The 576,716-nt window shown below is 40.4% G+C and overlaps 7 protein-coding genes across 43 annotated transcripts; 4 read left to right on the plus strand and 3 right to left on the minus strand.

Moving 5' to 3' along the window:
- Window positions 1–12,442: 12,442 nt before the first annotated feature.
- SNAP91 (synaptosome associated protein 91) lies at window positions 12,443–84,243 on the plus strand. 17 transcript variants are annotated; one of them, XM_074581254.1, is made up of 30 exons: window positions 12,443–12,781; window positions 13,809–13,967; window positions 34,058–34,200; window positions 35,281–35,356; window positions 37,153–37,255; window positions 39,141–39,234; window positions 40,588–40,699; window positions 42,114–42,220; window positions 43,639–43,680; window positions 47,318–47,388; window positions 48,773–48,800; window positions 50,797–50,906; window positions 52,176–52,276; window positions 57,255–57,269; window positions 57,412–57,582; window positions 63,722–63,829; window positions 64,377–64,634; window positions 64,842–64,919; window positions 65,027–65,098; window positions 65,564–65,647; window positions 66,572–66,655; window positions 70,695–70,832; window positions 72,119–72,268; window positions 73,654–73,684; window positions 74,909–75,020; window positions 75,915–75,938; window positions 79,084–79,167; window positions 79,238–79,342; window positions 81,614–81,714; window positions 82,989–84,243. In XM_074581254.1, the coding sequence occupies exons 2-29, from the start codon at window positions 13,838–13,840 to the stop codon at window positions 81,704–81,706; spliced, it is 2,724 nt and encodes a 907-aa protein (XP_074437355.1). In that variant the 5' UTR covers window positions 12,443–12,781; window positions 13,809–13,837; the 3' UTR covers window positions 81,707–81,714; window positions 82,989–84,243. The 17 variants fall into 17 exon arrangements, with proteins under 17 accessions (XP_074437355.1, XP_074437358.1, XP_074437359.1 ...); XM_074581257.1 differs by having other exon boundaries at window positions 72,134–72,268; XM_074581258.1 differs by having other exon boundaries at window positions 64,398–64,634.
- Window positions 84,244–103,075: 18,832 nt separating this feature from the next.
- On the minus strand, window positions 103,076–111,666 carry PRSS35 (serine protease 35). The gene is made up of 2 exons (XM_074581273.1): window positions 111,521–111,666; window positions 103,076–105,474 (listed from the first exon to the last, which is right to left on the minus strand). The coding sequence occupies exon 2, from the start codon at window positions 105,456–105,458 to the stop codon at window positions 104,217–104,219; it is 1,242 nt and encodes a 413-aa protein (XP_074437374.1). The 5' UTR covers window positions 105,459–105,474; window positions 111,521–111,666; the 3' UTR covers window positions 103,076–104,216.
- Window positions 111,667–150,352: 38,686 nt separating this feature from the next.
- ME1 (malic enzyme 1) lies at window positions 150,353–333,679 on the plus strand. Its single transcript, XM_074581272.1, has 14 exons — window positions 150,353–150,611; window positions 193,759–193,892; window positions 199,821–199,970; window positions 222,783–222,858; window positions 224,034–224,195; window positions 250,263–250,366; window positions 291,303–291,412; window positions 300,931–301,028; window positions 302,813–302,926; window positions 317,536–317,641; window positions 320,677–320,819; window positions 323,401–323,574; window positions 331,056–331,154; window positions 333,318–333,679. Exons 1-14 carry the CDS (start codon window positions 150,510–150,512, stop codon window positions 333,474–333,476), a joined length of 1,731 nt encoding a protein of 576 aa, XP_074437373.1. The 5' UTR covers window positions 150,353–150,509; the 3' UTR covers window positions 333,477–333,679.
- A 5,600-nt stretch (window positions 333,680–339,279) lies between these two features.
- Window positions 339,280–342,827, minus strand: RWDD2A (RWD domain containing 2A). 2 transcript variants are annotated; one of them, XM_074581295.1, is made up of 3 exons: window positions 342,646–342,781; window positions 341,842–342,060; window positions 339,280–340,733 (listed from the first exon to the last, which is right to left on the minus strand). In XM_074581295.1, exons 2-3 carry the CDS (start codon window positions 342,037–342,039, stop codon window positions 340,056–340,058), a joined length of 876 nt encoding a protein of 291 aa, XP_074437396.1. In that variant the 5' UTR covers window positions 342,040–342,060; window positions 342,646–342,781; the 3' UTR covers window positions 339,280–340,055. The 2 variants fall into 2 exon arrangements, with proteins under 2 accessions (XP_074437396.1, XP_074437395.1); XM_074581294.1 differs by having other exon boundaries at window positions 339,288–340,733; window positions 342,436–342,827.
- Window positions 342,362–354,260, plus strand: PGM3 (phosphoglucomutase 3). 8 transcript variants are annotated; one of them, XM_074581292.1, is made up of 14 exons: window positions 342,362–342,486; window positions 342,595–342,648; window positions 343,568–343,773; window positions 344,355–344,539; window positions 345,044–345,111; window positions 345,426–345,559; window positions 345,701–345,896; window positions 348,356–348,513; window positions 349,510–349,593; window positions 350,319–350,417; window positions 350,734–350,850; window positions 351,512–351,634; window positions 352,422–352,595; window positions 353,222–354,254. In XM_074581292.1, exons 3-14 carry the CDS (start codon window positions 343,570–343,572, stop codon window positions 353,306–353,308), a joined length of 1,629 nt encoding a protein of 542 aa, XP_074437393.1. In that variant the 5' UTR covers window positions 342,362–342,486; window positions 342,595–342,648; window positions 343,568–343,569; the 3' UTR covers window positions 353,309–354,254. The 8 variants fall into 8 exon arrangements, with proteins under 8 accessions (XP_074437393.1, XP_074437394.1, XP_074437391.1 ...); XM_074581287.1 differs by lacking the exons at window positions 342,362–342,486; window positions 342,595–342,648 and adding exons at window positions 342,845–342,947; window positions 348,994–349,068 and having other exon boundaries at window positions 353,222–354,212; XM_074581286.1 differs by lacking the exons at window positions 342,362–342,486; window positions 342,595–342,648 and adding exons at window positions 342,854–342,984; window positions 348,994–349,068 and having other exon boundaries at window positions 353,222–354,212.
- DOP1A (DOP1 leucine zipper like protein A) lies at window positions 354,252–422,703 on the minus strand. Of its 12 annotated transcripts, XM_074581276.1 has the most exons (40): window positions 422,584–422,677; window positions 420,321–420,381; window positions 410,870–411,061; window positions 409,392–409,573; window positions 406,946–407,116; window positions 405,163–405,352; window positions 404,499–404,597; window positions 403,299–403,398; window positions 400,666–400,775; window positions 398,022–398,130; window positions 396,216–396,336; window positions 395,342–395,461; window positions 392,433–392,547; window positions 391,958–391,987; window positions 391,324–391,557; window positions 387,527–388,151; window positions 384,365–384,639; window positions 383,539–383,691; window positions 379,288–379,388; window positions 378,445–378,704; window positions 375,742–377,749; window positions 375,515–375,626; window positions 374,357–374,539; window positions 371,360–371,485; window positions 370,882–371,016; window positions 370,283–370,338; window positions 369,668–369,772; window positions 368,902–368,968; window positions 367,986–368,130; window positions 367,665–367,744; window positions 367,021–367,130; window positions 366,710–366,859; window positions 366,206–366,267; window positions 365,402–365,554; window positions 363,750–363,886; window positions 361,746–361,801; window positions 360,690–360,854; window positions 358,980–359,109; window positions 357,029–357,088; window positions 354,252–354,851 (listed from the first exon to the last, which is right to left on the minus strand). In XM_074581276.1, the coding sequence occupies exons 3-40, from the start codon at window positions 411,005–411,007 to the stop codon at window positions 354,546–354,548; spliced, it is 7,479 nt and encodes a 2,492-aa protein (XP_074437377.1). In that variant the 5' UTR covers window positions 411,008–411,061; window positions 420,321–420,381; window positions 422,584–422,677; the 3' UTR covers window positions 354,252–354,545. The 12 variants fall into 12 exon arrangements, 10 of the variants coding, with proteins under 10 accessions (XP_074437377.1, XP_074437380.1, XP_074437376.1 ...); XR_012586315.1 differs by lacking the exon at window positions 420,321–420,381 and having other exon boundaries at window positions 363,750–363,882; window positions 422,584–422,679; XM_074581279.1 differs by lacking the exon at window positions 420,321–420,381 and having other exon boundaries at window positions 400,666–400,748; window positions 422,584–422,703.
- A 6,350-nt stretch (window positions 422,704–429,053) lies between these two features.
- On the plus strand, window positions 429,054–513,742 carry UBE3D (ubiquitin protein ligase E3D). 2 transcript variants are annotated; one of them, XM_074581296.1, is made up of 10 exons: window positions 429,054–429,433; window positions 429,583–429,788; window positions 432,107–432,197; window positions 435,438–435,669; window positions 441,556–441,625; window positions 443,895–443,964; window positions 444,832–444,940; window positions 449,998–450,167; window positions 479,750–479,888; window positions 513,113–513,742. In XM_074581296.1, the coding sequence occupies exons 1-10, from the start codon at window positions 429,099–429,101 to the stop codon at window positions 513,131–513,133; spliced, it is 1,443 nt and encodes a 480-aa protein (XP_074437397.1). In that variant the 5' UTR covers window positions 429,054–429,098; the 3' UTR covers window positions 513,134–513,742. The 2 variants fall into 2 exon arrangements, with proteins under 2 accessions (XP_074437397.1, XP_074437398.1); XM_074581297.1 differs by lacking the exon at window positions 479,750–479,888 and having other exon boundaries at window positions 513,113–513,731.
- The last annotated feature ends 62,974 nt before the right edge of the window (window positions 513,743–576,716 follow it).

Consider the following 576,716-nt stretch of genomic DNA (forward strand, 5'->3'; position numbering starts at 1 on the left):
TTATATTAGTGAAGCCGCGACTAAGATTCATCTTAGGTCACTTTAGATGCCCACACCATGGATATTTGTGTGTGAGCTCGTTATCTGGCTTTCCTTTATTGTCAAGGGAGAGAAATATGTGGAATTCATCTGATCTTTATGAAGACATCTATTTTATGATAAGATGGATTGTACCTCAGAATTGCCACTTCTTGGCTAAAGAGCAGATAAATAGCTCAGATAGATGTTCACATTTCAACAAATGAATCACATTCCTAGAGCTAGATTCCCATCTCTACAAACCTGTGATATTGCCAGAGCAATAAACTCTGCTGTAATGATGACAGGAGTGTAAATGAGAACTAACACCACGTGTAACTTTGAAGAAGGTTATAAAATATAGAAACAACCACAGACAAGGACATCACCCTTCTGAGTGACAACTAGAGAGCAATGCTTCTGTGATTAGCTTGTGCTTCCCCATTTACAAGTGTCTAGCTTCTTTTCATTTTTACATATTCTCTGTTTTTTTCCCCCCAGTGATTATTTTTCTAAGAAAATGTCACATTGTTTACTCTTTTCAAGGCAATACTTACACGTGAGGTACTGTAAAAAGCAACAGGAAAGTATTCCTTGTTTAGGTAACCTCCTCTCATGAAACTATCCCCAAAGTATCCTCAACTGATTCCAAGCTGAGTATGACTCAACTCATCTTTTTTAGATCATTAAATGTTAAGTAGCTGGGTTTTTACTTGTCCCTTGAGTGGGAGCTAGAAGCAGGTTCACTGCAGTTTTTATTATTAAGAACACCCTATTTTATTTTCTCTTTGCTGTGAACTTTTGTAATTTAGTATTATCCTTTTGGGAAAACAGAAATATAAAGACCCGAGATGGAATATATCCAAAGCCACTCAAAAATATTATCTAATTCTTTATTTGCTATGTATGTTACATGGAGAAGAAATGCTTACTTATCCTTGCTTTAAAAAAAACCACAACCTGAAGATGCGTATGCACTTAAACAGATATCTCAGCTATATAATTTTCCCCTAAAATATCACAAGAAGTTTCTTGTTGCTGTGGATTGAATGTGAGCCAGAACCAAGTTTATGGACTCGCAGTGCTTTAGCAATCACGAAGAACCCACCTCATCCAATTGTTCAAAATCAGCAAACTTCAGTGCAAAGCTTAAAGATGGCTCAGTGAGTCTCAGAGAGAATTTTTATTTGTTTATAGCTTTGTGTTTCAGGGTTGACAGCAAAGGTTATAATTAAATTTGGCTTCCAGAGCCATGACATTTCTGAAACTTTTGATAAGCCTCTACAGCAATGTGAATGACAAAACTGTAATAAAAAAAACATTATTGTACGCAGGTTCTTCAGATTCCTTCTTTTGTGGGGGATTTTGTATTGTAGAGAGAATGTGCTTGATTATCATGAAGACCTCTGTCTTCTTTAACCCCACTCTGTCTCAGGAGAATCACGTCATTCTTATAGAGCCTTTGTGCAAGGTCTTACATTTATTGTAATTCACACCATTGATTGTGAATGAAGCCTCTAAGACCCAGGTTCTTCTTTTACATCTGCATCAAAACCACATAGAAAATCTGCCAAATTTTAACATTTTATATTCTGTAATTTTATATACCGTCCTCTTACGTTCCATGCTCTTGTAAAGTATCTATATTAAAACTTTCTAGAGGAGTGCCGGGACAGAGCATGACTGAATTATAAAACAAGACAATCAGACATTAACCCTCCAAGGTAACTAGTGCAGAGAATTGTAAGTGTGCAAGGGATGCACAGGCAAGGCTGCCAGCATCTGATTTATTTGGGTAAAGAGGTGTTACCTCATCATCTTTTGCTGCCAGTGCACAATAGAAAAGAAAGCTTGAAGAGTCCTGGTTTTGTTTTTCCCAGTTTGTGAGCCAGTGATGCAGGGGCAAACTTCTTTTTCTTCCTTTAAAAATGTTTGAGGCAGTTCAATAACATTTCAAGGATGTCTGAGTGCAGTGAAGAACCAACACACTAAAAATCAGAGCACACAGAGGCATTCCTGCCTTGTCTCGTATCATCAAAACAGTCTAAATGCTATGGTAATCTCTAGCAGTTTGAATTAACTCTATAAACTGCTCTGGCATTTTAAACAAAGGCTTACCACGTAATTTAGGCCTAGCTTCACTAATAAAGCTGAGCTGTGGTCTGTTTGATGCATTGCAGTGCCCACTAAAATTCTTTGGTGCCTGTCAAAGGTTAGAAAAACCATGATGAAGAGCTGAAGCGTCCACATTAATGTCATTCATGGTTGAGATCAGCCATCTTTCCTCCTGAAGGGCTGGAAAGAGAGAGCGTGCCATCCATATATTGGTTTTATGCCACTAGAAATGCTTGTAGGATGATCCTGGTAGGTTTCCAGATCCTTTATGGGGCAGGAGTTACATGAAAGGGCTGCAGCAGATTGGAAATCCAGCCCCACTATTCCGCTCAGTTTGCCAATGCAGATCGTCAACAGCTACTTTTAATTTTCAAAAATGGGTGGTTTAAATTAATAATGATGTTGAGAAGATGCAATCTAAATGAGTTATTCCACTTCATTACGTCTATTCCAAAGTCATTATTGGAGATCAGAACGACTAGCAAGCATTCTGGATATCGAACTTCCATAGTGTATTCAGTGAACTCTCTAACATCAGTCGTCAGAGAGAAAGACCAGTTCATCCCCATCAAAAAATTAATTTCTTTAATGATGATACTACTATTAACATACATAAAATGCATACATTCCAGGTTTAAAGTAACGGTATACACATTCTGTCTTTTTCACGAGTAGTTATAAAATAGCTTTATAATCCTGGTGAAATTCAGTGTAGGTAAAAAGCAGTGTCTAATTCTGTATGTTATACAGAATGCTTACTAAAGGGACAGAAATGCATATCGTTAATTATTGAAAAGGCACATAAATATGTTGGCACTATGCAGTGGGTTAAGCCTCCCTCTACAGCAGTCCCACTCAAACTCATCAAGATGAAACACCCACAAATACTGAGCGTTCTGTCCTGATCTGCCAAGTCTGACACTGTAAATGCAAAAAAGATGCAAGAGGATAAACTTCCATATTCTTCACTGTTAAGTACAGCCGTAAGACCCATTAACTGCCATTTACACAGCTGAAAGCCACACACATGCACCCATGTGCTTATTCATACTGTTTGTACGCTGAAATATAAATGGAGTATAATGTATTTGTATATGTATTTTCTATATGACATCCTTGCTGCGTCTTTTTTAATTATTTTTTTTTTTACTCAGCTGTGTTTTCCTCCCCATTTTTAAACTTACTGCCTAGAGATTTACTAGCAGAATTTGTTCACATTGAACAAAGATAGCCCTTTATTGGTTTTGCTCCTTAGGTCTCTAGCTTATTATAGAAGGTCTCTAGCGGTGCCAGCAACGTGGTAAGCACTTCCTCGACATAAAGAGAAGGCAGTCCCTGGGGGTAATAATACTTACCTTCCACACAGTGAAGTGGGAAGGTTAAATTAGCATTCGTGAAGTACTTGGAGTTCTTTGAATGGAGGACGCCGTAGAAATGAAGGCTAAAGCAAAGTACATTGTGAAGCAGAAACGTCAACAATCAATGCTATTCAATAACGGCCATAATTTTTCTATTAGCAACACACAGAAATGAGACTCATACTACATCTGGATCAGTTATTATTTTAGACTGAAGTCTTCCATATAGGAACTTAATTATATACCCAGAGGTATGAATAAGTAGCCCAGTAAACATCGTCAGATAGGCAATCCCTGTCCACATCTTGGTCTCGATCCATGTTTCCTTCTAGAGGCTGTTTCTCTCTTTCAAGCGTAAGAATTTGTAATCATCTTTAGCCTCCTGCTCTTGCAGGCCCTACTATGCTTTCTTTTATGTGGCCTCACTCTGGGAGAATCTGATTATCAAGCCACTTCCCTTATCACAGTTCCTCCTAGAGATCATTTTCGCCATTCTGCCCACCAGAAGCAGCATTTCTTGATGCTACCTCTGCAAGTGTGCATGCTTAAGAGCATCCCATTTTCTAGTTTTAGCCTTGAATTCCCTACTTCACCCCAAATTTAGCACAACATTAGCTCCCACATATATAATTTCTCATCTGAGGCAGGGTCAGTAACTTGCTCCTGTCAACCTTTGGATCTTAGAAACCCGACAACAACACTTTCCAGAGCTGCAAGATACTCATAGTACCATCACTTTCAAGGAGAGCACTGGCACTCAGCACTTCTAGAAAACAGGCTGTCTCATCAGATAGCTAAACAAAGGTTGAAAAACCTCAATAATGCTGGTCTCCTTCTCCTCCTAGGCATCAGGAAATGTTTGGCTCTTTTTCTGAACACAAAGTAATTAACAGGTAATTGTTTTCCCCTTAGACTGAGAGGCACCATCAGGATAAACACAATTGGGCTTAGGTAAAGATGGTGCTTAAGCACCTCTTTTCCTATTTGGTATATTTTTGTATATTTTGAGCAGTCAACATTGTTCTCACCCAACTGGACAAAACTGAAGGAGAAATTAACTTCGATGCACATTCTTTAAGTAGTATTTTAGTTTACTAACTAAAGTCAGGTCCTGCACCTGCTGCGGAAATTACGCTCTCTTGTGATAGCCTATGAGGAAACATTCCTACCCTGGTCTTAAGAATAAAATTAACTCATCTATCTACCCAGTGCCAAATCCATGACTCTGTTTTATAGTCCTGATTTTCAAGAAATTGAGCACTGCTTTTCTGGATTTCTATTCAAGTATAAGCAGCTTTGATGAAATGAGAAAATCAACTCACAACAAGAAGATAGAAGAAAAGAAAGGAATGCCCTCATATGTATATCATACTGGTATTTTTCTATGCTTTTAGCAATACTTAATCCCTAATCTTTTAATAGTTCTGGTATTTTCAGTGCACATTTTGAGGCCCACAAAGAAATGGGGCAAGCAAACAAGGCCCTGTTACGTGCACTGGATAGAACTACTGAAGGAAGAGCAGCAGCGAGCATCAGGGTTGCTCTGGGCAACGTTTATGCCAAATATTTACCTGCACGGTGTGTGTGCAAACATAGGAATAGCAAATGTTCCTCCTGTGCTGGAATATATGTTTTTTTCCACATAAGTGATCATTATCATGCCACACAGTGAGCTAAGGAATGGGCAAGGGAACTTATATTTGTCACTGTTCATTCCAGTTCTCTGTCAGGACTGGAGATTGCAAACAACCTGAGTACAGTCCTGCACCTGTGAGAGCCAGTAGAAAGTCTGTCTTTTGGCTTGGAGGCAGCTTGAACCACCCATCCTGTGCAAAAGGGTGCGCGTCTCTCCCTCTGCAGAAATAGTAGCAACAACTACAGCTGGGCAGAAAAAAAATATGCCAGAAATAAAATCCTACCTCTTACAGATGCTCCTGACAAAGAAAATTAGTTGTCCTCTTCTGATTCCTCTTTTATCAAATGATTTAGCTAATTTGGAGAAGTGGAAAAATTCTTCCCCTTTGTGGAAAGCAGCCTACAGCCACGGTCCGTGTGTCTATCGTGAGGAGATAAATGCACCTCTCTATCAAGAGGACAGAAAGAGCCTCCTAAGAATCTAGTCCATTTTCTCAAAACTCTTTAAAGAGAACAGGAAAATCCAAATTTAAGCAGTCTGGTAGTGCCAGTGTCATCCATGCCATACCCTGCTCCTGTTGGTGGTATCTGATTATAAAGTCCTAAGTCTGACCAGGTCTTTCCACACAGCATCACACTGGAAGTTCAAATATGTTGTTTGCCTGCTATGACCCCTAATCCTTTTTCAGAGTAAAAGCTTTCCAGCAAGTAATCTTATAGGATTTGCTTCTAGATATATACACTTGACTGTATTAAAGTGTTGGTAATGATCCCAGTTTACCAAGCAATCCAAAATCAGAAGGGCTTAGTCCTTTATATGGTTGTGACGCAGTCAACATTGTGCAAGACCAAGTAAATGTATAACATGTGAAATGAAGGAGTTGACTGACTACATTGCAGCACCGAAACAGCCCCTAGGTTGCCACTGGAGGCCAGTACAATCAAAAGTGTCCTCCTGCGGGTGGGCAGATTCGGTCGAAGAGCAACTTCAAGCCTGGAAGAGTAGGAAGTGCGAACGTACCAAGCCATACCAGTCATGCTACCACTTATAAAGCATAGCTGAAGAATTTGGTCTTACATTAGCAGACTGAACTTTACGGTCAGAGGCCTTAGCAAAATTATAATGTGCACTGAAAATACCAGAACCATTAAAAGATTAGGGATTAAGTATTGCTAAAAACATAGAACAACATCACTGTGATATACATGCAATATAAGTTTTAACATATGTTCATGTATGTAATTGCCTAATCCAGCTTCTTTTCAAGTGAACAGAGGTTGTATTTGGTCATGACATATTACAAACCTTAACCACCCTCCCCTATTAAACACATGCTTATCTTTTTTTGCTTAAAACTTATTTTACCTTCTGGGTTGAAAATTTTACTTTTATTTGACATGTATCTGACATCTATTGAACCTCTGCTGAACAAATCTGTCACTGAAATTATAACTTCAGAAATTTCTTAGCAGACTTTGACAATACTTTGCTGTCACTTTACTGTACAGCCGTGTATTTCTGAGCCTAGAGCAGCAGCAGACAGGGCACGCGATATGTGGTCAAAAGCTCGGTCCTGAAGTTTGGATGGTACCACACTTCCACTGACTGTGAGGAAAACGCATTATGCTGAGCCCCAGCAACATCTTCCTTGTAGTTCAGCTTCTTTCTACAATACACCAAGTTCTTACTTGGTTAAAACCTGCTTCTAGGATGCCGAAGAGCTCAAACGGACAGTTCACGACACCTGGCAGAGTTCATGAACAGGAGGTGGGTCGTCCTTCCTGGCCTTGACTGAAGGGCCACTGTCTTAATGGCTTTTGCCCAGCATTCTCTGTCCTTCAGCTCCTGCAGATACTGCACGACAAGTAAAAAAAAAACATGCTGTAAATGCACATAATTTACTGAAAAGTATTCAGCGCATTAAAGTTACTGTCTAACGGCAGCCCCCCTTCTACAGAAACAGACAAGTTGCCGCCGAGATTTGCTGCCAAGAGCCAGACAAGTAGGTGAGAGACCAGGCTTAGGCTTCAGGATGGCAGCTATGCTTTACTGATTTGGCACAGCCAAAAACCGAAACTGCCTTCTCCTGACAGGCTTTTCTTTTTGCAAGAGCCTAGAGAGCACTTCTCCTTTGCAGATCGCGGCTAACTGCTTCTCAGCCCTAGTTTCAGCCACTTGTGCTGCTTCCCCTCAGGGTAAGCTACAGCAGCGTAAGCCTTGCACCGGCAGAGCACACAGAAGCTGGACAAGTGCCAGTCAATGAAGCACCCCTGGCCATGCTGGCCACCACCAGAATAAAACCACAGTTAGATTAAAACACAGTTATTACAATTATATAATTACCGCAATTGTTAATACAACAGCAATTCACCACTGGCAGCAAAATGCTGCACGAATAACAAAATAATGCACCTTTACCCCCAAAAAATTGGGTTTTGCTTGCATAGAAAAATGTAATGACCACAAAGCCAAGGTAGGTTAAAAGTCCGTTGCTTGTTCCATGGACCACAATTTCTAGTTAAATGTGGCACAAGGAGAAATGAAATTTGGACTTCATTTCACGCAGCGTCCTTCCCTCTTTGAGGAAATGATGCAGCTGTGATTAATGCCTTCAGAGTTACTTTGTGTTCAAAGACAGGACCGTCAATTAGTCAATGAGTAATAAATTTTAAAAGTCAATTAGTGGTAAATTATCTGTTTCTATATACTCCTGCAAATCTGTTTCATGCTAATGTCTGTGAAGTATAGCATGACTTCACCTAAATTATTTGACAGATGTTCCCCTTCCCACTATCAGCAGCTTCAACAGAATATTAAATATTTGTAGTTAAGCTGACCTGTGGACTTCCTTAAATTAATTCTCACATCTGTCTAATATCCATATAAAGCTGCTATTTCTACATTGAATATATTAGAATACACATTACCTATAGAAGCAGCAAGTCAGGTAGCTTTTGGTACACAGACTTGTTTAAACAAATCCATAGAGTAAGATTAGTGCTCAGTATAAAAGAAAAGGTAAAAAAAAAAAAAATTAAGCCCAGCTTGAGCCTGTTGTGCAGAAGTGCAATATACTTCATAACTCCAGACTTCTGCATTGGAGGCACTACCAAGATTAGAAAATTAATGACCAAAATCAATACCAAATAGTGAGGAGTTTCACGGGTGCTGACTTTCATGATTACAGGACTTTTGTCCCACTTCTGATACATGTGTCCATCTGTCCCATTTCTGGTCTATTAACCTTAGTGTTATTGCCAGACCCAAGCCAAAAACTACTCCAGAAGCAAAAGTTATCCTTGAGACGTGGGTGGCTGAGTCCACTAATGCATCAGACAACAGAGATCTCCAAGATTATAGAGATTTTAAGGTTGTCCTTGCGGGAACCAGCATGATGGATAAGGGGAAGGACCATACCTGGTTGCTCTGTACGGAACAGCACAACACGTGCCAATTGCCACCTAAGTCTGCTATATGCCAATCGCTCTGTATTCTGCAGGACGTGACCTTGGTGTGACATGGTGTAGGGAACAGTAAAAGAGCCTGAGCCTGTTAGCTATATTTGTATAATTTTCTCCCTCATATTAATTCTCTCCCTTATCTAAATTACCTTTTTAATTTTAAAAGTTCTTCATGAACACAGAAAAGTCCTTTCCTATGGGATGTAAGAGTATATACTCATACCTCCTAGCCTGTACCCTTACCATTGTGTATTGTTATTCTCTTAGATTCATACACAGGACAAGTAATTCAAGTGGTCTCCCAAAATTTAATGAATAGTCCACTTGAGAAGTATGACCACATGTCCTTCTCGGGCCATCATTCTGATGGGAAAATTGACAGCACTGCTCTAATTTCTCATGGGTGCTTTTTATCACAGTAACCAAAGGAACTACTGGAACAGCTGCCATTAAGGAGGGTGAATGAATTGTTGTGGACAGAAGCCACACAAGACCAAGCGATGAACTTATATTTAACAGCAGAAGCATAGAAACTCCTGGGTATTGCATGATTTGGGTATCTACTGGTGCTTGCAACTTCTGCTGCATGTGCTGTAGGGGGAGAACACTGCTACCTACCCGGCTCCATCAACCTAATAGGAAGTCAGGAGGATGCTCCTCCTTTGAAAAGTCCTTTTCTCCCCCTTTTCCAGAGCTAAACAGATCCGTCCAGGACTGCTGCTATCACTATGGTTACAGCCAGCCTCTCCAGGAGCTCTGTTTGTACCACTGGCCCTAAGTGCAAGAGGGAGAAGCAAAGCAACAGCGCTGGGCATGAACAGGACAGGGGCTGAACCCCTGCCTGGGCTGTGAAAGCAGGAGGAAAGGGCATCGAAGCTGCCTGAAGAACCGGAAGACCTGAGAGTGAAAACTGGTAAACAAACAAATAATAAAAAAAAGCAGAAATATGGTGAGAAAAATGAAACTTAAAGTGCGGGAAATCGAGTCCTACATGGTTTACATGACCTGAGACACAGGCATCTGTGGTGCATAATTCCAGTGTGAGGTGTGATGAATCGGCCTCTAGACATGCCTCCTTCCCTCCATGTGGGTGCCTGGAGGCCAACTCTTTCTCATTTCAAAATCAGTTAAGAATTATCTTTGAGCATTTGTCTCAAAATGACTGTTCAGCTTGTCATTAATCTATCTTCTCTCCTTCAGGGCCTTCATTATGAAGTTGAAAGCACAGTTACAAACAGTCTAGAAAAAAACCACTGTTGTGGGTTATTCTTAACAGCAAGAACCCTTTCCAGCTGCTTATATGTCCCTTGTCTAGACCTCCCAGTGCATCTCACCAGCCAAGCTGTGAACCTGGGATTCACAGAGCCACCACACCAGGCAGCTTCTCAGGACTGAATCTAAAAGCACCTTGTCAAATGATAACCCCAAGCCTCTGTCTATTTAGGCCTGGGCGGCTCCCTCCGTGGTCTTGCCTTATTCAAGGCTGTTCCTTTTTCCTGTATGGCTTTTATTACAAACATGTTTTGTGGAGTTGTTGGGGTTTTTCTTGGGGATGGTGGTTGTTTTGAAATCCAAAAGCAATACAGCTTCAGTAGATCACATCCCTTTACTCTGAATTTTAAGAGGACTGATGCTTTCTTCTCGTCTTAGGTTTTCAGAAAGATCACAGTGCACCAAAAATTCCGACGACGTGCTTGTCGAGAATGATATTTGTCTGAAATACCTCTCGAACCTCTCAGGGTTAAGTGATCCTGGTTTTGCTCAATAAAATCGTTGTATGCAGCGGTCAATGGAAGTCCACGCACTGACTGCAACAAGCAATAAAGAGGAGCCCCATGTAGAGCAGTACTGACCAAACACAATACAGATGTAAATAAGACAAATTTTTACAGTGGTTTTTATTCATGACACTGGTTATTTGTTGCTGAATATGCAAGTAATGGCAGATAAATTAACACCTCAAAAATGCTTCTGTAATTGCAGTCTTGCAATGTGTTCCTTTGCGTACTCCACCTCATGCCTTGGCAACCTGCTGGCTTATAACCAAAATACTGGAGGATCTCTCTGTTCTTTGCATTTAAATTCAGTTCACGATACATTTTAAGGCAATAGTACAAATTGTCTGACTTACCTTTTGCTTAAATATTTTGACAATATGAAAATATAAAATGAGCTGAGTATCAACGATCATGTAGTTTTTGGTGACACAGATGAGAACTGCAGTGACACAAAGAGCTGATAACAATATGGACTAGTTCAGAAAGTATCCAGACCTTCACATTAATCTCGGCTCAGAAGATGTACACTAGACATTAATAAAAAGTTGCATCACTAATTAAATACTTTGCCTAGCATAAAGTTGAAAACATTCTTGCTTGTGGCAAGTGAAGCTACTGGATGAAACCAGTGAACTCCAAAACAGTTTGTGTATTTTTTTTCCCTATAATATACCACTTAAACCTCTTGTCTTTTGGAAAGTCAAGCCGTTCTAAACTCCCATCAGCGTTACCAAGAAGAGTTCAGAGTCGCTCCTAATGCCAGTAATGGAACATGAAGTATCTGTAGATCCGAACTGTTTCTTACTTCTGCAATCAATTGGCACCATCACTCCAACAACTGACTGTGAACTACAGGGGGAAAACTGTTTGTGCGCCTCTGCTAAGACATGCTTCGAGCTCCCCCAAATCACTCCGTTAATGAAAAATTTCTAGGAATGGAACTTAACTTTTCTGTGGTAAATGAAACATGATTTCTAAATATTATTAAAATTTATCTGTACTTGAACTGCAGACTATAACAGTGCTAAAGAACACAGTGTTATATTATCTTTCTGTGCAACTCCAGGACTTATTCATTTGCCACTTGTTACCGAATGTGTGGTTACACATGTTCTCGCTATTGGAATACGAGTCTCACTTATGGGAACATTTGAAGTTTGCAGACCTCTGATGTTCATTGTTAGCAATTACTAACATATACTTTATGTCTTTTTTGAAATGAAAGCCCTCTCCATATTCAAACACTGCGTTTGAGAAATCCAAATATCTTTATCTGCTCTGCAGAAACCAAGGAGATTTAACCAATATTGAAAGCCTGAAAATTCAGACACCTTTCTGCAATGGACACAGGCACCATTTGAACTTGTCTTGGAAGAGATTTTCCATAGAAACAGTAACTTGAACTTTTGAGCATTGTTTTAACAGGATTCTCAAGCTTTCAGGCTACCTAGGACTTCCAAATCTCTTGGTTGTCAGGTAAAAAAAAAAAGAAAAAGTATAGTAAAAAAGCTGCTGTTTCATACTGTCACAGACCACAATCCCTCGTCAGTATTCTGCTCCTGGCGTAATAAACGAAAATGGTGCTGTACGTCTTTGTACGCAACGCAACCCAATTATCACTTCAGATGCACCAATCTTCAATACTGACTGCACATACTGTTTTCTCTGGCTAATTAATAACAGGCGCTTACATCGTCTTCTGAAGTTTGTCCTAACAGCAGCTCGGAGTAATTGCTACCAGTACCATTTCATTTAGACCCCACCCACTTAAATCACTTTACTCCAAAACTAAGTTCAGCTGATTTATGGTAATATATGTGTGCCACATTTCTCAGTGCTCCGCAGATCACTCTGTTAGGCTTCAATCAGGCAATAAAATTGTGGCAATGTATCATCGCGGCGTTGTAACCAAAACCTTTAGGGTATGTTAGACAAGGGAAAGAAAAGCCTTTGGGGATGTATTTTGGGTATCTTCGGTAACAACACCAAAGAAAGGTTCTGGAGAGATCTCCTGTACGTGCAGTTTTGGGGTCCCTCGCTGCGTTGTTATAAGCGTTAACGACAGGACTGCGCTGCAGACAAGGGGAAGAAGCATCGGTGGCTTCGGCTCCTCCCCAGACGGCACTCACCTGGGAGCAGCTCCGGTCGCCCACCCCCGGGAGGCGACCGGGGCAGGGTTGGGGTGGCGACCCGGACCGCGCCTCGCCGCACACCTTGGGCGGGCGGCCGGGCCTCCGCGTCCCCTTTAAGAGGCGCGGCGGGGGGGAAGGACGTGGGGGGGGTTTTGCCCCACGGTATCGGGCCCGGCCAGGCCGTACCGAGCGGGGTCACCTGACTGCGCCGGGCCACCGACCTGCGGCGACGGCGGCAGCGGCGGTCGCCTCGGCTGGGCTCCGTCCCGCCCTCTGCACCGGGGTAAGGGGCGGCGCTGCTGCGGCAGTACGCGGGGATTAGGCTGCGGGAGGATTAAGCCGCCGGCTGGAAATAGCAGCAGCGGCGGCTGCCGGGCGTGGACGGCCCAGCGCATCCCCGGCGGCCGCGGCGGGAGGGGGGGGCAGCCCGCCCCGCACCTGGGGCTACCGGGGCCGGGGGGAGGGAGGGGGTAAAAGGAAAAGGAAAGGAAAGGGAAAGGGAAAGGGGGGGGGGGTGCTGCGCCGCGGGGCGCCTCGCCAGCGGGCAGCGCGGCGGTGCCCTCCCCGGAGCGGCGGCAGGAGGAGGAGGAGGACGGGAGGGAAGGACGCACTGACAGGTCGGCCGCTGGCGCTCGCTTCATCCCCTTCTTCCCCCCCAGCCCCGCCCTGGGATGCTGCATGGCGCCGGGCTCCGCCGCATCCAGTGGCGCCCCGTTTTCCCGGCGTGTGTGTGTCGGGGGGGGGGGGTTCTCCATCGGGGCCGGGAGGTGGCGGTGTGTGTGGGGGAATAACATGGCGCAACGGTGCCATAATCTCCCACCGGGGAGACGGCGGGGCGGGCGCTGCGGCGGGGCCGGGGCGCGGCGGCGGCGCCCCCGCGGGCCGGGCTCTGCCGGGGCAGGTTAGGGGTGGCCGGGGGGGCTGACTCCTTCCTTCCCCTGCCGCCGGGGGCTCGTCCGTTATTTGCGTGCAGCCTCCTTCTGCCACCATCATTATTTCCCCTTCATCCTCTCCCTGCAGCCTCTAAAATACCCTTTATTTTTGCCCCAGGCGGCTTCTAGCGAGGCAAAGGCTTATACAACAGGGCGGGGGGGGGGGCTGCGCCTCGGGAGGGGCCGGGCTGCCTGAAGGACCATTGTGCGTGTGGCTCTGTGTGTGTGTGTGTGTGCCCGTGTGTGTCTGTGCCGTGTCCCCCCCTCCCCTCGGCGATAAACCCGGAATCTCCCCATCCCCTCCCGTGTTGTTTTTTTTTTGTTGTTTTTTTTTTTCTTTCCCTTTTTTCCCCCCTCCCTTTTTTTCCGCCTCTGCAGAGCAGGCAGCAGCAGGCACGCCAGCGAAGATGTCGGGTCAGACGCTGACAGATCGCATCGCAGCTGCTCAGTACAGCGTTACGGGATCGGCCGTAGCCAGAGCCGTCTGCAAAGCCACCACGCATGAAGTGATGGGGCCCAAGAAAAAGCACCTGGACTGTGAGCATCCCCTTTTTTTTTTTTTTTTTTTTTTTTTTTTTTTTTTGTGTGTGTGTCCCCAGGCAAAGGGCCAGGACCGAGGAGGCTACCCACCGGGCTCTTCGGGGCACCTTTCATCCCTCTGGTTGCCACGCTTGCTGTAAATCCAGCTTGCGAACCCTAAGGGTTATGAGAAATCTCCAGGACAGGATGAGTTATTATTGCATTTCTTCTCTTATTGCATAATACTACTATTTCGGCCATTTTTCACCGCCCCCCCGCCGTGACCTCTTGCCTTTTATCCAGGAAGGCAGTGCCAAACATGCCTTGTGGAGCAGGGGGTCGGAAAGAGGGGAGGGAATTGGACCCGGGGCAAAATGGACACGCGCTTGTTGCTGCCTGCTTCAGTCAGGATTAAGCTAGACCGAGCCATAAATGCTGCGCCAGGAGCTGGCCAAGCACTGGTAGGAGTGTAGCTGCCTCCACAGTGGACTTCTGAAGAGGTTTAGATGGTGGTGTGTGTGTAAATGGCAAGGCAGTTGGATAAGGCTACGCCATAGACTGGAGACAGCCTTTGGAGAGTTTAATGGCCGCTGCTGAGGTCCCAAATATCAGAGAGCAACTTCATGAGCTGCCTGATGATTTGCATCATGTTTCATTGAAGATGGCTGTAGCTTTGCCTCAAAGATTTAGGATCTATTCTGGACGGGCATTAGCTAGTTAATGCATGAAACAAGGTTGAAGTCAAAACGTTTCTTAAAAAACAATGAGCTAGTGATGTTTTGTCTTGACAGTTTTATTTCTTGTCAGCCCACTCAACTGTCAGTCCCTGCTTGGAGACACCAAGGAGTAGAATGGTGAAAGAATTTAATTGCGTGGTGTTAATTGGTCTTGTTTACCAGTAGTAACTCTGTCCAGCACTGAACTCAGTAGATCAGCAGCAGGTTTTAATGTCTAAAATTAAGTGTTTTTCCAATTTATTTTTTTTTTGGACATGGTAAGAAACACTTTCAAGTAAAGATCAGCAGGTTTTATACCAAGCAGTTTCTTGGCTGCTGGTTGTTACTAAGTAATGCTGGTGCAGGTGCATGTAAGTACAAATCTGATGCTGCTGCATTTCTTAAAATGAGGTAGTATTACTTCTGGAAAATAATTCCAGATTTCAGTGCTAATGACTTCATAGCTAACCCTTAAAGTGTCAAACAGCAGGTTGGTCTGCCAATATATCTAAATACTCTTGTATATATGTCTAAGAGATGCTGATGTAAGCAGTATTGATTGAAGAATGACTTGAGTCTAAACAGTTGTTTAAATAGATCAGTGTCTTGATACCATGTATTCTTGTTTTCTTGTATATTTTAAAAAGTCGTCTTGGTTATTGATGTATCTTATGTTGCTGTTTGGTAGCTGTCGACACTTCTTAATCTGTAGGCTGTGTCTGGACAGTCCTACTGTATCTGTTACTAAAAGCTTTAGCTTAAAAAAAAAAGCCTAGCTCATGTTTAAAAGCATGTTGTGTCTCTGCGTGTGTATTTTAATATATATTTAAGCACACATATGTGTATGTGTGTATATATATAAAAATAAAAGCATTATCTGGAATAGGCAGGATTAAAGTGAGGCAGGAATAATTTACCACTGCTATATTAAGGTCTGGAAAGGGATTGTGTTTGGATATTGGTGCTAATATTACTACTTCAGAAAATGAGCGTGGGAGAGACTGAAGCCGGTAGCATTCCAAGCAATTTCATACCCACCTGCATGTAAGACACAGAAGAGGAAGAGAAATTATTATTTCCTCGGAAGATACACCCCTGATCGTTTTTCCTTCTATTTTCCAAGCTATTGAGAGTTTAACTAACTGGTATCATTAAAGACAGAATCTTGTCAGTGGGAGATATGCACATTCAAAATTGTGGACTATAAATGAAAATTAAGTTTGTATTTTAGAAGGAAAAATATTCTCAGGCTCTTAAACCTGAGGTATCTCCTCAGAACTATGAATTGTTAAGCAATTCCTTGAACTCTGATGTATATCTTGTGAACAAATGTTAAAATCAGCCCTATATATTGCAATGAGAGAGTAAATTATAAGTTCATCTTCTGAAAGAGTAATACCCCCATGCAGGCAGGAGGTACTGCTAGGTGGAGGTAGGTCTGAGCCACGTGGCTGACGGCATTTCAAGTGGGATAAGTAGCATTTGAAGATGTGGAGAAAGAAATGAGAGGTAAAGCTTGCTGATGCCTTAAGATAAGTTTTCAGTCAAGGTGCAAAGGATTTAAACAATTAAAACTTAAGGTACCACAGAGAAATGGTTGGAGTGATGCTTTATGAAGGGCTGCAATTCTAGCATTGGCGTGGGGGTTCTGTGTCCTTGGGGAACTCCATAATTTTACTTAGTGTCTTAGTGGCCAGGTGTCATGTCACACAGCCTATCTTCCACTACCCTCTTCACAGATGGGCTTTGTAAATTAAGTGGAGATCAACTATTTAATATGAGTTAAAGTAGTCCTATGAGGATGGGACACAATGATGCCTGTCCTCGCCTGTTTTTTGCAGAAGGTATTAGTTCCAGAGGGTTACAGAAAAATGATAGGTGACGACGGTGTGGGGTGTCTTTTTGTTGTTGTTTGGGATTTTTTTAGTGAGTACTAATTAGAGGGAATTTGCTCTGAGGAATAAAAAGCATGATTTGGGTGTGAGGGGATATGTGTGAGGAAGGGAGGAGAAAACAGAATTAATGTTTCTGTGAATAAAAACCAAGCTGCTAAGTGTTTACCTTTGTGTGGTTTTCTGTACTTGCATAGCTTACAAGTGCGGGCTTTAATATGGATGCTGCGCAGCACATAGTGCTGCTGGAGCACCTCCCTTACGAGGAAAGGCTGAGAGACCTGGGTCTCTTTGGCCTGGAGAAGAGACGACTGAGAGGGGATCTCTAAAGGGCGGGTGTCAGGAGGATGGGGCCAGACTCTTTTCAGTGGAGCCTGGCGACAGGACAAACTGGAACACAGGGAATTCTGTCTGAACATAAGGAAAAACTTTACTTTGAGGGCGCCAGAGCACTGGAACAGGCTGCCCAGAGAGGTGGTGGAGTCTCCTTCTCTGGAGATACTCCAAACCCACCTGGACACGTTCCTGTCCAGCCTGCTCTAGGTGACCCTGCTCCAGCTGGGGGGTTGGACTAGGTGATCTCTAGAGGTCCCTTCCAGCCCCTACCATTCTGGGAGAGTGGCTGTCCTTTGGCATGGACTCTGGGTGCTGCACAGGCTCGTCAGGTAAAGAAGTACTGAGTATTATTAGGTTGCTATCATGTACTCATTACTAAGATTTACCATTTTCTTGAATTCCAGCTCTCATACTAGTCAATTTCAAGTAACTGCAGGAAGTCGTGTCAGATGGCAATAAACGCATTTCCCAAGTCCCTGTAGGGAGAAAAGGAATGTAAATCTAGGTTGCTGTCATGGTTTGGGGCAAGCCGTTGCCGTTGGCACATTAAGAGCTCTGACCCTTTTGGACTTCCCAAACTTGTCGTCTCGAAGCCGTATCATTGTGGTGACTTTATCTCCCTCAGCTAACTGTTGTGTTAAATACATTACAATTAGATACAGCGAGTGAGGAAAGCATTTCCACGGAGAAGTGGGGATTAGCATCTTGATTTCACTGCAGTGAGAAGGGCCATTGCAGAGTGGGTGAAGGAGATACATGGACTGTGTTAAGGGTATATGGGCTGTGGTAATTCAACTGGGAGGGCAATCCTAGTGCACAGCATAGATGTTTCATTCTCAGAATTGTCCTGAAAGATGTGTTAAGGCTTCACTGAGGGTTTAATTGTGTGGGGCAAGTAAAAGGCAGCTTCCAAACTCGAATGGGTGTGACTCTGATGGTATCAACAGGGAGAAGCTTTCGGTGAAGGGAAATAACTTGACTTTCAAATGTTAAAACATACAATAGATGAGGGAAAAATAGGTAGATCTGAACTCAGCTCCTTTTTTAAAGGATCTCACTCAGAAACAGACCGTCAAGCTTTCATTTAGGGAAGTGGATTGGAAACCAGTGAGGTTGTTGCATCTGCAGTTGGTCATAAGAAGTTCCTGTTTCTGAAAATGATCAAAATGGTTGGGATTTTTCTTGGCTTATTTTGTTGAGTGAATTGCTTTGCAGCAGGAGGAAGTTCTGGAGTGTGTATGCTAAAAAGACCATGTGGTGCTTCCTACTTCTTCAAAATAATTCTTGTAAGGTAGAAGGCCCTTCTAGAGGCCTGATCAGGAGCTGGGAGATTTTCATGAAATGTGGAAACAAAGCAGATGAAGATCAGGACTTTATTTTTCTGTGGCTGTGGAGATGACCTGTGGATCTGTAGTAACATCTTTACATCCCAAGTATAATTTTGCATATTTGTATGTGGCTGACAAACAACAGCTCTAAAAGGAAATTTATAGTTTAATTCATGCTGGTAACTGAGCTGCAGGTCCGTTGTCTGTATTTTGTTCACGCAGAAACTTTTTTTCCTGCAGTGTTTTGCCGTTCTCCTGTGAACTGTGGGGATGACCTAACAAGCTTGAATCACTGTGGTCTTCAGTATTGAAACAGAAGTGCTGTTGACCAAAACCAATGGGTTAGATGGTTTTCCTAGGCTCAGTAAAGATAAAGTTGCTAGATCCCACAGGTTAGTCTTAGAAACATCTGTCTCATTCCTGAGAAATATGTCTGTCTGTTTTTTGGGAGAGATGGGGGCCAGTGGAGCTGTCTTGAGTCATTAGGCTTCGGTGACTGTTAAGGTTAACTTGGATACCATTTTGCTGGTTTGCTGTTGAAGTGATTTGGGGAGTGTTCCAAGTGTGTTGGCACATGGGGCCCTTTCCTAGCGGGAGTAGCGCAGACGTACAAGTGCTGCATTGCTCTGCAGTCCAGGTGACACTTTGTCTTTACAGCGGTGGAAATACCTTCAAGAAAGTTGCCAAGAACGGAATCCCTGTACAAACTGGGCTCAATCCTTCACACTTTACTAATGAAACTACTTCTGTATGTCTCGCTGTATCTTGTATTGCAGCAATTTGTCACCATTTTCACATATGAGAGAGGTGACTTTGTTTAAAAGTTAGCATTGAAGATCAGCTGTAATACAGTGTCCTGATTTTTGTTGTCACAGCTGGGGTGTATTCTAAATTATGGACTCTTCCTTGTCCCCCCAATGAATCTCTTTCACACCTGAAAAGAAAAAGAAATCCAAGCAAGCAATTCTATTCTTTAATTCATTGGATTAGTACATTTATTTTTTTTTGTGTGTACGGACTTGTCATCAGTCTCTGTTGAATAGCTCTCTCTTTCTGTGGGTTTCTCCCATGTCCTTTCCCAAAACAATATTGAAGACTCACTTCATTTGGAGGTGTGTAGATCTCTGAATAGAAGTAGAAATGTCTGTCATGGGTAAGGGAAGCTAATAAGAAGGCTTTTTAGATTAGTTGATCTTGCGTATTTCAATGGCATTAACTTTCAATTCCCTCCCCACCCCATACTGTTTTTAAGGCATGTGTAATACCAAGACAAAGCTGCCCTTTTAATTAAGCCAAGACCTGGCTAACTAATTTTTCAAATGTTCTTTCAATCTTTGAAAGAAGTTTGTAGAAGTTTGAATTCACGTTAAGATACAAAGGTTGAAACATGGGCAGAATCACTTGATCTTGTGATTCTGAACTATTCTGTGTTTAAGTCTTCTTATGGTACAATGCCTAAGGAAAGGGAGGATGAGGAAACAGAAGAGTGGGTAGACAGTGTAATATTAAACTTTCTTTCTTCCAAAAGGTGTAACTTGATAAAGCTAGATTGACTAGTCCTACCCTCCCTCCCTTTGGCTTTTCCTTAGCTGAAGGCATGTATTCTTAGTCCGTTTTCAATAGTTATCAAGATCCTTCTGTTAAACGTGCTTCGTCAAGGTCATGGATCACGCATTCTAGGACGAGTCAGGTCTGTTTGCTGTACTGACTTCCATTAGTAGACCTTGGTAATGGAGTAGCCATGTCTTTCTTTGAGGCTGCTTGTTCATGAGATGACAGTGACCATCCATAGTTCTAATCGCTCCTATTTAGTAGTTGAATATGTTTCATAAGTCTCATAGTGTTATTCCCTTAGATCCTGGATGGCAGCAGGTGAACATCTTCTAAACAACAAAAACAATTGCAGTTTGATTTCCTGTGGTTTGATTTGATCTGCACCTCTGATTTCCCAGCCTGGCTTTTAAATTCTCCATCCTTTGTGTGTGTGTCTTAACCTGGGCCTGTGCCACTAGTGAGGAAGTCTGTGAAGTTTACAAGAAGGTGCTCTGTCGATGTGGTCTGTCCATGCTTCTATGTCTGTGCCCCATGAAGGAACCTCTGAGGTGCCTAAAAGTAGATGATGTTCAGGATAACTCTGAAGGGCGTAAAGCATTTTGTATGCATTCAGCTTACCTGCTTCTTGCTGGATGGAGAAATTGGTAGCCAAAGAGGAAAATTTGCTGCTCTTTTAGTCCCCACTTCTGAAGAAATGATAATAACTAGGGGCATACGTGCCTCTGGTATTTTTCTGCCTATGTTCAAGATACTCAGGACTACTTTGCTCTCCCTACCCTACTTACCTTCCCCCTGGTACTGGGTGTCCACAGCAAGGTATTGTCTGCAGGGGTGGCCTCTGAGAAGAGACCAGGGCATGCTCCATGCCAGACACAATGAGCTCCACAATGGATCCACCACAGGACACAGCTGAGCCCGTCCACCAAGCTTGTGGCACCTCTAGGAAAGGCCAGAGAACACTGGACAGGCAGAGGAGGAGGAGGAGGGGAAAAAGTGAGAAACGGTAGAATGAACACCAGCGTGGAGCAGCAGGTGCTCCATGATGCTGGAACAGATATCCCTGGCAGCCTATTCTCAGAGGTCACAGCTGCACAGTTTCCCCCTGCTACCAAGACGTTGCCATGTGCACCCAATATTCCCCTTGCTCCCAAAGAAAAGACAGGGGGAGACCTTCCTCAGTCGGCTGTGGACACGTGGTATGGCTGAAGGAGCTGGACCCGGTGTTTCTGGAGGTAGAGGGGATGACATTACATCCCTTCCCTTAGTCTTACTATGGTCTAAAGATGAGTCAGTGGTACCAAACAGTATCATTAAGTTAATGTGTCCTATTGCTTTTTGGAGCTTCTTTTCAAGACACAGATCAGGATGCGGGTAAGGGTGGAACAGCACACGTTGTGGTGTGTGCCTAGGGGAAATACAGTAGTCTCAGCAATGAGTGTCTGGTGAAACTTGAATCTCCAAACTTCAACACGTGCCATGCAGATTAGGAATGATATTCTGCCTGGCTTGGAGAGTGGGGTTTCAAATACCATGAAAAATAAAAAGCAATGAATAAAGCAAGCCGGGAAGTCAGGGTCTGAATCTCAGCGCAGGACGTCTAGTGTGCCAAAAGAACGGGCTGAACGGCTGAACCCTGAACTACATGATAGGATGGAAGAAGCCTTCCTAGTAGCTTTGCAGGCAGTGATCTGTGGCACAGGGTTTGCAGCAGTACTTTTGTTCCCCTGAGTCAGCAGTACCAGCAAGACTGCAGTGTGAGGCTTCATTGGTAAGTTGATATTAGAGCATCCCACCCCCTCAGGCTCTGCATGGTTGCTTGATTTTCCTGCTGGCTGAAATTGTGCTTGGATGAGAGCTTGGTGGCTTAAATAAAAGCTCAATAAACCAGATGTTGGCAATTGCTAGAAGGCAATTGGAATACTTGGCAGAGGCTAGCTTGTCACTTTACGGAGTATGGTTAAGCCTGCTTTTTCTGGAGTCTTGCAAACCGCATGCTAGACCCTTAAAACTGTTTTTAATACTTTTAATCTTGCTATTCTGATCACGTTTATTTCTGCAGAGCAGCTTGAAAATGATGAAAATTGATACCAAACAAGCTTTGCAAGGATGGGCTCAGAGGTACATTCAACAGTCATAGATGATAACCAGTAGGCTTTATTCTTCTCTTTAGGTTGTGAAACACGTTTGCTGAAGTAGTTGAGAGTTTAGCCCACAAGGAGAGGGAATACACCAGCAGTCTGGACTAGAGCCACAAAAGGTATTGGACATCAGCCTTGAAATGTCACCGTGAATGTAGGTGGAATACTAGAACAGGGTTTTCTAGGCTGCTGGCAAATGGTGCATCCACTGACTGCCTGAGGCTTGCAGCTTAGTCATAGGCGCAGTATGGGAAACGGCAGTGCACTGTATTACCACCGACTTCCGGAAGAACCAAGTCTAAATACCCTTCTGTTCCTCCTCCCTGCCCAGGATAATGTGATCTCTTGCTTTGTTTTAGGTTCTATCTGTATCTTAACTTAGTTTAACGAAAGGGGTCGGATGCAGAAGAGTCCTGGTGTCATGCTAATATGCGTTTCTGTAATCTGTACTCCGGCCATTTCAGCTGAGGCAGCGTGTCAGTCGGTTGCTTTCCTAGAGTCTGTTTTTTCTAGCTATTGATAAAACTCAAAAGTGTTATGATATTTCCTGTAGAGGAGACTTTTGCGAGTACATAGGCATGATCATGCTTGAAGGCCACCAGGAGAGCACACCCTGCCTCTCACATGTACTGTGAGCTGCAAGTTGCTGACAGGACGTGTTTGCAGCTTGGGTCTGACTCGTGGCAATTGACGCTTTTCTTGGTCGTAAGCCAACATGCAAAATTACCACAGGTAGAAAGTAAGTTGGCAGGAGCTCCTGTGTTGTAGTTGGGCCACAGAGCTCTAACAAAACAGTTGAGCTGTGTGCTTTGCCAAGGTGGCTTTGCTTTCTCAAAGAAGGAATGAAAAAGAAAGCCATGTTCTTTGCTAGTTGTTTCTAGGTATTTAGGAGATGAGGTTACGGCCGAGATGTGAAACACCAGTAAGGACAGATTAGAGAGTTTGGTGTCCACTTGTCTTGTCTATTTAAAGGACCAAAGAACATATCTTTTCAAGAAACTGTCTTAAACATTGCTGTCCTAAAGAGGTGGGACAAGACTGTGGCTTGACTGCTGACAGGATAGTCGATCACTTCAGACTGACTCTTGGCTTGGCACGAGCGCGGATGACACAATGGCAGCGGGTGCTTCCATAGCAGATGGTCAGCGGTTAACCTGCGGAGCCTGGCAGGCTCCTAGTGCCTCTGGCGTAGTTTTGCTGTATCTCTTAAGTCTCTCTGATAGCTTACAGAATGTTCTGAAATGGTCCTCCATAGAAGCGAGAGGAAGACGTGACTGCTCAAAGCATGAATAAAACATGCTGACTTGTCGCCCACATTCTTAAAATGTATGCAAGTTTACAAGTTTAGAGGAAGGTCCTCAGAATAAGGCAGTGATCAGTTATCTTGCCACAGGGCAGGACTGCACTTGCTAGAGGATGCATCTTTACACATAATTGAGGAGCCCACGTAGATGCACTTAAGTGGGAGTTCTAACTGTTTTTTAAAGGGACTCTCACTTCTCGTTTCAGAGTGTAGGCCTTGTATGAAAGGGGGAAGCCAGCTGGCCTCTTTCCTGGCTCTGAAGGCTGCTTTTTCTCATTATATAGAGGTCGAATATAGATGCAAACTTTAACATATCATTGCATCAGTTCTTTAGTAACCCTGGGGTTTTAAAACCTAACCTTTTCAAATGGAGACTTGGGTTTGGCTCGTGCTGCCTGACTCTGGAATCCAAAGTATGGTTATTGTGCGCGTAGCTCTAAATCTAAGTTTTACAGCTTCATCTAAACCTATTTATAGGAGAATGTACATTCTGCTGAGGGGCATCAAGCCAGAGGAAGCCAATGTATCTAGTGTGCCAGTGTTTTGAAAACATGTAAATTTTGTCATGAGTGATGTTTTGTTACTGGCATCTGAAAGAGAATGCTGTTTTCATATGTGAGTCTTGCCTGTGACTTTCTGATCTGATCTTTCATTCTAAGCCATTTAGAATCTTTCTAGTTTTGCTAAGGTTGATTTAAACTTCAAATTTTTCTGTTATTTGTGAATGGCATGAGCATTATCAGGCAAATTTTGCTATGTTTGGAATAGGTGAGTTTAAAGAATTTCCTCTTGTTTATCAGGAAGTTGTAAGTTGCTTAAGCAGTATTATGAGAAGCTGCCTTTCAAAACTCACCTCCGTAGCATGCTCAGGAGTTTAACTGACACTTCTCGGTGTTCCAGTCTGGTGATCTGACTCTGTGTGAAGCTTCGCTGTCTGGATGCGAGTCTGAGTGATGGATTCCAGCTTCCTCACTCATCAACAGCTCGATAGGAGACTTCCACTGCCAGTGGCAAACACATCTTCCAGAGGCTTTGGTGACTTCGAACTGTTGGATAGCAACTTGAGATTGTCGGTTTAATGTTAGTAGTCTTAACTGCATCTTCCATCTCTGGAGTGGATGTTCCACTGAATTTAACAGAATTTTTTTGCAACATGAAGTAATCTGCAGTATATGAAAGGCTACAGGCTCGTGTTGAAGAGTAAAGTCTACTGGTAGTTGGTGGTAGCTTTTTTTCAAAAATTCTAAGACTTAAACTCACCTGTCTGTGTGGCAGAAGCAAAGGAGTCTTGTTTAACTGGTGTAGTACAGGGGAATGAACATAAAGGAGTTGCACATTTGCTTTCGTATTTTTTTTTTTTTATTGGCAAGGAGAGAGTAAAGCTCTGTATAATCATGAAGGATATCAGTAAATTTGTGTTTAAAAAAAAAAAACAACAAAAAAAACCAACCCAAAACAAAACACAAAAAAACCAGCACCACCACCACCCCCCAGAAAAACTCCACTCCAATTATTTTAAGGCACAGCACTCACGTATGAGGCAGCCGTCTGGTTTTAGGAACTTTGTGGTCTTCCTGTTGTGTTACAGGTAAAGATACAGGACAAAGTGGATTGAAATGACTGTAGCTGTGTTAAAAAGTCCTTGCTGTTCGTTGCAGCTGCTTCAGTATGCCTCTAGGAGGTCATAGTGTTGCACCGACTGTGTGGACAGGTTTGCATTACACTTGGTTTATTTTTCCTACAGATATGTTCATGTTTTCAACAGGACTGTCTGCATAGTTATGGGCATTTCGTTCCCAGTTAAGAATTTCAACCCATGCTGAGCTTCTGGTCGCGTGTCAGCTTGACAGAGCGCCTGGGCTCTGGCCTTGTTTGGTTACTTTTCAGGCTGACCCTGATGAAGGTTACGTTGGCCCATGAAGTCCACTGGCAAAATATCTGGACTTCTAGAATAATTTGGCAGAGACAGTGGGAAAAACACAAACTATAGCCTGGATATTGAAAGTTAGATGTGTGAGCTGCTGAAGCCGCCTGCTCAACTGACCTGTTTCTAGCAGACAGGCTGTAGCTAATTAACATGCCGCTGAAGTTGCTTGCACATTGTCTCATCCCCACCATGTTTTTTTTTTTGTGTATTCCCCATGTGTAACAGCCGAGTAGTGCAGCTGAAACATCAGACTGCTTCCCATATATTTTCAGTCTCGCTCAGATTTGTAGTGGATTACGAATTGCTGTTCTGGGCAGAGTTGATAGGCTAGTGACACTTTCACTTCTACAAGTTTATTACAAGAAATGATTTTCTGAGGAAGGTAGATCATTTGGAGGTGAAAAGCACTAACCAGGGTTCATTCTTCTCAGAATAAAAACGACACAGCGCAGCAACTCATATAGCTCATGTACCATGCCTCGGTTGATTACCACGATCTGCCAGATGTGGTTGGAGTGTAAGATCAGCCCAATATGTAAAGGCCGATTAGAAACTACTGTAGTGCAGAGATTACAGTAAGTGACCCCATGTTGCTGTGGCAAACATGAAATCCTTACTTTTCTAGTGCTGTTCCGAATAAAAGCTGCAGTTGATCCTGTTATTGATGTTCCAGTGAACAGCCAAGTGACGAGAGTTACGAGTTGATATAACCAACAGGTAATGTTAGGGGTTGTTCAAACTCATGGAAGGATAATCACAGGCCACAGCTGGAATCCTGGTATACAGTTTCAGTAGTCAATTAACTAGATCTTACTGACTTTTATCCTTCTAAGCAATAATCTTGCAACAATATACCTCCTTTACCTCCTTTAAGCTTGTTCTGTTGTTTGCAGCAAGACCTAGGATGCAATGGGACTGTCGCTTTAATGCTTGCATGGTTGGAGAGAACAATTCGGCGCCTTAGAGGAAATTGAATGAATGCTTTGAAGGCTTGGCAGAAGATTGGCTGGTGGCCACAGTTTCATATTTCTTCTCAAAATTAATGTGTATTCTGGTTAAGGCTTCCAGGTTTGAACTGCTGAAGGAAATAGCTTGTAGAATGAGGGATGAGATTTGCCATGCAGGATAAAATTTCCTTTTTATGCAAAGTTGTTGGTCAAATGCTACTTGTAATATTAGTAGAGGTTTTTTTTTCCATGTTCCTTCCTCCCCTGGATTTTGGCATCTAAGATGCCGTATTGCAATAGGATGGGGAATAGCATTTCTCCAAGACAATTGCATTTATATTTTAACCTTATAACTATTGGTTGGTGTCCACCGAATGCTGTGCAAAAAAAGGCAGTACAGTGATGATTCGTGGCCCAGCTGCTATTTGCAGTAAATCAGTAAAATAGAGAAGTGGCACATCTAGCTCCAGAATTACTGGATGTTTCATGTCGACATAAGCAGAACTGCTCAATTCTTGTCTTTGAGCAGAAAAATACATGTTTCTGAGCTAGTTGTGGAGCAGGATTTGGGTGGAGAGAGGGTCTGGAATGGGATCTCTGGGTGAAAGGAAGGGATCATCAGAGCAGTGATTATTGTCTTTTCCCTGCTTTGCTGAACTTGTATTCTTGCCTGAGACAAATTCTTTGGTATTCAAAGTGAGTGAATTCTGTACAAACGAGGTTCAAGTCTGAGCTTCTAACTGCTTTGGACAGGGGAAAGAGTCCATGCTTAATAACTAAGGCCTTTCCTACAATGAAGCTGCTTGAAAAAGCTGTGGTGGCTGTGATTGGGAAGAAACCAGGCAGGATTCTTTGACCATGGGGCCTTTTCTCCTTTTCTTAATGTTCTGGCTTCATGTGTGTAAGGCTAAAAAGCTGCTTTCCTTAGTACGTTTGTACTAGGGAATTTTTGTGTAGCCCATCTTCTGTGTGACAGCTTTATTGTTACAGATATTTAGTTCCTGAGTAAAATTAAAGCTTTTATTCTTCTGCATAGTTGGATCATGAGTGTCAGTAAGGTCTCAGACTTTGCCCATAAAATATATTCATCGCTAATTAATTAGCAGTCTTAAAGGCCATACTTAAAACCCCAATGACTGCTGCTTAAACTTGAGCTTTGGCAGCTGGCCTGAATGTCATCTTTCAGTTGTACTGGTCCAGAAGAGGACTCCAGTGTAAACGCTAAAGGTAATGCACATTATTCTCCTCTGGAGGCAGTGGAGCTGTAAGTTCTAGGAACTTTTAAGTAAAAAGTATTCATAGTTCATGAAACTTGAAGGAGTTGCTTATGGCAAGAATTTTTTTTAACATAGTATAATTGCACTTTTTCCCCGTTATTAGTACTTAGGGGGACAGCTGCCTTGGTGGCACCCTTTCAGGTCCAGTAGAAGACCACCTGATGGCTGGCTCCTATTTTCCCCTTTCCAAGAGGACTGCACCTGAACCTCTTGGGAAGTAAAGCCATATGTATAAATCATTAAGGACCAAAAGGGACACCAATCCAACAATGTAACTGGTTTAATACTGCTAATGAGCCGGGGTGGTTTTTGCAGATGACTTAAAGCCAAATATCTTGCCTTGATATGGGGGGGAAGGAGGGATGCAAGCTTCATGAAAGCGCATTGGAATAAAATCCAACAATGTATATGTAGTTTTCAGCTTTTTTTTCAAAGCAGGTATTTGGTGAAATAGGAGGTGGTGTGCTGCTGTATTTAAAAAGGAGTACTGTGATAACAAGATGATTCTAAGGCTAATTAAGCTTTCAGATTGAGAAATTGGAGGAAGCTCCAAGAGAAATTTGATGGTACTCAAAGTCATCTGCCCTGTCTCTCTGCAGACTCTTCAAGTGATTGATAGGGAAGAAGAAAATGGTTTTCTCTTTTGCAAAATACTTAATACTATGGGGAGTATGGCTATGCCTATGAGTAGTCAGAGAGGAAGAAATTGTGTATAAAAAGTTGTCTTGGTGGGGGATGCAGTTGTGTGGTTGAAAGACTGACTGCCATAACCTCTCAAACTTCAGGATCTGCATCAAGTATTCATCCTCGCGAGTCTGAGATATGTTTGGGAAGAAGGAGGTCTGTGAAGTAAGGGTGGAGAGGAGAGGTAGCAGTTGTTTGTAGTCACAAGGGCTATAGCTGCATTACTGGGAAAGTCTTTATAGTACGTGGAGGGCGTGTGCTCTGTGGAAGATTGTCTTTAGGTTTGTTGAGTTGGTGTAGGCGTGAAAGTGCACAGGCAATATCTGGAAGATGCTGGAATTTGATAAAGGGTAGGCTTGCTGGGGTCAAGGTGAGATGTAGTAACTCTTGAGGCAGACTTTTGGGGAGGAGGGGGGAGACAGCATGGATTGCTGTTCTGCTTGGGGAGATTACTACAAGCCAAACTATGATGCATGTTTGTGGAGATGGGGCAAAGTGGGGGTGAAAAGAGTAGACAGTAAACTTTAATCCCACAGATAAATTCCCAACTCTTGTTGGAATTGCTTGATAGTTAAAGCCAACGATATTAAAATCATCTAACATTCTCATGAGCAATTATTGTAGAAGCAGAAACCAGTAACTTTGTTCTGCTTTCCAGTACTGTTTTGTGGTCAGTCTTCTGCAGACCTGGAAGTTCAGTTCTTGCATTGGTTAGCACAACGATGTAGTAGCTTCCTCATACACTTCTGTGTCTTGCAAGGGAGGACTTGTACTGTTACTTGCCTATTTAACTTTTTTGGTTGAGGCTTGTAAACTCTTTAAGCCACTTCTTTCTGTTCTTGACTAGCCTGGATTTGGAACAGTCCTGTATTTCCTTTTCTATAGGTTCAAGGCATTATTTAAATACTTACAAGCAAGAAAAAAAACTTGTGAAGGCTATTGTAGTGTTCAACATTAGTGAGGAAGGTCTGTAAGGGGGTTACTGTTGGAGAGATCTGGCAAAGTTTAGGAACTGAATGTGTGACACAGCTCAGATGCTGAGGCAGCTCATGTGTTAATGCAACCTGGAATGACAGCTGCTCTTAAGCTGGCACCAATATCCCTCTGAACAGAGAGGTCTTGTGCTCTGCTGCTGTTTTGCTGCATACTGAAATGGAAATTGTGAATAATTAACTTTGAACTGGGGAATCCCTGGTCTGTTTGTTAAAGTATTGAGTAAAAAATCCCCAAAACAAAACAGGAAAAAACCCTGCCCAGATCCAGAATACAATCTGAAAAGGTAAAGGAATAAGAGAGATGCTTTAAAGTGTTGTGTAATCTCTCTCATTAAAAAAAAAATCTCAAAACCAGGAAGTAGTTTTTAATGAGACTGAAGTAGTCTGAAATTCTGAAGACTTTGAAACTTTCTTGCTGTTCTCCTTTTTGCCTTATGAGTTTAACAAGCACCAAAACTAGTCACACCTTCTAGTGGTCTCTTTGAAAGACCATGAAGAGCTAAGGTGTCTTAACTTCCTTCAGTCTTCCTTATTGAACCTTCTACTGATCTTCCTCAATTTGGCAGGCTTGTCTTTTTGTTAATGAAGGTGTTAATCATACTCTGGCTTTGCTTCTTTTCCCTAACTAAGTTGCAGATGTCTCAAGACTGGGTCAAAAAGTTCGCTAGTCAAGGAGTTTAAAGACTGGTATTTAGATTTAAGTTGTGGTGTCAAAGAATTGGCAGCCATTTATTTCTATGCACGTTGGGTTTGCATCTCAAAACTTAACTAGAAAAAGTATGTTGAAGTCCAAATTATAATTTAAACAAGGATCTCTGGGCTGAAAAAGTATTCAAAATAGCAGCTACCAAAAAGCGAAGAGAGGAAATAGGAGAAATCATGTACTATGTTTTGGCATTTATAATTTGGTCCCACAGCAAACAAACAGATTCAAATGAAGGACATCTTCATTCTCCAACTCCTTCACTTCTGTGAAAGTCACAATGAAAGCACTTGCTGCTACTGCTGCACATTCCTGATTTCTTACTCTGCTTGGGATCTGTATTTGAGCTCAGTGTCTGGGTTTGGGAATTAGCTGTCAGTGCACTTGCCATGGATGCCTGCAGTAGTAGAAACTTCATCAGGAAGGTACCTTTAATCCTTGTTTGTCCTACTTGTGTGTACCCCAAATGGGATCAACTTCGTAAAACTGCTTCATATGGCCTCTGATGGGCTGCTGTGCTTTGTCTGGTACTACTTAATATTACCTGGTTTGTATTAACAAGTCCACCTGCGACTTGCTTGGAAGGCTGGACTTATTGTCTCTTTTGGAAACTAAGTTTCTGTCCCACCAGTAAATGCCTGAATCTGCATCTTTTGAAAATGTAGTTTCTAGATTTTCTTTTTCCTTGTATGTGTTTTCTTTTTCCCTTGTACCTATTCTTCCCTACCACACTGAAGTCAAATTAGTTTTGCTAAGTCTTACTTTAAAACTTAGCTTAGCCACCAAACTCTGCTCAGAGTTCGTTACGGTTAGATGTGCTTGTGAGTTGGTCCAGACGCTGACGATTGCTGATTAAGCTGAGACTCTATGGTATTGGGGAAAGAAACCCAGGAAGCTTGAATTTCTTAACTTTGTGGCATGACTTAATGGGGAACAGCTCAGCAAGAATTAATGCCCCATCTCCTCCTTTTCCCCCTCAGATAATGGGTAAAATGTTCATGCGCGGCTTAATTCTTTCCTGCGCACTGAAAGTAGTAGGCTTAAATTTAATCATACCTCTCTACTCAGCGCGCTATAATTACTCGTGTCCTAAAACGTTCAGAGCTGCAGGCTGAGATGCCGTACCCTCCAGCAGTTCGGAGAGGAGGCAGAAATGATGGAGTGGCTACAGAAGCGGTGCTGTGGTCGCGTGTAGGAGTGGAGCGCTGTAGCCTCTGCTGCCAGCCTTGCTGGGGGTGGGCTCCTCTGAGGTTTCATTATCTAACATCTGCCGATGGAGTTCACGGTTTACACCCCCCCCTCTTCCATAGTGAGCGACGTACTGAAACTTGGGACTGAAAACTTGCAAATTTGGTGCATGTTCCCTTAAGGACAAATGCTGTTGTCTGCAGTAAAACCTCTGAACGGGGTAAACAGTGAGCAAGCTGCTTGTGACTTGCTTTTAGGCTTTTACAAACCACTGTCTTCTATAATGCATTAATCAGCAGTACAGAATAAAAAAAATCATTGGCCTGTTTGTACAACAAGATCAAGGAGAATTGTTGGAGCTCGGTGAGCTTGGACTGCTGTCATTCAATAGCATGGCTTTACTACTGTAATACTTTGCAGAACTGTCTCCTTCGGGGATAGTATTACTGAGGATATGAAAGTTGACTTTACATTTCAGAAGGTGTTCTGCGGTTAAAAAAACAACAACCCTCAAACCAACACCCACAACCAAAACAAAAACCACCCTGAGAACAAACATTTTAAAATCAGACTTGGTGAACAGATTATATAATTCTTGTCTTCTGTCTCATTACAGAAAATCATTCCACTGACCTGAAACTGAAGACAACCTGCTGCTTTTATGCCCATACAAAAGACAATTTTAAATGCAAGCACTGCAGTTGTCACAGGCTTCTGACTCTGACCTATAGATTTCTTGTATCTTAAATTAGTCTGTTTAATAGAAATTAAAAAAAAAATCCCTTGCCATTAATTAAAAAAAAAAGTAAAAACCAAACAAAACATTTACTAAACTTCCAAATGCTTCTGGTACAGCAGTTTGGGCTTCTGAACATGCCAGGTGGATCTCAATAGCTGATGTGACTCATCAGTCTGTTTAGACAGACCCGTCCTCTGGAGTTTTTCTGCCCTGCAGAGGCAGAATGAGTAGTCTCACAACAGTCTGAACCTTGGTTTTCCACTCTTAGCAATATTAATGCCCTCCATTATATGGGGTTGTGTTGGGGGGGGAAAGCAAGTCTGTAAAGTGGTGACCCTGCTGCCCAGGTGAACTAACTCCTGTAGAGTGTGTACAGCAGACTCACATCGCTTAGGTATGCGAGGATGGGACACAGAACAGCCTGTCTGCTTCTAGGGGAGAATATCTGTCATCACTGAATGACTTGAATAGTTGGATGAACATTTCTACTCTGGGAGGGGGAAAGGAAGTACGTGGAAAATCATTAACAATGATTACTGTCCTCTCAGGGAAAGTAAAAGATGAGTGTTTGCATAGTAACACAGATAATGCTTAGCCTAGTAGTTAAACTTTTTAACTTTTAACTTTTTCGACTGAAGTCTTCAAACTTCAAGCCTTGGCCCTAATATTAGGTCTGTGCTCTTTGTCTTGCGTGAAGCTGTGTCCTGAAGTCTTGCCAGGGCTGTGTCTGGTGTCACACGGGTTTTGGTCATGCGGTTGCAGTATGCAGTTTCCAGCCGTTCTCAAAAACTAGGTAATGGCTTGTAGAAGGTCATTGCTGGCTGCCTAGCAAGAGTCTGTAGGTAATAGGTGATGTAGTAAATCAAAGATCCTATCAGTAGATGTGCAATAGAGATGCTAGCGGGAAGCTTGCTGCCCTACTATTTATGATTGAAGTACTTTAATTTCATGTACTCTCCTGTGCAAGTCTACACCTTCCTGATGTACAGGACACAAAGCTGTATTTTAGTCTGGTTCCCTAAGACAGTCTAATGTCTTAGTTCTCTATATAAGGTGATATAAGGTGCAGTTGCTTGCAGAAGGCTATTACTCTTTTGTGTAAACTATTGTCTATCCTTGCCTTCTTTCCTGCTGTTGAAGAGGTCTTAATGCGTGCCTGAATGCACTCTTCTGCTCTCTAGGTCTGTAGAGGCTCTAGGAGGTGTGCTGTACCATGCTGATGAAACTCAAACCTCTGAGATGACTAGAGTATCTGTTTCTGGTGATACCTCATTCTGGTGACGTGACTGGGTTCGGTGTGCTTGATGTATTACCTGCAAGTGAAGAATTCAATAATGCTTATTCATCTAACCCAGAGGCAGCAAACTGCCACAACTAACTCTAAAACCTGCAAGCAGTAAAGTCATGTGATATGCATCCTAACTTCCTCTGGGATGAATCATAGAACAGCCCACATTGGAAGGGACCTCAAAAGATCATCTGGTCCAACCTTCTGTGAAAGATTATATAGCATTATATATAAGATTATCTAGCACCCTGTCCAATCACATCTTGAAAACCTCCAGTGATGGGGACTCTACCATGTCCCTGGGGAGGATGTTCCAGCTAATGATTGTTCTCTATAAAAAATTTCTTCCTTATATCGAGATGAAACCTCTCCTGTTGCTCCTTCTCTTCTTCATATGGCCCCTTGTGAAGAGAGAGCCTCTGTCGTCTTTGTAGCCGTCCTTTAAGTACTGGAATATTGTGATGAGGTCTCCCCTCAGTCTTTTCTTCTCATGTTGGCATGCTGCTTCCCTACTCTCATGCTGCATGACTTGATGACTATTAGAATTTTTATACACATACATTTAATATATACATATAACATTGTGTATTCACGTTTACTAAAACAACACACAAAAGTAGCAAGAATATTCCTTTCAGTTGCTTTTCCTTAAAAAACTACAAGACGCGGGTGCCTTTATATATTGACATGCAATAAGAGGGAGAAATGACTGTAAATAACCCCATAGAAACCTCCATGCCAAAGAATATCCGGCTTAAGCTGTGGCTCAGCTTCCGTGTTTGGGGGACAGATGCAAGAAGTGAAACACATAGGCTGTGAAGATAGAGAAAAGTTGGGACATAGCTCAGGGCAGAATTCTTGGAAGGCTAGTACTGTTGGGTGAAAGAGTCAGACCAGTGTTGCTGTCAGCATGTACTAATATAAGCTCAGTTTTTTGGGGGTTTGTTTTGTTTTTTGAAGTGTAGTAAGCACTGAACTTGCTGTTTGTCACAGCCATGACGTTCACAGCCTGGTGGACTGAGAGCTTGGCCACACTGCAAACTTTTTCATCTTATTTGTAGCACCTAACACCTTCCTTTTCTCTCTCTGACAGACTTGATCCAAGCAACTAATGAAACAAATGTGAATATTCCTCAGATGGCCGATACGCTTTTTGAGCGAGCAACAAATAGTAGCTGGGTGGTCGTATTCAAAGCCTTAGTTACCACGCATCATCTAATGGTTCATGGCAATGAGGTAAGTGTAATCAGCTTTCTCTCGAGACCACGCTGGCACTGAGCAGACTCCAAGCCAAAAACAGTAGTAGTGCAAAGGCACCTCTTCTGAACCAGTAAGGACCTGAGAACAAAGGCAAGAATGATTCTTGGTGAGGAGCAAACTTACTTTAACAACAAAGTTAGAGGCGTGCCGATTATCTGTCTCTTCATTTACAAAACCGTAGCATAAGAGAAAGCAGCAGCCTGTTCCAGGATGTTGACAATTTATGTGCTGTGTGAAAACAGAGCTGTGCAGGATTAAGGACTACCTGGGACTTCTTGACTAGAGTCAAAGTTGGTGTTCTGGCACGTGTCTACTGCCATCCAAATCACTGCCTTCTCTGCATGAGCGTTAAAATCTTCCTAGAGCTGTAAATTCAACCTGATAGTCTTTTGGAATGCGTTTTCCTTGCCCTTGCTTTTTATTGACCTGTATAGACTGGTATGTCTGCGTAAAACCAAAAAGCATACTTAAAGAGCTTTGGTATGACTGTGAAACAATTCCTCCCTGGCTGTCTGTAAAGTTTTTTCATGCAATGAGCTTCTCCGATGTCTCAGCACAGATTTTTACTCCTGCCCTATATTTCTGTTCCAAGTTTTGTCCAATGTTCTGATTTGCTTTCTGTAACTGTTTCAGGCTGTTAGTCCCTGTACTTGACGCGGGCCCTGCTTGTTATTAAAACAGGCCCTCAGCTTGGCTGAATCTGGGGGCTGCTCGATTGAGAAGTCTGGGACTAGCCTGGATATGCCGCTTCGTAAGCAGATAAATCTTGTGCTTCTTCAAATCTCTTTAAGAATTAAACATTTTTATTGCTCCTTCCACAATCTGGTTTGTATTTTGCACAGGATCTGGTTTTATGTATACAGTAGGATATTTAGTTAGAGATTCAGGCTAAATGTAATTAGTCTGAAAGGATGAAAAAGGTTTTGAGGTATTGCAGGCTAAACAAAAATCTGGGTTTTCATGTGTGTATGCTGGAACTAGACTGGTAATCTTCCTGCTAAGAGGTACAAAGCCTTCAGATAGAGCCTGTGATAAGAAAATAACTTTGTGTTGCAGAGATTTATTCAGTACCTGGCATCTAGAAACACATTGTTCAATCTCAGCAATTTTCTGGACAAAAGTGGATCTCATGGTAAGCCTACTCCTGTCTGTAACCTTAACAAGATTCTACGTAAGATACTATTGTTAATTTGCTTCTTCATTCATAAGATGCAAATAATATAAAAAATGTGCTACCGAAGCCTTTTCATAAGTACTTAATGAATACAGGAGCTCAAGTGAACTGCTGGACAACTCAAAACAATGTTTCTCAGTTCCTGCAAAATTTTTACTGAAAAGGTGAAACCGTACAACTCACTTAGAAAGTGCTGGTTGAAATTAGGACAGGGTCAGCTATCTCCTTAACTGTTATAGGAGTTAAGGATGAAATGATAACTTTCCATTTAGTTTTTACTCCGCCTTAAATGGTAATTTGGTTGCTCGGGGACACTGCACTTTTAGGAGTTGTCTGTAAGTGTTTAACTGGGGGTGGAGGGCACCAAAAATCTATCTGGTTTTGACTTGAGTAGTGAATTTAGAACAGTCTAGGCAGAAATTAAGGAGTTCTCTCTAAAGCTTATAAAGTCTGCTTTTCTACTTTGCCTCTGGAATTAATAGTGAATTTCCCTGTTCCTTCACTTAACAGAGGAAAAGCTTGTTTTGTGGTAGCTCTACTAGAGAAGAGAGAAAACTTATTATTCTGCAGCTGTCAGAGAATATTTGTAGACTTCATGCAGAATGCAGGAGGGCTACAGTAATGGGCGAGATCGAAGCAATGCTGTGTTAACTCCATGTAACGTGGAGACAAGTGACACCAAGACTTGGGTATCTTTTAGAAGTGGTAACACAGGGCAGGAAAAAAGCCAAACAAATATTAAAACTGTGTTCGTCTTAAGCAAAACATGCTATGCGTGTTCAAAGATACTGGTATTTGGCAACAATGAATTCTGTTAAATGCGTGCTTTTGTGTTCTTTGCCACTTTCTTTAAACTTAGATTGTAGTTTCATAGATAATACAACAGTGTGTCATAGATAATGAGGCATCAGAGTTGTTAGTGTGAAGTCTGAGTTGGCAGAGATACTTAAAGTTGAGAGATATTAAGGAAAAATACAGTCAGTGACTAAGTCGAGATTTTAACAAAGGTAGCAAAAAGGGACTTGTACTGAAGAGGAGGAGGAGCAGTTGCCTTTTACACACATTTCTTTAGCTTAGAGGAAGAAACTTTGAAAGAAATACCTGAAGGATAGACTGTAATACTAACTGTTCAGGAGTCTTCTGGGCTTGAAGGTCACTGAAGTTTGAGGCTCCTTGTACAGTATCATGTGCCTTGAAGATCTCTGGTGTAACAGTTCAAAGACGACACTAATCCCTGTGAATGCCATCGTCATTTCTTTGTTCTGATAAACCTAGTCAGGGGAATTTTGAAGGTCGATGTAGGAGTTGGGAGGGACTGACATATGTAAAATAGTGGCAGTATTTAAGTTGAAATCAGTCTTTATCCTGGAAGTCATGTACCAATTAAGTATAAACTTTTTGTTAAATTGGTAGTTGTTCCTGTTAACAGAGAGGTAACTAATTTTGCCATGAAATAATGTTACCACATAACTGTGTAGGAGCCACTAGCAGGTTTCCCCAGGAACCCGTGCCACTGGTGCACTGGTTGTAAGCAGAGGACAGTGGTAGGACAGTGGCAGATTCTTTGGTGCAGCACTACTGCTTTTTATTCAGAAGCTGAAAGATGTCTTGTGGTGCCGTTTCTGTACGTGGAGTTGTATAGTGCCACAGAGATCACGTAACCTTAAGGTCTATTGACTGTATAGTATCGTTTATTAAGGAACTTCCAAACAAGCATGAAAATTAAATGCAAAACACTTAACTGTTTTTTGCAGGTTATGACATGTCCACCTTTATAAGGCGTTATAGTAGATACTTGAATGAAAAAGCGTTTTCCTACAGACAAATGGCATTTGACTTCGCAAGAGTGAAGAAAGGGTAAGCAAAGTTTAGATAAGTAAACTGATAGGATAGCCTGACCTGTGAAAACTGTGCTTGTGGCATTACACTTACTTTTAGTATCTCAATGACTTTGTTTTTACTTTCTTGATTTAGCCACAATGAAACACCAAAACGGTTGGGTTTCTTAAGTATTTGTAATTTGTTAAAAATTGCACAAGGAGGAGAGGAAGGACTGTGGGTAGTAAGGCTAAAGTAAGGCACCTTGCAGAACTGGGAGCTTTTAGTGCTAGGTGTTAAATCTGACTCTTACTAAATTGTGCTGCAGCGAAACTGTGTTTAGGATTTGGAGAAGGAAACATTCTGAAACTATATTTAGGATGTTTCATTAGTCTCCAGACCCTTTCCGTAAGAAAGATGACTGATTACAAAGGAAAACTGAAGTAAACAGCTGAAGTTCTTAGCAGGCAACACAGCAAACAGTTATAAACCAAACAGAATATGTTTGTAAACTACTGGTTTTATGTCCCACAAGGACCGTGTTTAAAAAAAAAAAAGAGTCATTTTTTTGGTCTCTGATTCCTCTCACTGGGACTTCAATGGCTCTAGATTCTCTCTTGAAGCACAGACAACACAGCAAGTGGCTTCACGCCCAGTGAAGGTGCAGCTTTATTGACTGCATGCTGAAGATGCTCCTGCTAATCATGAGTTGTGTACGGGATCCTTCTGGCTTGGGATTCTGAGCTGTTAATGCAGGCAATGCTACCAGGCTGTCCTCTCCCGCTTCTCAAACTGTTGTGTAGCTGGATGCCATTCCCACGGTGGGGACCAAAGCAGTTATCTCTTGAACCTATCTGGAATATGAATCACAAAGTTTTTGATGTGAAGACTAGTAGGTAGTTGGATTGATATTTCAGGCAGGCTTTGATCCAGCTGGATGCTGTTGTGCTAGCATCTTAAGTTCCCTTTGTCAGCTGGTGCCTTTGAACACTTCATGTTAAATAAACATAAGTTTGAGTTGCTGGGAATCCTATTCCTGCCTTGCTATATGTTCCTGGAAAGGCTTTCAACGTGTGTTATTTCTGGTGCTTGAAACAAGGCGCTGCCTCAGAGTATAGCATAAAATAAGTAAAAATGGTGGTATGTGTTCCCTGAGAGGAGATGCTGTACCTGTCAGTGGCCAGAACAGGGCAACAGATAATGGTGGTTGTGCAAGTTTGCGATATTCAGAGATAAAAATGGGCACGCGTGAAGACTCCTGTAAGACTATGGGTGGCAGTTAAGGAATGCTACACGTCCATGACTGCTGCTTGATCCTGTTGGAGTAATGGTTCAGGACTGATAAGGCAGGTCAAAATCGGTGGACGTCCTGTGAAGGAGTAATGGAATTAATTAATACCCAGGAATACTGAGGAAAGAAGCTCTAAGCAAAGATTGCCCTGATTTAAATCGTTACTGAATTGGCATGCATATATTGTGGCACTTGAAGGGGGAAAAAAATCCAACCTATAGAGTTTTTTGTCTTCAGTGACATCATTAAAAAGTACTCTTAGCAATGAGTTATCATTAGTTATTAATAACAAACTTAATGCACAAAGACTATCAGTTCTCTGAATACTTCTCTGACAGTATTTCTTGCCAAGTTATTTAAACTGTCAGTATCTTCTTTCCATAAAGAGATCAATCTCTTGCATTCATCACACTAACACAAAACGTTTCTTCACCTGCTGTCAGGGAGGGTGGCTGGATGAAGTATTTTTCACACCAGCTCTCATGATGATGTGAGAAGCAGGAGAATCAGACAGTGCTCCAAACATTTGAAATGGATTATAGCTGCTTTAAGCTCAAATTGAGACAACAAATCAATGTGGGGGAAGGGACGGGGGAAACGCCATGGCTTCTAATCTGTATTTCTCCCTTGCAGAGCTGACGGTGTAATGAGAACAATGGCGCCTGAAAAGCTGCTGAAGAGTATGCCAATATTACAGGAACAAATTGATGCACTACTTGAATTCGATGTATGTATTGAAGCTGACCCAGCAACTTACAAATGCTGGGTTGTAATGAACACATTTCATTCCTTTTCATTCCCATTTCATTCCAACCCATACCTTCTGGGTAATGCTTTACTGATCATCCCATTGTGTGGGCCAAAAAATTCCCTTTTCGTTGTCCCACTGAGGTAGTGTGGTGAAGAATAGCCCTTTCCTGTATGTACGAAAGGTGCAGATTGCAATTTTTTTTTTTTTTGTAGCAAGGGTAGAAGAACAGTATGGGAAATAAGGGGCATTGAGGAATGCCAACTCAGAGCTTGGAGTTTCATCTGCTGCATCAGTGAGGGGAAGAAATGGACAAAACAAGGAGACTGAAGAATCTTTTTTTTTCTATCTCTTGGCAACCAACTTCTTTTTGGGGGGAGGGAAAAAGCCATTAAAATATCACGTGTACAGTGTTTGGCTTCTTCAAAGTCTTTGTCCGGTTACAGCTGTAAACTAAATTGGGTAAACTTTAATCTGGACTATTCATACAAATAAGTGTCTACAATATATTTATAATGTTATGAATGTTGGTGGGATTGTTTATCTGCCTTTAAGGATGAAAACAGGAGTCAATTGCTGTAGGAGGTACAGTGTAACGTTGCAAAGAGGTCTTTGGAGGAACCAGTCTTGAAGTTAGAATCATAGAATCGTTTGGGTTGGAAGGGACCTTTAAAGGTCATCTAGTCCAGCCTCCCTGCAATGAGCAGGGACATCTTCAACTAGTTCTTCTGTTCTTGGTGGGCAGAAGGCCACACTCCCAAGCAGAAGGCAGAGCCAACTACAGCTTTCAGAGGAAAGCCTTAGAAGTACATGTCTCACTAATGTGTTTTTTGTTCTTAAATGGCATAGGAGTTGTGATAATGCTCTCAGAAGAGGGGGTATTTTTAATAAAAGAAAGATCTTTTAATAAACGAGCACTCATTTTCTGCCCAAGTTAATGAAAGTGGAAGGCTCTTGACACCATTAACCCAGCTGTATTATCTGCTTGACGACTGAGGTTTTGTTAAGCTCTGCTGTGAACGGACATCTTTTGTCCAGTTTCATTAAAACTTTGTTAATTGCATCTCTGCCTTCCTCCTCTTCGTGATAGGTGAAGGAGTCAAGACTAAGATATTTACTGTTGACGGGAATACTCCTCCACTTTAGTGGATTATTTTGGAGTAGTGAAGAAAGCAATGCTCCATCTATGAACAGAAACCTTTGGTTTCTTTGTGTGAAAGCTTGTATTTGGTGCTTGATTCTATCTATAACAGCATCAGATACCTGGTGCAAGAGGAAACTTCTGATTGCATTCAGTACATCTGTTGTAAATAACTGTTATTTTATTTGCAGGTTCATCCAAATGAACTGACAAATGGTGTCATAAATGCTGCATTCATGCTTCTATTTAAAGATCTTATCAAACTTTTTGCTTGCTACAATGATGGGGTTATTAACTTACTAGGTAAGTAGCCTGGTGCCTATGTCTCTCACCATGAGTGAGTGAAAAATGAATTTCAGATCTGCTTCAGGTTTTTTACTTAACTTTCATTAAAACTACATTTTCCTTGACTGTTCTATTCTGAAGCGAGAGAAAACTTTTAAGCCATAACCTCTTACATTAGTGTCCATCTGAGACTGGATTGTCATATGCCTTTAAAGTTGAATAGACTTCTGCTTAAAGACACTGAGCATGTCTGCGCTTAAATAAATGTAGAGTGCTGCGTGAGCTTGCAGAATATTTCCTGCAAGGTTAGCAGAGAAGCTTTTGCTCTTTGATTGCATTTTTGAGATGCCCAGATTATTCTGTTGTATATTTTATGTGGTAGCCTAGTATGAAGCAATATACTCCTGAATAACATTCCTGATCTGTCTGAAAGCATGACTGCCAAAGCTGGATCCCCACCAAAACCTTACCTACCATCAGCCTACAAAATCTGTAGGAGAGCTGCGAGCACGTTCTGAATGAAGCTCAGACAGCTTGCTGTGATCAGCAGCGTAGCACACCTTAAGCTGTCCCTGCAAAAGACTTTGTTATAAAATAAAACTGCAGGAAACATAACCGACTCTGTAGAAAATGAGCTTCAAATATTAAAACTTTTGAGCACTTCAGCTGGTCTATAAAGACAGCTAAAAACTGACATTGCTTGGCCAGCATGACTGACCTAAAACTCTGGTTGCAAATAGAACAGGAAGAAATGGAGAGGTTATGGAGACTGAACAGGCAAAAAGATGTTCTTGAGCTGTAAAGCTCAAACAATTTTTTTTTTGTACCCATGTTGGAAAGCTTTCTGGTAGTTTCATAAAAGTAAGTCCCAGGTCTTCTGACTAAAACTATAGGCATGGGAAGCTTATGGAGCAGATAAAAATGGGTTGGGCATAACAATTGGATTGAGATTTCACTGTGTACTGCTATTAAAAACGTAAGTTCAGGTTGAAGTATGTGGCAGTTTTGCTTGGTAATGGACATGAACCAACTTTAGAGAGCTACTCAAGTGGAAAAAGTATTGTTCTTTCGAGTGAAGACACCATCGGAGAGGACATAATATATGTTTAAGTATCCTTAATGACTTTGAATTTTAAGATTGGTAGCTATTTCACCTGCTTGCTTTTTATCTTTAAAAACCTGGTTTACATCACACACAATGCTATGGCTGGTTGGGGTGCAGTTTTCCAGTCTATATAATTCATTAGCAGCTCAGCAAGCCCAACTTCTAAATTCTAGTAAGGACTAGGAATGCCACTAGATTAGTGTCCAAGTCGAAAAATGTTAGAGTGGAATATTCTTGAAATGTGACTTTCCTGAAAACTAGAGTTGCTGATGAATGCAGACCTAATGTAAGATATCTTAACTGAAATTTGCCAAATTATTTCTCTAGAGAAATTTTTTGAAATGAAAAAGGGACAATGTAAAGATGCTCTTGAAATCTACAAACGATTTCTTACTCGAATGACCAGAGTATCAGAGTTTCTTAAAGTTGCGGAGGTAAGTGACTTCCAGTCTTCTGGAGTCTGGCACTTAAGTATTTTGTGAATTTTTTAGCACCGATATTAGTTGCACTTGTTAAGCATCTGACTCACTGTGTATAAATGTGAGGCAGTATAGAAGTTCCTAGATTTGCTTGTTTGGCTCTTCTTGAAGTAGTTAAGCCCTGCTTAGGACTTTCACGTGTCTCTGCTGTGCAGCCAGCCTCAACTTTCCTGGTGCAACGTAACAGATGACATGACTTCAACCATATCAATATCACTTGGAAATGCTGTAATAAATGCATGCTTCTAGGACAGGATTGAACATTAGAGAAAGATAGAGCAATTAGGAATAAAAGCATAATGATTTTGTAAGTCTGCTTTTTAAGTCTTAAGTGCAAGTTAACCAGAATGTGAGATTTTCCTAGTTTTGATCCTTGTTATCATCCTCTTATGTGGATAATATGAATATTACATGGTTAATTAACTCTTTTGCTAGGCTCTCATTTGTGGTAGTTGGCTCCTTGGCACAAGATGCACATTTTCCATGTTTCATGCTTCATTGTAACAGACAGCAGTAATGAATGGAATAAAAAGTTTGTTTCTTTGCTAATTTACTTAACTATTTATGAAGGAGCCTGCTAGACTCCCGAATGGAATGGAAGGTCTGATACGAACGTTGAACTCGAGGGAGTGAAGTACTTTAGACACCTGTAGGTCGGCTTTGCAGGACAGGAATTATAGTGACTGTACTTCAGGATTAGTAGGTGCAGCAGAGCTTGTTCTTCTGCAAAAGCTAAGCCATCAAAATTCACTTATGCTGTAGCTGCTTAAATTCTATTGTGCTGGTCCATTTGCAATATCACTTGCCTAAACCAGGCCATAATGAGGGAACAGGACAACTACTAGAAGACTGCAGACTTAGACCTCATCTTACTGTGTTTGAAATGCTAGGAGAGAAGCGCAGAACAACAAAGTGACTTGAGCTTTAGCATTTTTAATTTTGATGTGATGCCTTCTAGGATTTGTTCACTGGCTGACTTTCAGAGAACTTCATTAGGGTAGTCAGGTTGTCCAAACCTGGATAGTACGTGTTTGGCAGTTCACTAATGCTGTCCTTTGAAACAACAGTGTATGACCAGAAAGCCCTGCCTGACTTGCAGTATGGACCGTGAACTTTACCAGGGTGGAATCAAACTCCCTTTTTTCTTTCTTTTTTTAATTTTTTTAATGGATATTTAATTAAAAAAAAAAAAAGCGCTGCAGGTGGTTGAAGGTAGCTACTGGAAGGACTGCTATCTCCACTTACTAGTTTGTGGTCTTTTTTCTAAAGACAAAGTGCATTATAGGTTGAAGAACGTACTACAGTTCTAGTCAAAATTAGTGCTTGCCGCAGTGGAGTAACACACTTATGTTTTATCTCTTTTATATCCACAGCAAGTTGGAATTGACAAAGGTGATATCCCTGATCTTACACAGGTAAGCTTCTCTTGTAGTCATTTTGAATCTGTGTTAATAACTAGAAGTTGTGTAATTAAGAAGCGCACCAGGAATTTAAACATTGGTGGGAAGTCATACCGCCTAACACTTTAAAGTCCTCCCATCTTGCAAATAAGAACTGGCCAAAGCTATTTTTGAAAGCTGATAGAACTAAAATAACGTCTTGCACGGTGACTTCTGACCTGTGGTTGAAGGATAGACTGTTTTGCTCTTTCCTTGCTAAAGGACAGATTTTTTGCAGCTTGCAGTGCAAGTTCATTTTTGACGACAGACTGCATAGAGGTTGTGATGTGACTTGCTTCATAATCTCTCCCTGACACGGTCTTGGTCTGGAGATGAAATTCAGAGCAGCTCTAGAACTACTGTCTTGGCTTAGGTACGGTGAGCTTGAAGTTTAAATGCAGAAGTTATGATTTGACTGCTGAACTTCTCTGTCAGTATGCACCAAAACTTTTAACATCAAAATTCACTTATGCTGTAGCTGCTTAAATTCTATTGTGCTGGTCCATTTTCAATATCACTTGCAAATTGGCCTGGGTGCCTGGCTTTATGTTTAATGTGAAAAGAATATTTACTTGGAGGAAGAGATCCATGCTGAAGTTTACTCATGGCAGTTTTGATGCCAGTAAAATTGGAACAGGGGAGCAGCCCAAACTGCTTAACAGTTGTAAATCCTAAGTGTTCATAACCTATGAACGTGTAGTTTTTGAAAACCTCTTGAAAGCCTGGTTTAAATGAGCATCAGAATAGTGGTTTTCTTGGTTAAAAACTCAGTTAAAAATTCTGAAAGTGAGACCTGATGTGATGGTGGAGAGTTTTAATCTTTACGGGTTTCAGATGCTATGGGGCTATGAAGCCTGGCCACTCTTTCAGCAGAGGAAAGCTTAGACCTCTAGCAGCGTGTGGAATACCAAACCCCATTCTGAAATAGCTGAAGTAGTGTGTTCACCGAACTCTGTACCTCAGGGGCTCTTTTTTTAACAAGGTCCAGTCAGTCGTGAAGTAAGTCCTTGAATCAGAAGAACTCATCTTAAGCTCACTTAACGAAATATGCTTTATAAATTCCAGTAGTGCTTTTCTTTTCTGCTTGTGTTGCGTCAGCCTGCTGGAAAGGCTGCCTGCTGGGACTGTGCAAGTCCTGTTCGGCATCATCAGTCAGTGCCGCGCTTGCTCAGTGGCACCTTAGTTACTGCTACCGGAGGGTCCCTTTCACCTCATGAACCAACGCTTTAAAATAGAATAGGATAGTTCCTTTGAGAGGAAGGGATCTACAATGATCTTCTAGTCCAACTGCCTGACCACTGCAGTGGTCTTCTCAAGTAATCCCTCATAGCTGTGTTCTCCCAAAGGCTGCTTGGGACTCGCTTGCTAAGGTTAATCTGCAGCATGCTGTAGATTTGTGTATAAGACCTAGCCAGTGTATTTCAGTGAGAAATAAACAAAAGGTGAATAATAAAACTGAATTTCAGCTAACAAGTAATATACAATTGTATATGATATCAATAGTATACCTGTATTCCTAAAGCAAGCCATGGCAATGTTAGTAGTATTCAACCAAGAGTTGGTTGTGTTGATGCTCTAGATGTATACATGCTCTGTAAATCAAAAAAAAATGATCGCAGCACTGAAATACAAGTTGATAGCTGTCATCTTTGGACTTTCTACTTTGGCTGCGATGTTTTGGAGGCTGAGGAGGCATCTTGGCAGCTAAAGAGCTTGGCTCATTTTTATTTATTAGCGATTCTTAAAGTATGGCAGTTATACCCCAGACAGCTAGTGGGGAACACGTATCAAAGGTTCTACCACGATGCTCACTGATAATTTCGTCTAATGTTGAAGCAGTATCTAGAAGAAATTAAGCGGTGTTCAGTGTTGCAAATTGGATACCAGACAATACTTAATTTCCAGGTTGTTGCATCTGGGTAGAACTTTTCTGAAGCTTCCTCTGTGAATTCTGTTTGATAGATGAGTTTCATATTGCCCTGATGACTTTTAAGAAACACGTGCGTAATACATTGGAAGACTCTTTAAAGTGTGTAAAGGTAACTGGTAACAGGAAATAATGGCTTTTTTTTCTTCTTTTGAAACATAGCTTTCTGCTTATATGTTTAAGTGGGCACAACTTTTATCTTATGCTATAGCCTTTTTTAATATGTAGAAATCTGGCTTTTATTTATTTATTTATTAGCAAATGAGAGCCTTTGCTCATCTTTCTCTTGCTGCTGGAGAATTCTTGTAAATAAGTCAGTTCACTTGTGTTTAACCAGATTCTTTCTAGTGCTCAAATTAGTTGAAAATGAATAAATATGTCTATAAGAGCAGCAATGGTTAAGATGCTTCTGCACTGCGTATGTATGTGGGACGTATTTAAACTCAGGGCATCACTTAAGGATTTTTTGAGCATTTTAAATTTCTGCATGTGTTAAGTTACCTTGCTACTCAGTTTTAATGCCAAAATTAATGTGCAGATACTAAAAGTATACCTAGCCGTGCATTGGTACCAGCAGGTACTAAGCATCCTGAAACACCTGATTTAGCCAGCCAGCCGGCTTTCAGCAAACTGCACATAGGAGCAGTGGATAGTCTCTTTTCAAGCATCACAAACTAACTGTTTCGATGCCTATGTATACGCTGAAATTAAAGACATTATTTGTGAAAAACACCGTAGGTATTGCTGTCAGGAATTGTGGTTGATCTGAAAGAGACTGATAAAGAGAATTCCCCGTTTAAAGACTGTACCACTGATGAACCGGTAACCCTGATGGAAATATTTGACTGTTATATGCTACTCTATCTCTCAAGGGTTTCCTCCTTGCTTGTGGATCTTGTAGGAGTGTCCTTGTTTGGACTCTATTTTATACTGGAGTAGCTGAGCACACTGTCGTTTGCGTTTATGACTTTTCCTGTCTACCATTGTAACAGCAAGTGCATGCCTGGGGGTGTTGCCTGACAACAAAAAGGTTGCTTAAAATAAAACCTAAGGTCGGGGAGGACTGAAAAAGCTTAGATTTTGTAGATGTCTAAAATAGCAACCTGTACGAGTTTTGAGCTAGTGGCTGGGCTCAGTAACCTGCGCCTGGCTACCATCTTGAGAAGAAACAGCTAGAGGGTTTTTGTGATGTTGGGAATCTTGAACCAGAGGTAGCTGCTTTTGGAGGCATCGGAAAGGACTTCTGGTTTGTTTTGTTTAGACTGCAAATGTTATCTAACCCTCTGGTCGTGAAAGAGGTGTTGGAGGTTAGACTAAAAGCAAAACTGAAAGGATGAGCCTGAACCTACTGCTCTTAAAATTAACCCTGTGGGTGCCTGTGCTGTTGTCGATGTTTAACACTGACTCAAAGCGTGGTCAGCAGCACATCCTGGATTTAGGCTTCAGGTGCTGCTTGGTAGAGCTAAATGTTTTCTCTCTGCAGATTTGGACACAGTGTTGTCTTTCAAAAGCTGTCTTTGCCTGAATACTTCTAGCATGGAAATCCACTATTCTTACTGCGGTGTAAATCAAATAAGAGCATGAGCATGCACATGGTGGACTACAGGGAACATGGTGCTGGATTTCAAAAGTATCGCTAGGTCAATGCAATGTGTTCAGTAGTGTATCTTTCTCTTTGCTTTCAAGGCTCCTAGCAGTCTCATGGAGACCCTGGAGCAACATCTAAACTCACTGGAAGGAAAAAAACCTGGCAACAAGTAGGTATATATGTTGTACCATGTACCAAGGTATAATAGTAACAATGTGAGACTAGCTGATCTTTAGGTTTGCCTCCCCCAACCTCTTATTGCCACTTAGCTGGAAAATAAGCTGTGGTAAGCCTAGGCTTTTCCTTTCCCTTACAAAGTCATCTTAATTGCAACTTTTTTTTTTTTTTCTTCCTGGGGGGTGGAGGGAACCAACACACCAAACAGCTAGACGCTTTCCAAAATGAAGTCAAATTAACTGAAAACTCCTAAAGAACTGTTTTGCCCTGCTGCTAAGGCTTTTGTCATCAAAATTTATTTGTTTTCTAATGGCTTTGCATCTTCTTACTAGATAACTTGTCCTGGCTAAGTCTAGGAAGGATTAAGCTAAACCTGTTTTTTCTTTTTCTGTTGCTTTCCTTGCAATGTAGCGAAGGGTAAGTACCTATGCTGACATACTGCTTGCATGCAGACGTGGTTGTGGGATTGTTTTTAAGGTGGCTTGAACACTTAGAAATAGATATCTTCTTTAAATTGTACCTAAACTGTTGATGGCCTTTTCGTATATAGTCATTAAGTTATTTTTGGTCACTGCTGTCTTCTAATCAGTTCTACAGCTCCTAGGACTTAACCAATTTGAGTAACCTGTAGGATGGGTGCAAGTTCAATGCTGGTGCAGTTTTAACTCAACTCCTCCTTGCATCGCTTAGACCAAAGCAGCTCTAAAAATATGTAGCAGTATTTTCATACCTCATAATAATGACAGTAAACAAATGCGCTGATATACATTTAACTTAAGATTAAGGCTCTGTTGATTAGTGTTAGTGTGATTTTTCTTGCATGTGGGAGAGCTTTCAGCTTGGACTTTCCAACTGTTTCCTTACTTTTAAATATCACTATTTTAAAGTAACTCTCACTTTCTTTTGAAGACCAGCAGACTCTTAAGCATTCACTGACACATCCTCGGAAGGCTTATGTTGGATAACTGCTTACATATTGGTCTTATTCTGCTGCTGTTGCATGACTTTATAATATGGTGACATCTTGCCCCAGTAACTCTTTTCTACTGGCTCCTGTAGGCCCAAAAGGAAGACATTTGTGTGCATACCTGCCTTTCCTCCATTAAGTAGAGCTTATTTAAAAGGCAGAATAATCCCATGTTAACGATTAACTTAAAAGATTCATTTTAGATCTGAAGTAAAAAATTTGCATTCCTTGTCTGAAGTGCCATGTGGAAGTTTGAGAAAGTGGAAGGTCATGCAATTGTAGAGACCTTCAGAAAGCTGTCGTGCTTAGCTTTGGGACTTTTTGCAGGAGTTTTGATGACCAGAAACATAGTTTCCAAAAGTGTACTTATCTGAAAACACCTTTTTTTTTTTTTTTTTTTCCCCCCTAGATCTGGTGCTCCTTCTCCTCTGAGCAAGGTAAATACTGTAAATTGCTGTACTAGTTAATTATTGTCCAGATGATACGCTTTAGAACATCTTAAGGGCATAAAGAGTTAAATTTCCATCTCCTAATCTGCTTTTTAGACTTCGCTACCTAGGCCTTACCTAACTGACAAAATTGCGTCTTTTAATGGCCTTTTTAAATAATGGCCCCATAAAAGCACTTCATTGCTCTGAAGGGCTGTAGTGCTTATACCAGTGCAGGATGCTAAGCAGCTTTGCCAGAATTTGATGGCCAAGCTTTGTGAAAGCCTAAAAGATACACATATCTTTATCTCAGCTCCTTTTTTTGATTATTTTTTTTTCCTCCTTACTCTGTACTGTTTCTCCTCCAAACTCTTTAATCCATTTGCAGCTTTTTAGGAGGACGTTCTGACTCTTAAAACCACATTCATGTGAAAAGCCAGGAAGACAACTTTCATCTGATATACCTAGTTTCAGAATTATTAGCCTTTATTAGTGAGACTGCTCACCTTAATCTAAAGCGAGAGTTGCCAGTGAAAACATCTCGGTTTGAGTGTTAGATAAACTAATGAGCTTTTATGGTGTTACTGACAGTAGTTTCTGGTATCCCTGAAGCGTTACCAGGTGCTGTAGTTTTGTGTCTGATTAAAGGGTGTTGTGCAGGAAGAACTCAATGAAGATCTTTGAATCTGGGTGAGACATTTCATGGCTGATTCTAGTGAAAGCTCTGAAATGTCTTTCCAAAAAGCCCTTTTTAAAACAACCAAACAACCAACAGACTCTTGTCCGGTACTGTAGCAGTTGGTGAGAACTATGTGAAGGCTCAGAAAGTGTTCTTACAACTTCAAGTAATCGCCTCTTCCCTGATATACATGAAGAATTTGGATGACTCTCGTCTCAAACATTAGTAAAGGCTTGAGGAGAGTCTAGAAAGCTTATACCCATCCCCTGCTAGAGTTGTGATGATGGGATGGCAGTAGCAGGACTCGGAAGAAAGTCACTTCAAATTTGCCATTCTTCTTCTTTCTTGGACATCGTCAGAATGGTGAACAGTGCTAAACATAGAAGATGGTTTCGCTTGTTAGGAAAAGGATCTCTCTATTGTGTGGGGTGCTTTAACAAAGCTCGTAGTATCTTTTAGAAATAAATTGACGCTCTTTAAGGTAATTTGAGTCTTCAAGTGAACGGAAGAGTTGCAATATACTCTCTTGAGTGTCTGTTCTTGACATAGTTGAGGTACCCTTATGCAGAATTGGAGGAGCTAAAGAAGCAAAATCATAGGCTGAGCTGTCTTTTATATCTTGCCAATGATTTAACAGTTAGCACTGATTGCTCTTAAATTCTCTTCAGCCTGAAGGTTTGCGTACATACTTTTAATTTAGTTTCTAACCACTTCCCTTCTCCCACCATTTCTACCATTAAGGTACTAAGGTGCCGTCATGGACTAACAGACAGTTCATTCCATGGACAAAATGAAGGGTCTGACAGATGTAGAAACAAACCCACAAAAATACTTTGTTCCTTCCATCTCCAGGATGGTCTTAAAACTAAGAGGGAGAGAGTTTTCTGGGGAGCAGACTATTTTCTTGCAATTTGCTGGTAATCCTTTGACACATAGGGTAACTAACAGTTCTTAATTGGGATTTTAAAAGGCAGGTAAGGCAACTCTGGATCGCATGTCTGAGTTAGTTGCCTAGATGTTGGGTGAGTCTTCAACTCAAGGGACTGAAGCTCCTGTGAGGCTGGTCTCTGCATGCATTCAGAGCACCTGCAATAGCCATCTCCTCTTGAGCCAGGCATCGCTAGGTGGAGTCATCTCAGAGTTTCTCAACTCCACCGCCCTCTGAAAACTTAAACTCGCCTTCCTTAAATTTTCCCAAAGGGGAGAACAGCTCAGGATAAGAAGACTTGATGTCAAAATTGGATTTTTAAAGTATGTGAATCTGTGCATGAGTTGTTTGTGGAGAAATGCTGGTATAGTGAACATATATTTAAAATATTTCTCCAGTCTTCTCCAGCCACAACTGTTACATCTCCTAGTTCTACTCCAGCAAAAACTATTGATACATCTCCTCCAGTTGATCTTTTTGCAACTTCATCTACAGCTGCTCCAGTCAGGTAAGTTTAAAATAAATAAATAAATAAAATTGTTATTGAGCCTGATGTAGATGCCGAAGTAACACTTGTAACAGGAGGGTTGCCTGCAAAATTTTTACTTACTTTACAGATAGTGTACATAAGTATTGAATTGGCTACATTATTCTACCAGCATAGACCACAAATGAGCTCTAACAAAAAACAAAAAAAAAAAAACCAAAAACAAAACAAAAAAAAACCCAAAAAAACCCAAACAAACAAAAAAAACCAAAAAACACCAAAATAAAATTGTGGCTACTCTGATTTGCTTTCAGTGTAGTAGCGATGTTGTACCATTTCCAACATAAACTTTTAATTGAAAAGGCTGAAGTAATGTGCAAATCTAAAGTAGTCTTTGCTGACCTTCAGTATTCTGTTTCTAAAACTGCTGAATTAAAATTCCTTTTTCTTGCTGTTCAAATTAGTTAATGAGGCACAAAAATAATGAACTTTTGGAGGCTAAAATAAAAAATAAACATTTGGCCAATGAGAAAAATCTCAACCTTGCTTTCAAGTCAAAACCAGAGCACACCGCTGTTGCTCATTGTAATGAGTGGAGATGAAAGAATTCTACATGTGTAAAAGCTCTAAGCTTGAACCAAATCCTGAAGACGCGGCTAACTTCAGTTAAATGTCAGACGAAGTACTTCACTGAAGAAAGATCTTCCACTGTTTATTATTTAAATGTTGTAAATGAACAAGACCTTGTTTCCTAAGCAAATATCTCTCTGGCTTAAGCTATAGAAGTTTTACCAACTCTCTGCTACCTAATGCCTGTTTATTGCCTGGAAATGCAGGTTTCCTTCTGACATGGCCCAATGAAATATTGAAGTAGAATGAAGCTGTTTTCAGTTGCAGTGGTTATTTGCTCTTAGGGACTGCCTGGGATTTTGGTTTTGTGTGGTTTTGTTAGTTTTTTTGTTTTATTTGTTTGGGTTTTTAGGACTGTAAAAGTGTCACAGATCTGTTACAATGCCATTATCATGTAATGGAAGTAAGTTAAGGTCCTGTCCTGGGGTGTAATGTATTCTTGCCACTTATGCAGTAGAGGTGTTTATGGCCACTGCTCTAATCCTAAACTCTGGAAAAAAAATGTCACTCTCAATGGTTTCATCAGTCATCCAAACTAAGGGTAATTCCTACAATCCAGTGATGCTTTTTTTTTTTTTTTAAAAAAAAAAAAAAAACAAACCTTGATTAAAATGGACAAATTCCTTCAGTATTTAATATCTCTCTTCCTTTCCTTGGCAGCTCTACCAAACCATCCAGTGATCTTCTGGACCTTCAGCCAGATTTTGCCGGTACTGGGCAGGCGGCTCCAGCAGCTCCCGCTGGAGCCACTTCATGGGGAGGTAGAGAAACCTCATTGTCAGCATCTCTTCTTGCAGTCGCCGTCTCCTTGCCTGGCTGAACTGAAACCTGGCTCTTTCTCTGCTAGCACAGGATGTCCCCAGCTCACTCCCAGGCTTCTGCTGACCTGACAGCCAGGCATCCCTTCGCAGCGCAAGGCTACTCTTTTTTCCAGGGATATGCATAATAGTATAAGCTGCTTATAAGGGCCTGACGGCAAAGCTGGGGGGAGCCAGGATTATGTGACTAAAAGTAAGCAGGGGATGGCTGAAGGTGAACAGGTAGGGTAGGCACTTTAAAACGGAAGAACTAGAACTGCTTGTGTGCTTTATGGCAACGTGAGGGCAGAAATCAACTCTTCTGTTCGTAAAGAAAAGCCCCCAGGCCAGTAGGGAAGAATTGAAAATATTTTTTTAAAACAAAAATGCATCTAAGGCCAATGGTGGCAAATTAGTTCTGCTGCAAGTTTGATTACCTCTGACAACCCTTAACGTGTTTCATTAAAATCTTCCTTGTCTGCTTAGAATAATATGAAAATAGAAGTAGAGGGCTAACTCCTTTCAGATAGGAATACTTAACCAGCTCTCTGAAATCTGAGCTCTGGGGTGAACCGAGCCTGTTGTTGCAGGCAGCGCTAGCAGCTGGTGATGTGAAGAGGACCGCAATAAATGTAGGCGATGTTCACTCCTGTCTTCTGAAGGCAAGGAATTAGGCCAGTAAATGTGATTTAACTTAACACAGTTGTAAACCCACTGTGGTGTAATCTTAAAAGCTCTTCGCTTGTGTGGCAGCTTAATGAACTCATCAGCCCTCTCACGGCAGGAATGCTACACTGAGTCATGCTGACTCTGCTGTGAATGCTAATAATACTGGGTACTAGTCGCTTCTGCATTCCCTGTTTCTCTTCTTAGCTTTAGTTCGTTAAAGATGATGTTACATCGCAGCCGCTTCATTATGACAGGATAGCTATGGCTGTCATGTAGACCATGTTTTGCATATTCCTATTTAATCTGTTTAATTGAAATTCTTTTTTTTTTTTTTTCTCAGAAGTGTCAGTTTTGTTAACTGAAGCGTAATCTTACTCAGAAAGCGAGACCAAAGAGTCATCTATGCTAGGATGCCTGGGACTAATACCTCTGCAGTTTTTGATTGTGTCCTATTTGTCTTGCTTTGTCATTGCCAAGTACTGGAACACAAGCTTTTGAGATGTTTGAAAGAGCGCAGGCTTCTCGGCTACCTTTTTCAAGCAGTTACTCATTTATGCAGAGTAAATAGACAATAACGTTGTAAAATATTGATTCGTATTACAACTGAAGGCTGATTTATGTGTTGTTTTGCTTTGTTCTTTTGGGCAAGGCACTTGCAGTTTGGAACTTGGGTGTGTTTATTCTTCCAAATTACTGGAAACTTTAAAATTGACTACTATTAATGCATCTCGTCCTCTTATTCCACAATGGAAATGGACAGCTAACTCTCTTCCTGTGGCCAGGATTATTGCTAACCTCATCACGTATACTTCAGTCTTACCTTTCAGAATAGCATTTTGGTAACTTGGTAAGCTTCGAGTTTGTCTTCTTTACTGCTGGCAAGAGTCAAGGTATGATGACCTGTTACTGCACTAGAGTCTTACCTTTTTTGCGGCCCCCCCCCCCGCTTTTTTTTTTCCTTCTTTTAACTCTTTTACATAATTGTAAAACACCGTGTCAGATGTGCGTAAATTCAGAACTGGAATGGCTTTGTTGTGAAAATACTGAAATTTCCATTTATGTTTCATCAGGTAATGAGAAAACCTTTGAGCCCTGTGTTAAGGGTTGGGTTTTTTTAATTACTTCTTTAAACTAAATCTGCAGGATGAAGCCGGTAGTCATTATAAATTGTATGGTCTCATGGGTACTACAGAGCCTTCTAATTAGTGCAGATGGGACCACATCAGGAATACTGCATCCGGTTCTGGGCTCTCCTGTTTAAGGCAGAGGGCTACCAGGACTTCAGGGATCTGCAGCCCATCTCTGTGGTGGGAGACTGAGGGAGCTGGGCCTCTGTCATCTGGCAAAGAGGGGGCTCTTAGTAGTGTCTTACAACTACTTGAAGGGGAGTTACAATGTGGAGCCAAAATTTTCTTGGAAATTATAGTTGATTATAGTGAAGGGTAGTAGCAACAGATTGCCGCTTCAGAGGTTGATTGGATATGAGGAAAAAATTATTTCACTTGGAGGGTAGGGCAGTACTGGAGCAGATCCCCGATGTGAGCTAGCAGACTCTCCATTCCTGGAGACTTTTTGAAACCTGACTAGACAAAGCCGTGACTGCCCTGATCTGGTGTTGGCTGTTGTGTTGTTCCGAGCAAGAGGCTGGACAAGATGACCTTCCTTCCACCCAAGACTTTTGGGAGGATGTGTACCGGTGCCTCCCTGCTACTTAAGCTTCTTCCTCATCTGCAAAACTGTTCTGGCCCACAGCAAGTTGATGTGGGAACTCATGAGAAAGAAGTAGTAGGACAAGGAAGCTGGAAGAATTGCTGCAGTTCAGAATAGTTAGGAAAATGTGGATAACAAGTACTTCAAGATGCAGCATCAAACTGGCACTTTAAATGTCACATAAAGCTCAGGAGTATGTCACCAACAAATGATCCTGCTTTCTTAGTCTCACTGGCAGTGTAGATCCTATGTATTCTGGCATATACTGTATATTTGGTACAGTACACTGTATATTTAGTGATATATACAGTACCTTGTATATTTTGTCATATACCTAGTATGTTTCTGAATAGGACATAAGTTGTCTAGCAAATGAACTATAACAGGAGATGATCAAGGTAGGGTAATAAGTTGCCTGCAGCATACCGCAAGGTGAATTGATAGACATTTGGCAGGCAAACTAGACTGTAGTATTACAAAAAAATACATTAGGTCAAATTCCGCATCCTCAAGCGGTCTGACTCTTGGATGTAAAAGCAAATTGATGTGAACTTCTGCTCTGAACTACCTTGCAGTGTGCCTTAGAACATTGATTTGCTACTAGTATTGTTACTTTAATATTACTATGCAATAAAGCATTGGTTTTAATCCTTCCCGTATTAAGTGTAGATTGCCATGCTGGATAATTGTAACTATAACATAACTGGATAACAAAAAGGCACTGAAGAATAAGCTAATAGAAGGTAAAAGTTTGCCAACAGTTGTTTATTTCAAGTCTAGCTGTGAGATGTCTACCTGGTGTGCAGTAATTAGATACCGGAGTACTGCATTTTTAATATGCTGTTACACTCTTTCAGAATAGTATTTTGACTTACCTCAGCTTGTGCAGTCAGACTCAAGTAGAGCTCTCTCCCGAGGAACCAATTATGAAAATACCTACATGTGGTTTCTTGGTGCCTTTTTAACAAGCATTGTAAAATAAAGACAAACTTGCAAAGATTGAACTGTGCTTGCTCAGAGCATTTTGCTTCCTACATACCGACCCATGGTCAAGCATCTGAACTCTGTGCTCGCTGTTCAGTGTGGATCAGATGCACCCGTGAACCTGTTCTGTGTACAAGGAATCCAGGAGCAACACTGAGCTACTGGTTAGTAAATAGGTAGTTGTTGAGCTCAGACTACTCTAACTGTGGTATGAAAATGTAATAGGCCAAATTGGTTAGTTTTCACAGGTTTTTATAGCTTATAGTTGGTTTTTATGTAGCAAAGCTTCCCCTGAGCTCAATCTGACTGGTCTCAGAGGACATCAAAGTGCAGGAAATTAGAAGGCAGTGATGGATCTTTAGAAAGAGTTGACTAAGGAACTAAAGTTGGAACAGAGGCAACCCGCTTATGCTGTCAATCATTTATTCTCCTCATAGCAAGTGTTAAGAGGTGGTGGTTTCTACATAGTATGCTTGCTGTATCACAAGTTCAGGATCACAAATGCTCTCCTAGGTTTTTCTTTGGTTTGTTTTGTGGTTGTGTGTTGGTTTTTTGGGGTTTTTTTTGGTTAAGAGTTGTCTCAAGTACAAGAACCACAGCCTGTCTGCCTCTCAGAATATACTTGTGGCAGTAGAGATGCCGTTTATTGTATCCTGAAGTAACTTAACACTGTATTTGCAAGCTACGCTTTGCTAGAGTAGCCTGGTTTTAGTGCCAGTTTTGTGAAGGGTTCTAGGGCTGATAGGTGGATCACAACAGCTTGTTCTGGCAGATCAGTAAGCTGAATTCTGTCTACTTTTTATGACTGTAATGTTGATTTTGACTGCTTTGGTCTAGAAGATACTTCCAACTAAGCAGAATTATCTTGAGATTCTCTTTGGTATCTGAGTATGTTCTGCTAACAGCTCATTCATTTAAATAAGCTGCAGCTGTGCCTGTTAACGATGCTTCTGTGTGAGCACTGGGGTTCATTTGGGCTCACTCTTCCCATGTACGTTTTTACTTGGTGAAAGTCTTGAATCTGTGTGCTGTTAGGCCCAGGAAATTGCATTTAAAATTTTCAGTGTTCTTGGGGGACGTTAGTTGTTCTTAAACTTCAGAGAAGTCTACCTGCGTCTGGTCTTACTCTCACACTGCTAAGCTACATGCAAGAGAGAACTAGTGTAGCTTCTAAAGAAGTGATTCTTGGCTTTATCCTGGGGTAGTGAAAGGTAGGAGGCCTTCCTGTCAACACTTAGAGGCCACTAGTTGGTTCTCTCTGTTACAGTTCAAGAAAAGAAAACCAGCTGTATAAAACAGGAGTGATTAAATACTGCCAGTGTTTGAACATCTTGCTGATTAGGTATAAAGGAACTTACAAGATACGTGAAACTTACGTGCTTGTTCTGTTTTAAATAGAATGAGCTTTGTCACGTAACAATAACTTCTTGAATGTTGCAAAATCAAGTGCAGAAATTATGTTTAACCTAGACATGTCACTTAGAGAATGAACATACGGCTAATGAACATCTTCAGTCTGGCAGCTCTACTAATTGGTCTGTTTCTTTATTCTGCTGTCATTTTAATGGACAATCACTAGACCTCTTGGGAGAGGGTGAGTAATATTTTTGATTTCTGAGACTTTTGAGCATTAAGACTCATTAAAAGCTCCAGCTTTCTGGAGTTGAGTGATTGTGGTCTCTCTCCCTCTTCCCCTTACTTTTCCTGTTTGATCTTCATTATATGGTTGCATATAGATAATCTGGCTGCACTTTCCGGTGTTACCTCTGAGCCACAGATTTCAGATCCATTTGCCCCAGAGCCTACTGCAACTACTGCTGCAACTACTGATACTACAACTACTTCGGCTGCCGCCGCTACAACTACAACTGTTACTGCTGCCACTGCTGAAGTGGATCTCTTTGGAGGTTAGTCTGGTTGTTCCTACTGCTCTGCGTCAGCTCATAAGGTAGATGAAGCAATACTGACTTCACCTGTTGTAACAAGGCCTCTCATTTAACTAACTATACCAGAGGTGCTTGTGTGTTGGATGCTAGATGGAACAGGAGATGTAAACTGTCCAACTACCTCTTTGTTTGCTGTGCTTTTAGCTAATACACTCCTCTGTGAATATGTGGGAATGGAAAACTGTATACACTTAAGACTGAGTTACCTCATGGTTGAACAGCTAAGAATGTTATTTTTCAGGTCCGGACTGGGGTAAGCAGGTATTCTTTCCACGTTATTCAATAACTATATACACTGTGCTACAATTTCTGGGGAAAGCGGTTGTGCTTTCATAGTTGTTGCACTGGAGAGGATGGACGTGGCAGCTTCCTGCCCCTTCATTACATGTCACGCTTCAGCTATATTGTGTTTATTTTGGATCTTTCCTGTAAACATAGTATTGAGCCAGCTGAAATTACTATATTTCAGCATTCTTGAGTCTGGGTTTTATTTCGCATAGCATTAACGGTAAATTAACATGGCAATGCACTTGTAATAGTATATGCCAACTATACAACTAATGTATAAGAAACATATAGTTTAGTTGTGCTCTTTTAGCCTCTGATGTTAGCATCTAACCTCTTGAGTAAGAATAAGTTGCCACCAGAGTGATGTCAGCTTTCTTGTCACTCTCAGAGAGCAGGAGGCTTCTCAACAGCACGTCAGAAACCATTGTTTCTTTTCAGCACAATACCAGCCCAGGTTAATGGAGAAACGTTCTGATTTACAGAACAACTACTAACATGTTTTGAGATCACCTGACCACTGTGTTTTTCTTGTTGTCTCTCGCTGTGATGCATATTTCCAGTATGCCAGTGGATGTCGGGAATCAGTAATAACTTACTTGCTATCACAACTGAATTCCAACTATATTCTCTGTGCAGGTGTGTTTATCTATCGCTTCCAGTTACAGGGGTGCTGGGTATGTCTTGTACATAAACAGTTAAGACTATAAAGGTATTTCGTAAAGACTGAAAGTTCTCAGAAGTTTTGTTTAGGACTGACTTCAGTAGACACCTCCAGTAAAACTGCTGAGAAAACTGTAAGAAAGGAATACAGCTGCTACCTGCTACTTAATCCCTCCTTTTACAAAGATAAATAATAGTCCAAGTGCCGCAGGATCAGGCAGTTAAGCAATTTTAAAATAGTCGTGGGCAGCGGTTCTGGACATCAGTAGGAGCAAGAGAGGGTCTGATGTTGGTTACTCTCAGAATCTTGTTGCAGAAGCCAAGGCCTGTGCTCCTCAGCACCCCTGCAGATGCACAGCATGTCAGTCTTCTGCGCGTAGATGGGATCGAGCCAGTCTTAGATACAGCACTTCCAAATTTCATTACTAATTTAGCATAGATATGACTGAAAAAAATTAAATGATAGTTAAATCACTAGAAATCGCTGTGAACTTACGACAGGATTAGAACAACATCTGCCCTTGCCTATTCTTCCAGTACTTCAGCAGCAAGATGTAAACTTCTCCCCGCCCCACTATTCTGTGTCTGGAAAAAAGGCTTCTACCTGGATGCTTTTAGTTTCTAGAGATTTAACTGATCATTAGTGGCATATGTTGAGTGATTATTTAGTGGCACATGTTAAGAAGTGGATTTGCCTTCATCCTCCAATGTGGAAAGAATTTTACTTTTGCAGAATTCAGACTTCGTGACTTGATCTCTTCTTTTAAAGAGAGTGTACTTTGTTGCTCAAATACTATAAATCTCCAATGGATTGTATATTGGATGAATACTGACTCTTTCCTAGAACACTTCAGGCAGAAGCAAGGTTTTATTATTTACAATAGCATCAGGTTTCTGGATTTGAAGACTTTCAATTCTCAAGAAGAAAAAAAAAAAATCTTTAAACACACTCTGCAGTGAAGATACTTTTGCAGTGCCTTAAAGGCACGTATAGGCCCAACCCTTTTAAGATCCTGGAGTCCATATTGAACTTCCATCTCTCTACTGACAGTGGTTTTTGTTTCTTTTTTGTTCTGAAGCCTCTGCTGTGTGAGGTCCCATACTAACATTCCTTGTTACTTTAAGACTATGTACAGTTCAAGAAGCAGTAGGGTTTGGGCAGACTCTGTTGCTAACTTCCGTGTGTGGTATTTAATAAGTAGGTATTTGACCTTTGAGGTCTGCTGGAGATCCAGTCTTCAGGGTCACCTTAACTTTCTGCAGCTTGCCAGTTTTTAGTTGCTTTACGCGGTTCCTTGGCAGTGAGGTGCGGTAGGGGAAGGTACAGGAGCAGTGATCTCAGGAGAAAGAATGTAAAGACTCTGCAGGGAGTGGCTGGGTAGGGAAAGGAAGCTGAAAGCTGCAGGAAAAAGGCAGCCAAGCTGATGGAAGAAGCAGAAGAGGCGACTTTTCAGGAATGACTGCTAACTGTTACTCTCTTGCACTACATCATTGGTACTTCAGCTGATAGGAGTCTGCATGATGTCTGTGACTGAGCTTTGTATTCAGGACGAAAAGCAGCTCTGCATTATGTCTTCATCTCTAACATGGTCTTAAAAAGCAGATGAGAAATGTCGGATTGATCCAGCGTAGCTTTTTTTTGAAGAATTCAATCTGATTAATGGGCAAGCTTTCAGTTACCTTGGCCAACTTGAAGAATTCCTTATCTTGTTTCTAAGATAAACAAGAGGAGTCTGTTTTCAAATGGCAGCTGGAATCATTCCTGAGAGGGAGGAATAAGAAGATAGAAGAAAGGTGAAATATCTTGAAATGCTATGTTATCTCCATAATAGAATTAGTCCATAGTAGAATTTGTGCTCTTGTGTCATACTCTGTTGAGTGATCACACTGTAAGCGGTGCAAGTAACAAGTCATGGCAGGCACTGGGCAAATGTCAGTTTTCAGCGGGCTAGAGAACTATGGTTTTCCCTTTAAAGAAATGAAAGGCAAAGTGATCAAGACTTTCTGGCACTTGAGGGCAAATGAATGTCCCCTGTGCTAGAACATGCTAGTATAGCAACTAGCACTTATTTTAAAAAAAAAAGGCAACAAAAAATACCATCATTCTTATGATTGTTTCCTAGCACTGAGCCTAGTGGAATATTTCTTGTTAGCTCAGGTCAGATTCTCCATGTCAAAAAGTAATGAAGGATGATGACTGATGCGGAAAAAACTGTGGAAACAGAAAAAAAATTCTTTTCACCTGTACACTTTAGTTCTGTGATCTTTCCTATACTTGACTTCCCTAGGGTTATTTTACATGTTGCATGATACATTAAATGATTAAAAGTCAGCTGTGTCATCACGTGTGAGTAACTTCTGTCATGTATTGATGCCATGGCATCTAAATAAAGCCTGAATTTATGAAACTAAACCTATCATCCTTCAGGAACATTTATTTTGCTGCAGACAGAAGGTACCGAAGCACTGCTTCAGTGTTTCAGAACTTTAAAATGGCTTGTTTGCATGTCATTGCAATAAGAACTATTTTTATAGAAGTGTTAACGCCATATATAATATATACCTATCATTCCTAATAGATGTTCCGTGCAGTGTGAACTTGCAAAGGTTTCAGCAACATCTCTTTCAGTTTCCAGGCTGTCTGTAAACCCAAGTAAGGATCATGTGCTACTTGATTCTAGAATAAACTTGATGCTACTTGATTTGAGGTTCACTTTTGAAGCAGAAGATGCACAAATGTAAGGCAGTGGCATAAAATGAGTAAATTAGTAAGTGCTTTAAAGGGAGAAGATCTCTTACAGTGCTGGGTATGCAAATGTAGGGTTACTTTGCAAATATGGAGCAATAAAAAAGAAAATCAGTCCAGTTTTTATTTTTTTTTTACTAATAAAATACGCAGTACTTAATTGTATCCATTTCTGCATCTGGTGTTAGATTTTAGCAGAGGACATCTGTGCAGGTGCAGCACAGCCTTTTGAAAAGCTTCAGAGAACTGGACATATGTTAACTTTAAAAACACAAACAAACAAAAAAACCCCACCCACCAAGAACAACCCACCCTTGATTTGAACTGTGAGTTGCAGGGTCACCTGTTCGGGTTGGTCTGTCTCGATGTTCATACAGGTTTCTTGTACTTCTCAGAGTAACTAATATTTAAGGTTCTTAATATGGCATTTTTCCCTTTAGATTCCATTATGAACTTAGCTGTTTATCCCACCTACCATTTAACCCAAGTATGATTATAAAGAAAATTATGTTTAGCTAGAACCTTACTCAGAAGTGGCAATAAATAATAAAGCGAGTGCCAAGCTAGCTGTTCCTTTCCATCTGTGGGCTGGAAGCAATTTGTGCCCACCTGAATTTCTGCAGCCGTTGCAAGTAGAACTTCAATACTCTACATCTGGAAGGGAGTAGGTGTTACTCTAAGGCTGAAGTGCTCCCAACATAGAGCTTGTGACTAACTCTATGCATTCTGAAATCCCCCTTTATAAGAAACCTGGAGTCTTCATGCTGGGAAGTAATTATAAGTAGTGTTGACTGACTTCAGTGCGGTTGGCCTAAAAGCTGGTGTGGACAGGAATGTGTTCTTTTGAAAAATCCCAGGGTGACCCTCCGTCTGAAAGCTGGCCCTGTAGAGCAAAGCCCAACACACATGACCATATGCGTAGCGTATTCTCAAATAGTACCACTCAAAACTCTTCAGTCCAGTTCTGTGTTGAATTTCTTCTATGTGGCATATGCCAGTGTCTGGTATACATACGATACTGTGATGTTTGACTAATTACGATTTTTTTTTTTACTCAGACAACTGCCATCCAGTTTTGTTGTTGAACATGAAAATGTTCATGTTACATGAAAAATAGAATTGTATTTGAAATGGCTTATTAGCAGGCCTTTTTTTGCTACTAACTCATTTTAATTGTATTGTACAAGACTAATTGGCTTTCGTCTCTTCTGTTGAAGTTTCAATGCATGTTCTTCTGAGCTTTTTAGATTAACCGGCACAAACTTGTTTTTAAAATGGTTGTGTTCATTTTAAAATTGACATTCAAGTTAAAGCATGTTAAGCTTTTTCCTGTACTAGTTTGATAGTGCAATTGTGGTATTCCTCAACAGATTTTTTTTTTTTAACTTGCTAACTTTGTAGCAGTAAAAAAATAGCCTTTATGAGCATCTTGAAGTATTTAATCTTAATTGCGCAGTCTTTTTGTGAAGAAAGTGCTTGCCTATGAGGATAGTTCAAATGGCACTACCCATTAGGACTACTTCATGGAATTAAGAGCTACAAGATGGTGGTTTAAGCCCAGGAAAAACGCTGTAAAAGTTCAGAGCTTGAAATTCAAACATACACTTAGCAAGTGGCAAACAAAAAAAGTAGTCAAAGACGACTCATGAGCAAGTCGTTCCAGAAGCCCAAAACAATTGTTTTCCCTGACTTGACTGGTTGGCCTTAGAGGTGCTGCTCAAAGAAAGAGAGGCAAACTGTGGCTGGCCAGTAGTTAAGATGAACATTCCTGATCTGTCAGAAGCAAGCTGAGTAAATATAATCTATGCATCAGGTTATGGCTTCAGAAAGATCCGATTGGAATACTGTTAAGAAGCAAGTAAGTTCAATTTCTCAGATGCTGCATGACTGTGCTCAAAAGCTAGAAATGGTAGATGCAGATCTCTGCCAATGTAATTGGGCTGTCATTCCTAACAGCGCTTAACTCTGCAAAGCACTATGCAAGTAAATTCACAGTTGCAGATTAATCACATTTATTACAGGCTTTGAGCATGCAAGTTTTAATATCTTTATTAACACCAATTTACTGCGATATCTCTGCTCTTTCTTCGTTAATTAATTTTGGGTAGTACATGAGCATGCTGCTCTGAACCCTTATACAATGAGAATAACGCCTTCTTTTACACTCACTGTATTTCCTGTGGGCAACCCAAGAAACTCCATCTTCAAACCCTGTCTAGAACACGCTCGTGTGGGGTTGGGGGAGACAAAGCGTTTTGCGCTGCATGACTTGTCTTGCTGTCAGAGTAACAACATTCATGTTGTATAAGGGGATCTACCTGTGCAATTTAACTTGGTTCTTTTACTATATTTTTCTTCTCTTTATCCTTTTTTCCTTTTAATTTCTGTTCTTAAACTGCACCCAAGATGCCTTTGCAGCTTCTCCTGGGGAAGCCCCCGCAGCAGCTGAAGGGGCAGCAGCACCAGCTACCCCAACCCCTGTAGCCGCAGCTCTTGATGCATGTTCAGGAAATGGTGGGTTTTATGTCATTAGATCGTCTCTTGTTTTGCTGTTGTGGTTTTTAAGTTTTGGTTTTTTGTTTTGTTTAAACTACATGGCAGTGTGTTTTTCTGAAAATTTTATAGTGTTTGCAATTGGTCAAAACAAACCTTAGACTGAAGAGCATGCTTAACAAAACTGCCTGTTCCTGAGACCCGGTAACTTTGTGCTAATTTGGTAGTGCAGATAAACAGTTCTGGCAGTGCTGAGTTTTGTAAGCAGTAACCTGCTAAACTGGATGTTCTTTTGTCATATTTCTGTCCTTTTTTGGCCTTGTCAGACACCCTTTGAAAGTTCTCCCCCTTAGTACCTAGACTGCTCAGCCTTTCAGATGGTCTATTTTGGAAAAACATAAGTAACATGTCTGGATAAGTAGGCTAGACTAGACGTTGGGGTGGCCTCCTCTGTGTGCGTGTGTGTATTTGCAGTATGTGCATTGCCTGTAGTTGCTCTGTTCTTGACTTCCTCCCTCACTGATCCTAAGTATGCATACACATATATTTCCCCTCTCCTTTTTACAAGACCCCTTTGCCCCATCCGAAGGTAGTGCAGAGGCTGCTCCTGAGCTGGACCTCTTTGCTATGAAGCCAACAGAGACCGCTGTTCCTGTAGTTACCCCTACAACTAGTGCAGCCACTCCAGTTCCTGCAACAACTCCTTCTCCAGCTGCTGCTGTTGCTGCTGCTGCTACTGCTACTACGGCTACTGCCACTACCACTACTGCCACCACTTCTGCTACCGCCACCACCTCCGCTCCTCCTGCTCTAGATATCTTTGGTGGTAATTTTGTTTTTAACTCTTTGATTCTGGTGGATTGATCTGTCAGGAGTACAGAACAAGCGAATCGTTGTTGCATGCATGCTGTGTGCTAGGCTTTCAAACTGGAGAGCCTCTTAACTCCAAATACGATGTGCAAAACTTGAAAGTTCTGCTTTCGGTCCTGCCTTTCAAAAATGAGTTAAAGACATGTTATGTTCTTGGCTTTAGATTTATTTGAGTCTGGTCCTGATGTACCTGCAGCACCTAAACCAGATGCTACCCCTAGCATAGATCTCTTTGGTACAGGTAAAGAGAGAATTCTTCTGGTGCTCTGCTGCTTTGATGCTGTGTAATGGTGTAAACTGACTTGAATTATACTTATGTCTCCTCGGTTTTTCTTTCATTTCTGGAAGATGCTTTTTCATCTCCACCGCCTGGAGCTTCTCCTGTGCCTGAGAGTTCTCTTACTGCTGATCTCTTATCTGGTAAGTGCTTGTCTTCACAGACCATCCTACAGACTTCTGGTTTTTTAGGGTTTGTTTTTTTTTTTCTCAAGAGTAAAAAAAAAAAAAAAAGACATTGTCAATTTACATCTTTAAGCTGAAATACTAAATTGTGGGTTTGACACTTTGGTCACAAGATTAGCAGCTGCTGAAGATGCAAACATGAACTGGCTGACACTGAAGCTGAGTAAGTAATGTGATGGTTGAGAGAGTAAATCCTCCTCTAAGAATAACAAAATTCTTAATAAACAATGCTATCTTTAAAGTACTGTGATTTTCAGTTGCTGTGTGAGAAATGTAACGCTTTCTGTTTGCAGTTCTGAGGACTGTTACCTGAATTTACTGACCCTGTGGTTCTAACTGGTGGAGCCCATGTGGCTTTGAAATATTTAGCTATCATTTTTGCCTTGCTGATACTAAATATTGTTTATCCTATGCTTACTGCAGTGGATGCATTTGCAGCCCCCTCTCCTCTACCCACTGCCTCTCCAGCAAAGGTGGATTCTTCAGGTGTGATTGACCTATTTGGTGGTGGGTATTTTTCTTTCCTCACCACTTCAGAGTTGAATCACTTCATTTTAATTACCTTTGCACTTGGCTAAAGCGGCAGTTTCCCCTTCTCACAGCTTTTCCATGTAGCATCATGGCTAATATTAGCATGTCCAGTTCTTTGTATTGCACAATAATGAACTGCAAATAAGCTGTTGGTGTGGCTGTTCTGTTGTCATGACACTTGCCATTCTGTCTTCTGTCAGTGCATGTATGGCACTTCCTCAGAGGTCCAGTGAAAGTCTGTTGTGTGCTCTTTTCTTCTTTGCAACCTTTCACATTCTTCTCTCAGTTCCGTTTCTCAAAGCAGCTGAAGTTTTGGTGGTGACTTGTCTCAAACTGGGTATCTGAATCACAGGATCTTTGTTGGATTTGACAAGGTGGAAATTAGGATGGGCACAGCCAACTCTAGAAGTGCTGTAGAACAGGAATGTGGCTTAGAAGTAGTGAATTTTCAAACATCAGTGATACATCCCTCTAAAAAGACTTAATGAGTCAGTAAATTCTGGCTGGAATTACTCCAGTCTGTCATCCAATGCGTTCATCTCCAAAGGGCTTACCCCACTCGCCTAGAATGCTGAGGTTTGTATGGGTTTTCTGAGGCCCAACTAAAGGACTCATGAACCTCGCTGATGTAATATGATGATCTTCTTCAGTGCTATTCTTCCCTATAGAAAAACAGCTTTCTTTTGAAGTGCTGGTTTGTTGCACCTCCTTTTTTTCCACCTGAGCTTTGCGTCTATGGTACTGCTCTGCAATAAAGGTGGCCAAGCACTTTCATTTTCTACTTCTGGTGAATTAAGTGGTTATCCTTTTGTCATCTTTTGTTTAAGATAGGTGATAGATTGATGCATTTAATATTGAACTCTTTACCTTTTTCTTGATGCTTTCTGGAATTCCCTTTAGATGCTTTTGGAAGTAGTGCTTCTGAACCCCAGCCCGCCACCCAGGCTGCTTCTAGTTCCTCAGCTTCTGCAGACCTACTTGCTGGTAATAAAGAACTTCTAAAAACTTGTTATTTTAAGGCAAAACTAAGAAACGGTCTTTGAAATCTTTTATGTTCCTTGGGTGTAAGTGGACTTTTGCAGTGGAATAAGATTCTTGTTCACAAGATTTCTTAGTACTTTAGATGTCTTAAATTAAAACTACAATGATTTATAACGATAACACTATACCAAAGTACAAGTTAACTTCGTAGATTGTATTCTTCCCGTGTTCTTCACTTTCCTACCTCCGACACAAGCCTTATTTTTCTGCACTGTTTATCAACACAGAGGTGTTTATGTAAAGTTTACTTAAAGTTTATTTGGTTGACTGTAGTAGGACTTAAGCAATATTGCAGGCTATGCTACTTACTCCTTACTGCTAATTCATCTTTGTTTCCCGATTGATTTAATTGAGGCAGGTTACACACTTAAATGTTAAAATTAAGAATGAATGACTTGATAGCAGTCTTGCATTTAGCCAAGAAGAGGCTGGGGGGGAGCTTTTCCGAGCCCAAGGGCATAGAAGTGATGGAGACCCTCTCCGTGTACTGGGTGGGATGGGGTCTCTGCTAGTGCTGAATGTGGCATCACTGTGACACCTATTTCAAAGGTTGAATAAGTACCATTCTAGTCTGTGTCCTACAGGTAAGCAGCTTCAGCTGAATTCTGTTTGAACTTCTCTCCAAAATTCCTGCTACACCATGTATTTCAGTGGCTTTAGTGATTGTGCTAAACAGTTATGACTTGCCCCCATCCCAGTTTGAAGTTTGTAGAGAACAGGATCCCAGCAGGTCTTCCTCAGGCTTAAAGGAAACTAATGCTCTTCTGGTTTGAGGAGGGGACTTGGCCTATTTTTCCATATGTTTCTGAAAGGTGAATTTGTCAGTATAATTCATCAGTAGGTTATCCTTCACAAACTTCGAAGATGATTGTAAGCTTCATGTTGTACCTTTGTGGCTTTAATTCTGAGCTGGAGTGATAGTCTGCCCTTTATGCATCTGCTAACCACTCTAGGTACATCAGTTGCTGTCTGTATGTCCGAAGGGCTCTCATACCAACTTACGCTATATCAGAAGTCCAACCCTGTGTATGTTTTGCCTTTATATGCTCATGAGAGGTCCTCCATATAAGAAATCCATACCATGAGATACATCAGTATGTAATATGCTCTAAGTGCTGTGAGTTGATACAGGTGTGTGCTTGCATGCTGAAGCCATCTCAGAAGAGGACACTTTTGCTGGTACCTGCTCTAAGTGTGGGCATCACTTAGTTGTGCTGCAGGAAGGTAGAAGTAGTCTCAAGAATAATTACATATATTATTGAGAACATACAGTTCTCAATTGGTTCCGGTGCTACTTTAAGTAGCAAGCCAGCTACTTAAAGTGGGACATAATGCCTAAATGCATGATAAAGCTTTAGTACAGGCAGCTTCAAGATTTTAAGGTAGAAGATGACCTCTTGTTTTAATTTTGCTTCAACAGGTCTTTGTATTAGTTATCTTATGCATAGTTTAAGGCCAGAGATCAGGCTTTAACTAGTAGATTCTGAAATATACCAGTCATTTGCATTGTGTGCGATATCAAGGGACTGGGCGCAAAGATGTTGTTGGGGAAAAAGCTAGTCCCGCTTATGCAAACATTACGATACAAAATATTTTATGTCCTTATCTGTAACTAAGCTTAAATTCCAGTAGGAATTATGCTCCAGATGGCTTAAAATTCAGCAGTATGTTCTCTGAATCTGATGAGTCACATTAAATCAAAACCTAAATTATCAAAGAGATGTCATAAGTCTAAATACTCAAGCAGACCTGAAATGGTTGGAGTGAATGAAAGATGTTATTTTTTTTCCTTATATATATTCAAAAGGGCTCCAGGTAGATTTGATTCTCTATTTGGCAGATACAGAGAGTCTGTAAACATCAGAAGATATTGCTAAGCATTTGTTCACCCTACATAATGGCAGATGTATAGCCTGCAGTATAATCTAGTTCTGAATTTAAGATTGTCCAGATTTCATGCGGTGGCTGAAGGCTTGTCCTTCATGGTTTGAGTGTTTGGTTGTACTAAGTGTTTATATGCATAATGTTACAAGTATACCTACTTTACATCATTGTCTTAAGTGTTCTGCTGTCAAATAAGTTGCTAGTCTCTTCTTGGCACTTCTAAAATACGCATCTGCCTGACGTGTAAATAAGTCTGATGGTTGCATCAACTGTGTGTATAAACTTGTCCTATTCTTCCAATGTTTAAGTGTTTGGTATTTAGTCTTTTTTCTCTGAGAAAGCAAAGTTTTTGGGGAGAGTGTCTGAGATTTCACAGTAACATTTGATATAATTGATGCTCAATTTGAGCACAAGTTCTTCACATTGAACACTGGCCTGCTAGTTAAATGTCTGGCAGATGCTTGATTTCATAGCTGGGAAATGTGCTGTTGTCAGTGTAAGACGTCTGCGTATGTGCTGTAACTGATATACCTTGTGGCTATGGAAAGCAGTTTGGATAAAAACAAAAAGTGGTTAGAAAGTCTTCAGAATTTTCTTTATTAGAAAATAGAAAGCTGACTTCCCCACTGAACTGGTAACTAAAGAAAGACGAAGGAAGGAATTCATTGACCGCTTAAACAAGAGCAGTACTAACTATCTCAGTAAAAAGACAGAAAGTAGTGATAAGGGTTTAATATAAATAGATGATCTCTTCTAAATCAATATGCTGTATTTGGTACTTAATTTCAACCATATGCGTGCTGGAGTAGCATGCTTAATTTCTCCGATTTCACCCACATGAAAAGATCTATTTACTTTGCATGAGAATAGGTCTCTACAAATTAGAAAAAAATATCGTAAGGAGGAATTTCAAATGAGTAAATGTCCAAGCTTCTGTCCATAGGCAGCAATGATTACCTGGACAAAGAAGGACAATAGACTGTAAGGTACGATGTTCCCTGTAAAGAAACTAAAGGCACTGGCTGGACACTCTGTTGTGCCCAGCTCTGGCAAAGTAATACACTTCCTACTCTGATGTAGGGGGGACAAGCACAGCCTGCAGGTTGTGCGGAGTGCTATTCCCGCTGTATTTGCGTAGTCATGGTTGGAGCACTGAGCTCAGGTCTTCCTGTAGAAGGGCAGCTGGGAAAAAAACAAGGCTGGAGACTGCAGATGTAGTACAGAGGTCTCGGACATCACTGTCAAGAAGAGATTGAATAAGAGATTCTATAAGCCATACAAACGGCTTGTAAGCTAAAGAGAATTGAGAAGGTGTCCTGTCTGTTCTCATTTTGACGGTCTTTGCATATTTAATCAGTTTCCAGAGTCTGTAGATAATACAAATAAGCTTAAATTGCAAGGGAGATCAAATTATATAGTGGGCAAGGGAGGGATTTTAAGAATGGCCAGGGACGAGAGTGCATTGCTTGTAGGCTAAAGAATCTCCATGAGTAGGGTTTGTTTCTATAAATACAGGGTTTATAATATATACCTTAACCTTAATCATGGAGATTCTCCAGCCTGCAAGCAGTTCACTCGTGGATGCTGTTGATCCTGCTTTGGCATGAGTGGGTGGGGGACGGGAGGAGGGGGCACCAGCTTGAAGGCATCTTGCGAGGGAGACCAGGATGGTTTAAAATGGTGAGAAAGGCTAAACTGGATTAGTAAAATACTGCCTTCTGAATTGAGATTTCAAAGTAGTTGATGGATGCTTTTCTCAAGTTAGTCCCTTGTTTCTCTATTTTCTGAACCAATTCTTGGTTGTTGCATTCAGCCTGTGAGGTTACTTACCTAGAACAAGGACTGGAAGACTTGTTGGTCTGCCTCTGCAGATATATAAATAACAAACATTGAAGGTTTTATTGCCGACTCTCACAAAAGCTTAAATTTCCTGAGTCATACCTGGCGTACCAAGGGTGCTTGTGTTGTACTGAGTAATTTACGATGGTCTAGAAGAATTGTCTCTATCGTTCTGCCTTCTACAGATTGAGCTTTTGTTAAACACAGCCCAACAAGACTGACTCTAATGTCCACGCCTCTCTTATGTGGCTTTTTCAAGGCTTTGGAGGTTCTTTTATCGCTCCCTCTCCATCACCATCCCCAGTCACTCCAGCCCAAACCAGCTTACTACAGCCTAACTTTGATGCAGCTTTTGGGACAACGGCTCCAACGACTGGCAGTTCATTTGATGCATCAGGTGAGCCACAGGGTTTCTTCCTGTGAATTTTTATGATGTGTTTTATGTGTTAGATGACTTAATGACGCCATATTTAGGCTCTTAGTACAAGCGATATCAGTGGTTTCCCTGATCCTTCTCTACTGGAAGAACTCAGGGTGGTGGTCAGGCTGGTGTGTGCCCAAGAGCTCTCTGTACCCATTTTTTTTATTCTGCTGTGACAGTAAAAAAGAAACTACTGTGAACATCATCCTTGCATGCGCGTGCTTGCATGAATCAGGAATTATGCAAGGAAAACACTGTTCTGTAAATCAAGTATATAGGCAAGTCATCTTGCTGCTGTTGAAGCTGTTCTTGAGCTTGCATGGCACCTGAAGGTACACAGAGTGGAGACCGAGGTCGTGTTCTTTGCCTGAGTAAGCTTAAACTTTCATCACTGCTATCATTTTGTTTGTATCTCTTCCATTCTATATTTTCCATGCTGGGTCCTTGCTACAAACTTAAAATTGGTGAGTTCTACAACTGTACAAGGAAAAAACCAAAGGTTGAAGTAGTACTGCTGTTTGGTTATTTGGTTGCTTGCCAGTGCACATGCTACCCCTTCCTGTTGACTTAACATTAGCATGTACCTCAAATACAGATCAGAAGATAGAACGCTGGCATGAGATATACCAGGCTGTTTGGCTTCAAGGGATCCAAAAAACGAACTTCTGATTTAGATGACTGGACTAAGGAGGCTAGCTCTGTCAGTGTGGATGGTTCTCTTTCCTTCTGATCTCATAAGATGTTAGTAGGTTTTCCCGACTCCCTGCTGCTTGCAAGTAAACAGTAACATCTTGAGACTTTCAATCCTGTTGCCATAAGATGTTAAGGTATAAGGCTGTCTTTGCCACAGTGATTCTGACTGGTGTTTGCTGCAAGATGTTCATTTTAAAAGCCTTTAAATGAATATCTCCTGACAAGTGTGTGTGCATCTGATGTCTCTCTAATGATGGCTGTAAGAAAAAGTGTCATGTGGAAGTGGTGCTGTATCTATGTAGATTCAACTCTCCAATGAAAGTCCTTTTTAGGCATGTTCTCTCCTATTAGTTCTCATTGGTATAGCTCTTACAGGATTACTGTACATTCAGTGTCTAGTAAAACGACGTGCATGCCCTTGTTGGCATTACTTCTAATGTCAAACGGTGTTTTGGTAAGACTTGTGACGTGGTTGTCTGTGCTATATTGGTTAGAGTAACAGCGAAGTGGCAGGTAGTGTATTTCTTGCCACACCTGGTGTTTCTAACCCACTTTCCCTTCGCTTTCAGTGTTTGATGGCCTAGGTGATCTTCTTATGCCGACTATGGTTCCTTCTGGTCAGCCTGTAGCACCTGCAGCCACAGCAACAGTCCCTGCTTCAACAGCAAGCAAAGGCCTCGGAAGTGATCTTGATTCATCTCTCGCAAACTTAGTAGGCAGTAAGTGACAAATTTCAGTTTTAAGTGGTATACAACTGTGTTACTTTTCTGTGGAGCCAGATACCTGTCTATTTTAGCTTGCTGCTTTCAACGTCGTCCTGTTTTCCCGGGGAGATGGGGGAAGCTAGAGGCAGGAATCAGGACAGCTGGTGGTCTGGGGTTGTAACTCATCCCTCTCTGTGCCCAGGATCGGAGTCAAATAATGGGATCTGTCTGGTAGGTATGATTCGTACCATGTGAACGTCCCAGGTTCATTCAGGGGTGCATTAGACTCTTAATGAATGTGCCCCTGTGTAATAACAGATGGAAAGATCAAAATTCTCCAAAGCATCTAGTAGCACTGTGGAATTTAAGCAGAAGACACTGACCTTTTGCTTAATGATGATATGAATAGCAGTGGGATGAAGTGTGCATAACAGCCAGGAACAGACCTCTCAGACAGTGAACTTTCCAAAACATGTTCTTGAAATGCTAAACAAAAAGGTGTTCACTTTCCTGTAGAAGGAAAAGGCCTTGAGCCTTTATAACTAGAGATCAGTAGCCCCAGCCCTCAAAAAACCTAACAGAGACCCACCTAGGCTAATGTATAACAATACTGAAGTTGTACTTTGGAGGACTGTATAAATGGAATATTCTGTTAGTGTATGTAACCACGCCACAGCAAAGATAAAGCTGATTTTATGATGGATATTCTTCTGTTAGGTGTGGGGGAAAACTACCGTGCTTAGGAGTCAGCAGGACTCTTAAGCGCGTGAAACCTCTTCTGAAAGTCATTGGTACGTCTAAGTTTGTGGGAGAAATTAATTAAACTTAGCAATTTCTGGCTTACAGGACCTTTACTGGTCATGTGAGAAGAGTATTTTTTTAAAACTTCTTCCAGAGAGTAATTAAGGAAACTACTTGGAGTTCCTATGTATGAGAGAGCAGATAAAACAGTGCAAAACTTCCCGGTGACATTCAGATTTATGTGTATAAATCTGTGAATAAATATATAAAAAAAAAAAAAATAGCTTTTTATTTCAGTACGTATAATATGGATTTCAGTATGTATAATAAGAAACGCTAGTGTTGTCATTTATGGTAAATAATTTTGGCGCTCTTAAATAACTTAGCGTTTTGTAGACCTACATATACTGTTACTTTGGTTTGCTTATGGAGCAAAAACGGCTTCCTCAAGCATAAGACATCTGCAGGATATCTCAAAGTTTGTCCTGAAGAAAGGGGCAGATGTGGTCAGTATTCTGATGCTGTCTAAATGAAGACAGCGAAAACTTTATTACCCTGTATAAGGCCCTATGTGATTAAATGTGAGCTGTTACTTTGACGTGCTTTAATTTACTAAACACATGACCTTTTTTTTCCCCTTTTTTTCTTACAATGTTCAGATCTTGGAATTTCTGGTACCACTTCAAAAAAGTAAGTTCAACTTTGTTTAAAAAAAAAAAAGAAAGTTTTTGACTCTGCTGTATAGTCATACATCTATTTCAGTGTTTATTAAGAATCAGTGAATTGGTCATGTGCCCCCTGCCCCCCCAGAAAAAATCAGTTCAGAAAAATTTTGGAAAAAGTATTCTATTCTATACAGATTCACTGAATAATTAAGGTTAAATGTTCCTGACAGATTTTAAACTTGCTGGCTTTAATCTGAGTCTTAAAAATATTTTTTTTTTGGTAAATTACTGTCTTCATATTGGATAGCTGATTTCCAAACAACTTAAAATGAATAAATAGTCCAGGTAATAAACTGTATAGCTCTCCTCAGTAATCTAGGCTAATATGTAATAGTTTTGTTATCTTTTTACAGACGCTGGATGTGCTTATCGTGTAGGCATTGGAATACTTGTAAAATAGAAAAGAAGTTCATTCCATGCAGAAAAGCTTCTTTTTGCAAGAAGAAACGTTTACAGCATTGCATTTATTTTTTAATTTACCTTAATCTGATTGCTTACTTCTGTGCTGAGTTTTACTCTGTATGCAAGACCAGTTTATGATATGTGTACTTCAAAATGTGTTGTGCCTTTGTGGAGATGATAGGAGGGCTATGTATAAACACATCATGAGGTTTATCCCTAAAACTTAGCTTCCTTCAGTCTACTTCATTGAAATGGTGCATCATATTCTGGATAGAGCAGCCTCTAACAAAACCTGGTTTTGCAACAGACCTTTTGTTCTGTGAATGATTTGTTTCTCTTGTATCTATCAACTTTTTTCAGAACTGAATGCTTTCCTCCTTCAGCTGTCTGAGCAAGAGTTCCAGCAATGAAATGACCTTTCAAAGACTTCTAGCAGGCAGCTCTACTGCCTGGCCCCAGTAGAATAGGCAGTAGCAGGCCCTCTTCCTACTTTGCAAGGGTATATGCAATAATATGTTACCTTCAGTCAATACTAAGTAAAACTTCTCTTTAATTCTCACCACAAAGGCCATAACCGTGTAACTGACTTCAGTATAGAGCGTAGTGGTGTCTACCACTAACAACCCTTGAAACTGAGTGGCTCTAAAAGCATATCTTTCTGTTAATAACGTAAGCTGCGTACATCATAAACTAATGTAGCTGCAAGCTTAACATTAATACGTACTGCAATTGGTTTTCATTTTCACTGTATGTAAATAATAGCTCTGTCTGTCTCCCTCTCTGTTAGGGGAGACCTTCAGTGGAACGCTGGAGAGAAAAAGTTAACAGGAGGAGCCAACTGGCAGCCAAAAGTAGCACCTGCAACATGGTCAACTGGTGGTGTCCCAAGTGGTCCATTGGTAGGTGGTAATCTGTCAATACCACTAGTATTGAAACATCAATATTTTATGAGACTATGCAAGTATACGTGTAGGCACTGGTCCTGCCTACTTCAGCTAAACAGTTTGCTTCTTGTACAAATGATGTGATTGTTTCAAGTCACACTTTTGAGACCATATTTACAGCTGGCATAAATAAATCCTTGAGTTCAGGTCAATGAAAATAGACTATTGTCTGTATCAAGATGCTGCTCTACATCATGATTCTATGTACACTTAATATCCATGGAAATTTCCAAGTGTGTGCTTAGCCATTATGGGTCTTGCCAGCACCAGGCCCAGGTAGATTGCCAAAAGAAAGTGATATTGATCCAAAGCTGAAGTACTGGAAGGAGAGAAAATAAATAGTTTTTTCTCAAGCCTTCCTGAATGAAGTAGTTTGAAAGACTACGCAGTATTGAGACTGATTGGGTGATTGATATTACATTAGAAGTGAGTAGTTGTTTAGCAGAGTAAAGCGTGTGTTGGAAGAGTTAAGGTTGCCCCGTAAAATGGATCCAGAAGGCACTAACTTTGAGAGGAGGGCGTTGAATTGAGCTAAAAATCTATATTTGGCACAACAGCAACTTGATCATGAGTAAACTGGAAGAGTAATCTGAAGAGGGATGATACCTCACTTCATCAAAGTCGCACAGGGCATAAAACAGCCTCTGTTTGAAAAAAGTTGGGTTGGGAAGGAAGGGACTGTCAAGAGGGAGCATGGCCAGTTCAGTTCCCTGCTGCCACAGCCACACATTAATGTGACTCTAAGCATGTTCCAGCTTGTTCCTTAACCTTATGGAAGATAAAAGAATTCCCCGAACTTGGTAATTCATTGAATGTTTTATTTGTAACGTCAGCTTTTTTTCTTAATAGAAAGGCTGGGCAATACTGTACAGTGTAAGTGAATTTTTTTTTTTATCTCTCATTGTACTTACTTACTAAACACAAAGATACTAACAGCACCTCATCTGCACTACAGTTATTACTGCTGGCTTAAAACTGGCTAGACGCTACCTAACATGGCTGCTCTCGGACTGTCTGTCCAGCAGACAATTCTCAGGCAATGTTGAATATAGTAGTAGTGATTTACCGTTTCTGTGCTGTAAGCATGAAAATAATGGCTTCAGACTGTCTTTGCTTTACTTGAGTGTGAACTGTCTGATGATTGGTACTACCTGAAATTTTGAAATTCTGTAACATCAGCCTGATCTTGTAGCGGCTTTACTATCTGATAAGTAGCCTTTCACGAAAGCTGTGTGGTTTTGATAGTATTTCATGAAACATGGATGATATATATATTTCTTCAAAATCATGCACGCACTTAGGTATTTTTTGAAAGCAAAGAAAAACAGATCTGCAGAAAAAATACTTGTGGAGACCAAAATTAACCTTTCTTTCACATCACTGTTGAACCACTTAAGTTTTGGTCACTTCTTCCCTTCCTTGTGATCTTTCGCGTTCTGGATTAAAATGGCAGAATTTCCTAAAATCCTGTTCCCTCAAGTGACCCTAGTGCTTTGAGACAAAAGCAGATGCATAGAATCATAAAATGGTTAGAGCTGGAAGGGACCTTAAAGATCATCTAGTTCCAACCCCCTGCCATGGACAGGGACACCTCCCACTAGACCAGGCTGCTCAAAGCCCCATCCAGCCTGGCCTTGAACACTTCCAGGGATGGGGCATTGACAGCGTCTCTGGGCAACCTGTTGCCAGTGTCTCACCACCCTCACAGGAAAGAATTTCTTCCTAATATCTAATCTAAATCCATCCTCCTTCACTTCAAAACTGTTACCCCTCCTCCTCTTGCTACCTTCCCTGATAAAGAGTCCCTCCCCATCTCTCCTGTAGGCCCTCTTTAGGTACTGAAAGGCCACTATAAGGTCTCCCTGGAGCTTTCTCTTCTCCAGACTGAACAGCCCCAATTCTCTCAGCCTGTCCCCATAGCAGAGGTGCTCCAGCCCTCTAATCATCTTTGTGGCCCTCCTCTGGACCCTCTCCAACAGGTCCATGTCCTTCTTATGTTGGGGACCCCAGAGCTGGATGCAGTACTCCAGGTGGGGTCTTATCAGAGTGGAGTAGAGGCTGAGAATCACCTCCCTCGACCTGCTGGCCACAGTTCTTTTGGTGCAGCCCAGGATGTAGTTGGCTTTCTGAGCTGCAAGCGCACATTGCCGGCTCGTGTTGAGCTTCTCATCAACCAACACCTCCAAGTCCTCCTCAGGACTGCTCTCAATCCATTCTCTGCCCAGCCTGTATTTGTGCTTGGGATTGCCCCAACTCGGGTACGTACCTTACACTTGGCCCTGTTGAACTTCATGAGGCTTCACAGGCCCACCTTTCCAGCCTGTCAAGGTCCCTCTGGATGGCATCCCTTTCCTCCAGGGTGTTGACTGCTCCACACAGCTTGGTGTCATTGGCAAATTTGCTGAGGGTGCACTCAATCCCACCATCCATGTTGCCAACAAAGGTGTCACTGGTCCCAGTACCAACCGCTGAGGAACACCAGTTGTCACTGGTTGCCATCTCCATTCAGTTTTTGTGGCCATTTTCTTGGCCTCTGCCTGACTGGATTTGGAGCTACAGTGTGTTCCTGTGGCTGCAGTTGGAACGCTGCATCTGATGCCATTAATCTGTGTCTCTTATTCCTTGCTTTCCATACCTGAGCATCCAGATGTTGATTTTAGTTTGGGGACAGCTGTGCTGCTAGTGCAGTACAGCTTTTAATTGAAATGTTCCCCTGGAAACTTTCAGACTGGAAAAGAGGTTCATAATTATTATCTGGAAACTGTAGGGTGTTTTTACTGATTAATGAATCTTGAACAGGTTATCTTGACTTGACTCTAGTTTCTTAAGAAACTGGCATATTTTAGTTTGGAGGCAAGGATCAACCAAGGGTGCTAAATGCAGCATTCATGGAAGTGGACTGTGCAGTAATTCCCATGTATCTCCAGAGACGTGCTCTCCTTTGAACTGAAAGTGTGCTAGCCGCTCCCCCAGTGCGGAGGGACATAACTGACTCAAGGTAGGTGGTAGAGATGTGGAGGCTCAGGCATGAACTTACGGCTTCCGTAATAGCGTGAGAAATTATGCCAGTATACTTAGGCCATACAATAGCAGTAATGAGATTCCTGAAAACCCTACTACCACTTTAAAATCCCTTCCTTGGTTGCTTCCTGCCACTCTTCAGAGTTGTTAGTAGTTTGGATTCTGTGTAATTCTGTGAAAAGGAGAGACTTGGATGCTTTCAAGGCCGTGTGCATGGGAGGTTATAAACCAGGGAACCAAAAGGGATGATGTCTAGGTTCTGCTGGGTAAGTGGGGTGGCCTTGTTCAAAGATGCTGTTGTGCTTTATATCCAGTCAGACAACTAAACTGACAGTTCTCTCTTCCTGAACCCTGGTGAAAGATCCCTTTTTTTCTTACGTGTTATTCAAATGAAAATCATAACAAGTTAAGCATATGTATGAAAAGCATATCAAGATAAACTAAACTCTGCTTATTAAAGTCTGTAATGGTTGTGATTGTGACTTAAGTGTGTGAACTTATTATTTAGGTTAAAGGGATCTCACTGCATAAAAATACAATTTTTTTTTTAATTGGAAGCTAATTATAACGGTAATTTCCCTTAGTGTTACAATCTGCTTAAGCTTTTACTAAAACACAGTGCTACAACAAGTGCAATAGCACGTTGGCTATCAGTTATGCATTTGGGATGCTTTCTTACAATGTGTAGAAGGAGGAAGAAAGTACATATTTTCTTGGGCCACTTTTGAGTTGTGTTCAGTAAATGGACTCCATTCCTGAAGAGAATGGAGTGTGTCACCCTAGCTTGCTTATGACAGAGCAAGCTGAACGTTGGCGTAGGGACTCATTCATCACTCTCATTCCTTGAAGCATTGTGGTTTTGAGGTTAGGTATTATCTGCTACATAACAGTCCTGCTTTCCAGAAAAGCTTGGAGATACTGGAGATTCCGTGCAGTTTACGGATAGTTGGTGTTGCAGGAAGTCTTGCATTTTATTTTATTTTGTTTCATTTTTTAGACGGGAGCTGTGCCTCCAGCAAGTGCTGTTCCTGCCGCTGGAGGTACTCCACCTGTCCCACAGCCGGGAGCAGCATTTGGGATGGTGAGTCTCTTTTGTTACACCGCTCTCCTTTCTTCACCCAGAACCCTGCTCTCACTGTGTTAATTTACAGCCCCCGGCAGGTGCAGGTGTACCCATGATGCCCCAGCAGCCAGTTATGTACGGGCAGCCTATGATGAGGCCACCATTCGGAGCTGCCACTGGCCCTGGTGTACAGGTTAGTGTTACTGCTAGATGAGCATTTAATTGCTCTTCATTTCTCTAGAAAGTAGCTTGTGTGTATGCGTTATCTCATTTCAGTCCTGGCTGCAGGTCTGTACATGAGATTTCTTATAGTATCAACTGCCTGACTTGCAACAGAACACGTGAACTACCTTCATTATTTTTTCTTTAACTCCCTCGCATGAGACCAGTGGAACAGGTTTGAAAAGTCTCTTACATCTAATGAGGTCCAAGACCCAGTTTGGGGGGATATTTGAGTAAAACTCAAAATAGAGTTGGTGGGCGTTCCTATTCTGCTCAGAGCTTGTCAACACTTACTTGAGCTGCACTCAGCATCTTCCCTCCCTGCCCACCAAGAGCTTCCTCAGAAAACTGACCTTTTGCTGATGAACAAGCTTGAGGTCTCCAGTCCTTGGATGGCAGCTGTTCCTCGGTATATGCAGATTTTATCTGTTTTAAGCTGGTGGCTTGCTGGGTTTCTTTCAGTGATAAACAGCTGCATTCAAGTATGAATTACCATAGTGCATGTGATGTTGGAGTGCTCAAGATGCACGCTTTTCACAGCAGTGTGCAAATGTAAACACTGTGAAGTTTTTCTTCTAGCTTACTTTACGGTGGAGGAATGCAAATGAATAATCTTAATCTTCAGTCACTATTCTTTTCTAAGTGGGAGATCCACTTACAATGAAGAGGTGATACTGCTTCGTTCTTCATGTTTTTAAATTATATTTACCTATTCTGACTTTGTGACAATCATATATTTAGGCATAAAGTTGACAAAAGTTTGACCACCTAAAACCAAAGCAAACCTATTCTTAATTCTATGCTAATTAAAAATAACTAGGAAACATTGGGTCACAAGCTACTGGTTGCCAGGGACATGAGTCCTTTCTTTAGTATAATGAAAAAAAACTAATGGAGTAATTAATGATGAAGTAGGTTGAGAGAATGGAGGCATGCCATCCTTCCTGTTGAACTGGGTGGTATCAGCTGCTCCTCATAGTTTCCTAAGGATTCTTTTTAACTTAAAGCTAAGAAGTCTGGAAGTGCAGCACTTTGCCTGCTCTGATGCAAAGCTTTTAGCTCGTAACTGCTCTGTGATGCAACATAAGCCGTAATACCTGTTCCAGGCTATTTTTTTCAAAGTAGAGTTTGGTTTGTAATAACTTTGAAAAGGAAAGGTCCCTTCCAGAGGAGAGGCAGAGAATGACTTTCCTGTAGTATTTTGCTGCTTTGTAAGTCAGAAGTCCATCTTGTCTTTCAAGTAAAGTGGGAGATGGAAGTTGATGCTGCAGGTCTATAACCTGACTTGTAAAACTTGAAACCAAGCCACCTCCCTTTTTTGCAAATATTAAGCAATCAGCCTCTAGGGAACCATGTTCCTGTTGAAGTTTGTCTGGGTTTTCTTTGCAGAAATGGTAAGAACTTGAAACCGCTCTAAATGAGAAGGTAGGTTGTAGGTATTAGAGCTCTGCATTTCATATATAGCTACTTGGTCTTGCTTTTCCTCCCACCTTAAACTGGCTCTGCACTTAAATTATAAAGAATAATATTATGGAAGACACAAATAATTTTTTCTCAGAGAAGGGTAGTCATCAAGGTGCCAGGACTACATATAAAATGCTTCTAGTGCCCAGAGTAAGGTTGGGGAGGAGTAAGGACAGACTGGCAGAATCATTTGGCTCCCTAGTGATAAGAGTTGCACGGAACTCGAAAAATGGACGTTTTCTGTGGAATAACTGATGACTTTTATTCCTACCAGAGGAGAAACTGAGTATAATACAGGCCACTTAGTATAGTCCACTATAGTACACTTTTTGGACTCTTATTTACATTGCCAGGGTAGAATGACTTGTACGTATTTGCCAGTCTCTGGGATTTTCAGATATACTCTGCAGCGTGCACTCTGCTTATTCTGCACCTTGGTGATTAACATCTAACGGTTGCTTAACTTCTGTCCGGGTTGATGATCCTAACACCATTCTGTCTTGCAGGGAGAGAGTGGTTTGAAGCTATGCTAACTAGAATATGCGGTGTCTGTAGCCTTACCCATTAAACCAGCCAAACATGGTTAACCCTGTAGTAAGGGTGGAGTCTAAACAATGCTTGAGCAAAATGGCAACACGCTGAACTTCCCGAAAAATGAGAACTTTGTATGCTTGCAGTGTGCTTGTGTGAGAACCAGCTATATCTACCTAATGTTTGTGTATCCTTCTCTGCTTTGTGGTTGTTTTTTTTTTCTGCCTTCCTGGACGGCGTCTTTTAGCTTTCTCCAAGCCCAACTCCTGCTACTCAGAGTCCCAAGAAACCTCCAACAAAGGACCCATTAGCGGATCTTAACATCAAGGATTTCTTGTAAACGATAAGGTATTCTGTGACTGCCTGCCTAAGCATGGTACGCTGTGGTACGTGTCTGGCACACAGATGTTGATGAGGCCAGTAGGTTGAGTATGACTGATAAAATTGTAGCTGCAGAAATAGGTAGAAACATGTGCTGATAATGTGTTGGTTTAAATGGAAAACCAAATTTTCTCTCCGCTCTCTTAATTTTAGCCTGAAAGCTTGACTTCCAGCTAGTTTTTTTGCCAAAAGTGACTGCCAGGAGAAGTTATCTTTAACTTCCATTTTGCCTTGTTTCCATTCAGTACAAGGTTTTGTCGTTTGTTTTTTTTTTTTCCTGAATTTAATACTGAAGCAAATAGAATCATAACAGGGTATAAATACTGGGGGCAAAATGGTGCTGAAGAGGCTTGTTCCAGTCTTGCGGGTGTGGAAGCAGATTTGCTATCATAGGTGTGTAGGGATCAAAAGAGGAAAAACTTACGTATCCTGATCATCAAGGGGAGATCGTTTGCATCTCTCAGCTGCCGCCAGCTGATGTTGTCCCCCACCATACAATTTTTCAAGGCACTGTTTTTCTGAATGCTAAGGCATGAGATCCTGAGCAGTGCTGTGTAGAGCAACAGTGAGGAAGAACAGAGGAGTAAATATAAAGAAAAAATGGAGGAGAAGCAGAAAAAAAAAACAGTACTGCAGAATGGAAGGAAAAAAAAAAGGCAAAAGCATTACTATGAGGGTTTTGGAGAAGGATGTGAAGAGGGCCAGGCAGAAACATCAGATTGAATTGACCACTTCAGCCAATTAAAAAATAATAATGCAGAAGTAAAGTAGACATTTAATAATTAAGCCTAGAATTATTTGCCAGGTGAGGAGAGGACAATCATTACATATCTTTAAAGTCTTCTTAAGTCCCTTTTTTTTTTCTTCCTCTAACTTAATTCTAAGACTTGTTCTAAGCCCCCTCTGCACTAGAGTTAGCAGCAGCAATGGGTGGGATCAGGCTGTTCTTAGCAGGCACCACCCAGTCCCACTTCTCCATTCTCCAAATTCCAGCCCCAGGGAGGTGTACCTTGCCTTGGTGGAGATGGCCAGGAGTGGAGATCCACCTTCATTGCTGGGAGTGGCTGCTTTCAACTTGGGTTTATAGTAGACAGATTCATAACTGTCTGTGGGAAGACTGCTGCCTCATTAAAAACCGGTGTGAAGGTGTGAAGCGATGAGCAGATCTGGTGCTCTTTCTAGAACGTGCTTTGTCTAACTCATTGTTACAGTTTTCATCTAATACTTTTTTGTATTCACAGCTGCAGTTTTTCTGACTGGATGATAAAAACGTGAGTTTGGAGTCTACAAGTGGATGCTCAGAGTTTCAAAGTGAGCCACCAGTACCAAACCCAGCGCTTACTCAGACTTTCTCTTCCTCCTGAAACGTGTAGCACAGCTGTGAAAGTGAACATTAGGAATGTGTACTACCTTAGCTGTTATCCCTACTCTCTCGGAATTTGTGTACTTGGGTTATTTGTGTTTTACAATTTAAACAATGGATGTATGTTTCTGATGCCTTCTAGTGCTTTTCTGAACCTATCCCACGGGGGCAGATTATGCAGCTGTTGTTTGGTGAGCCATTTGGAGCGATGTCTGTGGTTTTTGAAGGTCTCAATGTATATAACTTTTTGAGGACACCTAAAATTTCCCTAGGACTCAATTTCTCCTTTATCTGTTACGAAACATAGTGTGATAATACCAGATAGTAAGGAAAATACTTATGAAATTGTGTGGAATACATTTTTTTTTTCCCAGTCACAGGAATCTCAATTGTCGTGAAAAAATGTTTTATTTTTGTGGCACTGTATATGTTAAGATAATTTAAAGTAATATAAAGGTAAACGTCCATAACAAATACTTTTTCGATGATTTACCAAGAATGAAAAAATCATATCTGAAAGAAGACCATATTTATTGCCATTTTTATTTGAAAATCTATTTTAATTATTTAAGTTTTTGCATTTAAAATTGGCATATTTGTCAGTTCTCGCTAAATGCACTGAAAATAAGTAAAGGGTCAGTTTCTCTCCATGTAGTTGGAAAAATCAACTGTAGTTGTGCTGGCATTAAGGGATTTCAAATACGAGAGCACTCTTTGGTATATCTGTAGTCAAAACATTACGAGTGATGTTACTCATCTCTGTTCAGTTCTTACGTACATCTCTTAATTTAGTGCTTACCTGTGTATGCCTTAGGCTAGTGTTTTCTCCATTGCCCCGAATGCGCTGTGAGTAGCTTTTGTACTATTGGTGATTAGATTTAATTCTGATCCAGAGATCCATGCCCTTTACTGTACATACTGTGTTTCTTTAATTTTTATTTGTTCTCATACTGTTTCTGCTGATGGCTTGGCGTAAGATCTTGACTCTTCAATGAGGTCACTGTTGATCAGTGTTACAAGTGGCTTGGCAGTTCTCTGTAAAAGCATATCGGGTTGGAAAGATATTCACCTAAAGTCTTTCAAATGAACTATTTAATCAGTGTATGGTACCATTAAAAGTGGTTGTATCTGAATTTGCTGTGGGGATAACATAATGGGAAAGTTCTATAAAAAGCTAATTTCAAAAAGGTTCTTCTTTGTATTTCAGTTTAAAAAAAAAAAACAACAAAAAAAACCCCAACAAAACAAAAAAAAAAAACCCCAGTGCATGTGTGCCCTCTGAGATGCAATAAACACCTTGATCAAAGTAAATATCTTGTCATTAGTTTCATGATCACTGAGATCTGGAGCAGCACAGTAATATACTCTGAGAGGGGAAAAAATGTGTATAGGTCCTGACGTTGGTTGCTGAGTCTGGTAATGACTTTTGCTGATCTTTAAGGGGTACAGGAGAGGGCTGCACAAAGCCAGGCTGGGCATAAAGCCACAAGTAAAGTGGGGAGAGGGAGAGGAGAATTCTCTGGTTTGACCTGTAACACCTCAGGAGGCTTCATTAAAGCTCTTCATCTCTTTAAACTAGAATAATATTGGAACTGTGAAAGTTTATAATGCTGGTCCTGATTTCTTTCCTATGAGGCATCATTCAACAGCCTATTGAGAGCTAGCACAGCTACAATGCTACAGGAATCGCTTGTGCTATCGTTGGCCTTATGGCAGGATGAAAGGAGACGAAAAAACGTTTCATACGGTTTAGTACATTAATGTCTTTCTAGTAACTAACTAGAGACCTCCTTGATTTAGTAACAAAATGAAGTGATGAAGCAGTACTGAATGCCAAAGGCTGCTTCAAAGCACTTTATAAACCACACAACACTGAAACAACTTGATCACGCTCTGGTAGGGTTTGAATCTTGAATTGGATTTCAAAGACATTTCCAAGTTGTGCAAGCAGTAGGGGAGTGCCATTGCTTAAGAGGCTTTTTTGGTTATTTGTTTGGTTGTTTGTTTTTTTCCTTGCTACTACATTGGTGTCCTATTCTGTCGAGTTTGGCTTGGGAAAGGTTGATTTTTATACTTCAGCCTTAGGATGAGTACCCTCTTGAGTCAGGGTGTTCCGTGCTAGAAATCGGTAAGCTTGGCAAATTGCTGTGTTTTCTCACTAATTGAGCACAAAGACCTGAACAAGGTCAGTAACTGCCCCCCCAGAAAGCTTCACGGTGGTTTTGCCTGTCCTTTCTACGTGCCGTGTGTTGCCAAATGCGGGGAGCACTCAGCTTCTTACCGCCATGTTGTGCATGTCTTCTCAAAGTAGGGACAGCATTTTCAGAGGACAGTGATGACCAAATGTAACTATATTCAGAGCAGTTCATTAGTGTCTCATTCAATTTAAGATGATGAATTACTACTACTCACTGAATTGCCAATGAATGTTTGCAATGTTGCATGTTTCAAGGGGACAAACCTCAACGTGAGGGTTTTTGCTTTGCCAGGTACGTGCCCCTGCCATGCAGTAATTGTCTTTTCTGCGTCACTTTCATCCATGTCCACAACCCTTGGTCCTTGGTTAGCCTTCTGCGGATCTCATAGCCAAGAGGGCTGTGCAAGCCTGCCCTGTGTCTGGCATTTGATATCTTGTGAGGAAATGGAAGCCTGGACAGAAAGCAAACTTGGCTGAAGAGTAGGAAGCTTGTGCGCTGTGGGAAGTAAAGCCAGTGTATTTCCCAGTATGCTGAGCAAGGCTAAACAACAGTGACTCTTCTTCTACCCATGACAAAGGAGTTATAAAATCTGGCTTGCAAGGAAAACAAGTGGTTGTCTCCTGGCCTGTAGACAAGAACATGTTCTTGTTATCACCTGAATTTCATCATCCAGCCATGAACGCATCTGTGTCCTGCTATGACTAACCACTTCTCAGTACAAGCCATGGAGAAGAGTGGGTGGGGAGGAGGGCTCCTATCCGTGGGAGGAAGAAACTGTCTCCTTCCCCTGTATTTTTCATGAGGGGAGGACAGGTTTCAGACAGCTGATGTGTCCCTTACCCAAGCTCTTGCTGTTCTGTGTGCTGGCTTCTTTAGAAGCTGGCACCTCTGGCTACATGAGACTTTTTTAGCTTCCCCCCCTAAGCCTTGGGTGCCTTAAGGAGTGGTAAATACCTGGACAACATGAACTCAGCTTACTCTAGAGGTTAGAACAAAAAACCCCAACTTGTTCCTCAGAACTGAATCATCTTTTTGAATGTTTGGGGTTAAGTGTCTCCTACTCCTCTTCCGCATTCACTTGTCGTTAATTTTAATTGGCTTTATTTGGGATTTTTTTAAGCTGGGTTTTATAATGTGTGCCTTTCAAAATGTACTGTAGCTTGAGATGAGGGCTTCTGGATTGATACTGTTTTTTCCCCCAGGTAAAAGCCTGGATGGTGAGAACTACATTGTTGTCTTCTGAGATCCTAGGGATCACCTTAGCATTTCAGGCTGTTTGCAAAATCAGGCTGCTACCCCAGCTTCCATTCTTAAGAATTAGTAAGTCGACTGCAAAGGCTAGAGACTGGCCTTAAAAACCAAGCAGGAAAGCTTAGAGCAAAACCTTTAACTGTGGGTGGGGGGAGTAGGAGGGGAAGATTTGCTTTATAAATGCATTTGGGACTTTGGTAATACGAGGTGCTGCTTACTGGTGGGTGACAGCATCTAGTTCATTAAATGTCCAATAGCCACAGCTGACGTTGTTTTGTCTTTTTGGCGTGAATCTGCGCTCCAGCCCCTCCTTCCCCTTCTCTTGCCCCAGAATAAGAGCTGCCTGCTCAGGCAACTTACTCTGCATGGGAGGGGAAAAAAAAAAGTCCCAATAACTCTTTAATGCCTAGAAAAGCCAGCTGGAAGTTCCTGTGGTAGAAGTAGTGGCAGTGACATAAAGATACACTGAGTCAGTGGTCCAGCTCTTCTAGAACATGAAATATATCAGAAATTTTATTAAAAGAAAACTCTTTTTCCATGTATTGCTAGTGCTGTGAGCAGTGTGGGAAGTGGCAGCCGCTGAGTGGTAATGAGGGGACAAAATAATAATTTCAGAGATGGGATTACAGAAGGAGAGGGGCTATATATATTTTAAAGCAGCCAGCACTGCCATTTTTTTTCTGTTCCAGATCTTGGCTCCTAAAGCCTCACCACCTCTTCCCTTTCGCTTAATTAAACTCTGCAAATGGTGTGGGTAGCAAAAGCCTGATGCTTGTTCTTTTGCCCAAGACATCTCTGAATGCAATGATTGATAGGTGTAAGACTAGTTGCCTTTGGGAGTTAGCAAAAGTGGTAGAGCTGAAGCAGAAACTGAAGCAAGCGAAGAAACGTGTGTGTGTTTGTGATATCCACTGCAAGGGCTACAGTGAGCAAACCTCCTCTCTGGCAGTGCAGGGGAACCTGTGAAGGGTCTGATGAACGTCTGCCCTGCAACAGCACTGTAAAGCATCTACGTCCAAATGTCCATGGTTGAACGTGGTGAAGTTTCACCTGCATTTTTGAAGATGGCAAAGATTTGTCAGTTTACCTCAGTATTGCAAATACCTGAAGTAGCCATCTTTTTTGAAGGTCTTGCCAAAGCACTAACCTGCTCTGTTGGAAGCAGAGATTTCATACCACTAAGTGCAACAGCAGGTACCTTGAAAGCACATGCTACATGAAGCTACTGTAAAGATGCAAAGAGCCAAGGTGCCATGATCTCAGACAAGAGGGAAAGCTGTATCAATCTTTCAGAGTTAAACTGGTAGTGAGGGACAGGTTAGTTGTAATCGATGATGACTATGCAGAGGCTGGTGGAATCTCTGTCACACCCCGTCCCTCTTAAGAACATCAAGTTGCTCCTTTCCATAGTCCTCACCCATACTTGAGGCCACCTGTGTGGGAGTGGGAGTCGTAGTGCACTAAGGAGAGGAAAGAGAAGCAGGCCAGGATGGAGGCACTAGGGAAGGGCCTGGGGGATAGAGGGTGTGTTCTTTGGGCTGCAGGTTGTCTGTAACTGAGGGAAGGGATGGGTGATGGAGCAGGGGGGTACGGAGTGAGCCCAGGGAGTGGCAGCTCCCTGCCCTCAGCCTTTTAAGATGCTGCAGGCCTGCAGCTGGGGTATTAAATGTCAGCAAACCGATTTTGTGCACAAGAGCCTGGTACAGGTGCAAGCAGACACCACGCTTTAAAAGAAGCAGTATTTCATCCTCTGAGTGTGTCTGTGTATAAATAAAGGGGATTTTTTTTTTAAATGCTACTCAACTGCAAGAGTAGGACAACTTAAATTCTGAAGTTAATTGTAAGGCTATGCTTTATGTATCTATGATGTGTCTATAACTATACCCTGTCAATCTGGGCTAGTCAGGAAGGTTTTTGGGGATTCTTCCTTACTGGAATCTTAGAATCATAGAACGGTTTGGGTTGGAAGGGACCTTAAAGATCATCTAGTTCCAACCCCTCTGCTATCAGCAGGGACACCTCCCACTAATATAATCCCACATGGGCTCCAGCCAACTGAAAGAACAGTTTCAAAACCTTGAAATGTGGTTATTTTGAAAAATCAAGGAGGAGAATAGGTCACTCTCTTTTGAAACATGGAAAAACCAAGTTTAGCAGATTAGCAAAGGAAGAAACGGGGAAAAATTAGTAATGTTGAGACCATCATACTGTATAAATAAGATTGTCTTGCTATACAAATTCTGGCTTGGGTATTAGAGCGTCTTTGAATCTACTGTTCTCTTCTGAACCTTTGCACAAGATGTCTTCTGTTGTTCACAGGGTTCCAGCCCCTTTGAGGTTTTGCTCTCTCCACTGTTGCAGAAGAACCAAATTTTAGGAGCTATTTCTGCTGGCATGCCTTTGGGATAGAGCACACCATTCCCTTTTTGCTTGGAAGAAGAGGTTTCCAGCGGTGTATCAAAATCACCACTTCCCAGCTCACCTCCACCCCATCATGGCAGTACCTAGCACCTGCCCAGCATCGCTGCTGCTCAGCCCTGCACGTCAAGGGACGTGAGCTGTCCTGATTTTAAATGTACCTTTAAATATACAAATAACTATACATTATTAAATATATATCTAAATTTGCAGGCAGCTAATGACTTTACCTTGCTGCCTGGGTCCTTTGCCACCAGCATCACAGTCCGCTTTCTGATTCTTCCCGCGAAACTCTGCAGCAGCGTGACCCAAACAGTTTCCCAGAGCTTGACACATTACTCACCCTTCAGAAATGGTATTGATGGAAATCCAGATGCTTACTGTATTATGCTTTCGTAAAGATCTGGTTGTGCAGAATTTGCTTATAGAGGCCTTGGCTCCAAGGCAAGTCATGCTGGAAATTTGCTTCTCTCACAAAATATTTGACTGCCTGTAGGATGGCTAAAATGTTTTATTCTCTAAGGCACGGTCTGGGCCCAGACAGGGAGAGAGGCAAGGCAGCATTCAATACACCGTAGCCAATTTTTAATTGACACAAAAGCTCGATTAACACATCACCCAGCAGTGCATCTGGTTTTATGTGTGGGCTGGTTTTAAGCATCCTCCTAATCTTATGTGAAATTAAATTAGGCTAGTTATTTGGTTAATAATTAATTGATTTATTTTTTTCTCTCTAAAACTTCCCTTTCTATTTTAAAATCCAAGATAGGCAGATGAAGTTACCTTCTTACTACCGTAGTCCTCATACAGACTAGAGAGAGAGTTGGTTCCTGTTTATTAACAGAGACCATACAAAAGATGATAGTGTTCTTTTTCAAAGTAACATAAATTACATAGTGTCAGTAAGCAGATTTTCTATTCAAATGCTCAGCTATTGTTTATGAATGTGTAGTGCATGTGTGTGTGTGTGTATAAGTCTGTAATGCTCCACGCACTTTTTACTCTTGAGATACTATTAAGTAAACCTATTTCTCCAGTGCAGCTCCATAACCGTGTTACTGGAGGACAGCTAATACTTGTTTCCATGTTTGCGTAAGCCTTCCTGCTTTCTTCAGAATCTGATATCTTCAGTTATCTAGAAAAAGCACACCTTGTGGTTCCCAAGTGAAGTATTTACCTTCTGAAGATTTTAAAACATAGCCTGACTGATTATGTTCTTCATGGTTAGTAAGATGTAACATTAGGTTTTGGTATATACATCTTGCACATATGTAATCAGTACAGTTAAATTTAATTTAGAAAAGTGTTACACTGTTCCATCCACCCAAAAAATATTTTGTATCCAGGATTGATTTCCCCAGGATTTCAGGATCCTGGCAAACAATTATTGTAATAAAGTAGTTTATGTAGCTGTTAAAACATTTTGCTTCTTTAGGCATTTGGCTTCATGACTGATCATCAAGATCAACTCTAATCCTACTCTGTCATTTAGCCTGGTTTGTGGATTTCTCACACAACTATTTTTTTTTTTTTTAGGTTGTTTGTGCTCTTAACAGCTTTTAGAAATACCTCAAAGAATTTGCTAACGTATCACTTACAACCTCCATCTCTCTTTAGATGAGGAGCATATACTGAGAAATGGGCAAATCATCTCTATTTCATTCAAATGCACATTTTACAGGAACAGAGAACTGCGAAAGAATTGCAAGCCCTGGGAGCTGCAGTGACACATACGCCAGGCTGTATCCCACAGACACTTTCTGTCATTAGCAAGGAAAATCCCCCATCTCAAACCCGCAATGTTGTCTTTGCTGTACTTTTATCCCTTTGGGACTAAGGTAGGAATAGCCTTCACTTTCATTTTAAGTACGCTGTACACCAAGGTAGTATTGCAAGTGGTTGGTTGGTCTGGAGATCTTAAAATGAAGTAGCTGCCCTCATGTATGAACTGTTTGCAGTCCAGTTCAGCACAGTTTGCATGAAGAGCCTGTTGTGGATGTGCTTCTCCCATTTAACAACCTTTAAAATAGCTGGCAGGCTTACAGAATATTATTTTTCTAGTTGTACAGTTCTACTTGCCAAATGGCTTTCCCATTTGAGACTCAACTTACGGTGGCTGGAAACTTTAACTGATAAATCCAGTATTTTGATAAATCTGTCAGAGATGGAGGAGAGAGGCAACTAAAATGAAATCATTTTCCCCTAGCTAAACTGATTCAATCTACACTGTACTGGAACAGACTCCTGTGTGAAATATAATATTTTTCTCTTGGCCAAAGCATTTTATGGCCAATATCAAAGTTGTATATAACTATGCACGCTGTTTCACTTAAAAGTTGGCATTCTGCTACGGATAAATAAGACCAATGCAACTTGCTGCACTCCACTGCAAAGGCAATGCCTTCAGAGCATGTGAAGTTTCCACTTCAAGGCTGCTGGGCAGAGATGACAGAAAATTGCATAGAAATGACAGAAAAGAGAGAGCCATCTACTCTATTCCCCTGCTCTAAATCCAAAATTGTATAATTCCCAACAGATTTTTCTAAAAGACCTCCATCACACCACTGCGGCACGTCACCACCTTCACCCTGAGAAAGCTGCTGTTACTGTATTACCCGATTCCTCCTTGCTGCACATTGAACTGTTCTTTCTTCTGTGGGGATAATTCCTTTTTTCTTTGCAGTGGCAAAGATGATATTTGGACAGTTACCACAGTCGTTCTTCTCTCTTATGCCCTCTGTCTTCAGCCTTTCCTTGCCAGTAAAGTTTTCTAGATATCTGATCGGTCTTGCTGTTCTCCGCGCTCTCTTCAACTGTTCCGCGCCTCCTGTGAAGTGCAGCATCCAAAACGGGACACAGCAGCGGAGTGAAGGCACACCTGTGCTGTGTGGAACAGAAATACCATGTCCCAGGGCTGGTGAGCCAGGTTCCAGGCTATAGATCCAAGGGTGGCGTCAGCACTTTCCCCACCAGGATTGCGTTGTTGGGCCATGGTCAGCCTACGCTCCTCTGTGCTCTTAAAGCCTTTCCTGAAGAGCTGTGTTTTAAGCAATTGCCCTTCAGCATACATTTGTGCAGAGTGTGTGGCCATTTGGGGAGGGGAAAAAGAGAAAAACAGGAATAAAAATTAAAAAAGGAAATAATTTTTAAAGGAAGAAATTTGACAGTTTAAAGAATTTCAGTATTGAGCATTACTGTTTGTGACATTAATAAGCCTCAGCACATTGCTAAATCTTTTCAGCAAGGGAAGAAATTTGGGGAGGAGGAGGGAGGCTGTGGGCTAAATGTCTCTTTTCACCCTGATTTTCAGTGGGTTGGATCTCTGTGTGCATGGGGAGTTGTCCCGGGAGAATTCAGCATCCTGCAGAGATGTCAGGGCAGAGCCGCTCTGCGGGAGATGGGCCTGTCCATCCTCCTTCAGCCCTTTGAATGCAGGATCCTCCAACTCTGTTTCTCCCCCATGTGGCTTGCTCAGGCATCTGGCAGGAGAGACAGAAACAAGAAGCAGCTGCAGGTCTCTGGAGGGCGATGGGGGAGGTGAGGGAGGAGACTGCAGCGTGTGAGCACAAGGTCGGGGTCTCGGATGCTATGACAGCATCATCAGCTGCTTTCAGATACCGTTTGAGTATCACATTTACAATCACACTACTGTCTATGTACTGTACATAGCTATATATACATATAATGTATTCACTGATGTACCATATATATGTGTACATACAAAGACACATGATACCTTGATACCTAATTTTCAGCGGCGTCTCTGAAAGCTGCCACTGCACGCTCTTTGTAACAAAGCTGCTGCTACAGGTTGGAAAATGTGAAATACCTTGTTTGGTAACCCTAGCTGTTTTTTGCCAGAGTAGTGCTGGTATGTGGGCAGTTTCTCTGGGTTGCAAGCTTCAGGTTGCCCCTGATACAAAAGCACCTGGAGCAGCGCATTTGGTGGGAGATGCCCCGCTGCGCAGGCAGGGGTCAGCAGCAGGGTCCTCGCTTGCAAGGTGATGAATGTGTCCATCTGGAGGAATCTCCCGATGAACATAATGATGCAAGTAGCTGGAAATAGCAGAAGGGAGAGTTTTAGGTCCCCCTCCCATAAGGATGGTGGTAGCATTAACAGAGCCAGAGCACGGGTTTCTTTTCCTTGCTAGCTGTGCCACATTCGCATGCTGTGAATGTGAGGGACAATAGGGAGAGGCAGGATAGAGCTACCAGCTGCCATCTGGCCATGACACAGGTCTGAACTGTTCTGCTCTCACGGAAAGGTTTGTGGCTTTTAATGGTCATGTTATCTGGATGTTGTTTAGATATCCGCCAAAAGACTCATCAGTAGAAGGTTGATCATCATCACCACTGGGAGATACTGCCTTTAGATTGTCCCAGGCACGTAGCACTACCTGCTGAACCTCTAATTCTGTAATTGGTGGTGCTGCCTAAAAAGGGCTCTACTGAGAGGAAAATGAACTTGGCATCCCACTAAAATAAAAACAAAACAAAACGACCCCCCAAAAAAAACCCTAATTGCTTGAAAATTTTCTTTCCAGGCACTTGGTCAATAGGTAGTAGAAAAAAATCGTATGAAGTCTTGTTTTTAAGAATGGCTGTGAATTTTGCAGTTATTTTACCAATTATCTGCTTCATAGGTAACCTTGTTTCCCACCGGTCTTGTGTCTCTGAGCTGTATCTTTATCATGTTTCTACCAGGATATATTTGGTTCCACAGTTACGTTGCCAGACAAGCCTAAAAATTTACGAAACATTTGCTTTCAAATAAGGAGGAGGGAGCTGGCGTCTAGATCTAGAAATGTGACTTTTTATATGCCTAAAAATACTTGCCTTGAAGTTTAGCCTTTGCCAAATAAAAAATAAATAAATAAATAAATAAGCAGCTGCGCTGTGGCCTGGAAAAGTAGGTGGCTGCACCCCTCTGTCCCAGGACCGTGGAATTTTGGCGCTGTGCGCGGGCTCTGACTGATGTGGCAAGAGATGAGCACACGAGGGCCAGCACGGGCTCAGCAAACAGGCTGCGCTTTCAGCCCTGGCTCCACTTTGCACATTAAGAACAGGGCTGGTACAGGGATATAACGAAGCATGGAGTTTCCTAAGTTCTTTCCAATATTTACAGTGTTTTAAATTTATGCTGTTTAATGGTACTGAGGAGGGAAAAAAGCAGGTGCTCTTCGCTGTACGTACTGGAATATGAAGGCTTTACCTTTCCCGTACAGTTGTGATTTTTCTCTTTCACAAATGGTACGCAAAGAAATGATGCAGCTAAGACCTATCTACAACATCTATAGCTTTTCTTTTCCAGGCTTAGCCCTTGGATTAGCCCTAGAAGCCTGTGCTGCTGCAACGAGACATTGCCTTGGCTGCAGGCTTAAATAACTGGTGTGATAAACCTCACCCTCGGCCTGCTACCGAGAAGGTCCCTGCCAAATTTCTCCAGGTGCTGAGCAGATGCGGCTCCCACAAAGGCACATCTCCCTGCTGGGAATCGTTCCCTTTTTGTTTGAGACTCTTATTCCGGTGGATCTTGCGAGACTATGGGAGCCGTTTACAGCCCAGTTAGTATAATTTGATTAATAGCATCAGATGATTGTTATTCTTGCAGTCAGTTAAATCGGTGAAATTAAATAAAGCTTCCCCTGGAGAGTAGCATGTGTTGAGGAGATTAGACCCCGTGGTTGCTGCTGGTGTCCAGAGCCTGTGACCTCTCCCTCAGTCCGCATCCGAGGCAGGAGGAGCTGCCAGGGCAGCCCGGAGCTGTTTTGCAAGGGGCGTCACAAGATCGCTCCTTCAGCTGGCAGCCTGCGTTTACGTTGACTCAGAGCTTGTGAAAGCGTTTCCCAAGGCTGGCTCCACATTCGACGCGTTCTTTTGGAGCTATGAACGCTGGTTTGCTTGCGGTGATCTGCCTTTAGTTCTCTGTTTGCAGCTGTTACCTTAGCAGCACTTTGAAGTAGTTTCTCTTGGACAGAAAGCCAAGTTCGTCACTATATAGTATATCGGGCGTTCATTATTTAATTTAATTTTAATTGTTCGGTGTTTAGTTGTAACTGTTTAGTGTTTTAAGTAGAAAATGAGGTGAAACCCCAAAATGAGCACAATTTAAAAAAATTTAAAAGTAGAATTAGCAACAGAGAGAACCCAAGACAGGCAAGGAAGCACGAGATGAAGTTGCAAACAGCACATAAAAAATAGCTGAAGTACAAAGAGAGAGACTAGTCCCACTCTAAAGGGCAGGACGCCGGGCAAGTAGGGCACAGTGTGACTGTGAAGATGCTCCGGTCAACTGAGGCGCTGAAGGAGTGGCTGGAGCAAGGGAAGCCAAGGGAGCCCTACAGGGAGACCCCCGCCATGGCGCAGCTCCTGGCTGGGGCCCTGTCTGGCACTGTCCCACTCAGCCGAGGAGCTTCCTTGCCTGGAGGGATTTTGGGATGGGATCGGAAGGGATGGGATGGGAGGGTGCATTGTGTGTAGTGGGAGAGACACAGCATGAGATTCACAGAACAAGGGACATGTGAGCCTGTCCATCAGTGATGGCCCTGGGCCCATCCCGGCTGCATTTCCTCCAAGGTCTCTGCAGCAGAGCAGGGGATGGGTTCCCCCGTCGCCTTCATCTCTCGGCTGTGTGCATGCCTGATGTAAAGCTGTTTGAAGACTAAGGAAAGCAGTCTGCGGCAGCGCCCAGAAGTGAACAGGGAATCGATGGAGTTTGTTGCTTTCAGGACTGAGGCACCTGTTTCCCAGCTGTCATGGTGGGGAGCAGCAACATCAAGTCCATACATTACTGCAGCAGGGAGAGCCAGGACAGTTGCCATAAGATAAAAGTCGAAGGCATGAAAAACAATCCCTAGGGATAAGATCAAGGTGAAAAAATAACATCGGCAATTTCAGAAATGGCCTGTATTTAAACTTTCCCTTATAGAATCATAGAATGGTTTGGGTTGGAAGGGACCTTAAAGATCATCTAGTTCCAACCCCCCTGCCATGGGCAGGGACACCTCCCACTAGACCAGGCTGCTCAAAGCCCCATCCAGCCTGGCCTTGAACACCTCCAGGGATGGGGCATCCACAGCTTCCCTGGGCAACCTGTGCCAGTGCCTCACCACCCTCACAGTAAACAATTTCTTCCTAATATCTAATCTGAATCTCCCCTCTTTCAGTTTAAAAGCATCACTCCTCGTCCTATCACAACACTCCCTGATAAAGAGTCCCTCCCCATCCTTCCTGTAGGCCCCACTTAGGTACTGGAAGGCTGCTGTAAGGTCTCCTTGGAGCCTTCTCTTCTCCAGGCTGAACAACCTCAACTCTCTCAGCCTGTCCCCATAGGAGAGGTGCTCCAGCCCTCTGAGCATCTTCGTGGCCCTCTGCTGGAAAAAGAAAATCTAGAAAAGGTGCTTCATTAGCCTGATGGCAAATGAGTAGACATAGACATAGGGTAGGGGCAAAGTTGATGCCGTTAATGTGAAGGATGCAAAGATGAAGGCTGAATTGAGAAGAAATACACAAATACTGTATTGCATTTCTTTTATGCTTGTAGCTGGAGACAGCTAATGCAATCTCTGCAGAGCCTTCAAGCTGAAGAGGAGTGTAAAGCTGCCCCTCCGTGTGTGTGTGTGTGTATGTGTAGTGTACCATGGATCTGTGCATCAAAATAACCGAGCAAAAACTGCTTTCAAAGTCATAACCCCATAAAGACAATTCTCTACCAGTTTAAAGGTATTAAAATAGAATTAGTGGCAGCTATTATTTTTTTTTAAAGATTGTGGAAACTGTTTTCATAGTATGGACAGAAGACTAACCTCACATTGGTTATTGCACAGATGCCTGATTTTATTTAGTCCTAACCAGTAAGGAAAGAATCAATAAGCAACAAGTGAAGGACTCAAGCACGTCAGCTGTATAAGCAGCATTACTTGATCACAGACCACTGTTGTAACAGGTTAATTTACAAGCAATAAAGTATCATATCTAAATTGGACGCTGTCAAATCTACATTCTCTTTTGAGTATTGCGTTCCTTTTTACTTCTTTCTAACATAAATGAACCCGTTTACAGATCATAAATGCCTAGTGTATAACGCTCTGTAACAAGTAAATACATATAATATGCCTTGGATCAAATTTCCCTCTAAGGTTCACCATTGATAATGAGAGGAGAACGTGATGCAGTGCTTGTTTGGTTACTGGAGCTTACTGTTCCAGCCCACCGTTATTAAAAATGACTTCATACATCCTCCATGGATACATACAGCAAAACGTAGGAAAACGTAAAATGTCGGTGGCCACATGCCTGGAAGCCTCTGCTCACATCCACCATTTAAGAAGACCAGGTCTGAGCCCAAACTCACAATGAGCAGCCAACGTTTGGTAGCACAATAAATCCCCGCCCCTGCGGGGAGACGGTGGGATAGACAGCCAGCAACTGGTTGTTCTTTCGCCCTGTAACTCACCGCAGCTCTGGAACACGTCTGCGTCCCGCACAGGTGAGCGTGGCAGATGAACCCATGTGCCACACATTTCTATGTCTAGATTGCCTTTATGCATGCATATTTTTCAAAATGTCCTTGTTTTACTTAAATAAAAACATGGTGTTTATCTCAGAGATTACTTTTTAAATGCATTTTTCCCTTTGTATTACTAGTAAATCCCCTTCAGGGTAACTTTAGCGTTCTCTTTTTTGTGTTTGTGCTGGGGAGGGGAAGCCCCTGCTGGCAATCCAGGGCGTGTTGTATCCCCACCATTGAGCGGGTTGTTTCGCTCCCGTACAAAAGCCAACAATATTTAGCTGATGATCATTAAGGAGAAGGCAAAGGAGTGTAAAAACTAGGGTTGCCTTTCACTGTAGGAAAAATAGAAATCCTGTTTTCTTCCATTCAGTAAGGCACTGTGCTTTTTTTTTTTGCTGTTGATCACGGTCTTCACCTTCGCCTTCTCTCGTCCTCTCCTCCCTCTGGGGTCTGATCCGCTTCAAAATGCCCGCAGAGAGGAATGGCCAGCAAGGGTCCTTTGCCGTGTGCTGTCTCCTGGCTGCTTTCATCTTTGGTCAAGCAAAGCTGAAGCCAGCATTTAATCCGTAAAGTTGGAAATTAAACTGGAGGGGAGGGGTGGGAGAATGCTGCAACTGCAGCCAAAGGGCAGCTGAGTAATTTGTCTGAAAAACAGCCCAACTTGGTTTCATCCAATGTTTTCAAACTCTTTCACATGGAAAAGAAGTAGAGCCATAGCAACTGCAAGAACTATGGTGTGTACATAATTGCCAAGAGGCACAATCTTTGCAAAATATTTGTGAAGCTTTTCTAGTACATCTCATCCTTTTTCTTAGCAAAAAAGCCTGAAGGGCAAGCCATTATCAAGGCCTAGAGACATATTCCAAGTAGGAGGAATGAAGGATTTGTCAGGAATATCTGCATAATAACCGGCATAAGGTGCCACTTCTTTGGTGGATTTGAGTTGCTGTTATTTGGTGAAAGCCTTTTGAGCATTTCTTAAAGGTAACAGGAACTGGAAGTGGGACAGGAAAATACCTGCACAAGGAACTGGGCTGTATCAGAACATTTTAGGACTGAATAAATGTTTGCATAGGATGCCGGTTCAGGCCCCCCACGGCCCATGGGAATGTGAGAGCAACAGCACGTCTTCCATTGGAGCAACCATGTCCCTGCCAGTGGCTTGGCAGTGGCCTGCAGAGGTCACTCCTGGGTCTCCGTTTGTGTTCCCTGGATAGAGGCTGAGAAAGGTTTCCCAGGCACCAAGACATTCTCCCAGAACATGGCAAAAAGTAAGGAAAAATCCTGTTACCCACCCCAAATGGACTTTGGTCCAGGTGACAAAGCTGTCGATCCTATTTACTCCCCTGTGGCCCTTCCTCCTCCCCTGTGTGAGCTGGCAGGGAAACCCTTTCCAGACCCCTGTTAAATATTTCCTGTACTAGACACACTGTTAATCACTGCTGTAATCATTTCTAAACTTTCCATTAAATACTTCCAGCAGCTCTCATCCTTGCCAAAAATCTCTCTTTTTACTGTCAGTGATCAAATCAGCACCAGTTGCAAGGGCACAGAGTTAAGATAATGCTGAGAACCAAGATTATAATGTTTTACGAACTTCTAATTTGGCCTGGTTCAACAGCTCTCTGGGGTAGAAAATACAACAATAGCTAATAGCAGAATCACAACTTATTACTTATTTCAGAACTAATAAGTCATGGCATAGCCTGTGAGTCATTTCCTTGACGAACCCCGAACGAACTTTTTTTTTTTTCTCATCAAATCTGCTCATGGAGTAATTATCTTGAAGACAGGAGTAGACAGGAAGGGTTTTTTTCCCAGAACAAATTTAAAGAGACATTAATATCTTGTAAGACCACATCCCAGATGATTCACTGATAACCTGTTACAAGCGTTTACAGAATGGAGTTTGCGTAACACCACCATGGCTAACAAACTACATCATGACAGAGGAAAAGAAAAACAACAGAAAATATTTATTGACATAGTGTGTGCATCATAAAATATCTAAATATAGCAAAGGTTTGCATTTATTTTCACAAATGAGTTGTCATTTTGTGCAGTTAAAAATATTATAAAAACACACTTTTTGAAGTTTGCTGTCAGTCTTTAAAAAGTCAAGAACATTAAAGAATCATCAAAGCTACCTCTGGAGGTTTTTAATCTAAATGCTATCTGACACTCAGAGCAAAAGGCGGGTGCAACAGGGACACAAATATACTTCCAAATCCTTGGAGATTAATGTGCAATTTTAAGCTTTCAATTTAACAATAGTCGTCTTTCCCCCCCCCCCATTCATTCTTTAATCCAGGAATTTGTAGAGGGAAGTATCTGCAATATTCTGTGCTTTAAAATTAGAAGCAGTTGATTAAATTTCTACAAAAATACCAAACACAACCGGAAGGTATTTGAAAAAAAATTTATTGGCTAGAATTTGTAGGTACATGCAAAAAAGGAAGCCAACATTTAAATACTTCAAGACGGAGATTTTTTGTTTGTTGGGGCTTTTTTGTTTGGTTTGGGTGTTTTTTTCCAATGGGGAACAGCCTTTACAGGAACTCCAGCAAAATGCCAGGTTTGAGAAACTGTGAAGTGAAAGAAGCTCCCTTCACTCGCTACACCCGTGGTGACCCGCTGTGCTGGGAGGTTCACGCTGCCGAGCCTTTTGGCCGGGACACAGATCCGTTGCTTCCCAAGGACCCTAAATGAGCACAAGCAAAATCCCTGTGACTTTGGACAGGGATTTTGGATCAGGGTCACAAACCCTCTGCCTGCTAGTGGTCTCTGCCAGAACGCGAGCCCTCTCACAGCCCTTTTGCTTGGCGCTGCTGGCCAGGAAGAACAGCCTCATCTTTAACTGTGAAAGGAGATTGTTCATGTAACTTGTGATCTTTACATCTCAATTTATACTGTTGTGTCTTTACCAGCTGCCTACTCTTTCTTACAATAGGTCCCTCTGCTACCTTGCAGCCATTTCAGCTGTTACTTTTCACACTTTCTTTACCCCTTGCATACCAGCTCCATCTTCCTGGTCTTCTGTACCACCTACTTCTCTTGCTCTCTCTTTCTGTATTAATTGCTGTTTGCTCCCTTATCAGCAGAATGGGAGGAACTCCTCAGCTGCTTCTCTCCTCCACAAGTAGATTAATTCCTTTTCTACCTAAGCCATATTCTGCACTAATTCATACTTCATAAATCTGCAAAATTTGGATGGTATATTATAAACTGAATCAAGGAGTTTCTTTAAGCAATTTTTAAAGCATCGGGTACTCTATACCTCATATGACAGAAATAACTTCGCTACCTAACATTGTGTTTTTCTTTTGTTAAGGTAATACAAACTTGGACTTAATTTTTCACATTGCAGATAATGCCCTTGACTTCCATCATATGTCTCCGAGCCCCAAATTAAACGCACGCACAAATGCCTTGCAGAAGCTGGTCTCTGTGTGTTAGCGGTTTGCATATGAGGTTTATCTTTGGCCCAGGGAAAAACTTACTTGTTAACTTTACAAATTGTCGGTAACCCCCTAGCAGAAAAAGGATTTGACCGAGTTTGTTTTTTCCAAAAGCCAGGCATACAGTTAAAAAAAATTATCTACTATAGCAACTCTCATGGAAAAGTATTAGTACTGATGAACACAAACGATGTACAGCCTGCTACTTGAAAGAGGGAAAAATCCTTTGGGCAAACATCACAAGGGCTCTGTCCCCTTCCGGGCTGGGAACCCAGCCTTGGTGCTCCTGTCCTAGACAACAGCAGATCTGATCTACTAAGAACACCCCTTCCACATGTTTTCCCATTGATAACTAGATACCAACTGCAGGTTTTTTAAGGAACTCCGAGATTATCATGGCTCAGAAATTATTGTCCTGTTTGCAGTGGCTGGTACCAAGAGCTCTATGTGGGACATTGACCTCCTGGGGTTGTGTGCGAGTACTCAACTTACAAACTATTTCAGAAATCCCTGTAGTAAGCAGTCACAATGCCTACATAAAGCATTTCCTTCTCTATTAGGCCAAGTGGCAGACTGAAGTGTTGCCTGGCACACAAATACAACAGGAATAATATTTTTTCCATGTCTTATTGTGCCTGCATTCCTTTGCCTGAAGGCGCTGACCCAGTCAAAACGGCACATGCTCCACAAGCCCTGACATTTGCATGTGTTTGTGCCTGTGCACTCAGAGACAGAGCTTGAGTGTATATATAGTTTTGATTAATTTTTATGTTGCTCTGGCCAGCCTCTTTAATCTCTTAGTACCATAGAATGAGGCACTGAGCATCTAATATTTATCCTCTGAGGATAAACATTTACTATCAGCCTGGTATGAGAACTTCAGGTTGTGGCTGAGGTATTTATAGCAGATGCTTATTACAAAAAGACCATTTGAAAGCTGACATCAACATTTTTCACTCTTACCTTGTCCCTGATTCCCAAACTAATAAAGAAATAGATTATATTTCTGCTCCTAAGGAGCACACGTAAATAAGACTCATCAAAACAAGGAATTTACTTAGCCACCTTATTTTGATCAGTTTTGGACCCAAATCAATAGTGAGAACAATTGTAACAAAATCCGTACACCTAGGTTGACTTGTATTGGATTAATGATGTGGCACCTTATATATCACAGTAACTATGGAAAAAGGCACTTAAGAAAAACATTACAGAGCCAACTAAAGAATATTGTAGGCCCGTTGCATAGAGTGAGAGTATTAAATACTGGAAAGAGGTGATTTAAAATTACTGTCAACAAAGCCATACGTCTTAATAGAGATGTTAATAACAATAAAAAATAATTAACCTTAAATTCTTAGACATTAATTTCTAAAATTTAAAAATTATTAGTTTTCTGCAAACAATCACACAAAATAATAATAATAACAAAAAAGAGTTAAGTGTTCCCTGGAAAGGCTGACGTTAAAAGAAATAGTTTCTTTTAAAGTGAGATCTCTTCCAATTAATGAAATATTGATAGAGTTATGGTATGGAAGCAAGTCTTAAATTTTTATGCTTTGGCAAGAATATGACAAAGAAAGCTGCCTGCACATTCAAAGTGTCAGGTTTTATACTTTCAATCATCTACAAAAAAGTGGGTTATTAAAAATTATCTTATTTCATCAAAAGATATTACAAGCATATTTCAAAGATACCAACAAACAAATAGTATTTTTCAAACTTGTTATATTTTTTTCTTCTGCACAGGAAGAAAATGTATTTTGGTCAGCATAAACTTATGATCAAAAAAATGGTGGTGAATAATCTTAAAAGTATTGAAACCCAAAGGATATGATTGGAAATACACAGTATCATTTTATGTTATTAGATTAATGTAGCACCATAATAATCCTGTGCGCTTCAAAATCTTGGTATAAAATAAAAGATACAGACTTGTGTAGCAATTGACAACAATTTTTAAAAAGGTGATTTGTGTTTAAAGGTGTGTAAAAGTCAAGCTCACTTTGTGTTTTCATTAAGTATATGGTTCAGCAGACATATTGAACCAAATCATTTGCAAACTACTGCTGCTACCTAAGAAGATATCTGTTATAAGGTACAGGATAGTACTTCTACCATTCAGTAGGTGGTATAATTTAATTGGGAGAAATTTTTAGTTTAACATCGTAACTCATGCTACATCAGGTGGAGTCTGAATATGACACAATTAAACCTACCCATTTTGCAAAACCATATAAAGCCAAACTAAAATACTGCTTTCCAACTCCCAGTCTAATACATACTACCCTATCTACGAAGCTGAGCTTGTATAAAAGTAATTTACAAAAACTGCAAAAATTGTTAGCACCCAAAAAATCTATCATCTGTGAAGCTCTAAATGATTGTCAAATGACCACTTCAGAAGTCAGCGACCTCTCCCAGTGGTAAAGCTAAACATTTGACTAGAAACTAAACCTACAGCTGTCCAAATACTAATTGGAACGCAAATGCATGTGTTTAAAACTTCTATAGCTTCTCAAAGAAGATTTAAAGGCATTACATTATGTCCTGATGTTTCTTCTTCTTCCAAACATGGAAACTTCTATGTTCATTTTCTTTTTGCTGTTTTTATTGAGCAATGAAGTGAAACTTGTCTTTAAGATCTGACCCTCTGCTACAGAAATTTGGGATTTCCATGGAAGGGTTCCTGCAGCAACCAGAGGAGGAAGATTTCCAAACAAACAAGCATGAGCTAGACTGGTGCTTCTCAACGTGGAGCTGTGGTCTTTAGAGAATGCCAAAATAATGTCTTGGTCTCATGAAGTTCTCTGGATCATTCTGCACATACAGTTATGTGCTGTATGCACAACTTACATTGGAAGAACTGGAACAGAACCCTGAGAAAGGCAAATCCATTGGAAAAATAGATATTGTTTAATAATAATGGTTTGAGAGGTTTCAATCCTTCCCTTGGAAAAAAAATTACTAAGAGATGTAGTAAATTTTTTTTTTCTGGTGTGAAAGTTTTGACTTTATCACAATTGCAAACATAAATATAGTTTGTGATTTTTAAGTGCATATCTAGGGTTGATTACAATTAGAAATATTTTGTTTGACAATTCTACCCACCCCCCAGCAATTCAGCGTTCCTCAAGTCACCATAACATTCCTTGTGAGCTTTGAGTTCAAAACCGTCCTGATGTGGAGTGATGTTCTTCCAGTAGCTGCTGCAGCAGACTTTCACTCTATGGTAATACGGGTGCTAAGTGAGTCGGGTTCAGCTCTCTTCAGCCTTGTGTGCAATTCTCATCGTTCCCGTGTATCCAGAAACAAATCTGGGCATATTTGAGAGGAGTAATTCTTACTGCTACATTGTAATCCTGCTGTTCACCATTGACATCCACCCACTGATGGCCTGAGAAAACAGCGATGATCTTGCGTTTCCACTTCTTTTTGTTTGGCTCCTTAAGACGGAGATAGACGCCAGACCCAGTGGAGCCAGGCTCAGCATCACAATACTGATAAAAGAGATCATTGGACTCATCAGAAATGCTACAAAATCTATAGACCAGCTGCCCAGATCGATCATTGTCAAAGCCTGAGAAGTGGATCATGCTCCCAGGCATCATTTTGATTGCTGGGCTGATTCCCAGATCCATGTATTTCCTTTTGTGGGGACGCTTTAGCTCAAGAACAGCATAATCATAATCCAGGGCAATATCCCCAGAAACACCCTTAAACCAGCCTTTGGGGATGTGGGTACTCTTCACTCTGGTCCACTGGAAGGAGGGCACGCCATCTGAGGTCCCCTGCTTTCTCCCAGATCTCCGCTGCTTTCTCCCACCACCTTTGGATCGTCGCCTTAGTTCTGTGGCAGCTCCGGGATCCTCTTGGGCCGCAGAAACGTCTCTCCTACTCCTCTTAGCAGCTTTGCGCTTCCTGCCATCACCTCTGGATTTCGTCTTCATCAGGCCCACCCTCAGCCTTTTGCTGCCCTTAACATAATCCTTGCCGTTGTGCAGACAGTGGGCAGCTGTCAGCACGTGCTTGGGGGAAATGAGAATGCCACTACAGCCGGTGGAGATCTTCACAGCTGTGTTGAACGGAAAGTTGGTCATAAACCGCTTGTCATAGATGCTGAACCTACTGTCTGTTCCATATATCTGCCTCTTCTTTCTTGAAGATCTTCGCGTGGTTGTGTTTCCAGCTGGGTCAAGCGCTAGTCCAAGGACATTCACTTCAGTCAGGGTCCGTGTGCCGTTCTCAAAAATGGTTTCGTAGGATAAGAGGTCCTTCAAGTCAGACAGGCTTGGCACCGGCAATTTTCTTTGACATTCAATTCCACATACACTGTTCAGCTCTAATTTGGTTTTTGCTTCAAATTTAGGGCTGTCAAGGGAGAAAGTTCTTTCGCTCACAATCTGGGGAATCTTCTTTAAGTGCCAAGTAAAATCTTGTTCAGTTTCTGTTCCATTACTGAGACCCAATATAGGTATGAAAAGTATGGATAGCAGTAACATGTGCTCCATTTTATCTATTTTTTTTCTAAAACAAGAGAGAGAGATTTGAAAATACGCATTGCAAATATACACAGTTATCTTAGTATCTTCAAAGCATAATCATGCAATATTCTCACTGACATCAGCAGAACAGAATTTAACACCCTGCTTAAAATAGAAATGTCTCGAATACTCCCTGTATTGCCTCTGATGCTTCCAACAGTCTCTAGCAAGATGGGTGCAGACGAGTCAGCCAGCCAGCATCCATGCTGAGCTACCTACTGGAAGGTGGAAACAGCTGAGTTTTACCTGTTCTTCCCTCAGTAGGGCAGTAGTCTGAGTCATTCCACTCTGTACAGTGCCCTGTTTTTTATTTATCCTATAAGAATGCAATTATGTTTTACACTTCTGCTTCTCTTCTCTATAGCTACTGGTTGTAGGTAGAACACGGTTGAAAACCACCAATGCATTCAAAAGTTGCATTCAAAAGTCGGGATCCAGGCAGAGATGGACAGCCAGACTACACTCATGAGACCTCAGAACCCAGAGGAAACCAGACCAATTGTGCTCTTTCCTGTAATGGCCAAAAAGGAGCAGCTTCAAGTGACCTAAAAGTCACCAGTGGTTCTGCATTACCCAACCAGTTAAGACCTGTGAATCCGACTGCTGTGGAAAATGGCATTTTGATAATTGCTCTCCCAAGGAACCAACTTATAAAAAACATCTCCTTTCCCCTTTCAAACTTTATGCTGTCTGGATTTGACAGACGGAGCAATTTGGGCACCTAAACAAGGTGGCAAGTCACATTTAAAATGCTTTCAGCTTCTGCTGCTCTGAAAGGCAGAGGTCTCCTGCAGATCCTGCGTTGTACCTCCCTGTGCGCTGTGGCCACCAAGCTCTCATTCATTTCCTATGTTGGCATCTGAATCTCTCTTAGATACCAGAGAATTTCAAAATCCATGGTTGGAAGGGACAGATGAGTGAGGAAAGCAGAAGGTTCCTGGTCTAGAGGAGTCTCCTGGTTATATACATGAAGGAAAGCCCAGCCAAGTAGGAGGGACAAGCCTGATGACTCATCACATGCCTTTTTCCTGCAGGATCCCACAAAGGCTGCAGGAACTGTGCTGTCTGTGCCTTACGGTCACATGTGGAAAGCCCCACCTAGATGGGGTGATGCACCACACAAAGAGCTAATACTTTAAATGGAAAAGACCAAAAGCACTATTATTCCCATCTGTAGTTGGGAAACACGCAGAAAGAATGTAAAATTCTTAGAAGTCTGTGGCACAGCCAGAAACTGAACCCAGAAGTCTTGATTCTGAGCTCAAACCATTACTGCAAAGACCATTTTTCTCCTTTGGCAGCAGTGATGTCAGTGGCATTAACCAACTACTGGCCGCTGCCATTGGGAAAGATGCGCTCCATTCTCATATCCTTCATTCCCATTATATGGAAACCTCAGCCGTGCAGAAAGAAAGGGCCTATGATTAAACTTTAAAAGCCAAGCCATTCAAGGATATGTATGTGGTTAAGCTCTCTGGTTTACATTGTAATGGCAGTGTAAACCAGGGGAAAGATAACTGCTTTCCTTGAGCTTAGATTAGAATAATATGAGTACTGCTACCCAGTGAAACAGCCTGGTTACAAGTTAGCTAAAAATTTAGCATGAAAAAAGAGCAGTATTTATGCAACTTGGAAAAAAAAAAGTGGTAACATCACTTTAAAAGCAGTACAACAGACCAACGACTGCTAGAATTTTGAGGCACCTTCACCACATAGACATAGTTCTTGCCTATAATAGGTAATAATTACCACTTTATAGCTAAATAAGCACAAAGGTTCGAACATAGCTTGTTGCTTCTGATGCCAAATTCAGAGGGTGGTTTTGTTTTCGCGTAATTTTTGACACTTTTCACTTTTGCCTGTGTGGAATAGCAACTTTGACACGGAGTTTACTCACTAGGATATACATAAAACACACTTTAAAATACAGTATAAAGATACCCACCCTGCCTTTAAAGGAGCTAACTCAGGTTTTGGAGAAGATGTGTGGACTTTCACAAGACATCTGGAGATTTCAGTGACTCACAGGCCTAAGCTCTGGGGCATATGTGGTCATACTAAAAGATATGTGAAGGTTTTGAAAGCAGAGCAGAGTCATCCCAGGTGCAAGATTTTGCAGAGGGACGTCAGTTGACCATACAAGTCTAGGTTATTGGTATAGCAGAAATGCACAAATTTAAACATTAGCTTTTATATACAAAGTTATACAAAGTTACTTTCAAAGTATTGTTTTGGTTATTGCTCAATTAGTACTAAATTTGAAGAGGAATGATAGTTTTACATATCTATGGATAAATGATAAGGTGTTCAAAATAAAGAAATACTATGATGAGAACATAAGAATAGCTTTCCTGGCCTGACCAAAGGTCCGCCTGGCCTAAAATCATGATTCTGACACTGGCCAAGTGCAGGTGCCCTGGGTAGAGCACAAGAGCAGGGCAACCATGTATGTTCCTCCTCCTTCATAATCTCTCAGTTTACAACCAGTTGCACATCATGGGCTGTAAACCAGAGGTAGTTTCTGTAGTGTGAGGAAACCTCAGTGGATTTCTCTTCCATAGTTGCCCAATCTTCCCTTGAACCCCTATAAAATTTTGTACCCATAATATTCTGCCTCAAGGAGTTCCGCAGCTTAACTACATGTTGCATGAGGAAGCGTGTCCTTTTATTTATTTTCAGCCTGTCACAAACTAGTATGGTTTGATGATAAATAATGTGATATTAACGCAGAAAAGCTGGTTTTCATTTGCTTTGAATATAGCTGTTGAACAGATACAAGGTATTAAGAAACCCAGTTCTGTCAAGCTTGAGAATGCTTTTTTCACATTCCTCCCTAGAACACTCCTCGCTTTCTCAGCCCTTCCTCAGGCTCTGGCTATTTGATATTTCTCTGTAGCTGCATTTCGTGAGCCCTAAGGAAAGTTCATTCACTTACTGCTAGTTCATATAGAAAGCCTTAGAGGTGCCTGGGTTGATGTCATTCCACTGCGATGGCTGAGGTCTTCCCAGCTGGACCCATAACTAACTTTGCTTTATAGAGAGACTTTCTGCAACCAAATGGGTGGAGTACTATGGCTCCCTTCTGCCACTCTTTAAAAAGAAAAAAAAACATAACACACAACCCTAAATAGATGCATTGGAGCCTCCCATTTGAAATACTATACTCAAGTGCTCACTATTTACAAAGGCAGTCTTGAAAGCCAAGATTTTCATCATTTATAATGAACCACTTGTTGCTTATAATGAACTAACTACACTTCCAGTAGAACTGGAAGGGGTCCAAGCTGAGGAACTTGATGAAAATGGTAATTCTCATTACAGAGAGTGGTCCTACTAGGCAGCATTGTCATTTACAGCCACGGACATAAGCTCTGTTTTACTAACCCAATCTCTACCATTTAAGCAAGGCCAACTTCAAGCATGGGCAACGTCAGCGGCCCAGCACAGGTTGCCAGCAAGGGGGAACACAAGGGTTACTCTTGCCAGATGATGGGGATGGAAATGGACAGATGGCTCAAAAGACACCTTTGCAGGGTGAGAGAAGGGGAGAGAGAACACAGCCTACAGAGGAAGGAGGAAAGGCCCTGAGAAGGCGACAAGCTGGAAGCAAGAAAAAACCCTCAACATCTTACTCAGACTTTCTGCCACGCTGTTCTCCACTCTTCCTCCAAACCCCAAGCCGCTCTGCCCTCTCCTTTCCTTCGGTCCTTTCCCATACAAATTTTGGGTTGGCTTACAATAATTAGAAGCCTTGAGTCAGCTCTGCCCTTATGGTAGGTTGAATTGCTTCAGAGAAGACAGAAGATGGAAACTAGAAAGTGACAGATCGATCCCCAGCCTCATGAAAATGTTGAAATTCTCCCTCCCGTTGCCAAAACCAGTTGTTAATGGTGATGACTCCCTATTTGGTGGCATTCCAGCTGCCAGGCGTATGCATACAATGAAAAGTATTTTCAGTTCTTCTCACATCTTGCTTCCAACATGAAATCTTTCTGCATTCACAGGACAAAACCTACCCATGTCCTAACTTTTCAGCACATCCTTCAAATAATTTGTCAGTATGACCTATCTTAGTCTAGCAGAATGCATCTCAAATGCATTGTATTCAAGCAGAACTAGAATATGTTTCTCTTCAGACTGCCCCAGAGTGAATTTACATGCCAGTGTTAGCTCAGACACAAGAAAAGTCTGCTGCTGCTACCTGGCAGCATTTTATCTTGGTCTGTTCAGTGCATCCTCTGCTCTGGGGTTTCCTTCTTATTGCAGGAAAGTCAGCACATTTCAGACTAAGCTTACATAATTTCAAATGCAATTTTCAGACGCTGCTACACTAACCAGCTCCTTTAACTGCTTTTGGCCTTATTCTTGAAATGGCCTGAAAGTTGGAATTCACAGTTCTACTCTGACTAAGCAAAACGAGAGAACAATTTTTGGAACTTCTCGCACACCCTGGAAGAAACCAGTATCCTGACCTTATCCGCCACCGCCCCTTTCACTCCTGCGGGTGTGCTCGCTCTGTATGTCGGTGCATACATTTCTTCCTCCTCGCCTCAGATTTATGGAGAAAAGCCCACTGCGACTCCTGGCTCTTACAACATTTAAGCAGCTCCAGTCGGCATAAGAAGAACTAATTTTACACGGCAGGCCTGACAGCTCATTTCTGAAATCACGCACGCAGGGGGGAAATAAAGAAAGGGGCGGGAGTGGGGCGGGATGAATGGCAACGGGGGACGATGAAATGGCAACGGGGGATGATGAATGGCAACGGGGGACGATGAATGGCAACGGGGGACGAGGGGCTTCCCCTCCGACGGGGTTTTCCCTTTCCCGGCCGCCCGGTGGCGCGCCCGGACAGCCGGCGGCCCGGCAACCCTCTGCCTGCGGTCCCCCGGGTCCCGGTCTGGCCCCACGGTAGCCCCCGCTCCTCCCAGATCCGCCCCCCGCCGCGCCGCCGGGCTCGTCTCCCCGCTCCTCCCGGTCGGGACGGGGGGGAGGTCGCATGTCGGGGGTCGAGCCCTGCCAGCCGGGGCGGCACCGGGCAGCGGCCCCCCCCCCGGGACGGGAACGGGCGGGCACCGACCGGGAAGCAGCCGGAGGAACGGCGGGGACCGGGGGTGCTTTGCTGGGATGGCCGCTTTTCCACCGCCCGCTCCGCTTCTGCCGGCCGCTCCTATGCATTGGCACGTTAAAGCCCAGGGTTTTCCTGGAAGAAGGCGAGGGTTTGGAGAGAAAGGGTTTAACTCTACAGCTCTTTAGCCATCCCCCGGTCCTGCTCCGCTTTTCCGCGTCGGATCCAAAGGAGTTCCCTTTCTCCAGAGCCTGCAAGTTAAATACCTTGGCACGGCTTTCTTTGCCATTCCAAGATAAATCTGCTTCCAGCTGTGACAAATCTGGATAAAATTAGCGTCTGTTCCAGAAGAGCGCGGGGCTGGTAGCGCGAATACTGAGGGGGTGAATCAGAATTAAAGCAGAGGTTGTTTTGAAGGGTGAAGAGGCTCCTCGCCTGCTCCCTGCAGAAGACACAGCGCAGACACAAGCCCCCGAAAGCCCAACATGCCCCTTGTTTCCGTCCTGTTAGCCGTCTTGTGAAACCAGCTTCAAATTAAATACATTTAAAAAAAAAAAAATAATTAAATAAGGACCAAAGAAACGTGTCGCATTTTAGTCCTATCAAAAACATATCCATCAGGCTAAAAAGGCAGGAGCTTCATACAAAACCCTCCAGCTGCCAAGCCCAAGGTACTGACATCGCTCAGACTCATCATATTTTTATATGTATATGTGTATATATATATATAAACGCCCCGTGTAGGAAGAACGACATCGCAAAAGAAGATCACCTTACGGGCGTCACCTCGGACTGCCCTGTCCCCGCACCCGGGCTGCCCTGTCCCCGTCCCCGCACCCGGGCAGCCCCCCGCAGCCCCCATCCCCATCTCCCAGCCTGCCCACCCGGCCCTGCCCCGACCGGGTCTCTTCGGGCAGCCTCTCCTCCCCGCGGTCGGCGTCGGGAAAGGTTTCTTTCGTACCTGGCACCCCGCAAAGACGAACGGAGGGGAAGGCGGCCACAGCCCCGGGGCGCGGGCTCCGCTCCCTCCGCCGCCCGGCGCCCGCGGCTACTGAGGACGGGGCGGGGGGAGCGGCCAGGTCTTCCCAGGCGGGGGAGGGGATGGAAAAAGGGAAAAAAAAAAAAAAAAAAAAAAGGAAAAAGGAGCCGAGAGGGAGGAGGGTGAGAAGGGGAGGGCCGAGGGGAGCGGAGGCAGATCCCGGTATCTCCTGGGATGGGATGGGAAGAAGGGGCTCTGCCTGCGCGGCGGGGAGGCGCATCGCCCCGGGAGAGGCTTCTCCCGGCGCCGGACGGAGAGCCGGGGTGACCCGCTTAGGGACGGGACGGGACGGGACGGGACGGGGCGGGAGAGGCTGCCGGGACGGGACGCGGGGGGGGGGAAGGAGGGGGGGGCGGAGACAAGCGGGGAGGCGGAGGGACCCCATCCCGGGGGGAATGGCGGGGGGACCCCGCACCGCGCCACCTGCGTGTGGGGCCGGGGCTGCCGGGCACGACGGGGCCGGGCGGCGGCTGTGGCAGCAGGAGGGGCCGCTCCGCCCCGACCTGCCGTAGGACTCCTGGGGAAGGTGGACGGCGACTGCCAGCTCCTCAGGCGGTTCCTCGGGCCGGGATGGGGCTTGCGGCAGTGGGCAATGGCCCTTTCCCGGCCCCCGACGTGTCCGCGCCTCCCTGCCTGCGCCCCTCAGGGGAGCCCCGCTCCTCGGGGACCCTTCTGGCCCCATTCCTCAGGGGTGCCCTGCTCCTCGGGGACCTTCCTGGCCCTGTTCCTCTTGGGTGCCCTGCTCCTCAGGGCTGCCCCACTCCTCAGGGACACTTCTGGTCTCAATCCTCAGGGATGCCCTGCTCCTCAGGGACCTTCCTGGCCCCGTTCCTCTTGGGTGCCCTTCTCCTCCCCAGCCCCACTCCTCCGGGCCTCAAGAGGCCAAGTGAGAAGTGCCTCCCTCCTTTTCTCATCACTCTTCACCCCTCCCTTTCTGCCTCCCCTTGGTGTCCCTTTCATCTCCCCTCCCAAGGCAGAAAGGTTTGGGTGGTGGTCTCTGCTCCGAAGGTTGGCCCTATGCACTACAACAAGGTCCTCCCCAAGGCTTTCTACTGCTACATAAAGTACAACGTGAAAAGCTCGTTCACTAAACGCTTTAGCAAGTGCTTAACCAGAGTAGCTCCAATGAGTTCATCTGCTGAAAACTCAGCTCACGCTAGATGAGGGCCTGCTGATTTGCCAAAACCGGCAGGAAATTTGTGGCATTGCTAGAGATCAGACTGAGACCTCCAGAGTGCTGTTTCCTTCTCCCAGTCATAGGCATATCCTTCCTTTCAAAGACTTAACTTCTGAAATTTAGTGGAACCAGTTATATAAATAGCACACAGTATATAAATATAAACTGCACCCTGCAGTTTCATTTCAAAGACTGAGGTCAATTTCTTCAAAAGGATAATTCTTTTTGCAGATCTGTTTTTGGTTTTGTGTGTACAACTTAAAACCAAAGTGTAATAATAATTATTCATGTGCCTGAGAAAATGAGGTGAAGAATTCCCAGTTTACTTAACAAGGCAAGACAGAAATGACCGTGAGGTAGTTAAGTTTTATAAGCAATTTCTTGAACATAAGAGCTTCCATACTGGGTTAGACCAAGGGCTTTGCTGGACCAATATCGTATTGCATTAGTACAGGGCAAGGACATGCAATAGTCCCCTCCAGCACTTTCCCTGCCACCAGTATTTCAAATTCAGAGATTTTCTGAGGCAGATTGTTGTTTCTATGCCCTTAGTAACCTTCACTGGATTTCTCCATCAGGCCCTTGCCCATCTTCCCTTAAATGTACATAGATCTGCAGCATCTACAACCTGCTGTGGTGACAAGTTCCCCAGGTCAACCACATGTACAAGAACCTGCCTCCTATTGTGTATTTTCAACCTGGATACTGCTAGTTTTGTTTGATGCTCGCTAGTTCTTCATCAGAAGATACATCCTATACAAGCCACTTACAAATGTATAGGTATCCATCATATGCCCTGCGGCCCCTCTCCCATCCTGAAGGATTCTAGCTAAGTTAGTTGTGCTTTACGTGAAAGGTGTTCCTGTTTTCCAACCTCCTGCTGACTTGCAGGGACCAGAACAGCATCTGAAGGATGATGGAGCCAAACACTTCTTGGCAGTGGAAAGAAGAAAACAAGGAGCAAGACCTACTTGCATTGGGCAGCTGTGTTGAGACACAACAACTGCAGCTTGGGAGGTCCAGATTGGACATTGGAGAAAATTTCATCACCAAAAGAATCATGCAACACTGGAACAAGTTGCCCAGACAGGTTGTGGAATCACCATCCTTGGCGGTTTCCAACACTCAGGTAGACAAAGCCACAGCTGACCTGATCTAGGCAATAGTCCTGCTTCAAGTGGAGGGTTGGACTTGGTGACCTGCAGAGGTCCCTCTCAACCAATATTTCTGTGATTCTTTACCTATACTCAAGAAGTAAGCAAAATGTGGATTTCTGTGGCAGCAAAAAGATATTCTTTGTTTTGTTCTCTACTGATTTTCTAACGCTTCCTAATATTTTATTTTTTTTTTTGGCAGCTGTTGAGCATCAGGCTGATGTTCCCATGGAGCCATTTTCATAACTGCAGGACTCTCTCTCCTGAAAAGTAAGAACCAAATCAGAACCTGCCTTTTCATACCCGAAGTAATGACCATTTTCCCCCTTCTGTATCACTTTGTATTTATCTGCATTGAACTACATCTGCCGTTGTCACTCCCTTTCATAAACTTGTCTGCAGCTCTTCAAGGCTGTCTCGTCTTTATGAACCTACATAATTTGATACCCTCATCAGACTTTGTGACCTGACTACTCATCCCTTTCCCAGATCATTTATGAATATGCTGAGTAATGCAGGGCACAGCAGATTGTTATTGGTAACCTATCACCTCTATAAGAACTGATCCCTTAGTCCTTGTCCTGGTTTGAGGACAGTCCTATAATTTGTTTCCTGCCTTTCAGAAAATTAGGCTAGCGGAGCTTCGTTTCTGTTTATTGAACTCTGGGTGATGGGATCAGTGTGCTTCTGGTCTATCACTCCAGTCGCTCCTGCTTTTGGAATCTGGGCTGGGTTGTTTATTTTGTGTTTTCTTTTCTTTTTCTTTTTTTTTTTTTTCCTGAAAGACTTTCTTCTCAGACAACACTCATTGAGAGCTCTCAAGATAAATGAACATTTGTAAAAAATTGTTTTAGAAAAATCAGAATACATTTCCAAGCATAACCTACATTCATGTTTTTAAATTACTTTTAACCATTTTTTTTTCTTGAAACCTGTTTCATTACTAATATTTTATTTCTTGCAATAATAAGATTATGCGTTTTGGATAATTGTTAGTAAAAATTTAGACATTTTAAAAAAATAATTATCACATAAAAAATTTCCTCAAAATATAGTTCGCAAAAGACACAAGCAATATATATTTCAGAGTACAGAGTCTTTAGAAACACACTGTATAATATACATGGTAGGGCTGTAAAAATGTAATTGTTGGAAAGGTTCCAGCATGCTAATTTTATCCTTCAGAGGTAATTTTATCTCTTTAGAAGATTAGTGAGCCCTTCTGGTATTTCTGCACGTTCCAAAAATAAGTTTGACATCATATACCAACTGAGAGATGTTTGCTTGGAACTGAGCTTTGAAAGACTGATACCTAAAATTAAAAAAAAAATTTGCCATTAACATCAAGAATGTACTGACTTCTATCAAAATTCTTCCTGCATATCTACAAAGAAAATAAAGAAAAAGAAGCAAGATTTTCCCATCAGATTTGTAGCCTGGTTTTGAGTGAATTCATAGAACAGCAGTATTCTTATCTTAGGGTAGATAATCCACAAAATGGTCTCAAAATGTTTCCGAATAAGATTCTCTTAGATTTTTTTCAGGTAGAAATTTGAGGTAGGAGCTTCAAATTTCCCTTTGGGCAACGTATGTTGAGCGTGAACATACTGGCTGGGCAGCCACTCTTGGAATGTCGTCTGGCCTTACGAGGCTAGAGGAACACGCTCTGCTCTTATGTGGGTCTTGCACACATGTCAAAAATGTTTGATTGTAGCAACAACGTGCCTTGTCCACAATCTCTGAATTGTATCCCATGTAGTGCGTTGTGCCTCAGCGGGCAGATATACCTACCCACAAAATATTCTTTCACATATGACTTATGGGAAGAGAAAACAGCTCAGGAAAACCAAACCAAGGTTTGTAGATGTCAAAAAGAATGCAAATGCCTATAAACAAATTAAAAGTTCAGTGCATAGCCCCTAGCCATACCCCACAAGCAGTCAGCTTTAATGTCTTCCTTTCTTCAACCCTTCCTGTACTCATGTATACACGTACACATGTAGTTTATTCCAAAACTAGTGATTACTTGGATAGTAACACTCTAATTCTCAAGCTGCATCTGGATCCTCTTCCAGCTTGGCTGATACCATATATTTCACTTTCTTTCTACTTTTCTTATCCCAGGAAGACTATTTTTTCTGAACTTTAACACTTTTCCAGTCCCCAAACACTATACTTGGGATAACTCATTGGCTCATGATGAATGGACGTGAGATAATTCCTACTGCTTTCTGAACAAAGGGATGTGAAATACAATGGATCTTTCTTACAGGATCAAGAATGGTCTCCATGGTAGTGTCTCTTCTGTGGCAGCTTGTTGCCACAGAAGCCCTTTTGTTTGGTGGACCAGTTGGGGTTGGTTATTGTGCTGTTCAGAGGTTCCTGTGACACAATGCTGACCGTTTAGACTAAAACACTGAATGAAACAGACCTCTGTTAGAAACCCTGGCTTTGAGGACTTGGAAAAGACACAAGAACTGCAATAAATCGCATCATTTTTTAAGAGCACACCCAGCAAGGACAAAGAGCACGACAACAGCATTGCTAGCTCAGGAGGGTTCTGCATAGACCAACGGGCTACCGCCGTCCAGGCTGGCGAGGTAGTTATTAATTTTAAATTGGGTGTAGGTGTACGAGGGAGGATGGTGCCAGAAACAAGGACATTACCAATGAGTGCAATGTTGTCAACACAAGAACTTACAGATGACAAAAAGAAGGAGGGATGTGAAACTCGAGGCGTCTAGTTGTGACCTGATTTTCACAACAGGAGTTTATGAACTAGATATATGGGTGAATAACAGACTTGAAAAAAAACAGTTTGTAGTAGTACAAACAAATAAAGTCTCAGTTCTGAGTTAAAACTATGTCAAGCTTGTGGTCAAATCAAGAGGATGCTTTCTTCAGTGAGGCAGCAAGCAAAAATAAATGTGGATATGTGTAAGCATATGACCCTTAGGGGAGAGGCTCTTCTAACTGCAGAACGGAAGTGAGTTAAGAGCCCAGCCACCACCCAGGTCCCACTTTATATCATTTTTGTCTCCTCCTGGAACAGCAGTTGAAAATGAAGATGGACAGGCTTGTTGTTCTGGCATTCATATGTTTAGCAGAAAAGCAGATTGTTCACTCACTGTTGCTAAAAGAGCAAAACCTACAATTCTTACCTGATGCGCAACATCATGGAGATTATATAGGTATATATAAAGCGAACATTTTCCTCAAGGAAAATTTCCACAAGGAGAGGTACTTCCGGAGATGTGCCAGATGGCAAATATTTTTATACACACAACGTGTTGGCAGGTTGCAGGCAGGTACTGTTAAGGAAAAAAAAAACCCACACCATTTTTGTGAGCACACTACTTTGAAGGAAACGGTTTCCTCCAACTGTCATTCCCATTGCGCTCAGCACACCAGCAGCTTTACTGGAAAATCAGTGAACTGTAGATGGTAATACAGCACACTATGATACGGATAAATGACATTTTGATGTGAGGAGAAAAGAAGTGCATGACCAGAGACTCTGAGAAGCTTTGGAAAAACACCCGATTTTGCCTGGCTGAAGCTGAATATTCATTCCCTCCCCAAGCCTCTAAATTCCTATAATGGAAACAGCATACCGCAGAGGAAAGTTAATAGAGTGATGTTGACATGTTAGATAAAATAAGATTTTAGCTACTGTCAGCATGATTGACCCAACAGAGGAGAAAGAGATTCCAGGCAAAGATGAACTGGCGAGGGACATGGTGCCCAATCTCGCTACTCGAACCAGCAGAGAGTCAGCGGCAGCGAAGTGCGTATCTTAAAAAGTCTGAGAAATCAGAGGAATTAACAGCAATATGTTACCAGAGAAAATGTGACATTCAGCATAAAACTGAGTGCCTGTGGTACTTCCAAACAGAATATTGAAACAATCTTCCTCTGGAAGTGTTGACAAAGGAGGAAAAAGTTCAGTAACAGAAATTGCATTTTCAAGAGCTCAAAAAAAGATAAAATGAGGATGTTGGCCTTAGTCCATGGGTAGTAAGGAATATTGTCTTTATTGTCAGTGTTAACTGAAGGTGACCGTAAACCATTTACTGCGATCGCAAAGATACTCAGGAGAGTACAAGATTAATTTTTCAGCTATAGCTACATGACTTAGAAATTGAATACAAACCTGAGGGAAAAAACACACCTTAAAAGAACCGTTTACTTAACCACATTCCAGAATAGTATTGCATCAAAAGGCAGACCTTTTTTGTTCATTCTCAGTGAACTGTAGGTATGAAGTCAGATCTGAAGACAAGCTGGTGATACCATTTTAAAATTCCATTCACAGCCTCGAAATAGCTGGCTGTTTCTGCTAAAATTATTAAGAGTCTAATAGTTACTAAGGTTGGAACTTTTAAGGTTTCACTTTAGACTTAAAACTTAATATTCCACTGAAACGAACACAGGCATTTTATACCTCTCAGAGCCATAATTATTATTAGGAAAACAACGTTATATTTATTGCCAAAACCCATGGGTGAATACAGCATCGGGGTTGCCAAGTATGCCTTGTTGCTGTCCAGAGTGTGTTAAACATACATTACCTTTGGGTCTCTGAAGCTGGCTGGAGAAATGAGGACCAAACAAGGTCCAGGACCTTTTTAATGCAATCTTCCCTCTTCTGCTTTGCACCCCACGTAGCTCTCTCCCGTGTCTTTTGTCCATCCGTTCTCACTGACCTCCACTGCGTTAGGCAGGGCTCAGTCACACCGGTAACCGAGGGGAAGTACAGCTGCAGCTAAACTAACCGGGCATCTTTTTTTCTGGGTGATACTATGCAGGAGATTGAAGTAAATACTCATAACTGTCCTTCTTGGCTCTCAAAGCCCCTGCATACTTCTAATAGTTTTAAAGCTGTCTGTAGGTTTTCAGCTTTCTGCTGGAATCATTTCCATATGCTAACAACCCAATGGATAGTTCAACAGGGAGAGGGGAAGCAGAAGTGCTTTGCCCTAGTCAGACTCCCCTTTGCGCTTTCTCAGAACGGACTCCTGCAGTAGTATTTGCACAGAATCACGTCTCCTGTCTGTCATTCTGGCTGTGCTATTCCCTCAGGATTTCTGGAGGTGAGCACACTACTTTGACGGAAACGGTTTCCTCCAACTGTCATTCCCATCGTGCTCAGCACACCGGCAGCTTTACTGGAAAATCAGTGAACTTGAGGACGTTGTTCTCAAGAGGCTACAGGCAGAAGTGTCCTCCAAGGAAACCCATAGATGAACAGATACTGAGGATGGTTTATTTTAGGTTAGGTTTGGGGGCTTTTTGTGTTTTTTTTAAAACCTGACTTAAATTTGACCTTTATCTTAGTGAAGACCTGTCCTAAGACTGTCCTCCAAACCCATCCTCTTTCACTGTCACTCGTCACACTCCCAGGCTCAGGCAAGGTGCATCCTTGTGCAGTGACAAAGAGACTCACTGGGGCCTCTCTCAGAGGAGCACTCCTGTGACAAAGGAAAGACAGAAGGAGCAAGCTACAGCATGAATTTTTCCCCTGTGGCAGGCAAATTAACAAAATATGTTAATTCCCTTGACAAAAAAAAAGAAGATAGAAATTAGAAATCATGTTATTGTCATCTTTTTCAGATGTTGCTTGCGCGAACTGTAAATTTGGGGGTAAGTCTGGAGGGCAGTTTTAAAAAAAAAAAGAGCTGAGTTAAACACGATGTGAGCTGAATTTTTTGGAGAGAAAGATCTGTTTCTGTTCATTCCTGCCTCAAAACTCTCTAACAAGTTGTCAAGCTGTAACGCTTGCAATGAAACATGCAATGCAAGCACTGCAGAGCGGGACACTTGGAAGAAGTTTATATCAGACCAGTACTTTCAGAGGTATCATCAAATCAACAGTAGCATATTGGTTTTTTTATCATCCCAGCATACCCACACTTTTAATTTTGAATGGTTTTTTTAATTAAATGTGGTACAGAGTCCATCTTTGGTGGCACCATCCACAACCCAATGGATTATTTGATACCAATGTAATATTAATCCCCATTGATTTATTTGGTCTGCTTGCTGGTACAACTGAAAAGGTATGGGAGGCAAACCCAAAGCCCAGGCAAGAAAGTGGAAGGGTTTTTTTTTCTTGTTCCAGGCCTTCGTATCAGGTCTCAAGAGAGAAAAATGATGGTGGAGATTCAATAACCACGTAGATTCTCTTCCTCTGCCCATTACATTTTTTGCTTCTGATTAACTCTCTAGCCTATAGTCTCCTTGCATAGTTTAACTGTATTAAAGCAAAACAGATGGGAGAAGATTGACTTTAGAATGAATTTCATGCAAGTTAAAATAAATGGAAAATTATAGCCCCAGCTTGTAATGGAAAACGGATACTCATCTGAAGAATTATCACCCATTCACATACCTCTGCTCAGCCAAGATTTTTAAACTAACAACGGCACATCACTCAGTTACCAAATCCTCATTAACAGTATGTTTTGTCAAAACTCCCTGAGGTGGGGTTTGCCCGCTTCTTGTATTTGTACAAACCTCACCTCGTTTTCAGCAGAGCCAAACATTTATACACATTCAGATTGTTACCAGCAGTTGTGGGACTACTCACTGGATAATCCTTCTCTATCACAGCAAGCATAAGCTATCTGTCTTCATCCATGGCTTGTGCTTCCCCATTTCATTTTCATTAAGATGCTGCTTATTATTACAGTGCGAACTCCTCTCGCTGCCTGTAACGTCATCCAGTATTTTCCATTCATTATGTGCTTGAGCAAACACCATCACGCTTCGCCTGCTTCTGGTGTTGGCTCTCTGCTCTCCATTTCACCCCGAAAGGAGCTTCGCTTCTACTTCATGATGCCCCTTCAAATCCTTCCTTAAAGCTCTCCCTTTCTGTGACGCCCCAAGAATACTTATCACACTTAGGCTATTGATGGGCAGAAACCAAGCACACAGACCCTTATAATTTTATTATCTCTCTGTAGCCTTCTTTCTGTCTGTATCCCATTTACAGTGTGTATCAGCAGATGACTGCAGAGTCCCGGTTTAGGACAGAGATTTTTATAAGCAATAATAACACAAATAATAAATGAATTTTTGCGGCATGGGATGAAATACATGTGCACATACATTACTTCAGTTGCCACAATGCTGGTTTTGGAGGAGATTTAAATAGGTGGCATTGCTCCACTTGTGCCAGTACCTATTCGGTTTCACTGACAATTACTGACAGCACACTGTTGCAGCAACAGTTCTGCATTTCCACTTGAAAATCTCATTTTTAGCGATTTGTGAACTGCATCTAAAAATATATCCTCATTTGAAAATTGGCATTCAAGCTACAGTCTAGAAGCAGTTCCTGTTTAAACCTATTTAGTTAATTCAGCAGTTTTCTCTAAGAACACAAAAGATACCTTTGCTCTTCCAGAAAGCATTCTTCCATTTTTCCGTGTTCGGAACTGACTTTGATGACATTGTTCTGCATTTCAATTATCTCCAATATGAGCTTTTTTTAAAAAAAGAATTCATTTGCCATGTATCAGCTTTGTACTTCCCTGCCCTTTGACAGTCGGTGCTGAGTAGCAGTAGGGAGCAACTGGCTGCAGTCAGAAAGATTAGAGAAAGAACTATAGAATGCCAAAAAGCATATGGAAATGCCTGGTCCTTTGATTTACTTTGGCAAATATTCGCTGAAGACTATATGCCTAATTTACAGACTTACTACACAACAAAATGGCATTGGCCTTCCAAGTTAAACAAGCTCCCAGCCAGAAGAAAGGCTTCCCAGTTGCAAACAGCACAATAAAAGGGAGTCCTCTAGGACAATGTGAAACTCTTCCAGAGAATGAGGGTCCCAAGGCAATGAGATCCTCTCCTGGTTTGTTTGTAATTCCTTGTTCAAGTTTATTATCCTTTTTCTCAACCCTGGGAAGGTCTTACAGTGTATAGACTTTTACTCCAACCTGTGATGGGCTGTACGAACATCAGAGCGGGTGAGCGAAGCTACAGGGCTCTTTGCATCTCTGTCAACTCTTCTGCACTTTTCCTGCAAGATCTGTCAAATCACAGGGGAGGAGTTATAAAGGATGGCTGGCTTGGATTTAGCACATTGGTAGATGCCAAAATTTTCCACAGTTGGATGCATTTGGCTGAGGACTAATGTGTTTGCATTGCTACCTGGAACCTGCTGAAGGTCTGAATGGGGATGTGGCAGTTAGCAATATTTAGAAGGGGGGCATCTGCCCTCTGTAAACCTCATAAATTTATCCCTGTGGAGGTTCATTCAGCAATTTATTCAAACTTTCCAAGCTGTGTGGTTACACAGGCCTAGAACAGGATAGCCACTGTCCTCATGTTGGCATAACTATACGTAGATATGGGGCATTGCACACAGTACATACGTGTACATTTGCAAAGAAGGCCAAATAATACAGGCATCTGCTATCTGTAAGAATGTCAAAGGCATAATTTAATTAAGTTATTTGATTAATTTGAGTATCCCATGGCACAGAAATGCATTATGTACTTATTAATACGATGTAAAACTAAAGAAGCAAATGTAATGGGTCAAATTTCCAGACAAAATTCACTACAACCCTCTGATAATTTTCAAATTACATGTACAAGCAGAGCCCATCACAAATGCAATTATGTGTGCAAACTGTTTGAGTGGAGGTCACACCAGCTTCTGCAAAGGAGAATTCCCCTAGGGAGGCAGACTGTTCATCCAGATTATTCACTGGGCTACAGAAAGCCAAGCTTTTTAAACAAAAGTTGTTAGCAATTTAATAATACATTAATATGATTCTGAGGTTAAAAACTAAATCCAGAGGGAGGAAGATAAGACTAATGGGCAAATCCAATGTCTTTGAATTTTTCTTTTGAACGTTAGCACAGTCATGCTTTGTTGACTTCAGCAAATTGCGTTCCTGCTTAGTAGCATTATTATCTTAACTCTAAAATATTCAATTAAGATTTTCTTGAATGGGATTCATTAGAAAAACATGATGGTATTCCCAAAGTATGATCCTGACTTCATTTTTTGCTTCTTTATTCTTTCACTTGCCAGAAAGAGTTGGAAACACTGGGTTCAGTTCCACTGACTCAGCTCTTTCTAGGAAAACGCACAGAATTGCAACTGGTTAGTCTCATCTATTAATTCTAGAATGGATCTTTTTTGAGATAACTCCAGGAAAATTTCTCCTTTATGAAATGCTCCTGTTTTGCTTCAATAAAAGATTTGTTTTGACTTCTAACATATAATTCTAAAAAGAAATAAGATTAATGGATTACTGCTGTGAATTACTAAAAGTGTGGCATACTATTGGAGAAAGGTTTTAGTTTGTAGAGCAGGCCAAACTAATGTACCTCAGCTTATTTATCTATTTTTTTATTTTTCAAGCCCATTCTGTTCTGCTATCCAAAGAATAAGCCAGTTTGCAAAAGCAAATTCCATTGCTTTGTAGTAAGTAAACATTACAAAAATGACAATACTGCTAAAACTTAAAGCACTAAAAATGTCAATAGCTTATGTAGGAATTAAGATAATTTTAAAAATCAAGGTTGAAACTGGTATTGAATCAGAGGTTCAGTGGGTTAAAAATACTAATGGTGGTTAAGCCATCATTTGGCCAGATCACCCAATTTAGAAAGGAGGCAGTCAAATCACAGAAGTTAAAGGAACAAAGAATTATTTCTTATTAACTCTGTATCAGATGATCAAAGAAAATTAAATTGGTTTAATCAAAACCTTCTTATTCCTCTTTCCTTCCCAGCACACAATAGTGAAACTGAAATAGTTGGTAGAGGATCTCTGGTTTTAGGCCCTAGTTACAGATCTTAACTAAAGTGGTAAAATCAGTTTAGCTAGTCTTAAATAGTTTCTTAAATTTCAGGTTCAGTGTCATTACACAATTTCAAAATTAAGCTTTGTGCTCTGTGGTTGTGCAGTCGATCCGGTACATTTTGCAGGATGGAGAACCTGCAACAGAGCATACTTCGGCTTTCAGCCTCTCTCACCGCAGGCATCTCTATTTTTTCTCAGGTGTTTTACTTGATGAATCTTGTACTTGATGAAAAGTCTGCATGTTTCGGACATTGCTGATCAATAAAAAGAGTATTCAGGTCCTTATTTATGGGCAGAATAATTTCATAAAGGCCAGTTAGAGATTGTCATTTCTCCTGAGCATAGAAATGTAGTTAGAGAAAGTCCTGTTGAGGATGACGTCTGTGGGAAGGTCACTGCTGCAATCATATGGTTTCTGAACATGGGGAAAAAGGCGAGGGAGGGAGTCTAGGGCTGCCTTTACAGAAAAAGGCCTCTTATTTTCAATAAATAGCTGATAGTCGTATGATCTACTCTGTCCATTTGTGCCTGGTTTGGGCCTTTGCAAGCTCACCGAAATTAGCGGCAAGCCTCATTGTTAAGCCTCTCATTCACCCCCAAAGTATCTTATGTGCCCTGAAGGTACTGGAAATCAGCTGAACAAAACAACTATCAATAGCCCCATCACAGCACCAGGCATAAAAGCCAAGGGAGAGTACACAGAGTCTCACTGATTTTTACCCAGTATGGTTTATACTCAATTAATAAGACTGAACTAATAGCAAAGATCTGCTTTTACATTTTATCAGCATAGGCTCCATATAATATAAAATCATTAGAGTGTATGCCAAGGAAAAATTCTCATTTGAGCTATTTCTCTCACAGCCCGTTGTTATCATAGCTGTCAGTTTTCCAGTGCATTCTTTAGAAATGAAATTGCACATGGATTGACATCATAGTAGTTTTAGCATCAAAGAGTAAGAGCCTATAGAATTTATATAGCTACAGCGTGTCATAAATCACAGTTCCTGTAAAAATGTTAAAAAAACCGAGCCAATACTGTCATAATGAGTTTCTTAAAAAAGAATATAATAATATAAATTGTGTGCAGTGGCCTTCATTTAAAAATTAAGGACAGATATTTCTCCCCATTTTGTTGACTGTTTTCATACCACTTTAATGCATTCAATGTATCAATATCAGTGCATGGGAATAAGCACTTCCAGAATGAGGCACCTCGCTGGTATTATTGTTCATTCCAGTCATCATTCTCAGTCAACTATTTCAGTCCAAAGTCAACCTTCAGCTTAAACCCGATACGTGTCCATTTGTTTATTTATTTCAGCGAAGACAGGGCCACAGTACAAGTGATTACAAACCATATTCTTCAGTATATTCCAGGTATTCAATTTGGATTTCTTTCTGAGACACAGACATAAGCTACTTCAAGACTATCAATACCTCTGACACAAACTTTCTGTTAATCAGTTTCCTCTGGATTTTCTCCAGAAATTGCATTTAGCAATGCAGGAATAAAAGCGACTGGAGCTACAAGCTCACAATAACCTGTAGCTTTGTCTCCTCCATCCGTTTTAGGGTGAGATGGTTGTCCGCTTTTTCTATGACTAGATTAAAGACCAGGAGGGATAGTAAGGCACGTGGGACAAAGGAGAAGCATTTACTAAGGCTTCCAAGGGTCAATGCAGAGCAATTAGGCCTTTTGGCTCTGAATCTGTAGAAAACTATAGAGGGAGCCTAGAAAGATTAGCTTGAATGGCTAAAGTTACCTTTTTGGAATACCTCACAGATGCCAAACTCTCAGGCGGCTAAATTTAGATGAGGTAAATCCCATTCTCAGTATGGTGTCAATTCAGCGGTGCACTTAATCATGGGCTATTTTATAACAACTACCTCCCACTGATGAAAATTAGAGAAGAACGTGATTTTTTTTTCTGGATCAGGGTTATGAATAAGAATAATTGAGCATAATTCTGAAATGTACTTTCCTAAAAAAAAAAAAAAATCAACATTTTAGAATTAGCAGATTCATTAAAGAATAGATATTTTTGATAGATTAAAAAAAAACAAAACCAACAAGCAGCAATTTTTTAGATCCTTGGTCCTTTGAGATACTTGTGGTCTCATGGGGAAATGACTGTGAATCCCTAAATAAAGGATTAAAGTCCAAAGATTTTTGGATTAAAGCCTGAAGGCTCAGGTTTTGTGCTTGTAATGTCTCCTTTGTTATTTTTTAGGATACTTTAATCATTAAACATTTCTGGAAATGAGAACTTTAGTCCAGATCTTTATGTAAAGTACAATCTGTCTCGTTCCAGACTTTTGGCTTTTATGGGAAGACTGGATCCACGTTGTTCTATCTTTTTCAAAATATGTAGCACAGATTGTATCTTGAGACTAAATCTCTCACGATAAATATACTTAAAACATTGTAATTATGTTTGCCCGTGTCATTGCTTTACGTTTCTCTTGCTAGTAAAAAAAAGCAGATTGAGAGGAGAAAAATTCCAGTGCTTTAGGGGTGGTTGTTTAGACAAATTCCTTTTTCCACTATATCAGTTACAGAGAAAAGTGAGATATCAGTGTTCTGTGGTGTCATAATCCTTATTGAGCCATGTATGAAAATTCATTGCAAGAACATTGAATTTTGAGCTTTTCTGTTTGCTAGTTTAGCAGGATTTCTTTCTTTCCATCTTTTTTTCCAATATTTCTCATGCTAGTTTTGTGTTTCTTTTGCTTACTTCTGTTTCCCACTGTTCTGGAATTCCAGTACAAGATAATCCTATGCACAAAAGGAAAACAAAAGTAAGACTGCACATAATCTTGTAGCTTTTGCAGATGTTACACTGTGAACTGTGAAAGGTCTATATAAACTTCAGAAATGTCACACTGTCCAGCTGCTAACAAAAAGAAAATTAAACAGCAATCTTTAGTTTATAGGCCTATCCCATCACCTCATGATTTTGGAGAATGCAAAAAATCCACATAAATGTCACTCATGTTTGACCTGTTCTTAGAGAAATGGGTGACATAAGGACTAAATAAAGAAATCTGCAAAATACCCTATCTCAAATTCTACTTAGGGGAAAGGACTCCTTTTTTTGCCCTTTTACCGATACTAAGACTTGACTCATAACTGTCAGATCCTTGTGCTATAACAGATATATCCTAGCTGAAAACAAGACACAAAATACGTACAGGGAATTTCATGAGGTGCTTTAATCACGTAAGAGTTTTACACAGTAACTGTTCCTTTAGCTGTCTGTGTAGGTAAGTATTTCCTGTCAAAATTAGACTTGTCATTTCAAGTTTCAAATGAAAACAGCATTGGTTTTGATCTGAATTTGGAAAACCTTCATATTCTTACTGTATCTGGCTATCAAACTCCTTCTCACGTAATAATAAAGGGTTTGAAAAGATATAAAATACTTTCATAATTAAGGGCAAAAGCAGAATACTGTAACGTATTTCAACATCTTTTATTTTAATGAGCTAACCACAATTCTGTTAATAGCTATAGCAATTCTGGCAGAAACATCAGTTACAGGAAAAAATAAAAATACAATAATTAAATAGACAAATGACATCAGCAAATTAAGATCCTTTACAGTTTTGCCAAGAGAAGCTGTGGCTAGTGAAATTAGATACTGGATCAAGCACTGAATGCAGCACAGCTTGGCAGAAGGAAGGCAGAGAAAACTCATGAGTCTGGGAATCTGTGCCTGAGAACATGGACAGGATCAGTAAAGGCTGAAGCCCATGACGAGAACCCATGCCTGCTTCAGAGGAAGAGGTAGGAAATTCCTCCTTGGCTCCTGCCCCCAGAAGAAAGAGGACTTCTAGTATTGGAAATCTTTCTCACACTTTTTAGGGTTAGAGGCCGCAGGGCTTTACAGATAAGGGAGGAAGAGGTGTGAGGAATTAGCTTCTCTGTACAAGGTCAGCATTAATTCCATGCCAGAAGGGGGAAGGACTGAGAAGGCTGGTGCAGAGGGTAGGTATGGAGTCAGGGAATCTGGATGCTGGATGAGAAAGAGAGCACTCCAGCACCCTTGTGCCTGCTTGGGAGAGGGTGTCGTTCCTAAGGTCAACCGCTGCATTTTGTAATTCATTAAAGAAAACAACCAAAGTCCCATTTAATTTACTGAGAGCAAATTTTAATAGATTACCTTTGCCTTTAGCTTTTTGCTTATCTACCCCGAAAATTGCATTCTGCATTCTCAAGCCCAGGCATTTGGGAAAATAAATGATTTGTTTTCTCAAGGAATTTTTTTGAAGTTAGATCATAAGCTTTCCTGGCAATTTAGCTGATGGAGATGATATATGAAGACTGATGTATTAAGTCTCTCTGACTGCAGAAGAGATCCAATTACCTAGGGAAGAAATGTGAAAGGTTACCACTGGTACCTAAGCATCCCTCTCCGAGCTTCTGAGAGGTCTTCTGGTTCTAAACGAAGCCAGAGCCCAGCCTGGAAAGGGAAGGAAGGGGAACATTTTCCTCTGTTAGCAGGAGTTTCTTGAAGATTTCCGCTCTCAGTACACCCTTTTCTTTCACATTCTTACAACATGAGCTAAATCTAAGAAAAGTCTTTGGGAATAAAGCAGGTACTACAGACAACGTTTGCAGGTGTACTAAGTTAGTCATTGAAGTAAATGAAAAATGAGGGTCATTATGAAAAGCTGCAAAAGGATACAATAAGTGTGAAGTGAATGGTACTCACTGAGTGTTCAGGTAATAAAATGGCAGACAAAATCCAGTAGCGATTACCGTTAGGTGTTATGTATGGGAAGAAGCAATTTCAGTTTAACATATACGGTGGTGGACACAGAACAGACTATTACCGTTATGGTCTCAAATCATGCCATGTAGGAAGCCACTTCTATGAAAATATCACCTCAGTGTTGAGCAGCTGTTACAGCAGACAGAAAGTTAGGAATTTTTATGAAAGAAGAGAAGAAAAATGGAAAACAGTGCTATGCCACAATGAAATAAATTTAAGACGTCCCCATATCTTGAATACCATGTGCAGTTCTCTTCATCCATCTCCGAAATGATAGAATAAAACAAGGAAATGGCAACAAAGAGGATGCAAAGTATCAAACAAGTTCAATATGAGAAAAATTAAAACCCATTCGGGAAAACAATTGATCTAGAAGAAAAAATACAAAGGTTTATAAAAACCTGCGTGTCATGGAGATAGAACATAGGGAATGATTTTTCACTGTCTTTTCCAATAGGAGCAACATCAAATGAAACTAGCAGGTGACAGAATAAAAACAAACAAAAGGAAGTACTTTTACATGCCTACATAGTTAACCTGTGGATCTCCTTGCCACATAACATTGCGGATACGAAAAGTTCACATAAATCAAAGGTGGTTCGGGCAAACTCATGGAAGCAAAATCTGTACTTAGCTTTTATTGTAAATGCACCTCCTCTAGCTCAAATGCACCACCTCTAGCTCAATTAACTCCCAAGCCAGAATTTACTCAGGAAAGTACTCTGGGAAACGTCACTACAATGCCTGCTAGTAGACACTGTTTTGCTTTTTAACCTGGCTTGACTTTTGCTGGCAGCAGAAGAGAGACTGAGAGCACAATTTTCCTTACAGTGGAAGATGTCTATTGACATCTTTTAGACATAAAAACACCCCCATCAACAGAGACGTAAGAACTGAGACAGATGATCTCAGTGAATTTTCTCAAAAATGCTGTGTAAAAAAAACAGTTCTGGGCACTCCAGAAGGAGAGGGCACATCTTTTTTTTTCTCCAGGAAGCACATTAGCTGATGAGATCTTGTGACTCTTGAAGATATAGCTCCAACAGAAGACACCATGTGTCGTTTGTTTTGTTTCATTTGTTTTTTTTTTTTTTTTAAATGTGAAAAGAAGCCTTTATTTTCTTAACATATGTTATGTCATGAATTCCTGGGGAATTGCCACCGATGGCTCTTTGCCATTGGTCCTCACCTCTGAGGTGAGGCATCTGTGCATACTGTTCCTTGGTATAATCAATCAGGTCTTATCACTCTAGGAGTGAACAGTTTCTGAACTGCTGTTAATTTCAGACTTTAGTCAGTTAGAAGAGGCCCAGCTAAAAAGCAAAATTACAAATCAGAAAATCGGTTCTGTTTTACCTCAAACCAGGACAGGGCTGTAGGCTAGCATTTCAGTTGAACACCAGTGCTTATTTCTTGTGCTCCCTTTTGTTCACCTCCATGGGCTGCAGGAAACTGTCTCTGCTCACCAAGTATTTAATGTGCTCAATATGCACATTTGGAGACTGTGTTTAGAGCTAAATAGGTTTTTGGTCTGACCCAGTGCAGTTATTCTAATGCTCTTACTTATTTAAATGCACTCCTATGTGATAGGGTCCAGAGTTTTGAAATAAAGGATTTGCTTCTCATGCAATTCCACTCCCACTTAAACCTAGTGAGTTCACTTAATTTTTGGAGTGAGTTTAGATCAAGCTGTGGATGAAAGAATCCTGCCCACTTGAGGTCCGTTTGAGCCCTCTCCTGAGGTACCTGAACTTGAAGGAACACAAAAGTATTCTCTGTCTTCCCTGGCCCTATTTACAGCACAATTTCAGTAGCTCCAGCTCAGCTAATCAAGCACTCTTGTGAGACATGGAAGATGTGGAAGACACCATGAAGCCATCAAGCCACACCACCCTGAGAAGGGAGGTGAGCCCGAGGCTCCCAGTTACTTGGTAGCTGCTGTAACCACTAGGATATTATGTAGATGGGGAGTATTAGCACCATTCAAAATAGTATCTACAATTGCATTTTAGGAGCACCCAAACCTGTAGGTCTGAGTGGACTCAGAAGACTCAAGTAGAAGAATGACTCAGTGCATCATTCCAAACTTCCCCTGACCACCCCCAAGGACAGAGAAGCATAGTTCCAGGAGAGGCCAGAAACAACCCAGTGCCGTTTTCTGATGTAATGGAGAGTTTCTGCCAATTTAGGCGAAAACTGAATGTGGAAGGGTGGAGTCAGACTGCAGATTAAGACCTTGTCCTCCCTCGATTCATGTCTGCTTTTGATGATGAGTCTTTGATTAGCTGAAGTCCTCAGTCATGTTATCTTTTTTTTTAATAATGAGAATTATAAAGAAAAGATTAGGGAAATATAAACAAAAATAGACATCTCTCAGAGGAAGCTAGCTTGGCCAGGTGTATGTCCTCAGCTGGGCACTGCTCTTTTACCAAAAGAGGTGTTTCTGCTCCTCGTGGAAAATGCAGCTCCCAGTAGAGTCAACAAACTGCAAAGGAAAGTGCTACCTTCTTTAAGGAGCCATAACAAATACCATCCTCAAACCCCGAGGCTTCAGATCCTGTGTCTGCAGAGCACCTCCCTGAATTAGACTAGCAGCAGCGCAGAGATTGCCTGCATGGTTTCTATGGAAAAGTCATGGGGTTTTTTATTTGTCAGATGAGCTGAAGAGTTGGTATGCTTTCCATTTATACTGCCTTTCCCATAATCTGCATGTCTTTCCCATCTGCTAAGAAGGTACTTGAAAAAAAAACAGATACAGGATAACAGCCTCCCTGCTGAAGAAGTCAACAAAAAAGCTATAATGTCCTTAATGGAGCGGGAAATGATGCAATATTATCAGCTTTAAGGCTTATTGTCTCTTTGTCTTCCCACTTCAGTGTGGCCAGCAGCCTAGCAACACCTTTTCTCCAAAGTTTAAAAGTTTTAATTAAAATCTTAGGACTGCCAAAATATATCAAACACAAACAATTAATATCTGTGTGAAATATGTGATGGATACGGAATATATGAACAATTCGTAACACTTGAGCTCAACAGCCTAAGCTAATGAATATCTACAGACATAAATCTGCATAATTAGACTTTTTGGAACAGTTTGTTTCTTTACATTTGCAATGCTGCACATTATGCTGTTGATCCTGTTGACACAGCAATATCATTATCAAATTAAAACAGACAGTAAGTGGTTTAAATCAGTCAGCACTAGGTGTTTCCTACCCTACTGTGAAATAACAAATCTTGCCAATATAAACAAATTAAGAAAGTGTAGTGTTTTAAAAAGCTGGATGTCAACATTACTGTAGTATTATTTACATTAAACTGGAAAATACTAAAAGCTTAGCATTTGCAACCCATCAGTTTCAAGCCACCAATTAATTAATTCATTCAATCCCTAGGTAGTATAGCAATGCTGTAGTTGATATAGGATGAATGTTTACGGCATGAATTTTTATCTGCACTTCAGAAAGTCAGCATCTTACTTCCTAGTTAATTTTAGACTGTTTTTTCTGTTGAGAAGACTCTTTGTCAAAAAGCTGTGAGAATTAAAAATGACCTTTTCAGCTATTTGAGAAATTAATTTTGTTTCAAGTTTAAGGGGAAAATCCAGTAAGTTATTGGAACATGAAGACGTGCTTTCACACAATAGATCTTTTCTTCGTGGGACGATGTCTTACATGTTTTGTCCTCTCCGTCCAGAAGCATCAAACATGGTCGAGAATTTTAGCAGCTATTACAAGACAAAAGAATCATAACGATCCCCTTGTACAAACCCCAGGCTGGATACCACCAAACCATGCCCTAACTCCCAAGTATAACATGCCCTTACATCTTCCTTACCTGCAAGTTCCTCAGGCTGCTGACTGTCACCACCGGATCAATCACGGGGGGGACACAACACAACTGTGGAGCGCCATGGAAGTCAGCCCCTGCATTCCTAGTGAGCTAGATCGTAGCCATACCTCCTGGCACTGTTTTTACAGTTCTCAAACTAATTACTTTCTTCATTGCTTCTACAAAATATATTACGATCCAGGTGCTGCTACGTTCTGAAGTGTTTTTGTAAGTAGCTTTACACTCATTTGTCAAATAAATGAACCTGGCACATTCCTTAATACCTTTATTTTTTCTAACTAATTGTAAATCATTCATCCTCAGTCAAATGTAATCCTTAATGCTCTGCTGGACTTTAATCAAATAATAAATCTAGTGATACAGAAACTACAATAGGATTTCAAATCGCTACAGATTATCAGGATAACATTACAAATGCTTTGGTGTCACATGCCCAAAGACTGCACTTACAAAATGTCATCTTACTGGCTGTGGTGGGTTGACCCTGGCTGGATGCCAGGTGCCCACCAAGGCCACTCTGTCACTCCCCCTCCTCAGCTGGACGGGGGGAGAGAAAGTATGATGAAAGGCTCGTGGGTTGAGATAAGGACAGGGAGATAGCTCAGCAATTACCGTCACGGTCAAAACAGACTCAGCATGGGGAAAATAATTTAATTCATTGCCAATCAATTCAAAGTAGGATAATGAGAAATAAGAGCAAATCTAAAAAACACCTTCCTCCCTCCCTTCCTTTCTTACCAGGCTCAACTTCACTCCCAATTTCTCTGCCTCCTCCCCACCAGCAGCGCAGGGGGACGGGGAATGGGGGTAGCAGTCAGTTCATCACACATTGTCTCTGCCGCTCCCTCCTCCTCATGCTCTTCCTCTGCTCCAGTGTGGGGTTCTACCCATGGGAGACAGTCCTCCATGAACTTCTCCAACGTGGGTCCTTCTCAGGGGTTGCAGTTGTTCACGAACTGCTCCAGCATGGGTCCCTTCCTTCAGGAACAGGCTGCTCCAGCGTGGGACACCCACAGGGTCACAAGTCAAACCTGCTCCGTCCTGGGACACAGGTCCTGCCAGGGGACTATTCCTGCGTGGGCTTCCCATGGGGCCACAGACTCCTCCAGGGCACATCCACCTGCTCCGGCATGGAGTCCTCCACAGGCTGCAGGTAGATATCTGCTGCAGATGGGTATCTGCTCCACTGGACCTCCACGGGCTGCAGGGGGACAGCCTGCCTCACCATGGTCTTCACCACAGGCTGCAGGGGAATCTGCTCTGGCACCTGGAGCACCTCCTCCCCCTCCTTCTTCACTGACCTCGGTGCCTGCAGAGCTGTTTCTCTCACATACTCTCGCTCCTCTCCCCTGCCTGCTGTTGTGCAGCAGTTTTTTCCTTTCTTCAATATGTTACCACTGAGACATTACCACTGTTACTGATGGGCTCAGCTTTGGCCAGTGGTGGGTCTGTCTTGGAGCCACCTGGCATTGGCTTTATCAGACACAGGGGCAGCTTCTGGCATCTTCTCATAGAAGTGCCCCCTGTAGCCCCCTTGCTACCAAAACCTTGCTATCCAAACCCTATACACTGGCTTCGTACCTTATTTTCCAATTGGATAACCAAAACTAAACTATATGTCTCTCAGCTGCCCCACTTAATGTAAGCTTGAAAGGATTAAGGAGTCAATGTGTACAAATATGATTACAGGGTTGGAAGTTTCAGAAAGGAGGAAGTTACCCAAAAAACCTACCAAAATAATTTTGTGCAGCTCTTAGAGCTGCCTTCCCAAATACTCAACTGTCTTCACCCTACCTCAGCAGAACTAAAAAACAAATAGCAAGTGAAGCATTACCAGACTTCATTTGTTACAGAATACAAATAATATAGGACTTCTTAATATTGTACTGGGAAATATAAGGGGTCACAGGAAAACTGAAATGAAAAGTGAAATTAGTTAGTTAGGGGACAAGTGCCATCACCATAGAATAGTTAGTAAATAATATTTGCGACCACCTGCAAGTCGCTTCCTAAGAAATAAACCATATAGAGCACAATTTTATGCCTTAATAACTTCAGTACTTTTTGAATGTTTTGCTTTTCATTCCAGCTCCTTTTGCTTGTCTGGCTTTCCTCATGTGAGCACTTTACAGACTTAAGAAATGTATCTTTGCAACAGGCTATACAACCAGGGCTTTGCAGAGAGCGAAGTGGGACAGCCAGTAACGGAGTGATCACTCATGTCCACAGGCAGGCTCTCTGGCAGAAGGTCAAGTCCTTTTCAGAGTCTAAACTACAAAGGTCTTCTACCTAGGAAGGGTCTTTTTAATATTTATTTTCCATTTACACTGAAAACAAATTCGCAGGTTTCCACTGGTAACTCAGGGACAAATACATCATGCAGTTTTTCAGTGCCACTCCCAAATTAGGTTTTTGCTGGGGTTCCAAGCCCCTCAGCCATTTTGCATAATTTCCACATGCTGATATATGGCTCTACGTGGGTCATACAAAGTGCACATAATAACCACTTCAGTTAGCAAAAATCTAGTGGAAAATAGTTAAGCTTAATTAAATTGCTTGATCCACATTACTGTGCCACCTCCAGAAACAGGTGCAGAGGTGCTGTGGAAGCGAGTGACTTGGGACCCCACCACTGCACATCAAACCGTGGCTTTAGTGGCTATAGTTGGTGCATGACTGCACCCTGCTTTGTGTCCATACTTACTTAAGAATATATTTCATAGAATCATAGAATGGCTCAGGTTAGAAGGGACTTTAAAGATCATCTAGTTCCACCCCCCTGCCATGGGCAGGGACACCTCCCACTAGACCAGGCTGCTCAAAGCCCCATCCAGCCTGGCCTTGAACACTTCCATCCACAGCTTCCCTGGGCAACTTGTTCCAGTGTCTCGCCACGCTGACAGTAAAGAATTTCTTCCTAAAATCTAATCTAAATCTCCCCTCTTTCAGTTTGAAACCGTTACCCCTCCTCCTATCATTACACTCCCTGATAAAGAGTCCCTCCCCAGCTTTCCTGTAGGCCCCCTTCAGGTACTGGAAGGCTGCTATATGGTCTCCCTGGAGCCTTCTCTTCTCCAGGCTGAACAACCCCAACTCTCTCAGCCTGTCTTAGTAGGAAAGGTGCTCCAGCCCTCTGATCGTCTTCGTGGCCCTCTGCTGGACCCGTTCCAACAGGTCCATGTCCTTCTTGTGCTGGGGACTCCAGAGTTGCACGCAGTACTCGATTATATTTATTATATAAGTGTGTACTTAAAGAAATAGATCACTATCAACAGGATGCAACGTTCACTCCCTCTCTTGGGGCTTGAGAAAGGACATCAGTGGTTTGCCTTGTAGCAACAATTTACAAGTTGGCATGGCTGTGGAGAATAAATTCATTCTCCTGAGGGTGGCAACAATAATGCAATGGCTGCTGGAGTGAAGAGCATGGTTTTGTGGTCCGCCTTGAGAAAGCACTTAGAGATCCTGACTCCAGAGGAGAAGGGAGCACAGGTAAGAGGCTCCTCTGCCTCTGCGCAGCTTGCCTGAAACGGCTCGGGCTTTAAAGCTTCACTTCAGTTGGCTGAAGTGAGGCAAGCCTTACGTATAATGCAAGGGGGAGCCCTTACATATTAATGTTTAAAAAAAGAAGGCCACATTTAAAATTTATTTTTCTTTTTCACAACAAAATGCTTTAGAAATCTGTTTGAGTGACAGTTACATGATCCAGAACTTTTCCTTTCCTGAAGAACTTACCCCCTGTGTATTTGAAATTGTTTGCCCATCTCCTCTCAGTTCATGGATTAAGTTGCTGTGCAAGTCCTAACTCAAAGTTGTACTATCTTCCAGTAAAAGCTTTGCTTTTTATTGTTAGTCTAGTAACCATATACATGAATCAGTTTTTTCACTGTTTTTCTGTGCAGTCCACGTACTTCTATGTTCTTAATTAAAAAATAACGTAGGATTTATTAGCTATGTTTCTACTACACTGGGCCAAATTCCCAGTTCGTTATTGCTTGATGAAATAATAATAAAGTTAAAATGTGTTACATTACTTTAGCTACTAATTTATTTTTCTTATTAATTTAACTTTTACACAGATAGATACAGCTTATCATAATCTTAGCATAATTGCAGAGCAAAGCAGATGGCAAGTTGTAAATTGAGCTAATTTTAGGGTCCTCCAGTCTAGTATAACAGTCTCTCTCCTGCCAGACAACCAAACCGGGGAGAACAGATTAAGTCCTTTATTTAGGACCCATCCTCTGACGGGAGTAAAGAACGAACGATCCTTCTTGGAGGAAAGCTTTATCCTGAAACGTCTTAGACGCTGATCTTAGTCCAGCAGCTAAGCACCTCAAGACTTTGATGAATGAGGGCGAGAGCTCTTGGCACGTGGCAGGAGGGAGTTTGTAGCGAGGCAGCCTCCCCAGGAGATGGGATCGCTGCTCTTAGAAATGAGCAAGCTGCTACAATGGGTGGTTCAGTTAACAGGGGAAAAAGTGCTGAATATAAAGGCAGGTTCAAAGTCTTCACATCATGCAGAGTATTTTTAATATATCTAGAATTAAATCTATGGTGCCCAGGAATCTGGATTGCCATTTCAGAGAAATTATTTTGAGACATCAAACAAATTTTTAGAAACTACAGGGAAGGCTCACCATGCTACAAATCGGTACGAATGCCACCTATAGGTGTAAAGGAGAAAATTCAGAACCTAAACCTGTAAGACATGCTGTACCTTAACGCCAAATGAAATAATAGGCCTATTAAGGAGCTGGGGGTGGGAAGGGAAAGGGAGGACTGAGGGCCACTGCAAGGCTGGCAAGAGCTATAGAGCGTTCAGGTCTGATTAAGACAACTGCTAACAACTTCAGAACATAAATAATACCTATCATGCCAAACCCCGTATGAAGAGATTAGTATCAGTCATCACAAATAAATAGTAAAGAAGAAATGTGAGATTTACAGTTGTAGCATGGAATCCATGGATAAGATAAAGTGTATATACTTAATTCATAGTGTTTTTCATATATAAAACATGACATAGCTTCTTACAGTATTCTTACAGAAACTATTACAGTAGGTTCCATGAAAAAAATGTGTCCGAGGGAAACAAAATAGATACCGAAGCCATGGCTGAAATAGCACTTCCATTTTATTTCTTTTAAACTTCAAATTAAATTCTAGTATGAACTGACTCAGGATTGCTTGATCACAAACCCCTTCACTTTCTCGAGAAATCTATGACCGAACACAAAAAGTGCTTCCTGGTTATTAAAGAAAGTGGGTCACTGGTTTCTGCTTTCAGATACATTCAAATGATGTGGCTTTTTAAAATTTAAACATGTCTCATTGTATATAACCCTCAGTAAGGAATGTGCACTTTGGTGCATATGAAAATATTGGTTGAGACACTAAGACGTTTGATATACTGCACATGCACCATTCATTAATTTTCTCTGACAATTTATGTGCATAGCTGTTGGGTTATCCAAATACAAACTTGCACATACCCTGAGAGCTTGGAAGGTTCACACCCTTTATAAATGCAGGCAACCTTTCTTCTCCGTGAATTCCCATTAGGCCTCTACAGCGCACTTGCCAGAAGGCTGAAGCTCAGCAGGTGTGGTCTTTCTGTAAATTTTTTCCCAGTGGAAGTTTAATGGGAACCTCTCACACATATAAAAATATAATACTCACACAAATGTTTGCTGGATCAGGACCTCAGTTTTAAAACTCAGGAGGGCACGGTTTATACCTTTTAGTATACACTAGCACATCCTGACCCTAGATCAGGGTCCTACATGCCACAGAAAATTAAATAATAACTGAAGAGTCATTAAAATATTCCCTACGAAATACCCTAAATCATTTAAAGGCATAGATCTAGAAAAGCCATAGGCTTATTCTGGAAACCAAAAGAAATCCAGGGTGCTCAGCACTTTGTATGATGAGCACTTACTTACTCGGCATAATGTTTCACAAAATGAGAGCAAAAAAGTGCAGCTACATGTTTCCAAATAGGTGACATGAAGATTATGCACCTGATCTTTACAAAATAGTTTGGAGATTACATGTTGTGCAAAGGCTACATGTAACTAAAACAGGCGCTCTCATTGCATCTTTGCACTGTCATGCTCATTAGGACACAGTAATTATAATGGTGCTCTTCTGAGATGGAGATTACATTTCTGACGGCTTCTGTTCCTGCTCCAACCATAAAATGACCTGATAGCTAAAACTGAACATACCAACACCTGGCCTGAGAGCAATCACTTTATACCATTTGAACTGAGATATTATTTAAAGAGAAGTTAAAATTAACACCTCGAGATACAGGAAAGTTACCCTCTCCCTTTCAGCTGAACAATTTGTTCAAAGCCCCAAGTCTGGACTCACGACACATCCCACGTAGCTGATTCTTAGAACAAACAATTCCTTTGGGGATCCAGGTCTAAAATGCACAGTGGATTCTGACTCAATTGGAATAAATATATTTCTAGCAGGAAAGAAATCAAATCAAATCAAAGAAATAAATTTTGAGGCACACATGATCAGAGAAGTCAAAGCAAGTATGTAGTATAACTTCATTACAAAGAAAAAATTATAATCAGTTAGAAGAATAAGAATTACAGAGAAAGATGCTGCCTACTCAGTTGTCTATTCTGTGGATGCACTGCGTGGACCATGACCTCCTGCCTTCTGCAAAACTTCTTTCCAGTCCATCAAAGTTTCACTAGTTAATGTATCATCTACATTACACAGTGAAAAAAAAAAAATTGAGGCTCTTGCACTAGAAGTAATTAATTATTTTTTTAAAAAATAACAGTTATTGTGGTAGCAAAAGTTAAAAAAAAGCCCACCACCTTTAGGTGCCTGTTTTAGGAAGCAAGATCTGTCACCAAGATCTGTCATGGAGAAGCATTATTTCATGTGATAAAGAATACTGACATTTCTCTTTAATATATGTTAATAGTACCACCTATACCCCTTTTTGGTTCCCTCATGTCCAAATCCACCACCTGGAGTCTGCATTACCACCCATAAGTACGTACTAAACTTTATACCCATGGCATCGCAGCTACACTGTGACTTCTGGGAACACAGCCCACATTTATTGTGCCACACCAGCTGGACTTGCTTTGGGACCAGTCTGCATTGCACAAAGTCTGTTGCCCTTCCTCATCCTTTATGCAGATATATTTGAAGGCATTCGTCAAAACCATTCGTGTTCAGTTTCCTATTCGCTTCTTTCAATTTTTACTAGGGTATAAACTAGTAAATGGTTGTGATTTATTCCTGCTTCTAAATTTATGGTGGAATAAGCACCTAGTGAGATCGCAACACACAGGGCTTGAAAATGATAACGATTTCTTCATGGCATGCCGGATAGTCACAATAAATTCATAACTGCCCCTCTGTAGACCCGTACTTCTAATACAACACAATTTGCATAATCCAGCAGGATCACTGTTATGCTGACTTTAAAGGACTAGCTGATTCATAAGTGTCTGAGCAGCTGATTAGTGCAGAGGTAAATTGCCACTGTGCCCCAAAGTATGGCTATGTGCAAACTCTATACATCTCCTGCAATCCTGATTAGTGTCGGCCAATCAACCATTAAAACACTTGCAGCAAGGAAAATTTTGTGGTTTGACCAAAGATTATGGGCATCAGAAATATGACAAGTTCTGGCTTTCAGAGAACGGGGAGCTCACACTTTGTAGGGAACAGGGATAATACTTGTACCCATAGTTCTGTTGCCACGAATAATGTCACCTGCAACAGTTGTTCACTATCAGGGCAAGTTCATGAGAACCATTCCAAGAACTACAGAAAAGATGCATGATACCAGGATTTTGAGAAAGTCTTGTCTTTTCTGACTCATGAAACTATGTACTTATGTCAGAGAGCTTGGCAAAAGAAAGTCTGACTGTATGCTCACAGCTGCAGGAGGGAGGTGGAGTGAGATGCCGTTTCAAAAGTCCTTGCAATAATAAGTAAACGGGTAACGAAATGGCAGATTATATTTAATCCAAGTATTACACACAAACAATGGATTACTCTAATTTACTTAAGACCACTTAGAAAAGAGGCCACTGAGTCATTGTAGATAATTCTCTGAAAACTGGCACAGAATTTTAGAGACAGTAAAAAAGGTGAATACAGTTTCAGAAACTTCTTACGCACAAAAACTGAAAACGAAAGACAAACTATGACCGTGATCACAGAATCACAGTGATAGGGGTTGGAAGGGACCTCTGGAGATCATCTAGACCAACCCCCCTGCCAAAGCAAGTTCACCTAGAGCAGGTTACACAGGAATGTGTCCAGGCGGGTTTTGAATGTCTCCAGAGACAGAGAATCCACCACCTCTCTGTTGTATAAAGTCATATGTAATACACTTGCATCTTGGTCACTGTCTGCATTAGTGGTCATCTCAACTCCAAAGAGTTTTAGCAAAAGCTGGAAAAACTATAGAGGGTACAAAATAAAGGTTTAAATAGTTTAAGACTTCAGTTTGGAAAAGAAACTACTGCAGCGGGAGAAAACACAGTTCTCTATATTTTGATGGTTGTGAAGAGCGTAAAGAGGTAATGATTATTTATAATTTCTCATACTATGAAAGTAGGGGTCATCCAACAAAATTATTAAACAAGAACTGTGAACACACACCACCACATGCTTTGAAACAATACATTGTTAATTATGAAACACATCTCACCAGGATATTGTATAAACCAAAGCATAGGGGTTCAAAAAATAATCAGACAAAAACCATGCCTGTTAAATGCGGCGGTCTGCTTGTAAACTCTGTCTCAGGAAGTCCCTAGTCCCTGCAAATTATTGCCATGAATTAAGAGTGGATGCCAAAGAATGCTGTTTCTTATGATGGTTCCCAAAGAAACCACTACCTGTTGTTCTTAAAAACAGGGTGATAGATGGCCCTTTAGTCAGACCAAGTATGACAGTTACAGAATCACAGAATGGTTCGTGTTGGAAGGGACCTTAAAGATCACCCAGTTCCACCCCCCCTGCCATGGGCAGGGACACCTCCCACTAGAGCAGGCTGCTCAAAGCCCCATCCAGCCTGGCCTTGAACACCTCCAGGGATGGGGCATCCACAGCTTCCCTCGGCAACCTGTGCCAGTGTCTCACCACCCTCACAGTAAAGAATTTCTTCCTTGTATCTAATCTAAATCTCCCCTCTTTCAGTTTGAAACCGTTACCCCTCCTCCTATCATTACACTCCCTGATAAAGAGTCTCTCCTCAGCTTTCCTGTAGGCCCCCTTCAGGTACTGGAAGGCTGCTATATGGTCTCCCTGGAGTCTTCTCTTCTCCAGGCTGAACAACCCCAACTCTCTCAGCCTGTCCTCATAGGAGAGGTGCTCCAGCACTCTGAGCATCTTTGTGGCCCTCTGCTGGACCCGTTCCAACAGGTCCATGTCCTTCTTGTGCTGGGGACTCCAGAGCTGCACACAATACTCCAGGTAGAGTCTCATAATGTATGCTTGTACATAAGACAAACTGTATGAAAGATCTTACTGCCCACAGAACAATTTGGATACTGGTCACTGTGGTTAATATGGTCCATATGATTGTGGCACACTGAGCCCTACACCCATGTAAGGCTAATTACAAGTGGTTTTGCACGCTGTGGTTCTGTGCCTGTAGACCTGGTATTACGGTCCCAGCTAGGCTGAGCCCAGGCAGTTAATCATGAAAAGATGCTTTCTGTGCTCACATTCTGGCAACACAGAGAGATGGAGAAAAATAAGATTCTTTAATGTTGGCATATAATGGTGTGGGAGCTTAAAGGTACTCTGTTCCAGCAGTACCTCTGCTGTTCTCTTTCCCCTAGCAGCGCCTTCCTTTTGAGGCATGTTGCAGCACAGACTGCATGGGCTATATAGTAGTGGGATTTGCTGAAAATAAATAACATCATGTTTTTAGTGGAGATTTAGAGGTTTTGGGTAATGACATATGGGAAGTCCATGGTGTGAACTTTCCTTAAAGAGTTATGAGGACTCTACAAGCAGTAATGGTAGGATAGAGTAACAAGTAGCGGCATGTAGCTTTATGTAGGCATACTGTTCTCTCCTGATAGGATTAAACCATTTTAGGGATTTCTCAATTTTTTTAAATTTTATTTTACATAAACACTATTAAACATATTTTAAGTAATGTTTTCCTTCTCGCTTCTTACAAGTATGAATCAATAAAACAGCTCACAAACTTAAGCAGGAAGACATCTGATTATTTGCCAGGTAAGATATCTAGTGCTCTGTAGTGACGTTTTTATCAGTCCACTCCATGTACTCTACCTAGAATTTCCCACTTACTCACATTTCTCCCTAGAGCTTGTTTATAAACCAAATTTATTTATTTATTTCCTGAAATAAATAAACTGTGCCCTTCAACTGTCCCTTGCAGTTAATTATGTTAACTGGGACAGCTATTATTTGGACATTTTATAAAACACTGAAACTCTCATCTGAACTAGGCCACTAACTAATTGCTATGCAAAGGCAACAACGCTACATTATTTCTGAAACCCTCTCATCATTGTCCCGTAACTGAAAGTCCACAGTAATGGTGAATTATCTTGTGCATGACCACTTTAAATCAGAAAATTTGCTGCTGAAATGAAGCCTCTGTTATTTCCTTTCTTTGGTATGACAGAAAATAATATTAGCCATTTCTACAAATTAAGTTTCAGAAAAAATAATCCTAACATTGTAAAAGGACATAACGCTGTTTGGAAAATATTGTCAAAACTCAAAAAGACCAGGTTAGTTCATCTTCAAAATATTGTCTTAGAAATATGCCATCCTTTTGGATTTTTGGTATGGCAAGTTGTTGCTATCTGTGTAGGAACACACCTTTTTTTATCTATGTTAGACGCTTGTTAGCTCCATATTAAGAATTTTGGGTATGCATAACCACTGCGTAAACACTATAGTATCCAGACTTCTGATGGCCTTTATTTAGCTGTATAAATGACTCTTTGGATGACAAGGTGAACAGATTTATCAATGAATAAATTCATGGGACATTGACTACCACTACGTCAGTAACCACAAGGCTGAGAATGACCGCAAAAGTGGCTGCAGAAAAATGCTTTTCTTTATCCTCTAGTGAAGCGTGAACTGAGAAGAATCACCACTGGGAACTACTCACAAGCCCTCACTCAAGTGTTCTCTTTTAGATGCTAAGCTTGGTAAAATTATAAATAATACTAATTTTCCCTTACGTTTGGTACTTACTCTGAAGCTGTCTAGGCCCTGTACAAGATACTATCAAATGAGGCGTTGTAGCCACTGATGCCCATGATTCCTTGTACCTCGTCTATGGACTCCTGTTAAAGCAGAGTGATAGCAATTCGTTACCTCAAAAACTTTTGTCTTATACTTCTTCCCTGCTGATTTAGCTGATTCTAACTTTTATATGGTCTTGTCTACATGATTTGTATATAAAAAACCTAAGCACGGCTGGAATCTCATGCGCTAAACCTCTTGCGCTTTGGCAACTGAATGGCACGTAAGGGACCCCACGCAGCTTCCCCTGCATAAGGAAGGGGCTCTGATTTGAGCTTGAGCTTCTGCCAACATTTTTGTCAGAAGGTTTAACATTGCTAATGATTTGGAAAACAAAACAGAGTTTGTGGGACAATCTCCAAAATATTTATGGTAATTAGCACATGGAAAAGAAAAAGCCCTCCACAGGCTCCCCAAATCATCTGCTTTTGTATGGGAGAGGAAGTAGTTAAAAGAGGAAAATTTCTGATCGTGCTTTGTCGTTGCTAAACCATTAAAATTACTGTGCCAGACATAACCATGGAAGCAAACAATGGAAACGCATTCCCTAATACTATTCCAAAATTATCCTAAAGGTGATGAAGTTGTTTGGAATCATGACTGTAACTGGCAAAGCTGAAAGAATTCACCCCATTTTTATAAACAATGGAAGGAGTCTCGCAGAGTTACCACTCTTATTGCTGGAACATACATCTAATACAGTAATTTAAGTAAAAATGCTGTTTGGGGCCTTTTTCTAAATCCTATATTCCTAGCAAGACAGTGAACTCCCAGTATTAAGATACAAATCATACCATAAAGTCATAGTAATTTCATTTTGGCATCGAATAATCTTCAGCTCTAAATTCATTGTTAGTGCAACTAAAGTGAAGCCAAGAAAAATTTGTTCTGGGACACTTATCCAAACAGTCTAAAAAATTTGAATTCTAGTAATCTAAAACATCCTTCCACATATTATCTCTAAAATATCTGAGATGATAAAAATATATGTGCCCATCCAAATTTCTATGTGTTAAATGAAGGCATTCGCATTAGTGATGAAAAGATAGCATTATCAAGATTTCCTATCTTTCAGATAAACAGCCTTGGGAATCTAGAAATATTTTACATTCCTCATCACCAGCCGATTCAGGAAATTAATTAAAAAAGGATATTTCAAGGAAGATTTGCTTCAAGCACTTTGTATAGTTTGAGGAGAAGGAATGTGATTTTCCACACTTTTATATAGGTCATTTAAGTCATTCCAGAGTGTATGTATATTTAAAATAGAAGCATTTTAGGTCACCTTTGCAAATTTACTACTGCTCACATCAGATCTGTTCTTGTGTGATTAAGTGACAATAAAAGCAGTGACTAATGAGGCCTCTACAGTTTGGAATTTTGGGGGTGGTTTTTTTGGTAGAAATAGGAGAATTCTTAGGAAACTCTGCAGTATTTGGACAAATACTGAAAAATGTTTGGATGCTTACTTTGAGCATTATTTAATCTTCTTGAATCATAAATTGGGCCGGAATATCTTCTGAGAACATGCTGCACTGTAGCATACATATTTTATTCGCCTTGTGCTAGATTTACCAGAATAAGGAGGACATGATCTACAAGTCAAAATAGTAACACCAGGATGTGGGAGAATTCAATTCTTGTTCTACCCCAGGCATACTGTGTAGCACAAATGAATGGCTATGTAGGCATTCTCCCTAATGGCGTCTCTCCCTAATTTAAAGCTGTCTTGAGAGCTGATTGAAGTTGCTAATGGTACCATGTATGTGTGGATATTCTCTCACAGTGCTTCAACACACCCAACAACATGTGTTGGTCAGGTACAGCTTTTTTCCTGCAACACCTGGACTATGCATGTCAACTAATAAAAATGGCAACAGGCATTTTTACTGTTTCATTGTATTTATGTATATGTTATACTGAAATAATTTCAGTATTTCTATGAATCCAGTGTCAGATTCCAAAATTGGAGTCTTAAGATGTTTACCACCTGTTGTTGAAGTTAAACAGTTCAATTAGACTTAAGGCACGTAGGATAAAATGCTTGCAAGAAAGGGGTAAAGTGTAATGGGTTCGAAGACAGTTCTGGGTAAAAATCGCACTGGCCTGGGGGTATAGATAGGTAGATAGACACCTAAGTAGAGAAAAAGACAGAAACAGAGGAGCAAGATCACAGAAAGTTGGTGAATTCACAAGGTGGAACAGCCTTTTGTGGCTGTGATTAAATTCCTGTAGAAATGCCTGCATGTTCAGAGAATCTGTCATTCTCAACAGTCCACTGCCCACAGAACAGTCCAGGTTCGAAGGGATGTCTGAAGTTCAACCAGCCCAACCTCCTGTTCAAAACAAGCTGAGCTTCAAACCCAGACTGGGTTGCTCAGGGCCTTGTCTTGTCAAGTTTTGAAAATCTCCAGGAACTCCTCAACCTCTCTAGGCTGTCTGCTCCGGTGCTCACCACCCTTCTGGTGGAAAATGTGCTGAAGTCTGACTGGACATTCTCCAGATGCACCTTGCTACTGCTGCCTCTTGGCCTTGCATTCCTCAGCTGTGACAACAGCCTGGCTCTGCCTTCTCAGTAACCATCTGCCATGCCAGGATGCACAGGGGGGCCACGGGGGTTCCCCATGTGGGCCAGCATGGCAGGGTCTCACCAGCCAGGGCCCATCCCACCACCCCACTGAAGGAGAAGGGCCCACCATCCAGGTCCACTGCAGTGCTGAGGCCAGCCCGAGGTCAAGCTGGGAAGGTGAAGCTGGGTCAGGCCCGGCGAGGGTAACCAGGGTGAGATGCAGCCCCGTGATCGCTGAGTGACTCCACAGTGATGAGCCTGGTCGAGGCCAGGCCGGGAAGTCAGCCCATGGGTGGTCAGGGTCCAGGCCAGCAGGGCCCATGGCCAGGCACAGGCATGGCTGCGGGGGAGCTGGGGACCGACACTGCTGCGGCATCGCTGGGGCAGGGACCCATGGCCCTGGGGGGCTGGAATGGGGTCCTGGGCCATGGGCAGGGTGGAGGGAGCCCGGGGGCAGGCAGGGATAGGCAGGACTGGCAGTGCCCTTAGGGTGTTGGCACCTCGGGCATTTCAAAACCACCATTAGAGTCCTCTCTCAACTTCATGAACACATTACCTACTTCGAAGTAAAATTAAAACCCAAAAATCCACCTTAGTGTTATAAAACAACAGTTTTATATTATCAAAAAATATCAAAACTAAAATTAAACAATAACCTTTTACTGCTTGTGCTGTTTGATTTTTGCTTCTCCTTCAGCCTAACTAAAACTATACTTCCCAATAAACAAAAAATTAATTTTTCAAATTATCGAGCACAAGTCTGAACTGCTAATGCTACTGTAAAATGTTTACATAATAGAGACTTCAAAAAAGCTTCAGTTCTATTTTTAAATCATTAAACAATTTGCCTGTTTTAAAGCTAACCTTGTGTCTCTGCCAAATTTGACTTGCCAACTCATTCAGCCCGCAGCCCTGCAGGAAAGCACGTGGGGTTATACTGGGTCGCAAACCCAGTATGAGCTGACGGTGTTGCACTATTGCAAAAAAAGCAAACACTGTGCTGAGAAGTAGAAAGGGAATTGCCACCGGTAGAACATGTGAAGTAAAGCTCGCAGTTGGATGAGGAGGTCTTGGCCAGACTACTGACCCATAGTGAACACACAACAGTTACCATCTGATAACAGGCTGATTACAGATCTTGATGGGGTAAGTCAGACATGAAATACAAGTACAACCCTAAAAAAGCAGTTAATGTGACGCTGTCATGAGGATGCAAGAGTTCCCTTTCTCTTCTTACAAACCGGTAGCCCTGAAGGTAACTTCTTCCCAGTGCCATGGCAGGACTGCAGGATATGGAGATCCCAGACCCAACAGCGCTTCAAACAACGATTTGAGAGGGCCCAAATCCTCTCATCAGTCCCAGCCTGACACAGGCGTATTTTCATTCTTAAATATTTAAACCAAGTCAGTCATCTTAATTAACTACTTCAGCAACAAGGAAACTTCTTCTTTCCTGTACTTCTCTCTCCTTACTGTTGGCTTGCCAAAGCAGGGTGTGAAATGTGATTTACCGGAGGTTTTTAACATTAGGGTGAGATACAAAGGTACACTAGATGACCAGTGTTCCTTCTAGTCTTTTTTTCTAAGACTATTTCAAGTAGAGCTTTTCATATACCCACATATCTTTGAGAGACACAAGAAATTACCACCAAATTTCAAATTAATTAATTAAACTATAGAGTTTAATAATGGTGGGATGGGAGGAAACCGTAAGGATAGGTACTTACAAAAAATCATGAGTAGGAGTCTTTAAAGTGTACCACATAGAAACAGAATTAGGTGCCTGCCAGAAGGGAAAAGACACGGTATTTTCTGTCTGAAACACCTTAACAACATTTGGCGCTCACTGATCATTTATTTGAACGTGGGCTAACATTTGCAAAAACACCTGTATCACATAACACAGCCATAACAAAACAATTCTGTCACTTACAAAGGCTTTATTTATATTCTTGTAACTCCAGCTTTACTGTGCAATGCAGTCCTCTTTTGCAATAACCACCTCTGACTGCAGATGTAAATTATTCCTTTGACCCATTTTGAACTGGTTTTGTGAAGTCCTGGATATGGTCACTTAAGAGTCACTCTAAAATTCATCTTGCTCAAAAATACTCTGCAAAGGTGATACAACTGCACACCAAAATTTGCAGGAGGTTATAAACACTAGCAAGGAAAGCAATCACTAGCAGCAGACTCAGACAAATAAATCACAGTTAATCCCATCTAATGCTAAAACGTTCCAGGCCTCGAGACTTCTACAGGTGACAAGAGACCCCATTTTTTCTTGTTTCTTTGTTTTTTCTTTTGAGCTGAAGAGGGCTTTTGCCATTCTTACAACTCAGGGACACATTTATCCTAACTGACAGTTAGGATTTTGGTTTTATTAGTGTTTGAAAGTAACAACCAGAAATAAATTATATTTATAGGAAGACAAGGAGGAGTAAATTTGTACTTGAAAGACAGTAGTAAACTGTTTCTGAAACATAAAAAACTGTTTCTGATTACATAAAAAAATTTAATATATATATCCAAATGGGCTTCACCTGAATTAACTGTTTCATTACATACCTTTTATAACTGGGGTGAGGTCAGTCAGGACAAGTCCTTATCAGGGGTCAGACCTCACAACAGGTATTCATAGTGGTTGCAGCGACTTTTGGCATAAATCAAAGATTTTTTTTTTTTTTTTTTCAGACAGCATTGCAACACTAAGATAAAAATTACATCAGTACACATTGCTCTCTCAGACAAAAATACTGCATTTAGGTTAACATTCCATCAGAACAGTGTCAGGGTACACACAAAGAAAGGAAAAACGATGTTTCTACATTGCTTTTTATTTTTATCATGACTAAGAAAGACCTGAAATGCCACCCTGATGTCCCCGATACCTATTGAAGGTAAGATTCAGGACTTGGGTAAGTAGATATTCAGCTATCTGGACAAATCCAAGGAAGGCTGAATAATTAGTCACAAAGACTCCAGGTTCAAAGTTTGTTCAAAACTGTTTACTAATACTGCTTTCCATAATTCTTTCTGAGATGGCGGAGTGAGGGAGCGGTTTATTTACTGAATTTTCTGCTGACTTGTTAATTAAGTTTCCAGAAATATAGACTTGGAATCCTTCTAACCTTCTTTGTTAATTAACCCCAAATGAACTTTTCAGAGATACTTAACAGGAAATTCAGGAAAAGCCGGATTCTGTGGGAGCCTTTTTTTTAATATATATAAAATATGAGGTAGTAGAATGGATACAAGGCCTACAGATTAAATGTGAAGAGATTAAGTTTAAAAGAGCTACAAAATTTTGATCTGTTTGCTGTCGCTTGACAACAGAGAGCAAAAACCTCTACCCTTGAGCATGTTCATGGCCGTGCACTTAAAGCCGCGTGATTTCTCTAGCAGGGTTGCAGTATCCGCATGGAAATTATTTCTGCTTACATACGTGAGTTTAGCGGAATAAAGCCGCAGCCATACAGTACACAACGGAACCTATGCCAACAATTTCAGGCCATATTGCAAACAAACGTGAGGGACAGGGCTACAAACCTGCTCTGCCCTAACACTCCCCATCCCGACCAGCACAGCTGAAACTGGCACACCACTCCCCCACCCCCCCCGCCAAAACCCACAGCTAATTACACCAAACTCCTGCCTGTCCCAAGCTACGCCCCCCATCCCCTTGGGGAGAGGATAGATTTCATAGAAATTTAGTAGGAGGGAAGTGAAACTTGGCTGTCATTGTAGCCCACAAGGCCCCGCTCCTGCGGGTGGCCGACTACAGGGGATGCCGGGTGGCCGCGGGGTCCCGGCCTTCAGGGGCTGCGGTGTCCCCTTCAGCGGGTCATGACAGACCAGCCCGTTTCTAACGGGCGCGGAGCCCTCTCTGAAGCGGTAAAAGGGTCTAAACTCCCTCGCAAACACTGGGCCCGGGGGGAAGCTGCAGCAGCTGGGCCGGCCCGGCCGAGCCGCACCGCCGGGGAGGCTGCAGGCCCGCACCCCGCCCGCTCCGCACCTGGGCGCCCGCCGGGGGTGCGGGGAGCTGCCGGTGACTCAGCGTCGCCCCGGTGACCACCCCCCCCCCCCCCCCCGCCCCGCGGCGGCGCCTTGCCGCGGCACTGCCCCCTCCCTCCCTCCCTCCCGGTAGGATCATCCCACCCCGCCGGGCGGTCACCTCAGCAGGAGGAGCCGCCGCTTCGCCTCCGCTCCCGCAGCGACCTGACGGCAGTCAGCCTCGCCTCGCCTCGTCGCGTCATGCAAGCAGGGAAGGCAGCCGACAGCCGGGACGCCGGCCGGCCCCTGCAGTTCACCATGAAGAGGGGCTACGAGGTGCTCCGCGACCCCCACCTCAACAAGGTAGGGCCGGGTAGGGCAGGGGTGGGAGCCCCCCTCCTTCTCCCCAGTCCCTCACCCGCCCGCCGGGGACGGAGAAACCTGCCGGCACTGGGCGCTGCCGGCGGAGTCGGAGTCGGGCCCAGGGCGGCCGGCGGTGCCGGGCGGCCTCTCGCCGCCACCTGTCGCAGCGCAGCGGCCGGGGAGGCCGGTGGGGCGGCGGGGCAGCGGTACTTCCTGCGGGCATCGGGGGCGCTTCCTCTTCCTACGGGGCGGCGGGGGGCCAGGGCCGTGCCCGCCCCGCCAGCCTGGGCCCCGGAGCAGCGGCGCCGGCCCCTCCGGAGAAGAGAAGCAGCAACAGCAGCCGCCCGGGAGGATGCTGCTCAAAGTTATGCCACTGTGATGCGAGCTGCTGCCGCTGCTGCCGTGTCTGTGTTTTCCCGGTACCCTCCTTCTCTTCCAGCCCTCTTCCCCACTTTGTTGCCTGCGGGAGAGCCTGGCTGTGCGTGCCGTCCTACGCTTTATCCCCCGGCAGGTGGAAAAAGGTTTTATCACCATCATTCCACTTGCTGCTGTAACATTCAACTCCGGTTCCCTCCCCCTGGCCTCCGCTCCGCATCAGCAAATGCAGTCAGCTTTTAAGAGATGCCATAGCACAGCAAAACCTTTTTATCACATCTCTAATTTGCTTAAGAATGGTAATTCAGCTTGATGAAACTTTCTAAACATGTTCAACTAATCTAGAAAAAATAAAGCTGAGTAAGTGTTTGCACTGCTCTGATAAAGATGCAAAGTTCAGATAGTTAAATACTTCTGGTGTGACAGGCCCTGGGTTTGCTGCCAAGATGAAAAATGGGTAAAGTCAAAGGTGGATGATAAGCCACACGTGGCACATGAACCCTTGGTCAAGTCCTTAGTCCCAATTTTGTTCTTACACGTTACTTTTAATGGTGTTCTGTCCTGTCCCTCTGCATTAGAAAGTATATACAGTCATTTTACTTATTGCTGAGTTGTATAAATTGAGAAAAACTATGTCTCTAGTTTTACTGGATAGGTTGACTCATCAGTAAAAGCTCCATATATTAGTTAGATGAATAGTGCTTTTATTAGTCTTGGTTCTTGACTACAAAGTTTCCTCAGAGGCTGTCTTATGTCTGTATATGTGTGTAGGCCTGAGAAGGTCTCCTGAGGTCAGGTGAAAGGAAAATTAACCAAAATATAAAACTCCCAAGAAGAAACCAAGGAGAGGCTGTTTTGCTTGGAATTGCTTTTAAGCAGCTTGCAGTATTCACGGAAAAAGTCTGATGCAGAGTAACCAGGAAAGCCAATCCAACAAAAAACCCACCTTGTTTTAAGAAGTAAAATGGGGCTTATTCTAAAATGCGTTGAATAAAGGGCAGTTGGAGGGAAAAAGGCTACCTTTTTCCCCTCAAACATCATATATCTTGCCTCTGAAAAGCATACCCGGAGATGAGGTGCTGAAGAGGAAGGGTCTGTCTTTATTTCATGGCTTAGGTTTTATTCTTCCCTTCCCCATCAGCTGCATTGTAGCACATACGTAACTACACAGCAGAGAAGCAGGAAAAAGTTCATTACCAGACACATCTGCCCAGGTAATGCAGAGTTCCGAATTAGAAGAGGTCAGCTGAAAAATCCTGTCATCATGCTTGTGAGGAGAGTCTGTTCCTGGTCTGGTGAAGAATGGGTAAGCCAGTTTTCTGACTGAGACAGGTGATTTCTGGTGGGTGTGGATGTATTACACCCTACCATATATATTTATATATACATGAACACCCCATTATATATATATATATAATTGCCAAATATATATATCTGTATGGACAATAAAATCAAATATGTTGAGGACTGCCAACATGGTTGCCTGTCTGATAGCTTGTGGCCTGCCCGTATGCATGGGACCTGGTACTCCCCGTTCACTTTCTATTGCCAAGGCTGTTAAACAAGCATCAGATTGCAGAGAATTCAATTTGAAGTAGATAAAATATCTCCTTTAATGATTCTAAAGTGCAGGGATTGTTTGCAGTTCTGCAGACGTGCCAGAACTTTCTGCTATCTCCTGGGCCCTGTCTAAGAGCTGCAGTTCCTCGGTATCAGCACTTTCTTTTGGATATGGTGCCAGTTTTAGTAGTCCCATTTGCATATACTTGGCAAAAGTAGACTGTAAGTACTGAGTAGTGGTATCTAGCAGTGACTCATAGAAAAATAGGGCAAATTATGTTTTCCGGATCTCTTAAGCCAAGGCAGCTGTCCTGTCAAGCAGGTAAAGCTGAAGTATGCTGCAGTATGTGGCAACTTGGGGCTTGCATCCTCAAATATTGCCAGCCTTTTCTCAGCCAAGTTGAAAGGAGAATTTTACAGGGAACCATTTATACTTGGACACCTTTAAAAATAGGTGTAAGAAGAAATAAGGAGCTAGATTGTTTTTTAAATACCTATCTCCATTCTTTGAGTGCCTCACTCATCCAACAATAAAGCTGGATTTCTGCGCTTACTGCATACATCTTATACTTAATGTTGATGGTGGGTAAGAGGTGAGAGAAAGGGCTGTGGGAATGCCGGGGTAAACACAGATTTCTTCTTTTCCACTTGCCCTTTACTTCTACCTGGATGGCAAAATTTCTAGAACATACTAAGCACTGAAGTATGTTGAAAACCCAGGCCATGTTGTTCTTAAATCTTTTATGTTTTACTCTGTAAGTAATTCACAAACATACACAAACCTCACTGAGGAAGAGCTTAAAAATGTTTGGTGGTTTTGTGTTTGTTTTTTTTTTTTTTTTTTTCCATGCTGGGGCATTTTGCCTACATACAAAACCATTGCTACTTTTACAGGGTCATTGAGTGTTTCGCCGCATCTCAGCAGCAGTGATGTATCAAAAATCATGAGAAACAGCAGATCGTAATGCACTGAGTTTAATTACTTGAGGACATGTGTCCAAGTTTATGGGCAATAGTCACGATTCAGATTATTGTCTGAGATTTTAGGTCCATAGTGTTTAAAAGTGTATTTACAACCTATTCAAATTATCTTTTTTTTTCTTCCCCTCAGGCAATTAAACACATTGTAAATAGCAATTACAAGGAAAACAAACATAGTTTAACTTCTTTTCACTGAAATAGATTGCATTAGAAACCTTTGGCTGGGAGTTGTATGCTAATGAGTTACAGAAGTGTGAAAGTAATTTGCTCTACTCTTACTATAAATCTCATTTATGCTGTATTCAATGTAAAAGTTAGTGATTTCAAAGCACACAAATAATTTAAAACTAAACTTTCATTTAATCTTTCTTTTTTTACCTTTTAATATTGTTTAAACAAATCATACTTTCCCATGTGCTGCTTGTTTTCAGAATCCTGATGTGAAGACACATAAACATCAGTACCAAACTTTTCCAATAGCCTGTATTGATTACCAAGTCTAAACGCTTCCCTGATTGAGAAACTTTGCCATTGGAGGAGTGCTTTCCTTCCAGGCTGCTTTCGTATTCTTGTAGAGCAATTCAGTGAGCAGGAAATAAGTGATTCTATTAAATCTTAAGTGGTAGAGGGCTCTCTCCCTTTTCCAGCTGCTTAATTTTAACGCCTCTCCCCGGACTGACTGCTATCATTGTTGCTGAGTGCAGTATGCTTGTGAATTGTTGGTCCCTCTTTTTTTCTTTCCTTTCATTCGAGTTGCACTGGAGAATTTCGGAACACACTGTCTGATGGGGCTGCTGGATATCCAAGAGCTCCCAATCTTAATCCCAACTGCAATGGCATTGATCTTTTATCTTTACCACCTCCTGAATGTGATGCCTCTGGATCTTAGTAGGTTCTCAACTAAGCAGTGACATTAGTTGTTGGCTGGAATTGGCTGTCACTGTGTCATTGCCTCACTGTGGGATTTACTATACAAGAACCATACCAGAACAGATCAAAGGTCCACTTATCCCAATGTCTTATTTCTGACAGTGGCTGAAGTGGATCCCTCAGGAGGAGTGAAAGAGCGAAGGATGTCTCTAGTGATACTTTCTCAGAATAATCAATTCCATGCTGAGGGAATGAGCAGTTTATTAGGGGGTTATTAAGATAATGAATGCTTGTCTTTCCTATCAGATTACACAGACTATGTGTACTAATAAAAACAATTGTAAACATTTTTTTTTTTTTAAATTCAAGTGAAATCATTATCTGAGCTAAAGTGAAGCATGGACTTCCCTTTTTGCTCATACATTTCAGACCGCGGGAAGAGACTGCTTGGGAAATACAGGTACATTTTGTTCTGTGTACAGCTAGTTGCTTCACTAAAATCAAGTTTGATTTTGAGAAAGTGTAATTGTGTGAGTGGTGTGGGTCACCACCAAAGGTCTTATGACTTTGACATTTGTTGGTGACCCTGTAATAGGCCTCAGAAAACCCAGACCTTACTGAAAAATTAGAAGCATTCCAGTGAGATTTTTTTCTATCTGATGGGTAAAAGACAATAAACACTCAAGAAGCTCCTCTAAATAAATCTAATTCCTTTATCACATACTAAGCATTAGAAGTCTTTTTTCCTTCCACTGGTAGTATTCATATTTTCACATTTTAAACTGTGTGCACTTTGGCTGGGTCCTCTGGAATGGCCAGTGTTCACCAAGTATTGCTTTTGCTTTAGCTGTAAACAGAGATTCTGGGAAGAAAACTGATGAAACTGGGGATGGATGAGGAAAATACCCCTTAAAATGGCATATTAGAAGGATCTATATTAATTTGTAAAATAGGTTTTCTGGAAATTACTTGATATTGCAAGGGATGATTTCATATTAAGTGGTAGTAGGTATGATAGTGTCTTTTAGATTGGAAGATCGTCAGCTTCATGTGAAAGTAAAGGTATAGTTTCAGGAAGTCTTTTGGGGGTATAGTTGCTGATAACTCTCACTGTCTTATACCTCCTTTTTTCCTATAAACATTTTGCGCTTTACAACTTTGTGGTTTTCAACACAAATATTTCCTGGTTCTTATCCCCATCAGATCACCTATCAGAGCAGTTCGGATCTTGATAGGGATAAGCACACACTATAATTCTGGTCTTTGACAAGAATAGATGGTATAGTGGTTGTGCTAGCACAAAAAGCAAATCGTTACGGTCTTTGTCTGAAGCCTTTTAGAGTGAACTTGTATCGAATTTGCCTGTGTGTTTGGGAGCACTGCATTTTTGATCTATTACTGCAGTCTCCAACGCTGGAGTTGCCGTTCTGTGGAACGGCAACCTAAAATGGGAGGTTCTTCAAGTGTGGGGTTGGTTCATACCAGAGCTGTTTGCTCTTTTAACAGTCAGGACCATAAGCTGCAGACTGGCAGAACTGCAGCTACCTTGTACGCTTGGATTTTGGGAAAGGGTGTGAGCTCAGTGGTGGGTACCACGGGGCTGGGTGAGGAGCTTCTCACATTGCCAGTGTATTCTCCCTTCTTGAAATCACCTTGTTGAGGTGTGAGGGGGGAGCTGTGATGCAGGATGTCTTTTGTATGAGTGCTTTTATTTACAGTATGTGTGAAGGGGCTTTAAAAATGAATTCTGTGCTTTTTTCCACCTTTCTTACTTTAAGGCAGATTTGTCCTACATACTATTAATAAGGAAAAAGTCTTGGGAAAAGCACAAAGTATTTCAATTAGATGACTGTACCATTGTCTTCTATTTTATATATACAGCTTGAAGCGTTCATTGCCTCTTAGTACTTTGTTCCTGACCTAGTAGGTAAGTTGCTGTGGTTGGTGTTACATTCTTTTCTTCCTGTTGGCCTCCAGTTCTTTGCTTGCAGTTATGAAAAAGAGTGCTGAGACAGCAAGTTTGGAACTAAGTTCTGTGACATGAATTAAAAATAAATAAAGGAGAAGTGATGTAGGAAGCTATACAGCAGTAATAGCAACTGAATACTGGTATGAGTTGTCACAAGAAGCCTAAAACTAGAATTGTTCACTGTGAAGCTGTTTCAGGCATTATGAACAATTTTCAGTTGTGTAATTTTCATGTGAACTTCAGTAATTGAAAACAAAGAGAGCTGACCTTTTTTCTTTAGACTGAGGAATCCTATGCCCACTGGTTATAAATGCTACTTGAATAGAAACATTAATCCTGGCACAGAACACCTTGCGAACAGAATTTGTATATTTAGAATGAGTTAAAAATGCTTTTCTATGCTAGGTTTTGTAGAGATGCTGGAATGGCACAGAAGTTGGTTTTTTTATTTTATTGATGGATGCTGGCAGTAAGTAGGATAAGAGCTCGCTGAGAAATTGTACTTTTGTCTAGGTAAAAATAAACTAAAGAGAATACCTGTGCTTTCTGCAGAAAGCCTGTCTCAGAGTACAGAAGTTCTTACTGTTTGTTTCTCGCTTTATATATCCAGTTCTGCTGAATCAAGCTGTCTCTTAAAAAGAAAGAAGTTCCATCTGTAGCAAGCAGAAGCTTCACTGCCCCGGCCCTGCTTCCCTCTGGGAGGGGAGGAAGAAGTGAAACGTGTGTGACAGCAACGTTGCTTGTCAACCCATGATCCCAAGTTAAAATCTGCCATCTTTGCTTTGTCATGCCTTTCCCTTTCTTTCCTTGCCCGCTCAGGTGAGATGCGTATTCGGTGCGTGGCTCGCTGGTGGCTGCCGTAGCCCAGGCCCGCAGGGGTTGAGGCGGGGTTTCAGGCTGAAGGTCTCATTGCTCCAGGCTCTGATGGCTTAGTGGACCACTGCCCTACATATGTTACTGATGGAGGTCCAAAATAGAGTATTAATACCTTTTAATAGGTCCTTCATTGAGGATTTTCCAGTTTATGTTAGAGAATTTTACAGTGGAGCAGTTATTTTGAAGAAGTGTCAAAAGCAGCAGTGATATCACATTAGCACTGAGATGTTCCAAGCATCAATGAATTATATCATTAATAGTTATAAATTAAGGATCCCTTGGTTTAATGAATAGTATAATATTTGAGCACGCTAGTATACACACATGATCTTCTGTTACAAAGATGATGGTTTGTGAACTTACTTTAAAAAGACTTTTCCAGTGAAGTTGCCGAGGCCACCGTTGGAGGAAGGCTCACTCTTACAGCTTCTGAGCAAAAGGGATTGTCTGTCTTCAGCAGGAAAGTCTGTGAGATCCAAAGCTATCGTATAGCTAGGAAAGGTGCCAGTTTTGGGAACACGCCCTGTGACCGTCCACAGCATTAGCTTCTGTAGAAGTGGGTGCAGAGGTGATGTCTCTACAAGCACAAACCAGATGTTGTAACATCTGATGCCATGTGCATGCACTAGCCGGTGAGGTGCCACATCACCGGGGCTCTGGCCGATGCTTCTAGACCTCTTCATCTTCTCTGAACTGTTCTGACTCTCTCCTTTGCCATGATTAAAAACAGCAATACAGTTTGACAATAGTAGGCCATTAGTTAAGCTTTGTTTGAATGTCCTTCTCTTTCATGGAGGGGCTTTCTCTTGATTTTGTGCCAGGGCAGCGCAGGCCAGTGAATAGTTTTACAACAATTATCTCCATTGTCTGATTTAACGCAAAATCGAGGAGTTAGGTCTGGTACAGTAAAAAGGCTATAAAATGTTGTAGGATTACCACTTTGTAATACATGGTAGCCGAAGTTTTGTAGAGCAAAGCTGCAGACAAACTTGAAACAGTAGCCATGTGTCCCAGCAAAACTGGGATAGGTGGGGCTTGGAATAAACTTCCTAAGGGACAGGCAGAAGTAGCACCACTGTGCGTTAATGTGTCAGAGACCAGGCAGAGGCTTTGGTGCTTCCAGTGTTTTACCCGACGTAGGAATTGAAATCTTTAAATAAAGATGCTGAGATTTCAAGTCGGAGGGGGAGGATGAATTTGGTTTGACACTAGAATGTTCTGCCTTGATGGAGAAGGGTATGGTGCACAGTCAGCAGTGCTGCTTCCTAGCAGGGCTTGCAGACATGAGAAATCTGCCTTACCCGATCGATATATTAAGACGTGATATTTACTGTGGGTGTGCTATTCTCAATAACTATGAACTGACTTGTGGTTCTGAAATTGCAGCTATGCAAACTCTCTGTGGCACGGGCTGTATATCTGTTCATCTTAGAAAAAAATGGAAGTCATGGATGAAGTCAAGCAAAGTAGGGGAAACCAGCTAATAGTTACTTTAAGGAAGTGTCGAAATATAGTTGAATCGTTTTTGTTAATATTCACCCTATGCAGTCTGCATAAATTGAACTTTTATGTCAGTCGCTCTTTTCTTTACCTTCCCCTTTCTCCCTCTCGATAGCAATTTTATAAGTAGCATCATACCTTTAATTGAGAAGTAAATGATTGCTTTCAAGCACATTGAAACTCCATGAATTTACATTTTAGAAATATTTCAATTATTCTTTTTTTCTAGAGCCAATAGTAGAATAATGGTACACTTTCAGAGAAGTAAGAAAATTGCTATGTAGTTATAAAATGTTGGGTTATCATTTTGACTAATTTTCATGATTTCATGATGTGTGGCAAGATAGTAGGAATTTTAAGACTGCCTCAAAGGACTGTGAGTGTGATGCACATTACGGACACCTCCAGGAGTCAGGACTGCCATGATACCCACCCATGGGGAATCTAATCTAGATTCAGTCATAATCACAAATAAGCCCATGGCTTTTATAAGGATGATACATTTGTGTAGGGTGATATTAGAGAAAGGACTAAGGACCTGATTCTGATACTGGTTTTAATAGTGTAAGCTGGGAGTAAATGAGTGGTAGAGGGATGCAAGAGGGGAAGCTGACATGAAAAATTAGTATTGGCACATTAATCCTTTAAAAAAACAAACACCATTGTCACTTGCAGAGTTTGAGTGCCTTTAACCTCCACAGACTTCCTAAAACTTGATTCCTAGCAGCCCATTTAGAAGGAAACATTGAAATATTTGTTCAGTGTGCAAGATAAATGTTTTTGGCTAGTCTGACCTTTCTGAGACTAGTCTAACCTTTCTGAGACTAGTCTATTTTTATCTAAAATGTTGAATGTTATAGTATCTCATTTTTTGATTAATTAAGATTACTTTAAATAGTCCAAATCTTTGGGTAATTTCAGAGGAAAAAAAATGCCGTGGAGAAAGCTAAATGCGTTTCTGTTAAAAACAGATCTCAACTGATTTTGTGTAAGAATTATTTTATGCATATTCCTCAGTATAGATTTTTTTTTTGTAGAGGTTAATTAAACCCCCCCCCCCCCGAATTGCATACATAACAAAGCAAGTTTTGGTCTTATCAAAGCTTAAGCTTTGCTAATATAATTTGTTGTGTAATTCAGGAAGCAAAAATCCTTACTTAGAAGAAGGAGGTCACAGGGCACCCTGGAGGCAGTCCTGGCGGGCACTGGGTACTTTCTGTTGAAATCGGTGCCTGTAGTTTACTTGGATACTGCTAGTGCCTATTCCTGTGTGAAACACAATACTCCGTGCAGGACTTGAGGTTGTTTACAACGTAGAGGAAGCGGAGGAGGTGTGGAGTAAACACTTTTTATATACATAAAGAATCCATAATGTAGAACTGAAAAAAAAAAAAAAGCATCATAATTCTGTTACGCTTTGAATACTTGTGGCTTTCAGCCAAAGATGTAGAAATACATCAGGATGTAGTCATCTGGTATAAGAGTTCAGAAAGAAATTAACCAATGTTTTCCTGTTAAAATATAAACGAGGCATACAGCAGCAATGCACTATATCCTGCATAGGTTTTTACTTACTTTATTGTTCAAATAGCAACTGTTATTTGTTTCTGGCTTAGAAAACATGATTTTTTTTCTCTAATAACTAAGTTTGATATTAAAACTAAAGTCACTGTGTTCTCCACTTCTTTTTGTTTATTTATAAAATAAATAACCCTACAAGTGGTTTGAAAAATTACAGACACCTTTGGTTCAATGTAACTTTGCTTAAATAAATCCAGTCTTCAGTCAGTATTTTAGATTCATCTTATTAATGACTTGTCTGTATCTTTGGAACAGAGTAGGTGCTATGAGGTATTAAATGATTTTTGGCATCCAGTTCAGACAGGATATCACATTTTAGCTTTTTTCCTCATGTCCCCCATGAGTGATACACTTCTTGAGTTTCCTTTTGGCATGGAGATTGGATAGTACGGAATCACTGCTTTGCAAGAGAAGAACAAGAATTGTTATGAAATACATCATTCCCTTTTCCTCAAAGGCAAAAATAATTTTGGCTTTTACTAATGACTTAAAAAAAAAAATAAAAATCTTTGCCTTACATCTCTCCTGGTTATGAGTGCGTAGTGGTGATTATGAAGCATGTTACAACATTTTCAGTACTAGTGTCTAGCTGACTTATTGGATTTCTTTCTCCAGATACCTGACTTAAGAAAGCAGATTTACGTGTGGAGGGTTATTTACGAAAGAGGCAGTAAAGCTTCTTTACCTAAATAGTACAAAAGAGCTCAATAGTTACAGACAGAAGTCAGAAGAGAAAGAACACTATATTGCTAAAGTAAAACGAAGACCTGAGTCTGTGAAGTGGTTAGTGTTGGTTTGATTTGGCTTGAATTTCTTCAAGTCCTGTAAGATGTTTTTTTGGAGGGGCTGGACAGGAGCAGCGCACCTGAAGCAGAGGAAGCCTGTTTGTGTTAGTTGGTAGGTAGATGACTTTTTGAAGGTATTGATGGTCCTCCTGCATTTTAAGATTCTTTCAAGTACAGAATATTGAACCCCAATGCTGACATGCAGTTTTAGTTCATGATAAATATATGGAAACAAATCCGTGTTGGATTTCAAGATACTGACTCTTGAAAGGTAAATTTATCTGCTGCTATTTATAGGCAAATGGAAGTTATTATGAAAATACATTTCAAACTCTTGATTTTGTGGTGTAGCAGTAGTTGGAGTAATTCCTTAAGGTCCTTAGGTTTATGTAGCTTTGGTTTTTCCCAGGCATAAGCCATTGTTAGAAGTCATGTCCTAGGAGAAAGTGCTGGGGTAGGAATGAAGAGCCTTCTGCCAGGGGACTGGGATTCAGGCTCTTGAACCTTCTGCAGGAGTGAGATCTTGCAGCAGTTCATTCCTCCTTCTGCCCGGGCTTCTCAGTCTTCCTCAGATCTTATATTTTAGGTGACTGCTTGACATCTTCATTCCTGAGGTTTCTCTGAATTTCTTACCTTGCTTTTGTCCGGAGCCGAAGCAGGACAGTTGTCCGTCTGATTCCAACACGACTCTGTCTTGGGATGTTTCAAGTTGCCTCTATCCCAGGAGTGTTTTGAAGCTCAGTGACGCCCCCTTACCACCTTCTTCTCACTGGGGTCCTTGTTTTTTCAGGCTGCTGCTGAGCGTAGAAGTCATTTTACAGAATTCAAGCCTTCAGTTTTACAGCGTTCACACCTGGTGAAGGAGAGCGGGTTCCTTGCTATGCTTTTAAGCTTTTACTCTGCATAGGGTATTCACTGAAGTTCTTTGAAAAAATTTGCTAATGTGTAGAAAACATCTGTTCATGAAGTCAATGAATGTTGGTTTATTATTTCTATGCATAGCTTATGTGTAACAACAGGCTTGAGGTAATACAATTTTTAACAGAGTTCTAGACATGAAAACTTCTGCTGTTTGTTTTTTAAGGCATACAATTATAGTGTTAGAGGAGCATAAAAGCAGTGTGGTTTATCTTTTTTTTTTTTTGGTGGTGTTGCTTTTTGTTAAGACAAGATTTAATGCCAAATTCTCTAAGGATGAGGCTTACCAATTGCATTGCTTTCTCTAAGCGAAGACTGGATAAAGCCTTCCTCTTGCTCATGTGATAGGAAGTTTGACATGTCAGTCTATTTATTAGGTCAATCAAGGGTCAGGTAAAGAGATGAGGAATGGCCCTTAAAATAGGTTGTCAGTTCTGATTTATTTAAATAAAAAATAAATAATAGAATTAGAATAGAATTAGAATAGAATAGAAAAAATAGAATAAATAAATAAATGTAGGTGAGTCTGTGTAAACAGGTATCAGAAAAGGTGTCTTACTCACTGTACTGCTTTTTTTCTGCTTTGAAGGGGGCTTTCACCTCGTCCTCAGCAGCTGCTGGAAAGGAACACTTTATCTAACCTCAGGAAAAGTAGAATATCTCACTTTGCATCTTACCTGGGGAAACATAACTGTTTGGCTCTGTCTCATAGCCACTGGCCGTGTGTTTGCCAGAAGAGCAAAAGGTTTCCAGGTCAGGAGTCTGCGTGAAACTGGAGCCTCTGCTCCCCTGCCCGGCTTTTTGAGGTACCCAGCTCTTGTGCTTCTTGGAATGTATGGATAAACTCAAAGTAGAAAATAAAAAGTGAATGCTTTCTTCTGAGGTGTAATTCTTAGGGGAAAAAAAAAAAGCAAACACATCTGTAGGATAAAGAAACATACCCTTCAAACTAACATTATTTCCTACACATCTTACTTTCATGTAGTTTATGTCAAGAAATAACTTTCTTCTGGTTCTATAGTTACTGAGTCCTCCAAATTTATTCTGCAGTAAAGATGTAGAGGGTAAAACACAGGTAAGATGAATAGATCAGTTCTATTAGATGAAAGTACAGTTTAGTTGTCATAATGTTGCACTAGCAATTTAAACGGGGTGTGTAAATAACAGATGCCCTTTCTGGTTTCCTTTGAGGTACACTTCACAAATCTTTAAACATATGACTGAAGCTTTCTTTGTCTTACTTCAGAACTATGTAATGAGAATGAGTACGTACATTTTTCCCCCCCTTTTATTAGTGAGTTCTACTTCAGCAAGAGAGACAAAATATTGTAGTAGATTGGGCACTAGACTGGAAACTAGGTCATGCAGTTGTGGTGATTATTAAATCTTAGTCATTTAGTTTTCTCATCTGAAAAGGCAACCAGCATTTGAGAATTTTTGAGCATGAAAACTAGTGTAAAGTGCTTGGTTTTGTATAATTAGTCTTTTTAGATAATGTTTTGCTATCTTGTCTTTACATTGCTGTAATCTAGTTTCTGTTTATAATTTTCTTTCCTTGGTGGGGGGAAATCATCTTCTAGCTTTTGCAGTAATCGGTCAGCAGGCTGCTGTTTCTTTTCAAATCACATCTAAGTAGACCCATGTCTAATCTGATAGTACTGACATATTTTGTCCATGTCCTTCTAAATTCTGCTGTACTGCAGTTGCACGTAGAGAGGGTATTAATGGATGTGCAGTCTCTTGCACGTACAATTTTCTAGATCCATAAAAATCCATTAGACAGGACTGCAAATTATGGCCAGTGCTGAATGCTGGGGGAGAAAGGAAGATCTGAATAGGCAGGAAGAAATCATCCATCTGTGTAGCTAAACCTGCTCCTGGCTTCAGTCCATGCTGTACCACATGCAGATTAGTTCCAATTAGATGAAGTGGTAGCTGACCCTTGGCTGCCTCCTCTAAACCTCTTTGGTCCTGGGCAGCGTTGGTAAGAGTTGCATCCATTCCAGCCGAGTGGGGAGAGAGGTGAGAAAGTGTTCAGTATTTATCAGCTGAATGCCAGAGGAAGCTCAGGTCAATACTTCCTGCAAGAAAAGATGTTTCAAAGTTTAGCTAACCACTACTCGGTAGTTTTTAACTCAGTGAAACTTCATTTCTTCAAGAAGCTAGAATTCATGTCTCCAGGACTTAAATTCATGCAATGATGTGAATGAAGGCTGACTTTCTAAGGGTGTATTTACCTCTCTGAAGATTTTGGTAGCTATTGGAGAGGCAGAGGTGATATAAATTTGAACTAAACTCTTTTCCCACACTTAAGATTCTAACATTGATTCCCTAGAGAAGATGCCCTGCACAGAAAATGCCTAAAGGCTGAATAAAACTCTTGCCATACTTTGTGTAGTGAAGCTGACTATTGCCCTCAAAGGTATCTGTTTAAAATTTTTCATTTCTTTTCTAAAATATGCTAAAAACAATGCATGTGTATGTCCTCTGAACAGAAGGAGCTGCATACATTTTCTTTACGTATGAGTTGTTATGACATTCTTACAAATTATGCTTCTGTAGTGTAAATACTCAGCAAGTGAGATTTTCTTTGAATGATAACTCGATGAAGGTTTAACAATTAGTAAAACCAATCTATTTTATGTCAAAATATTGAATTGCATCTTAATCGTCCCATAGTTTGTAATAATTTGTTATTTCAAAACATATTCTTTTTTTCTATTATGGGATTTCAGCAGTGACCAGAAACCCTACGTGATGAATTAATATCTGTGAACCTAATCCTGAAAATACTTAATTATGTAAGTAGCTACAGAGAAGTAATGCTGGTCTGGCTGTGCTCCAAATTGCCAGCAGTGCAAGTCTCAAAGTATACAATGATAAGCATTTTTTGGCCCTGAAAATACTTACATGCATCTATTTACTTAAATACATAGAAATAATCCTTCAGATATTATGAGGAAATGTGGCATATGCATAAAAGCCCTATTTATTTTCTACTGGCCTCTTACTTACACTTCATTTCTTTATGTAGGCAAAGCTGCTATGTGGAAAACAGAGCAATAATGCAGTAATTAGACATACAGATGTAGAAAACTGAAGCTGTATCTGTTATGGTGAATCTGCTGTGCGTTCTGTGAATCTGTTATCCTCAGCAAATCTCATTAATAATAACAATAATGATAATAAAACCCTCATTAATCTCATTTTGGTGCTGTGGGTGTTGGAATCCAGGTACTAGCACTGTGAGCAATCCAGCTGGGGTTGAAGGTGGTATGACTTGAACAGGAATTTTGCCTACCTGTCCTGTCCTTTCTTCAGTTGACAATCTATGTTGTTACAGGCAAATGAATTTCTGTTTGCAACAACAAATACATGTTTGCAGGAGCAGAACCTGTTCTGGCTGGAAACTCTTCTTTTGAGTCACAGCGTGAAGAGAGCCTCAGCCTTTCTAGATCATGTATGCTGCCATTCCACTCTGACGTAAAATTAGTTAAAGGAAAATGCAAGTTAATGACTGAGTGGTTTTGTCAGATGCGGCATATGGGACTGAAGTATTCAAGTAATCACAACAGCATGTCCTGGGTTTTAAAAGAATACCTTCTAAACAGAACTACTCCCCCTCCTGTAGTTTTCCATGCTAAGGAACTTGCAAAGAGAATATTTTTTTAAGCCTTTTCCATGAGTTGACCTACTTAATCTAGTCTTTGCTCTGACATTTTATCTGTCTTTTGTCAAAGCATGTTACTTTAATTTTGGGGAACAATTTTTTTGGGTGTACGTTTATTGCACTCTAATTGGCCTATCTCAATAAGACTTTCCAATGCTTTGGCCCAGACTCAGCTGGTTTATGCATATGTGTGAAACTAATATGAGTATGTGTTCATTTTTTTCCCCTGCCTGACTCAAAGAGTAACATCAGCAACAATAATAATAAAAATCAACTGAAATGAAAGCACCTGGCATTCCTCAGCATGAAGTTAGTTATTTCTAGTGTCTGGTGCTAAAAACTGTGATGCTTCTTGAAATGATCCATTTTTCCTAAAACTATGAAGATCACTGTCTAACGCTACTTAGTGGATGGATCCTGTAATATCATCATGGGGAATGTGAGTGAAATATTGTATTTGTCAGAAGGGATCTCAGGAGGTTTCTAGTCCAACCTCCTACTCAAAGCAGGATCAGATATGGAGAGAGAATAAGTTGCTCAGGGCGGTATCCTGTCTGGTCTTGAAAACCAGTAAGGACGGAGACTCTACAATGTCTCTGGGCAACCTTTCTATTTGTTTGTGCTCATGGGAGGAATTTTTTTTTTCCTTATATCCAGTCTCAGCCGCTCTTGTTTTATCTTACACCTCTTGTCTCGTGTCCTTCTGCTGTGTACTGCTGTGGAGAGCCTGGCTCTGTCTTCCAGATAGCCTCAGCATAGGTGCGGGAAGCCAGCTATTAGGTCGCCTCAAAACCTTCTCTTCTCCAGGCTGAACAAGCCCGGTTCCCTAATAGGGGATGTGCTTCAGCCTCGATCATGTTGGTGGCCATTTACTGAACTTGCTCCAGTTTATTGATGTCTTTTTTGTATTGTAGACCCAAAGTTGGACTCTACCTTAAATGCATTCTAATAAGTGCCAAGTAAAGTGTTATTATCATTTCCCTCAATCTATGCTCCTGTTAGTATGCTATGCTGCTGCTAATATAGCCCGGGATACTGTTGGCCGTCTTTGTTGCCTGTGCACATTGGTGGCTTCTGCTCAGTTTGCTGTCCACCAGACCTGTTCCTCCTCAGCCAGTCAGTCTGTCACCAGCCTGAATCATTGCAGTCTGTCTTGTTTCATTTCGAGGCTGCAGCACTTTGCGTTTGTCCTTGTTGAATTGCATAATGTTCCTGTCAGCCCATTCCTCCAGGCTAAGTCCCTTTGGATGGCAGCCCTGCTCTTGGGTGTATCCACGATTGCCCCTATTTGGTATCACCTGCAAATCTGATGAGAGTATGCTCCATTGCCTTCTCCAGGTCATTGATAAAAATGCTACACAGGCCAGGTCACATTGCAGACTCCTGCATCACTCCACTTCTTACTGGCCTGCAGGTGGAGCATAACCCATTAACTGTTTCCTTCTGAGCCCCATCATCCAACAATAGTTTTTTACCAAGCTGGTTGTCCACCCATCTAGACTGTAATATCCCAGCTTGGGTGCAAGGAGTTTTTGGGAGCTAGTTTTGAAAGCCTTGCCTAAGGTGAGATAAATGACATCTTCTATCTCCCCTTGTCCATAAATCCATTCATTTTACCATAGAAAGCAATCAGGTTGATCAGGGGTGATTTACCCTTGGCTTAAGTCCAGTCTGTGATGTCCTACTTGCCTTCCTCAGTCTCTTTAGGATCTTGAACTGTACTAGTCCATGGTCACTTCACCCAAGGCTGACACTGATTATTGTATCCCCAGTCAGGTCTTATTTGTGAAGAGCCGATACAGCTCTGCATCACCCCTGGCTGGCTCACCCAGTATCTGCTACAGCATCCCTGACACTCTCCAGTAACCTGCTGGATTGTTTGAGTCCTGTCACATTGCTCTTTCAGCAGAAGTGAAGGAGATTAAAGTCTACCACAAGAACTGTGATCTGGGGACTCACCTTGTAGGTACTCAAAGAACAAGGACAGTTTGTCAGCCTGATACTTGGTTACTATTATTGGTATCTCCTGCAGTCAGAGATCTCAGTTATTCAGCTAAGCATTTATAGTCTCCTTATATAAATGGCAGGAGAAGGAAGAGGTATGTGCATACACATAACACATGTGCATGACTTCTGTCAAACTCGTAAATTCTGCTGAATACAAGTCTCTTGGCAATATCATAGAAGTTTTGGAATACTATAAAAAAAAAGAGAAGTTATTGTGTCTCTGGTTCCTCTGCTAGGTTAACGGTTGGACTTGATAGTCTTAAAGGTCTTTTCCAACCTGAACAATTCTGTGATTCTGTTCCTCTGGTGCTGTGGAATTTTCAAAGAGCTATCAACGCTTCTGTAAAGGAAATACAGTGCAACTACAGCAGCACCTTGAGAAGCTGGGAAATATTTATTCAGGCAAACCCAGGGCAGTGGTTTCTCTTTAGAGCTTCATTCTGTTTGTGTAAGTAGCTGTTGCAGGGGAAAGGTCTATCAGAACTGTAGTTCTTGTCCCATCCTGCTCTGTCTGGCCTGAGAGAAGGTCATCTGGGGCTGTTTCTAAAACAAAATTGTTGTTATTAATTTTAAGGAATGCTCCTAGTAACCACTAAGTGGACAGTCCCATCATCACTAATGAAATTTAATTCTCAGGTTGAAAACCTTCTTGCTGGGTCTACAGAGCAAATCAGCTGTGATGTTTGGGTTTTGGGTTTTTGGGGGGTTTTTTGGTTCTATATGCCAATTGTTTTCACTTTCCTCAGCTCATTAGATCTCTCAGAGGTTTTGGTGCATGGAAATTAAACTGCAAGCCACAGTCCAAGTATGCTGCAGAGGAGACATATAAATTAAAGGTTTGAAAAGCCTCCACAACAAGTGTTTCAATCTGTCATCTGCTCCAGTTGAGTGAATTGTTAAAGTAGGTCCTACCTCTGTTACTAAATAAACGAATATGAAAGCTAGTAAAGGCAAATTGAAACTCTCCTGGCTAGCTACCTACAGATAGGTTGCTGTAGTTGAGAGTTTAACGCAGGTAGAAAGGATGGTCTGTCTTGCTGTCATAACTGATTTTACCCACTGGAAAAGGGGGCAATTCACATTCATCATTCATATTTCTGTCTCTCATTTTTGGAGTCTTTTGTTCTCCTTTTTTTCCTGTCCATTTTCAGCTGTCAGCTGTTCCCATGCCAGTTACCTTTCTTGAAGTTGTTCTACATCTTTGAGGTTTGTTTGGATTCTCAGTGGTTTCTGGGTGCCCTAAGAGTAGCCTACAAACTTAGACCCAGAATAATTTAGGTTGGAAAGGACCCCTGGAGCTTATGTGGTCCACATTTTTGCTCAAAGCAGGGACAACTTCAAAATACTGCAATGTGTGTGAATGGAATGAAACCAAATCAAATGGAGTCTGGGGGACCTATAGCTTATAGGAAATGGGGATGCCTATGTGTTTTTACCTTTGGGTTCCTGAGAAAACCTTGCCCCATTGCTCTGAAACCTTGCTGAATGTGCCGTCTACTTCAAAGAAGGTTTACAGCAACGTCCATGGCATTGACTAGCTAACTGACCACCTTCCTTGTTGAAGTCTTAGCCTGCTCAAACAGGCTGGAGCTCTATAGGCTCAGCAGTCTCGGCGGCTGGAGAAGAAACTAATTTTCTAGAGCTATGCTAGCTATGGAGCTTACAAGAGATAAGAATAAACCATAAAGTTTGGCTAATGATAAGAAAACATATTGGGGCTGCGCTTGACCTTATCAATGATAATGGAATAGAAATAGCATAAAACATTTTGGTGAGTCAGAATCTCCACTGACCAGGAACCTCTTTTTAGGGAGAAAGCCAAAATCGGCTGCTGTTGCTCCTCTTGGAATTATAGGCTGTTTTTTCCAATTTGCAGTTCTTCTGAGTCAAGTGTAATTCTTTATGACTGCACAATTCAGAATAATTTAATCATGTTATTCTTGCTTCTGTTAATGTGTCAGTGGAAATATAACAAGTACACCATAAAAAGGAATGTGACATTTTTCTCTTCTGTATCCTCTTGAAGAGAAAAACAGAGCACTTGCAGTACCCCATGCTCATGTTAGAATAGTTTCCACACTGATCTCTTAAATCTTAATTAAAGTAATGTGCTTACATATATAGATTTGCAAACTGTATGCAAGTAATAAACACTCTGCCCTTTATGGCCTGTGTCTTCAATTGCAGATAGTGTTGATCTATAGACCAGATACCCATAGTATACAGTGTCAAGGATTTTTTTTTAGGAGAGTCGGGGGCTTGGAGCTCTTTAAAACTTTATTTTGAATTTTTTTGGGGAGGTGAATTTTTTGTGAGGTTTTTTGTCTGGATTTTAATTTTGGGTAGGGGTTGTTTGTTTGTTTGTTTGGCAGGGAGGGGAAGATGTGGGGTATTTTTTGTTTTTTGTTTTCTTTTTACTTTTGGGCTAACTGTAGTCTGATCCTATGGGCGGAATACCTGTTTGCAGCTCAAGTATATTAGGTGAACTCCAGGAACATATTTTCTAATTACTTCTTATCCAAAAAGAATTCCCTTCAAGTGCTCTGAGACTGTTCCACAATATGAGCCAAACACAGTGAGTGGTGACAACCAGGAAACTTGATGCAAAAGCCTGCATCCCATTCAAACGAAAAAGCTAATGTATGTGCCCCTAATACACATAATTAAGAAATAAGGGATTCAAAACCTTTAATTGTCTGGGATTAAGCACTTCTATAGGTCCTATCAGCTTTTAGTGCAGCGTTTCTTAGGGTTTTAAATGTATATGGATGTGTGCTATGGCTTAAATCCACGCAAGGGAAGACAACCACCTTTCTGAGAATTTCACTTGTCTATCAGACCCAATATTGAAGTTGCTGTGGCTCAAAGTTAGTTACTGGGTTTTTTTTCCACTTGAGCAACCATCCTTCTCATAACACATAAAGTGAATTTCACCTACAAATAAATAAGATCAGTGAGATTAGACATGTACCAAAATGCAGGCAGCACTTTCCTAGGAGTGTCCTGTCATTTCCCTTCCAAGCCGTCATCTGCTCCAGTTGAGTGAATTGTTAAAGATGGCAAAGGCAATTTAAAATGCTACTGGCTAGCTTCTTGCAGATAAATTTGCTGTAGTTGAGAGAAATATGTTATTTATAGAATGTAATAGTGAAAGAGTGAAAAAATTGACACGTAGACCTGCCTTTGTACAACATGCTTTTGTGTTTTCCTCTTACACGTTGAAATAGCTCAGGGAAAGCCTTCTCGGTTGGGCGCAATGCTTACTCTGTGTGTGTGGGTACGAAGATAGGGTCTAATTCTTAATAGCCATCAGAAAGTTTTGCGCTCTGAGCCAGACTGATGGAAGTATTTCTGCTGCACTTGCTTTACCTAATGTTCCAAAAATGAAGTGCGGTCCAACGAATAGATAGCTACGTTGAATCCTGAGGATCCAGAACTGGTTTAGAGATTGGTGGTGCCAGCAATTTCTCCTCAGCTTCAAGAAAAGCAGATCTGGCTCTTCTCTTCCCTTCCCTTCCCTTCCTGACAAAAGTTTTTGTATGCTATGCGTATTAAACCCTTAGCAAGCATATTTTCAGCTTCCTTTCCTTGACTCTTATCTAATCACTTGGGATGGATAGTCTTTGGGTCAGTGTGTTTTTGTGTGTTTACTCCAACCATATTTGGAAGGGAAAAAACAAAGTAGAAGTACATATAGTAACATAGAGTAACAAAGCCTAATGCTGAAATTAGCTGTTGGATGGCTACTGTTATCTTCCTGTGTAATGTCTTAATAAAGTGCCATTGTATATGAGATATTAAAAATAATAATACAGCCGCCTACCTTTATGCTGTTAAGCTAGTAGTATCTTGATCTTGTTATAAGGGGTCTCTCCCTATTGCTTAACAGCATTAAGATACAAACAGTTGCATCTGAAGTAGAGTTCAAATGGGGGAGATTGTCCTAGCCTCACTCACCCATCGCTGACCTGCTGCCAGGATGCTCTTCTGCCTGCAGCTCCTCCTGCTGGCAGGCACAGACAGCCATTAAACTCCCAAACGCCATTGGCTTCGACATAAGTTTGCAGCTCCTCCCATTTATACATTTTTCTGCATATTAATTCAAGGCACGAATCCCACAAAACAAATTAATAAAGGGATATTAGAGCTCCTTTTAGCACAATGTGGAAATGAAGAACAAGGAACCAGCTTTTTAGGTAAAGCATCTTCTGATAGCCTGTGAGACCATCTGCAGGCCAGCTTTTCTATTAATTCTCCTAGAAAGCATCAGAAAGAACATGTGATGGTGTTTGTATTCATTAATATTGGTGATGTATCCCTAATTTTTATTTGGTTCACTGATCTGTGTACACCTAGGAGAAAACTCCTAGAGTTAAAAAATCCTATATAGGATTATCACCTGGGAAATTGTTTTTGAATGGTTATGTAAATCTTTCTGATGGCTAGACACTAATGCTTGGCAAAATTTATAAGATTAATTTGTAAGATATAGAGCAGGTCTGGATAGGGGTTTTGAGGTATATTTCATAAACAAGGCAGAATATAAATCGTGTACTTCAGCATTCCTAATGTGTCACAGCCTGAAAGGGTTCCAGAAAGTTTTCTTATTTCAAGAGTAGTTATGTTTTCTCTTGTATTTCTACAAGAGAAAGTTGATGAAGTGCATGCAAGAATCACCTCATTTAAGGAGCTGGAACACTTCAGGTTTTGTAAATATGTTCTTGGAAAGTGTCCTGACTGATAATCTGTTTCCCCTTCCCCGCTTCAGAAATGACCGGTGTGACCTTGCTATGCTCTCACTCAACAAGGAGAATAACAAGGCTTTTAATTTCAGTCATGGTACTGCATTAACCAGGGTTATATATTAGTTTCCATTTCATTTGGTACAAATCTTATTACAAATGAGTGACCAGACTGAAGCAGTTTTTGGTGTGTGTATGTGTTTAAAGGGCTGCTTGCACACGCTGTTCAGCAGAAACAAGCTACATGACCAAATTATTTAACCAGATGCACTTTCTTTTTTTTTTTTATAGCAGTGATGTGAAGAGCTGCTCTCGAAGGCTCTCTCGAGGAGGGATGGGCGGTGATTTTGTGTAGGGCTGCAACAGAACCTCTCTGCTGATGCAGCCGTGTGAGTAGAGCCCTCTCTTGGAGATGGGATGTATGCCTGCAGGAGGAGGTTTTTTTGTCAGCGTAGCTTTGCCTACTGTCTTAGGCAACATGGACTGATCAACCAAAAGCATTCTCCTGCGGGCACGTATGTCGGGGCTGTTGCTCACATAACTAATTGGCTAGAGTTTGTGACTTTCTCCATGAGGTCCAGCCTGATACAACCGTCTCTGTTGGCTTAACGTGGACTGGTCCTATGTTGGACAAGAGCATGCGTAGAGGTCCTCCAGGTCTTGGTATCTGCAGAGCTCAGGCTGAAACAATTGCTGAAACCAACTGTAGTATTTAAAAAAAAAAAAAAAATTTTTTTTTATTCTGAATTCCTTTTCTTTATGCAGATGAAAATGATCCCTTCTGGAATTCATCTCTTTAGTGTGCCTTAGAAATATATTAATCAATTAACAGATACTGTAGGGAATTATTGTTGAACTTTGAAAAATTCAGCTGTTTATCAATAGAATATTTGTGATTTTGATGATGGGCTTAGAATCAGTGTACTTTAATGCTGCTGCAGTGTCCACTGGCTTTTTTTTTTGTTACTTTTTTTAGTAAGAACTGCCCAAGGGTAAGAATTGACCTAAAGAATCCTTTAGATTTTATTCCTATCTAGCCAAATGGTATAAGATGAGTGAACACACTAGCAATAATAAGAAAAAAATATTTGTCGTGTCCCTAATTATCTGTGTTGTGCTGAAACACAAAAGCCACACTGGTGCTATAAATATTTCCAGTTCCAGTGTGCCCTTGTGGCAAAGGTGGCCAGCTGCAAACTGGCTGGTTAGCAAAAGTAGAGCCAGCACATCAAGGCAAGTGCTTCTTCCGCTCCATACAGCACATGTGAGAAGACATCGGGAGTACAGCATCCAGCTTAGGACTAGCCGCTACAAGACACGGATGTGTTGGAGGTAGTCCAGCGCAGGGACACCAAAACAGTCAGGAGGCTGGAGCACAGGATGTATGAGGAGGGGCTGAGAGATCTGGGTTTGTTCAGACTAGAGAAGGCCTGGGGGGACCTTACTGCTGTCTACCAGTAGCTAGTGGGATGGTGTATAGAAAATGCAGAGTCATGATGACAGGGTCAGAAGAAAGGAAGACAAGTTGAAATAATAATTACTTCACTGTGGACTGAAGCTAACAGGAAAATATTTAGTGATGTGAGAATTTATTACAACTACTAAGTTGTAACTAAAACATTTTTGAGTGCTCTTGTCAAAGGGGGAAACAAGATTTATTTTTTTTTCCCCAGGTAATATATATGCCTGTAAGAACAATCGTATGTAGGGCATGTGAACTGTGGCCCCTTAAAACTGTCTAATGTTGGCATGTGGGCATTGACAACCAATTTTGAAGAAAGCTGATGATGTATTTTCATGGTTTCCTCTCTGTAGAAGGAAAAAAAAAAAAAAAGGAAGAAAAACCAAACAATAGAAACCAGTCTAGACCTGCCCTCTCTCCAGTGATAATAACACTAACCTAAGCAGATATTACCAATTTCTGGTCTGCCATTTCAGAGCCCAGCATGTGGTTGGGTTTGCAGGGCAGTGGGGGGAAGAAGGGGACTTTTATAATCATGTGGTTTCTGTTACTTGGATTCTGTTTTATCTAAGCTGCCTGCAGTATTATTTAAGGAATTTACCAATCCATTTCTTGATTTTAAAAAACCATACCCTGAAGTCAGACTATACATTGAAAATCAGTACAAAGGCTTGGGAAGCTTATGGAAAGCAAAAAGCAGAAAGAAATAAGCATTGTTTTTTAAACTGAATAAACAATGGTGACTTTTATAGTACTGTTCTGAAATTGTCTGAATAGAAGCGTGTGAAAAGATACCTAATTGTCTAATAAAAGTTTTGCTTTAATGGGTTAGACAGTATGCTGAAATCTTTGTGATTTTGTTGGTGGACTTCTCCCAATGCTGTGTATTTTCATTCAACGTTCATCTGAAAGAAATGAACAAAAAAGTTTTACTTCTGAAAGACTGTGAATTTCCTGTAATGTAGAATTCCTCTTAGGAGGAGACGAGTTGACTGTTTTTTGGTTTTGAATAGGCAGATTTCCTTAACAGTGTAACTGATAGCAAAGAAAGAAAAGGCATTCAAACTTGACGCAGTTGTGAGTACGAGATCCACTGGGAAAGAAAATGGGAAGAAGAAGGACAGAGCAATCTGAGCCCTGCCAAGAGGTTCTCCTGACCTACTTTTAGGTAACAGATCTTAAACTTGGCTGTCGCTGGCACTTCAGAAATGACAGACATTAGATATCATAGTATCACAGGTAATAACTCTAACAAAAGCTTCAGGACTTAATTACTTCTACTTTAAAATTGCATTTTCCTTTTGTTGTTTGTACTAGAAGATGTTTCTTCTTTGGCAAATTATGTGGTCTATGGAGGAAGTTACCTGATTTGTCAAGAATATGCCTGTATGTGTAGGATGTTGTGGATTCTGTGCACACAAATCCTGAATTTTCTAATTATCCATGTTTATTGGAGTTGCATATGTACCTTTCACAACTTGTGTCCCTACTTTAGAATACAAAAGGGTTAGAAATCTCTAAATGCTGCTCAGCTCATTCTCCCACATGTGGGAGAAATTGGAGTATCTAGTAGGGGTTTTTGAATTGTTTTCTATAGTACTACTAATAATAGACTTGTTTAAGCCATTAAACAAAAGCATTCATTTTGCAGAGGACTAGTAAATAGTTCTGGTTCAACGTAGTAATTTAAAGATTCCAGCTTTAAAGACTTGCCAAGCTGGGGGATGCTTTCCCAGTGGATGATGTGTTTTGGGTACCTGCTTTGTTTGAGGGACACTCATATTCCCCTGTAAGTGTGTGATTTGTAATTCCCTCTGAAAACCAACTGGGATTCACGATTCATCCTTGTGAACTTCCAGTGGGATAGTGCAACACATGAGAATGGTTTCTGCGGTGCCTTTTCAGAAAGCAGTTGCTTTTCCCATGTGGATAAGTCAGGAATGTGGCTCTTGGGCCTGGAGTCAGTAGAAGTGTTTTGTGCTGGCCAGTGGAAGGGGGGGGTCATTAAATTGTTTTTTCAGTTCCTTGTGACGGAGTGTAAAATGAAGATTGTACATGAATACTTGTTCTGTCAAGATATGTCATAAAAGTTTGGCGATGGTGATACTGGTGAACTTACAGCTTAGATCAAGATTACTAGGCGGGAACAAATAACTTGGCCAAGGCCATTAATTGCAGTGAATATCCGTAACTAGGTGTAATCACTGTAAGCGCAGTTACAGTTTTTCAGTGCTGCTGGAGAACCCTCCCTCACTCTCCAATGTTGAGGCTGCCCACCCCAGCCTGGGAAAGGAAACACTACCTTTTGCAGTATGATTTGAGCTTTCTTCCAGGCGTCATTAGGAGGAAACAGCAAAGTAAGGTGCCTTGTGTGTATGTATGTGTTGTGTGTGAAGCAGGTTGCAGCAGCCCAGAGCTCTTCTGCACAACTACTTGTAACACCCATTTTTTCATTCTTGTATTAATCTGAGCTTGATTTTTTCAGGCTTCACATTTGCATTCATGTCTCCTGATCGTAGTGTTTCCGTACACAGGTTGGACTTGCTCTATATTGTCTATGACTCCTACCTTTCAGCTCCCTTTCAGTTATCCATAGCAAATAAATCCTGTGGCTGTTTCACTTGTTTAGCTGGCTTTTCATTCCCCATCTGCTTGGGCCTTCTGCTTAACTTTTCCACTTCCATCGCTTTCAGTCACATCATTTTGGTTCTGCACTCTTTCTCAGCCTTCTGTTGTGCTCTTTCAGCAGCTCCCAGTGACTCCCTCTTGTGCCTTTCCTGTTTTCATGTTTTTCTAGAAAAGTCAGCTACTTCTTTTGGCTCCTGTGAGAGGCAGATAGGAGTAACTAAATCAGGTCTGTGTCCCCAGGAAGGCTACTGACTTTGCAGAATTAAAGCTTGCTTCCTGTGAGCAGAGAGAAGTGGGGTTTTTTTTTTTACTATAACAAAACCAGTTTTTCTCATGAATCTTGTAAACAGATCCTGAAGTTCAATCTATGTAAATCACATTTCCTACCAGAAGAATAAGCTGCCGTTGGAAAATTTTGCATATTATAGCTTAGACATATGGTCTTATTTTGAGTGCCAGTACTGATGAAAGAAATCTGTTCCTTTCAACGATTTTGTGTTGCTATGCTGAGAGACTTAAAATCGACATTTCTGTACAATGCCAGGAACTACTTTGAGACCAGCCCTTTTGGAGAAGAAGAGCCAGAGCAGCCCCTCTTGAAATCAGCCATGCTGGTTTGGAAGATTGCCACTCACACTGCATGCAGCAAGCTATCGTATACATTTAGGCAAAACAGTCAGGACCAATGGTGAAATAACAAATGGTTTTCAGATTGACATCAAGCTCTGGGTACCGAGTCGTCAGGAGTGGCTGTGAATGTCTGAAGGCTCCTGTACCTTCATGTGAAATGATCTGAATAGTGTCTGGCAGTATTACTACAGTATAGGTAGTCAAGGTACAGACAACCACCGTCAATGTGATCCACTTTTCCATTTAGTTTCTACCACAAGCTGTCTAAAACCCCAAAAAGGCAGTTTGGGTGACTGAAGCTAAAGAACAGGTTTTTGTGCTCTTTGAAACACTTTTGATTCAATTTGTTTTGCTGTTTGAGTTGAGAAAATTAAGTTTGTGTGTTTTGTTGTTTAATTTTTTGAGCCTTTTTATTGCGGTCCTTTCATCTTTTAGAGAAAAAGCTTGACACTCAGAAAAGGAAAATTTTGCTTTGCTGTCAAAGAGTGTCTGTGTTGGGTTATTTTGTTTCTGCTTCTTTTCTTATCTCCCTTTTTCTTGCCCTTGAAGACAGTGCAGATTCTCAACATACTCATGTGGGAGTTCTATAATAGTGTGAGACAAATACATTTGAAGATTGTCTACTGCCAGACTGGGAATAAGATATGCTCTCAAATATATTTAGAAATAGTAAAACTAATACAACAAAATCCCCAGTCATGGCTTCAACTACATTGCATGCACTAGACGAACTGGAAGTACAGTGTACTTCTGTACTATGCTTTCCTTTTCTTCATCAGCTGGTTTTCTAACCATTTAATAAGAATGATAAAAGAGGGGCTGCACTTTCCATGTCAAACAACCAAACCCCCAAAATTTTGCATAACAATGTCCAGTCAGGTAATGCGCCCCAAAGGAAGCTTTCCCTTGGGTGTTTAGGAGGTTAAGGCTAGAAGTGATGCTTGCTCAGGTCCTGTGGATCCACTGTGTCATGGATTTCAGCTTGGACTTTGGTGGAGAGGATTGCTTTTTTTATATAGCCCTTGTTATTTGTGGGCCTTTTTGCATGTTTCCATCTTCTGTAATGAGTAACGAGAATATGCCATTTGAAATTTAGGAATTAGTAAAATAAGTTTAGTGTGCTAATTTGTAACATGGACGTTAATAAACAAATAGAACACAAGTGTCTTTCTGAGTTGGTTTTGGGTTTTTGTTCAATTTTTCTTGAAAGGGGCTTAATTTTGGTGTTACTGGTCTGCTTCACATCACCGTGGATTGCTGAAATGTTTCAAGAAGTGGACAGACTTTTTTGGTAGTTAACTATGTATGAAACTGATGAAAACTGATGATCCTTCACCTTTCTTAGTCTGAGTAGATCGTTCACTGTAGCCTAAAATATGTTGCAAATAGGTATCTTAAGCTTAAGGACCCCACGTAAGACTTAAAAAACCCTGTTGGGAGTATTTCCTTAGATCCGTCACAGCCTTATACTTTGCCTTCTTTGCATAGATGTTTTTTTGGGTTTGTTTTTTTTTTTTTTTTTTTTTTGGAAATGCCTTAGCTGTTAGCCTGAAAATGTTGTGTTTTGCCGGTATATCTCAAAACTACTTCCTCTTCTGTGTTACCGATTGCTCCGTGGTATCTTATGTAGATGCTGTGTTTATAGGTCTGCTAGCTCAGTGTGTCCAGAAGCAGCTTACATCAAGGGTAGTGGTTAATGCCCACTCCAGATTAATCTGGTTTAAACAAGATACTTGTGCTCACTTTGTACAAGTGATGGATCCGACACGATCATTGCCATTAGGAAAAGTGGCAGTTATGTAGCTAGAAAAAGCTTTTAATGGGCCTGCACGATTAGATACTAGAATATGTGAAAAGTGGGAATGGACTGGCAACATTTCCTTCAGATTCCGTTAAATATGCTCATGTTTAATGCCAGGATATGTTTTTCAATGTCAGCATAGGAAATGGTTTTCTTAAGATAAATTTTGATGTTTGTTTGGTTTGGTTTGTTTTTTTTTGTTTGTTTTCATGTTGTTTTAGACTTGAGTTTCTGTGAGTGGCACAGATGGATAAAAGGGCAAGTAAATTCTTGGTTTGCTTTGAAAATGGTAGGAACTTGAAATGAATCGGGTCTACTAGGAGGGGATTCTTGGCATTTTTTCACCCTCACAAATTTTCTTTCAGGTAGAACTCTTGTGTGCCTGATAGCAAATTCAGATGGTTTTATATTGGCTGGTTTCCTTAACTACCATTCAGATTTTATTTCCATAATATTCACTTTTCTTTAATCTAGTATTTGCTTTGATGAGTCTAGCTCTTTTGGAGAGCAGTCGGATAAAAAGAAAAGCAATACACCCGATTTTATCACAGCTTTTTCCATGATTTATTTCAGGCTGATCTTTTCTGTGCAGATTCTAAGCAGATAGAATTGACATACAGGTTGTATCTTGGCAAAAGCAGAGCTGTATGAATCCATCTGGTACAGTGTTTTTAAATGGAATTGTTCTGCCATTAGTTGAAATCTTCCTTTGATCAACTAACTTTTTCCATACTCTGGATGGCTGTTGCATGACTTTGCTTTCTCTCTATAACTGGTTAAATTACAGTTTTAGGTAACAAAATCAGAGCTCACATTAAGATTCTGTGTTCACTGTATCTGTTTTTCCTGTTGAGTTTATGGTCCTTCATTTATTTTTTATTTCTACCTTAAACTAAAGGAATAGAACCAAACAAAACTGTAACAAAGTTCAGATAAGTTTATCATTTTCAGGAAGATGTACAACTGTATGACAAAGTTACGTGCACCCTTCTATCGCTTAGCTGCTATTTCAGATGCTTTGATAATCTTTGCCTGTGGTTCTAGTGATGAGCGTGGCTACTGATGGCTACTCTGAATGTTTAAGAATTCAAAATGGAAAAAAGCCCCTGTCATCAAACAGGTGCTTCATTGCTACGTATTGAGCAAAACTAAAAGACAATGTATGTAAAGAAAACAAAACTGTTGATTATATATTATATAATATATTCTTCCACTATTGGATTTGCATGGCAAGGTTTTGGTAGCAGAGGGGCTACAGGGGTGGCTTCTGTGAGAAGCTGCTAGAAGCTTCCCATGTCTGATAGAGCCAATGCCAGCCGGCTCCAAGATAGACCCGCTGCTGGCCAAGGCCGAGCCCATCAGGGACGGTGGTAGTGCCTCTGTGGTAGCATATTTAAGAAGGGGAAAAACTGCTGCACAACAGCAGGCAGGGGAGAGGAGTGAGAGTATGTGAGAGAAACAGCTCTGCAGGCACCGAGGTCAGTGAAGAAGGAGGGGCAGGAGGTGCTCCAGACCCTGGAGCAGAGATTCCCCTGCAGCCTGTGGTGAAGACCATGGTGAGGCAGGCTGTCCCCCTGCAGCCCATGGAGGATAGTGGTGGAGCAGATACCCACCTGCAGCCCGTGGAAGACCCCATGCCAGAGCAGGTGGGTGCCTGAAGGAGGCTGTGATCCTGTGGGAAGCCCACGCTGTAGCAGGCTCCTGGCAGGACCTGTGGAGAGAGGAACTGACGCTGGAGCAGGTTTGCTGGCAGGACTTGTGACCCTGTGGGGGACCCACAGTGGAGCAGTCTGTTCTGAAGGACTGCACCCATGGGAGGGACCCACGCTGGAGCAGTTCGTGAAGAACTGCAGCTTGTGGGAAGGAGTCACGTTGGAGAAGTTTGGGGAGGATTGTCTCCTGTGGGAGGGACCCCACGCTGGGGCAGTGGAGAAGTGTGAGGAGTCCTTTCCTGGAGGAGGAAGGAACAGCAGAGGCAACATGCGATGAACTGACCACAACCCCTGTTCGCTGTCTCCCTGAGCTGCTTTGGGGGAGAAGGTAGTGAATTCGGGAGTGAAGTTGAGCCCAGGAAGAAGGGAGGGGTGAGGGGAAGATGTTTTAAGATTGAGTTTTATTTTCTCATTATCTTACTCTGATTTGATTGATGATAAATTAAATTAATTTTCCCCAAGTTGAGTCTGTTTTGCCCATGACAGTAATTGCTGAGTGACTGCCCTCTCCTTATCTCAACCCACGAGCCTTTCATTATATTTTATCTGTCCAGCTGAGGAGGGCAGTGATAGAGTGGCCTTGGTGGGCACCTGGTGTCCAGCCAGGACAACCCACCACACACTAAGTTTTGGTAAAACTGACAATGAAGCATGCAAATGTACTACCAACTGCCAAAAGAAATCAGGGAGGTTTTTTCTTACATTTATGTTGGGTATATGTATATAATTAGAAGAATTTTCTTGCTTCGAAACAGAATTGTTTCATTAGTGAATGCTTTCATTTATGCATGCTCAGAATCCTGTGAGGCCCTTGATGATGCACCTTTTCAGAGGTGTTAGAGGTAGGTCCCTTATCTGAAAAATATTTTTTTTTTAATATTTGAGTTCTTGACTACAGAAACCATCTGCTTTTATACTTATGCTATATTCTACTTTGTAAAGGAAAAAGAGTGGTAGGATAGCCCCCAAAATTTCATAAAGCTCTCAAGGATTCAGTATTTGGCAAAGGTTTATAGTGAAGTTTAGCATTTTCTTGCATTAAACATGATAAAAACATTAACAATTAATATCCACATAGATTTCTACATTCTTGAATAGCCATCTAATGTAGTCTGGAAAATAAGGATTGAGGCCATGGAAATTAAATGACAATTTAGGTAATAGAAGTCTGTCTAGCATAGTTTATCAGATAGTAAAGTATAATAACCTAGGAATATAATCTTTCACCATATTTTTCATTAATTCTATATTAAGCCAATTAAGTTGTCTAACATTTCTACTTACTTAATGAAGAAAGCAGTGCGATTTATTATTCGCAGTTACTGGTTATGTGATACTGCCCTTAAGAAAAGAGATATTAATGGCTGCGCAATGCTGATCCAGAAATGGCTGGTTAGATTGGAAGCCCGGAGTTTGTTCTGCAGGTTGCAAGGCCTGGCAGGCTGCTTGGACTTGGGATGTCAGGGTAGTGTAAGTCAACTCTGTTAGTAGAGTGGTTCACTACCACAGCTGCATACTATATAATTAATCTCTTATAGTCTTTCCAAGATTATTCAGTGTATCATCATATGCTTGTCTCTCACTTCTGTACGTCTTAATTACAACAAGTTCTGTTTCTCTCTTTGCAGTTACAATACAAAGCTGTTTTCAGCTGGGGAGGCCTGAGAAGGAGGGAGGAAAAAGTTGCTTTTCAGAGTGGCAGCATCAATAAATTCTGGGGACACTGAATGGGGAAGCAAAAGATCGGTGATTACAGTTTCAAGGAAAGGTCTGCAACTCTGCATATGCACTTTTATGTTTTTCTCGGGGTTAGAAACTGCAATGTTCTTGATAGCCCTGTGCATTTCCCAATATTGATAAATATGCATTGTCAGTAAGGGAAGTACATCTGTCTGTGGATGGTTCTTTCAGAGAATAGGATACTTGGGTTACTTAAGAGCTATTCCCTCTTGTTCCTAGTCTGCGAGGCTGCACTGCTTGCTTACAATTTACTTGCTTTTTTAGGGTAAGTGATGTGTGCTGGTGCTTATACCAGAAATCAGTTGTACATACATTTTTTTTTTTTTTTTAAGTTTTGGTATTTGATGTTAGCTTTCTATGTGCATGTCATCGAAGCCAGCCATTTCTGCTAGTGAGTTGCATAGCCTGGATATGCCCCAGAGACATGTTTCACACGAGGGAAGTTTCGGCAAGAAAACATGGGTGTTGCACCCAGTTCAATCCAATGCAGTTCTGGCATTAGTAAAATAAGTCATCTGGGTTATATGGAAAACAGACCTTACTTTAAGAGGCTGGGCACCAGTTTGATGAGACTTTTATAGACATCTTGGTTACAAAATAGATATTTGGATAATAAAACTAAAACATGCGTTGGCACCACACAATATTTTTATTGCAAGAATAAATGGGTTTAAAGAAAAGCTGACAACTCTGCTCATATCCTTTTGTATTGCACTATCTTAGGCTTTTTCTTTAGAGTTTATTTATAGCATTGTAGTACTAGAAGCGAAGACCATAGTATAGAGATTGGCCTCTGCCTTCCTCTAAGCAACTCTGTGTTCTGGTATTTACAATATTTATTTGTGTTAATTATTTATCATGCTAGTGAAGAGAAATTTGTTGCTTAGTCCTGTCAGAAGCCCAGAATACAGTAGTTGGTAATCTGTTTAGTCTCTGAAAGGCAACAATAAAATCTGTTAAGCATATCAGGTTTATCAAATCCCCTCAGGATTTCAGGGCTTCCTAACCTGTATTTGGATAAGTACTTATTTTAGACAGATGGAATTTTTGGCAGTCACTGAAATTCCTCTTCTACCTACATGGAAATCTTGACTGACTCTCAAATAATATCTGATTTTGCAAAAGTAAATATTGCATATGGGAGACTGCATACTTGGAGACTGTACTTTACTTATAAAATTATTACAGTTAGAGACCTTTTATTTGTCATTTCATTTGGAATTTCATTTTGGTTAGCAATAGATATCACGTGTCAGCTGATGTTATGCTTATTTAAATTCCCTTCATAAATAGAGATTCCATGCTAGTTATTCTGGTGATAGCATCTTTATTAGAGTTATACCAGTACTGATTCACAGCATCTACTGTACAAGTGAATTCATTTCTTAAGTAGAACTTCAGATATGGTCTAGCAAAACTGAGTGACTCCTTTATTTAAAAAGAAGAAATCACTATCATACACGAAATGTTAATTGCTGTGACTGTATATTATGTATCTAAACACATGCACATTGATGCATCTGTAGAAGAAAGGCAATATTGACAAGGGCAGAAATTAACAAGATTAATTTTGTTACCATGATTTACCCAAGGGATTAGAGCTCTAAAGCAGCCTGCAACCAGTGTTATTAAACTATAGCATAGGTAAACTGTGTTGAAAATTGACATCTGTCATAAGAACATGCTCAACAAATCTGAAAGTGATGTTGCAAACTGCTGTTTTCTCTTTCCAGAATGGTTCCCGCAGACAGAGCTTTCCTAAGTAGGCATCTTTGAAGGTCAATACATCCCAAGGGAGTTTTAAACTAATAAAAATGGCTTAGAAATAGCTAGGGACAAAAAAAACCCTGAATATTTGTTTAGCTTCTTTGGCTCTACAGTTTAAGCTGCATTTCATGCTGTGGTTTGGTCTTGTCTTCTGGCTGCAACCAAGAGAGCTGAGACGGGTCTCTCTGCGCTGGTGTGATGTCCCTGCTACGGGATCGAGTTGGGGGAGATGCAGATCACAACCAATATTTTTTATTAATTATTACTAACAGAATCAGGCTTACTGTTAATAGCAGATAACTATGCCCGCTGAGCCTGCTCGCGGTTCGCTCATGTACAAGCTCCTTGTAGCTCCCAGGAGGGAGCAGCCGGAGGGAAGGCAGCCCCAGCCCCAGCAGGGGCACCCACTGGTGCACCAGTGGGTTCGAGGTGGATGTTGAGAAAGTCCCTCAGGGCCTCTCGGGGGAGCGAGTGCCAGGGGCCTCATGTGGAGCGGGCGACTCTGGTTTTGCTGACTTTATTTGTTCTCATGGAGTCAGCAGCACCACCAGTCTCTGGAGCTCTGCAGGTCTTGGGAGACTTTATATGCTGCCTCTTGGTGAGCGCAGCTTGGCTTTTTGTGTTCTGGAAACTGTTTCTCCATCCACAGATACAGGGACCTGCAGAGCACATCCACACCAGCTCACACCTGCTAAACCGCAGAATTGTTATTCTCATGTGAAAAGTGAGAGGCTCAGCAGCTCTGAAGATCTTACTCTAACACAGGTCTCCCTGAGTATCTCAATCATTTCATCTGCAGGTGCCGCAAGACTTACAGGTCTGGCAGTTTGGGAGGTGGGGTGCTGGGCAATTCTGTCCCTTTATGTGTTGCACTTTGTAAATGATTTTTGTGGCTTTAAAATTACATGAAATCTGCTTTTAAGGAAACCAGCTCTGATTGAAAGCATACAAATGCAGCTCTAGAAATTTTTTTGGTTGCTTTGAGATTAAAAATTCCTATAATAATATGAAGCATTCAGGGTAAGATGATTTTAAATGGGACACGTGGATTGAGGAGTGAAAAGGACGATCCAGGCTTGATGTAGCAGCCCACATGTAGGCAACCAGTGCCCCTTGAGATCAAGAGGAGTGTTGTGCCTGGCCCTTATCTTGCTGTGCAAGTCTCCTATGCAGTTGATTTATAGTTGATATCGATGCCATAATGAGCTATGCCATATTGATTTCTTCAGTAACTTCAAGCCTCCCAGTTGACAGTAGGTGCTTATGTGTGAAAATCTGAATTTGGTCTATAGTCAATATAGTCATTGGAGCAATTTGGATTGCAGACTGCAAGGTATCTATTCTAGCATGAGCTGAATCTTTCTTCAGACCTTTTATTTTAATCAATACTATATATCCCATAATTATCATGGGAGGATAGGTACCTAGTTTGGATATGAACACCTAAATTTAGTGTCTAGCTATAGACTCAGTCTCATCCTATGTTATACCACAGCATACAATATATTTTTATGTATTATTACCTTGGTGACTTGTTTTACTGTTCAGCTTGTTACTGTCTGCTGTTTGTGTAATACAGCCTTCATAAATTTAAGGTGAGGAGAGATTATGCAATGCAAAAAGATTTTACTGTGTATATGTATAATAAAACAAATATATATAAAAAGTGTCTTAAAATAGGTTTATTGCTTACTTTCAGGTAATTGTTTACAGTAGGTTAAAGGAAGATTGCTAAAATAAGAATGCTATGATGTGTCATTTCTAATGTGTTAGTCTGAATCATGCTTGTGTGCAGTCACCGTATCAGCTCGCTGCAAGGCTGCCAAGCTGCCCACACGTTCCCATGATGAATTTGCCAAGAGAAGTCTGATCTCCTGGCCATCTGCATTTGTTTTGAGTCATAAGTCCCTGGGTGTGTTTATTAGCTACTGTATTTATTCGTGCTTTATTTGCTGGAAGCTGGTTTTGACTTTTGTTTCAGTTTTCCCTGTTGACTTGACTTTTTAAGTTTGCTTTTGAAAACCCTATGGACTTAGAATTGGGCTGCGAATGTACTTCAGGTCTCTCGGCTTTCTTGAAAACTATAAAAAAAATAAAATGTGTGTTCAACACACCGCAGCAGATCTATCACGACTCTAGGAAAAACAACTTTGAAATTATAAATGCCAAATATCAGGATATAGTTTTTCAACTTAAATACTCATTAAAACTTGTGCCTTTTGGCATTTTATAGCTGAAACTAGGACAGTTGCTTCTTTTCTTATATGGTCAGTGCTGTGCCCATCAACTATTGTTTGGTGTTTTGTTTTCATTTACCTTCAGCGTATCTCACAGTCTCACAAGTCCTGATGCATGCCTGTGCACAAGGGCTTATCAAAAGGAGCACAAGTGCTTTATCTAAACTGGGTCCTGCTGTTTACAATTCACCAGTCCTCCTTTTCTGGCTTTCTCCCTCCTCATCCCAGCCAGAGGAGTCGTGTCTATGTGGCTGGCTTTTCAAACTCCAGTGCAGGCACTTAGTGCCAGGATTCACTGCTATTTTAGGGGATCTCAGCTACAAGCCAAGGTACCGGTGTGCTAGGTACTGGATAAAGACAACAAAACCACAGTTCCTCTGCCAAATAACTTAATGGGTCGTTAATCACTGCTTTGTATACTCATTTTTAAACCTTAATCCAAAATGCATAATCCAGGGCTAACCAGTGTGCCTTCCTGAATGCCCAAATGGTGATCTGAGCATAGTTTTTTGGGGAAAATAACTGTACTTTTTTGAAAGATGGCAATTCTGTCTCACCAGTGACTTTTCTACTTGCCTTAGATAATGTTTGCATTACAAATGGTTACCGATCTTCTTTGCTTCTGAAAATTCATTGAGCTTTTTTTCTGTGTGGGTTGTCAGAGGGTTGCAGTAGAAATTTTGTATTTTGATGTTCGTTTTTCATTTCTTAACTCAGTGCCACACATCTTCAAACTGTGGTAACTTTCTGCTGGTGATCATATCCTTTCCTCTTACCAACTTGTAATTGTATTTGTCATCTTTCTCCCTTGTTTTCATGAGTACCATTTAAAAGGATTATTTTTTTCTCTAATATCTTAATAATCCTGATATTATTTTTTTTTAATCAACATTGGATTCTGCTATTCAAGCTCTTCTTTTGCATATAGTTTTTACAGCAAATCATTTCTAAGAAGAAACATGGAGCTCTAAGTTAAATTGACAGTTTGTGGGGCTATTTTTTTCCTCAGGTCCAAAAAATGACCCTGATGACAGAAAATGGTGTGTGAATTTTGCACCATTAAAAAAATTCCTCCCTCTCCTTACGTACCGAGGTACTTTGTATGACCAGTCTGGCCTAAAGCGCTGGTTGCAGAAGAGATCTTCATCCAGGTAGCTGCATTAGTTGCCTATGCTTGTAATAATTTTTGGCAGTCATGACAAGAGCGAGTAGAGAAACTAGCATTAACATCTTTAGCCATATGTGGTGCTCCAATCCCAGTGCCTTGCCATGAACCACATTTGTTTTCAGCAGAACGAGTTTATTACGCAGCGTGTGCTCAGATTAGTTATTCTAACTATTTCCTGGGGTTTGGGCCTTGAAATGAGTGTTGGACATGGAGTATTTAAAGTATTTATCTGGTTTCTCTAAAGTCATGTTCGGATAATAAAAATGCAAAATGGAGGGGAGGTGCTTGTAAAACTTCCTTTTTGCCTGTTCGTAAGATGATTTTTTTAAAAATACAAATTATATAAAATATCTCAAAGGGATTTGCAGATCATGAAACTCTTAAATGTAGCTTAAAACACTTGAAAATTCATGTGTGCCATATTTTTGTAGAGAATTTATAAAAACGTCTTTGAATGTGTAAAATTTTGCAGGATTGTGTTTTGTTTTGTTTTTAAAATATTCTGTTCTTAAAGGCACTTATGATATTTTAGGTGCCTGAAACGTTTTCACGTAGCTTATAGCTAGCAGGACTACACATATGTTTTGCTGCTTCCTCAGCCTAAGAAGTGTTCCTTAAAGCAAAAGAAAATCGTTTTATTAATTTTGACTTGGATTCCTCCTTAACAGTACTAGAATAGTATGAGAAGCCAAAATTACTGAAGGCAAAAGCTTGACCAGCAAAAGATTTGCCTGCAAATAGTTACGCATACCAAAGAACATGTTTTCCTAAGGACTGTGTCTAGCTTTGCAGTTGAATTTCACCTGGAGACAACCTTGCGCATAAAGTGGTGTGAGCAGTACGGGATGGTGTGTGACTGGCGACTAATAGTGATGCCAGTGATTTTTCATCTGGGACATCTTGGGGGAAAAAATGCTTCTCCAGTAACTGGAGAATGCTTCTGGTCTTTCAGCCAAAATCATTCGTCTTGTTTGCATTTCCTTTTTTTTTTTTTTTTTTTTTTTTTTAAGAATATGGAATTGCAGAGTTCTGTCAGTCCATTTGTTCAAAGAACTGATTCAGATCTTGAGCAGACTTGTATTTCAGGCAGCTGTGGGATTTTCTCAGAGCTTTGTCTGGCAGAGCGCTTCTTGGCCTCTTTTACTCTGCTCAGGGTTACCAACCACTGTGGAGGGAGGCTGCAAGAGGTGGCGTCGAGCCAGCTGTCCTCCTTCCAGCCATGGCAGCAGATGTTGTGCATATCGGAGTCCCTCAGATTTGGTGGTTCTTTCATGATACCATTGAAATTGGTTCACTGTGCTTTTATGATTTAGATATACAGAATGAGTTTTTTAATGGAGAGGTTTTTTTACTTTTTGATGGACTCTGAGATGATGATGAACCTACTTGTCTGTTGTCTCCAAAATACTGTAATTTTTCTCTAGTAGTATCTTAGATCAGCAGTCCAGAGACTTCTTCCTTGTAGAACAGATGTTGCTTCTAGATATACTTCCTTACAACACCTTGTTACCTTCCTCTTCGTTTCTTTGGATTGCAAAAAGCTATCCAATTGGCTCAAATATACGTGCAGCTACTTGAATTTGTATGTTGGTGTTGATGGTTGTCTCCTGAGTCCCAGGGATGACCTGAAGTCTTAAGGGGCCTTGATCTTCTCCTACCAGACAGGAGGAGTCACTGAGAACCTTAGATGCGGACATGGTTTCCTCTTCTAAGCCGGCATCATTCTGCATGCTGTCAGTCTAATAGCTTTGGGCGTACTTGCAGTGAGGCTGACGGAATGAAATAAGCTTTTTTCTAAATGAGTAGGAGTTTCTAAACCAGGAAATTTTGGCCTACTAGAACAAAAGAGGGCTACGTCTTGACAGAAATTGGAGGAGGATCACTGCAATGAATACTGTTTGGAGATGGTTCTGGCTACCCTTTAGTGAAGCTGAATCTCATTAACGCATAGACAGAATGCACACATTACTTTAGTGCACTCTCTTTTTCTTGAGAAGTTTATATAAACTTAAGAATTGGATGAGCTTCAGATATGCTATCTGAACAAAAAGCATGTTAATGCAATCTAACTTGTATTAAGAGATAAGACTCGTCTCTGCTGACTGTGAACAAGGGCTGAGACAGCTCTTGAAATATTTTGAATGTGCTCTCTGTCTTCTCAAGCACTGCCTGAGAATTGAATCGAAAGCCAGTGCAAAAAGCTATCGTCTGATACAAGATGGTGTTGCACTGTTTATTCTGTTTTATGGCTTTTCGGTATTGCAACTGAAAAAGAGAATTTACGTATATGTAATTGCACTAAAACAACCTTGTAGTTGAGGGGTTTGGGGAGAAAAGAGAAAGGCCAGGCAGCAGACATATAGTTAAGAGCTGAGTTGATAAACTGATAGAGATTAAATAACGAAAGATTCCTGAGCAATGTGCTGTAGTAGAAATCACTCTATAATTGCAGAACTTCACAATATTACAAATGGAGAGATGAATCAGAGTTGATGGAGAGATGAATCAGAAATGAAATGGAGAGATGAATCAGAGCAATGAGTTGAACTTCTTGAAAAAAAAAACAGGCTCAGAGAGCTTTCTGTACATCTGAGAATATGAGAGGACATTTGTGTCAAAAAAGCAATGAAAAAACACAACCCAACAGTCTGTGAGAAAGGAAGATAATGAGGTGGCTGAAGAACAATTTAGTTTTACCAAAACCAGAACATGTAAAGAAGTATGTGAAACACAACCCTTGAAGAACTGCAAACTCTTACCTGGGAGGCTTAATAATAACTATACTTTTCGTCTCTATGATGTATATGTTATCATTTGAAGGCATAAAGCAGTGAGTAGATCAAAACAAATTAAGCGAAGGTTAATAGTTATGGTTGCAGTCTCTTGCCTCTGTGCTGCACTTAGCTTGTCACACTGTTGTTCTTCTTGGACAATTTATTTGTAATACAGAGTGCAAAATAAAAACCTCCACAACTTTTATTATAGTTGAGGTGCACTTTAGATGGTGGAAGTCTGTCCCATCCAGGTGTGCACAAACTGCAGCTCTCAGGAAGAGAAAGGAGCATATAAACCAAGCTGGACCTAGAGCCCTCTCTGCTGGATGGCTGGGAAACAACACTTCAAACAGGAAAAAACAAGAATTCTGATGTAGAAAAGAAAATCTGAGAGTCTAGTGCAAGAACTTGAGACATAAACCACAAAACTTATGTAGATGAGCTCTTCTTATTATTAGCAGATGAAATAGCATACATTTATTGCATAAAATGGCCTTCTGTTATTAAATCATCAGGTGATATGTTTTAACGATAATTCTTTTCTTTTGAGCATATATAGTATCCGAGGGGAAAAACGTTCCATCTTAGAAATTTGAAAAATTCGTAATGTCTGTGCCAAAGAAGAGTATGCAAGTAAAGAATTTTAAAACTGTGTACAGCATAGGAGGTGTAGACGGGTGCGGTATTTTTGTAGTAATGCCCAAAAGAGATTAACACTTGCTGTAGGAGCTGCAGCAATATGTGGAAAATACGCTATAACAAGACAAAGACTTTTTAAAAAAGGCACTTGGCAAGGTGCATCAACTTTTTGAGTGTCTCTCTTAAAATAAAATATATTTTCCAGTAAGAGGGGAAACCCTATCATAAAGTCCATACCTTATTCTTAAAGTGAAGGCAAACACAGTCTTTTTGAATTTTTTTCTTTCAGAATATTTGACTGATAGAAACAGGGGAAGGGAGAGACGCAGAGAGTAACTGGGTTGCCTCTTTATTTCCAGCACTAACAGATCCGCTAAAACTACGCAGCTCCCTAAAGTCCAACCATTTGGAACTGATGCTGAAGTGTGTGTACGTGTGAGCACGCAGGCACAGCTTTTATGTGGGTGTTTTTGAGCCAAAAAAAGACTGCTGGAGTTAAGAGGTATCAACTTTGAATAAACTCATAAGGAGCGTTGACTCTCCCTTCTCCAATGGTCTTTCAAAATGTGATAGCATTTGATAGCATCGTGATAGTGTCATGACGTATCTGTCCACAGCAAAATTGTGTAGGGACAAGAAAAAACAGGGGTGTGTACGCTTTTGGAAACCTTTGAAATCTTGCATGCATGGAAAAGTATAGCAAAACCATTACTGAACTTTATTAAACTTGGTTTCCCTCCATTTCTATGTGTGGGAGAAGTGTGTTCTGGAAACGTTTGAGTTTCCCTTGTTACCTTGTTACCCTTAAGGGTAACAAGTTGATTAAGGCATTTTAGTGCAGATAGTGTGGCGGGGTTGCCTTGGGGTTTTTTTCCTACTTTTTTTCAAGCAAGAATGACATAACCACTGGAAAATTAGTTAGATTAAAAATGGTGTAAGAAGTGTAGAGTAGTAGGAAACAGGAAGATTTTATATTATATTTCTGTTCTGTAAGAATAAGTTCTGTGAGGTGAGTATTTCTGGAAAAAAAAAAAAAAAAAAAACAGAGAAAGAAGCCTGTCCAGGTAATCAAACTAACTGTTATGAATTTTTCACCTTGTGTCACTCACTAGGTGTTTTGCAAAAGGCAGTAACAGCATTGTGTAAAGGACTGTGAAATTGTTCTCCTGAAAAGGCACGAGTAGTGCAGATGTACACTAAAGGATGCCTTTTGTATTTGTGCTCTTGCTTTACCTGTTTTCCCCATCATTTGTTGGCCAAACTAATTCTAATGGTAGCACAAACAAAGGAATTTAAAAAGTATATTTATAGAGGTATTTGTGAAAGTATCTTAATAGTATTTATTTTCAACAGGAGAGAAAATGTGGAAACATTGCATTGCCACGTTTTCCTCTTTCATCTCTCCCAAGGTGTTTTCTCAAATGTTTTTTCCCATGAGAAACAAAGTGGTTTATATGTAGTTGTACGATAGGTGTAGAAAATTAGGCAACTGTCTAATGGCTTGTTTATAAATGTGTATATTCACACACACATATATCTTCTTGGTAGAGTAATAAATGCTATCTAATCTCTAGTACATTAATTTTTGAATATGTTTAAGCTACATGATACGCATGTCACAAAGATGACAGACATTTTTGGTGTTAACCTAAGAGAGACCTCAAAGATGCTTGCAGATGCTCCTGGAGTGGAAGCAGTGCAGGCGGGATGCTAAAGGAGAGCTGTAACATGTCTGTGGAGCCACCAGCCAGTGGCTATAGTGTGAAACAAATGCATAGATTTCATAGGTTATATATGGAAGAAACTCCTCAAATACTCCTCTTTATCGCATAAAATTATCGGAGGTTTGATCCTGTCCGTCAGTCCTGCCGGCCTGTAGTTAGCACAGCACAGTAAAGCTTCAGCAGTCAAGAGTCCTTGACACCAGTGCGCCAAACCCACGGTCATGTTTCTGCTGCAAAGGCATCCTTTTTCTTACAATAGCTTGGGTAATTTCTGAAGATGTTTTAGACAGACAGACCTCATTAAAAAGCAGCTATTTGGCAGTCTCTGCCAATCCACAAGCTGGATTTAAGTGTTAAGCATTCTGTGACTGTCCACATAATACTAAATACTTTTAAAATGTCTTTTCTGGATGCAATAAGGAAATCCAGTAAGTCGGTACAGATTTTTCTTACTGTAACTGAATGTGAATTTGAAAAACAAAATAAACATGAATCCAAGTTTGCATTGAACTCTCTATGGCCATGTTGACTGACTTCAGTAGGTGCTGGACCAGGCTCTTTGACTATAAAACGATAGCGATGACTCTATTGTACCACAGAGTTCTGTTAAAAATTCACATGAACATCCGAGATAACCAAGATCTTGAAGAATTTACAGCTATTAAAAACATAATGTATACCCTGAAAATGAACATTATCTATGCTTTGTGTTTAGAAGATAGCCAAACATATGAGTGAGTGCTGCTCTCTTCTTTAGCTGTAACTTAATAATTTTGCAGGTTATAAGGTCTTCTGATACTGCAAGGCTATCTCATTCTATGCTGGAATGGAGTTATTGTACTGTACAGGCCTGTTCTCTTATGAATCAATAAAAACTTTTTCAAAAATCCTTGCATAATTGTTAATTCTGTTTAATATTTAAACAGTTCTTTCTGATGCTGACTTTACCTGTGCTATATTTTGCTGCAGAATTTTCTTAAAATGAATCTCTCATATATATGTATACATGTTTTCTATTTTTCTTTTTTCAGGGCATGGCATTTACCTTGGAGGAGAGGCAACAGTTGAATATTCATGGATTACTGCCACCTTGCTTTCTTGGTCAAGATGCCCAGGTTTATAATATTATTAAGAATTTTGAAAGGCTGACATCTGACCTAGACAGGTAAAGTACGGCTATGAAACTTTATCCTAGTTATCAAACCATGAGTCCCGTATTTATTTTTTTTTATGGCAGTACAGATGAAATTTTGTGGGTTTTTTTCAAGCTGTGGTGGTTTATGATTGGAAATCATTAAGCTAAATATATACTTTTGCTAGAATGCTTTCTTCAAGAAATCAACTTCTAATTTTAAATTGTCATATTCCAGTGCTATTCACGTGAACTTATTATTTCAATAACCAAATAATATAAAGGTCATCAGAAGCAAATGAACTCATGTGAAACTAAAAGTCAGTAATGTCTTTACATGCATATAGATACAAATATATAAAATTCATAAAATATTAAAAAATTAGTACGTAATATAGTGTTGTTGTGTTGGTTTTTTTTAAGAAAAAAGCTGTGGAGGGCTTTAAACATTCATGAATACTCTTCCCCCCCCCCCCCCCCCCCCCCGTGTTTTATAGACCCTAGAATAAAACCGTATTCCCTTTTTTTCCCCCCTGTGCCTTGTTTTTCTCTGTTGTGGCGTTGTCTCGTTATCTGTATGTAATACATGGCTTTTAGATACCTGTCTGTTGGTGGCAAGGCTTTTTTATAATTTAAAGTTGCCACAACCCTTGTTTTTTATGGAGGCAGAATAGGATGAGTGCCGCCGCCTTTGTAAGTCAAGAGCTCATGATTGTGGTATCTTTTCTAGGTTAGCTATTCTCCAGTGCTCTCAGGGAGGGCATCATCAGTTATCACAGAGCAGTTGCTTCCCAAGCTAGAATGTTTTAGTCTGAGTCCCCCCATGTAGCGAAGTATAAAATTTAATGTAGACCCCTGCTTCAACCACTGACATTACCATAGGAGAAAACTTTCTCTTTCCTGTCCCCTTCTCCTCCTTGACTCTGCCTTGAAGTAGTCTCTTCATGATACAGCTGGTTGTTTCATATGTTTCAGGAAGGTAAAGACTGTAAGGCTGTTTCAGTTGTTTGTTTCTACTTGAATTGCTGGAATTTCTATTCACCTGCAACTTAAAAGCAGGAAGAAAAAAGGCCTTTTATCCCATTGTTGTATGTGTTTCTTAACTAGCAAAGAAGTTTTGCTCCTACTTCAGGTCACAGGAGAAAAGCACTTGTGTTTCTCAAAACATCACAGATTGAAAGTTATGGGTCTAGCTATGTGAAATTCAAGAGGGGAGTAGCAGTATTTCCAAATATTAATTCCTTTTTTTTTTTTTTAAGCAAAAAATTGTGGATATTTAAATGGCTCTTTGCCAAAATTAAAAATTTCTGCAGGAAAGGAAAGAAGAAATAATCTATCAGTTTGAACTGACAGAGTATTAAAAGTTTGAATGCTGTGCCATTTGAACCCGAATAAACCACCATATACTAAAGTTTTGTTCACAGTGGGAATTGTCAAATAAAAATAGCTGTCTCTGAGTGTTGTGGGAATAATTTGCAGAAAACTTGCTTTATCATGTTGAAAGAAAGAAAAGAAAAAATCTGCCTGTCTTGGGTGGGGGAGGAAAGGAACTTTTATTTTTTTTAAGGTGCACTTAATCCACATACGATAAACACAAATAATACACAACTATAAACAAATATAAATATGTTTACAAATAAATGTAAATAAAAGGTTTTCCAGAAGCCATTTGCTTCAGGTAATTTTTTTTTCCAAATCCGTCCCTTTTAATTATATACAGACATTAAGCTTAATTAACCAAAACCCCAATGTTATTATTTCCCACCTATGAGTCTTTTGCATTTTCTCTTTTCCAAATAAATAGTTGGGTAAGGAAGAAATTTGTTTCCTGCTCCTGTGACCAGATATTCTTAAAACAGAAGCACAGACATTACAATATTACATCCATGTGTCTTGAGCATTGGGCTGTAGCTTGCCATCTTATACCATAGGGCGTTTTCAGTATAATGCCTTTTTTTAGTGTAAAGGTTATATTGTACCGTGCAGCTTTGCAGTACAAATTTGTTGTTGTTAATAGGGTTTTAGCGACATACTTCAGCTGAGAAAACTACTACGTCTTTGGTTCAAAGCAATAACTTGAAGCTATTAGGAGTTAATCTTTTATTGTCACTAATGTGACCACTAGTCGCATAACGTAAGGAAAAAATTAAAAAGCTGTGTTTATTTCCCAGTCCTATTCTGTGGCGCGTGGCAGTGGTATTTTCTCAATCATAATTTTTGGTCCAGGTACTTCTATCTTCTCCTTCCCCTTACAGTCTGAAAAAACAGCGTGGCTCTATGTATAATGGAGCTGGATAAGCTGGGCTGGCATCTCCATCCTTGGAGATACTCAAAACTTGACTGAACGTGGTCCTGGGCAACCTGCTCTGGTTTACTCTGCTTCGACCAGGCATATATTGCCTGGTATGCTTAGCAAAAAGGGAGCCAATAACAGGAAAGAATTCTATTCCTCTAACTTAATTTGGAAAAGCTGCAATGGATTCTGCAAGTAATTTAATCTTCTTTTTCTCCCCTGTATGTTCTTAATTGTCTTGCTTCTTGCTCTGTATTGACACTGACACAGCCACATCTTTTGTCTGGACCTTTCTTTCTCTAAAGAGTCACACTGGTAAAATGCTTTACTGGAAGTGTGAACATTAGGAGAGGTGCCATCAGATCACTTTTCCTGAGAATGCTGTGTGATTTTGTTTTTTCTTAAAGTTCTCTGTCTTTCATAGCATTTCTATATAGATACTGATGATGCAAAGTAATGGAGCTAAGTATCTTAGACAGGTTAAAAATAACAGCGTTTCCTCCCACTTTAATTGCCCTCATGTTTTGCAAGAGAAGAGCAAACAAACTTCGGGTTTGTTTTGGTTTGTTTTGGCTTTTTTTTGTTGTTTTTTTTTTTTTTTTTTTTTTTTTTTACCATACCATTTTGCCTCGTATAATGCATGCCAGCAACAGCAGGACCAGTTATCCTAAGAAATCATCAGTAGTTTTCTGGTAGTTTTATCAGGGTTTTGTGGGGTTTTGGAGGATATTTGGTTTACATCCTTTTGTTGCTACTGTATTTCATTGCCTTCGTAATAGCAGAGTAGCGTGAAAAGTTCTTAGGTGAAGTAAAGGCAAGGGGGAAAAGTGACATACTGAAATTTGAATGCTTGGCAATCCCCTCTGTCTTACTTGCCAGGCCTTCGTTTTCATCCTCTGAAACTCTTCCCTGAAATCTTCATTCAAGACTCCTTGTCTGAGGACAGATAATATTTTTCTCCCTTTTTATAGCATAAATGATTGTTCTCAGTGTTTTATTGCTTGTTTTCACTATGTTTTCAATTAAATGTGGGCTTCAGTAAAAGATTCCATTAAATACTGCATTTTAAGTATATCTTTTTTTAAAACACAATGCTGAAAAACACTTCATCCTTTTAGTGTGTAGATTACTTGGATGTTGCTAAAAGATGAATACTTTTGTCTAACGCATTATAACCAAGACCCCATTGAGGATGAAGCATCATTGTTTTTCCCCTTAAGAGAGAATTTTTGAGAAAGTGGATACCCCATAGTTGATACTATGCCGAGAAAAGAAGAGGTATTTTATACCTGCTACTGAAAAGTAGCCTTCTGATCAAAACTGCTCTTCTCTAGAAATTGTTTTCACTTTATAATAATATTTCATATGCTTATTTGGATATGGCCAAGTATGTAATACTGGAAAATATGATTATAAGTAGTGTGCAGTTATTATATTTGTAATTTCTTTAGCATATCCTGAATATAAAAGAGGCATGATAAATGCAAGTAAGAAAATAAAACCCCAATTTAATGCCATAGGTCAGTAAAAACAAAATGGAGAGTTTTAGCATTTTTTGATTTGAAGCCCTTGAGGAAGACTTTTGCTAAACTTTTTATTTCTTTGTAAAAGATTTCTTTACCCCATTTAAAATCCGGGCTTTATCTGAGTAATAAGAAAGGATGATGTAAAGGTATTCTAAAGTCTTAAGTAGCCACATCTCACTTTAAATTGAAGTGATAAAAATTAAAGCATATATACTGGCAACTGCTTCAAAACATAATGATGTGGCTTGAATGAATGTTTGCAGTCTCCGGTATAGAGCAGGCCGGAGTACGCATGATATTCTCTCACATCTCTTTCAAGATCCTCTGGAAACAAAATGAATGTCTTCAAATGTGTTCACAACTATATGTGAATGAGCTTGTATTTCAAGGTAAATGTTGGGATAATCATCCTCAGGAGAAAGGTTTTAATAAAGAAAATGCTCCAAGAATTCAAGGACATTGAAAGACATGCTATATTATAATGACATACTGGGAAAATGAAAGGCTAGTAGGCAAGTGTAATAATATGAAAGAAAATTAGTATGTATGTGTACTTGTAGCTGAGAACTACAAGTGCAGGATATAATTTAACCCTGGAGAACATTAAAAAATAATGCGTATGATGGGAGGTGGTTCAGGATGCCTTATGGTGATGGCATTTAGTGTATATCTTCAGCTCTTTGGTTACTAGATCTTTATCTGTTTAGAGTCTAAAGTACTCTGAGTGACACAAGGGGAGGGACACTGTTTCGCCTCACTTCTGTCACCTCATTACAAATGTCACCAGCTGCCAAACTGGCTGCATTAGCTTTGCTTATAGGCCTGGTTAAATTTTTATGTAGCAGATCACGAAATAAATGCTTCGCTGATATACAAGCTTAGCTTGAGTACAACAAATACAGATTTGCTAAACTGTTCTTTGTTAGAGTTACCTGACTATATTTGTGTCTTCCTAAAGTATGAATTAGATTTTATTGGTGCATGTGATGCATAAGTATGCTGAAGGAAAGTTCATGTGAATACTATCTAAGCACACAAACCTCCAGGCTTTTACAATAAATGTGTTGTATACATTTCTTCAACACTTGTGTAATAAAATGATGGGCATATAAAACTTTTTGAGTATAAGTAATTAGTAATCCATTATAAATTGAAAAAAAAACAACCTACATAAATCGTATACATAAATTAAGTTAAAGTTTTTATGTAAGCCTATTGGTATAGAAGACTACTTAATTTTTAAAGTAAGCCTTAACCTAACTAAAACTAGTGAATAGAGAGGTGAGGTCTAGGATCATCCAGTTCCTAAATATTAAGTGTTCAGAAAGTGACCAGAGTCATACCTGTGTGAACTAGTGTAACTTGAAGTCACTTATAGACTCATATCATCTGTCATACTCAGCATTGAAATTTGGCTTCCTAGTTGGGATCTTGGAGCAGTGATCTATTTATTCAATATTAGAGTGATAGTAGTCAAAAGTAGATTAAGCTAAGCATGAGCTTTTTTTACTGTCATTTCTCTGATAATTTTTTTTCTTATTGGTTTTCTTTTTAAATAAATATAAAACTTCTTCAAATGCAATCAAAAATTGTTTTCCATTAGGAGATTAAAGCATTGCAGATTTCATTACAAACATAGGCTTCAGGGACAAAAGGCCATATGTGTATGCTTTGTTTTTGAAAGCTTTGTCCTACAGTATTCAGGTGTATTGGAGTATTGGTACTTGGAGTATTAGTCTGGATTTAAGAGAAATTTCTATCAAGGCAAGAGTAGAAAAAGCTAACATTTTTATTTCATTTTTTGGGCAAGAGAGTAAATTTGATTTATTTAATGATGGAACAACTAATAAATACGGCTTAGGTTCTGACAGACCAAATACTCAATTGCAGTGTAGTGTTTTGTACCTGAGAGGGATTAGCCTCTTGAGTATGTAGTTTGCCAACTTTGTGATGGTTTCACAAAGTTATCCTTTGTGTCTGAACCATTTGTGCTATTAAGACAAGGAGGAATTTACTCTCAACAAGAAACAGGCTGTTGTAGAACAAACATAGCTTTAATTAATTGTATAAACACCTTTGTATTTCTGAATTTACTTTCTATGCTCACTTGATGTCTGTCTAATTGTATGTAATTCTCCACAGATATATTCTACTAATGAGTCTTCAGGATCGAAATGAAAAGCTTTTCTATAAAGTGCTGACTTCTGACATTGAAAGGTTCATGCCTATTGTTTATACTCCCACTGTGGGACTGGCTTGCCAACAATATGGTTTAGCATTTCGGAGGCCAAGGTATGTAAGTTTATACTTCAAATAAAAGTAATTGTATCTTATTTTCCTCTTGGCAGGTTTCTGCAGGGCTTTTCTAACATAGCTGAATGTAAGCCAAAACTGCAATAATTGAGATAATTCAAACTACACTTTTGGTCTACATTAAACAATAATTTGTATTGCATTAGGAGGGCAAATGGTTGTTTTAATTGTATTAAAACCTGGGTACATTTTTAATCTCATTAACTGCCTTTTTTTGAAATCCTAGCTGCATGTTACAAGACCAGAGAAGAATGGGTCCTTAGTCTTAGATTTCTGTTAGCAACCTGAAGAGCATAGACTTTTACCTATATAAATATTTATACTATTGGTATTTTATACATATGTATATAAAAATAAATATATAAACTAAGGGTGCATTATATTTGCACCTACTGACATCTTAAAAATAATCAATAGTCATCAAAGCGCCTGTTTCACTGCTTAATAATTTGTTGTTTCAAACGTTGGTTTCTGGAGTGCTTTTATTCTGTAAACAGCGTCTGTATTTATAGAGTGTTGAAGAAGTGGTATGAAAGAAGGGTAGATGCTTCTGTTTCACCCCGCCCCTTGAACATCAGCCCAAAGAGTTTGAGATTTATGGTGGCTGCTGTTTAAGAACCATGTGCACCTTCAAGTGCAAACTGGAACGCTTTGGAGGCTTCTGTACAATTTTCTGGCAAAGGAAGAGATAAATGAGCTGTATGTGCATAGCTCTGTTAACAGAAATAGTTTTTTTACAGTCAAGGCATTGATCGGAAATAAGAAGCTTGCAAGACTAAAGGGAACAAATGACTGCTCACAAATTCTTCAGCAGGAGGTATTTGAGGGAGAAGACTTATGGCTTCAAGGTTTTGTTATTATCAATGTAAAAATCATTTTGGCCTTGCGACTGACAGAATGAGTCAGGACCATCTGGCCAACTGCAGAAAATAAGAATTCCCACTTCTATACACATTTAGAAGTTCAAAAAGACCTCAAGAATGCTTACTTAAACCTGTGTAACGATCTGTGGCTTTTAGGTGCCTTCCCTAGCAAGAGAAGTCATCTCCTTTTTTCCCCCTCAGTATTTACCACCACGGTGATTTTATTGGCCTTCCAGGAAGTCCTAAATGTGCCTGCAAATTAAGTCTTTGCCTAAACTGGTCTCATTGCCCCTTGTTTTGATATCCATTGCTGTACAGCATATTGCACAAGGAGCACCTCTGCCTGTGCACGTACTTTTCACTTTCTCCCCAGACCTTAGGAGCATCTGTGGAGAAAAATAACCCTGTTAAATTTGACAATTCAGTTGAGTGTCAGCCTGCAGCTGGTGAGAAACAGCTTGCAACAGCAATTGAAACATCCCACCAGTCCCCTTTAGAGACTTTCAGATTTCTTCAGTCTGATCCTAAATACACTCAAGAGATGTGGAAAAAACTGATTTGGGAGGTAGGGACAGGGAGAGGAAACACTTCAACTTTTTGCCCTTTTTTTTCTTTTCTTTTATTTGGTGGATTTTTTATCTGCAGTGAACTTGGAAAGGTGCCCTAAATCTTTCTCCTCTAGATATTAAGGCTAAAATCCTAGTTCTCGTAGTTCACATTGCTCTGCCATGATTAAATTTATGGATCTGTATAGTTAACTTGAAACAAATTACACTAGAGACATGCAGTTAGAACAGATATACAGGGAATCAAGAACTACTCAGTTCTCCACAATGTAACTAAGCCACTCTTTAACCTCTCCTGTAATAAGAATTGAGTAGACTTTAAAATTTTATGGATTTGTTTGAATCATTAATGTATGTCATCACAAGCTTACATTTTGTTTTGCTTCTTGTTTCAAGTATGATATAAAAAGCTTTCAAAATCAAGGCATAATAGCAGTAATACATACATTGTGCAGGCTTTGGAATAGCAAGCTGAACTTTCTCAACTCAACAAATGACTGCAGCATAAAACTACTAGTGCATATAAATAACATTGTACTAACTTGCTGTGTTCCCCACGGACTTTCCTCTGTTCTACTTTAAAAACCTTGTTATTCTGGCCCATGGATAGCAAGCTTCCATTCTGATGATATATTTAGCTATTCTGAACAGTGACAGGGACGATCCAAGTGCTTGTTGAACATCCTCATATTTGTATGTTCTTAAAAGTATGATTTTCTTTACCAATGTTGGAATAAAGTCTGTTTTCCTTCCAAAAAAGTGCTCATTTCCTTATTGAAAATGAGCAAATTTGAGGCAGCTGATAGTACTTGCGTAATTTCTTTCTCTTATCATTTAACTTAAAAAATATATAGCTTTTTAGGACATTCCATAATTCAGTATTTCACACTGTATTTTTCACTGCAGCTGAGCTGCTAATGAGTGAAATATGTTTTAAACAATATGAAATCATGTTTTAACTGATGTGGCTTTTGGTATTCAGTTTTATTCTTGAGCTTCTGAAGTCAGCCTTGGCTATATTCATCTGTCTGCTGCTTCCCAACTATGCGCACTTTATATACGTGACTGACTGTCTGGGGAGATGTATAAGATATTTATAAAAGTCTGTTTTATTTCTAGTCCTGATGAATTGCCTCACTACTTTCAAATAAGCGTTTTAATGACACATTTAAGTAAAGATGGCTGAAAAACACGTACAATCTTCTTCTGCCTAATAAGGATCTCATAAATATTTTTTTCTTAAGAACAAAATATCATCGGCCAAGTCAGATGTTTACTCTTTCCATAAAATTTCCAATTGCTACGTTCCCGTTATCTCACTACCTGCTCTTATCTTCCCACACCACCCATCTGATCCCAGTCTTCATTAGATGTCTCAAAGGAAGGGACTGTAAAGAGTTTCCCCTTTGGCAAACTCTTTGCTGCTTGAGGAATAACATTGTGATCTTCCTCTGTGCTCTGATACAGAGATCTGTTGTGTTTGCTTTTTTTTTTTTAAGAAAAACCTTTTCTAAATTATTCCAAAACCCGCTGTGCAAAGCAATCAATTTCATTTGGTTTGAAATTATATTCTAGAGTGTGACTCATTTAGCATTAAGTGTTATATACCAGCATCCTGCATAAACAGCACCCTCCATGAGGTGAACGCACAGGGAAGAACATTAATTTAACAAACAGGAGAAAATGGTATAAAATTTAGTCCAGTCTATACATCCTCATGTTTTTTATTATCTGATTTTTTTCCAGTTGTTACAAGTCAGGAAAAAGGTATGATCTCATCATACCTTAAAAGAAAAGGTCTTATCTGTAAGAACTGTGTGTATCTGTTTTACGCTGACTCCTATCGAAATGTCGCCTTTACTGACAACATTGAATGTTTTCCTTTCAGAATGTTTTTTGTTTCCGAACATTTTTGTTACTGTATCTTCCCAAAGCTCAGAAAATGTTTGGTACTTCATAGTTAAACAAAGATCCTATTAGTAACAAACTTGTTTATATAGGTGAAGAAGTTAAAAATTTCCCAATTGCTGCAGATCGTACTTAGCGCACTGGATGTTGCAAGGCAATGTCTTTTTATTCAATTTAAATCTGTGAGGGTTTTTTTTGTATTCAGCTAGATTTCTTTACGTTGTGAAGTGACTTAGAAGACCCTGGCTCACAAGATATGTCTTCAGGCAAGAAATAATGAAAATTAATTTATAGAGTTAAAAAATAGGTGTCTTATGGGATCATTAAATGAGATCATCTTCTGTGACTCCCTGGCATGTTTTTAGAAGACTATATGGGCTCACATGATGTGCTTACAGTTATAGAAGGACACTGTGGCTTAGGCGAGATATTTTTCATCCTGAAGCAGTATTTTGCAATTATAGAAGAAACATTCATGGCTGACCAGCTGATTAAGCAACATTTCTCAAGAGAACCAGCTGCAAAGTAACTTGACTCACTGGTTTGAAGCTTGTCTGAATAATTGGCATTTGTTTGTAAAATGAAAACCCAAAATTGCATTACTCCCTGCAAATATTCAGCTTAAAATCCACCATTTTAATGAGTAAGAGCATCATTCTAGGAATAACCAGTACAGATCTGATAGCAGATCTGCTACACCACATTGTTACAGAAACATAATTTCTCTCTCTGGTCTTCCTCACAACCATTGAGGAGGATGAGGGAAGAAAGAGGCTCCTCCAGGGTAGGTCAGAGAAGGAATTTGGACCAGTACAGATAAAAGCTTTAAAGGCTTATGCTGCGAATGTAATGGAGTTGTGGTTTTATTGCAGTGATCGTGTTAGCATTAAGAGTGTTATCTGAGAATCTCTATATTAGGTCACTTTTTGGTGCAGAGTTTCTATCCATCATTTGAAAAATAAATTCCTAAAGTAAAAAATTCTTCAGTTGCACAAAGCGTGTACATACATATGACAACTTTTGCTGACTTACCAAGAAACAATCCATTTCTATAAATGGATTTCTAAAATATAACAGTTCTTTCAGTTGCTGTATTCATCCAAAAAGAATAAATATGGGAAAGTTCAATGGAAATTTCCTCTAAGAATCCAAAATCAACTTTTTACATCACATAGAGAACACCCAGGAGTTTTAAGGGTCTTGTGTAAACTCAGCATTCAGAGAGGGGAGGAAAAATTGCCAAGTATTGCTATGCTGAAGACTTTGGATGTTGTTAAAATGTTAGGTGACTGTTTATGTATTTCCATTCCTAGAAGGAAAAGCCATTTCAAACAGAATATGAAGGCAGCAAGCCCTGGTAGCTATTGCAGCCACACAGGCATGGCAAAGTTCCTCTGAAATAACTTCCCAATGCAGTCACACGCTGTCAAGCAGACTAGGAACCATTTTTAAAGCAGCTATATTGAAACTGATGCTGCATATTGAAGATACAGATGCGCTCTCTTAAAAGGCAAAGTATGCCAGCCTTAGCTTTGAAGTTATTTTTCTTTTTTTTTTTTTTTCCCACATACAGACAAAGATCTTGTGCAGCAAAGTGTTCTCACAGAAGTTTTCTTCTGCAATAATTCTTTCAACTCTGGTGTTTTTTGGTTTTTTTTGTTTTCCTTCTTCACAAATGACGAGGCATATCTAGAAGTTTCTTATTGACCCCAAGTGTAAGCAAGGTTACATTTTGAATTGACTTTTAACAAGTATTTGAAAAATAAAATTGGAATGTTATTAACACTAACTCTTGGAATGTTATTAACAGTCTTTATTACCAGCTTTTCAGAAGGCAATTTATCATGCTAAATACTCAGTTTGCAAGTGCTGATATTAGGCCAGATTGCCTCCTCACTGAAGTGTGTGACTGACTCAGCACATACAAATTTGAGATCGGTTTCTTTCCTCATTCCTCAAAGGGAATGTATTTATTTACATTTATTGTATGTATTTACATTTACAATGGTTCAGATGCTCTTTATTGAATGCAAGTGCTGCAAGTGTGAGTTCTGTTTTTGTTGACATAGTAATGTTTACGTATTGAGATTGTCAGCTGCAAGATAGCATCGCTCTTTTATAAAGAAAATGAATTAGAGGATAGGGAAATATTTATTTCCTGGGACAGAACTTACAAAACATTAGACCTTGGCAGCAGAAATTGCAGTCTATTTGCCAGCACACGGTTGATCCTGCAGTACATTTCATAGGGTTTTTTAATGAGGCTTTTGTTGGAGTCCAGATTTTTCTTTTCCTTAATTCCATTGGATGCTTTTGACATCCACGTCTCTTCAGAAACCAGATTAGGCTTACTGAATGCCAAAAACTTCTCAGGTACTCCTTGATCACAAGAGCCCAGAAAGTTCAGTTCTTGGTGCTTCTTTGTGATTGTCTCACCCTCAGATACATGGTATTTTCTTGCTTGAAACCAGAAGGTCTGGATTCATTTCACCTAACTTCTTCACCAGTATAACTGCCCCCTTAGATTTTTTTCAGCACCTCTAGATGTTTTTTGCCAGGCAAAACAGATGTATGTATTTTTAGAGTTTTATTAATCTGATTGACACTATGGATAATTTTCTTAGTACCTTCATTTAGTTAAAATTGATTATTGTGTAACATAAAATTATATGAAATGATATAACAAAGCAATAGTTTCACAGTCTTTTTTTCCTAGTACTTTTTCTCTGAAAACTATGCAGAATTTTCATCTGGCAGTGAAAAAAAGGAAGCATGGGTTTTTTTTTTTTTAAGCAATCTCTTGTAAGGCCTTCATCATTAGGCTGTGGACATTGTCTGCCTAGACTTTCGAAAAAGGCTGTGGACATTGTCTGCCTAGACTTTCGAAAAGCATTTGACACTGTCCCCCATAGAATTCTCACAGAAAAACAGGCGGCTCATGGCCTGGATGAGCATACGATCTGCTGGATCAAGCACTGGCTGGATGGGCGGTCCCAAAGAGTGGTGGTCAATGGAGTTAAATCCAGCTGGCAGCCGGTCACAAGTGGTGTCCCTCAGGGGTCAGTGCTGGGACCATTTCTGTTTAACATCTTTATTGATGACCTTGATAAGGACATGGAGTGTATCATCAGCAAGTTTGCAGATGACACGAAGCTAAGCGGGAGTGTTGATCTGCATGAGGATAGGGAGGCTCTACAGAGAGACTTGGATAGATTGGACCGATGGGCCAATGCTAACGGTATGAGCTTCAACAAGGCCAAGTGCCGGGTCCTGCACTTGGGCCACAACAACCCCATGCATCGCTACAGGCTTGGGGAAGTGTGGCTGGAGAGCTGCCTGGCAGAGAAGGACCTGGGGCTTCTAATTGACAAGCGGCTGAACATGAGCCAGCAGTGTGCCCAGGTGGCCAAGAAAGCCAATGCCATCCTGGCTTGTATTAGAAACAGTGTGACCGGCAGAAGGAGGGAGGTGATTGTCCCCCTGTACTCAGCACTGGTGAGGCCACACCTTGAGTATTGTGTCCAGTTCTGGGCACCTCAATATGAGAGAGATATTGAGATGCTGGAGCGAGTGCAGAGGAGGGCAACGAAGCTGGTGAAGGGCCTGGAGAATAAATCTTATGAGGAGCGATTGAAGGAACTGGGACTGTTTAGTTTGAGGAAGAGGAGGCTGAGGGGAGACCTCATCACTCTCTACAACTACTTGAAAGGACATTGTGGAGAGGTTGGTGCTGGTCTCTTCTCACAGGTTATTAGTGATAGAACAAGAGGGAATGGGTTCAAGCTGCAGCAGGGTAGGTTTAGGCTGGACATTAGGAAAAAATTCTTCACAGAAAGAGTGGTCAGACACTGGAATAGGCTGCCCAGGGAGGTGCTGGAGTCACCATCCCTGAATGTGTTTAAGACTCGTTTAGATGTGGTGTTAAGGGATATAGTGTAAGGGAGAACTTTGTAGAGTGGTGTTGATGGTTGGACTTGATGATCCCAAGGGTCTTTTCCAACCTAAATGATTCTACGATTCTATGATTAGGGCGGTCTCTGGAATCAAAATGTGTTGCAATAAAGACATAAAATATGGCAAAATGCTTCTTTGAAAATAGTCTGCTGGAGTTCCATTCTCCAACAGGCTTTGGTGTAGGTTGTGTGTATTAACAACATGGCTCAGGTGGCACATTAGTCTGTAACATTACAACAGAGAATTTGCATAGCTGTGGCATTTCTTCTAATTATAGACAACCTTTCTCTTGTTGACTTCAAAAGCCTGGCGATGATGGCAGTTGCAGCCCCTCACCAGGCACTCTTGTAATATATCTTGGTTTGTCATTTTCACTTTTGTCTTTTATGAAGATGACAACAGTTGACACTTTCCAGGCAGCTTTTCATCTTGTTTTTTGTATGGCCTTTCCATTGAGTTCAAGCACTATGACATCTCATGACACCCAGTAATTCTACTCTTTGGCTTGATTCTCATCTGCTCTGTTACCTTCATCAAGTGAAAACTTAGCTCAGCCTGCTGTTGCTTCCTCAGCTTGAAAGTAAAGCTAATAGAGAGAATTTAGTAAAGCTAAAAGGAGAATTGGCACAGCGCGAGAGTGTTGTATTCCTTTCTTCTCCTAGACTGTCTTCTAGAAACGTACTACACTGGATTGTGTCCAAGGTGTATTCAACTTGGTCTGTCAGCAGCCAGTAATGCTGCTGCAGGGGAAGGTCTGAGAATCTTGCATAGAAGATGTCAGTTGGTCTCATTGTGGTCTTAGAGTGCTCTGTAAATGTTAAGCTAATTTATCAATCTAAGAAACAGTTGAATGAAAAAAAGTTATATCTTGATTTTGAAAATATGAGGATGTTCTTTGGGTTATACATACGTAGTCATCTGGTCTCTTTTGAATTGTGTTAAATTTATGGCTTTTGGCAATATTTTGGCAAAAAGTTCCACTAGTGTGAATTTTTCTCTTTTTAATAAACTTGCACCTAAGAATAAAACCATGAATGATTAGCCTATGCTAAACTGAGAATATATAGTCCTGACCTAGCATTATGAAATACAATGGCCTCTATGTGGTGTTATTTTTTGTGTGTAATTGGTGCTTGCATGTAGGTGTTACCTACAGCAATAGTGGAAGGATGGTATTTACAGAAGTCATGCTTTGAGCTATTCTTTCACTTAGTCTTGTGTGAGCTTACCTATTGTTAGCCTTTTCCTACTCACAAGCTGCATAGATGATTTCTTGCACTGGTAATCTTCTGGGGGCTTTTCATCATGGTTATAAAAGAAGGCTTGTCCTAAAACACATCACAAGCGTGAAATTTCTGGCTTTCAGACCTGAGTTTGTACCTCTTGATGGTGCATTGCTCTGTTTTTTCTGGAGGGAGTACATCTGGGCTGTGAGCAGGAGGAAATGAGGCCATCCCTACTCAAAACATGACTCTCTCAAAATGTCTGTCAGCAGTCAGTGTTTGGTCATTTTTTTTTCCCCTCTTAGCACAGTCTTCTATGGAAGACTTCTAACAAGCTTCAGGGCCCTTCTACAACACCATCCTTGGTGGTTTCTGTGCAAGAGTGCCAGAAATATCATACGGGCCATACCTACCTGTCTGTCTCCTTCTCCACTTCCTTCACACCATCCTGGCTATTTGCAGGGAATCCCTGTCCTCGTTTGGTTTGTGCTGTTATTTTTTTACACTTTTCCACCATCTCTTGTGTGACATTAGAGCAGATAGTTTTCCCTCTTCCACAGATTTGGAGGACTCAAATTTATCTTTTCAAGGGCATCTGCACTCCGAGCCAATGGGTACTTACACATCTATGGGTTTTGGCATATGATGATTATCTTCCTCACTATGCATCCTACTGAGAGAGTTGTCTGAAACAAAGACGTTTCTTACTGAGGCTTTTCACCACGTGGGAAGGACAGTTTGTGTGACTGTTATTAATGCAGTGCTTATTCGACCCTTCTCGTTTGGTTTGTTAAAAGAGTCATCTTGTGGATCTACGTGCAGAAAACTGGACAGAAAGTACATGATCCCAAGTTAAATGTCTTTATTCTGACTAATCTTTTCTCTCTAGTGCCAATACCACATAAAAGGTAGGCTATATCCGTTTCAACAAATAAACTATATCATTGCCTTTTAAAAATAGCAATATTCTTTTGGCAAGTTATAGTTTCATATCAATAATTAGGACTTGTACCAATACATAACCATGTCACTCTTCAATGTCTTCCTTTTTTCCTGAATTTTTAGGGAGATTTTGACTCTATGCCAGCCCACAATACTGCCTTCTGCTTACAAGCTTCCCCATTTCCCGAAGTAGTACATTCCTTAATGAAATGTACTTTAAGGGAGATTTTATTTAGTTTTCACACCTCTACTTGGCCAAAGACTTGTGAGCAACACTAAAGTATCAGGTAATACAGTACAGGAGAGGTCTACTTATTGGCTCTGCCCTGCTCCACTCAAGCAATATTTATCTACCAAAATTTTCCCATCATGAAACAGCCTCTGTCAACCTAACAGATTTATACAGCCCCCTAATTGTCAACACCATTTGGCCCCTGAAGCAAACCTTTTAAGAGTCACTTGCTTCAATAAGAGAGCCATAACTTTCCTTCATTCAACACCTTTTCAAGGACAGACTATCAAATCCCACGCAATGTTTGCAAATGGATGTTACTTCTTTACCTGTTGTGCAAAATAATAGATATAGTTGCCTCCCTTCTGCACTGAGGGGCTTTGGGCAATTGACAATAGTTTGCATATCAGTGGCCTGGAATTCTGCACCATCCTAGCACTCATTTAGTACTATACAGACAACTGGCAGCTTGTGCCACACGAGCAAACGGGATGGTCCAAGATTTTTTCAGGTGTCTCATCAGCCTTTGGAACAGCAGCTTGAATTTTCAGATTCTCTTATCCAGAGAGTGTGAATCCCTTTGTGGATGATCCTGGTAATGTCAGATCCTCTAAGACAGTGCTTAAAGTAAAGTGAGACACAGCACTGACACTGGTGGCTCCAGCATAAAGTGGGTGATAATTTTAGTTTTAAGATCTGAATCCCTTGTCTTGGAGACTTGAACTTTTTTGCCATGAATGGTCTTCAGTATATTGATGTCGACTTCTCACCAAAGCGTCTCAATCTCTCATCATTTGGAATGGCTTTCAGGGAAAGAACAGATCATTTTAATGTTTAGGAGCATACTTAGTAATAATAAATAAGTTTGTGCTGTCAGTCTCAGTTGCCCCATATTTTGCTCCAGCACTCTGGCCACCACATCACTGTGTATGATGTATATGTTAGTTTACTCCTAGGCTTCTCTCTAGAGCAATGCAACAGATTTGCTGCAGGAGGTGAGGTAAATCTTTCAGTGCAGCCAAATACAGCCAGAAACTATAAAGTTAGAAACTACTTTATCTATAAGAATAAATGAGAATAAATGGTCTGGGTTTTGGTGAAAAGAGGTCAGGAAGGGAGGAGAAGCCACAGCTTATTTATTGAGCCTGTTGTGCACGCCTTTGGTGCCAGGCATGCTTAGCCTTCTAGACTGACAAAAAAAAAAAGGTCCTTTTAGAAGACTTATATGTTACCTTGTGGTTTCTGTGGCTGTTAGCTGTTCTTGCAATGGGAAGTGTGTACGCTCACAGGCTATTCTCTTGCCCTTCTTTGCGCTGTTTAAACTTGCAATTCATTGCTTGAGAAGTACCAAGAAAAAGGTGTGTGTCTTTTTCTCCCTTCCTATGGCTATGCTGTGGAAGGGAAAGGGCTTACATAACGGGTTAAGACATAAATGGTATTACTGCATGTGTTTACAAGTAGGTATCACCACCAGTTACGGATGCATGGGTAGGCACCGTGAGCATGTTGCAGTGATTGATAAGCATTTAGTGTGGGGTTTTTTTATATTGAGATCTTCTTAGAGATAAAAGAGTCCTGCTCTCTGCCTCAGTGCAGAGTTTTTTCCAAGTCCCCAGTAATTCCCATTGCTATCTCCTGATGTTGCAAAACGAGGTACCCAGTAGTATTTCAGATGAGACACCAGTGACTTAGAAACATTACAATGCTTTATTAGCTCATTCTGTATATATCCCAGCTCACGTCCAGAGCATGTTTTCCTTTAGGGGTGTGCTTGCACTGGAATTTCTCCAGCTCTCGTTTTCTGTACATTTGTTGCACGTCCTTCAGCACCACCCAAATCCCCTGCTTACACATTCAGCAGCTTCTCTGTTCAAAAAATACTCTCATTACTCAGCAGTCCAACGTTGTCTCATTGTTGCATTTCCAATACAAGATATAGTAGCTTTGAAAAAACCCAACAATCAGTTATTCCTGTAACTGTATTGGGTGAAGTCCAAAAGAGGAAGGAAGAACCCCAGCAAAAACATTCTAACTTTGCAGTAGCTTGGATATTCTAACATCATTGCTGTCTATTTCTGTCTAGAAGCTTTCTAAATAGATAGGGTAAATAGGCCTTAAAATGGAAAATTGAAAGTGCGGAGAAGTCATAAAGATTTTCAGCCTTTAAGAGGGTAACAATGGGATGATTGTGTTTTTCAATGTATCTCGTGTTTCTCTATTTACAGCTAGATGCTTTTAGTTGGGGAGATTTTTACACAATGCTTTTGAGACAGCCATATGTCCCTGCTGATATGAGGCTTCTGGAAAAGGCAAGAGAAAAGTTTAGGGTTAGAAATGAACCCTTTTATTTCTTGCATGGCATCCATCCTTTTTAGCAAAGTTCTATAGCTTTTACAACTGTTCTTTTATGTGCGCTGTTCAATAAAAAGGGTCAGCAATGTGAATTATAATAAACTTAAAACAAACATAAAAAGACTAGGTCATAATAACTTTACCAAATCTATTGTAGAGTAGCATTAACGTAGTGTAATTTGCAGTTGGGTAGAGAAAGGTTAGTGAGTCATTTGTCATCCTGACCTCTGCCTGACCACAGGTCATGATCCTGACCAAACCGTTCTGTCATTCTATGAAATAACTAGAATATGAGCATGGGGGATTTGTGATTCTCAAGTAAATAGCATATCTAAAAGGATTTCAATTCTGCCCTATTTCCATTTGCAGCAAGCAATGCACCTGTTTCTGTTTTCAGTTTGCCACTTCACATAGAATGTAAAAATACTCCAGTGCACACACTAAAATGAAGTTCTTCTTGAGGATGGTTGTAACCTCAGTCATTAGGTGAGTGGTCAGTACATTGCATTCAAGCTTTACTGTGAAAGAAGTGTTACCTTTGAAAGATGAATGAATATATTGCCTATAGACTTTCCATGGCAGTGTCCTCAGAAAAGCCTGTGCCTCTTTTGATGTTGGACTTGAGCCTTCAAGTCCCTCGAACACCTAGGAAGCTCACAAATATTGTTTCAGAAAGAATTCTACTGTGACTGCTAGATGATGCTTTTTGAGTACCTCCATCACCGCATATGACTGCTTCCATGACTCCTCACTACATCCGTTCCATATCCTGTGCTGGGTTTTTTTCAAGTAGATCTATAGTAAAGGCTAGCAATAATATTAGCCATTTGTGTTAGCTGATACAGCATGCTGCAATTTTTCCCAAAAATGTTAATACAGACTTTATGAAATGAAAAACTTTACATGGGGTCATGACTGAATTTATATAAAAAGGAGGGAAAGTGCAAGACCATTTGCCTCTAATGTATGAGGTTAATTTTTATGACAGTGGGCCAGATACGTTCCAGATGTCTAATGCTTAAAATGTTACCTTGGGGTTCCATCTATTATATTTTTTTTCTCAAATTTTAAGATAAAGGCTTCTAGTAATTTTTAATCGAGTCAGAAAATCAAATATATTCCATTCCCTATAATTAAATGCACGTTATACAGACAATATAAATATAAATTTCCTTGGTTTTTCTGGTAGAATTTTAATACTCACTTGTTCCAAATGAGAAGAATTTCAGGGAAGAACTGATATGTTGGAACTTTGTTAACATTAAGTAACAGAGCATTAGAAATAATCATGTATGCCTCAGTTTCTCTGTCTGAGAGAGAGCTGGACCTGCAGCCTTTTTCCCATGTTAAAAGCTGTTGTTGGGTAGTCCTAAAAATTTTGTTTATCTTATACATTCATGCATGTTGTAAATTTAAAAGGAAATAAGAGCAGCAATAGTGCTACTGATCAGGTTGTTTGCATTTTTCTATTTTTAAAGCTTACATTTTTGAAAATGGAAAATACGGACAAAAAATGACGGAAATTATTGCAGCTTTGATATAGGTGCAGTAATTGTAATGAATTGGTTAAAATCAAGAGGCTAAAAGAAAACAATAAAAATTGGGTGTGAGATGGATGTACAGCCAACCCTTCTTATGCCCAGGACGTACTACCACAGCACTTTTTTGGAGTTCAAACTAAATCAATCTATATTTTGACTAGTTCTTGTAACATGTCATTGAATATTCCAAAACATTTTAGCTTAAGGTCTGTGTTTTAAAAGTACTCAAATTTTAACTAAGACTCTAACCTATGAGATTTCAGTTATTATATGCTTTTTAAAGAAGATTGTCTCAATAAGTCAAACACTTTTGTTTGTTTTGGAATGTACTCAGGCTTAGTTCTGGTTTTCAGAAAGTTTTTATGGATATGTGTAGCCTAAGTAAAACATTGTCCTTAAAGCTACTTCAGTTTTTGTTTCATAAAAAAATTGTCAAATGATGTTATAAGGCTACTCAGTGATCCCAACCACTAAAATATGAGCAAAAGGGAAATGCACAAAATACCAATAAAGAAAATTTCATAATTACTAGCTTCTTATGGTGAGACTAACGCAATATTCCAAATAATTGGAATTTAAGTTTAATACAAAACTAGTCACATTGTCACTAGAAAATGATTTATATTTTTGCATGCAAATTTATGAACAATAATCTTATCTTTAAATGTGACAGGGAAAAAATTGCTAGCCTGAGAAGTCAGTTCTGTGATAGGATTACTTGTTAGCGGGGAAACTCTGTGTTACTGTAAAGCACTAAGTGGGGCCTGAAATTCCTCATCTGCTCTTAAAGCTTCTTGTGTTTCCTGGGTAGCCATCAAAGCTCAGCTTGTTGGTCATGAGGGCAGAACAACAGAATAAACTGTCATGCATAAGCGGAATAGTTTTTGTAGTTAGAGAACATTTAACAAACGCCATTTAAATGCCAAGTAAAGAGGTGTACACCTTTGGTTTAGGATCAGAAGTAGTCTGTGCCTGTTGTCTCTGCATTGCTGATTACAGTAGAAAGAAGATGCTTGTAGCACAGTGTTTACTGGAAAATTATATCTGTCACCTTTTTATAACAAATGTTTTGCTGTCAGGTGTTCATCCTTTGTGCAAACAGCTCTCTAAAAGCATCATATCTAAAAGCATCTTGCTCAAAATTCCAGTTCTTTATCACATTAAACTGAGAATTCTTATTTTCTTGTGGCCAGGATATGGGTATTATAGAAGCAGGTGAGCAGCTGGATGAAAGCACCTCTCTGGGCAACCTGTTCCAGTGTTTCAGCACCCTCATTGTAAAAAATTTCATCCTTATATCTAGTCTTAAACTACTCTCTTTCAGTTAACAGCCATTACACCTTGTTTTATAGCAACAGTCCCTGCTAAAAAGTTTGTCCCCATCTCTCCTGTAGTCCCCCTTTAGGTACTGGAAGGCTGCAATAAGGTCTCCCTGGAGCCTTCTCTTCTCCAGGCTGAACAACCCCAACTCTCAGCCTGTCCCCATAGCAAAGGTGCTCCAGCCCTCTGTTCATCTTCATGGCCCTCCTCTGGACCCATTCCAACAGATCCATGTCCTTCTTATGTCCCTTAGGCGTGTCAGCTGCACACTCAGCTTGGTGTTGTCTAAAAACTTGCTGAGGGTGCAGTTTTGCAGACTCTCTTCTCTTTCCTCAAAACCCCATTTTGCAATACTTTATAGGTTTCCAGGCCATTCAGCAGAGGCTCAGGTCCAGGAAGGCTGAGCCCAGGGTCTCGCAGGAGGATGTGGTTGCAGGCCCAAAAACGGGACAGGGGCAGAGCAGAAGGTGGATGCATACGGACTTTGCTGGGATCTTCCCACTGGCACCTGATCCTGAGATCAGGGCTATGCTTTAGGTGGTTTGGTTGGCCTCGATGGACTCATCTGTTTAAAATGAAACCCAAGTGGTTTTGAACCCTTTGTGCCTCCTGCTGCTCTCTTGGGAGCTTCCTTTCCTGCAGGTCTCTCTGCGCTGCACTTGCCCCTTACCCACTCTGATGGCAAGTTGAGGCGCGTGTAAGCCAGACATATTAATAAGTGCAACAAATAACTTGCAGGAATATTAAAACCAGTGTGGATGTAGGGGAATCCAGAATGGATTATTTTGCATTAGCAGGACGTTATGCTTCTCCCTCAGATAATGCTCTGAGAGATCACGGATTTACTGTGAGAACCCGAGGAAGATGCTGTTATGCTCTAGCAGGCAGTAAACTCAAGCCCATCTTTTTTTTTTCTGTTTGAATTAGAAGTCTATAACTGAGTCAAATATTAAAATTAGAGTAAAATTAAAGCAGAAAATGATTTGAATGTAATTTCTGTGAATGATAGGAGAATAGACTATGAAGTAACTGAGTCTGAATAATTGCTTGCTTTTCAATTCAAATGGCATTATTTTTAATCTCGTCTACTATTTTAGTAGTTGCAGGGCACAGTACTCATGCTATACCTATATTCAGTTCTATTCAATGTAAAAGTTTTTGAGGAAGAAAATGTCCATTTTATAAGATTTAAAAATCGCTCCAATAATTTCTTTGCTGTCTCTTTGTTACTTCTCTCCCTCGATGTAATGCTTACAATACGAAACGTTGTTTGGTTTTGTTTTAAGATTAAATAGTTTGGGTTTATCTTAAAATGTGCAGGTGGTAAATTGAGCTCTTTTTCAGAGTGTTATGCCCACCTTTATGTACTAAAATACAAGAGATTTATTTTCAATCTCTGTCTGCTGATATGGTTTCCACTGACAGCAGGGATAGGTTTCTGTGTATGTTTGAAATGTCGCACAATCCAAAAAAGCATTTGATTTTAGGAACAGTGAACTCTGCTAGACAAGCTATTTTCTTTTTACTGCTAACACTCCTAGGGAAAATTCATGGTCTTTGCCAAATTTTTACCTCAGGGGAAGCCAAGGCAAAGTAACTGCTCTAGCTGACCCTGCCTGGGGAGGGGGCTTGGACTGGGTGATCTCCAGAGGTCCTAACCAACCTTGATGATGCTGTGATCTCTCTGCCTTTGGGATGCGGGTCTCGAAGATGTTGCTGTACGCAAACAGCTCAAGCCTGGGTGAAACAGCTCTGCTCTGTGCCTGGATGCTCACTGGCAATCTTGTATGACAAGTTTAACCTGGACTCTTTCACATCAGCCTGCCTGCCTCCTGACTTCTTACCTCTTAGCACTGCAGCTCCTTGCATTAAGAACTGCTCTATCGCTGTGACATAAATTGGGTGGTTTCCTTCGTTCCTTTGCAGCAGATAAGGTCTGCTCTACAAATGGAAGATAGTGTCTCTTTTCAGAAGTGACTTCTTAATTAAAGTGGATATGCCCTAAGAAGAAGCCTTTTTAATAAGTCTTCACTTTTGTCCTTGTTAATGGTTATTGAGAGCAAATGATGGTGATTTAAAGGTCAATGAAAACTGGCTTAAAGGACACTATTGTCTAACTACTGGAAATATTCCATGTTTCAATGAGCCAGGGCAGCACAAGTTGTTGAAGTAAATAGAAGGACAGTGATCTCACTTGTTTGAGTGCTTCACAGTTTAAATAACATTTAAAAGCTTTTTGAAAAATGCATCATTAGCATCGTAAGATTCCTAGTAGATACATGGGTGATGTTGATGGTTCTTCTGGCAATTAATATTAGCATAAAATAATACAAACATGATAGCTATTGAAGCAGAACAGTGGGTTATTTTTTGTCCTAAAAATGAATGGGTCTGGCTGTGGTAAACCATTCTCTCATTCACAATCTTCAAATAGTTCTATTTGTGTCTATTAGAGTGTAAGTAATTAAGTTATTTATTGAGCAACTGTCAGAAGAATTTAAGTAGCTTCTGGAGCAAAACAGCTCTGGCTTTTAAAACACAGTATTTCTCAAAGTCTGCCTCTTCTTTTTCAAACAAACACATCCCATTGAATTGCCATTATGTGGTTAAGCAACAATACATAAAAACTGGTTGTCTAGATGAACGATACTTTAGGAATATAGTTAAATCAACAAATTCATGTTTTAAGAAGTGAATATAAAGAAGATACGATTTGATCTACTCTGCCGCTGTGTGAAAAGGATGCATCGTTACAGTCTGAATATTTAGATCACAAAGTGCTGTGCTGTTTGCTTTTGTAAGTAAAGGAGGTGAGGCGCTAATTAAAAAGCAGTGTTATCTAGACATACAATAATGAGTATCTTATATAATTGATTCAAAAAGTCTGTGATGACAAAGTCCATGAAGTGTTGTTTTTCCTATGAAGTATTCTTAATTTTCATCTGGAATAGTTTGAGGTGGATGTTATGGTTTCCAAAATGAAGTAGAGACTTTGGGATTATTAGCAAAGCGACAAGCTATAATTGCTTTATGTACCATGTAAAATTGGTTTTAAAGTTTTGCTGTGTAAACCTTGTAATGTTTTACTCAGGTTATTTAAAAAATGTAATTTTTTTTTTTTTTTTTGAATGAGAGCAGTTGAGGAATTACTTCATCGGGTTGCTTTTTATTGTACAAAGGTCTGGCTTCTTTGCCCAGTTCTGGAGCCTGAGTTGACCCGATTTGCATTCTGACAAAGTGAAAGCAAAATTTTTCAATCAAAAAAGGTTCCTTTTGCGAAAGTCTGTGTGCACTCAGGGTAGCATTGTAGAGATTACATGCTTTGGTAGCAAGGATCAGGCTCTCAGAGGGTGTGAGAGTCCAGACTCGTTGGAGAAAGGTAATAGGACAGCACCCATATGCAGTTTTTTTCTCTTTTTCATTTGCCTTCAGTCTGTAATGCTATGGGCAACTTCTCCCTTTTTTTACTCTCACCTGCTCTGTTGGGTTACCATTTATAAAATACATGATGTATGCGAGCTCTGGAGACTGTTTCAGGTACAGAAGGGCTGATGGGACGATGTCTGTGTGATTTGCCCGCTTCCTGGAGATGGATCAGGAGCGTTACAGCTGCCGTCTTGCAAGTTAATGAACGTCAGCCCCTGGTTCCCCACTTCCCCAATCCCACATGGGGTGGGAGAGGGGATGTGCTGAGACCTGACGGTGGGTCTCGGGGCAGCCCTGGCTGTATTTGAAAATGCATCCAGTCCAACTGGGTTGTGACATTTTGGCAACTAAGTTTGCTGGGAGGAAAACACATGGTGTGGGCATTTTATATGATGACAGGAGACCATATTGAACAGTTACAATGGCAAATGTTATTATTTCTTGGTGAAAAAAAGAGCAGACTGTTCTTCTGGAGTATATAGGTACTCTGAGTTTCTCACACAATTTTTGTATTGTATCGCTTTGTATAATTTTAACAAAAATAGGAGTGAATTGCAACAGGGACTATGGAAATAGTTGACCTCTTTCTTGCAAAGAGCAGGAGTTTAAGAAAGTCTAGGCTCAGAAATTAGCTGAGGCTGGTCCCTGAGATTTTTTATTATTATTATTTTTAAGCGTGTTGATTTAGGCTGCCTGGGAAAGTGAAGTCACCTCTATTATAATTCTATGTACAGTTCATAAATTCAAGTAACAGTTTTGAACATGTAGGGTTGTGAGAAAAGTTTGAACTTTTTTTCATTAAAAAATGTTTGGCATTTTCTGAGACATGTTAGATTGCCTCCCTTTATTGTTATAAGAGGAAAGAAAGGATTATTCTGTTACTGTGACACATTTTTCTAAACTATGCTTTAATAGAAAATAGCGAAATACATTGCTGGTGGAACATTATTTCCTTGAAGCACAATAAACAAATACTCCATTTAATTCTGTTTACTTTGTTCTCACAGATCAGAGTTCTAATAAAACAGAGCCAAATTATGTGATGTAGAATGACCTCCACATAACTGGTAAAATCTGCTCAGTGACCCAAAATAGATCCACCCTTTGTTGAGTGGATCCTGATGTCCTAGCGTGGGTTCTCCCCTCACTCTTCATGGCTGTGGTCTTAGTGGTGGTGTGACAAGAAGAAAGGAGGCATAGTTATTTATTCGCGTAATTATTCCTCCACTGTAGTTTCATATATCACCTAGCTATCTGAAGTGGGCTTAAGTAGAAGTGATCCCTTTGGCTAGACCAGTATAAACCAGTGCTGAACTGAAGGCTAGCTGGGGCCAAAGTGACTGAATATGAGTCCTTCTGCATATGCGCTCAGACAAGTTCCAGGTAGATTTGCATTATTGTTATTATTAACATTATACTCAAATGGATAATTTTGTCTTATTTCTGGACTGAAATACACATATAATTTAATCCAATTTAAATTGTGTAGCTTGCCCCTTTCTTGCTTCTTCTCATGGCTGTGCTGTGACAGCCAAAGAATAACTATAATGTCTGCTATGTAGCCAAATAGTTGGCTGCCTTGTTAGGTTGTGTGACCCTATCCCACTTGTAATAGCCTTGTGCAGTTGGTGCTTTTCCTGGACCTGGTGTGACCTCATGGAAAAGAAAAAATAAGTCGTGCTACCTTTTGGTGGTTGCCTGCAGGTGGAATTGCCAGCGAGTTCAATCATGGTAACGTAGATTGAATATTCTTGTGGCTGATGCTGTTGCAAGCTGGGATTCCTCTTGTAACCTGGTGTAGCTTCTTGCGGAGGACACCTTAAAGGAGAAAAGTGGTTTAACTAAAGAAATGAAAGATAAGGAAAACAGATCCAGATAACTGAATAAAAGATTCTTGTCTCTTAAGTCCACAGATATTTTCCCAGTCAGGACAATGCATCCAGAAACGTTTTACTAATCTACAGAAAGAATGGAGGGAAGGGGAGAAGGAGGGAAGTGAAATGCTTTCAACATGACTCTGTTTACACTTCAGCCCCTATTTTCCATTGTTGTTTGAATGTGATCCTGCTTGAACAGATTTCTGAAAAACGCTCTCAATACTTATTCAAAGGTCCTTACAAATGTTCTAACAAAATTCCTTCTGGAGGAGCCACCCTGCCTTTATTTTCCTCTGCCAGGGAATTTATTCCATGGAGACCTCTCTCCCTAGCTTGCAAGGAAGGGGTCATTTAACCACACTGGGCTGGGCTGCCGCTCTTTAGAAAATCAATACAAAATCTTGCTTCATTTAACACGAATCTATTAGGTCGGTGTAAATTGGAGGGCGAGGAGATGGAGAGGGGTGATGCCTCTAGGTAGCTTTTCTCCTGCTCTCTTCGTTTTCTTTCGCACGCTTATCTCTCACGATTGACTGTCTCTTGAGGCTGGCAATTGTGATAAACTATGTTTTATGATTTAACATATTAACATATGATTTAACTGATTTTACACAGCGTTTTATAAAATGACTCACTGTACAATACATCAGAAAGGAAGCACCCACATTTATTTTGCTTTGCTGCGTTTCACTGTTAGGACCATCTTTTTTGTCAGGTCGCTGGCTCACAAACAGAAATGCTGGTAGGCTGTAAATACCACAACTTCTGCAAAGTGCTGTAAATATTTGCCCTCCCGCTCCCGAGGACTGTCACTTCCACTGGGGTGGAGGAATGAATCCGATGACAGGCGTTACTTCGTAAGGGACAACCGATAGATGTAATCATGCAGCCTGGTGTGTTTGTTCTGAGCATGGGGAGTGGAAGCAGAAGGGGCAGAGTTCCCAGTTCTAGGGGGAAATGCATAAAATGAAACCTAAACAGTTAAAAATATCTAACCAGAAATGACTGATTGGGGGTTTTTTTTGTTCCTTTATACAGTGCATATGTATTTTTCTTTTCAACATGACAGTTTTTACTTAATTAGCTACTTGAGGCAGCAGTTTCTGTTTCTGAATCATTAGCTTTAAGATAAGAAATACTTTGGCTAACTGTAATGTGTCTTACACTGCCTTTTGTCTAAAACAATAAACAATTTCAATTGTATATTTTTTGACATCGAAGAGGAGAAGACACTTAAATATGAAATTAAATCTAAAATTCAATATAAAAATATATATCCCATGATAATTTTTATGTATAATCTAATATGTATGAAATATATAAACATATGACATTAAATACAATTTTTGGACTCGTTTTGGTGTTTTGACTAATATACTTTTTAGCATTGCAGGAAATTTTTTGCTTGGCTTGGAATACTTGCAGTTATATCTGAAAAGCATCTCCCTGAGTTATTAGTTTTATTTAGACCCACACGGGCACGTACCCACTTCTATGAATACAGAGATATTGTAGTAGACTTAAATTATTTTTCAACAGTCTTCTCTAATTTTTACTTTACAATTTTTATGATAGGTGGATGAAATGCTTTAAAGTAATTCCAGAAGACAGCTCCTTATACTTACTAGTGCAAAGTTTAATTACAAGAAGGCATCTTTGGCGTGTTTTCATCACGGATGTTTTCTTCATGGTTTTCGAGAGATTGACTTTAGTGTGAGAATTTTTTCCCACTACCTCATATGAGAAAAATAGATAAGAAATGGAATTAAATTAGGTCTGAGTGGATCTGGATATATAGCTGCATGTCAAGTAAATTGAATGAAGAATAAAATGCTGAAGAGTAGGATAAGATACTCTATTGATTTTGCTTCTATAATACATAAAAATAAGAAATGAGAATTACACTTTTCTCTCATTTTCTTTTATACTCTTCTGTAGTGGTGGAACTAAAGGCCAATTTGCAAATACTCTTCAAAGTAAAAATTTGGTATGCTTAGCACTGTAAGATGTGCTACGTGCTTTCAAATCGAAGAGTTTTTCATATAGAGATATAGAGAAGATAATTTCCCACTTTTGTAGGTGTCAAAGGGACAATCTAATTAAAAAGGCAGGCTGTTTTCTAAACACATAACTGAATGTTCTTGAATTATTTTATGTAATGGTAATATATGGCTTATTTCAGGTTTGTTCATAGATTAAAACTTTGGCCTATTCTTGTCTGTAAACTTTATGACTATGGGGGAACTAGTGATAACTGTCATATGGACACATTTTGTGGTCTGGGACAATTAACGAACACATTTGAACAGATAAGTGCTCAGCGAGTTTTAAAATCAAACTTAGCAATTTTCAGAAATTACTCTTACAGGTTCTCACTGCTCAGTGAAGTTTTACTGAGTTACGTGTCTCTGACTTCTAGGAAATGCAGACATTTAATTTACTCATTCATACAAAATTGAGCACTTATTGAACTGAATCTATGTAAGTTGGAAACACATTTTCATAGAGTTAATTTATTATTTAATTGATTTATACTGAAGTATTTAATTGCCTTTTTATATGAAAAGCATATTTTTTTTATTTGCAGAGGCCTTTTTATTACTATCCATGACCGGGGACACATCGCTACAATGCTTAAATCCTGGCCAGAAAGTGTCATCAAGGTAAGTTCAGTTTTAGTTGCATGACAAAGCTGACACTGGTTTGCACCCAAAGTGACTTGGTTAAGATACTTTTACAAGCTTTTTATCAATTAGATTTCAGTGATTTCTTAGCTCATTTTTTAAATAGAAACAATCCTGTAACAGACAATGTTTGAGACTTTTAAACCCTTGTTTAGCTGTAGGCAACCTTTACTGATTAATTGGTCAATTACATCATTGACTTATGCATTAAAAAAAAACCCTGAATGCTTTTTCTGCATTTCAGGGAATCACAGAGTGGTTGTGGTAGGACGGTGGCACCTCTGGAGATCATCTAGTTCATCCTTTTGCTCAAGCAGGGTCAGCCAGGGCAGGTTACTCAGGGCCGTGTCCAGCTGAGTTTTGAGTATCTCCAAAGGTGGAGACCCCACAAGATCTCTTGGCAACCTGATCTAGTGTTTGGGTTAATAGTTCTCCACATATGATACCTGATGAGTTCTCTCACAAAAAAAATATTAAATTTCCAACTAAAATGGCTTGTTACAGAGTCTGACAAGGAAATTATTGTGTTGTCAGCTGCTTGCCATACTGAGCACTTCTGTCCTTTACTATGAAAAATTTTCCTTTTTAGCAGTTTAGTGGAGTTTACTGAGTTCCTGTATTTATGTCAATGAGAACACATACTTCCTCATACATACAAGTATGATGGAATGTGTTATTTGCTCAAGGGAAGAATACATACATCTTTGAAGGGTAAGAACTAGGTGGCTGTAGACAGCCCTCTTGAAGGCTAGCAGGAGTGGCTGGCTCTGATTCTGCTGAAAACAGCCATGACAAAACCCAGGAGTCCAGACTTCTTTTTTTGTAGATAACTTCCTTTCCCTTCCTATTCTGTTCTCATACTTTTGACAGAAAAACATAAGAGGGAACAATTGCAATTTCCTTGTAACGTAATACTAAATAAGTCTCTTGTGTATTCTTTAAAGTTTTTTATGAACGTCCCATTTACAGTGAAGCAAGAGTCTAAAATAGCGTAATACACGGTGAAATACAATAAAACAATTCTGAGCCTTTGCTGGACTATTAATTTGTTTGTACCTGTTACGATTTTTTACATGAAAATTAAAATATGATGATAAGAAGATAATGGGATACTTAGTACATACAAGCAAAGAAGCTTTTGTTTCTTCCTCCAGGCTATTGTGGTGACAGATGGAGAACGTATTCTTGGTCTTGGAGACCTTGGCTGTTATGGAATGGGCATCCCAGTTGGCAAACTGGCACTTTATACGGCATGTGGAGGAGTAAAACCTCATGAGTGTCTACCAGTGATGTTGGATGTGGGAACAGATAACGAGGTAAATCCTTTTCTGAGGTGTATCGAATATTAGCTGGTTGAGGGAACTGTAGAAAAGCTGAATTGTAAAAAGTTGTTTTTCTTTGTTATGATACTGACTTTGATTATGTGCAACCAAAAAAGTCCTGAGGAAAAAGTCTTATCCTGATGCACAGTGTAGGCTGTTTTGTAAGGCTCAAGTAATTAAGGACGCTGTTGTCCGTGAAAATGTGCTGCATACATCGTACATGTTAAAAAGTGGTATGGGAAACTGGATCTCAAGAAGAGGGGGACGATAGAGTTAAAAACACAATTTAAGGCAGCATTCTTTCTCCACTTCTGCTGCAGAATTCCTCTGCAGTGATTTCAGATGTGAATTCTGACGGTGCCCCTCATTTTGGTGAACAGCTTGAAGCCATAGCCTGATCTGTGCTGGGAATGCATGTCTATGCACTTCAGTTGTACATTAACTTTTGCTATAGAAAGCACTGTGATGCTATGAAATTTCCCCAAATGAGGTTCTAGTGCTTCAAGTAAGTGGAGCTTGCCCTCTTAACTTGTCTTCCCATTTGTGTGAAGTGCAGAGATTTAAAGTTGTTGAAAATTGGCTTTGTTATTTCCAGGGCTCCTGGGATTACTAGTTAATTACGTGGCCCCTGTTCTTCCTTCTTTTTTCTTTTTTTATTTTTTTAAGAATACTTGAATTAGTGACTCTGAATGATGTCAAATTAAATATCACCAGGAATATCATTATGCTTTAGCAGAAATAAACAGATGTTATACTATAAATGATGCAAGTGTTAAACTTTATGCATGATAGATGTATCAGATTGATGTGTTTTATAGACAAATAAAGCATTCCTGTACAAGTAAATTCAGCTGGGACTTCTAGATTGTTGGGTTGGGTGTGTGTGTCTTTAGCTTTATATACACACCTCCACCCCCACCCCACTGGGGTAATTTAGACAATACATCATGAAAGCATTACTGGACTGAGAAATAGCTTGCTACCCTCTCTCTCTGTCCCCCAGGACCCCCCTTCTGAAAGTGGACAGACTTAACTTGTGAGAGGTATCGGAACACTGTAGCACATAGCCATATCAAATCACATACAAGCCTCATTAGCTATAAAATGTTTTTATTCCTGATTTGAGCAGCTGGGCCAGTTATCTAATCTGCTGTCAACTGTTTCTATACAGTTAACTGGATCATCTACTTCTGATACTGCAGTAGGCTTTACATTTTGCTTTTATGCTTGAGTTTCATGGTAATTTGTAATTTTTCATAGCATATTATGTTCTTGAAAGATGTCAAACATATATATATACATCTACACACACAAATACCAAAAAAAAGCATACCCAATCCAGTAGCTCAACTTTCATGTCAGTCGTCTTGTGACTAAACAATGAGTTCAATGCATATGAAAGAGTGGCAAACCTGAAGTGTTACAAGATGCATAAAAATTGTTTGAGCTGAGGTGTGTTGAGGCTCTGAAATATTCACCTTCTGATCAGGAGGATGCCTTTTGTTGTTTCACTTTGGAATATGGCTTCTTAATTTAGGACCATATTATGAACTGCTTCAGTTTAGTCGTACAATGCAATTAGAGGCTGAGCGTGTTTTAGTCCCCAACCAGCACGGTGGTTGTACAACGTGTAGGACGGAACTGCTTCTGTTGGGGTACTTTTTGTTCCTGCATAGGTGTGTATGAAGCTCAGACATGCCTGTGCTGCCCGACAGTCTAAAATCCCCAGCTCAATAAACTGGTACAAGAGATCTTAAGCTAAGTTTGAATGAATGGGATGTTGGGTAAAGAGTTATTTTTGTTGGTTTGTTTTCAGTTCTGTAGCAGATGCAAGGAGGTATATTAGCTTATGGTTCAGTGCCGTTTATCATGCAGCGCTACAGGATTGGGGCAGAGAGGCTCGAAAGCAGCCCGGCAGAAAAGGACTTGGGAGTGTTGGTTGACAGCCGGCTGAATATGAGCCAGCAGTGTGCCCAGGTGGCCAAGAAGGCCAACAGCATCCTAGCCTGTATCAGGAAGAGTGTGGTGAGCCGGACTAGGGAAGTGATCATCCCCCTGTACTCGGCACTGGTGAGGCCCCACCTCGAGTACTGTGTTCAGTTTTGGGCCCCTCGCTACAAGAGGGACATTGAGGTGTTGGAGCGTGTCCAGAGAAGGGCTACAAAGCTGGTGAGGGGTCTGGAGGACAAACCTTATGAGGAACGACTGAGGGAGCTGGGGTTGTTTAGCCTGGAGAAGAGGAGGCTGGGGGGAGACCTTATCACCCTCTACAACTACCTGAAAGGAGGTTGTAGAGAGATGGGGGCTGACCTCTTCTCCCTGGTGACAAGTGATAGGACGAGGGGAAACGGGTTCAAGTTACGTCAGGGGAGGTTTAGATTAGATATTAGGAGACATTTTTTCACTGAAAGGGTTATTAAACATTGGAATAGGCTGCCCAGGGAGGTGGTGGATTCACCATCCCTGGAGGTGTTTAAAAAAAGGGTAGATGGGGCACTTAGGGACATGGTTTAGAAGTGGCTCTTGCCAGGGTAGGCTAAAGGTTGGACTCGATGATCTTAAAGGTCCCTTCCAACCTCAACAATTCTATGATTCTATGATTATGCTCATCTGGGTTTTTGCAGGGGTGAGGAGAAGTCAGCAGCATGAGAGAAATCAAGGCTGTGAATTATGGTTGGGTTATGGTCATTTCTGGAGGCAGCATAATTGTTCTTTAGGGTTGTGCTAGACTACACTTCAAAACGTAGATGTTTGGTGGCTTTTTCCAGTGGGGAGTGGTTGCTCAGATGTTTAAGCATTTATCTAACAGCTGTGACTGGGAATGACACCTCTGAATTCTGATGTAGGATTATGAATGTATGGGACTCTGTTGGCGTACCCCTTGTCTGAAGAGACTGCACAGGCCTGGTAATATTCATTAATTGGAGCTCAGGTGCAAGTTCCCTGGCTACTTTTGTCAAAGTCAAGGATCCTGGGGCACCAGCTCGCTTAATTTCTTCCCTCTAATACCCTCGCCCTCCCCCAGCAGCACATCCCTGTTCCCTCCCTAATGCTGGTGTTCATATAAGCAGGTGGTGAGCCACTGCAGAGAGCTGAAATGACTGAAAAGCAATCACATTTTGCTGGCTAAGCTGGTTATATTAGGTCAAGCTGCTGTGGAATTGCACTGCAATTCCTTATCTTAAAATCCAAACCTCTTGGACAAATAACTGTATTTTTATGCTATATTTTCTTACTCTACCCAGGATTTTCCATAATAAGACACAATAGAAATCACTCTCCTAACTTGAGCGCATATAAATAATAATTATGCTGAACATGTTTTTTGAAATGTGCAGATGTTTTCCATTTAGATTAATTCCTTTTCCCTTTCTGTGGGGGCCTCAGTGCTTTAAAATAAGTTTTAAAATATGTATTTTTGGCAACTATATTGTGATCGTGCACAACCTGCAAATTCTTCAGAAAGATTAAATCTTACTCCAAAGCAGATTGCAGGAAAAAACTTCACAGATTCTCATCCTATATTGTTTTATTGTGTACGGGACCCAAAACAATAACTCTGAGGAGCAACTCACTCAATTTCTGATGATTTTTAAAAGCCTTGTTACTGTTAGTTTTCGCAGAGGTATTTTTAGCTGCTCATAAAACTAAGGAAGAAGAGAGGCAAATAAACCATTTTTGTACAATTGCCTAGATAATAAGCAAGAGAAATGGAAACTGCTTACTTATGAATAAAAATTGACCTAGTAGAAACACTTGCCTGACCAAACTAATAAATTACTCCATGTAATCAGTGTGGGCCTGAGCGTCCAAAACAAGTGGTGTTGACCACTGCCAAAAACAATATGCCTGTTTCGTAAGTCATTGGCAAATTGGAGTCAAGTAATCGCTAATAAGACATTTTTATCCAAAGCATTTAAAACATTATTTGGAGTATTAGTTATTTACTACAGAACATGACAATCTCACTAAAAGTTGTCCCTTACCCTGTAGGCATGTATTTTTCAGGTGTGAGGACGGTGCTTCTCAGGTGGGATTTCAATCCAAGCAAAACATATTCAGGCATCAGTCTCAATACAGACATGGAAGTGTTGTTGGAAATCCTGAGGTGATGTGGTCTCCAGATTGTGGGCATTCATTTAATGTTATAGAGGTGTATGTTAATCACTTTGAAATGGTTGAAGAAACAGATTGCAGAAGAGAAAATGAATAATTGTCAAGGTACAAGCAACTACAACTTTAATGGAGACCTACCTGAAACACAGGTGCTCAGCACTGTAAGTGGGATGGTTTAAAGATGACAGAAATAATCAAGATGAATCAAGGGAAAATGTTTAAACATTAAAATGCCAATAATGATTGTTCGTTACTTAAAACATCTTATTAAACTCTCACAAAATAAACAATATTGAGGTAAGCCTCTTGGGTAAAAATCAGCCTGGCTTACAGGGATGTGAAAACTGGCAGTTAAAAAAACCCAAACAGCAAACAGCAAAACCCAATAATAGAAACGAAGTTCAAAAACTGGGTTTTTAGGCAATAAAAAAGCAAAAGACACTAAAGAAAAGAAATTTAATCCATATTAATTATGAACAGTAACAATGAGATTTTCTGCTGTTCCTGATGCTTTACCTTAATGGTGGTACTGGTGGAAGTATTAGATTGTCAGTATAAATGTGGTAGATATTTTTAAAATGTCAGTTTTATGTGTCTTGGAGAGAAGTCTTATTTTCCATTTTATTAACAGCAAATGAATATGTTAAACAAAAGCTTTAAAAATTTGTCAAGATCCTTAAATTGGAATGTCCAAATAAGCTTTGGCTAGTTCTTTGAAAAAAAACTCTGGTAAAAGGTTTCTGGACCATGCTGAACTGAGTGGGGAAGAATTTTTGATTATATCTGGGATAAAATGAGAAGTTCAGGAAGATTGCATTAAAATTAAAGCTCCTATTTAAACTACAATGGTCCTGGTTGCTGTAACCTTAGATAAAGAATTGAGTAAAATGAGAAAATTTCACTAACCAAGAAATGAGGGAAAAATAACTCTTGCTGAGCATGGGCTTATTAAAAACAATTTTAATCTAATGTTAAAGTGAGTTTACAGATTCTTGGTTGACTCTTATTTTTTACCTTCAGTAATACATTTGAATTCATACTGTTCCTTATAAGAAGCTGGACCAATGAAAAAACAAAGCAGGCCTCCTGTGTTACTAGAGAAAATGCGATTTAAAACAGAAGTTTCTGTGAGGAATAACAAAATAGTTGTGGTTTTATGGTATTTCAGGGGTTTTCTTTCAGCTCTGCAATGTTTAATATCTTTATCAATGACTTGGAGGCAATATTTTTAGTGTCCAAGGGCCATAGAAAAGACAGGGTTTAGGTAAAGTACTATTACGCAGCCAGAGCAGGAATGAAATGTACCAAGACTGATGGCTTGTTTTATGTAGAAGTCAAATCGGTGGTGAAAGGGTTTCTTCTGACCATAAAAATCTTAATTTAATAATGGATGCATAACAGAGGAATGAGAACTGTGTTTATCTGGTACCTTACAAGAGAAGCTCTGACAAGTTCAGGGCTGCCAGAGCAATCCTGGACTGGTGGCGTGTGTAAATTCAATACTGGCAATGGCCAGTTTTGGGAGCTTTGGAGAGATTAATTGTGTGTTAACATTTAAATATAAACCATTGACCATAAATTTCAGTTTAGGTAGAAAGCGTTCAACTCTTTTAAACAGTACTTTCATACAATGTGGAAAAGCCAAGACAGCTGGTATTGGAACAACTTTTTAGGTAGGCAGTTTCTAGCAGAAGGCTAGAAACTTGGTGTCCTGGAGCCTGTTCTTTGAGAGCTGGGACAATGGCCACGTGCCAGCCATCAGGACTGCTCAGGTGTCAGAAGGCACTCCAACTGCAGCTGTGATGGCTTCAAAGAAGCTGGGCACGCAAACCTCTTGCACTGGGAAGACACAGTTAAATAGCTGGCTGGTCATATATATGTGCCATTCATGTACACAGGAATCATGACAGTCAATTCATTTTTTGCAGTTGTGTTTCCGAAGCCGTTCTTTATTCATGTAACTGTCAAATACAGATGTTTAAGTACTGAACAGTGCACAAGAGAGAGGCACACGCAGGGCAGCTTCTAGGGCAGCTACTCCTTCATCTGCCACACTTAAGGGACTTGTGGGCCTGCTCTTTCAAGTTATTTCCTGCATGCTTGCTTTGGAATATTTTTCCCTTAACTTCCTACAAATATTTAAATGGAGGAATGTGGCAGTTTTCACAGTTGTCCTAAATAGGTCAATGAGCACGGCTGGGCTGGCAGTTCTGACTGTTCAGGAGGAATGAGAGGCATTTGTGGTGGAAGACTGAATCCAGAAAAAACGAGGTGCAAATTCAAGCTCAGTTCTTCAACTTGTGCTAGTTAGCTTTCTGCATTTCCCCAAATTACTTCCAACTGTCATAAGAACAGGTACCAGCCTTCTGAGATTCATGTTCCTGAAAAATATCTACCTATGAATCTGCAAATGGAAACCATTGAGAAAGCAGAAACAAACCTGCTTTTATTATTCATATTCCAACCAAAATAGAAACCTGGGCAGAAGAAAGCTGAGTATAGAGGAAACCTGTAATTTTATATCTTATTAATCTAAAGATATAAACGTATCAAACAAATAATGTAAATTGTGTACAGCTGTAGGGATTTCTAAATAAAAGATGGTCAAAATTGGCATTTATATGTAGGTAAGTGGCACTTTTACACAGCTGTTTGTGTAGTAAATCTATTATGGAATGCTTTCCCCTTGAATGATGATTGTTAGAACTGGAGACAACATTTCACTGATAGTTTTACTGTAAAATAGTTGTAGCATTTCCTGAACTCCATGGATAGAGATTGCTCCTGTCTATATAAAAAGGATCTGTTTTTGTATCTGGTGCATAGATGGGAATCTCGTTTCTAGTTTATATTCTCCAATGTGTTTCCTAGTGGTTTTGAGTACTTCTGAAATACAAATGATACTATGGGTGATCAAAACAGGATGTTTCTAGATACACAGCTTTTCATTTAGCTATGTTAAAATGTCACTGACCAAATTAACCGCGTTGAGCGAGAGAGCCTTTTTTCCATGTTCCACAAAACAGTCAGCCCAGGGAAGAGGCTCAAAGGTAATGTGTCCCTATGGTGCTGAATTCTGTGCGTAAAAATTTTGAAAACTATTGATGGAGTAAATCTTCTGTGGTTTTTTTTTTGGTTTTTTTTTTTTTTTTTAATCATTTGGCTACTGCCTGTCTGTGCCATTCTGGTAGTGGATGATTGCACTCTCCTTCTCAAATTAAGTTCAAATTTACAAGAGGAATTTTTTTTTTCCCCTTAGATCTTGCTGATAAATCTTCCCTGATAGTACACTGCCAGCACTTGAACAAGGGAGAAAATACATGAATATTCCTTTTTCCTTGTCTTTTCATACTTCCCGTTGGCAAGAAAATATTTTGGTAGGATATTACTTTTCCTAGAGTCAATGATCTCATGAGTCATTTATTCTTTTCTCTTCAGTGTTCAGAAGTACTGAAAAGTAAAGTCATTTCTGAATTACAGTTCTGTCTAGCCCATTGTGCAAAAGAAAAAAAACCCACATTTTTTTAATTTGAGGAAATTGGTAGTCTCCTTTTAAATCTATTCACTTATTTGGAGTGGACTGAATATGTTAGAGGAGGAAATGGACAATTACAGTCTGTTTTTATTCATGTGTCTTCTAAAACTAGGGGGTTTTAGAGTCATCTTTCCAGTGTGTTTCAGAAGACTCCACCTCTAAAATAAATATGGCATCGCCCATCTCTCCTAAACATGCTTTATTTAATCAACAGAGACAGCTGAAACCGTGCCAACATCTGTATTACACTTGCAAACCTATAGAATGAGCTGAGGAAAGGATGGTACTTATGAGAGCCACCGTTTCCCCTCAGGGCAGGGGCCGTTGGGTGACATGCTTGAGTGGATCACAAGTATCCGACACCTGATTTTTTCAGTATTTTTTTAGACAGCTTTCCTTTTCTTTCTCCTTCATGTTCTTTTAGTGAATAGTTACAATATGTCTGGTATACATTCACAACTTGGAAGTTTCAAAAGTTATTTTGACTCAGTATTTTAACTCAGACGTGTTGAGAATTTGTAAGTGTAATAATCCATCTAGATTTATCATTTGAATATGTTTCTGCCATATGCTGCTGATTTGTTATTGACGCATGTCGAACTCAGTCTTTTGACTAAGTTGTAGCTCACTTTTTCTGTCCAAAAACATTATTTTACATTAATCTGTTCAGCAAATTCCTAGCTTTCTATTTCTCAGGTATTGAGTGCTGTAAGCTCGCCAGGATGGATTGTCAGTAGAGCACATAGAAAGTAATAAAACAGATGAGGAAGAGAAAATTAAACTACAGGCTTTAGGCCACAGACAAGAAATTATATTAAATAAGCTTGCTTCAAGGGAGACTTGAAATAAATTGAAAAGTAAGGGGTTTTGTATGTGATCTTGTGGTTTATTGTATATCCAAAGCAATAGCTTGACAAGTCTACTCTTAGACTTGATAAAAATTTTGATATTGATCAAAACTGTTAAATTTTATTAGAACGAGAGGATAGTTTGCACGGGCTTTTATAAATGCTATTGAATATACAATTATTTTAAAATGAGCGTAACATGGTAACAAAAATATTTACTATTTATCATCTAGGTTTTAATATAAAAATTCAATTGCTGCCAAAAATGCTCCAGATCCTGTGTAATAGTTTTTAGGTAGCATATTCAGTGAAGGACATAGTTATTCATGCAGTCACGAAGTATACATACTGGAAAAGGTAATTAATGAAAAACTGAAGAAAACACCTGTATTATATTTAAATATTCAAATAGAGTGGAATTTTTATTATTACAGAGGGGTTTTTATTTTATTTTTATTATTAAAGAGGAGTTTTAGCTAGATATTAGTGCTTTATCCGTTGCACATTAGAAGCATATAATTGACAAACGCGAATGTCTCTCAGGTCTTCTTTGGGCTTTTATGCATACCATAATTTTTGTATTTTCTTCATGTGTATTTATGATTTCATGTTGACCTTTGTAAGCAACATGTTGTCACTGCTGTTTTTATCTCATTAATATTTTCATAGCCTGGACAGTATTCTGTTTGTTGTAGACATGAGGTGAGTACTTCACAGGGTACGATAAACTTTATTTTTTCCATAGAGTAATATGTCAAATATGTTCCCTCTGTTACAATTCACTACAACATTGAGCCCAAACCTCCTGTACTCCAAAGGTTCACATCCATGGGATGTTCTAAAACCACTGACAAATAGCGTGATAGACTGGTTTGGTGTTTTACTTTAGGTGGAGGGGGATTATCATTTAAATCTTAAAGCCAATTCCAACATTTTGTTTGCATGTCTCATGCCTCAGTATTTTTTCTCTGTGGATTAGGAGTTTCCACCTGATTGTGTTTCCTACAAAGCTTTGTAGCCCCCGTGTTGCTGAGCTGGTGAGGTACACCCTGGGATGTGTGCACTGGCACAGAGCCTTACGTACGCATTACTATAGCGAGCAAGTGGAGGCATAGGCACATTTAACAGCAATTACAGTTTTCCCACAGATTTTATTTGGAAATTTAATATTTCAAAATACATGATTTGCTGTCAACTGAAGTAAAGAAAAAAAAACAAACATGCAAATATCCATTAGAATGTCAGAATGTTACCTCATTTCCAGTGAATAAGTAGGGCTGTGTGACATTTCTATTGAGTATTGGTGAAGTTAGTATTAGACAGGACAAGAGGTAATGGGCACAAACTTGAGCATAGGAAGTTTCGTCTCAACATGAGGAGGAAATTCTTTCCTTTGAGGGTGGCAGAGCACTGGAACAGGCTGCCCAGAGAGGTGGTGGAGTCTCCGTCTCTGGAGACATTCCAAACCTGCCTGGACGCGTTCCTGTGCAACCTGCTCTGGGTGACCCTGCTCTGGCAGGGGGGTTGGACTAGGTGATCTCCAGAGGTCCCTTCCAGCCCTACCATTCTGTGATTTTGTGTTAATATTGAAAATCTTTTCATGGTAGTGAAAGGTATGGTTAGGTGAATACTTACCAAGGTCATCTTCTGTAGCATATTAAGAGTTCTTTTTCTGTGTTTTCTCACATGTCCTGAGTTTTCTTTGCTTTATTTCAACAATACAGATGTGGAAGGAATTGCAATTTTTTATGTGCTTTTCTGAATCTTGTGGAAAAAAATTAAACTTGAATTTTGATGTATCAGGTTTTTTTATTCTAGTACAGACATTATCATTATTAGAAATAACGAATAAGAATAATAAGAGTCTCCAAAGGTCTCTCTAATCAGGCCTCAGTCAAACTATTTATAATATTTGGTCCCATTATATTGTAGTACACAAGGTTAGGTACTATTTCTTGAGTAACTTGCTGTTTATAACGCAATGAGAGGAGGAATGAAGTAATATAGAATTCTGCTGTATTTATTTATTTTCATTTCAATAATCATAGTAAATACTGGTTATTCCCATCTCAATCTAACCATAGGTGCATATTCAGACTTAGTATTAATTATGTGGAATTATTTGTGCACACACAGATATGGCCATTACATCATACATAGAGTTAATATTTCTGGGGTGTTAGAAAATTCCATATTTTCACAGGGCCCTGTCATCAACAGAAATGGTAAACTGTTACTGGATACAGAGGCCTTTATTGCACAGAATATTCTATATTTTGGAATACTGTGTTTTACTTGGAAACCCTGTTTCCTTTTTTAATCTTGTTAAATGTGTCAGTCTGCACGGTAGCTTGCATCTGACTTTTGTCTGTGCTTTTTCTTCTCCATATGTTTCTTTACCTTCTGTCCAGATTTATTCTGAGAGCTGTAATCAGTTTTCACAGACTGTGTTTTTTTTCCCAAATACATCCAATGTGACGTGTGCAGGCATGCTCACTCACAAGATGCATCAAACAGTGCTCATGGAGAGTAACAGATAATTACTGGAAGAAAGGAAAAGAGGAAAGGACATAAAAGCTTACTAGCCAAGCAGTTGCTGTCTTTAGTCTTAGGAAAGGAAAATGGCTCATTCTTCACTATTGGCTTTTCTCCTTGAGCCAGTAAGAGCTCAAAGTCCTGCTGAGATGGACCTCAGCTTTGAGCGAATGCCAAGGAAACCGATGTTAGCAGTTAATGTTAGGTAGCCTTAAAAATACAGTTTAGTAATATTCAGAGAGACCTCTTGCATCATGATTTTCTTACAAGAAATCAGAAAGTAATTTGCTGATGGTGTGTTTTACACTATTATTTTCATTGGTTTTAATAGTGGATGTTGCTACATTTCAGAATTCTCTTCTGCAATTAAAAATCTAAGAATCAAAATGTTAATTTTTTACTGAATACTTAAATAATACGTTTCCTAATTTATACTTCCAAGTATATCCACAAAACTGCATGTGGCTTTTGTCAGGAAGGTTTTTTACCCTCTATGGCCTAAACCCCGTGCCTGAAGTGTCTGCAGTGTGGCGTGTTGAGATGGGGTTCCAGGGAGAGAATCTTGGGAGTCTAAATTTACTCAAGATACTGAGGTTTCCAGTGTGTTTAAGTCTTTCAAAGACTGCCTTTTGAAGAATCTTTGAGTTTGTCTCCTGTTTTGTCCATAGTCTTCTGCAATTTATTTTTTTTAATTACTATTTCTTCTGTATCTTCAGCCTTACTATATATTTCTTTGGTTGTATTAAACCTTCAGTGGAAGTCTGTATATAAATCTCTCGTGCTTCCTAAGAGAAGCATTCTACAAATCATGTATTAAGAGAGCTCAAATACAAAACACTGCCTACCCCTCTTATGAAATAATTGTGTACAAAGGGGAAAAGCATTTCCCACCATATTTAGAGATGTTAACTGTTTTGACTTATTTGCAAATGAAGAAGATCATTTGCTATTCTTTACCATGGTGTTCCCAGGGGAATGTATTACATCATCTCCCTTGTTTTCATTTAGATGCTTTTCTCATATTTTCTTAGACATAGCTCAGCAGCTATGAGTAACAGCAGTTTTAGTAACACAACTCAAATATAAATGGGCTTGGCGTTTTAAAATTTATTCTCTTTAAATATTTTTCTCAGTTTCATAATATGTACACTATCAGCATTTTGTTTAATGCTGCATTCACTTGTAATGGGCTTTGTTCTTTATTATAATAGTAGAAAGACACTCTGTCTTTGCTTTACTACTACTATAACGCTCGCCTCCTTTTGCCCTAGCAGATTTACATCCACCATCATCCTATATTGCCTTTGCTTGACGTCCTCTTACACTTTCCATAAAATACTAGAGATCAGTGTTTGCAATATTCTTGTAATCATCCAGCCTTTCTATGTTGCCTGTGTACTAAACACAAATCTAGACTCTTCTAGAGTACCCACATAGTCTGCAATATTTTTTACCTGTTCTCTTTTATCTTAAGGTCCAATAGAATGGACAATTATAAACTTGTGTTTGAATTTTTAGTCTTGAGAATCTGGGGTCCCATCACGAAACTCGGTAAGTTTAGAATGACAGAAAGGAACGCGGAGCTTGAGGGTCATCTGAACCTGAGCTAGTCATCCTAGGCTAATTTTATGAAGAGGAGCAGACGCTCTTCATGTAGAGCAGCTGTCTCAAATTTGTCAGATGAATTGTGTTTTAAAACTATCTTTTTTTTTGTTAGTTGACTATAAAAAGAGCTTAGACTAGCTTACATATTGAAATATACAGTATAGGTTCTTAATTTGGGTATCATGAATTCATACTCAGTTTGCACTTTACTTGCCTTTGTTGTTGCTGTGTGGCTCCGGAGGCTTCTACAGAGACTAAAACTTGTTTTTGAACTTATGTCAGCCTCTTATTAAACAAACTCTTTGTGTCTTTGAGAAATGCCATTCTACTGCTTAGTGTGTGAGAAGACCTCAGCAATTGTCTGTTACTTTTGATCCATTGTTATCCTTTAAACTTTGCAATTTTGGCTAGGAATATATGGTATTCTTTCTCTGAGACTGCTCATTTATTTTTTTATGAAATATGCTATTTATGAGTATTTCTTTTGTGAAATATTCTATTTCATTAGACCATGGAAAATGTGGTGAAGCCAAGTGGTGCTTCAGATTTTCACGTTTACCAAACAGCGGATCGGCAATGGTTTTTAAGACCCAAGAAGTTGAAGAGAGGAGGGCTCTAGCAGAAAGAACATAAATGGTGACACGGGATTTAACTCTCAGTTTCAGCTGACATTAGAAAGAACGAGCTGTGTACTGATGTTACTGGCAATTCTGTCAGTCCATTTCATTTCTTCTTCACTTTTCAGCACAAGGGGATCTATAAAAGGCAGCAGAAATTAATATCTGGAAATGGTTATTTTGGATTGCGTGCATGAATATCCATAGACCAAACTGATGGCAGACTTTATTTCAAGATACGTTAGACATTTCCTACTTTTCGTACTCAGAAGGCAGCAACAGATAGTGTTTGTTTTGGTTGGCTTCCATTTTTTCTGAAATAGTAACTGCTAGCTATCTGCCTCCTCAGCAATTTGACAGGCAATGGAGAAGACGAGAGAGGAAACGAGCCATAAATACAGCTATTATCACAAAAGGTGGGATAAGATGCATCATTTGTGCCTCCACAGAAGTTGGCCTAGTGTCTGGGACAAAATGTGTCGCCTATTGACAGTAAAGATGCTCTTACAAATGTTGACCTAGCACTAGCAGGTCTGCTTTGTGCACAGAACTGCTTTTCCCTTATGGCACTAGGACAGATATATAGTCAACAGCTGAGATGCCAGCACCGAAATAATGTCACTAGACGTGTTTAATAATTGCCAGTCAGTCAAAGGGACATTGTTGTGATTGTTTATGTAGGAAGAGGCCCAACCCATTTGGGTCCAGTAAAGAAAATGGCTGAGTGACAGCCCAGGAGACAGGGATGTCAGGGTCAGAGATATTTTGATGAAGGACCATGTGGGAGTAGCTTATGGAATTAAATGAAATAAATAGACATAAATTTAATATAACTGAGAAGAATAAATAGACATAAATTTAATATAACTGAGAAGAATAAATAGACATAAATTTAATATAACTGAGAAGAATAACAACAAATGATGGAGATTTATAGTTACATGTGAATGAAAAAAAAATAAAATCAAAACAAACTATCAAAACTGTTGATATAGGAATGAGATGTACTGATAACAGAACAAGATTTTCAGTTTTGTAAATGGTGGGTCTGTTGGTATGTTAAAATTCTGTTCAATTAACTGTGATGGACTCAAGACACTTTTTGTGCTGTCAAAATGCAAGCTGATACAATATTAGCAAAATCCTCATTATTAATAGAATATTAAAGATCAGTGAAAATGAGATCTTTAAAACTTTTTTTTATGTTATCTTTGTTGATTACCAGATGAAGGAAAAATATTAAGATTGCATTCTCCTGAATATTATTACTTAATAGCAGAACTTTACTGATGTCATCTTCAAAAGAATAAGTCTTTGCTTTTTTCTGATTCGTTTGGTGGTGGTGGTTTGTCATTTGATTTTTTTATTTTATTTTTTTCATTTTTTTGTGTGGTTTTGAAAGCTGGATGACTCCTTGCATTCAGACATTCCAGCTTCCTGTCCTGAACAAAATTTGGAAATGTAAGTCAATGAAAATAAAGGGAGTGATGTGTGTTTGTTGCTTTGCAAAAATGGTGTAGGAAAGTTTGATGTATTCAAAGTGTTTGAGCCACCCCAAAGAGCTATATCTTGTCATACTCTCTTGATTAAGCTGAATAAGAGAATTTATTAAAATAGCTACACTCCTGGTAACTTTGCAGGAAAAAAAGAAAAGAAACATATCTCCAGCTTCTATAAAAAGTTTCACTGGGGTGTAGGCTACCACAGGTACTATTTTGGCCTTTCTTAAATATTATTGTTAGGCCACCTTCTGTGATTTATTATAAGCACTTACTGCTGGACCCTCAAGTAGGGTCCAGCAGGTCCTCCCTCAAGTTTTTGAGAGCAATAAACTTTGAAAGTTTGGTTGTGATACATTTCTGTAGCTTCCAGTTCCCGTTATCCATCAGCTATATTTCAAAATGTAGCATCGCAGGTATTGTTAAACGTTTCTTGATGTGTGGCAGGATGTGCAGATTGAGATTTTAGCCGTGTAGCTGCTGGGGTTCATAAAGAAGAAATGACAGTTGTTAACTGTATGGGAGCTGTTGAAAGTCAGTTGTGTAGAGAGCTTAAGGGTCAGTCTAAGCCTTTTCTGGGATTCAGTAAAAGCTTTTCTAGAAAATAGATGTCAGAGCGTTTAGGAGATATCTTGTTAGGTCGTCTGACAATTATATGAATAAAATACAAGAGAATTCTCAGATTTCTTTGTTTTCTGATTATTATTTGTATGTTAAAATATTAATGATTGCATGCAGCATAATCTGCTGAAGTCCTGAACGATGTCGGATTCTTCACGACTATTGTTGTCTCAATAGGCAAATGATTAAGTTTTTCAAGAAATGCCACTGGCATGCAGACAACCATTTGTTTTCAGTTTTACTGTATAAAAGAGTTATGCATCCTAAAATTGTGTCTGATGAAATGTTGCTCCAAAACCATGGTTCTGAGCGTCTTCCAAGTTCCAACTCAAATTACAGGCATTTGTGGAATTGGCACTGTCCCTATCCCTGCAGACAGATGTTGACATCAGGAGAGTTCTCTGAGACTGTTAAACATAATGCAGAGTATATATCTTGCTGTTTATTTTATTTTTCTTAAAATACACAATGAATTCTGATCTCCTTCCTAACTCTGCTAGATACGGTTCTGGCAGCAGATCATATGATGCATGCCGTCCTGAATTAGTGGGGCAGTACCACCTTAGACATTGCGGTGATGGTCTTTTGTTGCAAAATCATTTGTAAGCTCCCGAGGAAGAGGCAGAAAGCAGTATTCAGTGGGACTAATGTGTTATGTCTAAGGAAGAGAGAAAAATTTGTCGGGAGAGGAGCAGGCTGTTGTCTGAGCTCTGTTAGTGGGAAACTGCACTTTTCAGGGCTTGTCAGAATTGCCAAGAGTGAAGTTTTCTCATGGGTGCCTGGAACTAGTGACTTTTCATAAGGGCTTCCTCAGCCCAGGGCATCCTTCAGCCACTCTTGACTTTATCCTATTACGTGAGAGATTGAGGGGTTTTTGCTCTTACTTCATTTATAAAGCTCTTTTGAAAGATAAGTGTCAAGCTGAGGAACTGGGAGAGTTTTTAGCTTGGTAGCACAAAGAGAAAATATGCATTGAACTAAACACTGTGACTATTTATGTACAATCACATGTTTCTGTCTGTGGAGAAAAAGTCAGGTTAGATGGTCAGATGATGATGAGGAGGAAGAAGGGTTAGAAAACCGCTGGTAAACTTTGCTTAAATTTATCTAGAGTCCTTCAAACAATAAATAAGGATAAAAGAAAAACTTCAGGGAGTTTTTGTGCTGGCTGTCCGTACAAAACGTTCAGGCATCTGTTGAGAGATGTAAAGTCAGAATTTTTTAGGAGTTTTGCAGTAAAGAACCACTGAAATTATTGAAGTGTGTTACTGTAGATATCTTGCTTGTTGCCACATAGTGCTCATCCATGGAATGCATCTGCCTCTGTATTCCACCCATAGGGACAGTGCCCTGTTTGTACAAAGCATGCCATTATTTTCAGATTGGCACAAGTCACACTGAAAACAGATCGCTCTATAATCTTTCTTTTGTATAAATGAAGAAAATTCCAAGATTAGAAATTGTTTCCGCTCCCCTTTCCCCCCCTAGCAATCACTGACCTGCTTGTTATAGCTGCTAGTTGGTGTAAATGTAGATTTAAAAGCCCTGATGCATCTGTGTGGTGGTGGTATGCAAGCATGGTACTAGGAAAAGAACTCTAGTGTTATAAACAAGGACATTGTGAATTTTGGTTTTGAATTTAACATTCAGTTAACAGAAGGTGTTGGCATAATTGTTTACAATTGAAAAACTCTTATTTTTCATACTGGAAAAATAAAAAACTTGACAAACTAACTTGCTAGCTTTTAAGGCAGGTTTTTCTTTTCCTTCAGTTACAGTACCTTCATAAACAATAATCCAGTCCAGAGAAAAATATCTGCTTCTCTCCTTACGAACAGTGCACAGCTTGTGCTGCGAATTCAGAGATGGTAGTTCTATGATATTTGTTTCTAATAGTTTTTAGAAGTGAAGCTGATTGGAAAGAGTCAACATAAGCTGTTTTCATAGAATCATAGGATGTGTTGGGTTGGAAGGGACCTTGAAAGGTAATCCAGTCCAACCCCCCTGCAGTAAGCAGGGACATCTTCAACTAGATCAGGTTGCTCAGAGCCTCATCCAGCCTGGCCTTGAATGTCTCCAGGGATGGGGCCTCCACCACCTCTCTGGGCAACCTGTTCCAGTGTCTCACCACCCTCATTGTAAAGAGATCCAATGGCCCTTAAATTTCAGTAAGAGACCATTATTTTTCATTTTATCTCTTGTCTAGCAAAGGTGTAGTCTGGGGTATGCTTCACTGTTGAGCTGTACTCCCAGGTCTTTCCTAATTTCAAGCAGCCATAAAGAACAAGGTGTTCAGAGCAGTTTTTGCTCAATTCTCCATTAATTTTACTACAAGATATTTTTTTTAATAGCAATGGAAATTTGCTAGCAAAGTTCAATCATTTTTATGTGAATCTCTTATACTGTGTACTGGAAAGGTGAGCAGGTGGAAAAAAAGCCTAATTTCTCCAAAAAAGATATCGTTCCTCTGATGTGTGATATATTATTGCCTTTAAAAATATTTAATTTTTACTATTCAATATGAAATATGGCAAAATATACAGTTAGCATAGCTATACTGCGTGTTATGTGTAATTTTTAGAGCAAGTCCAGAAGAGAAGTTCAGGTGTCCCTGTGAATTCGAGGTTGTTGGGGATGGAAAAGTCAGCCTAGACAGGAATTTCCTTAGGCATAGCCATCATTGATGGGTACCTGGCTGTAACTGGTATTGTGAGTTTCAAGTGCTCAGAAATGTTGAATTACACCTGAAAATCGTGAGATAAACTTTTGATTTCTGAAAAGTATTTTATAATTTCCAGTATTTTGGAGGTAAGCTCAGAGGGGGACTCAGGTGTACCTAACAGACTCAACCCAGAAGGCCACACTGCTACCCACCCCTGCACCATCAACAGCCCGTGAGCTTTTCACCTATCACTTGATTCCACAGACTGACTCGTGGACACAAACACCAATGCACTGTCCGTCACCAAGAGCAGACAGCACAACTGCCTCTTGAAAAGTCAGGTGCATCTTGCCTCTTGCTGCAGCAACTCTTTCTCTTTGGATTTTGCGCATGGTGCTTCCTCGCTAACCATGGCTCACATAGCTTGCACTGTTTGTTGTATTTTATGTATGTTTGTAAATGTTGCCCTTAGGGGGTGAATGGTCTTTAGCTTTGCATGCTCATGCAAGTGTTGTGGATGGAAATATCTGACACGGTTACGATTTAGTAGAAATTCAAAATTTTTTAATGATTTGAAATAAATCCTTGAATCATAGAATGGTTAGAGTTGGAAGGGACCTTAAAGATGATCTAGTTCCAACTCCCCTGCCATGGGTAGGGACACCTCCCACTAGACCAGGTGGGCTTTCTGAGCTGTGAGCGCATGTTGCCGGCTCATGCTGAGCTTCTCATCCACCAGCACCCCCAAGTCTTTCTCCTCAGGGCTACTCTCAACCTATTCTCCGCCCAACCTGTATTTGTGCTTGGGATTGCCGTGACCCAGGTGCAGGACCTTGCAAGAGGTTAAGTTTATAGCAACACTTAAATCATTAACCAATTTAAGGATTTACAAGATGATTTAACAAAATAATTGAACAGCGACTTAATTGCAGATTCAAAGACAGCAAGATTCCCACCAACTTACTAGAAGATATCTTAAATCAATACATAGACATGTGAGCATAAGCATACAAACACACCACTTGAGGGGTTGCACACATGCCTACACCCGAGTTTTTAACTGCTATGACCAAAGGTCCCTTCGCAACACCTGGCTCCAAGGAGACAACGGGTGCCCCTTTTACACGTGCATGGACAAATATTTGGATCCAGTGAAGTATAAGAACATCCACGCTCATTCAGAGCTAATGTGTATATAGAGAGGTGGATGAAAGAGAGGATAGCCTATAGTTAAAATTTCCCTCTTTGAGTTTGGAGTTAATACTCACAATGCATCAGCATTCCTCAGTGGGCGATAACTGAGACTCGAGGGGAGTTGACTCCCCCTGGCCTTCCAACCCTCAAGATGTTTGCCTGAGTGGCATCCCGACTCAGGGGAGGTGCTGGTCACACTCCGCTGCGATCCAGGAGAGCTCAAAGGGTCTCGTTAGAATCACTACTTAGAGGGTCCAAGATAATGGACTTTCATCAGGTATTTTTCCACTCCATCCCAACTCGGATGATGGGATGTTCCGAACTTTCTACCAGTTGTGCAAGTCCAGAACTTGCTAAATGTGAGAGTTCTGGTATCGCCTCCCTTTGGGCACAATCCAGGTACAGATGTGCTAGGCTGTCAGGGAGTGATAGTCCCAAGCGACAGGGGAAGCAGGAGCCAGGCGCTTTAAGGGATTGCCTTAACGCTCTGGTCCTTTATCTTTCGTAATTCATGCCTGACTTCTCCTAGGTCGGTATACGTCCCAGGGATGGGGAATCGTTGCACCACCACAGCAAGGCAATGAGTTTGACTTCCTGGGAGAGCCCATTTGGTACCCATGAGAAGGGAAGCAGGGATGCAGGCGGAGCATGCCGTGCGAGAGGGCCGGAGGGATGGCGCCTGCTCGGCACACAGCCCGTGCACACTGGGGCCTTTATTTGGTGCCGCATACATGCGCCGGATGCAGCCCACAGAATGTCCTTGGCACAGCCTGGCTTTGTGCAGTCTCTTGCTTGGGGACAGGCTGTGGTAACTTCATAGCGTGTTACAAGTTTCCTTCATGAAGCATTCTTTCCACCCATTAGAGTGATTTTTATTTTGTTGTTAAATTAAAGTTTGCTGGCGCTGACAATTTTTCAGCTGGGTAAAGCTGTCTGCATGCGTGGGAAATAACTGGAATATAAGCAACAGAGTTCAGTGCACAGTCAAAGCTGCAACTGGTAATTCCTCATCAGGTTAAGAAATGAGTAAGCTTCCTGAGAGGAAGGCAAGCGAAGGATGCAAAGGTCGAATTGAAAGATAAACAACCTTACAAAAGGAAAGAACAAGTTGGATGAGATAAGTTGAGCTTGTCTTTAAGGACAAATAACTGAAAATATCTAGTGTAGCTGGTGCAAAACTATAGGATCACTATGTACATATGGAAGAGAACACATTCTCTCATTTTGTAACACAATCTGAAATTATTTTAAGAAGAATTTTGAAATACTGTAGGTTCTTTTCTGTTACATTAGGATATTGCTTCATCAGAGTATTCATAAATATTTCTATTTTGAACTGTCTCAAAAATGCATACTAACCTTTGGTGCTTTTTTTTTCCCCAAAATTTTTTCCCTTCAAGCACTTTATTTAAGATTGATGTCAAAGGAACATTATGAATGCATTATCTTTTAAATTCTTGACTATCGCAGGCCTAGCATTTTGTCTGGACAGACAATGAACAGTTTTCAGTGATGTTTTTAGGGTTACAAATGGAAAAATGTTAATTATAGTACAGCTGTTGTCTGCACACACAATATCCTTGTCTCTCAAGTACTTAGGCAGCCACTTGTGTTTGGCAAGTCCAGCACAGTTGGGCTCAACTTTTTAAACTCATGCCCAATATGTGGCATTTTTCCTCCTTTATTTATACCTAGAATGACCCACTGTGATACCCATTTTTTGGCCTCCTGTTTTGGGATCTTTTGTGACATCCTCTAGTAGGGGGGATCCCCCGGAGGAAACTGAGGTGCAAAGAGAGGTGGTGCTCCGTATGCCAGTACCTGTCTGTTGGGGATGTCCAGATAAAGTGCTAAGTGAGACTCCCAAAGATGAGGTCTCCTCCTTTTGAGGAGAAATAGAGGATAAGGCCCCTTTTTTTTCTTGTGCAAGAGGCCCCTTGCAGTTTGCAAAGGCTAGACAAAGGTCTAGTCTTTAGATAGGAGGGACCATGATGTCTTCTTAGTAAGTATGTCATGGGGCCAGTGTAGTTCAAGGAAAGCAAAATTTAAAAAAAAAATCTTTAGCTCTCTGATTGTGAAACTTCTTTTTGCAAAGTATTCTATACCCTCAAACCCAATTAGCATCAGTGTTACTTGCAGCATGCAGCACATCCAAAATTCAGTTAGCATTTGGAAACACAGAATCTGTTACATGTTTTAAGGCATCATCCTGTATTCCAGACTTCAAAATAAGCTTATTCAAAGAAAAAAAAAAAAGCCTTCCTAGTCTAATATAAATTGAAATCTTACACATTCTTTCTAATGCCATAAAAAATACTTTGCAGCTGTAAGACAGAAAATTGAGATTCAGGATGTTACTGCTTGCAAACCAAAAATTTAAATGAATGCAGATTGATTACTGGGTAATTAGTATTGATAGAAGCTGAAGTTAAGTCCAAAACATTGATGTCGTTTCTAGTTGCCTAACTCTTTTATTGCAAAAAGTCTCACATCGAGTGAAATTTCAATCGTGTGGAACAAAATAAAAGTTTGAAATGTCCGACTTCCCTGGAGAACAGAAATTCCCTTGTGCTCACCAGCCCCTCCCCAACCTGTGAAAAATGAGGCAAGAAGTTTACAGAAAGAATTTACAGCGTATTAATATAAGAAAATATTAGCACTTGAAAAAGCAGCAACATTCCCCCAGTTTTCGTGGTAACTGCGTGCCCTGTTAGACCCATCATACTCTGAAATGTATTTCATTTCTGGCATGTGGCATGTCTTTGTCCCAAAGCTTCTGATGTCCCATACAAATGTAGTTCTCCTTTAACTGTATAACTGTGGCTCTAACGCAAATCCTTGTGTAACTGTTGGAGGGTTTTGACGTTTTAATGCCATGGGTGAAGTTGCTGCTCTGAAGCATTACTGTACACCAAACTCTTTCTTGGTGGCACTGAGAGGTTCTGGACACTCTTTGCTGCCATCTTTGTGAGTGGAAAGGCTCAGTGTCTTGAAGTTCTTCACCTCTAGTTTTCCATGAAGCTGTTCACTACAGTATGTATCTGTTCCAAAGAAATGTCTCGGTGCCAAGTTTGAGAATAGATGACATTTCAGCATGTTTGCTCTCCACTGATGAAATATATAAGTGTGCAATTTTCTGTTTCTTGCCCGTTTGGCTTTTGTAGCTAAATTAGAGCCAGGTGCACAGCTCAAGCCTTGCTTGAACTTTGATGGTTTGCTGATCTCTTGACTATAAGTGTGCACAAGTAAGATGGTATAAATGGCTTGCCTTTTTTTTAAAACCCCAAAGGTCATTACAGTTTTAATACACTCAGGTGGTGCTTCAAAGACCTCTTTGTTATTTCACACAGCTAATTCTAAGTAGATCTACATGATATTTCCAGTACCAGAACCTCAATTAAGCCCTTTATTCTTGTAAAATCGTATTTCTATTAAAGCTTGAATGAACCACGTTGCTAAACCTGAATGTTTTAGAACTTTTTTTTTAGCCTTCGAGTGTATCTAAAAATAAACCATCATAAGCTTTTTCAGTACCACTTAATATGCGTAACAAACCCACTAAACTGAGAAAAGCAGAGTTATGTTTTGAAGGAGATTCGATTTCCAAAAGAACAAAACAAAGTTTAAGCTTTGACAACAAGCTGGGGAACAAAAGAAACCCAAGTCATTGAGGAAAAGTACCTAATCATCATGTCAGCTTGACATACTCAATTGTAGGATGGAACTTTCTTTTCGGTAATCTGTTTTGAAAGCCATGAAATAGTCGATAGCAAATGTTAATCTCTCAAGATGTGTGAACCCTCTAAAAAAAACAACCACCGTGGACCCGGTTTGCATGGTGTTGACCTGAATAAGGGGATAATGTGTTTAAGCAGCTTATTCATTCTTCAGCGCCCTTTGGAAAGGGAGCGGTCCCACAATGGTTTGCCACTCAGGGCTCAGACATGACCACTGTTCTTTTCACTTGCTGAATGTTTCATTCTTTTGTCTCTGCCCTGGGTTTCTTCATACGTTGTTCCAAACAGGACTATAAAGGAACTTTTTGGGGCTATTTCTTGTCGAACTGTAACGTTTGTGAAGCAGAATGCACTGAGCTGTAAAGGAATTTTGAACTCTGGGTATATAGCTGGCCAAGCTTTTCATCAGAGATGTGTTGCTGAATTAATTGTCTCTGCTTGCGAAACTTCCCAGGCTGGAAGTTTAAACGTACCCCAGAAACATTGTATTAATGGTTTTAAATATTCCACATTAAATTTTGGCGTCAAAGATATGTGAATAAAATCGTATAGAGGTCTTATAAATGGAGCTGTTTTGGAGTTCTGAGTTTCAATGTTGGCTATAGATTTAAATGCTCAAAGACATTAAGGATGCAGAAGTCACAAAAGGAGTATAAGAGCCTACGTTTCAAGGCAGACCCGTGTCTTGTTTAGCACTTTTTAAACAGCATAACTGTGAATGCCTATTTCTCTTGAACTTTCACAGAATCACTGCCCAACATAAGCTGGCTTCTTGAAGGAATCAGTGTGACTCGGTCTGGCTGCAAGTGGTTTTGGAAATACGTCTTCAGAATTTAAAAAATAAAGGGACCAAAGATAAATATACATATCTTTTTCACTTCAGACATTGTTTTACAAAATGAGAACACAGACTGATTTTTTTTTTAAATAAAAATCTTGCAGAAGTACATTAAAAGAGCAAATCAATTTGGGAAGAAGAGTTATGGGAGTTGGAAGGGGGATAGGTTACTTACACTGAATTGGACCGTGGAGTGTGCGATATGCTTGCACAGGGCACAGAGTAGCAGAAGCCTGCTGGCATGGACAGCTGCGGTAGCGGGATTTTAGAAATGTTATTACTGTTTCTGAGTTCTACCGCGATGCTCCTGACGGAGGCTCCTGCCGCTTGCCAGTTCTGCTTTCCAACCTCACGTGCTTGGTCTGGCGGGAAGCATGAGGCAACTCCCATGGGGTTTCCAAACTTGTCTTAAGATTTCACATTGCTAAACAGTTTATCTGCAATTCCCGTGAATTTATCTCCCAGAGAAATAAAATTATCCTTGACTTGTCAGATTTTCCGGAGGTCATTTTAAATAACTAGGCAAACTCAAAATAGAAAAAAAAAAATAATTCCAGAAATAGTTCTTGACTACAAAATTGGAAACAATTATATAAAAAAAAGAAGAGCATACAAAAGAGAAAATTACTTTGGAAGGTACCTGACTCTTGCCAGTTTTTCCTGCAGTATCTGGAACAGGTACATAATTATGATTTTTATTTTGCTGCTAGAATACCTAGAATAATGTAAATACACAGGTAAAATTATTTCAGCCAAAAAATATGTTAATTAAACATGAATGCTACACAGAATTGCTGAAGGGAACAAATAAAATGCTTACAATGTAATGACTTCACTTTCATTTACAAAGTAATTTTAATTTTGAACTTTATTTGTTCTCCAAACAGTTGAACTAACAAATTCTGAAAATCTGTAAGTAATGTATTAGAAATAGTTTGTTTCAAAATGCTGACGAATTTAGCAACAATTTTAGAAAAATCTGCTTTTAATCCTGCTGAATTTTTGTATTGATTTTTTAAACATTCTAATCTGATATCTTTAATTTTTTATGGAAGCAGAGAGAAAAGTGAGGGAGAGACAAACAGCCCTGTCTGTAGGTCTGCATCAGGGTACTCCTGGGGGAGGCAGAACACCACCAAAGGCTTTAAAGTTTCTTGCTGATTCAAATCAGTCTCCAAGTGGGGCTTGTGACCCAAAGGATTTTTCAGTTCTACAACATAGAAAGGCTGTGAAGGGAATCGAGGCACTTTTCTAAAATACAGAAATCAGATTTCTGATTCCCAGCCTGAAACAGGCTGAACAAGCTTTCCAGCCTTGTTACTTTGTGTTGTATGTTGAAGGCTCTCTCCTGGAAGGAGCGGTGGTCTGTATTTTTCTTTATGTTGTTTTCCTAATACAAGCCGGTGTACAATTTTCTGCAACTGTGTTGGTTTTACAGATTGTTTTTGGATGAAAAATGTTTAGTCAAGCTCCTGACCGATCCTGCAAGCTGTTTGGGCATGTGTGGGAGGATCGCACACTAGATACAACAGAGAAATTAGCTTATTCATTTTCAGAGGCTTGTGAAAAATAATAGCAAAGAGTGTCTTTATAGGAAAGTTCCTGGGAGAGACAGTGAAAATATTAAGACTGGGGAATTGCTGTAGCTGGAGTGAATTATTAAAAGTGGTTGCAAAACACTTTGAACACCTTTAGTAATTTCCAAGTTATAATTTGGAAATAATCAGACCAAAACAAGACCTTCTAGTAGCTTGGAAGGAAAAGGTCAAAGGCTTGGTTATGTTTTGGCATATTGAGTTTTAGAAAGTAGCACATTTTCTGAATATCAGCTCGTCAACACAGTCAAAATGACGGACTCTGGGAGAGATGTGTGAAACGTGATGATAAAAGTCAAGAAAATGGCTTTTTAAAAATGTCAAAGCACGGTCAGGATGTAAAGGGAAAGGAAAAAAGTACTAACTAAAGCTTTAAAAGATACGTTTGAAACCTGACTTCCCAGAATAAACTTTTACTTTTTCACTTGGAAACAATACACTTCCTTTGAGACCAGGGTATCCCTTTTCCTTGATACAAAAGGGTGTTTCTTTAATCTCTTTGTTGCGTTTCTTCAGTCTTTATATAGTGGATAAATTGATATGTCCTTCATATGCTTGGGTTAATCCTCAAACACTGTATTGTTGTCCCCATCTTATTAGCTTAGAGTGAACTAGTGTAACTTGCTCATGTAATAGTTAAAACATTTTTTTTTTAACAGGCATTGCTGAAAGATCCTTTGTATATTGGGCTGAGACACAAGAGAATCAGAGGCCAAGCCTATGATGATCTTCTTGATGAATTCATGGAAGCTGTGACTTCAAGGTATGTGATCTATCTGTGCTATTCATTGGTGAATTCCACCGTGAACTTCATCCTGGGAGAAATAAAGGTCAGTAGCTTATGAAAGGAAGACAGAGTTGTTAGGTTTCTGATAATTTTTATTTTGCGCATAGTACTTTACAAATTTATAACTACCTGAAATACTTGCCTTTAATATTGCAGTTTTATGAATTCACTGCAGGAGTGGTAAAACTCATCTTGAGATGAGAGAATCAGTTTTTCAAACTCCTTTTTCGAGATTTGGTTTGTTAAGTATTTGCCTAATAATTTTCTATGCCTAGTGCTGTGCCTATGTGATTTTCTCTGTCTGTGATTCCATATGTGAGATGTCAGCAGCCTGAAAGAAGCTACCATACTTGGCAACCCCTGCCTCTGCCCCACCAAAACCATGGCAGGACTAAGCTTTCAATGTTTTGGTTTTAAATGTCATGGTATGGATCTATACCAAGTCAGCTCTTTTCTCTGGCTTCTTTTTTCCTATACAGAAAGTAGTTAAATTTATTATTAGACCATGATGAATAAAATAGTTTGTCTCACGTGTCAAATAACACATTTGCTCATATTTTCCTTGTTTGTTAAAATGTTTGGAGTTCTAGCCCTGCATTCAATGTGCATACCTAAAATAGCCCAACTGCCAAGATCCTTAGCAGAATGTGTTTTCTGCATCTGCATCCCAAAGCAGGGGCCGAGCTGTGGGACCTGGAAACACTTTCCAGCTCCTCAGTCTTTGCTTGTATCCCATCTGTGTTTTGACTCCATGTTGGGACCTTACCTGGATGTGCACCACCTCTGTTCTTCCTGCCCTGGTTCCTGTGCAAAAGAAACTTGGGCAAGTAGGTAGGATTAATTTTCATGCCTGAAGCACATATTCCTTCATGAATTACTGTAGTCTTCCCCTCACGCCCATTTGGCTGACACTCCGTTGTATGGAAGTTGCTGGTTTGGCTCTACCCTGTAACGCGTTTGCTTCTCTTCTGAGCATTCCCTTTCAGATAAAATCGATGCATTTTCACCTTCCTAATAGAAGGCTCAGAGCCTTAGAGATTGTTCTGTGGACCACGTTTTGAGAGTCTCTTAATGCATTCCCTAACTCACCCTTTCTTTAAAATGAACTGCATTTCTTCATGTATGAGGTTCAACAAGGCCAACTGACAGGTCCTGCACTTGGGTAACAACCACCCCATGCAGTGCTACAGGCCTGGGGAAGAGCGGCTGGAGAGCTGCCCAGTGGAAAAGGACCTGGGGGTGTTGGTCAACTGACAGCTGAATATGAGCCAGCAGTGTGCCCAGGTGGCCAAGGCAGCCAACAGCATCCTGGCGCGTATCAGGAACAGTGTGTCCAGCAGGACCAGGGAAGTGACTGTCCCCCTGTACTCGGCACTGGTGAGGCCCCACCTCGAGTGCTGTGTCCAGTTTTGGGCCCCTCACTACAGGAAAGACATTGAGGTGCTGGAGCGGGTCCAGAGAAGGGCAACGAAGCCCTTGATTCTATACAGAAGGAAATCATCACAGTCAAGCTGAAGATTATGTCAATAATGTTTGAAGGTCTGGTTGACACACTCTTTTTATTTAAACATTTTTAAAACTATAATTTTGAGCAATTTTGAGCAATTTGTGTTTGCTTGACCTTCTGAAAGATCACTTTATTCTCAGCTAAATCTGTCATGGTCTACAATGGTGTTATTTATTCCATGTTTAAAGTGGAGCATTTACAAATTATAATTCAAACTTTGCATGGTTTACTTGTGAATTGTTTTGGCTGTAGTGTGACCTCTATATTGATTATGATACTCCTTTGCTAAGGTGAGGGGAAAAGTGATGTGGTTAAGTCAAAATCAAGTCCATTTGCTCAGCAATGTCATATGTTCCTAAATGCAAATTTGTGTTTAGCATGCTGCTGGCAGACTCCCCACTTGCAGCTGATTCTGGTGTGGTGAGTCTGACTGTTAAAGATGCAGGTCATGACTTGCTTTATTGTGTATTCCTTTCCCTTGCCAGCCATTGTGGTGATCCAGGTAATTGTATATTTTGGTTAAGTTCTAGTTATCCTTGTGAAAGTTTCTCTTACATTTTTCCTCTTTTCACTTTTCTTAGCCTTCTGCTGGCTGTTTCACAGAGGGAGTATTTGATTTGCCGATCTTAGATGCATGTTTGGTCTGTTACATTTTAGGTTAGTCGTAGTTATTGTTAGTTACTGCCATGGTACTCGAGAAGAGGCTTTCTTATTTAGCAATGCCTAATCAGTTCTGAGAATGGGAGAAGTTCTGGGGAAATCTGTTGTGTTTTCAGTCCCACCGAGTATTATTCTCCAAGACATACATAACCATGAACATCACAAAGCACAAGGCTATCATGTATTTTTAAGAAGCCAAATCTAAAGACAGGCTTTTAAGGTGATGACAAATATTTTCAAGAGAAAAGACATCGAGTTGGAAAACTATGCTAAATGCCTGTTTTGGATATTTTCACCTCCTTAGTTCTCCAGAGGAGCCAAATGCTAATCGAAGTGGGAGCCAGGTTTTAGCAGCACTGCCTGGGAACAAACCGGAGTAAGCAGCTGTACAGGGCAGCGTGCTTTGTGCAGGCTTTTCATTGGCTTCCAGGGAAACTTCCTAGACATGCACATCATCTTGACTGCTTGCTAAATTTTGAAAATCTAGGTTTTTATAAGCTGATGCAGCATCATTTATAATGTTTCATGTTGGAATGTCACCTTTATACAGTAAATGTCATGATGCATAATAAAGAAAATGCTTTATAAAAAAGTGTGTCACATGAAGGTATAGTTTCATCAACTACAATACTTTCCTCTTCTCAGCTTCCACTGCTATTCACCCCCAAAAAGTTCTTCTTATGAAACAAAATTATTTATGAAAGACTCGGGATTTAAAAAAAACCCACAACTTAAGTCATCCATTACGAAAAGATCCTGGTACATTATCCAGTGTGCTATCATGGCAGAATGGAACTAGTACAATGTAATTTTTTCCAGATGTGGGAAGGCAGAAGCATATGGAAAGTATCTGGATTTCTGTTGACATAAATCCAGTGAACAGCTTTTATTTATTTACGTATGTATACATTTATCTGTTTACTTATTTATTACTAGTGCCAGCAGCTACCCTCTCTGAGGGCAGGTGTTATAATTTCTCTGGACATTACCAGGTGTTTCTTGCTTTTGTGTCGGTGCAGTAATTTAGTGGAACAGGACTATTCTAAATAGAAGGAATGTTTTATAACATGAGAAAAAAATGGCCAGTTATCTTCATCACTGAAGAACGTAAATCAGACTGGAATTCAGAAATGTTTGTTAAGTTTCTGCCCTATGGAGAAATGGGCCATAAAACATTTTATACAGAGAAGTAAATTTTTCCAAATGACATGTAGTTCTTAAATTTCTATGTTTACAGAGGAAACTCTGAGAGGAGGGATTGCTAAACAAGACTTTGGTAGCTGGGGTCGATCCACCAAGGCTCCCTGTGTAACCGGAGGAAATAACTCTGTTTTTTTATTCTCCTCCCTATTTCTTCCCTACTTGCCTACTATGATGCAAAGAGAAATATATCAATGGCCAAGAGGTATTCATGTACAACAGTGAAGGCATTATGGAAACACTTGAGGGGAAAATATGTAGAACGGAGATGGAACAAGAAATGAAGGGAGAGGAAAAACACACCTTTTTAATAGCAGGGTCTTAACTTTCCTTGTCTGATGCAAAATGTAGATTTAAAGGGTCTGGAAAATTTTTCCTTATTGTGAAGGAGACTTCCTTTTCACAAATCTGGTAAAAAAAATAACTCCCCCTTGAATCCCTCAAAAAAAGACCAGAGTAGGGAGAAACAGCATCCTACCAGCTTGCTTTCTGCTGCAGACCATCCCCAATAGAAGGCCCTGTGCACTGGGGAGGGACAATTCAGACTTGCACCTCTGCTCTGTGAACAGATATGAAACTTTTCGAAAATGGAAAGAATCTGATGTAATTTCTGTAGGTTATTTCCTTAGCCACCTACCGGCAACCCCAAAGGGTTGGGTGGGATTATTATTCTGTTATAAGCTAAACTCCATGCATTTGTGATGTGTAAAAGCAACCCTATATCACTTAAATTATCTTTCTGTGCGTGTATGATGGTGAGTTTTCAGTTTCATTTCAAGATGCAAATAATAGTGGTGGACCCTTGAAAAATAATATCATGTGTCGTTTATGTTCTCTTCTGTAATCATATTTTAATTAAATCCTTCCCCACTCTTTTTATATGTTGTGCTTTTCTCAAGTTTGTGAGCTATAAACCAAGCTGCTGACAATTGTAATTCAGTATGTTCTGTGCTAAATTACCATGATGTAGTCATTATTCCTCATTTGCCTGATTACATTATTCGCAGATGGTAGCAGGGTTTCATTTCACATCGTGTGTTACTTTAAAACAGTATTTTATGGTAAGTATGGTTTATCTAACTTTGAGAACAACTGTAAGAGTTATATATCCACAAAATAAAAATACACAAATATTTTAATAGATGTTTTCATTTAGTAGATTACATTAGAATATAATTCAATTTGTGAATAACTTAATTAATTCAAACAGCCCTTACTTTTGGCAAGAGAACATACTGGCAAGTCAACATAAAAGGTGCTTATAGCTATGCATCATTAAGGAAGTGGTCGGACCACACAATGGTTCTGACAGAATGTTCAAGCACAGATTGTGCGTACAAGAACATTGGTGCCTCTGTCCTTTTCTGCACTGTAGTGGTGCAAGACCAAGACTTCTATCATGCCTGTACGTTCCCATATTGTTCAAGTTAAAAGTGGCTGTCAGAAAGCGTGCAGGAAGAAATACTGCTGCAACAACTCCCTCCTATGGCAAACTTGGTGAAGATATTTCTGTTTAGAGATTTTGTCCCTCAGTGGGACTTAGGCCCTTTGAGGCAATTTTTCAACTCTATGAGACTACCTGTTCCTTCCACCATTCAGTGAACATTACCTTCCTAGTGGAGATCACTGTGGACAGCAGGATAGGAGAAAGGTGGGCCCTTGGGCAGAAGCCCATACACTGCCTTGACTACAGTTACAATTGTTCTTTGGACCTAGCCTCAGTTCCTTCCCGAGGAACTGTGGTTACATCCAAGGTTCATTTCCAGTCATTGATGGGTTTGTGTTCTTCCTGAAACTGCCTGGTCCCAGAGCTCAGGCTTGCTTGGCTACCTAGACCCCCAGGTGGACTTTGCTTTTATGCTGACAGGGTAAAACCATTCAGGAGGATTCTTAGGTTGTTTGCCTATTAAGAAAGGCCCTAAAACTCAAAAACATTGTGGCTTTAAAACAGTGACTGTTGCTTTGGATAGTGGAGAGTGTTGTGGAAGAGGACAACTCAGACAGTTTGATAAGCAGCATGAATTTTTTATCCTAGTTCAAGCTGCTGTGATGGTTTGCCTGAGGAAAATCTTCAAATTTGGTGATTAACCATGATGACATGTAATTATTAACAATTTAAATTTTCAACAGATGGTGCCACCTCTAGGAATTTTTTTAAGGAACCCTGAACCCTTCCCCAGGCCATAGTGCTTAGTGGGGTACCCTAATTGGAATGGTCCTCACCTGCCTATGTAGGGGAAAAATAATTTAGCTGTAGTATGTTCTTTGAGATGGGATGCTTGTGTGCACGCTGGCTGCTCCTTCAGTTCCCAAATCCAGGGAACTCTGAGATGGAGGAAGGAAGACTGGGTAGAAGGCATCTACTTCTGTATATTCCATTAGGTAAGGGGGAGCAGGTTAATTAATTCATCCTCAGTATGAATATTCCTTATAAAAAATACATCACAGAAAGAAGAATGTAGATAAGCCAATCATTCTTTTTATTTCGTGCCTTGTACCACTCTTCTTCCCTTTCATGCTGATTCATTTGGTGGTATCGTTCTAAAGATTCAATTTCTAGGCAGTGGTGGTTTGATACTCCTGGACAAAACCAGCCCACTCTGACCTCCTGCAGCACAAAATCTGAATTCTGCTTCCTTCTTTTAAAACCTCAGTTTAAAGCTGTCTTCTGTCTTGCCATAATCTACATTTCCAGAGTTTGTGTCCCGCTTTCTGTAACACCAAATTCTACCACGAAATTTTGTGCTGCTCCTTCTCTCTGGACTTAGAACTGCAGAAACGTGTGACTTATAACTATTTTATCTACCTTCACATTTTTCCTTACAATTAATTTGTAGTTTCATTACCTGGAACTTGAAAACAAATGGCAGATGTTGCTTGATTGACTAAGTTTCCCCAGCTAACTTAAGAAAATGTATATATCCTACTTCTAGTAGGGTGCTTTCTATCTGTCTCTCAATAGCTTTTGTTTCTGTTCCGTCTCTGGGCCTGTCACTTTTACAGCTTAACACAATGGAGATCAGCTTGATTAAGATTTTTTTTTTGTTTGCCTCTATTGTATAAATAGCCAATAACAACACATTTTGCCTAAAAAGAGGACTCTTGTCACAGGAGAAGCACTCGTCATTTCCCAAAAGGGAATATTCTGTGCAGAAGCTCTGAGTCCTCTTCCATCAATGTCCTTGGCAAGGGAAGGGCCTATGCTTTGTCATCTGAAATGACACTCAGCTCACACAGCGATATAAACTGTTCTGATTCATCATTTCCTTTATTTTGCATACTCTTGAAAAATGCTGACAGCTTGCCAGAGCAGTAATGAATAAACAGAAAAATTCTTCCCTCTGAGTTTAGGTGACAGTCAAAATAGCAGCAGCAGTGGACACTGCTGGGAATGTTTCAGGTAAGATGCAGAAGTGGGGTGTGCTGTCCTAACTTGAGGCAGAAAAGGCCTCAGTAGCCATTTCAGTTTCTTAAGGTTCACCCCATGGCAAAGTGAGAATGAAGGCCAAGTCACACTACGTTTTTCATTTCATGTGTGATCTGAAGTTTTTATAATGCAATTACAAGGTCTTTCTGAATCTTCTTGCAATGCTATTTTCTGCTGCCAAATAATCTGGTTAGTTGCTCAGATGATATACATCTGTCCTGTGCTGCCTAATGCCCAAGCTTCAAGCCTTTGGCAGTGGAAGCTCAGGGAGATTTGCAGTTGAAAGTATTAGAGGGGTTTCTTTACCTTTAAATACACTAAAAGTAAAATAAAACTATGCTAATGAATAGCATTGCAGTTGTAAAATCTGGCATGGAAAAGATAGAAAATCTGAATTTCAGACCAGTCTTATGTGCACGCGAGCTATGTGTTTGTTCATGGCATCATCTTTTACTAGGCTTTGCCTAGAGCCTCGCTTGACTCAGTTTCCAGAATGGGCAGAGCGGAAGGAGTAGACTTGGAGTTACACTGGCAGCCGTCCCTCTGGCAGATGATCTTTTGGTGATTTTGTGACTGGTAACTTTTGACAGCTTTGAAGCATATTCATTTTGTGATTCATTTGAAAACTTGTTCTATCTAGGAAAAAGAAAAATCAGTGCCACAGGCCAAGTTAAATTATATCTGATAGCTGGAAATGTTACAAATGCAGGCTTCACAAACTTTTCAGACACAGTAAGTGGCATAAGGAAAAGTGAATCTGTCAGTGAAGCAAAATCACAGCAGGACAGACAGACCCTAATCACGTCGAGTTTATTTGTAGAGAGTCCTGTTATTGTTTGTAATGCGAGACCTTAGGGAGATTCTTAGCAAAGATCAGCAGAGGAGCCTTGAAGAAATAAAACCTCATTCATTCCATAAAGAAAACAAAAAGTAATGAGATCCTCAAACACAGTACCGAGGGCGAAGGGTATTGTTTTGTTTTTGTGGGACAATAGATAGAGAGAGTGGGGGAATATTTTTAGTATTTTTAATATGCCTCTTGTACCAAAACTGACTTTGGAGCTCAGAATTGGATGTATCCATGTTCTAATAATGCTCAGCTATGTCCCAGACTTGCTGCAGTCATTCAAAACCCAACAAATGAAGAACACGCTGTTCTCAGCCTTTTCTTCTCCAAACTATTTTAAGGAGGGATTTTTCAAATGGAAAAGGCCTGGGTAATCTCAGTTACTTTCCTTCCTCTTTTATAGCTCCAGCAAACGGTGGGCAGGATTCTCAACAGAAGTTAGCTTGTGCAACTGTATTGTAAATGTAGTGAATGTTGATTTATTTGAATAATTTGTGCGAGTGTAATATTTTAACAGGGTTTATACTGTTGTTACAGAAGTATAGTAGTTTTCCAGGCTGTCAGGAACAGCAGTTCCTTAATTTATTTTTTTCCTTTGGAAACTCTAATAAAGTAAAATACGAAATTTTTGGCTGCAGTTCACATCAGAATGTAATAAGATATCTGTCCCTCTTATCCCAGCTATGTCTTTCTCCCATTACAAGTCAAGAATTATGTCTACCTAGATTTCAACTCTCAGGAAAACTTCCATTCGCTGTCAGTCTGGCTAGTGAGATTGGGTACCTCAGCGCTTCATCCTCCCCTGGTCCTTTACCCCTGCCAGACAGTGACACTACTGTGCTTTACTCAGAGCATCCCACCTGAACTGCACCTGCTCCCACCTGAGATTCCTGATCTGTGGCAGCAGATCAGCCCGTGCCCGTGGGTGCCTCTGCTGCAGCTCACAGGCTGGGGCTGCAGGACACCAACCGCAGTAGCCTGAGATTTAATAGTAAAATGAAGCCCTGCTGTGGGAGGGCAGAAGGCGGCAGATACAGCTGAGGTCAGAGTCAGTGCTGTCCTCCTGGACTGACCTAGATGTCCTACCTTGCCCAAACCAATCCTGCCCTGCTTGAGAGCCTGGACCCACCGAGGGCCATGGTCGTCTCCCATCTAGGAAAGATTTAGATCTCTCATTTCCCTGCACCCTCTGAGGCATATGTGCCAGTTACAAGAAGTTTTTAACATATGGCTTCTTGACCACCCCGGGTAGCTGACATAGATCAAACAGCTGGTAGTCTGAATTTACTGATCTCCTGCTTGAGTACAACTTTTAGAGTTCAATCTGCTTGTTACTGTCAAAGAGTAGGCATCACAGGGGTAAGAAGGAAACTTGGATATTGCAAGCCTGCCCAGACTCCTGAGACTGCAGATATTTTTCTCCATTGTGCTTCACGATAGAAAAATATTTCAGGCAGTGCAGTTTCTGTAATGCAAAACATTGATGTCAGGGTCCAGGTCAGTTCTCCTTTTAAAGGAAGCAACATTTATCAGATAAAATACAAACTACAGAACAAAAAATATTGAAGAGGGTACAGGGGATGTAGCGGAGTTGTTGCTGTAGACCCAGGGACTGGTGAGACCACTGTGTTTTAGTTAAGCACAGCTGATCCACTGCTTACGAGAGCGCATGGCTTGACTAGATCCAGAACGTCTAGGAGCTTCCTCATGAGTTTGGTGGGACCTAAAAAACACCACCACCCAAGTCTCAGTTGCTGGGAGCAATGCAATTGTGTAATCTATCATATGAGTAATTCCCTTGTTTTATGTCCGCTATGGATTATAAACATTGCTGGTGCCCAGTTGCCTACAAATAATAACCCATTAGGAAATATCACTGACATAACCTATTCATCATTTGGATGTTACTAACTTGTTTTGCCACCAGCTGATTTAGCAATAAAACATAATTTTTATTTTCAATTATTAACGCATCACTCTGTTAAATTTTTTGACTGGACTAAGCTAAAAATGTAATAATTCATACACCTGCCAGAGAATTAGAAACAAGTGCATGAGTGTGGTAGAGGGAAGTTATTAGAGGTGACTGGCAGATTAAATGCTTTATGGAATTTTATCTTCAGAGTCTCTATTCATTTGGCCCTGATTGTGAATAGAAATGCTGGAAAACTGTAAATCAGCAGGCATAATTTTGAAAATATAATTTTTATGTAATCTGGGCTATTACCTATTTTCTTTTTTTTTTCTTGTTTAGAATTTACAGAGAGAATAGAAATATACAGTGTTCTTAGTTATTTTAAAATGATCCCTTATCACTTGCACCGGAGAGTAACAGGCCAATACAGGCTTTGCCAGAAAGACTGTCCTGCTTAGTTTGTTCCCAACGGAGAGTCTGTGGTACCTTCTCAGTTCCTTTCCTGATTTACTGAGTAAACCTGCATCTGTGCTGATGAAATAAATATAATCGTGACCTGCTGTTGACATTCTGTCCTGAGGCTCATGAAAATGGATGATAGTATCGACATCTCATGTTTTTCATATGGTATCCTTTTAGATTTTGGATGCTACTGTGGTGTTTGTGTATCACTTGTTTCTGATTACATATCCTAGTGTATAGTGCATATCTGTTCATATCAAATATTTATTTCAGTCTAAGCTGCATTTGTTTCCTTACCCATCGTGGTTCACTGGTATCTCAGATACTTGCAAATTGCTCTATAATTGTATTTTTATAATGTTTTTCACCATAGTTCTACCATTTTTAACAAAATCTAGCATGAAATAATAGATACATTGTCATGGGTCTTCAGTGGATATCCTAGAACTGACCTAAATTATTTTAGATCTTTCCATACCTTAATATCAGAAGTTCTTTCTTGTAAGCATTGTCATCACAGAATTAAAAATTGATTGTGACATTTGACAAAAAACTGTACTTACGGATTAGACAAACCACAGTACTCCCAGAATTTAATTATCCATGCTCCTTGAGATTGTTGTGAGACGGAGCACTCACTGGGATCAAGACAAACAAGTTTTTGTACAGTCTTCCTGGGATATTGAGATGGAAACTTCAGTAGCTTTCCTGACCTTCCTAGAATCTGCAGTACTAATCTTACATAGCAATATAGCCTACTGAAGTGTGGACATGTGGCACTCCTGAAAATCAGGATACTTGTCTTTTGGTGCTTAACTGTGGATTTAAATGCTGACTTCTAAAGTGGAAGTATTTAACCTTATCCTGAGATGATGGCCATATTAGTCTTTCAGCTGTGCAAACTTTGTGATATGAACTGTCTGCCAGCTGTCCCATTTGGGAAAGCATGTCAGAACTGAAATCTGGAGTTGTATCAGTATCAGTAAGTACTATCGGTTTAAAAACAACATAGAGTACCTTAAATGGAGTATTTTCTATGTCAAGAACATCCTACTTGCAGACTTTTTCTGTGTCTTTTCAGTATAATAAACATATCCCCTGTCTATTATTGCATTCTCTGTCAGTCCAGCCTCTTTATAGTCCTTAAAGCTGTTGCAGAGTAAAATTTTTCCCCTTGTATACATGGGAACTACAGCATCATACGACAAAATTGGATTTAGATGTCTTCTTGGGCATAATCCAGTTGCCTAAACTTAGAGGTCCAGCGTCATTACCTATCTGGCCTCCACCTGCTGGTCCAGGTCCCTTAGTTGTCCCACATGTCCTCAGTTGTATCTGCCAGCTCTGCGCGGGTGCTGTGGATACCCTGGTGTGTCTCGGATGCCACTAGGTTCCTGTGTTTGAGCATCTGTATCAAGCCCCAGTGTCTACCTGTATCTCCAGGTGCTTGAAGGCTTTCAAACATTGGCTCTGGGTGACCTTCCTAGTGTTGCACAGGAAGACTACAGCAAATAGAGGCTGTATACCCTTCCACCTATACAGCTATCCCTGACCAACTCCTCATATGGATATAATTTTGGTAAAAGTGGAGGTTGCGTGCAGGTTTTGCACTTGACTTGTTTTGAATGCTTAGAACTGCCTCTCGCCTAATCCGGCAGTCTCTCTCTACCAGTTTCATGCCAATGAGGCATGAAATGAGTTAGCTTATTTGACGGGAGTTCAAGAATGCTGCTTTTAATTGCAAGATTGCGCAGTTGATTTATTTTACTGATTCATTGTCTTTTTATTCAATCTAGAGGTAAGGAGACAGTATTTGGTATCCGCAGAATTTTTGACACTTTTTGGAAGTTCCAGGTGCACATCTTATTTCTGCATTACCGATCACTGGTGTTTATACACCACTGTAAAGATTATTAGCCTGGAAATGGCTGAAAAATGCAATACGACACTTCAGACCCACTACCATATGTAAGTGCAGTTAACTGACACTTCATTGACGCCCACGGTGGTGCCAATGCTAACAGCGTCTCAATAAATCATGTAATCTGTTTAGCTATTGTGTTTGTTTAATTACAAAACGTTCTTTGCCATTCTATACGTGAGTTTATAGTGCCATTTATAAATATGTATTTATTTGAATAACTGGATTTCTGGAGTTCCAAAGGATGCTGATTGTGTCCCCAGAAGCAGATAATAGTTATCTGGTAGGTCATCTTTATATAACTGGGGGGATATATGAGAGAAAAAAGGAACACATTTTGAAAAATAGAATGGGATTTCAGTGATTCAAAGATCTTTTTCTCCTAATCCCTTACTCTTTTATATCTTGCTTATAATTAGGGGGAACAATTCCTGACGCTCTCCCTACATTGGCTCTTGCAGAGGGAAATTCTATACTGTTTTATCTCCGGCACAGCATTGCTTTGATATTTCTCCTTCTAAAAATGGGATTTAGCTTAGTACAAAACCAGAAAGTTATCTGTTTCAAACATTATACTTTGGAAACAGCGAGAGACGTATCACTTAATTGGCTAACTTTATTTCAGAATTCGGTGGATTTTACCATCAAAGTTAATCATTCATCTACTTGCTGGTCTGTAGCAAGCCTAAATGGCTACTGGAAAGAGATTGCTGGCAGGGTTTGCTGAAAATGAACTATGCAGATTTTAATAAAAAATGAGTTAAATACTGCTAGAAAAAGGCAAGCCTTCTTTCTAGAATCAGAGAAGATACTATTTCTGCAAATATTTAGTTAAATGATACTGTAAAAGTAATTTTGTTATAATTGCTTGGGTATTAATTCCTACTGCTAAAAGTAAATTCTTTTTTTTTTTTTCCCCTTTTTTGGAATCATTGCTCTTGCTTGGGATAGAGCTCTGATCTAGAAAACATGCACAGGAGTTATTTTTCCCTTTACAAAACATATGATAGGAGCAAGCTTATTTGTGTCTGTTAGATAAACTGAAATGTGATGATAGCTATTAATATAAGAAGTGTCCGCAAATCTGAATGCATATTGAGAAAAAATGCAGTAAAAACCAGTGCTCTTTTAATAAGCCATTTGCTGCCACATATAATTAAACTTACATTATATTAATTTTAGGTTCTGTACAAGCTTTGAAAGTGTTTAACCACGTTATTTTTTGCCTAGATGTCATCTGGGTTTGTGGTTCCATACTTCAGCATAGAAAGCACTTGTGCAGGTCTCTGAAATACGACAATTCTCACAGTAATCTCATATCTCACATGCCTTAACAAACTATGAAAATATTCAAATTTAGCAATAATATTTAAGTCCACTTGCTTACATATACTTCGGTCCTACATCATTAAAATTAATGTATTTTATTTATTTGATTTTTTTTCTTAGCTTCTTTTAGTACCTTGTTAGAGGTTTTGCATTTGTCAGCCCCGGAGTCGTTTGAAAATCTGTGGAGTCCAATTCTGTCATGGGGCATAATGGTCCAGACGTTTAGAGATCTTTTTACAGTAGTTTTTATTAAAAGGGCTTTGATTAATCTTTTCTTCTGAAAAAATTGATTATGACCTGAGCATGTGTTTAACTTCTGGAATACTACATTTCTCCAGTGGTATGACTGCAGTGATTTTGCTGGAAAAAAACCCCTAATTAAATCATTGATCCTCCACACTTACACCAGCTGATTTAAGAATGCCATAACAGTTACAAAGAAGTGCTCTATTAGATTTGTTAATGATTCTAAATTTGTATTAAAAAAGTGATTTTTCAGCTTAAGCCAGACTGCACAGTGTTAGGTTTGTTTTCTTTTCTTTGCCAGAAAAGTATAGAAGCTGTAAATTATATATGGAAAATATTTTTAAAGAACAGTATTTTCAGGATCAGAGAACTGAGTGCAGCTGGTTTGGTATATTTTCCAAAATCAAATTTCAAAATGGGAACCAGCTGCTCATCTATGGCTCGTAGCTAAAATGCCAGCATATGCTGGTTGTCGCACGATGGCCATTTTTGAAATAATATGTACATGAGGAATAGTGGATATGATCTTGATGCCCGATTCAGTTGCAAAGTATCCTCAGCTGGTTGCAGCACCATCTTCAAACGCTGTCCTCAAGATATCAGAGTGACTTGTTTGCAAATAATCCAAAATAAAACTAATGAGGGAATTGTGGTGTTCGGCATCCGCTGTGCCTTTTCAACAGGCTTTCTACCTGAATTAATCAAATGACTTGCAGCTGTGCTGATTGCATTAGCAGACACCACCATCTGAGCAGGTGGCTCCTGCGTGTTGATCTCTGGATGTAAGAACTGGTACCACTTTAGTTTTGTCCCAGATGCCTTCTCCTTTGAACTCTATAGGCAGATGTGCTTTGATGCTGGTCTTTGGCACTGGAAGGAAAACTGAGATGGAAGTGGGAAGAGGCAGGATACGTGGCTTTATTGTCGTCATTGTTAATTCGCTGGGAGTGTGGGATACAGGTCTTATTTAAAAGACCTCCCTTTTCAGCAGAGGTGCTGCCAGATTGGACTGTTAATAGAAGTCAAACAGTGCATTCTTAAGGCCTTTGATTTAGACTTGGGGCCAAGTCTGTTTGGTCTGAATGCAATTTTTGTTGTTTAATAAATATCACAGGGTTTTTGTAGGGCTAAATATTATTTCATATTTTTTTCCTTAATATTAAACACAAACTTTAATAAATTGGGAAATTTTAAAAGGTAGATTTGATCAATATCAAAATATGCTGTAGCATTTTTTATTTCTTTTATTTAAAAAAATATGTTAAGTATTACAGAGGCACACTAAATTTTGTACATGAAGAATAGCAACATTACGCCATATATAAAAGAGGTTTACTTAGAATCATTTTGAGTTTGCCCAGGTCTCCAGAAAACCTTATTTTGTTTTTTATGAAGACTTCCAAAACACGACTTTTTTTTTTTTTTCCCCCCACAGGAAAGAAATTGCCATACTTCTTAATGAAATTTTATTCTACGATATTCCTGTTACAGTGATTTCGTAAAGAAAATCTTGTCATACTTTCCTTGAGTCAGTCCCCATATGCTCTCATTGAACTCAAGGCGCCTTCTGCAAATATTCAGCATTGGTGGAAAACTTCTTCCTCCACAGGATGCACTGTAGCCATCATTCTGCTTCTCTGGGCTTTTCTTGTATTACAAAATATAAGAACAGCAAATTTTGTAATTGCAGCTATTGGTATAAAAGCATGTTTCAGAGAAAACTTGAGAGCAGAAGACAAGGAAATGGCTGCATTTCCTAGGACTCAAGTATCTGTACAAGGTATTTTTGTTTTAGAATTAGGTGCTAAAACAGGTTTTTCTACTCTGTGTTTGGGGGCAGGAGGTCAGAGAGGTTGAGAACAAGGAGTTAATATGCACTTAAGCAGTTGAAAAGGTTACTGGAGCTATAGCGTTTTCTCAGTTGAGGCTTGTTGGCAACAGGTTTAGCTTAAGGAGCAGAGGCAATGTCAAATAACAGCTTCACAGAACATGGGACAAAACAGATTCCTGACAAAGAACATAGTCTGTACTCCAAAGAAAACCGCTAAAGTAGTTTCAGCTTCAGTAAGTACTGCCACAATGTACTATATAAAGATTTTCAGTGTTATCTCATTTTTGTCACCTTGCCTTCTTTCTTTGTTAGAAATCCTACTGTGATTGGAGAAGAAAAAAAAAAAGGAAAATCCACTTAAAACACTTTTTTTGGCTAATAAACATAGCGATATTACTCATGGGGCTGGGGGGTTTTAGGTAATGTGCTGTGCCTTAGTAATTGTGTCACTGAAAACTATTGTTTGCATATAGGTGTTTTAATGGGGTTTCAGGTGTATAATTTAACTGCACTAAACTAAGAAAGGTGATAAAATATATAATCAAAATTTGAAGAGACTTTTAAACAAATGCCTGGTTCTAGAAGATGAAACTTAAAAATGAAAAATAATGAAACTGCATGGGCTTTAGGTGTTTTCCACTGCATGTCTTCTCTGGGGTTACAGAAGTGACTTTGGAGCTGTTGAATCATTCTAAGAGAAATGGCCAAGGCTAATTTGTGCTTATTCCCAAAGAAAAATGTGTTTTTTTAGAAAAGGCATCAAATTCCACTCCTGTGTCCAAGTCAAATATGGATGCATAGGTGTTTTTAACATAGGCCCAAAGCAGCTGAGTTGCCAGTGTGTGTACAAACATTGGTAAATATCTCCTTTGGATAAGAATGACTGGAATGGAAAGCAATTCCATTTTTATTGTAACTATGTTAATGAAAAACGAAAATGCTCGACATTTTGGACAGTTTTTTGTAGTACAATGTTATGAAAATAAAAGGGCCTGACTTTCTGGAGAAGCTGGAGGCAGAAAACAAGTGCTGGCCTGCTACTCACTTGTCAGTTATAAAGCAAGACAGTGCTATGAACTAATTTTGAAGTTTTGAACAGTGCTGAAGATATGAAAATAGACCTGGCTTAGATTGCTTTTATCATTGTGAAATGTCATTCAGTTTACAGCAGTCATAAACTTAACTACCACCTGTGCTAGGGACACTCTTCATTTACAGCGCCTGACGCTTGGATTCAGGTTGTGCCCGTGGTTGAAGACTGTTTAAATATCACATTTACAGGAACCTGTGTTCCTTCATTTATAATGAGCATAATGTTTGGGGGTTTTTTTTGGTTTGTTTCCCAACCGCCCCCCCCCCCAACTTTAGCTATTAGGTAATTAAGTCCGGCGTTGTGCTTCTCAGAGGTGTCACTTTGAGACTCTAGTGCAGGCATGACTGTTATATTCTCAAAAGGAAGATGTGATAGGACTAGAAGGGATGCTCCTCTGCTGGGCAAAATTTGATGTTTGCTTTTTCTGTGCTTTGCTTTTCTGTGTGCTGTGTGAGGGGACCACCAGTGGGTTATACTTTTTGTGCTATTAAATGATAGCTGAGATTCTTGACAGTAGGGACCACTGTGAGTGAATGAATTACATCACCGCCAAATGACTACAACTTCTATCACAGCGATGCCGGGGATTAAGAATAGTGATGGCGTCAAAAAAAAAAAAAAAATTGCCAGATTTTGTGGATTTAAGCATTCCTCATCCAGCAGCTGATGGCAGAATGACCAATTGCTTTTTTTTCCCCTAATATGGCATAGACCTTAGTTAGGTTTTGAATGTCATGGCACAAGTATTTGTGGTCTGCTTGATTTTTTCCTTCCCAGTGGGGTAGAAGCTGTTAAAGACAATAACCTTGTCTGGTGTGACGTGGCTTGGATGTTCTTTGCTTAACATGACAGCACACTACCTCATTGGTAAATGAGAAAATGTGCAGCAGACCATCTCCTGCAGCTAGTTAGCACAAAGTATTGTGCAGCTTCGCAGTCTGAACAGTGCCTGAACTTTAGGTGGGTGTGGAAATCAGACCTAAGGGTCCTGAAATGCTTGCTTGCATGTAATAACAGTCTGCAACTTTTCATTGACTCACTCATTCCACGTTTTTTGTCTGTTTATATTTCTGGTTTTGCTTACCTCCTACAGCTGCCTTACACCAGTGATACCTCATCCTGTTGCCTTTCTGTTTCCTGATTGACTTTTATAAATTCCAACTCTGCTTTCTCCTTTATTCCCCACTGCCCTCTGGAGAGGTTTGTTCAATCCTAATTTGAATCGTGTTCTTACCTATAACTATCTCTAATCCTTCTATGTCACTAGCGTTCCCTCCATATTCTTCTGGATTGTTGATTCGTGATTGTGAGTCTGGAATTTTCTGAAAGTATTGATTTTGTTATTTAATGGCTTTATTTCATGATCTCCTAACTTCTGCTGTCTCTGTCATGCTCTTGCTGGCTGTGATAAGTCCCACAACCTTGGTTCCTTGTCTGGCTCTGCCATAGCGCAGCACAGGTCCCACCCTTCCCAGTCTCTTAATAAGGAATAAACAGAGGATAAGCAGCAACTGCTACTTTTCAGTTTCTTTACTATTATCTTGCTATTACTGTCCCCACTAAAAATAAGAAAGGAACGTCATAACGTAACTAAATTGTGGTTGTTCTTCTCAAACTAATTTGCTTGTATATTCAGTCTTGGGAAGGGCACAGGACGGTTTCTTTTCTTTGGACCCATAGCCCTTGAAGGCAGAGAATCTGTCTTCTGCCACCACCCAGCATGGTGAGGCATCAGTTCCTTTTGTCAGCCTCAAGAGTATAAATATTTAAATAGTCTTTGTAACTGTTTTTAGAGATCACTGAAGCATCTCAAATTTTGCTTCTTAAGCTTTGTCCCAAATGGGATGTAAATGAAGTATTTAGTAACCTCGCTAAGTACTAAGGACTCAGCAAGATATTATCTTTATAGTCTTATTTTAGAGTGATTAATACATTGTATGTAAGAAAGAGGAGACAGAGTTTCTTTCCACAAACATCTGTTTATGATTTAAACTCTGCAAAATATCCAAAAAAAGATTGTGTGGTGAATACTGACTTAGGACTTTCGCCACGTATCCTACTGTCCCAAGGACTGCTCCTACACTACTATTAATTTTGCTGGTACAATTCCACATCTGTCATACTTAGTTTTAAAATCCTTGTAGTCACATACGCTACTACTAAACAAAAATAAAAAGTGAAACCCTGGGGAACATGTATATGCTTGGTATATAATATAACTTGAACATTGATGCTGCAACATAAAATTATGATCAAAAGCATACAGTCATTATCCCTGAGTTGTGCTGTAAATAGATATGAACACGTTTGAGAGAGTCTTTGCTCCACATGCCTTTTTTCCTCTTTTTGTATATATAGCTGCTCCTTTCCAGTGACAGATCTCACCTGTTTTCCACGTAACAGCCATCTGGTCTTAATGTCTGGGTTGCAGCTCCCTTTTTCACAGCTTGCTAGGTCTCTCCCAGTTAGGTCTTTTCTGGTCAAATAATGACATGCAGAGCTAATGTGTTTAAAAGGATCCAGCTAAACATGAAATTTTGTGCAGCCCTACTTCTGCTCTAACATGCTTTTTTTTCTCTTTCCTAGCTGTCCCATGCACCAAAGAGCAATACATTATGTCAGGGTTTAAGAGGCTTTTGGGCAATGCCCTTAGTAATGTGCCTTGGCTTTTGGTCAGCCCTGAGGTGGTCCATTGGACTAGATGATTGTTGTAGGTCCCTTCCAACTGAAGTATTCTCTGTGAGCTTTGGCTTTGTTGAGAGAAGTATGCATTTTTCACTTTGTATGGCACAATATGGTGAGGGGTTGTTCTCAGTGTTAATGTAAACGTGGATTCTATAGTTTGTGGTGTTGCAGTCTGAAAAATTATTGTTTCTTCAGACATCAAATGTGGTAGCCCTGGTTAGGGCATAGCCTGTACTTCTAGGAGAACAAGCTGTCTGTCCCTCGGCAGGGACCCGCTGTCCCCTACAGTAACACTTACTGGATTGATGTTCAAATTTGTATCAAGCAAACACTGCAAGAATATCATGAAAAACATGAGATTTCAGCATCTAAAAACCACTTTGATCTATTAAGAAGTTCTTTAAAGTGCTTTGAAACTACAAAAAAGGCAGTAGAGATTTTCTTGGACTAAAGATGAAAGCTGAGAGATAATGAGGGGATTTTTGTAGGGCAGAGTGAAAGCCACGGTGGTGTCACCCTTCCTCACAGAGAGGAGATTCCTTTGGAGCTCAGGTCATGGCACTATGGCTCATGACTTCAGAAGTCTTTCAGAATTTTTGCTGGAGACTTGAGCCAAGCTTTGAAAAAGTTAAGCTGCTGAGCACTATGCTTACGAGCCCAACTCTGGGCACGTTGCGCTGGTGCATGCTAGGTTTCATGATGCTTCTGGCCTCTGTTGGTGCTTGAAGGGTAAGAAACAACATCTGGAAGTTGACAAATGGACTTCCAGAGCTGTTATTTGTAGGGTTTCTCTGTGTGGGGATTGTTAGTCTTTATACTATTCAGTAGCTCGTATTTGCCAGACATTGTACGCTGGCTTTGAGTCCATAAGCTGAGTTCTGTTAGCTGTATTTAAATGGTGTGACTATTTTCCCACTATCCACACTCCCAACCAGGAATCTCATGGAGGAATCCCTAGAGACAGTCTCTTCTCACTTGTCATCCCAGAAATGATATAATTTTATGAATTTGCAGAATCTTAATGCACGCTTTCTTTTTTAATAGCTGAAACAAAGGGAAAGAAACTGAAAATATTTTGGACACATCTGTACTTTAAATATTTGGAGATGGGTGGGGGCTTGATTATTTAGCTGAATTTTGTCAAGATTTGAAGCACTAGCTGTCTATGTTGAATGCCAGGAAATGTAGCCATTTTAAAAGATACATGTGTGTATATATGTATAAATTTTTAAAACAATAATAATTCCAGAAGTATAAAATTGGCTGTAGTCCTAGTTTTTCAGTTAAAAATAATAGTAGTGGAGATATTGAGTGGAATCTCATGGCATTAAAACTGTTTTACCAGATCATTGCTAGATGCTTTTCTTATTTAGTAGACTTTAAACATTTCCAAGAGCTCATTATTCCCATCTCTAGGGAAGAGACTTTGCAGACAGCTACAGTTATTGTACGTCTTTCCTGGCCTTCTTGAGGGAAGTGGGGGGAGGGAAGCAGTGTAATGGATATGCGTTTCCTGACCAAAAATCCATCCCAGTGTCAATGTCTTTTGAGCGTTTGGATGAGAAACTGAAAAAATTCAACAAAACCCCCCTTGATTACAGTAGTTAATGGCTTGGTCCAGATGATCTAGCTTCCTAAATCATATAGGAGAGAGATGTAGAATGAGGGGAGACTTCCTTGTGCTAACGTTGTCAAATTGTGAGAAGTTTACAGAACTAATCTCAGTTCACCATCTGATCCTAATTTTTGGTTGAGTTCAGTTTATCATTGCCTGTCAGAGCCCTGAGACAAATGAAAACAAAAAGAAATTGGCTGGGTTTCTGTGTAAGAGGAAATTTTCCTGAACTCTGGAGGAGTTTCCTCCAGAATCCTGAAGGAAGATGTTCAATAGCAGTGTGATCCATTACTGACAGCAGTCTCCATGTTTGGTGGTCAAATGTCAGCTTTCACAAAGCTTTTCAAAAGTACATGTTGTAATTTATCCTTTTCATTAATATAAATCAAATAAATGATAACTTTAGATGATTATTACAACTCACGAAAATAAATTATGAAAATACAGGGTACTCTAATAGCAAGGTAGACGGACAGACTGATATTCCTGGCCATTTGCTACTATATGAGCTTCCCTTTTAATCTATTAAATGGAACATTGCTATTGTAAGCAAATATGCAGTTTCAAAGCGTAATACTTATTCTCTCTTATGCCATTCTTATTTTTTAGTCAGTCTCTTCTTTTTTAGCTTCTTGAAGTGGAAGCAATGGTCTCTTCATTACCTTCTGTATTGCTTGACCACGCGATTGAATATGATACGTGGTTATGAAACAGTTTTGTTTATTGGCAGTGAGTAGAAACATTTGCTATTTACTTTATTATTTTAATGTACAGATGATTTTACCAGTATGCACAAATCTCGTAATGTAATCACTCTGACCCTTTTTATATTTTTAGCTACTGAAGGCTACCAGCAAATAAAAAGTATTAATCAAACCAAGTCTTAACTCTGTCTTTAACTTACAAAGATATGGAATTTGGAGACATAGGGACCAAGGAGAAATATAGATGTTAAGCTCTAAGCTATCTTGTGTAAGAAAAAAATGATCAGTAAATAATTTTTCATTAAGGGAGCCCACATGACCCTCTTTGGTAGTACGTGACAATTTACATAAGAGAAACAGCATTTGATAGCATAATTCTGATGATATTCAGTATGTTATGGATCATATGCATCCACTGAACTGCAACTTGCAAGTGAGGGATGGATTTTGGGGGCCACCTCAGATGCCACAGTGAATGTTTAATGTGCACCTTTAGATATCTGTCTGATACTGTACAAGTGGGAAGCATTATTTAGTCTATTAACTCACATTTCTTCATAAGACTTCTTCCCATGTAAATGTTTCTTCCCAGAATGGTAACATGTGCAGACGTGTATTTGCTTCTGCATGACTGGAAGAAAAATGATTGTATCATCTTCCATCTACTTCCTCCCTGCATTTCTGCAAAAATAAGTATTTTGAGAGTAATCCCGTGTTACTGCTGAAGATGGAGTAGGACGATCAGGGTCACTCATTTACAGGCACCCATTAGTGTGTTGGGTCACACTGTGCTTTTGTGGGTGTTCTGCACTTGCTATCGTCCCAACATGTAATGGATTGATAGCCTGTAAAAAAAGCTTATGTGTATTAAGTGAGTGACAGGGAAAATAGCTTTCAGACAGGTAGTTGAAAGAAATAGATTATTATTATAGAATAAGAGTAATTAACCTTTTGGTTGCTTTTTTAAACTATGTAATCTCATATCATGAATATGTTACAAGATCTCTTTCAAAAAACTCACGGTCATAGGACGTACACAGACATTTCAGATGCTCTGTTTTGTGCTGTGTAATAATAATTGTTGCCATGCTAAGGAAGCTCAAGCTGAACTTGTTTATCCTCAAGAAGGCACTACAGAAAGAAAAAAATACTTTTACTTTGTTTTTCTTTATTATGGACTTGATTATATGGTGTAGACATTGCACAGGAGTAGAATACTTTGACATATTTTTCCCACATCCACATATTTTTTCTGCAAAACCTATTAAATACCTTTTCTTTACTCCAGAAGTTACATCTCTGGCTGGCTTGAGGTGACAGGATGGTTCACCTATGCAAGCAAAATTCTTTGATTTCTTCTGTGTTTTAAGATGCTGCTTTTTGGCATGCAGGGTGGCCTTAGGAGACTGGAGAATCCAACTCTATGTGAATGAGTAACCATAAAGAAGAGTAAGTTGTATTAAGTGTCATTCTTAAATTGCTCCAATTTGACCAATCTCAGTAGGTGCTATGCCGTTCTGCCTATAATGCACTCAAATAATGACTAGTCAAGTAGACCAAGTAAATCTAACTATGGATGTGAACATTTTAATACTGACCAGGACAACAAAGAGCAGAAGTCAGATTGTTGGGTAGTGAAAAGGAATATTAACTAATTGTAAAAGGCAGATGGATCTCTGATCAATAAATCATGAACACTGGACTTAAACTTCCTGAAGTAACCGGGATGTATTTTTTTAGGCAATATATCCTGAACATACTTATTAAAACAATCCAATTCACTAAAGTCACCGGAATACATATGGCTTAATAATTTGAATGATTAGTCATAGAATTTACCAGTAATTATAAGGTACAGAAAGTTTTTTGCTTCAAACACCAAAATAAGAGAATCTGGAATTAGCATAAATTTTTCTTTCATGATTCCTCCCAGTCATTCCAAAAAGGTGTGGCCTGGATCTAGTTTCAGAAGTACCGTGCATCTTCAATGGTGATTGAATCCAATAAGAATTCCAGCAGCTCATCTCTGAAAAACCAATTTACCAAGACCATTAAAATATATATAAAGCTTTTTTGTTGTATTAATATTCAGAAATTCAAGGAATAAGTGAGATACATCCAAAAAGGCAGATATTATAAATAGAAATAGAATTTAGAAAGAACACAAAAAATATGCTTTTTAACAATTTGGTACATCCCACTTTCTCAGTACACCCAAGTTGGTATCTGAGCCAGCTAATTTGAAGCGCACGTGTATTCTGCAAAGTCTATATGCTACGGTCGTATCCAAGAATTCTAGTGTATATGTGTCATTGGTTTCTAAACAGGCTGAAATAAAATCAGAGAAAAACTGCATACATAAGTGTACTGCCTCTATAATCTAAGATAACATGTTAAACATATATTTCTTGCTTCCCTCTGTACCAGAAATTGGGAGACCATTTGGTACACATCTGAGGTTCCCTGAGGAAGGCCTAAATAACACTGTGGAAAAGATAGATAGCATTTGCCTTAGCAGGGGATTATAAACAGTTCTGAGGAGTGTGCAGCCACTTCCTTTTCTCACCTAGTCCCCACTTACAAGAGCTATAATTTTATACATTGCTCTTTTGAGATCACTGATATAATCCCCAGGATCTTGAATATTTGAAGAGACTATGAGGAGGAGCCATCTAAAACTTCTAACCACCTGTTTGAAATGTTAAAATAGAGTTAGAACACTTCTGGGACGTTAATTTAGTCTTCAATTAACCTTTTTTTTCCAGTCATTGTTAATAAATATTTGAAGATAAGTTTACCAGTGAGACCGTTTGGACTGAAAAGTTTGAACTTGCTTCAAAGGCAATTTTTTAGAAAGCTAAATTCATGATGATAAAAAGCAACCATAGCCGCTAGCACAGGCTGCAATAATATGTCCAGTGTAGGTCAGCCGAAAGCATTGCCAGTTTTTCAATGTAAAATACAATGTTGATACTATCCCTTTCGCTCTAGGGATTTCAGAAAGCTCCTGTTTCTGCAATGAAAGCAAGAGTGGCTGTTATTTCTTTATGATGACTTCTGGAAAAAACATTACTTTTATAAATATACCATTTTATTGAGCTCGAGTATTCCACTTCTATGGCAAAATTGATAAACATTCCTCCAGTTTTTCCCAAGTATAAATCCAATTTGGGGTGATTTTGAAGTTAATACGTGAAATCTTTGCTTCATTTAAATATTAATAGTGGTGGCAACTTTTGTAGTATCAGAGCCATGAAAAGGGGTTTTGTTAGTCTTTGAGGGTTTACTCTTTGTGTGGAGCTTTGAACATTGTCACGTATATAAACCATATCAGTAAAGTTGTAGAAAAATGAATTTAGTTTGTAGTAATAAAATGTGAGTTTCCCTTAAACTCTGGCTAATATTTTCAAACCAGTTAATTACTTGAGTACTTCAGAAAAGTATTCTCTCAGTTTTGTTTTCTTTCTTACCTTTAAACACGTAATACTGAATTTCATCAGTAGGAAGTTTTGTTTAAAAATTTGTGATATACTTCTGCCCTAATTTTCCATGGTCATTTGTCGAAGAATGGGGTTTTTTTTCCCTGTGAACTCCTCCTTTCCTGGTCCAGAGTAACCAGAATCGTCCATCACATGTGAAATCAGAGAGCAACCAAGCAGTTGCAACCTGGTTTTGTCATGTTGATGTGATAGGTCAGAACATCGCATACCAAGGGAGATGCAAAATGCTGTTTTGAGTGGGAAGTGCTCCAGTTTTAGGCCAAATGTCAAAAGCCTAGGAGAATTTTTCTTAAAGGCAACTATGTAAAGCCTGTGGAGCCCTTCTGAACTTTTATTAATTTATGTTTTCTTCTGAAAGATAATAATCTACTGTGTTTTGCTGGTGCCAACTGCTGCAGATTAAACGTTTATCTATTAACTTGGGTTGCTGTTGCACTTGCAGAGCTGATTGGAAAAGCTTTTTATTAATACAGAATGGTAATCTTCTGGCATGACCCAAAAATGCCTGGTGCATTTATATTTAGAGAATCTCTAATCCTCTTGCAATAAGGCATGGTATGGAAACTACAATCCAGATTCTCACTAGTGTATGTAACTGCCATGGGAAGGGCAGAAAGAAGGAAGGATGCTGTCTGAGGAACAGCAGGTCACCATTCCCAGGAACTAAAGAGTTTGGCTGAACACGTACTTACATTCATTTTTATAATGTTTTCTGGTTTGGAGTATCTTCTGTGTGATCTGCACTGGTAGCGTTAGCTATTTTTATTGCTGTTTCATTTCTGCTGGATAGCATTAAACTGGAAAATTAAATTGTACTAGCAAAGCTGCTCAAACAGAACCCACCCAGCCTCTGAGGGAAGTAACAATGCTCTCCATCTCATTAGGATGTGTAAGATGAATCTGATGTCTTTCCCTGGGCATAGTTCTTCTCTATGCTTATCTTTAAAAAAGTTTTGAAATCTTTACTAATAAATCTTGGATAATCTCCCTCGTGGATTACAGTAATTTCTGGCCTTTGGGATACACGCCTGGTGTCCTTCCAGGCAGGCCAAATGCTGCTGCCAAACTCTTCTTCCTCGCTTAGTTCTCACTTTCCCTTTAGATAATGTTCTCCTGGGCTGTGCATTGCTTTACTACACCAAAATAGTTTTGGTTCTTTCATGGTTCTACACAGCTTTATTGCTACCTCTATCTCATCTTGTTTCTGCTGTAGTTATGCAGCTCTGCTACCTACCGCATCATTGTTGTTTGGTTTTTTCCTCCTTTTTTTAAAGAGGAATTTTTTTTTTCATCTTTAATGTGGAATGCCTTTCCCTGTTACATCTGCGACACAACTTTTTTTTTTTTTTTTTTTACTTCCTTCAGATTGCTTTTCAAAACCTACCTTTTGTAAGTCCTTTCAGACATCCCTTAGAGCACTCAGTGTGTTGACATAATGAACGCGTGGAATTGTATGTTAATTAAGCGTGTTTCTAGCCACGTTCAGAGTACTGCAAGTTTGTAAAGCCAGAAAATATTTTTTTAACTAGTTTGATGACCTGCATAAAATGGGGCATTTGGTTAGAGTCAATTGGTTTTGATATTTCAGTACTTAATTGTAGGCATTAAAAATGGTCAGAGTGCTATAGCACTGATTCTACTGTACCAAATATAAAGGTGAGATTACTCCATCCATATTTGATAATCCCTTATCTGTACAGCCCTTATTTGTGTTAACCTTTTTGGCTGTCATATCTGCTGAGCAATGATACATGCTTATTAACTACAGCTTTCTTTGAAATCTGTCTTTCAGAATAGACTTCTCTTTTGATCCTTGCTTTATAAATTTACATTCGGACACACTGAAATAAGTATATTTCTGTCTTTGTCCAGCTTACAAGATAGCACCCTGTTTCATACTTTATGATGACCTCAATCTTTGTGTCACATGTAAACTTTGTTAGTAATGATTTTATTTTTTTGCCATGATTTTGTTATTATAAATATTTAATAACATTGTGCCTAAGCACATATAGGGCTCACCAGAGGGATAAATGCCGCTTTCTCTTTCTTTTTCTTCCTCCCCATCTCCTTTTATTTAGTTGTCTCTGGACCTCTCTTCCCATGATACTTAGATTGTATGTCATGGAGAGCAGAGATTTGGTCATATAGTTTAATTGTCTGAATGATCTTAAGAGTGCAAATAGAGTAGAATGGAAAAAACATCAAATGCTTAAGATATATTGGAGAAAAACCTCCTGGATCCCATGTAGATGGTGTTCTTGGAAAAGAGTCAAAAGAGAAATTGGAAGTTGGATGTCCTTTGGGCCTGTGTCTGATACAAGATTTAGACTACAGAAGAGTTGTGGCACACTGATCTAGTGTTTTCCAGAGTAATGCCATCCCTAAAGACAGTGAGATTGACTTCAGGCAGTCGTAAATGTCAAGGTTATTTCTTTATATGTGGAAAATCTCTGACCAGGATGGTGGCAGAAACTGCATAATCACAGCATGATTACGAAGAATTTTAAAATCACACAGGGTAAGTTCAGATTTTGTCTGGGCAGGCTTTTTTTTCTAATGCAGTGGTGGGCATAGAACACAAATTATTTTGATACCAGCGTAGCGGATGTTCCATGCTTCTTTCTTTCTCCTTTGAGTCAGAGTGGAACTGAAGAGTTGCCTGGAATAGGTCATCTTCCCTTCTTCTTCACGATCAGAAAACCTCTGAGGTTCACTGTGCTTAAGGACATACAACTTACTGATTTTCTTAGGAAGCCTTGAGTCCCATGTTTCCGGGCTCTGCTCTTTGACACTGCTGACTTGCACACTGGGGAAGCTGGTACACCACAGACATGGCGATTTTGCCAGTTTTTGAGATGTGGTCCTTCAGCATCTCCCCTAAGCGTGATGACTAGAAGCTGAGGTTCCTGTTCTTTGTAAGGCTCTGAGATTATAGTATGTTAAGTAGGCATCCTACAGACCGACTTCAGAAGGAAAGTGTGTCACAAGAGACCAGGCAGCCATATATCCGTCTTAAATACAGGAGTCCATACAACCGCAACTAGCATCTGAAGATACTGCTGAATTTCTCTCCCTGGGTACAGTTGCAAGGGCTGTCATTCCACAGTGCCTTAAGACCGTGGTATACACCCCAGGCATATGACGCAGTTCTGTCCTGGGGCGCTTAAGATGAGATGTGACACTTCCTTTCAACCCTTGTCCATCTTCTCTGACTGAAATGTCACTTAGATCTCAACCCATGCATTTACCCATCTAGGAGAATTATTTCATATGCCTGAGCCTCTTTTAATGAGTTGGGAGTATTGGTTTTGACTGAAGGGATTACGGATTAGTTTTGAGATTTTTTTACTTCCCTAGATTTGAAATGGCTGCATACTAAAAACAGTTTCTAGCATAAATTATCATTGCTAGAATATATTGGCTACCAGCGGCTGGGGTGAGACGTATTACAGAATTCAGTCATTGCTGGGGCACTCAGCTCTCCTTCCTGGATGCTTGAGATAAATTTCTGACATATGCTTCTCTTCCGTCTAAGAAATGGTTAAAGAAAGTAAGGATTCACTTAAGGAATATACCATCCTATCCAGTTAGGGTGTAAAATAATTTTCACGTAAGTAAATGGTGATTGTTAATGCTATGAGCTATTTTGGAAAAACTCTCTGATATGTCCAAGGTAGACTGCAATTGTTCATTTTTTTAACTGTAAAGACTTGATGTTAAAATCAGTAGCTGTAAAGCCTACAAAACAAATTCCCTTGGAACCTACTTTCTCCCATCTTGGGAAGATAAGAGGAGAGACTTAAAGAACTAGTTTCTTTACCATCAAGTACCATGAGAGTATCTAGTCCCAAATGGCTTCTCAAATATACTTCCTGAAGTCCCAGGATTTTGTCTGATCCTGGCAATTCTCCATTTAAGTTGATCCTGGAATAAATGCAATAAAGGTAAATCTTTTCTACACAGTGGAATAATAGCTCCATTGTGAAGTACAGGGGTTTCCAGTTCGAGGTTTCATACATAATTGAGATTACAGTGCAAAAGCAGTATAGCATGCCGTGTTTGCTATAGAACCATTGTGGAAGAAGGAAACCTGTTCTTCAGATCCGACCCTGTGACATGTCAGGTAGCTCCAACTCGAGGCATCTGTCAGATTTAAAAGCACTCAACCCCTCACAGTTAGTGTGGCGTAGAGAACTAGTGAAGTAGTTGTAATCCAGAAGGGGGAAAAGCTGAAAAATGCTTTAGAAATACAACTGTTCTGGCTTATAATGTATACAGAAGAAACACCTTTTTCTTCCTCTTCAATCAGTGATGTTGAGTAAAGACCAGCATCAAGTCTAGGCATAATGGAGTTACTGATTTTGTGTGCAATAAAGGGCTTTCTTCATAATTCTAGTATGGATTACCTAAATCTAGTTCTAAAAACATTAATCTAAATGCAAGTGCGTTTGGCACTGAAAAACTAGCCAAATATTATCCTATCTTATCCTATCCTCATTTTCATTAAATCTGATTATTTACATACAAATTATTTGTCACAGTGCAAAATTTGTCTTGCCTAATTGGAGAGGAAATAGGTCTTTGTATTATGACAAATAATTGATGCTCTATACATTAGATGGTTAGTTAGATTTTATGATCCATATTCACCTGGAGTGCTGCATCCAGTTCTAACCTCCCCAGGACAGGAGAGACATGCTGGAGAGTGACTAGTGAAGGGCCACTAAGATGATGGCCTGGACCTGCTCTAGGTGACCCTGCTCTGGCAGGGGGGTTGGACAAGATGATCTCCAGAGGTCCCTTCCAACCCTACCATTCTGTGATTCTGTGAGAGGCTGAGAGCTGGGGCTGTTTAGCCCAGAGAAGCAGCAGCTGAGAGGGATCTCATCAATCTGTACAAATATTGGAAGGGAGGGTGTAATGAGGACAGAGCCAGGTGGTTTAGAAGTGGTGCCCAGTGACACGACAAGACAAAATAGGCACAAACGTTATGCTTAGATGTAAGACAAACTTTAAGAAGGAAAGTTTTTTGCTGTGAGAGTGACTGAGCATTGGCACAGGTTGCCCATAAAGGTTGTGGAGTCTTTTGTCACTGAAGATACTCAAAAGCTGTCTGGATGTGGTCCTGCACAGCCTGCTTTAGCTCACCCTGCTTGAGTCAGGGCGTGGATGAGATGATCTCCAGAGATGCCTGTGAGCCTCAACTGTTCTGTGATTCTGTGAGATTGCGTTGTAATATTCACAGTTCCTCAAGTCAGTCAGCGTGCTGTCTACATAATGCTTTGGAAATGGTAAGCTCCTTTTTCCTTAAAGTCTGCATTCTCCATTTCTTTGGTCTAGCCTCCAATATGTTGCTTTTCTCAAGTGTAGTTTGTGTTGCAGGTACATAAGATATTTTAATGCGTTGAAAACCTGATTAAGAAATTGGGGAGGGCGAGGTATGTTTCATAACTCATCAAAGAGCACAAAGATTATGGACTGTACTTAATATGTCGGAAATACTCTAAGTATTCCTGTTGCCAGCCTCCCTTTGCCATTTCTGAAAGGTCATTACTTCTTTGCCTTTTAACAGTCAAGGTGAAAGCTGTCAGTGGTGGAAGCGAGATTTCCATCTGTTCATTATACCTTAAGTAGCAGAGGAAAAGAGCAGATGTGCTGCCCCAGGCTTTGTTCTAATTTGTCTATCCAACTGCGTATTTATTTTTTTTTAGGGAAAATATCTATAAACTCATAAAAATATAATCAAATATGTAAGCAAATGCAGGCACCTTGTTTTAACCTCCTAAAGCCACTTAGCAGTCTTTTCCAGCAAGAAAATCTTTTCCAGCGGAATATCTTTTCCAGGAAGGCACTGCATTTGCTATAAATCACTCAGGCCTGATTCAGTAAGGCATCAAAGCACGCAGTTAAGTTAAAGCAAAGGAATAATCCTGTTACCCCAAGCTGGAATACTCATATGTTTAAGCAAATGCCTTAATAAATTAGCCTGTATCAAAGTAGTATTTTTAAATGCTATTAGACACAGTTAAGTAAATACAATGGACAAATTATTATGAAACTTTCTGGTGCAGAATTATCAGCCAAGGATCTCTTTTTTTTATTTTTGTTGCTGTAATGCAAACCTTTCCCCCTTTTTGGAAAGTGGGGAAAACTAGTGTCTGGGCAGTGAACATAGGAAGGTTCATTCTCAAGAAAATAAGATGCAGCTTGTATAAGCAAAATGCCACCTTAAAGTACACACAGTCAATGCAAATCTAATTTGTGCAGCCAGATGGGAGCTTTTACCTTTTCCAAGGACAGTTCTCATTTTAATACAGACATCTGAGAACTTGCCCAGAGAAACATTTAATGTCCAGATCTAGGAATCCAGGCTTTTTGGAATAGATGGTTCCACTAATCACAGTTACTATGAATAGTGATATATATAACGTAGTATCTTTCATCCTAGAAGGTCTATAGAGGCTTCCCTGTGACAGCCCTATGCTATTGTTGATCATTGTTCAAGTGCTGCTGTACTTATCTCTTTTTGATAACTTTTGTCAAAATTTAGAACATCAAATATCTTATTCGTAAAATATGCAGGTGCATGCCAACATGGGGAAACCTCAGAACTGTGGCCTTCTGATGCTTTTCTTGGCAAAGTAAAACTCCTGACAATCTAAACCAGACAGTAATAATAATTGACTTTTTGACAAATGTTTAAAGATTGCAGTCATGAAGTGACCAGGAAACACCCATTTGAAACCAGATTCCAACAATTTAAGCTGTGTAGGGTGTCTTATCATAGAGTGTAATTTATTTTATATGCTCTTTTTTGATAACAACAGTTCTTTTTTGGTTTAGTGTAAAGCCATTTAATTAAAATAAAAAAGTTAATTTGAAGGGCTTACTGAGGATCACGCTGTATTTTGGGAGGGCAAGACGTGACACACACCTTTTAGCTACAGCTAAAGATTCATGAGAAATAAAGCTACTCGCTATTTCCAGCTGAGATGGATTTCTTTCTTGATTCTCTGTTTTTCTGATTTACCCTGCTCAGACACTTGACCAATCCATCTGTTCAGTACCCTTCCCTCCCTCAGCCAAAAGTGTCACAGTGCCAAGTCTCTAAAGAAGAACCGAACAGCCTGAAAAGAAAAAAAAAAAATTCTCAGATCATCAGTCTCAAATCTGCACTCGTCTCTTTTAAGTGAATATAAAACTGAAGGTAATTTGAGATTCTTCTTTGGTCTAGGTCACAGTTAAAGCAGCTAAGCGGTAACACTGGAAAAAGCAGTACAATAGCCTAGGAGAGGTAGGATTACATTTTCAGGCTCCCGGAGTTTTACTTTTGACTTAGGTGGGGTGAGGATCAGATAACAAGTGAACCAATACAAATTCATGAGAAAACATCACAGTAATTCAATTTGCTGTTTACTTCAAATCCACATGGAATGTTTTAGGGTTTTTTTTGTTTTGTTTTGTTTTTGTTTTTTTAAGGAGGAAAACTACCAAGCTTCACAATATAGTTTTCTTCCTCTTCAGATTTAATCAAAGCATTAGCCAAGCCTACATACCTCTGTGTTTGCGGAAGTTTGGGTGGTATGTTTTTTCATGGCAGTGATCTCGTCTGCTGGGACTGATCTTTGTGTATGTCAAGAACTGAGCAGAAGAGTTTGGCTTATGTCTGACTTTGCATGTTATACAAATAAATTATACTTTTGAAATTTCACATTATACTATATCTCAGTACTATGTCACCCAGCCACTTTCCTGCTGAGGGGACTGTTTCACAGTGGAAAGGAGGCAACTTGACAGTCCACCATAGGAAATCAATTGAACAGCACTCAGTGCAAGATCTTCTAGAAGAGACAAGTAGTTTTATATTACAAAATCTCTAAACAAGTCGATTTTACTCAGTTAGTTTCACACCTGTGTACTCAAAGCATCAGGATGTATGTATTCATGTGGTCTGGCCAGGATTGCTCATGTCATAGAATCATTTTGGTTGGAAGAGACCTTTAAGAACATCAAGTCCAACCATTAACCTAGCACTGCATGTCCCTCAGCACCACATCTACATGATTTTTAAATAGCTCCAGGGATGGTGACTCAACCACTTCCCTGGGCAGCCTGTTCCAATGCTTGAGATCCCTTTCGGTCAAGAATTTTTTCCTAATATCCAATCTAAACCTTCCCTGGCACAACTTGAGGCTGTTTCCTCTTGTCCTATTGCTTGTTACTTGGGAGAAGAGACCAATCCCTACCTCTACAACCTCCTTTCAGGTAGTTGCAGAGAGCGATAAGGTCTCCCCTCAGCTTCCTTTTCTCCAGGCTAAACATCCCCAGCTCCCTCAGCTGCTCCTCATAAGACTTGCTCTCCAGACCCCTCACCAGCTTTGTTGCCCTTCTCTGGACCCGCTCCGGTGCCTTGTAGTGAGGGGTCCAAATCTGAATATAGTATTCAAGGTGTGACACTGAAGGCAAAAGGGCCCTCCCTGTCAAGTCCTCAGCACTTTTTCTGGGCTCCTGGTGATGAGTGCTGATAAACTTTATTTTATACAGGTCTTTTATGCTTTTAGGATCCAACAGCTATGCTGTCATGGTTATTTTGCCTCAGGGTTTTGCTTGCTTCAGCCTCCATAGATTTTAGGCAAGTCTGCCCTTCGTTTGTCTGTGTGTCCTCATGTTGAATTTCTTCAGACTGTAATATGGCTTCTTTCGGTGCCCATGAAATAGAGAGTGGCATATGTGATGTGCTGTGATGGCAAATTGCTGTTGTTGCTCTTCTACTGTTGTCAAGGTGCAAGGTCCTGGTCCAAGGGTTGGCTGTGCTGCGGCCTTACCAGAGCTCAGGCCTGCTCATCTTGACGTAAACAAGACATTTTTAATTTTCCTGCAGTCAATTTTGTCCTTCATTATCCGTGTGCACCACAGTTTTCATCTTTGTTTTGCTGCTGCTTCCAGTAGCACATACGTTTCCATTCATACTTCGTTCATACCAGCCTTCTTATTTCTGTTACAAGACTCTGTACACGTGCACTGCAAAAGTCAAAGTTATGATCGAGCCTAGTTCCTGACAACATTGTTATGTGAAATACTTCAGAACAAATATCTAAATCCAAAATAAAATACGAGTATTTTTGCAACAAGAAGAAATGAATCTTTACAACAGTGGTAACTTTTGGTTAATTATTTCTCAGCCTTTGTATTTTAAAGCACTGAGACATCTGATAGTGAATTCAATCGGCTATTGAAGTAGAAGAAATCTAGTTCAGGTTCTCTAGTGACTGTCAATATTAATCCTTTAACAGCACTTTGAAAATGCACAAAAAATTAGACAGGGTGTGGTTGGAAGATGTTTTCAACTTAATGTTTCAGTAGGATGGACTTCTAAGACTTCAGTTTAAAGAGCAAGTAGTCCTCGCTACAGAGTATGATGCAACCAAGCTGATGAAAAGTTAAAAAACCAGACCATTTCTTTTTTGTAGTAATCGTTTATGTTAGCATACCACAAAAGCTATCAGTTTGATTCCCTTCTTGCATAAGGGAAGCCCTTTATGTAACTAATGTCTGACTTTGGACAGAGAATCTGATTTTTCTTCTCTGCTTAAGAGCAACAACTCCTAGGGCCACCAACCACAAGACCTTCCTAATTCAGCATCGCTCTGCTCCTAAACCTTGCTATTCCCGAGGCCTGTGAAGTCCACACATGTAACAGTGCAGTTGGGTGGGGGAAGAAAACCCAGGGAAATTATGAACCATCTCCAGCCCATTCTCTTCACTTCTCCTGGGACAGAAAGGCCATGGAGGTGAACACCAATCCTGTTCTGCAGAGGGAAGGAGCAAGCGGAGGACTGTTAGAAGCACTGATACAAAGCAGGGCTGCTCTGCAGACACTGTAGCACTGTGGTTGTGCCAGGGAATAGTAACATTGAAAGTTTTTGTGGAGTTGTATATCCTTAAGCAGAATGTGAATGAAGCAAGGGTCTGCTGCTGGTACTAGGGTGGGTGCTAAATGCTGCTGTTTCCCCTACCCCCATGCCTAATTTGGATATGTACTGAGCTCGGGCAAGGACTGGTTTGGAAACAGAAAATGGCTATGAAAAACACTCCCAAGAAAGTAAATGCTTTCTGTGGATAAAGTAAAAACAATGGCTGCCTGCAGGGGAAAAAAAAAAAAGAAGAAATTTAAATAGGGTCATTCATGTGGAAAGCAGAGATGCTGACAGTTTCTATTAAGTTGTTTAGGAGATCTCTTCCTGTAAGAAACGTCCTGTCTCCGACTTGCTGGTCCAATTCAGGACAGAGAGAGAAAGTTATCTGTAATTTAATGATACCTCTTCTGGGAAGGTATTTGCATTGTAGCACTGGCTAGGGCTGAGTACACCTTGGACAGATTTCTATCCTGTGCAGCTGTAGCACATCAGGCTACAGGCAGCGTAAGTAGTAACATCTGCTGCAGAGTGGCTGTGGTGCTGGCTGGAGGGTTTCTCATCTTGGCCACCTTCTTCCACAGAACACATACATAGCAATTATGGTGGAAAACTCTATCCCCCTCGGTCCAATTTGGTTGAATTTAACCAGCAGGTTAAAATTGTAGTGGAAGAGGTGGTAGGATGGATGTATGACCTCATTGCAGCCGTTTAGTTGCTTTATGAAATGAAGTTAAAGATAGTTTGGGGGAGAGCAGGAAGAGGAGGCATCCAGGTCATAAGAGCTGTCAGGAGGGAAGGTGAGAAGGCATCCTTTCATGAAAGCCCTGGCACAAAGACGAGTTTATAGCAGTGACCATTATGCTTTAAATCTGTTTGGGATATATGGAAATGAACAAGCTTACAGCGTTTGGAGTGAGGAGGAAGGAGATGATTTCCACATTGTACTGGTGCACTATAAATGGTTCTGGCTGGTGGAGCGGCTGCATGACGCACAAAGTGAAGGAGAGAACACTTTTGTTGCTATCATTTTGGTTTTGCTCCTTGTTAAGAATGGGTGGCAGCAACCACTTCTGATGGTTTCTAAGGCTTTTTCATTTCCAGGCCCGTATGAACAAAGAAAATAGTCAAATAGGATTTTGGAAGCTCTAAAAACCTAAAAAGCAACCACTTGTTCCTTTAGGAAAGTTTCCAAAACAATGGCTGGCAGTAAGAACAAATGGTCCAAATATATTTCCAGAAAAATTTCTTAGCTGTAGAAGTAAGCATGGATTTTACTGATCATATGGTTTGAATTCAAAATGATGCCCAAACTTTTATAGCTCCCACTGGATTCTTGAGGGTTTTCCCTATTTGAGGTTCTGAAGAGCGTCGGGTTGCCAAAATGCTAGTACTGTATATTTGGGACAGTTAAAGAGCTGTGGACACTTTTCTCCAGCCTGTTGCATAAAGATATAATCTCTAGAATGATTTGAAAAATTAACATTGTTGTCACAAACAACTGAATATAAATTATTTATAAATGGAGAAAACTAAGCTAAGACTGTCACACAAAATATGTTGTGAATTGGGAGAAGTATTGGAAACGCGTTTTCTGGCAACCACACATTCGGTGGGATGGTTCTTTTTAATACATTGTCCAGCGTTTGCCTCCCATACTTGATGACAAATCTGATGTTGCATGCTTGCCACCGCTCTTGTCCATATTTTCTGTCCATAACAGAAAAAGGAAAGATGGCTTTGAATTCCTGTCCAGTTGGATCCTAATTCAGACTGCCTGTATGATTTGGAGCAGGAGACTAAGATCCAAGCATACAAAAAGACATAGGTGACAAAACAGGATTTACGAGGGGGAACGGTGATCTGGATTATCACTTTCTAGGGACGATTTATGCATGTTTAATCAGCTACCACAGTGACAGATCCCAAACAGGCGGAAGAGAGGAATTCACAGCTACAAAACACTTGTCTGCAAGAATCCAGCGGTCCTAGCCAGGCTACTCAAGCCAGGCAATTGCTATCGTAGAAGCGTTTTCCAGAGCAAGAAAATAGTTAAGAATTCACTAGGGCATTTATTGCACACCAAGGAGGAATGTCTCCCAGATTTTTGTTTATTTTCTTAGTTTTGGTAGTCTAGGACTAGATCCGTCATTTCTTCAAGTGTTCTGGTTAAGATAGTTGATGCCCACTGGATAGGTTCTCTCTTCCGTTTATTTGTACCATCTTTCAGTATGAGCATGCATGTTAGTTATGTGTTTCTCCATTTCCCCAATTATCCCTTATCTGTCCCTGGGTCAAGAGTAGCAGTAGCTGGAGAAATGTCTCTGTTTTGGGCAAGCATGATATGTTGTATGTGACTCATGTTTGCAGAATTGTAACTGCATACAGTGTCTGCTTGCTCTCATGATTGTCTTGGTGACATGTTCAAATTAAAAGGATTTTAGGTTACGTTTTAAATGCGTATGCCTTAAAGTTTCAAATAGGAAGGTGAAATTCTCCTAAGGTATATGATAATCAAGTTTATATACTTAGGTAAACCGTACACAGGTTAACACCCTTATTTCAGTCCACTGCTTTTAAAATATGGAGAAATATCTCTTACAGTGTTTTCTATTGTGACAGTTCCTTGTGACTTTGCCTCCTAATCTTGTCCTGCCTGGAGCTGCTGGCACCTAACTGTGGTCCTTTTGCTTTTAACATGCCCCCTGTAACAGTCAACCACAACCATTCAACGGTGGTTTGGAATATGATGATTTCCTTTGTAGCAAATCTCAGTTACTGGCTTCTGGACCTACCCGATCAGTCACTCTGTGCCATCTGAGGAAACTCAATAAAGTCCATCTGCACCATATATGTATAAAGTATTGAAGATAGATGTTGAGCTCGTCGTGTTTTAGGATAGCTGTAGGCTTTGTTTTCTCTTTCCATAATGTCTGACAGATAATATGACTTACGGCACTGTAGTGGCCTGTAGTTGCTAGAATTTGAGTGGTTTTGAAGGCACAAAAGGATTTGATGACTGTACGTGGGCAAGCAATAAAGTGCTTGGTTCCCTTCTCATCCAGCGGTCATTTGTCTACCATACCCACCTATGAAGAGGTGCAGTTCCAAACTGAAAATTTGTGATGACAATAGGGCATGAGGTGCAAACAGAGAGGACGTGTTCTGGTTTTGTGAAGGTTGATTCAAACAGGTCCCCTTATGGTGGAGAAACCACAACCTAAACCCATCCATCAGAGTGCAATAGGGATGGAAGGTTGTTGTAAACTGGTACAGGAAGGAAAGTGGAACTGAACTGCTGGCTGTCGACGTAATTTTAGGTTTTGGCTCAGCTTTCTGTTGTAAGGGATTGTGATAGTAAGATGTGGAAGTCATAGAAGAATTTGTTTTGGTATGGTCACTGCTTCCAGAACCATGGGGCACACTTGTAGCCAATTGATTACTGCAGTATTTTCTGGAATGCCAGAGATTAACTATTTTGTGTTATCTCATCTATATATCTCATCTGTTAGTGGTTTTGAGAACAGAAATATTCCAAGCAGAGAAACATGGTGTCATTTTCTTGTCTATCACGGGTAAGCAGTAACTGGATTTGATTAGATATTTTGAAGACATAGACCTCAAACTTCACAGATCTTATGAGGTACTACTGGTCATGGGCAGCGCTGAAGTCTCAGGTTTTACCTGGGTGTCATGCATAACACTTGCTACAAATAAAAGTGCTGCTTAGAAATTTTTCTGCTGTAATACCAAAGTCTCAGAGGCCCAGAATTAGACTGCCTGCATTTTTTTCCATTTTAATTAAACAGACGTAATATCTTGCTCAGAGAATTAGTATGGACAGCGTGCCCAGTATAGCATGAGTGTTTTCTACAGGGACACTGATTTAATATAATTCACAGGGAGTTTTGATCCGTGTCTATAAAGGCAATGGGTAAGAAAACAGAGAAAAAATCAAATGCAGATGAGAAAATGGAATGTTATATATGGTAAAATAAAGAAACAGACATTGGCCTAATGACATCCAAGAAACACTTCTAACCAAGCTCCAGGATTCCAGAGTGTTAATCTCATTAGTTGCATATTATTATTCAACTGTCAGCTCCTGGACCCTTATGGAATCACAGAAATTCATGTCAGATACTGAATCAGATTAGGAATTTAAATTAATTATTGAAAAATAACTCCAGTTTCTTATTTGAACTCAGATTTGCTGTACTGAATTACTGACTCGCCAGATTCGTTTTTGAACTGTCACTATGCTGCTGAAGAAATCCAGGTTTTTCCATAAAACCTGAAGATGTATTTATTTTCAGCAGGAATTACCATTCCTGCCAGTGGAATCCCAGTAGTTTTGGCTAATTGTAATATAGCTGTAAATATGTGATTTCCATGGAAATTAACTTAGAGGAATTTTTGTCTTTTTTTTTATATTGGTGGCTTTGCTTAACACGGTTGCCAAACACAGGTATGGTTTAAAGAAAAACTTGATTAACATTAGAGTAGATTATTTATACTAAACTGCTCAGTATACCTGTGTATTACTTTTCTGGATGAAGCAGGAACTCCCTGACTGTCTCTCTTGGATTTGTGCTGTTAGCAGATAAGGAAGAAACTCCTTTAGCTCAAACAGCTCCTTTGTGCTGTTGAGTCTTGCCCGGTTAGACCCCAGTGGTAATAATTTCATAGCAACACCTTAATGCAGTATTTCTTTTAAATTTTAATCAAATGGTTCCCTAATCTGCAAATTGCCATTAGGTTTATTTATGTTTAAAATACCTTTTTTTTTTTTTTAACGAATGTTTTGTAATACTATTCCAGGGTGGGATAATGTTTATGTGCCATTTCCAGATCCAAACTTATACAGACAATTTTAGTACTAGCCCTATATTTTAAACTTTTCGTGTGCTACTTTTTCTTTTCCCATATGAGATTGACAGTATTCAATAAGTTACCTGGTGTTTTGGGTTGTTTTGTTTTTTTTTTTCCTGTTGCCAATGAATTCAGTCTTTACATAGTTTTTGCCTATAAATGTCTTTGGTGGTTTTTGGGTTTATTTTGGTTTTTTGTGCGTTTTTTTTTTTCCTTTTGAAAAAAAGTGTTTGTATATTTGAAAATGACATAAGCAAGGAATCCAGAGACAGTACTATTATGAAATGCATCTAAGGACTGGAGGATGCACAGTAGTAATATTACATTAATGTAACTTATTATTAACTTCACTAGACTTCAAAAGTTACTGACCCATGGTGTTGAACTGACTTAGTCATATCAGCATCTGATGCAACTGTATGCTATATTTTCAAAATACTTATACAGACAAAGTACTACAGGAAATGTCAATTTGAATTGTTTCATTAGCTACAAGGATGAGAAAACATTGAAATGGATTATAACATTGATTCTTAGCATACTGTTTAAGAAACATCTAGTATTGATATGAGAAAATCAGTTTTGACATTCCAGTGAAACAGTAGATGTAAGAAATGTAGATAAACTCATTTCTGCGTATACCCAGTTTTAGTGTATGTTAGCCAAGTGTAACTCAATTCAAATTTGCAGCTATCACTTTCCTTCCTTAACGTGTTGTCACGTGTTTATCATTTGTCTAGATTAACTGTGTTTCTGATAAATACCTCTTTTATAATTGTGAATGATGTCATGCTGCTGACCTGCATAATGTCAATAAAATAAAATCCATGTTCTGAATAAGTTACCTTCTTACTACCTTTCTTAGGGGGCCAGGTATTTTTTTTTGCTCGCTAGCTGATTGCTGAGCCAAGACTTCTGTTGAGATGTCTGCAGAGAGATGAAGGCCATTTCCCCTGATCTTTTATCCTTAATTTAGAACTGAGTAAAGAGTATTGGTAGTCTAATTATGCCTTCTAGATAATTTACAGGCATGTAAAGATACAGAATATAACAGAAACGTATTAGTAGAAGTATAAATCATATTATACTTGTATTCAAAATCTGACTGCAAGTGTTAATAGCTTTTTAATATACAATTATGTATTATTTTTAATGTAATGCACAATTTTTTGCCTTTCTAGGTATGGCATGAACTGCCTCATTCAATTTGAGGATTTCGCTAATGCTAATGCATTCCGCCTCCTGCATAAGTACCGTAACAAGTATTGCACTTTCAATGACGACATTCAAGGTAACAGACTCTTTCTCTTCTCTTCACTCTTGTGATGCTTACAAGCCAGCAAAATGAGTCTTAATTGTTGCATCAGAGAGAAAAAAAAATTATCAGCTTTCCTGTGTTATTTGAAGACGTTCGGTACAGGTCGTCTTTTGCCTTGGGTTTCCTCAGCATGGGTTTCTGGTGAGCTGTCTTTGCTCTTAACCTTTCCCCTCTCACTTATGCCTCATGCTTTATTTAGATGTTCACTCTTCAGGGTTGTTTTTTTTTTTTTTAATAGTTTAGTGTGTGAATGGCCTTCCCATATAAATTATTAACTTCAGATCTTTGGGCAAATGTCAAAGAACAAGCCTGCACTGTACTTCCCTCAGGGTTTTTGTCACTGCAGCAACTACTGCTCCACTGTTCCTCCATGTGACAGAGCTTGCGTGGTAAATGTCAAACTGTATTTCAGTTCTTAAACTGGCAACTGAGTTAAATATCCTTCTAATTTCTCTTGCAGTCTCAGGGCTGCATTCAATTTTAGAGGAAGATTATCCCCCTGACTCTGCTTTCCCATCTGAATCATTTGTAGCAGCTGGCAAAAGGAAAAAATCTAGGATGGGAAACGTCAGCAAGGGGAATTCCCCCAGTGCTCAATCTACAGGGGCATCTTGTCCCTTCCCTCCTGAGAAGAAAGACGAGCAGGGCTGAAGCGGTGGATGCTGCTGCTTGGGTTGCCTTATTTCCTGTCAGGAAAAGAGCACTGGAAAATAACTTTCTCTGAGGCAGTAAGTCCACTGGCTGCCATCCTTGCGAGGAGACTGAAGTCAGATGAATTGCTGGAGACAACAGGTACCCAAGGAGGGCCCTGGTCACCCAGCTGCCTCTTACCCCTCACATTTCCTTGGGTGGGTGGAGGTTCTCAGCAGTGACAGGATCAAAAATGAGACTTTATCTGTCTTCATTTCTAACAGTTTGCAGTGACACTCAAGGCCAAGCATTAGGAGGTTGAGTTTTCCAGAAGTCATTCTTGAGACCTAGGTCTTATTTCAGGGACTCAACACATGGCGATGAATTTATCCCTGATGCTAGGGCTTTGGCTAGCCACGTGAACTATGTTTCTGTTACAAGCCTGGCTGAGTTTTACTCCTACAGCTGAAACAGATTATGGAGGACAAATTCCCAGATGCGAAATAAACTAATTATAAAATGTCATTTCCCTTTGTAAGAAGCATGGTGCTTCTTACCCTTCAGGGTCTGAGTGTAGCCATGGCTACGACAGTCCAATACAGCAGACCAAACAGCATCTAGAAGTTTCCCTAGTTTTTCAGAGATCCACCTCCCACAGGAAATTCTCTTTCCTTGCAGGATGAAGGTCCTTACCCAGAATCAGAAAGAGACTCAACTAGAAGGTAGTTTCAAAGAAATGGTAGGGAAGCTTTTCAGCAAAAGTGTACCAAATATGGGTAAAGTAAGCTGAGAAAGTCTTCTGGGTCTCTAGAAGTATTTTATAACTACTGCATTCTCTCTTGTGCACCTTGGAAGGAGGTATCTTCATGCTCATAACTGTTGGAAGGTGTCTGTTTGGCTTTTGGCTGAGCTTCTGTAGCAGCTATTGGTCTTTCTTAGAAGTGCAGCCACGTGCAGTCTTTTAATTTTTTCGGTTTCTGCAGTCTAATTTGTGTTTGTGGGTCTTTTGATATTTTCGTAAATGATGTCTGGGACTTTTGGGTGATCTCCATCCTTAGTATTTTTATAGCTTCCAAAAGGTAAAAGCGTATACATTTAGTCTGCTCTGATTTCTGCCATTTGTCATCATATCCCCATGAATACCTTTAGTACTTTTTTTGTAGGATGTCATCTTCCCCTATAATGTGGCAGGGGAACGGCAACAGCCCAAATACAGATCCTGTGATCTTTTCTCCCTCTTCTTATTCCAGCTTTATAAACCCTAAAGATATTTCGCCTGACAACTTTGATAAGGATAGATGATGCTAGCTTCTTTAGCAATCCTTAGAGATTTTCAGTTTCTAAATAGCATGATTTTTTCCAGGCTACTTGAAAGAGTGTCCTTCTCTGTATGCAAGTTGTATTTTCTACCAAAGCAAACAAACAAACACTGCATCTGATTTGCCATCATCTTCTGAAGACAGTGCTTACATGATATTTTAAACATAGTTTCTCCTAGTCCAAATCCTAGTCCTAGTCAAGCCAAAGCTACTTCAATGATAAAAATAAATGTTTAATATGTTTCATGAAAGGGCGTGAGGCTTTTTTCAGTGCCATGGGATATCCAGACAAAGGATTCCTATATATCTTAGCGATGCAATGAGGACCTTTAAGTACTTCAAATCTAAAAAACCTAATATATGATCCTGACTCCTGTCAGACACTATAAAAGATAGAAAATATGGCAAGCTGAATACCCATTTGCAAGTAGTAACTTGGACAAATGCAGTTGCCTTCTGTTAGCTCGCAGCTATTTCCAGCGTGCCCCTATACTGACACCATTGCATAACATTTGGAAAAAAGTGTCTGCCAAAACACTGATCTTATAAAACCACTGAAGATTGGCCATTTAGGGTCCCCTACAGATATATTTAAGAATTTCTGGAAATAGTTTTGTCTCCATCCCTGCTACAGTGCGGTCACATCTTGATTTTGAAAAGAGCTTTGTAACTTTTTCTACGTGCCCTCTCTGTACTCAAGGAATTGGGAGCAAGGGTGAACAGGATTCTGACCGACTGTTATAAATCTGTTTTGGAATAATAAAATTGCTCTTCTTTTGTCATTCTAGAAAGCATCTTGGTTTTTGGATGGATGGTGATTTTTTTTTTTCCTTTGTAATTATGATAATTTCTTCATATTGATATTTTCAAAATTTTTTTTTTACAAACACAATAGCAATAATGTTGCTTTAGGGAGAAAATATTTTTTCCTTGGATTCTTGTTTGGTTTTATTCTGACCACAAATCAGCTTGCTTCTTTTTTTTTTTCCTCTCTCTCAAACATATAGAATATGATTTTTGGAAATTAAAATCAGTGAAAGCCTTGGGTTGAAACCAAATACTTTTATCCAGTTCTCTCTAGCTATTAGAGAGCATTTTCCAAAATTGAGGGGCTTTGATCATGGGTTCCTATATGGGAGAAATGTAAATTAATATTGTAATGTCAAGCTCCACAACATTTAGAAATATCTCAATTAGATCAGGTTGCTAGCTTTGCTCATCTGCAATATTTTTAGGAAGGAGAAGTCATAAGGACAGGGTGGAATTTTCCTTAAGATATGAGATGTGGTGGTTTTTTTTCTCTCCAATCCCCGCCTGGGAATGGACCAATGCCAGAAGAAGAACTGGGGCTTGTGTTGCCAAACAAAGCTGTTTATCAGGGTGGAAGATGTTCTCTGCTTGATCACCCCTGGAAGGAGGCAGGGTTGGGATTCACGGTTTAGGAGAATGAAAATCCTCTTGGAGAAACTGACCTATTCCCTTGCCTGCTGTGGGGATGTTGAACAAATTTCTTAAGATCGGTTAAAGAAGAAGTCCTAAGTACAAGTCCAGGACTGCGGTGTCTGAAATCCCGCTCATGGGTGGGATCGGCTCAGGCCATACCCACTGCACCTTGTCGAAGCCATCTAGGGCAGAGGAGGGTGGTGCTGTAGCGCTCCCTTTCCACAACCATCTTGGTTTTGGTGTGTCTGTTGAAAGAGTTTTTGCTACTTGAGCACAGTCAATGACTTAAGGCAAGTTTGCACATCTTGGGAGTGGTGCATTTGTTTTTTGTGGGTCTTTCAGCGCTTATCACATGGTAGCTGGTTGTTGTAGTCGTTGCTGACCTGGACAAATTTGCAATAGTGGCATAAATTTTTCTAGCCTTGCTTGCCTCTATGCAGGTCAATTATTTCAATTATTTCAACTGTTTTCACTTTTTCCCCAACCCTGTACTTCAAAATTGTCACAATCAACAGTGACAAACTTCTGCAGTATAAGCCAATCTACATAAAATGTATTTCTTTATGCAGTATAATACTGTTTGTATTCTAGTGTTATAGCTCTGTTTCACTGTGCCCACAGTTGCAATGCTTTCCCTCACTACGGACACAGAGCCTGCATTTTATGCCAACAAAAATATTTACACGGAGAGATTGCACTGGATTGGAATTAACTTCGGTATCCATCATGACCTTAGATGTCATTAGTTTTTAACAGCTGTGCTGTTTAATTGCATCAAAAATTCATGAAAAGAAACAGACTTAAAATAAAAATGTAGAGCACATATGATTTAAGATTATTATTCCATCTTACATGTGTGGTTTGATTTAAAATATGTGCTAAATGTTCAGCAGGCTGCCATGTGAATAATTAAGAAAATTATACCTGGAAGTTATGTTATGACCAATTTAATGTCAAGTCAGTGCAGGTCTCAGAAATCGAAATTTCTCTGTCATAAGCATTTTCCTTTTTAAGATTTAATTCTTTTTAACATTAACATCAGAAACAACACATTTGGTACCTGGAAATTGCAGTTCTTGAAATCAAATTGTAAAGAAGGTTTGGGGTTGTGATGGGCATGGGGCTTCCAATTCATCCTCTGACCAAGAATTTGAAAAATGTGAAGTCGAATGACATGTAATAGCTTATATGTTGATATCATATGTTGATATCAAATTCTGATATTATGTTCAAACTGTAGAAAACCTCTTTCATAATATGAAGTGACATTTGCTTCCAAGTGAAACAGACACTGGGATTTTTAAAATAAAATAATAAAAAAAAATCCTATTAAGACGTATACTGTAGGGTTATGTGAAGTATATTTTTTTCTTCAAGTATATTCATCAGGATATCACCTCTGCGTTGCTCAGTGGTAAATTTACATTGAAATCAGTATGCTTTCAAGTAAATCCCCCACTGTAGCTTTTGTGTACTTTTCCATGTGTACAGACAAGTACGTGTATGTACAAGTATTCTTCTGTTTCATTTTTTGCTCATTACGGGTTAAAAAAAAAATAAATCCATTCTCCCCGCGTTCCAGGGCAACCGGCTCCAGGTGGCCCTGCTTGAGCAGGGGGGTTGCACCAGAAGACCTCCCAGCCTCAGCCACCCTGTGCTTCTGGGACTCTCTATCCCTTTTCAAACATACCAAGCGGTAGCTCTTTTACGAAGGCTCCATTTCTCCTTCACTGGAGCCTTTCCCCCCTCTTCGCGCTGCCCGCCTGCTGCAGCTGCAGAGTGAGGCAGAGCGCATACAAAGCTCCGAAAAGCCACTCCATGGCAAGGAGAAGGAGCTCCCACCTCTTCAGAGAAGGTCCTTTTGAACCACCCCCAGCCACAGCGTTTGCCTCGCTAGCAACTGAGATGACACCTTTTAGATAGGATCTTTACTCTCACCTTTTTTTCCCAGTAAGGACAGGAGAGGAGAATGGATTTATTTTTTTTCCCTGGCATTCTGTGCAGTGTTATTTGGAAGACTGGCCATGTTAACATGTGATTTCTATTATGCTGTGTATTCAGAAATACGAATTTTACTTTTACCACTTCCTAAGCTTTCTGTCCAGAATGAATAGCTCAGATTTTAGGATGTGCTGCAGAAATTCCACCCGTCTTCTTATTTACTGGCTTTTTAAGATGAGGTAGAGAATACGACATAAAGGAACTAGTAATACTTGATTACAAGTTTTATTTTTTGAAACTTTAAATAATGGACAAATGCTTCAGTGCCGTAAGCCATTTCTTGCTAATTTAAATTAAACTACATCAAATAAAAATGAACTTCTCATTCATCATGTTTTGGGCCTGGTTTTGCCCATTTTTTTCTTTAATTGTTGCATCTGCTGAAAGAAGTCTCTGTGCTCCAAAGCATCTATAATGTGCCAACCCGAAAAGGCCGTGGTCTCTAGGATTTCCTTTGACATATTCATACTCAGTCGTACAGTTTACAGTAATAAGAAGGGCTAAAGAATCTTGGACAGAAGCCAAAGACTTCGTAAAGAATAGTGTACTTTGAAATCTCATATCTACCATAATTCTACAAGATACAACTCGCCTTCCTAGAAAACGAAATGTTTTCTGTCACAGCAGCTGATATATTATCCTTTGTTAAACTTGCTTTGGTTATTCTTCTAGAAATTTTGGGAAGATAGAATCAGTTTTCAAAATTATATCCGTGAACAATACTGTTTTTCCGGCTGACAAACTTAGCAGCAGTACCTCGGCCATGAAGATAAGCAGGATCCCAGCATTCCCGTTCATTATAAATTTACGGTGTTTCATTTTTGTCTCCGTCACCAGAAAGCGGCTTGAAGAGCAGCTTTCCTGACTGACTGAGAAGTCCTCTGATGAAGGCAGGGTGCTGCAGTGGCCACAATTTCTGGCGTCAGGGGCTGGAAGCAGGACCTTACACTGCTCCAGCTCAGCTTTCCTTTTCAGGAGACCAGATCAACGGTCTTAGGAATAAGCCATGTTATGTAGGCTTCCTCCTCCCCGACAAGCACAGCTGTGTAATATAAAATAGAAGAAAGAATTTGGCATCCAACGAGAGGATGGGATTTATTTTTTTTTTATTGCCGGTTATGAGGATTGCTTGGTAGAGTACCAAGAGAAACGGAGAGCGTGGTCTGACTTCTCTCTTTTGCCGTTTTTGGTCTTTGCCAATTTGGCACTCGCCAGAGGAAGACTCGATTTCATCTGGGAAAGAAACAAGCTAGCTCTTGGATGCTGTGGGGTGGAAGTGTCTCAGCCTGATGGTTGTTGTTCCCAAAGCCATGCCTCAGAGTTTTTTAGAATTTTTTTTTTTTTTATTTAGAAATGAGGGAGAAGAGAGTAAATGATCTCAGCTCTCAGAACAAGTCAATAAAATGACTAAATACCTAAAAATGACAAAGTTGTATGGTCTAAACATTAAGTGGGCTGAGAACAACGTGTCCTGTATTTCTGATGATTGAAGGGAAGAGTCATAAAAGCACGTAACAAAGTTTTTAGTTCTAAAGACACATGTTTTTGAACTATTCAGGTGGATCAACTTCAAAAAGTGATTTTCTAAGGGGCTTTCTAACTTTAAAATGTATTCTTAAATTTTACTAAGGGTTACCTTATATTTTTGAAAAAGTAACCATTCATGAAACTCAGATGACCCTACCTACAAATCACAGATTCAAACCCAGCCTTTAACACTAAATGATGCCTTTTAAGGAGAGGTTTACCCAGTAACAGGCTTCTTACTCCTTCTATTCTTTTAGTTCCTTAGCTACATGCATTTGAAACTTAATGGCCTATGTGCCTGCAGTATGACTACCTGTTTTGAGCATCTCCTTGAGTTTATTGTCAAGATTACTGCTATCTCAGCTTTAAATTTCACCTTGCTTATGAGAAAGTGGACTTGTGAGTCCTTCAGGGGAGCTACATGTTGAGGGCAGATGTCCAATGTGCGGATTCTGGACCAAGTGCTTTTGGCGGGCTGGTCATACCTATTTCACACTTTTCCTGAAGGAAAAATCAGTTGCAGTGTGAATTCTCCTTTCAAAACCAACCAGGCGGCTTGTAGGCAGTTGCAGTTAGGGCTGTGGTGATCAGGAACAGAATTGTAGGAGCCAGCAGATCTCCTCCTTGCAACTTCTTGCAGGCTTATCAAAATGATTTATGGCCTGATCTTTGGTTTCCTTGGGTCAGTCAATGGCAGCTGCCGTCTGGTGAAGGAAGCATTTGGTTCTTATTCCCAGAACTGAACAAGTGGGACCCCTCAGGGCCTGTGTTTGTCTCCCTGTGGTTCAGCTCTCTCTGAATCAGATAGGCATCATAAATCTTCAAAGACTGTTGAAACCCATTTTTCCACTTTCAATACCTAATTGCTAGTGGTTCAGTCCTTCTGAAACCAATGCTGTCCTCTGTCGGCTCTTCGGAATCTCCTCTAAAAAGACACATTTTCTGCTGGCATCATCTACCTCACTACCATATTCCTGCCCACAGGATGTCATTATGGGTTCTGTGAACTTGTTGAAAACTGATGCACTTTCTTATGTTTTTTTTTTCTCTTATTTAATGGATCCAAGTTCCTTGCAGGAATAAGGAGTCTGTCTGTCTTTTTTGGTCCACCTTGTGCCTGGGCTTTAGTGACGATGATCATTTGTGAAAAATACAAGCTTGTTACCTGAAGGCAGTAATCCATGAAAAAAAGGCCTTCCCTCTCCTTTGGCTTTGTTGGGGAGGAGGAGTGGCTTGTCGTTGGATCAGAAGAGCCAGATATCAAGTCCTGGTGACTAAATACAACTTTCTCCACCATGACAGAAGCTGACAGTTAGACTCAGCAATGCTAACGATTGAGCTGCAGTGTTGTGTATAGGTTATGTGCTACAATTCAAGAAAGATAAGAAACAAATGGATAAAGTCCAGAAGAGAGAAATGAGCACTAAGTGTTTTAGAAAAAATAACTTTCTGAAAGAGTGGAAGAATTGGGATTGTTCCACGTAAGAACAGCAGGTTGGGACACCGTTACTCTTCAAATATAAAACACGTCTTGTTGCAAAGAGAAAAGAACAGGTTTTCCAGTGGTAGGTAAGATAAGAGGCCAAAATAGAAGAAGAAGAAAAAACATTTAGATTTGAAATTTTCAACAAAAAGTATATTGAAGCACTGGAATAGCTTGCTGGGGAGATCACAGGAGTATTTAAAAGGTGATGTTAGGAAGAAGTTAGACAAAGATCTGTCAATCAGAGGTATGGTTGATCCTGCCATTGTGAATAGGATTAGGGTAGATGCCTGCTTGAGATCCCTTTATTGCCCTGCTTTTTATTAATGGAAGTTTCTCATGATGAGGACCAAAATCTTTCTATTCACAGACAGCCAGGTGTCTCATTCTTTGTGGTTCTGATTTGGAGAAGAAAGGCCCCCACAGGGTAAATAACAAAACTGAATGTTAGCCTTTTTCCCTGTGTGGCATAACTCAAAGATAGATTTAAAAGGCACTTCCAATGTTTCAGATGCTAGTAAGCTGGAACCCCTTTCACAGTGGACTGGAGTCCTGAGGGCTTTCAGATGCAGGAGGGCAGTCGATGTCTTAAATAAGCTGGCCTTACTCTTTCAGCTAGCTTAGCTTCTCTGTAAATGTTCACGGTATGCTTTTCGACTCTGACAACATCCTCTTAAGAAATAAAGTTTTACTTTACTCTTGTATTTTACTGTATTTGAAGTATATCTATTTGAAGAATGAGACCAGTATCTTAATTTTCAGTCTGGAGACCTTCAAAATACTTCTGTCTGGGCTCTCGCACACTTTCCTTCTGAAAAGGGTCATAACCAGAATATTTTGTAGCATTTTGAATGCCCTAGCCATTAGAATTAATCAATCATATTTTATTTAATGTTACTCTGAAGATATCCCCGCTTACATTTAACTTCTAGAAGAATAAAGCAGAGCAAACTCCAGTTCCACTGAACTTTTTGTTACTACCCTAAGTACTTGTATCTTTTAGTTGAAAGATGCTGTGGAATTATTTAAAATGTAATGCTTTGTAATTATTTCCAGAGTAACCAAATATATTCATTTTTCTATTTTAGGAACTGCATCTGTGGCTGTTGCAGGTCTTCTTGCAGCTCTGCGTATCACCAAGAACAGGTTATCAGATCACACAGTATTGTTCCAGGGAGCTGGAGAGGTTTGTATTTTTATACATCAGGAAAATTTGTAAGCTGGAGATTTTTCTTAATATTTAATCCAGTTATATGTATCTAATTAACAAGAATATTAAATGGGTAGAATGATCACTAACACCTAAGGAAAGTTGGTTCTTAATTCAAATGTAAACTTACAGAAAAATCTCTGCTCATCTGGTCAAGCCTCATATTTTTCATAAGACATTTTGTGGAGATCTGTTCTCATTCTAAAACTTCCGGTTTTAGCTCTTCAGCTATAAATTATTGAACTGCTCTCAATAAAACCAAACAAAACTTTTTGGAAACATGAGGAAATATATCAGGCCACCAAAGAGAAATGAAATAAAATATATTTACCAGACTCAGTGTTATTTAGTAAGAAGCAGTGCCCCTTTGATTTTTCCTGTCATTAAATATAGTTTTTCAGTATTCCACATGTAAAGATCATCCACTTCTGAAGATTTTCATGCACATTATTTTTTATAATAATTTTTCAATATAAATTTCTAAGCCACTAACACACAAGTGAAGATTGTACTTATCTACAGCGTGGCTAGCTGTCGTCTCTTGTATGAAGGCTATAACCCCATGCAAGCTTCTGTAAAATATTACTCACGGTCTCCAAACCCCTCTGTAGGTGCAATATACTAATCCAGCTTTATGTAGTCCAGGTATTTTTAATTTGATTCAATATTTGGTGCTACTGAGATCAGGTCTGTAGTTTTCAGGATGACTTGCATCCATGTCTGGCTTGTTAGTGCCTTTGTACATGAAGACTGTCTGTCTCTCTGAAGTTCCTTCCCTTGGTTTCGCTCCATGTTCAACAGACAGATGAATCCATGGTCTAATGTTTACTTTTTTTTGTTAGTGTTGTCAGTGTGCCTGTTGCTGTAAAGAGATATCATCTGCTGGTAGATGTCTTCCCAGCTGTGGGAGCTTCTTCCTAATAAAACTAATTATTTCTTAACTAAAAAAGGGGAATCTCACTTGATTCTCAGTGAAACTGAATAATAAAACATAAGAAATAGAACCAAGCCCTTAAATATGTATATGGGTTGGTAATCAGAAATACTGAGTCTTCTCTTGGCTTGTTTTGTTGCCTGTTTTTCAATGTGTACCTGTATGACATTTGATCTGTTGGATGAAATATTATAAAATCCAGTAAGAATGAGACATGTTTCAGCAAAATATTGGTAAGTGACTTTTTCTCACCCCGGCTTTCACTGGGAGCACAGCCAAGTCTAGAGTTACAAAACACATTAATAGTAGGTAAAAGGAGACTTACGTTCTTGATGGACATTTTAAAAAAAGATAAGAGCAAAAAGTCTTTTAGGACTGCATTTTATTTTCTGGCATGCAGAGTGTGGTTTCTTTTGGTTTAAATTGCAAAAAAAAAAATCTAATGAACAAAATAAAATTTCAAAGAAGAAAAAAATATTTAATGTATTCTGAGATGATTATGTGGAATAAATGCTAGTATTTTTCATTATAGTTTAAACATTTATTATGCTCTCCACACTGTAAATGCCATCTTAAGATTTATCTATACTCTGATTTATCTATACAGTTTAAGATTTATCTATACTATTTATCTACATCAAGGTTTCTAATTACCAAATGGTAGCAACAGTTCCCTAGTGTTTACTTTAAGAAAAAAGTAATGATTCAGTTTTATCGTTAAATAAAATTAAGAAACTTATCAAAAATAGTGGGTAGAGGAAACAAGAGTCCAGGGGATTTCTTTCATTTCTAGTTTCATATGCTACTTTTCTTCTCTCTCCTTCAGGCTGCACTTGGGATAGCAAACCTCATTGTTATGGCTATGGAAAAAGAAGGGGTACCTAAAGATGTAGCCGTCAAAAGGATATGGATGGTTGACTCAAAGGGATTAATAGTAAAGGTAATACAATTTTCTCATTCTTTTAAATATCATTATAGTTATTTGCAGTCTGTAAATAAAGGCAAGAGTGTATTCTTTCTGAAAGTGGCTACAGCGATTTATGTCTCTTGACGTAGCAAGCTGTTTTTCTTCTCTAAAGTGCATTAAATGAATGACAGACTCCTACGTTACTTGGGGGGGGGTATGATTATCCTTGGAGTTCCTGCTCTATTTCTATTAGAGATGAGCACATATCGAAGAGAATTTTTCAGCAGTTCACTAAAAAACACATACGGAAAGAAATGTTCAACTTGTGGCTTTAATATTTCCCATGTTAATGCGACTATTATTTGTTAGCACAATCTTGCACAAAGATGCATAGATCCATTGTAAGGATAGCATTCAAGGTTTTTTTTAAAAGGAGCAAAAATATTTTTGAAAAGAATATTTTCCTGGTGTTGCAAACATGTCATCCTTCTGCGAGGACTGGGATATATGGCATCAAATAGCTTCTCTGCACAGTGATATAGCTCATGTTGCAGATGTTGTGGTCTGCAGTGCTATCAACACTGGTCAGAATTTGAAGCTGCTGAGAGACTTCATCAGTCACCCTTACCTCATTCCTTCCACGTGCCAAAATAAAGAAACATATGAATTCCATGTGCCAGAATAAAGAAACCAGTATGTTTTAAAAGGTGGTTATGTATTTAATAGTTTGTGAGCTACTTGAAAGAAAGGGATGAGAGGCCAGTTGGCTTTGCTTTTTCGCCTTGCCTGTTGGTTAGCAGTGTTTATGGTCATCTGTGGTGGTGCTACGCTCTTGTGCAGTGTTCTTTAGCTGTCTAATGGTTAGGATTTTTTGTAGTTCACATACCTTTCCATCAGGAGCACGCATTCTGCTGTCAGTATCTGTGTTGGTTTATTGAACTTTTTAAAGGAAAAAGAGTAGGATCATAGACACTGAGATGGGAGAGTGTTACTAAGGTCATCTTGGACATCTCTTGCCAGAAAGCACAAAAGCAGCCTGATCAGGTACAGAAGATAGCTGGTATTTGCTACTATCTAAGACACAGATTCTTTTCTTTCTGTTGTTTTTTTGTTTGTTTGTTTTAATGAGTCCTTTTCGTTTTCATCTAATAATCTTAAAGTGCTTTTGCGTCCAAACACAGACGACTGAAGGCCTGTTTATCTTCTGTGGCCGTTGAAACCTAGATGTTGCCTAAGAAATATGGTCTGTTGCAAAATTTCCTCCACCATAGAGACTGGGATTATCAAATAATACAATTGAACTAAAATCACCTCTTGGTGGTGTTAAGGAAACAAACTGACAGGGGCAGAAGTATAGGAACTTTACAATCCTAAAGCAGTAAAACTGATCTCGTCTGCGTGTCCATCCAGCCAAGGTGGTTAACCAGCCTTTCTTCTCTCCTGCTCCTTTCCTCTTCCTGCTTCTTTTACACCTCTCGCTGCTAATTTGCTAGTCAGCCGAGAAGCTGGGTTGTTGCTCTTGGTACGCAGCAACTAATTCCTTTCACAGTTTCTAAATTTTTAGTGACTCAGTGACTGTATTCTTTCCTCACCACCTTCTAGCTTCAGCGCTCTCAAGCAGTGCCAAAACCAATCAGCATCTCACACAGCCTCTAACTTCGTTTCCTCTGCTTATTCTTCTTGGTGGGGCTTTAATTTGGGTTTTATCCAAAAAGCAGTCCACTGAATTTCATGTCCTGCCCAGAGTATATTTGCAAACTGTTCATGATAGCCAGACATAACAGCTGTCTGAGATAGATTAGGGCTGAATTTGTGGCCAGATGTTGAAGCAAGCAGCGGGAGCGGATGGTGCACATTTCGGGTCATTGCTGGTGTTCCTGGAAGACCTGGGAGCACCAGTATCCCTGTCTGGCTGTCCTGGGGGGACTTGAGACTGGGTGGGTGCTTACTGCTGTGGTGCGTTTGAGTGCAGAGCCTGCTGGACCTAGAAGCTGGAGATACTTCAGTGAGAGGTCTGAGCTGGGCATAAGGAAAACCTATCCTTGGTCTATGGCTCTAAATGTCCGCTCTTGGCTTTCTTCTGCAGCTAAATGTTCCCCCTAAAAAGTAAAAAAACCTTAAAAGTGCCCCCCCCCCAAAATAAAAAAAAAAGAAAGAACGCACAACGTAAGCCTCTTGATTCTTATGATTTAACTGCTGGGAAGTCATACATACAGCAAGTAAATAATTAAGCTATTCCTGGTTATTTTTTCTGTCCTGAGAGGGAATGCTGTACTTTAGGTCCACTTAGGAAATTATTTTGGCTTTAGTTGATTGCAGAAAAGTGCTGCAAGACTAGAAGGACTTTCCAAAATCTTAGAAATGAGATAAGAGAAGTAAAATGAGGAAGATTTTTGAGAAAACTGTGCAATGGGAAGGACTGTATTGTTAGAAACCTTTTCATCATTGCAAAGATAAGATTTGCCAAGCCACTGCTTAGCTCACCGGTCAACCAACTTTTGCATAAACTAACCCCACTTTTATTTCTTACTACTAAGGAGGTGTATCAATGGAAACCTGTTGGAAACCATTAAACAAGAGTCCCTTAAAATTTGCCCCATCGAAAACTGCCTGATCAAAAGAGTTTTACTTGAAGCAGGGAGACCTTTTCAGTCCCAGAAATACTCTGATCTGTTGCTTTAGCAGTATGAGAAATAACAGACTCTCTGAAGACTGAGCGCTTACTTTGTCCAACTAAACTAATTTTTACATCATTTTTATTCTATACTGTCCTTTGATCATTATTTTTGCAATGCATGATTATAGATTTAAACATTGTTTCTCCTTTCATCTGCTTTCTGTAGTATTTCAACCCGTGCAAAGCAAAGAAAAGTAACCTTGGAACTTTTATTGACCTGACTGCAAACACTTTCCACCTTTTTCTTCTGCCCCCACCCCCAAAAGCTGCCACGAAGTCACTTATCAGACTTCTGTAGTTGATTTTTCCTTTGTGGCTTTTTAATTGTTCAAGTGCAGCTGTGTTTTCATTTTCCTGTTAATATTTTTTTTTATTTTTCCCCTGGGAACCATCTTTTTTCCTTAAACCAAATTTGGTGACCAAGTTTTCTGCTATGTTGTGGTGAAAGAGCTGGCGATGAAGGCTATGTTTGTTATACTGCCTATAGCTGTGTTCTCAAGTTCATTCTAGAGACCTTATGATGTTTTTCATACTGTTTTGCAGTTGTTGAGGTGCTTTTTAATCTGTTCAGTGTGCTTTCACCTTTTGAAACTTTTTTTTTTCTCCAAAGGTGTGGATGAGGAAGGGTTGCAGATCATAATATCGTTGGAATTTTGCCACTTGAACTATATGACTTTACTCTTTGAAACAGGTATCACTGCTCTTGAAATGGCCTCTTCAGTATCCCAGTGCATTCAGATGGGAGTTTTAATATTTAATTAAAAGATACCTTTAAAGTTTCTGTTGCACTCTTGTGTACTTGCAGATTATGCATAAGCAGTTTGGACTCATCTTTAATTCTGAATTTCTGAATTCTGTCAAATTATCATATTCTGTCTGCTTAGTGAATAGGTATTTACCTATGCGAACACTTTCTAGGCTTTCTAGGTCAGCACAGTAATACTTGTGTGTAATCAAGTGCTTTGTATTTTAAACGTCCATTAGATGTGTGATCTTAACCCCTGTAAGACTTCAGATCATGTGAGTGAAGCCCAAACTGAATGGCAAGAACAAGAACATCAGTTGAGGTCTGATAGCTGAAGGCCTCAGAATATCGATCTTTGTAAGAGGAGGACTGATACAGACCCCAAAAGTTTATGAATTTATGTGGTCCTAAATAATTAGAATCCTGTAGGTATCCTGTAGATAATCCTCTAAAATGTTTTCCTTTTCCCTCTTCCTTCCCCCATTGGAATATCCTTGGCAATCTTATTTAGAAAAGGTCCTCACGACCAATTAACTGGCAGTGGGTATGACCCTTATTGAAGTTCATGGTTTGGTCGAAGCTGGATACATACATAGTTCAAGCTTTGCTTAGAGAACAATGGAAGAGAAAGGAGGACATTTGGGACCGATAGCAGAATTTCAGTGCTGTATAGGTGTGTTCGCTCCTGTTACAGTCAGCAGAGCTCATGTAATACGTGAAGGAGCCTTCAGAGCTCTCAATCAAGTATCTTAATATTGAACTGAATCCCATTCTGACTGTCTGATTGTTACTGAATTTTCTTATTTTTTGAGCAATAATTGCTTTTAAAAAAAAAGTTTGGATTTTGTCTGTCCTACATACTAATTTGATAATGCTTTTAATGTTAACTTTTACATACCACTTTAATATTATATTTGCCTCTTTTGCTAACTTTTAATTATTTCTAGCTCTCTTTTTATCAAGTCAATTATTCTCTTTACTTTTGTCCTGGAGCAGTTCATTTATGGCTGACTGCAACTGGTTATGACTTTTCTAGCCAACAAACTACTTGCATCTTAGCAAAGATGCAATGTCTTGGGTATCTCCAAGGCGTCACAATCACTTAAAGCAGTTTCTGCCTTATTTTACTCATGTAAATCTGATCTCATCCCAACGAAGCAATCCTTTTTGCTTTGTCAGTTACTCTGATGCCTGGGGAATTGATCTGTGCCGTTCATTTTGCATTTATCTTGTTCTATATGAAGTATAAGTTCTGCAGAAAGGAAACACGTTAATTTGTCTTGGAACGCTTGTGGCATTACTCATACTCGGCCAGTCGTATGTGAAAACAAGTGAGGACAAGGCGAAAGGATGATCGGTGGGGTGTGCTCAAGGAATACCCACATGATTTTCTCTTTTAGAGACGCCACCAAAAATTTGGGTGTTAAATTTGTTAGCATGTAAGTGTTTCCTCTTTGACACCATGTACGTTAGATGTACTGATGAGATGGTGACCTAATTTGGATGGTTTATGGTTTCTTTTGCTCGCGGTCTGTTATTGAAATGAATGATTGTTTTGCTCCATTTTGCTTCTGTTGTTCTGTGAGTTCCTGACTTGCTCTGCTTCTCAGATCTTATCTCCTTGAAAGAACTGTCTTTCTAAATTTTGTCGTGCCTGTTAACCATGTGTGCTTATTTACATGGAAAGGGTATTTTATAAATTTTACGGGACTTAAATGAACAGGCCTAATCTTCTAACAAATGTGTTTTTATTAAAAAGTCAACACCAGAATTACATTTCTTACCTAAATCGTATGTTTTACTGGCAACCATTATGACACTATCTCCTCAAAATGTTGTGGTTTTTCACTGTTTATTAATTCTGTGTCCGAGTTGCCTTGTCTGGTTTTAACCCGCTCTCTTCACCTTTAGGTATTAGGTGATGGGCCTGATTAGGAGGCATGGTCACTTTATAATCAGGGCCTCGGTATGAGGATTTGGGAGGGCTTGTATGTCTCTGCTTTTTGGTTCCTAGACAGTGTGGCACAGGAGTGCCTGTCACCTGCAAGCCCTTGGGCTTTAGTAACCCCTGGCCAGTGAGTCCGTATCCATACCTCCACCTTTATTTTTTTGGTAATTTGCGACTCCTCATCACTGATACTCTGCCAGAGTTCTGTCTAGGGAGGGCGGGCTGGCCTGTCCCCTTCTAGCATGCTCTCTGTGCCTGTCCTGTTCCTTCCCTTTCATCCTTCTGGGCGACTCCTCAGAGAGGTCCTTCAGCTCCCAGTGCTGTCTACAGCCCCTGCCTTGAGCCCTCCAGATGGTTCATCAACAACCTTTACACCGCAGATTTACTTGTGATGAAAGCCACGTAGAGATCATCTCCCAACAGGGAGATGTTTCCCCACCTTCTCCCATGACTCTTAACCACATCCTTTTTTCCCCCTTCTTCCTTGATGCTGGAACTTGCAAATAAAACCAAAATATTTTGCAGTTGGAAATACTCAACTTACTAATGGACTGCTTTGCTTTTTGGTCTACAGTTCTCAGGTCTTTTGTGGTTCTTGTGCCTTCAGTATTTCAGAACCTCGGATGAGTTTATTAATTTATCTGTGTGCTGTTCTCTGTTCTCTTGTTTAAATAAGCCGCTGTTGACACAGTCAAATGGAAGCAAGTGTTTATATAAATAGATTTGTGCCTCCCTGGTTGTGAGACGGGACGAGTGCCAGCGCCGCCTCTCATGTGGGACAGCACAGTCATCGGGGTGCTCTGGCTTATTCTCAGCTGCCTCCCAGCTGACAGAAAGAGCAAATCTTGGAGAGCTTCCAGCCCTGCCTTTCTCACCTCGCTGACAGAAAGCCGCTCTGCTCTTTCAGCCCTGGTTCGTGGGGCAGCCCCGGCAGGAGCAGCTCAAACGGGCCATGGCGTTAGGCTTCACATTGGCGGTATTTGTGAGATTTGCCTCCTGTTTGGTAATATCCCATATAGATGTCTGCTGTGCAGTCTGGTCTCCTGTTTTTACAGCTGTTTTCTATGAATTTTCTCATGGTTTTATTGATGGGTCATTTTTGTTTGTTATATGAGCTTCAGTTTGATTCTCTAATATGATGATACGAGTAACTTTCTGTGGAAACTGTGAGGTACATTTGCTTGAAGCCTGATCCCAGTATCTCCTTTGCTTCTTCTGCTGTTGATTGGTTAACCTCTCTAAAACTAGGAACTGCGTTTTCAGTTCAAATCCAAAATACAAGCAGTTTTTCATAAAACTATTAACTGCTGAGTCCTGTTACTTCCTTTTGCTCCTTGAATTAAAATGTCCTGCTGTCCAAGTGACTTCATTTTACTATTTGGAATAATAGTATATAATTATTATATACTCTCATCCATTAGGGAGTATAGACATTTTAGGATTGCCAAGGTCTTTCATACATAATGTCACCATCAGAGAATGCTGCTATTGTTTCTTTATCTCTGTACTTCATCTGCTGACTTAACACAGTCCACATTGTAACTCATTTGCTAATAAAGAATTTAGCTCATATTACTTTCCATCTGAGATACCACGGTGATTTCTAATGTAGCAACATATCTGTTTTCGGGTTGCTTTTGTTCTCTTTCGTTCAAATCCCAAATACCCCATAGGTTTCTTGGTACAAAATGATACTGTGGTAGAGGCAATACTTTCCCCCTTTGGAGTGCTTTCTGACATTTTCACTGAGTTCACTCACGGTTTATTAAGCTTTTTAAGTGTTTTTAATATTCTTCAACTTCAGCATTCTGGTGAAGGTGTATTGTATAGTTTATTCAGGCAGCCTGAGTATGCATTAATCATGTTATGGTTGTAGGAGACAGATGAAGTATTCTATAAGCGGCTGGCTGACGTCTTGCAATCGCCAGCCCTTGTTCTGGTTGGGGACTTCAACCTGCCGGGTATCTGCTGGAAATATAACACAGCAGAGAGCAGGCAGGCTAGGAGGTTCCTCGAGTGCATGGAAAATAACTTCCTGACACAACTGGTAGGTGAGCCTACCAGGGGAGGTGCCTTGCTAGACCTACTGCTCACAAACAGAGAAGGACTAGTGGGAGATGTGGTGGTCGGAGGTCGTCTTGGGGTTAGTGATCACGAAATGATCAAGTTTTCAATTCGTAGTGATGTAAGGAGGGGGGTTAGCAAAACCTCTGCCTTGGACTTCGTGAGGGCCGACTTCGACTTGTTCAGGACACTGGTTGAGAGAGTCCCTTGGGAGACAGTCCTGAAGGGCAAAGGGGTCCAGGAAGGCTGGACACTCTTCAAGGAGGAAATCTTAAAGGCCCAGGAGCAGGCTGTCCCCAAGTGTCGCAAGTCTAAAGGGTGGGGAAAATGGCCAGTCTGGATGAATAAGGAACTTCGCATAGGACTTAGGAATAAAAGGAGGGTTTACCACCTTTGGAAGAAGGGACAGACAACTCAGGAGGAGTACAGAGATCTCGTTAGGTTATACAGAGAGAAAATTAGGAAGGCAAAAGCCCAGCTGGAGCTCAACTTGGCCACTAACATTAAAGACAACAAAAAAAGCTTTTATAAATACATCAACGAAAAGAAAGCCAGGGAGAATGTCCATCCCTTACTGGATGCTGGGGGGAAAGTTGCAACCAATGACGAGGAGAAGGCTGAGATACTTAATGCCTTCTTTGCCTCTGTCTTCAATAGTCAGACCAGCTATCCCCAGGGTGCTCAGTCTCCTGAGCTAGAAGATAAGGATGGAGAGCAGAACAACCCACCCATAATCCAGGAGGAAGTAGTCAATGATCTGCTTCTGCACCTAGACACACATAAGTCTATGGGGCCGGATGGGATTCACCCAAGAGTACTCAGGCAGCTGGCGGGAGAGCTCACCAAGCCTCTCTCCATCATCTATCAACAATCCTGGTCAGCAGGGCAGGTGCCAGATGACTGGAGGGTGGCTAATGTGGCGCCCATCTACAAGAAGGGTCGGAAGGAGGATCTGGGGAACTATAGGCCTGTCAGCCTGACCTCGGTACCAGGAAAGATCATGGAGAGGATCATCTTGAGTGAGCTCTCACGGCAAGTGCAGGGCAGCCAAGGGATCAGGGCCAGCCAGCATGGGTTTAGGAAAGGGAGGTCCTGCTTAACCAACCTGATCTCTTTCTATGACCACGTGACCCGCCTTCTGGATGCAGGGAAGGCTGTGGACATTGTCTGTCTGGACTTTGGTAAGGCTTTGACACCGTCCCCCACAGCATTCTCCTGGAGAAGCTGGCGAATCATGGCATAGACAAGTGTATCCTTCCCTTGGTAAAAAACTGGCTGGATGGCCGTGCCCAGAGAGTTGTGATTAATGGGATGAAATCCTCTTGGTGGCCGGTTACCAGTGGTGTCCCTCAGGGCTCAGTTTTGGGGCCAGTTTTGTTTAATATCTTTATCGATGATCTGGATGAGGGGATTGAGTGCACCCTTAGTAAGTTTGCAGATGACGCCAAACTAGGTGGGAGTGTTGATCTGCTTGAGGGTAGGAAGGCTCTACAGAGGGACCTGGACAGGCTGGATCGATGGGCCAAGGCCAACTGTATGAGGTTTAATAAGGCCAAGTGCCAGGTCCTGCATTTTGGTCACAACAACCCCAAGCAACGCTACAGGCTTCGGGAAGAGTGGCTGGAAAGCTGCCCGGCAGAAAAGGACCTGGGGGTGCTGGTGGACGGCCAGCTTAACATGGGCCAGCAGTGTGCCCAGGTGGCCAAGAAGGCCAACAGCATCCTGGCTTGTATCAGGAATAGCGTGGCCAGCAGGAGCAGGGAAGTGATCGTGCCTCTGTACTCGGCACTGGTGAGGCCTCACCTCGAGTGCTGTGTTCAGTTCTGGGCCCCTCTGTACAAAAGGGACATGGAGGTGCTGGAGCATGTCCAGAGGAGAGCTACCAGGCTGGTGAGGGGTCTGGAGACCAGGTCCTATGAGGAGAGGCTGAGGGAGCTGGGCATGTTTAGCTTGGAGAAGAGGAGGCTGAGGGGAGACCTCATTGCCCTCTACAGCTACCTGAAAGGAAGTTGTAGAGAGGTGGGTGTTGGCCTCTTCTCCCAGGTGAATAATGACAGGACCAGAGGAAATGGTCTGAAGGTGCAGCAGGGGAGGTTTAGATTAGATATTAGGAAGAATGACTTTACTGAAAGAGTGGTCAGGCACTGGGACAGCCTGCCCAGGGAGGTGGTTGAGTCACCATCCCTAGAGGTGTTTAAGAAACGTCTAGATGTGGCACTTCAGGGCGTGCTCTAGTGGCAGAGATTGTAGGTTGTTTGGTTAGACTTGATGATCTTAAGGGTCCTTTCCAACCATGAAGATTCTGTGATTCTGTCTTCCTGGTACTCTGGTATGTAATTTGGTTGGTTGGGTTTTTTTTTATTCAAGAAAACCTATTATAATGCCCTTACCAAACGACTTATATTATTTCCTTATCTTTCATAGAATATATATATATTATATTATATGAAATAGAATATATTCTATGAAAGATATATATATATATAAAATATTGTATGAAATAGAATATATTCTATGAAAGATAAGGAAATAATATAAGTATATAAGAATACATAGCATTGTGAGAAGTTGTATCATGAAATGTTGGTACTTTTTTTATTTCTTTCTTGGGATGTTGAATACATTTGGGAAGTTAAAGCAAAAAGAATGTATAGCCTCTTTTTCTAACTTTACCTTCCCCCTTCTTTTGAAAGAGTTTGGGAGTTTGTATCTCGCCGTCTGAATAGCTGCACAGGTATCGTGTCAAGTCTGTTAGTTCGTCTGTGGATTTCCGCGTGAAAGACTTTCTTTTTGGATTTAGGGAGTGTCACTTGATCCAGGAAAGATGCTTGTTACACATCGTAGAAAACATATTACAACTTAGGACAGCTGCTGTCTGGCCTAGATGAGTCTTCATACTGCTATTTGAACAACGGTGCGATAACATCCTTTGGTAGGAACCAGTAGAAAAATCCCTGCTGTGCGTGGCAAGCATTGAAGTCCTACGGTGAGACTGTGTTGAGGCTTGGCAGACTGAAAGGGGCACATCTTTAGATTGCTGTTTTTTCTGAGCCCTTTTCATAGAATGAATGAATTTTTAATAATGCTAAAAGAGAAAGGCAGTGGACTTAGAAGACAAATACAAATGTGACTGAAGATGATGTTTCTACTTAAAAGACTCAGAGCTTCACACACAGAACCACAGAACTCATTTAAATTCTTTCTCAGTATGGGGTATTTAAAATTTTTCCTTTTTAAAAGAAGGAGGGAAATATCAGTGAGCTGTGTGCGGTGTTAGTATTTTAGGATTATGGAGATGGAGGCAGACCAGAGCAGTTTCTGGTTTATGCTGCCTTGTGTTGTTCCTGCACAGCACCCTTCCCAGCAGCAGATCGCCAGCGTACAAAAGCTGGCTAAGCCAGGGCTGGAAATGGAAATGTCAGAAGACAGACTCTGCGCTTCGGGAAGATCTGATAGTCCGAGCAGCTCTGCACTGACGGGTCATCTCTCCGGTGTCAGGAGAGAGGCAAGACAGAAAAACCACACAAATCCACAATTGAGACTTCTGCATTTTGGCTCCATCCTCTTCTCTCTGCTGACAAAAACTCTGTGATTTCTTATTCCGGCTATAGGCATTCGGGGGCGGATGTCTGGAAGCTTGTACTAAATGGACTGGCAACCCCTTAGTTTGAGGTTAAGCATGCACAAAACTGAATTGTTTCTTCCTTCCTGCATGTCATTGCTTGCCCCGTTTGCAGGGCACAGAGGAAAGCTAGCCGTGCTCTTGCTGCCGCCTCTCTACTCTGTGGAGAGCAGAACTTAAGAATTTGCCAATCTGGGGAGAAAAAATACTGTCTAAAGCACCGAGGAAAAAATACTATCTAAAGCACTGTCCTCTAAATTATTGGAGTTTTGTAACCAAATCAACTGGCTGGCCTTGAAATCTCAGACAGGGTTTTTAGGTAGGTGTTACGTAGCTCCTGTAGGATCACTGAATTATCAATTAAAATACATTTCTGACAATCAATTTAAAACATGTATTAAAAAAAGCCCTCACCATAGAATTTCTTTTATAAGCATTTCCCAAGCAAAAATCTCTATGTACATAGCTGTTTTTTTTTTTTGGTAAACCACAGAATTTAATATTTCATTCTTAGTTAATATACTAGAGAAATATTTACTTGGAGACATGATTCATTCTGACTAATGGGATCAAGCTAATTCAGACCAAAGCTGAATAAAGAAATAAATTTAAATGTGTTTGGGGTTTGGTTTGGGGTTTTGTTTTTTTTTGTTTTTTTTTTGTTTTTTTTTTGTTTTGTTTTGTTTTGTTTGTTTTTAGAGTGTGAAATGAAGGGCAGACAGAATTTTAGTTAGGGCAGAAGTGAATCTGACCTAAGCTGACCCATCTGGCTAGCACTCGTCTCACTAGCCAGAGGCTCGGAAAGCATTGCAGTGGGTGACATCAGCTTACTGTTTGAGTATTCCTTTGTAACTAAATAAGTGAGAGATGATTGTTAATGTCAGTAGAAAATGGGACTTTGACTCCTTGGTGTTGCATCAATAAGTGTTTCCACAGCTCTGCCATTATCTTAATTTTAAAATGTTGAAGTACCTCTTCGAAAATGAATCAAGTGTAAAACTGTATAAAGAAGTAATCGGTTTCATGCAGGATTTTGGTTATTTGTTTTGATAAAAAAAATGAAAGAATATCAACATTTTTCTCCAGGAAGATGTCAGCCTGGCCTCTCAGCTGTTAAGCACAGTGGAAAACATTGGAGGTCACCTTTCCTAAGAGATCTGCCCAGATCAGCAGATCCTGGAGGCGCTCAGAGCTACCAGCCTGCCACAGCCTGAAGAATGAGCTGGTCATAGGGAGTGATTTCATTTTTCATGGTAGCCCAGGGCAGTCTCCTGGAGGTTGGATTTTAAGACCAGATTGAAAAACCGGCTTCCTCAATAGCAGCCTGATAAGCTGTTGAGGAACCAACTGAAGAAGCAGCATGGGATCGGATAGTTGCCCATGGCACCCATTCCCAGCTGCCCAGGAATCCTGCCTCCAAGTCTGGCTCTGTCGAACGCTTCAATTTCAACCAACCAGCCAATTAGAATGAAAAGTGGCTTTTATTTATAGTATTTTGAGTTATACCTAGCAACAAGCTTTTGGCCTGAAAGTCATAAATGCATTTTTTTTCTTGGGTGACTAAAAGGAAAAATTAATATAGTTCCCTTGAAAGTGTTAAGCAAAACACCCGCTTTAAAATGAGATGCATCTAAACCGTGTGTGTAGACTGTGGGGACATCTGCTGGGGTGCTGGGAAGTGGCAGACTTCAAAATGCGTATTGACGGTGGAATGATTCGAGCATGTGTATGCCAAAAATTGTTAATATTGCAGCATTTTCTCGAGGCTAAGAATTTCACATTTTACCCGCAAAGGAAACCAGGTGCCCGTATCGCAGTATTTCCATGGTAATCGCTGTAGGAGAACACTTAAGACCCGTATAAGCACATCCAGCCATAACCCTCCTAATTTAAAAACTCTGTATTTTGGTCATGTAAAAAAAAAAAATCCGTGGAAGAGGAGAAATCTCTGGAAATTCCTTGTAATCACGGGTGAGCCAAGAGAAGCTGGCGTCCTGTGAGGCCGACCAGCTCTGTCAGCCCCGACCACATAACAGCCTTCCTTGGCTTCCTGTGGTACCCTCGGGATGGAAATGCTTTTCTTGCAGCTGAAATGAAAAATGGCCTTCCCTCCTGTCTACCAGCCCTTGTGGTGGCCGGCCGAGGACCAGCAGAGGAGCTTCGGTGATGGGACTGGCACAGCCCCACATTGCCACGTGGCCGAATCGTGGTCTGAAATGTAGCATCAGATTTCTCATTTTTATTAAAATTATGCAAAAATGCCATTATAAAACTAATCCTGTCTTGAATTCAGTAATGGACACGGCCATAAATTGAACCAAAATTGTCAAATTCATAGACTTTGTTGGAATCACGGGCTGAATTCTGTCCTAATACTTCAGTATAGTCTTAATTAACTTGCTAAGATTAAGGGAACTTTCATCTTATCAGTTGGAAAAGATGTGGCTAGGGAGGTGATACATATATCTGTTCTGGCTATTGGGTCTAAATTACGTTTAGCATTTCATTTTCCTCGTGTACTTCCCCTATGTATCTGTGTCATCTGCTTCTTGCTCTCTGAAATTGTAAGGTGTTTGAGGGGCTGGCACCGTCTTCTAGATTTGTGTTTGAAAGGTGCCTTTGCAGTGATGTTTTCTGGATGAAACGAGGGGTGGAGGTGTATGCATTTTAAACTCTTCTGCTGAAACTTTCAGATGCCTGCGTACAGACAGAGGTCCACGTATTTAGGCAATTAATGTAATTTTCACAAATTCTGGCCCCTTCTTGCCCCACACTCCACGTTACTTACACTGAGCTCAAATCCTGTTTGCAGCCCAGTCAATGTCGATGATACTCCGAAGTCCTTTTCCCTACATCTGTCATATTCCATTTGGAAACCTTGCTGGGCATCGATGGGTGGAAATTGCCAGTATAGATCAGGGCGAAAGTTGTTTCACAGCTGAGTCAATTTTGTTAATGCAAAAACAGTGCACCAGACATCTGGTTAGAATTAGTTTTATTCCATCCTTAAGAATGAATGACTTAAATATGAAAAATGTGGAGCAAAATATAGGCTCCCCGATAGTCTATATACTCCCCCCATATAGTCTCTATACTTTTAGACAAGAGCAAAGCCGAAATAGCCAGAAGAAACTAATTTTGTTTTGCTAAGTTACGAATCCCCCACGTGCACCCTGGTGCATCCGTACTGTTTGCTATATCAATATTTTTATGCTTTATCATTAGCAACTTTAAGTGTTTGACCAAATGTTAAGAGGTAGAACAGCTTTAAGAATGCTTCAAAGAAGAAATCAATGATGCTTTCATATAATTGTTAATACTGTGGTGTTCTACAGCTGTTATGAATTTAAAGTAAAAATGTTGAATTTAATTTACCTACTGCTTAGAGAAATAATTAGTCCTAGATTATCCTAAATGTGTTAGCTGTACACAGTGTAACTGTGTCTATTACAGTATCTGGTGATAGACGCAAAAGTAGAAATGAAAATAGGACATGTTAAACCAGATACTTTGTACACTGATTATCCCAGGATATTAGGTTCCATTAAACTTTCAATAACTATTCTTTTTTTTTTTCCTTATTCAGGGGCGTGCCTCATTAACATCTGAGAAGGAACGTTTTGCCCATGAACATGGTGAAATGAAAAATCTACAAGATATTGTTAAAGATATAAAACCATCCGTGCTAATAGGTAATTTCTTTTACTTTAAAGCAATGACCTTATTCTTTGTTGGAAAAAAAAAACGGGGATGTGGCTTTGTCTGAAGACAGGATCGAGTTCCTCTGAACAGAGTTTACCTTTGTGTGTTTTTAGAAAACACTAGGTGCACAATGGACTCTATTAAGCAACTGAACAAATAGTAACTATCCAAGCATGTAACACTGCTTTCACTCCAAGCCATCCATTTTACAGGGGGAATAATCCGAGTTGGTTTAAACATCTGATGGAGAACCTTATCACCTTCCTAAATTACTTCTGATTTAATGTGGATGGTGTAATACAAACAACCTCCAACTTAGACTGAGAAAATTCAGCTAAGTGCGTGTAAAGCTGTGCAAATATGAGCATGATGTAGCTGTGAACCTTCTTTCCCCTCATATTTAGGTCCTTAGCCACCAGCCCTTTGTGCAGACCAAAACACAGATTTTACAAAGACTTTTTCTTTTTTAAAAGATGCAGGATTTGGGATCTCTGTAAAGGAGTGCTCAGCTCTCTGCAGTTTGGTTATTATATTCCCGTGACAGTTTCAGGAATGAACTGCAAGTCCTCTTAAATATTTTTTTTTTAATATGTAAGACTTGAAATTTCTATCTGGCTAGTAAAATCATTCATCAGATGCTGGGAAATCTGAAATGCCACAGTGAAAATTATCCTACATTTTAAGAGCTACCTTTTCAACTATGCCTAGACCACATGGTCCTAAAATCTGCTTTTGACAATGATCATGATTGAGGTAAATAAAGCTTCTCTTTTTCTATGCTCCATAAAGATATGACTGCCAGAGAGAGACCATGTAGTCTAGAAAATTTATTTAGTAGAAATCAAGGCTGAAAAAGCTAGTGGAACAGAAGAATAGATCGAATGATCTGTAATATTTATCTAGATAAAGGTGTGTGGATGCTTAGGGAATGTTTGCTGTCACGAAATAAGGATTTTTACAGTGTGTTGTTTCTATATCTAAATCTACGTGGCACTTTCCCTCGAGGTCACTTTCTCCTAAGCCATACTGCATAATGAAGGCTCTTCCAACAGAAACAACAAGGAAAATTAATATTGGGTTTTTTTCGGTTTGGAGGACTAGTCATTCTGTATCTTCCCCCGTGGCAGCAGGAGTCATAGGGATGATGTACTCCTTCTCCCAGTGTTTTACTTTGTCTCAGCAAATCCTCATATACATTTTATCGCCTGCGATGGCTCAAGGGAAAGTCTTAGTTTAGCTTGACCAAATATAAGAAATTGCAATTTTAAAATGAAATAAGTCAGTGAGGTTGTGCAGAGCATTTTGTTTTAACTTTATAGCTGAAGGTAGTTGTCATTCTTACTATTGGCTATCCAGAAGCAGTTTTAGAAGATATTAAACTGATATAAAAGATATTTGGTAACTGCAGACTTAACCAGAAACTAAGGGGTGTAACAGGCTCTTATGCAAGTGGGTCAAAATCATGACTGCAATAACTCTTCATCAAACATACAGTGGCCCAGCTGGTCTAGCAGAGCGTTTGCATCAAAGCATCCGTGTCCATTCACAGAAGGTGAAGTACAGAGAGCTCAGAGTTGCAAAAAAATAGTTGTATGTGACAGAAATGTTTGAGCAAGAGATGTTTAAACTTTGAAAGAAGTCACTGATTTGCATCGAGTTACCTCTTTTGTTACCCATGGGATCAGAATAAAGGATATTTGCCCAGACGCAAACGCAAATGGCTCTTAGACATTATTTGGCCCACATTAAGCAGCTAAAGAGCCTGTCGTAGGGTGCTTGGGCTTTCAGTAGACCTCTTGGGAAAGCTCAATTTAAAACAATTCAGGGAATTTCAGTGGGGCACCCGCCTCTGCCCACTGAGGGCAGAGACTGAGCTTGAAGATGTCTCTGTAAGATGATACCATGCTTTGTGTAGAAGCAGTCAGAAAATACTCTGAGGCACCTTTATGAAATGTTAGTCCTGTGTGTGACCTTCTAGCCAGTTCTGCGAGGTGAGGACCCCTTTCACCTCCCTCCAAGTACCTTGTGCTCTCCTTGGGCGGACGCCAGCCTGTCCTTTTAGAGTGGGCAATGTTGGCATGCTCACTGTGACGAGACATTAGACTACTGACCCAAGAGAGATCCTCTCCTGGCCCAGGTTTGAATCCATTCCTACTCCCCCAAGAGAGGGAACAACAGCTTTTTTCCTACTGTTGAAACTCGGACGTTGCATGGAAAGCAGACCAGGCACTGGGGGCTCTGAGCAAGAAGGAGGCTACCTTCTCTACAAGCCAAACGATAGAGGCCTCCCTGGACATAAAGATTTACTTAAGTTTACTCCAAGGTCTGTTTATCTGTTTTTCACTGAAGGCGTGGAGAGCAAGGACCTGGTCCTTGGATTCCCAAATCTTGTAGGTTAGGCAGAAATACAGGGGTATTGGCATCTCAAAAACATCACCCCCCTCCCTTTTTGGCTGTGAGTACAGAATGGCGAATAGAAAAGCATCACTGGTGGGATGGAAAGGAATGTATTAAAAAAAAATGTTGCTGTCAGGGAAGCCTTAGACTCAAAAATGGGATTATTCTTCATCTGAGGCTGGAGATGACAGAATGATCAGCTCTAGAAGGCAGAGACTTTACTCGTCATGTCAGAAAAAAATGAAATCTGATACACTGGATTTGGGAGAAACTGTCCAGTCTGTTGCACGAGCCTTTAGGAGAGAGAGTTGTACCTTCGTACTCCTTATTGGCCTTACCTGCCAATTAGGCGATACATTTCTAATTTATATAAAGTGCCTAAGAAAAATGAAATGAGAAATTCACCAAACTGTACAGGGTTGAATAGATTCTGCCTTGTGTTAGCGATAATACTGAAGGTTCACTATTGCAAAATCTTTTATACAAAACTTTATTTTAACCACCTTATGAAAAAGGTTGAATTCCATTGTAAAAAGGGAGGTATGCCATCAAAAGAGCTCTGTTCCTTTAAAAGTGACCTTGAACTGATGGCATTTGTCTGCTTGTTATGTGTGTTTCTCTTCTTTAGGAGTTGCTGCAATTGGTGGTGCTTTTACTAAAGAAATTCTGCAGGATATGGCTGCTCTAAACAAACGTCCCGTTATTTTTGCTCTCAGCAATCCTACCAGCAAAGCAGAATGCACTGCTGAGCAGTGCTACAAATATACAGAGGTAACAAAAGATTAACATTTCTCCAGTATGTACGTAGTGAAAACTAAGTGTGAAATGAAATTTAAAATGGGAGGAAGACAGAGGGTGGAGTAGCAACTGCTAATTATATCTCTGTGTGTAAGTAAAATGAGTTAAACTAAGTAACATATTTTTCAGATTTTATCAAGACGATTTCACTGAAGTCAATACATGCATGCACCCTCAAAAAACATTTAATAGTTTTTATTGGTGTTGGGCATGACTCATAGTCTTGGTTATAACTGAAGCATCAGTAACGGTCAATCATTAAAGCCTCATGCCTGTTTTTGAACTGTACCACTTTGTGTTATATACACACACAGTGGGCTGCTTTTCATTTAAGATTTTATAAATACTCTTTAGGGTAAGAAAATACTTCAGTACAGAAAATAGAATCTTTAAAATAATTCTTTATTAAGAACTGGGGTGATTGACTCCTTTTACAAAGATTTCTATTACGGAGGCATGGGTGAAAATTAAGGGAACCGCGCTTGCTTATTTATTATTGTATTATAGAAGTGCTAATAAACATGTTATGCTGTAATTTAGTCCAGAATGTGAAATGTAGGAGTACTTGACTGTATGTGTTTCATAGTGGATTGTGTTTGGATTTCTTGTCAAATACAGGGCAGTTTGAATGAAAGTTTCACAATGTTTAAAAGACAAATTTAGCGTGCCCGCTCCCCACTGCACAATGCACAATTACAGCGCAGTGCGAGAGCCAGGGAAGCTGCCTGCATGAAGGGCTGGTTATAGCGGGTAATGACATCTGGTAAGCAGGGCAAAAGACACACTGAAGTATTTGATCCATCACCAAAACATATAATAAGCCAGCCATGATAGTACTGCATGACACCAAACCAAACAGAATATTCTTCTGAAGAGCTGAATAGCAACAGTGGCATATTTTAAAATGCACGTTTCCAGTTCTCTAAAATGGGCATAGATATTTCTGATACAAAGCGCCTCTGAAGTATTTAACAGTGACATTTGTCACTTTAGCAGTGCTAGCGTAAATAAAGGCTGGCTTTTCTTCCCCACCTAAATTTACTGCTTAAATTGGAGGGTGCTCCTTCCTTTGCAAGGCAAGAGCCAGGGGCCTTTGGGCTGCGGGCTTTCTTTGGGCTGCCCTTTGGGCTGTCACTCCCCTCATTCCTCCAAAACTGCATGGCCTGCTGTAGAAATTACCTCTCTCTCCCAGGAATGATCTGGGGAGATCCTGTATAGTCATCCTGCAGGGGTGTCACCTCTGAGGTGCCTCTTCTGCCGCCCCTGAATGGCCCTTCAATGCCGGCATCTGCTCCCATCGGGGTGTTCCTCGTCCCAGGGGAGCAGTGAGACCCCGTCAGACTTGCAGCTCCCTGATGGCCCATCCCTTGGTACTCCCATGGTATCGCAGCTCCGAATGTGCGTCCTACTGAATGACGCCAGGCCGAATATTCCTCTTAGCTCATGTTAAGCCGTTAGCAACATGAGCCCTGTCACCACGTCTGGGACACCCCGCAGGCTTCTGTTCCCCCCCGCAGCTGACTGCTGTGTGCCAGCATGGAGCTACGCCTGTGGTTGGGTCCTGGGAAGAGATTTAAAGGTCCCATGTGAACTGCAACGTAAAATGCATTAGAGCCAGTTCTCTTGTCCTCAGGACAAGTGATACGGTGTAACCTGTGTCTGTACAGCTAAATTCTCTAACTCCCCAAAACAGGCTGGCTCTTCCATGCTGCCTGCTGGGACCAGTGTGTGTGTGGTGCCTGGGCCCTGGTGGCAACACTGATACTTGGCACCACCCAAAAATCTGCTGGGAAACATCCTAGTGGTTTTATCAGTATTGGACAATCACACACAGGTGCCTGAGTTGGTGCCCTCACCCTGCTCGGTATATTATAACGAGGGGAGCCACAAGGTCCCAGAAGAGGAGGTCCCATCACCAACTTGTGCTATAGGTTGCACTGTGGGATGATGTTCCTGGGACAGAGCTTGCACCTCTGTCGTTCTGTTGAGCCGTGGAGTGGGTGCCGCCACCTGAAGAGGGGAGATTGAGAGGAACAGGGCTCTGCTTGTCTCCACAGCTCCTCAGAAGATGACACATCCAAAAGTGCAACATTTTGTGGCCTTGGTGTCATTTTTGTGTATGATCTGCTGCTGGGGAAAAAATCTAGCAACATCACCTGTTGTTACCAGGACAGCATTGTCCACTTGGAGTTCTCCAGCTCCAGGTGTATACCTTCTTCCCATGTACCCTTCTTCTGGCACGGACTCACAAAATGAATAACGAGTGCTGGATTTCACTTTCTCCTTCTCTAAATTGTGCTGATAGCTCTTACCTGAATAAGGCAGCTGTTTCTCTCTGACATCAGATAGTCACAGAGAATTGCCAGTGATCTCCAGGATCAGCATCCTGATGCTCTGGAGACATAGTTAAGTAGCTCTAACACCCTCTCAGAAGAGATATTAAATAGATGTAACCCAGCTTCCACAGTGGTAAATATTTAAAGGGATGTGTGAAATATTTCAACAGCATCCTCATGACTAACGTGCTTTCTTTGCCTTTCTTGTTACAATTTAGGGACGTGGCATTTTTGCCAGCGGAAGTCCTTTTGATCCTGTCACTCTACCAAACGGACAAACTCTCTATCCTGGACAGGGTAACAATTCCTATGTGTTCCCAGGAGTTGCCCTTGGCGTTATTTCATGTGGACTGAAACATATTGGCGAGGACGTGTTCCTCACAACTGCTGAGGTACTCTATTAAAAATTATTTATATTCCTTTAATTTAGTAACTTGGTAATAATGAACAATTAAACAGAAATAGTTAAACATTATCTTTTAAATTAGAAACTTAGTGCTTTCTGTGTAAGGTCTTTATTTGCAAGGTATGTTGATTTTTATAAGCTCTATTTGAACAAGTTGTTTTTAAAAAGTTAATACTTGGTCCAAAGGTCATCTGATATAAACTTCACCTTCTGTTGGCAAGGAGAAAAGAGAAAATTTCAGTGCTGTATTATCACAGGTGAATGCACGTATGTACAGTTTGCAGACAGGTGCACATAGGCTTGATTTTAGATTGAAAATAACTACATTTTGATGCTGGTAGCTTTGTAGCTGGTGACTTTTGTGGGTGTTTTGCTTGCAAAAATTATAATTTCTTTTAGCCTATTAGCTTTTTAGGTATTTCTGAGTAGAGCTGTTGGCATTGTTTTTTGTGTATCTCCCTTGTCAACAGCTGGTGAAAGTCTTCTATTGCCTTGTGGTTCCTGGGACCACAGTTTGACACAACTGTGTTATTCTTCCCGTTTTCTTTCTTATCCTTTTCTGCATTGGTTCTTTTCTTTCTTCAGGCAATTTTTTATGATCTTTGTTCTGATGTTATCCAACATGTGGTCCCTCCTCTACGTCCACTCAGTGGGCAAGAGATGAACAGAGAGCAAACAATTTTGGTTCTAGGAGTCATTCACCACCTACTTCCAGTGATTGTTCAAAAATCTGACATCCACTGTTTTACAGTAGGACATCATAGCCGCACAGGATTGGTTCTTCAACATGTATGGGAGAAGAATCTGGCCTTTATTTTTTTAGAAACCCTTGTTCAAACAAAATAAATTACCAGCAGTTGTTGAAATTAAATACTTACATTTAGGGCAACGAAGCTGGTGAGGGGTCTGGAGAACAAGTCTTATGAGGGGCGGCTGAGGGAGCTGGGGTTGTTTAGCCTGGAAAAAAGGAGGCTGAGGGGAGACCTCATCGCTCTCTACAACTGCCTAAAGGAGGTGTGGGTCGGTCTCTTCTCCCAAGTAACGGGCAATAGGACAAGAGGAAACAGCCTCAAGTTGCACCACGGGGGTTTAGACTGGATATTAGGAAAATTTTTTACACTGAAAGGGTTGTTAAGCATTGGAACAGGCTGCCCAGGGAAGTGGCTGAGTCACCATCCCTGGAGATTTTTAAAAGACGGGTAGACATGGTGCTTAGAGATATGGTTTAGTGATGGTTTTTGTCAGAGTTAGGGTGCTGGTTGGGCTAGATGATCTGAAAGGTCTCTTCCAACCTATGCAATTCTATAATCCTATGATTTTGTAATTTATTTTTTTTAAAAACAGTAAGTCAGTCTTTCTGTACTTGTTTCTCATGTAAGAAAATTGTAACTTTCTGTGCTTTTCTGGGTTCAGCATTTTTGCTCCTCATCCACTACAGTGTCACAGCACGCTTACTGCTCCTTCCTCGGACCCTTTCCATCTCACCCCCTTCCTGGCCCTGTCCTGGAGTTCTTGTCTCCTATGTCTCCTCTATTGGTTCTGCTCTTGGCTGGCACCAAAAGCAACATAATGAGCCTCACAGGACTCAGCTTCCTTCTGTTGAGTGATGTGATACCCAGTGATTCTCAAGATCCTGGCTGCTCTGCTCCCAGGAATGTGCTTTCCAGCTCATCCTGCTCAGAGAGAGCCCAGGCTCAGTTCAGACAGTGATTAAAGAGCCCTAAGCAGCACATGATGGTCTGACCATCCATGTAAAGTCATTACAAGCCTGATGCTTTTGGGGTTTTTTTTAAAGGGTATGGAAATAAGGAAGAAGGCCGGACTCAGTTTACCAAGTTAGATCTAATTAACCTAGATGCGCTTCAGCGATAATTCCTACCCAGTCCAGTTCATATAAATTACAATCCACAGAACTTCACAGAAGTGCAGCATCCTCATCTTCAAAGAAGCTGCGTAAGCACGCTTGGAAATATATGGGAAGTGTACGCAGCACACAGAGGAAGCCTCAAAGCAACGCAGTTAGCAACTATTAGTGAACAATTTAAAGAAAAAAAAAAAAAGAAGAGAAAAAAGTTGCCCCAATTAGCAGAAGTGAGAATGCCTGACTCAACTCTTGCAACTCCTCTAAAGGATATTGCATTCCAGGATTCTTGCTGCTTGTGTCCTCTTCATGGATTAAAGGAAAGATGGCCCTTTACTATCGCTCAGAGGCAACCGATAGCCAACATGATCCTATGACCAGCTGTATGTGATAAGAAGCTTTTTTAAAGGGTGAGCACTTGTGTGCTGCCCTTGCTGGATTTCTGAAGGGTTTTTTTAATGTGCGTACTATGGCATCTTTAAAAAAGTTTGCCATCAGCTTGCCCTCTATGAGAAAGATATTCACAATTTCCATCTTTAAAATTAGTAAAAAGCCCAGACTGTCTCCACTGGCTTTAACCATCTTAGGAGGGCAATGATCCATCTCTTAAGTCTTTGGATAATTATATCCTCCCTTTAAATCCTTCCCTGTAATTTCAGTTGGATACGGTGTTCCTCACTTGCTGGTCTGAACTGCTGTGTTAAACAGTTGTCTTATTTCATTCTAGAAGTTGCTTCATTTTGGTTTGGGTGAAATGGTTCCTATATATAGAGTGCTGATGGATGAAAGGTGACACATATGTGGATTGAACGACGTTTCAAGTGGCAGTCTACTAAGTCAGAAAAAAGTCCGTTCTGAACAAAGAAACCTAATCAAAGAAAGAAATGTAACAGTCAGGGAAGTAAAATCAGAAACTGGGAGGAAGCTTTTACAGACTCTCTTGAGGTAGAGGTTCTCTCCTGGCTGCTTTTTTTGGTAAAGGTTTTGCTACATAATTGTCATCCTCTAGTAAAATCCTTAGAAAAGTTTGACGTGTCAAAATGTATTTTTTTTTTTTCTGGCATAGAAAGTCTCTATTGCTGGCAAGATCAATGAGTAGCCACTCGCCTTACGGCCGGAGCTGAGAGCAGTCACGTCTGGTCTCCCTCCTTGTGCGGGCCGCAGCGAGTGGCTGGGGCTCGGTTACCGAGCAAGGTGACGACTGATGGCTTTCAGAGGGGTCTTTGCCAGAAGAGGTGTCAGGGGTGTGAAGGCCGGGAGGGCTCTGTAGGCCCTTAGCTGAAATTACGGTACAAAGCAAAGGCAAAAGTGCTTTTTTTTTGGTTTTCTTGGCTTTTTTAATGGAAGGATAAAATCAAAATAGTTTCATGTGTTTTTTAGAACAGTGGTTAGTATCCTCCGTTTGAAATGGAAGCACCCAAGATGCTGCAAAATTTAAAGCACCCAAACCATGCATTTTAGATAGAAGGACCTTCTCAGATTATAGCAGTAGTTTACCTGAAAAAAGAAAGTATAAAAAACAAGCAGCACAGACTGCAAGCTGCACCTCCTGTCTTCTTCCTTTGCCGCCTCTCCAGTTAGATCTGATAAAAGCCACAAATAGCTTATTGTCACTACAACAAATTCTACTTTCAGTGTTCTTTTCTTCCTGCCAAGTGAAATAGCATGTAACTTTGATTTTGGACAGTAAATCTAAGGTACTGTAAGCTGTAATACCTCTTAATTGCAGGCAATTGCTCTGTGATGACAAGGGACATTACCTGTTCTTCTAAGTCCTATGAAAAACAACAAAAGGGACAGAGAATTATCAACTAATGAAATATTCTTGGCTTGTGTGACCTACAGTTAAGTTACTCCAGAAATAATCCAGTTAAATCCTTTCATTATAGAGAATACGTTCTCCAAAAGCCAAGACGTCCCCAATTGCTTTATGCCATTCGTCCTGTCTTGGCTGCCTTTCATTTAGGTTCTGCCATAAGGCTTTGCTAATTTCTCTATTAAAAACTTGAATTAATTAAAATTTAAGACATGAAAACAGCATACTGCGTTGTACCTAAGATCCAAACAGCTCATTATCATCCTGTGAAAGTAATCAGTAGCAGAAGCTGAGGAACAGAGGATAAATAAGGGGGAAGCATAGACCTTCTGCTGAAATGGCTTCTCAGCTTCTGCACTATATGGCATTCCTGCACTGGAAGTTTTATCCCTACATGGATTTCTATTTCATAAATGAGCCTAGTGGCTTTTAAAACATGTTTATACGTTTGAACATCTTTTGGCAATTAGAGTCACAATTTCATTATGAGTTCTGCAGAAAAAGAAACTCTCCTCTTACAATTTCCTGCTGTCTGATGATTTGGGTTCCCTATAGTGCCATGAGAAATGTTCACCTTCAGTTGTCTTCTGTATTTTCTATTTTCTTTCAGTCTTCTCTTTTATCTCCCAAGTCTATTTAATTATTTTTTGTCTCCTTGTACAAAAAAATAACCTTTTGATCATCCTTGTTATTCTTTATACCCCTCATGATTCCATCCCATTCTTGTTTGAAGTAAGTGGAGCAGAAACGCACGCTCTTCAAAGCGGTGTTACATTGTGGATTTATACATTGGTATAATTACATTTTCTCTGTCACCTCTTATTTTCTTAATAATTCCAAATGTTGATTCATCATTTTCTTCCCCTGCCGCTCAACTGATGTTCTCAAGGATCGTTTTTCAGAGACCACACGAAGAAGTTGTCGTTCTCTTTGAAAATGCCTGTTTCTGTGTTTTTGCAGAGTTTTTAACGCTGTTAGAGGAGTACATCAGAAGGACTAGCATGGCATCTGTATAGTTAAGCTTGTGACCTCTCCCACTTTGGGCCCTGCCCGAATGTTTTGTGGCTTGCCTTCTGTCAACCCCATCGCAAAACAGAAGTACTCTACTCCTGCACCTTTTTTTTTTTTGCAGTGATGCATTACCCTAGCAGCAACTTGCTGTTGATTTCTTCAGATTTCATCTTCCCTGCAGAGCCCCATTAAACTGCTAGCAGCAGAATTCTCATGTTGTAAGCTCCTCTTTACACGTTCAGGTGCACATCTTGTTTCATCAAAGGGCCGCCTGTCATTTTTAAATAACCCACTTGCTATTATGGAAAGCAAAAACTAGATTTTACGTTGTTTTAGCTCCCCCTAGTGGGTTTTTATCGCTGCTGTATTTTCAATATCAGATTAAAATGCAAACAAATAATTTTCCTTTACTTGTTATACTCAACAAGAGTATGATCTCTTACTGCCCTTGTTAGCATTTCCACTCCGAATGGCAAAACTTGCTACAGCTACCAGCACGCTGGGTAGATTGCAGAAGAGAAAGAACACTGTTTCTTTTTGAACCTGGAGTTGCTGCAGTGTTTGCTCTTTAATTCAAACTATTTACCCACTTCTGCCTGGAAGGATGAATTGGTGATAGCCAGGCATCTCTTCTGACGCGGTCCTAGTTGTTTGCCAGCGACGTACACAAGGTCCTACTTCCCACGTGCAGCAGGAACTGTGGGAAGCAGTTTGTGCTCTGTTTCAAGTATCTTCCTGGAATGTTCCCTCCAAAGTGCACTTCTTGCCTGCTCTTTGGGCCATGGTATCGGTTGCATTTCACAGTGTTTCCTGGACTTGCCTGGTGTTTTCAGAACCTCTGGATGGGTCATACATGGCTCCACCAGATGCCACCCAGACCAGAGTTTTCCATCCATCCACAGGCTATCCCTACATGTCACATCATGCAGTAGCACTCCTGGATCAGTCACTGATTTGGTTCTAACCTTTTGTTAGCTAAAGTTGTAATTGCACAAAAATGTATCATTTCTCCTGATGGGAACACTAAAGGTGCCTCTACATTACTCTTCTATTTTGCATCAGAATGGTCTTCTGGAGCACATCTCCCTGGTGTCCCTACACACTCCACCTTGCTCCACAGTGTGGCATGATCTTGGGAGGAGAGGGGGACTGGTTTGCTTTTGGATTAAACTAAACGGAAGGATATACTCCAGGAGCAAGCCTAATGTACTGGACATCAATGGAAACTGCTCATAAACTGTAACAGATTTAAGAAGTATAAGCTTGCACTATACAAAGAACCTCCTTTCCTTGTTACATGTTTCCAGCTGTTCAGAGGGCGACATCCCCTCCTCAGTCATTTCCCTTCTGTCCCAAAGCAAGGTAGAGAAATTTGAAATTTGGATTCTGCTGATGCAAATGTGTCTTAATGTTTTTTAATAATTTGTTTTGAGAACTGTAGTAGAGAATGTTACTGAAGGTAGCTATTAAAATCTGCATAAAGTCAGACCATTTTTAATATATGAAGTTTGTGCGTAGTTTGCTTAGAAGGTATTTAGATTTTGTTCTAACTAGCAGCTCCCCAGAAGGTACAAAGGTGGGTAGTTAAAGAAATGAGACCTTCAAGTCTACTGAAGAGATTACAGAGTAGAAGACAGGTTAGCAAACTGGCATCCACTGATTCTCAGGCTCAGCAAATCCCAATCCGGATCACCCTGAAAGGCTATTTTCTATTTCAGATCCCCAAATGACAAATAAATTCTAGCTAATGATAGCAGAAATATCATTAGACCCAAAGGCGGTCCCAGGACCCTTTGCTTCTTGAAAGGTGTCTGTTGCAGAAATAGAGGAAGCTCTTAAGCAGACAGTGTCAGCAGTGTCTCTCCTCACTCTGCAGAGAATGTCCTCACGCCTCATGGTAATAGAAGGGTTTTTATATGGCCAATCAGCAAAAACCTACTTCTCCAAGTTGCTGTGCTTTCCTGATGTGTTTATTCCTGGAGTCTTGCTAGGACAATGAGGCAGGAATATTCAGGCCATGGAGGAGATGCTCCTCTCAGATGTGCTGTCAGAACTTCTGTATCATTCCTTGTTTCCTCTGGTCAGTCTGGTGAAAAATCAGGCAAAGCGCAAAATAATTTCTCTAGTTATATATACACCATCTTGGTACGGTTGAGATGACAGACCCACTGCAGCCTTCAAGTGGTGAGGACAGATGGCGGGGACAGACATTTTCTTGCAGCAGTGTTTTTTCTGTCTCAGCATTAGACCCTCCATTTCTAAACCTGACTGCAGTGACCAGCAGGGCTTTAAAAGTCCCTGCGTAATCTTAATTTTATTTTACTTTGTTCAGTGGTTGACACACAACAAACCTGCTCAGCCACCAGTAATTTTGTTGAAAGCATTTTACACTTAGGGGTTTCAGCTCTGTTCTCGGCACAGGGTGACTTGACAACTGTCAGAATAATGGGTGCTTCTTTAATTTTAGAAGTCTTTGACACAACTGCAATTGATGGCTGGAATTTCTATCTCGCCGTGAACTACTTGCTAGTTTATGTGTGGCATGGACTTATTCAAGACTTGAATAAGTCTTATTATCCAAGTGAGAAAAGGGCTTAACTCCTTAAATTTCCAGCTCCTAATGATAAGGCTATTGTAAAAAACACTGCCGAGGTGGATTAAGCAGTATCTGCGTGATTTGCCAAAGCGGAGCCATTTCTTTGCTTAACACTAGATCACCGTCTAATAAAGCTACAGCTGCACCTGCATTTCAAGTTAAACACGTCTGCTTTATTTCTAGGTAATAGCCCAGCAAGTTTCAGAGGAGAATTTAAAGGAAGGTCGTCTGTACCCTCCGTTAGTCACTATTCAGCACGTGTCGTTGAAAATTGCTGTGAGGGTAAGTCATTTTGCTTTTTTGTGGCTGCTTTTCTTCCCACGCTCTCTGCATAATTGAGCATTTGCTTTGATCACCTAGCACACCTTCACACAAGTTGAAGATAGTTTACGTCAATCAATCTTGGACAAGTAGGAGTCTCAAAATTAAATTTAAATTCATAAATGTAAATGTAATCCAAATACAAGAAGGAAAGATACGGAACTATAGCAAGTGTTTACGTCTGTAGAGCCCCAGCTGTACTGTCCACCAGTTTAGGAGCAGGTCCCCAGGCGTACAGCCACACGAGCTGCACAGCTGAAGGCGTTTGGCCCTGCATGATTATCAGTTGCCTGTCAAGAGAGCGCGTGTCACCCTGTGTCCAGGCGTATGTCCCATTCGTTCCCATCCTTACTCTGGCCTATCAGAACAACTAACTACAGGGGATGCTTTTTGTTTGTGGCTCAGGTTTGGGTCAGGGGTTGTTCGATTGGTTGGTTTTTACTGGCAAATATAGATGGATTTTCAGTAACTGACCTTAAACCCACAGTTTCTTAAGAAATTCGGCTGTCCTGGAAAGAAGAAGAGGAAGCTTTCAAATAATGTATTTATCCCAGTTCCTCCTTTGTTCTGTCTTTTCGGGGTGGAGAAGCAGCATTTTAGGAGGTTGTTTTGCTGGTCTGTGACCTTTTTTGCTCCAATTATTGTTTTCTGTCTTGGTCACTTTACTGTGAATAATTCCACTTATTGCATATTCTTTTGAAAGAATAACAAGGAGCCCTCACGCATGAAACAGTTCCCTGAGCTTCACTCAGTAATGACTCTGCTCTGTAGATGTCAAAATGTTACCTGGTTTCCTCAGGCGAAATCAAACTGTGTGCCTGTGTGTTTGGCAGGAACACACTGATAGAAATTTCTCCTCTACTTGTGCGTGTTATATAAAATGCACAAAATGAAAACGTCACCAAATGATCCTTTCTGCCTGATCCCTGTTGAACCTTTATTCCTGCAAATACCTATTCTGGCTCATCCAGCCCAAGAGGTTTAGCAATGGCCTCTGTCTTTTCCAGGGGAGGAATACTCTCAACGTTTTTTGGCATACCAAACGCGGGGTATAAATTCAGACCTCATTCAACCATGATAATTATGCACACAGACCTGAACCTGAACCCTTACGTAAACACCCAAAGTGCTGCTCTGTCAAATCAAGTTGGGCTTCAGAGTAATCCTAGAAAGGAATCTAAATATGGCAAATTGGGGTCTCAGCTTCTCACCAAGCTGGAACATTTATGTTTTAAGGAGAGAGCTAAGGAGAGCAGGAAGGAGACCGTCTTCCTTTCATTCAAAGTAGGAGGGTCTGTCTGTTTGCCAAGTGCAGTTTGAAGCAGACCTGCTTCCCACGCAGTGCTGCCACCTAAAACCAGCCTGTCAAACTTCTTTAGTTTCACAGAGGAATATCCACTCTAAAGATTTCTCAAGTAGGTGCCCTTCAGACGTGAGAGGCTACTTTTATGTGTTGAGTGGGCTCCAACCCCTTCTAAATTTCATTTTTGTTGCAGCTATATTTGCGATGCATAATTGCTTCACTTAGGTATGGTCTGGGTGAGGAAAGAGCAAGCGAATATTCATATTTTTCCCAGCCATCTCTAGAATTAAACCTGTGCACTGTGTAGGACTAATTTTTTATCATGAGTTTACCTTTAAGAAATATATTGTCAAACTATGGCAAATAATAAACTTCTCTAATATGCAGGGAGCATGGAGGCTTTGAACAAATCACACTTTTCTTACAGTGCTTTGGAGAAGAGGGTAAACCAGGGGTAACCTGGTGATGGAAAAGCAAAAACTATATCTCAGTGCTTGGGTTTTGTGGAATATTTTATCCACCACAGCACAATAAAAGCTAAGGTATTACTGGGCGAGGAGGAGCACTGTATTTCTCACAGCAAAGACACGTAATCCTGTCCAAAAGCAGCATGAGTCAGACTCACTTAAATGCAAACATTATCCTGTTCCTCGTCTTACCTGTTGAATACTAGCTTGGATCCAGTGTGAACATAGGTGACTGCCAGCACCGGAGAAGATGAAGTCTTATCTTGATTTTGAACTAATTCCTACTTTTAAGTCCTGTTAAATGTACGCAAGTGGTTTATCAGCACTGATTCGGATTTTAATGCATCTTTCTAGATCGCAGAAGAAGCCTACAGGAATAACACTGCCTCCACCTATCCTCAGCCCAAGGACCTAGAAGCCTTCATCCGCTCTCAGGTTTACACCACCGATTATAACAGCTTTGTGGCTGACTCCTACACCTGGCCTGAAGAAGCCATGAAAGTGAAACTGTAAATATTTAATGAAGAATGAACAAACTAGCACCAATTACAAAGCATTAAAATACTCAGAACATTTCTTAGGCTTCTTAGGAAGCCTAAGAATAGCTAATTTTTTAAGATGCAGAAAACTTTTTCTAAATTGTAATATTGGGTTAGAAACTCAGATCAAGAAATCATATTAATTATACATCAGATAATAAAAATTAATCTGAGAAATCTATTTGTGTTGTTTGGTTATTTTGATTGTTATTTTAATTGAGATATCCTACACTATAGTTTCACAGATGTTTTATCGAAATAAGTGTTTGTATCTTGAGTTGAGAGTTTTGTCACAAATGTCAATGAGAACTTAAGCAGACAAATGGTACCATGGAAAATTAAGAAATGTGTACGATGCCTGTTTAATCCATGACAGGTCACAATGTAATTTGCATAAATTGTCAAGCTGTTATTTAAAAAAAACAAAGCCAAAACTTAGAACAACAGTAAGGTTAGAATATTTTCCTCCAAAGAAAAGCCTTATTGGTCACTCCGGTGTAGAGTAATGAAAATTTTCTAACAAGAACTGAACTTGCAGAACCATTTGTTCACATCTAATTAGAGTATTTTAACATTACTTAGCTAAGCTGAAGACCTGTAAACGATCAAAAATTTAATTTCCCCACTAAGATAACTACTGTTCTGATATGCTGAAGTTCATGGAAGTGCTTGGACTCCATGTTCTTGACAAAAAGGGAGTATCAAAGTGTTATGAATAGGCTTTTTTTTTGACTGTTTTCTTATAAACATCAGTTATCTGGATAGTGCTAGGTTTTTTATGTATTAAACCTTGTGAATTCCTGTAGTATTTGAGGCCAAGGTATTCTTAAACACACATCATATGTGATGAAGTATCATTCTTTGCAACAAACTCCCAAGTCACCCAGCCGAGGTCTACTAAATGAATCATTATTATGGGAAAAGAGTTCATCATTATTTCTCTGGCTTACTACTATTTGAATGATCTGTTAGCTCAATTTCTTCAGTATTGTCTTTTAAATGGTTTTGGCAACTTCATTGGTAATTCAGCATGCTGAATACGTTCATTTACACACTAATTTCAACTAGAGATGTATTCTTACTTTTTTTTTTTTTTACCCTTTCTCATCTGTCAGACAGTTATCAAAAGTGATACCGGGCAGTGACACTCTTTTACAAAAAAAGTGATTCCTTCTGCAAACCTCACCGGAAGCATCCGGGGACACTACTCACCACCTGCATTATTCTGGATTCATAATTAGCATTTCCAGAAAGAAAACTCAGGAGTCTATGGTTTTCCTTAGGAGGATACACTTGGATGGTACTACTAGCAGTTTCCTCTTGTAGAAAAAATGAACAAACAAAGCTCTAGACAGCTCTAATGCCGAAGTGTTTGACCATCCTCCTGCACAGACCTTCTGAGCTATTCCAGTGCTGCCTTCCTCATTTCCTTCTGCTTGAAATCTCATAGATAAGGCCTATTTCTAAACCGGTTCATTTTGCTACTTTAAAGGAAGAAGTTTATCATGTGGCAACTTCCCAACAGGACCGAATGCAAATTGGTTTATTGTTTTTGAGTCATGATCATGCGGAATCTGTGCTCATACATCAGGGTTTTAAAAAAAAAAACAAACCAAAGAATTGTTCATCGTCATTCTGATCAACCAGAAATACTGCCATCCTCTGTATTTCAATATATTGCTATTGAGAGAAAAGTATTAAAACACATCCCTGTGTTTTAATTGAAATAATATGTTATTTTTTTAGTCATCAGCTGAGTGTACTGAAAACAGAGTCTTCAAACAGCTGGTGTTGAAATGGCCTGGTTTTTCGCTTCCAACAGCCAAACCTCTCTAGAGCTCAACGGTCTGCTTTCATTGCTCAGTACCAATTTTCATATTACGGTTCTCAAGTGGAAGGCAGCAAGATGGTGGTTTTGTTAGAGCACAGCTACTGGGGACTTTTCAGTAGCATTCTTCAGCTACGTATTACATTCATGACATTTAAGTATGATAATCCATTATAAACTGGAAGACTGAATTGCAATTCACTATGTAAATACACACTCAGCACACCACCCCATAGAAAAATGCTGCCTAATGAGCCATTAATATCATTTCCTGTTACAAGGTGATGGAAAATCGTCTCTCAGTACTAATTTGACATAGGAAATGTTGGTAAAGGTATATGTATTTTTATTTAATATATAATACAAATATAGTTTTTTCATTTTTCTGTATGTTACAGAAATCATAGAATTGCTGAGGTTGGAAGGGACCTTTAAGATCATCGAGTCCAACCTTTAACCTACCCTGACAAAAGCCACTTCTAAACCATGTCCCTCAGTGCCCCATCTACCCTTTTTTTAAACACCTCCAGGGATGGTGAATCCACCACCTCCCCGGGCAGCCTATTCCAATGTTTAATAACCCTTTCAGTGAAAAAATGTCTCCTAATATCCAATCTAAACCTCCCCTGATGTAACTTGAACCTGTTTCCCCTCGTCCTATCACTTGTCACCAGGGAGAAGAGGTCAGCCCCCATCTCTCTACAACCTCCTTTCAGGTAGTTGTAGAGGGTGATAAGGTCTCCCCTCAGCCTCCTCTTCTCCAGGCTAAACAACCCCAGCTCCCTCAGTCGTTCCTCATAAGGTTTGTCCTCCAGACCCCTCACCAGCTTTGTAGCCCTTCTCTGGACACGCTCCAACACCTCAATGTCCCTCTTGTAGCGAGGGGCCCAAAACTGGACACAGCACTCGAGGTGGGGCCTCACCAGTGCCGAGTACAGAGGCACGATCACTTCCCTAGTCCGGCTCACCACACTATTCCCGATACAGGCTAGGATGCTGTTGGCCTTCTTGGCCACCTGGGCACACTGCTGGCTCATATTCAGCCGGCTGTCAACCAACACCCCCAGGTCCTTTTCTGCTGGGCTGCTTTTGAGCCACTCTGCCCCAGTCCTGTAGCGCTGCATGGGGTTGTTGTGACCCAAGTGCAGGACCCGGCACTTGGCCTTGTTGAACCTCATACCATTGGCCTCAGCCCATCGGTCCAGCCTGTCCAGATCCCTCTGCAGAGCCAACCTACCCTCAAGCAGATCAACACGCCCGCCCAGTTTAGTGTCATCTGCGAACTTACTGAGGGTGCATTCGATCCCTTCATCCAGATCATTGATAAAGATATTAAAGAGAACCGGCCCCAGCACCGAGCCCTGGGGGACACCACTTGTGACTGGACACCAACTGGATTTAACTCCATTTACCACCACTCTCTGGGCACGGCCATCCAGCCAGTTTTTTACCCAGTGAAGAGTACACCTGTCCAGGCCATGAGCAGCCAGTTTCTCCAGGAGAATGCTGTGGGAAACGGTGTCAAAAGCTTTGCAAAAATCCAAGTAGATAACATCCACAGCTTTTCCCTCATCCACTAAGTGGGTCACCTTATCATAGAAGGATATTAGGTTTGATAGGCATGACCTGCCCTTCACAAACCCATGCTGACTGGGTCTGATCACCCTGTTCTCCTGCATGTGCCATGTAATGGCACTGAGGAGGATCTGTTCCATGACCTTCCCAGGCACCAAGGTCAGACTGACTGGCCTGTAGTTCCCCGGATCCTCCTTCCGGCCCTTCTTGTGGATGGGTGTCACATTTGCTCACCTCCAGTCAGCTGGGACCTCCCCGGTTGTCCAAGACTGCTCATAAATGATGCAAAGTGGCCTGGCGAGCACTTCCACCAGGTCTTTCAATACCCTTGGGTGGATCCCATCCAGCCCCATAGATTTGTGCACCTCCAGGTGCTGAAGCAGGTCCCTCACCGTTTCCCTTTGGATTACAGGGGCTTCACTCTGCTCCCCATCCCTGTCTTCTAGCTCAGGGGTCTGGGTGCTCAGGGAACAACTGGTCCTACTGCTGAAGACTGAGGCAAAGACTTCATTAAGTACCTCAGCCTTTTCCTCATCCTTGGTCACTATGTTGCCGGCCCCATCTACTAGAGGACAGAGATAATCCTTAGTCCTCTACTTATTGCTAATATATTTATAGAAACTTTTTTTGTTGTCCTTGACAACAGAAGCCAGGTTTAGTTCTAGCTGGGCTTTGGCCCTCCTGATTTTTTCCCTACATAGCTTCACTGCCTCTTTGTAGTCGTCTTGAGTGGCCTGCCCTTCCTTCCAGAGGCCGTAGATCCTCTTTTTTTCCCTAAGTTGCAACACTAGCTCCCTGTTTAGCCAGGCCGGTCTTCTTCCCCAACGGCTTGTCTTCTGGCACATGGGGACAGCCTGCTCCTGCGCCTTTAAGACTTCCTTCTTGAAAATCATCCAGGCTTCCTGTGCTCCTTTGCCCTGGAGGACTGCCTCCCAGGGGACTTTGTCAACCAGGCTCCTGAAAAGCCCAAAGTCCGCCCTCCAGAAGTCCAAGGTAGCAGTTCTGCTGACCCCTCTCCTTGCTTCTCGCAGAATTGAAAACTCTATCATTTCATGGTCACTGTTCCCAAGACAGCCTCCAACCTTCACATCCCCCACAAGACCTTCCCTGTTTACAAACAACAGATCCAGCAGGGCACCTTCCCTAGTTGGCTTTCTCACCAGCTGTGTCAGGAAGTTATCCCCAGTACATTCCAGGAACCTTCTAGACTGTTCCCTCCCTGCTGTATTGTATTCCCAGATGTCCGGCAAATTGAAGTCCCCCACGAGGACAAGAGCTTGCGATCTTGAGACTTCTCCCAGCCGTTTATAGAATATTTCATCTGCCTCCTCATCCTGATTGGGCGGTCTATAACAGACTCCTACTACGATATCTGCCTTGTTGGCCCTGCCCCTGATTCTTACCCATAAACACTCAGTCTCATTGTCACCATCATTTAGTTCAAAGCATTCATAACACTCCTTAACATACAGGGCCACACCCCCGCCTCTCCTTGCTTGCCTATCCTTCCTGAAGGGCCTATAGGCATCCATGGCAGCACTATAGCTATGTGAGTCATCCCACCACGTTTCTGTGATGGCGACTACATCATAATTATCCTGCTGCACAATGGCTTCCAGCTGCTCCTGTTTGTTGCCCATGCTACATGCATTAGTGTATAAGCACTTCAGCTGGGCTATAAGTCCTTTCTCCTTTTTACTGGCAGGAGCCGAAATTCTGCCACCCCCAGACTTATTCCTAAGGAGCCTGGTTACGCCCCCTATCTTTTCCAAGTCTAGTGCCAGCATGCCGCCTTCAGGCTTTTTGCTAGCAAGCTTGGATCTATCCCCATCCCCCTTCGAATCTAGTTTAAAGCCCTGTCAATGAGCCCCGCCAACTCCTGCCCTAAAACCCTTTTCCCCCTCTGAGACAGGCTTTTGCCGTCTGTTGCCAGCAGGCCTGGCGCCCTGAAAAGCAGCCCATAATCAAAGAACCCAAAGTCCTGCCGATGACACCAGTCTCTGAGCCAGGCATTGAACAGCTGGCATTTCCTATTAATCTTCTCATCTATCCTCGCAACTGTTGGGATAGAAGCAAACACTACTTGTGCTCCTGATCCCCTAACCATCCGTCCCAGGGCCCTGAAGTCTTTCTTCATTGCCCTCAGGCTTCTTCCTGAAATTTCATCATTGCCTAACTGAAAAATCAATAAAGGGTAGTAGTCAGCAGGCCTAACTAGGGTAGGGAGTTTCTTCTGGACATCCTTAACTTTGGCCCCAGGGAGACAGCAGACTTCCCTACAGATTGGGTCTGGCCTACATATGGGACCTTCCACTCCCTTCAGAATCGAGTCCCCTACTCGATGTAGGGGAAAAACAGAGGAAACACTAAATTTCTGCCTCATCTTACACATTGTCATTTCCAAGGTGCTTGGCCTACCAATGTAAATATAAAATACCATGAGTTCAGCAGCTGAAAAACTACTATTAACATAACTGGACCATAATGAGATATGAAAAGGACTGTGAAAACAGTGATATTAGCAATGTAATTGTATAGGTACAACCCAAAGAATATACGGGAACAGGTGATACGGGCCTCTTTCTCCTTGCCCCTGCCCTTTATTTAAAAGCAAAGCTTAGTGCTGTGGTTGGACACAAGCCTTTGCATTTCACGGGTTAGCTGAATGTAGACAAAGCAGATGATTTGTGGAGCAGTAGAAGACACTGCATGCACAAGCGGCGAGATTTCCTTGAGCTGGCTGTGCTTTTGTGTTGGAAACCATGTTAGTCTGTGACTGCAGCCACTCTGATATCACACAACTGTATGCAGAAGTTAACTACAAGGCTGCACCTCAGCTTAGTAACACACAGCACAGCATAGACAAGGAGACAGAAGCGTGTAATTCAGGATACTACAGTGTGGGATTTTTATCACCTTGCAAGCACTTTGAGGCATGGCTCACAGTGACAAATGCCAGTTTTAGGATCTCAGAAAATAAGTAAACACCTCTGAAAAATATATGGCAATTCAGAACAGAAGCTCAACTACTTGAACCATTCTTCTCATATGTTAAACAGTTTCTCTTTCCACAGTAGCTATAAGGCACGGTATTTCAGTGTTAGTGTTACCTCTTGCTGTCCAAAACTAGAACTCCTTACACAGTTTCTCTTACTTGTCTGAAAGTTTGCCTTCGACACCAAATAAAATCTGAAAAATATGTCCACTTTGATGTTGTTTCAAGAATTCTAGGAACTGTCCAAGATCCATGTGATAGTCATTCCTCAGGCCATAATCACCATGTGCCTGAAACTGTAGGTCTTCAAAAGCACAAAAGAGACGAAGAGTATCAATGCTCTTCTCTGTTTCTATGTTCTCCACATGCTTGCATGAAATATGCTTCCAGTTGGGATACCTAATAACACGCCAGAACTCTTCACAGTTTTCTCTGAGTCCTTCCACACAGATGACACCGGGTTTTCCTGTTAGGCAGAAACCAGTCAGATTTAACTTCTTTGCACAGTCAAAAATCTTTTTTCTCAATTCCTGCCTGTATATATGGTGGCTGTAGATCCACATGCGATGCAGTGTTTCTTTAACTACAACTTCTTTTGAAGCACTTTCAGAAGAGATCTTACTGTTTTCCACGTAAGGCAAGGTGTTGTCTTTCAGCCATTGCACAGCTTCGTATACACGCACTTCACCTGAATCCAAAGAGCTGATGTGAGAAGCCAGATCAGTGTTGAGCTGCAACTGTTGCTGTCTGTGCAGCGCATCTGATCTTGCAAAAAGCTGAGGAGCTACATGAGGATACATATGAGGCAGCAGTACCTGCAATTCCACTTTTACCTTAAAAACAGAACATACACAAAAAGGAAATGAATTCTGCAGCTACTGAAAGACACCTCAGACTTCTTCCCTGTCAAAGGTAGATTATGAGGAGATGTAACTAAGATTGCAACATCCTAAAGACTGGAATTACTTCTTCCACTTTGCTTTTGTCAGCTCCTTTCCTTGTGTTGCACTATGCTGGCATCTAATAACATGCCATGTTATTAGATAACATATCTAATGTTATCTTCTGCTGTTTAGTGAAATAACGCTGTGGCTTGAAAGAAGGTACACAGTTACCCTGTAGGGATATTTCTATTGCATGTTCTCAGGACGTGCTCAGTGTTGCTGCAGCGATAAACTACCAGTCTGTCTGAAGCAAGGGACAAGTGGCTTTTGAGAATCTTGGTCCTTACCAAACACACGTCTCATCAAAGAACTCAGCCCAGTATCTGGATCTATCCCAGGAAAACAAGGCCAAGAGTTATACAGAACAGTGTTTATGATAGTACTTATTGTATATAGAGGCATTATTATTATTTTAAGCAGGTATTCACCCTACCCATTCAGAGGGAACATTCTCAGGATTATAGGGGATAAAAAGATTTATGTGTATTTTAGGCCGGGGAAACCTCTAGATTATCTCGCCTCATCTACAAACCACAGGCTGTTGAATTTCTCTCGATTATTCCTAGAGTGTCTTAAAATGGAACACTTCAGTTTTTTGGAAACTGAACCCAGCATCTGGTCCAGGAGCAGGAGAGAATTCATGCACCCTCGGTGCTTGAGGCTCTTGTATACCATAAGGAGACTTTCACTACAGTATACAATCAAATTATTAGTCCTGCAGAGAAGTGAATTGTGAAATGACTAATTATTTTTCCAAGTTCCTTGACGATCTGCCGCATCGGTTGTCTGTGCCTATCATTCTATTAGCCTTTCTTGCCCAAATCAAGTTAAGAGTCAAATAAATAATTAAAACAAGAGCTCTTTGTTACTCTTGACTTTTGAAACAGCAAATAAGGGAGGGAGTTTCCCCCCTTTTTTAGTGCAGTTTTTAAGCGTCTGCATGCACCAGGAGTAATGAAAACAACACACATGAACACATCCATGTGCAATTTCTCACCTTTGGCTCCCCTACATCAACAGCAATTGAATATTCGAGCTGCGGGGGCAGACGTCCATCACTGTTTCTCAGGTAGCGTTGCACGCTGGGCACAGCATCCTCATCCAGATTTATTTCACCCTTTTTGGGAAACATTGAAAGGAGCATTTCCACTTCCAGCAGCTGGAGCTCCAGGCAATCTTTTACTGCGACAGCCATTGCACTGCCCTCCACACACACCTGCAACGAGAGGCCTGGAGTCAAACCCGGGAGGTTTAACATGCAGTGAGGTTCAGCACCACGCCGTGCAACCGAATAAGCTGGCCTCCACGGGGAAACCCCACTATTTTTTAAGGGCAGAGTATGCACTGGACCCTGCTCTGGCAGGGCGGTTGGATTAGATGATCTCCAGAGGTCCCTTCCAACCCTATGATTCTATGATTAAATACACATGGGTGTAAAACGCTTAGAAGTTAGTCCCTCACGGGCGTGCTCCACAGCTAAGCTGGAGAAAGGACCCTGCGCCAAGGAAGAAGAGGCGAAGGGGATGCGGAACGGCGGCCTGCCAGCGGCGGCCGCCACCACCAGGCCGCGCACTGGCGCCGACAGCCTTACCTGTCCCGCACTGCTTTCAACCGCCACGGCAGAGAACGGCCAGCACCCAGGGCGAAGAGGGAGGCGAAGAGGGAGGCGAAGAGGGAGGCGAAGAGGGAGGCGAAGAGGGAGGCGAAGAGGGAGGCGAAGAGGGAGGCGAAGAGGGAGGCGAAGAGGGAGGCGAAGAGGGAGGCGAAGAGGGAGACGACACGTCTCTTCATGCCACCTCACCCAGTGAGGAACCTGCTGAAGCGAAAGGAAAACGACCCAGAACCGCCACCTCAGCCCGCGGCGCGGCCGTTAAACGGACGCTGCGCGAGAGGGCGCGCATGCGCGCTCGGCGCGAAGGCCGGAGTTGGGGCCCGACCCTAGCCCCCAACCCGGCCCCAACCCTGGCTCCCAGCCCGGCCCCCGGCTCTGATTGACAGTGGGCGTGGCCAATGGGCGGGCGCAGCTTGAGGGCGAGGCCGCGCCGGCTCCGGAAGGGGAGCGTTGCGGTGGTGGCGGCTGCGGCGGGTGGAGGTTGAGCGGTTGTGAGTGGGGCTCCGCTCCCATCGCGAGTGGGCTCGGGTGGGTCCCCGAGGCCCTCAGGCATGCAGGGAAGGGGCTGCTTGTGGTGGAGGGCCTCTGGGTGACCGCCTCTGCTGCCGGCCCTCACGGCTGTCTGCACCTCAGGCTGCCTGAGGGCGTGGGGTGGGTCGGTGAAGGGCCGGCGTCTGAGTAAAACATCCAGGTGACGCTGCTGGGGGTTTCCCTGTGGCTATCAGGGCTTGAGGAGGGAGGACAGGCTGCTTTTGAGCTCAAAAGTTAATATATGGAGTCGTGGCCACTGGGTGGCTAACATTACAGTGAAAAATGGCCAGCCCTTTGCAATAACTTTATTAGGATCCCTGGGTGCAGCTGACTGAGAATGGTGGCTTTCCTCACCTAAATCACCTTCGTGGTCTGGTGAAATCTGGTCGAGCCCCACTTATCCGATGCTGTACTGGGCACGTAGGGGCTCCTTCCTGAATTACTCTGGTAGTGGTCCCCCTCGCAGTCCCACCAAGGGTTTTGATGTGAACGGTTTAAGATATCTGCACTTCAAAGTGCAAATTGTGAAACTTACTGACTTGACTTCTCTCACTTGTATCTGTGTTACTTCCTTCTCTAGAAATGGATACTGAAGCCCTTAAGAAATACTCAGCATTGCATCCTAAACCTGCTGGACTCACTCTTCAGTATGGCACTGCCGGATTTCGCACCAAGGCCGAACAGCTTGATCACGTCATGTTCCGCATGGGCTTGCTGGCAGTTCTCAGGTCCAAAGCCGTGGCATCTACTATTGGCATCGTGGTTACAGCATCTCACAATCCTGAAGTAAGAACAACCTTTTCTTTAAAAAAAAAGTAGATGTGATTGGTCTGGTGGAATCAAAAGCTCTTTGTGGTACTGAGAGACCAGATCCTGAAGGCACTTGGACCTGCTTAAAGGGTGTGTTTAGTCTGCTCCCTATAAATATGATCCCGGGCATGTTTGAAGTTACTTTTCTCTCTACACACAAGCATCATTTTCTCTTGTGGAAATGCTGTAATATAGGAAATTTGTAACGTTGGCAAGCTGCAAGGACTCTTGAGAAGAGATAAACCTTTGAGCAAAATCTGCAAGTTTAAAAAATAAATGCAGCAATTACAAAATTGGCATTTAGACTTTTGCTGCTGTGGAGCATGCCAGGTTATTAGGATCTCCCCTTATAATAGTGAAAAAGTCGGTACTTAATATGCAGGTTACATTACTTTTTTGGGCTCGTTGGAGGTTTAAATAAACAGCTAACCTATTGCTTCCCAGAAATGCTCCATATTTAAAGAAGCAATGCGATTGAACCATATGTCAGCTGTCTTCAAAGAGATTTTATTAAGTTTCCCCCTTTTAGGCTTACTGTATTTTGTTCTTTTTATAAGGAAGATAATGGCGTAAAGCTGGTTGATCCTCTTGGAGAAATGCTGCACCCTTCCTGGGAAGAGTATGCTACACAACTAGCAAATGCAGAGGAGCAAGAATTACAGAAAATAATAACTGAGATCTGCCAAAAAGCAGCAGTGAACCAGCACCAGGATGCTTCAGTTTTTATTGGTAGAGATACCAGGTAATTACAAAATGCTGTGTGTGTGCTGATTTTATGGAAGTGCCAATGCTTTGTTCGTGGGTGCTTTTGGAAGTTTAGCCCTCCACAGCCAGATTATGGGGTTTTTGTTTGTCTGGTCTGCTACCTATTAATTTATGATTATAGCAATAAACAAAAGTTTTCCGATGCTTTTCCTATATTAGCTTCCCTGGTAGTTATGAGAACTTCCTAGTGCTGTTTCTGAACAGGATGCTTTACTGGGGGTTTGGCTGTTTTTTCTGTGTGTACTGTGTGACCTCCACGTATGTTCAACAGTTTACTTGTCTTTGCAATTCTCTGGGGTGGTGGCTTTCAAACTTCTTTGTTGGGAGAGGCCTACGATAGAAAAAGGTATGGATTTCTTCATATTGAATCCAAGTCTACTGGCAGGAAGCTTGTAGAGTCTACTTTCACATGTGCTTCCTTCTCAAGTCCATACATAAATGTCTTCTGCAAAGGTTATCAGTTTCATCTATTGTTTTCCAGGCCAAGCAGCGAGAAACTTTCACAGTCAGTAATAGATGGTATCTCCGTTCTAGGTGGTCAGTACCATGGTATGTTAAACTTTTGCAGTTCTAGTCTGATTTCAAGTTTTTATGTAAATGTGACTCTGTTAATGTAGCCCTAAAGCAGTGGCTCAGACATCATTTCCATTTTTGCTTGTAACAGTCTTCTTTCAGAGTAGTTTTCTGGCTTTAATGCAAGGTGGGAGGGTTCGTCTTTTCATAACAGAACTTGAAAAATTTCGTATGGGTTTTCTGTACCACATTTGTCTGTTTATTGTAGAATAGCAAATATTGTACAACCTTTAAGGGGGATTCAATTTACTATTCTATTTCTGAATATTGTGCCTTTTATTTTATGCTAGATTATGGTCTGGTGACAACACCACAGCTACATTACATGGTCTGCTGTCAGAACACCCAAGGGCAGTATGGGAAAGGAACGCTGGAAGGTTACTATGAAAAACTATCCAAAGCTTTTACGGAGCTGATAAAACAGGTGAATACTGGATGTTGTCTTCTTCATGCAAATGTACAAAATGAATGTCTTCTGTTTGTTAGCCTGAAATTTCAAATTCAGCATGCCTCATGGTTTCACTAGGGTATGAGTTCACTTTGCCTCTTCTTCCCTTGTGCTAAGTCTCCCAGCTCTGGAGAGAGTCAGAGGCACCTGAAGATTGACTGTGCCAATGGAATAGGAGCCCTGAAACTATCAGAAATGCAGCCCTACTTTCCAAAGGAGGTGCAAATTCACCTATATAATGATGGAACCAAGGAGAAACTCAATCACTTATGTGGTGCAGATTTTGTGAAAGTTCACCAGAAACCACCTAGAGGTACGTAGTCTGTAATTTTATGTCCTTTTACCTCCTCTCCAGAGCTGAAGGCTCAGAGTCTAGCAGTGACATATCATCTTTGTATGAGCTGAACTCCCTGTTTCTTACTAAGTGACTGCGTGAATCGTTCTGCTTGCGCAATGGAAAAGGAGAATCGTAGGGCTGGGTTTGGCACATCCCTGGTTTTATGTTAGTCTAATTTTTTTGGAGGAGTACAGCATGTCTCTGACTGTCTGAAATACGTTTGACATCCTGGTCTGAGTGTGAAGCTGGTGCAGTCCAAAGATCAGTCAGGACTGGCTTACTGTTATTTACTTTTCTTCCCTTTGTGTTATCAAGAAACATTTACATTGTGGGATGGGATTGCAGACACTTTTCCAGGTTCCTGAGGAAGAGCTGGGATAATTAGCAGCTTGATGCCAGCAGAATGACTGATTAACATAAACCAGTGAGGAAATTATTTCAGCCGACCTCACGTAAAGCTCATAAAAGAAAATCCCTGGACTGGGGGAGCAGGCTAGTTTGGATGTTAGATTATTTGAGGCTAAACTGGACTCTCCATTTGACATCTGCAGCCGCACTGCAGCTGCTAGCCGCATCTGAACACTGAAGTACAGTGTTGTTTCCCCTCTTGCTACGCTGTTCGCGTGCTGGAGAAATGCAGAAAGGGGAGCAGCAGAAAGGGGAGCAACACAGCGGCAGTCCCTCCTGGCGGTGGACGCTTGTGTGTCATCTGGATTGTGGCTTTAAGACCCCTTGATGGTTTCCATGCAGGGATGTGCTCTGAAAAGAAAACGTGGTTTCCTAATCATTCGCTGAAATAAATGATCTGATTTCTCTGAAGTGTTAAGTGGTAACAGCTTCCTGTTTAGAGTCATGGGGAGTCTCAACCTGTTAAATGTTGCAGTTGCCATTACCTCGTGCTTTAGCTTGAGGACCTCAGTGGCAGTGGGATATATGTCCCTGTAGACATGCAGGAGAAGAAACAGGCAAGTTGTGCGGTATAGTTGCCTGTGCTCTGAAGGACGAGGTGTCAGCAGTGTGGGACAGTTTTCCTGTCTGCTTGTGTGTTAAAGTGTTTTTTGCCAAGAAGGAGTTAACAGCGTGCAGTCTGCCCTTTGGAGCTCCCTGCTGAGTTCGGACTCTGAAATCAGCCTAGGGAATGGCCAGCTGCAGTTTGTGGGAAAGGGATTCTGAGGTTAATGTTAACTGTAATGTTAATAAGGTTTATCTTAAAGAAAAGCAAGATGTACCTTAATAAAAGAGCAGTTAATTTTTGTATGGCATTGCTGTGTCAGGTGGTGGCTGCTTTCCAGCTATTTCTCTATTGGCATTAAGCCTGGAAAATTTTTTGAGGCAGGTACTCTTTGCGTTATATACATTGTTGTATAAATTGAATATCCATCGAACTAAACGTGAGGTATTTTATGGCCAGCAGATCCACTTGTATGTTTTTTGTACAGCTCTGAGAAGTCTTGGTCATGGTTGTTTTGGAGTGGGGCTGGTTTTTCAATGGTAGGATTTATGCACTGCCTCCTGTTGTAGTTGCACTTCAGTGGTGGCTTCGCTGGCATGGGGACACAGGCTTGTCTTGCATTAGGAGAGTGTGTCTCCTGTGCAAAAGGAAGCAAAGGGGAGGTGCAGATGTGTCGAGTGGGAATGGAATAACGTTAAAAAGGCCCAAAATACTTGCTGAAGAAAAACATTTTTGATGCAAGGGAAAAAATAGTCAATTCCCATGTGTCTTGGAGGATGAAGTACACAGTAGTGTTGTACCAAGAGTGCACAGTGGAGCTGCCACCTGCCAGGAAAGGCAGGTGACATGGCTCTGGAGCCCTCCTCTGCCTGAGTGTGGTTTGCCTCTGTGGCCAGGGCTGCGCAGCGTGCTGCTGCCCCGTGTCCAGCTGAGGTCAGCTGCCACTCGCTGCTTCAGGCTCATGCCTGCGTGTCACCCTGCACACACTGGCTTGCTCTGCGGGGGAAAGTGATTTGGCTCGGTCTGTGGGTGATGTGTGCGACTCAATATGCTCTGTGGTGACTGAGTGGGAGAGAAAAGGGGTGGATGTTCTTCTGCTGCCAGGTTTTTCACTTTGTGCCATAATTGACTTATTTCAGTGCTTATTTCCAAAATTTAGAGATGTGACTACACACATGTTCTGTGACTGATTTTCATAGACATTTGGGGAGAAGACATAGTGTAGTAAATGTTTAGAGAACCTGTGCTTTTTATATCAATATTTATATTTTTGAGATGAATATGCACTTTTCAGTTGCCATTCAATACAGCTTCCCTGTTGCAGTCTCTTAGGAAAAGCAATGTCTATTTCAGACCATTAGTTGTGTGTGTGTGTGTGTCTGCCCAGAGCTAATTTCCACATGAGATCTGCACTGGGACTAATTTAAACATTTTTGTGTCTTTTTCTCTCTCTAACTTGCATTTTTAACTCTGTGTGCACTAGGGCTAGACATGAAGCCCAATGAGAGATGCTGCTCATTTGATGGCGATGCAGATAGAATTGTTTACTACTATAAGGATGCAACTGGCCATTTTCACTTAATCGATGGAGATAAAATAGCAACTTTAATTAGTATCTTCCTTAAAGAACTTCTTGCCAAGGTAACTCTAACGTATGAAATGAATGATGACACTTGAATTTGTAAAGTGTAAAATAGTCTAAGGAAGCTGTGTTGGTTTGTATGTATGCGGTCTCTCTACATCTACCTAAAGTGAACCCAGTTTAAAAAGAGATCAATCCTGTACCTCACTGGTATGGCTAAAATGGTGTTTTTACAAGGGTATGACTTCCACGCTCCAGATAAAAATCTGAGCACTGATATTTTAACCTGGAACCTTTTCTCAGTGGGAGAGAACTTTTTTCCAGTTTCAGTGTACGAAGTATTGATGTTCCCTTCTCTTTGTTTTGGTATCTTTCATTAATATTTCATTAATTTGGGGTTCAGTGCTTCCCTCAACATTTCTGCAAAGCTTTATGAAGGTTGGGCATTACATTTGCATGAGAACTTGGTCGTGGCAATGGAGGGGTTTGTATGTCACCATTCCAAAACCAGTCTGCCGCAGAGCGTCCTCTCTCCACAGGGGATAAAGAGAAAAAGCTTTTCTTTTTCAGAAGTCCTCCTAGACTTGGTGTCTATGATACTAAACCTAGACAAGGTACCTGTCTTTGCTTTTTTACGCTGTGGCAGAGAAGCTGGCCAGTGAGGAGAACTTGTGCTTGCCACCAGCCTTTGCTTGCTTTGCACTGGAAGCTTTGACTTTACCGCGTGTGTATAAGGCCTCATGTAACGCCGTGTGTCTGGCCAGTGCACTGAGCTTGCTGAATGTGGAAGAGGGGTTTGGAAAGCCTACAGCTTGGAGAGCTGCTTCAAGCCAGCCATAAAAAAAAAAGATACGCAAAAACTTGAACAGAATTCCTGTTGTCTTAACCGTATAGAAGTTCTCTGTGAGCTGGTGCCTTCCTCCGATGCCCAGGACTTTTAAGTGTCTGTAGGAGAACGTATGTTTAATTATTCCGATTATCCTACCATTTACCCTACTCGTCTGGCTGTGTGCCTATCGGGCAGTAAAGCTCTTTTTGCTTCTTGGTTTGCTCAGGTGGGACAGGCCTTAAAGATGGCAGTGGTACAAACAGCATATGCCAATGGGAGTTCGACACGCTACCTCGAGGAAACACTGAAGGTATTCTCCATATTTTTCCTGGTATTTTTCTGTAAATGTTCTTTACTGCAAGCTTGTTTACTTTTAAAATAAATGCTACTGTAATAAGATTGCTAGGAAAACTTAAACTAGGCTAAAATAAATGACTCTTTCAAAGCTGCAGCAGCGATTTGGTGGTAAAAAGGAAACGCAAGCGAGCAAAGCTGAAAAAGTTCTAGTCAGCCTTTACTAGTTTAAAAAAAAAAAAGTTTGGCAAAAGCTAAACAAAATCCCTTGTTACTTCTGGAACAAGTTGTGGACTTCATGGCTTTGCAATGAAGTGAGTCGGTAAAGGCTCCTTGGTGCTTTGACACTGGCTGTTTCATTTTCTGCAACAGGCTAAATGTTGTTCAGTATGGAAATTGAGCTAACGTATTACTTCAGTTTGGATAGAAATCTGGTGTTTTCCCTGAAATCATAAAATACATTGTACTTTTCTTGGTTTGGGGTTTTGTTTATTTATTTAAAAAATAAAAATAAAAAAAATCGGCCTTTATTTCCACTTGAATAAATGAAATTTTTTTAATTGGATCTGCAGAAATAGCAGGTAATTTTAGCTCTGGGGCATCAGTAGCTGTGAAATGGTGGTTAGTTTGTAACAGTTTACCCAGGGTGCTGCTCGGCTCCTGGCACTTTCCCCGCCGTTCCCATCTACGGAGGAGAGTCTCTGACACCATTGATGTTCTCTGCCTATCCTTGGGCTGCAGGTACCTGTGCACTGTGTCAAAACAGGGGTGAAGCACTTGCATCACAAGGCCCAGGAGTTTGATGTTGGTGTTTATTTTGAGGCAAACGGACATGGTACGGTAAGTATAAGCACGTAATGTGTAACATCAGCCAATATGTACAACATTTTAGTTGAATTAGATGGAGAAGGAGGTCTTTCACTTCCTGTTTACATTTATAAACAGGACTTTTCTCTCCTTGTTTGAGAACAGACTTTTTTCCACTTACTTTTTTTATTGTAGCATTGTCACCAAATCCTGTTTTATATGGGGATGGGAATTCATGGTAGAAAACATTAATGACAGTTATTTGGTCTTAAATGCTAAAAGCTTTTTCCTCATTGCAGCACATACCGTAATGAGGGCTGATCTTGACAAACTTGTCTTGTTATTCTAGGTATTATTTAGTAAAGCTGCTGAAACTAAAGTAAGACAACTGGCAAAAGAGGAGAAAGATGATGAAAAAAGAGAAGCAGCGAAGGTGCTTGAAAACATGATTGACCTGATTAATCAGGTAAAAACTGTGAGAAGCAAATCACTATGTTGACAGTCACGGGGCTAACCCTGTTTGTGAGTACCTGTCAGGCTGCTGGGGGGGGCCCAAGAAGAAAAGAGCAGGAACAGCCTTCTTTAGAGAGATTTAATACTTTCTCCTGAGCGGATGCAGAATGCTTTTATCTGGTGCAGCCTTTATGTTTCAGGACCCAAAGAAGGGGTGGGACTTGTTCACGATTCAACAGCAAGTAACCTTTCATGTGATGTTTTTCACTAACTTAGGGGGTACGGGAGGATGGGGGTGATCCAGTGCCCATGTCCACACAACACTGGGACTCCCCGTCTTAGCACAGACGTTATTCCTCTGGGGTAGTGCCAAATAGTCCTTCAGAGACCAGCTTTAAGCAGCTTTGTTCTGCCCCTCAGCACAAAGGTGAGGGGAGGACTAGCACTTGCCCTTGGCAGAGCTGTTACAAGTATCTGCTGTTCTTACCCCAGGGTCAGCGTGATAAGGAGTTAAAAACAAAACAACAGCACCCCACCAACAAACCACCCATCCTCAGCTACCCCGAGTGAGGCACATCAGCCTGGCTGCGTTTTCACTCTCTTCCGCTGATCAAATCATGCCTTCATTTCTTCACTGTTGACTGCTCCAGTGTTTCTTCCCTTCCTGTTGACAGACAGTCGGCGATGCTGTCTCAGACATGTTGGTAATTGAAGCAATCCTGGCTTTGAAAGGTCTGACAGTGCAACAGTGGGATGCCCTCTACACCGATCTTCCCAATCGGCTGCTCAAAGTTCAGGTGAGTTACACACAACTCTGCCTCAGGTCACTTGGGCCCCTGCTGTGAGCACCTCTTGCCCGCATAAATTTAGATAAGCTTTATTTCAAAGCTGAAACAGCCCATTAAAGGGCAGAAGTAGGCCAAACAACCAACCCAGAGGAGGGACCAGAATTTCACTTGGACTAAAATAAAAATATGACTTATAAAATTGATGCAATAATAGCCAACTATGTTAAATGGAAAAACCTGACCAAAACTGTACAAATTTTAACTTAGAATTTCTTTCTTACCTTTCAACGTACAAAAATCCTATTTTTCTAAGGTCTCTGCCTGCTGGGCAACTGGATTTTTCTTGCTGCGTATAGCTTGAATTTTGTATGAACTGAATGTTCAAACTCTTATTTCTTTATCTTCAGTACTCAAAGAGCTTGAGCAGAACAGCCTCCTGTGTGGTGGCATTCTATTCAACACAGCAAGGGAACTCTGGGCTCCAAATTTACCAGAAGAGAAAGTTTAAGCTGTCTGATCTACTGGGAGGAGAAGTTGCGGGTTCAGTTCAGAGGCTGCCCAAGGAGGCATGTTCAGAACTGACTCTTTTTCCAAGCTGAGTCCCCCCCCAGGACTTGGCTAATCCATGCTGAGCTATAGCTGAGCAGAGATCCCAAAGTGTTGGAGTTAAGCAGGGAACTCCCAAATTCAGCTCTTCCTCAGAACCTGAAGTTCTGTCTTATCTGTGACCTTTTCCGTTCTGCTCTTATCATACAACTCCAGCGCACAAATAAACTGGCTGTTTCTGATGCCGCAGGTTGCAGACAGGAGAGTTATTGACACAACGGATGCAGAACGGCGGGCGGTTACACCTCCAGGACTGCAGGAGAAAATTGATGCGCTTGTAAAGGAGTACAAATTGTCACGAGCGTTTGTCCGTCCATCGGGAACAGAAGATGTAGTCAGAATATACGCTGAAGCAGACACACAGGTCAGAGCTTAAACACCTCATGTATGAAGTAGATTTGTTTATGTTAAACCATCTTCTGCATAGCATTGGGTGATGGAGGGAGAAGGATGTTTACATACTCGTCACGTCATCACATTTAACACGTGCTAACTTTGGAGAAAACCTGAGTGATCACAAAAAGTCTCTTTGGATTTTCTTTTATTTATAAAGGTGATGTTTGCTGTTCTCAATGTTTATCTTTAAAAGTTAAATGTTTATAAAGGCAGATACGACACTAGATGACTTTGAAAGGAAAAAAATCAGCCTTTTCTGAGAAGTCATGGTCAAGAAAAAAGTTACCAAAGCAGCCCGTAACTGCATGATTTCATAAGAGGCAAAATAAAAAAACCCAACACTTTGTCTGCTGTTAAGAATTAGTCCACAGGTGAACTTAAAGTTGACAGCAAAAGCAGTGCTCCTGCTCTTCCCCCTTCACATCCACCTCCCTGCTTCTTCCTGCCAGCATGACCACACTGGCAGAAGACACCTCAGGATGACAGAGCGGGGAGCACAACATTTGCAGGAAAACGCTTGCCTCTTACTATTGCGTATTTGCTCTAACCTTCTCATGCTGACACCAAGTAACTGACTTTTGAAACATTCCACAGGAGAACGCGGATGCCCTCGCCCACGAAGTGAGCCTGGCTGTTTACCACCTCGCTGGTGGAAAAGGAGCACCGCCCCAGCCTATGTAACAACTGATACAAACTACAGTTAAAGTTCATAACTTGACTTATTTTTTTTAACATTACTTTCTTTACCATTTGCTAATATGGACATACCCAGCCCTTCCTGAGAATAGCAAAGGTTAATCAGAACTGAGCAGAATATTGTTCTGCTTATTCTTTACCTCTGTTAACAACTTACCTCTTAATGAGATGCTTTTGCTGCTGAATTACACTCCCCCCTCCCTCTGTGAGTTTGTCTGACTTCTGAGGCTGAAGTGACTTAGAGGTGACTCACTTCTCAACAGACAGCAGCCTGATCATGCCCAGAAGAAATTCTGCCCCCCACCCAGCGTATTTCGTAGGTTACTGTCACGTTGTGCCTGAAGTCCAGCTCCCCCCATCTTCGGCGCGCTTGCGGTAGCTGCGTGTGACTCGAGCTCTGTTGTGCCTGTGCTCGCAGGAGCTGCGGAAACATCATCCTCCCTTCCCACAGAATCCGGTCGTCTGTGGGCAAACAGCCTAAGGCAGAGGTGGGCACTGGTCTTGACATTCACTTCACCTCGGTTCAAGGGGGAAACGAAATCACAAAAGAGCGTTTGCAAGTAAAAACATATGATTGCAATAATATTAATCATTAGATACTTTTATGAAATTAAAGTCTTGCTTAGAAAGCAATTTGCTGTAATAATCTTTATAATCGCTTTTAAGAGGGAAAGGCCAGAGACAAGCTTGTCTTCTGTGGCCCTTGCACTACTCCCCAGCAGTGCGCAGGGGCAGGGTAATGGGATGCGATGTTATAAATACATAAATACCCTCCTCCGCATATTTCAGCTCAGGGTATCTACCTCTGACAAGTGTGTCTTTCAGTGTATGAACTCCTGGCATAATGACATTTTCCAGATTGCTAAATAAGCACAAGTTCCAATGGATCAAAAAAAAAAAAAAGGGACAAAAATAAACTGGAACCAAATTGAAAAAATGTGCACCTTGTATTTTTTTTAGGACTTTTTTTAAAGACAGAACTCAAGACAACAAAACATATACTGTAAATAGTAGGCACCATAATCAATATGAGCCACCAATATTTAAACTCGATCCAGGCCACATCCAGAACTTTTCTCTTATTTACAAATATTTAACTTAAATACAACATTAAGTATTTCATTACATACAAAGTAAGAAAAGAATACTATACAACTGGGAAAGATACAGTATTTCATTTAAATAGTTACACTACATATAAGCTGAATAGTACCGGTTTGGTTCATGTTTTTATGACACCTTCAAGAAAATCCTTCTCAACCATTTCTTCTATCTTTTGTCTTGCTTTGCTGGAGAAGGTCTTGAGGGTCTCCATTTTTATGTCCTTACTTGGAAAACAGTTGGGGTAAAGGACAGGGCTCCCTGAGTGTCCCACACATCTGCTTGTGACTTTGCTGTTAAAAACTTGGCTGAGTACATTGAAGAAAGGCAAAAGCTGCTCGATGCTGCGAACGGTGTAGATGGTTAAAAGCAAGTGGCCAGGTTCCCAACTTAGTGTTTTCCCTGAGCTGTCCTCCTCTGGGTTTTTCTGTAAATACAGAGAAATGGGAAATAATACAGGTTAAAACCAGAAAAAGCACAGATAAAAATAAAAGAGTAATGCCCAATAAAGTATTTTTCCGTGCTCCAAAAATATCTGTGTTATCACCTAATGCTGGAGTGCAGCTTTCAAAGCAGATCTCCTGCTCCTCCCCACACAGCAGGCTTTGTGGCAGTGGTGGCTGGGAGCATGCAGGCTGGCGGCCGGTCCTCGGCCTGACACCAAGGGGGTGTCAGGTGGGCATTCGAGTCCCCCCGCCTCAGCCCAGGGCTGCCCCAGAGCAAGGCAGCCCCTGCCCCTGGCACCTGTCGTGCCGCCCTGCAGAGCCGTTTCCTGATGTGGCATCCTGCTGGTGACATAAGGAGCCCAAGCTGGTGACAGCCAGTATTGCCACTGCTCGGGTAAGCTGTGTGCTGCCTCGGCTGCTCTCCAAAGCAGGCCGGTCTCTGATAGCACTCATACTTCGTCCTAATTGCCAGCATTAGTGACAATAAACCCCAAAGGAAGTTAAAATAGAAACGAAGCATTTCCACTTTGAAGCTAGAGTTCAGAGTTTTCAGGAACAGCAAAAGCAGTGCTGTTTGTTTTAATACCAGAAATAACACACACGGAGGCTCTGAGGAAACACTTGAAGTTGTCCTCAAAGGAAAATGGTTCGGTTACTTATTGCATCTTCTCAGAAGACCTGGGTTACGCACTTTCCATTCCATGGGGGAAATTTCGAGGAAGAGAATTTCAGGAACCCCACCAGTGAAGGCAGCAGTCACACGCCCGACGCTCACAGGCAGCATCAGGACACTGCTGGAACCCCAGTTAGGGTTGCCTTAAATATCTGCATACTGAGGTACCGGGGCACTAACATCCGGCTACTCCCATGGTAAATCTTCACTCATTTCCTTTTTTTTTTTTTTCCTTTGGGTCAAAAAAAAAAAAGAAAAAATTCAAATCTAGATAACAAGGTACTATCACCACTAGAAACACCTTGTTTGGGCTGTTACTGACAAACCCGTGTGGAGCGGTTCTGCTGTGAAGCAGAGTTCCGGCAATACTGGTTTTTATTCTGTTGAAGGAGAAAAGCAGCACAAAGGCCACATCAGGCAGAGCCACCTCCTGATCACCTCCCGCCAGGCGGGTGTCCGAGAGCCCTGCAGGCTGCAGAGCTCCTGAAGGGCAGGGTTTGTAACGAAAGGAGAAGGAAGGGGAAAGCACAGCAGTGGGAGCAGAGCGCAAGGTAAGGATCACTGACTGCACGGCCTTGGAGCAAACAGATTTTCTTCAAGAGATGATACTTCAGTAAATACAGTTTTTGCCTTTTAAATGAAGCAACTGTCTTGCAATTCAGGAGCCTACATGACATCCGTTTCACAAAAACCAACGCGGTTAAAATTAAATATGAGCAGATTTAGTATTTTAATCTGGTGGTTTGGCTCCCTGTCACAGGGGATTACCATTCCAGACCTACAATTCTTAAGAAAAGAAAGGCTCATCATGAAGTAAAACAAAGCGAGGACTGCATTCCAACACAGAGTTGTTGATGCCTCCTACTTTTAACAAAGCTACCAGCTTTTAAAGTTTCTCCTTTACAAACTTCACACTGGATTCACAAAGGAGAGGCTGTTGCGTCCTGGGTTCTCCGCCGTGCTCAGCATTACGCCGTGGCGAGCGCGGGCACCCCCAGCAGCACGGGTCAGCCTCACACAGCAGCCAACCAAACGGGGAGCACGTGCAAACCCCCCCTTCTTGTTCTGAGCAATGAAATACAACCCGTCCAAGCCATTTCCTCACAGCAGCACCTGCTAAGCAAACACCACTAATTCCTCAGGTACTTAAAACGGCAGTTGATTTGACAGAGACTGATTAGGGATTGTGTGTTTCATACCTGCCGTTTGGCAAAAGTTGTTTTATTATGCAACATAATTCTTCTTAGAACTAACTTTTTGTAATCTATTTCATGTAGGAAACTAATTTAAAAATAAACTTGAAGTTATCTACAAAAATAACAGCCCTCCTGATTCCTTCCCTTCAAAAACATCTCAACTTTGTTCTCTAACACGACTGATGTCTCTCAGTTCTTACTGAAAGCTAAATACTGCCCAGGGCCTTGAGGTGATGGTATTATTATGGCGAGCTTGTTTCACAACTCAAGCATCAAAGGCCACCCTCACCTGATGCTTGGCCATCTCCATTCCCTCCAAAACCACCGTCTTAAAGTCCTCCTGTTTGTCCTGTGGAAGGAAAGAGGAGAACTTTCAGACTGCATTTCATATATCAAAATAATACTTTGCCATGAAGGCCGTGCAGTTGCTTGGTTGGATGCTGTGCTTCAGCTAGAGAAATCACCGTCCCCAAGAAGTCCATGGTCCAGCGAGGACAGAGTCTGGAGCTAGTGTGGCCAAGGCACCAGTAGACAATAACAGCACTGCCCATTTGTTCTGTTTATCGCCAGTAGTGCCAAAGGAGGTTTTTAAACCCATTTCCTTCAGACAAGAGAGCCTGAGCAACACCATACTACATGAAACTGAGCATTAGTCACAGTGCCCTGAAGGACAATTAAGATCCACTGGAACATTTTGCTCAGAAACAGTTATTTTCTAAGAATACCCCACAGCTATATGCAACAGTAGTCTCCTCTGCGCAAAGAAGAAATGGCCTGGAAGTCTGTATTCATCACCTCATGTTTCTCTCATCATCATGCCCCCTGCTACGGTTCACAGTGTGCAACTGCTGCTGTGACTAGGGGGTTCCAGAAATCCCAGCAAGTTTTCCACATTCTTGAAGCATACTGTGGAAGTCCTGACTTCAGACATCTACCTCAACATACTATACTTACCAGCATGTGTATATTATACATCATATATAAATTATAATTCACACAGAGAGATTATTTGGAGTGTGACAACTTTCTAACAGGTGTCAAACACTACACTGAACATCAGAGTTAGAGGCTATGCCTGATTAGCAGTCAGTTAAAACTGATTATTCCTTTATACACGCGAGAAGAGAAATTTAGTCTCATCTTCATGGTTCAAAAACAATAAAAGGAAGACTGCAGACGTGCTTCGGGTACCTGTTTTATCCCCTATAGTTGGGAGCCTTGCTTGAATAGCTCAGATCTGCCTGCGACTAAGTTATCCCTAAATTGTATGTAGCCAATTGCACGTCAGCAGTAGTTTCCTTACTCAGTGAAAACATTCACTGGAGATTGTAAATGCGGTAGCTACAGTAAGCTGCCGGTGCTACAGCCCTGACAATGCCATCTATTTGGAGGGAAACCCAAGAATGACACTTCAAAGCTTCCTCCCATATGGCTTCGAGCTTCCTCTTCCTGTTTCCCTGGCCCACCCAGCAACCTTTCCCAGGGAGGTGCCTGCCCAGGGTGGGCTCTGCCCTCACAGCAGGACCAGCAAAAGTACCCCACAACAATTTTCTTACTTTGTGGCAGCGGAAGGGAACTCTCTGGGACAGGGCTTGGCCGGCTTCCATTGGTTTCATTAGCGGATCAGGCCTCCACCCTACCTAAACTAGGGGTTTAACATACCTCACCCACCAAACGAATGACAACCCTAATTCTGCTCCTGCTCTACAAACCGGGCAACCAAGATTTCCCCAGAACTGTTTCTACTGCTCTCTGCCGCCTTCTGTTCATTGTAACTGCTTCAGGGAAGAAACCCAGCCCTCCTGGGCTCTGCTGTCTCAAAATTCTTGGTTCTATCATTTCTAGGAACGCAACAGCTTTCTAAATATTTAAACGTGATTATTATTAACAAATGTTAAAATAATGTTAGACATAAAATTATGTTAAAATAAGTTAGACACTGAAGCATATTTTACTTTTTACTCAAATAATACTTTTAATAGAAAACACTAAAGTCACTGGCCATAGTTTTTTTTTGACCATCGCAGGTTTGGGGTTTTTTGTTTGCTTGGTTTGTTTTTTTTTTTTTTTTCTTTTTTTTGGTGTTTGATTACTCCAGTGGCAATCTCCCACACCAGCTAAACTCCTTCCCATTCTTCATTGTCCAAAAACCCACCAAATATCCAAACCAAAAACAGTGCTGTAAGTTACTGTATATGAAAATTATTAATGACAAGCAAAAGTGGAAGAAAGTGACATACCTTTGCTTTTTTTCGCAGCAGTTTTGCTAGACGCACCACATACGGTTTGAATTCCCTCTGATGCGTACCCTGCCTTCGTACTTCCAAGCCTGAATCATCTGATGCTTCTGGAATAAAAGCCCAACGATACCTATCACGAGATAACATAAGCAGATGTTACCTTTACTGAACAAGCAGGCTTTTCTGCTAGATCCAAGAATATGAGTGGATGAGGAAATCTAGTTAAGTATCAAAGAAAGAGGAGGAAAAAAAAAAAAAACAACCCACAACGCACACAAAAAAACCCAGGAGTCTTTTACAAGAAAGAATAGGAAAGGCACATTCTGGAAAGCAAGAGGCAACATGGCTGAGAAGGCAGCATTTTCCTTTTGCTTTAGAGCTTCTTGAAGTACTTCAGGATGCCAAGAGTAAGATAAGGCAGAGAAGCTAAGAACAACAGTAGTATTCACACCTTCACTCTGTGCAAGGGAAATGAAAGCAATTCTGAATTATAAAATACAGAAGTTACTTAGAACACTCTGCTGCACGTTTGCAATGCTTACTGTAACACACAAAATGTTCTCAATACACCATGTTGGTAAGAGAAACTCATTTATTTCACCTATTCATAGGCCAATGAGACCAACCAGACCACTCCTCCCTCCCGACCTTGCTGCACTGCAAAGACTGGCTACTTGCATTATAAACCATACAGGAAATCACAGTTTCTGTCCTTAAAACTCCAAGCCAAGCCTCCATGAGAATACCAGAAAGGACAGCATGATTCAGCATGACTATTGTCCTTCCGGAAATGCAGAGTAATGACCTAAATAAAACCGGACCGGCTAATAAAGGGGGTTAGAACAGCTTGGAGAACTGAATAAGAATTATGAGCCAAACCCCCAGAAAACAAAATAAGTTAATGAACCTTCATTATTAGCAACAGATTTAGAAATACAACAGGGCACAAACTGACACAGTGTGTGCAAGTTCCTCCACCCTCTAGCCCACACGAGCGTCTTTTAAATAACAGGATAATTAGAGGTGACCAAGTGTCTACAGAGCTGTGTCAGGGCAGCAGCTCTCAAATGGACACCACTGTGCAGTGTAAAGGTAGAGACGAGGGACTTTCTTTTGTCCTTGGTGGCCTCCCATTTCTAGGGTCTTCAGCAAATGCCATTTTTGCATTCTTTTCTTCCAACAGAACAGGACTGCAGAGGCACTGAAGAAGCAGTCTGCACACATGAACACTACTGACCAAGAAAAAAAAAAAACACCCCATGGAGTCCCCTTCACAAGCAGGTTTGTTGCAACATCTTCCAGTCAGATCACGCAGGAGTAATTTAAGTGAGTCATGCTGAGACGATGTAAAGTCCTCATCTCATGCATTAGTCACTGAGACATGTGGGTGTATTTTGGGTTCTTAGACATTACCGCAACTAAATACTTTAAAAATGAAATACTTGAATAAATCACTATTATGGATTAGCTCACAAGTGTGGAGAATCTCTTGCCACAGGCTAAATCAAACCAGCTTGAACTCATTTGGTGTGTAGCATCATTTGCTCTGGGGGCCACTCTGACACTGGGAGGGAATGAACTCTGGACTGCCCTGGGTGAAGGCCAGAAAAGGAAAAGGAAATAGGAAACCAAAGATTTTTATACACTAGAATTTTACCAAGAGGCATGGTTAAACATCCAAAAACTTCAATGACAGCGTCTTCTACTCACATCTGAAACTGAGGAAGGTTTTCAGATGGTAAAGCTAGGGCCAAGTCCAGAAATTTGCAAGCAGACAAGTACAGGTTCAACCATCTCTGGCTATTGTAGGACGTGGAGAAACCATTGCCACCTGTGTACGTCGTCTCCAGACCAGCAACAGATGGGCCAGAAGTTCTAAAATAAATTATAACAGGCAGATGAGTCATAACAGCCTTCTGCCACTATGGGAACATCATCTTTCTTACTTGCCTTTACAGACACACACAACTTAATCCTGAATCCATAAATTAAACCAGAATATTGGAAGCCTGTGCCATGGGTGGAGTTTTGTATATGTGTGTGTGTATATATATATGATAAAATGTTAACATATAATAAATATGTTACGCTGTATCTCATTCCTATCAGACATCCAAATTAAGAGAAAGTTTAGAATTGCCAGTCATGTTGATAGTACTTTATTTTAGGGACAAATTCTTCAAAAGAATAAAGAGAATCTAGAAAAAAGCAAAGAACAAGACTCGGGCAAATAACTCCCCCTGTTCTTTTGAGACATCTGCCTCTACTGCTAGCATTGACTGAAATTGGATCATACTGTGCAGAAGGTAGATGGGACAGAAATAGACAACAAAACAGGAAAAATTATCTGCCTCATCTTTATGTCTAACACTAGAAGAAACCACATTTTTATTTAAACAAAAAAAGTGCATCAGTCTTATTCTAAATATACATATGACACAGATAAGCTATAAAGTCATGTCATGCATATTTTATTTGTAGAAGCAATGTCATTTCAGACAGGAAGACACTGTAAGAACATACTTGTTCTTAGTAATTTACTTTAGTTGTTTATGAGCAATCTGACAGTGAGATTTTCTTTGTTGTTTTGCCCTGAACAGTATGTTCCCGGTACTGCAGTCAGCCTGAACTACTCTTTACTTGTCCTTTTCATTTAAGCGTGACAATTCTTTCCAAGACAAATTATTCTACAGAATATCTCAACTGCCCATCAGCATGACAGGAGACTGCTATCAAGTTAAACAAGTGGGAAGTTCATAAGTTTACCTGGAAATGTCTTCATCAGCAGTGAGCTCCTGTTCCATCAGTAAAAATACTTGTACCTGAAGATCAAATGCTACATTTTAATACCATTTTTTAACAGACTGTGACTCAGGAAAATGCTGTAGGGAAGCCTGAGTAATAAGCCTTAGAAGAACTGTTGTTTGGAGCTTTATTTCCATTCCTGGATGCTAAAATAACCCACTCAAGTATGACTGGAAGCTGGCACCCTGAAACTCTTTCATCCCTTACATATAGGCTGAGTAGCACAGGGGCTGTATATGAAACATGACTCTCATGGCCAGGAAACCTCTCAGAGGCTAATCCCCTCCACTACTTAGAGAGAGAGCCAAGCAGAGAGCAAGACCTAAAGGCACTGAGAATAAAGAATCACATAAAGGAGCAGTCAAACTCAGGTGTGAATTCCCAGAGATGAGATAGTTCTCTGCACTGAACGTAGTTCCAGGACTGCAGTAACTTGCATAAAGGCCGAGGACAGCACAGGAAGCAGAGGGCCACACTGCTCCCAGCTCTTTGCAGATCTTACCGAGTAGAATGGGATTCCTAATATTTATAGTATTGACAGCGTACTGATTTTGGCTGGCATAGAGTTAAATTTATTCATAGTGACTTGTATGGGGCTATGTTTTGGATTTGGTCTGAAAATAGTGTGGATAACACACTGATGCTTTAGTTACCGCTGAGCAGTGCTTACACAGCATCAAGGCCTTTCTGCTCCTCAGACCACTCTTCTAGCAAGTAGACTGGGAGTGCACAAGAAGTCGGAGGGGACACAGCTGCGAAAGCTGACCTCAACTGACCAGAGGGATATCCCAGACCATATGACATCATGCTCAGCAATAAAAGCTGGGGGGGGTGGAGAATGGCAGGGGCTGCCATCGCCCAGGGAGTGGATGGGTTGGTTGGTAGTACACAATTGTTGTCTTTTGTATCACGTGTTTTTCCTGGGGTTTATTTTCCTCTCTTTTTTCAAATGATTAAACTGTCTTTATCTCAACCCACAAGTTTTCTCACTTCTTTTCCAATTCTTCCTCCGCATCTCACTGCAGGAGAGAACGAGCGAGCAGCTGCATGGTGCTTAGTTGCCAGCCGAGGTTAAAGCATGACAGACAGGCTCAAAATTAAGTGCATCTATTGCTAAAACTATGCACTTGGTCCTTAAAATACTTTTATATAACTTTTCTCCTTTTATTGCTTAGATCTGTGGCTAACTAAGGGCTAGGTTAGGAGCCAACAGATAAAAAAAAATAAATAAAAATCATAGTAGCGACTTTGATTTGCTATCTGTGTTAGCCAGCCCCTTAGGAACTACTTGGCTAACAGGCTAAATGGACCACAGGATACATCAGCCTCTCTCCTTCATTCCCATTACCAAAGCTGAAACCTGTGTGTGAAACAGCCAACAGTGGAGACTCTGCTCATAGCAGCTCTGAAAACAGATGTTTATCTTGTCTTGTTATGCAGTGCAAAATAAGAGAAAGAAGAAATTCAGGTCAAGCCTTGTACAAATCTCTTTCCAAAATTTCAGCTACAATGTGATCTGAAGCATGACTATCAACTGCCAATACAACATAGATTCTGACTCCTTCTTTATGTGGCTTCTCATCCTCATTGCTGGAGGAAGAGGGACGAATGACCAGGAAAGTAGAAACAGGGAACAAAGAACAGGACAGGAGTGGGAACAGCAGAGAGTGTATACATATGTAGGCAGAAATTAAAGTAGGAGTCAGGAGGAAACAATGAGGGTAAATGCATATTTAATTCAGGAGACATCTGAACAGCATAAATAGCATAAGGCAACAGATGTTCTATTTGGTTGCAAAAAGCAGACATCAGAGCTATGAAAATAAGTCAGCTTACAGTTTGTGTGTCCATTGTACATTTACATGCACATTATCCAGAAGAGATTTTCTTAAAACCATTGAAAAATGAGGTTGTGTCTCAAATTTGCACCCGTCTCCCAAATCATGAATGCTAACTGCAACTCACCAGTTCAGTGATCATGGTAGGCCAAAGCGAGGTAAGGTGCTGCGGAGACATTCTTAAAAGCAATACTCTGAAAAACAGGAACACTTGGGAATGAAGGGTGGGCACCTGCGGCAAACGGAGACTTTCTACCAGCCTTTCTGAAACAAAAAGCCAAGAAGGTTTCCTCAGTTCAGAGTAATTCCAACTAGCATTTTCTTCTCTCTTCATTTCCTCTCAATTTTTACTTTTTTTTTTTTTCCTTCCCCTCCCCCCCACTATCTGTCATGTTACTGTTTTAGGACTTTGCTACAGTTTTATTCTGTCAACATAGGAGTTAACCACTTTCACCAAGCAACCAACAAAAGTGAGAAACCTCAAAACAGTGCAGTTACATGTTTTTGTTAAAGCTTTTCACACAAATGCAATATTGCATCTGGGAGTTTTACTCACCCTATGCAGAGTTTACCCATTCCAAAAAGAGGGGTTAACATTTTCCAAATAATACAAGAACAGCCCAAACAGCTAGGATATATATTATTAAAAGGCTGCATCATCATAGTACATGTGATATTACACAGGAACAATATGCTCTTATTTAACCATAATTCCTTTAAGTATTCAAAACAGAGTGAGATTTTTCAGTTAAACCAACACATGCACTTTGCAATTCCGACCAGTAAAGCCACCTGATGTCTTGAACATAGTAAACCCAGCTACTGACTTACTGTGGAAAAAACCCCCAAAACTTCAGAAAATAAATCCTGGAACAAATGAAACAAAGATGATGCCAATCAACTTTCCATATAGAGGAAGAGACCAAAGTGTCCAACTTGGTAATGCTAAAAGACAACATATCTAGAAGAAGCTGCCATAATTATTTGCATCATCTTTGATTAAAACCAAGCAGCTCCCATTCTCAATCACGTCATGTAAAAGGTCACTGGAAGAGACCTTTAAAGGTCATCTAGTCCAACCCTCCCCTTCAATGAGCAGGGACATCTTCAATTTGATCAGGTTGCTCAGAGCCCCTTCCAACCTCACTTTGACCTTTTCCAGAGGCATCTACCACCCCCCTGGGAAACCTGTTCCAGTGTTTCACCACCCTCATTGTACAAAATTTCTTCCTGATATCTAGTCTAAATCTACCCTCTTTTAGTTCAAAATCATTACCCCTTGTCCTATCGCAACAGACACTGCTAAAAAGCCTTTCTCCATCTTTCTTATAAACCCCCTTTAAGTACTGAAAGGCCACAATAAGGTCTCCCTGGAGCCTTCTCTTCTCCAGGCTGAAGAACCCCAATTCTCTCAGTCTGTCCTCAAAAGAGAGGTGCTCCAACCCTCTCATAATTTTTGTGGCCCTCCTCTCGACCCACTCCAACAGGTTCATGTCTTTCCTGTGCTAAGGACTCCAGAGATGGACGCAGTACCCCACGTGGGGTCTTGCTGGAGCAGAGTAGAGGGGCAGAATCACCTCCCTCGACCTTCTGGTCGTGCTTGTTTAGATGCAGCCCAGGATATGGTTTGCTTTCTGGGCTGTGAACGTACATTCATAGAATACCAGGTTGGAAGAGACCTCCAGGATCCAACCTTTCTTGGCAAAAGCATGGTCTAGACAGGATGTCCCAGGACGCTGTCCAGCTGAATTTTAAATTAAATGATATATTTTTACTTACCTTGTATGTCTGGAAGGTATTTCTGGTATTGGTCTATCTCACTACTAAAAATTGCGAAAGCCAGCCTCTTCAGGAGCATAGCGCGCTGTTCCAACTCTACATCTCTATTAGCAAACAGATTGAGTGAACTGCTCTGAGCCACAGCCACCCGTGCTGAAAGAGAAAATGGGTAAGTGCAGAGACAAACTTCAGATTTCCCTTCTGTTTGACTTTAAGGTACAAATAACTCTTACTTTCATTGCATTACTGTAGCTCAAAAGGAGCCATTAAGAAGATGCACGTTTTGCAATTCGTATTTTTAACCGCAGTGATTTAAAACAAATTTCGAAAAAACACTCAAGTATAAGCAATTGTGTCTGAGTTTGGGAGCTTTTGAGAGGGAGTTTAGCTTTTCTTTTTATTTTATATTTTAAAAAAAACACAATTGGCAGGTATAGATGGTCAGTAGTTTGGAATGTGCAGAATCAATTTTCCCTTAAGCAGAGTTAGTGTTGGACTTCAGAAAAAAACCCCAAACCACCACCCAACGCTCCCTCACAGACACTCGCTCTGCTTAATCAACTTTGCCATGTAGGCAAAATTCACTGTAGGCCAGCATGGCCTCAAGTTCTCTCATTTCAAGTGATCATCTTGTTTATAGATCTCCAGAAACAGGTATTTGAAGAAAACACAAAAACCACTGAATAATTCAAACAGGTTGGAATAAAGGCTCAATAAATGTTTTCTTCAAGATACTTATTTTCCCTTTTTTAATGTTTGCCATGGAGAAAAGGCACTATTACATCAATAAATACAAATACTTACTCATCAAATCTCTGAATGTGGTTTTGTCATGTGTCATCAAATTATCCATAATAGCTCTCCAACTAGAAGAGGAACGTTGTACACACATCAGAAATGCAAGAAAAAAGCAGGAATTTACAGGAATATTTACAGAGCTTTTACTGCTCTTAACTAATTCAGGCTCATGTTTGCTAAGGCTTCCAATCCAAGCTCTCTGCTGCAAAGGTACCATTTACTTGGCGCAATTTGAGCTGAGACTGTAAAATATTAGCCTCTTTTTCCTCATAGAAATTAAAAAAATATCATCTTGAAATTGGAAAAAGAAAATAGGCTTGTGCATACAAATATACCTTCGGTAAAAGAATTTCACACTTCATGGGGTAATCCAAAACACAGAACATCCCTCTATTTCTCCCAACAGAGATCTGTTGGGAAATTTTGGTCCACATTACACATCCTCTTGTGTAATGGTATATATAAAATTTGTAACAGCCATTGATATAAGCAGAAAAATTAAAATCTTACTGGTTAACACAAGAAGCATCCATCTGGAAGAAACTGGAATCCATAAAGAGGTCAAAGGCTTCCTTTTTCCATGCTCTCCTTGTATACTGATACCCACTAAGACTGCTTAATAACTGAACACAGGCTCGATAGCTGGATGCATTGTGAGCACTAAACAAAAAGAAGTCAATATGAAACAACTTTGAATTGTTGCTTTATAGCAACTTTGATAGATATCTAATCCTTATCATGCCTGTTTCAACTTAAGTGTCACACATCAAATTTGAACTGGCTGTAGAGATCTACGTAAATTCAATAAATTGTAAAGATACCTGTGATTACGGAGGTAGGGAACAACATAGTGCATAATATTTACAAGCAAGGGAATAACCCTCTCTTTCTCATCACTGTAGAAAACCATATCCAAGAGATGAGCCAAAACCTAGAAAAGGAGAAGAAGATATGTTGTCATGCACTCCCAAATTGCTTTTTATCTACTACTCAGCTTTTTTTTTTTTTTAATAATGTCCTTACTGAATGTTCAAGTTTATGATAGAAGTGACTGAATTTCAGGTACTATACAAAACCCAGAGTATAACCATCCCATCATTTTTAAAACAAACACAGAAGTGTAAGCTTCTGGGCAAAGCATTCTACAGAATAAGCTACAAACAAAAAAAAAATTCGAAGACCAATTGCAATTTTCAGCAGTAAATAACACATACCACTATTAACGCACAAAATTTGCCACCAAAAAAGTTCCCTATACTACACATCTGAAAGGACATGCTTTACCTTTCCCCCATCTCACTGAATCTTTATAACTGTTTTGGTAACAAAGTTTTATATATTGTTACATGATAGGAACCAGAACTCATTTGCATCAGCTTCTTTCCACAGACTTCTAGCCCAAAGCTTTACACAACATAAAAGGTTACTATAAGACAGTATTTATTACATCTGAGGAGACATTTACCTCAGAAAGTAAGGTCAACGCATGGACACTATAAACAGATGGAGTTATGTTTGAAGTTTCCATCGCTGGAGACAACATATCTAAATGAAGATAATAATAAAAAAACGTGCAAAGTTAGTTTTCTTAAGCCATTATTTACCTCACAAGCATATTTTAATAGCATGTATTATGAAGACGTACAGACTTTACCAGATACACTGTGTAATGCCTGAACAATACTGAAGCATTTTGAATGTATTCAACTATAGTAAGGCTATCCTCTTTGTTCATTTTAGCCTGATAATTAATGCTTTATTTAAAATAAAGATAAAATGAAGCTACCTTCAACATCCGACTCTAAGTTGTTTCCATCAACCATAATCTTGGGGGAAGGCTTAACCTCTAAGTTTCGTCTTAGCCAAGTAGTCTGTTCCAAGGAAGAACCAGCAATCGCCCCAATGGCATCCACTATCTTGTGTGTTACATCCTGGTAGGAAAAAAAAACCGAAACAACCACCATTTCAAGAACTTTGTGCAGAGGGGCTGTATTGGTTGTCCGAACATGGGTTTTTATAGAAAAACTATATAACTAACTAAGCATAGAACTGTTTTCAAATCACTACTGTTCAATGTTATCAGTGATTAATAACTCCACAGAAAATGAGATCTTTTTCAACAGATTGTAAATAGTACTAAGTAGAAGATACTAAAGATTCATTTCAGGCTTCAGAACTGATGTATCAGATAATTCTAGTACATCTGAGAAAGGGTTTGAAGCTAACAGAATGAAAACCTGTAGATGTTCAGTACATCCTTCTGTGAGAAAAAGGGACCAAAATGTTTTTGTAAGAGTCCTTCCTACCACATATACTGATGCACTGGTTTTATGAGAAATTTAACTATCTCAGACAAAACCAATACAACCAACTACAGTTGTAAACATGCACGATTTTCAAATGAATAAAGGAATATCTTTAGGACATCTGTTCTTCCATCAAACTTAGCTTGAAATTGGTCATCACTCCCTGGGGCGGTAGAAAAGGGAAAGCACACAAGTGTAATTTCCTTTGGAAAACTACACTAAATAAAACACTCAACTTACAAGTAATAAATATTTTAATTTTTTAGCACTTATCGCTTAAAAATACTTTTACAGAAAATCCTTTGAATACATCACTGTCATTTATATGACTCTCTCAAATTATGCATTTATTGTTCAATATTTTCAAAAGAGACATACATACCACAAATTTCTTACCTGGAGATCTCTTTGGTCTTTTTTATTCTCCAGGCTTGGGTTTTTCATAATAAACTCATTAAGAACACTGAAAAAAACCCACAGAGGTAGATCTGGATTTTATTCAGTAATTTTAAAAGTTAGGACAAACCTGAAGAAATTTACGTGCACAATACTTAATTTTGTAAACCTTCAGTCGTTGCTACTTCTAGATATTCTAGAAAACATCTTTTCAAGTTTCTTACGTTAATTTTGATCATAACATAATAGTTTATCAAGAATATGTTTGTCTAGACTACACACAAATATCTTTAGAGAAAATTTACTAGGGAAGATAAATTCCAGAAATTCAAGAAAATGGTCCTTGAAGCTTTATATAGAAAACATATTCAACATTTTATTCCTAACACTCAACAACAGCTTTCATGCTGGGAATGAATCCTTTCTAGTAGGCTGCAAATCTACACACACCTAAGAAATAGTCATTAAAGTCATTTTCTAAGTAAAATGAGAAATTTAAACCTACTGTTTAAAGAGCCTGAATGTCTCAAATAATCAGTGAGGTAAGATCGTGGCTTATATCAAATTACAACATAAAATTTAATATATGTAACCATTCTTCACAGAAGAAACTAATTTGATAAAAACCCCACAGAACTCAGGCAATAGGCGTTTGTCTCCACTCAAAATTAAGTGATAGAGATTTGAAAACACAAAACACTTCAGTATGATTTCAGACACTTACAGTTGAGCTTCTTTAGAAACTGCAAATACCAAGAGCACTTACCCAAGTATGAGGAATTGTCCCGGAGCTGGAAGACCGACCTGGATGGAATCCTTTAGCAGAAGCAGCAGTGCTGCCCAGCTGTCTACTAAGCTGGTCACTGGAATCCTAAGAGAGAGGGCAGCGACGGCAATGAAAACAGCATCATCACCCTCAGGTATTCCCCATTTTCTTTCTGCCTCACAATTCTCGTGTCAGATAGTGTTAATCAACACTCATACAGATTCTTTGGTTTTTCATTTAATATTAGGTGGCTACATCAAGTCATTAAGAAAGAAAAAGGAGGAAGGCAGAAGAACCGTGTACTCGAAAGACAGGCTCTTCAGTCCAAGGTTGGAGTGCTACCAATGAATTACAGCACAATGAAGATAAACTTTCGTTGGGCAGGGGGCAATATTTCCTGCAGGATTTTTAGGAGGGGGAAGAAAGGTGATGCAGAAATAGGGAAGTCACAAAACCCTTTCTTTTTTATAACAACTACAGTTCAAAACCATTCTTTCTTCATGATTTATATTTCACAGGCTGTTTCTCATCCTAGGGATTATAAAAAGATGTAAAATATTCAAATTGTCCATCTGCTTTTTGATGACGGAAATAAAATTTAACTTCTTGTCTTACCTTTGAGTATAAGCATAGAAAAACTGCAACATGCAGACTTCCAGTGAAAGATGTTTCTAGAAAGACATACAAAACCTCTGTTATCAGGAAGAAGAAACTGACTGACTTTTTTCTTTTTTTCCCTCTCCTCACTAGCCAGGGCAAAACAGACTATGCTATAACGTTACTGCAGCATCTGAAGATATAGCTTCCTTAATCGAATATTACAAATACCCACTTAGACATCTTTCTATAAAGTTATTCTTCCCTTTATTTATTCTCTCTTTTCCCCACTTCCCTTTCCCACCTGAAAAATCAGCCTGATGCTAGGGTATACACCTCTCTCCCTCATGTAAGAAGCCTATCCCCACAAAATAGTCTTGTACAGAAGCAGTAAACAGGATTCTGGAGTGGCTCAGTACATGGTAGTGACTTAAGAAGGTACGATTTTCCTCTGACAATTCATCCATCTATTGGATATTGTGAAACTTTTCACACTGTACTGAGCAGCAGCACTCATTACTTGCTCAGCTTTGTGAACGAAATATCCGTATCATCAGCATTGTAAGCTTCAGAAGGCGACATTAAGTAAATCAATACCACTACTACAGTTTTCATACCTTGTCCTTCGCTATGGCTGGAGGTTGCTTCAAAACTTCTTTCACTGTTTGTATAACAGTCTCCGTTCTCATAACGCTGATAGAACGAACTAGCTCAACCAGCAGAAGTTGTTCTTCACCTGCTGTAGGAATAACCTAAAAGAATCAAATGTATGTCTCAAATTATCATCACAGATGATGCCTATGTCAAAATTAAGGCAGCCAGCCTCACAGGATTGATATGTTAGTAACTAATTGGTTGTCTAGAAACTTGGAATCACTTATTCTTTTCCTGAGGAAGTCAGGGAGATTATCTCATTCTAAAATAAACTGGTAGCACCCTGACAGTACAGTTGCTAATTAGAAATATAATATAAATACTCTCCATATTTCATAATATGCATTTTTTCACTGGAATGTATGAATTTTCTCTTTACCACTTCTAAATCACTCAAAGCTATTACCACTATTAGAAGTGACCACTGTAGTATAAACATACCTTTGTCCTAGAAGTATTTTTATTTTGCCTCCTTTCATTCCACACAAACGCAATAGCAGCCATGAAGTGAACACCATGATTCATTGAAATCGGACCCAACAGTTCGAGAATCTGCTGCCTCAAATTCTGAAATGTGGAAGCAGAACACATACACCTTTAGATAAGCACCTCAGCATTATGTTCAGAACAGCTAGCTATAAAGCCATACTTGGATGGTAACTATCACTAACTTTTATCAAAATGGAAGGATCCACTCAGAGGGTTCATAAAGCTCTATTTTACATCTGGTATTCTTCAATCATTTTTTTCATGACTAAGACACGGGAAGATAAAATCCATTTGTTAAGTTTGCAAATGGTAATGAAGTGGGAAGCAACTGATAGAAAGGTACAGAACTAAAAATGATCTGAGAAACTCGAAAAGCATCCTGAAAAAAAGATGAGCTGCAATAAAGGGTTGATTTTTGCATGCAAATGTAGATATAAACAATTTTAGCAATTCAGGATGAGTAACTATTTAGATAGCAGTGCTACAGAAGAAAAAAAAAGGGTCTTGGGATTATAATGGATCACCACCTCATGATGACAACTTTGCAAGGAAGGGGAAAAGAGGATTCACAAATAGCATCACTTCATGGAAGACATGAAATATTTCCTCTGAAAGAAGATACCATGTACCACGCCCCGTTTTGGACACCTGTGCTAGTGTTGGGTTGGAAGGAGTTGATTTTCTTCATAGTAGCTAGTATGCGGTTATGTTTTAGATTTGTGGTGGAAACAGTGTTGATATTACAGGGATGTTTTAATTACTGCTGAGCAGCGCCTACACGGCATCAAGACCTTTTCTGCTCCTCACATCACCCCACCAGTGAGTAGGCTGGGGGGGGACGACACAAGAAGTTGGTAGGGGACTCAACAGGGACAGCTGATCCCAACTGGCCAAAGCAATATTCCATACCATATGACATCATGCTCGGCATGTAAAACTAGGGGGAAGGCTGGCGGGGAGGCTGCTGCCCAGCGACTGGATGGGCATCGGTTAGTTGATGGCGAGCAATTGTTTTCATTTTTATCACTTGGCTTTCTTGGGTTTTATTTCTCTTTGTTATTTCTCCTTTCATTATAATTATTATTATTATTATCATCATTATATTTCAAGTATTAAACTGTCTTTATCCCAACGCACGAGTTTTCTCACTTTTACCCTTCCGATTTTCTTCCCAATCCTGCTGGGGGGCAGGAGTGAGTGAGCAGCTGTGTGGTGCTTACTTGCCAGCTGAGGTCAAACCATGACAACACTTTACTTCAAGAAATGTACCACAAGCTGACAGAACTCAAACTATAAAAAGAAAATTAGTGATATGGAATATGATCTACAAGAAGGAGCAGAAATGGGTTTGTACAGTCAGGAGAAGAGCATGTAAGTGGAGATATAACAGTTATCAAATCCATACAAGGTAACTAGGAAGAAGAAAGGAAGGTCTGCCACGTGCCTCATGTCTACCACAAAATAGTGATGGACTTGCTTTGTAGCAAGTGAGACAAAGATTAAGAAGTAGGGGTTGTGGAGAAATCCTAAAAGGGGGAACACACTGCTCTAGGAGACTGAAATACTCACTGCTGAAACTCTTAATAACGTGGTTTTTAAGCATGACAGAAGTTATTGAGGCATACTTGGGTCAGAAAATTTATTTCCTGATCTGTCTTCTCATCCTGTTTTATATGACCTGAAGATTTCAGAGAAAAATGCACTTTCTACCTGTTTTCTGAAAGCCATTTTTATCTTGGACAGAGGTATTTCAGTAGGAATTGCCTAAGCTTGCAGGAAACTGCTATATACAATCCCAGAGCTTGACTATACATTTTATGCGCCTGCCAAGAGCGTGGTTGCCAAAGTAACCTAACTGTACTGAAGCTTAAAAAGCTTGCTTATACTTTAGACATACAATTTTGTTCCACAGTTTTGTGTGTTTTTAACCACATCCACCAACTACAAAGCAGCTACAAAAGCCTTACCTGAAAGCAATGAGGTGAAAAAGTAAAATAACCTATCTTGACATTACACCAAACAAGCTGAATTCAAACGAGACTTTTTCATATACAGGATATACGTTGAATGCTCTTTTGAATACTGTGGATTTGGGAAAACTAAAGAAAAGCTGGGATGTACAGAAGAGTTCATGTTTAACCAGAGTACAAAAGCTCCTTTTTTCACAGAAGCAGTGTAATATTATGGGCCATCAACAAGTATGCACCCCCTTCCTTTCAGTGAGTAGGAAGCCCTAGGGGCAGCACAAATATGACATGGATGCTGTCTGTGCAATGACACGGAATCTTAGATAAGTTATTTTTTATTCCTTCAATCTGAGTGCCAAAGGTTGAAAAGGATGTATAACAGCATCGTCGCAAACAGTATCTTATAGTATTCAAATTAATTGAGGAAATCTTATTTTAAAACACTTCAAATTTAAGTGTCAATTTCCTATTTAATAATGTGAAATATAAGTTTGAGCTGCTTCCAATAAGAGGACTGGTCAATGTTCTCAGTATAGTCCTATTTGACACCTTCTGAAGTTCTTTTTTTATGATTACTAGTTCACTATCTGTTATGACATTTCCCCGTGCACAGTGACATCACTGTAAGGGAATTGAATGAAGGACCTAAAAAGTGTTTGAGTATTAGATGTTTTAAGAGGAGAGTTCTCTTTTGTTAAGATTTAACATGAATATTTAATATCTTTTGAGGCATAAAAAGGCATAAAAGGATGGATTTAATTTTCTAGAAGGCAAAAAGGTGAGACATTGTTGTCTTGAGTTGATACACTCAAGTTTAAAAGCAGGTTCAATAACCATTTATAAAAGCCCTGTTTCTGAGGTGGATGAGTAGATGAGGACAAAGGTATTAAAACTCAATTTACATTTAAGGGAATAGAATTGGATTTAGTTTGACAGAGGTATGAACGAGCAACTTAAACTATATTATCCCTGGTATTCTAACCTTTGTTGACCCAAGATTAATAGTGGTAACGGATGCAGCAGCAGCAGCAGTAGTTTTCTCTGAAGAGTCTGCAAGGTGAAGGATGCTCCACAGCAAAGTCACAGAAGACATGATCATATGCAAGATAGACAGGATCCCATTGCGTGCTTCAATCAAGTGCTTCTGATCTACATTAACCAAGAGCTAGTGGATTTGAAACGGAGAGGGGAGGAGGAGCATTAAATATCTACATAAACAGCATAAGTAAAACAATGTAAATTGAGACTTAACAGACATGGAAGCTTTCAATGTTAACTCTTTTTCAAAATAGTTTTTCAATAATTCTTGTATTATGTACAAGTTTTGAGCCTATCAAAATCAAGGAATCTTTTGACTGAGTTATACAATATCAAATGTATTCCAAACACGTGAGGCCTCATGTCTACAGCAATCAATTTTGCATCATCTACCTATACCTTCGCAAAACAATTATTTCAGAATTTTAAGTGTAAATAATACTCTAGGCAAAATTATTTACTTGCACAAACAATAAACACTTCTCCGTTACTTTAAATGAACGGAAGGCAAAAGTGTATAATAACAAAAACAACAACAAAAAAAAAGCAAAACCAAGATTGCAGAGAGAGCAGGGCAAGAAAATTCTCGCAGAATCTGGGCCAAATTCTTAACAGAGACTATGCTCAGGATATCAGATCTAAAAATACTGCTTGACTAAAAAGACAAACGATGAATATACAGAAGGAGCACAAAGACAATGTTTTGACATATTGCAAGATGAACACAGTCCAGCCAGACACAGGATAGGCATCAGCCTGTGAGATTTCACAAACAAAGGCAGCTCTAAAAAGTAGCATTTTTGAGGTCCAAAGGTTAAGAAAATCCGACTTTAGTTATTTCAGGGGAACAAAAAAATTCCCCAAAACCAAATCAAAACAAGTAAAAAATCTAAGATTATTCTCATAGAAGTCTAATTAGTAGAAAATTGGTTTTCTGTTTGAAATGTGTATATTATCAATAAAAAAACCCTACATACTTATAGCTAAGACAATATATTTGGTATTTTTCCCTACTCAGAGCTTCAATTCTGCTAATATAATCACCAGTCCTTAATTTGAGAGGTACTGCATAGGAACCTCTCGGACACCCAGATAAGTTTACCTGATGATATTGCGTAGATGGATCCAGGAGGCAGTAATGAATTATTGTTGTGATCCCTTCTAATAAAGTAAGAACCATATCTGGGGGAGTGACTGATGCCATCCAGAGAGGTCTAAAATAAGAGATCCATTTTAAAAAAAAAAAAAAAAAAAGGTTAATCTGGTTGTAAAGTAATTCAACACAATCAGATTTGCTTAAAAAGATTATACACCTCTACATACACATACCTATTATCAGATAATCCTGTTTCATATTTATACTGCTGAATTAAATTATCCAAGTTCCTGCAGAGCTGAAGAGTCACTGAAACAACCACCCTCTGAAGAACTTTTCCCATGTAAGGCAACGTAGAAGTGATAAGGCCAATCCACTGGGGATGCATTTTACAGGCACAGTGCTGGTGTAAAGCTCGTATCACTGCGCAGAGAAACATGCCTTGGCAGGTTATTGGCTGGGAATGTAAATACTGAAGGGAAGTCATTGGCTGCTGGGGGCCAATATGCTCCAAGTCCGTTATGACAAAGTCAAAGCCCGTTTCATTTTCCTCAGGCACAGTCATTACTCTGTGTTCCAACACAATCAGTCGCTGAAGTACTTTTAAAAGCTGTGACTGCAGAGTACTACCATTGTCAAATTCATCTTCAGAAAAATTTATAAGGCTGTCTTCAGAGAAACCTTCTTCTACAGCCACTATGTTTTTTCCAGCCATCTTCTCGCTGTGCCATTTCTGTGCACTGAAGATAGAAGACAGCAGACAATGCAGGATCACCTTCTGAACCTTGCACTTAGACAACATGTCCGAAATAAAACTAGGAAAGCCCTTTGCAGAGCTTTCTATCACTTTTGCCAACTCAGCAAAGAGAAGGGTCAGAATTTCTATGCTCATCATTTGCATATTACGGTTTCCTATTAGATCTTGCGATGTTACTTTAACATGAGTCGGATAGTGGCTCCGCATATAGTATAAACACAAGGAGATAAGAATTTCTATGTACATAGAGCTCCGAAAGTTATGGTTAGAATCAACTGGGATGTGACTGTAGAAATCCTTGCCCATAACAGATATTCGATGCCTGGCTAGAAGATTCTGGAGCAATGAAAGCTGAGGAGTGTATGCATTGTTGACACTGGTAGTGGAGATAGCACTTACAAAAGCTGAAGGATTTGTTTTCAGAATTGCTTTAATTGCAGAAAAAGCATACAATGTCCTTGAAGAGTCATACAGCTGGAGATAAAGCAGCACATGTTGATACAATGGATGGATATTAAAGTTGGGAGATTTTCGCATTCCTGGGGACCCCACATCACTTTCAATTTCTGAAATTTCTCCTTCTCCACAACTGTACCAGTTTTCTAAATCAAGACCATCACTAAAGAAGACATTTGTTTGTTTAAGCTTTTCTGTTTGTGCTTTCTTCTTCTCTTCATCTTTCTTTTTGGCTATTTTTACTTTAGGTTTTGCACCTGGTTGCTTACCAGCCTCTTTAACAATCGTTTCTTTTTCTGGCATTTTTTCTGGTAGCTTTCCTTTGAAGCTGAACTGAATACTACTGTGGCTTTGCTTTCTGGACTTCGATTCAGTGGAAGCAAGAGTGAGATCAGAGAGGGATTGCTGGCTTTCTGCAATACAGGGTGAAGAGTTATTTCTTGAAATTTCATCTCTTAAGCTCTCAAGTCCAGCCTCAGTTGAGGCTGATAGCAATTGGGAGCTGTCATTACTAAGCAAACTACTCTGGCTACTTTGAATATTTTGATCTTCGCTTTTTGACACCTCTACAGAGTTATCCAAAGGACTGAATTTACATGAAGTATCCTCAGAGTGTAGACTATGTTTAACTGGTTCAGTCTCTTCTCCAAGACCGCTTACAACTTTGCATATAAGATCTGTAACCACTTGTTGCACAATTTCATCAGGTGAGTCTTCTCTCAGAGTCTGAGAACTATCTTGAGCACTCAGGCTTTCTGTTTCCACTTCATAACTGATGTTGTCTCCAGTAGATGACTGAGAACAGCCAGAGTCAGAACTCTGCAGTATTTCAACCTGATGGTCAGGAAGGTCAAAATCAGACACAACCATTGGTATGGTCTCACTGCTGGTACTTAACAAGGAAAGCCTGTCACTCAGGGGGTTAACAGTCAGGCTGAAATTCTCCATTTCATCCATAACAAGTTGTTTTTCATTGCCTTCTTTAGGTATAATAAGCTGTCCTTGGCTTACAGGCACATGGGAAAAAGCTTAAAGAAAAACAAAAAAAAAATTATACACGTAATATTTTATTCTTCAGAATAAGAATTTAGAATTAACATTTAGAATTTAAACTATTATCAAGACTTCAAATTATAAAGGCATAGTAAATAGCGTCTTTCCACTTTACAGCAGAAAAAAAATAATGTTAATATGCAAATGATACACATTCACATAACAAAGCAAGATTACTTAAGCGTAAGACCTTAGCATAACAACATAATTCCCTTCTGAAACCTTATGCAGTCTTATCTGCCTGTGTTTTCATAAAAGAGAATTATTAGTATGTTACTATAATTACACAATACATGCAAACACCTTCAAACCTTACCAGTAGGTTTTCAGCCAGGCCCACATCAGTGGTCCTAATTCACAAAAGCATTTCATTTCTTGGTTAAACTTCATGCCATATTCTTAAATTCTACTGAAGTTCAGTAAGACATAAGAAAATGCTCTACATTAAAATACTTGCATATCATCTTGAGAACAATAAAACTTTAATGATACTTTAGAAACCCAGACTTGAATTAGAAAAAACATGCACAAAAGCACATATAAGCAGTAGCTATTCCAGCCCTTTGTTTTCTGAGTTATTCTCAAAAATTTCTACTACGTTTTCAGTGTCACATGTAAATAACAAATAAAGAAATTAAATAAGGAACTTCCTACAGTCTTCTGTACATACCATCAGAACAGCTAAACTTCTGCATAAAGTGCTTTTCATTTTCTTCTTCAGGGTGATAGGGAGATTTAGTCCAGCAACATTCAGCCTGTACTCGCTGAACAGAAACTCGCTGAGTTTTTGGATGGAGAAGCAGTAGGAGCAAAGGTTCAAGAACTCGTGCAATATCATGTCTTTGAAGCACTTGATTTAACCAGGCTTGTCCCACTGACCATGTAGAACCATCCAAGCTATTAAGGCTGTCCAGCATGATAAACAAAGATCTACAATAGAAAAAAGAATGAACCTAGAGCATATTCTACACTACCCACAGAATAATCCCATTTTAATCTAATATATGATAAATTTCAACATGTTAGTACATACTCTAGTCTTCTCCATATAAAACAGCATTTCTCCATATAAAACAGCATACAAACTTTGCAATCTGGAGTTTTGTGTTTTAGTCTAGCCTAATGAAGAAATGGCCAGGAAGAACCAGTAATGAAGTCTGTTAAGACAGCTGCTCTAATAGTAGCAGTTGTATAGTCAGTTCAAGTACTTGTACATCTACTAGCATAACAAGTGCTGTTGCAGCACAAAAAAGATAAAACTTCACACAGATGCACAGAAGAGAGACAATAACTTATTCAAAGATCTTTTCTTCAAGAACAGAGAGGAGAAATGTATTTGACAATTCAGCACGTCCTACTGTCATTATTCTCTTAATAGTTTTAGCCTTTAGAATCATTTCCAGACTTCACGCTTTAGGTCTCCAATTTCTAAACGCTCCATGCTGCCAGTATAACATTGTTAAAGATTTTGAAGCAAAATTATTTAAACTGAATCATGCTTGCAATCACCAACCTGTCAAAGGTACGGCCAAAGGAAGAAGACTTGTTAATATGAAGGTCACGGGTGAGATGCCATAGCACTGCAAACTTTGCATGAGCTTCCATTCTTACTTTCTGTGGACCAAATTACAAGTTAGATCTACCAGAATATGATGGCCTCTGATAAGAACTGGGGAAAAAAAAGGTATACAGCAGCTTAAAAGATATAATGAAATTATTAAAATTAACTTTGTAGAATCACAGAATGTGTTGGGTCAGAAGGGACCTTTAAAGGTCATCTAGTCCAACCCTCCCTGCAGTAGGCAGGGACATCTTCAACTAGATCAGGTTGCTCAGAGCCTCATCCAGCCTGGCCTTGAATGTCTCCAGGGATGGGGCTTCCACCACCTCTCTGGGCAACCTGTGCCAGTATCTCACCACCCTCATTGTAAAGAACTTCTTCCTAATGTCTAATCCAAACCTACCCTGCTCTAGTTTAAAACCATTGCCCCTCTTCATAACGATACATTGACTAAGCATATTGGTTTTTTGACTAAGTGTTCAAATCTTATTTTCTAACATTAAAAACAGTAATAGGCAACAACAGGTCTCTGAAAAATTTAGTAACATGAAGAATTCTCCACCATCCTGATCTTGTTCAAAGTTTAGCTTGAAAAACTTTTAAATACTTCATGTGATAGCTTGAACAATACTTATTTTACTCTCACAAGTTGCACAGCTCTGTTTTCAGTGAGTTTATATGTATTCAAGGCGCTAAAAGAGAACATGAACAGAGAGCAGGAAAAAACATGCAAACTTTTCAATATGGAAACTCAAGCATACAGACGCAGAGAAAGAAGAGAAATTTTTAGAGACAGTGTATAGAATGATGGGATTAAACACAATATCCATGGAAATAAGGGAATGAAAGTAAGTTGGCTAGAAACAGACATAAGAATAGTCTAACTAGATATGATGTAGATAGAGTTCATCACTAACATGCCAAATTTTGCTCTGAAACTTTGAGTTTTATTTGGATAAATAGTACGTGCTTACTGCCCAAATGACTTCTAATGGCTACTAATTATATGCAGAATACTTAATGGTGAAAACGGTACTAAAGTAACAATTTTTATGCCTTTTAACTCTTTACTGTGGCTGATCAAGACAAAGAGTTATTACAGCAAGGCTGTGAACAATAGTGAATGCCATGCTGTGATATGAAGGCATGGGTACATCTATTAAAAATAGCTTTACCCAAGAGACAAGAAAGCTACTAAGCAGTTGTAGGGGCGAACAAACAAAGCACAGCAATCAGCACGGTTATACCGAATAAAGCATCAGAATTAATTTCAAATACAACCGGGGCTTAACCTAAATTACTAGATAATAAGCAGAGACAAGAGGATGAAGATTTTTGCTTGTTTGTTCTTAAAATATATGCTTGCAGGGAACGAATGTTAGGTATATTTATCTCTAATCAAAATGAGAGCAAACAAAAAACTTAATACCACTGTGACAATCTGGCATACTTCCAGACTTAATTTACAACATACAGCTTAAGCAGCTTTGCAACAGCTAATACAATCAACATCCGCTACAATAATGAAAATTTAAAGTAAAAGCTATAAAACCTGATAATTACAGAATGGACATAAGATAGATCACATAAGATGTAAACTAAAAAAAGAAAAAAAACAAGAAGAGAAAACAGCAGCATGGAAAGTAAAGCAAGTGTCACAGGTAGTTACAAAAAATATGCTTCTCACAGGGAAAAAAAACCCTACAACAATGCTGCTAAATATATACAGTTACACAAAACAATCACTAGCATCTGGTGAATAAAGAGTGAAAATACCAGTTCTCAAGCACATACAGATGACTTCATGTGAGCCCTTGCAATCCATGCTGGGAAGATGCAAGAAATTACTGTTTTCACAGTAAGGTTGTCAGAAATGAGCAAGTGCCACATCCACAGTCACAGCAGTTCACAGACCAGCCTAATTAGCGAAACTATAAATCATTGGTAGTTTTATCAATATGCCAAGCTGTGAACTGCAGTGATTGACAGACTGGCTCACATTCACTTTTGTTGAGTGGGTTACTCTCTGGGAGAAAGGCAAAAAGGTAACTGCTTCTGAAGTCACACAACCATGAGTTGCCAGGGCGTTTAAGTAATTCCCTACCATTCATTTTGTTGGGGCTGTGAAAACAGTTCATATAGCTAAAATTTAAAGCACTACGAAGGCCTCAACTGAAATGTCAAATTGACAGCCTCTATCTGAAACAAATTCCTAGGGGAGGTGTGGTAAAACAGAGTACCTGTCATGACAAGTAGAACTCCTACTAACAGTATAACAGCTAAGCATGTGCTTTATGTATTGGGAAGCAGAACATAACTTTTGGCAAGAGATAAAGTCTCCTACATAGGTTTGATGCTGAATGTCGAAAAGCCCCCTTTGTCTAGCATGAAACTACAGAGGCTCGTCACAGACCTAAAAGAAACACTGTTTGTCAACAATCTGAATGTCTGCCAGTTTCAAAAGATTTTGGAAACACTACTTTACTCGCATTAGCTAAACTAATAGCAAAACAAAAGGTAATCAACAGGATAGCCAAGATCACTTCTAAAAAGTAGTCAGTGGTGAGATAAGGGACCTTTGAGCAGCAATAAAGAATGGGAGAAGGCCACCACATTGAGTCACAAGCAAACATTATGACCTGTGGTAGCAGAATAGGAGACAGGACAAGTGACAAAGTAATAACAAGAAACCAAACAGTGTTACCAGAGGCAAAGAAGTAGTGCTCTGATCACTTGAGAGGTTATACTCAAATTATAGTCCATGGATTTTGATATGAGACAGAGATGGAAAGTAAAGACCTTCAAGAAAAGACTAGTCTCAGCAGTATACTGCAAAGAAATGCACGGACAACTCTCAACCCAGCTGCCATGTCAGTCAGAGCAGAGTAGGCAAGCACATCTCCCACAAAGACACAGATGCACAGAAAACTGGCAATTACTGTTGGAGCAGTTTATTAGTTGCCCTCTAGAACTGGTAAACACAGCAAAAACACTCACAATTCAAATCTTGTAAGGACAAATAACTAGAGAAGAGAGGAGCCACATGAGATTGGAGAAGAATTGTACAGAAGCCTCTTCATCGAAAGTATCTAGCTATTGCAATTCCCCTGCTTCCCAACAGTGGAAAAGAATCTCACAGAAACATTTTATCTGGAAATAATTAACCACGACAAGTGTCAGAAGATGGAGCTCAGAAATATATAGCACAGCTCGTGGGACCTGAAGATAAAATAAAATCTTATTAATTACAAGCCGCTCTTTTGTCTTATATTTACTCTTACAAAAAGAGGCAGAATCAGATAATATATAAATGGTCAGAAAGACCAAAAAACCCAATTCATTGCTGTTTAAAAGAGAAAGGGAATTAAGGCTGAAGCAGCAAGTTATAATAGTTGCAGCAGACTCATAAGGATGTGTCTCACAGAAAGGGAAAGGAATTGAAAACAGATCTCAAACTGTAAAAAACAAAGAGACACAAAGAGAAAGGCACTAAGGACACCTCAGCCGAGAGAGAGAGAAAAATGAGAATGCAAAAGGATAGAAAGATAAAGGGGACCACACGTGCCTGTCTTAAGAAAGAAGCAATCCAACCCCACTATAAAGAAAAGCAACAGAGACATGATGATGATGACAATAACTTGACTGTTATTCCAAGTTCTGTGGAGGAAAGGAAGCAGAAAGTCTAGACGCTATATAAGGACAAATTATTAGGCAAGATGCAAGAATTAGTTGAAATAGGAGGGAGCACACCAGAGGACTGAACTACAGTTGGTTAGGACACAGCAAAAGAAAGCGTGTTTAAATTTGATGGAGCTGTACATGGAAAGAAGAGTGGTTAGGACAACTGGAATGCAATGTAGAAAATCTATATTCAATTACTACTATTAAAAACAGTTTTCATAGGTTTGCAAAACAAGATGTCATGAAAACAGGGCTCAACTACTACTAACATAAGGTTAAGGTTTCTTGTGAGTGGGAACACAGGAAAGAGGGCGTCAGTGTCAGAGTGTCAACAAATCTGATGTTCTGCATGCAAGATAACAGCATTTTTAATGTTTGAAACAATCAATGTAAGGCAACATTTTTTCAATACAGAATTTATTTAGGCCCTTTTCTGAGGCACCAAGTCCTTTTTCTAAATATATTTCTACAGTTAGAAACATATACTTAACTCATCTTTTAGCAAATACATGAACAACTTGCCTTGTCTCTGTGAGTCAGCTGCTGACTAATAACATCTTCACAAATGCTAGAAGACGGAACGAGGTTGTGCAGCTGGTAGAAGAGCTCCACACTCTTCTGATGATGCTGAGGAGTTCCATCACCCAACTGGTCCCAAAGAGTTAAAGCTATATGCTTTGTACATGAAAATAAAAGTTGCAAGAGAGACAAGTGAATGAGTATCATGCCTCGATTTGCTCTGGACTGCATTGAGCTCTATGCAATGATGGGAGACCTTACATCTTATGACACCCTATGACCAACAGGCTACCTATAAAACAGTTCATTTTTGTTTGTATGAACATAGGCAATGGTTTGAAACACTGCAATAACTTACTACCTAAAAATTCCTGTTAGGAGTCAGAACTCACAGGCATCTCCAGAAATAAGTTTCATTGAAATATAATTAACTATGTAATATGCCCTGTTGCTGATTATCTTTTGTAAACTATTTCTTACATAAATTACACAAATGCAGAGATTGTGGTTTACCAGAGTCCTACACTTTGCACATCTCAGTTTCATTCCTTTGATAATTAATGCTGCTATTAAATCAGGTTTTATTTATATTTTAAAAATATTCATCCAAACAAGGATTTTCACCCAAGCAGTCAGGAAGACAATCAGAGTGAGAAAACTTACTATGTATTTTCATTCACAGTCTACGACAGGTTACAACTGTTATCAAAATACTCAACAAGAAAATCTGGTTTACCATATCAAGGCTGGTAAAGTGGCCAAGACTGTCAGTCTTCGCCAGCCAGGAAAAGAAGTCTAAAGAAAATACCAATGAGATACTGCATTGTACCTTGAAGAAATCTGTCTTTTCAGCCATATATCTCAGGTTGCCTTGAGTAAGAGGAGGTCTGATGACCACAGCCACTCTTCCCTGGTTAGGGCTAAGAGGCTGAGCAGTTTCCACACTGTTCAGATTTTCTCCAGTGACGAGAGCAACAGATTGAGTCAATCCAACCAAGTCCATCACAAGGGAAATAGTAACACCCTGAACACTGAAATCACTTGCTTGCTTGCAAGCATTCATTAAAGTCTGTAGCCACAGTGGAGGCTGTACTTGTTCACAGTCTGAAAGAAAAATCACAGATGATGCATTCATTTAACTACTTTAAATGTTATGAATTTTTCCTCTTATATCCCATTACCATATGTACAATTGTCTTTCATCATTCATATTTCAACCTGCCTATTGTACAAGTTTAGGAAAATGTAATGTATGCAGGAGAAAGATACTTCTTGATGCGTGTCTATCTTTAAAATAATCTAAATAAGAGTGCAATACACTTCATCACTTCAAACATTTAGTAACCAAAAGTAAATAGGAAAATTTGAACAAGGAAGAGAAAAATAAATTTTATGGAATTGCATCCACATGATTTCACATTTTAGACAAAATTGGACTTCTAGTAGTTTGCACATAATTTCATTCAGTTTCCTCCTTCAAGAAATTCTTGACCAGCAGTCGTCTTACCATTGCAGTTTGTAGTAGCAAATAATTCTGTAGTATTTTACATACATGAAATATTTATATATATATGTTATATTGCATAGTTATTATAAAATATATACATAGACAATTATTTATTTATATATATAAAAACTAAGTTTAAACTGAACAAAAATATAGAGATTTTCCTGGCAACACTTTAAAAGTAAAAGTACCTGTGAAAACTGACATTTTAGGTGGCAGAAGCTTGATCCTATTAAATCATACTCTATACTCTGCTTTCACCATAGGCGGATGTTTTCCCCTTTTTACTGTCCCCTGACTTAATACCATGCGCTGGCCTGATAATGCAAGTGTCTTTCTCTGAAGTTCATACTTAACTCTCCAAGTGAATAATGCAACCTTCTATTTTAGAGGTACCAAAGTAATTTTTCTTAAAATTTCAAAAGGACTCTATCAATTGTGTTCCTAAAATAGGCAAATGCTTCTAGAATCAGACACAAGTGAAGAAATGTTTTTTAATAGGCACAGATACAGCATCTATTTAGAATTAAGACAAGGATGATGCAATTTCTAATTTATATCCATGATAGTTGATTTTGCAGTGTAAACTGGAGCCTAAACATACCTAACAATTCCACATAACGTTCTAGATTTTACATATATAAAGAGTATTCTGAGCTTGACTCAGTTCCCTTTTTAATTTCTTCAATTAAAAATAGCACACATTTATCTGAGAAATTAAGCATACAGCAAAATCTAAGAACAGTTATGTTCTATCAATATCAGATTAATTTGGTTCCTTCAAAAAACAGACTGATGAGTCTCACCGTTGATTGAAGGCAATTGGGTCACATCACTAATGGAACCCATCAAAAACATGTTCAAAATTTAGGAACCCTTCAATAAAAACAGCCTCTTCTGCAGTGGAAAAACCTATCAATAGATGAAGAAAAGGCTGGTGTGTGAATTACAGTAACTACCTTCTCCCATTCTCCGTTGCACCAGCATTCTCTATTACGGGAAGCAAGATATCCGGGACAACTATGCAGCCCCATTCCCATCACTATTCCCGTGCACCCTACCATTTTGTAAAGCAGATGTTTACATGTGAAACAAAATCCTCCCTGCTGATTTCAACCACTGACAATTTATGCTTATTCTTCAAAGTCACATTATTTAACGGACTGCAAACGCAACATCCCAAAAGGGAAATTTGAGATGATGAACAAGCAATGCAAATCCAAGACATTTCACAAAGTGAAAAGGATTCCTAGAATCACTGCCGTCATGTGAGGCACATATTACTCAAGCTCTACAAGCTTTCTGCTTTAGAGTAGGTAGCACCCCTTCAGCATTGCAATACCCTTAATTAATAAACAGCTGTAACCAAGTTGCTTTCAACTGACATCAATATATGATACAACTGGATCTCATAAAGTCAAAGATATGCTCTGCTCCTGGCTGTATAATGAAGACATACACAACACATCTTAAAGACTACAAGAATAGAAGCAGCAGTCATGTTAAATTAAAGTGCTTGTTTGCAAAAGCCAAAAGACTATTCACCTCCAAGCAGTGCCCACTGCTTAGCCTTTAATAGATTTTGAAAGTTGTGTGGATAAGAACAAGCATGAAGTTTTGTAGGGGGAAAAAAAAAAAAAAAAAAAAAAAAAAAATCACAGAAGATGACTGTGACAGTAGCCAAAATTATTGTAACTATTTCTTGCACGCTCTGAGTATATCCACCATGATACCATTTTAAGGCAGCAACTCTCAAGCTACAGATCAGAAGTGAAAACAAAATTGAAGACTTTACCAACATTAAAAAGGACTGTCCTTCTAAAATGTCACATTTTACAGTATCCAGAGCTTGCAATATTTTAATCACATTTCTGTCCTTGAATGTGTTCACCTATCTGTGAACACATCCACACTTCAGAAACCCCACCATTTTTACTTTGTTTTCTAAAGCAACTGTAGCTAGAAGAACCGTTTGCAAGAACTGTTCCTTTAATAGGAGCAAAGTAAAAATAATTAATTTCTTATCTGGTATGATTTTTATTGGACAGAACCTTATAATTTCCGTGCATTGCATAAAGTGATCAATGCGCACATCAATCCTAAATTGCTAAAACGAAGCTAAAAACTTCCTTGATGTCAGCTGTGGCTATTACAAAATACGAAAAGAAAACATCGTGGACCCGTACAGTAAAGAGAAACACATGAAAAATCTAGATTCTACTCTTAGGCTTTAGTTTGCATAATTTATATTTGTCATCCCAATATTAATTAATTAGTGTCAAATCCCCTACCAGCAATATCCTTAGTATCTATGAGAAAATAGTTTAGTTTCCAAAAATCAAAGCAATTGATACAGAAGGAAACTTACATTTCTGAGAGGAACAGCAAACAGCAACACACAAAGCATGAATACTATTACTTTAAATATTTTGGGGGAAAAAAAAAAAAAAAATTAAAAGCAAAGAACAAAAGAGTGCAGCTTACCAACTTCAGGCTTCCCAGGATGTAATTCTGAAGTACGGTTTCCTTCAGCAATGTAAACAGGAAAGCTGGAACATTCAAGATACAGCTGACAAGCAGCAATAAAGGCAGGAAGGTATTCTTTCGGTGTTTTTTTCTTGTTTGCTTTCTTCACCTTAGCATCAACTTGTGATTCTCTGTCCCATTTTGTGGTCTGTCCTTGCTCTCGAGTGGGATCTACTGGAAGCTCTGCCCCTAAGGGCTGAGACAAGGAATTACTCTGAATGATATACAGGTTGATAAATCTGGTTAAAAACTGTTGGACATACTCCAAACAGCACTGCATTGCAGTCTTTTGGATCGTTTTCCCACTTCGAGTTGCTGTCCCCTGTGTCATGATGGAAGGAGGCTGTACAATGGTTTCCTCAGATCCCACAGTTGATGCTGTCTCAGTCTCTGAGGATGTGCTACCAATAATAGGAATGCCAGGTGTACCGTGACCTTCATTCAGTGCTCTATCAATGTCATCAGTTGTATCTGCCTGATATTGTACAAACTCGGTGAATCCACTTTCTGATGATCGACTGCTTGGAGGATTTTCACCATCTTCAAACACATCATTAGGATTTTCAAGTGAAACTGATGGCACCTGAGTGAGATAAAAGTTTCATCATTGTTCAAAATGGGTTATTTAGGTCCCAGTGAGAAAACATTTATTTGCTTCTCCATTTGAAAGCAACAATTTTATTCCACAGTTTGAAATCTATTCATATAAATACATTTTAAGCAAAATGTTTGGTGTTTCAGTAAGCTTGCCAGCTCAAGCTAACTACAAAAAAAAAAAGCAAGCATTGTTTGTCACATAAAATACTTTAAATATTACTACTTTTAACATTTTCTTCATCTCATAATCACCTCTATTTTTTATTAAAGAATGCTGAAATGCATAGGCACAGGTATTACTAATTTATACAGCATCATAAACCAAAATATTCATACACCAAAGAAAACCCCTCACTTCCAGCAGGAAGCAGGACATTGAACTATGTTGGTCACTTTAGCTAGTAAGATTCTTTTAATACTTTAGACTTTAGCATTTTCTACAAAAGGACAAAATATTTATCTGTTAATCAGAAACTGCTGCAGTCACAAAGGAGTAAAAAAATGCCTGCAGGCAAAGGAGACAAAAAGGAGATGTCAGCCAAGAAGAATGGGAAGACTTGAGAGATTAGGAAAAAGTATACACTTCTCTGACCACGCTTTTGAAGTTCCCACTGTACAAGTAAATAATCACATTAGATATTAAATTATTTTAACCTAATAAATGTCTAGATGATAGAAGAACCACAACTATTAAAGCTTTGTCTCATTAGGAGAGCAGGATCAGCGTCATTCAATGTTACAAGTTGCCAAAACAGCTTAAAAAAACCCCTGAACTGTGGAGCTCTCAACGAAGAATAAAATCTTTCATAATCTAAAAAATATTTTCCCACTTCTGCAATTATACTAATAAAGCCAGCTCAATTTGTCAATAAAATTTATGCTCTTTGACTTAAGAGCTTGTCTATTAAATGTGGATGGAATCTTAATTCATAGATCTATATATATATATGATACAACTTCAACTAACTAGCATCTTTCTTTTTATATATCAATCCCAGGATTTGGAAGTTGGGGATTTCTTTCAAATACGAAGTTACGATTATAAAAGAAGAAATAAACTTTCATTTAAAAAACTACTAACCATTTGCAACTAGAATGAAATAAAAAAATCATCTCTTAGAAACAAGAAAGAAGGGTTGCTCTGGCAACAACAGTTCTTCGTGACTCACTGTGAGCCTCAATTCCTCACAATTCAGAATATGCGCAAATGTGATGAATGATTTCTACCCAAAAAGAACCCACAGCGGCTCTCTGGGCTGCTCTAACCCCCTATAGTCTTGTTGGTAACTGGTAGCACAGTCTCTGCTTCCTGGTGAGAATGTGAGGTGAACAGGGAAACAAACAGAAGTGCATGGGTCAGTGGGAGTGAATGCAGGTAAATATCACGTCCGCATACTTCTCATCTAGCTATCCTACTGCTAGTGGCAGATGTTGCCTGAGATCCAACAGGCCCAGAAGTTGTCTTGCTGTGTGACACCCTAATGACTAGCCATCTTAAATGAATAAATAAAAACAGAGACTTCATTATATATGGCGAATTACATCTTGCTTACCAGAGATGGAGTAAAAATGAAAATTTGTTTGAGATAGCTTTCACTGTCTCTTGTGTTAATATGTACTAAAATGCCTGGAAAGACATAAAGGGTGACCCTGTCTTATAAAATACAATGTAAAAGAGATCAGAAATATGGTAATTAATTTCACTCTATCTCTTAACAGAAGCATGGCTAGATATGAGTCTGTTATAATTGAAAGAAAAAGGTTGCTGAAGGTTCAAAGGGCAACATCATTTCAATTAAAACAGGCTTTACTAAAAAAAAAAAAAAAGAAAGAAGCAAAAGAACAAAAACAGGCAAGTATCAGCTGGCTAGAAAGAATATGGATATAGAAAGAATAAGGATAGGATCCTGCATAAAGGAATCTGGAGTTCTAATGGACAAGGTGAACATGAGCGAGCAGTGGACCCTTCTGGTGAAGGCCAACAACAAACAGGACCGCATTAGCAAAAGGAAAGTATAGCCAGCAAGTCAAGGGAAGTGAACAGGCCCCTCTGCTGAGCAGTTTTAAGACCACATCTGGAATACTGTGCCTGAGTTTGCATTCACTACTACAAAACAAACATTGATGTACTGAGTAAGTCCAGTGGAGGGCCACCGCAGGAGCACCTGACATAGAAGGAAAGCTCAGAGAGTTGGATTTGCTTTGTCTTAAGAAAAAGAATGCTAAGAGTTGTGGAGGGGGAGAAGGTGTCTTTATTGCTGTTTGTGACTTTGCATTAGGTAGTTGAAAAGATGGGAGGCTTGCTCAGAAATCCACAGTGAAAGAACAAGAGGCAAGGAACACAGGCTGCAACAATGGAAATTCTGATTAAATAATACAGTGCAAACAAGCTGTACAGAAAAGTTGTGGAATCTTCCTCCTTGGAGATATTCAAAACTAAGCTGGATATGATCCTGAGTGACCTGACCTAGCTTTAAATTAGAATCAAACTTTGAGATCAGCCCTGCTTTGAGTCACGACCTGCAACTGTCACTTCCAACCTGAACTACTTTATGATGTTCCTCTATTTTCTTCAGCTGGAGAACACGGATTTCAGTACATGTCACTTAACATACCACACAGAGCCATGGCTGAGTAGACACAACTAGACAACATTAAAAGAGAAAGAGCTGCTGGTTGGTTTGTTTCTTCTATTTCTTTATTAAATCATTCTAAGAACTTAACATTGACAGTCAAATAACTGATGGGTGTTAATCTGAGGCATATAAATTGAGTGAGAGGAGAATTTACATATGCATGAGACGTAACCAAAATGGAGAATTCTTTTGAGTCCAGTTATTCTACGTGATTAGACTACTGAAGTGCATTACAACTTCAAGCCTTCGATGATTAATTCATTCTTAGGCCCTGATTCTGAAGCGATTTATACGTTTATAATATTAAATCTAGATAAAAACCCTCAAAAATCAAGACCTTTTACCACAATGTAGTGCGCAATTATAATTGTTTTTGATAATCCAAGTTTCACATGTATTGTTGTATATTAAACTAAATCTAATCAAAGATTTGTAGGTGGTTCAGCACAGACTTAGAAAGCCTTCTTTTCCTTTCCACACAAAAAGTATTTTTCCACGATGCTGCAAAACATAATCAGTTACCTTTTTGTTTTCCCATTCTTTGATGGAGCTGCTGTGGCCACTAGGAAGTTGCAGGGTACCATCTGTACCAGCAGATAGCAATGGAGGTTGAACCTTACTAAGGATCTTTGAGCAGAGTCTGAGAGAATCAGTAAGCTCGGACAAGTGCAAAGTATGAAGATGGCTCGTCAACGCAGAAATCATCCTAAGCAACAGCTGAGGCAAGTGTTCTGTCTGTATTTCAATGTAAGTCTCCTAACAAAGTAACAGTAAAACTCATTAATTGTAATACTAAATTCCCCCTGAAAATTATCTTCTATAACAGTAGTACCTATCATTTGCTTAACTGTGTTCTAAACATATGGAATATGGAAAAAGGAAAATTAATATCTTAATATCCAATAATAAGAAATACATGCTTTACTTAAAAAAAAATTAGAAAATTAACTTTACAGTTGTGTAACCAACAAATAGAAATATATTTAGCTCTTCTTCAGAATTTTATTTCTTGTTCATTACAGAACACATTAAAAAACATAACAATGAGGCTAAAGAATGCTACTACTATTATTTTAATAACCTTAATATAAAAGTTTAAGAAGGAAAGATAAACAAGTTATTAAGAACTAAAGGGAAAACAGGCTGATTGCCATACCTGACACAGCACTCTCATACTTCTAGTAGGCTTTGAAATGAGAAAGCAAAGAATTGAGGAAAGACAGATATAGAAAAAACAGTTCCAACAGTCTTTTCTACATTAAGCAATGCCAACAGAAAGAGAGGATACATCTTATCATGACATGTAAAAGTGCCTTAAAAAGTTGCACATCTAAACTAGCATATCAAACTACAAAAGACTATACTTGTAACAAAAAACGGTGTAGTTTTCGAGAAAAGAAAATCAAAGACAGACAAAATTTTTCAGGTATAAGCATCATAAAAACCACTTTGGTTACATCCAACCAGTCTATCAAGAATCATATAATGAACCCGAAACTTCTTCTAAAAGCGTTCACCAATTTATGGCAATATATTTTCAGGAAAAACAATTAATAAAGCAGATATAGTTTTTCTGTAGACTCTAAATATTACAGAATCCCAGCATTAGCAACAAAGAAAGCAATTCTTACCAAAGAAACTATATCCAACAAAAAATCCACTAACAAGCAGAAATTTGTCAGGGGTAACTCAGATTGCTCACTACCACTTCCAGGCCCAGTTTGAAGTCTGGCATGTAATGTCCTCCTGCAAAATTCAAATAGGGTTTCACAATATTTTTCCCTCACCCTTATATTGACCATGTTTCTGTACTTAATGTAAATCTGTACATATCAGGGATAATCCCTATAAACAAATAAGCAATCTCTCATTTTACTGTTAAGTAGCTCATTTGGCCCCATTGCAAGAAAAAGCAGCAACCAGCCTTTCACTGTAAACCAGTCTTCATTCATAAAATAAGGAAATTCAGGCTACAGAAAATTGTATTTGTGACTCTACCATATACCGCAATATTTACTAGTATGAGCATGGGCAAAAATAATAGAATTAAGGGACAGTGTTACTGGAACCATAGTAATTTTGAAGAGATCTAAACCCAAGGCATTAAGCACTTGAGATAAAAGACAACCAAAAGTGAAATAAAAGGCCCGTGAAGCTTTAAAGCTGTGCAAAGCTCTTCTAAATGTCCACTTTAACTTCAACTGACCGCATTGTTTTACTACTGACAAGAATTCACAATCTGATGAGTTTTATGAGTTTCAATGCTGAGTGAAGTAAGACAGAACACAAATCCCCTGTGAAATCATGTTGCAATCTGATAATATTATAAGCAAAGGATATGAACAAAGAAATAATATTTTGTTTCTCCAATTCATTTATTCTGCTGGGGGTGGTGGTGAGGGTACTGTCACATTTTCAACAATTGTTAGTTACTCTAAATCTTTCCCTCTGTTTTGGAAGAGTTCATGAACACATATGCCAGGACTGAAAAAAGGATTTATTTGAAATAATACAAGCTTTACAGAAACCAAGTCCGAAACTGTCACAGTAAGTATTTACCAAAAGATTTAAAAGATATTTTATAAGTCATATTTAAATTGCATTCTGTCAGTAACCTATGTTTGAAAAATCGCGCTCTACTTAACCCACACCTCCATTGGGTTACTGTATCTCTCTAACAACAGATAATTGTGTTCATAAAGCTAGCAGCCTGTTTTACAGTTCAGTGAAATGGTGCCTTCGTGTAAGTCATAATGTAAACTCTTTGTCACATTCTGTGCTCCTACCCAGAAAGATCTACCATTTCATAAATTACTCACAGATTTCTTCAACTGTAATACCTCATAAAGGATGACTTGAATTCAACTCACTGAGCCCCTTAGCAAAAATTGCTTTGAGAGACGGCTCAATAGCAGTGAACAATACTTAGATAGGAGAAAACACTAGATACAAGAAATCTTATTTTTAATTTTTAGTGAGGGAAAATTATAAGAAAAAGCCTAAGAAATTCAGAGGGATATCTAAATCACTTTAAAAGTAATAACTGTGAATTATCAATCAGACTAGATGATATAAAGATAACTTCAATTCATGCTTTGAAAACAACTGGTTATGTTTTCACTTAATGGTGTATCTTTTTAAACAGGAAGACAATAACTTACATAACACAGCAGCTCATACAGGAAAAAAACCCAAAAACACCCATTTGGCATTCATGCTTACAGTAACATCTACTTATATGTAGAGAAATTCTCATCTGCTTGTTACTTGGTTGTATACTGCTTTCTTCACTTTAGCAATTCAGTCCAATATACAAAAAATAAAGTCACAGACATGCTGGAAGGGTTTTCATCTAGTCCAACCTCTCACACTAAACAGAACTGCTAACAACGCTTGATAAATTCATACACAATTTTGTCTAGCAGAGTCCTGGAAATCTCCCAAGGAAGCTCCACAGCCTTCCTGGGTAACCTGTTCCACTGCTGTACTATGTTTCTAGTAAAGCTTTTCCAAAAGTCCAACCTGAACCCCTGAGCCAGCACTTGTTGTTGCTGTCCCTTGTCTTACCACCAGACATTACCAGAAGTATGGTTGTATCAACTTTGTAAATGCCCTTCAGGAAGTCATAGGCTGCTGTTTGAGGCCCCTCTTTGCCAGGCTAAACCAGACTCACCTACCTCAACCTCCCACGCAGTTCCCTATGACTCTGACCATCGCCACAGCCCTCTGCTAGAGCCTCTTCAGTTTCTCAATACTTGTTCTTAAGCAGAGTGGCCAAAGCTGGACACAATATGCCACATGTCAGCTTAAAAATACTAACTGAAAGGAAAAATAATACTTTCACCTGCTGACCACACTCCCCTTAATGTAGCCCAAGACACAGCACACTGTTGGCTCATAGACAACTTAGTGTCCAAATGTCTTAATACATTATTACCCTATTCCATAAGCAATGGAAATAAAATTTCTACAAGTTTCATTTGAAAACTCTACGTCATCTATCCCTTCCCACAGCAAAAACCCTTGCTCTCCCGTGGTCCCTCGGTCCCCCTCTCTCCTGTTAATATTTTCAGTTCTCCCTTATTTACTATGTTCCCTCCCATAGCTCTCCTTGCCATGTACAGGACTCCTACACTTTTTCTTCCCTAAAAAGAGGAGGACAGAAGATAACACATTCTGTAAGTCAGTCCTGGTAAAGTTGACAGGTTTGCTAGACACCCAGTGAGTAACCCTGTACTGGACAGATAGAACAAACCAAACTAGCTTTGAGATCACTCTGGAGTCTTCCCTTCAGCACAGGTGCTAATTCTGTCTCTTGATTTTTACCCAGACACTGAGCTTGTGAGAACTCACGTTGCTGAGACCACCAATCACGTTGGATTGAAATTGGCCAAAAAGATCAAAGTTAAAGGGATAGGGAAGACAGAGACTTACAGTCTAAATGATCACATTAAACTAAACTAACTAACTAAGGAAAAAAGCTTATAAAACAAAGTCAACTTCAACTTTACACATACAGAGATTAAGTATTATAACCTACCTACAACATTCTTCAAACCAACGAGCAATGTAATCCCACATATAATAAGGCTCAAAGGAATTAAAGAGAAGATTGGCAGTTTTAATCAATTCTGCTGTTTTCTTGTTTTCTCTCAGTTTGCTGAAAAAAAATAAAACGAACATTTTATGTTTTTACTCTTCATTTCTGAGTTATGTAACTACACATCACCATGACTTCACCCACTGCCATTTAACACTGACAAATTATCCTCCCTCAGCCGTACAGTGGTTGTTGTCCTAGGGCTCAGTATATTGGCAGGCTCCTCATATCAATGTCCTTTCACGGAGTTGCTAGGTTTCTCCTCTAGCTTTCTTTAGTGTTTGTTTTCAAACCACATTTTAATAGATCTATTTTCCCACGATCGTTTCTACAGTTGTTTCTCCCCCACACCTTTTAACTTCCCTCTTCTCTCCACCTTTTAAGATACTCAACTCAAATCCTGAAACTCTTTTTATCACCCTCTCTGGCTGTCTTGTAGCACTCTTCATTTTCACCTCATCAGTCCACTTTTTTTTTTTTGAAGAACACAGATGTAAAGAATGCCACAACTAATCTATACCATTGACATGCTGACTTCCAGCTGTATCAGGTAAGCATTTTTGTTATGGATAAGGAATAAAACATATGCCAAATATTAAAAAAAAAAAAAAAAAAAAAAAAGAAAAAAGAAAAAAAGAAAGCCATAGCCCTTCAGACCCTTACATTGAACAAAATTGAACACAAGTTGCAATCAATGTCAACGGATTCTGTATCATGAAGCAATCAGGTCACAGTCCCACAGGCTTCACAGTCATGGTCTCAGCAACAAAAAGATATATTATTTAATACAAAATACATTGTACTCATTATTCACCTGCTTAGCTGTGTGTGATCTTTGTTGAAAGAAGGTTCTGCTTGAAGCTCCAGTTCTGCTTTGCACTGTGTATATAAAGTTCGAAACACTTCAATCAATACATCCTCCAGGATGGCAGGGCCTATAGGGAGAAATACCAGCAATCACAGTCTCATGCATCACAGCACTGCTAACAGTCCACCTCTGAAAACTATCCAAATCATTAGCTAGTTTTGTTCACTGAAACCAAAAAATTCCTTCTGTTCAATTTTATAAACTACTTCAATTTCAGAACTTCTTTTGCATTCCAGAAACACACAGGCAATTGTAATGCCTGGGAGTAAACAAAGCACAAGCGGAGTTCTTTTCCGATAAAATGTGTGTACAATGTCAAAAGCTGTGCCGTCACATCACTATAGCCCATATTCAAGCCAACACACCCTCTTTGAAGGATTATTAGCACAGCTCAGTAACATGTAAACGTTACATGTATTCCTGATCTAAGGTAGCTCTCAACCAAACAGTTTCAAACACCCACCCATAGGCTAGCTCATGCTGTTATCATTTCGAAAACGTACTCAAATATTTAACTGCAAATACGTGGTGAAATATTTTGAGCATCTTCCATAACACAAGGTGAAATATTTTGAGCATCTTCCTTCCTTTTAATTTGAGGTAGGTTTTCTTTAATTCTGAATATAGTCTGCAGGTAATTTTTTGAAATAGTGCTTCATTCAGATTTGAGCTAAACATTGAGTTTGAAGAAAAAAAAAAAAAAGAACTTATTTTGAAAGAAGTTCACAAAGTGATCCTGCTTGAAATATCCTTCGCTTTTCCATGCTTTCTCCTAGCTACATTGAGCTGCCTTCAGTGAGAGTGCGCTCGTTGAGTTAAGCAGAAATCCTATTAGCTTCTTCCTCAGTTTGCTGAAAGAATCTTCATAGCTCTGCTTACTTCATTCAATCTTACCATACACATTGCCTCTGAAAATTTAAACTGACACCCAGAAATCACAAATTACTAGGAAGATGACAAATTCTTGTCAGGTATTTTGTTCTTTGCGGTCTGTCTTAACCAGTTCCTTTCAAGTTATACTCTTTAATTGTTTTATTTTTACGCTTTTATTACCCCATCCCCAAATCTTTGGATGGACTTCAAAAATTATTTTGATTTTTTCAGTCACCTCCAAAATTGTTATTCCAAAGAAAAAGGCACAATATCCAACACTTAGTTGCAGTAAATACTTTTGCCTCATCTACTTTTGTCCCATAGTCCTCTGCACTCACCTGCTAAAAAGTGCATTTAAACAGGAGAAAGGAAAATTAACACCCACAAAACAAAACAAATCCAACACAAAAAAAAAAAACCAAAAACCAAACAAACCACCCACTAAACCAAAAAACTGGATAAATTCTTCTGGAAAAAAAAAAAAGTTTTCTCATTAATATCTCTCATCTCTATGTGCATATTAGAAGAAGGAGCAGTTTATTTGCAAAACCAACAGCTGAGATTTAAAACAGTGAAAGTCACTATTTGATTAAAGAAATAGAAAAGATCTAATCTGCATTTCTTCCAACATGCAGTCAGTTCTTTCTATGACTTTAACTTACTATTTCCTGTGTTCAAAGTAGAAGAAATTGCATTTGGAAGAAGGTAAATCTAATGAATACATTAGATTACTAGCTTGGAAGAGCTAAGAAATCTAGCTAACTTGCCAGTACTAATACAGTTTTTTCAATTTGACCAACAAGAGAGAAAAATTCTCAAAGCAAAACCATGTAATACAAGTTAAAGAACAGAAGTAATATGATATAATGTAAAAATTACCTAGTTCAGGCTTATCCAGCAAACTGATAAGAATACGAAAAGGCTTTAAGTCTTGCATTAATGTGCTTTCTTCTCCATGCCCATTGACTTGTAATATTCCAACCATTGCCTGCAAAGAGCAAAAGCGTATCAGGAAAACAAAAACAAAACCAGAAAAAAAAGTTTTTTGAAAGAAAGATGAAATAAAAGCTGCATATAAAGGGAAAATTCTCAGTAATGGAGACCACTATTTCACCTCACTGCAGCTCAGCCTTCCAGTACTTAAAGTGAGCCTATAGGAAAGATAGGGAGGGACTCTTTTTCCAGGGAGTGTAGTGATAAGATGAGCGGTAACGGTTTTAAACTAAAAGAGGGGAGATTTTGATTAGGTATTAGAAAGAAATTCTTTACTCTGAGGGTGGTGAGACAGTGGAACAGGTTGCCCAGAGAAGCTGTGGATGCCCCATCCCTGGAAGTATTCAAGGCCAGGCTGGATGAGGCTTTGAGCAGCCTGGTCTAGTGGGAGGTGTCCCTGCCCAGGGCAGGGGGGGTGGAACTAGATGATCTTTAAGGTCCATTCCAACCCAAACCATTCCATGATGATTCTCTCAACTTTGCCTATGAGAATATTTCTGTGGAACAAAACTTGGCAACTTGTATATGCTTAAAATCAAAACATTATAAACAGATACCAACTCAATATTACATAAGAATAAAAGAGAAGACATGAAGGGTGATGGAAAGAAATCGTTTGAGAAGGTAAGGCATGTAGATATTAAGGGCTTAATAAATAATAATCTTCCATCTAGGATATACCCATCTATGTGGCAGAAAACTTTCTTGACTAAGTTGACTAGATAGCAACGAGAACTTCAAAACAAACGGGAAAACTGAGTTTCTATGTTGAAGCAATTTAGGAAACGAACTGCACAATTAAAAAAAGCCCAATAAAACTGCCACAGATTTGCTTAGTTTTCTCTCTGTGGCTGGCTTTGCTTTCTGTGTTGAAACTAGTTTGTTTCTTTTACATCTTCTGAAAAAGAAGGACAAAGATGAGAAAGAAGAGAGATGGGAAAGAAGAAAGGGAGGAAAACAGTTTCAAACTTGCTATGTGCTATAAACCAAGTATTATCAGCCAGTATTCTAAAAGAAAAATCTTCTGTACTTGAATACGCCTTTAGAAAGTCAGAATTTTCAGTACATTGTAGCAATGAGTAAGATGGAGGTGGACCGGATAAAAGAACACACAAAGAGACTGCTAGGGAAGAAGGCAGAAAGGAGCAATGCTTTTGAAGTCTTTCAAAAGACAGCAAATTGTTTTAGAAGGCATATGCAATTTGTATTGTGTAGAGCCAGCCACTGATTTTAATGTCCATAAAAAAAATTTTAAAGCAAACTACATGTGAATTATCCCCAATACAAAAAAAGGCCAATCTCCATTCTACTGTAGCAGTAGTGCCTGCCACAAAAATAAATAAATAAGTAAAATGGACTATATCAACTCTACATTGCTGTTAGTCTTTGCAGACAGAAAAGCTTTAATGATACTGATTAAGCTAGAAAGATGGACAGATTTAATAGGAAGAACACAACCTATTAACAAGTACCTAAATGTTGCTAAAAGCTCACCATATTTTGTATAGAATGTACATGCAAAACTGTATCTTATTCAAGCCTCTCCTCTACGCTTGGATAATTTCTGAATCATCTGCCATGGGAGGCAGAAGGGTGACAGGAGAATGGTGAGAAGTGCCAACGAGGCCCTTGCTGCACCGGAATTCTGGAGTCTCTTCCTCATCAGTAGAACCGCAGATCTCATTACCTTCAGATAAAACTGAAAATGCTATCTCTGTGCTGGATACCAGCTTTAAATTGCAATGGGCCAAATATTCTTGTGTCAGCTACTAATATGGGAATCCCCACTCTCATTCCCATATATAGCAGTTTTACTGCGATTCTGACTGAATATCAGAAAAATCCTGGCCGTATCAATTTGCCTTAATGATAAAATGTCCTCCTGATTTCAAGATCACACCCACCGGTCTTGAAAGACATCTGTATACTTTAATTACTATGAGAGAAGGAGCACAGTTTTTGAGGCCAGGTGATCTCAGGTCACTTAGCAAGGCTAATAGTATGACTGGGTCAAATTGTATAACTGCCAACTTGCTCAACTATACCCGACTGCCAATGATCAGCAGAAAAAAACGGTCCCCTTGCCTAGAGGGGAGGAAGACTCACTTACTCAGACCTTCTGAGTACTATTTGACCATATTTTTCTGATTCCCAAGAAACAGAGGAGTTTCCAAATATACAGAAGTAGAAGAAAATTCTCCAATTCCATTTTATGAAAGAACAGCCTCCAGTGTGCTCGGCACCTTATCAATATCTTCCGTGTATGCTCCGTTAATTGTGGAAGAGGGGGGAGAGAAAACTAATATTTGTCCTGATAATACTGTTATTCTAAAGAAATACATTATGCCATGTCTTCATTTTTCCACTGAGAAGGTTTCAGAAGAGAAGGACAAAATATCAAAAGACAGAAATTACATGGTCACATTGAAACAGCAAGTCAAAAGATAAGAAACAGCAATTCTGATCAGCATCCATTTATGAAGATATATGCCACAAAAAAAAAAATAAAATAAAAAATTCACATAGCTACCTGGACTAACATCTCCTTAGAGAAGGTGTTGAAATAGTAAGTGGCATGCTCCTCGGGATTGCTGTGCCTTGTACTTCTGGGTCCTATAAGGGCACCATTGTTATCAAAACCTTCAAGCAAACAAAGGACAAGGCAAATAAGTATTTGTCTCTTAATAGAATATTTTGCCAATGTCTTTAAACTAGAAATCAACACACTAGCACTGATAACTTACCAAGATGAAGTCCAAGTAATGTTGGCAAGAGAAAGATGATTTTATAGAGTTTAATACAGGAAACTAAGTGATACTTCCATGCAAGCAGTTTGCACATAAATTACAAACTTTAGTTTTAAGAAACATTAACCAAATTACTTCTTGTACAAAAGAAATGAATGTTCACAAACATTGTACGAACCACATAGTCAAAGAGTATCTTCAAAAAACCTGTCCCACAACCAATATTGCAATATTACTATGAGAACATAAAATTCAGTATTTTAAATATAAAGAGATAGTCACCAAAACATGCTGATGTAACTAAGGCACTTCGAATATCAGTCATATTACACAAAATCGATTTTTTTATTCAAAATTACACAAAGGAGACAGATGTTTGTTTTTTAAGTTTGTATCTTTTACCAAAGTAAAATTTTTGTTCTACACAAAAATAAGCTTAAGGAAAAAAAAATAAATAAGAAATAATTTAAAAAAAAAAAAAATCAAAAAGTTGGTCAGGATATCACCCTGTTCCACAGAAGCGTTTTCACAGTTTTTGTCCTGAAGTGACAAAAATAGAAGGAAAGCCTGAGAAGATGGATGCCCTTTAGCAGCAACTTAAAACCACCACTGCTTAAACTAACCTGGATTTAAAGAGATGTAATGTGATTTTTATGCCTAGAGAGTTTTACCAGACCACTCCCAGCTACAAAATAATAGGAAGGAACAGCTAAGAGCAGAATTAAATAATGTCATACAGAACATCAGACTTCAGAGAGTATTCCAACACAACTGAGTATTCCAACACAACTGACCAAATACACGGCAAACGGGCAAACGGAGGCACTAGCTGTTCACAAAACAGGACCAGGAACAGTCACTGTAAAACTATCTTCTGAAGTTATGTTATCTTTCAGTGGGGACTATACTCATGAAACAGCTGTAGAAGAAGGTTCCACAACTAAAAAAAACCAGCATGGTATTTTAAACACATAAAATATATTTTTCAATAACAGCAAAAAGACATATCTAATGCACCAAATTTAGATGAAACATTAGTTCAGTGTTTAATCTGGAAACTATTTTTTCCCTAAATTGGAAAATGTAGGTACGGACATGACAGTGCATTTCACTGTCTTTCTTTAAAAGATGAGTAATTTGCAAGTCAGCGTCTTGAGAAATTATTAACTAAAGATGCTGGGATTTTGTCATATTTGTCTCCTAAATCCCTGCAACTTCTACAGCAAAAAACCCAATCCCCTCATGCAAAACACTGTTGCCGCCTTCATCCCTCCCTTTATAAATTCAGTTTTCTTTTATGTCCCTTCACTGCTTCCTTGCTTGCCAATCACCCACAGGCTACCTGCCTCTGATGCCTTAACTATCAGCTGGGAAAGATGCAAGAGCTGCTGGGAAGGGTTCTGGGTAGCCTGAGAAGAACATATGTGCTTGCTGGTGAGCTGGGAAGCCAAACAAAAAAGGCAACAGCAGACTGCAAAACAGTCTTCCCCTCAAGTAGAGAATCACTTTATGTCTCTCCATTCAGTCTCCAGATTCTGTGACAGTCTTAGGAACTCCCATGTCAGAGACCCTGACTTCTCTCAAAGTGGGCTGAAAGTGGTTTTAAAGAGTAACAGGAGAGTTTCATGTGACCACAGACTTCATTTCCTTAAAATAACAAGGACAAATAAATGTTTTCTAAAATCTTCTAACTTCTAGTTTTCTAAATATTCCCTAAATAGTTAGAGTCTTCTAAATAGCTATTGTTCTCTGCTACCCTCTTCTGATTACATGCTAGTTTCATATAAAAACAAAAAAGAGTGTATTACATTGATATTCTGCCATTTGGTAGAAGTAAAAGTGTGCATCCTGTCATTGATCAATTTTTACCCCCAGAAGGCGCTGAAATAATGTTTAGTTGCATGGACAACATAAGCAATTAGTGATTTGTTAATTCAACCATGCAAACACCTAATGAAGCTAAAAGTTTGCGTACTCAAGCATCCATCAATGTAGTATCAACATTTTTCAACATTCTTTTATTTTCATCCCTTCTATGCCATTGTATTCCAACTGCCATTTACACTCTATAATGCCCATTCTCTAGTTTTCCCATTTTATGTTTTTAGGGAGACAAATGTTGCTTTTTCAGTGTCCATTTACATGGACCTAGTGCACCAGTCTCTATCCCTGAACGTGGCCCATAATTGCTGCTATAGAAAAACGTACCAATAATTTATACAACAGGAAAGAGTTCCAGCGTGACATTCTTCATCTTTTATGACCATGGAGAGAGATAGTGCCTTTCTTCCTTATGATACAAGTTACGTATTTCATTTTTCCAAGAATCTTTCTCCAAAACATGGCAAAATACTGCTAATGAACATACAGTCCTTCCTCCACTTTTAGTGATCAACGAAATGAAATACAAACCTACCTAGAAGCCACGCATAAAGCCTTCGGTTGAGTGACATATCCCTGCGCAGTACTACATGAAGGGCTGCTGACAAAATTCTGATCATGTCTGGACGTGTTGCCTGAAGAAGTTAGAAACTCGATTAAATTTATCTATGAAAAGTAACGCTTTTTCTATGCTAGTAGCTTAATGTGCACTAAAACATAGTTAATTTCATGTTCTGACATTTCTGAATTTGGAACAGTACAAGAAAACATATTCTTGCTCTTAGGAAACCAAAATATGATTATTATTTGAAATAGAAACTTTGTAATAAAATGCACCCTTTATGAACAGCAAAAAAAAAAAAGAGCTGTTAATGCAGTAGTGTATGTTACAAGACATTTCATTTGTTAGGCAAAAGCCTTGCAAGCAAACAACTAAAATCCACTGTGAAAAACAAACAAACAAAACACTGAAGAATTTTAAATACTTTTCAATCTCTTACTAGTTTAAATGTTCATGTAAGTCTTAATATAAAATAAAATAAAATGCTGCATTGATAATGTCACCATTCTAGCACCTAAACAGACACATTCCAAATATTCCTATAGTAACTGATAAATGTGAACAAACCACTTCCACAATCAAGAACACAGTTATTTTCACAGGGAAGTGCGGGTTTTCCATAGTTTCTAACAAGGTGAGAATCAAAATTGTATAGGTTTTCCTCCAAGAATAACATAAATCATGAATCATTTAAAACCAGAAAATGACTAACAATAAATGCAGTTCCGACACTACTGCTAGGGCTACCACTGACCCCAAACCAATAATTATTTTCAATTATCTAGTGTTCTAAATCAGTTATGCTGTGAGGATTAACTTTTGCTGCTTTTGAACACTGAGAATTGGAAACTTGCACATGAACAGATAATTTGTTTTCTCATCAAATTAGAGCAAATTAAAATCTTCTGCATAGACTAAACATCATAATTCATATTGGGTTTACATATACAGAAGTTGAAGTTAAGTTCAAAGTTAACAAATCAAGTTGAAAAGCAGAAGGGCAGGGATCATGACATGAGAATAGCCAAACCTATCAGAGAAACTCTTACATGTGACTCTTGTTCAAGCTTGGAGAAAATCATTAACAAAGACCAACTAAATATTGCTACTGCCTTAAGAAGTGGAGTACATTTAGGAGTTTGCCAGTTCATCCCTCTTATATTAATAACCTACCTGGCTCATGTGGAATGGAAAACAAAAAAGGATAAGGTCCAACGTGCTCCTCTGTACTAAAACACTGGTATCTTGCACTGATGTGCTTACTGCTTCCACCTGAAGTAACGGCAGACCCCCAAAATAGTTATTTACTGTATTATTTTAAGAAGGTAGATATAAGAGATCAGTCACAAAATAACAGTCATTTATAAACGGTGATATGTATGAAATGAAGTTATTTTGAAATGTTGAATAATGAAACTAGATAAAACAGGAAAATAAAACATTTCACCACCGAGGAAACATAACATAGATTCCCTGAACTACACAAACACCAGGCTTTTGCTTTTTTATATTAGTAATGAATATCTTAAGTTTAAAAGACAAAATAATATTCTTTATATTTTTTTAAAAATACAACAAAACTCAACCACTTTTAACTGAAGCGTGTCATGAATGGAAAGTTTTATACAAAACCTAAGCAGTTCTGAAATGTTAACTCAGCTCTGCAACACTTTCATCATGCACAAAAACATCAGCTTAACTGGAGCTATAATAAATGGGCATCTTTATCTCTTCAAAGGCTACATTCACAGATAGAGAAGACATCTAAACCACCCGGAAGTATATTATTATATAAATGAGTAACACCAGTGTCTTCATTGCTCCAACAAAACATTACCATTAATTCAATGTCACTGCCAATTATGTAGAGTTGATCCTCCATCGAAAGCTTCCTGTTCAAATGGGAGAGGACATAGGTGATCCCAGGCAAGCGAACTGCAGGGCTTGTGAGGAGGCTACCCCAGAGAGCACTGTAGAACGCTGACTGATCCACAGCCGAGGCAACCTTCTCCAACAGCGTGTTTGTTCTGCAGTAAAATCAAGTCAGCTGAATTAGAGCATCTATCACAGCCCTTGCTCCTGCCCCCAGTTTGAATAAATATAAAAATAAATTGTTACAGGAAGGTCAAAACTTTCTTTTGAGAGGCCAAGAGGAGCCCAAATTATACACTGAACCTTATAATGCAGCCTGAACAGAATGATCCAGCTAGCTAGCCTGTAGGCCAACCTGGCTTGCTTCTGCCTGCCCACAGCTTCTGCTTATGTTCAAAGAGCCAAATAACCTCCTCATCTGCTACTTAAAGCCAAGTGTTGCTAAAGACAGAGGTTTCAGAGAGACAGCAGGAAAACATAGCTAATGAAGAAAAGTATCAAGCAAATAGCTTCTCCCCTCACTCCTTGCACTGAGCACTTCTGGCAATAACAGCGCATAAAAATATCACAACTCTCTGAGCACAAGCAATCCCTTTCCCTGTCCTCATTTTCCCCCACTCATGTGGCAGCACCTCTACACCCCATGGCAGGCCCTGGTAGGCAAGTTGAGTAGCCCTTGTTCCCTGTTGTAGTGATGCCAACTATACTTTGTGTATCTATCTACACAGAAATAGAAAGAGACAACGTTCAATTGCTCTTCACATACAAGTCATGAAAATTCTAGCTTCTGAAGGTGGAGGTATCAAGAATGTGTAAGCATGTGAACAATTCCAAGGACTCAAAAGCCTTGGAGTGCAATTTCATCCTTGAATACGTCCAGATTCTACCCTAGCACCCCAGACACCCCAGTCAAAATAACTCAACCAGGACTTACGCTGGTGGGATAAGAAGAGCTATTACCTCCCAGAAATGGAGTAATAACCTATAAAGAGAGGTGGATTATTGCTGTCTCTTACACAGGTGGTTTAGTGACAATTTAGATATCATAATGAGTAAATCTTAATGATGGAAGCTTTGTTTGTTATCTTAAATTCAGGTAAGATATGTATTTTTAGACCAGGAATATGCCAGTACTGCCTTAGAGGAAACCCATGGAAAACAAACAAGCAGCATGTTCCTCACATGCTACTTATCTCAATCCATAACAAGAATCAGAGTCATTTAGGTCAGGAAAAACCCTTAAGATCATCAAATTCAGACACAAACATAACGCTACCATGTTCACCACTAAACCATGTTCTTCAGCACCACATCTACACCTGGAGGTCTTTTAAATACCTCCAGGGATGGTGACTCAACCACTTCCCTGGGCAGCCTGTGCCAATGCTTGACAACCCTTTCAGTGCAAAAACTTTTCCTAATATCCCGTCTAAACCTCCCCTGGTGCAACTTAAGGCTGTTTCCTCTTGTCCTATCACCTGTTACTTGGGAAAAGAGACCAACACGTAACACAGTCTACTTGATGTCAATTCCCTTTCAATAACAGGAACAACTAACAGTTAATTTATCATAACTAATGTTAAGAGTCTTCTACCACACTATTCCATTGCAATTAATAGGACTGGATGAAATTAAATACCACCTATCTTAAAAAAAAAATAATCCACATACAACTATTTAATGAAAAGTGGCAACAAAAAACCATCCTCAAATCAAACATAACACCTTATTAACATATCTATCCTTACCTTTCGTAATACTCTGACCCCTCCTCTAATCCAGGCAGAATCCCAGTTAACAGTCCTTGCAGTCCTGGTTTCAGTGTTTTCCCCAAAGGGAGGTAATAAATCTCATACAGACTCAATAATGTTGGCTTGACAGACATAGCGGCATTGGCAAGGAGTGGAAATAATCCGGAACTGTGAAAGATAAAATTTATCTTTTTTTAGGAGGCTTCTCAACTGAGACAATTTCATTTATATCTTAAGACTCTTACAGGCATGTCTAATGTAGTTTAAGTATCAGGTTTTTATCTTAGAATTTTGCACAGGCATAGACCAACACACAATATGACTGCCTTCCATAGTGACAGGTTGGTATGTCAAGATTAATATTATGAGCTTTATTAGTATTCTGATAGCAAGCGCTGAAGGTGCAGACATGACTGTGTCTTTCACCAATAAAACAAATACGATAAACCAGAACCATCTCTGCAAGACAAAAATGTTATTTTGCCATGCCAAACTACATTACAATGAAAAATATATTTAAAAATACATTGTCTTTGCACTTACTAAGAAAAGACAAAAATGAGTGAGAACATTTGAGGAAATTTAGAGAAATACATTTTTGTAAGTAAACAAAAATAATGATGTTTTACTTCAAGTAACCTAAAGATAAAATTTAAGACATTTGGACTGTTAAACAGCAACAGGATAAATATTTACTTCAGAAATTCAGCCTGAAAACAGATTCTCAAACTAACAATAAACCCACTGTTCATGATGTAGCATTTAAAGGATTGAAAACATTGAGTATGTTTTGAGTTTACTATGAATGTAAGTGTAAGTTCATGAAAGTTACAAATGCGATCAGCTAAGGAAAAGTTACCTACGTACTAAAAACATTTTTGCTATTCTTACTGAATATCATAAATTATTACAAACAGTATCAATAATCAAAGGCATGTAAACACAACTGCAATTTTCAAAATCACTGAGGACTCAGGTCAGAAGACCCCTGACACAGGAAGAAGAAAATGAAACACTAGTAAAAAAGGTAAGTTTGAGACAATGGTCTTAAAATATACACCTACAAATCTACTATTAAAAAACAAAACAAAAAACCAAACTACACTGTGGATACAAAGTTATCCATGTTATAGGGAAAAAAAATATCTTTCCAAATTACAAAAATGTTAGTAAAATTCATTTTTGCCATTATCTATCTAGAGAAACTACTGTTCTGCCACTGTCAACTGGCTTCTTTTTTCTGCAGAAAATGTCTTTTTGTTCAATAACCAGCACACTACCCCACAGTGTTTCTTTGTAAAGCTACTACTCATCCTTCAAGATTTGATGTTCAGGCACTGTCACTCTGCTTTCATGAAAAATACTGGAATGTTTGATAATGCCTTAATGTGAATGTCAGTCTTCTCCCAAGCATCGATAACAATGGCTTTCAGTTAGATTACATAAGGTAGCATTTTCCACTATCCTAGAACTTATTGTTAACAAGATATTGCAGCTACTGAATCTCTGCACGAGCAAACAATGCGAGCTGTGAGTTCCCAGAATCTTTAAAAACATGTGGAAACACAGAACTGAGACACTCCCTCCCCGGCACTCACCAAACGTTAACTATATATAAACACCTTGACAATGCAAGACAGAATAGCTGATGTCAAGGCATACAGTTTATTTACAAGCATTAATACACACCTTTGCTATCTAAGCAGAATTCTGTCTTATTCCACTATTTCTCAAGTTGATGAAATTGTAATCTCCAGGGATGGCTAAAGATTAAGAACCACATGTAACAATGTGTATATACATATGCACACATCCCTCCATGCATTTTATAATAAATAGCTTAATGTCTTACCTGCATCACCGAACCAAAAACCTATTGGAGGTTTAGGAATCAGTACATTTTCACTACACTTACTTTCAAGGTTATCCTTCCTTTTCATTATCAGCAGCTCTAGACACTGACGGTGAGAAAAATTTTGTACTTGTCCCCCATTCTAACAAAATAGACAATCTTTCTGTTCTACTGATTTGATTGCTTGGAAGAGAAAGTTTCTTGCATTAAACTATACTCAAATTCTTTTCTATTTTAATTTAAGTGGTATTGGAAAAAATGTAATGTGAATCCATTGAAATAAGCGTTAACACTTCATTTACTGTAATACTGTACATACATGCAGAAAACTTTGTTTATTTTAATGAAGAGATGATAAATTCCAGGTTTTCTGGCACTAAAGTTGGTTCCTAACAAAAGCGTAGGTGATCTGTAATCTTCTGACATACAATATTCAGGAGAAGAGTACTACACAAGCACCAGTAACACGAGGGAAAGAAATTGATTGATTCTTGCCGTATAACAAAACAATGTTATTAAAACAAAATGCATATAATAATATAAAAGCATCTCAACTATGCATTTGGAATGGAGTTGTTTAAACTATTGTACCTGTAGAGGAAGAGATCTTTGGCCAAACGCTTGGGTCCAATGATTTTGAAAATTATCTCATAGGTTTCAAGTGCCTTCCGATGAACCCCTCCCGGCAAAGCTGGATGAAGACATTGTGCTAAGCGCTTGCCTATAGTCAACTTTTTCGGTACTACCTGGTACTTCGCGTTGTTCTGTAGTACCTGATAAATCAACACATTAAGAAAAAGAGCACTAAACAAATTAAAGATCAAATGCACATTTTATGTGCACATTATGTGCAGGAGCTCATTTTATAAAATGAGTTCCTGAACATGGTCAGTAAGTCACAACACATACATAGGTTACAACACTGAAAAAAAAAAAAAAAAAACCAAACCAAAAAAACCCCACAACTTTAAGATGTACCATAGTAATACCTTTCGCTTGTACACTTGCTATAGACGGAATTGCCAAGGCATTTAAAACTTCACTTGCAATGGGCTCCTTACTTACAGCTTGTCCATTTCATCTTACTCATCCTTTTGAGGACAAAAATTACCATCTCCATTTGTTAAAAACAATTGCCAGGAGCTCAAAGTGGACTATTAAATTGTGGGTGGTGAGTTTGGGATGACTTTAAGAAACTGTCATGGAGTGAGACAACATACAAAACTTTACCACTGCCTGAAACTATATAACCACCTCAGGACTGGAACACAGACTTGCATTTGCATCTTTAGATTTTTCTTTCCCAAAATCATAGCCTTCGTGCAGCAAGAACTGTTACAATCAAAAAAATGAAAGAAATGGGAGCATATACAAAGAAATTATGCTATTGGTATTGCCAACTGTACTGTCATTTTTGATTTTCCACAAAGTTTAAAGGGTAGAATGTAAACATTTCAAACCTGTAATTTTCTATGCCAAATTCTGCAGAGCTTCACATTGGTAAAATATGTGTGTGTGAAGGGAACTAACTCTATGACCCTGACGGGAGATCCCTAGAAACACACAGGACTGATTAGAACAAGATTTTTACAGATATCAGGATCTGCATTCATTTGCAAACCGCTATTTACCGTCACAATAATACTACATATTCAACTTATTAACTGTTAAAATGAATAAGAACAATAACATTCTCTGGTCAATTAATTATTTGAGCCCCATTTTATAAATCATGCTTCATAAAAATATTGCTGATATTTGTACTGGCTACTATTTTTCGCACTATTTCAATAACACTGAATGCCATTAGAAGTAAATGTTAGTAATAAGAAAGATGTTGCATGTATTTACACTAGGAATGCAAATAACTTTTCCCTTTGACTTACAAAGGGTTCAACTGTAATCTTAGAAGGGCAATTGTTTGCTCCTTGCACACACCCAACTTTTGGCACAGACTGCTAAAACATTTGCAAGAACATTAGACTGCTAGAACCTCGCCCTTCTGTATTTTCACACCAGTACCCTTTGTCAGTTCCTGAATCTTTTCCAAGAGCACCTGCCAGGCATACCTTGTTGAGCTTTCCAAGTGCCGATATTAAATCTGCCCATTCACTGGAATATTCAAAGTTCTTCAGCGCTTTGTCAACAGCTGCTACGTAGTTTCTGTACTTGGAATCAGTCAGTAGCTCCAGCTCCTCCGTGTTCATTCTCCCACGGTGTCCCCACTAGAGACTAGCTTGCAATTCATGTACAGACATTACCTGTTCAAAATAAAAAATAAAAAACCCTGAAACCATTATTTCCAGAGACATATTATTAAAAACAATTTTGTATAAAGAGCACTACTTTTCCTCAAAGGCATTATGAAATATAAATCTGAAATCAGTTTACAGCAAATCCTAAACAAAACCTAACATATTGCATGCAAATACTTAATAGAGGTCAAAAATAATATGTTTGTAAGTCTTGTTTAAAAAGCCAAGCATCCCCACCCCCAAACAAACACCACCACCACGCCCCCCCAGTAAATTAATGCCCCGCCCCTTCCAAAAAACACCATTTATTCTAAACAATGCCAGAAAGGGATTTTTTGTTTCCTTTTTTTCCTCCTCTGGGTCCCTCACTAGAAAAAGCCACCTTTCCACAAATCAGCCTCTCTGAAAACAGAAGACACCAATCTTTCCAAATCACTTCCAGGCAGAAGACAAGAATGAAGGACACATACAAGAGTCACACACTAGTTAATAGTACGTCCATGCACCAACACTTCCTTTTACAAGACCTGGTATTCTAATTCAGCGATGCAAGTCTACTTTGGTTTTATATTATCATCACCCACACACAACAAAAGTATATGTTTACTAGTGTTCTGTAATCAGAGGCTTTTGCAATTTGCTCTATATATTTTCATCACATGGTAGTCTACACCAAGTAATTAAGATACTTTAGTTCCAGAAACACCACCTCATACACTCAAAGGCCATACACTATTTATTTCATGAAATTCAATCCCTATTAAAAAGAAATACGCTTTTAAAGCTACTTCAGCCCCAAGCAATTACAACACACAATGGGAAATCCTATTGTAGCATCTTTGTGAAAAAGACAGCTTTTGTGCCCCTTTTAATTGAGGTCTTTTGGGAATTCTCTCTGATACTCAGCTTCAGAAGAGGCTTCACACTGAGCAGATGCTGCTCTCTTCTGTCTTGATTAAAGGAAAATGTGAAGAAAATTGTGTGCAGAAGCACAGGCTAAAGTATAGTAGACCAAAAAACCCCAAACCAGCCATGGAACACATATAAAAAAAAGCTGTATTCATCAGACTGTGTATGATAAGTATGATAAATTTGATATTGGTATGATAAATAGAGTCACGCTGAAAACAGCGGCTTCAGCAAGCCCTTCCAAAATGACTGGAGAACATGCCTTGCTGGCCCCTATTCCCAGTGAGCAGCGATATGACAAAATAGCAGGACTGTTTGAAATGAAAAACGCCTATGAAATAATAGAGCAGAAGAATTAGCAGCAATAAAAAGTGACATTCTGATTTCTGGTGGTTCTACAGTTGATGGGAGATAATGAAACCACTTATCTTTAAATTCAGCTCAGGAAAAAAGTTTAAGTTTTTTTAGACCGATCAGAAAAGATTAGCAATTCAACTTGCATTACTTCATGTAATAAGCACACTCCAGTTGTGCAAGATGCATCAAAAACATGAACACTTTTCTGCCTTTTATCATATACGATCAATTTTAAGTGTTTTATATGAACACATCGAAATCTTTAATTTGTACTATATCCATCCTTCCCTTCAAATAGTGTTCTCCCCAAAATGGCTATGAAGCTGCTCTTTAATAACTTTGTCAACATACTCATAAGCACTTACCACTAACTGAACAACATAAAACCCTAGGACTGGTTATCCAGTATTTTCAGCTACCCGAATGCCAACTCCTTGCTATGTTCTTGAAACAACCCCAAAACCTATAAACTATGTCTCTATTAGTACCATTTTATCCTTTCACCATTCCAAAAGGTAAAATGAAGAAAGCTGTACTCCGACATCTCCGAACTAAGACAGTACTAAATCAGGCTCAAAATTTCATGACCGTAATCTTGTCAAGTTAATCACAAAGTGCCCTGGCAGATTTTTGCTCCCTTCTGTTTGTTTTTTTTTCTTTCCCTTTAATTAGCAGGTGCTTCTGAAGATAAATTGATAAGAATCCAGCTTTAATCCTGCAAACTTCACTTTTTTTAATGCTAGAACACTAAAAATCCTTGCTTCAGTCAGAGACGGGACCAGACCACTCTGGGTCATGGAGAGGGACCTTCAAGAAGCCTCTCACCCTTAACCTTTCATGGATGGGCACACTTAAGGTGCCAGACAAACCCTTCTTCTGCCATCGTCACATTTACCATTTCTTCTACAGAACAACCAAGATTCCACATTAATCATTTCTTTACCCTTATTACTATCTTTCTCCTCATATTGCTCTTTTCCTGGTTTCTCAGCATCATAAGGAAAAATGCAAGAAAGAAGAACAACAAGAAATGGACAGACAAAATGAAGAAAAAGAGCTAGGATAGCAGGAGTGAATAAAAAGGCCAAGAAATACAAGCCTTTTGCACTCTTGATTCTGATGGCAGACTAATAATGACAGATCGTCTCCAAGGCAGAAGAGAAATGCAAAACATCACTTAAAAAACATATTCTGGGTGCCAAATCGAGAGATTTCACGATACCCCACTGGCGTAAAGCACTTAGATCTCACTTTTTATTTAAAAAAACTATTTCATGTGGTTTCATTTTATAATAAACATCTTTCTTTGGATTAAGCCCAGAAAAAGATCAGATCTGCTTTGCAAAAGCTGTAGAATGCCAACAGACTTCTCAAAGAGACAGATGCACAACTGCCATGTCTGATCTCAAAAAAAAAGTAAAATAAAGTATTGACACTAAAAAAGAAGAAAGGACCAACTTACAAAAGCAGCACAATTCTCATTTTTCCAGGCACAAAGGATGGAGAAAGAACTTAACGCAGAGAATAATGCTTTCTGAGTGAAGAAAGCATCAGCATCCTTTTTTTATCCGGCTAAAGCATAAATGCAACCACTTATGGCTGAGTGGAAGATAGGGCTCTGTCTTCCTCAAATGCTTGAAAAGCCTGAAAGCTGAGAGTGGACTGACTCAGGATTATCAAAGGTTAGACAAAACCAATAGGAACACAGAGCTAAACAGGTAGCTTTTTTCAGACTTACTAACTGATCAGAATGTTTTCTTCCACAAAAAACATGAAGAACTTTGACTGAATAACCTATACTTTTAGACAAGTCTATTGCACGCCGGCTGATACTAATGAACTTACTCTAGTCATGTAATTGATATTTAAATTTATCTGCATCTTATCAGTGAATTTAATCATTATGAAGTTTTATATAGAGAAGAAAAAAAAAAAACATACTGTTTTCTTACTAGTTTATCATTATGGTCTCATTTTTCTTTCTTAAAAACAAAAAAGTTTTATATAGTTTGAGGTTACAAGGACAAAAAGAATTTCTTGCATAGTTTTTCCCACAATGAAGAGCGTCTATTTTAAGCAACATATCTTCCAAATCATACCAGTAGCCATAATAAGCCAGGGATGCAGAGAACATACTATGTAAATATTATGTATTATTTTTATAAACCTAGCACTATAAGCCTACCACTACGTGAATGCTCATTTTTATTAGCTCTCATACATAAAAATATACTTGCCCTACAAGGTTTATTTTTTGTTTAGCCTGAAGAAATTCCAAAATACAGTTTTTAATATTTTCTTTTTTCTGTCATGTATTCTTACTAATACTTTTCTATTCTCTTAATCTATAATAAAACTGCAGATTTAACCACATTTAATTTTGCAGCCCTGATATTTCAATACAACATTAAAGCCTGGTAATGCTTATCTCCTTATAACTGTGAGTAGGTCTTGATACTTACTACCTTTCACTTCATCATCTCATGGGGATTAAAAAACAGATACCGCACAATTCTGATATAATGCCTGTATGGTCTTCGAGTATGACTTTGACAAGGAAAGCAGTTACCTGGGGCTGTGGATCTCCTTTTGCTGGGGCGGGGGTGGGGGTATGTACACTGTGTTCACAGAGCAGCCTTCAGTTCCCTTCATCAATGAGGTGGTATTGGCTTTCCTCTGAGTTCAGATGATACTGCTACACCTGTGTTTTCCACAGCAAGTGCTCATCCTTCACAACTCACATGCCTGAGAGCCTTCTGTCTAACATCAACACAATCTATTAACCTGTTTAAAAGGCTCTAAATGGTTTTCACTGAAGCTAAAGAAACTCGATTGAGAAGAACAGCAGCTTCGTCAACACTTACTCAATAAAAGCAGCTTTCACGTAGATTCTGTCTCAATTTAATCACAAGGTTATGAGACTTCACAACGATTCATAAGCTCTCCAATATCTGTTGTACCCCAAAGCTCCTCTTCAGGTTTTATTTGCTACTGTTCCACTCTTACATTTTTCAAGTCTCACAGAATCGCTCTACTTATCTGCTTCACATCAATCTGCAGTACTAAAATGGTCACTTTCTGGTACAGGTCAAGGAGCTGATGACCGTGAGCACAAATCTGCGTACATATGTCACTTGAAGAATGCTCAGGATTTGTCCCAAGTACTGCAAGAACCTGATATTACAAACTTGCTCCCTTTGAATTCCTCAGAGTTTCAGCTTTGCAATATTTCAAGGCTTTTCCAAAACGGTTCACTGTTTCAAGCATGGCTATGGGATGTACAGTAAAAGAACTAATAGATAATTAAAAAGCAGATGAGAAAAATTTCAAATTTCACAGTACTATGCTATTGCTTTTTAAGCTGTGTACAGTGCCCACATACCAAGCTGGTAACTACAGAAACATATTTTTATTTTAATAGACTTAATACAAACACAGATTTTAATACATGGTAAACAGAAGCCTTGTCAATTGGTAATTTATTGTGCTTTGTTTCCTCTCAGAAGCATGGCTAGCAAAATAAGTACTGCAAATCCCAGGCTAGTCTCTTAAGATAAAAATCAAATATTGCAAACACCTATATTCTTCTATCACCAAAGTTTTTCCAATTACACCTAATTATTTCTAAATTGTCTTTCTACGGAATCCTCTTATTTCAGAACTTTTCAAAGAGGCATCTCTAATGTCTTCTGAAGAATAAGAACCACTTGAGCTTGTTATTTTGACCAATTGCTATTCAGTAAAGTAATGAAAGATAAAAAACCCAACCCCATATTACCCAAATTAACGAAACAAAAAAAACCAGACTGTATAATTAACTATAATTAGCCACGATTTCATTACTATCCTGCTATAGAGCACTTAATAAAATTTAATATTGTGATTAATAACCTCCCAGTATACTTTTCTGCAGAGTCAAAATTCACAACTGGAAACAGCTTATTACATTTTTCCACAGAAAAAAACCCCAACACTGCTTTAGGTGTTCAAATTCTTTCCACCACAAAATTAATCTAAATCAGCGTAACAGTCTGTGCATTACCCATACTAGCAACCTCTAAATCAACATGAGATGTTTTCCTGACAGTGATTCTCATTCAAACAAGAATTAAATGAGAGAAAACCTATGGCTTGTACCAGAGAGGTGAGATTAGGTAACCAACTGGATGTGCTCCCTCTTGGCTTCAGTATCTACAAAACATGTTTATTATTTATTATGCTTATTATTATACAAAAACCAAACTCTCAGGAAAAAGAAAGTAAGTCTACTTTTTCTTCTTTTGTATATACAGGAAGTCACAAAAGAAAGCCAACTGCAATAAAACTGTAGATCTACCACTGAGCATAGTCCGATAGAAATACATAGGGTACTCAAAATGTTCTTTCTGCTGTTGCTGTTTTATGGTATTCTAAAGTCTGAATTACACCAGACATGAGTTCATGAAGAGGAACAAATAACAAGCTTAAGAATTCATAAGGAATGTACAACAAGCCTTCTCAGTAATCAATTTCTCTATTAATTGTTCAAGAAAACAAATTTATGATGATAAACAATCTCTAGGTGAATGTATTTGCTTTAGAAGATATTTTTTCAGAAGTAAAAAAGTATCAAATCTATGTCTACCTGTTTATCAGGGGGAGAAGAAAGTGATCAAAGACTTCTCACCCTCATTGGTAAATACATGTCTCTTCCAACTGCCTCTTAAAAACAGAGTTTAGGGTAACATTTTAATCCCTCTACTGACTTCCATTTTATTACAGCTTTTCAATATATAATAGGTGAACTACAAAACAGTTTGATATACTAGATTGGAATTTTGATTCCAGGCACACCAACAGAACACTACTGCTTCCTTTTCTTCCAGCCCTTGTGCACTTGTGCCTGCATACTACTCAGGACTGTCTTGCTGTTTGTGGCAGAGTATGAGGCAAAAAGGAGCCCTGTTCACCACAAGGATCTCCAAGCACTGCTGTAATAAAACCATAAAAGGTTTCCTCTGTTAAAATAATCTTTGACTTAATGCCAAATAATTATTTTAACCACATATAGCAGTTAAAAATTAATTCAAAAAATCCGAATAAAGCAAAATAAATACATACAAGCCACTGAAAGCATTGTAGTGGCATACAACAGATGCCCAAGTGACAATGTGATACTCAGTAGAAGACATCATCTTTTCCAGAGTTAAGTACTCTTGTATTACACAAATGTTGGAATCTTACTTATACTGAAGTTTCTACTCTTAAAAGACCATATTCTCCTTGAGATCAAATTAAGCACTCATATTTCACAGATCTGAACTTATGTCACTCAGTAAATGAAAGATGATGATTTGCATCTTCTTCATTATAACTTAGGTCAACCATTAACTGAAAATATTTTCTTCTTCCTAAAATAATATTTTCCCATGTTTTTTCCTTTCTATAAACAAATGATTCCTGAGTTATCAATCTACTATATTATAACTTAATCAGAATGCATTTTACATCTAAAAATCAACAGAACTACAGACATCCATGCTTCTTATTTTAAAGTATGCAAAACAGCTAACATGTCATATTAAAAAAACAGATGCAATTTAAGTCGGAATAACACAACATAGAGAAAAATGAGGAAATCCTTCCTTGAACTTGTGGTTATCCTTCAATGCTCACAAGTATTCTTCTTGTCCCATTCTTCCCTTTGTTGACCACTGTATTCAAACAACCAATACTTCAACCTAGATTGAGAACTGGTCACTATTTCCCTTTTATTCAATTACACATTTGAAGGAAAGAAAAACAAACAAAAAAAACCACCTAGAATTTAACCTGCACTCTTGACATGTTTACAGAGGTTTTCCTCCTTAAAGATCATTTCATCTCAGCTCACAGTTATCATCTTTATACCTGATTTAAATTATAGCAGCAATGCATCTGTCAAAGAAATGTAAACAATCTGTGTAAAAAAAATAAAATAAAAAAATCTTCATTTCGTCCTCCAGGCTGACATCCCAACAATCCCAAACGCAGACTATAAGATTTAAGATTTTTTATTTTTTTAATATACAAAATGTAACCTCCTGGAGTCAACCAGTCACTTTGACAATGCCAAGCCAAACAGCAACACGAAATCCTTGCTCAGAAATTAAGTACAACATTGTATATACTGTATCACCTAGTGTTCCCTGGTCCAAAACAAGTTGTTGCCATGATAAAAAAGGTTGGCTCATGTCCTGAGTTTGTAGACCGTTTTTTCAGCTATCCACAGTGAAACCTACAACATTGCGCAGTTAGCAGTTTCCCCACCTTCACATAAAGATCCCACAGCTGCGTATTAGAATTGTTTGGATTACTCTAAAGAGAATATGGAAGGTATTTACCTGACACAGACAAACCCGTGGTAACCACACAAGCTTGGTGGGTTGGAAAAATCATTAGCAAAGAGAAAATGAGCGTGTTCTGGTGTGAATGCAATCGTACCCTTCCTGTGGCTACCGTACCACATGCCAGCGCCATAAGCTTTGTGCTGCTCCTGTCCCACAGTGCAACCACCCAGCTCTCACATGCACCAACTAGGCTTTGATTGATAAGTACGTACATGATTTCAAATAGTTACCTCCTCTTCAGGTGTTCGAGCACAGCAACACGGTAAGCTTTCTAAAATAAACTGCAATTTATCTCACTTTTATGTGTTTCAGCCTCATGCCTTCAGATGGTCACTGTATCCTCTCTGAAAATAATTCCTTTTCAACCAGCTAGCTCTCCTCTTCCGATCTTTTCCAAGAGTTTACTGGCAGAAGAGGTATTCTTTTTCTTTCTTGCTTGTTTTTTGACTCTCAGCAAACCAGTAAATCCAATTCATATAGTAATACAGTTAAAATAAAAAATGAAAAACAAACAAACAAAAAAGCCATAGCAAATGTAATGAGGAAAAACAACTCGAACCAGTATGAATACATTTAAACTTATATTTGTACTACACTTTGTTTTAAAGGAGAGTTTGCCAACTTCCGAATACTTTTCGGTTCGGTAGACAAAAAAAAGGACCTACATGAGTTTACATTATGCTTGCAGCACTATCCTTTGCTGAGAGAGAAGCCTTGCTTCCAGGGTAATGCTGCACCTTCACATTATGACAGCTCTTTAAATATTCCAATACATGGTTTGTATTGGAATCTACCAACTTAAAAGAAAAACTAAAAATAAATGGTGGCCTGACAATTTATCCATTTATTCTTTGCTCTCAGTAACTTTAAAAATGAGGATTTAGATGAACCTTTTATTCATCCATACCCATCGTTCTCATAGTATGTAGCTTCAGGCAAGTTCTGTTGCCAAACCACCCTGATATTTCTTTTCACAAAAACATGTCAGAACTTCTCATATCCCTAACATTGCCTTACTTAGGTAACCTTTTAATACAATACATTTGGGCAAGACTTTGTCCAACTTGCTTTTTTTTATTATACCCTGAGGTCTTAAGATATTACTAATTCATTCATTTCAAGTTCCAAATCATTTCTATCACTTTATTCTGATTTTAATTCTGAAGCAGTGTCATACGTTATATGTACACCTACGCACTATCTAGATTAAGGTCATATTTTACAATGCATCTGATTTTACATATTCTGCAGACGGATTTCAAAGGAATTTGTAAAGTAGAATGCTTTTCTGACTGCTCTGAAAACAGTGGCTGGATCAAAACTTGTTTGCTCTCCTTATCCTCAGAAGTAAGCCAGAAAAGACATAAATATAAGGGTAAATCCCTTCTGATTATTGCAAATGATATTAGAAACCAAATTAGGCAAAGCAGCATTCCTCAGCTTTACATGATTTTTATGGATATATTGAAGTACAAATTTATGATAAATATAAGGATGTGTTGACTAGTGAAATCATTTACTGAGTCTCTTTGGTGCTTTCTTCTCATTTCTTGTTTCAGTTATTGGGCAAAAATGGTTGAGGCTGCAGTGTTTCTTCTCCCCAAGCTCTCAGAGAGAAACATATCACTTACTGTTTCTATTTATCATTCAACTTCTTTTCAGTTACAAAGTCAGGGCAATATGATTATTCACCTGAAAGACAATATATGTGCATACAAATAAATTACTACCATTTTCTATTTCATGCTTTAGCAGGTATCATTTAGTTTAGTCTCTTTTCTATCTCCTGTTTTTCCCAACATTGTTCAAAACAAGTTTTTTTACAACATACTTCATACCTCTTCTTGGTTCTCTTCTACACACTGCATATTTAATATAATATAGCTCTGCCAAAGTAAAAAATAAAACAAAAGTAGAATAGTAATAAGCATTTTCAGTCAGCCCTGCCTAAGCAGTCATTCCCAGCTAAGCGAGAAGACACTAAAGGTGGACAGTGGTAACTCTGGTCAAGGGAACTAAGCCAGAGATGAACACACGGAAGTATCCTCCCCTTATTCAAACAGGGCACAATGGCAGAAGAGTACAGGCTGAGCCCACTCACACCAGACAGACTGCATTCTTACCCGCATAGCTTGCTGTGCATGTGATGAGTATTTCTAGTGGTCAGTGTACCATGCCAGTATTTTTACACAGGAAGAGCACTACCAGTATAAACATGGCCTAACTTGTGAACATAACCATCCACTCGAATGCACAGCCACATCACTAACGGAAGACGTAGGATAACTTGTCTTTGCAAAATGTTGTTTAAACATCTACTGTCACGGGTGTTACTAACAAGTTGGAAAAGTAAGACATTCAGTAAGTCAGAAATGCAGTCTCTCCTTCCTCATCTCTCATTTACTTAGCTTAATTTCCAAAAGTGCCTATTCTCATTTCAATTAAAACAAAACCAGGAATTATACTGTTGACGTTCTGCCTGTTCCCAAACTGACACTCCTCCACATGACATTCACCAATGTTATATTAAAAATGACTGTACATTTTGGATAATCACAATATTTAGACACCACACAATTATTTGACCTGCAAAAGGTCTACTGTATTTCAGCCTGTTTTGAAAAGTTACCAATATTTCACACACAAAAAATAAGCAAATCTGACAGCCAGGACAGCATAAGCATATAAGCACAGAGCAAGGCTTGTCAACAAAATGAAAGCCTATGATCTTCACCCTTATATTACACCCCCTTATTTCCTGCAAGCATCTGCCCATTACTATTTAGACAGAGTCTTCCCACCACTTCACACTCCTGTAGCTGGAATTCAGGTACCACATTATGCAGTAAACCCGAGAACCATAACACATTCAGTATTACTGCATATCGAAAGAAGACACAGGAGTGCAATGGTTCTTGCTATCAGCAATGAAAACACAAGGGTTGAGTCACCCAGAACAAGCTCATCAAAACCTGCACCCCATATATCCAGCATATTTTAGGATCCTTAAAGAGCTAAATTGTTTGGGGTTTTCTGGTTATTATTACAGGTATGCAAATGTTACTTGTAAAAAAACCTTTAACACCAGAAGCTGTCACATACTTATGGTTTTTAAGCAGGCATCACAAGATTTAAGGCCATCCCTGTGTCAACAGATGAAATTTAACCCCGTGCTACACAAACTACAGCCAGCCATAAGCCCCACGTATCCTTCCAAACACCACACGCCACCACTCCAGCAGCCGAGCCAGCCAGCCGGGAATCCCACCCAAAAGAGGCCCGCAGCCCTTATTCGCTCAAGGTCAAAGCAGGACGGCTACGGCAGCCCAAGGCCGGGCTTGTTCCCAGGCGGGGAGAGGTCCCCGGAGGAAGCCTCTCCATGAAGGGCGGAACCAGGCCCCGCCGGCAGCGCCCGAGGGCCGGGGAGGGGGATCGGGACGGGGATCGACGAAGGGGGGGAACCCTGCAGCCTCGAAACCCACCCGGGGCCCGCTTTGCGCTACGGAGGGACGGCACCGGGGAGCGGAGAGCAGACCACAGAGCGGCAGCGGGGCGCGCCGGGTGCCACAGGTTAATTGATGCAGAGCAATTAACAGGCTAACCGCTCTCCCCCAGGCTCCTCGGCACCTGCCCACCCGCCCCCATGCCAGCTCGGGGCCGGCCCGGCCCTCGCACTCCCTCCTCGGCGGTGCTCGTGGCCCGGCCCGGGGAGGGGAGAGGAGACCAGAGGGCCGGCTCGGCTCCAGGGGCGGACCCCGCTCGGCTGCGGCGCCCTCCCCCAACACAGGCGCGGCGACAGGGTAGGAGGAGGGGAGCGGCCGCCGCCGGGCCGGGCCCCGCAGCCTACCGGCACCGGGAAGAGGAGGAGGGAGAGAAGGGGGCGAGCGGCGTTACCTGAGCGACCCGAGCCGGAAGAGCCCGACCGCCACCAGCACCCCCGCGCCGCCCTGACAGCTCCCGGCATGCACCGCGCCGCGCCTTCCCCCCCGCAACCCCCACACCGCGCCGCCACACAGCGCCCCCTGGCGGGCCTCGGCAAGGAGCGAGTGTGATGTGTGGGTGGCGATGGAAATAATAAGGGGATTATATATGTACGTCTGCATGTTTATTTTGCCTCATCTTCACATAGCTCAGCGAACAGAGCGCAGGTAAAAATGGAAGGCAGGTGGTACATCAGGAAACAGAGAATCACAGAATCATGGAACTGTCTAGGCTGGAAGGGACCTTTCAGATCATGAAGTCCAGCCATCAACCCAACACTGACAAAACCACCACTAAAACATGTCCCTCAGCACATCTACTCGTCTTTTTAATTCCTCCAGGGATGGTGACTCCACCACTTCCCTGGGCAGCCTGTTACAATGCTTGACAACCCTTTCAGTGTAAAAATTTTTCCTAATATCCATCCTAAACCTCCCCTGGCGCAACTTGAGGCTGTCTCTTCTTGTCCTATTGCCTGTTACCTGGGAGAAGAGACCGACCCCCATCTCACTACAACCTCCTTTCAGGTAGTTGTAGAGAGCGATAAGGTCTCCCCTCAGCCTCCTTTTCTCCAGGCTGAACAGCCCCAGCTCCCTCAGTCGTTCCTCATAAGACTTGTTCTCCAGACCCCCCACCAGCTTCGTTGCCCTTCTCTGGACCCGCTCCAGCACCTCAATGTCTTTCTTGTAGTGAAGGGCCCAAAACTGGACACAGTACTTGAGGTGGGGCCTCACCAGTGCCGAGTACAGGGGGACAATCACTTCCCTGCTCCTGATGACCACACTATTCCTGATACAGGCCAGGATGCTGTTGGCCTTCTTGGCCACCTGGGCACACTGCTGGCTCATATTCAGCAGCTGTCGACGAACACCCCCAGGTCCTTTTCTGCCAGACAGCTCTCCAGACGCTCTTCCCCAGGCCTGTAGCGCTGCATGGGGTTGTTGTGACCCAAGTGCAGGACCCTGCACTTGGCTTTGTTGAACCTCATACCATTGGCCTCGGCCCATTGATCCAGCCTGTCCAGATCCCTCTGTAAATATTACACATTATATTGCTGATTATATATATTGATGATATTACAAGGCCAAGTGCAAGGTCTTGCATGTGGATTGGGGCAATCCCAGGCACAAATACAGGCTGGGCAGAGAATGGACCGAGAGCAGCCCTGAGGAGAAGGATTTGGGGGTGTTGGTGAATGAGAAGCTCAACATGAGCCAGCAAGGTGCGCTCGCAGCCCAGAAAGCCAACTGCATCCTGGGCTGCATCAAAACAAGCGTAGCCAGCAGGTCGAGGGAGGTGATTCTGCCCCTCTACTCTGCTCTGGTGAGACCCCATCTGGAGTACTGCATCCAGCTCTGGGGCCCCCAACATAAGAAGGGCATGGACCTGTTGGAGTGAGCCCACAGGAGGGCCACAAAGATGATCAGAGGGCTGGAGCACCTCTCCTAGGAGGACAGGTTGGGAGAGTTGGGGTTGTTTAGCTTGGAGAAGAGAAGGCTCCAGGAGATCATATAGCAGCCTTCCAGTACCTAAAGGGGGCCTACAGGAAAGATGGGGAGGGACTCTTTATCAGGGACTGTAGCAACAGGATGAGAGGTAATGGTTTTAAACCGAAAGAGGGGAGATTTAGATTCGATATCAGGAAGTAATTCTTTCCTGTGAGGGTGGTGAGACACTGGAAGAGGTTGCCCAGAGAGGCTACCTTTGCCCATCCCTGGAAGTGTTCAAGGCCAGGCTGGATGGGGCTTTGAGCAACCTGGTCTAGTGGGAGGTGTCCCTGCCCCCATAGCAGGGGGGTTGGAACTAGATGATCTTTAAGGTCCCTTCCAACACGAACCATTCTATGATTCTATGATAGTAGTAGTAGTTGTATTTAGCATCTTCTCAAATTTGTTGTCATTAGTGTGCTTGAGTCCTTATTGTGCAGAAAGGTGTGTGGGGTGCCCACGTGGACGATATTGGAGAGAATTTTTTACTGCGAGAGTGATTTTTAAGTGACCAGGTCCACAGTATGAAGGGTACAGTTCTTAGGCTGAAATCTGTTGGTTTCAAAGTCATTATGGTTCTCAAATTTAACCAGGCTTCATAATAGCAAACAGTTATTATGGTTATAAATGACTTAAGGAACTGCAAGAAGAAAAAAAAGTGCATTCAGCTTATATAATAAATCTTTTAGACTTTGTATGAAGACAAGTAAATATTTCTAAAATATTGCCAGGGGAAAATCTCATAATATTTATAAATCTTCTACTTGGTGACTTATGTTATCAGCCAGCATTTTATGAAGCTTAATTTTGTTCTCCGGACTTGGGATAATAATGAAGAGGAAATGTGATTCCTTTTCTCATTAAACTATTCCAGGATTCAGTAGGTGAGAAACAGTTACTTTTTGGAAAGCTGACAATTCCCACTGGTTTTCTGAGGTATCGAGTATGAGTCTACAGGTCATGTATTTCCCATTAAAATAGTGCATTTACATTTATTTTTCTTTGAAGATACTTAAAAATGCCTCTGAGATTTAATTCTTAGCTAGGATTGGTGGTGCTTTTGGAGTTACTTAAAAGTGGTGATCTTCACAGAGGTGATGGGACTTTCAGTAACTATCTACGTGCCTTCACATGCTCCTGCGCTGTAAAGCAGTTAGTTTCTTAAGCTTCCCTTTTGCTGAATTTAGGAGTAGCAGCAGTTACAACTCAGAGCTCTCAAACAGTTCTCTGAAATTGTCTCATCAACTTTATGTGCTGTGGTAATCAAAAAAGCCCCACAAAACAGCGTACATTATCGGGAAGAATACTGAGAACAAGATAGAGGGAGTCGTTTGGGTGCTATATAAAATGCTGGCGCAGCCTCAGATTGATTACTGCATCAGTTCGTGACTTCATGGCTCAAGAAGGACATGGAGGAGTCAGGGAAGGCACAGAGGAGGGATGGTGCCACTGCCTTACAGCGAGAGCAGTAACAGCTGGGACTGTTCGATGTGGAGAGAGAAGGCAGGGGAGAGGACTGATCATGAAAGATACAAAATTGTTGTTAGCCAGATCCCACAGTATGAGAATGAGGAGGCACCTCATGAAAATACTGGAAGATCATTTTTGAGACATGGAAAGAAAATGTTTTTCTGCAAAGCAGATTGTGAACTTCCAGAACGCATTGCCACCAGAGGCTGGGGACTTGGACACTATCCATAGGTTCAAGGAAGCATTACTCATATTGATGGCAAACCCATCTGCAAGTGGACACTGAAGGAAATAGGCAGGGATGTACCCCGCAGCATCCCTAATACAATGAGAGATGCAGGGGAAGTACCAGTAAGTGACCACACTAAGGAGCTCTTCCTAAATAATACCTCCTTTTACTGATGTTGGAGTCAAAATATCAGGCTAGGTGCACCACTGATGATAGGTGCAGTTGCTTTGTAGGACATTTACCTTCATTTCTGTGTAATTATTTCACTGCAGAAATGGTGAGAAACCTATAATAGACAATTTTGAATAAATGAAGCTCACACCCATCGAATACTTAAGATTATTCATAACTTTGTAGCCTTGTGTAAGCCTGTGTAAAGTCAGGGCCCAAGGCCCTTTTACTAATACTAGAAGTAATTAAATATAATTACATGGATTTTATGTTTGACGTGTGACCTGTTTGCTCACAACAATTTAACCTGCAATATGTACATTGGTTTGTGAAGTAATTGGAAATGAAAGCCAGCGTGTGGACTAAAAATTTTTCTTCCTTAAAAAAGCAAACAAACAACAACAACAACAACAAAATCCCAAAATACCACCCTCAGAACAGTATCTAGAGAGTATAGTCTGCATCTTAGAATGCTTGAATAAATTAATGCTTTGTAAAAAAAAATACTTGGTTGAGACAGTTTAGCTGACTTTTGTCTGCCATATTTTCCCCACAAAATCTAACCTTATTCCATCTGCTCTCCTAAGACATCTACTTGGTTTTGCCAACTCTAAGGACTAAGATTACTTCAAAGTAATCATGTCTAAGATAGTAAATTGATATAAAAATAACGTGCAAATCTGCCTTTTTGTTTGAAGCTTTGCAGATCATGTTTTCAAATAACTCTCTGCAATTGCAAAAGGTCTTGTGACTTTCACAGAAAGTAAACACTTAACATTGCAAAAGACTGGGTTTTTTTCCAAAGCAAAAGCTTCTTTCTTTGGTGTCCTCAAATACAGACCATCAGCATACACTGTGATGGCAATGTGCTAGATGAAGCGTGCGGTGGTGACAGTGCTCATGAGCTAAGTAAGGGACAGTCACCCAGGGATGTCAGGGCGGACTTAGTCTCTTGATAAAAGACCTTCTGAGAGGCAGTAGGAAGCCTCACCCCAAGAGCAGCACATGCCGGTGCCATGGGTCCATTTGGTATGAGTGCAATGTGACAGCATTTAAGAGCGGGGAGAACATGGATTGGCAGGAATTCGGGCAGACTTGTAATGTTGCAAGAAAGGGCGGGGAGGGGGTTGTTCACAAGGCAGGGGCTGGGTGGTGGTGCAGTGACACGCCACAGGAGACAGTCCCCAGCACTGACTGGGGAGCCAGCCCCTGGCTCAGCAGAGGCCTCTGCTCAGACAGAGCTTTCGCGGGCATGGTGGGTTGACCTCAATGAGCTTCTAGCTTGCTGCTCCACAGGGGTAGAACCAGAAGAGCAAAAGCAGGAAAAGTTGCTGGTCAAGATAATGATGGTTTAGCAACTGAAGGAAAGAAGAAAAAAACCAAAAACATACAATCACACCACCTCCCACAATCAGATGGCTGATGTCTAGCCAGTCTCTGAGAAACAGCTACTTTGGAAAGACTACACCCCCAGTTTTTATGGCCAAGCATGACATTATGTGCTATGGAATATCTCTCTGGTCAATTCGAGTCAGCTGTCCTACCTCTCCCCTGCCCCAGCCTCTTCCCTACCTCCAGCCTGCTTGCTTGGGGGGAGCAGAGTGAGATGCTGAGGAGGCCTTGACAGTGTGCAAACACTGTTCAGCAACAGCTAAAACACTGGTATGTTATCAGCCCTGTTTGCTCGCAAATCTTAAGCACAGCATCATACGGGCTGCTGTGAGGAAAGTCCATATCAGCCAGACCTAGTAGGGGGGGCTGCAGCTTCGGAGGCCTGGAGCTGCAGGGACCACCCTGCAGAGGTGGTGCCCTTGCTTGCTGGATGTGTGCAGTGGTGAGGAGTCATTGCCAATCTAAGGAGCTCAAGGAGGAGTCCAGCAGACTGTGCAGGACCAGGGGAGATTAAAAAAGGTTTGACAGGGTCTTCCCAGAGACCCCGTGGAAGTGAGAGCCCAAACTGTACAGAAGGAGGGGCAGCTAGAGATAGTGGTCGGGTATAGGGAAATGGAGGGTTTCCCATGACGGGGAAAGCTGGAAGCTTGTGACTTTTAGCAACAGGAGGATGGCTCCTTTTCCACCTGCAGATCTGCAGCTGGAATATAGGTTCCATGCATTGGTAGCAGATGACAGTGAGAAAGGCTTATCTTGGGAGGCACCACAGTTGGCCAAGCCTGAACAACACAGCAGCACCACCAGGAGAAAGTGGTGGATGACAGCAGTGGGTAACACCCTGCTGTGAGGGATGGAGGACCCTATCTACCAACCTGACTTGCTGTCTGGGCTTTTTGCTTGCTGGGGGCTTGGATCCAACATGTTGCAAGGACACTGCCAAGGCTTGCTCATCCCTCAGCCTACTGCCCGCAACTGCTTATCCACATAAGCACCAATAATACTGCCTTCTCTATGAAGCTTCATGTTGGGTATGTAGAGCTTTTGTATGGGCTGGGCAGTGGGATGGGTCAGAGCTTGTACATCAGGATCAGAAGAGAAGCCAGTGAGGGTGACACCTTGGTTGGGAGCATGTTACAGACCACCCAATCAGGATAAGTGGATGAATACAACCCAAGGAAGTCTCTGTCACAAAGCCTGGCTATCATGGGGGGACTGCTGCCCCTGGGAAGGACGACACCTGGGCACCAGTAGAGACCAGGAGTGCCTGACTGGGGAGCAGCTCTGTGGAGAGGACCCTGATGGACAGCAAGCTGAGCTGGCCCGAGCAGCGATGAGGGCTGACAGCATCCTGGAGCAGAGCCTGTAGATCAAGGAGACTGATTATCCCCATTACTTGGCACTGGATTAGAACACATCTAGGAGACGGTGCCCAATGTTCCCCCATGCCCCTTGCAGGGAAGGCGTCTGTAAACAGGACCAAGTTTGTTGGACACCATGAGGATGTTGTGGGCTGGAGCACTGTGAGGTGAGATGGCTTTTGGGGTGAAAGTCAACCACTGCACCCAGTGCTGGTGGGGACGTGCCTGAGATGACAGACCCAGGCTCCTCGCAACAGTGGCGTGTCAGGAGGACAGGAGACGACAGGCAGATGTTGACACACGAAGAGGTTCAGGCTGGCCATGAGAAAACCCCGTGAGGCCAGCCGAGCCCGGAGCGGCTGCCCGGGCACACTGTGCAAGGCCTCGGGGCTTCACGACCCGACGGGACCGAGGCCCGACCCCACCGCCGACGGCGGGGCGAGGGAGGGGTGGGCGGCAGTCGCCCCGCCGCTCCGTCCCGCCGCTGCCACCGGGCCGTGTCCGCCGCCCGGCAGCAGGCGGCGCTGTGGCGGGCGGGCGGCGGAAAAGCCGGTGTCTTCCCGCGCGGGCGGCCGGAGCCGTTCCATTGCCGGCATGGCGGGAGGGTTCCTGTTGGAGATCAGGCGGGGGACGCAGAGCGCCTTGCTGGTTATCCGGTAGTGCGGGGGCGATGGCTGGCGGCCCTCCTGCCGCCGCTCGGGCCGTGCGGAGCGGCCGGTGCCGGCGGGGGCGGGGGGCGCTGGGGCGGCGGGTCTGTCAGCGCCCTGAGCCATAAACGCTTACACCCTTTCCTTTGCCTCCCCAGCGAGGCCGACCCCACGAGCTCGGCGCTGGACGTCTCGGTGGCTGCTGACTGCCTGGCGGTGAGGAGCGGCGGGCGCTCGGTGGCGGCGGCGGCGCTGCCGGCAGAGGTCAGGCTGGCCCCGTCCTCCACCCGCGGCCTGCGCCGCCTCCCCGGCGACGGCCTCCACCTGCGCATGCGCCTGCGCCGCCCGGCGTCGCCGCCCGCCGGTAAGGCCGGGGCGGGGCCCGCGCGGCGTGGGGGGAAAGTGGGCCTGCCGCTTAAAAGAAGGGTGCGGTGCTTTTCCTTGGACCTTACTATTTTAAATGGTGTGCCAACAGAGATTAAGAGCACCGCTCCTAGGAGGACAGGGTGGGAGAGTTGGGGTTGTTCAGCCTGGAGAAGAGAAGGCTCCGGGGAGGCCATATAGCAGCCTTCCAGTACCTAAAGGGGGCCTACGGGAGAGATGGGGAGGGACTCGTTATCAGGGAGTGGAGCGACAGGACATGGGGTAACGGTTTTCAACTGAAAGAGAGGAGGTTTCGATTGGATACTAGGAAGAAATTCTTTACTGTGAGGGTGGTGAGGCACTGGCACAGGTTGCCCAGGGAAGCTGTGGATGCCCCATCCCTGGAGGTGTTCAAGGCCAGGTTGGATGGGCTTTGAGCAACCTGGTCTAGTGGGAGGTGTCCATGGCAGGGAGTAGAACTAGATGATCTCTAAGGTTCCTTCCAACCCAAACCATTCTATGATTCTGCAGCACAAAAAACCCAACCAAAAAGAAAACAAACCACCAAACCAACTGGAGTTCGTGGTTTGCATTGTGTGTATGCTGTTGCTTTTTCTAAAAATCTCTCTGTAGCTCTGATAAGAAGATTTAAACAGGAACCCATAAAATTTAATAAACTTGTCAGTTTCAAAAATCGAAACTGCAAAAAGTGTTGGAATGAAAGGGAAATGTGGTTGCTGAGTGTTTTGTGTAGGAGTTTGAGAATTGCTCTGAGTTCCTCCTCTGTGCTTTCCCATATTCAAAATTATTTTATTTCCTTCCTGTTTTGTGTTTGGTGGCTGAAAATGCAGTAATATGATTCATCCAGGCTATAGTACTAAGGTTGTCATCGACCACTTAATTGTAAAGGATTGTGATTTTGTGTTGGAGGCTGTTCTCACAGCCTGAGTTTGCAGGCGTTAATGTTGCAGGTAACATCTGCAAAGTTACCTCCTTAATTTCCATGATACTAATTCAGGTCTAGGACGTGATTGCATAAATAGGAAGCATGGTAGTATAGCTGTTGCTTTCTTTCATTCTAGCATCCAAGCTCAATTTATTTGCATTCATTTAAAAGCATGTGACACAGAAAGACATATTCAATAACACAAAGCTGTCATTCTGTGGTTTTAAAGTAGAAATGACCACTAAGGTATGTGAGGTACAATAGTGGTTTCAGCACCAGAAACACACTGGAATACTCTGTTGATTTTATGGTATGCTGAGGTTGCTTCTGTATGTTAATCTGTAATTATGGATGTGCTTTGACAGTTCAATTATACAAAAAGTATTTAGTGTGTCTTATTAATGAGGCATGCTTAAAAAGATCAAAGGTGAAGTTTTAAAAATTTATCTTTGAAATTAGTACGTGAAATCTGGTGAAAAACATGTATGTGACCCAGATGGTAATTGACATATATATTGGATAACCTTAGTCAGCCTTTAATGTTTTATATTAGTATGCAAAACTAGTTGTCTCTTATATGAAATTCTGTAACCTTTTAAAGTACTTTTCACTTGTGGTTGCAACTACATTACTGAATTTACATATTAAATACTGAATGCCAGTGCTGAGAATATACCTTGATTCTTAAGCTATAGAAAGTGGGCAATGCAAAACCTATTCATACGTAGTGCTAGGCTTACAGTTTTACTTTTCTTCCACCAGATGTTATTTGATAATTTGTGGAGGCTTTTATAGCTCCTCTTTTAATTTGGAAAAGTTGTCTGAGCCAGCTTTTGTGAGACCGTTTTTGCTTTGCTGGCCTGCAGAGGGTATTGCATACTATCTATTCCTTGCGTGGCACCACAGTGGCTCTGTATCTTACCTGCCTGAAAATTTTAAAACTAGTGCCCTTTCCACACCGACAGCTATTTTGTATTACATATTGGGATGTACCCTCATATTGCTGAGACACAGATTAGCAGAACTATTACTACACAAGAGTAGCATTGAATTTTAATCTATGCAATCTCTGTAATGATACCAATATCTCAGCTCCCCCTGTGGAGAGGATTTGCACTTTTAAAATAATTATTCATATATACAATTCCTATTCAGCAATATGGAGCGTGCGGTGGAGGTGGCAAGTTTTTCTAAATCTAATTACTTGCTTCTACAGGTAAATAAATTAATGTTGTGTTTAAAATGTCAGCATTTTGCTTGGTCTGTTAGATTCTTATTTTTTGAAGTTTGAAGTATTTGGAAGGATTTTTATGTACAAGTGACTGAAAATTTTATACAACTTGGGAGATTAATATGTCCTCTTCTTTCTGTAGATTTGGCTCATACTTTGAGGGAAAGTCTGAAACCCCAGAAGAGTTATGTCTTTTACTGTCAATCCTGTGGTGACATCATAGTAAAAGACCGGTGAGTACTGCAGTGTCTTGTATTTATAGCAATAAATGCCATAGTGATTGGTATTCATGCTATTTTACGTACTTAGAGAGACAGCTAAAAGGCATTTATTTTGAAACTGATAGATGAGAACACGTTTGAAGCACTATGGATGACTAAAAGCAAAATTACTTGAAAGAGTTTTTCACCATTTATTCATTTACTTCTTGATTTTATTCTGGCTAGAAAGTAGAAGTAACATACAAAGAGAGTTTGGTACATTGCTCTGGAAGCTGGGAAATCTCAGTTCTTTTCCTGCTTCTGTGCTATGCCTTGAGTGAGACATTTCTGTTATCGTGCCATAGTTACAGAGTGCCTGCTCAGAATGGGGTTGTTGACCACAACTCACTTTTATCTGTTAAGCAAAGCCAACCTTCACATAGTTCAGGGATGCTGAATTTGGTAAACACAGGAGCTGTTTCTTAGCTGTGTGACTTTGCCTTATCTCTGTTCCTTACAAAGTCTGCAGAGTGAATGAGAAATTTAATAAAAAGCTCTTGCATTTTCTAGCTCTTCTGATGAACAATTTTGACAGCTTCAGCCAGATATGTTGGAGTTGTTAGAGACACACTTGCAGCATTTTATCTGTGTCACTCCTAATACTCAAAATGGTAATACAACTGTGGCATGTTCTATAACCTCCTGTTACTTTCTTGTCATACATACGGATTTATGCCTGGCTTGAATGTAACTGAGTAAGGATTTCCTAGCTTTCTCTTCTGAAATATCTCATCAGAAAGTCTAGCAATAACTCTTATTTTGACACATTTGTAGAGTAATGAAGCTTCTAATTTCTAGTCAGTAATATTTGCTTTCCAAAGATGCTGCGCTTTGATATTTTTGTGTGTCAGTGGGTGTTTTCCTGAATTTCAGCTCACCAAATTCATATGCATGGAGTTCACATCTTTTAGTTTTGCATCCTGTAACATGACACAGTCGGAATTTTTGTTTCTGTAGTTTAAAAGCAATACATAGGAATGAAGACTTTTTTTTTTTTTTTCTTGTCAGTGTTTGTCTTCGCATTTGTCCTGGTTTCAGCTGGAATGGAGTTAATTTTCTTTCTAGTGGTTACTGTGTTTCAGAATTGGTATGAAAAGAATGTTAATAATACATACTGTTTTAGTTGTTGCTAGGTGATTTTTATAGTGTCCAAGGACTTTTTTCAGCTTCGCGTAGAAGCTGGGAATGAGCATAGACAGAACAATGGAATGGCCAATGGAATATTCTATCCCATAGACATCATGTTCAATATATGAATTGGGGTTAGCCAGGGGGTGGGTATTGGCGATCATTAATTGGGACGGGCTGGTCGACCGATCATCAGGTGATGGGAGTGACTTATGTTGTATTACTTTATCGTGTGTATTCTTTTACCATTGTTATTATTGATATTTTCTTTTTCTGATGTTGTTCTATTAAACTGTCTTTATCTCAGCTCACGATTTTTTTTTTCCTTTCCTTCACCCTCCTTTTCTCCCTCTTCTCCCTGCCTTTTTAAGGGGGAAGGGAGAGAACTGTGCAAATGGCGTGGTCCTAGCTGCTGTCTGGGGTTAAACCATAATAGCATTGGACATAATTGTGCAAGGCTGACAAATAATCAGTCATTAGGCCAACACCAGAATTAAGGTCCCACCATGTAAGGATTGTGGTTGTGTCTTAGGCGATATATAAGACCACAGAGAGTGAAGACAGTGATGGGTGGTGCCAAGAGGTGATCTTAGTTATGGTAAAGCTGGATCGGAGGACGAGTTATTCCAGCTTTCATCTGCAGGTGGGGCAAGCGCAGTTTAAAATGTATTGTCGATGTAGAAAGGAAGTTTTTATAAAAGATTTTGCTTTCACCCAATCAATGATACAAAAGGCACAAGAAACTACAGTGGGAAGGACGGGCATCTTCAGAAAAGAATAGTCCGAGAACTGCAAGAAGGGGAGGGTATCTAACTGTTGCCTTAGCAGCTGTGTGATTATTTGTGAAGTAGCACCATAAGCAAAGTAGTATTGGCAACTTTTAAGTAAGGAGTAGAATCAAGAAACTCTATGTAAAGGTTTCAGGTGACAGCAGAAAAAATAAGGGAACAAAAGGAAAGCATTCATGGAAACTAGGCAGAGAGCAGAAAGCACAGCTCTGCAACAAACAGCACATCTAGAAAATTGTGAGAGAGGGGCACACAGTTGAAGCCATTGCCTGTTGTTTTGGTAAAGGAGCCGAGTTTCTTCCCAGTGCAATAGTTTTCTAGAAAACACAGGTTAAAGGAAATGTAAATATGTGGACGGTATCCATCAGTACTTCTCCATCCTTAACAAAATCACATGTAGGGGGACCACAGAATGGCTATAGGAACTGCGGGCAGGAAGGTGTTGACTACAGACTCATAATGACCAAACTGGTATTTCTATAGCCACATGTATATATTCTAGCTTTAAGAGCATTTTACAACTTTAAGAGTAATTTTACAATTTAAAGCAGTGGTTCCAAACCTTGGCTTACAAAATCCACTGGCACTGTGTGTAACCAAAGAAAGTAAGTTAAAAACAACACTGATAATGAAAACAAAGTCTGGTGTTGCCTGGAGCAGCCTGCTGGTCCATACAGCTGCCCACAGGAAAGGGATTTGTGTTTTTGTGTATGTGACTTCTAAAAGTTGAATCTGAATCTAAATGAAGATTGCATTATCCTTTTTATTCTTTTTGTTGTTGTTGTTAATGAAGATATTACTGTGGTATTTTTGTCAGGATTTAGCTTTTTCAAAGTCTGGTATCTGACTTTGAGGGACTTCAAAGGACATGCTCTCCCTTGCTGTGGTAGTAGTCTGTTGCTGTTGGTTTTATGTGAACATTTGTTACAAGAACTTTACAAGAAGTTATAATAAATATAATTGCAGAATGCCCATTGTGATATTTTTTATGGTTGGGTAGAACTGTTTTATTTTTGCCATGTGATTCATTTCAAGAGAGGATTATGCCAAGTTCTGCCTTATAATCATTGGATGTTCATCCTTGGGAAATGCTTGATCACAAACTTGGCAGGAAACACTCAGCCATTGCTTCTTAGAATTCATTCAAAGAAAGTGTCTTTGACTGAAAGGAGAGTCAAATGGAGAAATGGAGAAAATGCCATGCTTCCCCCCCTTTTTCTAAGGAGTCTAAGATCTCTTTTAGTATCTTAGAAAAGAATGTAATATATTGAAATATGTTTTTCTTCTTTGCTCTTAGGAAATTTCTCAGAGTTCTTCCTCTACCAAGTGAAAACTGGAGTGCTTTGGTTGATGAGTGGTGTTGTCATCCTAACCCCTTTGCCAGAAGCACTTTGCACCCTCGGCAGGATGACTGTTTTCTTGGGGACACTTTTTTTCTGTTGAATTCAGAAAATGAATCACACGTGCCTGAATCTCCCATGTGCTGCTCAGAGACTGGACACTATGCTTCTCAGAGTGGCTCCAACTTGGTAAAGTATTTTGTTTTATTAATTCCTAAGTAAATGTATTTGGACTTTTTTCCTTGTAAACCACTTTTTTGTCACTGGTTTATTTGACTTATATGTATTACAGAGCTATTTTGAAGGTCATAGGGAGTTGTTGACATTCAGTTTTACAGAAGCCAGAAAATGTTCTAAGCTATGATTTACATTTTCTAAAGCGTGCACCATGGTCTTGATATTGACCTAGATATGCAAGAAGAACTTCTTACTATAAACTGAATTAGATACTATTTAATTATGTAGTTCTACACCCAAATATTTCCACGCCAAAATATACTGAGTGAAGGACATCAACATTTAGTAAGATAACAACTGTAATGGGTTAGGTGTTTGTCAAAGCGTAGTGGAGCGAAGAATGACGAGGAAACTGGAGTAACAGTGCTTTTTCTTCTGAACCTATGACTGAATGCATAACTATAAATATGATTGAAAGAAGGTGTGATTTTTTTTTTTTAAATTTTTTTTTAACCTTTAGAAAGACTTGGAAAAATCAAAATGTGTTTTGAGTTCAGATGGGACTGTCTTACACTCGTAGAATACAGTAAGGAAATTGAGTTTGACTGCTCTCTGTCTAGTGAAAGGGACTTGCCACACTGGGTTATAACTCTTCATGTTGATGTTTCTGAGGTGTACCAGGAGGGTATTTATCTATCAGCTGAATCTTTAGGAAGAGGACTATCATTTGGCTTAGAAACACCAAAATTTGTTGTTGCTCAGGAAAAAAACATTTGTAGGGATTCTGATGTTTAAAAGGTGGGATAAAACTCATGAAGAAAGAAAATTCAGTGCTTTACTCATCTTGGAAGTCTAGCACATGTATAAAAAAAGTTCAAGCAATAATCTTTTCTTCATCCAGAAGAACATCTAGGAACATAGTTCACCCAAGCCTGTATTTCTATAAAGCCTTTTCTGTGAATCTCCTCCTTTGTAGTTGTGTTGAGAAAGGCTGGGCCTGCAGGTACCATCTCTTCTTCCGGTACCATGTATTAAACCTGACTACTGAAATCCTCCTACAGTTATGGGAACTGATGCTGCCTTGGCAACTTGTGTCTGCAACAGCTGATGACGTGCCACGTACAGATTCCCAACATGAAACTTTTAATCTGTTGAGAAGTAACACCAGAGGCCCTGATTCGTGTCTGCTGCTGCTTATCATCATTAGGGATTTGTATTATCCCCAGTTAAATCACCATCATTCTCTCAGTTCAACAGTTGCTGGTGCACTGCATCCCAGCGAGCCATCTGCTTGGGAAACAGTTCTGTCCTACGGTCCATATCTGCAAGTCTTGCAGCTGTGGTCTCTTTGCGGTCCCATTGTTCTTTGAAAAGCAGAATATGGGGAGGGGAAAATAAGAACTGATACCCTGAAAGGATATCAGCATGGGAGAAGCAGATTAATTTGGATTAACTCTGTGGCAATTGGAGCTATTTCTTCTAATTATCCTTAAGAAGGAGGCTGAGCAGAAGATTCTGAATTTCCAAGCGGACAGTTCTTTCTGCCAGAGGTCCCCAAAATTAATTATTTCACATTTCAGTAGTCTCAAAAGAGATCTTAGAACAATAGGAGCAAAGACAGGAAGAGGCAGGGTGCATGGAGTTCATATTGCATCCCAAAGATGGGGGAGCAGTCTGACCAACACGCTTCTTTGATCAATCAAAGAGAATGTTTGTTTTCCAGAAAAGGGTTGGTTTAGAGGCAGAAACATGATAAAAGGATGTGGGACAAAGATGTTACTGAGATGTGGGTCAGACCAGGATAACAGCAGAGCTTTTGAATGAGGGAGGAGGCTCCTTTCTGTCAGAGACATACAATAGTAGTTTAGTGTGATGAATTTTCACGTTTGCTTTGTTAGACTTGCACTGAAGTTGAGAATTCTTTTCTTGTTTGTGTCAAATCCCTCTTTTTACATCTTTCACACTTGCAATTAATTCTCATTTCTGTGTTTGCTTATTTCCAGCATCATTTGGTTGCCAAGCAAATGAGCAAACTGTAAGATCCAGCAGAAACTGGACTAATAAGGAAAAAGCCCTCATACTAAAACAGAAAATTCTTCCATAATATGAATAATAGAAAGTTACAGGCAAGATTGATTTCTATTGGCATAAATGTTCTAATTTCAGAGAATATTGTTGTAGTCTGCCTCAGTATGAAAGTTCTTTTTTAATTGCATTGCAGTTCTTTGGAAAGTGTTTGCCTATGACCAAAATAGTAGCCGGAATGTACCAGAGATGCTTAAACAATCTTTTCCAGCCTCCAGTGGGACCAAGACAGCATCCGTCCATTGTAAACGTGTTTCTCACATCTATTAGTCTTCTGGTGTAACATAGGTTTTAAATGTCACATGGTCTTGCAGCATCCTAATAGTATCTCCTGGGGAAAATAGTTTCCCTGACACCATATCAGGGAACCTTAGGAATAGAAACAGAAAATATTAGTCTGGTGATCCACCTCCATCTGCAGATTGCCAGCAGCTGCAAGTTGTCAAATAGATATATTGATTTAATTAGTCTAGCTAAAACTATCGCTTTTTCCATTGAAGCATGATACAACGAGTTAGCGGAGTTTTTTAGGTACCGTACTGCACAATTCTCAGCTAGCACCTGTAACTGTAGTCAGAAAAAAACATTCCAGTTGTAGCTTTCAAGGAAGTACTGTCTATTATATGCATATACTGTGCAATATTTGTACCAGCCTCAAATACTGGTTTTCACAAAACCTTGTCTACTTATCCTTGTTCTTCAAGTTAAACAAGTAATTTTGTTGCGTATGTTTGAGAGGAGTCGCAAAGTAGGAATTGGGAAATGGGAAAACTGCGTATATGTGAAACATATGTTTTTTCTGATCTCCATAACAAGGGGGCTGTACTTCTAACATAGTTAGCTCTCTGAAGCTCTAACAGAAGCTGTCGGGCTCTCCCTGGGGCTTTTAGTTCGATTCCTGGTTTGCGAGGAACAAGCAGGACTTTGTGATAATAAGTTCAGATTCCACGTGGGATGCTTTCTGTTTTTCGTGGAGCTAGAGTGGTCCTTTCTGTTCATTTTATTATTTGCATAGTACAGATCAGAGACGTCTGTTAGGTATTTCCAGCATCAAATCCATCAGTTCTGCGTGAGCTGTAGCTTTGAGAAAGACATCCAGTATTGATTTAATACTTCAAGTGATGGAAGCTTTATCACATTTCTTGGTAAGCTGTTTCAGTGGTTAATCATCCTGACTCTGCTGCCTTCTTAATAAATTAAGCATGCTAAGAATTGCAACTCTGTACCTGTTTTTATCTCTGAGGTGTATTTATTGTCTAGAAATTATTTTTGTAGCAGTTTTCCAAACTGTTTTCCAAATTTTTAACATACTTTATAGATCCATTTCTGCAGTAAACATCTCACTAATTCTGAAGATATTATTATTTTTCTGTTTATCTGTATCAACTATTTAGTTGTTCATGCATTCAGAGATCGTATTTGCCCTTTCTTGGTAGCATCTCATTAATAACTCTGGTTTGGTTAGCTACCATCTCTAAATTCTTTTGATTTTTGCTGTCTTCCACTATGTATTCCTTTATTTTTTCATCACTGGCTTTGTTGTTGCTGCTATTCCTGAATATAAGATCTGGCATTTGGCTGGGCTTTAGTGCAGATTGTGAGACTAAGCACAATCTACTGGTGCGTGTAACTCCTCTGTCTCCCATGTTTACCCCTTCCCTATCATTGCAGCAGGAAGTACATACACTTTTCCATGGAGTAACTGAAAAAATTGGCCCAAAGTGCCTATTTGACTTGCCCATAATCTCTTTCACCAGCGGTCTAATAACAGACCACGTGTGCTTCGAGGCACCTGCATTAATATCAAACAATTAACAAAACATTATTCAGTTTTTTATTAGGATAAATGTGCTTGGAAGTCTGCATAGTCTGAAAGTCCATAATCCATGTTCTAAAGACAGCCTGTAACGGACATAGCTCAAAACTTACCTTTGTAAGATGAAAAGTGTACCTGACATAGCTAGGGCTGTTGGATTTACTTCCTGGAGCTCTTTTTTTAATTTTTTTTATTATTATTATTTTTATGCTTTTGTGTTGTGATAGCCCACAGAGTACCACTTTTTGTTCTGGACATCGTTCTGCTGAAATTATCTCTCATCATAACTTCAAAAATTTAAATACTAAGGAGTATGATAGTGGTGGTGAATATAAATACTATGCTCCCAAAGAGCGTGTGTGTGTTCTCTCCAGTTGGAATGTATGGGAACTGTGGCCATCTTTTACAAAGGCTACAGAAGAAGATAAATTTGCAGGGTTTTTTTCCCTCAACTAGTTTGCTTTATGCTAAATTTAGATATTATTATTGTAGGTGTGTGCTGTAATATGGTTTCTCATGTTGATAGTGACTTGTTTGGACTTAGTGGACTTAGTGACTTTTGGACAAACCAAGCCAATGAAACAGTAGTTGTTTAACTAATATGGGTATTTTTATGCACTGTATACTGTACGAACAATTATAGAAGTGATGATAGAAAAACCACATGTAAAAATCCAATTTAGATGTCTTCTCATTACATTCTCGGGATTTCTAGGTCCAGAAGGGTTTATTATCTCGGGAGCATCATTGTGGTTGCATATGTTTGTTGCTTCCAGACCAGAGCTGTGGTGTGCTGCACCCAGGTTAATAAGCCCACACAGAACCAGTTCTGGAATTTAGATTTTGGATTAAAGTAGAAGTTGTGCTTACTTGTATCTTTATACTGGTACTGATTTTAAATATTAACACTGGAATTAGTAGGGGTGTTACTAGGGCAGATCACAAGTTCATCCAGAAGTAAGATCTTTTTCAGTGGGCAGTAATGAGTGCGTAAGAGTGAGGCAAATATTGAATGATATTTTGGCCAGTGTAGGGACTTCTTGAACTAGATGTTGTTATCCACCTTTTTTTTGTTTTTGATAAGTCCTTGATGAACATTGCTTCTCCTGAATTTCGGAGGACTTTCTGAATTTATGTGTAGTTTTAATATGAAAAATACTTTCCTGTAGTGAGTACTGAACTATATTATGCATTGTGTGACAAATACCTTCCTTTTCTTTGACACAAACCAGGTTATAATTTCATAGCAAGAGCTATGAGAGTAAATGTTTTTTTTCCTCTTCAGATTTTCCTAAGCGTTTGTGATTTTATATAACTCAACAATACCCCTCAGTTTTCTATCTTTCATGCGTTCTCCCAGTACATGTGTTTTCTTGTCACATATGGAAACTGTTTTGCACCTCTGACAATTCTTCTTCTTTGTCAATACCCTTTCTGTTTCAGCTTGAATTGAGGGAGAGGGGTTGTTCAAGAACAGAATCCACCGCACCTTTCTGGAACATTGTATTATGTTTTGTTCTTCAGCTGTTTCCTAGTAATTCAAAATACTCTGTAGACATTCTCTGCTCTCTGCTGAGCATTGGACTGTCAACAGTGGCTACAACTTTATTCAGTGGTGGTAGTCATATTGCAGCATAAAATATTATGTATTTATTTTGAAATACTTCCCATGTAGATTATTTTGCCCTTATCAAAATCAAATTTACCTTGTCATTTTGTCTTCCAGTCACTCAGTATTACAGGATTCGCCTGTTAGCTATTGCAGATTGTGCTGAGTGATCAGTATATATTGCCAGATTTTAAAACTAGTATGAAACTTGCAAGCAAATTGAAATGTAGAAAGCTGAAATAGTGAATGCTAATCGGTGTGTATGTAAACACAAAGAGAACTGAAACAAGTACAAAGTTCACTATATACTCTGGAGAGTGTGTTAAAATTATCCATCCTTTTTCAGAACAACTGAGTGACATTTAAATGACATTTCTTTGTCCTACAGAAATCAAAGGAAAATACCAGAGTAATTTGTAAGCGCTGCAGGACAATGCTGGGAGAAACAGTATCAGCAGGTATGGGATGTACAAACCAAACTAGATTTCGCTGCATCAGCCATTGAGTACTGGAGGTGAAAAACTCTGGGGGGAAGGAGTTTATCAGTAAGGTGCAGGGCTGATTCCTGTGTGTTTGTCTTTATTCCCTTCTGGAACAGGTGTGGTTGTTGCTTCTACTGTTAGACCTTGAAAGTGACTTACGACGGGGATTTTCCTCATCCTTCTTTCTGTTTCATGTGATGATGAGATTATTGGTTTAAAAGCTGTCATTATATTGAATCAGCAGGGTTTACCTGAAGTAATCTAAAGATGAGTCTCTGGTGGTTTTCAAAATGCAGTTATTAACAGGAGAGACACAATGGTAAGAATGCTACTAGCAGGGTTCATTCTTTCATTCTCCCTCTACTCCACTGCATCAGTCAGTGCGAGCCTGGCTTAGTTCAGAGGTCTGGAGAACATAAAAACTTCTCAGAAAATGCAAAGCCTGTTTAAGAAATACGTCATGAGGGACACAAGAGAGAAGTTCTCCTGTTACAGAAATTTCAGATTGTCCTGTGCAGTTGATCTGAACAGTCCAGGCTTTAATAAACCCAAATTTCAGGTAGGATGTTTGAAAGTCCACAGTGCAGGTTGTAAGACTTTGGGAAAACAGTGCTTGGGAAAGGCCTTTACAAATCATCATGAATAATGAATGTCTTAATCTAAGCCTTCAGATCATTGTAGGAAGCAGTGGCTGATGTGATCACAGGGTATGGGAAAAGGCAAATACTATGTAGATGTGCAGGGAGTTGGTCTGGACTCTTTACATGGCTGAAGTTAGATAGCATGTCCATTGTTTTGATCATGTTTTTTCAGTACTGTAGGAACTTTACAGGGCATTCAAAGAGCAGACAAAAAAAAAAAACTAGCCAGAGAGGTATGGTATAAGTGTAGGCAGAACCATTTCTGTGAAAAGAGAGTAGAGAGCAGACTTGACTGTCATGCTTTTGTACTTCCTCATGAGCACATATCCATGCCTTGAAGACATAGCTGGATTAGAGTGGTGTAGCTGTGGAGAACAGATTTGGCTTTGAAATTCCCCTGTCAGCTATTCCTTCCCCCAACTCTACCCCCATATACTTGTATACTTTTTCTTGGGAAATCCCACCTTCTGTCTCTCTGCAAGCAAACATCTTAATTCTCAGTGCCCTTTCAGCAGTAGAACCGATTTTTCACTCAAGGTGACAGCTGAGGAGCTAGAATGACTGAACTGGCTTCTTTTCCTCCTGTTGCCCAGGTCTAGGCACAGTGTGGAGCAGACTGAAATTAAACTAAGAGGTAAAATATAATTTCCTAACAGTGAGGATAATTTAAAAAGTGTAGTAGTACTTATCTGGAGAAGGGGTGGGATTACCGAGCCTTTGGAATCTTTAAAACAGATTAAGTGTCTTTCTGAATTGCTTGCTTTCATCCACTTCTACTGGTGTGTGTGGACAGAGATAGGATGAGACAATCTCTTCCACCCTTAAGATTTATGGAACTGATGAATCTTTACTGTTGTTCACATGATAAAGCTTAGTGGAATTAATTTATCACTCTCTATGCTTAACCTGTTCTGCTGGCTCTCTGGTTAGGCCGTGTTTTTAGGATAGACCCAGAGCTTCAATATGATCATCTTTGACTTGACTTCACTGATGGGGATTAAATTCTATACTCAAACACTTCCATTTAATGTGAAAGGCTGTCTTAGTGGGGCTTTTGGGGAACAGTTACATTGAAACTTGGAATGTATGCAGTATTAGTATTGAGTTAGCGTGATTTTTGGAAGGAAATTCTAATCTGCTCTTCGAGCAAAGAAGAAAATTATTCCCCTGTATGTGCTGTTATTAAAACTGTCTCTTGTGATTCACTGCAGCATTACTGAGCAGCAGAGGGTACTAAAATACTTATGTAAGCTATGCTGATCTCAGTGCTTTAGGAAAGTTCTTTCAATTCATCTTTCAGGTTTGGCTTGAGCTCTTGCTTGCTTTGTTTCAAGATGATTGTTCCCAGCGTTAAGCAAAGATCAATATGAATGACAAATTGCTTATCATGTAATTAGCTCAGAGTAGTTTTCTTCTGGCAGTGTATATTTTCTGTTATTGGTTGCTTCTCCTCCCACAAACCAAAACAGAATTTGACCATCTGCTGCACCTCTTAATTGAGTGCCAACCAAAAGTTTAATTAGTATAGAGATACAGTGACTTACAGTCTACTCTTAACAAGTTCGTTGTTCTGTTGTACTTGAAAAACGTTTTTGTCATTTTAGATACCGTTAAATATTATGTTACCGAGGTGATTATTCGACCATCTGAGGAAAGCTTCAGCCCAACACCAAGGTAACAAATAAAACTAATAAAAAAACAATCAGATAATTTGCTCAGGTTTATGTTTTAGAAAGGATGCTAGAAATGCCCTAACATTTTAGTTTCTTGAATACTTACATATAATAACAAAGTGCTGCCAAATTTTATGTAATCATTTACAAGCATTGTAAAGGTAATGTAGTCTGAATTTGCTCATGTACAATTTTGTTTGCTTATCTTTGTGTGTGATGCAGGAGAGAGATTGTGTATAATTTGTCGCAGTGTCTCACTATTCGGGTGATAAACCAAAATACAATACTTACTTATTTTGAACTATTTACATTGGCATTATGTCTGGAGACTAATTATGAAAGTGGGAGGTTACATTTTGTAAAGTTAAATTAAGTAAAGCTTGAAATGTTTACTTGGAAGTGAGACTTCTGAATTTTCAAGTACTTCAGTTTGAAGTTAAGAGGAAGTTTGAAGAGGAGACAGAACTCGATCTAGCTATCTTGTATCATGTACTATGCGTTAGTCACAGTTCTTATTTCAAATTATATTTGAAATACGTGCATCATTCTTAACTTTGTGTTCATATGTGTAAAATATAATAGGGAAAAGGAAATTCAGCATTTGACATTTGGTGTTGGTCAAAATAAAGGATGTGGAACAATTCAGACTGCTGATCTATTAAAAATTGCCAGTTGCAGGAAAAAGAAAATCCTCTGGTTTTGAGGGAGAGGAAGATAAAGAAGCCCCATCTCTCAATAAAAAGTGATTGTAGAATGTAGTGGAATTGACAGTATGGAGATACTCATATACTTGTACTGCATCGTTATGAATGCCTTTGCCCATGTGGGTGTTATGAATACATATAATATGTGGTTAATTCTTAAACAGGTCTCAATTCGTACAGAGAATGGTTGCTCAGTGTCTTGTGGAATTGTCCTCTGCTAAAAGCACGTTTAGATTTGCTGTAAAAGGAGATGATGGAAAAATCTATATTCTGGTAAGTTGGGTTTGTTTTTTTTTTAAATCTTTATCCTGCAGAAGAAGGTTAACCTATGAATCCCAACTCCTAAAATGTATTATTTATGCTGTGCATGATCATAAGTTTAAAGAAAATTAACAAATTCAAATTCTTGTGTTGAAGTAGTTCTGAAGAATTCTGTTTAAGTAAGAAATTTCCTTCTGTTTTATAATCTAAGTAGATGTACATATAGACATTTTCTCTATTAATACAGTAATGAAAGTACTATGGATGTGCCGTAAGTAGCACAGAAATAGCAGTGTTTTGTATTCAGAAAATAAGGAAAGCTTAGGGTTTGACTTTATAATATATATCTCATCTTCTTGCTCCAGTGCTTCTTATAGTTAATCACCAGAAGTTCATCAAATTGTACAGCATCTTCCACAAATATTGTCTGAAGTCAGCAGAGACTACTAATGTAGTCAGTACATTACATTGCAAAGTGAAGTGCAAACAAAAATAAAATTGCCTATTATACTTAATGTTCTAATGCTGTTAAACTTGGTTAAGCTTGATATTTAAATAGTGACAGCTAAATTCCTCAAACTTTTAAGATGGATAGGAATTTGAGTCTGGAATTATCTTAATAGTAGTATACACTTGGTATAACGAGGGATGTTTTCTTTTATTCATGAGCTAAATGTAGGCACATAACATGTAATTTTGCAGTTTATACGAGTAATTCATAGACACAAAGATGAAGAAATACATGATTGTAGATGCCTGCCTTGGGTAAACTTATAGATATGCTTTGTTGGGGTAGACAATCTAATAAAATGAACTGTTTTATATATACATTGTCCCAAGTTCTGTCATTTCTGAACATCCATATTCTGAGGTAAGTGTATATCTGTTGCTTTTAAATAAATTTTAGTGCCAAGAGAACATTTATGCAACCACTGAGAAATACTTGTCTGTGATGATAAAATAAAGTCTCATGAGCAGACCCATAATTGTGACTATGTATAAACTAATTGAGGAGTCATTGAAAATTGTTGTAATTTTTTTTCCCTTTAGCCTATGTGTTTCTGCTTAAGTCTAGCAGCTTATATAGAATGATCTGGTTATTTTCTAACAGAAACATCACCTTATTTAGCAGATTTCCATTAGTCTGAGTTGCGTTTTTGCCAATGTATTGATTAGAAGAGTAGGCTTAATTAGCAGAGGGGCTAATTTCTGATGGGCATCCGTTCCTTTTTATTAGTGAGTTGTTAGTATTTTTTTTGTGTTTAACATCAGAAGACCCTTTCTCATGGCCAGGGTGACGTTCTACATACTACATACACACCAACAGGTGTTCTGGAGTCATGGGTTGAGTCTTAGAACTCAGAGGCCTTGTGGACACAAATGTAATGTAAGCACTGTTTATATTAATGATTGCAAACAGCTAAACAGTAAAAAATGTAGGTGCTTGAGGCTGTGAGTACACAGACAAGTTAAACAAGCAGTCTCATCACTGATGCATCATGGACCAGCTGTCCCACTTGTTTGTTTTGACACTGAGCCAAAGATTCTCATTCACAGTGTTTGGGCGTACATACATGAATACGCACAGCTTAGGCTGTGTATGTGATAATTAAGGTTAAGGTCTCACAAGTATTTTTAATTTATTTTTTTTAACCCACAAATATTATGTATACTCATTTTCCTTATTTCCTCTGCATGTATCACTTAACATTACCAGTTATGTTATTTGCGGATATCATAATAAGAGTTTCTGTTGTTTAAGTTGGTGATAATCAAGTTCCTGAAAGCTATATACTATTTATTTTTTTTAAAGGCTGACAATAAATAAACATCTCTTTGTCTCAGGAAAAAAAAAAAGAAGTGGCGTATACAGATTTCTTTACTTATCCCAACTATATCTCTACCTTCTTCACATTCTCTAAAAGATGAATCGCGTGCATCCTGTCTTTGCTCCACAGTTGAAGGGTTCCCTACATTAATAGATGCCATTTTTTTCCATATTATAAAAAAGGGATAGTTTTGAAAGAGGTAAATAAGTAGTTTTGTGGACAGATACCGGAAATTCATCCCGTGGATGGGATCAACCTGATAAAACCCAAAAAGATACATCTGTGAAAATCAAAAGGTGTGTGATAGTTTGGTGTGCTTGAATACTAACTCCAGTCTTTTCAGTACCGAGTGTTTTTTCGTTGTTTCAGTACTGAATGTTTTTTGGAGTGGGATTAGGCTGTAAAGCGCTTTGAAAGTAAGGCAGCTTGTATTTCAGAAGTGAGTGGAGAGGGAGTGGGAAGATATCCCAAGAAAATAAATAGGTAACAAAATGGGAGAGACCTATCAATCAAATACTGATTCTTGGACCGTGTCTTGGAAGGCATGAGCAGAACAAGTTTGCATTTGCCAGAGTTGGAGAGGGGGATGTTGCAGCCATCAAGATGTGAGATAGTGAGTTCCCTGTTGAGACTTAGCTACCCAGCTCTCTTAGAGAGCTTTATTCTTTGTGAAGTGTGAGGAAGACCACATCTTTATCTGAATAGTCTGAATGTGAGGACAAAGAAGCTGTAATGAAAGATGTTTGCATTACTGACCTATGTGATGATGAAAGTAATGGTAATGTCTGCGAGAATTAAGAGCTAGCAAGGAAGAACAACCGCTTTTTTTTAACCGTGTTAAATTCTAATGGATGCTTCATTGTCCACAAATTAATGCTGGAGACACAGGTTGAGATTTTAGGATACTGATCACAAATATAAGTCGCAGTATTTCACCTATTTGGATAAGTCCCACAAAGTATAACTGAGATTTGTTGCAGCTTTTCTCCTAAGAACATCTTTGAAGCCTATTGACAAGGTGATCTAAAAAATAAAACAAAAAAACCCCCCAAAACCAACAAAAAACCTCCACCAGCCACCCAAACACTTTCTCCTGATGCTGTCATTTTAGAAAAGATCATCAATCTGCACTATGAATGAAAGGAATTCGGTTGTGCAGGCTCTACTCTACAAAGTGGTAGAGAGGAAGGAAAGAGTGTACATTGTGAGTAACATAGTCAAAAGCGCAGCTCGGAATTTGAAACGATGTTAGCCAGAAATAAGATGTAATAAATTGCTTTGAGTCAATACACTGAGTGTTGGTGAGTGATTGTTCATTCAGACCAAAAACAAGATCAAAAAATAATTCATGCCTGAGGACAAGAAGGAAATTGTTGCCTAAAGAAGCAAATGTAGTTCAGGGGTTGATTTTTCTCATGGCCAGGTGCCCTTTGTAGGTTTCCACCTGCAAAGATTCATTTGCTTTCTCTGTATTGTGTGCTAAATTATTAATACAGATCTGTCTGTTGCATTGCTGTTGAGACAATGACATACTCTGAACAAGTGGTAGAACGTTATTGTGAGATGCCACATATTCAACACTTGTGGTAGAAGGAAGTACTTTTCAGATGGAGCGTGTCGCAAATTGAACGGTTTGGTTGCTTTCTCTAAAGCAAGTTGCAGAAGGATTGTGAAAGGAGCAGACAGCTGTTGCAGCATTGTTCCCTAGTTTTTTATTTCAAGGATTTTCATCTGCTGAAAAGCATCCCAGGAGGCTACTTCACAGGGAAGTGTTAATAATTTCAAAAGGAATGAACTCTGTTTAGTTAAAGCTAAGCGTGTTGGCAGTGGCCTGTGTGTATAGGACACTTCTCTTTTTTCCCCATGTTCTCCAACGCCTTTTCACCGTTTGGCGTAAAGCACCATGTGTAATGGTTCTAGCTAATGAGGTATATTTTGCAGTCTAGGCTATGTATGTGTACAGTGAGTTACCAGAGCATAACTGATGAACAGCCTCTTGCTAAGCCAAGTGCCATTGCTTGTCATCATTTATGTGCATATGCTAAAGTGATTCTCCTCCTCCCATCCCCTCCCGAGACATCTGTATCAATATATCTCATTCCTCCTTTATGGTGCTTCTACTGTAATGTTCTGAGCCTTGGGCTCTGATAAATTGTGACTGTCACACTGAGTTACGACATATACTATGTGGCCTGTTAACGGTGGCTTTCTCCCTCCACAGGGGATATCATATGTCTGCTACCCAACATCATGTAACTTCCTTTACTTGAAGATGATTAGGTCATGAGAAGCAGAAGATTATTCTCTAGTGAGCAGCGCTGCATAAATCCCGTTTTCTGTGATAAATATTTCATATATAAACATTTCATACAGGCTCAGGACTTGTAAAAATTGATTTTCGTTGGTAACTCGGATCAATTCTCTACTGCAGGCTGTGAATAAAGGAAAAGCCTGACTTTTTTGTCCAGTGCTTAGCATGAAAGCCCTGAATCCAAGTTGGAAAGCTGATGCACAATCACACACAGATCAAATAAGATCATCATGTGATGCAGAAAGTTCAGATTTCTCAATCTCCCCAGGAAATATCCCATGAATTACTGTGAGCAACTAGTGCTGAAGAATACCAGTCCCATTTTCAAATTTGATAAAGATTTATTTTCCAAGTAAGGGCCTGTTACAGTCATTTGTAAATCCCAGCCTTCCTTTTAGACTACATTAATTGCTGTCTTTTTCCTTGCATGTCTTAGCTCCATCCGGGCATAACTATCATGCTTTTTCTAAAAATTCTTAAGTTTTGGCACTTCCAGTGGGCAGTCTTTCAGTTCCCTGTCTTTAGCCCTCGGTAATTCAACAACATACGCTCAACTAATTCCTAAAAAACTATGAAATCGGAGAAATAATCCATTTGGTACTGAAGCAGACGACTTGGGACTGTTTCTTTTGTTACTATCAAAGGAAATGTGCTGCAGCCACAAAACAAGGCAGCTTCCCGGAAATAATGATCTTAAGAGTAACTGTGATAAATCAGGCATCAGTTTATCGTATTAACCCATTTTTCTCCACTAGAGGCTGTATGTGCAGACTGTGCTGAATAATAAAATGTCATTTTATGTCTGTTAACACTTTGTTAGAAACTTTGTAAGAATGTGACTTTAGTATCAGCTGATTTAGGATCAGAGTAAAGGAACAAATTGAAACTGATGTATTCTATAGTAAAATAAATTATTTCTTCATTTATAGATATGGCTTTTAAATTCTGACACGTTGCTCGTGGAGTCTTTAGGAAGTTCCTCCTCCCACAGTATTTTTACACTGTTTGGAGATATTTTCATGCCTAACTCTGGACCAGTGGGGACCTGGAGTGCTGTCAAAGTCCTTTACCAGCCGTGCATTAAAAGCAGGAATAAGGAGTAAGTATAGTCTTTTCTGACCTCAGGTTCTGATTGTTTATTTGTTTTGCTTTTCAGGGCAGCAGTATTTCTTTGAGGTTCTTTGGAAGTGTATCTCTCTGAAATTGCATACAATTTTTAATTTTTATTTTTTTTTTTTAGCAAAATGCCAGAGGAATAGTATTTGGATTCTGTTACAGACGGAGAGAAACTGGTGGTTAAATTTTTGCATCATAATGTTAAAATGTAGACCAAAGAATTATGTTGTTCCTAGAGGCACACGTAGATAACTTATTTATATGATACAAAAAGAAGTTGCCTGCCTTATACAGAAGAGTAATGTGCTTTATCATGTATCCGTTTTTTACCTGTGTTAACTCACTGTGCACTTCTAGAGCTCTGTCGCTTTTCCGTCTCTGTTGGCAGAAGCTGAAGGGATGGTGGAACCGTGAATCCCACAGAGGGGCAGTGAGTTTTGTCCATACGGTCTCAGAACTTGCTGCTCTGCAGACGTAGCTCCAAGTGGTGTAATTCAGGGAGGAGGAAAAATCATAGGGAGAGAAGGGGCATGGGCTTACACCTGAACGATGCATAAGTTTAGCCGGATCTTCCTCTTTCTCTTCAATTTCTGTGTTTTGTGTGAAAATGTGATCTCAGATCTCAAGTTATTAATGGGAGTAGCCCTCTCTGCACTCCTGCAGTACAGAATTTGGACCTCTTCGGTACAGCTGAAACCAAGAGGGTAGAAGTGGGTAGTTATTAGTTTAGGAAATCATACCTACCTGTTCCACTTCCAGTCTTGATCTTTTTTGCCTTGAAATTGGGCTTTCTTTTGCAAGAGATAGAGCTGTTCACAGGCCTGAAATTTGTAAGCCACGTTATCTTCAGTACTACAAGTGTTGTCCGGTGGGTCACAATAAATTAGCGTAATGATCATATGCATACTGATGCATACGGACAATGCCTCTAACAGTGTTGCTATTAAAAGATACTTGTGCATGTAGCAGAATAATATGAATAACGCCATATCAGTATTGCATACTCTCAGCATATAGCATATTCTCAAAAGGAAAGTCCTTTTTAGATATGATTCAGAGGTTCGTTGAGTTATCGAATTAGTCTCTATGTGTAACTTGCTTTCAGCCCAGTGGTGGCATTATTTCGAAAAGGAATAGGGCCTTGAGAGAAGGGGAAATAGGAGGCGAGGAAGGTGGTTGAGTACAATACCATATAAATGTTTTTCTTGGACATGTCCAAGACTACATGTCCAAGCCCTCATAAAGGAAACATTTGATGTCAGCAAGCTTTGAAGTATATATTATGAAAAACATACACTGCCTAACATGTTAAAGCCTTTATTTGTTGGAGAGCAAAGATAAGAGAATATTGATTAAGCAGTGACTTCAGTGTTTGCAGGTGATGGAGCATGATTTTAGAGTGATTTTCTGCTTTTGTTTCAGAAGTAATAGAAGAGAAAGCATTGGTTTTGTATAGGTCAGGCTTAAGTAGTGGTTTGGTTTTGTTGTTTTTCCTTTAAACTCTTGGAAACTAGATGACAGATTTAAAGATGTACACATGTATTTAAAATCTAGAAGACATTCCCTCCAGACTCAGTCAGTACACAACTGATTTATAACCCAAGACCTCATAAAAGTACAACAAAAATGTTTTCTCCCACAGACAAGTGAAGGTGTGCATCCGAAGTTAAATATTTTTGTAGGAGAAATATACACCTCACGAGAATGTGTAATTACATCACAGTGTTTATTCTGAATGTTACGAAGTGTATCCTTTTAATTTTTCAAACAGATCCAATATGAATAGCTCAAATAAACTCTGACATAGGGAGAAAATGAAAAATTCTAATATTTAGAGGAAAGGTCATATTTCATTATTAATGTCATTTGTGTAAGAGAAAAAATTATTAAAGTAGTAGCTTCAGAAGTTGGCATTGGAAAACCTCTGTGATCTAAATGCTATTTAGTGATCCAAAATACATCGTGAAGTATTATCATTTAAACCGCTTATTCTTATAATGGGAGATATTGCAAGAAGCGCTGCCTGCTCTAAAATGAAAGACACTTCACTTACCACTCTTAAGTCTTACGGAAGCGTAACTCACAGGTTTGCTTTTCAAGTTTCAGTTCTTTATCACGGATTTAATTACCTTAACACGCGTTCAGTTACTTTGATGTGTTATTGAGATAAAAGTCAGATCTACTTAGTCACTTACCTAGCATTCACAAGTGCTTTTCTTGAATGGAGTTCTCAGCAGCAGAGTTTTACTGTGAGGTTATATTCTGTTCTTTCCATTTCCCCAGACAGACTTGTTACAAATCACTTGTTTCTGAAGATTACTTTGTATTTATTTTTGGGATTCTGCATTGAGCAGAAGGCGCAGCTGAGGTTTTAATTCTCTACTGACAGTAATTGACATCTTCCCTATCCAGTCCCTGGACAAATGCAAAAACGGAGGAAAAAGAACAGAGGGTTCTTTTTCAGGTTCAGAAACCAAAGTAACTATTGGTTTAGTATTGTTTACCATTTTCATATTTCTAGTGAAGAACAATAAAAAGTACACTAGCACTTCAGTCTGTTTCCACTAACTGATTCATCAGTTTGCTTGAAGTACTGCCTGGATATGTGCAATAAGACTGAAGTCTTTCTGTTATTGAACAGGAATGTAAACATAGCAGGAGCAAAAATATCCAAACCAGTACAACTTGTTTAATGCAACATGTTTGCATTTAGATTTCAAATATTATTTCAAGAATTCTGAACAAAGTGTCTGATTTCTTGAAAGTGCAAGTTCCGAATGTTTCAGATGCCCACATTATGATAATTATTAAAATACTTACCTTCTTCCTGCACACACACCTGCCTTTGAAACAATGCAAAGGTTTCAGAGCCCGTGGCCTGCTCCCTGTGAAGGGGGGAGTAAGCAAGGATGCCTGCTGTGTAGGAAGCAGTCAGCAGGAGGTCTGCTTGTGACCTGGACCCCAACAGTTGCAAGGGATAAGCATGCACTCTAATATCCTGTCGCATGCCAGAGAGCCTCTTCTGTTGTTGCGAGTCGCTGGGTACACTTGGGTCCTGTCTGATTCCTGCAGTGCCAGAATCTGATCTGTGCGATGGGAGGGGAAGCACCTTTCTTACCTGAGGACACAGCAGAATCTGTGCTGGGGAGCTGGGCCATAGGTTTAGACAGATTACGGTAAACTAGAAATAAAAGCATTTATTTGTAATATCTAGATATAACAACATAATCATACATTCATAAAACATGAGTGAAGAAATGAAAGAAAATCTGTACTAAGTAAGTACAGATTTGTAAGTCCACTTACACAAGCATAAATCTACATTTACAGACAAATACATTGTTCCATGGTAGCAGTCAAAGTCTCAGACTTTGTGAAATTCTCCTCTGGCAAGCTGCCTCTGCTAGAGAGTGCCTAACTGTGATTCTCTAATAATTCACATTCAGGCACCCCATTTTTGAGGTAACCCTTAAGTTCAGATTCCTCGGGATGCACTTGAATATTTCTCTTGGGGGGAGCACAGTAGCTTTTATACGTGATCTTTCTTTTCAGACTTCTAGGATGTCAGGAGAAATTTACAGTCTCACTCCAAAACTCATTTTATTCCTTCTTTGTTCAGAGCACAGTTCTGCAATTCTTCATAATTAACATAATGCTTATTTCTCTTCCTCAGATATGGCAGTGTTTTTTTCCCCTTAAACTGGGAATTAAGTCCTGTGAACAACATTGTGCTTCAGTGAACAGCAGAACTCTCTTTCCTCCAGTAAATCACTGGCATATCTATCACTGTACCTTACATTCAGTAGTACTCTAAATGTTAACAATGGAAAGGAAACAAACATTTAAGTAGGATAAATTTTAGTGGTTCATTACTGGCTGCTGAGTGATACCAGCTGCAATGATAATTAACCCATTTGGAGCAATAGCTGATCCCGAAGCCTGCTGTAACAATACTGTGTTCTGAGTTAGGCTGAACACTGCTGAGAAAGTGATTACCCCTTTTGTGGCGTCTAACTTTTTGTCGACAACATGCTGATCTTGTTCAGTTTGTTGATCTGTGTTGACCATCAGATCCTTTCCAGTAGATTGTAGTCTAATAATCAGCCTTCCTCTCTAGTTTTGTGTGATTGTCCTTTGTTTAATTACATCCTAATTTTGTTCAGAACCTTTTTCCCCATTGGCCTGGGCCATTTTGATTTCCAACATGTGGTGTACTGATGGACCTTCCAAGCTTCATGTCATCTGTGAATGACAGAAGCATCTCTCTTGTTCCAGTCTCCAGGAGGGCAATAGAGATATGGAATAGGACCAAACTAAGAACACGGCATGTGGAGCCTCTCTCCATATACCTTTGTTTTGGCAATGAATTATTAATGGTTGTGCTCTGAATATTGTCTGTATGTCAGACTGTGTTACTTAAGAATGTTCAGTAGCTTTCAAGGCATTGTGACGTTAAGACATGGTTAGGTTTATCCAGATGCGCTGTTTAAAGTGCAGCTGTTGGCTTTTCTCCTTGCAGAGCCCTCTGATCTTCCTGAGGGTAGCCTTTCAGTTTGTATTGATTTGTATTTTACTCCTCCAGCTGTTAAACAGGGCTGGAAACACTTAGGTGTGTCATATGTGTGATAGCACAAGTTCTGGGTGGGTCTCTCTCCAGTTAGGCTTCCAGCTCTTGCAGGAGCTTTATGAATAATCCTTCTACAAAAAATTAGTTGAAATTACGTGCAGTGATTTCTTATTGTCACCTACAGAAAAAGTATGTCATCATGTTATCAACACTTATAAATACTTAAAGGGTGGGTGTCAGGAGGATGGGGCCAGGCTCTTTTCAGTGGTGCCCGGGGACAGGACAAGAGGCAATGGGCACAAACTTGAGCATAGGAAGTTCCACCTAAACATGAGGACGAACTTCTTTACCCTGAGGGTGGCAGAGCACTGGAACAGGCTGCCCAGAGAGGTGGTGGAGTCTCCAACTCTGGAGACATTCAAAACCCGCCTGGACATGTTCCTGTGTAACCTGCTCTAGGTGACCCTGCTCTGGCAGGGGGGTTGGACTAGATGATCTCCAGAGGTCCCTTCCAACCCTATGATTCTATGATTGTAGTTGAGTCCCATTTGAGAAGGATGCCTCATGCATTTTCTGCTCTGTTCTTATTAGATATTTATTGACGATGTGTATGTGATTATGTTGGTTCCCTCCACTCTTCTCTCAGCAAGGCTCCTTTTCTCCACCTACAAACCTTCTCTGCAGACAGAAGAGGTCTTCCTTTCAAGTAACAGGTTCTTGGCAAATAACGCCTTATGCAAACAACCTCGACTGCTGGGAGTGATAGTGGTAAATACTGCTGAAATGAAAGTGTTGTAAAAATGTATGAAGAAAATTGAAAATACGGTTACATGGCAATTTGACCATAACTTGATCTCAGAAAATATACGTGAAACTACAGTTAGAGGAAAATTACACTTTTCCGATTATAGTAATGTGCTAAGCAAAGCTTTGTCAAAAAGTCATTGATAGCTTCTTATATGCATCTGGATTCTCTCTGAATGGTTTACAGCTTTTGCAGAAGCCTCCTCCTGTGTAAGAATTTGCTGCATATCATTTGAGAGTTGAAAAATGACTTCCAGAAATTGTTTGTTTTATTAGCTTTAGAGGGACAGAATAAGCTAGAAAATTGAGTTTGTGGCTGAAAACCTGGAGGTTTTGAGTCTCAATGCTTTTATTACAGTCCATGTATAGTGAGCCATTTATGAAGCTGTTACAGATGTATTCCAGAATGTTGTTTATTTGTCCCAAGAATGGCTGTCATTCTGTATATGACTCTAGAGTAATGCACCTCTCATAAAAGCACCAAACTGTGTCCTATTTTGCTGATTTTTTTGTGTCTGAAATAGAAGGCCTTTTTCTAGTGTTTCTGTAACTCTTGCCTGTAGAAAACACATGGGAGCACACAGACCAAGAGTTGGTTGACTGAGGAGTGACCAGTGTTTCACTGTTCTGTGCTCTCTTTAAGGTGATTTCTGCAGGATAATAAACTTCTTGTGCTATATCTGGAATGATTAAGTGAGTGGGTGTGATTGTAAATGGAGTGTGAAGGATCTGTTTTGTTTCAGATAATTTTTTTTTTCTGTTCCCTTCTTGAATTCTTTCATGGTATCAAGTTAAGAGAACTGATACCACGGGTGAGGTGAGTTGCCTTAAAAGAGCTGACTGAGCAGTCAGGCAAAGCTTTTTGAAAGATGCAGTCTGATGCCAGTCAGGGTTTTGGAACAGGAGGGGAAAAAAAAATACTTTTCAGAGTTTGATAGGCATGTGGAAGCTAGAGACCTCCTGAACTTTGAATGCTTGGGCTGAAGCTTGGAGGAAGAGATGAAAGCGCCATCTGAGAACTATTATTTTTAGCTAGAGATCATTCTTCAGAAGAAAAAACTGTTCTTCAGTACTGGTAACATCCTTTCCCCCCTCTAGGAAAACATGTATGTAACTTTTAAGTATAACTTTCAGGAAAAATATCCTGACTTTCTTGTTTATTGAAACTAGACCTGCCATGTGCAGTATCCTTTTGTGGTAGTCACTTAAGAACTTAATTCTTGTTCCTAAATACAGGTCTGATATATCTTTCCAGCCCTTCAGAGCTGTCATGTTTTTGGTATCTAATCTTTCAGATCTTAAATAGTCTTAGAAGTACTAACTAAAGTAGAGAAAAATGTTGGAATAGGACTTCTGTCTACTAAGTAATGTCTCCTGTATTTTGGTCAAAAAGTTTGCCCTTGTTATCATTCCAGATGAGCTTGTTGCTTAGATGATTGCCTTTTTTGCTCATCTTTTGAAATTTAGCATTGAAGTCAGAGGAGGTAAGGTTCTGACTCTTTATTTTTAAAGTGGATTTGCAATCCCAAATCATTTAGCCAATTGTTAATCTGACCAACAGCCTGCCTTTCATCTTTTGTAGAATGACAGGTGGCTGATGTGTCACTACTCATCTTGCAGGGTACTGCCGTTGTACTCTGCAATAGAAATGTTAAATACTATATACATAGTAATTGGCAATGTAAAAATAAGAAATTGACTGTAAGTGCTATTGCTTAGTTACTTATATACTAGTTTTTTACAAAAAATAGATAAATATGCTATTAAGATCTCCTATCACATTTAATATGCTTTTGTATCAGGATTTGGGATTCTATAATAGGGGATTCTGAACAAAAAATACAGTTCAGGCTTGCATATTTTTTTCCATATTATTCGTCATATTTGTTTGTGAAACACTGGTTCAGGTAAGCACAATCTTGGTAGTTCTCATGTTTCTCTGGTTCATATTGCTGTAGCTCAGCTCTTTTGGGAGTCTCAGGGTTGGCAATGTGAGAAATGTCAAGTTGAATGGGAAAAAAATGTGAATTAAAAGCAGCAAGACTATCTGGAACTAATTTAAAATGTGTAGGCTGAAACAACTGCATTGCCAGGTAGTTAATTCCACTTTTACAGGATGATAAGAATGTAATAAATGCCATGCTGGGCCAGAGTAATGTGCCAGCTAGCCTAGTATCCTCTCTCCGACATCCAGAGGTGTTCTTTAGAGTAGCATGTGAGCCTCAGCACTTCCTTGTATTGCTCAGCTCTGTAGTTGTATTGAGGATGTTAGAGGGTACAGCCCTGCCTATTTCCTTTACTGTCTGTTCACGCATCTTTTGACCATGTATTTGAATAAACGCTTTTTGACCTTACTGGTGCTGTCTGCCTCCTGAATCTCTTACAACAGCAAGTTCCAGAAGTTCACTGCTGCTGTGTAGTACTCTTAACCGCTTCTAAACTGATCTCCTGCTAGTTTCAGTGAAGTGCCTCTAGATCTAGGATTGGGGGATTTAGCAAACAACAATCCTGCATTCATACTGGCAAAATGGACATGGGGATCCTAAACTTTACACTGGGATTGCAGCATGCAGTGTTCTTGCTGATTACATTTTGAAGTTAAATTTACTGGCTAATTTGCTGGAGGGACAGCAATGTCACATCTAGTGAAGTCTTACTTCACACGTATATGTCTCTGCTGTATTCATTTTGCATTTCTTGTAACGCTGCTTTTTGCGAAACCAGATAGCCTAATTGTGATAGTGATGATCCATTAGGGATAATTTTATAATCGTAGGTCAAACTATAGCAGCTTTCCACTTAGAGTTTGTTTCTCATAGACTTACAAAGACTGTTGTGTTCACTTGGGAACTGTAGGTATTCAACACTTATAATGCCTTTTAAATGGCAGGATGCATTTGACCAGGCAGGAATCCTATAAGGAGCCAAGAGTGAAAAAACAAAACTTAAAAAAGCTTGGTGGACAGATTGCTGACAAGAACTGCTTAAACCTCAAAACTTGATTTACTGAATTCTTGGATCTTGGGCTGTTTTAAATTAATTAGCATGTGTTGTTTCTATTGTTTTTCTCCATGACAGGCTGCGTGAACTAACAATACTTAGATTAACAAAATGATTTAGGCTGCTAATTTTATTTGCAATACTTTTTAAATCAGTAAGGCTAAAGCAAATTGGGAGCATATGCCTTGAGACCAAAGAAGGCTAATTTGTGAAGTTGTTCAGGATATTTCTATTTGTGTGTGGCAACAATAGGATATTGCTGTTGGTTGCTTATTTTGAATGCTGTAGCATCAAGGATAAACAGAACAAGCAATTCTCGTGCTGGCTTCTCTGAATACTGGCCATAAGCTATAAATGAAGTAACTTGTATAACTAATAGGCATAATAAGTGATGCCTATATGGATATGATGTTTGAGGCAGAAGAGGAGATCTGACTGGAAAGGTGGAAGGTGTTGTTCCAGGGAAAAAAATTGCTGCAGAATTTTAGAATTTTGGTCAAATATATTGCTGAATTTCAGTCAAATAATGGCTGGAAGTAGGACTACTAGATCTACTGAAAAGTGAGCTGTTGGATTGACCATGACCATTTTCCCTCTGTCTATGGTTATAAGAGTATTAAGTTTGGTTTACGTTCTTCCCAGAGTGTATTCATTATCATAATACCTGTTAAGCCTTCAAATTTTTTCTAACTTCACAATGACACTAAATGGATTTTGATGTTAAGGAGTTCTGCATAGTTCCAGAGGCAGGAATACAGAAATCACTCTAGTGCTCCTGTGGGCTCTGATTTTGCTGGTTTTCCTGGAGAAAGCAAAATTGTACAGTGTCTCGTTGAAGGTGGTTCTTCAGGGAAATGGCTGCAGGCACGTGTGTCAACTGGATGTCCGTGTCTCCAATGCTGCAGCTGGGGCTTTTCAGCTGGTGCCGACGGGCAGTGCATAGTATCGGTGGCGGAACTGGTTAGAAGTTGGGTTTTAAACTAAGCACAATTTTTCTTTCCCCTGTAGACATTGATTTTTCTGGACCCTCCAAAACTGTTTTATTTTAGTATGGAAATGTTGTTGAGGTAGTTGCGCTTTCATGTGTACTTCTTTTTCCTTATTGGCTGGCTTCCCAACTGTCCTGTGTCTCCCATGAAGCAGTATGGTTGAGCAATATGGTATCCGTTTTTGTCCAAAGTTGATACTTTGTGATGGAAACAATTGTATGGCCTACAGAGAACGTTGCAGAAGCATTTCTAAGTATTTTTTGCACTCATTTTTTTTTTTTCCAGATTTTAAACTTCCTCCGGAAGTTGTGGAATATGTTTTAATTGGGGGAAAAAAAAAGAATCCAGCATAATTTTGACCAGCTGGAATCAATGCTGGTAATGTGAAGAATCGTGTTCTGAAAAGGGGACATAAAGGGGCTCTAAAAAGAGCCATCAGATGTTTAATGATTTAATGCATTTTGAATCTAATATCATTACCAAATGTGAACTTTATTGGTTGTAGTCATACCTAAAAAAATTGTCTGTCAGTATTCTCTATTTACTATTTTCAGCTGTTTGCATATTATTGCTGCAAACTGCTGTTCAGCTGTTGTATTTTGAACAGAAGTGGCTGCATGTCATTAATATAATTAAGACCTCTAATTTTTCAAGCATGTCACGATGACTAAGAAACGCAAACTCTTGCCTGAGTTGAGAGACTTTATTGAAATGTATATTTTGTTTTTCTGAAACTGATGAAACTCTCCCTGGCTACTGCAAGAAGCAATCAGTTACGGAGAAGCTGGCTTTTGCCCCCTGACATAGCAGGTCTGCAGACACTTTTAGCACCGCTGCAGCTCTCCTGTATGCGTAAGACCATTGAATTTAACACAATTGTCCAGCTGAGTTTCTTGTATCACTAGTTATGTCTGATGCAAGTCTAACTCAGCAAATTGCTTTAAGAACAGAGTGCAGTAGTGGGTACCAGATAACTATAATGTTCATTGATTGCCTTCAGTAGAAACTGGAGAGAACATACAGATGTAGTTGATTATGAAAAAGTTTAGACTGGAGATTGGAAGACTTCTAATATCAGAGCAGTGAGCTTCCTGCAGAGCCTTGTAGTAGGAATAACGTTGTCAAGAAACAGAACTGCTTTTAAGGTGAAGCATGATAAAATTGCAAAAAGAAATGCTTTGACACAGTGTCTGTTCTTGCAAGGAGATGAGCTTTTTGCCTGGGAGATGCCTTCTAGTTCAGTTTTCCAGCTCTGTCACTGACCTGCCAAAAGACTTTCAAGTTCAGCTTCACCATATCTCTTTGCTCTGAGTGATGAGTTTCCATGTGTGTGGAGAGCCACAGTGGTACTATAGTCTTGATTGGGCTGCCGTTCAACAATTTAGTAATTATCAATTGTGGCATTATTTTTTACCTATAGTGTGTTCTGCATCTGAAGTCCATTCTAATTAACTTTATTTGCAAAGGATTTATAGTACTTTATCTGCAGCTGTCTTACTTTCAGCTGTTGCGTCTCCTCTTAGAACGAGGTCATCTACTCAAAGGCTTCTCTTCTCACTGATCTGGTGTCTGTGACTCGGTCTTTCCATGCCTACTTTACTTCCTTTCATCAAAGCTGCATTTTAGTCTGCCTGTAACATCAATTCCTGCATCAGCATTGACTTAACTTGGCTAAACCTAGATTTAATTTTCCATCTAAATCCCCTCTCTCTTCTTTTTTTTTTTTTGTTTTTTCTTCTGCTCTTGCTCATGTCCAGAACTCGGCTACCAGGCTGTATGTCTCCCCTTCCTGTTCCTCGTGCTTCTGAGCTGGGACTAGGTTTCCCTGTGTCTTGATACATAAAATTTTAAGAAAGCTTGTAAAAGTAAATTAAAGAGCCAAGACAATCTGCATTCATTGATCTGACTGTGTCAAGGTATGTGTGTGTGCAGTGCACCCCCGCACCGTCTCAGAAGGGTGGCTGATGGCCTGCGTGAATCCTTCAGCTCTGCTTTGTGTCTGCAGCAGGATTCTGGACAGCTGCATAAGTGCTGCAAGGACCTCCATCAACATAAGCATGGGTTATACAGACACTGTTAAATCTCTGCCATAATGGCAGGGGAAAGCTTCCGAACACTTGAAAGCAAAAGCTTGGGAGGAGGACAGGAGAAGCTTTGAGGAGAGGAGACATTAAAACTAGGGACAGTTTTGTAAAGGATGGAGGGTTTATTTCTGGAAGAGTATTTCCATGCACAAAGTAAACCTAATGGTTATGTGGGGACAGGGAAAATGGGCTAGCAGAAAGTTGATCCTTCCAGACTGGCAATTAGCCTGCTATGAGTTTTCAAAGTGGACTGTGGGATGTGGTAAAATCAGGTAGTTCGGTTGTTTGTGACCTATGTCAAAAATGTTGGTGTGCCAGTTTATGGTTTTGAATTAACTTTAAGGTTATTTTTGGGAAAGGAAGCTGTGTTCTTGACTGCTGGGTTTGTTTATTTATTTATTTATGATTTAATTGCTTGTTAAATTTGACTTGTAGCCACACCTGGTGTTTTAATGTCAAGTGTTGTGTCATATCTGCATAGAGTAAATATCTGTGCAAATTTTGCCACAATTGTATCAGTGAAGAGGGAAAATGATGGTAAAAATAAACTGTTCCAGGAAAATTTGAGTTTCAGTGGGAAAGGGAATATATGGCATATCTGAAGTTCTAATTTTAGTAATTAGGCTTTTGTTTGGCAATGGTTTGGATGGAATGAGTGGAAATAATAAATTTTGCTGGCAGCGAATTCTCAGGATCAACCAATTCTGTGATTTGTGGTGTTCCTTACTTTGCTGCAGGTTCATGTAATTACATCTTGAAATACTGAATTTCCTTCTCTTCTGAAGTCAGTACATCAGTAAAAAATAACTTTAAAGCAGCAAGCTGAGAGCTTTTTGTGAACAGTGATTACAGCTTTTATTTGTACAGCAGGATAACTTCTCCCTTTGGATTCAGGCATAATGTTCTGGAGTGCCTGGTATTTGTGAATACTTCTATATGGAATATCAGCAGCACTGTGGAAGTGATTTAGTTTTACCCAAAGGTTTGAAAATCAGAGGCCAGAAAACATTTTCATCTTTATATTGTTCTGAAAATCCATTTCAACTTCAGAAATGGCCTCCTGCTTGGTATAATGGGTCTTAAAAAGGAAATTAAGGTTTATGGAGCGTATGCAAATCTTCATGTGGCACAGCTGGTAGGGATAACCTGTATGAGAACATCCAGGGAAGTGCTTTATGCTGTGGCCAGGGAACCCAGGGCTTTAGCTACAGGGGAAGAGCAGTGCTATGCCATCACTGATCATACAGACCATCAGTTCATTCAACTTCAATTTCATTTGATTTTTTTTTTAATAATTTTTCTTCACTGCTTGCCTGGTTGATTATGCTGAGGAAATAAGTATTACCGTTTGTTGCTAGTCTAGGACTCTGAATGCACACCTGTTTCAATACTGTTAGGACAGGTTATCAAAGACACCATCCCTCTAGTGTTAGATGCTGGTATTGAGGCTGCTGATTGATCTGACGTTGGTGATGAGTAGTGGGAGGTGGGCAGTCAGAGAGACCTGGTGGAGAAGAGTAAATGGCCTCAAGTTGCGCCAGGCGAGCTTTAGATTGGATATTAGGAAAAATTTCTACACCAAAAGGGCTATCAAGCATTGGAACAGGCTGCCCAGGAAGTGGTAGAATCGTCATCCCTGTATTTAAAAGATGGGTAGATGCAGTGCTTAGCGGCATGGTTTACTGATGGTTTTTGTCAGTGTTGCGTTGATGGTTGGACTCAATGATCTGAAAGGTCCCTTCCAACCTAGATAATTCTATGATTCTAAGATACTGGCATCTAACATGGTTACAGATCACATCATTTGCCTAGAAATTTCAACAGACAGCTCTGTCCTAATAAGTGATAGGTCAGCCATGAGCTCTGTGATTATGGGCCGTATTTTTCTATATAGTGCCTAATGCCGTGCTCTCTTGGTTTGCGGTTAGAGCCTTTACTGGGGGCTGTGATGTGACCACTAGTAACAAGGGAAGGGGATACCACATTGCTTACTGGGTTTGCTGCTTGCCCATGTGGCGTAGCACCTCTCTGCTCCTCTCCCTGCACTGCCTAGATGAGGAACTTGGTCAGATTGTCTCACTTAAGCCAAGTTTGCTTTTCAGTCACGGTCTTAGCTGAGGTTACTGTAACGGCTGTTTGCCCTGCTTCTGCAGCACAGACGTCTGAGCCACTTGACAGTGAGGTCCTCAACTGCTGCAGTTTAGAGCATATGGTTGGAGGTAAATTGTTTCCAATTTTGGATTGCTTAAAGACACTGCACTGTGAACTGTGACAGTTTAGGAAATGAGTGATGAGCAGTTCAGATGTCCAGGCAGGGTCAACAGCTGGGACCAGTATCTTCATCAGCTGTCTCATCCCTGCTCATCAATCAGATCACCGAGTACCGAAAAGCGAGTGATGCGATTACCTCCCAGTGTGCTCACAGGCGCAGAACCAACAGGTCACACCAGCTTTACAGCATTTAAGCGTTCTGCATGTCTTCTGTTTTCATCTGTGACTATATATTTTTTTGAAAAAAAATTAATCACTACTTAATAAACCTATGCTGATTTATCATAATTGCATCTATAAATCCATTTTTAATGGCTAGACGCATACATTTCAACAGCCCCTTCCCTAAGGCCACATTAGTCAGCATGAACTCAGACTGATACGTAGACAACATTTTTTTTTTTTTTCCAAACTCATAAGGAAGTGTGAAAATGTTATGATGTTGCTTTAATAAGGCCCACTGGGATTTAGTATTATTTATCTAAGCCCTTATTAAAGACAAAAACTTTTCTGTGTTTAGCCATGCAGAGCAAAGCTGCTTTTCAGTCAGTCCAACGCGCTTTAAAAATGAAGAGAATTTGATAAACATAGAACTGAAATCATAGAGAGAAGTATGAAGGATCATTCCTCTGTATCTCTTTACCCCCCAAAGCCAAAGTTCCTATTAACCACTAATATAAAAGGAAAAATGGAGTGACAGCACCTCTGGAAGTTTAAGGCCATTTCACTATACTAGGAACCAGCAGTGGAAAGCTTTTATCATTGTTAGAAGGAAACTACTTGCGACACTGAAGGAAGAAACCAATATGAAAAAGATCTGCCTCATGCCCTAGCAGGAGGATTAATTCTCCTGTACAATTAATCTGATTTCTTAACCTCATTCTTCAGCACCCAAATCTCTATTCTTTCTCGGTGAGGTAATTTTTGCTCATGTATACCTCTGTTGGGACCTCACTTTACCATCCCCCTACTGCCTTCTCCTGGGAAGCTCTAAAAGGAGAATTAAATGGAATGTATTTCATGAGATACTTTATGTTCAACTCCCTTGTGTTTTCTTTCAGTAATTAGGAAATGAAAGTGTTTCTAAGGGCTTGGAAATGAAAAATCTGATGTAAAATTAGACCATTTAATTAAATTATAAAAATTGAACCTAATATTTTCAGGAAAAATATTTTACAAGAGGCCATAGTGTGGTTGGTAGAAAGTTTTAAGTGATACACTTTCAAAGCAACAGAGTTGCTTTAGACACTTTCACTCCTTTTGTAAATCTGAGCAAACTGTGTATCCAGAAACCTAAACACATCCTTTGTCTCTCAAGAAATTAGCCATTCTTCCTTTTGTGAGAGTTACACATTGATAAATACCTACACTATTTCATTCAGTCTTCCGTTGGGTAAATTTCTGCCACTTTCATTTCCAATGTTTGCTGTTTCTAATTAAGCTGTGCTTCTGACTCCCTTTTACCAAATCTGTAAGAGTGCTCCTCTGCCAGCATTTCAGAGTTAATATGTGATTTCCATTCTGTAGATCATTCAGAGGCACAACTGAAGCATCAGACACAATGCTATTGCAGTCTCATGAAACTGAGTTCACTGCTTCTGGAGGCATGTCCAGATCCTATTGCATAGGGAATTCTGTCCTCAGACTTAAATTCCCACGCGCCATGAGAAAAATCTGTAACACTGCATGTTTGCTGTAGTGCCTTAAGGGTATAAGTTACTCTAGCAAAGGTGAATTCTATGTCACCAGTGTCAGCAGCCTTATTTGGTACTGTGACTGGGAAAATACACAGCCTCTTCTTTGCAAAGGTCCCCATTCATCAAGGCTTTCTGATAACTAGCTGTGAAAAGCTGTTAGGTGAGGTTTCTCTGGAAGAATTTCCATTCACTGGCAGTCCATACAGGGCAGCCTGCAGGTAAGTCGGCTGAACAATCCCAAGTAAGCATTGAAGAAAAAAAATACAAGCCTGAATGTAGCTGGGGCTGGTATTTACCATTTTTACAAGCAGTGACATTGAATATTGTATGAAAGGATGCAGATGCATAGATATTCTAGATTATTGATTAAGCTACAGGTACTGACCTTTGAGGAGCATGTGCATGTATTTTTACACTGTGTAGACATGAAAGGCGTAAGTAAGTTCTCCCATGCCCCAGATAATAATTAATTTTGTTTCAATAAGTAATGGGAACATTGTCTTGGGACATCATTGTATTCACCTTGCTTAATATAGAATGATTTAGTCTAGATACAAAATTCTGCTTTTTTGGACGCAGAATTGGTAAAATAATCTTTAAATCTGATGGAGCCCCAACCCATTATCTTTCATGTCTTGAATTGTTTGGGTCTTTTCCTTCAGCATCTGTGAGATTTGAGATTTTGTCAATAATGGGTATTGAAACTGGGCATGCATGACACAATTGCTGCTACTCTGTAGATATTTTAATCAGGCGTACCAATTTGTAAACATCTGGGAGCTGTTTTGGGCAAGTGAGCCAGGTATTTTTGGACTGACTTCAGTAATGTCTCGGTGAGCAATGGAGGACCTCGAATGGATGAAATGGGAGAACAGGTCAATCACAGTTGAAACTAGGAGCTGAAATAACTTAAAATAATTCTTGAATTTGCATTTGTGTTGTCCAGAATTATTATAAGAGGTCAAGAATGGTAAGTATAGTTGTCTTTAAATCTTGGACATTGTATACTAGTTTCTTTTGAAATAAATATACTAATAAAATTCCTTGCTAAGGTGGTGCAGCTTGGTTCACTGCCCCTGTTTCCATTATGAGAATTTCTACTCCTCTTTGAAAGCTGTTGTCTTTATTGTCTCCAGCTTTAATGCTTTTTCTTATGCGTTTGCGGTTTGTATAATTTGCTCATCTGAGAACCGATTGGGTGAACCTAAGTGAATTAAATGCCATTACAAATGAGATGGGTCTTCTCTTTCTTAAGCATTTGACCTTCAACAAGGTAGCAGACTGGCAGACTGCTCGTGAGGTTTTTGGAACCTTTTGTACTGAACCAGTTGGAAAATTTAACTTTTGTATTTGATCTGCCTTGCCACTGTTTTGAATAATGGATGTAGGCTTTTTGATTGCCTTTCACGTTTTACATGGTGCAAAATAATTCTCAGATACTGAACATAGCATTTGTACATTGGGAAACTTCCTGTTGAGATAAAGGGCCCTTGTATTTGTGATAGGATACTTGACACCATGTGTTTTATGTTTTGCAATATAACATCTAATGTTGATGATTTTTAAATTAAGGTTATAGTTTCATGAAGAGTTGTAAAGGCACCTCAGGAAAGTAGTGCTATTGACAGCATCTGGGCATTCAAAACTCAAGACATGCCAATATTAATAAATATGTCTTCCTCCTGAGTCTTCCTCCTATATTTTGATTGGAGTTTCCTACCTGTGGTAGAGGAAGGAGGGAGGAAAGAGTCTGTAAAATCATTCCTATATGAGAGCTTGGTGGAAGCGTAACCCAGGAGAGTGCAGAGATGTTTTGTGGGGTTTTTGGGGCTTCTGCTTAGTGTCGTGACGCCTGGAGGTGCTGAGACACGGAGCCTGTTGTCTCATCCTCTGGGTGGGAAGTCAGGCTGTGTACAGGAGATGCTGGTTAATGTGCACACAGGTAGGAGGAGGCCCCCTGCATTTGCAGTGCTTCACTAGAGAGTGAGGGTGAGTAGAAGTAACTGGCAGAGTTGTCCTTTGATAAGATTCTGTAAATTCTTGGGGTTAGTTTATTGAAAAAATACACTGAGGCAAGTATGTTTTATTTCTCTGGGGAAATGAACCGTGTGTGACAGTACTTTCTGTCTGCCTTGGCACTTACCCACACGCTCCTCCTCCTGCCCCTGACTTTTAAACACATTAGACAATTTTAGCGATAAACGGTCTGAATGGTATTTTTCCCACAATTTCTGTAAAACAGGTTGCTATATAGAGGAGAGTGTCCTTGTTGATGTCCCTGATAAGAAAAATCTATAGGTTGAAAACAACAGTTACAAGAAGAGTCTGCTGAGGAAGGCAGCTGGTCCACCAGACATCACTAGTCCCATAAGCAGGGGGAAACGCTTACTTAAAATTACATGAATTTTTCAAGGGTGAGCTATCTGGAATTACTTTGTGTTTACTGTAGGGTAACCATATTGATGTCAGCAGTTACCATCAAAAAGCTTTTACATAGTACTTTGTTTTTCTGCAGCCCTACTGTGCACTTCTGCCCTTCAGGAAATGAGAGTTATTAGAGGAGGCTTATTCCCATTTGCCAGGGCAGTGGCCTTTATTTTTCAACATACCTGAAGTGTTGTAAGGTTAAAAAAAAAATGAAAAAAATGTAACCTCAGAATTTGGGTACTTGGTTGATACATGCTGGTAAGGGAGGCTTTTTAGGTCAGTGGTGCTGCTGCTCACATTTGATATTCCCTGTAAGTAAGGTGGCACCAGTCAGGCTTTTAGCAGTAGGTCAATAGTGTGCTGCTCTGTGTCCTCTGCATCTATCCCAAGCACAGTAGTCTACAGTTGTTGCCATACATCAGGGAAATTACAAGCCATCTGTCCTAATTTAGAGTAAGATGTATCCAGGAAGGAATCCAGAGGTGCTAAAGGTGAAGAAAATTATTTTAAGGAGCAGGCAAAGCTATCCCCTCATTCTGAGCTGTAGGCATGTCCAAGAAAACTGCAGTCTAAAGTCATAGTAGAACTGTTGCTAGTCTAGATGGTGATGACCATCAGTAGTGCCATCCTCCACTATGGTGAATTATCAGCAGTGGCTACAGCAATCTGATCTTTATTGTTTTCAGAAAAATTATTTGCGTTCTTTCCACCTGGGATGCACTTAGACATTCAAAAACTTCAGCTTGAAGCCTAAAAACAACCATTAAAGTGAAGAAGCACATTCTAAAGCATTGGCCATGAAGTTTTTACGAGAGTAATTTGCTTCTCCTTTTAGCGGAACCACATTGCTTTGCTGCTGAGAAGTCTGCAATTGCATTGTACTTTGGAGCTGCACCAGCAATTCTGCATAGCGTGGATGTTCGAGAGCAGTCGCAGCAGAGTTCAGGCAATGCCCAGCAAGAGCTAAGCTCCTGTGCTTTTCTTGGTTGTGTAGGAGAACTTCTAAATTAACATTTGAGTTCTGCTCTTGCACCCAGCTAGGCAAAAATGATGTAGGGAATTTTAAAAAGTAGTTTCAAGGAAATACATTGTGAATTTGTTGAGTTCTGTCTGCCGTGTTTTCTTCCTATTATGTCTATATATGAGCATCACAAGCCCAGCAGGAGCCCTTTTCTCCGTGAGCTTGTATTCCTCAGTCAGATCCTCTAAAGCAGAACTTCATTGTAACTGATGAAAGTTTGCTGCAGTTTTCTGCTTTTACAGCTTCAGCTTTTGCCACAAACTCTTGATCTTGCAGATGAATGAATAAAGAGTTTCTCTCCATAGGTAGTTACTATTATGGGTTGGCTCTGTGGGTATAGCTGCTGCTGCTGCTGTACCTTTATGCACTGTGGTTTTGCTGGTAGGACATATCCTGGGAAGTACCTGGGAGGCTTGGGATTTTATATCCAAGGTCAGTTCCCGCAAAATTAAAATTCCTTTTTCTCTTCATTCTGTGATCAGCCTGTTTTTGCTAACCTGGTGCTGAAACTAACTAAAGATGATAATGTCTTAGTTATTCTCACTGACCATCTATGCATGGTTTCAGTACTGTCACGAAAAGTTAAGTTTAGTACATTTGCAATTATTTGTGGTCCCACGCATCTAGGTGTTCCATTGAACATAAGTCTGCTTTAGATGTTATTACTTGATTTAGCTTTTCACAAATTCACTTTAGATATTATAAATCTTCAACTTAAAGGTTGTAGAATAGATGAACGCCTGCTAATCCTTCCCTGTGATGTTTAAGCTTTATTTCACTGATTCTCGCAGCTGAAATTCTGTTTTGTCTTCCACAGAGACTGTACAGTTGGTGCTGTTTTGCAGTGGAATGAAAATATTTTATGGGTGATGGGGTTTGCAACTTAAAATTAATGCTTTTGAAATTGCACAGCAGCCAGCTGGAGGAGGAAAGGCAATGTAGAAAAGCAGTTGGTGAACACCCAAAAAATCTTTAGTCTGGAGAAGCATGTTAAGCATTACTTTGAAATTACATGCGCCAAGGCAAAGTTACTCCTGGACAGGATTAAAATCTCAAGATTTATTTTCATGAAAAAAGTTGGATTATGTCAGGATATCTTTCTGTGCTTCAGAGGAATAACCTACTTGTAAACAACCTTGTCTGTTTTGACACAGTATACTAACACAGTTCTTTGATTTTTCTGGTTTTACCTTTTACCACTTTGAGAAAAAAGAGTTGACTTCTGTGGTCTATACACAGGTTTTATTTGTGCTAATAACATTTTTAATAACTGTACCAAACCAATGTAGTTACATTTAAGTTAATACAAGACAGTTGAGTCTAATAAAAATGTTGATTGGTATGAAATAAAGGGAATTTGGCCTGTACTTTACAGGTTGAGTTAGGCAGCTGTTACTTCTCTCTCTGACTTCCCTTAAATAATTTAAAATAATCAAAGCATGTCAAGAAGTAGTAAGATAATTTAAAATATGTAAATAAAATGAATGTACTTGAGATTCATATGCAGTTGTGCGATTCAAACAAAATCATTTAATCCACTGTCTTAATGTACCTTTTATCATGAGCTATTGAACCTATGCTACCTATTGGAGTTAGAAATGAGAAAACTGCATGTGGAATATCTGTTTTAAAGCACAAAAGCATTCATTTGACCAAATAGCATAATTTTACTTAAAAGGTCCTTTGAAATAGTACAGGAACATTTGATACTTCTTATGTCAGCCCTTCTGAAAAATATTATGGCAGCGGGCAGATGGCACTCTGGTGAGGTTAAATTTGAATTTTCAATATAAGCCTTTCTTATTGGTATTAAATAACTTGTCCTTTTCAAATGGTGACACATTGAAAGTTCAAGAAGGACTCACATTTTGTAGGATAAGGTATTTTAAACCTGCTGAACTGTTTTTGCAGTGGATTTCTAGGTAACTTCTTCTTGACCAGACTCCAGAAGTGCATAGTTTTTCCATTCAAAATGTAAATTACTCACAAAAAAGACAGAAGACTGTTAATAACAGTCATGTGTTTGTGTATAGAACTATTATATCTATTCATATTAATTTATATGAATGCTCATATTTGTATAATAATATGGTTAATTTATTTATAATGAATGTATAATTATATGTACTATATTAAAGCATATGTACATGGTGTAACTTTATTATAAGGTTTATATATCAGTAACTTTCTTTATAAGAATGCTTTACAGGACAGAGTATTTAAGGCTACTTGAAAGTATAGAAGTTCAGTTAAATAAACCTTCATCCCGTCTCTGTAGTGATGCACTGAAAAAAATTAAGGTTTAAAACTTAAAGATGGAGCTTCTGTTGTTGGCCACTCTAGTCTATTGCAATAAATCTAAAAGAGCACCTCCTCATGGGGGTCCCTGGATCACTGCTCTCTGTCTTCTTACTTCCCTTGATATGTTGCGCTTCTCTTGCTCATTTCCTTGCAAGGACACCAGTGGGTTAAATTTCCCTTCTTTTCTTTGTTCTCTCTTATGACAGATTTAATACCTGTTCGTTTGGGATACCATGCGACTAGTAGGGAAGATTTGCTCAAAAATCATGCTTGACACTCCCAGCTATTGAGGATGAATAATGAATGGCATTAGAACAAGACCACTGTTATTTGTTTTAAGAGGGAAGGAGTGATTCTGTAAAGAAAGTTGGGTTTTTCTTACAAATGAGTTTGCTGTGGGCTGTGGAAGCACTGCACTTCTTAGTGTGACATATTATTTACATTTTGGCAAGAGTTTAGTAGCTAATGAGCATGCATTGATTTTTATGTCATTTTTAGATCACTGCAAGCATAATTAAAAGTATAAATAACTTAGCCTCCTGGTATATTAAGTATATAGACACATCATCAACCATAATTTAGAATTGTTTTTAGATTAAATCATTTTTACAAATAGTTAATTTAGCAGGTTTGTCCTTTGGTTCAGTAAAGTCATCTGTCATTTATATCAGAGCTGTTGCTCATGGAAAGGGCAGCTTTAACAACATTCATTGAACTCTGAGAATCAGGGTTGAGCTTCTGTCAGCTTTTATATTTGATTCTTCAGCACGGCCTTGATTCGGCAAAACACTGAAGCCATAGCTAACATAGTAATCTCCTTTAGTTTCCCAGCATTTGGAGCCCTATATGCAGAACTAATTTACTTAGATCATAACTAATCAAGTTAATGCAGTGCCTCGGTAGCAACACTGAGTAGTGCTCTGAATAAGACCTTTTTCATTTTCCAGTTTTGATCTCTGTAGACTGCAATGTATTTCTAGAAGTAGCCTGGTAGATCAGAGGTGGTGATGGTGGTGCTCTGGAAAGGAAGAAGAAGAGAAGGCTCTGGGAGACCTTATTGCAGCCTTTCAATACTTAAAGGGGGCCTACAGGAGAAATGGGGAGGGACTCTTTATCAGGGAGTGTAGTGATAGGATGAGAGGTAACAGATTTAAACTGAAAGAGGGGAGACTTAGATTAGATATTAGGAAGAAATTCTTTACTGTGAGGGTGGTGAGGCACTGGAACAGGCTTCCCAGAGGAGTTGTGGCTGCCCCATCCCTGGAGGTGTTCAAGGCCAGGCTGGATGGGGCTTTGAGCAACCTGGTCTGGTGGGAGGTGTCCCTGCCCATGGCAGGGGGTTGGAACTAGATGATCTTTAAGGTCTCTTCCAACTCGAACCATTCTATGATTCTTTGATTTTGAAGTTAATCTCATGCCCGTTGGAGAGTAATTGCTACTGATAAATGGCCTTGTCACTGATGGAAGAGGCTTCTTTTGAAAGAAATGCAATCTAGGGAAAAGTCTGGTCCAGTTTTTCAAAATCTTGAGCAAATCCTGGTTTTGAAATACAAAGATTTCTCTTACTTCACTGACATGCTGTGAACATTGTGTTTTTCATGAAGACTTAGGACGCTATGGGTGGGTTCCATGACCTGATGGATGACTGTGTGTGTTTGCTAGTACTTATCTCAAGGAATTATGAAATAAATACATTCCATTATTTTGGTGTCTGAAAGCTTGCTTTTAAGGATACAGTTTTCAAATGTTACTCTGACTTACATAGGCATTTTAGCAATTTATTGGGTTCGATTCCATAATGAGCAGTGGAGAAACACCATTCTCTGATGCATGGAGAATCAAATGTGCTTATCTGAAAACATTGTGATCAATTACTTCTGCTGGAGAAGTAATTGTCTTATCTTTAGTCTTATCTTAGTAGTTGTTTTCAAGTTTTGCTCATCTCTGCTTTCAGAATTAATTGGTTGAATTTCAGATAACATTTGCTGATTTTATTTTTTGTTTTAAGAAATCCATATTTCCCTGGATTTCCCATTATTATCAGCTAAACAGCTTTGAAAATACCACTTCATTTTTTTAAAACATCTTTCACATACTCCTGTAGGAATTTTACTTTCCTAGCTGTATTTCTTTTACTGGTTATGGGAACGTGACAATCATATCATGCTCTAAATTTCTCCTTCAACCAACCTGTTCCTTAGAGAAAGCACTGAAAAGGACAAGGGAGTCTCAGCCTTTCATCTTTATTTCTTACTTGTTTTGAATACTCCATTCTGACAGTTTAGTACATAGTTATCTCATATCAGCATCTAGTGCAGTAGCATTATGAAATGTATGCCAGAAATATATTAAACAGTTTGATTAGCATTCATCATATGCAGTTCTATCTGTCTCAAAATGAAAGTTATATGAAGGTTTTAATTATGTCTTTTAATCTTATGTCTCTCTATTCTGTTTTCTTGAATCAGACTAATGTATATCTTGTAGATGGAACAGAAGGGGTGAGTTTGATCTGTCACTTCAATCTGCAGAGGCTGCATCTCAAGTTTGGTTAACCCTGGGAAGAGTTCTGACTCTTGCTTTTACTGGGGAGCAGTTCCATTATCACCAATCCTTCTTCCTGCTCCAAAACTTAAGAGGTTTTCTTTTCCAGTTGTCCTGAACCCACAAAATTGACTGTACTTTAAGTAAAAGCACCAAGTCTCTCAATTTGGCTCACTCATTAGGGAGTATGGTAGGCTGTGAAGAATGTGTTTATTTTGCTTTTAGTAGTTGCTTTTGCTAGATAGAAATGTCATATTATTGAGTTTACACTAATATTGTCCCAGGTAAACGTCACTTGATTATCTGGTGTGTGTGTTGCTGAGTTCCATCAGCAGCTTTTCTCTGTGGAGTAGCTAATGTGGATTTCTCCTCACTACTCAGACACTGGTTTTCAGGAAAACATATAACTTCTACAAACATAATATATTTGAGATCTTTCTGAAGAAAATTTGGTTGAAATAGTCTGGGGAAGGGAGGAATAAATAAAAGAGGGAGATAATGGGAAGGATGTAATGACAGACAGGATGCTTAGAATGATTTGGGTTTTCCTGTTGGTGAGATCACTGGCAGCCAAACTGCATGATGATGATTTACAGAGGTAGATTTAATGTCCTATGAAAAACTTCATTCTGACGTGTCCTTTTCTTAACTTGGAGCATGCTCGTAGTTTGGACTATTTTACTGAGTATGTTTTACTAAATCTTATTGTTTTAAAGCCTGGTTTCTAAAGCTGACTCACATCTCCCTCAAACATTGTCAAGGTCAATATATAGTGGTGAGATTTTACCTGTCATAAAGTCAGTCGGAAGTAGATGCAGTTTTGTCCCTGCAATGACTTAGGGCATCTGTGTAGAATTTATGAATTTTATTTGATACTGAGGATCATAACTTTTTTTTTTTTTGTCAGACTGGGAAGTCCAGAATCTCAAGGCTTCTTTGCAATGTAGAAAAGTTGAATGTTTGCAGAAGGAAGAACATAAAATAGCATTATTTCTCTTGATAACCTCACCTTCCTCCAGCTAATCTGTTTTACCTCCCCCTTATTCCTTTCAGCCAGTATAGCAAACTGTGCTGTCCTCTCTGGGATTTATGCTGGCTCTTGCCTTTACTCACAAAAGGATCAGGCTTGGCCTAGCCTACCTTCTCTCAAGGGAAGCTTAGAACCAAGAATTCATTGCCAAGTAAAGGTATTAAGGAGTAGGGGAAGGAGCACATGTGTGCAAAGTCCTGTCTACATCCAAAGTTACCACCTGCACATCCGAGTCCTACTGGTTTCTTTCCCGTCTTCTTCCTCAGCCCTCCCAAAAACTCCTGCTGACAATTTGCCCTATCTTAATGTCAAATTGAATTGTTCTTTTTTTTAAAGATCAGGAGAGCAAACTACAGTTTTGTTTACATGGCTGAGGAACTCTCAGCCAGCTCAGATTGTTGGTATTTGGGATTGGTCTGGGAGGAAGCATTGAGTTGATGGGCTGAGTTGTCCTCCGTGGTGCTCGCTCTCCTGAGGAGCACTGTCACCCAAGCTGCCTCTTCCAGTAAACAGAAAGCAAACAGTCTCTGCTCTTGAACTAGATGTGAGACAACTCTCCTTATACAGAAAGGTTCTGTGAAACTAAGGTGAAAATACGGATGTTTTTTTACGTTTTGTTTTAGGCATAGACGTTTTTCTCCTTCCTTCACAATGAAGATTACGGAAAAATACTGACAAGAGTAATAGGGGTAAAGGAAAAAAGAGACACGATCTAATAAAGCAGTGACTTCCCACAAACACTTGTGTTAAATGCTGCAAAAGGACAAGTCATAAAGACTAATTCCTAACATGAGTGTTCCTGGAGCAGTAAGTGCTAGGACACACGTGGTTTGTTTGTACTAAGGGAAAACACTGGAATTGTTTCAGGAAATACTAATAACCAAGCCATTAATAAACAAGAATTGCAATATAATTAGGCTAAATGTCGTTATGCAAACAGTCTTTCCCGAAAATAAACCAACAGCCACAAAAAACCCCAAAACCCTAGTGCAGTGTCAGGGCTGTAAGAGTTGGACTTTAAAATGAGGAGGCAGCTCCAAAAAATCCTTAGTTCAAAACACAAGAATAGAATCAGGGAACTGAAGTAAATTGTGAAGTTTATTAAAAAAATATTCAATTGCTTGGAGTTCTGAAAAGTTTATTTGCAAAGAGGATGTTGATCTGTGGAAGCACCTCCCCAGACCCAGAACCTTAGCGTATCACCTTCACTCTCCAGTCTGTAGCTGGAGAGTGTTTGAAGCTTCTTCAACTTCAAACTTCAACACTTCAAACAAAGCAGGCACCTTCAAACACTGGCTTCTAGTGTTTGAAGGTGCCTGCACAGTGCTTTGTTTAGACTTGCTGATTTCTGAAAAATTGAAGGGCCCAGTTTTGCTAGCTTCACCTAAATTCGCCTGTATCACCAGACAAGCTTGTAAAAGATGTCAAACCCATTAAGGGACATATAAAGGTAAGTTTCTAATTATGTGTGGAATTGAAGTTACCAAATAACAATGAACTATAAAACTGGGTTCTGCATTACAATTAAAAAGACTCTTTGGTTGCTGGCTGCTCAGTACTCATCACCTAGAGCTAGATGTTCCTCCTGGAGCATTTACAGAATCTATGGACCAGTCAGGGCTGCCTGTCCTGGGCTTGGCTATTCGCATAGTCTTTTTAAAGAATCCTGCCTCCTTTCAATATAGACAAAGTAATTGGGGCTTAACTGGCATCTTGTGCTTTTCAGTAGTGAAAATATTCCAGGGTGTCTTCTGAACTGCTCACCTTCCTGGCTGAGCAGACAGGGGTTTTTTTGTGGTAGCTTTAAACAGCTTTTCCAGGTCTGTTTGGTGCAGTATAAGTGTCCAATGACACACTATCTGTAATGAAGGCTGTTAATGTGCAGCAGGTTTTGGCCTCTGTTGTTTGGTATGGTCTCAGCCACGTGTGGAGACCTCCTTAAGTGATGCACTGCCATTAGAAGTGCCAGAGAGTGCCTGGCCCAGACTGCCTTCCCCCTTCTCCTTACCATATACAGTTTAGACCTCCTTATGTCAAAGTGAGGGCTGAGAAAAGACATGGTACATTTGGTAATTTAAAAGTGATATAATTGTCTTTTATTGTGAATTTAAAAAAAAAAAAAAGAGTGAGAGAAAGCACTCCTTTTTTCAGGGAGATGGAAGCCCCTCTTACCTTGTGTGCATTATGGGTCTTGCTTCTCTGTATTGAAGCAGAATTGGATTCTTATATACCCATAGATAAATGAGGAAGGAGGAAAAATGTAAAGATTAGGAAAGAAAAACCCAAACGGTTAAAATCCAAGAGGCCAGTTTCAGGCAAATGGAGATAAGAAAGTGAAAATGCACCTACTTTTTGAAGAAAAAATGGGTAAATTATGTTAAGTAGAATATCTTCTAGAAGAGCTAAGAAGGTGCTAGGAAGAGTTAATAGTGGAAGCAGAGGTAGAAGTGTATATGCAAGCCTATATCTAAGAAGCAGAATTCTATAGAAAATTGGTGGGTTTGGGAGACTTGAGAGAATGAAACCATCCAGAAGGACACAGATATTGTGAAAAGAGAATTTGCTGAACGTTGGGGTGATGCCTACTCTTTTAGGTGCTTAAAAAGAATGCAGCTGTTTCTAGATAGGACATTAAAACAAGCTGATATGTTCATGAGCAGTGGTTCAGTCAGAGTAATGTATTTCCAGAAGAGTTGGAGGAATTTAAAAGTGAAAGCTAATGCTAAATTATTTATTGAAATTGTGAAGTCTTGGACATGGAAGGGTAGGAAGGATTGTCTTCCAAATGTTCTCAGATCTGCTGAGAATAATTGGCATCCATCTTGCTCTAGAGTATCAGATACTAACTGCTCAGATGACATTATTAAACTAACTGGATCACTGATCAGTGTGACAGTTTGTGCATTATGGAGGAAACAAGCCTGAAATGTTCTTTTCAGTTAATCTTGTTGAACTAATCTTGTTCTTCAGCATGTGGTAGCGGGAACAGTTTATACAAATGTGCTTTCAGAATGTTGGTTTTATGACTAGTTCTAGAAATCTTAATTCTTTTAACACATCTAAAGCATAAAGCTGTATGAAACGAACTGAGATGGCATTTTTACTTGATGTAGATTGTTAGTAAGGTTCCAATGAGAGCATCATAAACATCAATTTTGAAAATCATGTCTGACCTCCTGTCTTTTCAGAAGTGAAAGGACATTTTTCTTTCTAGAAACAAAATAAGAAGTGGAGACGTTCTATGTAGAATACTCTATATGTAAAAGCACTATATGATGGGAAATTGCCAGTGGCAGATGAAATTTGGTTCAGAAATAATCAGATTTTGAATTAGAAACATGAACAGATTGGTCTAAGGTATGCTACATTTTCCTTTCACATTATGTATCTTGTTGTAAGATTGGTGCACAGATAAGGTACTCTAAACGCACCTTTTATTTCTGGTAAAAGCACCCTTATCTGTGACTTTTCCAGGGAAAAAGCCTTCTATGACGGAATGACTGGATGGATAGTTGAGGGGAGGGCAGTGGATGTTGTCTACTTTGACTTCAGCGAGGTGTTCGACACAGTCTCCCACAGCATCCTCATAGGGAAACTTAGGAAGAGTGGGCTTGATGAATGGACAGTAAGGTGGATAGAGAACTGGTTGAAAGACAGAGCTCAGAGGGTTGTGATTAGGGGCACAGAGTCTAGTTGGAGGTCAGTGACGAGTGGTGTTCCCCAGGGGTCAGTACTGGGTCCAGTCCTCTTCAATATATTCATCAATGACCTGGAGGAGGGGACAGAGTGCACCCTCAGCAAGTTTGCTGATGACACAAAGCTGGGTGGGGTGGCTGACACAGCAGAAGGCTGTGCCACCATACAGAGAGACCTGGACAGGCTGGAGAGTTGGGCGATGAGAAACCTTATGAAATTCCATAAGGGCAAGTGTAGGGTGCTGCACCTGGGGAGGAATAACCCCATGCACCAGTACAGGCTGGGGGCTGACCTGCTGGAGAGCAGCTCAGCTGAAAGAGACCTGGGAGTCCTGGTGGACAACAGGATGACCATGAGCCAGCAATGTGCCCTTGTGGCCAAAAAGGCCAATGGCATCCTGGGGTGCATCAAGAAGAGGGTGGCCAGCAGGTCGAGGGAGGTCATCCTCCCCCTTTACTCTGCCTTGGTGAGGCCACACCTGGAGTACTGTGTCCAGTTCTGGGCTTGCTGGTTCAAGAGGGACAGGGAACTGCTGGAGAGGGTGCAGCAAAGGGCTACCAAGATGATTAGGGGACTGGAACACCTCTCTTATGAAGGAAGGTTGAGGGGCTTAGGTCTTTCTAGCCTGTAAAAAAGATGGCTGAGGGGGGATCTTATCAACACTTATAAATACTGAAATGTTGTGTGTCAGGAGGATGGGGCCAGGCTCTTTTCAGTGGTGCCCGGCAACAGGACAAGAGGTAATGGGCACAAACTTTAGCATAAGAAGTTCCACCTAAACATGAGAAGAAGCTTGAGCGTAGGAAGTTCCACCTAAACACGAGGAGGAACTTCTTTACTTTGAGGGTGGCAGAGCACTGGAATAGGCTGCCCGGAGAGGTGGTGGAGCCTCCAACTCTGGAGACATTCAAAACCTGCCTGGATGCGTTCCTGTGCAGCCTGCTCTAGGTGACCCTGCTCTGACAGGGGGGTTGGACTAGGTGACTCCAGAGGTCCCTTCCAATCCTACCATTCTGTGAAAATGTGAAGAGAATCTTTATCACAATACTATGACACAGTCTAATATTTATTTGAAACTTGGAGTTTAGATATATTTTAAGAGAATGAAAACTTTTTTTTTTTTAAACTTGATAGCCTCGCTGATGCATGGGAAGATGACATTGGAGTTCATCCTTTAAAGTTTCCATCAGAAACGTGTATGGAATTACTGCTGATACTGGGTTTGAGTACCATCTCTCTGCCACCTTCACTTCGATGCATGAACTCTTTTCAGGTAAGGAGCAGCTGCTATTTCAGTATAAAAATGTTATTTCTAGGAAAAAGAGAGATCCCTGGGGCCCATAAACCCTTTCAGAGTAAAGGTTTATCTTCTGTAGTTGCATGACTCTCCATTATATTAAATATAGCAATGGAGAACTTCTTGTAGAGCTCAGTTTCTTTCAACTGTATTAAATGTAGACCAAGGCAGGAAATGTCATTGGATTTTTAAACAGTGAATCACTTTTTAAATTAAATTAGATGTTTAAAGAAATTTCATCAAACCTAGTGTGAAGTAGCTAGAATCATTATATAAAATCTTGGTGGCCTCAAAAAAAAAAAGTCATCAGGTAAAAATAAGGTTTTCCAGTGGTGAAAACCTGTAAAATTATGATGAAGCATTCTCAGTTTTGTCTGGTGTTGTTCTGTATGTTGCTGCTGAAGTTTCCAGCAGTCACAGAAGTTTTCCTAAGAAAACATCATTATAAGCCTGTTAAATTGTGATTTGTATTTTTCATGTGTCTGAAGACATACAATTTTTACAAATGAAATACCCAGACACCTCAGTTCATGATGACATGACACATCAACTCAACCTTTTTATGATGCTTCTGTCTTCCCTTGTAGTTACATAGTCCATCGGTTGTGTATTGAAGCAAATCTAAAGTAACCAGCTGTTAAGCAAGAAGCATACCTGAGTCTGTGTTTGTTTTGACAGCTATGGAAGAATCATTGTCTTAGTAGGAATGAGTGTCCTAAACAGTTTATAGCACGAAATCTGGTAGCATCTATTTGTCCATACTCCTGGTTTGGAGTTAAGGCACATTTAATTAGTGTTCCTGAGTTATGTTTACTGAAAAATAATTTTATTGTAGAATTTTGGAGCCAGAAAGAACATGGTCATAAACCAAAATCACTTAATTCATTTTAATAGAGTTACACTGATGCGCAACTGCTGAAAACATGTCTAGACGTTAGGAAATAAGTATGCACCTGTATTGTCTGTTACCTTTGCATCTTGTGAACTTGAAAACAGGGGATCCGTGTATGGTGAACTCTCAAGTACGGCAGCAGCCATTGATCATTTCAACATGATGTTTTAATACCCAGGGTCAGAATTGTTATTGGGTTGTACATTCGGAGGCCATAAAATCATTATATTAAAAAAGAATTGCCTGGATGCCAGCAGAGTGAGATCGTAAAAATTGCAAGTTTCAAGGATTGGCCAGTACAAGTTATCCATGCAGTTGACTAGTCTGTGTTTCCTATTAAGAAGTGAACATTTTGGTTGTCTAATCCAGCAGGATGTATTCCTTGTCCATTACATTACCAGTAATCCACGGTAAAGTCTTTTCTGCCTTACCCATGATAGGTTAAATAGGAGTCTCTTCTTGTATGCTGAGGCTGTATGCCCTGTCTTGTTTCTGTGCGTACTCAGTCCCAGGTTGTGCACTTAGGATTTCCTTTGATTTGTATATCTGGGTAGAGATAGAAAGTGATAAATGACTGTCAACTGGTGCAGATATGAAGCGGGAAACTCCAGAAGGGTTTTTACCTCAGAGTACACAAAACACCAGACTCTTCTTTTTCCTTGTCAGACTCTCCACAATTGTGCTTGATTGCTCCTGGGTCATTTTAGCTTCGTGAGGCTGTCTCTGGAAATGAACCATTGCCATAGAGGCCCACCATGCGTGGTCTAGAAGTGAGTCAGGGTAGTGTTATGTCAGCTATGGGACAGGAAGGCCCCACGCATCCCCTGGAGACCCTCTGACTGCAACCTTTCAAGCTTAAATTTCGGTGGAACCGCTGAAAGCAAGCATTGCAGTGCTTTGCTGAACTGCAGTACCGTGGGGGATGGCACCTTCCAGCACTGGCCTGTGTAGATCTTAGTTTGCCCACCTGCGAGCCAAAGTAGGTGATGTGACAATGTCCCATCTTGGTTGAAAACATGATTTCAGGCTGAAGATGCTATATATTGAGCTGATTCCCAGTGTCTGTGCTCTCACAGCAACAAGAAAGGCAAAACTTCATAGTTTTCGAAAACCCCAAGTTCTGAAACCAGCTCTGAAAAGATACTGTTACATTTTGCATAGTGGGAGGAAAGGAAAGTGGCTATTTTGATAAGCTTCTGGCTCTAAATTTCACTCTTCTTGCCAGACAGTCAGTATCACCGAGTGTTTGTCCTGAAGGGCAAACACTGTCCTGGAAAATATTGTTTTATTTATTTTTATCCTTGTGAACTTTGTTTGGATCTCAGTTTGGGAATCCATGAAGTGGGAACAAAGTTTGTCCGAGCTTTTCACCGATGCTTGACAATGGGCTGTCAGCCTTATACGTTTTTTTCTGTCTTGCTTCTTTGTACTCATGTTCACTTTCTCTACTGCAAATATTAGAATTATGTGTCCTAGTTTTTCTATATTTTTCTTGGAAAAAGTTGGCAAGGTCTGCAAAGAGCTTGAATAATGATATTAAATTGTGCTATTGCCTGAGCATAAGATCCCACTGCATCCAAAATACTGAGGATTGTGAATTAAACAGGGAATAATAAAAGGGTACTAATTGAAAGCTGATATTTCATGTGCCTTCATGGAGCAATGGCAAAATGACAAAAACTAGTTTTGTTTTCTTTTGTGGTAGACCTGCAATGGCTAGAAAAAAATAAAATTAATTCTATATTACAATCATCCTTGTATTTGAATGGAAACAATCACAGAGTTTCCTGTTATCCACACATGGCAGTCTTGCTCAAGAGGAGGCTGGGCGCTGGCAGCTGAATGCTGGCATCTGAATGCTGAGGGAGTTAGAAAGGGAAACGGCCCCAGAAAATGCCAGAGTTTTCTCTTTTTGTAAGTGATCCCGCTGTTGGACTAGTGGTGTGGAGCTAAATGGACCTCTGGTTTCCACTGGCACGTTTTTTGTGTTCTGATACAGTATTTAAAAATGCATCTAACAGGTAGCTGTATATGTAGTGATCTAAAAGTTAGTTTAACTCCTGAGGTCATATCAGTATAGCTTTAAAACATCCAATTGTTTGTAATTAGGTAGACAAAAATTATCTCAGCCATACCTCCATGTTGTTTGAGACTGTATTTACCCTCTCTCTCTCTGTCATATGACAACATCGCAGTGTTGACAAGCCAAATTTTAGTTGGTATACATATGCATTGGATGATGTTTAGGTTGTAAAAAGCACATGAAGGAAATACGCTTAGTTGCTAATCATCTCTGTAATAAACTCTGTTCTGCTTTGTGCTCTTGAGGCGCTCCCTGGGACTAGCTTAGCAGACTCCATATCTGTGCTGAGACATAAATTACATTTTATTTTCCAACGGTGTGCTACTGCTTAGTAACATAATATTTGATATCACTTTTCAATTCCGTTTTGACCCTGTGAAGATCTTTCAGTGTGATTTACGTCACTGGAGCAGCCTGGAGGAGAGGAGCAGCAGCAGACTCTGTTACATAGCTCTCTGATGAGTTTAAGGGGGTTGGCACTCTCTGCAGCCAGCCTTTAAGCTCCCCAGGCTGTTGATCCTAGGTGCTAGATTGTCTCTGGCACATCTCTCATTTCACCCGTGCAGTTACGCTGATGTTGTTCTGGTGGACTGTGGAGAGTTAAATCTTAGCAAGCCTGAGCCTGTAAGCTCTTGAGGGACCAAAGTGGGCAGACAAATTCTTGCTGGTTCATGGCTGCCTCCAGGTTTACTGGAGAACATAGATCTGCAGCCTTGACTTGCACCTTCCCAGGCTTGTAATCCCTCACCCACACTAAGGATGTCTTGGACCAAGGGAGTAGAATTGACTGAGGCACTGGATATTTATCCTGGAACAACGCAGAAAGCAGTAGGAAGGGCGAGAGGAGTTGGCTACTAGAAAAGATTAAAAAATTTCTTTGCTTGCTATTGCTCTGAGCATTGTTTTGCTGCTCTCTGTTCAGCTCTGTCACACAGCACAGAAAGCCATGTTACCTTATGACACTCTTCATCTGCCTGGCTCTCCACCCACCTGAGCTGTCAGCCCTTTGCTTTAGGAACGCTTGGGCTCGACTTTGTGTATTAGTCTTAATGCTTGCAAGCACTTGTAGCTAGCACCCACTTGAGTTATCGTGTATTTATCACTGAACTGTTCAGCTGCTACTCCTCAGCGTGGTCTGGGAGGATGTGTTGCTACTTTAGAGCCTACCACACAAAACAGTTAACACGGGGAGATGCTTTAAAGTGACAAGTATTCTCTGCTGTGTTTTGCTAACCTTATCTTGTCTTTCTCTGAAATTCAAGCACAGTGAACAGAAAATGTCCTGTATATTGAATTCTTATGATGATATATGGGGCTGTTCAGCACATTCTCTCTCGCTGCTGTTGTTGTGGGAAACCAAGCATTTTACTTCACGCATCAAGACGCTATTCGTAAGACCACAGACTGTAACAAGAGTTTTCAGAGTTAAGTAGATCACGGTTTTGTTTTTACTTTTACAGTTGCGTGAAATTGAAAGAAGATTGTGATTAAGAACTGCTGAGCATTTTCAAAATTTTGTTTGAAATAGCCCTTTATATTCTTTGTGGCTGCACCCGATGCCACTGGTAGCTTATCAGCGTACTGACCCCTTTGGTTAAGAGAAGTAGAGCCAGTGTTAAAGAAAAAACAAAAAGTGTTCATTCTGTTGCTGCAGTAAGCATTCCTAGAAGTGTCTCTGAAGGAAAAACTCATTGGCAGTTACTTTGCTTCTGAAAAAGAGAGGGGGGAAAAAAAAAAAAAGTTGGTCATAGAGCAGTCTGTGAAGTTCTCTATCATTTAAAGTCTTTTAATCAAGTGCAGAAAACTTCCTAAAAGTGAGAGGTTTAGCGATATAAAGTAGCAAGTTGCTCAGAAAACATAAGAATGAATAAATACAGTATTCATTATAGTTTAATGACTCTAGTATATGAGTATCAAAAGTACTCAAAAGACTCATGGAAGGCAAAATATAAAATTACTGCTGTCTCTCTGGTCTACACATGGTCTGAACTAAAGTGTGCCTTGATATTCAGTGATATTCAGTGTTTTTTAATATTGATACTTTTATTTTTTAGGGGTGTGTGTATATATATAAATATCTATATATATGTAAAGCATTTTCAAACTTGTTTATCTCAAGAAGTTAGCGGAAGATAGAGGACACTTGCAGATGCACCTGTGTTTTCTGACAATCCTTTTTGAGGCAAACAGCTGAGTAAAATTTAGAAAAATCTGCTCAGCTCCTCCTTTTGTTCTCTTCTGGGCATTTGGAGCTGGAGTGACTGCACAGATTCTTTTAAGTTGGACTCCACTCCTTTGGACCACTGTGAAACAGCAGCAAAGACAGGACAAGGAGCTGCTCTGGTTCAAAATGATATGGAAAATGGTGTTATAAGAAATTAAAATATAAAGAGGGAAGGAATGGCTTTCAAAATGCTGTGTCTTTTATTAAACTATCCCAGAAAGGAAAAATAAATAAGTCCATTTTTACAGTAAAACAGTTTATTATTTTTCTTAACATTTTAAAAAATTTTTGTTACTTGCTTACTGAGGATCTTCCACAAAATGAATTCTAGATTTGAATATGTATATTCTGTAATATTTTGCAGACAGCAGATGAGTTCCTAAATACTGGAGGATTTTTTTTCCGGTTAGGGTTTTTTTTTTAATATTTCTCTGAAGCCTGCAGACTGCTTAGATTTCTGAAACTTCTGCATGAACATTGACAGTAATATGGAGAAACCATTGCAAATATATTACAGTCTCTGTGTAAAATACGGTCATTTTTATTTTCCTTAACTGACTGGTCTTTTATTGTGATGATTATGTGGAAGTTTTAAAGTTTGATTTCAAACATTTTTTTTTTTTAAATAACGAATAAATACCCAAGCCTTATGTAATCTTAAGAAAGCAGATGTAATTTTTAAAAACATGCATAGAAATATTTCATTGACTTTAAAATAAAAGAAGTTATAATGTGTCTATATTTGGGGGTTTTGTTTGTGTTTGTCTGCATTTACTAAAAGCCATAATCTGATGAAACGCTGCAGAATAATTAGGAAAGAAGTTATACAATGATATTGAGCAAATGCTGACAAGAGCAAATGATATGAAGAGAGTTAGTGTTTCAAAGACAAATCTGAATACTTCTTTGCAGAATGATAGAGATTTCTAGGTTCAATTAAGAGGTTATTGTCTTGTTTTTCTTGTCTGCTACAAAACTATCCTTCATTAATTTGATTTTTATTATGCCACTCAGGTTATCTTACTCAGTGTTCACTGTAAGCTATCTTTCGAAAATATGTCTAGAGGGTTCAGTTTTATTTATTGAACATTGAGACTATCCACTTTTTTAATGGTAGCTCTCAGGACTTCAATCTGAAATGGAACAATTTTTTTTCTTGAACTATAGTTAGTATTCTGAAGTCTTTGTTGAACCGGTACTAAAAACGTTTCATCCTACTGATTCTGCATGAACTTTATTAAAACATAATGTCTCCTAGCTGAGAACTCTTCAGCTCTGCACATGCAGGAACATATTGAGCAATGCCCTCTACCTCCTTATGACTCCTCTACCTCCTCTGACATCTATGAGTCATCCATAGCTGCAGCACAGGGTGTCATTTCTAGGCTATGGGTTTATGATATCTGGTGCTGCTTTGGAGATGCTGATGGGAAGGTATTATCTCACTTATCTAATATGTGGTATGGCTACGTTTCCTCTAATGGAAAGGAGCTGCCCATTTATGTTGGCCTGAAACAGAAAAAAATCAATCACATGTAAACCTAAACTGAATCTATGAATGGGAAAAATGCAGGCTGAGCTTATTTGTGGAAGCACAAAATTTTATGATTACTTCAGTATTTAGTGATGGAGAGTCAGGACCATGACTGCAGTGGTCCTAAACTGAGATTCAAAATTCGTCATCAGTTCTCAGAAGTGCTAAATACCTTTTTTCTTCCAAGACAGCTCTCCAATAGAGAAGAAATCAGAGAGAGTGAATCTGACCACATCCTAAACAGAAGCAGATTTAATTACAAAAGCCTCGTGAGCTCCCAGTGAGAAGCAGTGTACATGTGGCATACAGGCAGGTGCCTCCTCTGCAAATAGTCCCCTGCTGCTTGAGAGGGAAGATCTGCTGCAGGAATTAACTCATTTGTGTGCAATTCTCTCTGCCTAGAATCTGGCAACAGCCACCTGTAACATCGGCATCTGGTACTACATTTCTTACCATTTTTCTTAGAAAATGTGCTCAAATAAGTAATTTACCATTTAGACATGAAAGTAAAATTGATTGCAGAAATCCAGTTTAGGTAGTCTGGTAGAGCCCATGTTATGAACGGCTTGAAACGGATGAAGACAGAACTAATTAGCAATGAAAATGGCTGATCGATACCACTCATTTTGTTTCCTGTTTGCATCTATTGTGAATGTTCTGCTTTTCCCAAATCATTTTGAAATCTAAAAGTGTAGCTGTTACATCCCAATTATCCAGTACTTGTGTCCGCAATGTGCTATTAAACAGAAACTCAGAGTTTGTGTTCTTTATCGTCAACAGGCACCACACTGTGAGCGTGTTATGGAAAGAGACCAGACAAATACCCATGTTTTATGTACCTGAATACATACGTAAAGAAGAGTCTTATGGGAGGCATGATACACTTTTAGAACATCCATTTCTGTTTATTAACTGAGGCTGTTGCCTTTGTGACTGAGAAACAGGCTCTGCTCAAAAGAAATATTTAGCCCTGTGGAAAACCACATAATGCTATATGTGTTCAACATGGTTCGTAGGTGATTTATCTTTTTAGGGCTGCTTGCCTTCAAAACCTTGGCTTCTCTAAGTTAGTCTTAGCTCTATCCAGGTCATAATTAATAGATTGACTTATGTGAGGAGTAAGTTTCAACCTCTTAGCCAACCAGGTACAGAAATATGGTTATCAGCTGGATAGAGCTGGATAGCTAGCTGTTGCTTTAAAAATAATACTGAGTCATTGGATAGCAATGATTCTATAATAGAAATTTTCCCTTCAAGTTTCATGTTGTTATGCTGTGTGCTTTGTGAATAAATGTTGTTCTGGAAAGCTACAACATTGTTCATTTCCATTAGGAGTCTGGATGGAAGCTTTGACGCTACTTATGAAGTCCAGAAAGCTCTGCGGTAAAAAGGTGTATTTATAAGCGTACTTCTTAGTAGGTTTACAGGTGCTTTAAAAATAGATGGATTCAACCCTATTGGATTTCAGCTGCAGGCTGGGATAGGTATGATGTTATCACAGATTACAAAATTTTGAGGGATCCTGAAGGAGGATGTCACTGAATTCTAGCATTATATTAGCACGTGGGGGCAGCTTGCCAAGGCACTTAGAGCAGTTCAAGAGTGTTGTGTGTTAAAGAGTTGGAAACGGTAATGATGTCTTCAAGGAGACAAATGGACAAATATACAGAAGTCTGCAAAGCCAGAGCGTAATAATTGGATCGATGACTTGACTATGATAAAGTACACAGTGGATGAAAAGGAAGTGGATTGTTAAGTTCTCCTTTTTTTATTGTCAGTTGAAAATGAGCCTGGAATGGATCTTTTGGTGAAGAAGTCAGTAATGCCTCCAGTGAGAAACATACAGTTTGCCTTCCCTCAGAAGTCCATCATTCTGTTGTGATATCAGTAAAGAGAGCAGTGTGCTCTAAATCTCTGCGCTTAAATCATAGGTCTTGGATCTGGGGATGGTGGCTGATGACAGATGGTAGTGCTTGAAAGCTCATGCTCGTTAAGGCAGAAAATTTTAGGTTTGGATTTTAGGAAAGCTAGAATGGGTAGAAACATGACGTGGGGAAACAGGTCATATCGCTGTCTGTCCAGAGGCAGGGAAAGACCTGAAGGGAAGTGTAAGAGAGATGATGGATAAGCTACTCTTTCAGTAGGCTGATGCTGTTCCCAGTGACGTGCACCAGCACAGTTCTGACTGACCACAAAGAGGGCAGGATTATTTCCATCGTCTCCAAGTTGCTTGCTGCTCTTGACCAGTAAAAAAAGTCAGTTGTGCAACTATTCATTTGTACTATAGCTCCACTAGTTTTGAATTAAAGGAAGCTGTTCTACACATGGAAGTGCAAGGAGGTATCTTAGCATATGCATTTTATAGTGCTCCCAAAATAAGATTTGGAATACTCCTCCAGGAAGAAGAAAGAGAGGGGCAAAAGGGGTGCATAAGCATTAACACAGCCTACTGAAATACGGAGACCATTTAGCCTTCAACAGAAAGCTGTTATGCCTTGAGGTGAAACCTGGCAACCATTTAACAGTATGGAGAAAAACTTACAGGAATCCGAAGATGCTGCAGCTGAGTGAGATCACAGGGAGTGTTGGGTGGGCAGAATGTGATTGCTGCTTGGACTTTCGCCAGGCGTGCTGGTTAATGTTTCTTTATCTGTCTCCAGCAGCTTGAGAAGTGAAATAGGAAGTGATTCTGCCTTATAGAAAAAGACTGTAAAAATATTATTCCCATATCGCTAATATAAACTATAAAAGCATAGTCTATAGAGAAAGAGGCTATTTCAAAATGCCAGTTCCCAGTCTTATTATTTTTGTGAGCTGTGTTGTGAATTGATGAAACATATCAGGGAGCTATATTCCTTCTGTTGCTTTTAGTGAGCTTGAATTTTATAAGGAAAATAGAAGAAAAAATGAGTATTAAGCTCCTTGGCTACAGGAAAAAGGATCTTGCCTGCAAACTTGTACAAGTGAAGGTGTTATTTTAGTCTTACTTGCTATTTTGTCTGCTCAGTCCACTTCCAAGTTCTTCCAGAATGCCTGGCATTCCTAAATATGATCCTGAAAATGACTGAACTTTGTACTGTTCAGATGTTCTCACTTTCTGTGACTGGTACCATGACTCTAGTTCTGGTTCTTATCAATAACTATTTGCCTGCATAATTCAGTTTTAGATAGAAGTTTTTCTTGCTGCTGAGGCTCCAGCCTTTGACATATTTTTCTGGTTTTGTGTGCCAATGTCCCACCAAATAAAAAAACAAAGGCTATCATTGTGTAATGGGGGGTGACTAGCTAACACATTTCTTTTTTAATTCACCAGAGAACCTGCTGCGTATTTCATGTTTTCATACAAAGTATATTCCACTCATCATCTCCCAGCTTTTCAGAAATTAAATTCTGGGACTGCCTTGTTTTCATCTTTGTTGACCACTTTGGGTCTTCTGCATTGATGAGTTTCTATGTTACTTTCTTATTTCTATTAGATACCAATTTATTTTGTTTCCGTACCATTTATAAGCATATAAGCAGACAGCCCTGTAATTCTCTTTCTTACACTTTTTCACTGGTTAGAAACTAACTTTTAGTACTTATAGTTATCTAATTGTATTTGCCTCTTTTCAGTTAAGGTGGAAAAACTGAGGCTGGGAGGGGAACAATGGGGCTTTATATCCTTCTTTGTAACAAAGTAGAATCAACTTACTTCTTATTAAAAAAAAAAAAAGTCTGCTGAACACACAGAAACCTTCATACTTCAGGTTGCATTCTCTGCTTCCACAGAAGGGAAACGCATTTTCAGCTGTATTTTTATAGAGCAGTAGCTAGTGGCTGTTTAAATTAATCAGAAATGTCTATTCTGCATGGTTATCCTGGGGATATATTCCATTAAGTGACTGCTTTTTCTATTTTAAGGTGATATTTAGAATGTGACTAAACACTGTCTGTAAAACTTACTGTATTCTGTTCTGTAAGCTTTTACTTGCCTCTTCTGCTCTTTATTTTCTACCCATTTTTGCCCTCTCATGTAGTGCTCTTTCTAAAATCTGGACTTAATCCTGGTACCAGGGAAAAAGATTAAGAATTTTTTTTCAGGTTGAAACGTTCAACCTAGAATTCTTTGAGAAGAAATTCAACAGCAAGTAAAATAAAATACATGTGACATCCCACGTAGCTAATAAATCCTCAGGGATTGAAGCTAAACTATAGAAGTAACTATGAATTTCAGATAAAGTTTTCTCTGCTCAAGTGCTGATGCTATTGGAGAACTGGAATTGGAGAAGTACTCCACTGCGCCAGCAGTGTACTGCTGCTCTGAACTCTCCTAGAAGGAGCCAGGGTACTGGGGAGGTCAAAATTTGACAAGATCTGAAATGAAATGGGATTTTGGTGGATGCAAATAAGAAATGCTGGGCTATATGACTTAATGCTGACATTGATTTTGAAAGAGCTACTGAATCTTGTTCTACGGTTTTTTAAGCCACTCCCACACGAGCAGTTTGGGAGGAGACCATTCTCCGATTTGCCTGGTTTTTGGACTGTCTTCTGAGGACTCTAGTATTCAACAAGGTTGTATCCACAACACCAGATTTAGATGAAGCAGAGCTCCAATTCCACCTGGAAATTACTGTGCCCTTGTAATATAGTTAAAACGAACTGTCAGAAGTGAGACACTGTTTACATATTTTCAAGTGTAGCTCAGGAGCTGAAGAAAACCCTGGTGACACTTATTAGTTAATCATTTTACGTCAGCCTTTCCTGTCAAGGCAAAGCATGTATTCCTAATACAAAACAATGTAGAAGTCAAGCGTGGTTCTTTTGCAACAGTACTGATACAGGTTAAAGTACTGATACTTATTAAAGCGTAAATGCTAACACCTGAAAATGCAGCTATTGGATTCTACTCCTTTCCCAACCTACATTCAGATAATTTACAAAAGAGCTGAGCGCCTGATTAAATCTTCCAAAATAATTCTCAGAACAATCTGTAATGTTTTTATTTTTTTTTTACAACAAGATAATCATCTTGAAGAAGATGTAAGTGACAGGATAAAGAATTTAGTGTAAAGACATTATCTTAGTCTCACATGCTGCTCTGTTTATGCAAAAGTGACTTGCCAGTCCATTTTTGGTCATTCCAATAAAAATTGACAGTACTTTGGATTACTTAGGGTAATGAACAAATGAATGTAATGTTCAAATGAACAAATACTGAGTGGTTTTGAAAGTCAGGCAATCTATTTAGGGTGTCCACCTGAAGATTTAGGAGCCCATTTCTTACCTTGTAAGCTTAAAAATGCTAGAGATGGCCCCTTAGTAGTTGCAGCTTTGCTTTAATTAGTTTGTGTCATATTATAGAAATGCACCTAAAGCATTTGTGATGATAGCTCAACATTGTAGGCAAGGACCTGAACCTATTGAAGTTAATGTCAAAACTCTGTTTAGCTTCAGTGGTGCAGAACTGGACTGCAAATGGATAAACCAGCCAGCTGGATATATTGTAGAGAAATAATTATGGCAGACTCTCTGAAAGTTCCTCATTAACACTATTGTATGTGAACTTTGCAAGCAAATGCTTGGAGCTAGTCTCAGATAGCTATTCGTTAGACAAGGGAATTAATAACTGCGGCTGCTGGTTCAGGCAGAGGGTTTTCTATTATTTTTTGTCATTTCTTTGAAGACTTCAAATAGTATAAATGATTTAAAGGCTTCACCCCACTAGATGGGGAAAAAGATGCTTATAGCGTAGTACTTGCTTACACTCTGCAGTTATTGATATGATGTAATATTTTTACACTTGGGTAAGCATAGATTTTGAATAAAAGAATTTAATTAACACTGAATAGATATTCCTCATAAGGGGAAAATTGTCTAGTTCTGTTTCATTAATGCTTCATGCTTCTAGCAGTTAACTAATTTAATTTTACTCCTGGTGTTCAGGGTCTGGGCTTTTTTTTCCTTCTGTCTTTCAGTCTTTGTTTGTGTTTATAGTTGGGAAGAGATCAGCCAGAGAAATAAAACAAAGGGAAAAGTGCAAAGCATTTTTTTTTCCTTTACTTGGACTTTGTGTAATACACATTGGATATATATCTATGACTGGGCATAAAATGTATGTAATGTGAAAAATTAGGTCTTTGGAATGATCTCTGAGATTTAAAGTCTAGAAAGCCTATTTTAAAAACTCAGCTAAAGGAAAATGAATGATTTTAAATAATTTAAGGTAGGTAGGATGAGTCACATTGTAAACGTAATCCTTGCACATACGAACAACCATACTAATTTAATTTGGCTTACTAAGGAACATAAGGGCTTGGGGGATCAAAATCCCTTTGGGGCTTGGTATTTTTGAGTTTATTTGTCTATGCAGTACGATAAGATTTTGTACAAAATGCTTAAATTCAGGATACAAAATGAGTGAAATGTGTCAAATATTCAAAGTTAATAAAAAAAAAAATCTGTTCAAATTGTCTGTCAAGCAGTAAGGGTTTTTGTGTGAGCAGTCCAGGAGAATGATTGTTTTTAAAGTCTGAGGCAAACATTTTTTCAATTTGCTTTTTTTCACTAACTCAGTACAATTGAATTAAATGTTTTCATGCAGAAAAGTTAAGTGCCAGGTTTCAGTCTTTGCTAGTTCTCGATGGTTATCTTATAAAGCTGATGAAATTTTGAGCAACTTCAAGTAATTTCATTCAGACCTTAAGGTCATGCTATGATCCTCAACTTTGGATCTTGCACTTTTCTAACTATGTTCTTGATTATCGTCTGTCTACATTTCTGCTAACTTCTGCTATTTTTCATTCATTGAATTTTGTGCTAAATTTTTTATAATGCAGGTAATTAGGTTTTAATAGCATATTTTTTAGTGGCCTTGCTAAGGAAGGAGTTTTAAACAGTATTTTGGAAGTCTTAGAACAGACCAATGCACTATAATAATTATACTTCAATAATCCAGAATGATACCTCAAGGGAGCTATGACTCCAGTGTATAATTTGTTCATATATACTTGTCTTTGGTGGTAAAATTGGATTTAAAAAAAATAAGAAAAAGAATCGAAAGAAAGAAGCCGGAAAATTGATTCTTCTTGAAGGTCATTAATGTTTTCTGAAAAGAATATAAAAAATTAACATGAAAATCTCATTGTTAAAGAAAGAGTGCTAGCTTTGTTTTGAATAATAAGATTTTTATCAGTACAAGAAAGGGTCTTATAATAATAAAACCTAATTGTTATTTTCATCTGGACCTGGGAAGTATTCAATGACTGAAAAACAGACAAAGAAAAAGAGTCAGGGAAAAAAAGAAGCTTGAAGAGAATAATGTTGATCACATGGAACTATGAGCTGAAGGATAGATTCATGCTATCTTGTAATATAAAAAAAGAGGGTGTGAAAGAGGAGAAGAGCAGGCGAGTCAACCAAAACTTCAAGATAATGTTTAATTCAGAAGTATTTTCTGTCCAGTATTTGACTGAAGTATCTTTCAAGTGAATGAGAGAATTTGATATATATAAAAGGAAGCTTAGGGAGCAAACTGAAAAGCGAAAATAAAATTTGTCCTGCATCTAAACCCCCCAAAAAAGAGCAGAGTGGCAAAAGTCGGGTTTGGAGGTTTTACAAAACATTGGAACGGTTTGTCTTGAAGGATGCCTTAATGACCAATCTTTGTAAATAAGCTTGTTCACTTCAAAAATGCGTTCAACAGAAATATTTACAGAGTCACATAGTTGTTGAGGTTGAAAGTGACCTCTTGATGTCATCTGGTCCAACCTCCTGCTAAAGCGCAGTCGGCTAGAACAGGTTGCTTGGGACCACGTCCAGTTGGATTTTAAATATCTCCAAGGATGAAGATTCCACAACCTCCCTGAACAACTTGTGCCAGTGTTCTACTATCCTCACAGTACAAAAGTATTTTCTTGTGTTCGGAAGGACTTTCATGCTCGTTAATTTGTGCTCGTTGCCTCTTGTCCTTTTAGTGAGCACTACTGGAAAGAGTCTGGCTCTCTCATCTTCACACCCTCCCATCAGGTTTTTATATAGGTTGCTATGATCCTCCTGAACCTTCTCTTCTCCAGGTTGAACAGTCCCAGCTCTCAGCCTCTGCTCATATGAAAGACGCTCTAATCTCTTAGTCATCTTCATGGCCCTTTGTTAGCCCTTACCTCTCTTCAATAAGTCCATATCTTGCTTGTACTGGAGAGCCCAGGCCTGGACCCAGCACTCCAAATGTGGCCTTACCAGTGCTGAGTTGAGGGGAAGGATCACCTCCCTCAACTTGCTAGCAACACTTTTCCTGATGCAGCTATATGTCCACTTCGAGTGTTCCGTGACCTGGTCCTCCACCAAGTGTAAATCTTCTTTTTCCAGACTTGCCCACCAGTCTCAAGGGCCTGGGATTCCTACAGGCTGGTTACACCATTAAAGACTGAGGCAAAGAGGGCAGTGAGTACCTCAGCCTTTCTATGTCCTTTGTCAGCAGGACCCCTGGTGATGTCCAGGCTAATGCTGTGCTAATTACTGCTCGTGTCTCATTGAGAATTGGAAAGAACCACCTCCTGGCTCATTTAGTTCTCATCCTCTGCTAAAATAGTTTGCTGTTCATGGTGATGGCTGTTGCTGCAGTTAATCCTTTAATTAGAGTGAGTAGGGACCCAAAGAAGGCATCTCCATTCCCGCATTGTAGGGTTGACTCTACCCTGTTAGACGTTGCTCTAGATCTCTTCAGTGAGGGTTAGATTGGGAGCGCAAATATTTGTCATGAATACAGTAAGACTTTTTGCTGTTGCTGTAATACAGACAGTAACAAAATGCGTGGACTTTGAGTTACCTGTATCCGGAGGCAGTAGTCTCTAAATAATCTCATTATCCCAGCCCACTGAGACAAGCGGTCCCTGAATATCCCATACATATGTGCAGATATATGTAATAGCAGTTAATGTCTTTTACTGGCACCAGTGTTTTAACATCTATTTTATTTTTAAATGGGTCTCATTTCAGCCAGTTAGCCAGAGTGCTGCCAAAGCCCACGTATGAGCTGTGCTTTGCAGTGATAAATGAGTACAACTTGTCCCAAAATCCATTTGTTTTTTTTGCTTGGATCCCTTTTCAGAATATGATGGGTGGCCTACTTTTGTGGGGATGAAAAATTATTTTCCTGTTCCTTTGTGACATTATGGGTCTTGTAAACTGTTGCACAGTCCTTTGGAGTAGGTGGCATTATTAGGATGGATATTAATTATTTTCAGACTGCTGATACATCGCCTCTGCATGATCTATATTTGCCTCTTGGATGTTCCTCCTATCTTGCTAATTATAGGTGGTCTTGTGGGAGCCAGCTTCCTAAGTTAAATAGACAAGTGTAACACACAGAGTGTTTTTGAAGTGTGTTCAAGTGAGAGTTGATTCATGTCATCTACTTGCATGTTCACAACCCCCAGATTTTATCACAGTTCTGGGGTGGGCATACACTAATGCTGTTACCCGCCCTCCCGTTTTGGGAGCAAGCTTCCCAAATCCCCACGCCCTGAAAGCATGTAAATTCCTTTCTCTTCTGTTTCCAGGCTTGTTGAGCAAACTGGTTGTTTTGTTTCTGCTTTAAGCAACGTCAAATTTTTGTATCTTTTTGCTGCCCATTAATATTTTTCCTCTGTTCTATGCATTACATTTTTTTAAAAACAGATTTAAGCTCTTCAGCAGATTTTGCGATTACTGTTACATCAGTTATCTGAAACTGAGACGGGAAAGAGCTTGTGTGTAGGTTTTTTCTGGTTGTCTATTTTGCTTATCTAAAAAAGTCTCTCTCCATCTTTTTTTCCTTCCTTTCTCTTCTCTTCCCCCCACCTGCCGGCCTCCGAAAATTGGAAACACGAGAAGCCTTGTCTGAGCATCGGATTAAGAGCCAGGAAATCCTGACTCTTTCCATGACTCATTGTGCGTGTCCTTGGGCAATCTGTTACTATTGCAGACAAAAGCTGTGCATAGCACTTGGCTGGAAAAATTAAAAGCACAGTGCATGATTCAAGGAGATTATTTTCAAATTTAGATCAAAGCATGGCAAAAGTGGACAGGAAAAAGAGACTGCAGAAGATGAATACTGGAGGAGCAGTTTGTTTGTGAGCTGCGTCAATTGTCTGTGAAGGGAGATGGCTGTTGCTCACAGTAATTTCTTTTTTGCCTTTGGTTCCATCACAGTGCAAGTATATGCTGTGGTAGATGATGGACGCATAGCCCTCAGCTTCAGAGCTTTCTTATTTGAAATGATGTAGATAAATAAGAGCGATGAAAGAAGAGAGGGCGCACCGTTGCGTAGGTGACCTGCACTAAACTTTATAGATCCAGCCCTCTGAGGGTTTTCTTGGGAGATCACCTTGGTGGTTTTGATTGAATGTATGTAAATGCTTGAGGTTTTCCTGTTAGTTTCTTTTCTTTTTCTTACATTTTACATCTTAAAAGGATGTGAACTCTTCCTTGCAGTTTAGAAGAAATAACAGGGATCTTTGAAGACAGCAAAGGTCTGGGGTTTCTAGGCATTGTCACTTGGAGGTATGGGAAGACAAATGGGATCGTTTACTTGTATTTTCCATGATAAATCAGACATGAAAATGGTATTATAGAGAAAGCTGCCTTCAGTATTGCTTATGTGACTTCTTGGGATAAGGCTGAATGACATGAAAAGCTGTCTACTGGATATGCTGCTTTCAGTGTATTTCCAGACATTTTAATACCATGTCCATTCAGTGTTCATTCACATGACATTGCCTGTAGCTTTATTTTGACTATATTAATGGCCTGTACATTAGCTCTTATTGCTGTGGTATAGAAGGTGGTAGTTTTATATTCAGCAGGAACTATTTAATCTGGTTTAAGGTAGCCCTTCCATCTCACCTGGCCTCTTGTTCATGTCACCTTGTCTCTTCCCTCTGCTCCTTCTGCATTACCCAGTGACTATGCAGCTGTGCCAACACAGCAGGGAGAGAAGTTTGCAAGAGCCTTTGCTTATTGCTTAAACTGCCACGAAAGAAATGCATACTTCTCTGGGGAAATATATTAGTGAAGGCTACCAGGGTCTTTGTATAATCTTTGACATTCATTTGGCGAGAATAAAAGGCTGTGCTTGGAATGAGGGGTTTGTTTTGAATTATTGAATATCTATGTATGGTTTTTTCCCTGTTTTTGATAGTAATGGTTTATTGAGAGGAAGGACGTTAAGGTCCTGAGACACAGAGTCTTCTGGTGATGCCAGGGTATGTAAAAGGTCATTGTCTCAAAAGGTCAGTCCTGCCCCTGCAGTGGAGGTTACTGTCACGGTGCCTGAGAGAGTGGGGTCCATCTGACCTCTGCTTGCAGAGCTTTAACTTGTATTTCACACTGTCGCTGCTCTGTTGACAGGCTGGGATGGGAATCTGATGAAAAGACTCTTTCAGAAAGGGTTTAGCTCTGGATTCTGTGCTGTCAGATGTTTGTTCTAGCTTTTGTGATCAGTTTTTACCCCATAGACTTGCAGTAATTGGTGTGGTTTGTAGCTAGGACCACATAGAACTCTTGTGTTTCATTAAATTTAGTCTCCTGCTATTGCAGATAACATGTCATGTATCATCTATTAGTCAAGCTCCATCCTAAAATCTCTTTGGTTCCTTGTATAACCCTTCCTTTTGGAAGGCCAATTCATTTTCTTCCAATGGCTGCAGAAATTATCATTAACTGATGCATTCATCAGAATTTTGTAATTCTGTCCCGATAGATACTAAGTGTTTAGAGCCGTCTGATGCCTGTCAGGGGCAGGAATCCGTAAGCCATTTATGAGCCTAGATTTGACTTCCATAAGCACTTCACCACATCAATAATTGCCTCCCTTGGACAATTGAGTTAAATGGAGCTGCTCAGAGCTGTTCAAATGTGTGTGCAGAATCAATGATACAGGGTCAAGTTCAATTTCTGTTCCTGTTGATGAAGTCATTAGAATCAAAAGGACGTGTGAATTTGTCTCAGGTCAAAATTGTTTTCTTCAGTATTGTTTTCAAAGAGATAATCCTCTGTTGTCAGTCATTTTAAAACCTTCCTTACTGTCTCACTAATTTAATAGACTAATTCTCTCATGGGTGACTACTGACAAGAAATACTTAGAAAGGATGCACCTTAAACGTACTGAAGTCAAAGATAATTGTATTAAACCTTCTTAAAATGCAAAAATCATTTGATACCAGCAAAATAAACATCTAGTGTGCAGAATTTACGTTACTACATTCTTCAGTCAGTTGTTCCACAGGCCGCAGGAAAGCTTTCTCATAGTGAAAGACATAAGGGACTTCAGTATAGTCTAGACAACCATTTTAGTTTCTTATGATATTCTCAGTCCAACTTTTGACTTGAGAGTCAGCTGTGCTGGGTGTTCCCACTGCTGAGGACCCATGCTGCAGGCAAAGAGACTTGCCTGTGTCTCCATAGTTAAGTTTTATTTATTTTGTACATTATGTTCTGCTGCTATAAGAAATCATCATGAAGTATGGCAATAAACAAAGTAATAATCTACACCATACATCTTGCGACACGTTCTTCCCCCCATAAACCTTTCCTTTTAAAAATCATTGCTTTATTTGCTTTTACTATTGTATGAAGTTAATAGTACATCTTGATGTGAAGAGGTTTAACTTGCAGGATTGGGGTTCGAGCACAGTCTGCTTTCAAAAAAAAACACTTGACAGCTTTTATCTTCAATTATCTTATTGTTGAGGGAAAGATACTCTAAAAATGGTGAATATTGTATTTTGAAGCTTCAAGGTCAGTAACTATTCTTTTTACTAAGGAAACATCGGTTTTCATGGGTTTGAGCCTTGACATGGATGGTTTCAGCTTTTCTTCTGACTGCAGCTGACAAAAGAATGTGCTCAATCCCTAGAAATAAAAATCGGTTTGACCTAGTAATGGCTGTAGGGATCTTAGAGGCCAGAAATCCACACTGTAAAAATACCTGATATAATTTGGGAGCTCAAATCTCACTGATAGTGGCCTTAAACTCCTACATCCTTTTGAGGCTTTGAACACGTGTTATAACCCAACAAGCATTAAGCAGTGAAACTGTTTTTTATTGAATGCCTGGCCTTTTAGCAGGCATCGTGAGATTGTACAAGAACAGGATGACCTGGGACCAAAGGACAGCCCTGCTCAGACTGTGTCCTCCTGGGAATGAATGACAGTGGGAAAAGACATTTTCCTAAATATCCCTTAGTTGTTGTGATTTTACGTTTTCTTTTGGGTGTCTCTCTATTTCATAGGCTACAAATGAATGCCGTATTTAAATTATTTTTTCCCTTCTTCATCTTCTTGGTTAGCGCTTTTATTACAGCCATATCATCTTCCAAACACCTGTTCCCATTTTAACTCAATCCTAATCTCTTGCCAAAAGCTGAACTTGGATAGGAATGCAATAGTCCCTATAAGGTGTTAAAAATAAAATAGTAGTTGATAGTTAAATACCCATTTATATACACAAACAAATTAATCCTCATGCGGGGAGGTATTTATTCTCATTCCAGTTTTAACTGCCAGGAAGCAAAGAGAGAATTTAAGCAGCTAATTTTACAAACTTGCTTTTTTTCCATAAAGTTTTCAGAAGATAACCCAATGAAGACACCTGTTCAAACTATCTAGTTTCAAAGTGTTACTTAGCAATGCCACATTCTCCTTTAATCTCTTCTACCTCGTTCTTTTGAGTTATAGTAGATTGACTGTTTGGACCATATTAAATGCATGTAAATGTGAGCACATAACCAAATTCCTCTCATTAAAAGGTATAATGTATTTCTGTTATTCTCTAATGCGTCCATTCTATGTCATGCTCCCTCTGCTCCCTCCCCACGTCTTGGTATTTCAAATGGTACTTCAGGCAGCATTTGGGTTTGGTATATTCAGAAGTGGATGTGCACACAGGAGATGGCTGTTTCTTACACTGCTGCAACAGTGACAAGATATCCCAGCAGTTGCAACACGGCATCAGGTTGTGCTCTGCTCATGTGGCATGTGCTAAGGGAGACTCATACAAACCCAGTTTATGTCGGTGTACTGGTTTCTGTGGCATCGCTAACTCTAAGGGTTGCAGGAAATGAAGATAATAGACCATTTCTTAGCTTTCAGGTTTTGGCAGACTTTCTTTTTGGATATAAATGAAACAGTTTGGAGACAAAAGCAAAAATAAACTGGAACTTCTCCCACCAGGCCATCAGCAGGTAGAGTGTTAACCAGAAGTGGTTGGCTTGTTTCTTTGTTGCCTCTTCGTTTTTAAAGCACTTTACCACAGTAGTTTTTAGTATAGCGTTTCCTGACAGTCAGTCTGAAGACAGAGCAGGTGACCTCTGGTGCTGCTCCGTAGTTTCTTGTGTTGATTTTCTATAGCATCTTGGTGTAAGAGGTGAGAAGGTTATCTTATGAGTGGCCTCAGACTCTTAACAGGGAACTAAATTTGGACAAAGAGAGAAAGATTGATTTTCATTAAATCAAAATTCAAAAATGCATTGACCTACAGCATTAATATCTGATGGTTCTGGTGTCCTGCCATTGCTGAATCCTGCAGATAACTGTACTGCTATTGCACTGAGAGTTGTGGAGAGCATGAGGGAAACCCAGATCATTTTTTCGGTTGGTACTTGTATGATAGCCTTGATAATGCACCACACCAATTACGTATCTGTTTTATTTAGTGTGAATGCTTGTCTACGCTTCAGTTTTTAGCAAGAGATACTACTTTCTCCTCCTTTCTCCTTATGTTTCCAGTTCAGTTCCTCGTTCTCTTTAGCTTTCCACCGTGTTGCTTCTAAAATTGAAATAGTCTAAGCCTGCTATTTTTACTCGCATTAAGGGCAGGGGAGGGGAGGGAGAAATAAGACAAGAAACACAAGCAAGAAACAGGCATCTCCAGCCAGGCCCTGGAGGGGATTCTGGCTTACAGATTTTACCTGCTGCTGCAGCTGGGAAACAAATAATTATTTTTGTGGTAATCTTGCTTTTCCTAGGGAAACAGTGTGAGCAGCACTGTGTGGAGACTTTGTCTCCTACTATAGTATATGAGCCATAGCACAGGCTGGAGGTAAATCATGACTAAAGGTGTATTGTGTGGGTTTACAGGAGAAGGGTTGGTGTGAGGAGGAAAATGTTAGGGGTAGTGGTTAAAAATAGGAGAAAGAAGATTTGAGTCAATGTGGTGAACGGTTCAATACTAGGGAATAATAGAGAAAATGTTAGTTTATGGTGAAGGGTTCATTTGAGCTGGAAAAATAAGCTGGTAATAGAAGACTGTATTTTTCATTTTTTCTGATTTCGATGATACAGCACTTCAAAGGCACTCTCCTGTTCTAGAGTTTGCTACAATACTTCATGGCTAAAGGGACAGGAGGAGGAGAGGAAGGAAGGAAGGAAGGAGACATTTGCCAGCTTAGAATCCAGCTGAGCACCCTATTGTGTAGTAAAGACTTAAAACCAGTGTTTCTCTTTCACATTTGTTAGCGCTTCCCTCTCTTCAAGTCATAATAGGATTCGAATACAGTAACAGAGGGTATTTTGCTAAGATAGATAGAACGCTTCATAAATTATATTGCAGAGAATACCACCAAAGAGCATCTAATTGAAAATAACAGCCATGCAAATGACCAGGACATTGCACATCTGGGTAAGCCAGCATCTCATCAAAGAAATAAGTGCATCGTGTGCTGACTGATCTCCGATCTCACACCTGACATGGCACCATACCTTATCAGCTTACTTTTGAGAGAGGTGATTTGATGATACTGTTGAAGCAAGATTATGTTGCCACTTAGTTGGGCCTGTTTATTCCCTCTGAAATTAGGTACCATTTACTTGCTTTGTGGTCAACAAAATAAATCTATATATCTCTCTGTCTAGACCTTTCTTTTAAAAGACATCAGGCTATGCATAGTGCCTCATGCACGGCTTTTTTTTCATTCTTTTCCTCATGGCTGAAATACTCTAAGAGGTGCAGTTGCTGGATACTACAGCAGAAGCGGTGTGTCACTCCTTTCCCTTTCAGGGGAAAATACAGCCGTGCTTGGGTGTTGTTGATGCTGGTCAGTTGAAACAGATTCCCAAGACTGCAAAGAAATCTAGTGATACAAGAACTACAAAAACACAACAGAGCCTTACAACGACCTGACTTTCAGGAAATTGGCCCAGAGCAAATCCTGCTGTGATAGCGGGCTGTGTGTGAAAATATGAGATGGGGTTGGAGTGCAGGTCTTTGAAAGGGTGGCAAACACGACCTTCTCTAATTCAGCTTTGTGCAACACCTTTCAGCAAGACTAGAATTTTTTAGGAGTTGCATCATATGTTCCAGTTTAGTGTGCCGAGGATTAATTTTTTCACGTGTCTCTAGCTTTAGGATGTAGCTAGCATGCTGTAAATTGACACAGCAGCTTGCGGTGGCTTGTTTGTTTTAGGTTACCGTGTGTCTCACAACTGCCCATACATGTATGTGCTTAAACAAATTTCTTTTCTACAGCGGTTTAAAATCACTCAAAATAGAAAAATATGTGTGTTGCGTGAAACGGGGCCAAGCGGTTTTGGCAGAAGATAAACCCCCTTGCGTTCTAACACTCCTGACCGAGGTGGGAGGCTAGGTGCGGCTAGGTTTAAATTCTGAGGGATGCCAAATTCAGCACTATCAGTCCAATTGTGTTTAATATGTATTAAACTATTACAATTTGGATACACTAATAGTGGACTGCACCTTCAGTCTAGTCGTGCTCCTGAACTAGCACGGCCTCTCTCGAGTCTTTGGTCGCGTTCAGTGAGAAAGCGAAACGACTAGCTACTTAAACAGTGCAGTTTATTTAAACAACAGATATACAGGTTCTTAGGGTTGCCGGTGATAAATACACTGTCTGCAAAGCACGTGCAAATAAAGATATTGTTAAGTATACAAAACGCATGGCAAAGTTATAAACGATACAGCCTGGCTATAAATGTAGGGTAAAGATTCTCTAGAGAAATTTTGAAGTCCCCAAGAAAACGCTCGGTATAATCGAAGTCTTACCCAACGGCGTCCCTATGGGGGGGAAGAAAGGCTCAGCCCGTCGACTGATCCTGGAAATCAGCGATGGAATTCTTCGCGATGGTGTCTTCCCTGGCATCCCCTCTCTCTCGGGCTGTTTTTGTACTATTTTTTTATCTTCAAAGTGGAGTTTGAGTGACTTTAGTCATACGTACTTTTATTATGATTAATGTACTCGAGGAGTGTTCGCACCTTGGGGGCAGATAGTCTCCGGGATGGAGGTGTGTTCTGGTACATTGTAGTGAGCAAAGTTCACACAAAGGACAGCATTTCATCAACATTTGACGAAATGTTGGCTCGGGTAGCATGTAGGCCGCTTATCTGTTCCGTAGTACCATCTCGTCCCCATATCTGCTATTCGTCACAAGGGAAGGCCACGGAACAGGCGTCTTCCGTTCCATCCCTCGTGTAGTTTCGCAAACAACCTTGTACAGGGAATCGCAGATGTTGCATTCTTCACGTGCCAGCTGCAGCTGTATTCTACCTCAGAAGCCTCTTGATTTTATGACTTTCCTTAATGTGTGAACAATGCTGTACTTTCGTATTCTTGGCCAATTTAGTAATTATTCCACAATGTGCTGCTCGGGTTGTCTGATTAGTGTGAAGTTCAGCGTGGTAATTACTACAGTAAAAGCCAAACATCATCTGGTGTTGACTAAGAAAATCCTAAATTCCATGGGTTTTGTAGCCCAGTTCGCTTTGGATCAGTAATTGCAATGCAACATTGGTACTAAGTTCCATCCCCCACTGTGGTTTTAATTCAAGAGAAACTGTATTTAAGACTAACAAAGGTAAATAATACTGCTGTTTCTGTGCCTGCCTTAATGACGGGTACCACAAGAAGTAATGTCTGTAGTGGAAATAAAAGTGGTATAGGCTAATGAGGAAGGCTTGTCAAAAGACAAAATAAAGCCATGAAGTTTTGGGGCTTCCCGTATCTAGACGTAAAGAGACAAAGATCAATAGCATTCTCAACTTAACCTGAAAAAAACCAACCCAAAAACCCTTTTCCTTTTTTCACACGGAGAACTACTTGATCTAAAATAAAGAAAAATTGGTTGTCTTCATAGAAAATAGAAACACGCAGAGATTTATTTTCTACTGTTTTTGCAGTTGCTTATAGTTTTCCCTCTAATGCTTGGGCAAGCTGCAGCATGCAACTGTTACATTAGCAAGGAGATAGCTTGCAGTGCACGTGCATAGCCTGGGATTTCAGAGAAATGTCTTGCTTTTTCTCATTTATCTCTGTCACATTTCAAATCCAGCTTCATTCTTATAAGAAACTAATGCTTTTAGGTAGGATTATTGAAAGAATACATGCTGATTTATAGATGGGTTTATTTCATAAATCCTGAAGGGGCATTACCAGATTGAGAAATGATACTTAAAAAAAATAAATCCTTGCTTTGGTTACAATTAATTCCACTAGCAGTTGAATTAAAGGAATCTTGAAGTCTGTTTCTGCTTGTCTCTTTTGGTTATATTGTATATATTCCCCAGCTTGGACAGAAGAAATTGATTTATCAGAGTGACATTCTCCTGATAAGTTTCTTCCTGCAATGAAGACTGGAAAGCCCACAGATCTACAATGCCTTTCACCTCATAGAGGAGAGGACTTGCCTTTCCCCAGCCTTCTCTTAGAAGTGCTGGGGAATTTGCTGGTTAGATGATAGGTCTGCTGAAACCAAGTTCTCCCCAGCTTTTGTTGCCACCAGTGTTTCTCTACTGCTGTGGTAGTGTAGCACTGACCAAAAATATGTTTCCTGTAAGACCATAGAGCTGCTTGAAACATTTTCTCTTTGAGATGGGAAATTTCTTGCAGATACATATGCTAAAGAATGACCTTGACCTCCTGTGGAGTGAGTGAGGTAAGAGTCCTTCACAAAATGTGTCCACCCAAATCTGAGCCCCGTAGGGGTTAGTGGATCAGATTGCAAAGCTGCCATCCTACACAGCCTTATTCTTCAACCAAATTTGCAGGGTTTTATCTTGTCAGGATAACATAGTTCCACAGCCTGTGCTTCTGTTGACTTCATTATTGCCATCACCACATAGTCCTGCGCAGCAAAGTGCTGCTGTGTTTGGCTGTGAGAGTATTCTGGATATATTTTCATTTCTGTCCCCATTGAAATTCCAGCATGATAGTGGTAGTCATGAAGGCTTTTGTACCGACCCTTGATTTTACCTTCTTATTTGATTAAATATTTCAAACTTGGCTTGTCCAACTATATCCGTTCAGTCAATCTGTAGTGTTGTATTATTGGTTTAGTCCCTTTTCAAGGGACTTGTATTCCTCTAGTGACATTTTTGTTTGAAATTCTTTGTTTTTCATAGTAAAGACTTACGTAAGTCTTACCAGCCTAGTGATGTGAAGCTGTGCTGCTGTGAGCACAGGCTGGTGGTTCCTCGGGTTGCTTAGTCCAAAAATGCCAAGGAAGGATAATTATATAAAACACTTTTTCATATTCTGATGCCTACTGAAAACCAGACTTCTCACTGTGTGGCATTTAAAGTGCGTTGGGAAACTTTCCCTTTCTGAGAGAACCTGAAACAATTATTTTTGACATGTTGTGGTAAGTGCTGCCATTGATTGGCTGTGGAGGGGATATTAGAGCAGCCAGGTCTACTTACGTGACCTCTGTGGCACAGGGGAAACAGAGATGGAGTGATGTAACGTTCAGCTAGCATCCCAAGAACCTGGACTGTAGAAAAAAAGAGAATTAAACATCAGTGTAACAGAGGGCAACTTTGCAGCTGGAGTACAGCCAGGGAGTTTGCAGGCTACCAGGAGGCCATCTTAAGGCAAGTAAATTCTACACTGTCAAGGTAGGGACATCTCTGTCTCTTCTCATTCTTCTAGTAGTGAATATGCTGCCTTCCTCTCCAATATCCTCTAAAAATGCCTTTGCACTTCCCCAGGAGCAGCCTCAGAGATGTAGGGGTAATATGCAGCAGCTTGGTAGCATTCAGTCTGGAAAAGACAGCTGCTTTTTTATGCGTCTGTGGATTTAGTGGGGGCGAGTGTAAATATAGCAGTTAATGTTCTCTCACGTCTCTGCTCATCTAATACCATCTGCTTTGTGTCCGTTCATTCACACTGGTGCCAAAACGTATTTCTGGAACAGGTTATTTGTTCATTGGGGGCCTTGGTCCCTGACTGTTAGGTGAGAGCGAATATATAAACTGTGCGGTATGAGTAGGCGGGCGAGCTCTTGAGTTTTAGTGTGGTTATTTATAATCGGCAATTGCCAATAGTTGCTAATCCACAGGGTAATGGTAACAGCTGTAAGACATCGCTGCTGCTGCTGGTGGTACAGGAATGGGAAGAGCACTGTTGCGCCTCAGAGAAGGCAGTGTTCCTTTGGCTCCTCCGTGCCTCGTCAGCAGCTGTGGGAACACCAGACTTTGAGCAGAGTTTTCCAGAAACCAGATATTTATAGAGCTGGGACCTGGACATGGTGCAGATGCTTTATAATCATTATAATGGTCCCTCTCCTTTATTTAACAGCATTGAGAAATGTATCAGGCAGGATTATGGCCTCCTCTATGTGTTTATGCACATTGTCACTGTAGTTGTACCAGTACATTATTAAATACAGGGTTGGGTTTTTTTTACATGTAGGCTCAGTTGTGCTCACACAAATGTGGTTATATCAATTCCTCTGATTGTTTTTTCAAGGTAGAGGTGTATTCTATGTACGGGGCATCTTGACTGCATTATAATTGCAACCACCCAAGTAGTTTTATTAGCTATAATTATTAAGGCTTAAACCGTAACAGTTAGCACTAGTCATAGCATTCGTGGTAACACAAATCTATGTGAATTAAACTTTGGACTGAGTCTTTGTGTATACAGTATCTTCCAAATCCAGCTGTATGCGTGGAAGGAAACACTATTCTCAGCCTTTCTCTCTTGTTTCCACTAGAACTTTGTCTCTCCCCTGTGATGTGCCTGCAGAATTGTTTGTGCAAGCCCTCCCTTTCTAGTTTCTAGGATAAGTCAATCTGGTTACCACAGACCGGATTTTAGCATACCAATCTGATTTCACCAAACACTAGGTAGAAAGCTTGAAATGGCATTTTGTGGGGAGAGAGGAACAGTAACTTGCGGCAGAGGGATGCCGTTGGCCCTGTGAAGTTAATGTGTTCCATAGCTGGAAGGATAGCTGGATCTAGGATCAGAGGTCTGCCCGCAGCTGTCCGCATCTTCTTGGGAAGGTTACTCTCTTCCTGCACACATGGATGGCATGGCATTGCTTGATTATCTGTCAGCCTTGAGTGGAAATGAATACAGCATTTGACGTTGTTTGTAGGCTGTAGCCTCATTGGTGTCTAATTGTTTCCTCTGAAGTCGTTCAATCACGCCTGATTTCACACTAGCATATGTGCAGGATTAAAGCATGGGTATCTGTTCATGTACAGATTGGCTGCCTGCAGTAGATACGATTTAAGACAGCAGTGGAAGTTGTATTCTTCAAAAACGCAATGTGATGTTATGAACTGTGTGTGGTAGTGTTTAAAAATTGGTCTAATGTTCAAAGAAGACAATAGTAAAATGTCTTACATGTTAAGGCTTCAGTTTTGAGACTAGTAGTGGAGTTTTGTTCTTTGATGTGCAACGGAACAGCAAAACCAGAGCAGTCGTATTTCAGGAAGCGTTTGTATGTTTAATAGGTTCATTTTCTTCTGCTGAAACCAAAGCATATGCAACTACTTTCAACCCACTATTTTCCTTTATAATTATGCAGGAGTAAGCAGAAGTACAATTCCCTCTCTAATACTGAAGAGAAATTCTATAGTATATCTTCTGCCTACTTTTGTTTAACTCTTGGGAGAGCCATAGGTATTAGAGATTTGAGAGAAATACAGAGAGATCTTTATTTATGCATGATTCACTTGGTCTCCTTTAAAGAGAATACAAACACAGGAACAGTTTAAAGTTTGCATTACAGCATGGGAATGTGTCTTTTGGCATACAGGTTGTTTTCCTGTTTTGTTGAAATAAGGATCTGGCTTCTTTTCTGTTTTGCAGCTGATTGAAAGATTGAACTGTTTTTCCTTTGCTTAGCTGAGAAAATAATTTTCTCCTGGTGCTGCGTTTCCTCTGTCTGTTGTCAGCTTCACAAGACAGATCGTATGCACTGGATTTGCAGATTGCATTTCTTTAAAATATATTGTTTAGCTGCCTCTAGTCACACTTCTGCTTCTCTTACAGCAGTCATCCTCTCTGCCCGCTCACCCAGTGTTACTACTTGGGTAGAAGAGATTTCTTTTCAGCAGCTTCTGCCATCTGGAACCCCCTTCTTTTGGCTCCTTCATTCATTAGATCTCCATAACTTTTGAAATATTTTCTGAAATTATAACTTTTTTCTTTCACCTATTACTCCTCGGTGTATGACTCTGTGACTGGATGCTTAATTTAGTAGGAAATGCCCTTACCCCACTGTTTCCGCGAGATTTTTATTGTATGAAGTCAGGAAAATGCTTTGAGGCACAGCTTGACGAAACACTCTATAAAATAAAATGTTATTAGAAAGTTTCAGAAAGACTGAAACCTATAACCCCATAACTACATTCTCCCTACTGAGGAAAGAATATTGCCAGTCTCTGTTTTTGTACCTTGTAGTAAAAGAGTTTCCACCAGCATAGTGCTGCTGTTTCACTTGCCTGGGCGCGTGTATGGACAACATTGTCACAGAGTCGCAGAATGGCTGTGGCTGGAGGGGGCACCTCTGGAGACTGCCCCATCCAACCCCACCGCTCAGGCAGGGGCAGCCAGAGCCAGGTGCCCTGGGCTGTTTCCAGTTGGGCTTGGAATGTGCAAAAGACAGATGGAGATTGCACAACCTGTCTAGGCAACCTGTTGCAAAGTTTGACCATGTAAGCGTGCTCTCTGACAGGATGCTTTTCCAGTCCTCGCTGTCATTCCCACATAGTCTGGAGTATGCTTAACAGTTTGACATTTTGCATTTTCCCATTTTTGTGGGGAGGCTAAGGGAGCACAACCTGGATTTCTTAACTTGCCCTGACTCTGAAAGCTTCTAACAAAGTTGTTGCTGCTTTATTGTTTACAGAAAAAAGCAATTTTGTGAGATATATCATTTGTATGCCTGTGGTATTCTACTGCTCCCTCTGTATTGACATCTTTTAAAATGCTTGAAAATGTGGAGTTTATGTTTGTTCATCATCCAGAGGTCTTAGCAGCTTCTGGCTCCATGGAAACTAATGGGGCGGAGTGCTGCGATGCACTTGATACTCTGAGATAGAATAAGATTATCATCTTCTGAAATAATTGTGAGGAAATGAAGAAACAACGCCACCTGTCACGTAAGTAAGGGTGCTAGCGTACAAAGATCAGTTCTTAGTGATGGATTAGTATTAGGTATCTTGAGTCCTTTAAGAAGAGGACAACGTGCTGAGATAAGGTCAATAAAAAATCCTTGAATAAACTGATTAGAGAACTGACTGTTATTCTGAATTTAGTGATATACCCTAGTCTGTAGATCAGATGGCTGTTTGGAGCGTTATTTTTCTTTCAAAGTGTACTAGTAGTGGGGAAATACCGGATTTACAGACTTCACTGAAAGAGCTGCTACTAGACCTGCAAGAGACCAGTAGTTGTCCATCTTGGAGAGAAGGTGTCATAATAGATGGAGAACTTGGGGAGAACCACTTAGTCCCACTTTCCCATCCTATAGTAATTCATTTATTCTGCAGAACATACAGTTTACTACTGTTCAGAGATCCAAGAGCATCTGCAGTAACAGTGATGATAAAGAAGTATTTTATACGCTTCGTATTGGACGAGATGGAACATCTTAAGTAGTTTAGTTTTACTTGGTTTTGTTCTCAAACATCTTCATGTGTTGCAGGAGTTTTTTGAACAGCTTATGATTTTTGCATGTTATCCCTTTTTACGTTAGCTATGTCAACTGCAGGAATAATCTAATGTGCTCTTCTCATTCACATCGGTAGTAAATATATAGACAGTGATAAATGATTCCTTTTGATGTTTTTCATTTTATTGGGCAGTAGGGGAGCCTAGCAGCCTAGGGAAACATTATGCTGCAAATAATCCTCTGGAAGGAGTGAAAAAGCATATTTCATGCATTGTAAAATACAGCAACTAGTCAAATTAAACAAATATATCTACCCTAATGATACCTCAAGACTGTGTATCAAAGGATCTGCAATGTTGGGTAGAAAAATCTGCTTAACATTTTGAATCTTATGAATTGAGCTGGTTATTACTTTTCTTGATTTTTCTTTTTCTTCCTTGCAATGCAAGGACAAATTTCTTGCCTTGTTAAAGCCAATGTGAGTTTTGACTTAATTGGTGCCAGGATTTCATCCCTTACCTGTGTTACTTGTGACTCTTCTGATTAGGTAAGATTTTACATTTGCTATGAATTATGTATGTATCTCTCTTCATCAGAGTGACTAAATCATGAGAAAGGTGACAGACATATTGATTTTCCTTTCATCTTATGTCTTTTACGGCAGGAGTCTTTGGCCTAATGGATAAATTTCCCTACATGATGAGTAGTCTCTAGCCTTTACCACACCCATTGGTTGAGCTCACAGAAATGTTTTTGGTGTTGGAAAATGCTAATTAAGCTGAATGAAAACTCTTAGTGGGAATATGTCAATGTGATGAGATTTTCACCAGAAAGCAGTCAAACTTCCACCCTGGCCAGTTGGGTATTTGCTGGCCAGCTTCGCTTACAGATGTTTCTGAAAATTTCTGTTCTACATGAAAATTTCTGTTTCTGAATTTTAGTTCCAGTTTGGAAGAAAAACAGAATGATTCAGAAATGTGGAAGCTTTTGGGGATCTCAGTTGTCTTATCTGTACAAACCCTTCCATGTAGCAACATTGCAGCTTTCTAATAACTTACTGTGGTTAGTGTTGGAGCAGCAGAAGAGATGATCAGGAATTGAGATCACTTGATTTTTTCCATTCTTAACCAAGAATTGCTTTTGTCACATCCCATTCATGCCTCATAGTCATGTAATTTTAGACATAAATCCCTTGTATGAATGATTTTCTGAGAAGTCTCTTAGATATGTTAAAACTTGCTTAATTTCTTGCACGCTCTATAGCAGACGTAACTCTCTTAAACATGTAACTCTCTTCTTTGGGCATAGGATCCAAACTAAATGTTTTTACTCTGTTTTGCCCTCTGTTCTGAACAATCAGTGATATTTTAAACTTTAATTCAATTTCTTCTCGTCGATCATGCTTCATGCATTCTTTAGTCACAGTATCAAGTAGAGTGGTGACTGAGGGTCAGCTCTGAAAATCCAAAACAGTAATTGATGGTAATTCAAATCTTCACTTAAGTTACTGTTGAAAGATCTTGGAGAGACAAAAGGGGAAGTGTATGTCTCAAGTGATTTTTTTCTTGCGTGTCTTTCATGGGGTAGGAGAAACAGGTTATATTTTCAGAAGACTGTTGTGTAACCTGATGGTCTTTTGGGGGTTTTTTTTGGTCCTTCTGTGGTGGCATCTGTCCATCTTTTTTTCTGTCCTTGTGATCAGTAAAGTTCCCAATTGAATATCTGAAGCAATCTCCTTGGCAGGTGAGAATCTGGACGTGTGATTGCATTTTCATTCAGCTAACTTGACTTTATGAGTTAGTATCTGGTTCTGAAGGTTAGTATAGGTTCTGAAGAAGGCTAAACAAAACCAAAACCATGCAGGGGAAACTGCTGCATGCATGTGACCAAGAACAAATGAGTTGGGACACCAGAAATCCTATAGATCTCTTGTATTTGATAGATCACCTTCCTTCTAAATAGCTGTTAGACATGACAGTCCACTTAGTGCACTAAAAAGAAGAGGTACATCGTTTGCTATCTTCTGATCACATACAAGTATTTGTCTTCTCCCCTAGGGTAGAATTTTGGTTCCTGGTCGTTTTAAAATGTAAGGCGTTTTTTCTTTATGACTTCAAACTTTTGATCAGGACTTTTTGTCCTGACTTTGGAATGAGGATTTCACTTATAGCAACAGCACGGTTCAAACAAGCTAATATTCTCGCAAAACAGGGAATGTATCAAAGATTTAGTCTAAGCTAGTTTCAAATGCTATCAAATAGCCTTTAAAGTTAGAGAGGATGAACACCTTGTGCTTTGTTATTCTGGGTAAAAAAATGGTTTTGATATGTAGTTCAGTAACAAGTGCAGTGCAGTGCTTGAGCTAAAAGAGTAAGCTTGGGAATTTTTAGGAGACGTATTAGGGAGAAAAGTGGTGGGAAAGCAACACTGCTCTCAAATATAGCCTCTGCTCTCTCATTGTGTTAGTGTGTTAATTTTTTGAAGTGAAAAGATGATTATAATATGTAATTTCAGTTAATACAATGAAACGTTTTTGTTTTACCTGCAGTGTTGAAACTAATCACAGTATTGTTTTTGCTTCCTTTTACAGGTTGCCTTTTTGAAGATGTGAAGAATGCAGATACCTGTCTTGAAAACTATTCTCAAATTCATTTTCAGCAGAAACGTACAGATGGCTTCCAATGGTGTGACTTCTAGAAAAAAATCCACTGGCCATACAAAGCAAAATGGAGATGTGGTGTGTTATTCTTCGTATCTGAATTTGTTTCAAAACCAAAGCCTGTTTATGTAGACTGGCTTTCAAAGTCCATTTTTAAAATCTTACAATAAAAAATGCTGCCTTGTTGGAAAATGGCTATATTTTGGGAGAATGGATTCTGGAGGGAATATTCTTCTTAGAGGAGTTCTTTGAAAATTCCTGAATTTCAAGGAAAGTTAACATGCCCTGTACTCATGAAATTATCATAATGTAGGAGGTGACCCTGCAAAGTGTTGGACACCTTCTCTGGGTTTTACACATCAAAGAACAAGTAGCTGAAGCCTCCCAGCACCTTGTCTAGATATCATCTTATTTTTATGCTATTATTTTAGTTTCCAGTATTGAAGAAAGAACAAAAATATTCTGAGTTGCCTATTCAGGGACTAAATTATCTAGCTGCAAGATATTTTGTCTACGCACCAATGTTTGGTCATTTTATGAATAAAATATATTTTCTAAATCAGTTTACCGTTTGTTCTGCTTAATTTCTGCAGCAGTTTCAGCTTCCCAGAGCATGACTGAGTGATTTGCAGATGGGATTCATTCCTATCACACAGAAATACTCCAACTTTAAAATCTTTTTCCAACCTATTTAAATGACCCTTGTGGTTTTGCGAGTATGGAGCAATCTTAGGTCAGAGAATATTTATGCTTTTGAGGTTCAATCTCTGTCATGTCCTGCCTCATTTCGTATTGTGGCCATGAAGAGTTAATCTGCCTCTAGTAATATCCATGGTTCCAGAATGAGTATATTTTTGGGGAAAAAACCCTTCCAGAGGTGAAAGACAAATCAGCCCCATCATGCCTGGTCTGTGCTGTGGTTTGGATTTGTGGCTCCAGCAGTGCTGATAGCACACCAATGTTTTGACTGTAGCTGAACCTTCTCTTTTATTTCCCACTCTGCCCCCACCTCACCCCAGTGATTAGGCAAGAAGTTAGGAGGGGGGGACACAGCGGGGAGAGCTGACCTGAATTGGGCAAAGGGATATTCCGTACCATACAGCATCATGCAGTATGGTAGCAGTAAAAACTGGGGTAAAGGAAAAAGGGGGAGAGGGGTGTCTTCCAAGGTGGTGGTTGCTCAGAGCATAGCTGGGCACCGGTCTGCTTGTGGGAGGTGACGACTTACTGGCTTTGCATCACTTGGTTTTGTTGTGCTTTTTTTCTCTTTTCTTCACTTACTAAACTGACTTTCTCTTGACCCACAAGTTTTCTTGCTTTTGCTCTTCCTGTTCTCTGCCCCGTTGTCCTGGTTGAGGAACAGTGTGGTGGGGGAGTGAGCAGCTTGGGTGGGTGCTTAGCTGCTGGCCAGGGTCGACCCACCACAACTGGAAGCAGAAGTTGTGAAGTCCCCAGAAGAAAAAGAATAAATCTTTCTGTTCCAGCTTCTTCCTTCCCATTTGGAGACATTTTCCTTCCCCGGGTTCACAATGGGCAGAATTGTCAGGCTGTGTATATACCAGGGGCAGGACAATTTGACACACTTAGTGTCATGTTTCCCTTTCCTTGGTTCTAGCTCCGAGACCTCCATTAACATTTGACCATTGACATTATCTGGAAAATATCAGACCGCATATGATGATGTATAAATGCCTTGGATGGGTTTCCATTTGCAAATAGATTTCTTTGGCCATATTCAAGAAAAAAAATGTTTTTGATACTTTCTCAGGTACCAGGCAATACATTGCTCAGAACTCCTGTTTCTGAAGACAACTTTCTTGGCTTTTTTTCCCCTCCCGTTACTTATGTGATCTTTCCTGCTAAGCCAGTAGTGGATTTGAGGTGCGACAGCTTCATTTGACACTTTCTCGCATTCAAGCTGCTTTATAAAAGCAAAACTTGGCCATTTTTTCAGTATTATTTTAGCAGTGAACCATAGGCTTTCATAAACAATGGACCTGAGTTCAGAAAAACTGTTGAGTTCTCCGCAAGGCTCCTTCCTTGACCTTTGCCTGTCACTGCTTTTGCCTCCATTTCTCTGTCTGTTGAATAGCACGGTGCTTGTTGACATCAACATTTTGAAAAGTTGTGTAAGTACAAAGTACAATTAGTTACCGCGTTATTTTCTTTGCGTCCAGAGTTAGTGGTGCATTTTAGTCTAGTCTAAATACCATGTTTGGATACATCCATAAGAGAAAGCTCGTTTAGTTTTGAAGTGTGCAGACAGTATCTCCATGCAGATGGAAAAGCGTGCACCAAGATAGGACCTGGCCTAGAAGCCTTGTTCTTAGAAAATATTTGGTCCTTCTTATCGCTTGCCCTCTCTCCCCAGCACTTTTTTATCCGTTACAGTCTGCATTTTTCACTGCAGAAGGTGTCTTAATTTTTTGCTTTCTGTAGTGCCAAGCACAGTGTTAGTCTTTAAATAATAATAATAAATCAGCAATGACGTTAAGAAGGTCCCAGCTCACATTAACTGAGATGGATGGGCATCCTTTCCTAATGTGCGGTTTCCAAATAGTGTATGGCAACACGAAGATATTAAAAACGTCAGCTTTAATTCTAATATGCTACCGGGTTATGAAGTTGGCTATTGGTGTGGTGCAGAAAACACGCCTATCTGTCAGGCCAGTGCTGTTCTCACCATTAGCAACAACAGACAATAATGTTGTTTCTGTCATTAACGGGTCACGGGGCAATTTGTATTAGCGTAGGGCTTGTTACTTTGTTTAAAGAAGTTTGGCCATTTAACTGGGATAGTTAAACTGGCATACCAAAATGGGTCCCAATGGGGTTATTTTAATTCCAAATTTAGAGTGGCTTTCTAGCTGAGTTTAAATTCCCTCTAGAGTAGGTTAGGATAAACTGAATAATAATAACAAATGGGTTGATCAGGGAGCTATACTGGTATTACCCTCTGAGTTGAAGGGCAAGTTCTAGCTTACCTCCATCTTATTTTTCTGCATAGGGAAACTTTTATATATAAGGAGCAACTTTAATTAAAATTTACAATGGATGTTTCTGTACTCAAACATCCTGGGTTTAAATGCAAATGCTTTTCAGTAATTTTCTCTCTGTTTTGCTGCCTTCATTTCCGTTCCTCCAGAACGTCACTTTGTGGTTTCAGTTTTAGGCTCTGCGTCCTTTCGTTTCTCTCCTAGCCAATGGTGCTCCATTATAAATGACAGGTAACTTGTTTGAGGTACTGCATTAGCTCATCAGCCTCATCCCTTTTGGTTTTCCTCCACAGGTTTTCTTGCTGCCGTTGTATCGCTGTCGTAGAAGCACCGCAAAACCTGCAGATGGACAGATTATAGAAACATGAGCAACTCTGTCTTGACTAGATTTTTTTGGTTTATTCTTTCAGAGCAGGCTGAATTGCCTTCTAGCAGATGCCGTGGAGCATTAGGCAATGTTCACAGAACATCAGGAATTTTGCAGGTCCATGTGCTGAGGGCTCAGTAGCAACATTATGTGTCTTCTGATATCTGATGGTGACATTAAAGCATGGCGTTTTCCTTACTGTGGACAGCAATTGCTGTGCTCAGGTCCCGTGGTTCTGTGGTTCAGTGTGTTCAGATGGTGTTCTCTTAAACACAGCAGGAATATTACTGTCTCACACCATATTGTGTCCAGTGGCACGTGCTTCATTCCCATCTGACCTCCTTACACATGGATTGTGCAGGTCTATGTACTGTGTAATAGATGCTCAGTATTGATGCTCAACTGATGCCTCAGTAATAGATGCTTCTTCTACCTGCCTGTATTCATTGATGATATAAATGTGTATCAATTTATCATTGTAAACAATAGAAAACTGTTTGTTTCAAAATATAGAATGCTATTTTCACTTACATGCTTTTAATAACTTCCTCAAGATGACAAAGCATTTTATTTTTCTGCAATAACTGGGTTTTCTGTAGTGCTGGGAGGAAGGCAGAGCTCCAGATGGGCTTTACCATGTGTTTATGTCACTGGCAGCTCCACCAGCTGGGGGCTTGTGAAACAGGCTTTACACCTTCATTATCGACACCAGTTAATTACAACCCCAATTGGCTGGCCACCTTGTCTTTTACCTACATGTTTCCTCACTTTTAAAACTATGACTGTATCGTAAGGGTCATGACTTTCCTATCAGTGACAAGGTGGTTTGCTCAGCAGTGCAGCTGGGAAAAAAGTCCCTGTGTGGCCATAAATCAAGTTATACAGACGAGGGAGGGACAGACCATGAGGTACAATGAAGCTGCTGTAGCTCTCCTGACTTTAATGGAGCCATTGCCAATTTACATCAGCCAACGGTGCGCGGTGTGGACAGGAGGGAGATGAAGTCTCTTGTCCTCCCCTGTCAGTTGCACTTTGGAATATAGAATTGAGTTGGCACACGTATAGAAACGGGGCTGGCTGTGTCTGAGAAAGGCCTGAGACCACCTCCGGACAGGCATGGAGTCAGTTGTCATCATTGTGCCATCATAACGGGAGGGCTCAGCACAGCTCGTAAGTGGAAATGCAGTGGAAGGACATTGGCTGTGAAACAAGGAGAGGGGAGAAAGAAATTCAGTCAGGGCTCTACCAGTGCTGCATGGTGTGGTCCTGGATTAATAGGCTTATTGAGTATATCCATGACGCAACACCTCTGCTCTCGACTTCTTTGTAAACTTTGTCGAAAGTTTCTGTCTATGACTAATGGGAAGCATGACATGTAACAATCCAATTGTATAGTTAGTGTAGGCTGTTTGCTCAGATTACTAGACTTGCCCTTTACCAGGCTTTGATTTATGTGGACCTATTAAGAGAAGGGCAAGAACAGTCCTTTGATTGAGCTCTGAAAGCAAACGGAGGTATGGGACAATTTACAGCTTGGGCTTTGTTGCTGAAAAGGGGTTTTGTGAATTTGTTGGAATAAATATTCTCAAACACGTGAAGCAAAATGAAAATGCACTAAATTAAGAGTGCCTTTTAAATTAATGGCAGTTGAGAAGAAGAGACGAGTTGTTGTTTTAGTTGATTCACAGTAATTATTAAGATCATATTTTTTGGTTGAGATGCACAAACATGGCTTGACTGTTGCGACCTCTTATCTCGAGAGTGCAAAGAGCAGTGTCTGTTCCGATCCAGCAAACACAGCTCTGGCAGTTCTCCGTGTAGGTAAGTAAACAAGGCATGAGCGAGCCCAGCAGAAGACAAGGAGCACAGCACGACAGAGGGCTCTGTAAGATGCTTAGAGGGAAAATACATTAACAACGTGCCTGAAGGAAGTCTTTTCCTGTCCTCAAAAGTGCTTTTTAGATTGCCGCGGGCATAGGAAGAAACAGCTTGGTGGGCTGGGGGTTTTGGAATTGGTGTCATGATTTGCTAATGAAAACATATTTCCTAGCCTTTTGGGTTTTTTCAATGATCACATGAACTCAGAAGAACATCTTGTCGTATAATAATGCTGATTTATTTTACAATTTATTTCTAATTTCCTGTGGATTTACTAGGATATGCGTTACAAACTGTATCTTCCTCCTTTTCTAGATTTTGACACTTGCTCAGCCAGAGTCACCATTTACACAAAAGTATATTAGATTTCACCAAATTGAGAAATTTTTTGTTTAAATTAGAAACTAGTTGCAATTTGTTGTTATAGTTACCAGAAGACTAGCAAGTAAAAAAGACCTCACATGGGCTATTTGTTTTGTTGTGTATTATTTCACATCTTAAAAGTAGAATTTTGTCTCTTACTCTACTGGGAAAATGTTCCGTTATTAGTATGAATCATTTTTATTTTGGCCATAGAGCATAATTTTAAAGCATTTTCAAAAGAGCTGGAATTCAGAACCTGTGAGACTTTTCCATCCCTTAAACCCAATCACCTGTTACAGCTGGCACTTTTCCACATGGTTCTCTCTCATAGGACTCCTTTCATATCCTGATCCACCCTAAATTTAATCAGGGTTGGGGTTTTTTGGGGGGTCTTGCTGCCCTCGCCGGAAAACTGACCCAGAGCCTCACTCTTCTGACAGGAATTTTCTGATTTCTGGGGTAAGTGTATCCCTGGCTAATTTACACCCATTTGTTGTTGTGCCAACAGCATTGTTTAATGTAGGTAGGTAGCTTTCTTCCTGGGTTCTTGAAACTCATTCCATGTTTAGGGAACAATCCTATCTTCTCGGTGCTCATTTTATTTATAATTTCTTTCCCAAAGGTAGACTTTGTGTTCTACAAGGGCACATTGCTGGCTCATGGTCATCCTGTTGTCCACCAGGACTCCCAGGTCTCTTTCAGCTGAGCTGCTCTCCAGCAGGTCAGCCCCCAGCCTGTACTGGTGCATGGGGTCCTTCCTCCCCAGGTGCAGCACCCTACACTTGCCCTTGTTGAATTTCATAAGGTTCCTCACCACCCAACTCTCCAGCCTGTGCAGGTCTCTCTGTATGGTGGCACAGCCTTCTGCTGTGTCAGCCACCCTCCCCAGCTTTGTGTCGTCAGCAAACTTGCTGAAGGTACACTCTGTCCCCTCATCCAGGTCGTTGATGAACGTATTGAACAAGACCGGACCCAGTACTGACCCCTGGGGAACACTGCTGGTTACAGGCCTCCAACCGGACTCTGCGCCGCTGATCACAACCCTCTGAGTTCTGCCATTCAGCTGGTTCTCGATCCACCTCACTGTCCGCTTCTCAATCCACCACACTTCCTAAGCTTACCTAAGCTACCTAAAACACAGACTACATTGACCAGTCAAAGGCTGGTTGGTCTGTCCCTGTGATGTTCTGCATTCCTCTGCCCACCACCACAAAGTAGTGTTTTGTCTGGCTTAAGTTCAGTTTCAAGTAACAATTCATGCAAAGCTAGCATTGTTCCAACATAAGGCCACTGGTGAGGTGGCCTGGCTTTGTGGGGTGAAGGATGGATGAATCAGTAGAGTTTCTTCAGAAATCTTTGTCTGATTAGCTGTGTTTTGTAAATTAAAATGTACCGTGGACTTTATTACCCTAATCCACACACAACAAATGTGCAGGAATGCCATATGTGTCCACAGCTGCAGAAGATAACTCATGCTACTATTAGTTATTAATTTAATATGATCCTCTAATCACAGGTGATACAGTAATGCACAAAAGGACACACAAATTTAAGTTTTTGATGATGTATATGAAAAGGCTTTTGATTATTTGGAGGAAAGCGTTAAGGAATTCTGAGCTTGTCAGGGGTTTAGAGACAGCTTCATATGCTGCTTCAGTATCTTGTATCTGTACATCTGACCATGAAGAATTCAAGATTAAAGGTCACATATGAGCAGTCTTCACACTGAGATAGTTTTTTGATAATAAAGCACGATTTTGACTTCTTATCCTTCTAATGAAATGGTCTTGCACACATTGCAAAACTCTGGTAATTTCATTTTATTGTAATTCATAAAGAGAATAATAGGCAAGCAACAATGCACTGGGGTGTTTTATTAGGAAATTGAGGGCCATCTTCACTGTTTTTTCTAGGTAGCTTTTCTCCTTCCCTCTGTGTTGTTGTTTTTCAGAATTGCATTGCTTTGGTACTATCTCACTTCTGCAAAAGGCAATTTTGTTAAATGTATTCCCGAATGCACTAATGAAGTTATAACTGTTTGGCAAAGGCTTGGAGACAAAGATGCAGCCATGAAAAATGAGCCACATCAAGAGAAAACTGATTCGTGATCAGAAAAATCGGACAATGTGGTCAATGTTGTGTTACCTGTTTGCCTCCCACTTTCAGGTGTATCCAGTCTCCCACGGGAGCTGGTAATGTCAGGAGCATCTATGGACTCTGTCAACTCTTCTTCACTGTCAAATTATATCAGAGTAGAGACTTTTTTCACCTCTCAGTGCTATGGCTTTTGCCCAGTGTAACTGGATATCCTCGGGCTTTGTGGCTGACACTGGAATTTGGGCACCTAGTTCTTTTTCCTGCACCTGTACCTGTCTCTAGCTATGTCTCTCATCGGTGCTTATAAAATGGGAGAAAAGCCCAGTCTAGTCTTGAAAGAGACGTTATGAGAAGAAACGTGTTAAAGACTGTGAGTTTGGGAGTAAGCAGCCAAGGATTTAAGAGATAAAATATGAATTTGCTATGGACTCTCTGCAAAAGAAGATGTATCTTGTTCCGAGCTAATAGTTGCGTGGCATTTTGGCACGTATGTGAAAAGCTGTTGCTCCCAGTGTCTGCTAGGAGATCATATTATTTCCTTCTCTTACCTCGTAATGCATTTACCCTGGCTGTGATTTATGTAGCCAGGAACAAGAACTGAAGCACTTACACAGGGGAGAGGATGGGTTCCTTGTATGCCAGGACTGTTAAAAGCTAAATCTTCAGATCTTTAAACTGCAGGACAGTGTTTCTAAAGAGGATGCCTTAAACCTGTTTGTATTATTTTATTAGTTTCACTACTGTGTTGTTTCTACACTGTTTAAGGGCAGCTGATATCTTCACATATTTTTCAAGATCCCGGGGTGTTTATTGTAGTCGCAATCCTTCTTTCTTTGAGATCAGCGGAGTAGCTGGGCTTCTACAGCAAACAGAGACTGCAGATCTATTTTAGCCAATGAGCCATTAGTTTATGCTGGTCTAGGAAATTCTGCTTTCTGTTAAACTGCAGCAGCTTATTTATACTCTCATAGACTTGGCATTAATAGTATCCAGTCTTCTTAAAATGTGCACTGTTTGTTTTGTTCTAATCCATCTGTTTGAAAAACAACAAGTTAAATGGGTTACGCGTTATGCGTGTTGCTTTGATGACAGATTTGGAATTTCCTGCCCCGGATAAAGGCACAAGGATTAGCCTTAAAGATGTGATTCCACCTCTGCCATCCAGATCTAATGCTTGCCTTGCAAAAGGGGGAACAATCCTGTCTTTGCAAGGGATTCTAGGAGGCCCCTTTTCTGAAGTGGGAAAGCTGCACTCCAGATGCTCAGTTAAATTGTCGGGGTGGCCCTTATTTTACAGGCAGCTGCTAAGACCTAGGAGGGATGCTGTCTTTCCTTCTTGCCACTGACTGAAGAGTAAGAGGTGACTTCTCAAGTATGTGCTATTTTTATATAATCTGAGTTTCATTGTGTTACCTGGGCTGAACATCCTACAGGTCATTGGGAATATAAGAAGGTTTAACAGATGTGCAGGCAAAGAAATGCCCTGTCCCTCATATAGACAGTACCAGACAAAATTGCACATATTTAGTAATGTTCCCTTGCTACATGAGTACCCTGCAAGAAAAACAACACCTGAAGGGTAAGGCAGGGTCCTAAAGCAAGTATTACATCAAAGAGCTGTCATGGTTTCAGCTGGGATGGAGTTGACTTTCTTGCTGGCCGCTGGTGTGGTGCTGTGTTTTGGATTTAGGATGAAAGCGGTGTTGATGGCACGCTGATGGTTTTGGTTGTTGCTAAGCTGTCAAGGCCTCTTCTGCTCCTCACACCACCCCACCAGAGAGTAGGCTGGGGGGGCACAAGAACTTGGGAGGAGACACAGCTGGGACAGCTGACCCCAGCTGACCAAAGGGATATTCCATGCCATGTGACATCATGCTCAGTATATAAAGTTGGGGGAAGAAGAAGGAAGGGGTGGACGCTCAGAGTGATGGCATTTGTCTTCCCAAGGTACCGTTATGTGTGATTAAGCCCTCCTTTCCTGGAGATGGCTGAACACCTGCCTGCCGATGGGAAGTAATGAATGAATTCCTTCGTTTGCTTTGCTTGCATGTGCGGCTTTTGCTCTACCTATTATTCTGTCTTTATCTCAACCCACGAGTTTTCCTTATTTTTCCAATTCTTCTCCCCATCCCACTGTGGGGAGGGGAGAAGCGAATGAGCGTCTGCGTGGTCCTAGTCGCTAGCTGGGGTTAAACTACGGCAGCAGGCTAGAAAGTTAAAGGCTGAACTCTTACCACGAGCCCTGACGACTGCCTGCATTCTCACTGAAAACTTACCAGCCAGGCTTTTTCCTTTCATGCTATTAATGCACCATGCAAATACCCCGGTATCTGTGCAACCTGTATCTCTTAATGTCAGTAGGAACGTGGCCCTCTAACCTCTGAAAGTAACACCAGCTTCCTTGGGCAATTACTTTGGCCATTTTGTGCTAGAAACGGTCCTTTAGTACTGTGCTAACTTTAAGAAAAATATGTTTTAAATTACCCTGAAGAAAATTGTAAAAGGTAAGAAGCAGGGGTGAAGGGGACAAAGAAGAATTAGAAGGACTATATTAAGGCTTCAGCTTGCTGTGTTCTGTGTGTAATGGAGCCAAAACAACATAACCCCCCCACACCCCTTCTCTCTGTAGCAGAATCATAGAATCATAGGGTTGGAAGGGACCTCTGGAGATCATCCAGTCCAACCCCGCTGCCAGAGCAGGGTCACCTAGAGCAGGTTGCACAGGAACGCGTCCAGGTGGGTTTTGAATGTCTCCAGAGACGGAGACTCCACCACCTCTCTGGGCAGCTTGTTCCAGTGCTCTGCCACCCTCAAAGTAAAGAAGTTCCTCCTCATGTTTAGGTGGAACTTCCTATGCTCAAGTTTGTGCCCATTACCTCTTGTTCTGTTGCCCGGCACCACTGAAAAGAGCCTGGCCCCCTCCCTTTAAGTATTTATAAGTGTTGATAAGGTCCCCTCTCAGCCATCTTTTTTCCAGACTGAAGAGACCTAAGCCCCTCAGCCTTCCTTCATAAGAGAGGTGTTCCAGTCCCCTAATCATCTTGGTAGCTCTCTGCTGCACCCTCTCCAGCAGTTCCCTGTCCCTCTTGAACCGGGGAGCCCAGAACTGGACACAGTACTCCAGGTGTGGCCTCACCAGGGCAGAGAAGAGGGGGAGGATGACCTCCCTCGACCTGCTGGCCATACTCGTCTTGATGCACCCCAGGATGCCATTGGCCTTCTTGGCCACAAAGGCACATTGCTGGCTCATGATCATCCTGTTGTCCACCAGGACTCCCAGGTCTCTTTCAGCTGAGCTGCTCTCCAGCAGGTCAGCCCCCAACCTCTACTGGTGCATGGGGTTATTCCTCCCCAGGTGCAGCACCCTACACTTGCCCTTATGGAATTTCATAAGGTTCCTCTTTGCCCAACTCTCCATCCTGTGCAGGTCTCTCTGTATGGCGGCACAGCCTTCTGCTGTGTCAGCCACTCCCCCCAGCTTTGTGTCATCAGCAAACTTGCTGAGGGTGCACTCTATCCCCTCGTCCAGGTCACTGATGAATATACTGAAAGGACTGGACCCAGTACTGACCCCTGGGGAACACCACTCGTCACTGACCTCCAACTAGACTCTGTGCCCCTAATCACAACCCTCTGAGCTCTGTCTTTCAACCAGTTCTCTATCCACCTTACTGCCCATTCATCAAGCCCACTCTTCCTAAGCTTCCCTATGAGGATGCTGTGGGAGACCGTGTCAAACGCCTTGCTTAAGTCAAGGTAGACAACATTTACCGCCCTCCCCATCATCTTCATCATTTTCTGAAGGAAAACATCCTTCAGAATGGCTCTGCTGTGCAGCCACTGCAAAGGAAGTTTAAATATAGCAGAAAGAGGCTTACTGAAAAAAGCTGTGAGCGGGCTCTGATTTCCAACATCCTTGTTCAACTCTGAGGCACCCGAGATGTGCGCGAGCAGAAGTCACCGCAGCCGAGTCCGAACCCGTTGTTGGTTGTCACTTGTGGAGGTGTTAGTGCTGAACACTTTCCCACCCCCTGACAGGCAGGAGGGCTTGTGCTTTGCTAAGTTTTGTGTTGTTGCAATCTGTTGGAGATTCCCCTGGCCGAGGGCTCATGCGACCAGGGTTGAAGCTGTGCTTCCAGGCCAGCACGTAAAGGGTATGAGAGGTGTATGCTCCTGAGGGGTGCTTTTCTAATTCTTCCTAATGGAAAGGTGGATGAGGAAATTAATAAACATGGGGCTTATTATGCCTTTTTTAAAATAGGCATTTCAATTAAAGAAATGCATGCTTAGGAAAGCATAACAGCTCCATGCACTACTTAATAGCTGAAACAAATATAAACACTTGCAAAATGTTTTTCACAAGCTTTACAAGTCAGAAAATGAAAAAGAAAATGGCATTAAAGATTAATCTTTTAAAAAAATATTAATAATTTCACACTACGGTAAGGACATTCCAATTAGACAGAAAAATACCTGGTGTCAGAGGGGCAGCACTGAATGCTATAGGATATCTAAGCCCCCAGCTGACAAAGAGTTTCTAATTTAGGGCCAAATTAAGCTCTCATTTATGCTGGCATGTATCCCCAGGAACTCTTTTCACTTCATCAGGGTACTTGAGTCTTACCCTTATGTAGCTGAGACCATAAATGAGCCCTTGAGAAGCTTTTTGGTACTGAGAATTCTTTCGGAGCCTTATCATTATTTAAGTTCTTTCCTGAATAATGAACAGGCAGAGGCAGTAGGGAGAAAAGACTGGCAGGTATGAACTTGCTGTTATAAAACAACAAAATGTCCTGAAACTTGAGGATTCCGACTTTGTTACAGATACGACTATTTAAGTAAGTCCTTATTGTTTACTGCTGGCATTTAAATCCACTAAACACCGGGAATCCAGAAGCTCTGGATTATTAAGAGGATGAATGGACCCGATTACAACATATAGCACTGTGTTATTCATGCGGAGGCTTTTCAAAATTGCCTTCCAATAACTTCTTTCCAAGTCTAAGTAAAACAGCTCTCTACAGCTGGACATCTGTGTAGCGTAGTAGGTATGTTACGTATCAGTGTGACCTTCAAACACTAACTTTTGTGGGCACATCTCTTGTGGTTAGCATGATAAATGATGTTACGCTGGCTAATTAAATCAATGCATGTAATTAATGTCTTGCAGTTTCTGAATTTCTTGTCACTCCTTAGTCCCATGGATCACCTTTCATATCTGCTTTTCTCAGACCAACATGCGTTTTTTTTCCCCTCTTCTTTCTCTGCAGAGATACAATAATTCCAATACTCTCCATCTGAAACTATGTTTGAGAAGTATATTTAGTATATCCGGTAAGAGAACACTTGAAAAATAACCAATAGCACCTCCTGTTTACCCATTAAATTTTTTTTTTCGCCATTTCCCAAATGGAGGCCCTTCTGTGTCTTTTTGACTTAAATTACAAACTAAGCAATGGAAATAACTTCTATTTTGGTTGAATGTATTGTGAATCGTGTTAATGCAGGGAGAGAAGGGGTGCTGGGAGATGTCATATGAAAGAATGTAAAGAATCCTACAAGGATTTTCCCTTTCTTGCAGCACTGACAAGGATCTGAGTTAGGCACACGGCAAACAATGTTGTCCCTATGCCTGCGGTGTGTGTCTGCCTCTATGCTTCCGCGTAACAGAAAGCGTTTTTCCGTTCCCTTCTTGTATTTTGCCACATATTAGATACCTAATAAAAGAGTTTTAAAACCTTCCCACAAAAAACGTTTCTTCCACAAAGACAATAGCGTAAATATCACTTGGAATATATTAATTCTTTTGGATATTTTTCACTTTATTTCCTAGTAAATCATGTTTTCAATACCACCTCAGAACAGAAACAAAAATGTTGGGGTTTGGGGGTTTTGTGTGCTTTTTTAATTTATTTTTTTTCTTTCCCTTCTTTTAAATTCTTTGTATTTACAAGTTTTTTCACAGGCAAAAAAAGGGAAGACAAACTAAGAAATCTCTCCATATTAGCATTTCCCAGGAAAAACTTGGAAGCAGCAGGCTTCTACAACAACTAAGCAAGCAAGATGAGACAAAAAAGAGCAACTGCCAGTGTTCTAGGCAAGCCTAGCAACAGCCCGCGTCTGGGCAGCTTGTTATGATTCAAGTGTATGTTTTAATGGGGGAAAAGCAACGTTGGTTTGAATGAACTGAATGCCAGTAATTCCCAAAGGGAGAGCTTCCCGGCTGTAGGCAACAACCACCTCTGACTTAGACGCTGTGGTATAAATGCATTTGATCATCCCATACTAATGCCTTTCCGCATGGACCTGCCCCCATCCCTGCAGCTTGCCAGGGTGTGGGAACACAGCCTGGCTCCTCCCTGGGACTCCCGTTTTCCTTCTCTTGATTTGTAATGAGAGAACAGAAAGGTCTTGGAGCAGAAACTGAGATGACAACCCTCTCTGCACCCCTACGGCCACTAACTCTGGTCCCCTGAGCTGTGGTGAGAGTGGGAAGGGAAAGGTGAGGAACAAGCAACCTGACCTGTAGACGTGTTAAGATGGAGGGCTGCCAGGGGAAAACATTGGGATGACTGCACCCAAAACATCTTGCTCAAAGGCTTGTCTGGGAAGCCTTTTGCAGGTAACTGAAGTCTGCTTTCTGCTGAGCTTAGAGCTCTTATGCAGGACTTTTCCTGCCATCTTTACACTATATATAGTGGGTATGTTAGTAAAGATATAAAAGAAGTCCTCAGGTTGCGTTGCTTCATCTACCACTAACCTGTCACATCGCGGCTTGTCCTGCAAGAATCTGGGTTGCAGTGAGAAATCCAGCTCATTACCCAGAGGTGATACAACGCAGCGTTCACCCGTCCTGTTTCTGCAGCTAATAGAGCTGTCAGCTCCGCTGTCATTCGCTTGTCATCCCGTCCAGAAACATATAGAAAGTCTTAAAGGAAACAGGCCATCCCAAGGGTTGACTCTTGAAATGAAACTGACCCTTATTCAAATGTACATGCAAAATGGCTTGGACTTTTCCCTCCAATTGTTATTTGTACTGGATTTGCCTTTCGCTCCACAGAGAGTTAATGTGGGTTGAAAATATGACATTTTTCAGGAAAAATATCTGTTATAGGCACCAAAGGCTGTTCTGTTGTCAATGGTTTGTGATATTTTCATGGCATATTTGGAAGAAAGGTTTTCCCCTCTGCCTCCTTCAGTTCCTTAAGCCCAGCGTTATCATCTCATTCAGAGGATGATAAAGATTGTGTTCGCTTGTTGCGTTAGATATTTGTGCCAAGGGTGTTTATGAGTGTTCTAGCTGATTTTAAAGACAAACTTTAGTGCCTGGAGACACCTTCACCTTGAAAGCATGTGAGTCGCCATTGCAGGGAAGGAGAGGTTCAGCAGGTAAAGCAGCACTCAGTCAAGAAGGTGGTTGTTGGCTAGTAAAGTACAGGGGATGACAGCTGGTCTGACAAAGTGACATTTGCAGCTCCAGAGAAGTGAGACTTTCTTAATTTAACCGGAGAAGTGTCAAGATCATCTGCTGAGTAAGTTAGAAGAAAGTTTTGGATGGAAAGAAAGTAAGTTTCAAGTGGAAAAATTAAATTCGCTCAGAGCCCCTGGAAAGGAGATTAGTTATAGACACTGGTGTGGAGGAAAGGATTTCCTCTAACAAGTGCAGCCTGCGACACATGACACACAAGGAGGCAGCACCCCTGACATGTCAGGAGGGCACCTGCAGCAAATGAGTGGGATACTGAATAAAAAGGACCTTTTATACTTTCTCCTGGAAACAGGCTGCATATAGCCTTCTTTCTTACGCCTTAAAACCTCTTTGTTACTGTGATGTCTATTTTGGATGCTGTAAATAAATACTCCCGCTTGGATTTTGCTTTATCCCAGCTGGAGTTAAAGTACTTGATTAAGAACAAGACATTCCTTGCCGAAGGCTGCGGCAGCCCTAATAGGCAACCAGGGAGGTGGTCTCCTCGGGGTGGGGAGGGGAAGTCACCTCCTCCCGCAGTGAGGGATCGCTACCGAGGCTCTCAGCAGGCTGCAGGTGAGTGTGACCTGAATCTCAGTGGTCCTGAGGGAATTTGTCACCCGCGCACTTGAGTCGTGCTGTGTTTTTATTCCTCTCCGAAAGAGTGAACCTCCGTGTTAAGGGTGAGCTTATCTTTCTCCGTTTCTTTCTCTGCTCATGAGCAGCTCCTGGTTTGCTGGGGATGCGAGGAGTTTACCAGCAATCATGTCAGAACATTTGTTAGCATCCTACTCCCACTTTTAAGTCGTAAAGCAGCAAAGGGAATTACTGCTGCCATCTCTTAAGCAAGGCAACAAAGGCATAGACGTAGTAATGCACACCCCTAAGTATTTAACCGCTTCTTTTCACATTCCTCTTTTTGTTTTCACAAGCAAAAAGCAGCACTCCCTAGCAACCATTTTAAGGCTGAGGACACGCTGAAAGCGAGCTTGACAAATGAAAGTGAGATGCTGCGGCATGTGGGACTGGCGGAGCAGCCCGGTGGAATAGTCAAGCCCACGCTGTGCACAGCCACACTGGGCTGCATCCCCGGGAGTCACAGGGATGGGAAAAATACAAGCAGCCACTTAAGCTAGTGAGCAGGAGGTGCTCAGGAAACAGGCACTAAAACAGGCTCCTGCATCTTAACAACTCTGAACCTTGCCCCGGCATTAAGTGCTATACCCTTTCTTTTTTTGGAAGAAAAAAAAGAAAGAGTGGTGAATATTAGGCTTCCTTTTTTAACAGGAGAGGAGAAGTGAAAGTCCCAGTTTTAGATGTTGACCAAGTGGGCAGAGCACTTACCTGGGCTGTAGAAGGCTCAGATTCAGATCCCACCTTTGCCTGAGGAGATGTGACCATCAGTGCATGCTGAATAGACTAATCACCAGGACGTGGGGTACCTAAGACAGTGCTCTTTCCAGATCTGGGGCAGGCTCAGCAGTGTCACCTAATGTCTCAGTGGCAGGTGTGGCTCTGCTGTGCCAGCCGTGTAGTCCTGCCCTTTTCTCCATGCCAGCTCTGATGGCTTCCTGACCACACAGCACACTGCTGCACTTCACTAAGCAGAAGATATTGACCTTGGTTTTGTTGGTTCAGTTTCTCCTGGAAGGGGAGGAAAGAGGAGGACAAAGGTGCTGAAGAGCAGGACCTCCTCCCTTGAGCATCAATGACTGATTGGACTGACCCAGCTGCACCTCCTGATATCCCGCCTGATAAAGCTGCTCAGCATCTCACAGAACCGTAAAATATTCCCTGAGCTTGAGAAAGACTATTTAGCCCGTAGTAGAGATGCTCATCTAAGAAAGAGGAGACATGGACTTTCTTCTCTTGCCATGTATTTCCCACAGTAATTTTTTTCCCATTTAAAATCATACTGAGCTCATTTCAGTTGTATACCTGTCGTACACAGTAAGACTGGGATTCTGCAGTCTACGAGAAGTGGGGAATTGGCTAGGTCTCTCAAGCAGAGAAATGGAGGATTGATTGTGTTTGGATTCACATTGTATAGTCTTCAGTTAGTAAGTAAACCAGAAAAGCTGAATGTTCCCTTCCAAACTCAATAACACACACGATTTCCAAGGTCTTCAGCAAATGTCCTGGTTACCTGCCTTTGGCGTAGCTCCCTGTATCGCTTATGAGTACTGAGCTGGATAACTGGAAGTCTTCATATTCTCATCTGTCACTTTGTGCTCCGAGGGGTTCTGCTTGCAACAAATGCTACTGAAATGAATCAGCCCCTGGAGGAGATGCACAGGGAAATAATAAGGCGAGGTATGTGTCAAGTGTCTAGCCAAGAAGATTTTACTACCAATCCCCACTAAGTAAAGTATCAAACCTCTCAGTGTGACCATCAGGCAGAGAAGTTAAAAGGTAACAAAGCAATCAGTGTAGCTGACTTTTAAGTATATCTTCTAGTTCTTATCAAAAATGGTTGTATTCATTCTTGGGGTTCTTTATAGCAGAAATTAGAGAGGTTATGTAAATGCTAGATTTTTTCCCCAGAGATTTTTTAATGCCAGTGAAAACTTGCAGTTGCCCAGATCCATTAGTGTTTGGGAACTGTATTCTTTCCATCCCCCCATGCAAGTTTAGAAACTTAACGAGTGATTCAGAGCATCCACTGTGCAGGGTCCATGGTCATGGCTTATTAGACAGCAATGACTAAAATAATTTCAGTGTCCATAACAGCCATCCATAGCAAGATGTTTGAGCTCAGCCCTAAATCTCTTTGGTAGCTTTGAAACCCTTACAGGAGATCTGTTTTGTCACTTTTTGGCCTGGAAAAAAGAATAAATTGAAGTTTTATGCAAAGACAAATATGATAGAACTATGAAAGAACACCTTTTTATTGTCTGGTCACAGAGCCAAAAAATATTAATACTCACAAGGGTAATAAATGCTACCAAGTTAATTTACTCTGAGGGTGGTGACTGAGTCCATTGAGAGTTTAGTCCTCTTGATTCCAGTTACCTTGTTTCTTATACCTACTGGACTTATTTCTACCAAGTTTGTCCAAAATGATATGGTAGCACCCAGATATTCCACCTTTTTCTTGTCTGCAGCTGCCTATTCTCCATCAAGGCACAGCCCTGTTTTGTTATTAAATCAATGCTTATTCTATTTCCTCATTGTTTGTTCTGTTTCTTTTAAGGTTCTGCAGTCGAAACAATAATACTTCATTAGCGCTGGCATTAAGGGGAAATTGCCAGATCTAAAATTATCATTTACTGAAGCAGTATAAACTCTCCTGCTTCAGGACATTTATCTTGGGTTTGAGCAAATAAGTTGCTCTATAACAGCCAAATTCAGGGGTTTGGGAATTTCCTTTTGAAGCAGCTTGCTCTGGCTACTGTTGGAAACAAAACAGATGACAGTTCTCATGCAACAGAGGAAAGTTTGTGTTCCTTACTAATAAGAGCTCACCCTCCAAAATAAACATAAGGACTTAGGAAACTTAGGGACTCCGTGTATTTTTGCACTTGCTTTGCTACAGCTTAGCGTATATAAAAACTACGCACGAGGTACCTAGTAGATTTCATTCATACTACGTGGTGAGAAATCAGCCAATATTGCCTGTATATTTAGGTTTAAAATACGTGTTAGAAATTCAGACAGTCAGGAGCATAATAGAGTCAAGTTCTGTTTATTTTTAGTAAGGTGACTCCAAATCATATTAGGAGCTGGGGAAACATCATCAGCTCCTGAGGCAGTCACAATAATGATAGCTTTATCAGCACTCATTCACCATTTTAAAGAATAAAGGTTAATAAACAGGAGATAGAATATTTATTCTAATATGGGTCCCTGGGGTACTAAGTCATCTTTAATGAGAAATGAGGTAATTACCAGTTCTGTCACCTTTCGTCTCTCAAATACACTTGAAACTGTTTAATATGAGGCCCGTGTTGTTCAATGGAAAATAAAGACTTAGAAATTATTGTAAAGCATTGCAATGTCACTATATTAATGTAGACAGTGAAGCCTGAATATCAAAGTATATATTCAAAGGCGATTTGAACATTTTTCTCAAATCAGAATGGGATGAGATATCAGGACAGAAAAACACACCAGTTGTCCTGGTCTGTAATCGCCCTAATCATTACAGACTACTCAGCTCCTCAAATTAGAGATATTTTGGGTTTGCAATGGAAAACATACTGAAAGAACTGGACTGCGACAAATTTTGGAAGGACAAATTTCTAAATTTACATCACCTGCCTTACATCCAGAAAGCTTATGGAGAGTGATATGAGATCAGCTAGGATGAAAAAAAAGAAACAAAATCACAAAGGTAATGCGCATGAAGAAGGAACAAAGAACAGCTGCCGCAATTAAAGAAAATACACGTGGTCAGACTTCTTTTCCTTTGCTTCACTGTATGTGCTGGATCAAAGATTCTTGAGGTGTATTTAACTGCCTGTCCCTTTTCGCAATGTCAGAGCGGTGGAAAGGAGACGCAATGTAGATGAGAACCACGTTCTGCAGAATTAGGTTACGGGAAGATAATTACACAAACAGCCTTCATCCACATGCTGCGCAGTGCAGGCAGGATTTAAATGGTTCGAGTTACACAGGCTGAAATAAATAGTGACTATCAGGTCACTCACGGGCCAGGGTCATGGCCTTCTGGAGGACAGTCTCCCACTGGTGGGCCAGGGACATTGGCCTTCCGGAGAACAGTCTCCTCCAGCCATCTCTGCACCACGAGCGCCACTTGGAGAGAGCCTGAGCAGCAGAGAGGGATGGGTTTGCTGACACCTGGCTGCTCCCCATGGCAGAGCTGGGAGTGGGACTCCACGTTGGACCCCAGCTTTGGCTGCGGTCATGGGCTTCCACTGCAGGTGAGGTGGGTCAGGGGTATGAAGATGACACAAAACTGGGTGGAGTGGCTGATACACCAGAGAGTTGTGCTGCTGTTTGGAGGGACCTGGACACGCTGGAGAAGTGGGCTGCCAGGAACCTCATGAAATTCAACACGGGGAATTGCAAAGTCCTGCCGCTGGGGAGGAACAACCCCATGCATCAGGTCAGGCTGGGGCTGCCCAGCTGGAAAGCAGCTTAGGCAGAAAAGGGCCTGGGGGTCCTGGTGGACACCAATATGACATGAGCCAGCAATGTGCCCTTGCTACCACGAAGGCCCGGTATCCTGGGCTGCATTAGGAGGAACATTTCAAACTCAGTTATGCTCTGTCTAAACATTAGGAAAGATACTTTTTTACTGTGAAGGTGACCTAACACTGGTACCGGTTGCCCAGGGAGGTTGTGGAGCCTCCATCCTTGGAGATATTCAGAAACTGTCTGGACATGGCTAGAGCAACAGGCTCTAGGATGAGATGACTTCCCCAACCTCAACCAGTCTGTGATTCTGTGAGGAGAGCTGATTCCTGTTGGAGTAACAGCATTGTTGACTTTTACCTCCCAGGAAAAGCCAGGAGAAATCTTCGCCTTGAAGACGTTCTGATCAACAGGACAAACCCTTTGTGGCTGAGTTTGCTCAGACTGTGAAATACAGAGGGCAGAGAGGCCCAAAGCGGGGTGCAGGGGCAATGGTGCTGGTGGGGTGGCCAATGGGTGCAGAAGGCTGAAAAGCAGGGGGAGAAACAGGACAAATAACATCCAGATGAGGGAAGTCTGAGTTCAAGTGGCCATTTGGCTGAAACAGGGGGGAAAAGGCAACTAGCAAGGCTGGGATGACATAAAGGCTTGTCGTGGTTTTGGACAAATTGGCCAACGGCTGGCGACAGATGCTCTCCCCCAGCGTCTCGTACACGGAGAGGAGGAGGAGATATATAAAGAGATTTACGAGTTTAGGAGAAACTAAACTACTGTAATGAAATATTAATAATAAAATAAAAAGGAAAATAATGAAATAGATACAGTATATACAAAGCTGTAATAAGCTCCCAGGATGATGTCACCGGCAGGCACTGGTGAAGTCCCAGGCTGGACTCAGCGACGGGTGGGAACTGGATTCCACAAATGGAGTCAGGAACACATGGATCGGGATCGAAGGCAGATGAACAGGCAGGGTCCTCCTCGGATGTCAGCTGTTGAAGGAAGAGAGCTGACCCTTTGATCCCTCAGCTTTTATACTGAGCATGGGGCAGATGGGATGGAATACCCCTGTTGGTCAATTTTGCGTCATCTGTCCTGTTCACTCCTCCCTGCAGGTGGGACCCTACGCTTTTCTGCTTCTGACCCTCTAATGGGTCAAATAACTAAATTAATTGGTTGTTGTGGCAATAAGTATAAGCAAGAGCCCCTCTGCATACAATTCCTTGGCACAAACTGTCTTATCACTCTGCAAGAACTGCTTTAGACACAACACGCCGTTAATTTCAGAGAGTTAGAAGAGGCCTAGCTAAGAAATAAAATTACTGAACAGAAAGTTGGTTCTGTTTTAACTCAAACCAGGACAAGGCTTCTGTCATTGGAAGAGGAGTAAACATGACTGTGACAAGAAGCTGTGAAAATGTCTTGGGTGGCAACAGCAAGGGAAAGGTCTAGTGGCCCTGCTGTAGCCTGTCACTGGTCAGCACGCCCCTTTTGCAAAGGCGTTGTGGGGATCGGCATCTTTCCAGGCCTTCATGTCTGGTCCTGGCCTCAGGGAAGGAGACTTGCAAAGGGATCAATGAGGACAGAGAGCACTATGAAACTTCAGATGTATATTCACGAAGAAGTTGTGTGCATTTCCAACCTCCCCTGCTTTTCTCCGTGTAAACATTTATTTAACTTTAAAAAAATCACTGGCAATTGGCTGATGGTGTTCTCAGGTTATAGTTGCTAAACCAGCTCCAGGCTTGGTTCATTACACAGTAATGATGGCTTTGCATCTTCTTGTTTGCTATTCAATAATTGTCCTCTTGAGTGAAAGTGCCTATTGACCTGAACAAAATATAATTGCGTCTCACTTCAACTTTCAATTTTTTAAGAGCATTTCTCCATTGACATGGCTTTCTCAAATAATGATTTTATTTGTTATAGATTTCACTAGCAACATAACAGTATGGAAATAAGCATTTGTACTAATCTTTTCTGCTTCTGTTCTAATCTGGAATAGTCATTTTTACATCAACAGCCACTGTCTAGCTTTCTCTTCAGTGTAAAGGTGAAAGAGCTCCTCAGCATTGCTAGCGACAATGACGTGTCTCAGCTTCTCTGGGTCACAACTTCTCAGTAGCTCCTTCTTCCCATTTGCTCCACAGGGATGAATAACCTCTCCCTTCCTCTGCAGGTGCTGAGGCACCTGCGATGGGTTGGCACCTGCTTTCAGTCTCATCCATGGAAAACAGTTTTCATAAGTGCTAGCATTGGTAAATCCACTTAAAGACACCAGGAACTTGCAGACTCTAATAAATCAACCCACTTTTTATTCTTACTTAAAGATTTGGAAAGCTCCCAAACCATGGAAAGTTTGGGAGCGTATTGCTCCTACCCTCCTCATGATGAACTAGACAGGGAGTAATTGGGGAATTTGCTTCCAGGTGTCCAGGGGAATGCCACAGCAAACTCTGAGCTAACTTCTTGATTTGGTACCATCTCCACACCAAAAGATCAGCAGGTTTATTTAAAACTGCACAGTGTAATTCTGCACAGCTAACTACTGTTATCAGTGGCTTCGATCCCTTACGAACACTGCATATAGCACTTCTGAGTGTAATTTGATGTGGTAGGTTTATTACCTTAATAGGCGGGAGAAAATTTTCAAGACCACTCAATGCAAAATTAGCTGTTCTGTTACATTTAATGATTTCAGGTTCATGTGATTTTAGCGCGGCATAAACTGTTAGATGTTGAGAAATGGAGAACATAAAAATAAAATGAAGATAGCATTTTTTTCTCCAAACCTGGTGATTTCAGTTTTGTTTAAAAGGCTGGAAATATCTTCTTCTACGAATGAGTTGCTACCTAAGTTAACAGCACAACATAGGGTCAAAATATTTTAAAAAACATGCCACATGGTCACTTGGTGCAGGGACCTAAATACTTAGTTTAAAATTCCAGCATATGCTTGTTCCACATGAAAGGCCACTGTGAACAGTCCCAATTACTGCTAATTGATTTAAACCTCAGAACTCAGTAGGAAATCACAGATGTTAACTGCTCAGCGATGCACTAAAACTTCCTGAGTTTCTCACAAAAGATTCAGTGTAATTGCAAGATATCTTTTTGAGGCCTGGGGATTATATAAATCTGTTCCAGTGAGAGCTGTTCCATGGAAAGCATTGATGTTAGGCTTGTAAAGCTGTTAAGGAAAATAACTTTATATTTGTTTCGGGACCTTCACCCTGTAGAAGGCTGAAGAAAATGTCTAACATTTTTGTACTGCAAAGAAGAGAGAAACTCCCTCTTTTTTGGACTCCCATGAAGGATTTCAGAACCCTTTAAAATGAAAGCTGGCCTTTTTCTTGAAAAGCTGAAAAAAGATGTGGCAGAAAGACTTGAAAAAAATATCAGCAGAAAATAGGCCTCCTGAACTGATACGCAACACTGAAGCTTAAGCTATAGGACAGAGAATATAGGGAAAATGTTCCAGAAGTCTTTGATTAAAAAAGCATAAATGTTGTCTATGGACTGTCTGGGAGCCTGAAGTTAAACAACGGACATAAGTGCATAAGGAGGATGCAATAACCACTTAAATGTAAATGAAGACAAGCTTCAGCAACCAAATTGCTTCTAGAATTAAAATGACCCTGTTCCCCTCCTTACCCATAGAAACTACCTACAGATGCTATCTGCTGGCTAATCCTCATCTTCATTTCCTTTTCTGTGGCAGTTATGATGATGTTCTCTAGAGCAGAAGTAATTTTTCGGAAAGTTAAAGAAACATTTTATTTTTTTTTCTAAAAACCACAGAGCTAGTAATATAAATTCTTTAACGTCATTAGGAATTCAGTAATATCCCGAGCTGACGGTGAATCTCTCAGCAAGACGAAGTGTTGCAGATCAATTACTGGCAGGTTTCCCAGCGGGTGAGTCAGGAGTTCAGCTTGTATGGTTTAAAGCCTGAGGGCATCTCTGGGTTGCAGATTATTTTTTGCTGGGGGTCTGGGTCTGGGACCTCCAGGGTTGGTGGCTCAGGCACGGGGCAGAGTAAGAGCAATAGCTTGCTGAAGAAAGTGAGTTGGATAAAATTGCAAATTAGAAATCAGGAGAATTGGGATCCGCTACACGACTGCCATTTTCCCATGCCTCTGCATGCTGTTTGTGAAATAAAGAATTATTTGTCCCCTGTGAAACCTTCTGAAATCCCATTAGAAAATGCTGTATGTCAGGAACACGGTGTTCGCAGTGCCGCTGCGGGTCCCAGGCATGGCTCCCAGCCCAGACGATGACAGGGGGAGAATCCCTTTCCTAGGGAGTGCTCTTTGAGACAGTAATACCAGCGCAAAGAGAAAGAAAATGTCCATGCCTCTGCAGCTGAGGTTATGTTTATGTCACTGCAAGCCAGTATGTCTGACAGAGGTATCTGTCCCTGAGTGCACTGGCCAGAAATTTATGGCTTAACAGACGGAACAACCATGTGAAAAAAGCACTCTGACCTCTGGTGAAGAGGGCACTGCTCTGTGAGGCTGGCACTATTAGGGGATCCTCTCTGCCCACAACTACCTGCCAGCCCATTCCAGGGCACAAAGATTACCCTGCCTCTCCTTCCCACCCCGTCTTCTCCAAAACCCAATGAGACAGTAAGAAAACATGGAATCACAGAATCATAGAATGGTTAGAGTAGGAAGGGACCTTAAAGATCATCTAGTTCCAACCCCCTGCCATGGGCAGGGACACCTCCCACTAGACCAGGCTGCTCAAAGCCCCATCCAGCCTGGCCTTGAACACCTCCAGGGATGGGGCATCCACGACTTCTCTGGGCAACCTGTGCCAGTGCCTCACCACCCTCACAGTAAAGAATTTCTTCCTAATGTCTAATCTAAATGTCCTCTCTTTCAGTTTAAAACCGTTACCCCTCGTCCTATCACTACACTCCCTGATAAAGAGTCCCTCCCCATCTTTCCTGTAGGCCCCCTTTAAGTATTGAAAGGCTGCTATAAGGTCTCCTTGGAGCCTTCTCTCCTCCAGGCTGAACAACCTCAACTCTCTCAGCCTGTCCTCATAGCATAGGTGCTCCAGCCCTCTGATCATCAAGTTAGTGATCATCACCCCAGACCTACAGGGTCACATAGGTTGGAGAGCACCCTGGGGGTCATCCACCTCAAAGACGCCACTCAAGACTGGGCCAACATCCACCAGGTCCCTCAGCCTGGCTGGGGGGGCAGCCTTTGTACAGCAGGAGCACAGGCAAACGTCATTAGCAATGTCAGTGTCCTCCTCTGCCTTGCTCCTCACCATTTGCTCTTTCTCAGCAAGTTTGCTAGTGTTTTGGGCAAGGTCCCTGGTTTACTCTGCGGCTTTTCCCAAGGGTGTTGCCTGGACTGGAAGACTCCCTCATCCTCCATCTGTACTGTGCTCCAGTAGTGGTGTATGGTTTATATTGTGTCCCTCATATTGTAGTTTTCGGTACATGAACATTGTTTGTGTCCTATTCATCCTCTTAAGAATACAGATGAGAAACCAAAGACAGACAATATTTACACTGGGAATAATAGCCTGAGAATCAGGAGTAACATATTTCCCCGTGTTGTTATGTGTACATTTTGGAAATGTTATCCTGCTGCTCATTTAATGAGATTGTACCAGGGAAAAAAGGAGAAGGATGCAGGCGTGGCTAATGTGTATAGCAAATCTTTAAATGCCTGAGTGGTGATGATAATGTGAGCAGGAGTTTATTGCTCTGCATTTTAGGAATACATTTTAAAAACTTCCAATTTTGCTAGGCATTTATTTGCATACAGGCAGTTCTGCCTCTCCTTTATGTAATTTTATTGCAGCTGTAATAGAGCTTTTGGAAATCAAATGCATTCCACTATATTTCAACGGTCTGCCTATGCTACTGCGTGATATCTGATTTATGAAAAGAAGGCACTATTTGCCCCACCCTCTGTGTATCTGACAGAAAAATACAGTAAATTGAGATTAATACATCCATTTCTTGTACATGTGGGTGGATATAAGGGAGATGCAGATTTCAGTCTTATAGAGGTTTCTCTTCTCACCTTATGTAAGCTTGAAACATATTATTAGTTTTTTTTCCATGTTTACTCCTCCAGTCTCGTGCTGGATGCTGCTAACGAGATGGTAAATTTACTGGCCATTAAGTCTTCCTTGAGGTTGTTACAATTGCATTTTAATCCTTTGAACTTGTCTACCATTCCTGCTTTCTTCAGATTAAACAGGGGGTGGGAAGGGAGGAGTTAGCCTCTCCTTCTCCACTGAACTGGCTACTGACATTACACCACTTTCTTTCAGACTCCCTGCCAGTCCTAGCATCTGTTTTTTAGAATATGACTTTTCAGTCAGTTTCCTGTCACTAACTGGAGGTATGACTCTTAGAAGCAACTCAGATCCCATTATTTTTGTAAGTTATATGTTAATTTTGATTTGAAAGTGGCATTTGAGGTCAGATTCCCCCCCACTCCCTTCCCGCAGCCCCTGCTGTCTGTATCGGAGGTATTGAGATGGTCTCTATGGAAAATCCTTGGCATTCTGGGTTTAAATTGGTGTATGAGAGGGGAAAGCTTTCGTTCTCCATACTTTCTCATCTCCTCTGGAAGAAGCAATACTTGATGCTGACCAGCGCCCTAAGAGATGACTCTCTTCTCAGTCTTCTTTGGTTACCACACAGTACTGGATATAATTTTATTAGCCATTGTGCCTTAAGTCACACTCTCATTACCTGATTTAAAATGTTATTGGGTGGTTTCTGAAACAGTTATTTTTACCAAATCATATTTAAGCACTGGAAGTAGAGCTGAATAAGCTGCAAAGAGAATGTTGTGTTGTTAAGAAGGTAAGAAAGGTGTTGATGGAAGATAAAGTCTCGTGGAAAACTGTATAGAATGAAAAATAACCTTGATACACCTGGGTAATGGTTTTGTCATGGCATTAGGTAGCTATTACTGAACTGTATGCTGTTCTTCCTGCTGTGAAACAAGAGGTGAGAGAAACAAATTTTTAGCCATTTTCACATTTCATTAACAAATGGTCTTACTTGAAAATGCAGTTCTCTAGATCTTGGCAGTAGTGAGATGCCTGTCGACAGGAACACAAGTCTCCTCTCAGTGATTTGTGGGGCTGGACATTAAACCTGCAAAATCCTGAATGTATCTGTACTGTAAGATGAGAGGGCTGGTAATGTTATTGGTCAAATATCCTCAGGGAGACCCATACAATTCCGTGGTCATGTACCAAACTTCAGCCTCCTATCGTCAGACTTGTTCACTGTCTTCCAGATGAGCCCAACACTCAAGAAAAAGTAATATCTAGCTTATTTTCAACCTGTTGTAGCTCCTTAGGCTTTGCAACAATAAAGGCATATTATTCTCATCCCTGAGAATAATTTTAATCTACCCTTAAGATACCAGCGACTGAAAGTAATGGTTGGGCCAGCGCCATGCCCCCAGTGCTGCTTGGGGCTAGAACACGGCACCTGAGGAGCACACCCATGGACGCTGCTCTTCTGAAGATGCTTCTAATATTAGATTTGTGTTATTGATCTCTGCTCTCCCTGGAGCCAGAAAACAAAAAAAAAAAAAAAAAGAAACTACTGAAAGAAGCCAATGAGGAAAGTAAGGCAAAATGTTAAGAACTCACTTGTTTGTTGTTAAAGAGCATCGCAAAATGCTTGCTGCCCAGCTTAGATCATCTGTGGGACAGTGATAAAAATCACACTGACATGGGTGTTATGCAGCAGTTATGTCTCTGTTTTGCTCTTAAAATGAGCAAATTGTGATTATAGAGAAATATATGAGATTCTGAGGCTAACTGTCCTAACTGAATTTCACCCCAGATGTGTACAAGTATAATGGAACAGATCCCTCAGGCAAACTTGCATCATCCAGTGATGGAAAGGCCAAGGAAAGTTCAGATCCATGCTACCAATCCAAAAGCAGAAGTCCATGAAAGGCCACTGAAAGCAGGAATGATGTTTACTTAAAACATTGTAATTAGACATTACAAGTTATGCTTTAGGCTCGGGTAACTACAGCAGGTCCCCATGTTGCCGCCAGCCCTGCATCAGCGCAGTGCCACACGCAACAGTGTCCTCAAGCAAGCGAGCAATAAAACCATGATGGAAGCTTGCAAGACCTCAACCTGCACTGTGTAGTTCAGTGCTTCCAGCTTTGAGGCCACAATGTGAGGCTTCACAGGACATCATGGCTCATGGTTCTGTCCAGGCTGTTCAGTCCCTGCTGTTGTTGCTGGTTACGTACAGAGGGGGCTGCATGCAGTACTGATACTACATAATGCACAGCAGAAATCTCGGCTGTTTTAGTGCTAATACATCAGAAAATTCTTTAACTTTTGACTAAGCTTTGGTTGGTGTTGATATAATTAGCCTGGAGTCAACAGACAACATCTCCCTAAAGAGGTCAGGCATGAGTGAATTAACCTTTCTGGCACTGCAAAGGGACTTGCGTGGACTTTGGGTCCAAGGCTGTGGTTCCACGGCGTGGTAAGCCTGGCTTCAGGGCTCCTGCTACCGGACCCAAAATGATGCAGCAGGTTGACATGGTAAGAACTCGCCCTGTGGTTCCAGAAAAGTTGGATGGGCTAACTTTGTACTGAGAAGCTTTACATAAGATCAGGTGTCAGCTGTTCTCTGCAGCCAGTGCTACTGATTGCATAAAGCTGGAATAAATTCCCCGCTGGTCGTGGAGTATATTCAACAGAAATATGACCATCTGCCTGTGCCTGCTCTGGATCATATTTGTACTGCTGAGCAACCTGATAGCACATTGATAAGCCCTCATGATCACAGGACCATGGTCTCAGAGGTAGGAGGCTGAGATTAAAAAACACCTCGAAATAGTTAGGTTTTTCTCTTAGCAGTAGCTTTACTACCTATTATTTCAGATATCCACTTGCAAACGGGCAGGGGGCGGGAGAAGCATTAAAAACTAAAAGAAAGGAGTCAACCCAGCTTTCTGCTGCATGACTGTCCTGTGTATTTGTAAGAAAATGATGCTTTGTACCTTCCTCTCTTCTCCCTAGTATAGAACTGAATCATTAAGACTCTGCTAATAAACTCCATTTCCTATGCATTTAACATAGGAATAAATTCAATCAAGTGTCCATGGGTTAGATGACCAACATCAACTTCAAGCAAAAGAAAGAAATAATGTTCTCCCCAAAAGCAATGATGTATTTTAATCCTTTGTTGAAAGTGCAGTATTTTACAGTGCTGTTTTATCTGTCCTCGACCAAAGGCGTCTTTAACAAGAGCTGTACAGACACTTGTCACAGTCCTGCTGTCTGTTACCTACCTCTAATTCTTACAGAGCACTGAAATTTATAATGCTACATTAAGCTTGATTCATTACCACTCTTATTATTTCACTCACAGCCGTCCTGTTTGTGTCAACAAAACTTCAGCAAAAGCATTGCCTGTTACCCCCAGGGGGACTGATAGCTGTGTTCCTTGTACCACGGCCCTGCTTTTCTGAATAAGATTTTATCTACATCTACTGAAGCTTTCTTTCCGTTCCTTTATGCTGATTTAAGTTTAAAATTGCAATAAGAACTTTTCAGTAGCTTTTTCTGTTAGGATTGTTACTAGGACAAAGATAAAATATTCGTGGGTCTTTTTCTAATGAATATTCCAAGTTTGCAAATCTTTATGATGATCTTTACCTAATGCCAAGGGAAAGCAAAGGAACACCAGACAACGTGAAGCTGCAAAGCTCAGTTTAATTTAACAGGGTCAAGCAAGGAATGGGCTCTTCCAGAAACAGCTTTTCACGTAGACCATGTAGATCAGCTGAGACCTGCCCCAACTGACCAGTGAGTTGGTGATGCCTACTCCAGCTGGTCCTAGGGGCAAGCTCTGGGCAGTGGTCACACTCCAGTGCACGATGGTGCCAGCTTGGATGCTACATGTTGCCGTCCATCTGTGTGACAGTGCTGCCCTTATCACCAGCGCTGAGGGTCATTATAGCCATGTGTCAGCACTGGCCACCAGTCCCTCTGGCCACGATGACATCCCACTACACCTCTCTGATAGTTTCAGGTATGGCCTTCCATCAGGTGTGGCTACACCTCTCTGATGGTTTCAGGTGTGGTCTCCTGTCAGGCGTTGGTCCGTGGCTCACATAAGGCTCATGCCATGGTTTCCGTTGCCCTGTTGGCTGCGGCTTACCATGCTCAGCCTGGTTGCACCATGCCTGGCTCTTGACCCAAGGGAGGCTGCGATACTCCCATGTCACCTGCAACTGTGGAGAGGAAATTCTTGCAGTCAAGCTTTGCAACTTTTGGGACTCTGGGCCAAAATCTCTCCTTTTTGATTAAATGAAGTACTGGTGAAGCACTTATATATGTTATTATTGGCTGCTGGATTACAACAGACCAGACCAGAAGACTCACTAATGAAGAAGATAAGTAAATAACTCCTTTTTTGTTCTCTCCGACACATTGCCTTTTTATTTAATTCCTGCTCACCGTTTCCCTTGTCGCAGTTGCAGGGCCCCTTTCTGCTCGGTGGGATGAGTGCAAGGGTCTCACAAGTTCTGGAACAGGGCGTGACTGGCCACCTGGGTCCTCATGGGCATGTCCCTGACATCCGCCGAAAGTCCTTCTAAACTCAGAAACCAATGATGGCCAATGGCCAATCCTAGGAGTCCATAAGACTGGTCTGTTTGTTGGCCTAAAAGCGAAAGCACACAAATTACATTTGTGTAAAAAAATATAAAAGCAGAAAGAAGAGAGAAAGATTTTCAGAAACAAATCCCTTTTCTCTAGTGTGTTTGAGGAGCAGCTGGCTGCAAATGATAATTGTCCTCTATTTAGAGACAATAAATTAAAGCAGAGTGAAATAAAGGAAGTGATATTCCCAAAGACCTAGCTGATAATTTATAAGGGCTTGTAATCACTGTAATTAAATGTATATTAGAAATCTATAACTACCATATGAAGCTGATTTAAAATGACAGTTGCTTTCTTGCATAATGTACTTCTTTGTAATGATGAGTTGTGTTTGAGAAAGTTGAATTAACAATGTTTATATTAAAATGTACTCAGTGCATGCTTGCTGCACAAACCTGTCAGATTTGGAAATTACTTCCTTTTCAATAATACTTCCAGACCTTAAAAGGACACTGGGGCTTCCAAAGTAGGAAAATACTGATAAAATTCATATATTATGTTGTAAAAACCTGATGATGTAGGATTGTCCACAGCAGAAGTAGATAAGGAAATACAAATTTTAGCAACCTCTCTGTGCTTGCAGTGTTAAAGAGCAACTTTCTGAGTTTCAGAGCAAAGGTGATCACGTTCCCTTTAAGAAGTCACTGCCTGTCATGTGGCACGCTCCCTTCAAAATTTTATTACATAGCAAAGCCCTGCTTCCCTTAATGAGATTCCTAATTAATTATAGAGTACTGTATGGAATTTAAATGTACAATTTTTTAGAACTAAGGGCCCCACGCTGGAGATCTGGGATCCCGGATCCCCAAGAACAGCAGCAGCCCCTGAAAGCACAGCACTAGAATTTCTTGCGCGTGAAAACTAGTCTTAAATCTTCCAATAAATGGTTCCCATTAGCAGCTGTTCAATGGTTAATTATGTCTCGCTGTAGGTTTCTCTTGTTTCTCTGTGTGTGTGTGAGTGTCTGCCTTCCTCCTCGTTTTAGAGATACCCCGAGAAGGCCTGGTAGGACGGTCAGATAGATAACGCTGCCTTCCCCGTGCCCTGTGTCTCACCTGCGTGTGTCCCCTGGCATCCGCCTAGTTAGGATATGGAGGCGAAGTGGGGAAGTTACACTTGAGAGCCAAATTAGCCCTCATACCTCAACTATCTCAAAATGTGTTGCAAAATTCCTGTATGTCATAACAGCTGATTGCAGCTGCTAAGGAGCTGAGCCTGTCCCCTGTTCTCTCCTTTGTGATGTGCTCTAAATTGTCTTTTGCCTCAAAATAGAAGATGTATTTCAAATGTGAATTTGGAATGCGGGTACTTTTTGGAATTGCAGCTTTTAATTGCTCAAAATGTGGTACTATGCTGTGTGATGGGAAAAGAACGGGCTCTGTCTTATGTAAGTCCACATTTTTTTCAATGCTTGGATCAGAAGGAATGTGCTGGGATAAAAAGTGCTATGTGCTAGTTGGAAATAAGGGTCAGTTTAGCGCTCTGAGGAAAAACACTAAGTAAGAATAATGTGGCACACTTCTGGAGGCCTTCCAGCAACTGGCAGAAAGAGAACTGAATCAGTATTTCAGCTGTGAAAATGAAGAAGGTTTCTAATCACTAATGCCCAAATCCTGCTCAAGTGCTTTGCTTAGTAACAACTGTGTTAAAACTTAAACCACATCTAAATGGATTGCTGAAATGCTTGAGTGAACTGGAATAAGAGGAGAGCAGAGGTCAGGCAGGGCTCGAGTCTCGTTTCTGAAATTTTGGGCGTGATGGAAAGTCTCTTAGGTCTGAGAGATTTCGAACACAAACATCCAAAGAAAATCTTTTTGCAGAGGCTTAGCCACGGCACCCAGCTGCTCACTTCACACCCTCCAGTGGCATGGGGGAAGAAAACAGGAAAAAAGCACGAGCAAGAGACCTCGTGGGTTGAGATAAAGATGGGAGATTGCCTACCAATTACTGTTTTGGGCAAAACAGACTTGATTCAGGGAAAATGATTCTTAATTTATTGCCAATTAAAATAGATTAGTGAGAAACAAAATGCAAAATATTAAAAAAACCACGTTTCTTTCTCCCTTTTCCATGCCCAACTTCATTGCTTCACTCCTGATCCTCTACCCACCCAAGCAATGGAGGGGGATGGGAATGGGGGGGATGTAGTTGGTCCAAAACTGTTCCTCCCTGATGCTCCTTCCTCCAGCTGGAAAGGTCTGTGCCCAGCATAGGGCAGCCCCTGGCTGTTTCTCACAGGGGCCACCCCTGCAGCCCCCCAGCGCCTTGACACCTGCACCCAGTATAACTCCTTTGCAATAAAAGGGCGATTTCTGTGCTTTATTGAACTGAGACCAAGGCCAGAAGTCAGTGCTGGTTTTGGTCTCTCATCTCATGCTGGAGGATCACCCCAAAAATTAATGGAAACCCTTGGAAAATGAAAGGCTCGCTGTGCATGGTTTGGTAAGAAGTGGTGCACGGTTGGATAAGATCAGAAAAACCAGAAAATTTCTGATGTCTTACTTCGTGACAGAGGAAAACAATCAGTAACAACACACATACGAAGATGCCAGTGGATATGAAAGAAATGTGAACATGAACATAAGCAAGCCAGCAAGGGAAAGGGTGAGGGGGCAGTGCAGTTAGTAAATGGGAATTTCATGTGAGAAATGGAACAAAGAAGAACTCTTGTGATTACCTTATTTCAACAAGCCTCCACATATCAATATACCACCACAATGTGCTGGTGTTTCTGAATAGCATTTTGGCAGATAGTTGCCTATTGCAAGTACCAAGTATATTTACCCCAATTACATAATTACGTACCATTATGCAAGTAAAAGAACTGCATTAGAATTGACAAAATTCTATATATGTGCTCTCTTTCTAATGTAATGTTATCAGAGTAATCTAAACACCCACTGAAATACAGAAATAGGCACATATAGGAATATTTTCCTTCTTGTATCCATATGCTTCTTTATTTAAATCACTGCTAATTATGAATATATATGTAATTTCTTTATTGCTGTGAACAAACAGGAAGAGCTCTGTTCATTTTTTCAGGAAAAAAAAAAGAAAAAAATGCTGCCTGAGTGAAATGTTTATAGTATTTTCATACAGATGAATAAAGAAAATATTAGTAATCATCTGTCAAGATTTATATTTGATGTTTCTCATTTCAACTTGTTATTTTGAAACATGAAGGTTCCTAGAGGTGCAACGGTAGAGGTATGACCTAATGCTCTTTTCACTCTTTCCACCATTTCAGTGCAAACGATGACTACACTGAGGGTGCGGATGATTCCAAGACACACAGCCCTTCTCCCTCTTGATTTGGGGAGAAGTTTTAATAAAATCTGAATAAATCTGGGGGTGGATGAGGAGTGGGAGCAGGGAGAGAACTGCTTTCCTTCCCTTTCCCAAAAGTTGTTTGTGAAACAAATCCGCGCTCTTCCCCTTTGGGAGTGGGTCTAAGAGCAAGTCCAGAGGGGTCCATTCCAGTTCCCTAGTTTCTGCCCTCCTGCAGCAGAAGCTGGGGCAGCAGCCGCTGTGGAGAGCAAGACCTGCGTCCCCTGCGACAAGGTAGGGAGCGGGATGCCCTCTGCTCCTGCTGGAGAGGGATGAAGAGCAGTACCCAGGTAGGCACATGGTGCAATGGGAAATGCAGCATGCAGCTTCCAGGCAAGCTGGTGAGGTCAATCCCTTGGAGGTGCCCGTCCCATGCTGTGGAGGGCAGGGCACCCATTTCAGGTGGCAGGAGTCCTGTCTGAGGAGTTTGGAATTTGACCCAGAGCAGAGGAGCCCGATGCTGAGCCAGTCCTCAGAACACCAAAACAGTCTGTATTGTAAGCAATCCAAAGTGGTTTAACAGTGAAAATGAGCTTGGAAAATGCGAAACAGGAGGGGAAATGGAAAAGGGGAGGGGAGGACTGTGCCTTCGGCACTTGTTGGATTTGATCAGAGGAGATGCAGCTGGTGAAGACGCAGTGAGTGGTCACCAAAAAAGCAGAAAGCAGTGCACAGCAAGCCTTCCACACTGACATCGGCATTAACCAAGCAGGCAAGACAGGTAACACAGCCTTTGAGCTAACAAAGAAGTATCTTTTACCCCATTACATATTTAAAGACTAAGCTGCTAAAATTATACATATTTCCATGTCTGGGAAATTCAAGGCAAAATCAATTCAGAAGTCACTTCAGTGAGGGTGATTATTAACGTGGACATTAATATTTTTTTAAGCTTTAACAGTCAAAGTATAAACTAAAGTGTCCTTCATTTTCTCTTGAATAGCTTGCATGTAGTAATGTGTACTCACTATATTCTCTGCGTAGAGAGTGGCTTTTTTTCTAAACACCCTGGTGTGACAGCAAAACTGCAGGTCTTAAGAGCTGCGTAGACATTTTGCTACAGCCTCTCCTGTTTACCTCAGTAGGTAGGGTTTTCCTGAAAATTGAAAGCAGAAATCAAAGAATGATGAGATCAGCTGGAGAGTCTGAGACAATGGCGATATGAACACAGCACAGGAGTAAGGTGATTTCCTCACCTCCGTTTTCACCAGAAGATGCCAGAAAGAGGCCTGCCCAGTCTTTTTCCTTGTGGAAAGAAGAACTGACTCGCTGTTAGAGATTAAAGATGTCAAGAGAGGATGGGCTCATCAAACCATTGAATGTGACATACACTTTCTGTCCGTTTTCTAGACTGTGCTAATCCAAGTTTTAAGAGTCGTCCTAGCAAGTTGGTAGGGACTTACACCCTGGGGGACTGGCAAATGCCAAATACTTATTTATTTAAAAAGAAAGCCCAAACAAAAAACCCCAGTAGTAACGGCTTGGTCAATTATGGACCAGTAATTCTTTCTTTAGGAACTTATAAAAAATGTTTGAAACAATGAGAAATTTCACGGATGGCTCACATGCCACTCTTTAAACAAAAAATTTCCTATGTAAAATAGGAGAGTGCCAGCTCTCAAAGAAAGAAGACTTTGAAAAGGCCTGAGACAGAGCCACGTAGCAAGTAAGGCACATAGAAGAGTGGTGCACAGTCTTGCTTGCCTCTACCAGCCAATTTCCCTTTAAACACAGAACTAGTGGGATAAGTTTGTGAGGAGTGCAGGGTCGGGAGGATGACGCTGCCCTGCCATCTTTCCTTTCTGTGCAAGGCCATACCCACAGATCAGCGCTTTTCCTCCTTTACACATTGCTCCCAGAGAGTGATAAGGACAGACACCAGCAGTGCAAATTCATCAGTGTTTCTGCATGTGGAAAGAGGAAGGCATCTCTGAGGAGTCAAAGAGTCTGAACAAGTGCTGAGCCAGCACCTTGGTCCGGATACCTTACCCTCTCCTTGATACTAACTGCAGAAACTGCCTGAGCTACCTTTAATAAATGGGTCTTTATAACTTTTAATATGGTGGAAAAAATTTAGTAGATAATATCTCGACTGTTTCAAGAAAATACAATGGACCTATCTTCTTCTAAACGCTGTGTGTCCTGAATTTACTTTCACGTATATGATCAAAGTACTGTAAATAAAGACACTTCTAATAGTGGAACAAAGGAAGAACAGAATAACTCTGCTTCACAACCATTTATTATCTGCATAATTAAATCAAGGCTGTGGATAGAAGTTTGTTGAAACAGACATCTTTTTAGGACGTGCAATTAGAAAGGAATGTAAAATAACCCAAACCTAAGTACAATTCTGTCTCTTATTTAGGAGATGGCTGATTAAATCTTGCTCTAAAAATCTTGCTTTTTCCTAGGTCAGTCTGATGACTTTGACTAAATGTATTTCAAAGTTTTTAAGGTCATTGTGAAAGAAACTAATGGAAAATTAAAGCTTAGGTTGTGTTTGCCAATGTCCACTGCATGAGTTGTTCTGTTTGCCACCGTGACCTCTGTACTTCTTACTCATACTCCTACATCTATGTATCTACTATTGCAATAATGCGAGAGATAGGAAATCAGTTTCGATAAACTCATCTCTGTTATAGCACATATACCTCCCTGCCTCCAAAAGAGGAGAACAAAAGATCCCCCTCAAACACCTGGAAAAATCTTAAGAACTTTCCACATTTAAAATTACTCTGCTTGGAGAATTGCATTAGAACAGCCAAATTTCACTTATCAGGCAGTATTTATTCGCTTTCTGTTTTGAAGAGTGGTTCATGTTGATGCAGGCTATCAAATCATTGCCATGCTTTAATCCCAATAATGCATGTGAGCTCTCATGGCTAAAGGGCACTTAATTTCTGCAACATCTAGACATGGCTCATAAGGGAGAGTGACTTGCCTAATCTTTGTGAAGAGCATCAAGATGCCTGGATGGAGCAGGTGGGGAGAAGGGCAAGGGAGCCCCTGCTGGTGGAGCAGCTCCTAGAAGTGTTTCCCCTCATTACAAAATTTTCGTGCTCTGCATGAAGAAGATGCATTCAATTCAAAGCAGATTAGACTTTGCAGTTTTATCAAAATGGAACATCTCCTAATTTTGTGAAAAAACCTTTTCTTACAAACCTCTAACTAAGATTCCTTGTGTTTTATGAGATCAGTCTCAATATATGTTTAATTTTTAAGACATAATACATAGGTAGCTTTGAGAAAAAACTGTTCTAAAAATCCAAGTTATTAAAAATGTGTTTACTGTATGCTATGGAGATTTGTTTATTGTGGCGGCACATTACACCAGTGGGTTGGTTAATTCTTTAGATTCTGCTAATAAAAGTTTTGTGTAAGTAACTCCTATCCATTTTTGCTTGATGGTATCTTACTATAGTGGAAAGCTGTATTAGAAGAGATATTAACTTTTAAAAAAAAAAAGAAAGTCTTTTACTAATCCAAACACGGGGTATATTTCTAATCTTATGTTCATTTAGAGTGTACATGAGTGCTTTGGTTTATGCACAACAAATATTTTGGTGTATGTACTGCTTTTTCATTTAATGTTTGTAAAAAAACCTTCACAATGAACTTCTATACCACGACTGTGGCATGTCAGTACTACAGCAACACTATTTCTAGTAGTCCCTGATGATATCATAGGCCATCTGCTAAGGACATTTATCACCATTCCAGTGTCCAGACTGCTTTAGCTGCACAATGAGAATTGTGTGTATTTGGGAAATAGGTGTTTCTGCTTCTGGGATTCCCTTTCAGCAAATCGTGATCCAAAGCTCTGTTGCAATGTGAGATACATCCATATAGTTAGGGTTCAGCTGCAGGCTTTCCATTTCCATGGACATTTGGGGTATCTTTCCCACCCATCACACTGTGGACTCCATGAAGATTAGCTTTTCCCTCCTTTTAAAAACATTCTGCTCCTGTGCTCTCCTGCCGGGGACGTTCCTCTCTCCCAGAGATTCGTGTACTTTGACTCCTGTTTGGCAGCATGGAGGGCCTGTCATGCACTTGGGGTCTGGAGCTGATGAGCTGTGAATCACACCAGCCTGAACTCAAATTGAGTGCTAAAGGCAAGAGTGAAATTTCTCTTCCTTCCCAATTTCTGAGGGAGTTCTGGTCTACTTGCTTCTTCCTTAGTCGCTTTTGTTCTGCTTCAAATGCTAGGCCATGGATTACTGCAAGCGAAAAGTAGAAAAAAAACAAACCCCACCATCTTTTGCTTGAGAAGTTGCTCTGATCCGAAATCCAAGGCAGGCATTGATTTTACGGGGCTCTGGAGCAGTGTCTCAGAGCTCATTTAAGCAGTATTCCTGCATGCCTCCCTGAAGTCACGAGCCAGAGAAGGTTTCTGAATCCAAGCTGAAATGAATATGGCAGGCAAGAAAGTGGAAGGGCTAAATAAAGTCATCTTTGTCTTCAGTCCTTCATGGCGGCTACAAAGAACCGCTCTCCAGTAAACCTAAGGGAAGACAGACCTTCTTCATGCAGGTTGTGGGTGATTCCTAGTGCACCAGAGAGATGCTAATGCAGGATGATCTTTCCAGGCTCTCATGTAATGTTGACAATATAGAAGAGCTTGTCATATAGTGTTTTCAGCTTGAAGAAAACTTCCCTTTTAGCACAAACATAATAGAAGACAAATGATGGGTTTATTACTCAGCATTTACATTGGGTTACGATTCCTGTTCATTAGCACGATTATACTTGTTGTATGTTCAGAAATCAGCAGTGTTTGTTTTCTCATGCGCCTAAAACATCAGAATGGTGCTTAGATGCTCCATCCTAAATATCAAGTTACTTAGATCTTCAGTCCTTACAGAAACTTGTCACTTTCTTGATCTAATAAATAAATAATATTTTTACAAGTTTGAAAAAACACAGTGCAGAATGTTAGATTTACGAGCACGGGTACATGGTATTTAAAGCAGAAACATTTATAAAAGCAGAACACATGGGGACCAGCAAGTAACAGCTATTTCACTTGGTGCAGTTTGCTTATTTTTACAACACTTTTCAGTCCAGTCTCCTTCCTGAGTAATCCCAAGGTTACCACCTCACAACTTTGAGCAGCAGGTCATTTAACCTGCTTACTGCTATCAGAGATGAAAAGTGATTTTTTTTAATGCTTACTTTAAATTTATTTTTCTTTAACTTCCATTTGTGTTCTCCTTATCCAATCTTCTGCACTCAAGCTAAAAAAGAAGCTTCTGTTATCTCAGTTATTTATGATTTTGGTCACTTCTATTAAATCCCTACTTACGAACATAGTTTTCTAACTTGTTCTCATAACTCATTTCTTTTAATCTTAGGATTACTACTGCCCTTCGTGGTCCTTTCTGGGTTTTTTTCCAAGACTTGCACTTGCAAAGGTTTCTTGTGGGGTTTTTCCAATTCAGGTTTAGGTTGGTTTCTTTTTTTCCTTTTTTTCATAAAACGCTTACAAGAAAGAAGAGGAAATCGCAGGAAGTGATTTGACCAAAATTAATGCCCAGCATAGCGTCTATTCATATTTTACTTCCTATTAACTAAACAGAAGGATCATGGGGGAGGAAACTCCTTTGGAACATGCCGTCTAAATATTCCATTGTCTCAGATCAAGTACCACTTGTGTTATACTTCTTTTTTTATAGGAAAGCCAGAACTAACCCTATATTTAGGTTGAGTATTATATGCTATTATAAAAATTCTTGGAGCCTTATTATAAGAATGTCTAACACCCTCCATCATTTGTGTCAGGCTTTTGGGACTTTCAGCTGAAGATAGGTGCTTGGGGTAGATAATCCTTTTTCCTCTCCATTTCTGACCATGAAAATTCATTTATACTTAGCTGAGATACGGGTTGCTAAATTGCTGTTCCTTTCTTTCACTGGTAGTCTTCTGGAAAGCCTTGGCACCACGTCAAACTAATAACAGGCAGTCCTTGAGCATCAGCACGAGGAGCTGGGCATCCAAGAGAGGGGCAGGCGAGAGCAAACCCAGGAGCTTCGGTCTCTGCTGACCCGACCTGGGACCCCCACCAAGGACCTCCCTCTTTGTCTGGTCATGGAGGAGAGCAAAGCCAACCTGATGGGAAGCTTCCCAGACCCTCTCCAGCCCGTGGCAAGGTTATCCTGGTGGCCAGCTGCTGCCTGCGGGGCAGCAGGCATCCACGAAGGGCCAAACGCTGCTGACTGCAGAGGGCGGATTTACAAACGCAGGTCTGTCTTTCATCACCCCTTCCTTACAAAGAAAAAAAACAGGGATGACTGTACTGACGATAAATGGAAAGCCTTCGGTGAACTGAAGTCATTTTGGTGGCTGAGGTGCCTGCTGTGTGCGTCTCGGCTGGCCCCATGGAAGACCTGGCATCTTTCTTTCCCTGTTCCCTGTTACATAGTGCCCATGCTGGCCCCATCCACCGCCCAGTCCTCACCTGCAGGAGGTAAAACCTTGCTTGCCTTCTGCGACAAGGCTGAAGAAGGATGCTGTGAGATCACCTGCCCACTCCTGGTCACTAGGAAAGGATCTCCTAATTTAGAGGACGTCCTTTTCTCTAAAGGAGCTCCAGTTTCTTTCTGCCAGTTACGGCTGAGTGTGGTCTTCCTTCTCTTCACATACCACAACTCATAGGGTGTTTGGGCCTCTCCCTACCCCAGTATCCCTCAACCTCCAACCTTCAGACCCTTCACCTTTTCCTGCCTTACAATGAGCTACTTTTTGCTGCACAGCCATGAAAAATACCCAGCTTTTTAGTCCCAAGGAGAGACATGTCATATGAACATTACTTTGTCAAGAAAATCAGCTAATAACTTCACCTTTTTTTTCTCACCAGCACTAAGTGAGTGTAAGTAGTATTTGAATTTATGTTCCACAGCAACAGATGGGTTTTAATTTTTGAGGGCTTGTTGTTTTAAATATATTTATTCTTAAGTGCATACTTGATCTCATCTGCTTTTAAAATGCCGCCAGGAAGACTTCTTGACAATTCCCACCGGTGACAGAAGGGAGAGGGAAGGGGGCTTTTTGCAGTGTCTCCAGCTGTTTGGCTGGGCTTGATGCGCTAGGAGGAGTAACGCAGGGCTGGCAGGCTGCAGTTCTTCACCCTGTACCAAGACGGTGCTTGAACCCTGTCGTGTGCAGACACAGCCCCTGTAGTCTAGCTAACAGCCTTCATATATCTTTCTTGCATGTAATATTTCTGAGTGCTAATGGCGCTGATGTACAGCATTAACCTCATGTCTGGGTTAGACTTTGACTCCCATCGAGCCGTTTTTGCTAATGTCTGTTTGAACTCAGCGCGGCATTGAGCAGTGCATAAATCACACCATCAGATACTGAGACAACCATTTCTTCATTTGTCGTGTTGTGTGGCTGGCGATGAAAATTCTAAACCCAGAGTTTTTTCAGCCCTGTGGGGTTTGGCATGCTTGTCTTTTTTTCCAGCTCTTTCAAAGGAGATTAATATTGGGATGATAGGCGAAAGGCACTGTCAAAGGGGGAAATCCTAAAGGCTTTTCATGTCCCTCACTAGACTTTAATCCCCGTGACCTTTTCCTGCTTCACGGTTGTTGGACACCCCACCTTACAACCAGCATTGCTGATGAAAACATGATTTTGATTGATCAGGATGACTTTTTAATACATAGGACCTTGGTTGCTTGGGACCTTGGTGCTTTGGTCAGGAATGGAATGGAACTAACTGAAATAAGATGAAATAACTTTCTCAGCATATGAAAACTTTTCTTGGTTTCTGAACTTTATTTACATTTTTACTTTAAACAGTATTTTTGTACAACTTAGGGTATCTCCTCCTCATCATCATCTTTTTTGCATTCAGGCTGTAACTTTTCCTAAAACCTTCAGCTTTTCAAAGGAAGCTTCACCAAGGCTTTTGCCAGAGAAAAATACTCAAGGAGTCTCTTGTAATATGCCTTATTCCCTCTTTTTTAAAACATCAGTGGGGGTAGAGCCTAAATACTCCGGTGACTAGTGCTCTATAAATACCTTTGATAGATAAATTACAAACCGCTACACACTAGAGCAGATTTTACTTGTGCTGTGCAGTCAAGGGCAAGGGAACTAACCAAAATAAGCACAGGCTTGCTGGTGGAATGGAATATGTCATGAGGGCTTGGTTTGCCAACTGTTGTCACAGCTATTTTCTTTACCTAAGCACAGGGATAGAAATATAGTAATTATTGTTGGTAAATGCCACTTCATATCGCTGACTGCTGTGCTTTCCAAGGACTCCCCTTACTATATAATCATTGCCGGCTTTGACAAATAGCATTTGAGTAATGAAAACTGTATTTCTAAAGCAGCTGTACCTCCTGGGAAGTCACCTCCTTGGGTAGGGGAAGAGGAAGATGAAGAGGGGTTTTTCAGAAGCATGGAGATGCCAGGTGGGCTGCCTGTGGTATTGGTAGTCATCAAGTACCCCAAACAGGGGCACTGACTGAAACAAGCAGAACGGGGTAAAACAGATGCAAAAAAGGCAGCTCTGAAAGCAGGTGATGAACTTTTGGAGCTTGGCACCACTGGACATGCTTGAGGACATGTCCGCCGGTTGAAAAAGGGATTAAACACATTTATGGCCAACAAGTATACAAACAGATACTAGCAGGAATACTCAGGGATCTAATGAAACAGAAGTATGAGAAAGTGTTGAGGCTCGTGTTCTGCTATAAATAGCCTCTTCTATTGCCACCCCTGAGACTGAATGCTGGGCAGAACGGATCATTGGTCTAATCCAGCAGTGCATTATGTCCTTAAAATACAGAAAATACAAAGCTGCTGCTTCTACCATAGATGCCAGTACAGAAAGCTTTGGTATGACACTATGGAGCGCAGGGTGGAGGGAAGAGGACTAATGGAATGAGGGCTGAGACTTAAAAAAAGTCTGAAAGTACATGTAGTAGAAAAGCACACTTCCAAAAATGTAGGGGGTTTCTCTGGAGTTCGACAGTTTACTTGTATGCATTATTTTTATACATATGTTTCTATTGCTGTGCATTACTGCATAGAGTTCTTTTCTTAAATTCTTTTTTGTTGTTTTTGTTTTGCCTATATCTTCACATGCTTAGTGAATGTGTCTAGTTAAGAAACCCAGTGAGGCAGTTTGAACTTAGGTGTCCAAATTTGCCTGCATTATCTTCCAGCTTCCTTCATCTATATCAGGGTCTCTTTCTCTTCTCTTCTCTTCTCTTCTCTTCTCTTCTCTTCTCTTCTCTTCTCTTCTCTTCTCTTCTCTTCTCTTCTCTTCTCTTCTCTTCTCTTCTCTTCTCTTCTCTTCTCTTCTCTTCTCTTCTCTTCTCTTCTCTTCTCTTTTCTCTTCTCTTTCTTAGAAGTCTTTAGAGATTCAACAATGGCCAGAAGATACAAATATAATTGCAAGAAACCTCTTTGTTTACAGCTCCCTTCCCTCTGCTTAGAGCTGTTCTCAGTGGGAAGTTTAATTTAGTTATCACTTTTTGCTGAGGAAAGCACATTTTTAGGTTTTGCTTTAATTTTAAAGTAAGTTTACATCCTCTCCTTGCTGAATCTACAGGACAGTCTTTGTTCCTTCCATGTCATTCATCACAACCGTAACAGGGAGAGACCGAAGACAGGTTCCACTGGGAGACATCTGTGCAAGCATCACTGCCACACTTCTATCCATCAGGTTTTAATCTGGACCCCTGCCTTTTTCATTTTTCCTTCAGCCCTGTGCTTCTCAGAGCCTGTGCAGCAATCGCCGATTTCTTTATTTATGCTCATCATTAAACTGCCCGGAAGCCACCGTCATTGACCGAGATCCCATTGTGTGAGAGGAAAGAGACAGGTGCTGTCACTAACATATTTTGTGGGTGGATTTGAAAGCACTCGTACCTTCAAAACCCTAAGAAAAAAACAATATGCTGTATACAGATATCCAATTAATAAAAAGCATTTCAGAGTAAGTTAGGGCTCATCCCATAAATTAGTTGCTGGGGTGAAAATGCAGAACTCTTCTCTCTCGTTAGAGGAAAAGGTGTTAAGTTCAACTGACTGACTATGCTCCATTTATAAAGCCCAGTGTTTTCAGTATTTTATTTAGTATCTAACTTAATTTAATACTGATAATAGAGTTTAGAGGCACAAGCGAGCAGTAGGGCTTACTGTGTTAGCCTTGTCTGTCAAAACCCCAACAACCTGTAGAGCTGATGGCTTTCCTCAGAAACACCCAGGCTTTTTGTGACAAGGTCCAAGCGCTGAATTTTGTGGAAGCCAAACTGACAGCTGTATTCCTAACTGCTTAGATTATCAGAAACATTGACGCCCACAATTTCCATTAACTTCACAAGGAATTTCAACATCTTTCTGAAAAAAACCCAGAACGCTAGTTAGATGTCTAATTTGTCATCTGAATTCACGGACCAAATTCCCAGCAACTCCTGAAATGACTTCTGCAGCGCACAGCTCTAGCCAGTTTCTACTGAGAACTTTTTCTCTCCTCTCGCTGACAGTGGTTTTACGATTCTGATTTATTCTGAGCTTTATTCTCTGTACTTTTTAGTCTTTAATAGAGTCTTATATTGTAATCACAGCTGAAATCTGCAGATTATGCTGCACATAATAAATTATTCAGATGTGCTACTTAGACTTCATTTTACTAAAATGGTTCAATCTCTATCAGTGATTGACAGCTATTTCTGAGTATTATTTAGCCTTTCACATTACAAATCAGGACTCCTGCCTATTGCCAGCTCCAGCTTCTAGTGCCAGATTCCCATCTGGCATTGTAACAGGGAGTATTTGAGTAGGACACACTGCCTTTTTTTAGTATCAAATCCATAAGGGTCACAAAGAAAAAACAGCTTCTTTTATCTACTGAGCTCAAACTTACGTATTCCGTAAATCATCTTAACTTCTCAAATGTCGAGATGACTTTAATAGCCCCAATTGAATGAAAAACCGAGCTGAAACTCAGATGTGGAGTTGGAACTCTCAATGAGGTACAAAACATCTTTTTTAATAGCCCCTCTATTAAAAAAAAATGAAAGTTAAGCACTATGTTATGTAGACATTTCTATCATGTTCCTCCCTGAGCAGTAATTAGTTCTGCTCCTGCCTCGCCATCCAGATGGGGCTCTGGGGAATTACAGAGCTTTTTCAGTAAGGTGTGAGGACCCACACCAGCTACCAGCATCCATGATGCCCTACCAAGCTCTTCTGACAGTGGCAGGCTCTCCTGACCTGTCAAATCTTTCATGAGGAGCGTGATGTCCACCCGCATATCTCCTTCTTCTTGCCTCCCATGCAAGGGGCTATTTACTGTGCATGGCCAGGGCTTTTTTGTACCTGAATGTGAGGGGCCTCAGGTGAGACCTTCATTGTGCCCTTGTCTGGTGGCTTGTTGGCAGCATATGTCTTGTGCAAAGCCAGCTGCTGGGACAAGGCAGTGGATGCTGGAGACAACTGTGGGATGTGCTGCGAACTGTATGGGAAGGATATGTCTGACAAGGGACTCTTGCATCTCAGGTCTAAGCTTAGTGTGCTAAGTCCCAAATCACTCAGTCTTTATTGTTATCACACATATAACAATAAACAATGAAAGGGGGCAATCTCAAAAGGTATTAGAGGATCAGAAACTTTGATGGTAATTTAAAAGTTATCGCCTAACAAACAAAAAAACCTCCTCTAAGATGGTCCCTCTATGCCCGGTTTTTTACTAACCCGGGTTTTATTTTTCGTGATTGACAAAAGTCAGTTTGTTTCATCAATGGCATTTTTTGCTTTGCTATCACAAAATTACCTCCCCAAAATTTTCCATCTCTCTTGAAAATGTTTGACCAAGTTTTTCTGCACTTGAGGGAGGTTTTTTCAGTAGTCATTTTCCTCAGGAAATTCACGAGTGTGTACATATCATCTTCTGCTGTCAGAAATTCAGCTGTAATGTTTCAAAAGTAAATTCAATGTGGCATGGGTCTCCTAAAATTCATTTCTCTTTTGAATTGCTTCTAAAATTTAGTGTCACAAATTTATCTCTGAGAAACCAAAGCAAGTAGCTCCAGTGTTTCTGCCAAGACTTGTCTCTGCTGCTCATACTTTAACTAGACACCAGCAAAACCAGTATGAGCAACAGCTGATTTTCAAACAAGGTTTGTGTGAAGTATCAGAAAACTCTACTTGCGCTGTCTCTATTTCCTGTTCTTGCTCTTACCCAAGCTGAAGAGCACACCTATTTCGCAGCTAACACCTTTCTGTCCTTGCTTCTGTCTTGGTGGAGAATTTATCCTGCTTTATATGGGTGGGTGGGAAGATCTGTCTTTCTGCAACCTCAGCTAGACTATTCAGTGTATTCGTTTATGTCCTTTGGCAGAGGTAGTCCCTGTTACATCCATTTCATGGCTGCTTCCAAACTCAATAATTTGTGTGACAAGTGACTTGGTCTCTGTCAACAAACGACTGATTTGATACACGAACAGAGTTAAATTTATACATGGAGTGCATGATATCAGTCTGAGGATTTTATTCAGGCAGATTTGTCCATTTGTTTGTTTAAAAAAGCCCTGAATGCAACTGAACTTGAGCGCGCCACCTTCTGAATTGGTGAAGGTCAATGACGTTACTGACTAGGGTACTAGTAGTCCTCACTGGCTGGTTTCCAGCGGCTGGTACAATAGTTTATACAAGCTAAGGCTCATGCACAAGACCAGAAAGTCAGAAATTTTTGGAAGAGACAATTGGTGTTTTTCAAAGCCATTGTTTGTCTTGGATCAAGGCAACAGTGAAGTGTCAGATTTTAAGGGGTAGGTGCCAGAAGCAGAAAAGTTCGAGTTAATAGAATTTAACTCTAACTACTAGGTGGATGCACTGATTCCTTGTGACTCCCAAAAACTCATTAGAAACCTTAATACACTAAGGTATCAGGGATTCCAAATGCATAATGTAAGGTGTGGGCTCTATAGTCAGTCTCAAGTAGAAAGGAGGATGTAAAACGTGAAATCCAATGTACCACATGAAATGCAAAACCATGGTACCATAGACGTACCATTTGAAATCCAATGGTTTGGGATGGATGAGTTTCCCAGTTTAAACAGATGAAAAGCTGCAGAGATTGCTGTTGGCTTTAGAAATGACGGTGGCCATCACTAAAAGGTCTAACAAAATGTGATTGTGATGGAGCATTGAATAAGCAACTATTACTCAGTATTTCTCACGGTGCAGGAACAAAAAGGAGGAGGCAACTGCATGCAGGATAGACCTGTCAGTAGTGACTGAACACAACAGCCCACTTGCTGTCTCTAAGTCACTGACCACTAGAGTGGGGAAGGGTGTCTAAGTTCCAGTTTAAGACATTGGTCCTGCCCATAGTCATTGTCAGAGGGAGATTACTGGGCTAGACAGTCTTGGATCTGACTTGCTACAGTGTTTTCGTGTTCATGACTCAACAGTATGTCATTCTACAGACACGTTTTGGTACTGGCTCCCTCATATCATACATCTGACCTACTAAGGTAGGGTCAGTCCTGGCAGAGGTGAGAGGTCCACCACACTCTGTGTCCCACCAGCCCAGCTCTGCTCCTCAGAACCCAGGATGTAGCATGCCACAGTGCACAATTCCTCATGCAGCACAGCGCTTGCGCTCTTTCAAAATGGGCTGCTAATCTGTCATCTCTTCATATTTACCAAAGGATCACTTTTCCAGAAGGGGGATTACTAATTCCCTTTCATTATAACATGATTTTTACTTTTGTTTATCAAGTATTACAGCTTTTTTTGGCAGAAGTCAGTTGGGCGCCAAATTCATTCATCTATATTTGTAGTTTAAACTCCTGTTTCCTAATCAGAAGGAAAAACAGTTGTGAAATTATGAATGATGTATTTCTTTTTAAAATATTTGACTCAGATGACATTGTCGTATTCAGTTTTTTACTCCCTCTCCCCATTTTTTCCATATTGGAATGAAGTTTGTTTTTTTTATATTTAGTCATATCTATGAATGGAGAAAAATATCCCTCAAGCACTGTGTAATTACTAACTAGCACATTGTGACTACCTGCCATATGTTAACAAGTACCTAGTAAGAGCCAGAAGTTGTTGTGGATATTTGATTTTCATGATACTGAGCAAACAATAGCCTTGAACAACATTAATTTCTGTTTATTTAGCAGTGGAAGCAGCAGTTGTCAGAGGGCTGGAATCCTAAGGATTAAAGCACCTAAACGTATTCATATACAAAGCATAGTTCAAATACCTAAATAAGGGGTATAGACATGGGATTTGACAGAAACCTGGAGCGATGAGCAAGGAGGAGGAGTGGAGGGAAAGTTTCTACATACACAGGTGGCATCCCAGCTGCTGCTTCTGTATAGATACATATGTGCGTGTGTGTGTATAGATGTGTATAGGTATATAATGCTTTCTGCTGCCTGTTCTTGGGCATTAGAAGGACATGAATATAGCTCACTGGAAGAAATCCTAACTTGTTCTACACAGTTTAAAGGTCTAATATAATGCAATTTATTAAAATGAGCTATATTGCCAACTATCACAAGCTCTGCAATAACTTTATTGTCTGGTTCTTGCCAAGTGAGAACAGCATAGCTGTTTTGTCATATTGTATTCCATTCATTCTGCAGCCTGGCATAAACAAGCTCATGTTCATCTTTATCCCAAGCAGACCACAGATTTGCCCTTTGTTTGACCCCGTCTGTTATGTTTGCAGTTCCTAGAGAACAAATTCTAATTATGGGATGCAAATCTTTGTGGATGTAGCCTTAAATGGCTGGAATAAGAGACCTTATTCTATTAAAAGAGGTTTCCAATTTTCAGATTTCAAGCTGTATCAGATCTCTGACCTAAAATCGTATCATTATAAAAGTCACTGAATGAACCAATCGCTCAGCGTTGTGCCCCAGGACTTCGTTAAGTGGTGCCTTTTACCTGATTCTGCAAGAGGGGTACTGAGGCACTGCACAGAGAAACGGCAGCCAAGGGCCTGATTCTTATTCGTATTAGGCCACAGTAATCTGTGGAGGGGCATACAGATAAAAAGAGAAGGAAATTACATTTGAAGTTTCCAGAGAAATAAGATGTATCGTGGTAAACCCATATTTTGCATAAGCACAAGTTAAAGTCTTTGCAAATCACGTTGTCTCTTTCAGAGTTTAGGAAAGGCAAAACAGATTTATTTTAAACTAGGTGCTTTTCCTTACTGTTTGACAGCGTGTTCTTACTGCCATGTAGAATTTGTACTAATTAGCCATGGATCTTTCAGTGGCCTTGTTGTGCTAATCAGATGTTGGTATTTTATTTTCTGCACTAACTATGGTCTATTTCTGGTTGTTGTGACTCCTGTGAGTAGGGGCCATACGGTGCAAATGAGCCCTTTCTAATGAAAGCTGCCTGAGGAGCAGGCATGTCTGAGAACATCTGAGAACATCTCCAGAACTTGCATGCACACACCCAGCCATCACTGCCCTGCCTGCTCTGTGGAGCTCCTATCCTGCACAAAAAAAATGATTTGGGAACTATTTAGACAAGAAATATTTTCCGGTGGGTGAGCCGAGTCAGCTGTGCAGCTGACTGTAAAGACCTCCTGTACCCTCACCTTCTTGGCTCGCCTTCGTTACTGGCAATATCAGTGAGCCTCCCCCCTCCCTACCCATTTATCCCTTGGCTGTAGGTGCACTTAACAAGAAAAAAAGGCGCCCTTAATCCCTCTTGATCCAAGGGGACCAGTGTAGAAATGAACTTTAATATGGTACTGCCTTTGCTGAGTGGTTTCCTGGGGAAAGGTTACTACTTATAGATATGTTTGCGCGTTTTTTTAAAGCAATGCTCAGGTTTAAGCATTTTCTGGCCATCAGGAGATGTAGTGATAAAACTCTGCTGTGGTGGTCAAGGCAGGCAGTAGAAGTATCAGCCACACGACAAACTGAGCCTTCGATAATGGCAAAAGCTAAAAATAACCAGCATGGTATGTTCACTCTTATCCGTAAGATACTTGAGGCTTTTATCAAAGATGCTAGAAATGCAGTTTTATACATTGACTAGTTAGTGCGAGCCCTTTTATTCATGGATTATTCAAATTGGAGCAATCCAGCACAAAAGGAAGTACAAAAAATATTGTTAGAATTGACTTTTTCAATAAACCTGGCCTTTTGGGAGATGTGGATTGAGGGGCTAAAGCCAGCTGTGTATTTTTTCAGCAGATGGATTTTGAACTAAAAAAAACTCCAACAAATAACAGAGAAAATACTCAGAGTATTCTTGCTGGGCTGGATGGGCAAAGGGAAATCAATGGGGGAATTTCTATGCAAGATGTGGTCCAGATGTCACCAAGCCAACTACAACCAGCATAAGTTGTGTTGTGTACCTGGGGCCTTATGCGATAGAAAAGAAATAGTGCTGGAGGAAAGATGATGCCTTGAGAAAAGTAGGCTGCTTGTTTCAACAAATCTTTGAAAACATCTGGAATATGAAGAGACTTGTTTTTAGTGTGCTTTTTGATGCAGTATGGCTTAAAGGTTGTGATTCTTCATTCTTTAGTTGCTGGTGACAACAAATGATGTCAACTTGCAGTGCTGCCATCCCCAAAAGGATGGTCTTGGTGGTGACACTGGCTGCCTCCCTTGGCAAAGGTGAACCCTGGTTGATTTTCGACAGGAGCGACAGGAAGACTGGTGCCACTGATTTGGGGAATAAGCTCCCATGAAGGCTGATGATGGCAGCGTAGAATTCAGTGGGGTTCTTTCTGGGTGAAAACGAGAAAAAAAGTCCTTTCAGTGAGTGTTGCTTAGCTGGGGTTGAGCTGCAAAGCACCCTTGGGGGATGGAGCATTCCAAGAGACTCATCATGAATAAGATGGGTGCATGGTGAGTTCAGGGAATTTGTTCTTTACAGTCTATCTTGATTTTGTTTAGGGTATGCAAAAGGAAGAGACACTCCTGCATGGCCAACAAGGCAAGTAGGTCTGGGTAAAAATTGGCATAAACTCTCAAAACCTCAGAAGTCAAGAGGAAATCTTACTCCTTTTCTGTCTATACCCCCAGGGAAATGGCAGTGCACCAGCCAAACACAGCTGCCCCATACACTCGTGGTGTATCTCTGACACGTACAAATAGCATCTTTGGCCACCGCTGGAGCTGCACGTTAGTCAATATAGGACTGTCACTTCATATGGTGCTTATGAGGAACAGGTTGTTTTTATGCCTGTATCATTATGTTGTCATGCCTGCAAGTTAAAAATTATTCTGTCTTGAATCAAACACCATCTGCTGATGGCACTTGGCGAATGGCAAAGATCTAAGAAGGAGGAGGTGATTTTTTTTCTGGTGACTTATACCTTATTTAATGATTTACAGGAATGAAGCATGAAGAAAAGGTTACAAATCAGAGCAGTAACTACACACACTTGACTTCGAGTTTTATACACTTCTGCCTGGCATCTTGTGTGGGGGCATGCCTCAATGGCACAAGTATTTTTTGAAAATAGGTAATACGTTGCTGAATCTTTCAGATGGCATACAGATTTCAAAGCAGATCCTATCTCCAATAGATGAGATGGGGAAAAAAACAGGGAAACTACAAAAGGCTTTAAAAACTGCTCAAGACCTTGATGAAGAAAGAAAAGAAAGAATATAAAACCTTCCAATGCCTTTATTACTGACCTGAAAATTTTATAAGGCTAATTATTCTGTTCTAATTTTTTCCTGATATCAAGAGGCAGCATTAAAAATTTCACTCTTACAACACAATAAAGGAATCCAAAAAGCAAAGCACCTCACATAAAGTACTCCAGGTACCTCTGAAAAGCAAGAAGAGGTGATTTAATTACATATTTTAAAACTAATTTGCTATGAATTACCATAATATTCTGCAGACAGTTCTCTTCAGTTGCTTGCTTTTGCAGTTGGAAGCTTACGTCCCAGCACCAATCATTGTTCAAAAAAAAACAGCCTCTCATTTTTTTTTGTGATTTTTTTTACTCCCTTTTTTTTCTTTATGTAGTTTATTCTAACACAAAAGAAATGGAAAATGTCGCGTCTTTCCAACAGAGTACTTTGTCATAACAGAACTCTTCTGGGAATTACTTTGGAAAAGATGAGGACAGCAGTGAATTGATTATTTGGCGCGACGCCTGGTCTCACAAAATATATAGTTTAGGTTTGAATCAGTGTTTCCGGAATATTTTATCATCTGATCCCATCTTGTCCCATCAGAAACTTCCTCACAAACAGCAATCTGAAATAATGTCAGCATACATTATGTTACTGCTTTTCAAGTTTTTCCACCTGTCGTTAGTCAGAATACTTCAGACACTTGAGAAATGAAGTGACTGGTGAATTCTACTTTTCATAAATGTATTTAAGCTATTTTTTCTTATACAGACCAAAATAGTCTTAGTAATTGGTTACATTATTTAAATCAAATTCACAGAATCACAGAACGGTTGAGGTTGGAAGGGACCTCTGAAGGTCATCTGGTCCAGGCCCCCATGCTCACCCTAGGGGTCACCCCCAGAGTCACCTGCAGTGGGCTGCCCAGGACGATGTCCAGATGGCTTTTAAATATCTCCAAGGATGGAGACTCCACAACCTCCCTGAGCAACCTGTGACAGTGTTTGGTCACCCTCACAGTGAAAAAGTATTTCCTGGCATACAGAGGGAATCTCCGGTGTTTCAGTTTGTGTCCATTGCCTCTCGTCCTGCAAAGAGCTTGGCTTCACCTTCTTTGTACCCTCCCCTGTGTATAACAGTATATACACTGTTGAAATCCTCGCCCAAGTCTTTTCTTCTCCAGTCTGAACAGCCCCAGCTTGCTCAGACCCTCCTCATAGGAAAGATTGTTCCAGTCCCTTCATCATCTTTGTGGATTCTTTCCAGTAGCTCCATTTTTCTCTTGTACTGGGGAGCTCAACATTATTATTATTAGCTACTAAAGTTATTAATTACTGTAACTGTGCACTTGACCAAGCCCCCATATTTTCTAGGAAACATGCATAGCAAAAGCTACTTGAACACATGTGAAAACAAAACGTCCACGCTGTTGAGGAGTATTCTATACCTTGAAATGCAGCTTGTCTTTGCTGTTGTGTACTGTTCAGATGCACCTAACACTGTAAGTCCCGAAACTGCACTCTGACTAAATCTGATCACTGACTGGTGATCTCCACTGGCCTCAGTCTATGTGCCTGTGGTTACAGTAGATAAATAGATTCACTGTGTAGCATTGAAAATCACTGGCACAATAAATGAATTTTTTCTGGCACTGGGGAATCCATACAAACATATTCAGGTTAGCTCTTACGGAACAATAGACCCCCGAGTGTCTTGGTTTGAAGCCAAGAGGAGCAAACAAGAGCAAACATAATAGAGTAATGAGATGGACCAAGAGCAGTGGCAGAAGCACCAGAAAGTACTGGTGGGTATTTGGAAAAAGTAACTTCTTGGGGGCATCTGTGTTCTGGATCTATGTCCTCGTTATCCAGGTCTGGAGCTTTCTGCCAGGGTCCTTACCCTCTAACCTGCATATGGGCTTTTGTATCATGTTTGTTGTAAATGAAAGATAAAAACTAACTTCCCCCCCCAAATATTAAGGTTCTGCCTCATTATATTCAGAGTATCCAAATGACAGATGATGTAGAGAGGACTGGAACACGGTGTTTTGTTTGTCTTGGCGTTAATGAGCGTTTGAAATGCTGATGTGTAGGCAAATCTATTTTTGTTTTCATATTTTGCATATATATTACTCTATAATGCCTTGTGGAGAGAACAGGAATTTAACATCTAAATATTTTAATATTCAACAAATAGTGGTACGTACAAAATAGGAGGAGGAATGATTTTTCCCCTTAAAACATAGCAGTGAATGTTTGGCCTCATGAAAGCTATTATAATGCTTATACTAATTCCTCCCTCTAATTTAGGGTTGATAGATGTTAATTCTTGTCTTCAGGAAATACACGTCTTCACTTGTTCTTTTCATTTAGGAGGCCACCTCATCACAGTCTGAAATGATGTGTGCTAGCAGAAAGGGGTTTGGTACCCCTTCAGTTTGGCGGTGAAAGATTTCACAAGTGCCTTGAGCCGAATCAGGATAAACTCCAAGTGGAAATAAAATGCCTGTTTTTAACATGCTGTAGGCAACCAGAGGTACATGGTGTCCTTAGCTGCTGTGGATTGCCACAGCCTGAAGTCCTTAATCAAGGCTGTGTGTCCCTCTAGAAGACATGTACTGTCGTTGCCTCATGACATTGATAATAGCGACCCAGCAATAATTGGATTATGTTCCACATCCTCATTATGAAGACCAGAATACATAATCACAGAGGTCCCTTCTGCTCTTAAAATATATTAATTAATTAACTTACTGGTTTACTTAATTTGATTTAGATAAATTATAGAGATGTTTCTATATTCTGAGAGTGGGAGAGAAGGGGAAAGGGAGTTTTACAGTCAAGTGAGAAACAGTAATCTATTAACTGGTGCTGTGCCCTTCGCATGTAGTGGTGTGAATATGACGTCATTTTCATTGCGTTTTGTCATTCACTCGATGTTAACTGAGACTTTCACTGAATCTGAAGGGCACTCCTGTCCCGGTGAGCAGTCGTACGAGGTTTTCATGGGCACAACTGCATTCAGTAGGAATTTTTCTGGCATGAGATTCGCCAGAGTAGCCAGTCAGTACACAGCTCCTCAAGCTCAGAGTGCAAATTATGTACCCAGAATTACAAATAAGTAATGCAAGATGCTGCCACCATACACCACCTATATATAAAGGGTGCCAAAGGGCAAGGCTTCCTTCTAGCCCTATGGCTACTGCAAGGAGCAACTCATATATGTATAGATCACTTTCAGATCAATTACATGGATGAATGTGTTTCACAGGTTACAAAAGATTTTTAAAACATACAAGGTGTGTTCTTAGCTTGCAAGTATTTAAAACACAATAAACACTGAGCTCCTGGATTTATTTGCTTTGCTTCTTGCTCATTCTCTCTTACTTTGGAGCAACAATTTATCATGCAGTCTGCTTACCTTCCTCATTAAAGAGATTTCACTTTAACTCATTGTTACCCTCACACTACTGTATTTTTCTCTTAATACTTCTTGATTCATGCAGTCCTCTCCTCAAAAGCTGAAACACTGGGATTTGTAAGTGAGATAACCTTTACTTATGATGTTGCAATGATTTTTTTCCTGTAAGTTCATTTAAAACAACACAATTCAATGAATTTCTTTCTTGAGTGTCTGTCAGTTGTACTAAGCTGATATTGTAATTTTGCAGTAGGGTCTATAATGTTGTCTACTATCTTGGCACAGGGGCTACTGGACCAAATGTTGTAGCTTGCACCCTGTGCAAGGAGAATCTCCCTTCTACTACAAAACCAGTGTGCTCCAGCCTCTGACTCTCATGCCCTAGATTTATACTCGGGTTTTTTGCCTATACTGCTAGTTGCAAATGTAGTAGTACTCTCACTTCCATATTTGTATACACCTCCAGTTTTCATTTGGAGTATTTCATAAACTAGAATCTGCTTTGACTGGACCATGCAAATCTCATGCCGGAAGAATTCCTACTGAGTGCAGTTGTGCCCATGAAGACCTTGTACGACTGCTCACCGGGACAGGAGTGCCCTTCACCACTTTAGCAGGTGGTTGGAATACAGGATTATTCATTTAGAAGTAGACTTGCCTTTAAAATCTAATGATCTGAATGGAATGTAAAGACAAGCAAACCCTGAGTTGTATGAAATACAACAGCTCAAAGATAGAGGTTTGATGGCTGTGCCTATTTCCCCCTTTTTTTCCTCCTTTTTTCTCTTTTTCTTCTTCAAAATGGATTTTTTGTGATGCTTTTGTTCCCTTTTCACAAAATCCAAATTAAAATGAACAATTCAAGGATGATTTAATGACAGCTCATTCTTAGACCTGCTGTATGGATTCACGGCTTCTTCTGCTCCATGGTTTCTTCATAGTGCTCTGCCATGGAGTATAGAAGAGGCACAGTGCTGCTGGTGAGAAGCTATTAAAAGCCTCCTGAGTTCTTTCATATCATGTGTATATTATCACAAAAACTTTGCAGAAGATGTAAAATTTGGGATGTAAACAAGGAGAACTAGTGCAGCATTAGGACAGCATTGAGTCCAGGGCCGGAGAAACTTATAAGCTACTTGTTTTGTGATGGGCTGTGAGGCGACGAGAAAGTCTGCTTGAAAAGATTTGAAAGATTGAGAATAAATCTTACTGGTTTCATATACTTTTTCCTATACTTGCTAAAGAGAAATGAAAAAAAAAAAAGGTGCTTAGATCAGTCTTAATGTTTACTTGAATAAATTTCTAGCAGAGTGCAAAGCATTTTTGAGAAATGAGAAAAGGACAGAATGGCACTTTTGAAAACAGAATTGCAAAAAAAGGTAACATAAAAGTAATGTACAATATGGTAATAGTGTGCTAAGTAAGTTATTAGAATGCAAGAGTTGGGGGGAAAGTAGATGTATTCTCAGGTCTGTTCAGTTTAAAAAGAAACACAAAGGTTCTGTAAAGACCGTTAATGTGTTGCATATATTATCTTCTACCTGAAATGGGAATGCTAACGGTTTACAAAGGAAGTTATTGTGAGACTAATTTATTTAAAAGAGCTCTTTGAAGTTGGTACTGCGGGCTGACTTGGAGCTTGATTTAGGGTGAGCTACCAGGACAATTGCCTCCAAAGGCAACAGAGGAGCTTTGCAACGTTAAAATGGCTAATACAAAAAGACGAGTGCATGGCTAAAGAGCATATGGCCATAACTTAGCCTCTGCATGTGGACCCTGCAAGTCTAATGTCAGTTGTGAGCAAACTCATGGCATTTCTTTTGTTCTGGGACAAAATACTATGCTGTTGTTGGGGTTTTTGTTGTCGTTTTTGTTTTTGTTAATTATATAATAACAGTTGTTAAAAATAAGGAATAACCCCATGAGTGGCAAAACTTTCATCAGGAAAGAGAGTCTATGGAAAATCTGAAGCTGGTACATGTCAAGGAGAGAGTCAACCTGGAAAAATGAGCTGTGGCTAGTAATATAAAATTAATCACATGGCACTAGTTCACATAATAGAGCCTTTGGTTCGGATGAGTTCGGGGCCCTTGACACAGGAGGCCCAGTGGGGAGTGGTGGAGGAATTGTCACCAAGAATTCTGGGCAAAATTAAAGGGTTGTCCTGGTTCCGGTGGGGATAGGGTTAACTTTTCCTGGTATTCCATGCCATGTGAGCCACGCCCACCCTGAGCTGCCGGGCGAGGGGGCAGGAAGTTGCTGCTTAAAAGCGGGCTGGGGCGTCCCGGGTCCGGCCGGTCGGCGAGCGGTGGTTCCGTAATCGCGTTTGTATATTCCCCTATCCGTGGTGGTTGTGGTTGTTGTTTGTTGTGGGTGGTGGTTGTTGTGGGTGGTTGTGGTGGTGGTGGTTGTGGTGGTGGTGGTTGTGGTGGTGGTGGTTGTGGTTGTGGTTGCGGTGGTTGGTGGTTGTGGTTGTTGTTTGCCTGTTCCCTTTGCTGTTCTGTTAAACTGCCTTTGTCTCAACCCAAGAGTCTTGCCTTTTCTTACGATTCTTCCTGTATTAGGAAGGCACGTGCGAGCGGCACGTGGTTCTTTGTTGCCATCTGAGGCTAAACCATGACAAGGGTAAAAATAACGGTATGGATGCTCTCCTGAAGCAAAACATGGTGTCTGAACCCTTGGAGCTGTTGTAAGCAAACGTATGCCGTGGTGGCAGTAGCTGGGGTCCCTTTGCAGCTGCCTCCACTTTGACTGTCTTCAGCTTCAGGGTTTTTCTTTGTTCAGGTGGGCACTGGAGTTAGGTGAGTTTGGCCTATTGAGAGATTTGTATTTGCCTCATTTTTCACCTTCCAGATGCAGCTTGGAGCTCAGAAGTTGATGCTCTGGGTGTTTCTCCCCTGTAGTCATCATTGTGCCTGCGGTAGTCACACCAGATGGAAGCTCTTGCCGTCAATCCCATGCCAGTCCTGATCACAACTGCTTTTCCATGTTGCTGTACACTGTGTGCACACGCAGGGCTCTGCCTCGTATTATCTTGCTTGTTATAATCATGTTCTTTATAAATAAAAGAAAATTCTTCTCATTCGTTTGAATAGAAGTACAGTTTGTATATATAAATGCTTACTCGATCCTTCTTTTCATTCCTTAAAGCCATAATGTTAGACACTGTAATTATTCCTTTTGTAACCAGCCTGATGAGCCAAAGAGAATTATGACATTAGGTAGCCTAAGTAGAAGGCTCAAAGCAAATATCCTTAATAAATTTATCTTCATTGATGAAAAGAAAATCAAAGTAGCTCACAGTTTTCCCCAAGACTGCTTCATGGATTTTAGATTTAGGTGATTTTTATTTTTTTTCTTACTTTGAACAGTAGTTCTTGTGACGGAGAGAAGAAGACTTCACTGAGAGGTTCAAATTAACAATTTATTTGGACTTCACTCACAGGTCCGATACGCCACTATTGCTAGTTCTTATGGATACAATGGAAGAATGCACTATTGCAATTTAAGGGGAAAAGAACAAAACAATTCACAGAATACGCTGTTACCACCTAACAAGCGATCCTGAAAAGTAACAACACAAACCACCAGTGCTCTAGATATGAATACCTTAAACGAGTGCACAAATCACGATCTTAGAGCATGCTAGACATCATACGTACGTTATTAAATCACTTACCCTCTCTCTCTCAGGTAAGGCCACTCAGTCCCGGGAAGTTGCCTTGCACAGCGTCCTGGACAAGGCGGGGCAGAATCTCCTACAGGCCACTGTATTTTTGGAAGATTCCCCTTTTTCTCCCCAAAACTTTGGACTTAAATATCCTTTTTCAGGACCATGCTTGAATGGATTACACTATCGGGGATGGTTATCTCGGGTGGTTTGATGACCCCTCAGATAGCAATGTTTATTTTGTGATGTCTGGTCTCACACTCACTGAATAGTGGTGGGACTTGACTCAGGGCATTTTGTTTGTTAAAGGCACCGTTCGGGTTTCAGTTCTGGTTTCAGTTCTTATTGTGAGGCAGTGTTGAGACCACCCCGGGCTGAGCCATTTCCACAGCTCCCCCCAAGTTACCTCTGGATAGATAGGGATCAATAAGCGTCTGCCAGGCGAGATGGAGCTGAGTTGAATGACAGCTCCCTGCATCTCACCTTTTGTGTTCTGAAACCGGTTTAGCCAGGTGCTCCCATTCAGTTCTCTAAACACGAAGCTTTGAAACATGATTTAACCACTGTCCATTTCTTGCTCATTACAAGACATCTATGAGACAGGGCGCTTGGACCAACTTTTCTTCGGGTACTCCTTGTACTTTGATGGATCTCAGCTGAAGATTTTCATTGTATTCCTTCAGGTCAGCTATACTGAAAATGAGGGTCCAGATTCCCCTCCCTGGCAGAGGATTTCGTGCCCTGGGCTAGCAGGAAGGTGTCAGCTGAGGGAGGAGGTGAGTGGGGATAATGCTCCAAGTGAAGGGCTCAGGTGGGCCATGACACCTGACGTGAAAGGGCTAGATGGCCACCTCCACATCTGCAAACTCAATAGGGCCAAGATCTGATGGTCTGACAGATCCCCTGTCTCTATTTAATTTAGGGGTATAATTTCTTTATCACACCACAGAAAATTTCCTGACCAGCTCGACCTCATTTCTTTCCTGCCACTCCAGGTCCCCTTCCCTCTTGCACCCACACGCACCCAGGAAAAGCAGCTGAGACTTTGCAAGCACAACCTGATAGAAACCCAGGGAAAAAGCCACTGTATATTTTGGTTATATGTTAGCTTTACTCTTTCTAACAGGCATTTACCAACAATGGCAATACTATAGTTAACTTTCTAAATCTTGTGCAGCCAATGCTGGCAAAGAAAACATACTGGAATCCTAGAAAGAGATGCTGCACTCCCAAGTAACTGCAGTGCCCCTGAACTAGCATATGTCTTGAAAACAGTACTGAGCTCAGCTTACTCCTGAGATAGCCATCCATGCTGAGGTATTAAGTTGCACAGATGGGTAAAAGTAAAATGGAAGCTTGCAAAATGAGATTTCAAAGATATAAACAGGTCTCTGTCGATGGCAACCTAATAAAGGAGGTAATTCTCTAAACATATTGTTCCCATTTTGTTTCTAATTACAATGAACTACAAGGTTAGTTCTGCTCTTTACGTGCACTTTAATTACTCTCTCAATGTTGACTTTCTGCATTATGATTCCTTTAACATGCCATAGGAAATAGACATTTAATTAACCAGATGTCACTCAATAAATCTTAACTTCTACTCTCTGAATCAGAAAAGCCAATGTTAATGGGGGTAAAAAGGCCAGGATTTTAGAAATAATGTATTTTTTATGTTCCTTTAGGAACTTTGTTATAGTAACGAAAATGTCTGTAATGAAGAAAAATTAAACTGATGTTTGTAAGCATTTAATTTAATGAAAAATATCTCCGCAAAGTAAAAACCAGATTCTAACATTATGTAAGTGTTGATGTTTCATAACGTGTAGGAAAGGCAATGGATGTGTTGGCTCACTTGTTGTACTTCACATCATCTTGTCTATACTCATTTAATATCTTTGGCTTTTTGGGATTGTGTTTTGCATGCGGTATAAAGTCATAGTCCCTGCTCATGCCATCGTGGTACTCCAGAAACATTTGCTGTAATAGTAATACACAGGACATGTAGCAAAGGCAGAGTGTGACAGGTTCCCAAAGTGGCAGTTGAAAGTATCTCCTGGCTTTAGAGGAGGAGGGCAGAGTTTGGCCTCCTGATGCTCTGCTGACCCTCCCAGCAGACCTATAGAGAGAACTGGTTTGTGCCACACAGCATCCATCATGATATTGAAGCATCCATCATGATATTGAAGCATCCATCATGATATTGGTGCACCCATTAATCCTCCACTTGGAGGTTTCTGAACATTTCCAGCAGCCTTAAGATCAAATGAACACAGCCAGGTACTCAGGTTGGCAGCAGCCTAAGGTGTTTCAATAGCTCGATGATCTCTTCAGATGTATCTAGAAAAGTTTCTGGGGCTCTCCACAGTAACTTGCAGCAGCAGAGTCCCCTTCTCCGACCTTCTCTCCTTGGGGTCAATGTCTTGACAGAGACATCCTCACATCCAACCTCAACACTTGTCCCATTTCTTAAGTATTCTTGTTTTAAATTATAGGAACCTCTTTACTACAGCCACATCATTCTTCCTTTCTCCATTCCTTCTGTGCCAACTGTACTTTTAGCCTTCCTTTGCAATGTCAGTGAATATGGCCAGAGTCCCATAAAAGAATACAAGGGGGCACGTTCTTCCATTAATAATTGCAGTGCAAAGCTCCTATTAAAATTAATGGGCACTCCATGTGCACTGGAGTGTAAAAATAGTGCCCCTATTCTCACAGGCTATTTTAGTTTCTTCATTCTTTCTAACCAAAGTTTCCACTTGCATTACACCTAATGAATACTGTGGGAATGCAATTCCTCCCCCCAAGGTTAGAGGCATCAAAGTTGTTCCTCCATCTAAGATTCACACTGTGGCCACCCAGAGTCTCTTCCTCAAAATGGAACCAGGCACATGATCTGCAGCTCTTGTGAGACTGCGTTTTAGTATTTTCCAAGAGTGATAATGTATGATAATAATATCGAATCTTTTTAGAAACCAACCCAAATGCAAAGGTAATGACATCAGGGAATATGCTATTCCTGAAAGGTAACTGTCAAGGATTAATTGCTTTTCCAGTCTTGGTCTTTGCCTCTTTTGACGTCCAGCCTACTTTTTGGCAGAACAAGGACAGCTTCTTAAGGTCAGCCCCTCAGCTGCAAGGTGCTTTTCTACTAATCTGGTAAACCAACTGCTAATTCTCTTCTTGAGAATTTTTCTTTTCCATAAGTTCTCTGTGCCCTGCTTGGAAATAGCAGCAGTCAATGCATTTTATAGACAGTATGATTCCATCCAAGCAACATAAACGAAGAGAATAAGGAGTAAAAGCAAGTTAATTTTCTATGTGGCTCCCAGGAGAGCCTGCAGAGCAGTGCTGCAGAGCTGGGAGGTTGTGGCTGCTGGTGCAGGGAGAGCTAACGCAGCATGACACTGGCTTTGCTCTTATGCTGACTGCCAGTGAAATGTCAGAAGATTGGAAATAGGGAAAGGAGTCACAGGAGCACTGTTAGACCTGTTTTCCGGCCTCATGCAGAAGGATGAACTTCCCTGTCCTACGGTTACAACCACGGCAGAGCTGTGGGCATGCACAACCAGAGCACCTAGAGTTCCCAGAGCAACCTGTGTGTTCCTGGCTGCTTGTCTGTGTAGTGGGGGGGCAATGGGCTGGTTTGGGACAATGGACCGGTTTGGGACAATGGACCAACGTGAGGCAGGATGAGTGTCTGAATGCCCAGCCCCCTTCACAACAATATAACCCAGTAAAGGGCAGGAGCTTTCCTGGTGGGACTTTTGGACAGTCCCAAATGCCCCTCTGTGCCTAGACGAGTGGGTAGGCTGGGTGCCCAGACCTGTGTTCTGCTAGGTGGAGGCTGGTCTTGCCTCTGAAGATTACATTGAAACTTTTTTTTTTTTTAATTTTCAGCATATAAAACCCAATTGCTCCCAGCTGATCAGAGTTCCCTGTTAAACTCCTGATCAGCAATACAATTTCTGGGCTGGAATTTCCTACCCAAACCATGTTTCTTACTTCCACCTGTGCCTAAGCTCTCCTAAAGGAAATAACTCTTTAGTTGCTTAATTGAGCTCTGAGTTTAGGAAGGCATTACCCATTCAGAGAGCCTCCAGTGAATTCCCATTTGTGCTAAATCAACCAGGTGACTCATCACCACCTTTTTAAGATGAAAATTCCCATAACAGTACTACAGTGATACCTTCAACCAATTAAAGTGAACAATATCAGGAAAAATAGCCATTCAGTGATGAAATGGCATTTCCCAAAAGATAATTTTTGGGGAGCACACAATACACCCTTTGTATGAGGATCCATCTTATGGCTGTGCTTTGACTTGCCTCTTGAGAGCTGGACTTTTAGTAGAGGTTCCCATCTGGCTGGTTATGCTGCTCTATAACTTAATAACGTATTCCACCTGTGCCATCTCAGAATTTGTGTTGTCCCTTATAATTATTCTATAATTATTTATTCTACTCACTAAAATCTAGTAAGCTCATCTGCAAAACCAGTTTTTTAAAGTTGCTGAGCTTTTGTAGCATCCCTTTTACG

The sequence above is a fragment of the Larus michahellis genome, chromosome 3, assembly GCF_964199755.1.
Source record: "Larus michahellis chromosome 3, bLarMic1.1, whole genome shotgun sequence".
Taxonomy (NCBI): Eukaryota; Metazoa; Chordata; class Aves; order Charadriiformes; family Laridae; genus Larus; species Larus michahellis.

Coding starts and splice junctions, on each gene's coding strand:
- SNAP91 (XM_074581254.1), top strand. CDS start 13,838: ATGTCGGGTCAGACGCTGACAGATCGCATCGCAGCTGCTCAGTACAGC. Junction 47,389..48,772: donor GGAAAAAAACCTGGCAACAA/GTAGGTATATAT, acceptor TTTCCCCCCTAG/ATCTGGTGCTCCTTCTCCTC. Junction 72,269..73,653: donor TCTCGCAAACTTAGTAGGCA/GTAAGTGACAAA, acceptor TACAATGTTCAG/ATCTTGGAATTTCTGGTACC.
- PRSS35 (XM_074581273.1), bottom strand. CDS start 105,458: ATGGAGCACATGTTACTGCTATCCATACTTTTCATACCTATATTGGGT.
- ME1 (XM_074581272.1), top strand. CDS start 150,510: ATGCAAGCAGGGAAGGCAGCCGACAGCCGGGACGCCGGCCGGCCCCTG. Junction 222,859..224,033: donor GGCCAGAAAGTGTCATCAAG/GTAAGTTCAGTT, acceptor TTCTTCCTCCAG/GCTATTGTGGTGACAGATGG. Junction 301,029..302,812: donor TGTTCCAGGGAGCTGGAGAG/GTTTGTATTTTT, acceptor TCTCTCCTTCAG/GCTGCACTTGGGATAGCAAA.
- RWDD2A (XM_074581295.1), bottom strand. CDS start 342,039: ATGGCTGTCGCAGTAAAAGATTGCCTGGAGCTCCAGCTGCTGGAAGTG. Junction 340,734..341,841: donor TTGATGTAGGGGAGCCAAAG/GTGAGAAATTGC, acceptor TCTGTTTTTAAG/GTAAAAGTGGAATTGCAGGT.
- PGM3 (XM_074581287.1), top strand. CDS start 343,570: ATGGATACTGAAGCCCTTAAGAAATACTCAGCATTGCATCCTAAACCT. Junction 349,594..350,318: donor ACCTCGAGGAAACACTGAAG/GTATTCTCCATA, acceptor CTTGGGCTGCAG/GTACCTGTGCACTGTGTCAA. Junction 350,851..351,511: donor TGATTGACCTGATTAATCAG/GTAAAAACTGTG, acceptor TCCTGTTGACAG/ACAGTCGGCGATGCTGTCTC.
- DOP1A (XM_074581275.1), bottom strand. CDS start 411,007: ATGAACACGGAGGAGCTGGAGCTACTGACTGATTCCAAGTACAGAAAC. Junction 396,337..398,021: donor GCTGGATAAGCCTGAACTAG/GTAATTTTTACA, acceptor TTCTCCCTATAG/GCCCTGCCATCCTGGAGGAT. Junction 368,131..368,901: donor AAGACCAAAGAGATCTCCAG/GTAAGAAATTTG, acceptor TTTTCCTACCAG/GATGTAACACACAAGATAGT.
- UBE3D (XM_074581296.1), top strand. CDS start 429,099: ATGAGAAAACCCCGTGAGGCCAGCCGAGCCCGGAGCGGCTGCCCGGGC. Junction 432,198..435,437: donor GACATCATAGTAAAAGACCG/GTGAGTACTGCA, acceptor CTTTGCTCTTAG/GAAATTTCTCAGAGTTCTTC. Junction 444,941..449,997: donor ATGGAAAAATCTATATTCTG/GTAAGTTGGGTT, acceptor CTTCATTTATAG/ATATGGCTTTTAAATTCTGA.